Source organism: Cupressus sempervirens, chromosome 3 (assembly GCF_028749045.1).
Source record: "Cupressus sempervirens isolate cs-2001-9-10 chromosome 3, ASM2874904v1, whole genome shotgun sequence".
Taxonomy (NCBI): domain Eukaryota; kingdom Viridiplantae; phylum Streptophyta; class Pinopsida; order Cupressales; family Cupressaceae; genus Cupressus; species Cupressus sempervirens.
The window spans coordinates 56,124,401-56,671,841 of NC_143120.1; the positions used below are offsets into that span (position 1 = coordinate 56,124,401).

A 547,441-nucleotide genomic window follows, 5' to 3' on the forward strand; every position below is an offset into this window, starting at 1 on the left:
TTACTTCTTGTCATAGTTCCTTCTAATTTGTCTCCAATGATCTGATCTGGTGCATGATGCTTTCTGACATACTTGGCTAGCATAGGCTCCTTGCCTTTTGAATGACTTGCATTTTTATCCTTCTATGTCTCAACTTTTGGTTTTGATTCTAGTTGCTTGGGCTCGGTAGATGCTAATTTGGTAGCTTCTATTTGCAACTCAGGTTCTTGTAGCTCGATAGGTACTAACTCAGTTTGAACTTCTTGTGACTCAGTTGATGAAGACTCAAGAGTTGAAGATTCCTAATTGACAGATGTATTTGGCATTGTATCAGGTTCAATGTGAACAAATCTCATATAGTCTTCAAGCTCCCTTTTGCTTTCTTCTTCTATTTTCTCTACCAATTCATCAACTTTCAGATGTGCACTTTCTATGACTTTGTGAGTAGATAAGTTCAAACATCTATATGTTTTACTTTTGCAAGAGTATCCCAAAAATATTTCTTCATCACCTTTTATATCAAATTTACCTTTTCTAGATTCTTTCAGAATGTAACATTTGCTTCCAAATACTTTTAGATAACTTACATTGGGTTTTTAGCCATACCATGACTCATAAGGGGTTTTGAATGAGTCTTTTTTTAGCTATACTTGGTTCAAGGTATGAACTGCAGTGCTGATAGCTTCCTTCTAGTATTTGATAGAAATAGTTTTCTCAATTATTAAGGTTCTTGCACAGTCCATGATAGATCTATTCTTTCTTTCTGCTATTCCATTTTGTTCAGGAGTTCCAGGTGCTAAAACTTGTCTTTTGATTCCCCTTTCAATGAAAAAATTATTGAACTCATGTGAAATGAATTCACCACTTCTATCAAACCTTAAACATTTTAGTCTTTTGCTTATTTCCTTTTCCACTTTGGCCAAATACCATTTGAACTTTTCAAATGCTTCTGATTTCTCTCTTAGGTACATGACAGTCATCATTCTTGAATAATCATCAACAAAAAGAATGAAGAATCTTTCACTAGTATAACTTTCAATGCCAATAGGTCCACACAAATCAATATGCAACATTTCTAAAATTTCTTCAAACTCATAGTTCTTTCTTTTAAAACTAGTTTTTCCCATTTTTCCAATTTGACAATTCTTGCATAGACCAACCTTAGGTTTCTTTATGTTAGGAATGCCTCTTACTTTCCTAAACTTACTTATTTTTACCAAGTTTTCAAAGTTTACATGACATAACCTCCTATTCCATAACCAACTCTCTTCAACTTGAGCAATAAAACATGAACATTCACCAAGTTCAAGATAAAATAAATTACTTTTTGTTTGCGTGCCAGATCCAATCAGCTTATCTTTGCCATCTAGCAGTCTTTCTTTTCCATGCATAAATTTCACTTTGAATCCATTATTGAGTAGTTGTGCCACACTTAAAAAATTATGCTTTAGTCCTTCTACTCAATATGCATTATCACATACAAGTTCCTTGGTCAGAGAGATTCTTTCTTTTCCTTTTATACAACAAGGTTCATTGTTACCAAATCTTACACTGCCACCATCATAGTCTTCAAAATGTTCAAACTTAGTTTTATCACCAGTCATGTGATGAGAACAACCACTATCTATAATCCATGTATCGTTTATGCTCATGTAAGAAATAAGTGTCATTTCTTCATCATTATCAAATTCATCTTTCATAGCAATATAGACAATTTCATCTTCTTCTTCATCATCAAAATCATTAAAATCTTTAGCCATGAAACATGTTTTCTTACCTTTATCCTTGAATGATTTGAAGTCTTTCTTGCCATTGTACTTGTGTCATTTCTTCTCATCCTTGTTCTGCTTATTTGGGAACCTCGCAGCAATATGTCTAATTTCTTCACAAGAAAAATAGATTAGAGGAACCTTACCTTTGTATTTCCTTTTGCCTCTTGAATATTTCCTTTCTAGTAGAGCTTCAACCACCTCAAGATCATTGTCTAAACTTTGTTTTGATTCTTCATCACTATCTAATTGTGGATCCTTCATCTTCTTCCCTTTTTCTTTGAGTGAAATCTTGGCTTCAAATGCTGATTCAATCTTCTGGGCAGCTGAAACATAATTATCATAGTTTTCTAGCTTGAATGCAGTCAATCTTCCAACTATGGTCTCTAAATTTATCTTATGATTTGCTTTAGATCTTCATTCTTGAATTGCAGAGACTCTGATTGCATAGATAGGAAGTAGATTTCTAAGAACTTTACTTATAATAGTCTCCTCCATGATATCTCCTCTAGATGCTTTCATTGCACTAACAAATGCTTTAACTCTTTCGACATACTTTGCAATGTTTTCATCTTCTCATATCCTCATTTGATCAAATTTTCCTCTCAAAGTTTCTTTTTTGGCTCTTCTCACATTATCATCTCCTCCATAGATCTCTTTCATCTTGTTCCACATTTCAAAGGCAGTTTTACAATCCTTGATGTCATCAAATTTTTCATAACTCAAAGCAGATGCTATATCTATCATCATGTTGTTGTTAGTCTTCTTTTTAGCAATATCACTGACAAATAATGTATCTGAAGGTTCTTCATATTTTTCATCAAGGCACTTCAGCCCTGTATCACCAATAGAAGCCAGATGAAGCCTCATCAATCCTTTCCATGCTGAGAGGTTGTCCCTGTTAAGTCTTGGAATTTCCCTTTTGTAAGACACCCTAATCTTTAGCTTAGATCCTTGAAATATTTTCTTGTAAGCACCAAAAGGTCTAATACCAATTGTTGGAACTAAAGATAGAGTAACTGAGAAGGGAACTAGGGGGGGAGGGGGGGGGGGGTTGAATTAGTTACTCACATAAATTAATTCATAGATCCCTTAGATGTCTTAAAAATCTAGTTACTTTTGATACTCAGTAAACATAACAAAATGTTGTAACTCAGTAAATTAAACTGTTACTTATCTTTAAGCAAACATGCATGCACTTAAAAACAAAATGAACACAAGAGACACCAGATTTAATGTGGAAACCCAATATGGGAAAAACCATCAAGTATCTAGCTACCAATTTTTCACTCTTCTGAAGTGAGCCCTATTAGGAGTCAACCCTATCAAAGGTTACAATACACATTGTTAGGTTTGACCCTATTAGAGGATTTAATCACCCTGTTACGAGTGGCCTTGTTAGAGGTCTTTAGAACAATTCAATTGAACTATCACCTTGTTAGAGGATTTACAAAATGGCTGTTAAACCAACTCTATTAAGAGATTTGAAATCACTGCTACAATTGTTAGAAAGTAGCAATAAATTGACCTGAACAAGACGCAACTAAATTTGCTGACTACAGGTATCTGTTTAGCATCATTAGATCCTCCTTGATAAAATATAGCTTTGCTGCTCCTCAATGATCTTTGATTATCCTTCAAATTCACTTCCACAATAATCTGTCCTCATATCACATTAATTCCACTTCTACACTTAGAATTCACAACTTGACCTCTTATTTATACCATTTAGATTATCAAGTTGGCTCATTCATATGTTACATTTAACAATAAACCATACATCAGTCGGCTGCAAATATTACTTTTTAAAAAAAATGTTATTTCACAAAATAATGAAATCCTTCACTGGTCAACCCTGCTCGGTAAATGGTACTTCCAAAAATTTCTTGAGTTAACCAGCTTGAATTAGTTAACATTGCAACATCTACAAAATCCTTTGGCTACTGAGTTGACTCGGTAAGAACTAATTCTACCATAATTCTGTTTGATGACCAAGTGAGCTTGATAAGAACTGAATTTCTTTGTTTAACCTTGAAAGCTCAGTAACAACTATCCACTCGGTAGACACTGCAAATTTTTTTTACTAACCTTTTGAGCTCGGTAGACTCTGTCTTTTGCCTTGCTGATCAACTAAGCTCGATAGACTCTGTTCTTTGCCTTGCTAACCATCTAAGCTCGGTAGACTCTGTCTGATGATTGACATGACATTTGTGTGACATCAAAGACAACACACAATTGAACAATTGTATCCAACAACCAATATGTTATAACTGCGACTAATTATTTCACTAAGTGGATGAAAGCCAAAGAAACTAAGAAAATTACTTCTGAAGTGGTATGTGAATTCCTTAAAGAGAACATACTAGTTAGATTCAATGTCCCCATCAAACTAGTAATGGATAATGTGACATATTTCTCTTAAGTTGAGATCACCAATCTTTGTTTTGAGCATGGTATCAAGTCAACCATTCATCTGACTATTTCCCACAAGGAAATGGTCAAGTGGAATCCAGTAAAAAAATTTTGATCAATATTATCAAGAAATTAGTATTAGATAATCAGAAGACTTGGCACAAGAAAATTCATGAGGTGCTATAGGCAGATAGGGTGACACCTAAAAGGTAAATTGCCATATCTCCTTTCAAATTGGTCTATGGGATTGAAGCTAATCTCCCATTACCCTTGGAATTAACTACAAATAAATTGAGAATATTAATTGAAGATGACATCTATAGGGATGGTTTAGAGAAGAGGATTCTATACTTAAGCAAACTCAAAGAGGAAAGGGAAGAAATCATAGATCATATCACACAACATTAGATGCATGTGAAGAACCTATTTGATAAAAGGGTGAGGCCATAGAAATTCATGATAGGGGACAATGTGTTACTATGGGATAAGCAAATAACTCCAAGAAGCATGAATAAGAAATTTAATACCTTGTGGAAAGGCCCATTCACTATTCATTAGTTGTTCAAAAACAACTCATTTAAGCATATCCAGATAGTGAGGTGCTACCTTTGACCTATAATGTTCAGGATTTGAAGCTTTATCAAATTTCAAATTGAAAATAGGTAACCCCTATGCTGTACTATGGTTATGTTTAGTTCCTATTTATGTTTTCCTAGTTAGGTTTCCCTTGCTTTATTCTTCATTTTTTTCCTTGCTTTAGTTTTGTTGTGTGTCACCTTTTAATTTTTGTGAAACTAGAGATTTTGGATTCCTTGCTTGGGTATAGCTTAACCAAGTCCCCAGTTAGAGCCAGTTGTTGCCCCACTTTTCATTGTCTAACCAATTTTCAAAGTGGAAATTTTTTGTTTTAGTAAGGTCCTAGGGGTGATCAAGTCTAATAGCCTTGATCAGATTTTTCATCTTCCCCTTCCCCACATTTCATAGTATGGTTGTTTTCCTTTTATGTTGTGAGTTTTTGCAGGTAGTTCAGTACATAATTCGATGGAGATTCATGAAATATGAGAAGATCATTTACAAGAGTTATATATGCTTGGGATTCATCATTTTCTACATGAGAACATAATTTTGCAAAAATCTAGACTTTGTCTTCTCCTCAACAGGTTTTCAACCCATTAAGGTGATTTTTCCTAGAAAGCAGCAAATGATGCATACGAGCCAAAAAAAGAAGATAACAAGGTACCCTATGAAAAATTAATGTTCCTCTTACAATTATATACCTTAGGAAATATTAAGGATTCATCACAATTCTTAGAATCATTCCAGGCGAAAAACTAGAAACTAACTTCTCGAAAAGTTTTCAACCCATGAAGTTAGTTTCCTAAAAAAGTCAATTCTAAAGGATAAGAAGCAAAGGTGGGTCCTTAATGACTTTTCAAAATACTTTTGGAGATCTCCAAACCCAAAGGAAACCATGATCAAAAGGTAAAGTTAAAAGGAAAGCTTGAGTGGAGAAATGAAAATTGTCTTCTCCTCGGTGGGTTTTCAACCCATGAGGACAATTTTTGGGATTTTAAAGAAAGTCAACTTGGTGAGTAGATTAAACCCATATTTCATGTTCTAAACCTCTCAAAATGATATTGGAAATAATCTAACCACTTTGGGAAAGTTACTAAGGAAAAATTTGACTTCGTGCATTTTCTCTTATGGAGTATCCTATTTGTGACTTTCCAAACTTAAGGGAAAATGGGAAAGTAAGTGTGAGGATATAAAATTACCATTGGGCCAATGGAAAAGTAAAAAGACATTGAGATATCTATTGAAACCATGCATTTACTATTTCAATAGACCTCTCCTTCAATTGATTCATGTGGTACGAATCCTAAAGATTAATAGATGGATTGCAATTCCTATATAAAGAGATACATGAATAGTTGCAAAAGTTACCGCTCTTGCTCAAACTTTTATTCTATTAATTTGCACAACCTCTATTTGAAAAGCTAGCATCTATGCATTTACTATTCTCTTCTTTTCTAGATTTTGAAATTCACCCATGAACAAAATCACAACTAGATTTGCAGGTTTTGACAGATTAAATGGAATCAAGTTTTCTTTGTAGAATTTTGTAGATACCTCTCTCTATTTCTTTGACATGCAAGATTTTTAGAAGAGAGTAAAATCAAAGCCAACCCATTTGAGCACTGAGAATATCCGAGGATGTAGGCTAGTTGAAGTAGTTGATTTTCCAATTATAGTCTAGGCTCCTAAATTGATTTACAAATGCATAAATCATTATAACTCAGACATTAGGAAAATTGTATTTCTAGATGACATAGTATTGATCCCTATTGATATGAAAACTATGGTGAATTGCCTTTGAGTTCTAGAGTGGGAAGAATTTTTGGATTTAATAGTCAGAAGAGCCATTTATAAATTCTCTACCAAGAAGATGATTTGGAGAAAGGAGATCAAGAAATCATGGTTCCAAAAGCCATGAGGTGCCAAGAGTAAGGTCCCTAAGACTCTGTTTTGGACTAATCTCAAGCCTGAGATTGTCAACATAATGGTCCTCTTGCATTGATTGAAAGGTGATGTAGAAGCTTTGAATTTTGTTGAATAATACTTCTTCTTGGTGCAGGTTATATTTTGTGATACCCAATACATTGATTGGGCCTACAAGGTAAGAAAGAATCTATCCAATACTCTTCATGCTACAAAATTCTATAGTACATTCTATATGCCTTCTTTCCTCACCTATATGTTAGCTCCTCTGCAATTATGGATAGGCCTCCCAAGGGTGGAGAATATTCCTAATGATGTGAAGTCTTATGAGTTCTACCCTTGTTTACAATTGGAGAATAGTTATACAGAGTATAGAAGAGTTAATGATGCATTTACTATGAGAATTTGCAGGGAACTTCAAGGGTGTCTAAAAAGGAAATTTAGCCTAGAAGCTATGCCAACTATCAGTCAATTTGGGATCTTTTTCATCTATTTCTCATCCTTTTTATATTTGTATCTTGTAGCTTTTGATGGGTTCCCTTTGAAGCTACCAAGGTACTTGAGTGACATGATCATGTTGATTGAGATCATGAGGTAGGCGATTCAGGTGAACATGCTGAGCTAGAGCTTAAAGAAGAAGGGTCATGAGTTCCCTATGAAGGTGGGAGCTTTCAATTGTGAATATCATTCTAATGTGAAGAACATGCTTAAGGTGTTTGAGATTAAGTACAAGCTAGAAATGTATGAGGTCTTGAGACCTATTTTTGACCCAAATTGATATGCAAAGGATGTTCTTTAGAATGGGAGTGTGATTAAATATATCACCACCATAAAAGACTATTGGGCTGATTGCAAAGATGAGTTTGAGATCCATGACTGTACCTTTTCTAGGCTCATAGTAGGTCAAGTAAAAATGTATGAAATCAACCTTGATGTTGAAGAGTTGAGGATGATGGACAAAACATATATAGTAATACCTATCTGACAAATTTGAGAGGCACTCCTATTAGTTTTGAGCCTTATGAAGATGTATGTGAGAATCTAAAGGTGATGATGGCCCAAATTATTAGGAGAACTAGGAAGTGGATCTAGTGGACCACAACAAGGAAGAGCTAAAGCAAAAGTGTGACAGCTCAAGCCTCTCCAGCAACTACAATAGCTCCTTCCTCTCAAGGTGGTGCATTAGGTGTAATGTTCACTATCACCAAAGGACCAACTCAACCATCTAGAGGAGGTGATCAAACTCCTGATAAGAACATCCCCATTGTACAAACTTGCCATGATGGCTCTCTCCTAGTCATCAGATCCCTGCCAAATGTGGAGAAGGAAAAAGAAGCCAAAGATATTGTAGTCACTCCTTCCCCTTCACCTCATAGTAGTCCAATCTTGTCAGTGATCCCTACACTCCTTTTACCAAGTAGCCCTCATGTAAAAGTGGTAGATTTGGTAGATGGTGGAAGTAGTGACAACAGATCCACTGAATTTGATTAGGTGGTAAATAAATCTAAAGAAGTAGAGAAAGCACAAGGCTCATTGTAGCTAGTTTCACAAACTTTGAAGAATCCTTTTTCTTCGACTACCAAAGCCACCACTATAGCCAAAAGGAAGATGTTGAGAATAGATTCTCTGGGAATATCCTCCAAAGTAATAAGTACAAATACATGGTTGGAGGATACATTAGAGAGAAAAATAACGAGGAAGGATGAAGGCACTCCTAACAAAGATACTCTATCCCTTGCCATCCACTCTAGATCAACACTAAGCAAAGTCAAAAGAAAAAGACTTTGTCCATCCTTGGACAAGACCTTGAAACAGGGCATCTAACCATGGAAGTTGCCAAGCCTATCAAGTAATTAATATTGGAGGACATGTCTACTAATAATTTTGCTTACAATCTATGGATCTTGGAGAGGCTAGATATGACACCAAGGTTGGCTCATGGAAGTCAACAAATGAAGTGATTGATGGGAAATTAGAGAGCCTCAAGTTGTAAAAGGTCATAATGAAGGTAGAGATACAAGAATTGAATGGTTTCATCAAGCAATTGGTCACCCCATTGGCGAGCATTTCTGGGATGCCTATGACTAGTGATCCCACTATTACAGATGTTCAAGCCCTCATCTCCCAACTCTAGGATGATAAACATTTCAAGAAAATTGGTAGAGAGTGGAGTAGAAAAATCAAGATTGAAGGACTCTACATCATTGAGTAGATTTGGAATGCTATACTAAGGCTAGAAATAGACAAGGACAACATATCATCAAATAGAGCCACCTTGGCTACAGAGAAAATCAAGAGTGATGATTGTGTTTCCTTATTGAAGATGATCATTCATATGAAGACAAAGGAGGTTGTAGAAGCAAAGATCTTTCCTAAAGTGGATGAGCCCTTAGTTGAATGGTTTCAGAGAATGCAATTCAAATCCAAAATGATCATAGTTGTAGAGGAGGGACTAAAGCAAACTAAAGCTAAATTAAAGAAGGAGCAAGATAGAGATTATGAAATACTAAGAGCCTTTCAAAAAGATTCATAATCTAGTGGGCAAGGAAAGGCAATCATTGGAATGCCTATTATGCAGACAAGCCTCACTAATTTTATAGATGGCCTGACAACAATAGCTTCTAATCCTCAAAATATGATATTTGAATTGCAAAAGCTTGGTGAAGGTGTCTACATGGCCATGGAAGAACTACAAGATCATTTGGGCATCGTCAAAGACTTGGCTTGAGAGAACTCTAAATGTCTCTTGAGATTCACCAATGTACACATCCATAGGCATGAGGAGGTAATTCCAATCATTTTCTCTACAAAGGCCTATAGTGTTAGGAAAAAACCATGGACAGAAATAAAAACTACATGCAAATATAACCAATAACAGAAAATAATAGAACACACAGAAATAAACACAAGGCACCAAGATTTAATGTGGTTCACCCAATCCCTAGGCTACGTCCACCAAACAACAAGTCCGATCTTATTACAATCCAGTGATTACAACCTGATTACAATCCGTAATCCCTTATAGCTCAATACCGCCGCAAGAACCAATTTCGTATCACCACATATGAAAAATACCCAACCCTAAGCCCTTTTTATACAAGTATTAAACCACTTTAGGGTTATAACATGTCGGCCATATGTCAGCCATAATATGTCGGCTACCATGTCGGCTACTTCCAAAAATTTTTTTTTTTTGGGGCGATGCCCCGAACCCCACTATTTATGAAGTATGTACAGTACTTTCTTGATCAGTCACCACAATTTAACAATCTCCCACTTGGGGACTGATCAGGCTCCACACTAAACAACAATCTCCCACTTGGAGACTGATCTTGTAGCAATACAACTACCGCATGGGGCTCCCACTGGATCAAACCACCCTGGACTCTACTGTTCTTTTATTCACATTTAGTCTAAAAGACCAACTGAAGCTAAAGAGGAGTTCAGCTTCTCCCTTGTTACAACCTTTGTCAACATATCTGCTGGATTTTCATTGGTATGTATCTTCTCCAGCTTTAACTGTCCATCCTCCAAAACTGACCGAATGAAATGGTACCGCAACTGTATGTGTTTGGTCTTAGAATGCAGAGCTGAATTCTTAGCAAGATGAATGGCACTCTGACTATCTGTGAACAAATAATTATCCTTCTGAGGATGTCCCAATTCTTCCAAGAAGAACTGAAGCCATATCATCTCTTTGGCTACCTCTGTAGCAGCAACATACTCTGCCTCTGTAGTGGAGAGAGCATTAATCTTCTGTAGTTGAGAAACCCAGCTCACGGCTGCCCCACCAACAGTAAAGACATAACCTGTAGTACTCCGCCTGGTATCAATATCCCCAGCCAAATCTGAGTCAACATAGCCCTATAAATCAGTAGTAGAGCCCCCAAAGTGTAAACACTTATTGGATGTTCCTCTCAAATATCTGAGAATCCACTTGACAGCATTCCAATGCTCAAAACCTGGATGACTCATATACCTACTAACGACTCCCACTGCATGTGCAATATCTGGCCTAGTGCATACCATAGCATACATCAAACTTCCTACAGCTGAAGCATAGGGTACCTTGGACATCTTATCCTCCTCTTCCTATGTCTTGGGACACATCTCCTTAGTCAATTTCAAATGACCAGGTAAAGGTGTGCTGACAGCTTTAGCATTCTCCATAGAGAAACATTGCAGCACCTTCTCAACATAATCAGCTTGAGATAGCGTCAATGTTCTGTTCTTCCTATCTCTGCAAATCTTCATACCAAGGATTTGTTTTGCTGCCCCAAAATCCTTCATAGCAAATACATGTGCTAACTGGCATTTTAGCCCCTTAATATGATGCATGTTAGACCCAGCTATAAGCATATCATCAACATATAGACATAAAATAATGTAGCTATCATCATCCAACCTCTTAAAATAAACACAGTAATCTGAATGACACCTGTTATATCCATGCTCATGCATAAAACTGTCAAATTTCAGATACCATTGCCGAGGTGCTTGCTTCAGGCCATATAAACTTTTCTTCAATTTGCACACTAAGTTCTCCTTACCTTTGACCTCAAAACCCTGTGGCTGAGCCATATATATTTCTTCATCCAAATCACCATGAAGAAAGGCTATTTTAACATCCATCTGCTCTAAATGCAAATCTTCAGTAGCCACAAGACTTAAAACAATACGAATAGAAGTCATTTTAACAACAGGAGAAAATATCTCATCAAAATCAATTCCCTTTTTCTGTGCAAATCCTTTTACAACTAACCTGGCCTTAAATCTTTTCTTACCTCCTTCCTCTTCTTTCAACTTGTAAACCCATTTATTCTGTAAAGCCTTTTTACCTGCAGGCAACTTGCACAAATCCCATGTCTTATTTTTCAGCAAAGAGTCCATTTCATCTTTCATTGCAGACTCCCACTGAATCTTAGTATCCACCTGCACAGCTTCATCATAACTTTCAGGTTCACCAGCATCAGTAAGTAAAATAGAATACAAAGAGGGAGAAAACCTTTGTGGAGGTCTAATTGGCCTTGTTGACCGTCTAACATTCACTGGTGTGTGTGGTATTTGTTGTTGCAGTTGTTTCACATCATGAGGAATGGCTAGAACATCAGCTTTTGGAGTATCATCCAGCACTACATAATCATCTTCTTTCTTCTCATGTTGCTGCAACAGATCTTTGTACAACACTTTTTCATTGAATATGACATCCCGGCTTCTTATAATTTTATGATTTTCAAAATCCCAAAGCCTATAGCCAAATTCATTAATGCCATATCCAACAAAGACACATTTCTTTGATTTTGCTTCTAGCTTGGTTCTATTTTCAGAGTCTATATGAGAAAAAGCTTCACAACTGAAGTTCTTGAGAAAAGAATAACTCACCTTCTTACCAGTCCATGCTTCCTCTGGAATACCACAGCCCAAATGAGTAGAGGGACCTCTATTAATCAAATATACTGCAGTATTGATAGCCTCCGCCCACATGTGTAAGGGAAACCCAGCATGCAACCTCATGCTCCTTGCGCGCTCCATTATAGTCCTGTTCATGTGTTCAGCCACTCCATTTTCTTGTGGAGTCCTTGGAACAGTTTTTTGTCTACGAATACCATTAGTGGAGCAATAATCTTTAAATTCATGACTGCAATACTCACCACCATTATCAGATCTGAGACATTTTAATTTCTTACCAGTCTCATTTTCAACCAAGCATTTCCATTTCTTAAAAGTTTGAAATACATCAGATTTATGTCTAAGGAAATAAACCCATACTTTTCTAGTTGCATCATCAATAAATGTAACATAATAATGAGAGCCACCAAGGGAAGATACCTGAGCCAGTCCCCATACATCTGTATGCACAAGCTCTAATTTCTCCTTTTTGTTTTCCATACACACAACTTTCACAGAAATCCATATTCACACATTTTAGACCTGGTAAAGCTTTCCTTGAATGAAGTACTTTCATACCTTTCTCACTCATGTGCCCAAGTCTATTGTGCCACAGCGCTGTATCAGAATCTACAGCAGCTATTTGTTCTCCCTGCTCAACTGTAGTAATTGTTCCTGAATATTCATTTTTCTCTAAAACAATCAAAGTAGAAGGAACAATATGACCTGTACAAAGATATAAGGTTCCTACTTTCACACCTTTTGCTACTACAAGGGAACCTTTTGAAACCTTCCAATTTTTATCATTAAAAGTAATTACACAACCCTCATCACCGAGTTGCCCTGCTGAAATTAAATTCCTACTCAGCTTTGGAACATGTCTTACCTCATGTAGTAGCCAATGATTCCCATTCTGCAACTTAATCTTAATTTTTCCCTTTCCAACAATCTGACAGGGTTCATTATCCCCCAAATAAACAAGCCCAAAATCCCCTTGGACATAATCAATGAAATAACCTCTATGAGGTGTAGCATGAAAAGAAGCACCAAAATCTAAAACCCATGAATCATCAACACTCTCTAAAGACAGAAGCAAAGCATCCTCTTCGGATTTATTACTTACCACATTTGCCTCTTTGTCTCCATCTGATTTATCTCCTTCATTTTTCTTTCGAGTCCAGCAATCTTTCTTTTTGTGCCCTGGTTTCCCACAGTACCAGCAATCATTTGGTCCTCTCGATTGAGACCTCCTCCCCTTTGACTTTCCTCTTGATTTCCCACGATTTCCAGAGTTACTTCCTCTTTCAGTCGTTCTGCCCCTACTTTGTGCATTTAAAGCACTTCCTGATGTAGATCCACCTAAGGATTTCCTACGAGTTTCCTCACTTAAAATAACACCGATCACATCATCATATTTTAGGGCACTTGATCCAGGAACAGAATTACTCACCGCCATTACCAAGTCATTCCAGCTTTCAGGCAAAGAATACAAAATCAAGAGAGCCCTAATTTCTTCATCAAAATTGATACCCACAGAAGATAATTGACTAGTAATAGTATTAAACTCATTTAAATAATCTGCAACAGATCCACCTTCTGCCATTTTCATATTAAATAAACGCTTCATGAGAAATACCTTATTTGAAGCGGAGGGCTTTTCATAGAGTGTCGCTAGGGTTTTCATCAAATCTTTTGTCGTCTTTGCTTTTGTAATATTAAATGCCACCGATGGTGCCAAGCATAATCGAATGCTTCCGAGTGCCTTTCTGTCCAAAAGATCCCATTCAGCCTCTGACATAGTTCTCTGATTCTTGGCTTTTCCTTCCAACGGCTTCCATAAATCCTTCTGATATAAATAGTCTTCCATTTGCATCTGCCATAACTAGAAGTTTTGCCCATTAAACCTGTCAACCCTCAACTTACCCTCATCTGCCATCGCTCCCACTCAACTATGAGACTCCCACTTAACCGTGAGACTTTCCTGCAGAGGATAACTAAGAAACAACTAGGCTCTGATACCACTTGTTAGGAAAAAACCATGGATAGAAATAAAAACTACATGAAAATATAACCAATAATAGAAAATAATAGAACACACAGAAATAAACACAAGGCACCAAGATTTAACGTGGTTCACCCAATCCCTGGGCTACGTCCACCAAACAGCAAGTCCGATCTTATTACAATCCAGTGATTACAACCTGATTACAATCCGTAATCCCTTACAGCTCAATACCACCGCAAGAACCAATTTCGTATCACCACATATGAAAAATACCCAACCCTAAGCCCTTTTTATACAAGTATTATACTTTCCTGATCAGTCACCACAATCTAACATATAGGACAAAAACTGAAAAAGGAAAGAAAGTGAAGTGATTCATTTTGTGCTTCTTTCATATTTGATGTAATCATTATAATAGGCAATTAGGCTCTTTTCCATTTTTCATTTTTGAGGGAGATGAATTGATTGAAATTACTATGTAATGGTCATCTCTAAGTCTTATATATATGAGATTAAAAGATTAATAAAAGGTTGGCTAATTTTTAGTGTAAGTACATGATGTTGTAGAGTCAATTGAATGATATTTTGTATCAATTATTTTCTTTTCCAATTTTTCAAATGTTCATGGTTTTATATTCTCTTTTTATGAATAAAAAAGGAAAGAATGAAGCTTCATTCCCCTCTTTTTAGGCAAAAAATTGGTCATGATAAGTATTGTTGCTATGAGTTTGAAAGAGATCTCTTAGGAGTTTTCCTTTCTTTGCATTTAAATTTTGATAAATTCAGCTTAGTAGCAACTAGCATGCATATTAGAATCATTCGGTCTTGTGAGTTCATAGGAAATGTGAGACTCATAAACTTAGTTAATCTTCTTGAAATCATTTCTTGCCTAGGTTAAATCTTGTATAGTTTTAATTCAATTAATCTCTCCTATTCTCTGGTTGAGAACATACCCCATTAAACTTAGGATAAACAAAATTCATTGCAAATCCACAATAGGGAGTTGTACCTAACAATTCAGAGGGAAGTTAGCCTTGCTAGAAGCAACTTTCTAAACTATTGTAATCAGAATTTGTTCACAAATTAGGGTACTTCTGAGTCATAACTAGAAAGAAAAAATCTATTTACCAACATGAACCAAATGGAAAAGTGGGTAGATGCATTATATCCTATGTAATCCTATCAAACCCTAAAATGGATAATTTAGTTTAAATAGAAAAGGTCTTAAATCTCTATTTATAGAGATAGCTAGTTAGAAGAAAAGGTTGTCATGTACAATAACCTAAGGAAGATAAGGAGTCGAGGGTATTGCTTCATTCACTAGCTAAATAGAAGAGACTCCAAATGACATGCCAAGCAAGAAGGCTTAAGAGTATGAATGCTTGAAGGATGAGCAAGTTATCTGAGATGAAGTGTGTGAAAGCCAAGAAAAATGGAGGACAAAAACAAAGATTTATAATCTACAAATGAGTTATATTTTTTTATTAGATCAAGCCTTATTATTACTGCCTAATCATTATATCAATCTAGTTTAAATCCTTTGGATTAAAATTTGATGTAATAGTCATTTGTATATAATTTAACTGGGTGACATTCCAAGTGAATGATCTAAAATCTTCTAACAAGGCTTACTCCTAATAGGGTGATTGACATCCTTTAACAAGGTGACATTTAACAGTGTGTATTGTAACCTTTAATAGGGTTGGCCTTTCACAAGGAATTACTTTAGAAGAGTGATAATTAGTAGTATGTTATTAGTGGTTTTTCCCAAATTGGGTTTTCACATAAAATCCTTGTGTCAAATGTGTTATTGAATCTATTATGTTCCATATTTACATTTCTACAAAGTTTTTTTGACATAGGACAGTAACCTACAAAGTTCAAGTATTGTATGATCTAATGGATGCATACATAATAAGCTTTCATGGATATGGTTCTACTAAGAATTGAAAAGTTTTATTTTTACATCTATACTTTGGATAACTAATTCACCCCCCTCTCATTTATTCTAAAGAATTCCAACATAATGTTTCATTAGCATCTCTATGATTGATATCAAAATTATATTATGATAGACACTTGGTTTATTTAAGCTAACTTTGATAAGAATTATTAAATCCTATAAATGAGACCTTTAAGAAGTGTCACTTTGATTTTCTCTTCTTATTAAATTTGTAGGTTTGCAATTATGTGTAGAGATTCTAGTAGTTGGTCATCAAAATATTTTCCTGAACTCCTTTGGGATAAAGGGAAGTTCTATGTCCAATATTGGATAGCAATATGTGGGAAGGGTTTGCTCAATAGTTATCAAAATATTAACCCATCAAGAGGGTAGTTACAAAACATGAAATAATGCTTGGGTTTATGTTCTAAATACTTTTTTTTGAACCTGATAGTTTGTTACTTCCAATCATCAAGTTTCCTATGAACAAATTAAAGAGTGTTGAAGCTCTAAAAGAAAAATCATTCTTGCCTCAATACAACCATGAAAAATCTCAGTGGAAACAAGAATCCTTTGTCTTAGAGGCATCCTTCAATGTTAAAAGGAAGGATAATGAACTTGAAGCTTCCTATAAATTTGAAAGCAATAAAGTGTGTGGTTAGTTTTCGTAGATTTTTCACTAGTTGAGAAGGTTGAGATACCTTTCCTTTTCTGTTTTCTTGAATTCTTGGGTCCATTTTGTTAGACATGTGGACAGGTAGATATATGAGTGTTGTCATTTATGAAAACATATGGTTTTTATATTTCATGATGTTATCAAAGTTAGAAAATTGTCTAAGTGTTAGATAGTTTGCAATAGTATAGAATCAGATTTGGTATGTGTGGATGCCCAACTTTGAGTTAGCTTATGCACAGTTGAGGATCGACAGTTTGTAGTGTCATGATGATGTATGTCAGTGCACAAACATGTATGAATAGTAAAAAGTAGGGTACAACCAAATTACTAGTTGAGGTATTTAGTAGAGTAGAATAAAGAATATCAAAAAATTGATTTTAACAACTTAAGGAAATAGTTTGGTAACAAAATAATCTAAGTCATGATCAGTCGACATCCTAAATGTTTACCCTAATTCATTTTTATAATTGATTGAATGTGTGAAAGCATTAAGGTCAATTAAGCATATATTTAATAATTTGTGAGATATAAGTAAAGATCATATCTTACTCAAATAATGTGTGGCAAGTAAGGATTGCAAATGACTATGAAGAAATATTAAATGATATGCGAGTGTTATGTGATACAAAATTTGATGTATAATCAGATCAAGTGTGAGATACAATAGTAAGACAATATTGTATGCATACTTATACTTGTGAAGAAATTAATTATATATTGCATGTTAGGGAAATGTGCTCTTATTGCATATGTTTTATTTGATCTACCAACTCCTAATAGGGTTAAAGCAACTCCTAACAACGTGTGGGATTTTAATAGAGCCTAGTGCTCTAAGAGGGACTCATGACACTATATGTATTTCATAGCCTCCTAATACGGTCAAAATCTTTAACATGATTCTTTGGTTTAGTGGATCATCTTGTGGGTATCATCTCCACCAAGGTTTTCCCTTGGCCAAGGTTTCCCTATTTAATAAATAATAATGTTATGAGTTCTCTTTGTGTATGGTTATATTTTCTATTTAGAACTGTTAGTTTACTTTCATATGAAAGTTATAAAGTAATTAACAATATTTAGGAGGGGAAAAAGTTTGTAAAATACTAATTCACCCATCCCCACTCTCAGTATTATGTATTTTTAACAATTGGTATTAGACCATAGTTACTCAAAAGAGGCTTAAAAACTTGAGTAAGATGCCTATGGTTATGGAATAGTTAAAGAGAAATCTTGAAGAATCTCTTGAGAAGATTGACCTTCTTATAGCAGAGACAAATAAACTAAAAGATAGGTATGAAGATGCAAAAGTTTACATTGGCAAACTAAAAGACAAGATTGATGATCTAAAATCTAGTAAGGAACCAAATGTGCATAATAGTGATAATGATGAAGTAGGATTTCTTAAGGAAGAAAATGAAATCTTGAAATATGAGTTGAAAATTGTTGAACTTAAGTTAAGTCTTAAGAAAGATGATAGTAAGAACGAACTAGATCTGAAAACTGAAAATGCAAATGTTAGATCCCAGTTGACTCAAGTAACATATCAATTAGACTCAATTATAGTAGAACATGTTGAGTTAGAAATGTACAACACTATTGGGAAAATAAAGTTGACATAGGCTAAACAATAGTTAGAGAATATTTATTCATTTAGTGAGAAAATTGATGAGCAAATTATCAAAGACCCTCCTACAATAAGACATGTCTTGCATATCTTATTGAGAAATCAGCCAAGAAAACTAATGTTAGAAAGGAAAGAGATCAAGTTGTAGAAACCCCTACACCTAATGAAACTAATCATAGAAAATAGATCAAGTTAATGAACCTAAGAAAGTTGAATAATCCAAGGAAGTCAGATATGAATTTAGAGGTAGATGTTTCATATGAAATGAAATTGGTCATATGAAGTGAGATTGCATTGGTAAGTCTTTTAAACCTATTACTAATTTATATGTTATAATTGTCATGGTTATGGATATAAAGTAGTAGAGTGTAAGAAACCTAAATTTGATGGTAATAATGGGAATAGTAGAATGTTTGGGAATGCTAACCCTATAGGTAACAAAAGAAGAAGATCCTAGAGTAGATTCAATGATTGTGAAAGATCTAATGGTGAAAGGAAACAATTTGTATGTTATAAGTGTAACAATCTTAGAAATATTTCAAGGAACCAAAGAGCACCTAAAAGTTAGAATGGAACTAATCAGAGAAGGAATGCACCTATATGTTAGTTATTTAATAAATTTGAACACACAACAAGATTTTGTAGAATGGTCAAAAGGAACTTCGAAAGCAATCGTAATCATAGAAGGAACAATAAGAGAAAGGATAGAAGGAATGGTAATGACAACAAAAATATTCAAAAGGAAGCAATCAAAGAACATGATGAATTCAAAAAAGCATTTGTGAAAGAAAATAATCTAGAGGGTTCTTATACAATTTTAAAAGAGTAGTATTTTGATGCACCCAATGGGAAATTGAACTGATAAATTGTCTATGACTCATCCTATCTGAATTAAGCATTTCTAGAAGAGGAAGAGTGTCAATTGACCAAAATTGATGAAAGATTGCAAATTTGCCATTGTTTAGTCATAGAAGGAAGATGACATAGAGAGAAAGTTATGGTCAAGTACGCAAGCATTTGTGTGATCACAGTAAGTTGTACAAAAGAAAATAGGGTTACTACTAATCAATGACAATTTTAAAGGTTATGGTGAATGTGCTTTTAATGTGGAGTTAGATTTGAAATAATTTAAGGATTGCAAGCAAGATTGTGAGTGTCATTTGACTATGCAAAGAGTTTGGAACAATTTTTGAGTGATTTGAAAATGAATTCAAGTGTGAAGAAATGTGTTTGAAGTGAAAAGTTGTAGAAGCCCTAAAACATGACATTAAAGGTATTATACGAAGCTTGAATTGAAATTTTAGTATAAGAAGCTATGCATTATGGCAAGCCAATTAGTGTTTGATTTAAGTGAAAGATCCAACTATAATTTCAAGAAGCACCCATTTGTTTCTTTAATTGATGATCCCTTAGGAGCATTTTCTTAAATCCCACCAAATGTACTTCATGTAGAGGATGCTAGAAGTTACATTAACCATAAGTTTGAGAATATTAGAGATGAGTACATCCATAAGGATTTAGGAGTTATGTGTAGTGGAGACCTATCCCTAAAATCTAACTATGCATATCTGAATGAGTTGAATCTAATTAAGTAAATGTTAAAACAAAAATTTGATAATCATGAGTGGAGTAGGATTATCCAAAGTCAAGCCCATGAAGAATTCTTTTGGGTAGGTTATGCACCTATTGTAATTGATAGTGGCCCAATCCATCAAGTCACAAGTCTATGTAATGAAGGATGCAATCTATTAAATGAAAAGAATGTGAGAAAGGTTGTTGAAATCAACCTTAAAACTAAATTTGACAGAAAGAACATGGGAGTTGATCTAATTTAGGATATTGCAATCATAATGCTAAGAAATATTGTAGGTTATAAGTCAAACCATAGTTCCACAGTTAACTTAGTGCCAACAAGATTATTTCTTGCAACATATGTTATGGTAGTTGAAATAAATAAAGTAAATATGTGTGAGATTGTCAGAGTATAGTTATTGGATAATATTGCGAAGTAGAGGAAGTCCAAGAGTGAAGTTTTTAGATTTGAATTTCTATTAACATACCTATTCTTCTATGCAACCAAGAAGTTCCCTGGTATGACTAATTGGGACAACAATGAATGCTCAATGAAGATTGTTACATAGTGCTATAGGGTTAGATTAGAAAAAGTAAGAGATAGTGATATTGATGAAATGATGAAGAGCTTCCAATCTAAAAAGAAGCTAGGATGTAGAATCCCTCCTTCTATGGTTGATAAATATATAGATGAGATATGTTTCATGGTAGAAAATGGTACTACATGTATGGAGGTAATAGAGCATAGAGTGAAGTTTATTGAACCCATGGAATATGGGTACTATATTGAGTGGTAGAGAAGGACACTGAATGTCCTAGATGGGGTACCTATGAGGAAAAGATAGGGGAAGTTCATTTTGAACTTCACAGCAAAGAGATTAAGAAGAATGTGGAGAATAAAATAAAATCCATTCTTAAGGAATTTAATATGAAAAGAGAGAAATTTAATGAGATCAAAGGTATAGCTTTATAGATGAAAGCCAATGGGTTGACTAAAGTGTTGATAGCTACACCTATTTCTATTACATCACCATCTATAGAAATCATAGTAGTAGGAACTACTTAACAAATCCCCACCGCATCTTATGCAATAGTTGAGTAAGTCTAACCAGTCAAACTATAGTGTGAACAACAAAAGATGAAGTCTAAAGATGATACACCTATTTCATAGAGGAAATCAGAGAGATTGGTGAAGGTTAAACCATAACCTACACCACCTTCAAATTAAAGGGTCAAGAAAACCTCTAGTGGACCCAAAAAGAGAAGAAAGACTTTGAAAATAAGTGATTTTGTGGAATTTGATGAAGAAACTAAAGAGAAACTAGTTGAAAAAGAAGTTGGAGAAGGGAGGAAACCAGCCAACAAGAAATCTTGGAAACCAAATGTAGAGAATCTAAACATGTAGATAATAAATAATGATACTTTTTTTCAATTCAATAAGTATTATAACTTGTATAGTATCATGGATAGAAGATAGCTAGAGAATTTTGTAGTGAGAAATATGATATTGAGAAATAAAAGGTTTGATAGAATTTAGAACAAGATTCCAGAATATCTATACAACAAGTTATTAAACATGAAGAAAATAGTAGTAGAGGAAGATACAAAGTTGAGAGAAAGCATGATTCAAAAATTGTGTGAAGTCAGCACTAATGAAGATATGGATAGAATATTGAAAGGTATTGAACCTTTGTTGAGGAACAAAAGAAGATAAATTATTTCAATGGGAGGAAACTATAAAAAGTTAATAAGGAAACTGAAGAAGCCATAGTGAAATTTGTGACTTCTATGCCTCGAGTCACCAAGGAGAGTGTGTAGCTAGAAACAACTAGTCCAATGTATGTGGAGGCCAGTACTCATACTGATGATGAAGAAGAAGTTGAAGAGCTACAACAAGCATTATCACCTCCTCATATAGTTATTTGTATTGAATCCATGCAAGTGGATAATACACACATATTGTAGATACTAAGGAAAATCCTTTTGCATAATATGGGACCAACATTGTTGGAAATATTACTACCTACTCAAGCTCAAATAAAGAAGAAAAGGAAAATGTAGAAGAGAAAATATTAGAGGAAGAGGAAAGGAAGAAACAAGAAAAAAGGAAATAGGAAAGAAGATGAAAGAAGAAAAGAGCTAGAAGCAAAAAAATTCAAAATGAGAAAAGGAATGAAGAGGAAAAGAAGAAAAATCAAGAGGAAGAGTTAAAAGAATAAGAAAGAAGGAAAGAAGAGGAGAAAAGAAAGGAAGTAGAGCAGGAAAAAGAAAAAAAGAAAGCTAATGAGGAAAGTAAGAAAGAAGAAGAGGAGAAAAGAAAATAAGAGTACAAAATTAAAAGCAGTTACACTATTTGCAGCAACAACAATAGTATCTAATTATGATGATGATGATGATAAGAAAGAGATAATGATTTCTTTGAAAAAATTACTTAAAAGGAACAAATTAGTGAAGTCTTTGGAAAGAACATTAATAAAGTCTTGGGGAGAATGTAGAGGGAAGTTCACACAACTATTATAAATCCAGATATATAGACAAAGGAAAAAGAGTTGGTGAAATCTTTTGATAAACAATTCACAACCTTGTTTGAAATTGCTTTAGTTCAAGCACAAACAAAGCATAATGGATCACTATTTGATATGGTATATATAAATGTTAGAAATGATCGTAGAACATTAGATATGTGCATCAAGGAATTGAGGAATAGCATAGATGAAAGTAAGAAATTGTATGGATAGTGCACACTATTATACAATTACTTGTCAGATTTTGATAATCAAATCAAAGGCCAAAGGAGTGAGCTTCAAAAACTCAATACAAGATTGTAGTGACCAAAGGCAAGCATTGAAGAATTTGAAACAAAAATGTAGAAGATTCACAATGCTATTAGAGGCATTGAATCTAACAAGGAGATGGTAATAAAGAGATTCTATGTCCTTAGAGAATATTTGTCACCTAAATTTGTCATTTTGTAGAAGTAATTAGAGGAATGTTTAATAGCAAAGTCATCCTATGATAAATTTTCCTATACTAACTTGAGTGCAATAGAAGTGGAATATTATGCACTTTGTGCACTCATCAGTATATCTAATATAGTCAAAGAAAATTGGAAGGACTTTGAAAATTTGAAACATGATTTTGCAAATTGCAGTTCTAGAATGTCTAGTTGATCAACAAAAGGCAACACAATTTTGTGGATATAGTTTTTGACACCTTTGTCATTGATGTCAAAGGGGCAGAAGTATATGTAAGAAAAATTGTGTTTGTATATGTTTGTAAAGGTAAAGTATGTGTATGTATATGTAAGGGGGAGCTTAGCTATGTATCATTGTAAAGGAGTGATAAGGAATATAATGATCCATTAAGACATGAATAATATTTTTATTTTCTGCAGGCATTTCTTTTGTATTTACTTTTTATGAAATCATTTTGAGATTTAGCCAATTTTTCCAAATATTTCCATCAATGCCAAAGGGGGAGATTGTTGCCAATATAGCTAGCTAGATGTATGAGTGTTGTCATTTATGGCTTTGATATTTCATGATGTTATCAGAGTGGAAAAATGTCTAAGTGTTAGATAGTTTGTAGTAGTATAGAGACATATTCAATATGTACAAATGCCTAACTTCATTTTAGTTCATGTGCAATTGAGGATCAATAGTTGGCACTTTCATGATGACTTATGTCAATGCACAGACATGCACAAATAGTAGAGTGCAAGGTATAGTCAAATTATGAGTTTAGGTATTTAATAAAACACAATAGAGCATATCAAAAAATTAGTTTGTATGACTTAAGGAATTATTTTGGTAACAAAATAATTACTAAGTCATGATGGGCTGACATCCTAGATAATTACTCAAATTCATTTTTATAATTGGTCAAATGAGTGAAAGTATCAAGGCTGATTGAGAAGTGATTTATTAATTTGAGATATACGTAAAGATCATATCTTGCACAAATAATGTGTGGCAAGTATGTGATGTGAACTATTGTGAAGAAAGCTTGAATGTTATGTGAGCCTTATGTGATGTGAAATATGATGGATGATCAGAGCAAGTGTGAGATGCAATATTAAGAGAATGTTGTATGCATACATATACTTTTGAAGAACTTATTTGTATATTGCATCTTAGGGCAATGGGATCTTCTTGCATACATCAGACTTGATCTACCAACTCCTAATAGGGTTTAAGCAACTCCTAACAGGGTTGAGGATTTTGATAGGGTCTAGTCCTACTCCCCTAACAAGGACCCAAGACGCTAACTATATTTCATAGAATCCTAATAGGGTCAATATCCTTAATATGATTTTTTTTTAGTGGATCATCTTGTGAGTATCATCCCCACTGAGGTTTTCCCTTGGCCAAGGTTTCCCTAGTTAACAAATAATGGTGTTATGAGTTCTCTTTGTGTATGATTATATTTACTATTCAGCACTATTGGTTTACTATATGGAATTTATAAAGTAATTAACAATATTTAGTTTTGGGAAAAAATTTATAGAATATTGATTCACACCCCCCTAGTATTACCTATTTCTAACACATCTGTCATGACAAAAATTTGTGGTAGACTAATCTATCTATTCGACAACTCTATTTTTCATGCCATGACTATAGGAGCCAAGAAAGCTATTTGATTGGGGAAAATGATGCACACAGTAGGAATTACCTAGATAATCTTTTTAATTTTACATAGTTGGACATATAGGTAGTTAAGTTAAAACATGTACAAAATTTCCTATCAGCTATTCCCTTACACCTCCTATTGGAGCAATTGTTAATTTTTATTAAGTTTTTACCTCCACTAGATTTGAACTCAAGACCTCCCATGTGAGAGACTCACAATTTAACATTATGTTAAAGGGTCTTTCTTGTTATTAAATATATTTTAAGTAAAGAATAATTGTTATGTTTTATTTACAAAATTATAGTTTTATTTCATTTTAATTAAAATATTAAATAATTATAATTTATAAATAATTTCAATAGCTATTGATAATTTAGGATTAAGATATAGTTTTACTAGTTCAAATAGAAAACCCAAGAAAACTACTAAGAGTAAGTAGAGTGCCATTAGAACAAGCAAAGGCCTCTAGTTAGAAAAATTCAAGTCCCCCCAAGCATGATTCTAGCTCAAAATCTATCAAAAGTGATGTTAAATATGCCAAAAAGAAGAGACCTCCTTAGGACATGAAGCCTATCCCTAGCCCCCTTATCCCCTCTCATACTTCTAACACCCTCAATGTTACCCAAGCTGGATGTGGGGGGAAGACATCACCTCACCCAAGAAAGATACTCCTAAAGGTGGGGGAGGAAAGGGAAAAATAGCCATTGATAGAACCACAACAAGGCTAGACTAGATAGGCTTGAGCAATCGATGAGGGATCTAGAAGATAATCACATTGTTATCTACTGAAAATTTGATACTTTGGTGGAATTCTCCACCAAAGTCATGCATTTTGTTGCCATCACCCTTTACTTTTTGTAGGTGAATAAATATGAGAAGGACCTAGGCAAGGAGAGTCAGACAACCCAATCCATTTATGGGTTCCTAATGGAGGACTAGTTGAAGATGATCTTGGACAAACTTATCAAGGTGGAGGTAGAGGATGTGAACAAGGACATGCTTAAGGAGAAGAAAGATGAGGATTCTTGAAAGGAGGGTAGCTAGCTCCTCGGTTTCATTTTTTTCATTTTGATTGGTATGTTCTTGTTTACCATGAAATAGTTACCCTATGAGGTTTTACATTATATGCTCATGTTGATATGCAGGATTGACAGTAGTGAGTTGTTTGAGTGTTGTTGGTTTGCTTTTTAGTTTTTTTCTTTTTGCTAGTTTCAGGACTAATGGTACTGTTAATTTGGCCATGGATATTATATACTTTTTGAAGTTTAAAGTTGGTATCAGTTAGATGAATAGGAGGTAACCTCTGACTGACTTTTTAACCTTTTTGAACTTTGGGATCAACCCCCCATCTTTTTGGTTGTTATCTAATACTTAAAAAACTAATTCAAATAGAAAAGGTTGGCTTTATTGGTATCAATAATTGTAACTTGAATGATAACAATTTTAATTCAAAGTGTATTATGAATTGTGATATTTTATTATTATTTATGGTTATGTGTAAAAGTTGTTGAAAATTAGTTATTTATTTCATAGAAAAAATTGCACGGTTTAAATTTATGGTTAAAAAATATTTATAGAATTGAAAAAAAAAAAAAGATGTTATAATTTAATCTTAAAAAGTAGGAAAATTGGCAACCATCAATACTATAATTTAATTTTTGGTGTAAAGTGTAAATTTACAACTTTTAAGTTACCAAATCATTAAATTAATTTTTTTCATGTTGATTGGCTAAAATATTTAAGATCTTATACATAATTTTTTAGGAAATAGTACTACAATATGATACTTCTTTTTCTCACATATTTATTTAAGTTCCTATTTTAATGATCTTATTCAATAAATAAGACACGTGAATTTTAATTGCAAAATCAATGTAATTTTTATATTACAACTAAAATAATATAGTATTATTGAACACTTTTACCTTACATAATATTATATTAAATAAATATTTTACAAAAATATAGTATACTTGCTTAATTGTTTATATAAAAAATTATTATATTTCAAAATATATTTTATTTAGATATAATAATTTATAGAACTTAATTTGAATGAAATCAACAATGAAATCCATGGAGGTAGACTGGGGTTTGAGCATCGAGGAGCTCAATTGACTAGAACAAAATGCAATTTGATGTCTTTCCTAATGCCAACAATCATCTATTACCACCTTTTCTTTTGCCTCTCCCTTTTCTACTTTTATCTTTCTTTTATTGTACTCTATTTTTTTATAGTAGGAGTGCCATTCATTTGGCTAAAAATTTAGCTTTCCACAGTCATACAAAGCACATAGAAACTAGATTTTACTTCATCCATCATGCTCTTGAAGAGGGAAGACTATAGTAAGAGAAGATCGATACAAAGGTTAATCTAACCAATGTGTTTACAATGGTTGTACCTCAAGAGAAGTTTGAATTATGTAGAGCTTCTCTCTAAATTGTCATGACATAGCCATAAGAATTCTAACTAGGGAATATCTTTGTATAACAAAATTGGAGTTCAAGTGGGAGATTGTAATAGTTCTGACAAGGGAATATGTAACTACTCTGATTATGAAGTCCAATCACTGTGACTCTTCCTCTTCTCAACCCTTTTTTCTTCCATTGAATGTGATTTATATAGAATAGAAAATAGAGTTGATGTTGCTAATGATTGTAACTTGTGATTTATTTGAATTAAAAAAATTTCCCTAGTTGAAGACTGGATGTAGTCCAGACTAGCTAGATGAACCACTATAAATTATGTGTCTAGTCTTGCATGTTTTTTATTCAATATTAGTTTCTAGCTTTAGTTTATTTTCTAAATCTTTTATTTTATCTCAACAATTTGTATCAGAGTTGGTTAAGCATGTTTGATTTTCTATAAATTGATAAAGCTTTATAGATGCCATGGATGAGGTAGATAAGTGGAAAATCAAAAAGTTTTCTAGGCAAAACTTTAGGCTATGGAAAGTGCAAATAGAGCCTTTTCTCATCAACCAAGATTTACAACCTACATTTCTTAGTAAGAAAAAGGGAAAAAGATCATTGCCAAATTTAGAAAGGGAAAAACTAAATTTCAAAGCAAGGGCAAAAATTTTCTTAGCCCTTTATAGTAATGTGTTGTTTAACATTTCAATAGAGAAGACAACTAAAGAGCTAGTGGAGAAATTATCCTCATTGTATGAGATACCTTTAGCATCAAATAAAGATTTTATAATAAAGAAGTTGTGTAATCTAAAAATGAAAGAAGGGGCAGTAATGTCAAATCATCTAAATGAGTTTAATACATTAACTAGTCAACTCATTTTAGTTGGTAGACAATTAGATGATGAAATAAAAGTAATTTTATTATTATGTTCACTTTTGAATAGTTGGGAAGGTGTCATAATGGCTATGAGCACCTCAATAGTACCCAAGAACAAGTTTTAATTTGATGAAGTTGCATCCACATTACTTAGTGAAGACATGCAAAGGAAGTACCATGAATCCTCTTCCAGTGATGCTCTAATAGTTGTAAATACAAGAAATAGAGGGAGAAGTCATGAAAGAGGTAGACATAACAATAATAATAATAATAATAGAAGAGCTAGATCAAATCATCACTCGAAGTCTAGAGGAAGAAATGGCACTTGTTGGTTTTGTGGTAAAGTAGGCCACACCAAGAAGCAATGTTGGAATTACAAGAAGGCTAAAAATAAGGTAATTAAGGATGGCATTAATGTTGCAACTGATGGAGCTTTGGCACTTGTAGCTGGTGACATGGATTCATGTTTGTGGCTTCTCAATTTAGGTGCATCTTTTCATGCTACTCCATATAAGAGTGCATTCACAAATTACCATGAAGGTATGTTTAGTAAGTTTTTCTTGGGGATAACAAAGAATTTGATATTGTTAGCAAAGGGGATATTTTATTATCATTGAAAAATGGTAGTAAATGGATTTTAAAAGATGTTAGGCATGTTCCTACACTCAAGCATAGTTTAATTTCAATTAGTTAGTTGTACACACAAGGCTATAATGTTAAATTTGATCTTGATTCATGACAAGTGTTCAAAGGTTAGTTACTTTTGGCTAAAGAAAAGAAATTAGGAAGTTCATATGTTTTATAGTGCAATAGTGAAGTGGGAGAAACCATGGTGATTATAGAAAGCAATGCGAAACTTGGGCATAAGAGGCTCAGTCACATGAGAAAAATGGGTCTTGAAGTCATGCTTCAAAGAGACCAGCTTTCAGGTTTTAAATCTCTTAATTTAGAGTTATGTGAGCATTGTCTTTACAGTAAACAAAATTGTACCATCTTCATAAGAATGGGTCATGACAAGAAATATTCTTCATTAGAGCTTGTTATTTTTGATGTTTTTGGTCCTCTGAAGGAAAATTCTCTCGGTGGTGCTAACTATTTTGTCACATTTCTTGATGATTGAAATCAAAAATTTTGGGTTTATATGTTGAATAAGAAATCTGAATTATTTTCAAAGTTTAAAATTTTTAAGGTTATGGTGGAAAATTAGATTGGGAAAAAGATTAAATGTCTACTAACGAACAATGGTGGTGAGTTTTTCTCTTCTGAGTTTGATAGTTTTTGTGTAGATCATGGTATTTAAAGGATTAAAATAGTTTCTTATACACCTCAAGAAAATGGTGTAGATGAGAGGTTGAATCGAACTATTTTAGAAAAGGCTTAGTTTATGTTATCAAATTCTAGTTTAGGGATAGAATTTTGGGTAGAGGCATGCAATATAGTTGTTTATTTAATTAATCAAGCCCCTTCATCAAGTCTTGATTTTGATATTCTAGAAGAGAGATAGACTAGTAAAAGAATTTCATTTTCTCATTTACAAGTTTTTGGTTGTGATGTGTATGTTCATGTTCCTAAAGAGCAGCAAATGAAATTACATTTTAAATCCAAAAGGTGTGTATTTTTGGGATATGGTGATGATCAGTATGGCTTTCTCTTGTCAGATCTAGTAGTTCAGAAAGTTGTTTTGAGTCACATTGTAGTCTTAAATGAAAAATCATCTTCAGGTTTGAAATTACAATAAATTTCTCATTCTGATTACATTAATTTTGATTTACTTAATAATAGTAAGAGTGCTCACAAGTCTCAAGTTATGTTTAATCCCATTGTTATAGTCATAACTTCGCTAATTGTTGGGATTCTCACCCATACCCATACTATGCCTTGTATTATCTTAGCCCAACTCTCTCTTGAAACAACACCCATTATGGTCACACCAAGCATTACTAATGATTTAACACACTTGATTCAACATGACCCTTTGTTTCAATCCATGGCTTCTTAGTAGCCTTTATCCTTTTCACCCCACACTTCATTTAAGTTGATATAGAGGAGTGTACCTATTGCCTCTCTCCACTGGGCACCAATGTCCCAACTACCTCCAACATGGACTGGCCTATACTAATTACTCAAACTTCTTGTTTTGATTGATTGTAGGAAGTTTATAACACACCCTGCACTCCATATGTAGCATACCATGCCATTAACGATGAGACAATGATGCGAGATGCTTTAGTGGTGTGGGCCCTTTGTCAAATGGTATCAAAGTGGGAGTTCTTGAGTTTGTGGATAGATCGCCGAATGTGAGGCAGTTTGCACTAGGACCTTGTGGCAAAGTTTGTCAATAAGGGGTTCTTGATTATGTAGACAAATCATCGATTGTGAGGAATTTTTCACAAGGTGCTTATTTTGAATGAGATTTTCTTATGAAGACTTGATCATGGAGAAGAAGAAGAAGAAGATGCCTTTTGTTATTGGATGGATTCTAAGGATTCCTAGACTTGAGAAAATTAGAGAAAAAAATCAAGAGGCATTATGAGTTGCATTCTTTGATTTGCAGAAGCAAGTGAATGAACTAGAAGTAGAGTTGTGAAAGAGAAGAGCACATCACCAGAAAAGAGATGTTCACAATTCTTTGGATGTGGAAAAGAAAGAAGGTCTAGTGGAGCATCACACATGTGATATAAAAGAAGAGAAAGAGGATGAAGATACATATATTTGTAAACTTGAAGTTGAAGAAGATGAAGAGCATGAAGATGACCAAATTTGTGAGCCACAAGTAGTTCAAGATGATTTTAAGACTACAATAGTGGAGGAAGAGTATAATTCCTTAGTTGGAGATCAAGCAAGTGAAGATGACTATGTTGATGCCCTTTGTTAGCTTGTTTCTCATTGTAGACACCTAAATCTGATTACACCGCTTCGATAATCTTATTTAGCTATCTCTAAAGGCATCATTAATTAAATTCCTATTTAATTAATCCTTTTTCCATCCCCTAGCTGATTAATTTAATTAATCATCTATAGTCCTAATTGATAAATCAAATAACCCATTATTTATCAATTAATCCTATTCTCCTATCTAATTCCAAAACCCTCATTTATTAAATAAATCTATTTGATAAATAAAGCCCTCAAATCTAATAACCCCTAAACTATCCTAAACCCCCTTTTTAGCCTAATCCACCCCATCCACCCATACTAACCAAGCTTAGCCACTAACTCACCCACCCTCATTGAATGCCATCCACTTGCATATCTCTAACAAGCTTTGTCTAATCCTAAATCACATCTAATCCCCCCCCTAACCTTGTCACATTCCCTAAGTAAGCTTAAGACTTTCCTAAGCCAAGAAAAGTCAACAATCTCAACTCCCTCCAAAATATCCCAACCACTAAGCCATGAATGCTCTTACAAAGGCCATAAAGACTCTTACAAGCCCATTCATTGCTCCTACAAGACATTTATGAGGGTCTTATGAAGATATTATCCCTTGAGCCTCCTTCGTTGACTCATCCTTGCCCTTTCCTCCATCCACTCAAACTATGGCATGTGTCACTCTCTGATTGGCTGTAAGGAAGCACAATCCATGTGCTCTCCTCTCATGCAATCTAAGCCCTCCATGAGCTTTTCCCCCTCCCAAGCCATTTCATCACAACCTTTAAGCCAAAGTTATAATGCTAGTTTGAGAAATAAAGCCTTTAAACCATACCCTTATAATGCCAAATTGAGAGCTCACAAGGCTACCAATTTGTCATTACCCATCCATCTCCATTGAAGCTAGTTTTGAGAACCTTGAGCATACATATCAAATCTAAGAAAATAGACTCATCCCTAAATCAAGTGATCATCCTCATTGGGAGAGCCATTCTATGGCTCATATTCTCATTTGAGGGTTTCACTTTGTGTCTCATATATGTTATGATTTTTATGCTAGTTAATGCTTTGTTCTCTTAATAGATTAGTATTTCTTGCTAACATATTTCTCATATACATTTTGGCACACCCGGTGGGACCCCACTATGGGTCATTTAATCATCCATTTCTATCTATATGTTATTTTTTCTAATAATCTAATGTTTCTTGTTGTTTAAGTGAGTTGTAGGGTGTTTCACTTGTTTTTGCAGGTTGAAGGGTGCACTTGAGAAGAAGACATACCCTCTAAAATCTGAAAATAACCAAAAAAATTTTAAAAATTGGAAAAAATTTGTGCATCTCAGTTCTTTTCGCGCAGTGTCATCTTCACAAATTAGCGTTTGCGCCTGCAAACTGTTGTCTCCACCAACTACTCTGTCATCTCTGCAACCAAACTGATGTCTCCGCAGTTTGACATCTCTGCCTAGTCTTCTACTGTCAACGCCGCCACTAGACTGTCATCTCTACATCCTTAACTGTCATCTCTGCAAATCAGCACCTCCACCATATACTCTATCATCTTCGTTACCGCCTCTAAGTCTTCTGTCATCTTTACAGATAAATGTCTCCATAGTTCAGCATCTCTGCCTCTTTCTTTTTTGTCTTCGCAGATCAGCGTATCCGCGTTTGGCATCTGCGCCTGATGAACTATCATCTATGTCTATCTTTGTTGCATTTCTATTTTAACATCCTTGTTTCTGCACTTTGTAGTTAACTTTTGGTGGTTTCATAGAGTAGAGGTTTTTTAAAGCATTTTTACGCCTAGAAAAAAGAACAAAAAAAGTTGATTTTATTTTCCTCATAGTTAAGCTTCAAATTTTTGAGATTTTTGGGTTACTAATCAAATTGGCTTTTGTAGCTTTGCAGGTTGGAGCATCAAGTTGGATTTTGTTACTAATCATGTTTCTTGCAGGTTCACCTTACATGATTTAATGCTCTTGAAAAATGAACTTGCATGCTTAAACACATTTTTCTTTGAATGAATGTTGCTCAAACACAATCTTCAATGCCATGGGTTAAAATCAAAATTTTTCTTGGAATGCATGATTAAAACAAACAAACACAATCTTGAATGCAAAAGATCAATTAACCATTGCAATATCTAATACTTTAATTTTTGGGCATAAAAAGAACCTAACTCCACATTTTAGAAATTTCCTAAGTTATAAAAACTATTAAAGATGCTTTGAGTGAGTTTGTAGTTGGACTCACCATCTTTAATCACCCATCAATTTAACCATTGGTTGCAATCTCAGCACCATCTATGGGGATGGGTCTACCTAAGAAGGTGTTAAGTGCTCCATGCAAATCAAACTCCACTCACTTGGGTTTTTAGTGGATTTTTTAAGTTAGAAAATCTCTTGAATGAAAGTTAGTCTCGCTAACACTTCATTTGTGCATTAAAATTGGGCAACTCTTGATGTGGAGGGCCTCCAAGCGCGCGCTTGACAATCAAGTTTCACACATCTTTGTTTTGGGTTTAAAACGAACAAACACTCAATCTTGAATGCCTTAAAGAAAATCAATCGACACTTGATGTGGATGGCCTTCAGGCATGCGGATTTACTTTCTTGTTGACCCTAACTCTTCTTCTTGTTTGCATTCTTTGATCAATTTTGCTTTGTTGGCGCATTTCAAAGTTGGAATTGAACATTGTATCCTAAATATGAGTGCTTGCAAAGTATAGATCAGCACACATAAGAGTTAGTTGGAAAAGGAACATGCGTGTTTTTTAGCCCAAGGTCATCCAAGTCTTCTCTCCCCTTGTCATCTTTCGAGGCGATCTTGGGTGCATAAGATTAGGATCCAAAACCTTGTTTCTCTTTTTAGGAGGCCTGCTTAGGGATTTCATCACCCCTTGGATGACCTCAACTCTAGCATTCCAGTGGAGGATAAAGATCAGGAGGTGAATCCACAGACACCTCTCTTGGGATCAAAATTTTGTCACTCAGGCTAAGCCTCAAGGAACTTTATACCCTTGAGAAGTGAAACAAGAGAAGTGGGTTACCGCTCCTCTTGGCTGTGTGACATCTTTTTGGTTTCATCTATGGATTTGGGCCTCACGTACCTTGCATATATCGAGGACTCCCTAGCTAAACAAAATTTCATCCTTGGAGAAAGCTTCCGAGGATGTTGGTGTGTTTGACGTGCTTGCTCCAAAATTTTGTCTACTTGTTTGTTCATAGCTTTTGAAAGAATGTTTGCCAACTTTGGTCAAAATCCCAAAAAAGAAGAAATCTCGCAGCTCAAGGCATACTTAGCGTAGTCACTGCCTCATCAAAAAATCATCCAAGCTCCCCCACCACAATCGAATCTATCTAGTTCTTTGCTTTAGAAAAATCCCAAATCCAAAGTCCATCCAAATCATCCCCCCCAACCAGCTAGCAACCCAATCCAAAATCACACCCAAGCCTTTAGAGAGTTGTTGTCATTTTTCCAGAATTTACTATCCAATCAATCCTACCAATCAACCAATCTCACCAAGGTTATCCCTCTGACAGAGCATTTTCTAGGGTAATCCAGCTTTGTCACTTGTATCCCTCATCACCTTGAGCTAAAGGTTGGGATCGACAAGTGGTCAATCTCATGTCATGCCCATACGATCATTAGTCTATCCTTAAGTTGACACAATCTACACCAATCCAGCGCATAGGAAAGAAAAACTCTCACTTTTTGACAGCATGCCCTTGAAGTCTTCCATCCACAGGAAAGCCAAAAATCTCCAGCCAATCCTCCTTAGGTCTGTCATACAACTTTGACTCTTCCTAGGAAATCCTTCATCAGCCGATCCAAAATCTACGCTTAATCCAAATCCAACCATGAGCTTTCGTGTTCATCCATATGCAAGACCTTATCCCCATCTGACTCATCATCAAAACATGAAATCCCAAACCTATCATGATGTGTTCAATCATATTGTCCTTGCTCCTGCCACCTCCTATTCCAATTATGATGAAAATCTTGTTGACTATGATGGGTATATTGAAAGCCTTAGAAACATTCCCCCAAGAATCCACCAAAATCCATGTATTCTTCCAAACTATCTAGTCATGCCATCTAATATCCCAACTTCTCCTCCATCACCTAATCAACCAAGCTTCCAATCTTCCACCCCCATCACACTAGCTATTCCTGTCAATCCACCTCCACCTCCGACACACGAGTCTCCAAGGAAAGTTATAGAGGAACCACAAGCCAATCCATCTCCTCTAACCAATGAGTCATGTCATCTAATCCAACCATGTGAAGTAGTCAGTGATGAAGCTTCCCCATCTATAATATCACCTCCATCTCCCATAGCTATCATCCCCATACCATCCATCAAATTGCTTAAAATCCTTCCACTTCTCGCAAGCATCAAAATCCCACCATCTATCAAATCCCTCCAAATCCTATCCACATCACCTCCAAGCATTTCCCAAATCTCCCGAAATGACCCTTATGCATCCATCTTCTAATCACCCATCTCCACTGCCGAATCTCCCATATATCCATCCGTTGCCTTTGAAGAATCCATCCCTTCACCTCCTATCGTAGCATCCACTCCAATCCAATGATATCAAGATCTTGCCCAAAAGTATGTTGACATCCCCCAAAGCATAAACAAAGATATCATCGTACCATGTCTTCCATCCATAGTGCAGTCACTATCCCCTCCATCTCCAAAACTTCAAGCCATACCTCCTCTACTACAGGATATCTTTTCATCCCATCAGCTAAATCAAGATCCTATCCTACCATCTCCTTCGCTCCATGCTTCCATCTTACCACCTATCCAAGCTATTCCACCATCTATAATCTACCCTCTTGGTTCACTTACATTCATCCATCTCCTTGTTGCAGTACATCTAATAAAGCACTTCCACCATTTTTTGCAAGCAAAAAGTTTCCTTAGTTCGTTCAAATGCTCAATCGATGGCATTATCAAGGTCAAGGTTTAGGACCATAAGAGTAAGGAATCAGAACTCCTATTATTGCACAAAAGAATCCAAAATTTCATGGTCTTGGATATGTATCCAAAGGCTCACCATCTAAAAGTGTTCGTACACACCATCCCCAAACCAAGCATATCTCCAAGCCCACCATGCCAGCCTCCCATCACTCCTTCAAGAAATCTTATGTCATCCCCCCTCCACCATCTTTGCAACCCAAAAAAACTTACCATATCCTTCCTTCATCCACTAAATCCATTTTGGGTCCCTATGTCCCAAAATCTACCATCCTCCATCCTCCTATGAGCCATCATAAAAATCCTATTCCATCCATTCCTACGCAATATCAACAAAGGAACATATCAGGGCACATCATCCATCATCATCCCCCTACACGCTCTTCCATATCCTCTCCATCTCACAAAGCTTCTCCTAACCATCTTCCCAAAGCTTACCACAGCAATGTGAATGCCAACTTCAAAATGCATAAAGCTAAAAATCCACATCCTAAGTAATCATGTGTCTATTCTAAAAGACATACTCCAAAAAGGCAAAATCCAATCAAAGAATGCAAAAGAATGCAAAAGCCTATGAAAAGAAACTCCAAAACCATGTGGATCCCAAAGAAAAAAGTTGAAACCCAATGCATAATGGCATCCACCATTGCTAATCCACCATCCAGTGACTCGTGTCCCCCATATCCTAACTCCATCTTGGGTTCCTATATCCCCAAGCGCACTTCCACAAATCCTCCATCAAGCCCACATCTACCATCTATCCCCCATATGCTCTTTTCACACCTGTCCCAACATGTGCCAATGTTGATCGTGCAAGCATCCCCATATCATGCTCCTTTCCACCCTTTCCATCCCTCCATCTCCTACCATCAATCCCATCTAATCCAATCTATTGCATAAATCACACATCCGATGTACCAACAGCTAGCAACAAAATTGAACATTCCAACAGCCATTGAAAAATCCCAAAAAAAAAAGAGCCAAAAATAGCTGAAGAAAGTCAAAATCATTCTAGCTAAGTCCAAAGTCAAAAAGTCAAAAAAATAAAGAAAAATAAAGCATCCACTGGTGAAAACTTGGCAATTCAAGCACCTTGGACAAGTACCATGATGAAAACTTGGCAAACAAGCGTCATGTGTAATCCAACCATCCCCAACTTAGCCTATCATCCTCATGCTTTTAGTCACATCTTTCCATCTAGCTCCATCTTCCAATTTATCCACCTATCTTTCATCCCCCAGCTTTTATCTATCACTATCCTATCCCTCATCCATTCACGCACCATCCCATAACACACCTTCTTGTTCCCTTGGTGTTCCAACCAAATATCCAAAATCCAATGAAGCTTGTAAATACCTAATTGTACAGCTTGTAAATCTTGTACCCCAGCTTGTAAATCTTGTATCATCCCTTGTATATCCAAATCTTGTCTAAAGCTTGTACCATATTCCAGCTTGTAAATAATCTTGTATCCTATCACATGCACACAAAGAACCCCATTTTCACTTAAGCTTTTCATAAATCATCTACCTATTTTTCTATCAACTATTACAGACATCCCACCCTTCACCAACATTTCCATCTCACAAAACCAAAACATGAACAACCTTGTACATTTGTAACATATCTTGGTCTGTCGGCTTGTACATCCTCTTTAGCTTAGTACCATTATATCTATCTAGCTTTCATGTCAGTTCCTCCTTGATTAGCATCTTTCACACATCGCACAACCCTTGGTTAGCTATTCCAATGCATCCTTTAGCTAGATCTCCTATCACCAAAGTGTTATCCTTCTTAGTTCAGCTTGCCAGATGCATCACTCATCCAGATCCATCAGCTTAGGTGCTCTTCGATAGATCCTTGTAGGATATAGCTTTCCTCATGTTTGATCTTGGTCCGTTAGTACCTCATCCTACCCATCTCATTGGCAAATGGTTCTCTTTTGGATTTTTTCTTTTTTTTTATTTGTAATCTTCCCTTTTGGGTCTTGAAGTATCTTTTCCAAGAAATCCTTTTGTTCCCTCCTCAAGGTTGCCATGATCTTCCATATCATGGTATACTGCGAATGGGGCAATCTAAGTGTAAGGTCTTGATTAGGTCTTTTGTTTGTTTTCCTTTTTTTCTTGTGGGTTACCCTGTGTCAGTTCCATGCTGCTTCCTTTGGGAATCATGTGTGATGCTGGGGCAATCCTTGCATGTTTGTTTTGAGTCAGTTCGTTAGTCCTTTGGACAGTTGGTGAAAAGGCCTTGATGTTCTTGGTAACCTTGGCAATTAACCAACAATCCTATAGCAAATCTAGTGCTCAACTACATGGTTGTACTTCTCTTTGAAGTATCCCCCTGCTCAAAAAGCTTCAATGGTTTCCTTTCATCTCCATTATCCCCCATCCATATCCAGCATCTGTCTCTCCTACCCCAGCTTATGCATCAGTATCTCTTTGAATCAATCTTCACTCTTAGCTTTAGGGACACACAATCCTAGTCTTAGAGATCCACCAATCCAAATCAATCCACCAAGCCTCATCTTTCGAGATCTACAATCCTAGTCTTAGGGATCTCCGAAACCCATTTTTTGCCAATCTAACTCTTTAAAATCCTATTGCATCAACTTTATAATACCCTCATCCATCTCCCTATCTTGGATTCCTTTTTATAGTGCTCTGCTCCTTCATCCTCCCCCCAATCCTAAAATTCTTAAGCTTATTTACTCTTGTGCCTCTGATTTTCTCCTTTATCATTCTCTCGTAGTGAGAGTTTGAGCTAATTCAGCCCCTTCTCTTTGCCAATCTGAGTCTCCTTGCTCATCCTGGATTTTGGATTTTTTTAAGAAGCTGTCAAGCCTTGTTTTCTCTCCCCACTACCTTCTTGAGGGGGCATCTCTAAGTCTAGTCTCTCCTCTTCTTATCTGATACTAGGGCAACCTTGTTGCTAAAATATCTTCCTCATGTCATCTCCATTTGAACTTCTTTGAAATAATGTTGTCTCAACACTATGTCAAAGAGGGGCAAAATGTAGATACCTAAATCTGATTACATCACTTCGGTAATCTTATTTAGCTATCTCTAAAGGCATCATTAATTAAATTCATATTTAATTAATCCTTTTGCCATCCCCTAGTTGATTAATTTAATTAATCATCTACAATCCTAATTGATAAATCAAATAACCCATTATTTATCAATTAATCCTATTCTCTTATCTAATTCCAAAACTCTCATTTATTAAATAAATCTATTTGATAAATAAAGCCCTCAAATCTAATAACCCCTAAACTATCCTAAACCCATCCACCCATACTAACCAAGCTTAGCCACTAACTCGCCCACCCTCATTGAATGCCATCCACTTGCATATCTCTAACAAGCTTTGTATAATCCTAAATCACCTCTAATCCCCCCCTAACCTTATCACATTCCCTAAGTAAGCTTAAGACTTTCCTAAGCCAAGCAAAGTCAACAATCTCAACTCCCTCCAAAATATCCCAACCACTAAGCCATGAATGATCTTACAAAGGCCATAAAGACTCTTACAAGCCATTTATGAGGGTCTTTATGACGATATTATCCCTTGAGCCTTCTTTGTTGACTCATCCTTTCCCTTTTCTCCATCCACTCACCCTATGACATGTGTCACTCCTTGATTGGTTGTAAGGAAGCACAATCCATGTGCTCTCCTCTCATGCAATCTGAGCCCTCCATGAGCTTTTCCCCATCCTTTCATCTTAGCCCTCAAACCCTCAAGCCCTTTGGCTATAAATTGAATCCCCTCCCAAGCCATTTCATCACAACCTTTAAGCCAAAGTTATAATGCTAGTTTGAGAAACAAATCCTTTAAACCATACCCTTATAATGCCAAATTGAGAGCTCACAAGGCTACCAATTTGTCATTACCCATCCATCTCCATTGAAGCTAGTTTTGAGAACCTTGAGCATACATATCAAATCTAATAAAATAGACTCGTCCCTAAATCAAGTGACCATCCTCATTAGGAGAGTCATTCTATGGCTCATATTCTCATTTGAGGGTTTCACTTTGTGTCTCATATATGTTATGATTTTTATGCTAGTTAATGCTTTGTTCTCTTAATAGATTAGTATTTTTTGCTAACATATTTCTCATATACACTCATTTGCTTCCACCCCTCTTCAAATACCCTACGACCCCTTCCTTGCATGCTCAACCTATAAGACAAGAAGTCGAGACTCCTTCTTATGTGTGGTCTATCTACCAAACCTCCAACATTACCAATGAAGAATGACCTACAAGTTTTTCTCAAGCAACTTGTCATGTTTCTCCTTTTCTACCTAATTCTCTTGGTGATATACTGGGCATGATGCATCAAGATATTTCAATCGGAACCAATCTGCAACATTTTGTTGGTCAAATTCCAATATCCCAAACACAATTTTTATAATAGGGAGTTGACACTGTCCAATTTGATTATAATAATACAAATCAAGAAAATAAATAGGGTGCTAGTACTAAGTTTTTATCTAGACAAAGAGAAGATATTAATCAAATCCCACAACAAAGGAAATCTACCAAATAATGAAAAAATCCTCGTAAGTTTGATGATTATGAGTTATTATTTACTTTATGCGCTAACCAGGTAGAACCTGAAACATATAAAAAAAAATGTACTAATATAAATTCAACATTTTAGATGGGTGCCATGAAAGATGAAATTGAGTCTTTATATAAAAACTAGAAATGGGATTTGGTTCCTCTTCTACCAAATTGTAAGGCATTGAAAAAAAAATGGGTCTATTAGATAATAGAGTAGGATGGAGGATGTAAAAGGTACATGGATAGATTGGTAGTGAAGAAAATTTTTCAACAAAAACATGTGGATTATAATGATATTTTCTCTCTAGTGGTTCAAATGCAAACCATTCATCTAGTTTTGGGCATGGTAGCAACTTTGGATCTTGAGCTTGAGCAACTCAATGTCAAAACAATGTTTCTACATGGGGATATTGAAAAGGAATTGTATATGGAGTAGCTAGAGGGATTCGTTAAATAGGGGCAAGAGCATTTATATTTTAGGTTAAAGAGTAGTTTATATGGGTTGAATTAGGCTTGGAGTCAATGGTACTTAAAATTTGATAACTTCATGACTGAGGAAGGTTTTACATGTTGTGAATCAATCCCTATGTTTACGGCAAACAACTTCCTACTAGAAAGTTTGTGATTTTTCTACTATATGTTGATGATATGTTGACTATTGGAAATAGTATGAACTTCATTCATGAGATGAAGAGGCATTTGGCTCTTAATTTTTCCATGAAATATTTAGGGGAAATGAAGAGGTTCCTTGGGATGGACATAATCCATGATAGAAATAAAATAGGAAATAATAATCTCAAGAAAAATATATTTCAAAATTTTTAGAAAAGTTTAATATGTCAAATGCCAAATCGGTTGCCACTCTATTGGATGATCATTTTTTATTGTGTTCAAAGATGTGTCCTACTCTAGAAGAAAAAATTTGAGATGGATGGTATTCCTTATTCTTTATTAGTTTGAAGTTTAGTCTATGCAATGGTTAGTACGCTTCCAAATCTTTCTCATGCAGTTGGATTTGTAAGTTGTTTTATGTGTAATCTAGGTAAAATTCATTGGAAAGAAGTTAAATGGATTTTTTGGTATTTCAAAGGCACTTCCTCTCATGTTTTATGTTTTAACAATAAGACCCCTTATATTTGTAGATATTCCAATACTGACATGGCTGGAGATTTAGATAAAAGGAGGTCTATAACAGGCTACATTTTTACTTTTGTCAATGTAGTAATTAGCTGGGCTTCTCATAAGAAAAAAGTTGTTGCTCTTTCCTCTACTAAGGCCAAATATATTGCACTTACTAAGGTAATAAAGAGATGATATGGTTATGTTGATTGTTTGGAGAGCTAGGACTTCAACAATCCAACTTATCTCTATTTTTTGATAGTAGAAGTGTCATTCATTTGACTAAAACATCAATTTTCTACAGTTGCATGAAGCATCAAGAAATGAAATTTCACTTCATCTATCATGATCTTGAAGAGAGAACACTATTTTTAGAGAATATTGATACATAGGTTAATCTGGTTGATGTGTTTACAAAGGTTGTAATGGGACTAAAAATTTCCTTCTCGATTTGAGTACCATCTCAATATTTTGAGCCCCCTAAAGCACATTTAATGCATGTGTACCCAAATGTCCTTTTAAGGACTAAAAGGTGTTTAATGTTTCTAACACCTTTCATTCAACATATGCATGTATCTTGTAAAGATAAATTGACATTCCAAGTCAATCCATGAAGTATCATTTTGAGCAATGTTCAAATCTACATTTTTGCCTAAGTGTCAAATAGCAAGAAGAAGCCTAGTTTGCATGTGAATATATTGTATCGAGTAACATTTCATGAATCACAAATTTTGGAGTGTTTAGTATCCATATTAGAGGACCTATGTTTTATATTTCAAGTTTTTTTGACATGTTTTGTCTAGGTTTAGTTCCCTCAAATTTGATTGTTTATTGTTCTCATACTAATGTAAATTGTTTAGGATTCTAGGAGGCCATGTTTGACTGGTTATAACTTTGATCTGGTTGACCAAAATGAGAAAATTCATTTTGCATTACATTCTAGAAGTAAAAATCTTTTTGTGTTTTAGTTTTGATCTTACGAGGAATATGTTTGATAAATTTTTGAATGTGATTCCAAATGCAATTTATGAAGTTTTACTAGTGTCAAGAAATGTAGATTGATTAGTACCCCTATTCAGGATTTCATAACTCTAAAGTCATGATAGGTGAGATTGAATGGATTGTACCACTATGTTCTACTCTAAAAATTCTTTAAGTGTGCTAGTTTATAAGTCTTGACAAATCCATCTACAAATTTTCATAGGTCCATTCTATTTGCAAAAGTCAATTCTCTATCATTATTTCCAGTTTTGCAAACCCAAGTAGCCCACTTTAACTACTTGCCAAATTATCCCAATTAGTCATCATGATATTAAATCACATATTTATACTCTCCTCATGATAGTGAACCAATACCCAAGTTTTTGTGCCTCCATGTGTCTATTTGCCCTATTTTTGAAGCGAAAACCGAATATGATTTATGGTTTTTAGACATGTTTTCTTGCAGACAGTTCTAAGAAGGCAACTTTGATGGTCAATATCTTTTAATGCTAAAGTCATTATGGGACAAGATTTGATAGGGTAGGAGATTTTTGAACAAAGAATTGGTATGTCAGAGCCTAAGGCCTGGTTGTTGGTTTCAGTTCATTTTTAATGCTAGTCAGAAGACCCCTTGGCATGAAATTTGTAGTTTGTAGGATAGGTTGAAAATGAGTTTTAAAGGTCAAATAAGTGATGAAAATTGATTTCAGTCAGTGTCATAAGTTCATTGGACCAATCTAACAGTTCAGGTGTTTCAGTTCAAAAAAAAAATTGGCCAGACTTGCTTTGGGGCCTAATAATCTACATCAAATTGATAAAATAGTGGGGATTGAAAATAGTCATCTAATTATTGACATTAAGTGGGATATTAGAAATGAGCATACAAAAATGATTAATTCAACCAAGTTAGTGTTAAATCTATGTATGTTGATATAGTAAAAGTACTAAGGACTTTTTTTAAGAGAATAATAGTGTGTTGTCTGCACTACCACATCATAGGGATTCTGAGACTTAGTTATGACTCTTTGCTCTCACCTCTTAGGCTTTGTTTTTCTTATTTATCTTTCTTTACTAAAGATGAAGTTAGAGGTTGTAAATATCTCATGAGTCTCTGGATTGTGGAAGGATTTATTCTCCAAAAGTAAAATAAATAGAATGTAGGTTGGGGTCATTTATTTATGTCAATGGGCCAACATGTGCTTGATTAAGGTATGGAAGGGTTGGGCTCTAGTCAGATATTGTAAGATCCTTGGCTTTTTATTGATTTGGTAGTTGATATATTTAAAGAAAATAGATGTTCATTTTTTTTTTATGAAGATGACTTTAACATTTGCAAAAATAAGTTGCTACCTAGAAAGAGGAATAGATGATTTGGTGATTGTGCTCATGAAGACATTTCTATCCCAACATACCTTTTTGCACTTTTTCACTTCATAAAGATCCCCTTGATAAAATTGAGTCAAACTTCTTGAACCCTATTAGATTATTGAGAATTTTGGACTTCATGGTTTACATCTTCTATTTTGAGTTTTGAACATTTCAATCTTTTGGGCTCAGGCCTGGTAATGGCTATGGGATTCATACCTTTTTCAGATGCTCTAGCTAGAGGAGCCATTTCCAAATAAGCATTGGATATCTGGGATCCATGTTTACATGGTGCTCCTCCTTATGCATGTTCTCCAACATTCCCAAAGTGGCTACCGATTTCCATCAGTCCTCATAACATGGTTATTTAGTTGTTGTTCCTATTGACACATGATGCAACAATATTTTTCCAATGATGAAACTATTTTAATGGTACAAATCATGTCGAGTGCATGTATTCAAGTTCATGGTCTAGCTATTGAAAATGATTTCTTCTACCAAGCTTTCTTGCACACTTGGTGTGTGAAGACATTTTTTGACAAGAGTAGAGCATGTGGTGAGAGAGAGTGCATGATGAAATTCATTCTATTGCCTTTGAGATTTTGATGCATACTTTTCAATGTCATTAGTAGATATCTCACCATAATTAGAATTCAAATCAAGTGAAATGTGTGGATAGAAGGGTGATAATTTAATTGAACTTTCAATTTCCTTTTGAAAGCATTGGCTATTGACTTGTTCCCTTATGAACAAGACAATGTGTGGAAGAAAATACTATGAGGAGGAGCAAAAATAGTGAAATGAATTATCCCATATTCCTTGTATTGGCATATTTTTAAATGTTTAAATACCTTTCAGTACAATCTTATCGTGTCTTAGAGACACAAGATTTTTGAAAGCCATAGCCTCATGCAAGAGGACCCACAATGGATGACCAAGATAGTTGGCGCAAAAACCAATTTTGAAGCAAGCCATAGTTGAAAGATGACTAGGACTGATGACATTAGCATGACAAATGGCATCCAAATGCAAGTTCATATGCTTAACCATGTAGGTAGTAGGAAACCATGTGATAGCCTGAAATTAGTGGACTTAACTATGTTGCAGTCTCACGGTGGTTATTGTCAAGTTAAGGAAATAGGTCCTGATCATGCAAAAAGCCCAATTTTACATGATCATATGAGTTAATCACGTTAAGCGAGATTGGTTCTAAAACTGTGGTATGCTTAGTTTTGCCTAGTCATCGAGGTTAAGGAGGAGTTAGAGTTAAGATCTTTGAGCTTGCAAAAAAGTGACACATGGTAGGATTTCCATAGTAGCATCGATAGGGCAGTTGTGACTTTGTAGAATTGAGCCAATCACATGATGCCACATGGTAGTCAAATAGGGGTTGACTTAGATTCCACAAAAAGGGCTAAAAATATGAAATTGAAAATTTGGTATTTTATTATTTTTTACCCAAAATTGCAATGTTAAGCCTCAATTTTGAAATTTTAAATAAATTTCATATTTTTCTATAGTTTTGACTATAGAAGATTTTAAATTTTTCATTTTAAAATGTTCTGAACTTGCAATGGGTGCCTGATTTTCAAACAAGCACCAGTGGGGCAATTTTTGTCAAAAATATGCAATGCAATATATCATCAAAACTGGGAGAAGATGAACTTTCTAAATATGGGATCATAATTTTCACAAGTATTCAATCGTAAAGTTTATAAGAAAATTTGTGTTTTCTGGGGCATTCTCAAAAAAATGAACAAAAATCACCATTGAGCATCAAAATTAGTTGGAAGGTAGATATGAAATTTTGTTGAAGTGATAATTTGAGGAAATGATTCTAAAAGCTTTAGCTTTCCTTTAGAAGTCACTTAATGGGTGTTTTTGACCTTGCTTTGATCTAGAATCTAGCATTAAAATTAGTTACACTTTTCAATCATTCTGAAGATATTTTCAAGACATTTTTAAAGTAGCAATGAAAAGATTTGATGTGTAGTTATAGAGAGAGAGTAGAAAGGTGTTTTGCATCTATAGATCAAGGTTTTCCAACTGGACAAATGGCAACATATGATCTGATCTAGGATTTATTCCTTTCTAATTAGTCTCTTATTTTCTCTTTCTCAAGGTTTGGTGGGTTGGTTTTATTTTTTCTATGAGACCACATTGTTGGATCTAGAGCTTTATTCTACCACATTCAACAACATTTCTCTTCTAATGAACAATGAGTAATAAGAATAAAGATAGTTTAGATCTTTTAGGTAGTTTTATATTTCAATTTCATGCATCCTTTATGTATTTGTTTCAAGGAAATAAATAAAATTGTAGTAGCAAGTTAATATTCTATCTTAATTTTGTTTCTTGTTCATGCTATTTGTGATCTTCTATGATATATGTATAAGATGCATGTTGTCTAGTTGCAATTTGTTCTAAGTTGTATGTATTGATATTGTTTTATTGTGATTCAGGGAGTCATTTAAAGGCTTATTTTATCATCATAGGGTTGCAAATCTCATGAAAGGATAGGTCGAGTATGAGATTTAGAAAGATGCAGATGTCAAATTCACAAGTTGAATAGATAGATCAAAAAGTCTTGATGTATGGGATATGCCAATGTTTTTCCAGGATGTGTGTTAGGGGTTTGTGAGATTTCTTAATAGATAAGGTACTGATCAGCTATAGGATCAAAGTGTTATGTTGTTCATATCACGGTTCTGTTGAAATCAACATCATTAATCAAATATATTTTCCCTTTAATGTTGAAGGAACTAAAAAGTGTTTCCCTTACTTGGCTTATCAAGTTCTTAGGTCATATTATTAGATATTTCAGGTCTAGGATATTTGCATAAGTATTAAAAGATTAAGGGTTTTATCTTCTTTGTTAGATTCAAGTGTATGTTTTAGCACTTGTACCATATAAATAAATCTGAGGTATACCTACCTAGGTTTTGTAGACCCTGAAGTAGAAGAAGGGTCTAGCTTCATAGTTGGCCTAATGTTTGAAAGAGTATTTTTTAGATGATAGATGATTAATCTAAAGATGATAGATGAATGATTAGAACCAAAGAGTGACTACTAAGAAGTGATAGAATGCCCCAATTTGACTAGAGTTGACCATGAAGGATAAAGCATAAAAAATAGGTCAAATCAAGTGGAAAATTTATTTTAGACATGAAAAGGTGAATAGAAGGAGATATGAAGCATAGAAATGGTGAAGACATGAAGAAATGAAGATGCCCCAGTGATGATCTAGAGATCAGGCCTTAGAAGATTTGCTAACTGCTCAAAAGAAGATAAAATTTTAAGATGTGATTTTGACCATCAAGCTGAACTCAAATTTTGATTTTGATCCAAAAAATGGATCTAAGACATCGAAATTAGCCAGGGGTGCAATTTTCATGTGATTCCAAGAGGTTTAAAAGTTAAGTCAAAATGAGGTCAGAAGCTATAAAATGGGCCCAAGTGTCATTTTCAAATTCATTTTGTCTTTTGTGAGTTGTTGAGAGCGTGTGAGTGGTTGAGAAATTATGATGGCTTTGACAACATTCCTCTTCACTGACACCATTTCAAGTGTAGCCAGTTGCACAACTAGCTTGAGCAATATGGGGCACTGGTAAGTAACAACTTTTTATCACTTTTTTGAGCTTTTGTAGTGTTTTTTTGCACATTTTTAGGGTTTTTTGCAAAATATCTTGTGATACTTTCAAAGGATTGCACTAATACTTTAGTAAGAATCGTGCAATATATTTTTGCCCAAAATGTATCACACACATGCAATGAAGTCTATCGTATGGGGCATACCCATATGCCATATGAACTAGTGTGAAATATCGCATGACAAAATTGTGTCACATGGGTTTAGAAAAAGTATCGCATGATACTGTGTCAGTAAATTATATCACCTGCAGTAGGAAAAAGTATCACATATCATGTTTTTGTTGTTTTTTGGCATTATGATCACATTTGCGATATGTTATTGATGTTTACATGTTTCATGTTTGTAGGAGGTATTTCCACTGCTTCATATCAAAGCCCCCAAAGTGGTGGGGTTGCATGTTGTGTAGTATCTGAGCAATGATGAGCATGCAGCCATATCTGTGATGGGTTTACAATGGGTTATACGGATGCCCCATATATAGGAGAACCATGGATTGTTGACTATGTTGGCTGAGCAATGGCACAATGAGGATAACACCTTTCATCTTCCAATTAGTGAGGCATCTATTACATTGGAGGACATCTATCGCATCCTTCACATGCCATGCCATGTCGAGCTGGTAAGTTGTCTTGATTGATTACTATTGTCATGCTTTGTAAATGTTGATGCGAGAGAGATAGATGGTTGGATGCATGGGAGCTAGATTAAATGAGATACAATAGGCCATTGGTGGGGTGGATGGTAGATGTGGTGGAGCAATTCATGATCAATCAGGTATGGCGGCAATTTGTAGAGTGCTAAGTATTATTAGTGGAGACTACCACCTATGCTCAAATGCGATCAAATTAGGCACAAAGATGGTTGTCGATGTTAGATTACCACACAATTTTATGGGATACAATGGCTCTAGTATCAACTCACTAGGATTATTTCTTAGATGTGGTTGATGCAAGGGAAAATCCCGCATACTTATATAAGAGACAGAGGCACCCATTCCTACGATTCATAGAGCTTGATGTGCTACCTAAAGGAGGGGGGCATGAAGGTAGTGGAGGTGGAGGTAGGGGTATGAGATGGATGAAGGTTGGAGAGGGATCTCGATCTGGGAGGAGGAGGATGCAGGCACAAGTTGCGAAGGATATGGATGAAGAGAAGGAGGGGGAGGAGGAGGTTCCACTTAGATGATGGTGAGCTAGGAGAGTAGAGTTAGAACTAGAGCTAGAGCTAGAGTAGTCGATGAGGGGAGCTGATGATGAGCGGGATGCTAGGATTCACACATTGGAGGCAGAGTTATAGGTAGTACGGGTTACCATTGTAGTGCATGATCAACAGTCGATGGATGAGTGAGCATGAGGAGATGAGCTTTGCAGGGAGAGGGATGCTACATGGTGCGACGCAGCTCATCATGGTGCCCAGCCCACATACTACTATGCCGCATATAGAGGAGTGGTGCCACTAGGGCAGTGATTACTTGATTACTTTGAGTAGGCAGGAAAGTTAGAGGGTGTAATATAGCCACTAGATAGGAGATAGGCTCCACCACCAGGGCCACCACCTCCACCTATTGTATAGGGTGGGAGTCAGTCATAGGCTAAGGCCAATGTTTTGATTGTACATCATGTATTTTTGAGACACATATCTAGATTTTGGATCTCATTTTTTTGTATATGTACTATGACATTTTGAGATATATATATGAGATACTGGATTTGATTGGAAATCTTGTTTACTTGTCTCAAATGGATGTTTCAACATTTTTGTTTCCATGTGATTTTTTAGTTTCTATTTCTTGCTCATGTATGTATTTGATTGGATACTTGTGCTCATGTGTCTCTTTTATGTATGATGTTGTTAGATCTCATGTGTATGATATAGACTTTTATGTTTCTAAAAATATGTGACACTTGGATAATTGAGTGTGATGTTTAGATTAACCCCTTGTGATGACATGATAGTAAGATAGATCAAGAAGGGGAAATACATGATAAAGAAAGCAAAGAAGAATGCAAAAGTAGTTAGCTGATAGGTTCACAAAAAATAATAAAGAGAGATTTCTTCCCATATGTAGAAATGTAAGACTAGATAAGAAGAATGAACCTAAAATGCAAGATAATATGCAAACTAGTTTACCGGAAAGGGACACATAAAATTTAGACTCTTATTTCATCATTGAGCATTTTTTAGGGACATCATGAGATCATAGAACCATCACTAGCATAACTATGAGAATATGAATATGATCAATATCAAATAGGTATGTGGAAACCTTATCTAAGCATCAAAGACATAGGAGTCAAGATGACTACGTGATGAGATTCCCTAAGTTTAATATAGCAAGATTATACCTGTATCAAGGCATAAGTGCTAGGATAATCCCCAAGTGTGGTCTTGCAAAAAAAATAGTCAAGGATGATATGTTTATAAGTCAAAGTGTCAAATAGGACAAGCATGAAATTCTTAAAACACTATAGACAAATAAAGTATACCCACAAGCAGAAATCAAGAAAAAATGTGCCCCATGTCCCCAGTCTTCTAGTCAATGGCATCCTTGAGAGACTATTAGGGAGGGAACACATAGTAAAGAAATCAACATAGATAGCACACAAAGTAAATAAAGATCAACATATCTCAATAATTTAAGTGTTTAAGTCTGTGTGTGTGTGTGTGTATGTAAGTCACTTAGCTATTTCTTCAAATCTTGATCCTAATAGTGAGAAATATCACAACATCAAAGACTGTAAGTAAACTATCTAAAAAGTGTTAACAAACACTTGATGTCCGATTGGGGGGTAGTGTTGAGAAAAATTGTTTTGTAAGTTGTCAAAGAAACCCTAATGCATAAGAAGACCACAAATAGGCTAAGAAGTTGTGCCCTCAAGATGAGGACATGAAACAATCCCAAGCTAGGAAATGTATAGTGAAATGGGTGATTAAGACTGATCGACATAGGTGTAAGGGTCTCACCACTTGGTAGATTTCTCTCTTCTTTTTTTTGATGATGCATCAAAGTGCCTATTGCTATATTTTCACTAAGATGATCATTTTTTTAAGGATTTTTATTTTTTTTAAGGATTTTTTTCAAGATCATAAATATATACAAGATAGTTGAGCAGTAAGCCTTTTAAGCATAGAACTTCTTTAAGTGTAGGACATTGATAAGCTTTGCAAGCTCTTCCCCTTTAGGAGTAGACAACTAATAAGCATCAAACCAAAATGTTGATGTGATAATATATGGGCCTAACCAACTAGGTTCAAACTTTCCCTTCTACTCTCTATGTTGTTGATTCTTTGGATTTTCTCTAAGCACAAGGTCACCAACTTGAAAATCATGTGGATGAACCTCTTTGTTATTCTAAGTGGACATGCACTTTTGATAAGCCCTCATGTGATCAAAAGCTACTTTATAGTGCTCATCAAGGGTCTCTAATTCTTGTACTCGCATAGCTCTATGATCTTCATCAGTTATCAACCCATGCAAAGAGACTCACAAGGAATGGATCTCTACTTCTAATGGGAGGACAACCTTAGAACCATAGACTAAAGAAAAAGGTGTGGCCCCTGTAGGAGTACCAATAGTAGTACTATAGGCTGAAAGTGTTGGATTTATCATAGGTGCCAGTCTCGTCAAGAATTATGAACTGTGCGATGTAGGACTTTCAGCAATGTTTTGTTGGAAGTCTCTGGTTGACCATTCCCTTGAGGGTAATAAATAGAAGACTAGTGTTGTTTGATCTTGAACTTCTTACATAGTTGTCTTAGGTCCTTATTTTTGAACTGTTCTCCATTATTAGTGACAATAGAAGAAGGGATACCACATCAACAAATGATGTGATTTAGTATGAACAAGGCAACATATTTTCTTGTAGCAGTAGATAATGGCACAACTTTGACCCATTTAGTGAAATACTCAGTTGCGGTAATGATGAACTTGTGACCACTAGAGGAACTTGGGTGAATTCTACCCACCAAGTCAAAGGCCCATTGTTGAAATGGCCAATATGTCATAGAAGGGATCAACTCATGTCTAGGAGCATGGATTAAGTTACCATGGAGTTGATATTTTTGATGGGTCTTGGCATAACGAATAGCATCAGCTTGCATTGTTGGCCAATAATAACTTGCTCTAAGTAGCTTCTGAGCAAGTGAAAGTCCATTAGAATGTGCCCCACAAATGTTGTCATGGACTTTAGCAAGTGCCTTTTCAGACTCTTATAGCTCTAAACACCTAAGTAAATTAATGTGAGACATTATGAAGGAATTGGCATTTTTGGTTGTGCATGAGGTTCTCAGGAATGATTTGATCATGTAGGTAAGAGAAGATGTTAGCATAATGAGAAGAATCATGACCTACAATAGTGCAAATCACTTGGTTATTGGGGGAATCATAGGCAAGACGATGTAGTTCTTCCACCAAGAACTCAAATCAAGATTCATGTTCTTGTAGTTGGAGAATAGATGGTAGAGTAGCCATTATTAGAGTAAATAATTAATTTATTAATTATTTATTCTATTTACTTAAGCTTACTTAGGTAAATGCATTTCATTTATTAGTTTTAGTCTAGGAGTTAGTTATAAGTTGTTGACAATATGAGAGTTTGTTCTCTCCTAAGTCATACTTATCCTCTCACATTGTTTGAGGACTTTCCACCTTATGTGGATGTATGCTTAGTTGTTACACTTATCTCCTAGCATCTTCTAGTTTGTTCTGGAAGATTCTTGGAGCTCTTTATATTCAAGCTCCCTCATTGTATCACAACATCACTTCTTATTGTAAATACATAATTTCTTGTGTTTGCATATGTGCTCTCTCATGTTTGTTTAGGGTTTTTCCCTTGCTCCTCGCTCTTCTCTCCTTGGCTTCTCTTTGACAGGTTTTTGCATGCAGGTGATCTTGGGCATCTTCAGAGTTGGATTTCATCAACTCTAACATGGTATTAGAGCCTTCCTGCTGCTATTTTGTTGAAGAATTTTTGAACCCGTGATTTGGAGTCATAAACTCCAGTTTGTTTGTGCATTTTTTTTTCAAATCAGGGGATTAGTGAATTTTCAGAGCACTTTCAGCCCAAACGGATGTTGCCATTGGATTCAAAAGGTCGTTTATAGTCAGGATTCATATAAAACTTTTCAATTTTGAAGATAGAGCTCCGAGAGGCAAAAAAATTTTGCTCGCGGGCCCTTCTATACGGTCATATGGACGATTTGCGCTTAAAAAAAAAAATTTAGGCTGCCCGTAACCCACTGGCACCTCGATGTGGGGCCTCCTCCTACACTCTGCCTGTCCCCATCTATGCCTCTTCATCTGACCACCACCACGAGTGTCGGCACCACCTTTTCTAATTCACTGCCTATTCCACCACTCGTTCCCTCAGCTGCAGTGCCACTGAGTCCCTCTGTAGACACCTAAAAATCCTTTAGAAAATAAAGTATTTTTATTTTCTGAAAAATTCCCGATGACATCATCATTTATTAATTAATTAATTATTTAATTAATTAATTAATTAATTTTTATGCCATTAAATCCTTTTATCTTAATTAAAAATATTTAATTAAGGAATCCCTCCCAAAAATGTTTAAATCTTATTTAAACATTTTTTCCTTATTTATTAATTATTTAATTAATAAATTGACCAAAAATCCTAAAATAAATAAAAAATTTATTTTTTTCCCAAAAACTTGGCCAATTTCCTTATGACCAATAACCTCTTCCAAAATCTTCTAATCCTTCTTTAATTTTGATTAAAGGCTAATCCCATCATTTCCTACCCCTAATCCCAACTCAAAATATTTAATTAAGATTAAATATTAATCCTCATGTTTATTAAAAAAGTTTTAATAAATATCCCCTCAACCCAAACCCTTGAAATAAATAAAACTTTATTTATTTCCTAAAAATCTAATTTATCCTCATCCTAAGAAGTTCTAGACTCTTCTAGAAAGTCTTCATCCTCATCCTAGGAAATTCTAGACTATTCTAGAAAGTCTTTATCCTCCTCCAAAATCTAGACTCTTCTAGAAGATGTCTTTAAACCTAATCCTAATCCCCTCCTAACCTTGTCACATTCCCTAAACATGGGTTAAGACTTACTAACCCAAGCCAAAGTTAACAAATATCTCCTCCTTCACCCACCCTCATTAAATGCCATCCGCTTGCCTATCCTTAAGCTAATCGTAAACCATCCTAATCCATCCTCTAATCATTTTCACAAGCCTAAGCAAGCTTAAAACCTTCCTAATCAAGTCCAAGTTGAATTTGCTCTCATCACCCTCAAAATATCTCAACCATAAAACTTTATGAAGTCCACTAGGTCATAAATGACTCTTACAAGCCCTTTTATTGCTCTTACAAGTCATTATGAGGGTCTTTATGAAGATTTTATCCCTTGAAGCCTCCTTTGTTGACTCATCCTTCCCCTTTCCTCCATCCTCTCACCATGTGACATGTGTCACTCCTTGATTGGCTATAAGGAAGCACAATCCATGTGCTCTCCTCTCATGCAATCTGAGCCCTCCATAAGCTTTTTCCCATCCTTGCATCTTAGCCCTCAATCCCTCAAGCCTCTTGCCTATAAATTGGATCCTTCCCCTTTACAAAATAACACAATCCATGAAGTAAAGTTATAATGCTATTTTGAGAGCCAAATCCATACTAAAGCCATCTATCCACACCAAAAATCCACCATCATCCATTGAAGCCTTTGGAAGCATATTGAGCATACATCCTATCTATTTAGACAAAGCTACTCAACAAGAGAGCTTCTCATTGAGAGAGCCCGTTAATGGCTCATATTCTCAATTGAGAGCTCATCTTAGTCTATCTTGAAGTTTATGAATTTTGTTTAGTTTGTAGAAGCTTTATTTAAATTTGGTTTCTATTAGCATACTAACATTGCTCATATACACCCTCCACCTCTACAACCAGCTGCTCCTCCATCGTCGGAGAATGTCATTTAGCCTACCGCTCTTGCTCCACTCTGGCCAAGGACACGTTTCTACTGCAAGTTGGTTTGGATAGCAGCGTTAGTCCCAACAGGGACTCACAGTCAGTGGGTATAGTAGACCACATCTGCAGTTTGAAGCCACTTGTCGCGTGACACGTGGCAGGGCTGCCACATGCCGCTTTGCCACGTGGTTCCTACCATGTCAACATCTTTACCATGTGGAGTGGCATGTGGCATACCACGTGGTTCCTATTTTGCTTTGACGGTTTGCAAACCATCAAATTTTTTTCAGTGGATTGCTGACATTAGCATGACATCAACATTGCATCATCCTTCCTCTTGCACTCTCCTAGATTCTATTTTGGAGCTACAATTAGTTTTTTAGCCATAACTTGAGCATAAGGAGGTGTTTTTTGATCCGAAAGAAGTGCCAAAAAGCTGGTTTTGAGATAGAGACATTGGTGTAGGTAGTTTTAAGTTTTGATGCATTTTTGTTGCCTATTTTTTTAGTCAAAGTCTGAAGTCTTTTTTTGACTCTGGCAAGTATATCTTTTGCGTCCCATGCCCATTTTTTGAAAAATTTATATTTTTGGAAAGATGGTTTTGTGTACTTTCCAAAAATGTGGTCATTTTCCTTAATTTTTGGCCCATGCTCTTTCTATCATAGTTTTGGCATTTTTTCTCTATGGTGGGTATCTTGAGTGTATTAGACTTGAGGATCATTTTTCTAACATGGTTTCCTTTGTTTTGAGCTATAATTTGTTTTTTTGTTGCTTGCTTTCAGTTTTGATCATTGTAGCTATCATTTTGAAGCACTTTTATGTATCACACTGAGATAAAGTGTCACTTTTGCATTCTGAGGGTCATGAACATTGTTTTGAGTCAGTTATACAAGCACTATTTTCATAAAGCATCATGGGGGGGATAGTTGTTTTCTATTTTAGGCATTATCCCTTTGTCAAATGAGTGTCCCTTCCATGACATTATCCCCATGCAAAGTTAATGTGACTGTGTCTTTATAGGTGTCTGTACCTCTTCCTCTCTCATCGTTCTTGGTTCATTTGTAGGAGACTTTGGCCCACCTTCTCAGTTGCCTGTCATCACACCCTATCTGCATTAAGGGGGGTTATGTTGTTTCTCTAATGCATCCATAGTTTGATGGTTCGATAGTGTGAACTATGTATTCAGTGGTTGATCCTATGTACAAGTCGATTGCAGTGGCTGGCTACCTATGCATTTCAGTGAGATGGATCATCTACCATATAGACATGCTTGGTTTGTGCCTTCTTCTTCCATGGAGGTTCTTCAGATCAGCAGTTTGGTAGATTTTGCAGCTTCTTCATGCTTCAATGATGCTCTTCATGATCACTCCTTGTTCCTATTTTAGGGGACATTTCCCTAGTTGGAAGCTTCTTCAATTCTTCACTAGGTTCTTACCTCTTTGTGGGGGAGGATTTTTCCCATGCAATTTTCTCTCTTTCTCCATTTTTAGAGGTTGCATTCTTTTGCATTGTACATGTGTACCTTACATGGCCTTGTTGTTGAGACCCATTCTACATTTCATCTTAGTTTTGTGAGCTTAAGACATTTCCCTAAGTTGCACTTAAGGAGGGGTGTTAGAGAAAATAATTAATTTATTAATTATTTATTCTATTTACTTAAGCTTACTTAGGTAAATGCATTTCATTTATTAGTTTTAGTCTAGGAGTTAGTTATAAGTTATTGACAATATGGGATTTTGTTCTCTCCTAAGTCATACTTATCCTCTCACATTATTCGAGGACTTTTCACCTTATGTGGATGTATGCTTAGTTGTCACACTTATCTCCTAGCGTCTTCTAGTTTGTTCTGGAAGATTCTTGGAGCTCTTTATATTCGAGCTCCCTCATTGTATCACAACATAACTTCTTATTGTAAATACATAATTTATTGTGTTTTCATATGTGCTCTCTCATATCCATTTAGGGTTTTTCCCTTGCTCCTCAATCTTCTCTCCTTGGCTTTTCTTTGACAGGTTTTCGCATGCAGGTGATCTTGGGCATCTTCAGAGTTAGATTTCATCAACTCCAATAGCCATAGCATCAATAGCTTTATTTTTTTCCCTAAGAATTTGTTGAAATGTCACAAAAGTGAAGTTGTTCCTTAGAGCATATATCAACCTTTTATAAGGTATGAAATTGTCATCCTTCTTTTGATAGTCATTATTCACTTGGTTAATAACATGTTGGGAATCCCCTTAGATATGAAATTTAGTTATTCTCTATTCAAGAGCCATCTTGATCCCATTTTTTAAAGCCTCATATTTAGCCGTATTGTTTGTACAAGGGAATAAGAGTTTGTAAGATTTGGGAATTGTATACCCATGAGGAGAGACAAACAATATACCAGCTCTAGCTCCATTTTGTGTGTGAGAACCATTGAAAAACATTTTCCAAGATCTTTTAGTGATGTACATTATTGAGGCATCTAGAAATTTGGTTTGTATAGGTGTTGTATCCTCTAAAGGAAAATTAGCTAGTTGATTAGCTATAGCTTGTCCTTGATGGTTTTACATTCGACATACTAAATGTCAAATTCAGAAAGAATCAACATCCATTTAGCTAGATGATCGGTAAGCGCATCTTTTCTCGACAAGTATTGCAATGGATCAATTTTAGCAACTAGGTGAACTGTATGTGCCAACATGTAATGTCAAAGCTTTTGAGAAGTAGACCACTACAAGAAAAGCTTTTTCAATGCTAGTATAATTCATCTCATAGGAAACCAAAGTTTGATTAATATAATATATGGCGCTTTCTTTACCAGTCCCATCACTTTGGGCTAATAGGGCTCCTAAAGAAGAAGTTCTAGCTGAAATATACAAAATCAAAGGTTTTCATGCAATAGGTGGCATCAAGACTAGAGGTTTTTCCAAATATCCTTTGATTTGATCTAGACTTTGTTGACATTCATCATTCTAGATATGAGTAGACCTTTTGTGAAAATTCTTGTTGAAAGGTTGAGCTTTATCAGCCAATTGAGAAATAAACCTTCTTATGGATTGTAGACATCCTTGTAGACTTCTAAGTTGACTAATATTTTTTAGAGGAGGCATATCCATGATAGCCTGGACTTTTTCAGGGTCAACCTCAATACCTTTCGCTGAGATAATGTAGCCTAGCAACTTTCTCAAAGTGACACCAAAGGCACACTTTTTTGGATTTAGCCTAAGTTAAAATTGTTCCATACAGTCCAATTTCAAACTAAGGTCTTGAAGGTGTGTGTCTCTTGTTCTAGATTTTTCCAGTGTGTCATCAACATAGTCTTCCATATTTTTAAGCATCATATCATGGAAGATAGTGGTCATTGCTCTTTGGTAGGTAGCACTAGCATTCTTAAGCCCAAAAGGCATAACATTCCAACAAAAAAGTACCCCATGCACATGTGAAGGTTTTCTTCTCTTGATCAGTGATGCAGGAGCATCCAGAGGTATCAAGGAAATCCTATGTCACTCAAAAAAAATGTACTTAGACTTAGTTTCTGTTTCATGTGTTTTCATTTCTGGATACCCATTTGGGTCAAATAAAGATTCCAACTCTCATAGTTCCATTATTAGTGTTCTGGGTTGGAGTTTTTAATCACCTTGGGATACATGTAAATGCCAAAAAAATAGGAGTATGTAATTGAGCCATCATTTTGGTGAACTAGAAGGTGTAAATTGGTCAGATGATTGTCATTGTAATTTAGAGCATTACAAAAAAAGAATCAGGTCAAAAGGCCCCATGGTTTGAAAGTTATTGCAGTTTTTCAATTTCTAGAGACATCCTAAGAATGCTTCAAAGTGAGGTTAGGGGCATTAAATGATCTCGAACAGGGCCAAAAAATGGGAGAGGAGCAAAGCTCATCCATAGGGCTATAGAGCACTTCAAGAGCTTTTTGGAAATGTAAACGGTTCATCAATCGGAGTGATAGTTCAAAAGTTATGCCTCCTAAAAGTTTGATTACCGTTTCAAGATTCTTCTAACTTTGTGCCGACTTCTAATGCGACTTCTAGAGCCTTCTATTTGGTCAGTGGATGCCAACTAGCACTTTCTAGAATATATTCCTAATCCTTAACCCTCTGGGGTCTATTTAAGAACATTTCTAGCATTATAAAAGGTAGTTCAGAGTGGAGTTTGAGAGAAGGTACTAAAAGGAGAAATTATCTCCAGATTTATACTATTGTAAGCCCATAGGGCATGTTTTAAGTCTATTTTCTCTGTACTAAATGTATTAGCTTATTTACAAAGTTAATAAAATTTTCCCTTTCCTGTTGTGTCCATTTAGTGCTTGGGTTGTGTCCCCATCAAGTGGTATCAGAGCTGGTTTTCCTGAGTGTGTAGACAGAGTGCTAACTGTGAGGCAGTTTGCACCAAGACTATGTAGTTGTAGGTTTGATTTAAGAAGATGCCTCCACGAAGAGAGCGTGGTTGAAGGGCTAGAGCTATTAATCTTGAGGAGGTTAGAGCCCTCCAAAGGCAGGTACAAGCTTTGCAGGAGGAGCTCCGTAGAGGAACAAACGTTGCCGCAGGCAATGAAAGTGAGGATGACAATGAATTTGACAGGAAAGTTTTGAATCAAGTAGAGGAAAGGCTTTTTAGGGCCATTACTAAGTTTGGGAAAAGACCTACAATTGATGTGGGTGTATTTTCAAGAAATCTGAAACCAAATGAGTTGATCGATTGGATCAATGAATTGGAAGAGTACTTTGAGTATGAGGATATTAGGGATCCAAATAGGGTTAAGTTTGTAAAGGCCAAACTAAAAGGCCATGCCAAAATCTAGTGGCAAGAGGTTCAATTGGAAAGAAATAGAAGAGGAAAGGAGAAGATCACAAGGTTGGATCGTATGGTGGAAAAATTGAAGAAGCAATTCATTCTTATTGATTATGAGCTTGATTTGTTTAAGAAGATGCATGGGTTAAAGCAAGCAAGAAAATTAGTCCAAGAATATATAGAGGAGTTTTACCGACTTTTGATTAGAGCAAGGCATGCAGAAGAAAATAAGGAGAATGTTGCTCGTTATATTAGTGGGTTGTGACCTAGCATCCAGGAGGAATTAAGTCTGGTAAGAATGACCAGCATTGAAGAGGCATACCAGTTTGTCCTACGAGTTGAAGAGAAGCTAAATAAAAGGTTTGAAGGAAGACAAAGAGGGCATGGTCAAGGAGAAAGGGGTAGTGGTAGGTCATCTGGAGGCCGAAATGAAACCCAAAAGAAAAATAAAGATGTGGGTACTAGCAGGAACCAAAGGAATGAGGGTTTCAATCGCTCCTGTGATCAAGACTTTAGAAATTAGAGAGGAAGAGGTAGAGGACATGGATAAGGAAGAGGAGGCTTTTGTGGTACCTATTTCCATTGCAATGAAGAAGGTCATCATGCCTTTGAATTCCCTCAACGACAAGGAAGGATAGATAAGAGAGCTGAGGGTCAAGCTAGGGTTGCTCATGTGGATGAGGATGCACAATCATCACATTTAGAGGATGCAGAAAGAGGAGAGACTTTAGTAAATGAAAGGGTCCTACTAAGTGGCGAGATTGAACTAGGACAAAGGAGGAGTTTATTTTGTACCAAGTGCAAGTGTGAGGATAAATGTTGTGATGTGATCATTGATGGTGGTAGTACTGATAACTTGGTATCAAAAGAGATGGTCTCTAAGCTGAAGCTCATAAGAGAGAAACACCCCTAGCCCTATCGGATTGCTTGGGTGAAAGATGATCATAAGGTCTTGGTAAGTGAACAATGTTTTGTGAAGTTTAAAATTGGGAGTTACCATGACGAAGTTCTCTGTGATGTTATTCCAATGGACATTTGCCATCTGTTGTTAGGTAGACCGTGGTAGTTTGATAGGCATGCAGTACATGATGGTCATGCAAACACATACTCTCTAACAAAGGATGGAGTTTGCCACAAATTGAAACCCATGAAAAAGGAAGGTGAAAAGGTATGTAGCAGTGCTAGGATTTGTCTTATTGATGGAAGGAAGTTTTTAGATGGCATGAAATATCAGCATATGTGCTATGCTTTGATCCCTAGCAAAGATAAAGAAGGTAGTAGTGAAATACCACTTGAAGTTTCAGATTTACTAGGTGAGTTTGGAGATATCATCTCTGATAATGTTCCAGAAGGATTGCCACCGATAAGGAAAATCAATCATCAGATAGATTTAATTCTAGGAGCAAGTTTTCCTAACAAGGCTTCTCACAGGATGACTCCCATTGAAACTAAGGAGCTAAATAGATAGGTTCAGGAGCTATTGAGGAAGGGATTGATTCGAGAGAGACCGAGTCCATGCGTGGTACCTGCAGTACTGGCACCAAAGAAGGATAGAGAGTGGAGGATGTGTACAAACTCTTGTAATATATATAGGATAACCATCAAGTATCGATTTCCTTTGCCAAGAATGGATAATCTTATGGACTACTTGAGTGGAGCTCAATACTTCACAAAGATAGATCTCAAGAGTGGTTATCACCAGATACGAATTCGAGAAGGAGATGAGTGGAAAATAGCCTTCAAGACCAAGGAGGGTCTTTATGAGTGGTTAGTCATGCCCTTTGGATTGATGAACCCCCCAAGCACCTTCATGTGGCTTATGAATGAGGTACTTAAGAAGTTTTTGGAAAAATTTGTTATTGTCTATTTGGATGATATTTTAATTTTCAGCAAGACTTTGGAAGAACATTTATTGCATATTCATAGTGTCCTTGAAAGGTTAAGGGAAGAGAAACTGTTAATTAATCTAAAGAAGTGTACCTTTGCTAAAAAGGAATTAGTCTACTTGGGGTTTGTTATATCACCTGAAGGTCTCAAAATGGATCTAGAGAAGGTAAAAGCCATCTTGGAATGGCCTACTCCAAGGTCTGCTACTGAGGTAAGATCATTTCATGGTCTAGTTAGTTTTTACAGGAAGTTCATTAAGAATTTTAGTGGCATATGTGCACCCCTAACTGACACAATAAGAGGGGATAGAAAAGAGTTCAAATGGATTGTGGTAGCTGCGAGAAGTTTTGAATTGACGAAGAAGAAGGTGACAAAATAACCTGTGTTGGCACTTCCAGATTTTTGAAAGGTGTTCCAGGTGGATTGTGATGCTAGTGGCAGTGCTATTGGAGTTGTATTGAGTCAAGAAGGTAAGCCTATTGCATATTTCAGTGAAAAATTGAATGATGTGAAAAAGAAGTATTATGTTTATGATCAAGAGTTCTATGCAATAGTTCAAGCCTTAAAGAAATGGAGGCATTATTTATTGCCAAAAGATTTTTTTTTGTATAGTGATCATCAGGCATTACAGTACCTAAATAGCTAAGGTAAATTAAATCAGAGGCATATGAAGTGGGTAGAGTTCTTGTAGAGCTATACATTTGTGTTGAAGCATAGAAGGGGAAAATCTAACAGGGTTGCAGATGCACTAAGTAGGAGATAGTTTTTGCTTATAGTAATGTAGGTTGAAGTAGTTGGGTTTGATGAACTCAAAAATTTGTACACTGAGGATTCTGATTTTGCTAAACCATGGAAAGCTTGTAAAGAGACTGTTGCTATTGACAGAACTAAGTGGTTAGACTATCTAATTTAGGATGGTATGTTATTCAAGGGCAGTCAATTATGCATTCCAAGGAGTTCCATGAGGGAAAATCTGATTAAGGAGAAACATAGTGGAGGGATGGCAGGACATTTTGGTCAAGATAAGACCATTTCCATTCTTAGAGAACATTATTATTGGCCTCAGATTTCATAGGATGTGAAGAAGTTTACACAGAGTTGCTAGATTTGTCAAGTTGCCAAGAGATTTAGTCACAATACTGGACTATATCAGCCTTTTCCTGTTCCATCAAAGCCATGGGAGGACATAAGTATGGATTTTGTTCTTGGATTGTTGAAGACATAAAGGGGTAATGACTCAATATTTGTGGTGGTTGATAGGTTCTCCAAAATGGCACATTTCATTCCATGCCACAAAACTCATGATGTTGTCCATATTGCAGACTTGTTTTTCAGAGAGGTGGTAAGACTACATGGTCTCCCAAGGAGTATAGTTTCTAACAGAGATACCAAATTTGTGGGGTATTGTGGAAGAATTTGAGAACAGACTTGAAATTTAGTTCCACACATCACCCACAGACTGACGGCCAAACAGAAGTGGTAAACAAAAGTCTGGACAATTTGTTGAGATGTTTAGTTGGGGATAAGCCCAAGGCATGGGATTTGATTCTACCACAAGTGGAGTTTTCTTACAATAACTCTATAAATAGGAGTACTGGTAGATCACCATTCCAAATTGTATATGGAAGTAGCCCAAGGACTGCACTAGAATTGAGGAAGATAGAGCAAGGGGAGAGGACAAGTGTTGAAGCTGAAGAATTTGCTAAACATATCAAGCATCTACATGAGGAGGTTCAAGCACACATTACCAAGATGAATCAAGAGTATAAAGCTAGGGCTCATCAAAGGAGAAGACATAAGGAATTTCAAGTAGGGGATCTAGTCATGGTACACTTACGAAAAGAAAGATTTCCAGCCGGTACTTACAACAAACTAAAAATGAAAAAATTTGGCCCCTGCAAAATTCTGAAGAAACATGACTGAAGAAATGCATATGAGGTGGAGTTGTTAGATGGTATTCACATTTCTCCTATTTTCAACATTTCAGACTGAACAGAGTATCATGATGATGGTGCACATGAGCAGCCGATGTTAGAGCCATGTCCAATTCCTACTTCTAAGAAGGAGGAGATAGAAGACATTTTAGATCATCGTGTGGGCAAGAGTACCAGAAATAGGCAATATGAAGAGTATTTGGTCAAGTGGAAAGGATGGCTGATAGAGGACACAACTTGGATATCAGCAGCTGAGGTTTCCCATTTGGGATTTCCTCTACCATTCATAAAGTGATAGGGTCACTTTTCAATCTACCCTGGGTGTCTGATGCAGGAGCATCCAGAGGTATAAGGGAAATCATGTGTCACCCAAAAAAAATGTACTTAGACTTAGTTTATGTTTCATGTGTTTTCATTTTTGGATACCCATTTGGGTCAAAGAAAGGTTCCAACTCTCACAGTTCCACTATTAGTGTTCTGGGTTAGAGTTTTTAATTACCTTGGGATAAGTGTAAATGCAAAAAAAATAGGAGTATGTAATTAAGCCATCATTTTGGTGAACTAGAAGGTGTAAATTGGTTGGATAATTTTCATTTTAATTTAGAGCATTCCAAAAAAAGAATCAGATCAAAAGGCACCACGGTTTGAAAGTTATTGCAGTTTTTTGATTTCTAGAGACATCCTAAGAATGCTTCAAAGACAAGTTAGGGGCATTAAATGACCTTGAATAGGGCAGAAAATTGGGGGATAAGAAAATATCATCCATAAGGCTATAGAGAACTTTGAGAGCTTTTCGAAAATGTAAACGATTCGTCAATCGAAGCTACGGTTCAAAAGTTATGCTTCCCGAAAGTTTGGTTACCATTTCTGGATTCTTCTAATTTTGTGCTGACTTCTAATGTGAATTCTAGAGCCTTCTATTTGGTTAGTGGATGCCAACTAGCACTTTCTAGAATGTATTCCTAATCCTTAACCCTTTGGGGTCTATTTAAGAACATTTCTGGCATTATAAAAGTCAGTTTGGAGTGGAGTTTGAGAGGAGGTACTAAAAGGAGAAATTATCTCTAGATTTATACTATTGTAAGCCCATAGGGCATGTTTTGAAGTCTATTTTCTCTGTACTAAATGTATTAGCTTATTTAAAAAGTTAATAAAATTTTCCCTTTTCTGTTGTGTCCATTATGTTCTTAGGTCGTGTCCCCATCAATCAGTTGGGGCTATCTTAATTTGATTATACCCAGAAAACCCATTTATAAGGGAGTACATTTCATATCCCGCAGTCATGTCTACAATCATATCAATATTTGGTAGTGGGAAATCATCCTTGGGGCATGCTTTGTTAAAATCCCTGAAGTCAGTACAAACTCAAATGGTTTTGTCATTCTTGGATATAGGTACAATGTTGGAAATCCATTCTGCATAGTCAATTGCTCTAATAAAGTTTGAGCTCAAGAGTTTCTCCAACTCTACTTTTACCAACAAAGCTACATGGGGATGCATCTTCCTCAATTTTTGTTTAATTGGCTTGATATCAGGGGAAATAGATAAATGATGCATGATAAGATCTATGTCAAGCCCAGGCATGTTTGAGTATGTCCATGCAAAATTGATCTTTTTATCCTAGAAAAACTACGTAAATTGCTCCTTTTCTTTAGTTGACAATGATTGAGCTACATGAATAATTTTAGAAGATTCCTTTGTCCCCAAGTTGATTGGTTACATAGGCTCAATAAGAAGTGATTATCTATCTTGAAAATAGCTTGGCAAACTACCAAGTACCTCATCTATGGGTGCCTTAAAGATGTTTTTACCATTAGATAAGTCTTTATTTTTACTTTTTTTAGGTTCAGATACAGCCACAACATGGTTTTCACCATCTAACCATTTATTTTTTCTTTTCATTTTATGACTAAGGTACTTGATATCTATTTTTTACATATGAATCATGGGTTCACTAGTGGGAGAAGTGATAGGTTCAACGGCATTTAGATAGCGAGTGATCTCATAGTCATTGTGGAAAGACAATATTTCTAGTGTAAATGATATTGATTTGACCAATCTATGAGATTGAGATGGATTAATGAAAGTGAGGGAGAAGCTTCAAGGTGATTGATACAAAAAGAGTCATCTCTGGTGACATGAGAAGGTGAGCCTATATTGAAAGTTGCAAAGGTATCCAAATTAGGAATAGCCCTAGAGGAACTAGTGTGATCCACTAGAGCATATTGTGAGCCAAACTCATGTAACCCTACACTAGACTCATCAACTAGATTTGGTTGAATTACATAAGCATGAATAACATCCACTCCTAGTTTACAAGAAGCATCCGATAAAATTTCCCATTCATACACTTGAGAGTTTATACTCTAATCCTTAGCAATTAGACGAGCAATATATTTCCAAATTTGGCCTCTATTCATGTCCTAATGATCAGAATCATCTTGTTCTAGTTTTCAAGAAGTGGAAGCTTCAGCATCATTACTGGTATTTGGAGTATCTTCCCCCCAAAGAAGAGAAGTTGGAGGCATAAAGTCTGCATCTTGCAAAGTAGGAGAGATAAAGGGAGGGTCATTGTCTTTTGAATCACTAGATATGAGTGCATTTTGAGTAGACATTGGCATATTATCCTCTAGCCCAAATCCTAAGCCAACAGTGTCTTGAGCATCATGATTTGGGTATGACTTAAATATCTAGCTAGAGCACTTTTGTTACCAATTAGAGACCCATGACCTTGGTAGCCCATATTTGAAAACATCTTATATCATTTTCCATATCATTTGGGGGAAATGGGAGTGGTAACTATAACATCCTCTTCATCATCCTCTCCCTTATATATCTAGTCTTTAATAGCTTGTTCTTCTTTTTTCACTTCCAAAGGAATTGAGGATTGGAAAAAGGTGCCAAAAAGTGTCATGGTAGATTCCATTCACATTCTGTAAGAGATGGTGTTGACTCATGAGAAGAGAAATTGTTGGGAACTAGTGTTTCAATAGTAGATAATGCATTGATGGACATTGAGTTATCATCGAGGACAACTACTTTAGTGCCATTGAAAGGGAACTTGATGCACTAATGATATGTAGAAGGCATTGTTTGCATGTCATGAATCCATAGTCATCCTAACAACAAATTATATGCAAGTGGTATATCTAGAACTTGGAAAACAACATCCTTTTCCACTGGACCAACCTGAATCGGTAGCACAATTAGATCGATCTTTCAACTTCATCATAAGCTTTTTATGGTGATCTTGCACCTAGGATCAATAGAAAATTATAACATGCCCAACTATTGGATGACATTAAAGGAGATAATGTTTAACCCTACACCATTTTCTATCAAGACTTGGCGAATGTGAGTACAGAAGATTTGGACTTTGACATGGAGAGCAAGGTTGTGGGGATGACTAGGAGCTCAATCATTTTCTTTAGAAAAGGTGAGGTAGTAAGGTGAAGATATATGATTCGCCATAGCTTGGAATCATTTCGCATCAATATCTGTGGGAACATTGGTGGAGCGTAAAGCTTTTTCAAGGATATCCTTGTGCAAGGGGGATAACTCTAACAACATGAAAATGGAAACTTGAGCTGGGGTACACTGTAACTGACTAACAAGGTCATAGTTAGAGATCCTAGAAGTGGTTGATTTCTTAGAAGATGAAGCATTCTTGGAGTCTTGGGAAAATTTTAAGACAACCTTAGATTGTCCCCAAGTAACAGGATTAAGTGGTTCACTTTGTGATGAAAAAGAATTGGTCACCCGGAGCACCACCTTAGATTGAGAGTCATTATGGTTTTGAGGACCATCACATGTTTTAAAGACAATTCTAGGTTGATCTTCTACATATCATTTGTCATCATTAGAATTTTCCATGCATAAATACTCAATAGGCTCCAGCATACCAATGATATTGTCTCTGCCAGCATAAGCATAGTTGATCTTTGCATCATGATTTTTTTTCGTAGCTTTAGAGGTTTCACCCTCCGCATATTCTAGTAAGAGTTTCTTAAAATATTTGTGATCAAAATTTTTGGTGAGACCATTTTTAACAACTTTTTCTTCCTCAATAAGTCTTGAATCACATCTTTGAGCTTGAAACAGTTTTCAATATTGTGACCATTGCTTCTATGATAACTGCAAACATGATCTTCCCTCCACCATAAGGGTTTTACTAGTGGATCATAGGGTTGAGAATTATTTGGAAAAGTAATCAAGGTTTTTTCAATTAGATTTTTCAAGACTGTTTCATAGGACTCAACCCTAGGTGTGTAAACATATCGTTTCTTGGTAAACTTAGAGGTTTTGTCAAACATTTGTGGTCTCACATTTTCTTGTTGCTTTGTAGCATAGATGGTATTGGAAAGGTTAAATGAAGGTTCCTTGGTCTTAGGAGTATCCAACACTCTATTTTTGACAACATATTTTTTTTTTATTCCAAGGTTTACCTTTTTCTTTACCATTTCCATTGTTGTTCTTATATTTGTTAATCACAATATCACCCTTTTTGATAGCAACATCTTCAATATGATAAGCACTCTCAACCATGGCATTAAAAGATGTAAATAGTTGTTTCCTTAGATCAAAGTATAATTTTTTTACAAGATTATTGACAAAGATATCAATTTTTCAGCCTCAAGAACTTGCTGGGGATATCGAGAGTATAATGCCCTCCATCATTGAAGATATGTTGCAAAAGGCTCTCCTGGTTTTTTTTTTTATGTTGCATAAATCTAGCATTGTTATAGGATGCTGAATATTGTAGGAGTACTACTAGATAAAATATTGTGCAAGCTCATCAAATGTATTAATAGGAGGAATCAATTTGGTGAACCATTCCATTGCTTTCCCTCTTAGACTCCTAGGTAATAACCTCATAAGAAAGGTGTCTTCATGCATAAAATCCATGCTAAGAGCATAAAAATGTCTCACATGATCATGAGGATCACCATTTCCATCGTATTTTTCATATGTAGGAACTTCTATATCCTTAGGAAATGCTAACATTTAAAGACTCCTATCAAACGAAAGGGCACATATTGAGTCAAGAAATGAAGTTTTAGGTGGTTCTTTTGAAGCTTGCAATTGTGCAAATTGTTTCCTTAGCTCTTGTATTTCTTCCCTTAATATCTTAGCTTCAGTGGGTTCTCATTTTGGAATGATGCGTTCTACATCAAAATCTTGGGGAAGTTTCCATCCTCTTACTACTATGTATTGGTGTGTTGTTGCCATCATTACCATCAAAAGGATTTTGAGAGCAATTCCCTTTGTTCCCTTCATGATGAGTATAGTTATTGGTTTCAACTTGTTGATTTTCTTTCTCCCTAGCATACATGGCTTCAAAAATTCTTTGGTTTTCATGTGCTTATTCCTCTAGATGACGTTGGAGCTCATCAAGGTGCACCATGGTGACTAAACCATCCTCACCCTTAGGTGTCTCACAAGGTGTGCCAAATGGGTTTTCAAAACTATAAATTAGATTCTGCCTAACATTGTTTGTTTGTGTTTCAATTGGCTTAGGGTTTTCCACACAAGGTTGTCTATTAGGATGTCTACGTGGGGTTTCTAATTGTTTGAAAACAGAAGGGGTATGGTTTTACCAAAATTGTACACCAAAATGAGTGCACTTCCCTAAACCCTTCTATCCAAGGTTTTCCATAGGTTGGAAAGCTTGAATGCCAGCTTAGGGCTCCCTAGTCATGGAGTGCAAAAGCATACAATAAGCATAAAATGGCTCTCAGTTGAGCCTTAGAAATGCAGCCCTTGCTAGTAAACCATGAAACAAGAGATTCTTTGACCAAGAGCAAGAATTCTAGTGTCAAAGAACTCTTTCATGCATGCAATGCAAGAATGGAATGCACAATGCAACTAAGCTATAGAAATGAAAGTATTACAGCTATCCTAGCTAAACTATGTATTCTAAGCTACTTGCAAAAAGAAACTACGCTATGTGCAAACTAAGCTAAGATGCCATGCAAATAAAATGCCATGAATGCAAAGGATGATGATAAGAAGATGATGCTCTCCATAAAAAGCTCTCAAGAACTCCAATGAAAATCCTACAACATAACAATACTCAAGAGTGTGTATCCTTTGAGGAGAAAAGCTCTCTTTCTTTTAAAGCCATATAGATGGTAGAGATCAAGATTGGGAGAGTGGATGATCAATAGTTGAATTTGAAAATGGGAGGTATCTATGTGAACACACAAGTCAACCAATAGAAAATGAGTTGACTTGTCATACAAGACAAAAGTCTCATAAGCTTTTCTTTTAATTTTAAAAATAGAAATGAACTTTATGTGTGCACTTTAAGTGGGTTAGGAGAATGGGGTCTTTTTATTTAATTAAAATGGGACATGTTCTTTTAATCAAATAATAAAATTAGGATAACATATTCAAACTATAGGTTATAATCAAATTAATTGATTATTAGCAATTTGGTCTAGGTAAATGATTAATTAAATTAGCCAAAATTCTAAGAAGGGGGCTAATAGTCTAAATGTCCATTTTTGGGTGATTACACTCTCAACATTGTCACAACATAGCCATAAGAAATCCAAGTAGGGGTATCTCTATGTAGCACTGATTAGACTTCAAGTGGGAGATTATAATGGTTCTAACAAGGGAATATGTAACTCCTTTGATTGTGCAGTCCAATCATTGTGACTCTTCCTCTAGCAATCCTTTTGTCCTTAATTTAATGTGATTTATATAGAATAGAAAACATTATTGGTGCTATTGATAATTGTAACTTGTGATTTATCTAAATAAGACAAACTCCCCTACTTAAAGAGTGGGTGTAGTCCAAACTAGCTAGATGAACCACTATAAAAAATGTGTCCCTTCTTGCATGTTTTTAATTCATTTTTAGTTTTTCAGCTTTAGTTTATTTTCTATATCTTTTATTTTAGTTCAATAGTCTCCTTCTAAAATGGTTGACATTGGTCAACTAAACATCAACATTTTCAAGGATTTCTCCAAAAGAATTACCTTGGAAATGTAGTATAAGTCATAGAATATGAGTACTTGCACATGAACTTGATGTCCTAGTAGGATAGGAAATTTATACAAATAACAGCAACAAGAAGATCCAATAGAGAACAATAAAAAATACCATCCTTTATCTAATTTTGCAAGCAAAAAATATGTTGTAGGGGTCTTAAATCCTTTTGGTGCCTTGGAAAATATAGATGCAAACAAAACAAAGCCACAAGGAAATTTAAGTAGAACAAAACTGAACAATGTCTCTAAGTATACAAAAGAAGATTCAACAACATTCTAGTGCTGCAACAAATTCAAGATCTTCACTAAGCTATAAAAATAGAACCAAGGAACTATATAAATTGGAAAAAGGACAAACTGAAGAAATTGTATTGACCTCAAAAATAAGCATAGGATTGAAGATTAAAATCATCCCTACATTGATCTATCATTCTCTAAAGCCTAAAGACATTGGTTGCATTGAATTATGCAATAGGAAAAAGAAAAATTATTACAAAAAGTCACCTACAACATTCTAAGCCTAAGGCATCGAAACCAAACCAAAAAGGTAAGGAGTTAAATCAAAATCACAACAGCAACCTTTTTTTCTTCAAAAAATGGAATACCTAATCCAATAGAAAAATAAATAAGATTTTTTGGGAAAACAAAGGATGCTCAGTCAAATTTTTTTAAATATCTCCTTTTCAAAGAAAATCATGCAAATTCAACTCTCTTTCCTATTTAGCATCTATCAATAGGACCCTTCACCAATTTCATAGAATAAATCTCCCCATAGAAGCTTCAAATCAAAACCATCCCCTCCATTCCCTACATATCGTCTACCTGATTATGGTGATCCTTGGTCATTTCAAAAGTAAATAATATCTCTTTTGGGATAATTACTTGAATCCAAAAGGAAACTCCCTCTAATGACCAACCCTTAGCAAGCCAAGAGAACCCTCCAAATTATGAAGCCAATAAACCTGAGTCAAACCAATAGTTGAAACCTAACCTTGAAACATATTTAGCATATTCATGTCCTAGGGATAGCTTGACCAAGAAACCATCCCCTCCCATCCCCCCCATCCAAAATTATATATTCATCCTCATACAAAAAGTAGAATCCTCAATAAATAGTCCTTAATAAAACATCCAAACATTTTAAGCAAAAAATATTATAACAATGGCATTACTGAACAATGTGTTGGTCTTAACTTGGTTTTGACAATTGAGTGTCAAAACACTTAACCAATTTCCAAGTTGATGCTGAGTATGATATAGATGCCAAGCTACAGTATATGTCGAGCTAGAGATTCAACATGTGCCAAGTAAACTTCAAGTGCCAAGTAACTTTCAGGTGCTGAGTCACTATAGATGAAAGAGTTACTATAGGAGCCGAGCAAGACAACATTCCTATATACATTGAGCATTAGAAATCAATAAGTGTTGAGTAACACAGAACCAACATATGAGTTTTTACCTTCACAAACTCAGATGTAAACAATTTTTGAGTCAACTCAAGATGAATCTCAAAGGATCTAAAAGATAAGATTGAATCTTTTACATTCACTATGTAATCAACATGCAACCAATCAAAAAAATGGAAAAAGCATGAAACCAATAGGAAAAATGTAAAGATTTGATTGGGAAAGATGGATGAATATCATTTGTAGATTCATACCTAACCCTAAGTCTTTGAAGCCTTTATAAGGAGGTCGATACCCCATAATTTGTGTGTGTGAGAGTTGTATGGGAGAATGCTAGCAAAATTCAGAGGGGTGTAAAGACTTAGAGGAAGAGCAACATTGCAAAATCAAGTTGTTCAGAATAGAGTATCAACAATACGAGTAGAGAATTATGAGATCAGGAAGGATCAGATCAAATTGAGTAGAACAAGGATTTGGAGTCAACTATTAAAGATTTTAAGTCATTAGGTCAACACATTCTAATACTTTCTAGCCATTGTATTAGGAATGGAAATCCTATGATGATAGGTTGGCTTAACAGCTATGATGTAAACCTTTAATAGGGTTGTAAATCCTCTAACAAGGTAACATTCCAAGTGAATGTTTGTAAATTCTTTAACCAAGTCACTTTTAATAGGGTTTAAAGCCTTTAATAAGTTACATATTGCTGCAGTGATAATTTGTTGGTGTCATCCCCACCCCAGTTTTACCTTCTCATTTTGGAGGGTTTTTGGGTGATCAAATCTTGTGTTATCTATTTTCATGCATGTCTTTATTTTTCATGTCAAGTAGATGTATTAGATGCATGCGAATGATCACATTTAAAGGTTTCAAAGGTTAAAGTTAGTTACTTTTGATTCACCCCCCTCTCAGAAGTAAATCTTACCACTTGTAAACTCCAACAATTGGTATCAGAGCCAAGTTCTCACAAGGAGAAGCTTTATAGATTAGAGAAAAGATCTGGAAATGGAAGTCTAAAAACTTGGGAAGGTCATAGAAAACTAGGTGATTGATATACAACTCACTCTACATACTCTAGAAGAAGCCAGGGAATAACCAAGGAAATCTTTAAAGAGAAGAAGAGAGATTGCTATAGCTAAGAATGATACACAGTACAAGGAGATTAACACCTCAAAAGTGTTTGCAAATGGAGATTCCAAAGAGTTTGATGTAGCAATAGCAGATCTAATGGAGAAGAATAGAGCTCAAGTAGAAGAGATCAGAGCTCTCAAACTTGAATAAGAATCACAAGCCATGATGCTTTATGAAGTAACTGAATAGAAGAAAATAGCCATTAAAGATAAGGCTATGCTAGAAGAGGACAATAGAAATCTTGCTAACAAGTTGGAAGAAAGGTCCATTGGACTTGCAAGAATTTCCAACATGCAGCTAGACACCCAAAGTCAAATGATGAATGCACATCATGAACTGAATGTTAAGGACATTGAGATCTTCACACTGAAGATGCAAAATGAGCAACAATAAAATGACCAAAAAAGAGAGAAGAAAATTATAGAAAGCTTCAACAAACCCAATCAGACCATCAAGTACTTTGAACAACTACTAAAATCACCAAGAGCTAGGAATGATACTTTAGGACTAAGATACACCAACACTAAAAAAGTAGAATCATCCAAGACTGCATAAGAAAGAAGTGACAAAGGTAAGAACACTAAATCTACTTGTCTTTTTTGTGGTAAAAAAGGACGTACCTCTAATGTCTGCAAGAGTAAGAATGGTCATTGTAGACACCTAAAAACCTTTAGAAAATAAAGTATTTTTATTTTTTGAAAAAGTCCTGATGACATCATCATTTATTAATTAATTAATTAATTAATTTTTATGCCATTAAATCCCTTTATCTTAATTAAAAATATTTAATTAAGGAATCCCTCCCAAAAATGTTTAAATCTTATTTAAACATTATTTCCTTATTTATTAATTATTTAATTAATAAATTGACCAAAAATCCTAAAATAAATTAAAAAATTTATTTTTTGCCCAAAACTTGGCCAATTTCCTTATGACCAATAACCTCTTCCAAAATCTTCTAATCCTTCTTTAATTTCGATTAAAGGCTAATCCCATCATTTCCTACCCCTAATCCCAACTCAAAATATTTAATTAAGATTAAATATTAATCCTCATGTTTATTAAAAAAGTTTTAATAAATATCTCCTCAACCCAAACCCTTGAAATAAATAAAACTTTATTTATTTCTTAAAAATCTAATTTATCCTCATCCTAAGAAGTTCTAGACTCTTCTAGAAAGTCTTCATCCTCATCCTAGGAAATTCTAGACTATTCTAGAAAGTCTTTATCCTCATCCAAAGTCTAGACTCTTCTAGAAGATGTCTTTAAACCTAATCCTAATCCCCTCCTAACCTTGTCACATTCCCTAAACATGGGTTAAGAATTACTAACCCAAGCCAAAGTTAACAAATATCTCCTCCTTCACCCACCCTCATTAAATGCCATCCACTTGCCTATCCTTAAGCTAATCCTAAACCATCCTAATCCATCCTCTAATCATTTGCACAAGCCTAAGCAAGCTTAGAACCTTCCTAATCAAGCCTAAGTCGAAATTGCTCTCATCACCCTCAAAATATCTCAACCATAAAACTTTATGAAGTCCACTAGGTCATAAATGACTCTTACAAGCCCTTTTATTGCTCTTACAAGTCATTATGAGGGTCTTTATGAAGATTTTATCTCTTGAGCCTCCTTTGTTGACTCATCCTTGCCCTTTCCTCCATCCTCTCACCATGTGACATGTGTCACTCCTTGATTGGCTATAAGGAAGCACAATCCATGTGCTCTCCTCTCATGCAATCTGAGCCTTCCATAAGCTTTTTCCCATCCTTGCATCTTAGCCCTCAATCCCTCAAGCCTCTTGCCTATAAATTGGATCCTTCCCCTTTGCAAAATAACACAATCCATGAAGTAAAGTCATAATGCCATTTTGAGAAGCCATTTTATATCAAAACCATACACTCACACCCAAATTCCAACTCCATTTGAAGCCCTTTTTGAAGTATAAGCTTGAGCATACATCCTATCTATTTAGACAAAGCCACTCAACAGGAGAGCTTCTCATTGAGAGAGCCCATTAATGGCTCATATTTTCAATTGAGAGCTCATCTTAGTCTATCTTGAAGTTTATGAATTTTGTTTAGTTTGTAGAAGCTTTATTTAAATTTGGTTTCTATTGGCATACTAACATTGCTCATATACATTTTGGCACACCCGGTGGGACCCCGCATGGGTCATCTTCATTAGCTTTTTTAGTCAAGTTTTGTATGTTATTTGCTGATTTTGGCTAATTTTTCTTGTTTTTGTGATTGGTAGGATTGTATAAATTGGTTTTGTAGGTCCACATGAGCATGAAGAAGACAAAGGAACTCATAATCTATCTCATAGTGTTTGCAGATTTTTCAAGCTTATAGGTGGACAAAGAACTTGAAATTCTTCTTCCTCTTCTTGTCTATATTCTTCTTATTCCATCTACTTCTTCTTCTTCTTCTTGTGGGAAATCTTGGCCATTTTTTTTTAAGGAAGCAAAATCATACACACGTCTTTTTAGTGCTTAAAATGAACCCACAAATCATACTTAAATCCATTGAAAAATTAAAAATTTGCAAAAAAAGAAAAAATCTTTTAACAAGTGAAACTAAACCAATCTAATCATTTGCATCCTTGCAACATCAAGGTTTTAGATCCATTCGTGCAAAATTAGGAACACTTCATTTTTGGGAATTTAAAAAGAACTTCAAGTTTCCATTTCAAAAGGTTCAAAATCAACACTAAGTGCACACTAAAGTTCTTTTAAAAAATCTCATGAAAACTAAGAGTCCTAAATGGTTGCCAAAAATTGTCCTAAAAGCTTTGTTATTTGTTCCAAACAAATGTCTTATTGCAAAATCTTGAATGTTTCTTAGGTTTTTCATGCATCAAAACAATCTAGGAATATCATTTTTGGGCTTAAAACATGCAAACTAGAACACAAAATCTTGAATGAAAACCAAAGTCCAAAGAGTCATTTTCACTTTTGAGTCCAAAAAAAAATCTTGAATAATCTAAGGTTAAAACAAAGCACTTCAAAGTTCTTAAAACAACACACAAAATCTCAATCTTGAATGCTCAAAGAAAAAAACTTGAATGTTTAACCACTTGTCTTTGAATGCATGTTGCTAAAATCACTCTTGAATGCCATGGATTAAAATCAAATTTTCCTTGAATGCACATTAATCTTGCTCACACTTCATTTGGGCATAAAAATTGGACAAATCTTGACGTGAAGGGCCTCCGGGTGCGCGCTTGACAAATCGAGTCTCACATATCTTTGTTTTGGGCTTAAAACAAACTCACACTCAATCTTGAATGCCTAACAATCAATGAACATCGCACGGTTTTGACGCATTTTCAATGACGCTTGCATTTCTTATGTTGACGATCTCTCGACTTCCATTATGCTAACGACGCTGTCAAATTGGAATGAACATTGTATGCCATAATCACAAGTGTCTTCAATCATAGCTTACAAAATTTAAATCATCAATTGGAATGAACGCGTGTCTTTTAAAGCCCAAGATCATGTATGTGGTCTTGTTTTACGCTTTTTAGGAGGCCTGCTTGGGGATTTCATCACCCCTTGGGATGACCTCAACTCCAGCGTTCCGACGGAGTATAAAGATTGGGAGGTGAATCCAAAGACACCTCTCTTGGGATCAAAATTTTGTCACTCGGGCTAAGCCTCAAGGAACTTTATACCCTTGAGAAGTGAAAGAGGAGAAGTGGGTTACCGCTCCTCTCGGCTGTGTGACATCTTTTTGGTTTCATCTACGGATTTGGGCCTCACGTACCTTGCGTATATCGAGGACTCACTAGCTAAACCAAATTTCATCCTTGTAGAAAGCTTCCTAAGATGTTGGTGTGTTTGACGTGCTTGCTCAAAACTTTTGTCTGCTTGTTTGTTCATAGCTTTTGAATGAATGTTTGCCAATTTTGGTCGAAATCCCAGAAAAGCAGAAATCTCCCAACTCAAGGCATACTTAGCGTAGTCACTGCCTTATCAGAAAATCATCCAAGCTCCCCCGATGCAACCGAATCTATCTAGTTCTTTGCCTTAGAACAATCCCAAATCCAAAGTCCATCCAAATCATCCTCCCAACCAGCTAGCAACCCAATCCAAAATCACACCCAAGCCTTTAAAGAGTTGTTGTCACTTTGCTAGATTTTGTTATCCAATCAATCCTACCAATCAACCAATCTCACCAAGGTTATCCCTTTGACAGAGCATTGTCTAGGGTAATCTAGCTTTGTCACTTGTATCCCTCATCACCTTGAGCTAAAGGTTGGGATCCACAAGTGATCAATCTCGTGTCATGCCCATAGGATCATTAGTCTATTCTTAGGTTGACACAATCTCCACCAATCCAGCACATAGGAAAGCAAAACTCTCACTTTTTGATAGCATACCCTTGAAGTCTTCCACCCACAAGATAGCCAAAAATCTCCAGCCAATCCTCCTTAGGTCTGTCATGCAGCTCTGACTCTCCCTAGGAAATCTTTCATCAGCCAATCCAAAATCTATGCTTAGCCCAAATCCAACCATGAGCTTTCGTGTTCATCCATATGCAAGACCCCATCCCCATCAAACTCATCATCAAAGCATGAAGTACCAATCCTATCATGATGTGTTTGGTCACATTGTCCTTGCTCCCGCCACCTCCTATTCCAATGATGATGAAAATCTTGTTGACTATGACGGGTATATTGAAAGCCTTAGAAACATTCCCCCAAGCATCCCCCAAAATCCAAGAGTTATTCCAAACTATCTAGTCATGCCATCTGATATTCCAGCTTCCCCTCCATCACCCCATCAACCAAGCTTCCAATCTTCCACCCCCATCACACTAGCTATTCCTGTCAATCCACCTCCACCTTCGACACACGAGTCTCCAAGGAATCTCCTAGAGGAAATACAAGAAAAGTTGCCTCCAACAGTCGATAAGCCATGTCATCTAATCCAACCATGTGAAGTAGTCAGTGATGAAGCTTCCCCATCTATAATATCACCTCCATCTCCCATAGCTATTATCCCCATACCATCCATAAAATTTCTTAAAATCCTTCCACTTCCCGCAAGCATCAAAATCCCACCACCTATCAAATCCCTCCAAATCCTATCCACATCGCCTCCAAGCATTTCCCAAATCTCTCGTAATGACCCTTATGCATCCATCTTCTACTCACCCATCTCCACTACTGAATCTCCCATCTATCCATCCGCTGCCTTTGAAGAATCCATCCCTTCACCTCCTATCGCACCATCCACTCCAAACCAATCCTATCAAGATCCTACCCAAAAGCATGTTGAAATCCCCCAAAGCATAAATGAAGATATCATCGTACCATGTCTTCCATCCATAGTGCAGTCACCATCTCCTCCATCTCCAAAACCTCAAGCCATATCTCCTCCACTACAAGATATCTTGTCATCCCACCAGCTACATCAAGATCCTATCCTTCCATCTCCCTCGCTCCATGCTTCCATCTTACCACCTATCCAAGCTATTCCACCATCTATAATCTACCCTCTTGGTTCACTTACATTCATCCATGGTGGCCCTCTCTCAGCAAAAGAATTAAGAACACTATCTCCCCATTGCAATACACCTAATAAATCACTTCTACCATTTTCTGCAAGCAAAAAGTTTCCTCAGCTTGTTCAAATGCTCAATCGATGGCATTACCAATGTCAAGGTTTAGGACCACAAGAGCAAGGAATCAGAGAGCCTATTATTGCACAAAAAAATCTAGGATTTCATGGTCTTGGATATGTATCCAAAGGCTCACCATCTAAAGGTGTTGGTACACCACACCCCCAAACCAAGCCTATCTCCAAGCCCACCATGCCAGCCTCCCATCACTCCTTCAAGAAATCTTATGTCATCCCCCCTCCACCATCTTTGCAACCCAAAACAACCTACCATATCCCCCCTTCATCCGCTAAATCCATTTTGGGTTCCTATGTCCCAAAATCTACCATCCTCCATCCTCCTATCAGCCATCATAAAAATCCTATTCCATCCATTCCTATGCAAGATCAACAAAGGCACATATCAGGGCACATCATCCATCATCATCCCCCTACATGCTCTTTCATATCCTCTCCATCTCACAAAGCTTCTCCTAACCATCTTCCCAAAGCTTACCACATCAATGTGAATGCCAACTTCAAAATGCATAAAGCTAAAAATCCACATCCTAGGCAATCATATGTCTATTCTAAAAGACATACTCCAAAAAGGAAAAATCCAATCAAAGAATGCAAAACAATGCAACAGCCTATGAAAAGAAAATCCAAAACCATGTGGATCCCCAAGAAAAAAGTTGAAACCCAATGCATAATGGCATCCACCATTGCTAATCCCCCATCTAGTGACTCATGTCCCCCATCTCCTAACTCCATCTTGGGTGCCTATATCCCCAAGCACGCTTCCAAAAATCCTCCATCACGCCCGCATCTACCATCTATCCCCCATATGCTCTTTTCACACCTGTTCCAACATGTGCCAATGTTGCTCTTGCAAGCATCCCCATCTCATGCTCCTTTCCAGCATTTTCATCCCTCCATCTCTTACCATCAATCCCATCTAATCCAATCTATTGCATAAATCACACATCTGGTGTACCAACAACTAGCAACAAAATTGAACATTCCAACAGCTAGTGAAAAATCCCAAAAAAGCCAAAATAGCTGAAGAAAGCCAAAATCATTCCAGCTAAGTCCAAAGTCAAAAAGTCAAAAAGTCAAAAAAAAAGTAAAGAAAAATAAAGCGTCCACTGGTGAAAACTTGGCAATTCAAGCGCCTTGGACAAGTACCATGATGAAAACTTGGCAAAGAAGCGTCATGTGTAATCCCGCCATCCCTAGCTTAGCCTATCACCCTCATGCTTTTGGTCATCTCTTGACATCCAACTCCATCTTCCAATCTATCCACCTATCCTCCACCCTCCATCTTCCATCTCACACCATCCACTAATCTCCTGCAACTTCAGCCAATCATCCCAGCTATCATCCATCTCCCTAGCCCCTTCAGCTTTTTCCATCCTAGCTTCAATCCTATCACATCCATCATAAGACCTCCTTTCGCATGTTATCTTTTGATTGGGGGCACTATATTCCTTGGAGATCTTGTCTTGTCCATCCTCCCTTGTCATTGGTATCTAGCTCTAGGCTATCCTCATGCAAACCCAATGTCATCTCTTTATATCCGTCATAATCCTAGCTATCTACCATCCTATCCAGCCATCTCATCTTGCTCGTCTAGCTATCCTTGGTCACAAAATCTCTCATCATCATTGGATGCATCCTGCCAAATCCATATCTTTCACTATCACCCCACCCTTAGCTTTCGCATCTTGCACAACATCGAACCATCTCGCTATCCTATCATCCTGAGCTTTTGCCTTCTTGTAACTATCTTGGTTAGCTTTAGCTTGTAAATATCTTGGTCTGTCAGCTTGTACATCCTCTTTAGCTTAGTACCATTGTATCTATCCAGCTTTTGTGTTAGTTCCTCCTTGATCAGCATCTTGCACACATCACAAATCTTGGTTAGCTGTTCCAATGCATCCTTTAGCTAGATTTCCTATCACCAAAGTGTTATCTTTCTTAGTTCAGCTTGCCAGACGCATCACTCATCCAAATCCACCAGCTTAGGTGCTCTCCGATAGGTCCTTGTAGGATATAGCTATCCTCATGTCTGATCTTGGTCCATTAGTACCTCGTCCTACCCATCTCGTTGGCAAACGGTTCTCTTTTGGATTTTCACTTTCTTTTGATTTGAGATCTTTGCTTTTGGGTCTTGAAGTATATTTTCCAAGCAATCTCCTTGTTCCCTCCTCAAGGTTGCCATGATCTTCCATATCATGGTATGCTGCGAATGGGGCAATTAGAGCGTAAGGTCTTGATCAGGTCTTTCGTTTGTTTTTCTTTTCTGCTTGTGGGTTCTCCAATGTCATTTCTACGTTGCTTCCTCTAGGATTCATGTGTGATGTTGGGGCAATCCTTGCGTGTTTGTTTTGAGTTAGTTTGTCAATCCTCTGGACAGTTGGTGAATAGGCCTTGATGTTCTTGGTAACCTTGGCAATTAACCAACAGTCCTATAGCAAATCTAGTGCTCAACTACATGGTGGTACTTCTCTTTGAAGTATCCCCCCGCTCAAAAAGCTTCAATGGTTTTCCTTCATCTCCATTATCCCCCATCCATATCCAGCATCCATCTCTCCTACCCCAGCTTATGCATCAGTATCTCTTTGAATCACTCATCACTCTTAGCTTTAGGGATCCACAATCCTAGTCTTAGGGATCCACCAATCCAAATCAATCCACCAAGCCTCATCTTTCGAGATCCACAATCCTAGTCCTAGGGATCTCCGAAACCCATCTTCCACCAATTTGACTCTTTGAAATCCTGTTGCATCAGCTTTATAATCCCCTCATCCATCTCCCTGTCCTGGATTCCTTTTTATAGCGCTCTGCTCCTTCATCCTCCACCTTCCCTAAGGTCTTAAGCTTGCTTCCTCTTGTGCATTTGATTCTCCTTTATCATTCTTCCATAGTAAGAGTTTGAGCTAATTCAGCCCCTTCTCTTTGCCAATCTGAGTCTCCTTGCTCATCTCGAATTCTTGTACTTTTCAAGAAGCCATCGAGCCTTGCTTTCTCTCCTCGCTACCTTCTTGAGGGGGCATCTCACAGTCCATTCTCTCCTCTTCTGCTCTAGCCTTGGGCATCTTATTTTCTTATCTTTGATGCCATGCCACTTGCGGCATCACATCAAAGAGGGGCAAAATGTAGACACCTAAAAACCTTTAGAAAATAAAGTATTTTTATTTTTTGAAAAAGTCCTGATGACATCATCATTTATTAATTAATTAATTAATTAATTTTTATGCCATTAAATCCCTTTATCTTAATTAAAAATATTTAATTAAGGAATCCCTCCCAAAAATGTTTAAATCTTATTTAAACATTATTTCCTTATTTATTAATTATTTAATTAATAAATTGATCAAAAATCCTAAAATAAATAAAAAAATTTATTTTTTGCCCAAAACTTGGCCAATTTCCTTATGACCAATAACCTCTTCCAAAATCTTCTAATCCTTCTTTAATTTCGATTAAAGGCTAATCCCATCATTTCCTACCCCTAATCCCAACTCAAAATATTTAATTAAGATTAAATATTAATCCTCATGTTTATTAAAAAAGTTTTAATAAATATCTCCTCAACCCAAACCCTTGAAATAAATAAAACTTTATTTATTTCTTAAAAATCTAATTTATCCTCATCCTAAGAAGTTCTAGACTCTTCTAGAAAGTCTTCATCCTCATCCTAGGAAATTCTAGACTATTCTAGAAAGTCTTTATCCTCATCCAAAGTCTAGACTCTTCTAGAAGATGTCTTTAAACCTAATCCTAATCCCCTCCTAACCTTGTCACATTCCCTAAACATGGGTTAAGAATTACTAACCCAAGCCAAAGTTAACAAATATCTCCTCCTTCACCCACCCTCATTAAATGCCATTCACTTGCCTATCCTTAAGCTAATCCTAAACCATCCTAATCCATCCTCTAATCATTTGCACAAGCCTAAGCAAGCTTAGAACCTTCCTAATCAAGCCTAAGTCGAAATTGCTCTCATCACCCTCAAAATATCTCAACCATAAAACTTTATGAAGTCCACTAGGTCATAAATGACTCTTACAAGCCCTTTTATTGCTCTTACAAGTCATTATGAGGGTCTTTATGAAGATTTTATCTCTTGAGCCTCCTTTGTTGACTCATCCTTGCCCTTTCCTCCATCCTCTCACCATGTGACATGTGTCACTCCTTGATTGGCTATAAGGAAGCACAATCCATGTGCTCTCCTCTCATGCAATCTGAGCCTTCCATAAGCTTTTTCCCATCTTTGCATCTTAGCCCTCAATCCCTCAAGCCTCTTGCCTATAAATTGGATCCTTCCCCTTTGCAAAATAACACAATCCATGAAGTAAAGTCATAATGCCATTTTGAGAAGCCATTTTATATCAAAACCATACACTCACACCCAAATTCCAACTCCATTTGAAGCCCTTTTTGAAGTATAAGCTTGAGCATACATCCTATCTATTTAGACAAAGCCACTCAACAGGAGAGCTTCTCATTGAGAGAGCCCATTAATAGCTCATATTTTCAATTGAGAGCTCATCTTAGTCTATCTTGAAGTTTATGAATTTTGTTTAGTTTGTAGAAGCTTTATTTAAATTTGGTTTCTATTGGCATACTAACATTGCTCATATACAGTCATTAGTCTAACAAACCTCATAACTTGGGTCACTATCATAAGTGAAACAAGCAAGGACATCAAGCACATGATTGTAGGACTAGAACCATGAGAACAATAAGATTTGAAGGTCACTGCTACAATTGCAAGAAGTATGGACATAGAGCTTTTGAGTGTAGATAAAAGCCTACGTGGACACCTAATCAACTAGTAAGGGAAAGTAATCATGGGCACACTACAATTGGGACTACAACACCAAGCATAGTTGTCACTACTATCAAGAATATGGACACATCCTTGAAAATTGCATAAGAACACATCTTAGTGTAAACTACAGTAGATGGTTGAGCCAAACTACATGCTTTAGTTGTTTGAAGACTAGTCATATCAGTAGAAATTTCCCAAAAAGGTCAAAGGCACCCAATTTAGAGTTCAACAAAGGAAAAGGAAAGGTAGATGTTGAACACATCAGAGGAGAAATGAATAAGACATGGAAGAAGAAAGATGGAAGCAACACATCCAATGAAGGGATCACTTCACCCAAAAGGTCAAGTGGTCACACTTCATCTAACTAAGCAAAAAAAAAGGTATGTGGGATTGATATACAAAGCATTATCATACATCAATTCCAAGACAAGAAAATATTGGAAAAAGAAAGATCAGAATGAATAGAGATGCAAAATTAAAATTTTCAAGTTTTCACAAGTGTTGCTGAGTTGTATTTAGATGTCGAGTAAAAGATCTAATACATGTTGAGTTATCTGCCAAAATTAGTAGAAGTCGAGTGGTTAGTTGTAGCTAAGTTGGTAGTGGATGTCGAGTGAAGAAAAAATCTAGTTGAAGCTAAGTGAAGGGAAACTCCAGTGTATGTTGAGTGTTTGAAAACCAATGGAAGTCGAGTAATGTAGAAATGCTTAAGAAGCCGAGTGGATAGTTGTAAATGCACTAAGCATTAAATGCTATGAAATTAGGGTATATGTTTGCATTTTGAGTCCACTTTTTCAGCACTGTGAACAAAGAGAAAAGACAAAGAAGAGAGATGAACGATTTCCAAGCAGTATTCCAAGCATTTGAGTAGATTTCTATGCAAATTTAGCACAGTTTCATTGATTTCAATGCATTTATACTAGTACCAAGCTACGCAATTTCAAATTTCTTCATGTTTAAACCCTAGATAGAAGAAATGGCCTCAAGTTCTAGGAAACCTCAAGAGAAAGAACCATTTGAATTCCAATTAGTGTCAAATGAAGTCAAGAAACTTGATTTTTAGCCTATCTTTGAAGTTGCCTATAAAAATGACCCAGCCGAAGCCCCATCCATAATTCCTCCTAAGGTAGTAATGGTGCAAGATGTTAGGAGATGTTATAACTACATGATAGGAGCCATTGGAGGTATGGAGATTAGGGAAGCATATGATATATTGTGTGAGAATGTAGTCTTAAAGGAAGAATATCAAATCATTGAAAGGAAGGGTTTAACTCGTGCCCTAGAGTTCCCTACTGTATTTAAAACTAAATGGATCAAAATTGTGTTGAGTAGGATTCATGATGGAATTTTGTGGTTAGAAGATGGACCAATTAAAACATCAAAAATAATTTTTCATAGGGTAATAGGGTATCCAACCCTAGATCAACCCAAAACCCTAAGGAGTGACTCAAAGGAAGCTATTAAGAAGAATATAGGAGCCAAATGGAACAAGAGAGGAATGACCATAAATGCCATTCAAGATCCTCTTGTTGATTTTTCTATTAGAGTCATTTCCCACAAATTTTAGCAATCTAGTAGACTCAATAGTGTTCCATGCATTATAGTAGATGTTGGCTACAAACTTGTCAAAATGGATCATACCTATGACCTAGCAGAATTGCAACTACAACAAATCAATGAGAACTTAGGAGCTATAAGGTGAACTAAGGGAACCTAATGTAAAACTGCTGCAATTTTGATTTGTATGTTTTTCTATGTATATAATGAATTTCCATTTTTTGGTAAAGTTATCTAGAAAATCAATAGATCTATTGTAGCCTAGGTGAATCAATATATTGAACAAATGGGGGAAAATTTTGAGACATTAATGAAAAATTATTTTGAAGATTTTAAGAAATCAATGACATAGAGACTAAGGATACCTATTTCATTAGTTGAGCAGCATGTAAATGATGTTTGTTTTCTTGTTGACATTGATTATAACTACATTCAAGTAGCCATACCAAGGTTTAGATGGCTTAGACCTCTTGGTTATGAAATTAACATTGATGAGGCATCTCTAGCCATAACAGCTCTACTAACAGAGGAAGTGGATAAGAGTGCACCACATTTTGGCACTTATTATGTGGTGAGATCTAAAGTAGATATGTAGTTGAAGAAAACTTCTACAATTAAGAAAAAGGATAAATTGGTGAAGAAGCTCAAAGCCAAATTTGGAGAAGGCACATTAGAGGCATAAGAGATAGAAGAAGATGAAGAGGTAGATGATGATGAAGATGAAAAGGGGGAAGGACCAATAGCATTAACCCAAGGCATGGGTGAAGATGCTGAAGAAGAAGAAGGTATCGAGAAAGAAGAACCTAAAGTAGAACCAAAGAAGAGGAAGGCATAGAAACAACCTATTGCATAGCCAAAAGGAAAAATGAAGGCTAAGCCACGCCCAGCCAAACCTACCTCTAGGGCAGATATAAGGGCTACAACAAAAGTAGCCATGGAATAGGAGAAAATGAAAGCTATAGAATAGGGAGGGCCAGTAGAGAAAAAGAGAAGAAAATATTTGGCACCTCCAGAGTCAGATGAGGAGAGGACAAAATCTGATAATGAACAATTCAGAGTGGTAAGTCACACCACTAAATCTGGCCTATAAAATGTTTGTGACAATATTAGGGATAATGTAGATTTGTCAGGGTTAAAATATATTGATTTTATTAAGTTGACAAGAGAAGAGTAGAACATAGTGGAAGAATCAATCTACACTATGATGGCCAAGTTCAAGACTACTACACTTGAACTAAATAACACTATGCCTAAGGAGCTATACTCCATTGTTGAAAATAAATGGCATTATTTCCTAAACATGGAGAAAGAAATAAGAGAGTAAACATTGGCTCATGTAATGTGTTGGCACTCAAAATTGTGTTCCCATTTTGAGCATATTTTTCAAATTTTGAGTCAAATCAAGCCTTATGAATGCCTATAAATGCGCATGTACCTGGTTGTACTTGAAAATCTTATGAGGTGTTTAATGCTTCTAGCACCTTCCATTCAATGCATTTATGTGTTTCATGAAGTTAAATTGACATTCTGAGCCATTTCACAAAGTCCCATTTTGAGCATTTGCCAAATTTGCATTTTACCTTCAGTGTCAAATAGCGACAAGAGGCTGTGTTTGCAAGTGAATATCTCACACCTAGAAATGTTTCATGACTCACCGCTTTGGGAGTGTCTAGTGTCTATATCTAAGAGCCTATGTTTCATATTTTGAGTCATTTCAAATATGTTTGACTAGATTTTGAATCCCTCAAAGTTGGTAGTTTACTGTTTTCATGCTGATACAATTTGTACATAATTCTAGGAAGCCCTGTTTGACGTGTTATAAGTTTGACCTAGATGACCAAAATATTGAAATTCTTTTTGTGTTGCATTTTAAACGTCAAAGACTTGTTATTTTTCAAGTTTCATATCATGACGAATCCGTTTGATATGTTTTCAAAACGTGATTCCAAATGAAATTTCTATCTTTTTACTAGTGTCATAAAGTGTAGGTTATTTGGTACCCCTGTTCAGGATGTTAGAATTTGAAATCTATGATAGGTGAGATCAAATCAATTGTACCACTATGTTTTCCTCCAAAAATACTTTAAGTGTGCCAAGTTTAAAGTCTTGACCAATCCATTTGCACACTTTTCCAAGTCAATTCCATTTGCAAAAATCATTTTTTGCCATTGTTCCCAATCTACAAATTCCAAGTAGCCCACTTTGACTACTTTCCAAATGCATCCTGTTATTCATCATGAGCCCAAATCATAGATCCATATTCTTCTTGTGACAGAGAACCAATGCCCCAAGTTTCATTTTCCCATGTGCTCATTTGCCTAGTTTTCAAAGCCAAATCCATATGCGATTTGTTTCTTTCTAACATGTTTACCTACAGGTGATTATGAAGGGTCAACTTTGATGGTAAATATCTTTTGACCCTGAATTTTTCATGAGACAAGATTTAATAGGGTAGGAGTGTGTAAGATAGAGAGTCAGTGTTTCTGATTTTAGAGCTTGGTCAGATGCTCGAGTACGTTTTTAAAGCTAGCCGACAAGCCCTATTAGCTAAAAATCATAAGCTTTCAGATTAATGATCAAATGAGTTTTTAATGGCAAAGAATTGATCAAATTTGAATCAAGTCAGTGTAGGATGATCAATGAATTAGTTTGCAATGTCAGTGGTTCAGAAACAAAATTTTTTTAGCCGGACCTACTTTGGGGCTCGACTGATTGCACTAGATCAATCAAACAGTGGGAATTGACAAAATTTAAACATAGGTGATTGCAATATCTCAAACAATTATGGCATCCTCATATGGAAATTTCATTATTGGAAATCAAATGGGCATGAGGGCTTGCATACACATTAAAATTTAGATGAAGGGGAAAATATGATATTTTCACACTTTCCATAGTCTCCACGGCAATACCCATGGTTAACACTGTGAACTTGGAAATGCATGCTCATAAAGGCCCAAGGACTGAGGCAAATGCAATAAAGATGCTAGAGCACGTCATAGTGAGAAGAACTTCATTGGACTGTGCAAACTTTGCGAAAATGTTTCATCAGCATTGCAAGTACAAAAAATGATTTAAAGACTTCCAAAGTTTTCCAATTTTCCCTACTCTTGACATATTTTGAAAAGAGCAGAAGGCATTTGCATAGTAACGCTCTAGTTGGAAATCACTCACATTCATTAAAGAATGAAAATTTGCCTCGTAGTAATTGATCTTTCTGACAGTTTGAGTATCCATGTCCACTGCAAGAGAGGGAAGGGAAGCCTCAATTGGTGAGGAGATGCTTTAAGAAAGGAAAGAAGGTAGTTAGCTAAGCTTCACATCCAAGTCAGAGGGCTTTCCACAATCCACACAGAGGCAACACTCCATATTTCAAGAGGATCCATTCACATCAACAATAAATGTATCAGAACTGGTATCATTTTTCACCATATACGAATGTTTCTAATTGTAGAATGCCACCTCTGACTTCCCACGTTGCCATTTCCTACCTTCTCCACTTCTTTTCTTTGTCCACGGCATTTGGGGGTTTGTAACAGTTTTAAAATAGTAGGGGAAGTGCCATAGCAAAAATCAAAGGGGGAAGAATGTGCAAGCCTGGCATGGTAGAGTTTCCATGGCAGCAGGGAAACAAAGTAAAGACACAACAAGAGCCGTGTACATCTGAGATAGCTGGCAAGGAATAAAATAAGAGAGAGCTGGAGAAATTCCCATGAGTTGGACAATTAAAGAAAACCAAGTTTCAATGCAGGGTGCCCACATTGGGAGTTCGAAGTCTATGTGAAGGGGTAGGTCATCATTTCGCAAGAGTAGCTTCAGTGTAAAACTATCGCAGCATGATGGAGGTCTATGCTAGAAAGAACACACAAAAAGAGTAGTTTCCATGCTATTGCAAGAGGATTTATTCTTTTTCATTAGTCCCACATTGGGGATACAACAAACTTTTAATACTTCAAATACCAAATAGCTCAAACATGTCGTGGGGTCCCTATGTGGTCGGATAGCTGGAGGAAGATAGGCAATAAATTTTGATGTGAAATGAAAAATGTTCACTGGAAATTTCAAATGCACTAAAAAAGTCAAAAAATTCGGCTAATTGCTATGTCAGGAGCTAGAAAATTCCAAGTTTTCTAGCTAGCGACATAGCGACCTGCTGAAAAACCTTGGAATTTGGTAGGTGTTGTTGTGGGTCTCGCCTAGATGTCTCTGACAAACCAGAAGCTACCAAGTGGCACCCCGTGAGTGGTCAGAGTAAGATGCCGAAAAAGTTTCTGAAATTTGATGGTCGCTTTGTCGCCACCAAAAAATGAAAGATTTTCTAGCAAGTGACATAGCAACTTGCCAAAAAATCTAAGAATTTGGCAAGGAGTTGAATGAGATGTGGGACCCGCAGCAGTCAAAGGACCAATAATATGATGACACATGGTGCTTTCACAGAAGCTGAGGGGATATAAGGGTTTACAAAAAAAATGTTTTTATAATGATATCCTCTATCTTTGTCACGTTCAGTTAAAAGTTGAAAATATTTTTGTTTCAAAAATGTTTTAATCTATAGTTCAGACTATAGTATTTTTAAAAGTTTTCAATCTTTTGGCATTTTAATGTGGAACTATGAACAGGGGCCTAATTTTCAAATGGCCATAACATGGGCTATTTTAATCTAAAATAGGCATTCCAATATACCAACGGAACCGAGAAGATCTAAATTTTCCAAATATGAAGTCATTTTGTGCACAGGTCTTCACCAGTTTGTGCTATAGGTCAATTTGTGTTTCTAGGGGTATTGGGAACAGTACAGACAATTTGAAACATTTATCATTAGAATTTGTTAGGAGCATATTTGAAGACCTTTTAAAGCTTGAATGTGGTAAAGATAAGTGGGAAAAGATTATTTTGCATTTTGGAGGTCACATTGAACTGATATTCACTTTTTACCATGCATTTACTTTGACATTAAAAATCAGTTACATGGCCAAATATCTGAGATTCTTTATGCCTCTAAGGCCAAATGATGGGGATTTGATAGGCAGTTATAGAGAGAAGGTAGAGAGAGGCTTTTTCATCTTCTTGGGAAGGAAATCTAAAGGGACACTTGTTAGTTGCAGATTCAATTCGAGAATTTCTTCTTTCTTATATCTTTCTTCCTTCTTCTCTTTTGCAAGGTTGTTGGCAATTTTCTATGGGTAATACTAGCAAGGTTCTAGTGTTTTACTATGAAACCATTCTTTCAGCACTTTCCCTCTTGTATGAAAAGCATTAGGAAGGATAATACAGATAGTTCAGATTTGATAGGTGTTTTCTATGTTTTCATTTTCATGCATATGACTGTATTAATTTCAAGGAAATAAATGCGAAGAGTAGTAGATGATTGAGTTTTAGTTGAATCTTGTCTTTTGTATCACTGATCTTCAATTTTTTATAATATTTGACATAGAGCTTAGGTTGTAGTTGTAGTCCCTTAAGGCTATATGTTATTTCATTGTTGCTTGTAACTCAAAGGGTTATGTAAATGCTTCAGGGAAATCAATAGGGTTGTAAGTTTACTGATGGGGATATCATGTAAGAATGAGGTTTAGATTGAGAAAAGGTGTCTATTTATAAGTTAGATAGATAGATTAGATATCTGAAGATAAAAATATGTCTCAGATATTCATATGTTTGTAATTAATTCATGGAATTGCCCAATAGATAAGGCAATGATCAGTTACAGGATCATAAGGTCTTATTGCTACATATTAGGGGTTTGTTGAAATCAACATTATTAAACAAACATGTTTTATCCTTTCATATTGAAGGACCTAGATTTAATGCCCTCACTTAGCTTCTGAGATTTATAGATCTGCATTTAGCTATTGTAGATCGATGTCATTTCATAAGTCATTAGGAGATATAAGGTTTTTCATCTACTTAATAGATTCAGGGATATGTTTTTGCATTGGTACAGTATCAATTGAATTTGAGGTCTAGCCTGAAGTAGAAGAAGGGTCATACCTTATAGTTGGCTCGGTGTCTAAAATGGCATGTTGAAAATGTGAGTTAGTTGCCCCTAGATGTGTCATATTCTCATTGGGATAATTGAAAACCCTCCAAGGTTTTCAAACACCAACATAATGCTTGACCTTGGTCAAATAAGCAAAGCAAGCAAGAAACATGGGAGAAAATTTGCACCCAAATATAGAGCCTTCAACATTTTACAAAATAAGATTGAAGATGTTGTAAAGAAGTTCACACAAATGTGGAAATTGATTTTTGGGTTGACTATAGTAAAAGAAGGTCAAGAAGATCCCTTTGAGGAAAGAAATAATGATGAAGAAGAAGGGGAAAATGAAAAGAAGGAAGAAGGAGATAAAGAAAAGGAAGAAGTAACAATGGAGAAGGAAACACAAAAAGGTGATGTTGCAATAGCTGAGGAGCAACAACATGAACAAAGTGTGCAAGATACACAATTGCCACCACCTAGTCTGCTACATGCTATAACTACATAGATACAAAAATAATAATTATGAAGGATGTTCTTGACACCTTAGGTTAGAACATCAACCCATTAACTATAGAGGATCTCAGAGAGATCCTTCACTAGACAAATCTACAAGCACAATTGTGCACCAATTTAGTTATAGTGAGTGTAAAGGAACTACAAAAGGAAATGGCTAAGATTACCAAGGAGAAAGTGAATCCACAAGAACCACCTTAAAAAACCCCAATAGCTACAAGTGGTCAATCACAAGAGAAACTAAGACAACAATCATTTTCTAAGGTTGACTCTACAGTCATTGTAATTGCCAAGGAGAAAAAAAAGTAGAAAATAGGATAGAAAGATACCTCTAATCCTATAACATAGAGTCAAAGTGCACCTCCTTTGATCACTATAATTGATCAAGGCTAAACTAAAGAAGACAAGGAAGAGGAAAAGACCCCTAGGAGAGAGAATAAGAGGCAATACAAATGCTAGTCAATTTTCCTACTATAGAGACTCCTACTAAGTAGTCGAGCACTGATGCAGTGCTATTGCAAACATTAGCACCAAGCTTGAGCTCTACCAAGGTAGCAAGGGTACTTCATTATGGATACCCTACACTTGATGATGAGATAGTCATACCAAGCTATGACTATAAAACAATGAATCTAGCATAGATCAATGAAGTGCAAGAGGCACTTGAGAAGAAGAAGAAGCAAGAAATACTTAGGAATGAGTATAGACAAAGGCAAGCATTAATAGAAAAAAAAAAACATCTTTCTTGATGCATTTAACTTGCTAGTACCTGATGAGACAAAGCCCATCATGGAGCAACTATCCAACATAGTGGACCAGGTACAAAATAAAGACCTAGATACTAATGTCAAATTACTTGAATGGTCTGAGAAGAAATTTTAAATGAAGGTAAATGAGAAAATATTTGGTGAGATAGCACTATCATAGGTTGAACTAGCTAAAAAGGTTAAAAAGGTAAAAGTAGTATTTGAGAACATATTCTCATTGTACTCTAAATTGTGTGATTCCTCATATTTCACACGAGAGACTAGCTAGAGGATATTGAGCTTGGAGAGGAACCTCAAAGTATCAAGCACACAACTACCCAAGGATCCAACTCAAAGTGAGAAGTATTTTTCCACAATGCTTCACACTTTAAAGGAATTACTTGTACTCACAGTAGATGCGATTAATATCAAGGCTAAGTTAATACAGATCCAGTCCACAATCACCCCACACATGGAAGTTTGGCATAAAAATAATGGCATATGCAGAGAATGTTTTGAAGAAAGATCCAAATATCTCTACATTAGAAGGCCTAGTACACCTTGCAATAGAGACAAACATCGAGTTTAAAGCACTTGAAATTGCATTAGACAATTGGGATGCTTCTCTAAAGATTATAATGGAGGTAAATAAATCTTTTTTGGCTAAGTATTCAATTCATTCTTAGGACCCTTTGACATAAGAAATGGGGGAGATATAATAAATTAGATATAATTAATGAGACCCAAAGGGGAAGTATACCCAAAGGGGGAGATAATAAAATTTAGAGTTTTGAGGAGTGATAATGAAATAAAGCCAAAAGGATACAAAAGTTCTACAAGGAGATGTGTGAAAGGGGCAGCAAAAAAAGAGTAGACATGAAAAGGTAGAGATAAAGAGTATCAAAAACATCAGCATGAGACAAATCGAGCATCAGACATTTTTATATAGAAATGGCACATCAGCTTAGGGGAGTTACAAGGTTTTGAGGTATATAGTCTTCTACAAAATTTTGAACAAGTTTTTTTGGAAGATTTGTACATATGTCAAACAAGATGCACATTATACTCATAGAGATCAGATTTATAATGTTTAGTTAAGTGTTATTGACATTCATGTCAAAGGGGGAGGTTGTTGGTCTCAGATTGGTTTTGACAATTGAGTGTTAACATACTTAACCAATTTCTCAGTTGATGTCGAGTATGATATAGATTCAAGCTATAGTATGTGCTGAGCTAGAGATTCAATAGGTGTCGAGTAAATTTTAGGTGCCAAGAAAGTTTTAGATGCTAAGTCACTATAGATGATAGAGTTACTATAAGAGCCAAGCAAGACAAAATTCTTATATGTGTCAAGCATCAGCAATCAATAAGTGTCAAGTAACACAAAATCATCATATGAGTTTGTACCTTCAAAAACTTAGATGTAAACCATTTTTGAGGTGACTCGAGATGAATCTCAAAGGATCTAAAAGATAAGATCAAATCTTTTACATTCCCTATGTAATCAACATGTAGCCAATCAAAAAAATGGAGAAAGCATGCAACCAACAAGAAAAGTTTAAAGATTTGAGCGAGAAAGATGGATGAATATCATTCATAGATTAATACCTAACCCTAAGTCTTTGAAGCCTTTATAAGGAGGTTGAGAGTTGTATGGGAGAATGCTAGCAAAATTTAGAGGGATGTAAAGACTTAGAGGAAGAACATCACTACATAATAAAGTTGTTTAAAATAGAGTATCAACAATACAAGCAGAGAATCATCAGATCGGGAAGGATTCAATCAGATTGAGCAGAACAAGGATCTAGAATCAGCAATTAAATACCGTAAGTCATCAAGTCAACACATTCTAATAATTTCTAGCCATTGTATTAGGAATAGAAATCCTATGATGATAGGTTGGCTTAATAGCTATGTTGTAAACCTTTAAAAGGGTTGTAAATCATTTAATAGGGTAACATTCCAAGTGAATTTTTGTAAATCCTTTAACCAGGTCACTTTTGATAGGGTTTAAAGCCTTTAACAAGGTAGTCCTTTCACATGGTAGACCATTGAAAGTGGTCAAACTTTGTAACCTTAATCAACTACAAATTGTTGTAGTAATAATTTGTGAGTGTCATCCTCACCCTAGTTTTACCTTCTCATTTTGGAGGGTTTTTGGGTGACCAAATCTTGTGTTATCTATTTTCATGCATGTCTTTATTTTTCATGTCAAGTAGATGTGTTACATGCATGTGAATAATCTGAGTTAAAAGTTTTAAAGGTTAAAGTTAGTTACTTCTAATTCACCTCCCCTCTCAGAAGTAAATATTTCCACTTGTAAATTCCAACACAATGATGATACAATTGTTAAAAATGAGGTTTCTGCACTTACTAGTGTTAATCTTAGATTGGTTTTAACTTATGAGTGACAATATACTTGAGTCATTTTCTTATTTCAAAGCGAACAAGTAATAAATGTTGAGCATAATTTGTTAGATAGTATATGTTGAGAGATAGATATTTAGTATGTGATGAGTAACAAGTAAGTGTTGAGTCACTCAAGTGCCAAGTAGATGGTATGTGTTGAGCTATTTAGATGTCAAGTGATTAGTGGATGTTGAATCATTCAAAGGTCGAGTTACAACATTAAAGTTGCAGTTGATGCAAAGCATTAGGGACTTCAAGCGTTGAGTTATACAGTTTTGACATAGTTGCTTGTAATAGCACAAACTTGTATGTAAAATATTTTTGGGCTGACTTAAGGATAATTGTATGATCTTTGATGATAAGGACAAATCTTATTTTTGAATCCTTTTTTCTTTACATATATCCAATCAAAAAAATAGAAGGTTTAAGTAGCAATATGGGTGAATCACAATCATTGATTCATACCTAACCCTAAGTCACCTAGGTCTTCTTAAGGAGGACAAACCCTAAATATTTTAGTGAATGTGTAAGGAAAAAGAAGATAAGTTTGCATGTGCAAATAAAGTATTCACGGTGACTAAGGAGTTATAATTTGAGTTATGTTTTAGAATCAGTTAGAGGAGAACAGAGGAAAGGAATTAGAAGACAACACAGATACATCATATCAAAAAGGATCAAGTACACATCAGGAAAGTGGTGATCTAGCATCAAGCAATAGAGTGCTAACCAAAGCATCATTGCTGAGATATTTTAACCGGTGAATCGGTTAAATCTCTTAACCAAGTAGTCTTCATAGGCCATTGTAAATCCTTTAATAGGGTTCTTACCTCATTGTAAGTTAAAGTCCTTTTACAAGGCACACTTTCAACAGGGTTTTAAAATCCTTTAATAAGGTAAGACCTAACAATCTTGTAAGTCTTTAATAGGGAAGACCTTTGATATGGTAGACCATGTTTTATGATCAAAACATTGTAACTGTTATTGGATACACTTTATTACTAGAGTAGTGAAGATTTGTGGGTGGCATCTCCACCCCAGTTTTACCTTATTTTTGGAGGGTTTCTAGGTAACCAAATATCTTGTGTCATACATGTGTTAATGTTTTACTCTCATGCTATGGATGTATATGCTTAATTTGGTATTCCAGTTTATATGCATAGATTGTGAGATGAATGTGTGGTGAATAATTTTGAGGTTGAAAATTTTAAGTGTTGATTCACACCCCATCCCCCTTTAGAGTTTAATTCCCTATTGTAATTTCAAAAATTGGTATCAGAGCTAAGTTCTCTAAAAGTAAAGCTTTGTAGCTTTGAAGAAAGATCTTGAAAATGGAAGTCTATAAGCTGAAAAAGATTATTGAGAAATAAAAAATTGAAATACAACTTGTCCTACATCAGTTCAATGAAGCATGCAATGAGTTAAAGCAATCATTGAAAAGAAGGAAGGAAATAGATATTGAAGATAATGACACACACTACCAAGAGATTGACACTACTGAATTGTTTAGAGATGCAAACACCAATGAATTTGATGCAAAAGTTGTAGATCTAATGGTAAAGAATGGAATCCTAACTCAAGAGGTCAAAATTTTCAAGAGGGAACAAGAATTACAATTAGTATTGCTATGTGGGGTGCCTGAGAAGAAAAGGAAACCTAAAGAAGATAAAGCTACGATTGAGGATGACAAAAAGATTTTGACCAATAGACTAGAAGAGAAAATATTAGAGGTAAATAAGATTGCTAACATGCAATTGCAAACATTGAGTCAAATAATAATTGAAAATCATGAACTGAATGAAAAGGATATTGAGATCACCACACTAAAGTTGTAAAATAAACAACTAAGAAATTATCTAAAAAGAGAAAAATATTTTGCTAAAAGTTTCAACAAACCTAGTGAAGCCATCAAGTACTTTGAGAAATTGATTAGATCCCCTAGATCCAATAGTGATACTTCTAGATTGGGTTACACTAGTGTTGAAGAAGGAGAATCATCCAAAAGTGGTGAAGAAAGAAGTAATAAAAGTAAGAACTCTAAACCTACTTTTCATAATTGTGGTAAGATAGGTCATACTACCAATGTTTGTAGGAGCCAGATCACAAATTAGAATCCTAAGTAGAAGCTCATGGGTCATTGTCAAAAATGCAAAAAATAAGGACATTAGGAATGTTGATGCAGAACCAAGACCATAAGCACACAAAGATTTGAAGGATACTACTATAACTATAAAAAGTATGGACATAGAGCATATGAGTGCAGATCCAAGCCTAAAGGGTTATCAAACAACTAGACACGGGTAAAGCACAATGACAACTCTTATAATTAGGATTATAATGCTAGGTATAGTTGTCACTATTGTCAGGAGTATGGATACATTGGTAAAAATTGCATAGAACACATTTTAAAAGTGACTACAAAAGATGGTTGAGTCAAACAACATGTTTTAGCTATTTGAAGACTGGTCACATAAGCAGGAATTGTCCAACAAGGTCAAAGACACCAAGTAGTGAGTTCAACAAAGGAAAAGGAAAGGTAGATGTTGAAAATATAAGAGATGAGATGAACAAGACATGGAAGAGAAATGATCAAGTACACATTAAGAAAGATGTGATCTAACAACAAGCAATAGAGTGTTAATTGAAAGATCATTGCTGAGACATTTTAACAGGTGAATCAGTTAAATATCTTAATAGAGCAGTCTTAGCAAGCTATTGTAAATCCTTTAACAGGGTGCTTACTTCATTGTAAGTTAAAGTCTTTTTACTAGGTGTACTTTTAATAGGGTGTTGAAATATTTTAATAGGGTAAGATCTAGCAATCTTGTAAGCCTTTAACAAGGTAGAATTTTCACAAGGTATATCATGTTTCATGATGAAGACATTGTAACTTTTATTGGATACAATTTATTACCAGAGTAGTGAAGATTTGTGGGTGGCATCCCCACCCCAATTTTACCTTCTATTTAGAGGGTTTTTAAGTAACCAAATATCATGTGTCACATATGTGTTAATGTTTTACTCTCATGCTATGTGTGTGTGTGTGTGTGTGTGTGTGTGTGTGTGTGTGTATGCTTAATTTGGTATTTTAGTTTATATGCATAGATTGTGAGATGGATGTGTGGTGAATAATTTTGAGGCTAAAAGTTTTAAGTGCTAATTCAAACCACCCCCTCTCCCCCCCCCCCCCCCCCCCTTTTCAAAGTTTACTTTCCTAATGTATTTCCAACAATTAGTATCAGAGTCTCTGAAAGTAAAGCTTTGCAAGTTTGAGGAAAGATCTTAGAAATTAAAGTTTACAAGTTGGGAAAGACTATTGAGAAAAAAAAAAATTGAAATACAACTTTCCCTACATCAACTGATTGAATCAAGAAATGAGTTAAAGTGATCATTGAAAAGAAGGAAGGAAATAGATATTGAAGAGAATGACACACACCACCAAGAGATTAACACTACTAAATTGTTTATAGAGGGAAACACCAATGAATTTGATGTAACAATTGGAGATCTGATGGCAAAGAATGGAACCCTAATTGAAGAGGTTAGAAATATCAATAGAGAACAAGAAGTCCAATTAGTATTGCTTTGTGAGGTGATCGAGTAGAAAAAGAAATTTGTACAAGAAAAAGTCATGATTGAGGATGACAAAAGGATTTTGACTAATAAAGTAGAAGAAAAAATATAAAAGGAAAATGAGATTGCTAACATGCAATTGGAAATATTGAGTCAAATGATGATTGCAAATCATGAACTAAATGAAAAGGATATTGAGACCACCACATTGAAGTTGTAAAATAAACAACTAAGAAATGATATGAAAAGAGAAAAAGAGTTTGCTAAAAGTTTTAACAAACTAAGTGAAGCCATCAAGTACTTTGAACAATTGATGAGATCCCCTAGATCCAATAGTGATACTTCTAGATTGGGTTACACTAGTACTAAGAAAGGAGAATCATCCAAAAGTGGTGAAGAAAGAAGTAACAAAGGTAAGAACTCCAAACCTACTTGTCATAATTGTGGTAATATAGATCATACTACCAATGTTTGTAGGAGCTGGGTTACAAATTAGAATCCTAAGAAAAAGTTCATGGTTCATTGCCACAAATGTAACAAACAAGGACATCAGGTACATGAATGAAGAACCAAGACCATAAGCACATGACAATTTGAAGGATACTACTATAACTATCAAAAGTATGGACATAAAGCATATGAGTGCAGATCCACACCTAAAAGATCATCAAACAAGTAGACAAAGGTAAAGCACAATGAAAACTTTTATAATTGGGATTATAATACTAGGTATAGTTGTACTATTGTCAAGAGTATTGACATGTTGTTGAAAATTGCATAAGAACACATTTCAAAAGTGATTACAAAAGATGGTTGAGTCAAAATACATGTTTTAGTTGTTTGAAGACTAATCACATAAGTAGGAATTATCCAACAAGGTCAAAGGCACCCAGTATTGAGTTCAACAAAGGAAAAGGAAAGGTAGATGTTGAAAATTTTAGAGATGAGATGAACAAGATATCGAAGAGAAAGGAATATTGTAGCACATCACGTGTAGATGGGATCACTTCACCCAATGGGTTAGGTGATCACACCACCTCCAATTAAGCAATCAAAAGATATGTATGGGACTAATATCTAAAAGACATAATATACATTAGTTCCAAGGATTTAGTTTTGAAAAGATTACATCTGCATGAAGAAAGAAGCAAGATGTCAATTATAACATGGAAGAAATCTTTAAGTTTTGTTAATTTTCATCTTACTGCCAAGCATGAAAAATTTCACTATGGTTGCTGAGTGAAATATTAGTTGATGTTGAGTTATCAAAGGTGATAGTCTTGACCGAGCTTGTAGTGGTTGTTCAGAAAAAGGGAAACTTCATGAAAGTTGAGTGAGTTGAAATATTTATTGAAGTTGAGCTTATGGCCATGTAAGCACTGAACATTAAATGCAAGGTTTTAAAGTCTATATGATTGATTTCTACTCATTTGACATCATTCAAATTTGAAGAAAAGCATGAAGAGCGAAAGGACAATTTAAAGAAATCATTCCAAAAATTTGTAAATAGGATTCAATAGTTGCTTGACATCATCTCAACAATATTGCGAGAGGTATTTATCTTATGCTGAGCTACATAGTTTGAACTTTACAAACCCTAGTTTTTTAGAATGGCATCTAGTTATTCATTTCCTAAGGTTAAGGAGGGTAAAGAAGTTTTGAATGGAAAATTGATAAGAACTAAGATTAGATAACCAAATTTTAGAGCCATTCTTGATATTTCTTATAAGCACTATTATCTAGTATGTTATTGATGATACCACCTCAATTTTTAAGGATTCAAGATGTGAAATGTTGCTACACATGCAAGGTGGGTAGCGTTGGTGTTTTGAAACAAAATAGTTTCAAATTACCCTGATGAGAATAAGATACATCTAAGGGTAGCTACTTCCCATCTTGAACATACCCTTTCAGACACCAAGCCAAATATAAGGCTAGACCCTTCTACTTAGGCTCTACAAAACTTAGGCATCTATACCTCAGATTCACTTTTATGGTACCAGTGCTAAAATATACACTTGAATCTTAACAAAGCAGATAAAAGCCCTAAATCTTCTAATACTTATGCAAAGACCTCATACATGGAATAGCTAATAACATGACCAAAGTACTTGATAAGCTAAGTGAATGCATCCTTTTTAGTTCATTCAACATCAAAGGGAAAGATATTTGATTAATGATGTTGATTTCAACAAAACCTCAAATATGTAGTAGTAAGAACAAGTTGATCTTGTAGATGATCAATGTCTTATCTATTAGGCAATTCTACAAATCAAATACACACATTTGTGATACCAATGACATATTCCATAGATCAAGATATTAGATCTATCTTATCACTTTGTGAATAAAACATCAGTGTTCATAAAGACCTCATTCTTATGAAGTATCCTTGTCTAATAACCGGCAACCCTGCCAAACGCATCAAGCATTTTCTTGGACCTTTATTCCAACAACAAGATATATCAGACATACAAACTTAAGGGGATGTAAATGGGTCTTAGTTATTTGTCCCTAAATCACATGAGATTGCAAATTATAGAGATAGGAGATGAGAATTAGAATGAAACTACAGAGATTCTTGCTCATTTGTATTCATTTCCTTAAAACTATACGTTCAGATGCAGGAAATTTAAATATAGAAATGCCCAACAAATTAGAACTATCTATATTACCTTCACTATTATTGTTCATACAAGATAAATATGTTGAAGAATATGGTTGAATCACAGCTTTGGATCTAGCAATGTGGTCTCACACTAAAAATTACCAACCCTTAAAATGGGTGAGAAAGAGAAAGATATAGAAGAAGAATGGAATCCCAGATCTGATCTAAAGGTGACATTTGTCCACTTGAATCTCCATTCTTTACTATTGTATAACATCTCTTATCTTTCTACCCATGAAATATAATTTGGTTTTCATCATTGTTTTGTAAAAAACCTGAAATATCTCTTCCTCAATGATGAAAACCCTTCTGCTACTAAAATATCTAAAATGTATCATAAAATGCTGATAATGCCTTGATTTAACTAATTTAGATATGACAAAACTCACCCATAACTGCATTCATGCTACCTTATACATTCACTCAGTTCACTATTTAACTAGAAATCAAATCTAAATTGCCTCAATTGAATTAAATTGAAAATTGGGCACCTAAGACAAATCGTTGCATAACTCAAAATAGTGGCCTCCTATACAAATACAAACAGTAGAAATGAAATTTCCATCTTCTCTTGATTTCAGTGATATATAATAGTGCCATATCCTCTTATCAGAAACTCCCAAAATCTTAATTTGAAAATTCATCTCTTAGGCTAGGTTTGAAACTATATTTGTTTGCAAATACTTTGATTTTTCCTAAAGTTTGAACTATAGGATATAACAAAATTTATTTTAAACTCTAGATACATGTTTAGAAAGTAAAAAAAAATAAAAAATATATTATTTTTGAAGCCTGGTTGATTTTTCCCTTCAAAATCCATTCGGGTCAAACTTCTTTGACCAACCCTGCCACATGTCAATGTGTGATTCATTGGATTTTGCACAGTCACTTGAAAACTACCATGTGGCTACCATATGTTTGCCACATCATTAGTCATCATGTTGTTATCCTAGTTAGCATCTTGCCACATCATCGTGACATAGCGATGTCGCAACATGTGGTACACCTAGACACGTCAACACCCAGTCAACATTGCCACATCATTGCCTTGTCATCATGCCATGTCAACCTACCATGTCATCAGTTGTTATGTCACATGATGATTCAATAGGTTGCCATGTCATTATGACATAGTGACCTCATGACATGTGGCATTATGCATTACCTTAACACCTTAATTTTCATGTCACATCTAAAGCCTTCGCCACGTGTCAATTTTTGATTCGTCCATTTGGTGCCATGTCCTTGACTCATGTCATTATCTAGTTCACTCTCAGGTTCCATGTCATCTAATGATGTTAGCACTATGTTTTGCATGTTTGTTCAAAATTTGCATTGCTATCTCCAGCTGGCCGACATCCACGGGTCCCACCAAGCATTTCCTTTATAGCTTACAAAAGCCTGTATCTTTCAAGACACTTACTATCCTAGTGTTGGAGTATTTAAAAGACTATAATACCCCCCATGGTATCAATGCGGGATTAATGTAAAACCTTATGATTCAAATGCATATAACTACACAGGATGGCTCTAGATGCACTTTTTGATTTGCATGAAAGGAGGGGAAAATGATGCTAAAATGGTTTGACTATCCTTGCAACTAATGAAATAAAAAAACATTTTGGTTTTGAAACCATTTGCTATTGGGAACTTCACATTGAGAACCATCACCACTAACTGCACTACTAGAGCTGATCAATGCTCAAAATAATATTTTCCTTAACTAATCACAATGATTTCTATTCATGGGAGTATCAAATTAGAGTGTAAGTGTTAACTTTGCATCAAGTTCTCCCTCTATTTTCATCTTGTTTTATTGCATTAGATGGAATCTGAAATTTATGCAACAAGCGATGAAGCCTTCAAAGGATATTTTTCATTTGGGGAAAACTTCCACATAAAATAGAGGAACCACTGTCAACTAACTAGAGACCTTTTATTGATTATGGGAAAGCAGAGCTTATCCATCCCTTGGATTACTATAACCGAGTGACTAGCCCTACTATTGTATATTGAGCTATGGAACACACAACTTCGCATCAGATTCCCCATCTTTGCCTTACCCTTAGGCAATACATTGCCCACAACCTTCTAAAGCATAGATTTGTGGGAAAGATAAATGAAACTAGGGAAGGTAAGGAAAACATTCATGTCTTATTTTATTTGCTTCCAAACTTGCTTCTTGGATGAGTTCTACTAGAATAAGTGTGTCATCTTGCCTCTTCCATAATTTCATGATAATATCCTCTTTGAAAATGGATGAACCTCTAAGAAAGAAGATGTTGCTGATAGATGTTATCTTTCTACGGTGTATCCACATCATATCATTTGTTATTTGGGAGCCCCTGCATTAAGAGTTTCATATATTCGTGCTTAAATTTGTGCTATTTTTTTTGACAATTTCTCTGTCTCTATTTTGTCTTTACACAAGCACTATAATCACTTCAATGATAAAATGGGACTCATGAGGTGTATATATGCAAAAAAGAAACTAATTATTTGTCCTGCCTATGGATTCCTTTCATTTCCACACATCAAAAGTTTGAGACCCACAAAAATCTCTAAGTTTGATGTCGCTTCCAAGTCTTCACCTTATCCACATTGATCTTTAGACTAGAAAACCATCAATTTTCTTTGCTCCACACTATAATATCTTCCTTTCTTTTGCCTAAGGCGGCATATTAGAGCACAATTTCCTCTTTTTCTTGCTTATAAAATGATGACAGTCATTCCTTTATAGAAAATACATCTTAGTTGCCATCTTCCAATCAAATGTTCTTTGCCAAATATTATAAAGTAAATTTGGATGCATATGTATTTGGAAAAAGTCAGCATTTTAAGTATGACAAGGATTCCATCCAATGTATTGTTACTTCCTTAGTGACTTTGAAATTTTATGACAACAATTGTTAGCGTCCATAGAAAATTCAAACAAGATAATTATTAATATCCAAGCTTTGTGTTCCATTTAGATTGAATGGATATGTTTTAACCACTCACCTTTAAGAAATTATACATATAATACTAAAAATCATATCATCATCCTATTCTCAACACACTCAAAAGATATTATAATTTAGTCTTTATTGATTACCCAATGCCCTATCAATCAGATGGAATCAGTTAGGCCCCAAAGCAGGTCCAACTAAAAAAAATTCATTTTCAAACACCTGATCCTTCAAATCGATCCATCAATCATCTAATACTAATTTGATTGAAATTTAATCATTGTCGCATCATTTAAAACTAACCTTCAACCTTTCCTGCAAACTGTTAGTTTCATGCCAGGAGGTTCTTTGATGAGCCTTAAAAACTGACCAAAACACCTGATTAGGTTTTAAAAATAGGAGCATTGATTCTCTATTCCAAATTCTTGCACCATGTCAAATCTCATGTCATGAAAAATTCTTAGTCCAAAGATATTAACTATTGAAGTTCCCCTTTCAGAACTACCTACAAGAAAACATCTCATAAACTAATAAATTGTATTCTATTTTGGCTTAAAAAATTGGGCAAACTAACACTTGAAGACATGGAAACTGGGGTGTTGGTTCATTTTCATGAGGACAACACAAATATGGGATTAGGGCTCATGATGAATAACTGAGAATGTTTTGTGACCAGTCAAAGTGGGCTACTTAGATTTGTAGAACTACAAACAATGACAAAAAAATACTTTTTGCAAATAGAATGGACCTGGGAAAGTGTGCAGATGGATTCCTCAAAACTTGTAAATTGACATAGTTAAAGACTTTTTAGAGTAGAACACAATGGTACAATCTATTTGATCTCACCTATTATAGATTTTGATTTATGACATCATGAACAATGGTACTAACCAAACTACATTTTATGACACCAGTAAAACTTTACAAATTGCTTTTGGAATCGCATTCAAAAATTGATCAAATAGATTCATCATAAACTCAAAATTGAAACATAACATGTCTCTAACCTCTATAATGCAATGCAAAATGAATTTTCTCATTTTGGTCAACTGGGTCAAAGTTATAATGAGCCAAATAGGTCCTCCCATAATTTTGAACAATTTGCATTAGCATGACACCAATAAATGACAAAATTTGTGAGATTCAAAACCTAGTAAAAACATATCAAAATGACTCAAAATATGAAACATAGGTTCTTTAGTATGGACACTAAACACTCCCAAAGTGGTGAGTCATGAAAATTGGGTGCAAGATATTCAATTACAAACATAGCTTCCTATCATTGTTTAACACTTAGGCATAAATGTAGATTTGGACATTGCTCAAAATAGAACTTCATAGAATGACTCAGAATGGCAATTTATCTTCATGGGACAAGTGGATATTGAATGAAAGGTGTTAGAAATATTAAAAACCTCTTAGGCCTCAAAAGGGCATCCAAGTATACATGCATCAAAAAGCACTTCTGGGCTTGATTTTTAGGATGGTACTCAAAATTTGGGCTTCAATTTTGAGTCCCAACAGGTAGCATAAGTGATATGGAGATTATGGAAACCTATGGGAAATAATGTGAAAATATAGTGTTGAAAGAAGAATTCAAAATTGTAGAGAGTCTTCAAAACTAAGTGGACAAAGATACTCTTAAGAAAAATTCATGATAATTCTATATGGTTAGACAATGGAATAGTAAAGATCACAAATAAAATTGTACATAGAGTAATAGGGTATTGAACCCTTGACTGACCTAAAATCATGAGAAGTGAATCTAAAGAAGTTATTGAGAAGAATACAAGGGCAGTGTGAGATAAATGAGGAATGATGATTGACACAATCTCAGATCCTCTAATTGCTTTTGTAGTAAGATTATAGCACATAAATTCTATCAATCTAGCAGGCTCAACAATGTACCTTGTATTGCTATTTACATGAGCTATAAGTTTTGGAATAATCAAATGAGAAGTATACTTCTGAGAGGGGGATGAATCAGAAGTATCACACTTTTAAACTTAAAAACTTTTTAACTTAAAATAAACTTCATGCATGTAAACATATTAAACAACCATAAAGTAAATACATGCATCGCAAAACATAACACCAAATTTGGTAACCCAAAAACCCTACAAAATGAGAAGGTAAAACTAGGGTGGGGATGACACCCACAAAATTATTGTAGCAATAATGTTTGACCACGTCTGATGGCCTGCCCTATTAAAGGCTTTACATTGTATCAATAGTGACCTGTTAAAAGGATTTTCAAACACTTTACATGAAGTTTCACCTTGTTAAAAGATTTATTCACCACTTCAAAAGATCTACAACCTAGCTGTAATCCAATATGTGCTGAGTAACACAGAATTAGCACATGAGTTTGTGCCTTAGCACATATATCATTCTAGTTTTCTTGGAACCTATTGCATTCTAGCTTGCTCGACATCAACTATGACTCAACACCTACATATCACTCTGCTCATATGGTTCACTCGGAACCTAAAATCACTCGGCATCTATATCATGCTTGGCACTTAATCTTCACTCATTACCTGAAGATCACTTGGCACCTATTATAGCTCCATCTGGCTTGGCACATATAGTGTACTCAACTTCTATATGAAAATTGGTTAAGTGTGTTGACACTCAATTATCAAAACCATTATGAGACCAACAATCTCCCCCTTTGACATGAGTGTCAAAAAAGCTTAACTAAGCATTATGCTTGATCTTATGAGTATATTGTCCAATCTGTTTAGCATATGTACAAAATTTCAAAAGCTTGTTCAAAATTTTGTAAGGAACAATATATCTCAAAATTCTTATAAATCCCTATGAGTTTATGGGCCATATCTATTTTTGTAACCAAAATTATGTGTTGAATTTGTCACATACTGATGTATCTGATACTCTTTGCCTTTGCCATGTTTCTATTTCTTATGCCTTCTTGCTAACCTATTCTATCTATTCAATTTTCACCTATTCTGTACTTGCAAATTTTTATTCATATCTCCCCCTTTTTTATATGTCTCACCCTTTTTTCTACCATGGGATGTGTACAATCTTTTCCCCTTTATTCTCCAAGAGAATGAAAGAATGTAATAGCTTATTATTCTCCGCTTTATTTCATATCTTCCCCTTTATTATATCTCCCCCTTTTTTGACACTTATGTTAAAGGGTACTAAGAGTTAAGACCATATTTTACCAAAAATGTACAATTTACCTCCATAATCATTTTAAGAGCTACATCCCAATTTTCCAAAGCAGTTTCTAATTATTTGTGTTGGATGGTAGTCTCTGTAGCAAGATGTACAAGACCTTCCACAGTAGAAAGATTAGGATCTTTCTTTAAAACATTCTCAGCATAGGCTTGTTCTTTATGGAGTACTTCCAAGTGTGGGCTAATGGAGGATTGTATCTACATCAATCTGGCCTTGATATTGGCCTCTTCAGTTGTTAGTGTAGCTAATTATTTTTGTATGTGAAGCATTTGGACAAAATGTTTCTCACTCTGAGCTGGGTCTTTTGGTAGCTGCATGTTGGAAATCTTTAAGTTCCTCTCCACGCTCAGGATTCTCTTACTTGTCTCCTGTGTGAAGTATGAAAAGTCACGTAGCTTTTTGTACAATAGGAATATATTCTCAAATATAGTTTTTAGCATTTCAATCTTTTTAGCCAATGCAACTTGGGATAGTACTATTTCACTGGCTATTTTCTCATTGATTTTCCCTTGGAATTTCTTCTCTGACCATTCCATAAGTTTTAAATTATTTTCTTGGTCTTCATTGGTCACGTGTTCTACAATGTCTAATAGTTGTTCCATTATTGGCTTGGTTTCATTAGGTGATTGCAAGCTAAAGGCATCCAAAAAGATGTCCTTGATCTCATGTAATGCTTTCTTTTGTTTATACTCCTTCCTCAATATCTCTTTCCTTTTTCTTCTATTTAAGGCTTCCTGCATCTCAGTAATTTTTTTAATGCTTATTTTCTTTGAGTCATGACTAGGTATGACTATCTCTTCATCTAGCTTAGAGTCTCCATAGTGAAGTACCGTTGTCACTATGGTTGAGCTTGAGCTTGGTATAGATATCTATAATAGCATTACATTAGTGCTCAACTTCTAAAGGACTTTTGTAGGAGTGTCAGTAGTTGGTACATTAACCAATGTCTGTATGGTAACTTGCTTCTCTTCTTTTGATGTGTCCTTTTCTTCACCTAATCTCCTTGAATTAATTGCAACTACTTGTGGTGTACTTGTCGTCTGTACTATAGGATTAGATGTAGCAATTTGTCCTATTTTCTCTATTGATGTATCTTTATTTTCTCCTCCACTCAGCTTCTGCTACATAGTATCACCTATTCCTAATGCGTCAACTATTGGAAATGGTGGTGATAGCATTAAAAGTTGACCATTAGTAGTTGTATAAATGTTATAAGGTGGTTCTTGTGGTTTCACCTTGTCTCTAATTGGTTCTACTATATCCTTTTTCAACTCATGCACACTCACCAATATAGGATTTGTGCATAATTGTGCTTGTAGAGTTGATTGGTGAAGGATCTTCTTGAGATCCTCTATAGTCAATGGATTGATGTTCTGACAAGATTTTTCAATAACATCCTTCACAGTTATAATGTTTGCAAATGTGGTGATGACATGAGGAGGGCTAGGGGGTGGAATCTGTGTGTCTTACACACTTTGATCTATTTATTGCTCATCAGTTGTTGCCATGTCATCTTGTTTCTTTGTCTCCTCCTCTTCTCCTTTTTCTTTCTCCTCTTCCTCTTTCTTCTCTTCTTCTCCTTTCTGTTCTTATTTCTTCTCCTTTTCTCCTTTCTCTTTTTTTTTTTCCTCTTCTCCTTTCTTTGTTTCATTTTTTTTCTCTTCCTTCTCCTTCTCACTGGCTTCAACCTTATTTGTTTCTACATCCTTCTCTTTTTCTCCATCCTTGTCATTTGGCAAGTTATATATTGATTTCCACAATCTTATTGATTTTTGGACAACTTCTTCAATTTTATTTTGTTGGGCTCGACTTGAGCTAGTGCTTCCTTGGCTTCTTCTTGCTTTGCACCCTCCTCCTTGTCCTCACCTAAGCCTTGAGTTATTTCCAATGGGCCTTGCTCCTGTTCATCTTCTTCATCATCATCTTCTTCCTCTTCTACACCTTCTTCCTCAACTGCCCCTTCAATGCCTTCTCCAAATTTCTTCTTTAGTTTCTGTACCAATTTATTTTTCTTCTTTAAGGTACAAGTAGTTTTCAGCTCCATGTCTACCTTGGAATGCACAACATCAAATGTTCCAAAGTGAGGTGTCTCCTTATCAATTTCTTCTACAAGCAATGTTGTGATTGTTGTTGAAGCTTCATCAATATTTATCTCAAAACCTAATGGCCTTAGCCATCTCACCCTTGGAACTACTGCCTAGATATAAGTTTAATCAATGTCAACTAAGAAGCAAATGTCATTATTGTGTTGTTCAACTAGGGAAAGTAGTATCCTTAGTCTTCTTTCATGGATTTCTAAAAATCCTCAAAATAACTAGTCATAAGAGAGTCAAAATTGTCTCCCATTTGCTCAATATACTCATTTATTTGAGTAATGGCTGACTTATTTGATTTCCAGTTAACTTTTCCAAAAGAAGGAAACTCTTCCAACACATAGAAAAATATTCAGAAAAGGATAAATCCAAACTTACATTGAGCACCTTTTGATGTTCTCATTTCTCCCAAATTGTCCATGATTTGTTTCAACAACAACTCTACTAGATCATATGTATGATCTTTCTTGATGAGTTTATATGCAACATCCATAGCAATACATGGTATGCTATTCAATCTACTAGATTGATAGAACTTGTGAGAAATCACTCTCACTGCAAAATCTAGAAGGGGATTTGTGATTGTGTCAATGGTCATGCCCTCTTGTTCCATTTGGCCCTGGTGTTCTTTTCAATTTCCTCTTTTGAATCACTATGCAGGATCTTGTACCAATCTAAGGTTCGTAAACTTGTAACCCTATGCATTATACTCTTCATTATCTTCATGGGTCCTCCTTCTAACCACAAACAACCATTATGAATTCTACTGAGAATAATTCTTATCTATTCCATTTTGAAAAATACGGGGAAAACTAGTGCATGAGTTAAACTCTTCTTCTAAAATATTTGAAATTCATCCTTAAGTACTCGATTCTCACATAGTTTATCATACGCTTGAAAAATCTCTAGGTCTCTTATTGCACCTATTTTGCAATTGCAACACTTCCTCACATCCTGTACCATTATGCCTTTGGGTGGAATAATGGAGAGTGCATCAACAGGGTCATTTTTGTAGGCTACCTCAGGAATTGTCCTAAACTCTAGTTGTTTAACCTCATTGCTAACCAATTGGACCTCATGACCTTCCTTTTCCTAAGAGTTTTTGGAGCTAGATGCCATTTTGTAAATCTAGCATTTCAAAAGATACAAAAATTTTAATCTGTGCAACTCGATACTTGAAGAATACCTTAGATCAATGTAATATATGTTGAATCTTGTCAAAATCTGTGGAAAAGGCTTCAATGCTACTCTTCAATCACCTATGTGCTCTTCTCATTCTTTCTTTACTTTCGAATGATGAGAAATGATCAAGATTTTTACCTTATACCCTTTCTGAATATAGCATTAAATGCTTAGTGCATATATAGTTGTACGCTCAACTCTTGAAGATTTCAACATAACTCAGCTTCCATTGGTTTTCCTTTACTTGGCTCCAACTAGATTTGTTCTTTGCTCAATTTTCATTGTAATTCCCCAACTCGGCATCAACTATCAACTCAGTTGCAACTGACTACTCAGAATGCACTAGAACTTTACTCAGCATCTAAAGATAGCTTGCAACACTGGTGAGAATTTTAAGTTTTATCTTTTCATCTTTTCTCATGTTGTTTTCTTCTTTGTAGTACTTGTTTCTCTTGAGACTGATGTTTGATATAGCTTTGTGTATTAGTCCCATATGCCTTATTTTTCATGGTTGGATGAGGTGTGACCACTTGACCTCTTAGGTGAAGTGATCTCTCCATTTGATGAGCTACACTCAACTTTCTTCTTCCAAATCTTGTTCATTTGTCATGTAATATGTTCAACATCAACCTTCTATTTTCCTTTGTTGACTTTTGACATGGGTGCCTTTAATTTTGTTGGGCAATTTCTGCTAATATGATCAGTCTTCAAGCAACTAAAATGTGTAGTTTGACTTAACCATCTATTGTAGTTCTCACTAAAATGTGTCCTTATGCAATTTTCAGGAATGTGTCTATATTCTTGATAGTAATGATAGTTATACCTAGTATTATAGTCCCAATTATGGTGATGACCAGGGTTACCTTCTCTTGTTGCCTAATTTGGTGTCCACATAGGCTTTGATCTACACTCAAAAGCTCTATGTCCATACTTCTTGCAATTGTAGTGGTGGCCTTCAAATTTTTGTGTCCTAATAGTCTAGTCCTACATTCATGTGCTTGATGTTCTCACTTCTTGCACTTATGACAATAGCTTGCATTCTTAGGCTTGTCATGCTAATGTGTATTCTTACTCCTACATACATTAGAAGTATGTCCCTTTTTACCACAAGAATGACAAGTAGGTCTAGTGTTCTTACCTTTGTTACCCTTTTCTTCTATAGTCTTGGATGATTCTCCTTGTTTAGTGTTAGTGTAACCAAGTCTTGAAGTATCATTAATAGCCCTTGGTGATTTCAATAGGTTCTCAAAGTACATGATAGTCTCATTGGGTTTTTTGAACCTTTCTGCAACTTCCTTCTCTCTTTTCAAATCATTTTGCAGTTGTTTATTCTCTATCTTTGGTGTAGAAATCTCAATGCCTTCATATTTAGCTCATGATGTGCATTCATCATTTGGCTAAAGGTATCTAGCTGCATGTTTGAGATTCTTTCAAACTCATTTGTCTTTTCCTCTAGTCTATTGGTAAGGTTTCTCTTGTCATCTTCTACCATGGCCTTTTCTTCAATGGCTCTTTTCTTCTATTCAGTTACCTCACAAAGCATTATGGCTTTTGATTCTTGTTCAAGCTTCAGCATTATGATTTCTTTTGCTTGAGCTCTATTCTTCTCCATCAATTGTTCTATTGTTGCATCAAACTCTTTGGAATATCCATTGACAAACACTTTTGTGGTATCAATCTCCTTGTAGTGTGTGTCATTTTTAGATGTGGCTATATCCTTCCTTCTTTTCAAATAATTTCTTAATTCTTCTCTTGCTTCCTCCAAGTTATGTAGGGCGAGGTGCATATTAATCACTCAATTTTCTATAATCTTTCCAATTTTAAGACTTCCATGTTTGGATCTTTTCTCTAAATTTTTAGGCTTCCCTTGTGAGAACCTTGCTTTGATACCAATTGTTGGAATAATCAAATGGGAAGTATACTTCTGAGAGGGGGGGTGAATTAGAAGTATCACACTTTTAAGCTTAAAAAATTTTTAATTGAAAATAAACTTCATGCATGTAAACATATTAAACAACCATAAAGTAAACACATGCATCACAACGCATAACACCAAATTTGGTAACCCAGAAACCCTCCAAAATGAAAAGGTAAAACTGGAGTGGGGATGATACCCATAAAATTACTGCAACAATAATGTTTGACCACTTCTGACGGTCTACCCTGTTAAAGGCCTGCCCTATTTAAAGGATTTTCAAACACTTTACATGAAGTGTCACCCTATTAAAGGATTTTTTCACCTCTTCAAAGGATCTACAACCTAGTTGTTAAGCTAACCTATCAACATAGGATTTTCCTTCTAATACAATTGCTAGAGAGTAATAGACTAATAAACTAATAGCTAACAATCCTTCATTGTTGAATTCAGACGCTTGATCTGCTCTCTCAAATCTTGATCCTATAAGATCTAATATCTATTCGATGTCCTTGCTCTATTCTGATCAACTAAATATGCAATGTTTCTCTATTCCTCTAAGTCTCTTCACACTTCTCTCTAAATTTCACTATAGTTTTCCCATACACTACTCTCATCCACTCATACAATGGAGTTTCATTCTCCTTTTAAATATATCAAAGATTTAGGGTTAGGTATGGATCTATGATCCATATTGAATCTTTAATTGCCACTCATTCCTTGCACTTTTCTTATTGGTTGCATGCCTTCTCCATTTTTCTTATTGGCTGCATGTTGATTGCATAGAAAATATAAAAGATTCATTCTTATCTTTAATATCCTTCAAGATTCTTCTATGTCAGCTCAAAAAATTATTTACATCTGAATTTGTGAAGGTACAAACTCATATGTTGATTCTGTGTTACTTGGCACATATTGGATTGTTGGTGCTCGGCACATACTGGATTACTGATGCTTGGCACATATATGATTTTAGTTTACTCAGCACCTATTGCATTCTAGCTTACTTAACATCAACTATGACTCAAGACCTACATATCACTCGGCACCTATATCATTCTTAGCACCAAATATTCACTCGGCACCTAAAGATCACTCAATGCCTATTGTAGTTATGTCTGGCTTGGCACATATAGTGTACTTGGCTTTGATATGAAAATTGGTTAAGTGTGTTGACACTTAATTGTCAAAACCATTCTGAGACCAACAATAAGATAGTTAAGAAGGATCATAACTATAACCTTGATGAATTGCAAATACAACAATTGTTAGAAAATTTGGGAGCAATAAGGAAGACCAAGAGTGCTTAATGTAAATTTGGTTCAATTCTTGTATATATATTCTTTTATGTACATAATACATTTCCTACTTTTGGTAAAGTTGCATGGAAAATAAACAGATCTATTGTAGTGTAGATAAGTGAATTTATTGAGCAACTCAGAAGCAATTTTGAGTCTATTATGATAAGCTACTTTAAAGATTTCAAGAAATCAATGAAGAAGAGACTGAGGGTACCAATTTCAATAGTTGAGAAATATTTCAATGATTTTTTCGTTCTATTTGACACTGATTTTACATATGTTCAAGCCATTGGTCCAAGGGCAAGGTGGGGAGGAAGAAGAATCTAGTGAAGCCCCTAAGAGAAAGAAGAGGAAATCCAAAGACCCAATACTTAGCAAACCAAGGAAGGTTGTAAAACCTAATCCTATAGTTCAAGCAACTCAAACCAACACAAGGGTTACTTATACCAAAAATTCTCAAGAGATAGAAAAGCCAAAAGAGAAGAGGGATAGATTAGCTAGCAAAGAAGAGGATCCTAAGAAGAGACCAAAGAGAAAGTACATAGATCCAACTGAATCTGATGACAATAGCCAATTCTGAGTGGTAAGTCACCATCCTTCCTTGGATTTACACAATATATATTAGAACATAAGGAATAATTCTAATTCATTTGGTCTCACACATATTGAATTTGATAATCTTGGAAAAGTTGAGATGAACCAAGTAGGCGAGTCAATATATGCCATGATGGCAGCATTCAAAAAACTCTAATTGAGATTGCCAACTCTCTATTAAAGAAATTATTTGATAGAGTTGAGCAGAAGTGTCAATATAGTGTCAATATAGAAGGACAAATTAAAGTGATTACACTTGCCCATGTGATGCCAAAATTATATAGGGAAATAATGGCTAAGGAAATAAAGAGAAAAACACAAAAATTTGTACCAAAATATAGAGTATTTAGCATATTGTGGAATAATATTAAGGATATTGTCCAAAAGACCACTTAGATTTGGAAATCACTATATGGTTTGACAGTACCCAAGGTAATAGTGTAGACACCTATTTGGGTAGGTAAGGGCAAAGATGAACAACAAAAAGTAACTAAGGTTACCAAATTTGACACTGAGATAATTTCACATGAGGAAGACACTAAAACACATCAAGATACATAGGCACTAGTTGAGGATGAGTAGGAGACATAACAAAGTGTACTGGATACACTAGTGCCAAGTGCTAGTCCTCCACATGAGTTCAATATAGATAGTGATACTATAAAGATTAAGGATGTTTTTGATCCTATCACTCAAAACATCAATTCCCTTATAGAGGAAGATTTGAAGAAGATACTAGTACAATCCATGACCCAGACTAGACTTTGTGAAAATCCTATACTAGTGAGTGTTGATGAGATTGAGAAGGAAGATAAAGCATCTGCAAGGGAAGAAGCACACAAACAAGTGATATCTATAGCCCCTCCTCAATTCACCTTGATACAACCTACATTACCTATTGTGGTATATCAAAGGAAGGAGTTACCTACTTCTACTATTAGTACATTGGTACAAAATGTTCTAGTTTCAGGGTATGAAAAGGTGAAAGAAAATGACAAAGGTGAGACACATGAAGAGAAGAAAGATGACATAGAAGAGAATAAAGGAACACATGCACAAATAGTACAAGATTCTACTCTTGCACCTACAACACAAGATCAAGGTGCATCTATGAATGAAGAACAAGAAAGGGATAAGACCAAAAAGCTAGGTATGACTATAAAATCTAATGAGAAACTAGCAATACAAACACTAGTGAATTTGCTAGCATATGCTACTCCTCCAACTCAAGCTCTTCATAGGTCAAGTATGGAAGCTATACCCCTACAATAATCAAGGCCAAGTCCAAGTACATCCAAGGTAGTGAAGTTACATCATTTGTTGATGTGAAATTGCATGAAGTGATTGAGTTTCCCAATTTTGATTTTTGCAACCATCACTATTGAAAAAATGAGCATACTCCAGGATGCTCTTGCAAAGAAGAAAAACCAAGAACTACTTAGACAAGAGCATAGGTAGAAGCAAGCCTTACTAGATATCAAGGACATTTTTCTTGATGCATTTAGCTTGCTAGCACTAGAAGCAACAAAGCCTATCATGTTGAAGTTAATCATCTTAGTTGAGAAAGTTAATGACATGAACCTAGATTCTAATGTGAAATTACTTGAATGGTCTAAAAGAAAGTTTCAAAATAAGGTTGATGAAAAGATATAAAGTGTTATTGAACTATCATATATTGATTTAGCAACCAAAATTGACAGTATGAAGAAGGTACTAGAGAACATTTTCTCTTTGTACACCAAATTCACTAATCCAACACTCTTCACATTAGAAATCAAGACTCGCATTCCAAGTTTGGAGAGTCATATTCAGTCATCTAGTATAGCTCTACCAAATTCTCTAGCCTAGAGTGAGAAAAACTTTCGGGATCCCCTGAACTCCCAAAGTCAGTTAGCAATACTACATACGGATGAAGCAAACATTAAGGCTAAATTGATCAACATCTAGTCTATCCCAACTCCACATACAGAGATATTGCACAAGGAACTAGCCTTTGCTATGACACTCATGAAGAAAGATCCAATTTTTTCTACTCATAAAAGGTTAGTTCACCTTGCTACTAAGTTGGCCAATCAAATCAAATCATTGGAGGTAGCTTGTGACAACTGGGATGTTGTTTTGAAAATTATACTTGAGATCCACAAAACCTTTATGGAAAAACACACTATAAGTGTATAACCCTTTGAAATAAGTGTCAAAAGGGGGGAGAAATAATTATGGGAGAGATTGGAGGAGATAATATTTTTGGGGGAGATACTATTTTTGAGAAAAGATTAGCTATGATAGAAATAGAGTACACTGATCAACTAATGCAAATCTACTTAGCAAGAGGAATAATTTTGATTCAAATATAAAACAACAGAATCAACTCAGGGGAAGATAAGTTTTTGCAAAATTTTAATGTTTTGAAATTTTATATGTAGATAGATATTATCTAAGTTATTCTTGGAAGGCTAGAGTTATTCATGGATGACCAAGTATTTTTACCACTCATGTCAAAGAGGAAGATTGTTAATCTTAGATTGGTTTTGGCATATGAGTGATAATATTATTGGAGTTCTTTAGAATAACTGAAGGGGGGGGAGGGGGCGGGGTGAATTGGTCATCTAAGGTCCAAATGTACAATTAAAAATTTTCACTGTTTAGTGAACCCATATCCATAAAACATTTTCATCATGCATGCATCCATTAGATAATGCAATTACTTGAAATTTTAGGTTACTGTCAAATCAACTTTGTAGAAATGTAAACATGAAACATAATAGATTTAATAAGACATTTGGCACAATGATTTAACATAGAAACCCAATTTGGAAAAATCCACTAGTAACATGCTACTCATTCTCACTCTTCTAAAGTGATACCTATTAAAGGCCAACCCTATTAAAGGTTATAATGCACACTGTTAAATGTGACTTGGTTAAATGATTTCAATCACTCTATTAGGACTGAGCCTTATTAGAGGACTTTAGATCATTCACTTGGAATGTCACTTATTTAAAGAACTTACAAATGACTATTAGCTTAACTTTAATCCAAAGGATTTACCCTAGACCGATACAATGATTAGAAAATAATAGTAACGCTTGATCTGATAACAACTTACAACACACTTGTAGATTATAGATCTCTATTTGAGTCCTCCATTCTACTTGGCTTTCACACACTTCAGCTTTGATAGCTTGTTCACCATTCAAGCATCCATACCCTTAAGCCTTCTTGCTTTTCTTGCCAATGTAGTGTCTTCTCTTAGTTTACTAAATGAAAAAATACCCTAGACTCCTTGTCTTCCTTAGGTTCTCACACATGAAAACCTTTCCTTTTGACCATCCATTTCTATAAATATAGAATTAAGATCTTTTTTCATTCATCCTTCATCATCAATTTTAGGGTTAGGTTAGATTAGGTAGGAATCAATAAATCTACCCATCATTTCATTTCATTCCCTTCTAGAAAATTCTCCATCAACCCTCTTTGAATTTGCTTCAAAATGGTTCATCATGAATTTTGTGCATGAGCTCATCAACCTTATCTTCCACACGGTTCACACAATCCAAGAAATACAACTTGTTGCTCAGATTCATCAAATTCTTGATCTTTCTCATAATTCTGACACTTGGTATTAACTGGCTACTGATGTTTGGCACATACTACATTGTTCGACATATTATATCAAATCACTCTACATGAACTAAAGTTTACTGGTGCTCATCATCAACTAAACTTTACTCAGATTACATTGTATCACTCAACTTATACTAAAATTTGACTTTTCTCAACTCTAACTAATTTTCTACTCAGCTTACACTTACTTTGCTCCAAACCTACTATACAAATTGTTAAACTTCACAGACCTACTTCATTTAACTTATTCTTTTAAGCTTAATTAGTGTAACCATCATTTGCAACCTTAAGTGGATTATCAATGCACTATAATATCACTGTCTTAACTAATCCTTCTACTCCTTTTCCATATCATAACTCAACCTTTCCTCTAGGTGCTATTGTTACCTCATTTGATCAAATCCTCTTCATCAATCAAACAAATGATAGTACTACAATTATATAAGCAATTATCTTACCAAAAAATAGTAGGTTTGACATTAGTGACAAAAAAATGATTGAAACACATTTAGCATACTTATATCAATTTGTTTTCAATAATTATTAAGTCATTTACTTAGTTCATGCCAAATAAGCAATACATGCCAAGCATAAGTTGTCAGTTAGTATATGTCAAGCAATAGATATTTAGTGTGTGTTGAGTGTCGAGTCACTCAAGTGCCAAGTAGATGGTATGTGTTGAGCTATTTAGATGTCGAGTGATTAGTGGATGCCAAGTTACAACATTGAAGTTTTAGTTGATACCAAGCATCAAGGACTTCAAGTGCCGAGTTATACAGTTTTGACACAGTTGTTTCTAATGGCACAAACTTGTATGTAAACTATTTTTGGGTTGGCTTAAGGATTGTTTTATGATCTTTGATGATAAGGATGAATCTTAATTGTGAGTCCCTATGCTTTACAAGCATGTAACTAGAAAAAAGGAAGGTTTAAGTGGCAATATGGGTGAATCACTATTGTTAATTCATACCTAACCCTAAGTCACCTAGCTCTTCTTACGGAGGACAAACCCTAAAAAATTTTGTGAATGTGTAAGAAAAAAGGTGAGAAGTTTGCATGTGAAAATAGAGGATTCATGGTGATGAAGGAGTTATAATTTGAGTTACATTATAGAATCAGTTAGAGGATAATAGAGAAAAGGAATTAGATGACAATAGAGATACATCGGATTAGAAAGGATCAAGTACACATCAAGAAAGAGGTAAACTAATATCAAGCAATAAAATGTGAACTGAAGGATTATTGTTGAGACATTTTAACAGGTGAATGAGATAAATCTCTTAACAGAGTAGTCTTGACAAGCTATTGTAAATCCTTTAACAAGGTCCTTACTTTATTGTAAGTTATAGTCCTTTTACTAGGCACACTTTTAACAAGGTATTGAATTCCTTTAACAAGGTAAGTTCTAACAATCTTCTAAGCCTTTAACAGGGAGATCTTTCATAGGGTAGACTATGTTTTATAATCAAAACATTGTAACCTTTATTAGATACACTTTATTACTGGAGTATTGAAGATTTGTGGGTGGCATCCCCACCCCAATTTTACCTTCTTTTTGGAGGGTTTCTAGGTAACCAAATATCTTGTGTCATACATGTGTTAAAAATTTGACTCTTATGCTATGGATGTATATGATTAATTTGGTATTTTAGTTTATATGCATAGATTGTGAGATGGATGTGTGGTGAATAATTTAGAGGTTGGAATTTTTAAGTGTTGATTCAACCCCCCCACCTTCTAGTTTACTTCCCTATTGTACTTTTAACAACTAGAAGGGACCTAAGTACATAAAACATGATCTAGGAGGATGGCTTAAATCATTCTCCTAGTTTATTGTATTTACATTTCAATAATGAAGTAATTAAAAATGATACCTTAGCATCACGTATGTTTTTACAAAAGTTATATCATCAATTTCTTTTCATGGAGGCCAATAATAAATGAACAAACAATACGTTTTTAAAATTTTCTAGTATGGATAACAATCAATGACATACCCATTAAAATTTTGCATACTCATACATTAGAACGAATTAGTTTAGTTTTAGGGGAACTGGTAGGATTAGACTTGAATCCCAATAACAAAAAGGAAATAAAACTACCAATAAAAATGAATCCAAAAGCTAAGATCAAAGATAAAATCAAAATCATCACAAATCAATCCTATTATGATATGCAATACACAAAATTTGAAGGTTATATAAAAACATCACACTAATTAAAATAGATTATTTTTCTAAGAGCCAAAACATAGAATTCACTCCAATTCATAGATGTTTAGATCTAGCTAAAATAATGCCAAAAATAATAAAACAAAGTAAAGAAAAAAAGGAACCATCATCCCTAGAAGAGCATAAACTCGAGATACAAAGACATATAATACAAGACAACAAAGAGGTGGAAGAAAGGGAGATTCAGGAAAGAGATAAATTTTGTTCAAATAAGGAATTCAATTCCCCAAATTAATCTTGAAATAACAGAGCTAGGAAAGCTAAGGACAATATAGAAAACGATGAATTATGGGAGCAAAAAATGTAGGTAAAACTTAAACTAATTAGCAACAAACATGAAAAAGAAGTGAGGAAGTTGTAGCAATGTGATCATTAAGTTAAGCATAACATTTCCATAAAAGACATAAAGGCAAATCCAAGGAGTTATAATCAACTTATCAATGAATTCTTATTAATTCATAATGACATAGGGGATCAAATAACAATATGGGAAGAAGCCCATAACCAACATTTGGATATTACCTTAAGCAGTTAAGACCCTAAAGGAACACTAGAGGAAGAAAAAATGTATAAATAGGTAGAAACTAAGAATATTAAAAAATTGCAAGAGATGGAAAATAAGTTATCAAAACAACAAAGGAAGATTGGAAGAGATAGATCAAGATATAAGAACCAAGTAGATCCAACATCCTAGCCTAGGCATAGACACAGTGTTAGGAAATATAGTCAAAACATCCCATTGTATTCTAAACTCTGGAAACCAAAAGAACCATGTAATTTGTAGAAAGAATATTCAACAAGGAGTCCAATCAAGTCCACAAAGATCATAAAAAAATGGTTAAGGGAAATTGACAAAAAATGGAGAAATTAAGCCAATAACAATGGAAAGAAAAACCAATAACTTTGAGGAGTAAGAAGATATGCTTCCAAAGGAAGGAATAGTGTTGCAAGAGTATAAGGTATAACACAATATGAAGGGTAAGAAGGACAACATGGAAGACATCTTATTATATCTAAATGACACCAAAGATCAAGTAACCTTATGCAAACACGATCATAGAGCCCAATTGAATGACAACAACCAGGCCAAGGTAGGAGAATCATTCACGAACAATAAGAATAGATAAATAATGACTGAAAAGTATGACCCAGTTAAGGAACAAACTATAGAAGAATCATCTTGGAATCAGGGAAGCTCTCTCTAACCTTTCACGATACAACAACAAGAAATGGATAAAATAGAAACAAATTTTCATGGGAGCAAAATTGGAAAGTGGAAAATAAAAGAAAAAGAGAAAACATAAAAAGTGTTGGAAATATAAGAGTAACTAAGAGGAAAGGGGTGAATTAGATACCACTAAAATAAATACCAAATCTCTTGGATGTCAGCTCAAAATATAAACACTACTAAAAATAATGTTGCTCGGCAAGCACATAGGCACTCAATTAATACTGATGATATGTTGTAACTCTATAACCACTGAAATAAAAACTGTAACTCAATAAATGTTCAATATGAAAATCTTAAGATATTTCTTGAGATTAACCTTAATTAAATTAGTTGCATACACATGAAAGTAATAACATGAACACAAGTGACACCAAGATTTAATGTAGAAACCCAATTTGAAAAAAAACCACCAATTGCGACTAGTTATTGATTTTCACTCTTATAAAGTGAGCCATGTTAGGAGCCAACCCTGTTAAAGGTTACAAAATACACTATTAGGTGTGACCTTGTTAGAGAATTCAATCAATTTGTTAGGAGTGGCCTTCTTAGAGGTCTTTAGACACTTCAATCTAAAAATGCCACCTTGTTAGAGGATTTACAAATAGTTGTTAAGTCAACTCTATTAAAATATTTTGATAACTACTACAATGGTTAGAGAATAACAATGAGATGACCTAATTTTTGATGCAACTAAATTGTTGATTATAGATGTCAATTTTGGCGTGAATACTTGATCCTTCCTGATCAAAAGTATCTTTGTAGCTCCTCAATGATATCATGTTTATCCTTCTAATTTTCTTCCTCTAAGCATCTTCTATTGTTCCATATACTTGCACACATTCAATCTTCAACTTGACCTTATAGTTATACCTTATGAATTGTCAAGTTGACTTGAATATAACTTAGAATAATTAATATTCATCTCCTTACTCAGCTAGAACCAACAAACACATCTATTGAAATTAACATTCTAAAATAAGAAAATCCTTCGTTAGCTGACCCTACTCGGTAGACACTAACTTAGAAACAATTTTCCTATGTTAACCAAGTGAACTTAGTTAACACTAGTTCCATCCAATATTTCTTTTGTTACCTGAGTGAGCCCAATTAACACTCAACTTCTATGAACTTCTCTTCAATGCCCAAGTGAACTCGGTAGATACTACTTTCTAAACTTGGAAAACTCTGGATTGCTTGTCAGACACAAGAGACTCTCTTCAATGACTAACTAAGCTCAGCATACACTGACTGGTAAAGATATAACATTGTGTGTAACATAAAAGACAATATAAAATTAACCATTTGTTTTCAACAAAAAAATCAAATTAAAAGAACATGAATGTCAACACACCAAAAGGAAAACCATCAACAGAAATAATTTTGGTAAGTAGCTATCCAGAATTACCTAAGGTCAATAGGAAGGAATCTATCAATATAATAACAAAGGAGGAATTCAAATAATTATAAAATTAACAAAAAGAATCAATATATGAGTATCTACAAAATGAGAATAGAGTATTAGTGAATGAAGGACACAACATTTTTACTCCTAAGACAAAATTTACTAAACAATGGACAGCTACAAGAAAAAGAGCAAAGAAAATTCATAGGAAATTGTATAGATTTTGGCAAACTCCAACATTTGGAAAGGATCCTTTTGAGGAATATAATGATTTAGTGTTTGGAAAAATTATGGACAAAAAGAAAGGAAACCTAATATGAATTGAGTAGAAACCATCATGAGGATCCTTAAAAATAAAAAAGATACAAAAAGAATTGAAAGCCCAAGTAGGAACTTAGACGGGGAATAACTTGTGGTAATTGATACAATGGTATAGGATGAGGAACATGCTGAGACTAGAAAAAAAAACTACCATAAAAGAGGAAACAATGGAAGGATAAATGTGGAAACCAAGTAAGTAATCATATTTTACAAGAATTAAGAGATAAGATCACTAAAGAAGAAAGGGATAAACTTAGTAACAAACTTGAATACTAGAAAATAGAATTTATAGAATCAAATGTGGCCTCAGGAGGCATATGAGTTATTAATATTTATTATTATTATAAACAACATAATTACATCTTCTATAAGTTTATTTTAATTATATTATTAATAGATTAAAAATACTAAAAATAATAACAATAATAATTAAATACAATGTTACATTTATCATTAGTCCATAAATATTTCAAATGCTCAAATGCCTCACATCTTGTGAAAGCAATTTTCTTTGTTATAATAAAAAAAGCCTCAATTTAAAAAGAAGTAAAATAATTTATTATTATTTTATAAAATAATGATTAAAATCAATTTTTAGAGTTAATGAACCCCACCTTGGCCGACACAAAATTGATGTTCCTATCTCAATAGTTTTTTAAAATTAAGAAACCTTAAGTTAAAGATTATGTGTTTCTAATCAGTGTACTAAGTCTTATTAATTACAGTTGCAGCCTGTATAAATGTGTGCAACTCTTTCAGCTTATTGATATTGGTGTCATTAATTTTTGTTTAAAAAAATAATTGTCTTTTTTGTATATTCACAAATAAAGGGGCTAGGATGCTAGATCACCCCACAAGTTCAAACGGTCCAAGGCTGGAGATCAACTATGTTAAAAACTATGTAATATATTTTGTCTTACAATAATACTAAATTCTACTGGTTAAATTAATTACAATTTTAGATTGCATAGTTTCCCCATTATAATAGACTAGTGGAGTAGGATATTTTCTTACTTCATTGGAAGAACCTTATCAAGTAATAAATGAGAACCTTCACGACAAGTTAATGTTATATGTATTTGTGTACCTAGTTTTATAGAGATCAAAAGAGTTGGAGTATTTGATAAATCATAACATGCAGTCCCATAGAATGTAAGAATCAACAATCAGTCAGTCAATTCCTGCTCATAAGGAATATCAAATTCAAATCTAGTTTGGTGTGATGCAGAAGTTTGAAAAGACAAGAAAGATGTGATCTTGCCTTGGAATATGCTTAAGATAATGCAACAACCAGAAGGGAAATTTTTTAATGCAAATTATGCAACTGTAAGTGGAGATCTTGTTATCTCTTGTTATAGTTCCATAAATTGCATTAAAAATTTCCCTTCTTATTGCTGCAATATCCTTACCATATTCCAATGCAAGATCATGTCTTTCTTGTTTTATCAAACTTCTGCATCGTACCAAGCCAGATTTGAATTGATCTTTCTTATGAATAGAAATTGACTGACCGATTGTTGATTCTTACATTCTTTGGGGCTTCATGTTTGGCAAATAGAAACAACATTTGATAGAATAACAAACGTGATAGTTTAGCCTTGCCGTTAGGTCTGGAATTTGATGCCTGTCATGTACATTTTTTTATGACAGTTTGATCATCGTAATGTCTTTCATTTTACATTTGACATTTATATAAATCTCTTATCTCAAAGTTTTTGTTTTATAACATAATATAAAATTCTAGAAAGCAATTATAAATTAGCAACATATTTCTAAGTTCAAAAAATATTGCCTAACTAAAGATGGATCTTAGAAAGGTGAAAATAAAAATTAGTTGGTAACACTACTATAAGTTCATGAGGAACTCTAGTAATAACGAGAGTTTACCAGTACTTCAACTGATCATTTACAATTGGCAAGTATTTTGAGTTTCTGAAATTCTTGGCATATTAAATTCTTCGACATCATAAGTAAAGAATTAAGGCAGGAGTTTAAAAAAAGAGTCTAAAAACAAAATTAAAGATTTAAATATATATTGTGGACAGATAGGAATTAAAGTAACTGTAGATTGTTTGATGTCAACTTTTGCATGAATATGTATGAGATTGGCTTCAAAAGTTTTAGTTGTTCTTGAGTGTGTAAAACTTTTAATTGGGAGGAATTGTTGATCTCTGATCTTAAGATCACTTTTAACTGGGAGGAATTGTTGATCTCTCATCTTCAGATCAGTTGCTCCATTATATGATCAAGAAGTTTCTTATATTGAATTTGAACGAATAAAAAATTATTTATTTGTTTATTACCATCTAATAATTTGGCTATCTTTTCTAATTTCCTTATTTGATATGAAAACAAGTTAGAGAACTTATCTGGATGTGAGAATTCAATAGAAGTGCGAAGATTGTAGTCGCGTCATGATTGAAAAAACTCTTCAAAGGTATTTTAGAGGCCATCATTCTAAAAGAACGATTGCATTGTATGACAGATTGCTGCAGCATTGAGATCGTAGAAGTATAAAGTCTAAGTTACACAGTACAGACTAAAACATTGCAGTTTAAATGTGAAAAATCCCACCAAGTTATAGAAATTATAGAGATAAAATCAGGCTGCTGCATTACAGAAAACAGATGCTGGAAAGGTGAAGCCCTTGATCGTTTCTGGGGAAATACAGCCAGAAGAACAAGGCTGCCTCTGCCACATTTTCATCACCCAAAGTAATTAGGGATGCAAGCTGTCACAATTTTTGAAAGAGGTAGATTATAGTTTAGTTGGTTGAGGTAATGCGTTTTCATTATTGTACCGAAATTCTGGTTGAAATTTCAACACGAACATCTAAAAAGAATAGCCAAAGTTTTTAAAAGAGGTACATTATAGTTTAGTTGGTTAAAATAATGATTTTTCATTGCAGAAATTCAGATTAAAATCTCAAGGAAGATATCTTTGTGATCTATGTGGTGACTCTTGATCTTCCCATTATCATTTCTAGTGCAAAACAAATCACCACCAATATAAAGAGAACCCAGTAAGACATTGGAAAGCCCACCATCCAGTCATTCAAACAATTGCTTAAGTAAATATGATATTGCTGCACCAAATCAGATCACTGATAGATTTTGCTCAGCTTGAAGACAAATAGAGGCGTTGAAGAGTGAATCCAATACAGCCAATAATGGTTAACAGGAAAAGTAGAGGCAAGTGTGAAAAATCCCGAGTTTGCAAAAAGGGTGTTGTGGACAGTGGCTAGAGATGATTACTGCCACTGTCTCGAGTTTATGATTTGGACTTTACATCTGAGCAGCAGTCTCAGAAGTTGTTTTGTTTAGATTCAGTTAGTGTATAGAAGACATAGTTAGAGATGAAAGAAAGAGTTGGCACCGATCACTATTTTTCGTTGAACGAAATTGTCATAATTGGGCGAAGATCATGAAGACTATCATAGCTGCATGTGATTTAAGAATTGGCATCAATCACCAGTTTTCATTGAACAAAATTGTCATGATTGGCCGAAGAGCATGAAGACTATCATAGCTGCAAATGATTTGTCCGAGCTTATGATTAGCGGGTTCATCGATGTAAGTAGCTCATCTCTGTCTGCAACCAGTACAAATGACTATAAAATCCAATTAAAGAAGCAAAAGATGAAAGATGCAAAAGCATTGAACTTGATAGAAGCAGCCCTGACAGAGGCAATGTTTCCTAGAATAGTAGGAAATAGTTATGAAAAGAAGCTTAAAAAATCCTCCAAACAAGTTACAAAGCAACTAAGCAACTGATAAAGAGAGATTCAGGAAGCTAAAGATCCATCCTAGAGATTTTGACACTCTCCAAATGAAGGATAGTGAATCCATTTCAGAGTTTTCTGTAAGAGTCTATAGTTTGATTAATTAGTTGACAAAAAATAGAGAAATTATAGATGCAAGAATAGTAGAAAATTTTCTTTTGACTGGAGGCGTCTGAGTGACCGGAGACATCTAATACCTAGAAAATTTACTGTCGGATGGATGAGTTTCAAGGCTGCCAATAACCGATTTGTTCTGTGACAGTTAATGCATCAGATTCCATAATGAATAGCAGAGTGTATATATGTTTGTGGGATTAGTTAGGAATGGAATGAGGTGAAATGGTGAAAGTTGGGTTGATTGTAAAGGCAATCAGAGCCTATGAGTTTGTGTCAGAAAAATGAGTTTATTGTATCTAAATTATTTACTGTAATAGTTGTTCAGGGTTTTTGGGTAGTGTTTTTTTTTCCGAAAGGGTCTCCCACGTAAAAACTGGTATCTTGTGTTTATCTTGTCTCCATCGAATTTCCAATATTATTATTTTTCTTATGCACCCACTCCATATTGACAAATTGGCTTTGAAATCTTTCTAATTTCCCCTGTAAATTGGCATTAGGAAGGTATTTTCACACCTAGATTTCCTAGAAAGTGGAATCAGAGCCTAGGATACCCTTATTGGGTAGGGTAGTTTTCGGTTTCAATTTGATTCCAGTGGGAGTTTGCAAAGTGTTTACCTAGAATTGAGATGGTGAGTATAGGGAGAATAGACATTGGAAAGTTCAATGACACAAACTTTGAGTTGTAGAAACTTAAAGTTGAAGATATATTGGTTAAACGAGATCTATGGATTTTTGTGTCTGGCAACAGGCCTTTATGCTTGAAGCAAGAAGAATGTGATCTAGCAAATCTAAAGGCTAGAGGACTGATAAGGTTGTATCTTGTGGATTCTATTATGTTGAATGCTCATCAGGAGAAAATTGCACATTCTTTGTTGAAGAAGTTGGAAGATAAGTTGGGAGATATTTATCTGGAAAAATCCTTGGTAAACAAGCTCTTCCTAAGAAAGAAGTTGTACTCTTTGAATATGGACAAAGGAACAACTATGGCAGATCATTTAAACGCGTTCAATATGGTGATTACACAATTGACATCTGTTGGTGTGTCTGTGAGTGAAGAAGAGTGTTGCATGTTACTGCTATGCTTGTTGTGCAATTCATGGGATCATGTTGTGATGGCCATTAGAAGTACTACCAGCCAATTTAAAATTGATGAAGTAGTTATTGCACTTTTGTCAAAGGAGATGCAAAAGAAATCTTTTGAGGTGGCTAATGAGGCTCTCATCATTCAAGACCGAGTGAAGGAAAAAAGTAAGGATGACATGAAGCTTGAATGTTCTGGAAAGAAGTCCAAAGAAAAGTGTTGTAATTGTGGGAAAATTGGTCATATCCAAAAGGATTATAATGAGAAGAAGAAGAAGAAGAAGAAGAAAATCAAGAGTTCTTCCAATTCTAAGTCTCCTTAGAGTGATGATGAAGTTTCTAGCAGTGTTGCTTTGGCTAATCGGTCATCTGATGATAACTGGTTAGAGTAATTCAATCTTGGTATAGAAGATGTTTGTCATAGTGTCATGTGTGACTCGACATCACTGTACACCAAGAGTTGTTGGCAGTAATGTAGATGGCATGTATACCTTGGCACTACACTTTAGGAGAGTTCTTGATAGTGACATAGCAAATAATCTTCATTGGTATTGTAGATGTTGAAGGCATGAGATTCTAATGTTGCAGAAGAATCTTATAATATTTTTTGAAGTATTGTTTAGAGATGTTAATCTTCATGTGATTGAACATGTTGACATCTTGAGGGCTCGACAGAGTCTTTGATAAAAGTGTGGATTATGTTTTCATTTAACATGTTATAATATGTTTAAATGGAGCATGTAATATCTCTAGTTGAGATGTTTTAGATCATGTTGTCATGTTTATGTTCCCAAGGCCATGGCTGAAACTTTGACACATTGATCTTGGTTTAAGTTTCTTTGTATTGAGTATACTACATTTTCTTGACACTTCATGATATTGCATTGTTTTATTTGGAGTTGTCATGGATTGATCAGTTACATATACTCATGAATACCTAGAGACTTTGGTGATGTTGTTGAATGGATTCATATCAGACTGTCATTACCTATACAGTGGGACCTTCTTAGTGCAGATGTAGCAGATGGGATTTCAGGCTTGACACTGTAGTTAAAAGATGTATATGTTGTTTCTTTTGAACTCATATTATATACCTTGGAGGTATCAAAGTGAGAATAATTAAGTTTAAATGGCACATTTGGTCATGTTAAGTACCTCTCTAGATATGAGCATGTCCTTCTCAAGTGGGAGATTATTAGGAATGACTCAGACTAGACAATGCTCATAGTACAGTGAGGAAACTTTGGGTGCACCGTATGGTGAAGGAAGATACTTGAGGCAAAGTGAGTGTCCCAAGGCCAAGGGAGTGTCCCAAGACTAAGGAAATGTCCCATGGTAAGGAAAGCTTCCTGAGGTGAAGGAAGATTTCTAAGGCAAAGAAAGATTCTGAGGCAAAGAAAGATTATCGAGGTGAAGGGAATGTTCCAGGGTAAAAAGTGATTCTCGAGGTGAAGGAAGATTCCTGAGGCAAAGGGACATTTTGAGATGAAGGGAATGTTACAAAAGACATTTGCGTCACCAAAGGTGTCCGTTTCGTCCAAGGCATCCTTGTCATCAAAGGCATCTGAGCAATTGGAGGCACCTGAGGGATTAGAGACATCTGATACATGGAGGAGTTACTATCCCATGGATGATTAACTATTAGATGGATGAGTTTCAAGGATTCTAGTAATTGATTTGTTCAATGATAGTTAATGCACCAGATTCTATAATGAATTGTAGAGTGTATAAATATCTTTGGGATTCATTAGGAATGAAATGGGCTGAAATGGTAAAATTCGGGTTGACTGTAAAGACAATCTAAGCCTGTGAGCCTATGCCAAAAACCAAAGTTTATTGTATGTAAATCATTTAGTGTAATACAAAGTTGCTCAACATTTTTTGGGTGGTGGGTTTTTTCTCGAAAGGGTTTCCCATGTTAAAACTAGTCTCTTATGTCTATCATATTTTCAATGCTCTTGTTTTACCTATGCAACATCTCAATGTTGATGAAGTGGCTTTGAAATATTTCTTATTTCCCCTATGAATTGGCATTAGGGAAGTATTTCCACATGTAGCTCTTTCCTAACAAAATGCCTAAATATGTATGCAAATTTTTTCCATGAGAAAGCATTCAAATCTTGAGCCAAAAGAGGTTAAGACCCTTGAAGGAGCTCAAGTGCTAGATATGTTACAAAATTTAGATACAGAAGTGCTAGAGGAGAAACCTTTGGATGATCATGCATATATGGAGGAGCAAGAAATTCTCATAGTAGCTCTAGACAAGCAAAGAATATTAGTAGCATGAAGAAGAGATATGATAAAGAAATTTTGAATGTTGTTATCAGCATAATTCCGTTCATTGTGTGAGTGCTAGAAAAAACACAATAATTGGTGAAAGAAAAATATTAATGTGGTGGATGTAAATGTGGCATAAGGAAATCAATCCACAGCCTTCATCATGTGAAAAATCAGTACAGAAGGTAGTCCTGAAGTTTCAAATTCACTTACAAGCTATAACAACCATATGTGTGGTATTGAAAGTCTATACCAAACAAGGAGACAAGTAGAATAAAAATGTTTACTTTGCCCTAGGTATTAGGGAATAATCTAATCATTGTTCAACGTATCATCCAAATCAGATACAATGCATTAATAAAGAAGAGAAAATATTTCATATCTTACAAGGATCAAAATAAAACAGGCACAATAATTCAAATGACAAAGAACTAGATGTTCAATTTGAAGATGAAGATAGATTTCCCATCCTAGTCCATAGTTGCACCTACCAAGAAAGGAAAATGTATATCAATGTAACAATCAACTTTTATTAGAATGATTGATGACACCTCAAGGATATGGAACCTTAAGTATGGACATATAGGATTATCATGAATTTAGTTTATTATTTAATAAAATAAGGGTTGATAATTTCCAACCATTGTACAAACTAGTGTCGTATGTGAAGCTTATATTTTGAGAAAATAACATAAGCCACGATTTCTATAAGACAACTTTAGAAGAGTGAGAGCACCATTAGAGAGGGTGCATACTAATTTGTAAAATCATATGAAAACCATTTCTATTAGAGGGATCCAATACTTTATGCCCCTTCTTCAAGGTTTTAGCCATAGGACATAGGTTTATTTTTTGAAGCATAAATCTAATGCATTCTGCAGGTTTAAGGCCTAGTCTAAGAAGAAAAGTAGATATTCTATCAAATTTACAAGGTTAGATAAAGGAGAGAATACCTCTAACAGTTTCATAAAAACTTTCAAGTACTTTGGAATCAAGAAGAGGTTGATAGCCAACAATCCTTTGCAGACAAATGGATTGGCCAATAAAAAATAATACGATCATCATGGAGATGGAAAGAAGCATGTCAAAGTCTGAGGGACATTAATGGGTATTAAGGTGAATTTCTATTAGAAATAAGTTATTTGATACAAAAAATTATCACAAAGGTGGTCATTGATAAGATTGCACGAAGCATGCAAAAAGTACAAGTAGGTGGTTTAGAATTCATTTTTTTTGTATTGTGTAGCATTTTCTTGTGTGCCTAAGGAGAAGAGACAAAATTTAAATGACAAGGTTGATAAGTGTATTTTAACAGGCTAAACCATGAGTCCAAGGTATATTGGTTGTACAAAATTGGCCACCAAAAAGGTCATTGATGGATATGCAGAGTTCATTGATAACACAAGTCATGGGATGGCTTAATAGGCACCTCTTCAAGCACTTCCATTAGGGTGACCATTCATGATGAAGATGAAGATGATAAAGACCAATAAGCAGATTTTGTAGAAGAAATGGAGTTTGATTGACATCCCCCAACAACTCTGGATTCAAATATACTATTAGATGGTAAGCTTTAGATAGCGCCTAACACAAATAGGTAAAAAGGCAACCAACCATAGAAAACTAGAGAATCCACTCCTTAGAGTTCACAAAAGCTCCAAATTGCTACATAGGTGACTAATGTAGGTTTCAAACAATTCCAAACATGATTTACATAGAACAGTGACAGTAGTAGTGAGAGTTCAAAAGCCACTTACACCTCCATTAAATTAAGGAAGACCAAGAATTTAAGATGGATGTACAAAACTAAAAGCTAAGATGGATAATTTAATAAAAATAAAAACTCTACATTGTTTTCAAATAGTGATCCAACATATTTTGAGGATTTTATTAAACAAGATAAATGGTGTGAAACCATAGATGAGAAAATAGATAAAATACATAGGAAAAGGATGAGAGCAAACTAATTTCCCTCCTTATAAGTGAGGTGTTTAAAAAAATGAGTCTATAATACATAGAGCGATCTTCAATGAAGAATTGAAAGACATAAGGAAAGGTTAATTTCCAAGGACCAATATATGACATTTTAGGAGAGATTATAGTGAGTCGCATCCTTTGACTATGTGGATGGGAACCATACTTGGACATAGTCATAACAATATTAGCCCAAGATAAGTGGAATGTGTTTTGAATGGAAATGAAGTGTTCCTTCCTAAATGGCATGCTAAAGGACAGAGTTTACGTGGAATGGTTTCCTAGTTATGAGATTTTAAATGAAGAAGGAAATGTATATAGATGGTGGTAAGATTTAGAAAAAGGAAAGGTGAACTTACTTTTTACATCAAAGAGCCTGATGTTAGGATTTTAATTGTTGTCTTGTATGTAGATGATTTACTTTTTATTTGTAGATGATAATTCACTCATTGCTGATTTCAAATATGCCATAAAAGGAGCAATTATGATGAGAAATTTATTTCTTTTAATATTTTTCTAAGAATGACAGTAAAAAAATGAATGATGGTATATTTATCTCTCAAAAAAAGTTTGCAACAAAGATTTTGAGGAGATTTAGACTGCAGAATAGTAACTCTGCACTAACATGGGAAAGTACAGGTCTAAATTTGAGCAAGGAAGATTACAAAAACTTGAATCTGACCATGCAAAAGAGTTTAGTTGGAGGTTTCATATATTTAACAGTAAATATGTCTCATATAATATATCTATTAAGTCTTATTTATAGATTTATAGTCTCCAAAAAAGTCACATTAACAAGTCGACAAGAAAATCCTAAGATATGTGCATGGTTTCAAAAGATATAATATTTTATATATTGCAGTAAGTAATTTGGAGTTAACTGGTTACATAGATAGTGATTAGATAATAAGTGTGCATGGTAAAAAGAGAGCATAGCACTATGTGTTCTATTTGAGTTTGAAGGATATTTCATAATTTTGGAAGAAACTACTCATAATATCTCTATCTATAGATAAAGTTGAGTGTATAATAGAAACATGGCGAGGATGGATTGCATAATAGAAACATGGCGAGGATGCATTACATAAAGATCTTTAAAACACAATGAAGATGGATAGCGTAAAGATATTCTGATGAATTATTGGTCTCCGATCTTTTGGTGCATCATTATTATTGATCGTATGATTAAGAAGTATCTTGTCTTTTTTGTTGTTTGAATGAATAAATAATTATGTATCTTCTAATTCTTGTGTAGCAATATGTATCTCCTTTTCAATTTTCTTAAATTATGTATGGTAGTGGAGCAATCAGTTTTGGCAGACAGTCGTCTTTAGATAGATTGTGACGAAATTGATGCTGCAATTCGAATAATACAGAATTACGAAGCAAGATAAATTGTTACGATTAGTAAAAAGTTGAATGACAGCAAGCATGGACGTCTCGTCTATGATAAGAGTTTTATGCCACTCCACACTGGCATCGACCGAAAGCTTGACTGGCCAGGAAAGGAGTTTGTTTTGTAGTTTGCTCATTAGGAAGATAATGACCTTATTCACAATAAAGAGTTTAAGACGAGAGAAAAAATTGGGTTGATTACTGCAATGCTAGCCATCTTGTTGAAGCACGGGAGTGAAACAAAAGGAATTGGAAGTTACATTTATTATTGAGTATATAGGTTTCTGAAAGGCATGAAGAGGATGCTATAATCTCGTGGACAATGATAATATGCAGCCGCTAGATAACTTTTTTCCAAGATAGGTTCCTTTGGAAGCTGCAATTCTATATATAACGTAAAGGTTGACGCAATATAATTCGATGAGATATGCAGTAGAGCCCACAACCAGTTGTTTTCATGACATTTTCATTAACATAAACGTTACCCACCTGCTAAAAACTAATATCAGAGGAAGGCAAACGAAAAGAATCCTGACAGATTTGTTTGTTAAAAGGTTTAGATTCTGATCTTCAGATGTAAAGATATAATAAAGAAGAATAATAAGACGCTGTGAACTCTCTTTTTGGATCCTTCTTCAATCTTGAAATTACTTCCAAGTTAATAAAAATTAGACCTCAAACTAAATGAAAGATATGTACGTAAAACTACTTTAATGGTATATTTGATTTTTCTTATATATGATCCCGTTAAATAGGGTTGAAACTTCAGAGCTCATGAAAGTAAGTTGCAGAAAATATCACGACTTCCTGAGTGCTCTTGAATTCATAACAGGCTGCAAGTGCGCAAACACAATCTCTTCAGTAAATTTTATCTCATGAGATGAAGAGCAACTAATTTGAAGAAATTGTGATAATGAGCATTACCAAAGATTGAGATCAGTTTGAGGCTCATCTTGTCGACATGCAACATTGGTGACTCCTTCCATGATGTCAATATTAAGATGCTTCGTTCTGCGACTTTTGTCATGAATCTGTATTATGTTTAGGATTCCTTGTGGTCAAAAGCCAAAAAAAGCAATAGATATGAGGGCAATGGGGATATGGTTTTGACAGTCTTTTACCTTTTTCGTCAGATGAGCGTTTTCCACTTTAAGGGATTTTTCCTGCGGAACAATGAGAACATCAGCCATTCGTAAGGAACAGAGTCAGTACAGTTGTGAGCAATAAAGAATTTGCAGTAGTTCTATTCATGCACTCTATAGCAATTCGGGAAGCACTAAATATATATTTTTAATTGAAAAAAACAATGATACAGAGTTTGGGTAAATTAATACAAACCAAAAATTTAGGATTGCTTAAACACCAATAAACATTAACAGAACTGATAGGTAGCAAGAGTAGCACTAGTAAGAGGAGAAGCATAATCGTTTGGTTTACCTCATAGAATAATAATACAATCATCAATAGCCTCTCAGAGGGTGAGAGCGCTCTTCCCTGATCTTCCATAGGTTTTTGAGGACGGATAGAGGAAATTATCAGCTCTAATTGAGGAAACATGTACAAAAACTCAGCAAGAAAGGAGCGGCAGGTCCATGACATGAGGCTAATGTTGCTTCAAAGGGCTAATAAGACTATCCACATGCAACGTGGTCTCTGGAAACTTGTAGTTAAAGAGATTTCAAATTGGGATCCATTAATGTTGGTCATGACCATGTCTATGTCCATGAGATGAGCAGGAAATAGTAATTGCCAATCCTAGAACCAAGCAAAGAGAACTAGCCGAGTGGTCAAAGGGCTATAAAAATGTGCAACTTTGCAAGCTTGCATTTAGATATGCAGTACCACATTAGAGGAAATTGTAATTTTATCATATATAAAAACTGCTAATCAATTAGAAAATATAATTGAATTTTTCTAATTTTAAATATCAATTAAAATTTCCATCTTCAAAATATATGAACTGCTGATTAACTTAAGTTGGACAAAAAATCAATTATCTAGTAACATTTTACATCATATGAAAGCGTGAGGCCAAAAAGGATTAGATAAATCATTTATCCATCTCTAAGAATTTTGCACTCTAAAATAATATAAAAAAAGATAGTTGATCAACTTCAAATACCATAAAAGAGATAATAGGGGCTGATAACTCTCATGTGAGCAAGATGAGAACCAAGTGAATGACCTTAGTAAATGATGTACCATGCAAAATGAATTAATTTAGGACTACAAACGGTTGTCCAAACAGTTTGAAAGCATTGATTCCAACAATCAAGTGGAGATAGAGGTGTCAATGGTCCACTATTGGAAGACGAGGCTTGAATGAGAAATATTTATTATTAGGTCCACCATTTTTGTAATGATCCCGAGGCCTAATGAGTCATATGATGACCAATGCCAACTTTGGATGATTCATTTGCCTTTAGCAAAAACATGTTACACCCATACTACCTCTACACTAGCTTTGTACTAGCTCTATATTAGCTTTATACCACCTTTGTGATACCTATGTACTAGCCACCCAAAAATAATTATGCTATATAGAAAGGAAAAAAGCACTACAAAATGGACTGGAATGTGCATGCAGGAGACCTTTAGATTAACAATGATAGTACTTGAGAGTATAATAGTTCTAGATAAAGAAAAAAACAATGAAGTGTGAGGAGTTACTCCCACTAAGACAATGGATTCCAAGTAGGGAAGATTTTTCAGATCTGGAATGACAGATAAAAGAACTCCAACTAGAATTCACGTATATATAGAAAACATCTAACTTGCATGTTAATAAAAATGGACTAATCGACTTTAAATATGGCTTCAAGAAACCTTTTCAAAGGTTTACAAAAAGGCATCAATGTCCAACCACATGGTAAACAATTAAAAGGAGAAGGGTCCTGAGAGATATTAAAAAACATGTATGGAAAAAAACATACAAATATTATTTTAAATATATTATTTAATAATATTGGAGACATCATAGTTCTCATATCCTGAACATTGTTTTTCCTCAAGCAATCACACACTTGGGTGTTCAAGAATTATCTCACCTTCTCAGCTGACATCCTCAATCGAGAAATGTTTCCATCATACAAGGAATTCCTTGATAGTGCACAATCCCAACCTCTTGTGTCAATGGGTGGAGGTTCCTTCAAAACCATTAATGATCTTGTGTCACTCAAGAATGAGTTTCCCCTTTATGTCAATGGGTGGAGGTTCCTTCAAAACCATGATGCACTGTCTGATAGCCTTCTTGAGGCATAATACATTTCAGTAATTCTTTATCTAACTCTCCTCAAGAAGTTCAAACTTGTAAGAAATTTTTACCCACCCTTTGAGTCACTCTATAGGGTCCATAGTGATATGGCTTGAATCAATAATCCTTACCACATAACTTGATAGAGGATTGTATACATATGTTTGAAGCTAGAGGAATACAAAATCACCAACCTCAAGACTTTTCTCAATGCAGTATCAACCAACATACATCTTCTATTGGTTCTGATCCATCTGCAAGTTATCCTTGAGGAATCTTAGAATATCCATACTCTTCTATAGCCAGAACTGGGCCCTCAACGTGTGATTATTGCCCAACTCCTAGTCCATAAAGTTTGAAAGCTCATAATCATACAAGGATTAAAGGGTGCCATACTTACCAATTTGTGATAGGTGGCACTACAGATATATTCTTCTAAATGTAACCAATGTATCTACAACTTCTATTGCATTAAAAAAAAGTTACTGATAGAATCTTCTATTAATTTGTTCATAATATCCATCTCTCCATCTATCTACAAGTGATAACTCATACTTAGAAACAACTATGTCCCTGCCCAATGAAATAATTGCACCAAGAAGGTGCAGAGAAATAGCTATTCATGTCACTTATTATGTTTCATGGAATACCATGTAAGCAAAATAACTATCGGAAGAACCAACCAACCATTTAATTTCCCTAGTATCTATTGGGGATGGCCAAAAAAAAATGGGCATACTTAGTTAGGGGATCCATTGCAACAAAAAACAATATTTTTGTTGCACTTTGTGTAGCTTGGTGACAAATCTATTGCGATGCTATTCTACTTTTGATATGGAATTGGTAATAGATAAAGTAATCCCTCTTGTAGGTCTTTATATATCGTGTCTCCAACCAAGGGTAATTTGTGTATCTCCTTTAAAATTATTTCCTTAATCATCAACTTGGGAACTAAATATACTCTTACCATTATACTAAATGAGATCATCAAAGACCTTATATCTATCATCTTGTACTTGACCATTCATCCATTAGCATACAAATATGCTCTCAAAGTATTCAACCAAAAAATATGCATTGCAGTCCACTACATCATTTTTACCCTTTATATACTCAATATCAAAAAGAAAATATGCTTGAATCTCCTACCTGCTTTTGTTTCCATTTATTCAAATTTGTTTTATCCAAGAAATACCACAAGTTGTTGTGGTCTGTCTACACAATATTTTTCTCTTACAAGGTAATATCAAAATCTTATGAGTGTTTTAGATAACTTGGGGAGGGGGGAGGTGAGGTGAATGAGTTCTCTCTAGTAATCCACTAATCATACAGTCCCTTCAAACTATTTCAGCACCAATAAAAATTTATAATATTTATCATGGATCACTTATACACATTAATCAACTCTTCCAAACACTCTAATCCAAACTGTTAACTCTTTGTTATATACTTTACCAAGTATCAAGAAAATTACTTAGTGGTTATCTAGTTAATACTGGGTTACAATAAATAGTAAAATTATGTAATAAATCCTTGCAACACAAACAACATTCACACATTTGACACCAATAATTTAACATGGAAACCATGTTAAGGGAAAAACCACCCAAGACCAAAAACCCAAAACTTTAACTTTTTTGAAGTGAGCTCTACTAGGAGCCAACCTTGTTAAAGGTTACATACACTTTGTTAAAGTGATCTTGTTAGACGATCTCACCGAATGATCATTTAGACCTTGTCATTCCTTGCTCTTGACTAAAATTAGTGGAGTGGTTTAAAGGACCTACAAACACCACTAATTGATGTTAAGATATAAGATTTCATAGACTTGCTAGGTCCACTTGGTACTTTCGAGATTTTCTGCTACAATGGTTAAATAGTAATAGTATAAAAATGATATGTTAAAAATAGAAGCTACCATTTCTTGTTTAGATCTCTGTTGTTGCTTGTTCTTTATCTTATCTCTTTACTCACTTGGCTGATTTACACTTACACCAACTCTCCTTGTTTCTGAAGTATTAGTAGTAGCCAAAAGAAAGGGGGGTTGACCCCAAAGTAGAAAAAAGCTAAAGAATCAGCTAGAGTTTACCTCCCACCTATCTAACTGATACCAGTTTTATACTTTCTCTTGTTCCTCTTCTCTTCTCAATTCACCTAGCTCAGCTCTTTACTCCTTATCCCTATATAAATTTTCATTTACAACAACTCAACACTTCAAAAATATAATCATCAACAACTTTGAACAAACAACCCAAAATTGTCTTTCTCTCCTCAAATAGTTTTCTCAATGCTTCAAGATCCTTCTATCTTTTTCTTCTTAATCATCATTGATCATAGGTTTACAATAGAATTCCTTCATACAATCAATTTAGACACCTCGAAAATATGGGTTTATATAGAAAATTATGTCCATCCTTAACTCAATTTTCTTCATGGGATCCTTCTTGAGTTTTGTGAGCAATAGATCTTGAAACAAACATTGACTCACATCTAAGACCATTTCGAACTTTCCAAATTTCCATCAAAAGTCGGCCTCAAATTCTAGTTTTTCAAAATTGTTCATCCAACTATCACTCACTAAACATAACATTTACTAGGGCAACATAATAGTAGATTAATATTGACTTTCTTGGGCAATATTTTGTTCTTTTTTCCTTACCAATTGCTCAGGCAATACAGTAGTCACTCGGTGAATAGAGTCTCCCTTCATTAACCTTGTAACTCGGTTAACCTTGTAGTCTCCAATACAACATAAAAACACATGATTGTAAAATAATCAAACCAATAATACATTACCATTGTCCATCTCATTAAACTACCCATTGAATACCTTACATATCACTTTTGTCTTTATCATACTTTCTTCAAATTCTCTTCATCAATCAATTCCTCTTCATCAATCTAATGATATGGTACTTTACTAAGTTAGCATAATGTCTAGGAAACTAAGACTGCCATCAATGACAATATAACAACTTATATGACTCTCTTACATACATTCATAGCAACATCAACTAACAATCTCCCACCGTCAAGTCTATAATCAGCTGGAACTAACAATCTCACTATTTGGCATTAATGACAACACATAACATAAGATAATAAACTATATACATTATCAACAATAGAAAATTTTAGCTCCGTGTCTTCACTTGCAAAAATTTGTAACTCAATGTGTACCTTCCACAAAAAGAACTTCTTCAATATTTCTCCGCCTTAGGCTATGATCTATTATTTTAGGTTATGTCATCTCTTGTCTTCTCTTAGCTTCATTTTTGTAACACTCCCCATTTGAATATTCTTCTCTTCCTTTACTATTTTTCATAAAATGTTTTCTTTTACTCAGTCTTTTCCTATCTCATTTGTTTCTTTAGTTACTCTTGCTTTCCATTATATTCTCCACATTTAGTTTGTTCGTCTCATTTAGTCTATTCTCCCCCTTTGATGGCAATGCCAAACATCATAATAAATGTCAAAATGACACTTATAAAACCTTCTATTTATCCTTGTACTTTGAATGTACTAATTACTTCAGTTTCATCATAGTAAACTTTAGATCTTCAAAAATACTCCTAAAGTGTGAACCTGTATGTATCAAGTCCATAAATATATTACAATTCATCCATTAATTAATGTAACATGCATCTTCACCTAGTAAATTTTGATTAGGTGCAGAACCCCCAGTTTACCTCATAGATATTCAAAAGCATTCTTTGGTAATGGCTCAGTAAATACATAAGAAATTTTTTTCTTAGACATCACATATTCACATCTCACTTGCTTCTCCTATACTTGCTCTCTCAAATAGTGACATTTGATTGACATGTTGTTTGTTTTTGCATGCATCACAAGATTTTTTGAAATATTGATGGCACTTATATTATCATAGTAAATAGTAACAGGCTTGGTTACCCTTTCTTGCATTACTTCCAACAATTGCTTGATTCATTCAATATTTGAATAATTGATAGCAGTAGCAACATATCCAGCTTCAACAACAAATTGTGAAATAAAACTTTCTTGCTTTCTTATCCATGTTATCAGTATTTCTGCTAAAAGAAAAGCTCCACCACTTGTACTTTTTTGGTAATCAGCATTGTCAGCCTAATCATTGTTGGAAATCTGATTGAAAAAATCATTGTCGAAGAATGAAGAAAATTGTTTGCAAAGAGGGAGATTGTTGATAAAGAATGTTTTCAATCATTGTTTTGTCACTGATGTCAAACCTACTATTTGTTGGAATGACAATTTCTTATAAGACCCAAGTACTATCACTTAGTTGATTGATGAAGAGGATTTAATCAACAAGATGTAACAAAAGTACCTAAGAGAAAGGTTGAGTTATGGTTTTGTAATGAATTACAAGGATCAGTTAAGACGATGGTAAAATGATGTATTAATAATATACTTGAAGATATAAAGGTTGGCCACACTTAGAACCTTTAGAAGTATAAGTTGTAACAAGGCTGTCTGCAAAACTTGACTAAGTTCATTTGTAAGTGGCCAGCATAGCTACCGAGCAGAATTTTAGTTAGTGCTGAGCAAATGCAAAATCTAGTGTGTGCTGAGTGATATAGAAGGAGCCAAAAAAGTAATAGGTTATGAGCATTAGAAAAACTTAGTGAATGCTGAGGGAATCCACAATAGGTGTCGAGCATCAGTAAAACATAGTTGGTGCTGAGTAACATAGTATGTACCGAGCACCAGAATTTCAATAGTGCGGAGCTACTGCATTATGTGAAAAGTCAAAGATTCACCAAATCTGAGCTGACAGGTTTGTTACCTTGAATTTTGTGAACCAACCAGAGGATAAGGATGATGAGTTGGTGGCATAGAATTTTAGCTAAACCATTTTTGGGTGAATTCAGGAGAATTCTTCATGATGTTTCTAGAAGAAACAAGATATGGGTAGGATTCATTGAATTCTACCTAATCCATTCAATCTAAAAGAAAAACCAAGAAGGTTCGAGGGGGAAAAGTATTCCAGACTTCTATTTAAGGAGTCATAGGACAAGAAGCTAGAGTTGTTGGGTCAAAGTTGTTGAAAGGGTTCCAAGGAGATGCCATTGAGAAGAAGGAAGAATAGAGTACAGAGACTCTACTTCGATAAGTGGCCATATAGGAGATTGCACTGATACATCAAGAATGATGACTCAAGGAGATGAAGCTCGAAAGGAGAACGAGTTGTCAAAGCTAAAGAGACTGAAAGCCAAGCAAATTGTGAAGATTTGAATAGAGATCTAAAATCTACAAGACAAATTGTGAGTTGTATTAGGTTAAAAGCCTTTATTGTTATATTCTAACAATCATTTCAGCTAGGGTAAAATCTTATGGACTTAGGTTGGTTTAATAGCCATTTGTAAATCCTTTAACAGGGTGGCATTCCAAGTGAATGTTCTAAAGTCATCTAACCAGGCCCACTTCTAATAGGGTGGCTAAATCCTTTAACCAGGTCACATTTAATAGTGTGTTGTAGCTTTTAACAAAGCAAGCCTATCACAAGGCATCACTTCAGAAGAGTGAGAATTGAGTAGCATGTTATCGATGGTTTTTCCCAAATTGAGTTTCCACGTAAATCACTGTGGTATGTGTTGATCTTTCATGTGTTATTCTTGCATATTAATTTTCAGTAACTTGCTAAGAAAGAAAGTTTAAGCTTGGATGCATGAATAGTTTAATAAGCTCACTTTATTTGATGAAAAAGTTTTATAGTGTAGGCCACAATCTTTAGTTCCTTTAAGATATCTAAATATCCTTTTCATAGTAGTCATGTATGTTTCCCTCAGATTAGATAAAACACCTTGAAACAATTCCAAAAGCTAGGATAGTATCCACTCTACTATCTGCAACATATTGTAGCTTTTCAATCATAGATCTTTATTGTATTTGACCAACCTCACCAGTAGTATATTCTTTTGATAATTTCACTTCAATAACCATACGTGTACTAACTAGGTTAGACTCATCCATGCCAGATATTTCAAGATTTCCTTCACATACTAGGATTGAGTGACATGGGCACCCTTCTATGTTTGATAGACTTGCAATCCAATGAATTTTTTTACCTCTCTAAACATTGACATTTTAAATTTAGTGCTCATTTGTTCAGCAAATATCTTACTAAGCATGTCATTTCCACCAAATATTATCTCATCAACAAATATTTCACCAATCAACACCATATCTTCATATTCATTCTTCAAGTACAAATTATTATTTTACTTGTTCTAGAAAATCCAATCTAAATCAAATAAGAGTGTAATCTTTCATACCATACTCTTGGGGCTTGTTTTAGTCCATATAATGCTTTGTTCAACTTGCAGACCATGTTCTTTTGAAGTTTAAAGAATCCTTCAGGTTATTCAATACATATCTCTTCTTCAAGTAGTCCATTAACAAATACAAATTTTAGATCCATTTGATATACCTTGAATTTCTTGTATGTAGCATAAGCCAACAATGTTTTTATCCCTTCCAATCTTGCCACAAATGCAAAATTTTCACCATAGTTAATTTATTCTTATTGTGCATAACCTTTTCAAACTAATCTCGCCATGTTTCTTACCACTTCTCCATTCTCATTCATCTTTCCTTGTATAATATTTTTTGTCACAATCACATTTTTGTCAGAAGGTCTCAGTACTAGTGTCCAAGTATTATTCTTCTTAATTTGATCAATCTCCTCATTCATAATGCTAGCCCAACATTCATCATCCAATGCAAGTTTTACTATTCTTGGTTCAAAATCAACTATCAAACATGTACCTTCTCTTATTTTTCTTCTCTTTTGTACTCTAACACTTATTGTCTCTAATTATTTGTTTAGGTGAATGGTTGTTCGCCACATATTTTTATGATACACATTTAGTTCTTTGATTTTCTTCATTTCCTTCACTCCATAGAAGTTTCACTTCCTACTTGGGTTGAACTATTTGGTTATCAGCAATAACATTATGTGCCTCGGTTACAACTATCTGATTTTTGGTATCTCTATGTTGTAACTTGGGTAGCTTATTAGGTGTCTCTTCATAGAAAAAAATAAACTTGTTATAATCTTCAAGCTCATTTTGTTCTTTTTGCACTGTTCTACTCTATAAACTCATTAAATCTTATATTTGTACATTCAATCATCTTGTTAGTAGCTTTGTTCAAACATTTGTCACCTTTAATCTTAGATGAATTGCCAAGTAATGTGCCTTTGTCTCCTTTAACATCAACTTTACCATTCCTAGCATCCTTGTGAATCTAACACCTACTTCCAAAGATTTTGAAATAACCTACATTTGATAAATGACCATACCACAGTTATATGGTGTCTTGTTTGTTCCTTTCTTCAATTGAACTCAGTTGACAATGTAAACAATAGTACTAATGGATTCTCTCCAAAATATCTGAGAGACCTCCTGCTCAATCATTAGTATCCTTGCACAATCTATGATAGATCTGTTTCTCCTTTTAGAAATACTATAATATTGCAGTTTTCTTGGTGCAAATAATTATATTTTGATACCATTCCAAGTACAAAAATTAGTGAATTAAATAGAAATTAACTCACCACTCCTATCAAATCTCAAACATTTCTTTCAACTCCTACTATGTACCACTTAAACATATCAAAATCATCAGATTTCACGTTTATGAACATTACAATCATCATCCTTGAATAATCATCCATAAACAATATGAAATATATATGTCACCATAGTAACCACCAACTCCAATTGGACCACATAAATTTGTATGTACCAATTCTATAATATTAGATAAAGTGTGTGCCTTTCTATAAAAACTAAATTTTCTCATCTTACCAAACTAACATTCTTTATACATAGAATTTTAAGATTTTTGCGAATTTGGTATGTCTCTTACTATTCTCTTTCTACTAATTTTCACCATGCTCTCAAAATTTACATGACAACCTTTTATGCCATAACCACACATTCTCAATTCTAGAAATAAGCATCTCTCAACTTTGGGATCAAGGTAGAATACATCACCTTTTTTTTATTTCATATCCAATTAATTTCCCTTCATCATCAAAGATTTTGACCTTCTTTTTCTCAAATTCTAGATCGTGACCTGAGATATTCAACTAAACAACACTCAAGAGATTATATTTAAGTCCTTGAACTCAATATGCATCGTCACATCCGAGTTTTTCATTTACAATTAGTCATCCTTTACCTTTAACCGATTATGGAACATCATTACAAAACTTAACAGTTACATTCTCATAAATTTCAGTCATCAATAATTCATGAGTCATTCTTACTAATGTGATACAAAGGTAGGTTCTTTCCCATACCTTTCACAATTTGGATCTTACTTGATTGGAACATAAGCCATTTCAACTACTTCCTTGTCATCATTAGAACTAGTCTCAATATGCTCTTCCTCAACAATGTAGCCTGACTTCTTTCATTTGTCTTTATAATCCCTATTCTTCTTGTACTTGAAATATTTCTCCACACTTCTATCAAACATTATTCTATTAGGACATTTTGCAATAAGGTGACCAACCTCATTACATTTGAAATAGATTAGGAGAAATTTACCTCTGTATTTACGTTTGCCTCTTGATAACCTTCTTGCAAGAAATGCTTCAAGATCATCCATATCATCTTTAGTTTTACACTCACCTTCTTCTTTACTTTTCTTCTTTTTCTTTGAATTCTCGATGGTTAGCAAAGACTCAAAACAATTTCCCATTATAACCATACTGTTATCGTATTTTCTCAAATCAAATGCAGTCAACCAACCAACAAGACTATTTAGCATCAATACATTATCAGGGATGTGTTAGCATGAAGGCTATGGTATTCCTTTGGAGGAGTATCCTAGGCATTGAAGAGAGTGTGTAGATGATTGGCATGTTGTACTCATCAACGTGTTTGTCATTTATGTCAACATAGTTTTATTTTTGTGAAAACTAACAAAATAACAGACAAAGAATGAGGTCATATGGACTATGTATTCATCATGAGATCAAGAGTAGTTAAGGATGTATTCTACATTGTGTCTTGATGAAGTGGACAAGTGTGTGTGTAGAGAGTCTAAGACATGTGGTGTTATTCATAAATTACAGGAGATAATAAGTAGACAGAGTAGCCAAAAAAGAAATTAGAGAAGAAAAAGCCCTAGTTTCACAAGATGAAAAGAAATATGATGAGATTATAGATAGTGGATGTTCACATCATATGATTGGAGATGTGAATAAGTTTGTTAAGTTTAGTAATCATGATGTAGGAATTGTTAGGGTTGGTAACAATGAAACTTGTCACATCAAAGGAATAGGATTTGTCACTCTTGATGGAAAGACTAATATTGATAATATTTATTATGTTGATCGAATAAAGCATAACATATTGAGTGTTGGACAATTGGTTGATAAAGGTTATCAGTTGCGATTCAAAGAGAAGACATCTATCATGAAGAATAAAAATGGTAAGTAGATTAGAACTAGCATAAGATCTAGAGGTAATGTATATCAATTGAATCCAATAGAAATGACTTGTTCAGTTGTAAAGCTGGATAACAATTGGTTATGGCATAGAAGATTCTGTCATATAAACTTTGATAACATTATCAAGGCTAGTAGTACATTTTCTATTAGAGATCTATCTAAATTTGTGAAACCTACTAATGTTGTTTTCAAAGACTGTGTTTTGGAGAAGCAGAAGAAAGTTTCTTTTTCTAGAAAGAAATTCACTACCAACACAAAATTGGAGATTGTTTATACAGATTTGAGTGGTCCTACTAGAACAAGATGATTTTGTGGTGAAAGGTACTTTATCATTTTTGTTGATTATTTCACTAGAATTATGAGGGTAGCATTTCTTATAGTAAAATGTGAGGCATTTGAAAAGTTTAAGTCATTCAAGAATAGAGTTGAGAGTGAATTTGGAGTAAAGATAAAATGTTTAAGATAGGATAGAGGTGGAGAGTTTACTTCAAGAGAGTTTAACACCTTTTTTGAGGAAAATTGTATAAGGAGATAACTATTAGGACCTAAGATTTCTAAGGAAAATGGGATTGCTAAAAGAAGAAATAGGTCTATTAAAAAAAAAACAAGAGCAATGATGTTTGTGAATGATATACGTATCCTAGATATTTTTGAGAGAAGGTATCAATACAATAGTATACATATTGAATAGAGTGCAGATTAGAAAAGGTACAAACAAGACTACCTATGAATTATGGTTTGGACATGCACTTTCAGTAAAATATTTTAGAATTTTTGGAAGTAAGTGTTACATTAAGAGAGATGATGATATTTGTAAGGTTGATGCAAGAAGCTATGAAGGTATGTTCCTTGGTTATTCATTGAATAGCAAAGCTTTTAGATGCTTTTGAGTGTGCAAATCTGAAAGTGGATGAAATGTTTGGAGTTAAAGAGAGATTGTTTGGCAAAATTGAACAAACATGTAGAACTTGGTATGCAAGATTGAACAAGTATTTAACAAAATTGGGATTTGTTAGAGGTAGACTGATAGAAATTTGTATTTGAAAGAAATTGAGAATGGATTATTCATCATTGTGATATTTTCTAATGACATAAGCTTTGCAGGTAATGATGAAGCAAGAGATAAATTTTATAATGAACTAGAGAATGAGTTTGAGATAAGTATGATTGGTGAAATAAATAAAAAATTCTTGGGTCTAAAGATTGTACATAATAGTGATGGTATTTTCTTTTCACAAGATAAGTATTTGAAAGACTTGTTGAAAAGATTTGGCTTGGAAAGTTGTAAGCCTATTCGTACACCTATGATAATTGGTCACAACTTATTTAGTAAAGATGAGACACCTACAGTTAAGAAGAAGAAGTATAGATCTATGATTGGAGGTTTGTAATATTTGGATCACACTGGACGATATATAGAAAATATAGTTGGGATAGTAGAAAAATTTCATTTGATCCTAACAAATCAAATTATGTAGCAGTAAAAGCAATATTAAGATATTTGAAGGGTGTACTTGATTTTGGATTGTGGTATGATAGATCAAGTTATTTTACTTTAAGTGCTTATACTGATGTGGATTGGGCAAGCAATATGGATGGTAGAAAGAGAACCAATCGTGGGGCATTTTTCCTTGGAGGAAGATTGGTTTCTTGGCTAAGTAAGAAATAGGATTGCATTTTACAAAGTACAATAGAAGTAGAGTATGTATCAGCAATAGACAATTACAAGCTGATAATGTGGATGTAGCAAATGCTAAAGAACATCGGAATAGAGTTTTTAGAACCTGTAATCATACATTGTAATAACACAAGTACAATGAGTGTGTCTAAGAATCATGTGTTGTACATTAGAATATGTAAGTACAAAATAGAAGATTACATATATCTTTACGAAACCCTTGCCTAAAGATATATTTAAGTATTTGTGAGGTATTCTTGGGGTTATGCCCCTGCCTACTTATGAGTAGATAATGTAGAGAATGAATCAATCTAGTGGTACAAAGCATTGTTGTTTATTTGGACTAGATGTTGATGCTTCATATATGGGGGAGTATCTGTGATTAGTAGAGTTGTCAAGGACTCTTGGTACTTGTCATTGAACAATGTCCTTGGATACTTGAGCCGATTGATGAATTTGAGAAAATTATTGACATAATGAAGCCTTTGTCATTGATCTCAATGGGATAGAAGTACACATGAAAATCATCTCCTATGTATGGCGGATAAAGATTGTCCATAAGGGCAGACATTGAATCACATCAATGGAAGAGAAGTATGATAACCAATGACTATCCATGTAAGAATGGCAGTTGTTCCTTAGAGCTAGAGTGTGAACAACTGATGTAGATCCTAAAAATGAGAAAGAAAAGATAGAGTAGTGTTCCTTTGAATTTCATATAAGATTGATGAAGAGGATTTGAAAAGAAGAGAACAATAGAAGCAACAAAAAAGTTTCATTTGGTATTCTCGAAACTTAGATGTTTTTCATCTATATTGCTATCAATGCCAAATTGGGAGATTGTTAGGGTGAATGCTGATAGTATTCCTTTGGGTTAGTATCTTAGGCATTGGAGAGAGTATTACATGATAGGCATGTTACATTCATGACTCTCTTTGTCATTGATGTAAACATTGTATTATTTTTGTAAAGATTGGTAAAATAGAAGATAGAGAATGAGGTCATATGAAATATGTATTGATGATGAGATCAAGTGAAGTTAAGGATGCAATCTACATCGTGTCCTGATGAAGTGGACAAGTGCACATTTAGAGAGTCTAAGATATGAAAAAGTTCCTCATGAATCATAGAAGATAGTAAGAAGACATAGTACATGTTAAGTAGTTTTCAATGATTACTCTTAACTAAGATAGAATCATGATAAGTGAAGTTAGATAGATATAGAAGATGGTTTAATAATGACATGAATGAGTGCACAAGGTCAAAGGTCACACGTGTGAGAAGTTGTAAAGACTATTTGTTCACAGTGTTGTGTAATTATAAAATAATTGTTTATCTTAAAGAGTTCCTATTATAACTAAGTGGGAAATCCCCAAGGTGAACTCAAGGAATTACTTTGAGAACACAGTATAAAGGTTATTTTCCTTTTTTAGATGTATGCATTCAAGTGTGTGATATGTGAAATATTTAGTAAATGCGATTAAATGGTCCAAAAGATTATTGAATGTGAAATTGGTGATTTGGTAGTATGATTAGAAGAGGTTTGGTCCTGCCAAGACGACAAAGAAGGAGTTGAGGTTGATTCATTTCAATTATCTTGCAAGGAATAATATAAATACTAGTTGGACATTGAGTTTTGTGGTCTTTCGTTTGAAGTTGTTTGGACAGTGGGTCCATCTTTCTTCTATAACTCCTTACAAGGTTAGAATCTTCTAACAAGTATTCAAAGTCTCCTAATAGGGACTGATATGCACTGAATGTATTTAATTGGTAAAAAAAAATAGATTTAATAACATTCACACATTTGAGACAAATATTTCAATGTAGAAACCCTATTAAGTCAAAAACCACCTAGGATTGGCAGCCCAAAATATTCACTCTTTTGAAGTGAGCTCCATTGGAAGCCAACCTTGTTAGAGGTTACATACACTTTGTTCAAGTGACCCTATTAGAGAATTTTGACAAAAGATCATCTAGACATTATATCTCTCTATTCTTAACTAAAAATAGTGGTATACTTTAAAGGACTTACAAACACCACTAATCAATGTTACCATATAAGATTTTATAGACTTGTTAGTTCACTTTGGTACATTTGAGATTTTCTACTACAATTTCTTTTATCAAATCCATCTTCAACTTTCTCATCTGTAGATCTTGTAGCAAACTTTGGCTCATGCTTTAAACCATATTGCACTTTTCAAATTTACATCAAAAGTTGGCCTTAGATTCCAATTTTCCAAACTTGTTCTTCCATATGTCACCTGAAAAACATAACATTTACTTGAGAAACACAACACTCGGTTAACACTAACTTTCTCGCGCAACACTATGTTCTTCTTTCTTTACTAATCACTCAGGCAACACTGTACTCATTGAGTGAGTATAGTTTCCCTTCATTAACCTTGTAACTTGGTTAACTTTGTATTCTTCAATATATCATAACAATACATGGTTTCAAAATGACAAACCAATATTACATTACCATTGCCCAACTCATTCAAGTATCCGTTGAATACCTTACATAAAACTTATGTCTTTCTCATAATTTCTTCAAATCCTCTTCATCAATCTAATGATATGGTACTTTGTTGAGTTAGCATAATGTTTATCCAACCAAGACATTAACATCAATGATAATATTATAACTAATATGACTCTCTTACATACTTTTGTAGTATCATCAACTAACACTTTCCTACTATCAATTCCATTATGGTAAGAATCTCCTTACCATAGATAGAGTCTATGAGCTCTTATTCACAAAGCTTCCAACTTTCAAATTCAATGGGTTCATGATCTTGCATAAATACTTCTCCAATGCTTTGTCCTAGTGCATTGCAATCCAAGATGCAACACCAAATGAAATCACACAGTGCAAGAATTGTTGGAAAATTGGCTAGTATGGACACATATATGTTTTCATTTACAACAGTGCTCTCATAAGGTAAGGCCACATGAAGTTAAGGTACAATTTTAGTTTTAATTTATGAAGAAATTATCTAAGTATTATAGAGGATTACTATTAGTAGAGGTATAGTTTTAGATAGAAAGATTCATTGGAAAAATATAATTGGCTAAAATTTTGGGATATGGTAGAATAAATATTATAGATAACATATTTATGCTGGCTAGTATTAGTATAATAGCTGTCATGGGTTTTGGTTAGAAACCATGAACACCATTTGTTATCGTAGACTCAGTGTATATGGTAAAGAGTAAATAATTTGACAAATGAATTGAGTTGTCTTATGAATTCAATTACTTGGTCATATAGGAAAAAAATTCTATATCTTAACCCTCACTTAGTAGTTTGTGATAGTAAATTTTGGATAAATGCTTACACAATTTTCTATCACAACCAATAGATATCTGAAGTGTAAAGGGAATATAAGAAGGCGTTTTTGACATGCAAAGATATACCACACTATGATTATGATATGTGAGCCTTGTCTATGATGGGACATAGATGATGTAATAATAAAATAGTCATTTTTTATATTGGCATGATCAGATGTGAGAAACAAAAATGATTTATTAGATGTCAAAGATATAATTAGGAAAGTCAGTTTTGGTGTATTTCCTATATCTCTTATATAGATTATACCTCAAACAAGGACCGATGTGCTAAATCAATTGTATAGACTCCTAATAGAGTTAGTGCTCCTAACAGAGTATTTTTCTATTACGACATCATTTTGCGGGTAACATTTCGATCAGGGCTTTTCCCTTTGCTAGGGTCTCCCAAGATAACAAATATGGTGTGATAAATTTTATTGTGTTGTGTATATTACTTTTTAATTTAATCAGTTATCAGAGAATATGTTTATATGCTGAAATTTATAATTAGGAAAAATGTGCTGGAAAATGTGATTGAACCCCAACCCTCTCCTCTTCTCAATATTCACTATTTCTAATAAGAACTAAAAATAAACTCATGATTTTCTTCAACCTATAAAAGATAACTTGTGCCTACTCATTCTAGTAGAAAGACCCATTCTTTGTTAGGTCCATTACGGATGCATTGATGTTTGAGAATCACTTCACTAACCTTCTATAATAGATGAACAATCCAAAGAATCCATGTAGATCCAATAGAGTTTTGGGATGTAGAAAATCAAACATTTCTTTAGTATTCTCAAAGTGTACCAAAACCTCTTGGGCATTAATGATGTATCCCACATACAATATTTCTATTATTCCAAATCGGCATTTGGACCTTTTGGCAAGTAATGGTAATGAATGCATGATTCTAAGCACTTCATTAAAATTCATATGATGTTCCTCTTATCTCTTATTGTAAATAAGTATATCATGAAAGTATACTAATAGAGGCTTGCGTAGTTCTGTATTGAATATGTCATTGAATGGGGGCTAGAGTAGATGATCTCTTTCAAAAAAATAGGCTACATAGTACAACTCATGTAACAACTACTGAATCCTAGGGATGCATCCTTTACACATCCTATCTTAGCAGCCCACACACATCTAGAGGGATCCACCCTAAAAAAAATACAATCCATGATTTGAAAGGGCTTGGAATGGGCCCAATCCACTCCTTCTCTCATAGCTTCTATATTTTTTCTATATCATCCTTGAAATTCTTAGGATGGTGGTAGGGTGTGTTAATGATAGGCTTGGACTTGTCTTACTTTTTTATGAAGCTCTCAAAGCCACGATGCAGATGTATTCCCAATGGAATGTCAAAGAAGAATATTCTCTATTTGTCCAACAATATGTGAAGTTTAGCATCCTAGTTCTAAGTCTTCTACCCCTATATAGATTTTGTAGAGATCAAATAATGTAATGCCTAGAAAACATTTGTTGGAAATGTAATGCAAGCTAGGTGACTGAGGGGGGGAGAGAGGGTAATCAGGAACCACTTAAAACTTCATCCACTTAATTATGGTTATTTAATCTACTTTCATGAATGGAACATAAAGCAATAAAGTAACAACACCATAATACTTTGATACAAGAATTGGTAACCCAAAAACCCTCCAAGTAGAAGGTAAAATTGGGGTAGGCACGACACCCACAATGCTTCTTCACTACAATAAAAAAGTTGGCCTAGTAAGCATTACAACTGACCACTTCTGTTGATCAACTCAGTTAAGAGTAAGTTTGATTGTTAGGTTAACCTTATGAAAGAACTTATACAATAAAATTAAGAATGTACTACGTTAGGAGATTGTACAAAGGACTATTAAGTCCACCCCATTAAAGGATTTAGGTGTGATGCACCTATTAGAATGAATGGGTGGATTAATCTCTAATTTTCAACTTTGTTTGCTGATGAAGATCCTTTGAAGTAAATTGATCATCTAAATATGATAGATGAGTCTATTCCATTACTTATGCTACTTGGAGACTTCTAAGAGCTCTGCTCTTTCATATTCACTTGTATGTAATCCTCTTCAACTCATTGTTCTTCTTTTAGACAATCAACATACCTTATACTTATATCCATTCAAATAGTTACATTATAAGTTAGTTAAAACTTCAATAGTTCCAAAAATAACTACCAAGTTGGCTCACTGATGTAACTCGGGTCCAATGAATTACTTGGGTCACACTAAAGATGCTCAAGAAACACTATCACTTTGGGTAACTCTAGCACTCAATTGATACTGGATGCTCGGTTCATACTGATCACTCGAAAGACACTGTTGGCCCAATTTACACTGCTCTGCCTACTTGGTTATCATTCTGAAACAAGAACACTTTGTTGACTTTGCTTATACTTTAGCTTGGTAAATACTGTCGACTTAGTTGAGACTACAACTCTGTTAACACTTCTATCTACTTCCCATAATGATTGTGTTTTGGCACTGATTGACAATATATCTTTCCATTAGAATAACAATCTCCCCCTTTGGCATTGGTGACACAAAAAACTTATCATGTACAAAATGTGAAATCAAAATTCTTCAATCAAAGTCCCCCTTTGAGTGTGCCATGTTCTATAGCTCGACTTACACTGAAAACTTTGCAACCCGGTTTGAATTTAAAAACTCTATTTTTGATTTTTCAAAATTGTTTTTTCTTATCTTCTTCTTACATATCTCTTTTCTATACATATTTTATTCTTCCTATACATATCAACCTTTATACATATCTACTTGCCTTTATATACTTTCCCCTTTGTATAATTTCCCCCTTTTTTTTGTTACAAATACCAAAAATATTTACAAGATTATGCCAAAATGAGAAAGAAAATAATGATGTACCTTCAAAATTAAGGACAATGTCTTATCCTAGTTATCATGTAGCACCTGTAGAATGTGTAGATAAATCTGAAGGCCCACTGATAGTTTTCTATCCTTGTCTAGTGTCTTTGCATAATATCCATGTGGGGAAGTATCATACTTTGTAGATCGACTAATGTTGCCCTTCTTCTATCCCGTTCTCTTAGTAGCTCTACCTAAAGATGCATTTAAAATTAGACTTTTGTAAAATGATTCGAACTAAACTTGGATTGAATGCCAATTGATTTGCACTATCCTTCAAGTCCATGTCAATCTTGGCTAGTTTATCTTTTATTTTCTTGGTAAAGTAAGTTGTAAGACACAACTTTACAAATATAGATACAACATTATTTACAACATTTTCTAATGCAGAAATTGAAGTAGATAATTCTTCTTGATCAATTTCTTTCTTCTGTGCTACATTTTCTAGCACTTAATTCTCAAAAGTCCTTAGAGCTTTCTCAAGAAGCTTTTCCTATCCATTAGATTCTTCATCACCTTCCTCTTCATATTCCTCTTCTATATCATTACTTTTTCCTTTAGTGAGCATAAGAGGTGAATATAATTTGGCAAGTACCTTCTCTAGGTTTTCCATGCTTTTGTTTCCCCTCTTCAAGATTTGAGGAATATGAATCTCAAGTGAAATTCTAGTATTTCCTTCTTCATATGTTCCAAAGTATGTAGCCTTTGGGTCAAACAACTTATTAATGAGAGCCTCTATAATATCTTTGGTTTCAACAATATCAACCATATATGCTAGAGGTTTTACCCATGTAGTCCTAGGACTAACTGCCTGCATATGAACTTTGTCATAGTCAACTTAGAAGCATATGTCTTGCTCATATTTATCTACTAGTTGTTTAGGGATCCTAAATCTTCTCTGCATCCGTTCCTTGAATTTTTCAAAATATGCATCCATGATGCTTTCAAAATTCTCACACATCTCATCAATGAGCTCATTCATTTAATATAACATTGGGGGTGTCTTTCTTCCAAATAAAAGTTCCTTTTGATGGAACTATTTTTTGCATATTAAAGAACAAACGGACTAGGTGTGAACTAAACTTACATGAGTTCTTATTGGAGGACTGAATTCTCTCTATGTTTTTATTTTGAACTGGATGTGATGAAGCTTGACAAGGTTAGATGATAGGTTCTTCTCAACAACCTTGTATGCTAGGTCATCTACTTCACATGGCATGTTGTTTGGTTAGATCGAACTATAAATCTTGCGAGCTATGACATGGATGCCAAAATTGATTTTCATGCCAATCACACTATTCAACTTCATGCCTCTGCCATCCCATTTAGCTAGGCTTATCTTTTCCAATCATGCTCATTCTAGGATTTTGGTAGCCTTTGACTTCTCTAGCATTGGATAGCCAATTATCCTATTAATCATCTTCTTTTTGATGGGATAGGTCTGCTCAAGACGGAATTACATGTCATGGACTCGACTTAGTATGAACCTAATCCACTTCATTCAAAAATTACTTTGCATGTGAATGATGTGGGTCAAACCCTTGACCTCTAGATGCTTGTGTTTAGGCTTCAACACATCATTTTTACATAATACACCATATGCTTGATCCATCTCTAAATTTCCCAATTCTTGAATAGTGTCAAGCGTCACCCGATCCGCCATAATATAGATGACATAATTGCATTATGGTACATTTAATTTGATTTTTTGATATACTTTTGAGACTATAGGGTTATATCATTTTAATATCAGCATTTTCATGATTCATACTTAATAGAAGCTAATTGATATATTTAATGATTTTATTTCATGTTCTAAATTATTTCAATTGTTTTAATGGAAACTAAATTGCATAAATACTTTAATGTCAAATTGTAATGTTGAAATGAAAATTAGCACCAAAAAATAGATTTAGATATGCAAACAAACCCAACTCACATGCCTTGTAACTTAATAGTTATGAATTCAATATTTCATCACTATGGTAGAAAATAGATTATGTGGTTGTTCAGAATGTTAAACTGATCATGTTACATAAGAATCAATGTGATGTGTAGGGATTGCTATTTTAATGTTTTGATTGTTTTATAAAAGAATGATTAAAAAGGGAAGGTTAATTGGAAATGATAAAGTATGCAAGCCTAATGTTGAATATGAAAGTGATTTATTGTACTTGTTTATATATTGTTTATATGATTTTCTTGGACTATTGATGCTTGAGTTTAATGTGCAAGAATTTTACCATGGGATTTAATGGGGGACCAAGGCTCAAACCTATGTGAACACGGTAAAGCCAAGGTGAATCTTTGGAAGATTCAATACCTCATTGTATGGTGTTTATTTCGTAATGTGTTTGTGCATGGGTGTAATAAATTTAAAGGTCATGATTAATTAGTTACATATCATCATGACGTAAAGTATTTTAAGGTGTGTGTCATTAGACACTTTTTTTGTCTATGTGTAAATGACATGTCATATAGCATTTTTGGGCATGAAGTCGCTTAACCTAAACTTAATCCTATTATGAAATTAAGTCAACCCACCTTGGTGAGTGTTAGGAGGAGTCTCCATCTTGTTGAAATTCGAATTGAAACTTGGTAGGAACTTTAAAGAGCCTAAAAGTGATTTCCCAAGTATTTTTTTTGTGAAAATAAGTCACCCACATGGTAATAGTATAGGTTAGGGGGCTAAATTTAACCATAAGCTGGTCTAGGGGACTTACGAGACCCTCTAAACTAGTCATTTTCAAGTCAATTCAAAAATCAGAGTGTCACATGACTTCTTCCTCATCCCTCAACCTGGTTAAGTTCTTATTGGTAGAAAGGTACAAGGGTATAAGAGGGGTAGGTGGGGATGGAAGTGGAGGTCTTTTTAGGGAGCTTGTGCCAAACTTAGTGGTTGTTCACTCACTCTCTAATTGTAGAGACACTTAGGGTTTGGAGAAAGAATCTTGGAAGCCAAGGAAGGAAAGCTCTTCATTATCATTTCATAACCATTAGCTTGCAAGGAGGTTAGTGCTTCATACCATGTTTTATCTCATCTCATGAAAGTTCAAGGATGGAAAATTTAAGGGTGTTCTTGTAGGATTTATGAGTTGCATATGGTGCATGTTGTAAATCTTAGTGTATGCGAGTGTGTTTGTTGAATCTATTTACCTTTGGTTTTGTTTCTTGAATTTTTGTGCTGGATTGAATGTTGTGTTTCGTGTGAAGGCTTCACTCACGCTTGGGAGGGAAGAGAAGTCTTGGGGTGAAGGGGTTAGTTGGGCTTTACATTGAAGTTGAGAAACCCCTCTCTTGGTTAGGGGATAGTTTTCATGGATTATGGGCTCCATTGAAAGCCATATGCCTTTCTATGGTTATATGGGAGGTATAAGTGAGGATATGTGAAGGGAGCATGTATGGATAGCCTTGTTGAGGCATGTGATTATTGATAGTCTTGGATGACATGTGAATCTTGAAAGCCTTGTTGGGTATATTGCAATTACAAGATTTTTAGCATTCTCCTCTTCAAGATCCCACCTTCACCCAATGTTTATGATTCCATTTGTGAATCATTGTGAAAACCTTGATTGGGGTTGTAAATGTGTTGTGAGATTCTTGTATCTATGTTGGTGCTTGGGTTGTGATGTTGCTTAAATGTATCCTAGGTTGAGCCTTGTTCCCCTAGCATAGGCGTGGTCTCTTTAGAGGCCTATGGTTGGGTGGAAAGCACCCATGGTCCATATTATTTTGTTGTGATGTATTTTCAGATTTTGAGCTCATGGGAGTGATCGAGACAAGCATGGAATGGTCATCTTGTGGATGTTCTTGAGGAAGGAAACTTTCCTTTGTGCATTGTGCATGTTATGGAGAATATCTCTTCATTTTTTTTTGTATTGATGCAAGGGATGGATTGCATAGTGGCAAGGAAGGGGTGTGTTAGTTCATAATGTATTTGAAAAGATGGATGCTTTCTCTATGTTGTAGAATATTACATTGTAAAGATAAAACTTTCAATTTTGTCATTTGTGTATTGTATTACAAAAGTGGAGTTTTCATTTTAGGTCTTGTTTTGTGAGAGATGCATCCATGAAAGAAATGAAGGAATTTGGATATTGTCCTATGTAATTGTATTGAAAAAAAAAAATTCAAGGTCATATATTTAGTTGCAAGGAAATGGGAAGGTTGACAATCTTAATAGTTATCAATGGAGTCTAAAAGAAACACACTTTATAAGATATAACATTTGTTGATCTGCATTGTTTGTATCCTATTCATTTTGGAATCATGAGTGAATACTCTTCCAAAATATTGTCCATTTAAATAAATTATATAATGTCATTAGTTATATAAGAAATATCTTTTCAAGTTCCATTACAGATAGCATAGATGTACCTATTAGTTTCATACTTGATCAGGGTTTAAAGAAAATTCTTATGCTAAGTAGTTACTCTAGTGATTTATAATAGATCAATTTCACTTGGTTTTACATTAAGTATCAAAATAACATCAAACTAATTTCAGGACAAGATTTAGAAAAACTTAGTTGCGAAGAGGAAATAAGTCAAATAATACAATGCATAGTTAAATTCTATGAGAAGACTTGCTGAAGATGTACATTTCCTCTCTAGAAAATGTCCACGGAAAGAAAATAAATCCTTCCCCAAGAATATAGGCAATAAAATATTCATAATACTAACTCAAGCACCATGTCCTATCAATTAAATGGACACATCAAATAAGATTTAGAATATCAGTTTTGATGGAATGTTATGACAATGTCAGTATATGGCACCATCTATAACACACAAAAATAATAATAATAATAATAATGAGAAAACTAATGCCTATGAAGAGATGCATGTAATAACTACACTATTATATGCTATCGACTACTATAAGTAACTAAAAATAATTTTAAAGGCACCTAGATTGAAGGAGGGAAAAAATTCTTAGATTTTGGGATCCACCCCAACCACCTCACACCTAGGGAAGAGCAAATCAGCACTTGGGAAGTGGGAGTAGTTGGGTGATTGGGAGATGAGCCTATGTCTGTTTTGTTTTTCCTTAAGTCATGTTACCCCAGAAACTAAGCTGCCACCTCTGCACATTGACTTCAAGGTGTCCAAGGGGAGGATGAGACCATTGCATTCCATTTTAAAAAGGATAGGAAGGGGCACGTGATCTAGCCCTAGAAAATTTTGCATGGAAGAATGGGGAGGTTGTTTAGTAGGCTAAGGGGGCCACATGGTAGAGGAATAGGTAGGTGTAGGATATAGGAGTAACCTTAGTTAATAAAGAAGTTAGTTAGTCATGTTAGGTATTAATTTAAGATGGATTTTCTATTAATGTTATATATATATATAAGCATGCTTTAGTTGATAATAATATATAGAGTATATCAACTACTCTTATAAGTATACAATATATAGATAAAGGGGTAAATAATAGATAGATTTAATCAACATTGGAGGGTGGTCAATAGTTGTAAGGGTAAGTTATGGGTTAGATGACATGTGAGCTAATGTTAAATTGTGAGAACCTAGGAACCATTCATTTGATAACCCTTTGATTTGGCCTTTATGGTAAATTAGTGAATAATAGAATAGGGTAATATTGAATATTTGTAAGCCTATGAATATATTAAGTAAATGATAGTGCTTGAATTTGACTAAATGGTAACCTGTAAATGTATAGAAGTAGCCAATTATTCTTAAGAAATAAAGTGACAGAAAAGAAGGCCATGAAATTGATAATGGTTGAAACAATATTCAATTGTCATTTGAACAATTCTGATGAATATATATAAGGAATTTAATTTACCTTATAAAATAATGCAATGTTCAAGAATAAAGGACACCCAATATTGTTAGGAGACATAAATATGTACTACAGAAAATATGTAAAGCTATCAACACTATGTTCTTGTATATATTTACATTATAAAACTCGGTACCTGTCCTATATGCATTCCCTAGATGGGTCCGCCTACTCTAGCCATGGGATATCTAGAAAATAAAGTTAGGAGAGGTGAGGGTAGCAAGTAGATAAGGAGTTCATTATTTATAATGGGTGGTGACAATATTGCAGGTCATATTAAGTTAGAAAACATATGGCATAGATTGGTTAGTGGACAATTATTAAGGTGGTATTAATAAGTTAGTAGATTAGTTTGTGGGTGAATTAGTGGATCTTAGATGATGATTTCTTAGGAAATATTGATAATGTATAGGATCAAATTAAGTAATGTCATGTGGGATAATACCAAGGAAACAACTATATTATACTCCTAAAATATTTTGGTGTAAGTAGAATATAGATATAATTTGAACCCATAGTAGTAGATTCTAAGGTATATGTATGACATCTTATAAACTGAGAATTCAAAAACTATATATACATATATGACATTATAGTGAGTAATTTAGTACTAATCGATACCCTAGGTAATACGTTGAACTGATGGTTGTGCTAGAAGTTGTTTGTGGAGAAGTCAAAGGTTTTAGTTTGACTGAGGATGAAACTATTAATTAAATTAATTAATTATTAACAAAAAAAATTAGGTTGTGTTCTTTCCTTGCAAATTTTGGGCATGACAAATAGAACAATGATAGAATGAATTAACATCATGAATGAGAAGTACCTTGGGAAGAGTTAATGAGTGTGTTAGAAAAAGTGATTGAAATGATAAAATATAATAAAATGAAATAGCATGAAATAGCATGAAATTATAGATTTAATCCAAGAGAGCAAGAAGAGTTTTACCATACAAATGATACAAGATCAATGGAGCAAACCAAACATAAGCAACACAAGAGACAAGGATTTGATAAGGGGAAAGCAAAGAAAACCCCTTGTGAGTATTATAAATGAGGCAAAAGCCTAAGAATGAGAAAGAGAGAGAGAGAAGAAATACAACAAAATAGCTCATTTACAATAGCATCAAAAACTTGATGTGAATAATGGAGACTAGATGAAAATGAGAGAGAGAAGCACCTCTTTTAAAGAGATGAGAAAGGAGTTGCATGTCTTTGCATGTGTAACTCCCATTTCTATGAATGCCACATTCATAAAAAGTGTGTGCAAAGTGTCAAGTTCCTCTTAAGGAGGAATATCTATTTTCCTTATTAAAGGAAATACAAAAAAGAGTTGTCCTCACAAGTGGACAATAGGACAAGAATGACATGTCCTTTACATGTGGACTAGAGGACAAATAAATAATACATAAGGGATACCTTGGTTTATCCCAATAAATAAATAAATACAACCAAGGAAAGATTATTAATTCTAACAGAGTGTGCCCCATCTGAATGCCTCTCCTTGGCAATTGTGGGATATAGCTTAAGCTTTATTGGAAACCAGTCTAAAATCTTTACCATCATTTCAAAACCCTTCTTAACTTTTGCACTCGAAGATGCTGCCATACTGCTTAGTTGATGAGGGATTGTAGATGGTGGCTTTTCCTGAGACATTCCTTCAACAAATTTTCTCTAAATTACTTGAGGCCTTGAAGACTAATCTACTTTGTGAAAATTCTACATTCACGTTGAAAAATATCTTTGATTTCTCCTTTTCATCTGAATTTCAACTTAAGGGCCTCATTAGTGATCCATACCTGGGTAGGTGAAAGAGGCTAGGTTTGGTCTTCAACCCTTGAATGCACCTTGAAGCTTGACTAATACTTGTTGATCATGCTCAGTTGAGTCAATGATTCAGTCGAGTCTGTCCCCACTTGGTTAGGTGTAAGGAGTAACTTGCATAGAACTAAGAACTAAGTTAGGCTTAAGGAGTGACTCCATTAGAACTAACAACTCGGTCAAGTTTGAGACTTCCTTTTGTCCCAATGCATCTTATATGTTGATCTATACTTTCTTGCTTGGATGGCTGAAACTAATATAGAAAAGCTCTAGTGGTCTCCTTGCTTGCTTATGTAGAGATGATTGAATCAACCAATTTATTACCTTGGCTGTAAATAACCTCATTATTTTCACTTGAGTTCTGTGGAGATTCCCTCACCCATTGCTGCTTCATTTGTGTCCTAATTTTATCAACCTTCGATTTCTTTTTATCTTCAATTGTAGCTCTATTCATGCAATTATGTGCTAGATGACCAAGTTCTCTGCATTCATAGCATCTTTTGGTAGGATTCCATTTTCTGAAGTGAGTCCTCATGTAGTTAGCTCCATTGTGTCCATACTCCCCATATACATAACATCTACACAAAAGACTATAATCCCAACCAAAGATTACTATAGAAAGTTCTTTAGTAGGATTCCAATTCTTGGTTCTGCACTCTGAGGATTTATGACCTTGTTGTTGTATGAAATATTTTCCTTCAAACTTAGTTTTCTTTCTGCATTCACTATCTCTATGTCCATTTTTGTTAAAAATTTAGCATTTACCATTAAACTTTGACTTTCCATTGCTCCAATATTTGTTTGATGTGTACCATCTTTCCACAATGATTGCATGTAGGCCTTTTTTTGTTTTGAGCTCCTTGTTGTGATGATTCTCCTTGTTCAGTGTAGCCCAATCCTACTTTCCCTTTGTATCTATTTTAAGATAGCTCAACCAATTGATCTATGCTTTCTTGTGATTTCATCATCCTTTCATTGTTTTCTTTTGCTACTCTAAGATCGTTCACGACATTTTAATTTTCAGTCCTTAGATTGATGACTTCTTGATTTGTACTACTTAGGTAATTTATCATATTTGCTTGATATAGTGAAAGCTGGTAGATTTCATTATCCTTTTCTGCTAGTCTGGTGTTAAGTAATCTCTTATCTTCTTCTACCATATCTTTATCATGTTCAACTTTGTTCTTTTGTTCCATAACTTCACATATCCTAGGTGAATGAATCTCCTATTCTCTTTTCAATTTCCTGACTTATTCTTGCTAAATAAGGTTCCTTCAAAGATCTTTTGTAGCAACATCTACTTCATTTGGACTTCTCTCTCTATAAATATCTTCAATTCTTTCTTCTATGTACAGATTGCAATTCATTTGTGCTAACAACTCCTTTCTTCCTTTCAATGATTGAGAGAGTTGATTCTATAGTTTCTTGATTTGTTCCATAGCCACATGTGGATCCAACTTTCATTTTCAATGGCTTTCTCTACCTTGTATACCTCCATTGGTTATGATCTTGAATCTCAAACACCTAAACTTCTGATAAGAGAAACAACATCTTTGATCCCAATTGTTGGAAATACAATGTAAGCTAGATGACTAGAAATAGAGGTAAGTGAATCAGGAACCACTTAAAACTTCATCCATTTAGTTATTGTTATTTAATCTGCTTTCATACATAGAACATAAAGAAATAAAGTAACAACACCATACCACTTTGACATAAGACTTTGGAACCCAAAAACCCTCCAAGTAGAAGGTAAAACAAAGGTGGGGATGACACCCACAATGCTTCACTACTGTAGTAATAAAGTTGGCATGCCAAGACTTACAATTGATCACTTCTGGTGATCTAGTCAATTAAGAGTAAGTAGGATAGTTAGGTCCACCTTTTGAAAGGTTTTATACAATACAATTAAGTATGTACTCCATTAGGAGTATCTAAAAATGGCTATTAAGTCCACCCTATTAAAGGATGGACTTACTTCAAAAGAGAGAAAACTTGTAACTAGTTGCAGTGGTGGTTTTCCTAAATTGGGTTTCCATGTTAAATCTTGGTGCCTCATGTGTTCATGTTATTTTCTCATTCCTTTATCTTTTTGAAACTAAGTTACTAAAGATTAATACACATCATTATCTTAAGATTTCTTTGGTAACTGAGCTACAATTGTTATCTAGTTCTAACTAAGTTGTTCAAGGATTTGGATTTGTAAGAAGTTTGTATTGACATCTAAGGGATTTGGAATTGCTTTTGTGGTAACTAATTCACCCCTCTCCTCTCAGTTACTCCTCTTATATTTCTAACACAACTTTATTTTCTGAAGAAGATCCTTCAAAGTAAATAGATCACCTGAATGTGATAAATGAGTCTCTTCCTTTCCTTATGTTGCTTGTAGCCTTCTAAGTGCTCTACTCTTTCATATTTTCTTGTATGTAATGTTCTTCAACTCATAGTTCTTCTTTTGGACACTCATAATACATTATACTTATATTCATTCAAATAATTACATTATTGATTGGCTACAACTTTAATAGTTAAAACATAATTAACAAGTCAACTCAGTGTCATAGCCTGGGTCTAATGGATTACTAGAGTGATATTAAAGACAGTCGAGAAACTCTATCACCTTGCCTAACTCTTGCACTCTATGGATACTAGATTCTCAATTCATACCGATCCCTTGGCAAACATTGTTGGCTCAGTTTATACTACTTTGACTTCTTGGTTATCATTTTGAAACAAGAACACTTTGTTGACTTGGTTTATACTGGAGCTCAATAGATAGTGTCAACTCAATTGACATTACAACTTAGTGGGAACAACATGGTTGACACTATATCTCAGTTAACACTTCTTTTTGGTAGCTTGATCACTACTAACTTCCCATAATGAGTAAGTGTTTTGGCACTAATTGAAAATATATCTTGCCATAAGATTGACAGTTCATCATGTCTAAAGATGGGCTCCATCCATTGTATTGAAATATCCTTAGGCTATCATTTTCCATTACCCTCAGCATTACCTTTGTTTGATCCACTTTAAATGATACCTCAATTCTTTGAAACTTTGTGTATACTCATCAAGAGCTTTCATTGACTACATACCCAATATTTCCTCTATTTCATCAAGGTTCATTATAAAGAAGTTATATGTCAACATGTGGTCCACCATGGTAGTGGTCAATTGAAGAAAAATATGGGAACACACTAATATATATGGGAGAACTATGTACGAGATGTCTCATTAAAAAAATTACCATTGTACCCATTATGTCCTCTAGTTGTTCTTACTTTAATAAAAACTTGAAAGGCTTTTCAAATTCATTAGTATCCCTTTACCTAGGTCTCATCAAGTTGTTATTTTATGTTAACCAAATTTTCAATATTTTTCTATTTTCCTCTTGGTAACTCTTGTAGTAGTATCATCTTGTTGATGCTTGAGTTTCCTATCCTATCTACTGATTGGAATCATATCTCCATGCAATGTTACTCAACAAGATGGCATGATAACAATATCTGGTGCTAGTATAATGTTCCAAAGGCTCCCTAAGCCATATGAAAACTAATAGAAACTATGTATGACCCCTTCATCTTCAGCAACAAATTGATACACCTATCCTACCTTTGTACTGCTTACCTAATGCCTCTGTATTAGCTCTTCACTAACTCTATACTAGTCACACTAAAACACTAATGCTAGATAGCAAGAAAATCAAACTATAGAAAGGATTGTATTAAACATGTAAGAGATGTTCAAATTAATAATGATAGTACTTCATATTATAATAGTTCCAAATAAACAATGAAGCAAAGTTGGTTGAGGAGTTTCTTCCACCAAAATTCCAAATGTGAAGTAGGTAGGATATTTTTCCTCCAAAATGGAAGACTATAGAATTCCAATTAGAATCTATACATAGAAAGAAAATATCTAATGCACTTATTAACAATAATCTACTAACTGACCTTGAATATAACATTAGGGAAACCTCCAATAGGCTTACAAAATGGCACTAACGTTGCCATATGCTAAATAGTTTAGAATAAAAGGGCCCTAGAGATAATAAAAAAATCATGCTAGGGCCAAACAAAAAAATGTTATTAAATAAATTTATTGAACAATATTAGGGATATCACAATTATAAAATAATTTTTAAAGAATGTATTTTTGATCTTTAAATCACAAATTGAAATAATTAACCTCAATCCACTAGACTATATAGCCTAGAAAAACATCGAGAATAATTGAAAAGGACACTTTATCTTGACTAAAGAAAAGAGAGAGAATTCATAGCTATCCCAAATGCCTAGGAGAAGAAGGGAGACACTTTAACAAGGTTGTAGGCCTCCACTTTTTCCGGCCACTAAGCCATTCACATATGTATATGAGGGAAAGAGTGGAATTTCTAAATATGATTATATTTACAATCAAAATTAGATTGTCTAGAACCCAAAGGAAAAAGGGTGTCAATACCAACTTCAAACTATAAAAGGGAATATGATACAAGGAAAGATGTTGTTTGGCCCTTATAGGATAATATGTATGTAAATTTGAAAAAATTTCTTTAAAGAATATAGATCTAGATACTATATCTATATAATAAGCCTAATTAAGATATAGATATGAGCAAACAAAACATAAAAGAATCACCCTTTAAATATGCAACAAAAAATGTATTTTAGCTTTGAAAGTCATGTATCAGAGTATGTTTCTAAATATTTGACTCCTTTGGCCTCAGGGAACAACATCTTTCCACAGAGTTGAGGTACTCCAATGACACTACCGAATTTAGACAACCTTCTACAAAAATCTTCCAAGGAGTTCTTTCTAGATCTTCATGCGAAATCCTATTATCTTGCTCCTACACAAAAAAATTAATGGTTTTTGCTATTGGGTTGGATGAGGGTTTCCTCAGTCAAGCTCTAGGTTGAAAAAAAAACTCTAAATTGAAATATAATTGATAAACGAAATGCTTTCATCTAGTAGATTTGAATCATATCAAATAATAGATAGAATTACCTTTGAAGATGCAATTACATTTAATATGTGATCAAGTATGTAAGTATAATAACAGTGACTCAAAAAAACCATAAATGCATCAAAGAAGAAAACACCTTATGTATATAAATGTATGTGACATGCCATAAATGAGTAATAGAAGAGCTTGAATGGATTGGAATGATGTATCTTCTCCCTAGAGCCAAACTCTGCTACCATCTTGAAGGAAGAACTTGATGCAAGGAGGAGACCCCCATTTCTACTAGAAATGGGGACGCCCTAGTACTTTTTTTAATTATATGATCTTTTAGTTCTAGTGTTTGCCACATGTTGCCAAATTTTGCTAACGTACCGAGTTGGAGAAGAGATCACCCAATTGTCCCTACATAGCTTCTCATCTCACATGAGCGCACTTTCTGTGGCCTTACGATTTGATAAGAAGTATAACATTTTCCAATTTTACTAAATTCCCATTGAAAATTGCAATAGTAGATTTGAGGAAGCACTGCTCTTACTTTCATTGGTTTCCTACCCAATCTTTTCAGTGATTTAACAAGAAGACTTGTTGTTACTATGGTTTATGTCCATTAAGAATTTCTCTTTCATGCTATTTTCTTTATTAACACTTGGTTAAATTAGGAATTCATATAGTTGCATTCATTTAAAAATAAAGAATACCAAAAACCTTCTCTATTTTTGTGGTTAATTTTTAAACAACAACCAGATTGATTATCTTATCCAAAATTGGTCTGAACTAGCAAAGGCCTCTATGTGGACCTGTACATTTATCTTCAACTAAAAAGATTCTAGTAGGTCACAATATTACATGGAAACTTGGAGTTGAATCCAGATAAGCTTTTCAAGAGAGAATTTCTAAAGGATTCCTATCCTTAAGCATTATGCAAAACAACAACTCAATAAAACTCTTAAAAATACTTGAAGAAGAGTGCCTTGATTGCTTTCTTGTGGATGAAATAACTTGAGAATATTAGATGAGCTACAAAAATGAAGTAGCCAAGCCTACTTATATACTAGTATTTAGGTAGAAAAATAACTCTAGCTAACTGGGGAGTAAATTAGACTGACTATTTAACTCAAGGTCTTTTGGACCTTGAACTTCACAATCACTAGGATCAAGGTCAACCTGGTTGACCTTGACCTAGACTAGGTACACTAGAAGTTGACTTGGTCTAGACTATGTTGACCTAGTCAACCTAGTCCTTTAAAAGAGAGCACAAAAGCCTTAGAAAGACTCAAATGGATGTGCTATTAAAACTAAAGGATAATAGGTTCCTGAAGAAATATTGTCAAAAGGGTATCAAAGTTAAATCTAGAAAACCATGTCAGAAAGTAAGAGATGATAAGAAAAATTGAAATAGAAGTAGAAAGGAGACAAAGAAAGTAAAGCCACACTAAAGAGGGATATACTGAAACCACAACCTTTTTCCCAATTATGGATATCTTGTATAACTTTAAGACATGCACATGTGAATAAACTAAAAAGTAAACATAATAGTAACAAAAGGCAACACATAGTACCATTATTTTTTTAACTAGGGAAACCGTGGCCAAGGGAAAACTCTAGTGGGTATGGTACCCACACAATAATCAGCTAATAAAAAGTATCTTCTAAAATATATTGACCCTATAAGGAGTCTGTTGTATTTGTATAGTATCTCATTCTTTGTTAGAGGACTAGGCCTTGTTATAAGCATTAAACGTGTTAGGAGTTATTATAATTACAAAATATATGCAAGATGAACCTACCTCCTAAACATGCAATATACAATTATATAGTATATACAAAATGTACAGATATAAAAACCTCTTATCAATGGTAGTATCTTCAATATATGGTTTGATCTTCATAGCTCACTCCACAATCTTCGCATGTACTACCTCTTACTGCTCTCAAAACCAAGTTTTCATCGTATATAAATAGTATTACAATGTCATTGACATCAGAAAACTTTCAACAAGAAAATTTTCCTTTATATAAGATTATTTCTATACTATCAGCCTTTAGACCATCACACATATCCCTAAATGAAAAAATGATATTTTCTCACTTAGTTTTAAAATGTTGGATGTCATCCCTAATTGGTTATATAGTTATTTTGGAAAACAAAATAATTTCTTAACTTAAAATATTAAATTCCTTATCTCTATTCAATTTTGTCTATTCATACATGTGATCACTAAATCATTAATAACTCTATTTGTATTGATCATACTGACTCGTACACTCAAGTGGAATATTTTGACACTCTATATGATCACCAGGTAAAACTATACACATGTTGATTCTACATATTTAAAATACGCCAATCAAAATTGTGCCCATGAAGGCTAACAAAATTCATAACACTTACACAATTTTCTAAGTCCTACCAAAACTTCATCTTCATAATTTTCTCACTTAATACTGAATATATATTTACATAAATGAAAAGTCCATACTATCTACCTAGCCAACTTTCCAACAAAGTCATACTCTCCATAAAGGAGGAGAATAGAAAGACAATGTCACAAAGTTGAAAAATCTCTAAGATTAAGGACACAAGCCCCCAAAACCTAGGATCCTAACTCCATTCTCATGCAAAAAAACAAAAAGAAAACCAAACAAAACAAAAAGAAAGAAAAAATCCAAAAGGACACAAAAAGGGGTTAGTACTAAAGCCCAAATCAACTATTGGAAGAGCCCCTTTCTAAGGAAATGTCGTGCTCACTAATATCATGTTTAGAAGGCTATTAAAAAACATAAGAGACCATATAGAAAGGGAAAGATCATTGTGAAGGACCTTATCCTTGATGATTTTGTCCCAACAATATAAAAGCCTAGAGAGTGAGAGAGATTATCTATCCCAACAAGGTTTACACATCTTACCATGGATCACAATGAAGAAGGATTGAATGGTCTAATAGGTTTTTGTTCCTAATAGTCAATCCTGAAAATAAAACAAGAGCAAACCGTGATCAAATGGTCTAGTGGGTTTGTGTGCCCGATAGTCAATACTTTGTGGCCATAAACAACTTAGCATCCATGAGTATGTGTATTTATCCAACCATTGATCAATTTCCTAGTATTTCCATAGAGTGAGTATGCATATGGTACCCTAAGAGGGATTTTGCACAAAAAAATAAAATTGTTTCCTTAGGATCAAGAGATGTCATTGTTAGAAAGTAAAGTCCACCAAGATAATTGAAAGAGGGGGCGATGAATTAGTTATCTAATTAACACAACTTTTATTAACCTTATTAATTCACTAACATGTCATCAATATACACAAACACTAGGAAGATATCAATACACAATAACACACGATATGTTAACTAGGGAAACCCTTGATGAGAGGGAAAACCCTGGTGGGGATGGTACCCATAAAATGATGTACTAATATATAAGTTCCTTGTGAGAGGACGGACTCTATTAGGAGTCAACAAAATACATTGAGTACATACAAGTCCATCTGAGGAGACTTTAAATCACAATTAGGAGATTCTAACCCTGTTAGGAGTTGTGTCAACCTTATTAAGAGTTGTTGAAGGTAGTATGATCCACTATACAGACAACTTCAATGGCAAGACCACCAAACTCACTTTCCAACTAGCCTCTATATTATTCCATTCAGAAGAATAGAAAATGATCAATTGTCCACTAGAACACATTTTTAAAACTAATCATCACACTCATCCAACATGCCTCTACTGCACGAAATACTTCTTAGATCTCAATACCAAATCCACGAACTATCATCACAATAATCCCTTAGATCGCTTACTCACATATAACTTGCATTACAATTCACTTTCTATTTCAAAATTATTTCATACATAGTTCACTAAATATCACAAGGAAATAACTTTTCTTTATACCTAGTACTTAAATTAATTCATTGAGTTAGTCTTGAGACTTTTCCAATTTACAATTATAATAGGACCTCATTAAGATAAAACAATCCACAGTAAATTACATCTTTTCATAATTATATAACATTGTCAACTCACATTCTTTACAAATATTTCACACATGCGACATTGTACTTTACGTGCTCATTGATAGCATCATCAAGGTTTCTTTTACCTCTATCCAAATTTGCATAACTAGATGTTATCTTTATTAGATGATACAACTGAATTACCATAAACTACTTGTAAAAGACCCTGTTTGTATACTAGCTTCTGTAGATCTCAAATAAATTTTACTAGTCTTCAACATTCTACATGCACTCTTATCCATAGCATCAAAACATTTTGTAGAACATATCCTTAAAATTTCTTCATCTCATCTTCAATCCTTAAATTATACTATCGCTATCTCTATCGAATACTTTGACAATCTTGAGTATGTTCATATCAATGACAAATATTATCATGAATGCAACATGTAACCATTATAATAATCTCTAGTAATGTTATGATGATTCCCCATAGGAGTATTATCAACATTTATGCCAATGATCTCCTCCTTGGGCATTAATGGTAAAATGGATGAAAAACAATTGAGATCCATAAATACCAAATTGTTGAAATCATTATATTGTCAATGATGTCAAACCTGCTACTTGTTGGTGAGACAATTGCTTAATTGGTCTAAATGCTATCATCTATTTTATTGTTCAATTATTTACTGTATAAAATGAGCACTAAGTGTTAGAATGGGGTTGTCATTACACCAAAAGACCGATTTGTCAATACTTGATACAACCACTCAACTTATAGTACACAGGAGGTGGCTAAGCCCTTGTCACAAATCCCAAGGGTAGCTTCAAAAAAATTTCTAATAATCTCCCCCTTAGTGTTACCCGAGGGTTTGAGGATTCGAACCTATGACAAGCTCTGATACCACTTGTTAGAATGGGATTTTTGTTGGACCAAAAGTCCAATCTATCAATTCCCAATACAACCATTCAACTTATAGTACATAGGAGGTGGTTAAGCCCTTCTCACAAATCCCAAGGGGAGAGCTAAAAAAAATTCTAACACGAAGGCCAAGTAAGACATGAATCATATGTTGCATTGTTTATCTACTTAAAGCTGAAGTTGATGGATACACTGGCACAGGCTAAGTCTAGAAGAAAATAGAATACAAATTGTGTTTGCTAAGTTTGAGTGAATGAATAGTTAGTGCTGAGAAATATTAGTGCAAGCTGAGCAGAAAATCAGTTGCTGCCAAGTAAAGTGAAGTTATAGTGTATGTTGGGTGAACTTAGTATGTGTTGAGCAAATTCTAGTGTGTCTCGAGATACAATAAGAGATTGTTTGTGCTGAGTGAAAGTTAGTGGATGACAAGAAACACAATGTGTACCATGCATCAGAGGCTAGTTATTGCCAAATGACACCATTATGAGTTAGATCATCCATTCATTGAATTTAAGGCAACAAAGTTGATTTCTTGGATTCTGTAAAGTGTATGGAATATAAGTTTGATGAAATGGAGGAATAAAATTCAACATAAACTGTTGAAGCAAATTTAAGGAGGATTTTAGAAGAGATTTCTAGAGTGAATATAATGGAAAAGAGAGATAATTCAATCTTACATTTCTACAAGTGAGTTGTGATTTGTTATTAGATCAAGTCCTATTGTTACTGTCTATTCATTGTATGAATTTAGGGTAAATCTCTTGGACTAAGGTTTCCCTAACACTTTATTTGTAAATCCTTTAATTGAGAGATATTCTAATTGAATATTCTAAAGTCCTCTAAAGGGGCTCACTCCTAACAAGGTGATTAAAATACTTTAATAAGGTCACACTTAATAGTGTATATTATAAAATTTAATAGGGTTGGCCTTTTACAGGGCATCACTTCAGAAGAGTGACAATTAATCTCATGTTACTGGTGTTTTTTCCCAAATTGGATTTTCACATAAATCCTTGTGCCTAATGTGTGAATGATTCTATTATCTTTCATGTTTACATTTTTGCAAATTGATTCTTACCTAGAATAGTAACCTACAACTTTAAGTATTGGATGATCTATGGGATGCATGCAAGATATATGAAAATCACACACACACACACACACACACACACACACACACACACACACACACACATATATATGAGTTTTTTTTAAGTGTTGAAAAGTTTTATTGGGACATTAGAACCTTTAATAACTAATTGACCCCCCTCTTAGTTATTCTAAAGTATTCCAACACAAATATAACTTTTCAATAATTTTTGCTCTGATCTTTTCAAAGCCTCTTCATCAATCATATTTTCAATTCTTCTTTATCCATCAAATCTTGTAGTCAATGCATCCCCCCTTGACATATCTCTTCCTCATCAATTTTGTATACATCATCACCCCCATAATTAGGATTTCATTCTCTTCCACACTCACAAGAAATGTTTTTCATGTATTCCCTCCCCTATTGACATCAATGGAAAAATCATCAGTATGTCAATCTTCTACTTAATATCTTCATTCTACTCAAGTTTCCAAGGAAATTATTGATATATCAATTACATAGAGTCCTTCATGACTCCTCTCATACATAGATATTCCCCCATAGAGAAAGAATCAACATTTAGTCTAGATCAACAATAGTATTACGTACTACTAGACTAATAAAATCTCTACATCATCTACTTTGACATAGATAGGGCCATAACCCAAAGAATACCTCACAGATACTCAAATGTACCATTTAGTAAAGGCATTGTAAAAAATATATGCTATCTGCTCCTTTATAATAAATACTCCAATCTTATCTCTTTCCCTACAAACTCCTCTCTCAAAACATGATACTTAATAGATATGTACTTTATCTAACAATGTAATATAGGATTCTTAGGCTTACTTATCGTACTTGTGTTATCAAAATGTATGATAATGGGTTGAATAAACTCATCTCCAATATACTTAAATATTGGCTTCATCCATATAATTTGGTTGCAATTATTTGCTGATGCAACATATTATACTTCTGATGTGGTCTATGAAATACTATCTTGTTTCTTTCCTAGCCAAGAAACTATTTTCCTCATAAAAAATGCTCTACTACTTGTACTCTTTTTGTCATCCATACTACCTGCCTAGTCTAGATCACTATATGCACATAGAGTAAAGTCATTTGATTTTTACTGCCAACATTTCAATTCATATCCTTTCCTTTACGGTTTTGAGTCAAATTAAGTATCAATATCTTGAGTCTAAGTCTAGATTTCCTAGAGGATGGTCATTCTTCTCATTCTTCCTTAGAGCTAACCTAATGAGGTGAATCATAAAAGCAATGCATTAGTCCAAACCTAGGTGATTAGGGTTTGCGAGGTTTTTACGTGTCATCCTAATGAGAAGAAGGTCTGAATCTTCTATTGATTTATTCCTAACCATGATAAAGACAAAGATTCAACATTAAGTTATAGTTTCAATGAAAGACATTGCATATGAGAAAAATCAATGGGCAAACGAAGAAAGTCATGCAAAAGAAAAAAATTCAAAACCCTCCTAGAGTCCAAATATGAAGATAAGAAAATACACCTAGTTAATTTAGTACATGAAAGGTTCATGTGCAATCATAATAAGCTACATGGAGAAAGAACAAATGAATAAAAGAATGCACACCATTGGCCAATTGACAAGTCAAATGGTTTAGACGATCAAATCTAGATTGTCAATAAAGACTAGCTCAACGAATCATGCATCTCATTGATAGCGAGATCGAAAATAGATCTATGCTCATCATTATGTCACTATGCAGAGTTACATGGAGAATAACTAAAGTTATATAATGACAATTAGACATGTGGAATAGATGGACCCACATTGCAAAGGAAAATCAACGAATTAAAAACTTTAAGTGAACATTGTAACATCAAAACATCATCTATGGTCATCGCTATAACATTATGAAAAGATGAACATGTTTTAATCATGGCAATATAGAGATAGAACCACACGTATCCTAATTGGCCCATTATATTCCATGAAGTGCCACAAAGAAAAATAGTTCAACATCATCTTCTTCAAGTAGTGAAATGGTGCCACCTGCCTCCCATGATGTGCATAATTGGAAAGTGGATGCATAAAGAAAAGTAAACAAAGGGTTAAATATCCTTTATCACTACTATTAGATCAGAAAAAGGATCTACATTCATCACTATGTCGCTATCTAAAGTTGCCCAATTGCTATTCATAGTGACGTAACAACAATTCAACATGTATACACAGAGGGACCCACAAAGGAAGTTATAAAGGAAAAGTTATAATGTTTTGTCATTAGTTTAAGATTGACAGACCAAATTCAAAAACTACAGTGATTGTTGGAATATGAAATACATGGGTTAGGCACAAAAAACAAGAAGATGAAGAAAATAGTGATTTTCTACATGATTTCTTGAAGATTGTAGGAAGTTGAATACTCATCGCATGTTTTCAAAAGCACCATGGATTCATAATCACTAATGGAGAAGATGCCACGTTTTCATATCAATGGATAATTTCATAATTTAATTCCTTTTTATTTTGTGACCATTGCTTTGTTGAATTGAGGGATAATAGAAAACTATAAATGTAGCCTCATTTGACAATATAGAGGTCAATGAACTTAATGGTGAATTGGTCTGTAATTACATTTATCCTATTTGATTGTCATGTTTGGTTGTCCATGCATAGATTTTTTCTACATTAAGAGTTGAAAGAAAATCATATGTGATTCTATGATAATCATATGGATTCCATTTCCTTTTGGTAATTACAGTTAAGGTGATTCAATTTACTTTCTTCATATATGCTTTTATTTCTTCTCTTGTTAATTTCATATCATCTAAGATAGTTTTATTGCAAAGTGAAACATAAATGTGTATGAATCTATTAGTTATTGGTTGGATTCCATTGGCTGTGATAGGTAATTCAATCCATCTTGCCTAATTTGATTATGCCTACAAACAATTTGGCTATCCTTTATCACTCTCAAGTTAAGAGCTTATAATAACAAAACTTCTGATCACATAAAAACATATTCATTTCATATCATTGGAAATCATAGGGAACTATACGTAATAAATTAGAGGATAGTGATATAAAACATACACTCATCCATTTATTGGTAAACATCCATTTGTCTCTCTAAAACATTAGGAATCAAAGAGTCAACTTATAAAATCTAATAGAAGGACAAACTATTAACCAATAGTTTTTTGGTGACTCTACTAGGGGAGATTTAGATGAATGTTCTGAAGAATTTTCCTTCACATTAATTTGCAATTTAATTTTATATATTTGAGTTGCAAGAGAGGACTTGTGGTAGTGAAGTGTTTTCCATAAATACTTGATACTAGTTTTACAGCTTCAACCTGCCGAAGAAAAGAAGCAAAATTAAAGGTGAAGACTACTAAGGTAAATTCAAAATATTATTTTATTTGACACATTCGAGATTCCAAATATACCAATAGTGCCAACAAGAAAGGAAAGATTGACCCGATATACGAAGTGCTCAAGAAGGCCAATTTTCCTATCCTACAAGACCTTTGTAGAAGAGGAATAAAATGTGTGAGGGAATTTGTAGCCAAGCAACTCCAAGATACTCTCTTCTCTATAATTGTTCCTCCTAATAGAACATAGACAAGTCAATATTCTTCTCCTTGTTTTGTTAGGACATCCATTCCTATTGCTTTTAATGCTTTTTTATTAATTGGTGCAATACTTCTACTTTATGTTACTTTTTAGAAAAACCAAATAATTGTACCAGCAATTATGTAAAACCATGCGAAAATGCTATTGGTCCTCTTGCCCTTGTAGATAATAATGATTTGCTGAGAGCATCAAGGAAGAACTTCCCAAGATTTAATGGTGATGGTACCACATCTGCAATAAAACACTTAAGTGCTTTCCATAAGGCTTGTGGTGCAGTAAATCCTCAACATGAGGATGTGGCTGTCAAAATGTTTGTCGATACACTTGTAGACAATACTTTTGATTGGTTTGAAGACTTGCAATCAAGAAATAACAAATGTGATTGGAATTGTGGCAAGATTTCCAAATGATCCTAAAGAATATTACTACATAGTAGTAAAAAGGATATTCAAATATCTGAAAGGGACATCTAATTATAGCATTTGGTATGACAAAAGTAATGTAGTAAAAATGATATTCAAATATCTGAAAGGGACATCTAATTATAGAATTTGGTATGACAAAAGTAATGATTTTACTCTTTGCACTTATATTGATGCTGATTGGGCTGGAGATACATATGACAGAATAAAGCACCAGTGGAGGAGCATTCTTTCTTGGTGGAAGATTGGTTTCTTGGCTAGGAAAGAAACAAGATTATACTTCACAAAGTACTACAGAGGCAGAATATGTTGCAGCAATAAACAACTGTAATCAAGTTATGTGGATGAAGCAGATGATGAAGGATATTGGAATTACATTCCAAGAACCTATTATTATTTACTGTGATAATACAAGCAGAGTTAACTTGTCTAAGAATCTTGTTTTGCATTCTAAGACTAAGCACATCTCCATAAAGTATCATGTGTTGAAAGAGAAAGTTGCAGAGAAAGAAATTAGACTGGAGTACATTAACACGAATGAACAGATTGCAAACATTTTCACAAAGGCCTTACCAAAGGATATGTTTGAGTACCTAAGAGGTATGCTTGGGGTTATACCCCTGCCTATTTTAGAGTAAAAGATGTAAAAGTGTATCAGTCCAAAGAATAAAGCACAATTGATAGACTGGACTAGATGTTGATGCTTCCCCAATGGGGGAGCATCTATGATGAAAAGAGTCAACAAAGGACTTTTGGTAATTTTTAATTGGTATAGAATAGTGTCTTTAGAAACTTGAGTTGTTTATAGATTTATTTACAAAGTTGTAAAGAAACAAATTGGCTTGTGGTCATGCTGATAAATTATTAGATGTTCAAGAAAATTGAACCATTTGTGCACTATCTTTGACATTGATGTCAATGTGGGACAAGTATGGCATGAAAAAAATTGTACTATGGGGGAGAAGTATTGCAATAAAGGATTTGCATGAAGGAAGATTTGATTGATGAAGAGGATTTGAATAGACTTGTTGGTATTCTTTGAACCAAATGTTTTTCATCTATGTTGCCATCAATGACAAAGGGAGAGATTGTTAGCATGAATGTTAATGCTATGGAGGAGCATTACAGAACATTGATATGATGTATTTATAACTATGTTTGTCATTGATGACAACATAGTAATAAATTTGTAAAAGACTGATAGAATAGCAGACTATGATTTTTGTATCGAGAACATTATACTACTTATCTAATGATGCCCAGTTACCAGCACATACTACAATGTGTATTTTCTACATAGGCAAGTGTGCAGAACCTAAAGTGATAGTGTAAAGAAGATATAATTGATCTACAAAGAACCATATGGAAATAACGTATTAGGAAAGTAGTTCCTATTGTGTAATTGTTACAGCTCATTACATTTGTAATAAAGGGTTATGTAGTGAATTAGAGATAGTTTACTGACCGTTGATCGCATCAGAGAGTGCACATATACGAAACTTGCTTGTATGAAAGTTTGTGTATAATTGTGAGCCAATAGCATTAATTAAATATGTATTTTATTTAATTAAGGTGTGGAAAATAGTCTCAAGGATATATTATTAAGCATGGTATGAAGGAAAGATGTTTTCCATGTTTTACATATAGATGAGCAAAAAAGGCTTGTCAATTAGTAAGAAGAAAAGTGATACAAAAGTAGAGTGATCTACCTATTTGTGCAAGTGACCTTAAGTGTTATTGTTACTAAGTTCAGAGTTCTAGATTTGATTGCATGATCTAAAGGTGAAGGAGTCCAACATACTAGATAGAGGAAGAATTGAAAACTTGTTACACATCTATTATTTTGAAAGGAATAGTACCAAGGTCAATTGGATAGTGGGTTTGTTGATTTGATCCTGAAGCTGTTTAGACAATGGGTTCAGCTACCTTCCACAACTCCTATAAGGGTAGGCACAACTCCTAACAAGGTTGGAATCTCCTAATAGGGATTCAAAGTCTCCTAATAGGGAATCTTCATAATAAAAGTTGTAATAGACTCCTAATAGGGTCCATCCTCTAAAAAGGAACATTCATATTAGTCCAACATTTTATGGACATCATTTGGATTTTCCCTTTGATCAAGGGTTTCCCTAGTCAACAAATCTGGTGTGATTGTGTATGAGCATCTCTGTATGGTTGTTGTTTACATTGGAGAATTGGTCAGTATTCTTTAAGAGGATAAATTTTTTAATTGTCATATAACTGATTCACCCCCTCCTCAGTTATATTGGTGACTATTATTTCTAAGAGCAAGAGGTGATTATTTTGCTACTCTAGAAGGACCTCAGTTAACAATAACAACTACAAGTTGAAAGAATAGAAATCAGACCAATGATTCAATTCCTCTCAAGAATAATGCACCATAAAAAAAAACTAATAAATAAATTGGCATAGCAACTTCAACTACATGAAAGGAACACAAAGGTATGTCAACTAATATCTTTGACATCATACGATATTGTGAAGAAGTAGGAATCCATATATCTCCATTGGACTAATTAAATTCTTATCCTAGTCAATTGAAAGGATTTATTGAGCATTGTAATAATAAAGATGCAAGTTATGTTAATATTAATGCTAAAGTTGGTCATAATAATGAAACTATGTTGCAAGAACATCCTAGATGTAAGAGCAATCTTGCATCACCCAGAAGAAAAAAAAATCTTTTTAGTCTTTACTATTTTAATAAAGACTAGTAGATAGTGTCATTACTATTTATGGGAAATTTCTATTTTAATAATTTTGTCATACAAGCTCTGAATATTCTCATTGTCTATGTGAAGGTTCATTCGAGACTTATATGCCTACCATAAAATTTTTGTTGCTCTAGCTTAAGTATCAAAGAAGATATTACAAATTTTCAGTGGAAAATTTTGAAGAAAAATGTCCAGGCTCACTATTGGATGCCTTAGAGTGCCTGGATGAGGTCTGGAAACTCGATGGGTGAGAATTTTTGTAGCTTCAAGCCTATAGTTCAGGAACTAGCATTTCTAAAACGTGGTTATAATAGCCAATCAAAGCAATGGTTCATGAGTTATGGCCTTTCAAATTTGGGCTACCCAAAAAACCTAAAATAATTGTAAAAGATGTATTAGGCTCACTCTATATGTATTGTTAGAGTCAGTCGGCCCTAGGTATTAAAATCTTTGGCCCTTCTATTGACTAAAACCTTTAGTAGATGTTATTTGATTGATGCAAAACAAGCTCCTTTGCTTGGACAGATAAAAGATACTCAAGTTGCCCTTGCTGCCTATTCTCCCAAAAGGTTAAAACTAACTATTCTAGTGGCAGACATCCCTGCAATCTATGGCATGCTCCAAAGTAGAAGTTTCAGAAAAGACATGGGGGAAGAAAGAAAACTAGACTGGTCATGTGCCACTATCCAAGTTGTAGATAAATAGGTAAAGTTAGAATCAAAAGAAAAGGAAAATTTACTATCCTAAAATCATATAACCCTAGATCTCAGATCTTGTATGATGAAATGTAATTTGGTAATAACATGCTTTCCTTTGACACCCCTGATATTTTAGAAGAATTAGAGCAAAATAAAGGTGATCAGTTATGGACTCTAGAATTTGACGATAGTTGTGCTAATGACTGCCTATAACTTAGGTTTTAAAAATAATAACAATACTGCAAAATATGAAGCTCTTCTCCTTGGAATAATGGATGCAAAATAAAAAGGATTCAAGGTACTTAAAGCTCAAGGAGATACAGATTTTTCTGTGAGACAAGCCAAAAATCAATATGCAGTAAAGAACTCAAGATTGAGAAGCTACCTTATATGGTTTGGGATGAGATTGAGAGTTTGGATGCCTTCTCAATTACTTCAATACTCAAAGAATTCAATTCAAGAGATGATTCTTTGGCAATTTCTGAATCATTGCTCTTGCCACATCCTGATTTCAAAATCCAAACCTATAAAATAAAAGTTATATTCAGGCCTAATGTTCTTGATAATGAAGATTCATGACATGTATTTGAAGATGGTGTAGAGGAAGAAGAAGCCAAGGAAGCACCAGTAAAGCTAGAACCTAAAAAGGGGAAGGCTAAGGCACAACCTGTAGCCAAACCAAAAGCAAAGAGGGCTACCAAGCCAAGAAAAGAAAAGCCAACTACCACAATAAAAAGGGCTAGTACAAGGGCCACTACTCAAAAGGACAAAGAGTAGGCAAAGGAGAAAACAAAAGCAACTAAATAGAATGGCCCAGTGTAGAAGAAACAAAAAAGAATATATATTGCACAACATGAAACAGATGATGAAAAGACAAAGTGAAAAGATACAAGCTAGTTTAGGGTAGTAAGTCATGCACCTAAATATAATCTTAAGAATATCTATGACAATGTTAAAGATAATACAAATATGACAGGATTAAAGAACATTGATTTTGGAAAACTTGCTAGAGAAGAGAAAAACAAGGTAGAAGAGTCAATGTATGCCATGATGTCTAAGTTCAAGAATACTCCACTTCAATTAGACACCACAATGCCCAACCAACTATACACCCTTGTAGAAAATAAGTGGCATTATTTCTTAAACTTGGAAAAGAAATTAAGGGAATCAACCCTAACCCAAGTGATCCTTTAACTAAAAAAGGAGAAAATTATCAAGGAAAATAAGAAGTGTGGTAGTAGATTTTCACCCAAATATAGGGCATTTAACATACTCCAAAACAACATTGAAGATGCCATAAAGAAATCCACTCAAATGTGAAAATTGATACATGGGTTGACAACTATCAAAGTAGGAGAAGAGGATCCCTTTCAGGGAAGAAATGATGGAGAAGGAGAGGAATAAAAGGAAGAGGAGATAGAAAAAGAAAAAGAAGATACCACTATGGAGGAGACACAAAAGAAGAAAGATGAAATGGCCATAGCTGAAAAGCAGCAAGAAGAATAGAAGGTGCTAGACACATAAATGCTAGCCATGAGCCCTCCACATGATACAAGAACACTTGCAAAAACAATAATAATAAAGGATGTTCCTGATAACTCACCTCAGAACATCAACCCATTAACTACAGAAGGTCTAAAGGAAATCCTTTACCAATCTATACTACAAGCCAGATTGTGTGAGAATCTTGTGCTAGTTAGTATTGAAGAGCTTCAAAAGGAAGTAGCTGATATAACAAGGGATAAGGTAAACACACAAGAACCACCTTCTACCATCCCTTCAACTATTAATGCTCAATACCTAGTGCAAACATTAGATGATACATCTACAAAGATTGACACTATTGTTAAAGTTGACATGGCTAAACAATAAACTCAGACTGCTCAAGAAGAGAAGGCTCCAAAAGCAAACACAGAGGTATCTCAAATTGAAACAAAAACACAAGGAAAAAGTTAGATAATAGTAATTAATCAAGACAAAAATGAACAAAATGACATACCAAAGGAGAAGGAGCAAGAAGCCATACAAACATTGGTAAATTTACCAACATCTAGCACACTAACAAAAGTCCTTGAAAGGCCAAGCACTAATGCAATAACATTCCAGATTTCATCACTAGGCTCCACCTCATCCAAGGTTGCCAAGGAATTTCACTATGCAGATGCAATTTTAGATGAAGAAATAGTGTTATCAAAATACGACTATGCAACCATGACACTGGAGCAAATCAACATTATGTGAGAAGCCTTAAAAAGAAGAAAGAACAAGAAATACTTACAAAGGAGTACAATTAGAGGCAACCATTACATCATACTAAAGACATATTTTTAGATGCTTTTAGCTTGCAAACACCTATTGAATCTAAAGCAATATTAGAACAATTATCAAAAATTATGGAACGGATGAATAATGAACACTAGAAAGCCAATGTAAAACTAATGGAATGATCTGAAAGAAAATTCTAAGGGAAAGTCAATGAGAAAATATCAAGTGATATAGCATTCTCAAAAATTAAATTGGTCACCAAAATTGATAAAGTGAAGATGCTACTTGAGAAAATATTCTTATTATACACAAAATTGTATGATCCCACACTCTTCACACAAGAAATAATCCATAAAATTCTGATTCTAGAGAATAATTTGAAATTATCAAATATGCAATTACCTAAGAAGCCAACTCAAAGTGATAAAAATTTCCATTCACTGCTTCATACACAAAGTCAACTAGATAGGTTAACAAAAGAAGAGGCTAATATAAGAGCCAAGTTGACTAACATTCAAGCCTCCCTTACCCCTCATATGGAGATACTCCACAAGGAACTAGGCTATACAAAGACCTTGATGAAGAAAGAACCAAATATTTCAACATTAAATGGACTAGTTCACCTTATAGCAGAGATAGCCATCCAAATAAAATCATTAGATGTTGCATTAGACAACTAGGATGCTGCTCTAAAGATTATAATAGAAGTTCACAAGAGCTTTTTGGACAAATACGCAATTAGTGTATAGACCCTTTGACATAAGTGTCAAAAAGGGGGAGTTTATCTAAAAAGGGGAGATAAACAAATATGCAAGGGGAGATATTAAGGAAAAGGGGAGAATAAAGATAGAAAAAGAGGGAGAGATAAACCAAATGGGGTGAGCACACAAAAAGGGGGAGAAAACAAAAAAAAGAATAGAAACAATTTATCTATCAGATAAAGAGTATCAATATTCTTGAAGCCAAAGAGTATCACCAAAAGAAAAATCTATGTAGAATAGATTTTCGATACAGAACGGGCATATTAACTCAAGGGGAGTTACAAAATTTTAAGGTATGTAAGTCTATTATAGAATCTTGAAATTTTTTTAAAGTTTTGTATATATGTCAACCTATGAATGTATTATACTCGAGGAGATTAGATTCACTATATACAGTTAAGTGTTTTTGACACTCATGTCAAAGGCGGAGATTGTTAATCTCAGATTGGTTTTAACAATTGAGTGTCAACACACATAAAATATTTACTAAGTTCAAGCTGAGCTAGTAATACATGCTGAGTATAATATGTATAGATGTCGAGTCACTCAAAGTGCTGAGCAGATAGACCATGCCGAGTAATTCAAGTGCTGAGTAAGTAGTTGATGCCAAGCAACTCAAGTGTCAAGCCAAAAATAGAACTACAGTATGTGTCGAGCATCAGTATTATAAAGTGCCAAGTAACATAGATTATAAAGTGCCAAAAAACAACTATGTAAACCATTTTTATGCCGACTTTTGGATAAATCCTAAAACTTTGAAGATAAGGACGAATCTATTTGGATTCCCTATGCAATCAACATGCAACCAAACATAAAATTAGAAGGGATTAAGTGTCAAAATAAATGAATCTTAGCTGTAGATTCATACCTAACCCTAAGCCACAAAAGTCTTTCTAAGGAAGATGAAGCCCCATAATTCATTATGCATGCGAGAGAAGAGTAGAAGGAAGAAAAAGGGTTAATTGATCAAAAAGCATTCAAAGTGACTTAGCAAAGTGAAAGAATTGCAGAATCAGTTTATAGAATAGAGGATCAAAGATACAACATTGGCAAATTAGATTAGAAAGGATTAAGAAGGACAGAATGGTGATCTAAAACCAGCAAGTTAAAGTTGTAAGTCATTAAATCAAACATTCTACTATTACTTTCTAACAACTGTATTAGTAGAGTGAAATCCTTTGGACTAAGGTTGAATTAACAGTCATTACAAAATCCTTTAACAAGGTGAGATTCAGAGTGAATGTTCTAAAGTGCTTTAACCAGGCACACTTCTAACAGGGTGTTAAAATTATTTAACAATGTGGGACTAAGCAGTTTCTTGTAATCCTTTAACAAGGAAGATCATGTTTTATGGTCAACTTATTGTAACCTTAATTGGTGACACTTTATTGCTGTAGTAGTGAAGAATCACGGGTGTCATCCACACCCTAGTTTACCTTCTCATTTGGAGGTTTTTTGAGTAATCATATTAGGTGTTAAATGTGTGTATATGTTTCCCATTTGTAATTCCAATATTTTATTGGTAAGCCTCAGCTTTTTGCCCTACCTCTTAGTCAGTGATAATTGAAACTCCTTTTCATCAATGGGGTTTAGATTTTATAGTCCCAATCAATCCTCCTTCCAGTCAAGGACATTCATATATATTGACTACCACTGATAATTTCAATAAATGGGTTGAAGCAAAGTCAATGAAGAAGACTTCATCGAAAGTGGTATTTGAATTTCTTAAAGAACATATTCTAGTCAAGTTTGGAGTTCCTATGAAATTGAAAATGGATAATGCATCTTATTTTTCTTCTTCATAAATTAATGTATTTTTCTATGATAATGGTATTCAAGTTGGACACTCCTCTAATTATTTTCCTCAAGGAAATGGGAAGGCTGAGTCTAGTAATAAGAATATAATTAATATTTTGAGGAATTTGATCTTGGATAATCAGAAAAGTTGGCATAAGCAGATTCATGATGCTTTATAGGATGATAGAGCCACACCTAAAAGGGCTATTGGTACTTCACCTTATGAATTACTCTATGGAGTGGAAGCTAATTTGCCACTACCTTTGGAGTTTATTGAATGTAAACTAAAGATTGAGATTGAACAAGATGTTTTTAAAGACGGTTTAGAGAAGAGGGTCTTTCATCTTACCAAACTGCAAGAAGAAATAGAAGAGATGGTTGATAAGATCACATAAAAAGGATAAAGGATTTGTTTGATACACGAGAAAGGCTTAGAAAATTTATGGAGGGTGATTTGGTATTGCTATGGGATAAGAGACATGAGCCCAATGGTATGAATTATAAGTTTCAGTCTTTGTGAAAAGGGCCATTTTAAGTCATTCAAGTGAATCAAAATAATTCCATCAAATTAGCAAATTCCACTACAAAAACCCTACCTTGTCATTATAATAGGTAGGATTTGAAGTTGTATCAACTGCAAAATTGGAAGTAGGTAACCCCTACATAGTAGCTAGATAGGTAGATTTTCCTTTCATGCAATATTATTTAGTTTAGTTGCTTGCTTTCCTAGGTAGTTTGTTTTTTTTTTTCCTTGATTAGTCTGTTCTTACTGTCTCTAAGTGCCACCTATTGTGTGGAACCAAAGATTGCAAGAGTTCTTTTTGTTGACCATTGGCTACTAAATACATGTAATTGTTATCATTTATGACAACACATGATGTACATGCTTATAGAAAATTTCATAAATAAAGATACTTAGCTTTTGGTACTCGAAAAATTGTCTAAGTATCATTTTGGTTTATACCAATGTATTCTTCTGTATGTAACTTGTTACTGACGTCATATTATGACTAGAAAAGTTAGATGGAGATAGTATACATGTTGATGATGATGTGTATAAACTTGGACATCAGTATAGACTATACCAAAAAGAGATATTTGTGTTTTACTAGTAAAATAGGACAACAGAATTAAAGGAAAGGAATAATTTTGTTTACAAAATAATTACTTGACCAATTAGGGCCGACATCCTAGATGTTTACTCTAACTTGGAAAATTAAATTATGGTCTTAGCCAACCTAAAAGAAATTTGTCAAGGAAGAACTTACAACACCCATATACCAAAAGTCTAATTACTAGATATGTTGATCAGGAAAACTCTTGATCAGGGGGAAAACCCCAGAAGAAATGATGCCCACAAGATGATGTACTAATATAAGAATTTTCCTTTTAGAGGATGGACCATGCTAAGAGTCTATTACAAAATTTCATACATAGAGTCCATATTAGGAGAATTTGAATCCTTGTTAGGAGATTCCAACCCTATTAGGAGTTGTCATACAATATATGTAAGATGAGCACACTGCTCAAACATGCAATTTCAAATATAAGAAGAGCTCACTGCTCAAACATGTAATTTACTATTGTGTTCTTCTTTCCCTTATTTTTTCAACCAAACCAATCACTATCAAACCTTGAAGACTAGGTCATGAACCTCAAATCCAAATATCAAACCTCAGATCACTCAACAAAACCTCAGCAATGAAGTTTCCTTCACTTCTACAATACTCTTCTCAACTGTTAGACCTTCTATATTAAATATTATCATGAGAAAACTTAGGCACATCAAAATCAACATGTCTTTTTCATGTCCTCAACCTTGATTCTCAGAATATCAGCTCTACTAAGAGATATAACAAGTTTACCAGAACTTGCCTCTATAAAATCTATCTCAGAGCAGACATCGCCAAAACTTACATAACTTCTTCTAGACTTATCATTTCTACCTCCAATATTAACTGCATATACCAGATACTTTGAAGTATCTCCCATAACCTCAGATGGTTACAATACTCAACTAGCCATATGTACCAACTTGATCTTTCCACAATTGTTCCATAGAAAATTGCTATGTTGACATCAATGACAAACTCAATTTATATCTTTCTGCTTTAAGGTTTTGAGTCAGCTAAAGTATCAATGCCTTGAATTTGAGCCTAGATTTCCCATTGGATGACCTTTTTTCTCATCATTCCTTTGAGCTAATCTAATGAGGGGAATCATATGAGCAACGCATTAGTTGAAAACTAGGTGATTAGGATTTTGGAGGTTTTTTATCTATCATCCCGATGAGGTGCTTTGAGTCTTCTATTGATTTGTTCCTGACAATGATAAAGAAAAAGATTAAATGTTACATTATAGTTTCCATGAAAGACATTGCATATGAGCAAGATCAATAAGTAGAAGAAGTAGTTCATGCAGAAGAAAAAAACATTCAAAACCCTCTTGGAGTAAAAATATGAAGATAAGAAAATATGCATCATTGATTTAGTACATGAACAGGTCAGGTGTGATCATAATAAGCTACATGGTGGAGAAAATTAAAATGAATGAAAGAATGCATATCATTACCCAGTTGAAAATTCAGATGGTTTAGACGATCAAATCTAGATCATCGATAAAGACTAGATCAACGGATGATGTTTTAAGGATAGAAATATAAGTGTTCGATAATGCATCTTGTTCACCGTCAGTTCAAAAATAGATCTAATCTCATCATTATGTTGTTCTGGGGAGTTATACAAAGAATAACTAAAGTAACATAATGATGATTGGAGATGTGGAACAAATGGACCCACATTGCAAAGGGAAATTAATGAGTTAAAGTCTTTAAATTAACACTGTTAGATCAAAAAAAAATCTATCATCATCGCTATATCATTATGAAAAGATCAACATGTTTTAATCATGGCACAACACGATAGAACAAAAGAATAAAATGTGTCCTGCTGTTCCATGAATTGCCATGAAGTAAAGCAGTTCAATGTCGAATTCTTCAAGCAATGGAATGGTCCCACCTATCTGCCATGATCATCATATTGATAGTATCAACACATGTACATAGAGGGACTCATGGAGGAAGTTATAAAGGAAAGCTTATAATGTTTTAATCATGATCATTGGTTTAATATCTATAGCCCAAATTCAAAATAGCAATGAATGTTCGAATATGAAATATATGGGTTAGGCATGAAACAATAGAAGATGAAGAAAATAATGATTTCCTATAGGATTTTCTTAAGATTACAAGAAGTTGAATAGTCATTGTCTACTTTCAGAACTACCATGGATTCAAAATCACTAATGGAGAAGATGCCACATGTTCATATCACTAGATAATCTCTTATTTTAATTCCTTTTTATATTGTGACTATTTCTCTATTGAACTGAGGGATGATAGAAAACTATAAATGTAACTTCATTTGACAATACAAAGGTCAACAAACTTGATAGTGAATTGGTCTATAATTCCATCTACCATATTTTTTTGAAGATTGGTTTTGTATTAAGAGTTGAAAAATAATCAAACATGATTCTATGATAATCATATAGATTCCATTTCATTTTGGTAATTAAAATGAAGGTGATTACATTTACTTTCTTCATATATGGTTCTATTTATTCTCTTATTAATTTCATATCATATTAGGTAGTTTCATTGGGAAGTCAAAGATAAATATGTATGAATATATTAGTTATTGGTTTGATTCCATTTCAGTCAAGGGTGATAGTGAAAGCAATTCCATTTTCCCTCATGTGCATATCTCTTCATTTCTCTTCTACATTTAGATGGTTAATTTGTATATAGAATAGAAGTAAGGGTTAACAATCTAAAAAATAATCTACTACAGTCATTCCATTGGGTGATAGGTTATTCAAATCCATCTTGCCTAAATTATTTGTGCCTACAAACAATTTGGTTATCATTGGAAATCATTGGAAATCATAAGGAATTGTACCTAATAATTCAGAGGATAGTGATAAAATACTTACCCTAGTCTATTTTTTGGTAAACATCCTTTTGTCTCTCCAAAACATTGTGATTCAAATAGTCAGGTTATCAAATCTAATAGGACGACAAATTGTAAACCAACAGTTTGTCAGAACACAACCCAAAATTAGGTGTACCCTTCAAATATATTAAAATCCTCTTTACTACTACACAATTTTTTTTCTAGAATATGTCACATATTGTAAACCTTTAATCATGGATCTGTACTTATTTTTCTACATTGCAGTTATCTCATCTTTGCTAGATAAGTTATGACTAGTTACCATAGGTGTATTAATAGGTCTACAACTTTCCAAACCAATAATTTTTGACAAATCTTTCAATTACTTAGTGTGTGATAAGAAAATACTTTTATTCTTCAGCACAATCTCTAAACCCAAGAAATACTTCATCTCACCAATCATGTTTATCTAAAATTCCTTCTTCATTTCATTATAAAATGCTTAAGTTGCATCATCATCTGTTTCAAAGATTATATCATCCAAAAATACTGCAATAATCAACAAACCATTCTCAATTTCTTTCAAATACAAGTTGCTATCTATAATACCTTTAGATAATCCTAATTTTGCCAATTATTTATCTAACGTCGCATACTAAGCTCTAGGTGCTTGCTTCAAACCATATACTACTCTCTTCAACTTGCAGACCTTATCTCCATTTGTAAAATGAAATCATTTAGGTAGTTAATAAGGGAAATAAAAAGATTTCCAAAATGAAAACTAATTCTACACTTATGTTAACTAAAGGGAAAGGTGAGGGTCAAGAAGAAGAGGATCACGAAAAATCTAAGGAACGGGAGCCACTAAAGAAGAAGGGTAAGATAATCATTATCAAGCCTATTAAGACATCCATTATCGTCTTTACTAGGAGATCCTCCAAAAAGAATATAGATAAAGAAGGAAGAGACAAAATTTTCGAGAGGTCTCCTCCCACATTTGAGGAAAGAATGAAACAAATGGAATTAGGTTATGAACCTCCCACATTTGAGGAAAGAATGAAACAAATGGAATTAGGTTATGGAATTACAAACTTCAAAGCACTAAAATATGAGACTAGAATTGTTGGTGAGTAGAAGTAGATTGAAAATATACTGATATCCAAAATGGGCAGGTGGAAATACTCACTTGACCAGCTTACTCAGCAGATTCCCAATGCTTTAATGGATAAGATCAAACCAAGACTGGAATATGCAATGCAAAATCAAAAAGATATACTTGAGAAAACGTTGAGGTAGCCTATGCCAAATTTGAATGACAAGGAAGTGAAATAATCTTTCAAGAAAAATTAAGAAAAGTTCACTTTAAGATAAAATACCTTTATTATTCTATTGAAAGATATTGAGCATGTTGTGAAGAATGCAACAATCATATGGAAGAATATCTATCTTCTTCACAAATTGAGTGGTTTTGTAGTAAGTGTAACTGATAAAGATGAGGATGATGATTAGGAGGAGAAAGATGAAGAGAAAGATGATGAAGAGGCAACTCATTTTGATAATATTGATGATGAAGAGGGACAGGAGTAGGACACTACCATTGAAGATGTGCAAGATATTTAGGAGACCAACCCAATTAAGATTGTTGTAGTAGTCATAGCCTCACTTCCTCATTCTCCAAGCAAAACATTAATAACATCAAGCACAAAGACGACCTTACCAAGATTAATTGTAACCAACACTATCAGCACAAGCACTTAATCAATCTTTGAACCAGTCCAGCTGAACACATCATTTACTAAAGTGCCAAGCACTTCATCTACCGAGCTGCAAGTTCTACCCTCTACATCAATATTGGCCACAACAGGTATTCCTAACACTAGTATTTCAATGAGTGCAATATGTTATTTTGCAGTGAGCCCTACTATTTCAATAATTATTTCTATTCCTAGTACGCAAGTAATAAGTGCAAGGATAGTTGAGATCAAGCCTCAACCAACCACAAAATTTTTGGGTAAAAGTAAAGAAAAGAAAGAGGATATAGATCTTAATGCAGAGATTATCATTCCTAAATGGGACATCTCAAATCTAAATCCAGATCAGATGCAAACCTTGGGTAAAATACTTCAAAAGAAATCCCAGCACCAAAGGATAAGAGAAGAAAGAAACAAAGAGTTTAAGATCATTAAAGATCACACTTCTCAACCAATTTTGTATCAATTGGTAGAGGTAGTTATAGATACTAAAAAATGGATTGCATCTACAGTTCCATTACATTTTCATACTAACTCATTCCATTTTCTCATTCAACTAACTCCAATCTTTTGGCCAACTTGATCATATATCAACAGTGTCTGTCATCATTCATATCCTCTTTTACATCAATCATTTCAAAACAATTTCAAATCAACTCAAAATCATATCAAATCAACCTAAATCAGTCTTAATCAACTCAAAACATGTCAAACATCCCAAATCTATCACCATTTGTCAAACCCTAAGCATTTTCATGGCTCTCAGTGCATTTGAAACCTATCAATTTATCAAATCTTACCAATCTGACCTTAGAACTGTCATCCCTCTCAGTGCTAGGACAAACTAACATTCGCATCATTTGATCTTTGACATGTCAAGTCTCTTAGTGTTGGATCATAGCAATTTCAACCATTAAATAGTATTGATAGTATCAACCAATCTTGATCTTGTAGCATTTTACAATGTCAATTAAATGTTATATATTATTAATTCATGTCATGTGTCCTTGGCATGTTGTCAATTTCAATCAATAGATCAATTTGACCATGGCTTTGGTCTAACCATCATCATCCTGATTAATCTCAATTATTGACACATTTCATCAAAGGATACTGTCGCACTTATTTAATCAAATTGGCCAATCGTCTACTAATTTTGTCTATAGGATTAAATAACCCATTATTTAATCCTATATCATTTCACTAATGATTTCTTCTTAATCAACTTCCTCAATTAAATAATTTTATAAATTAATTGATTCATCCTTCAAAAACCATGAAAATTCTCAATTTCCTAAATCATATTTTCCTCCATTAATTCCATTTTAACTGATTTTTATTTATGCAGAATAGGGATTTTTAATTCAAATATTCCACATGATATTGACATCACTGTGACATGTGCACTTTACACGTCATGGATTCTCCATTTACACTTGGCTAAGATATGTCATACTCTAGATATTCTTATTCTCTTATGCACATCCATATTTGGCTTCCATTATCATAGATTCTTGGCTTTAAGTGGGTTTGAGGTGTCATATGATGCGTCATAGATCATCTTCCATCTTTAGCCAAGTTTGAATTCCAAGCATCATACAATCCTACACCTAGCATCTTGTGTCATATGTGTCATGGATTTTCAAAGGAACCTCTTGCCAAGTCACATATCCAAGGTGACAATTCCAACGCTCTCATCTTCCATGTTGATTATAAAATAAGCATTCTTTCTCTCATTTTTGGTCCCTTGAATCCTTGAGTTGTTGACTCCCTAGATCTTAGTCTTTTGCTCCATCTCTCATGCTAAAATCACATCTTCTTGTATTCTCATACCATCATCATTCCCATAGGCTTTTTTTTTCTAATTGTGTGCATTATAGGCAATTTGGAGCTAAATCATATGGAGAGGAAAGAAGGACATGGGAGCTACAAATGAAAGAAGGGGTTTTTAACCTTATGTTTCTTCCTTTTTGTTTATTTGGCTATCATGGTAGACTAGAGGGTGTCAATGTATTCTTATTGAGTTTGTGATTTGGTCATAGTATGTTAGACATTAGCCCATTTTCCTATCCTACAGTAGTCCAAAAATATAATGAAGATTTGAAAGGATAGGATAAATTATTTCAGAGAGCTAAGAAAACGTTTGAGAATAAAATTTTAGAACTTATTGCTCAAATAATTGTCATTCAGAAAGTAGAGACATCTACTATTTCAGGCACTCTAGAAACCTCTTGCATTAATGTATCTTTACTTTTTGGTAAATTGTGGGATACATGAATTTTCACCAATGAAGTAAGAGACAAATTACTATAAAATTAATTAAGATCTAAAGGAAAGTGCACAACAATTGCAGCTTGACCTGAGTTCTAGCTCTACTCACTCCAATAAGATCTAATTTCTTACAGATATGTAGGTAGAACTGCTTAGAGAAGAAGCAAGAATCAAATCAACTTTGATAGATATTGAGAATATGATTCCCCCTAACATCGATGCACTCCAAAAGTATATTGCACACTCAAAAATGCTCATCCATGACAATAATTTCTCCATTGCAGACCACATGATTGAATTATTAGTAGAAGTGCAGATTGCATTGCACATTTGTAAGGTCTTGCAACAGAATTGGGACACCACGTATCCTAAAGGTACACTCAGATTTCTTGTGTCATTTTGGCATTCCTATTTAAATATATAGCATAAATATTTGGCATTAATTTCAAAAAGGGGAAAAGATTGGATAAGATGTAAAAAGAGAAAGGACAAGAAAATTGAAAGAAAAATGTAAAAAGAGAAAAGGGGAGAAAACTGAAATAAAATTGTAGATTGTACAAGAAATGTATATTATATGTATAGTACACTATATGTTATGTATGGGGGAGCATTACCATGTGAACATACTTAACTAACTTGGTTTTCTTCTGTTTGTGCTTGTAGGTGCAAGGAAGGAGCTGACTTGGAGGTGTATAAGGCTTATTCTCTTTCCTTTATCACACCTAGTCTAATTATGGGGCCCAATAATATGGTTGTATACTCTTTTTTCGTGCATGTTGATAGCATACTATCCTAAGATGCACTCTGCTCTTTCAAGTTGCACTTGAGACCCCTAGGAGGCAATTTTAACAGTCTAGGAGCCACCATATCCCCTGTCTATTATTCCTAGCTTACCAACTGCACTTAGAAATGGCCAATTGTACCCTTCTGGGATACAATTTCACCATGGGCATATTCTATACTATCTGAGCACACCTGGGAGGGTAGAGCTTAAAAAAACTAGTTTTTGGGTATTATTTAGGGCTCAATTCCCCACAATCTACACTTGGTCTCCCAACTTTTCCCTTTTGGGCCCCAAGTGCACCATGGGTGTAGTTAGCACTTTTTGAGCACACTTGGGTAATCCTAGGACATTCTGGCCTTTTGGGGCACAGTCTGCTCTATTAGAGCGAACTTGGTTCATAGAAAGCACATGTTTTAATCAAAATATACATTTAGGGTTTTTGTTTGCTTCTAACACCTAGATTAAATGGTTTTGTGTTACTAATGGTCTATTTGCATCATGTGGTGACCGTTGGATGAAGACTAATCATCAAAAACTACTAATGCTTGTTTGTAGGACGATGTTCAAGATGTTATGTGTTTCTCAAAACCATGTGTGTGGATTTCCTAGGTTAGATAACACTTTTTTTGGTGTATAAAATGAACTTTTCTTTTCTTCTTGGTGTGTCTATAATGTCTAAAACCCTAGGGGTTACATGGACATATCCTCTCCCCTTGCCATTTGTGGATCTTGGGTGTAAGAGAAATCCGTGTGACTTCCATAGGAACCCTACCTTGGACCAAGATACCTGATATCGGGTATGCTAGGGGATGACATCAGAGTGGTAACAAGCCAAAAACTAGGTTAATGTTCTAGCCACTATATAAAACATGATCACAGTCAAAGTTGTGTCAGCAGTATTGCTGCATGATAGCTCTCCTCTAGTACCCTTGCGGTGTGTCAAACTCTTGTTCTCATGGCTGGGAGACCTTCTGAGGAAGTTTATCATTCACTTACCAAATGGAATGGCCTTACTAAAAACCATGTTTTAGTGGCCAAAATCCTTTCTATCCACCATGCCTGTGAAGGCATCCTACATTCTCAAGGTCCTTAGTAGAGGCAACAGTCCCTTGGGATGTCATGCCCCATGGGAAGCTGATCTTGGTAGCCTCGAGAAGTGAGTGCGCTGTAAGAAAGAGCCTGTGGTGCCAAGATCCTAAGTTGTCCACTTTGGATAAGCATGGCTAAACTTTGGTTCAAGTAGGAATTTAGTAGATACAATCCTAAAGCCTAGGTTGTGGTGTGACTGTTCACTTTTAATAACATCTATTCTTGTCTTAATGTGTCTTGCGTTTGTATAAAACATTAATCAAGATAAAAGCCAATTTACAAATTTACACATTTAAAATTGTTAAAACCTTGTCAAAACATCAAACACTATCCAAACATTACAACCTTGGTCAAAAATTTGCAAACTTTCGTCCAATGCATTCAAAACTTGGAAAACATGGGTACTTGTGAACCTAAACGTACTTGGCATAAGATAGATTTCATCCTTGCATATAAGCCACTTGCATTCACCATAGTTTGAACCTCATACTTGCATCATATAGGCTTCATCTTGTGTATTTTAGTCCTCACATAGAATCCCCCATCTTTCATGCTACCTTCATTAGGGTTTAGCCTACATTCTTTGCATTTCAACCTCAAAATTTGCACTTTGCATCTTCCATCTTGCATCTTTGCATACCCAAACTTCATATTACACATTTTAACCATCATTTCAAGTGTCCTAGATGTCATTCTAAACCTTCATTCTGGTCTTAGCATTGTCCTCTATTGTTTAGCTCACTATGACATCAATTTGGAAACCTTAGCACTTAAAATTGCCTTAGTTTTAGTCCAGTTTACCAACTGCACCCTGAAACTACCAACTGCACCCAAACTAGCTCCAACTACAACATAGGTGTAGTTAGTACTATTTGAGCACACATGGTGGTCTGAGAAACCAGTTTGGGATTCTAGAAAACATTTAGAGACTTCAGAGGTGTCCTTAGGTACCTAGGTTGGTCCCCTTGTATTAGCATGCCCTAATCTACATTCTACACCTCCTAGCCTTCATTTTGTTCACTTAGAACATCATTCCTTAGGTTGTAACCTTCATTCTACATCTTCTATCCGATCACAACATCAACCCCTACACCCTAGCTCTTTAGTAGAACAACTTGGCAACCACGCAACTCAAAACCAGCAACCCTTTAACCTAGTCTCCCAACTGTGCCATAAAACTATGAACAGCACCCAAATTGGCCCCAACTACACCATAGCCACAATTGGTACCTTTGGATCACAAGTGGTGTTTTCAGAGTGTAGTTGGAAACCTGTATGACAATTTTTGGCCTCCAAACTGCATTTTGGGACCCTAAAACTGCATTTAGAAGCCTCCATAGATCCTCATTCCGTATCTAACCCAAAAATGACATCCTACACCCAAAATCTCATTTTTCATCTTAGGACCTTTGTATATTACATATTTTCTCACCATCACCATCATTTTGAGCTCCCTAAACACCATTTAGAACCCAAAACCTTTGAATTTAGTCAAAAATCTAAACAAAGTATGATTCCTAGAGTATGTCCTAGTGTTGATGGATGATGGATCTTAACTAGTCCTTTTTTTCCTTTCTTATAATTTTCTTTGGTCAAACTCTATCTATATCTTGATATATTTGACCTTATCATCTTTATCAATTTGATCTTTTTGTCTTTTATCACTTTTTGGTCAAGATCCAAAGTCATTCACAAGGTTAAATATTTAGACAAGATACTTTCCAAAAGATTTCTCCTAAGTTCAAAACCTTGCATATACCCTTATCATTAGCATCATCATATTCCTAGTCTCCCTAAACATCATTTTGACTTACCTAGTGGTATATTCCCTTCATCTTAGATTGTTCAAAGTCCTAGCATCATTCTCACCACCAAACCCTATCAAATTGTCTATCAACCAACTTGTCTCCTTGATCACTTATCCTCACTTTGCATAATCTGAATGTCATTATCAACCCGAGCACACCATCCCTTGCATAGTCCACCTTGCATACATTAACATTAAACATCATTACCAAGTGAAAAATCCAACCCTAACCTACATTTTGCATACCTTAATCTTCATTTTGCACACCATAGAATCTCTTTTAATCAAATTTTGAAACGTCATTCACATTTCCATTTGCATTATTTCCCTAGGGTATTTTCACCTTGCATATCAAAACCCTACTTCATTAGGCACTTTCCTAGGTTGCATATCATCCCTAAATCCTTAAAAAATCCAAAAAAAACTCATATCTTGCATACCCACATTCTAATTTTCAAGTTCTAACCAATCTTACCAACTACACCCTTGTTTTACCAACTACATACATTAGGTGCGCAGTTCAAAGAGGTAAGTCATGCACCCAAGTCTAATATTGATAACATTTGTGATAATATTAGGGATAATGCAAACTTGATAGGTTTGAAAGCTATTGAATTCAATAAATTAAGTAGAGAAGAAAAAAATAAGGTTGAAGAATTTGTATATGCCATGATGGAAAAATTCAAGAATACCCCACTTGAATTTGACACTACAATACCCAATGATCTCTATTCCATCGTTGAGAATAAATGGCATTATTTCCTAAACATGGAAAAGGAAATAAGAGAATTCACATTGGCACAAGTGATGCCGGAATTGTCAAAAGGAAAAATAACAAAGGAAAATAAGAAGCATCGTAGAAAATTTGCACCTATGTACAGGGCCTTTAGTATTCTTCAAAACAAGATTGAAGATGTTGTCAAGAAATCAACTCAAATGTGGAAGTTGATATATGGGTTAAGTACTGTTAAAGAAGGAAAGAAGGATCCCTTCGAGGGAAGAAATAATGGAGAAGAGGAAGAAAATGACAAAGAAGGAGAAATAGAGAAAGAAAGGCAGAAAACATAGTGGAGGATGCACAATAAAAGGGAGGTGAAATGGCAAAACTTGAGGAGCAGCAAACAGATCAAAGTGTGCAAGACATAAAATTGCCACCATTAAGCCTTCCACATGGCACAAACACACTTGCAAATATAGTAAAAGTAAAGGATATTCTTGACAACTTAGTTCAGAACATTAATCCATGAACTATAGAGGATATAAAGAAGATCCTTGACCAATCAACATTACAAGCAAAGTTGAGTGAGAATTCAGTATTGTTCAGTGTGGATGAGTTGTAAAAAGTAGTAGCCAACCTAACTAGGGATAAGGTGAAAACACAAGAAATACCTTTTGTCATCCCTGCAGCTATCAGTGGACAACCTCAAGAGAAAACATCAGAAAATACATAAGCTAATGTTGATACCATAGTGAAAGTTATCATGATTCGACAACAAACTCAAACTACATGAGAGCCAACAAAGAAACAAATAGGATAGATTGAGGTATCTGTTCCTACTGCACAAAAATAAGGTACACCATCAATAATTGTGATTGATCAAGGAAGAACAAAAGAAGAGAAGGAAATTCAAAAAGAAAAGGAGTGAGAAGCAATTTGAACATTGGTTAATTTACAAACTACAGGAACTCCTACAAAAGTTCTTCAAAAGTCAAGCATTGAAGCAATGCCACTTCAAATTTCAGCACCTAGCTCAAGGTCCAAAAACGCTACAAGGGTACTTCACTTTGTAGACCCAACATTACATGAAGAAATTATCATACACAAATATGACTATGCAACCATCAATATTGAAAAGATCAATGAGATGCAGGAGGCATTAGAAAGGAAAAAGAACCAAGACATACTTAGAAAGGAGTATAAATAGAGGAAAGCACTGCATGAGATCAAAATCATCTTTTTAGATGCATTAGGCTTGTAAACTGTAGTGCCTGCCCCTGGTTCACATTTTGTTATCATTGCTGAACTCTTTTAGAGCTAGTTTTATCTTGTTGGTTAGCAGCATTGTTTTGAGATTATCAGATATTGTGTTATGGATTCAGTCTATTATGTGATGAGATTACTTAGACTTTACATTTCATGTATGCATGATGATTATTTTCAGTGTTTGCAGTTATTAATGATGATTAGCTAGATGGTTTATTATCATATGTGCTTTCTTATGGATACTTACCCCATACTTGCATGTGTATGGTGTGCATGTTTGCTTACGTGTTTGCTTTTGTATGGCGGGTCTGATGTAGTTAAGGAAGGGAGTCGTAGTCACCTGCTAGTCAGGATCTACACGATGCAACACTTCCTGCCATTGCCTGTTTAGTTTAGTATATATTGTGTTAGTACATGCATGGATTTTATGCAGGTTGTAGGTACCGAGTATCGACTTTCCTGAATTGCCAAGATGAGCATACCCTATCACATTATCTCAATGATAAGAGAGAGGAGATAAATTTTCAAGTCCAAATCCCTACCTTTTAAGCCATTTGTCCTAATTGAGAATTAGGACAAGTATCTAAGTTGAGTACCCTCCGAATATGTCGGATGACATAATTTGTGATTTAAACCCTTGGTTTTATTTTGTATGTATTTTGGCTATGATGAGTTTTCATATTTTTACCTTTATGAGTCTTTGATATATTTTCTATTAATTAAGCCTAATTAAAAGATTTAATTAATGGTTTAATTAAATGAAAAATTAATATGGTATTTTAATATTTATTTTATTTAATTAATTGAGAAATTAATTAAATAAAATAATTAAATTTGAAAATAAAAGCTAAAAGTTTAAATTTGAAATGTGACAATATTTATTTTAATAATAATATATTTGGAGTTCATTTTTAAATAAATGACTAAATAATATTATTATTAAAGCTAATAAATATTTTAGCAATTAAGTTTTGGAAAATGAAATTTAAAAGTGGAAAATATATTTAAATTAATAAAAGATTCTAGATTTCATGTGCTTAAAATATAAATATATTAAAATTGAAAAGTGGAATTATAAAAGTTAGTGCATGAGATTTAATAAATAAATAAATTAAATTGGAAAGAGTAAAGTAAATATTATATTAATTGATGTGCATTATTTTAATATTTGCGCACATAGGAGTTGGCAAATTCTCGAGAGTTCTCATGTAGACAACATAGGGGTTTGCACTCGAAGAATGCACAAGTTGTCTACACTTAAGAGTTAGCATTTTTATTTGAGCACATGGTCTCTACAACCTTAAGACTCATCTAGAAAGTTGGAGAAGAATCATGCTTGGTTGTCATGTCTATCTTCTAGTTGTTTCTAGAGACACTCTAGATGCATCTTAGAGGCCTTTAAATAGAGGCTCTCTTAGTGTGTTTGGACAAGCTGAATGGAAGCTACAAGCTACAAGCTTAAAATGGAAGCTTCAAAGCTTACATGCATTGGAGAAGTTCATATGCTCATATATTTTCTACATGCTTCTATGTTCCTTCTAACTCTTCTAGTCGCTTGGAGGATTTGATTGGCTTGGATCTTGGAGGAATTGTGAATGATGGAGAAGGAAGGGATTTTCTATGGACTTCTGAGGCATGGCGGATTAGCATCAGTGTCCAGGTGCACTCGTGATATTCGCATATTCTCTTTGCACTATTTCTCTTCCTGTCTTCATCATGTTTGTTATATGTGTCTCAATACTCTTTGTGATTGAATCTACAATTAAATTAGAATCTAGATATGCTATTGGTTGAGAAGAAAACAATAGAAAAACCCTAGATCCAATTAAGGAAGAAATTAGATCTAAACGGGTTTGGGTTCGAATTAGGATCAAATTGAAATAGATTTGAAAATGGTTTCAAGATTTATGGCCAAATCCATTAGTGAAATTATTGGATAAATTTAGAGAACAATTATTTTAAGAAATTTTTTTTAATTCATCACAAATTGTCCTGTCGCTGCCCCTTGGATAGACCCGAACTCAGTCATTCATAAATTTTTATCGTGATCGAATTTATTCAATCGCTCCAGTCAGAATTGGCGCAACTTGGCTCTCTCCAACATATTTCAATTTCAGCCCGATCCAACAGTTCATTAAGGAGATATGGCCGTCGTACTAAGACTATTTTATTCAAAAACAGATATTTCTCCATTTCCCATAACCAAGAATTCTTTATGCTTAAACTTCACAGAAGTAATATATCAAAGTATGAAATGAATTAAAGATATTATTGCAATCTTCCCTTATTAGAATCTTATTAATATGCATTAGTTTTATATGGTTTATTATCTAATCTAATTAAATCAAATTTAATTAAAATTAGTTAATAGTAGAAAAAGTGTAATTAATTATTAGTCAATCTAAGTAAATAGATTTTTAAATGAGAGGAAATTAAAAGAAAAGAGATTTTAATATAGTTTATATAGTGGACTTTTTATAATGTATGTTAAATACTATTTAATATATATTAAATAATTTAGAGATGGTAATTTTATATTACGAAGATGATTTTAAATTAAGAGACTCAAATTTTAATGATATTGGACAATTGGTCATTGTTACATTTTGACCTTCTTATAACATAGCTACGATTTGAATTATTGTTATGATTAATACATTGTGTATTATTGATATACCTTAGTGGTATTAAGAGTTAGCTAATGAAGTTCTTTGTAAAGGTTCTCTAGATTGACTATTTATAGTTGTGATAAGTTTATTATTTATTAATGTTTGTTGAGTCTAGCAAATTATTAGTAAATGATAGTATAATGATCTAAATGGTTATTGATGATATAGATTAATTAAGGAAACATCAGTATTCATATAAGAATGACGAATGTGGTCATTACAGAATTATTATTAAGATTTTCAATATAGCTTGTAATTAAATAGTAACAAGTTATTATTATTGAATTAGTGATATGATCATTTGAGTATTGAATTATAGTTGACTTTTATCTTACAGAATTCTAGTTAGTTAATAGTCAACTGATATTAATTGGAACGTTGCTATGGTTATGCAATTATTAATTAAATCAATTAATGAGAGTTAAATAAATTTAATTAATAATTAAGTTATGTAATAGAGATTTAATGATATAATTCTTTTAACGAGATTGTAGATTACCTATATTGAAGTTGACAAGTCTTATGACTTGAATTATGACTTTAGATATTATATGATTGTCAATGATGATAACAATTGAATTAAGAGGCTTCAAATTTTAATAATATTTAATTAAGTCTTAATTAAGATTATTAGATGTTAATAGGTCATAGATGGTGTACCTACATTAATGGATTGAGATAAATAAAGTTATATTCTTCTTATTCGAAGACTAGTAATTGGTTCTTATAACAAATAATGATCTTAGAAAAGTTGAAAAGTTAATCAATTAGAATATGGATCATGATTAAATATAGAGAACGAGTGAATTAAAGGTCAATGATGATCATTTTAATGAGTAAAGTATTTACCTTTAAGTTATTCTTAGAATATTATTGGGGAACACATGGGTTGACTTGTAGGTCAAATGATGAAACTTAGACACTTGAAAGTATACTTGAAACGAAAACTAAAACCTCCTACACTTGATTCAACTATGAGATTTTAGCAAAACCAAAACATGTGTTTGCATCGTGTATTCTCTATGCTTCTTGTTTTGGGTTTTGGGTTGACTAGTGTTGACCAGTTCTAGGTTGTTACCAGAGGCTCAGGGGTTATGAGATATGATGGCATGTTGATCTTATTTGGTCTCGATCTTTATAAGCCCAACCATGGTAATGTGATCGTATGCTCTATGAAATGTTTGTATTTACTGATTGTTATAGTTGAGATTCTTGTGTATGAGACACTTGAGCTAATCATTTTTTAGTCATCGATCAGTTATCCTTGGATTATTTTCTAGTCGCCATGATGGGACTTAAATGTTGACTTATTTCTTGATGATGTCATGTTGTGACATGTTTGACTCAACCATTTTGGAGTCTTTGATCAGTATGATTTTGAGATATTTTTGGTTGCTTATCGAGAACCAATGGATACTTATGATTATCAGTGATGCTTTTAGTTGCCAATAGAGAACTGTTGTGGTCATGATTTTCTATGGATGCTTTTCCAAATGCTCATGGAGATTTGATGATTCTTATCTTGGAGATTTGATGATTCTTATTGTGGATATTTGATGCTTTTATCATGGATATTTGATGATTCTTTTTATGAATTATCTTTTGGATTTTCTTTACAGTCGCTTGTATAGGACTGGGGTGATTTTATGATTCCATGAGCTTAGGGTAGGTAATCTACTTGTAGTGTCAGGAAGTGGCTTGCAACGGGGGCTGGGGCCCTAAGTGGCTGCCAGGGTAACTCATTGTAAGTTTTGTTAACAACTGATAACATTTACACACTAAATGGAGATTAAATGAACCTAAAAAGATAATTGTTTTGGTTCTCGCCCATGCCTTGAGTTCTTGTACAGGCTAGGTTGGGAGTAGTGAGAATGCATGGTTGCGACCTTACATTCCGTAGTATACCTCGTCAGTATGAGAGGATACTAGTGGCCGCATGAGATCAGTATGGACCCGTGGAGTTTAGAAAACTGCCAGGGTAACTTGTACGTGATAAATGCGATGACACTTTCTCACTTGCATAGTAGGTTTCCTACATGTCATTGTTGTGCCTCTGGAAATTAGATGTCAGATTTGTGTGATGGAACCCTTGAGTTAGTGTACTTTTAGGATTCCTGAACTTATAGAGATTTATGCTATGTGGTTTTGATAGCCTGTTTGGGACTTGAGATTATCTCCTCAGCACGGTGGGAGTGGACCACTTAGGTACCACGCGGTCGGGTGGTAGTGTTTTTTCCACTCTTATCATTTGAAATCTGTCCGAGACACTGTGGCTGGAGTATTCTTGGTTGGTATTTATCTTCACTATGATCTTGGATCATTATGATTGATGATATACTTTATGATGGATGTATTTACTGGTATGTTTCTTATATTGATGATTTGCATATGTTAGATGATGATATCTTATGCTTTACTTTGTATGTTAGTGGGATGTTTTAGGAGTGACATTCCTACTATGTTAATACCGATGATCTCTTCGGTGCTTTGGGATGTTACGCATGGAGGGATGGCTAGGATCCACGATGGTCTAATGATGCTATTTACGGTTGGGAGGAACCGTGCATTTAGTTATTTATGTTTGTGATATATGATTATCTTTTATGATGGATGTTTATATCTTTATTGTGATGTTATATCATGTATGATATGTGGTTTCAATTACTATAATTGCATCATGGATTAATATTGGATGATGATGTACTATATTTACATGGATTTTCATACCTTGTAACATGTACAATGGATGATTGAGCAATCTAAAATGTAATTTAAGAATGTTGGATGTATCATTGTTATGTGATGTTAGATGTGAAACAACGTTAAGGGATCTTTAAAAAATGTAATCTGTTATGTTATGTTATGTGTACTTTTATTCAAATTGTTTCTATTGCTTCCGTAGATGTTATGAATGGTTTATCTTTCATGTTTAAAAAAAAAATTGTTTGGTAAACTTAGTGAATTTCTTTGGATCCCTTGACGGGGCATTACATAAACACCTAATGAAACCAAGCCAATATTGGAAGAACTGTCAAAAATTGTTGAACAGGTGACAAATGAGGACCAAGAGACTATGCAAAACTCATGGAATGGTCTAAAAAGAAGTTTCATTGTAAGGTAAATGAGAAAATATCTAGTGGAATCACAGTATCACAACTGAAATTTTCTACAAAAATAGAAAAAGTAAAGAAGGTACTTGAGAATATATTCTCACTATACACTAAATTGTGCAACCTCACACTCTTCACACAAGAAACAAGCCAAAGAATTATGAGTCTGGAGACAAACTTGAAAATATACGGTATGCAATTATCATAAAACCCAGCTCAATGTGAGAAGCACTTTCATTCCACTCTTCACACTCAGAAGGAACTAGTTGTATTGATATAAGTGCAGTTACCCCTTGTATGAATAACTCAAAATCAAACGAATTATGAAATACAACAATTGATCTAGTGTTGTATGTATATGTATTCTACAAACATTAAGCCTAGATCCATTATCAATTAATGTTCTTTGAATGGTACTCTGATTAATAGAAATAACAACCATTAGAGAATCACATTGATTCTACACCTAAAGAGAAGGTAAATCATTATCAAAAAACACAATAGAAAGTACAAAAGTTATAGCATTCATGTAATCCAAAATAGAAGGAATATTGTCTTGATTACGAGGTGAAGCAGGAAGATTGGATAAAGCTTTTTGCAATGCCTCATAATATGTCAAAGAGGTTTGAAGTAACTCCCATAACATATCTTAGCAGAAATAACACATAATTGATCAACTAACTTATACTCCTTAAAGGTAGAAGGAACCTTGTGAGGTTGAGAAAGAATAGGTTGAGAAGGCAATAAGTATACCAGAATAGTAGGCTGAGGGTTATTCAATTTGTGATAAGCATGTGAAATGAAATCAATGTTAGCAAAGAAATCCAAAGGATCACTAGGTTTAGCCTTAACCTTCATTCTAGGACATCCTATAGTGGAACATGAAGCTAATCATGCACACACACTATGGTAAAGGTCAATTAGAGAGGTTTTGGAGGAGAGCGAGATAGGAATAGGATCAATGGAGGTCTTATTTAGAATATTTTCAATATAACTTCCATGTACCTCATTAAGGGATCCATCCCTTTTTACAATAAAAACTTCATCAAAGTATTTCAATCAAGAATCTTACATAATGAAATATAAAAAGCATGAAACTATAACTGTTCTTGTACTTTTAAAGAAATTTTGCAATTTTTTTAGTATCTTTGAAACATATAAATAAAGGAAATCTAATTAAAATGCAAGATCTAAAACAAGATGCAAATCTAAGACTAGAAAGAAAGAGTTGTCTATCATGGGTTCACCAAAATGAATAAGAAGAAAATGGATCTATAGCAATGCATAATATATTCACCATTATTCATTTTTTTTTTAGAGTGTATATTAAATAACTAGTAGACAACACTTGAAATTTGATAGGATAAGATACATAACCCGATATGGAACCAATATGAAAATACTTGTTTGCTAATGTCGTGCGTAGCTTCTGGAAAATCTGTAAACTATTCCGGATTGGAAATGTCAGCATGGAGAGAATCCACAAATAATTTGTGTGTTTGAAGGGAGGTTGACCTTGACCCTATTGGCATGGTCTAATTGTGCCCAAAAAAGTCAACCATGAACTTTTATGCTCCAATAAATTTTTTTTCCACGGATCTCAAAATTTTTTCGAAAAGGGTATCCAAATCTGCACTACGATATTAAAAACAACACCTACATATATCTAAAAATAGGGTTTTGGATTGGCTATATTAGGGTTTTCCTTAGCCAAATCCCCATTTTAGTGATTCCAATTCCATCAGTAGTCGAATATAATAAAACATGTAATGCCAAGATCTAGTCTACTACATTAAAACCCTAACATGAATATGTATGTAAATGTGTATAAGAAAGAAATGCATAGACTTGAATAAGATAAGAAAGCATACCAAGGCCCAAAGGCTAAAGTACAATTACCAAACTCATAACCTGTAATTGCTACCCCATGATTCTATATCAAGATACTTAAAAATTGATAATGGTTGATCAAGGAACATTCAATCTCTCTTGCTCTCAAATAGATGTCCACAAAGATATAATAATATTTGATATCAACAATAGCTTGATCTTCTATATCATTCTCTTGCATCTTCATAACATCATCTATTGATTATAGTTATCATGTTCTTGTTGTCTCCTGGTTGCCATCTTTTTCTAATTGTAGAAAGATGAAAAATGAGATTCTTTATATAGAGGCTTCAAGGTGAGGCTCCTAGAGTAATACGAGGACCCATAATTAAAATTTCACCTCAAATTATGGTCCAATAAACATAATTAACTAAGGAGGAGAAAAATGAATCTCACATTAACCCATTTCATATTTGAATCTAAAACCCCACCACTAATTTTAGAGCCCTTTGCGGGAAAAAATGAAAAAGGAGATCATACTCCTAGAGAGGTCAAGGATGACATTAAACTTGACCTGGGTCAAGGTCAACCTAGACCTTTCCCTAAGTCAGGGTCAACTAGGTCAACCTTTCCTTAGCTCAGCGTCAACCTACGAATCATCATTAGGGAGACCAAAAGAAGAGCAATAGACACCAAGTCCTACAATGGATCTGATAAAAGCTAGTAGGACCTATACCTAAATACTACCTAGAAAATAGAGCCATAGAGGAGAGAAACTAAGGAGAATCTTTGAGATCCTAACCCTAATTCCATCTAGAATGAAGGAATCAAGTACAAAATGCATCCTAAATGCAAATATATCATGATACATATAATGAAAGAGGATGCTAAACCTACCAAGATGGAAGTGCTTCCATTTAAAGACAATATAATTTTATAAAATATTTTGATGCACAATATACATGACTTGTGGAATCTTCTAAGGAAAGGATAGAAAGAGTTCAACTATGCAAGGTATGTGAAAATTATCTATTTATGCCAAGGTACTAGATGACGTAAAAAATGTGTAAAGAAGGATAAAGATAAACTTGAGTATTTTGGATATGATTTTTTTATAACGCAGCTACCCATAACTGACATGGACATGTTCATAAGAAAAATATTTCATGCCATCAATATTCCTCCTAGAGAAAGAGAAATAGTTTTGACTATATTTCTGTTATTATGAAGTCTTTTAACACAAAACTTGGACATCGTGCAAAAGGAACTAGAACTATTGGAGAGGCAAGTTTGGACTTGGACTTGTGGACCAGTAGTCTCAAACCAAAATATGTCTCAATCTGCCCCTGCTTCATCATCCACCATTAGTACCCAAATCCCTACTGTTCAAATATAATAGTCTCAAAATGTTGTTCATATCCAGACCAATGTAGTGAGTACATCAAGTGTTGTTGTTTTTTAGAAGAAGCATATATAGATGGAAAATTATAGACAAATATCATTCTAAGGTATTCCTTGTTTTCCTCATCCAATATTATTTGATCTAAGAGACAAAGTTGTGAATTTTTCTAGAAATAATTTTGTTACGAGTGAGGAACATTTGAGAAACTTTATAGATATGTTAAATGATTTTGAAGTTGAACATGAGGATATAGTGATGAAATTGTTTGTACATTTATTAACTTAAGATGCAAGGGATTGGTTTACAAGATTATCAGATGATAACATTAGTTCATGGAATGATTTCAAATAATTATTTAAAGAACAATATGGGAATGACACTAATGTTGGATTCATGTTGAATGATTTCAATAACATTAAAAGAACCCTAATGAATCTATCTTTGGTTTCAATGTGAGACTTCAAAACGGAATGAATAAGTTATTCTAGGTTATGAGATTAAATGAGGATGTGTGCCTTCAAACATATTTGAATGCTTTTGATATTAAAATGGCTTATCAATTGAGAGACAACGATCCCAAGACTTTAAGGGATGCTTACAAGGTAGTTGTGAATATTGAAAACAATTGGAAGGCATCAAGTAAACTAGGAAGGAGAGATGATCCAAAGTTATTCAATCCCAAGAACAATAAGAAAGAGAATGATAAATCTCCTACAGGAAAGAAGCCTAAGAAAGCCACAATAGGTCACATATTGGACTTATTGAAGAAGATGAACCTACCAAATTTCAACACACACAAACCTAACATTGATGAAAAGGCTCCAATGAACAAAAATCATTTCAATAGACAACAAGGAATGCACAATTACCCTGTATACTACCCAATGGAAAGATGGTAAACCTATTCCTTACCTGACACAAAATGTGATCGATAAAGGTACCCCTAATCCTCTGCAAAAAAAGTTATGTCAAAATGAATGAAAATGTATGATGGTGCATCATATCCCAATCACCTCACTCCTCAAACTACTATGTGGGTCCTCAATCATTTGTTGTACATCAAAATATGTAGAGTGAGGTGGGGAAAGAAGGAAATAATCACGATGATATAAGTTATAATATGGTCAATATGTTTAATGACTATGAAGACTCTGACCTAGAAGAGCAAGAAAATAACATTGCTAACTAGAGAGTTGTTTACCAATTAAACCACCAGCAAGTATTCTCAAATAATGAAAATTATGATTAAGACAAGGTATGTGTTACATCTTTTGACATTGGTCATATAAATTTGAGAATGTCTTCCAAATAGAACATTGACAGAATTACTACAGAAATGATTTATCAAGTCCATACTAATTATAGTTTGAGAAATATAATACTGAACAATGAAGTGGGTAAGAATTCTGGTATTTTTATAAAGAATGTTACACATAAGATGAAGGATGACAATAAGAAAGATAATTTAGAAAAAGAAAGGGTTCAAGATAACTGAAAACAAGAAGTGGGAGATTAAAAAGAAGGTCCAATTTGAGAAAAATGAGACAACTAAAGCAAGTGTGCAAGACAAGAAGTTAGGATCTGATATTACTAATCAAATAGTTGTGACTGCTATTCAAAAAACTTTAACTCTAGGTATGCTTGTAAAACCTACTGTATCTGAACCAATTGACATGATAACTATGCTATTACAAATAACTATCAAAGTACCTTTATCTGAATTGTTTAGGATTGATGAACATAAGAGCAATTCTTTGTCATGGTTGGGAGGAATAGGTACTAGCAGTAATAATACTGCTGAGCAAGACATCATGTAGCAAATCCTAGTGCTAGTGGAAGATAGTTGCACTCTATCCCAAATTCCTCAAATGTTTTTAGACGACTCGTCAATAGCTTATTTGGAGGCTATCAACCCATTTTTTCTAAGTTTGGTTATAAAAGGAAAAACTCTAAACAACTGCTTGTTAGACTCAGGAGCTTCAAATACTATTATGCCTTTCGAAGTCATGGAAGCCCTAGGTTTAGAAGTATATACTAAACAAGGAAGATGCAAAGGTATGGATGTTGGGGAGGTGCCTATCATAGGTACTATCAATGTTTTACCTTTCAAATTAGCTACTTACTGTGATGTAGAATTGACAATGTGAGTCCTTGTAGCTGATATTCCTCAACATTATCTAATACTACTTTTCATATAGGTGTTAAGGCTATTAAGGTAGATAGGGAGCCAAGGTTCAATCATATTTAAGGAGATGAAATTGATAAGAATTCCACTTTCTTTCTAGATACTAGTGTAAATTCATTCAGGGAAGTGTTGATTATTCAAGAAGTTGAAAATCTTCCACTGGTGATTGCACATGAGGTTGAGTGTTGTATAGTTTCACAAATTTTGTGGACCATCTCTTTGGATGGGGAAAGTTCTAAAGAAAGTTCAGGTGCATGAGTAGTTTTTGTGTCTCTTCAAAAAATCACTTTCGGATGTTCATTCACCTTCAACTTTTCATAGACTAATAACATAGCTGAATATGAAGCACTCTTATTGGGACTAAGAATCACAACCCATAATGGAATCAAGAAGTTACATTGGTGATTCTAAATTAGTGGTTTCTCAAGTTAGAGAAACTTATGCATAAAAAATTAATACACTGAAGCAATATAGAAATTGTGTATGGGACCAAATTGAGTTATTTCATGTATTTGGTATTTCTCAGGTGGAAAGGAATTATAACAAGATGGCTAATTTGCTAGAAAATGTACCTATTAAACCAAAGGATGTATCATTTGCTGGGATTTCATAGATTGAGGTACAAAATTGGCCTTCAATACCTGATAATATAGAGCATTGCCAAGCTTTTTAAAATAATAGAGCAATTTTAAACTTTTTGTGAAACTAAAATAAATACCATGCCCAAGAATTAGATTGGAGTTCCCTAATTGAAAAAATGGATGGGAAGGAGATCATCATTGGCTAAGAAATTATGCAATTGAAAACAAATAAATTACACAAAGGATTAGTGGTTTTGGAAAGCATGTTTGATAACCAAGATAGGGTGAAGTTTGGAATCAGAGATCATAAACCACAAAAACTTGGAGAGATAAACCTTGGTGCTTTTCAAGCCCCAAAGAACGCTTATATTTGTCAAATTCTATCTGCTAAAATCAGAAAGCCTCTCATTGATTTGCTAAGAAATTATAGACATGGTTTTGTATGGTCTTAAAATGACCTTAAGGCCTATACAAAAGACTTATTCCAAAATGTCATACAACTTAAAGAAAATGTTAAACCTTTTAGGAAAAACCAAAGACCAGTGAAACCCACCCTGGCTCCCAAAATGCAAGAAAAATTAATGAAGCTAAGGGATGGAGGAATAATTAAACCAATTAGGCATTCAACAAGTCACTGGTTTTGAATTATTGTCTATGATGGATGGATTTTTAGGACACAACAAGGTCCTTGTGAATCAAAAGGAATAATTTAAGACAACTCTTACAACTCCACGGGGTACTTATCTCTATCTAAGATTATCATTTGGGTTAATTAACAAAGGGGCAACTTTTTAGAGGGCTATGGATGTGGCCTTTAATAATTATATTGACAAGTTTCTGCTACTGTACCATGATGACCTCACAGCATATTCCAAGAAGGCCGAGGACCATTGTAAAAATCTACATAGGGGCAACTTTTCAAAGGGCTATGGATGTGGCCTTTAATAATTATATTGACAACTTTCTGCTACTATACCATGATGACCTCATAGCATATTTCAAGAAGGCTGAGGACCATTGTTGAAGAGAGATTATTCAAAGAAGAACATTGTAGAAGAAGACTATGTGTTTCAATCATTATTTTGTCACTAACGTCAAACCTGCTATTTGGTGGTAAGACAACTTCTTATAACATTCAAATACTATCACTTAGTTGATTGATGAAGAGGATTTGGTCAATAAAAGGTAACAATAGCACCTAGAGGAAAGGTTGAGTTATGTTTATGTAATGAAGTGCAAGGATTGGTTAAGACAATGATGACATCATGTATTGATAATCTACGTAAAGTTACAAAGATTGGCTACACTAAGAAAGTTTATAAGAACAAGTTATACAAAGTTTATTAGCCAAGCTTAACTGAGTGGATAGTAGGTGTCAAGCAAAGTTAGTGCAAGTTGAGTAGAAAATCAGTTGCAGCCATGTAAAAGCAAATTGTAGTGGTTTCAAAGCAAGAGAATTGATGACGAGTAAAGCTTAGTTGATGTTAAGCATCGGTAAACTTTAGTTGATGCCGAGTGATCTTATAGTTAATGTTAAGCAATGAAGTATGTGACGCGCATCTGAAGGTTGATAATGTCAAGCTATTGCACTACTTTAACGATCGAAGATTCATTGAATCTAAGCCGACAAATTCATTTTCTTGAAACATGTGAACTAGGAGGAAGATAAAGTTCATGAGCTATTGTCACAGAATATGACATTATATCCTACCTAATCCATCCAAACCCAAAATTGGACAACGGATAATGAGTAGAAAAATATCTTAATTTCTTATTTATAAGAATGTCTGGTCATGAAGCAAGGTTGTCACGTGCAAGAACCTAAGGAGGAGGAGAAATTAAAGGTTTTGATTCATTAGGTGACCTAAAAGAAGAGTCTGCAATGGCATGTTAAGCAAGATGGATTAAGGTAATGAATGCTTAAATGGTAAACAAGCTATCAGAGCTACAAAGTATGAAGGCCAAGCAGAATGGAAGACTAAAAAGATATCTATGATCTATAAGATAAGTTGTAAGTTATATCAACTTAAAGCTTTATTGTTACCCTCTAATAATTCTATTAGTCTAGGGTAAATCCTTTGGATTAATGTTGACCTAATAGTCATGTGTAAATCCTTTAACTGGGTGGCATTCCAAGTGAATGGCCTAATGTCCTCTAACGAGGCTCACTCTTAATAGGGTGATTGAAATCCTTTAACAGGGTCACATTTAACAGTATGTATTGTAACTTTTAATAGGGTTGAAATTTCATAGGACATCACTTCAAAAGAGTCAAAAAGAGTAGCATGTCACTAGTAGTTTTTACCAAATTGGGTTTCCATGTAATTCATTGTGTCAAGTGTTGATGAATCTATTACGTTTCATGCTTTAAATTTCTACAAGATGATTTGAAAATAAGCTACAAGTTTTAATTGATTACATAATCTTATAAATGCATCCATGGATGTAAATATTTTATGGGTTCACTAAGCCGTGAAAAGAATTATTTATAAATCAAGACCTTTCATAACTAATTCACACCCCCCCCCCCCACTCTCAGTTATTCTAAAGTATTCCAACACTTTGAATTATACAAAACCAATACACATATTTTCTTTTGCATCTTTTCATACTGTGGCAGAACTTTTACTGTAGAAGAATGAAGAAGGGTACGAACAATCTATTGTATTTTTTGGTAAGTCCCTTTAGCCTACTAAGTTTAAGTATCAGACAAATAATAAATGGGCTTATGCCTTGGCAAAAGTTGTCAAAGCTTTCAGGTGTTACCATGTAGGGTTTAATTTTATAGCATTTGTACCTAATGCAACTGTCAAGGATATATTCTCTTCACAAGAAGTGTCTAATAGAAGATGCAGATTGATTAATAGGATTGGGGAGTTTAACATTGATATCCAAATAACCAAATTAGTAAGAGATTAGGGAGGAGAAATTGGGGAGTTTAACACTTTATGGAGGAGAAATTTTTAAGGAGTGTTACTGAAATGTATTGATCAAGAGTCTAAGAATTTGCCTTAGGGGAGAATTCACCCAAGACCAAGGAACTCAAACACAAGCACAAAAATAGACCAAAGAGAGAGTATGATTAGAATGATGATATATTCATTGAATATGGCACGCAAAAGTACACTAGGAGTGCTTGTATATAAAGACCTCTGGAGAGCTTATAGAATGCACAGAAGTCAGAAACATGATAAATCATACAACTATGCACATGTCAACCAGATATGGGTAATCCTCCATTAAGCATAAAAGTAAGTGTGATGGTGAGAGGATAAGCCTACGATGGTGTAGCACGCAAATTTATGTTGTAGACAACATGTGCTAAAAAGAGAGTGCAAATAACTACGTTGTCTACATGACAACTCAGTGAATGATACAAACTCTAGTGTTGTAGACGACATGTGTAGAATTAGAATACACAAACACCTAAGTGTCTCACCTAAATAAATAATAAAATAATGCATTAACCTAAGTAAACTTAAGTAATGTGTAAATAGTAGATATTTATTTACACCAACACTCACACTTAAGTGCAACCTAGGGGAGTGCCCTTCAGCTTACGAAATCTAGGATGAAATATATGATGGGTCCAAGCTACTAGGCCATGTTAGGTACCCATATACATAATGGTATGCAATCTCTCATAAAGTAGAGAAAGAGGGAAAATCGCACGGGAAAAATCCTCCTCCAAAAAGAGAGATGAAAAACACACAAGGTATATACATCATACCTCCATTATGACATACGACATACATTCCCCCATTATGACTTACATTTAGTACATACATCAGAGAAAAATCAGAAGAGGAAGAGAGATAGGATAGGCTCCCCTCCCGAAAAAAGAATGCCCGCAAGTGATTGCTTTGATGAACAAGCTAATCCAAGACTACGGAATGGTGTTCCTACCCTTGGGAAGAAACAAGCCCATGAGCAAAAATGAGATTCTTCTATTGTATGTGGAAAGAATCTAATAGATAAGATATGTCTTTGAAATCTGCTCAACTTGTTGAAGAACCTATCTCAAAGAATTATCTGTCTCCTCAGCTAATGAACAAGCCCTTTGCAACTGCTGATCATAAGTATGCACAGTCACTTCAACCTGTGATGATCAATGATGTAGTGAATGAACAAGAGGATCAGATGGAGACTTTGTGACAACTGAAGCAGGTATTACTGCATCAAGAGGAAGAGGCATATCATCAATACTATCTCTCAAATTTGACACTAAAGTTGGACCTGGAAGACTAGATGTACCCTACTATGTTGGACCTATCAGTATGGTTATATATGCATGTGGACTATACAGATATTGTGACCTCTCACCACAACTGTCAATAGAACCCTACGTGTCTAAATCTATTAAAGCACTATCACTGGTGTCACTATCAGTTTGCAGATCGTATGATGTTTGAAGAGGATTAGAGGACAAGCTTGGTGAACTATCCTCAAAATGTACATCCTTCTCTAGAAATATCTAATGGGTCTTTGGATCCAATAGATTGGATGCCTTAACACTGTCTTCATAACCAATGAAAGTACAAGGTTGAGGTTAGTGTGCCTTGCATCCTGTGGAAGATATCCTTTCCCATGCAGGACAACTAAAGACTCTAAAGTGTGTCACAATAGGTTTTATGCCACACCATGACTCAAAAAGTGTCTTGCTATCTAATTGCTTTGACTTCAAGTGATGGATCTAGAGACTTGGCTTCTATCATGCAACTTGACATAGATGTAAGAGTTTGGATCCTCAATATTGCAACATCTGTCTTTTAGACACTAAATGTGGGTATATTCTAAAGAACAATTCCCTCAAGTTTGCGAAAGTCTATAAGTCTTTTGTTCACATATCTGCTTTCATTATTAATTTGGAGAACATTAACGACTTATGTTGATTTTTGTTCACCATGAGTCTTGAAGGCTAGAAACTTGTCCAACACTTCATTCTTATGATGAAGAAAGTAGACCCAAGTGTACCTTGAAAAGTCATCAATGAAGGCAATATGTAGCGACCCTAGTTGACATTTGTTACTGAAAAAGGTCCTGCTAATACTATGTGAACCATCTGATGAACAACTGGTGCTCTTGAAGACTTCCCTTTATATATCTTCTCCTCTGGATGCATATCCACTATACCTATTGAAAATTCACTTGTGGAAATGTTGATTTTGGGTAGACCTTTGACCATTCTAATTGTGCAAAGTTGCTAAAGATAGCAGAGGGAAAGATGCCCATATCGCTCATGCCATAATTTGAATTGTGAATTTGATTGAGATAACAAGACTTGTGAAGGAGACATGGGGACAAAATGGGAGAAAGAGTACAACCTTTTGTCATGATTTACTTTCCCCATTGCAACCAATGACTCATCGTTTAGACTATGCACCTATACTAAGTTTGGAAGGAACTCAAATCTATGTCCATCTCCAAGGTGAGTGATTTGGTAAATCGAGAGGAGATTAGAACTTAGGTTTGGAACATAGAGAACACCTCGAAACTCTCCATTTTCCATTTCCACATTTCCTTTCCCTTAAACTTCCATTTTTCTTTCCTTTATTTGAAGATTGTCCAGCTGAATTTTGAGAACCCTCATTGTTAACCACCAATGCTATAGACTTAGGTGAATTGAGAATCCTCATTGATATCAACTTCTTTTCTTCTATATCCAATAGATTAGAATATTCATAAAAAGAGACTTTTTTATAGGCAGAACCTAATGTGGTCTTTGAGTTGTTATAAATCCACATGGTAGCTTATTATGAACATGATAGATCAACCTGTCATCTTTAATAGGATTCCCACAATTAGTGAGCTTTGTCCTTAATGATGAAATCTTGTATAGAATCAAATGACTTAGGATCTAAGCAAACAAGCTCATCTTCAATTTTGAAAACATCCTCGTCAGACACTTCACCATATAGGTTTTGGAAGGTATCCCAAGCTTCCTTGGATGTAGAAGGCTTCCTAATTTGATACATGCTCTTGTCATCAACCCCCAAACATATATCACTTATGGCTTTCCTATCCATTGCCACCCAAGTTGAACTATCACTTCCTGATACATTATCACCTACTGGTTTAGGAAGGGTAACATCTACATATTGAGAAACTCCATTATGCATTAAATGATACCACATTTTGATGGACCATGTAGCATAGTTATGTGGAGTTAATTTTGGAAACTTAAATTTTACCATAATGCAAGAAATGAAAGAAAATTCTAGAAAAGAAGGAACACAATACCAAGAACACCCCACATTTTCACTAAATCAAGAAAGCCCCCAAAATAGATGCTTTTAGCACTTTATAAGTAGTGTAATTACAATGGCCACTTGGAAATTTTGGCCTTCGTGGACTTCTAATTTTTCTTGTTACAACCTCTTGAACGATTAGAAATATGGAACTTTACAATGTACAACAATTTGAAGTAATACAAAGCAAAGAAAGGCTCTATTTATGAAAGTGACACTTTTGTCCACACAAACCTACAATTTGATTATAAATCTAGAAAGTAGATGAAAACTAATGCACTTTCAAAAAAATGGAACTTGTTTTCGTGTCTAGGTAAGCCCATATAGACAATTTAAAGTTGCAAAATGAAGGATTGGACAGCTATACTAGCCAAAAGATGCAATTTCTGACAAACCTATACACCAAAACAAAAAAAGTGTTGTGCCACTAAAAAGTTTAGGAAATTCTACCCAATTTTAAAAAAATCTCACCTGATTTGGACTCTGGATGACTGAGATATGGCCTCCCAAAGTCAGACAACAAAATCAAAAATCAATTTAGAGAGGGCTAGCATTAGCAAACAATGGGATTAAATTGTACGGTCATATGACCATCACAACAGTTCAAATTTTCTGTTGAATTACTATCAAACAATTGTCAAATTTAGGCAGAGGAACTAGATGATGTCAGCAATTATCAGCCTTGTGATGGTTTCACATCATACGGTACTGTACGGATGCTGACTATTCCGTCTAACGTGGATACGAATGTGCTAATTATGTTACCACGTATGTTGGTAGATTTTAGGTGACATGTCAATGACTAGGCGTGACATGTAACCTGGAGTAGATTTGGCAAATCTGATATGGCAATTGTGTCCTACATGGTAGCGAGCAATCTGTGTCTGTGTTTTAAAGCAATCACCGAAATTAGTTTACAAAGACGCTACATCGAGTCAGAGAACTTCAAGTTGTCGGTATCTTCAGGACTAAAAATCTTGCGTAACTGACAAACTATTTGAGAGGATTGGAACATGAGATTGCAGACAATGATGAGATTTTGCGGTAGGCAGAATTTTTGCAATAATCACACATTCGTAGGGTTTTGTAGCAGTGAGTAATATAAAAGCTCTCTATCGTGGTGTTCAAACAACAAAGCAAGCCCATCAATTAGGTAGAGGCAATCATCGGTAGATGAGTGCTCATCCAACAATTGGTCGGCCAGACTTTGTGGCTAGGCCTAGTAGAAATTATTGTCATCGGTTGTGAAATAGATTGTCAAGCTACCAAGAAGGATAGTTTGATGTCGAATTTCTATTGAAGATGCTTGCCAAATATTATCCCAAATCATAGGTGCACAGTGTGACTACTCGGTTCAGCAAAAAAAAATTCTCTACTAGTCCGACTAGGAAAAATATTTTTTTCAAAAATACCAGAAACCAAAAAATGAAATTAATTCAAATTTGAAATAATTAAAATGTGTAGATCAAATGCATCATACCCGTTTGCAAATTGGTACCTTTGGGTGTAGGTATGCAAAATAAATATTGCCTCACGATCAACTTCAGCCCAACACAGGCAAAGTTATAGCCAATTTTCACCGAACTAACATTTTGGATGCAATGGTGAGGTCAGATCTGACTCTAGACACTCCCCATTTTTGCAGAATCTCTAGATTTCACTCGTTGTGCTAAAGCATGAATGATCTCGAATGACTGTGCAGAGAATCTCCAAAAGCTCTGATATCATGTAAGAATTTGCCTTAGGGTAGAATTCACCCAAGACCAAAGAACTCAAACACAAGCACAATAGTAGACCAAAGAGAGTGTATGATAAGAATGACAACATATTCATTCAATATGACATATAAAAGTACACTAGGAGTGCCTATATAGAAAGGCCTCTAGAGAGCTTCTAGAATGCATAGACGTCAACAATATGATAAGGCATTCAACCACGCACATGTCCACGACATATGGATTATCCTCCATTCAACATAGAAGTAAGTGTAATGATGAGAGGATAAGCCTATAATGGTATAGCTCACAAGTTTAGGTTGTTGATAACATGTGCTAAAAAGGGCGTGTGAATAACTGTGTTGTCTATATGACAACTCAGTGAATGCAACAAACTCAAGTGTTGTAGACACCATATGCTAAATTAGAGTTCCTTACTTCTATGTTGTCAATATGACAACTCATGAGAGTACACAACCTCCTAAGTGTCTGACCTAAATAAATATTAAAATAATGCAATATAATAAAACAATGCATTAACCTAAATAAACTTAAGTGTAAATAGTGTTGGTATCCAATATGGGCACAGATTTAAATTTTTAATTTATCACATCGAACCCCTTTGAACCATGGTTCAAAGTAGTTTGAAGTGGTTTAGTAGTTCAAACTGGTTCATCTTGCAGGTTTGATATGGAGGTCCAATAATTCAGAGGTCAAAGTTTCAAAGTTCAAAGTCTTGTAATGCAAATTGAAGGTTCAACATAGTACAATGATTCAAAATGCAGATTTAATGGCCCAGATTTCAAGTTCAGGACAACATATACCCATGCCTATGATCAAATTAGTAATGCCAATTAAACTACTTGTGACAAGAATGTCAATCCATTAGTGGTGTGATCGGGGATGATGCTTTAAATTGGAGCAGAACTCATCCAAAGGTAGCTTGAACGAAATGCAAGCATACATCTCGATCATGGGGTTACTAAAGTTGTCAGTAAAATTTGGGCTACAAGTTCAATGAATCACATTTTTAATGAATCCTATTACACATAATTAAACGCTCAGCATTCAGGTTCGGCATTCTTTCAAGTCCTGACATGTAGGTTCTTGAGGCCTAGAGCTTCATATCCCTAGTTCAAAATGCAAATCTAAACATGAAAGTTTGAATTTACTAATGTCTCAATCTCAACAAGACACACGAAACCAATATCTCAACCAAGTTGAGAAAAGCTCAAAGATATCAATTTGGGCATTTACTAAAGGTATTATAAGTCACATGATAAATCCATGGATGAGGAAGTAACCCATGAACATCTCCATATACTAAAATTTGACATCTAAAGTGCCTTTGTAGTGCCTTCCACTAGTCTACATTTTCCTAGTTTACATTTTTGCTATCAGTGCCAAACTCTTTTAGGCCAATTTTACATTTGATGATTAGTAGCATTATCTGGAGATTATTAGATATTATTTCAAACTCAATTGATATATAATGAGATTACTTGGTACTCAATACTTCACATATGCATGATGATTATTACAATGTTGTTCAGTTATTGATGATGTTTAGTTAGATAGATTATCATATGTGTTTTCTTATGGATACTTACCCCATACTACATGTATATGGTGTGTGTGTTTTCTTTCTTTATGTATGGTGTTTCTAAATTGGTTAATGGAGGGAGTTGTAGTCACCTACTAGTTAGGATCTACATGATGCACCACTTCATTCCATTGCCTATTTAGCATAGTCATATTGTGTATGTACATGCGTGAATTTTATGCAGGTTGTAGGTACTGGGTATCAACTTCTTTGAATTGCCAGGATGAGCATACCCTATCACATTATCTCAATGGTAAGAGAGGGTAGATAAATTCCGAAGTCCAAATCCTAAACCCTTCAAATGCATCGGATGCCATTAATTCATGATTATAACCATTTAGTTTGATTTTGTATGTGTTTTTCCATAATGGGTTTTTGTATTTTACTTTGAGTCTTTGGTGAATTTTCTATTAATTAAGTCTAAATAAAAAATTAAATTAATGATTTAATTAATCAAAAACTAATATGATATTTCAATATCTAATTAATTGGGAAATTAATTAAATAAAAAGAATTAAGTTTAAAGATAAAAGTCATAAGTATAAATTTGGAACGTGATAATATTTATTCAATTTAATAATAATATATTTAGAGATCATTTTTAAATAAATGCTAAATAATATTATTATTTAGGTTGATAAATAGTTATCAAATTTAATTCTCGAAAATAAATTTAGAAATGGAAAAAGAAATTAATTTATTAAAAATTTCATGATTGCATGATACATGCATGAGATTTAATTTAATAAATTAATCTAAACATAGTGAAGAAAAAATTAAAATAACGTAATTTAATTAATTAATCAATGTGCATGGAAAAGATAAAAGAAAGACAAATAAAAGTTAATAACGAGTTCAGAGTTGTGTGCAAGGAGTTCTTTGGGGTGAACGCACAATTAGTGTTCCAATTTTTAAGAGAGAACTCCATATCACAATTGGGATATGAGCATTTAAATTTTCTTCCAATGAAAAATGCTCATAACTTGGCTCCCATGAAACAATGGATAAGTGTTTTCAAATCCTTGAAAAGGTTTGAGTTGGTGTTCTCTCCTACGAGTTTATTCTAGGTTGCTTATGGAGAGATTATCCTTCTATGGCAGAAACTCTATAAGAAATTTTCCTATTCTGACATCCAATTTGAGGACCCTCAAGCGTAGAAAAGAAAGGTGCACACTAAACGTTGGAATGCACAATGGATGACTCAGCGATATATCATCTAAACCATTCATAATATTGTTTAGTCTATGATTCTCCCACAGGCTTAGGATCAAAGCCATTTGTTAATTGTTAGAGGATTACCAATAGGCACGTGGATTGTGCACATTGCTTGTTAATCACAATGTCATGTGTGATTCAGACGGAAGGTGAATGTCTTCCTACCATATGGAGTTATCACACGCAGAGGATACCTGTGCCCCTTGATCTTTCTATGCTGCTTCACGATGAATACAAATTCATAGATAAAACTGATAGTTGAGCACTCTCATCATGGAGAAATAGTGTTGGAACCACGGGCTCTCCCATTGCAGACACTAAAAATTACAGAGGAAATGTTTCAGGTGGAATCACTGAGGTAACCAACCAAGTCTATGAAGAATTTAAAACCATTCATACTCATAATCTAAGTTAGTAATGACTCTCGGACATGATGAAGAAACTACAATGCAGAATGTGATGAAATGTGAGCACTATCATAGAGAGGCCTGAGACGGTGATAGTGCAAAGCTTCATTTTTGAATATATGCACAGGCTCTATAAAGTGCCTTCTTACCGAGTCTGTCACTCGAAATTAATGACAAGCTAGTGCAACCAAGGTTTCATTTTAACGGTTAAGAAAGTGCAAACAGAGCATGCAAACCCATATTTCACGACATAAACATCACGTGTTGTTGTATCCCATCGTTGATATTCTTGGTTCAAGTTTCTGGTGGATGTAGAGATCATTGACAAGCATGTGAACCGTTCAACAAAATACCGAAATCAGCAAAGCTAGCGACCAGGATGATATCAGCTACGATGAAGGTATCATTTTCATTAACATGAATATTATCACAGATGAGGACTTCCGTGTATTCATTGACAAGGTCTCGAGTATAATCCACCTTCACAATACAAGAACAAGCACGAGAATTGTTTTTAGGGGTCTATTGATTGTTCAACATTCCACAACTAAATCTAAAGAGTACAAATAGATACTCCGTGGTAAAAATACTCTAAAATGTGCTTTAATGTCACTACTTCTTGTATATGTTTGGTTACAAGGTATCTTTAAAGCTTTGTTTCTTTCAATTTTTCAAGAGAATGGAAAATGTATTCCTCGATTTCATGCTCTTTGTAATGCAACATCCACACAAATAGGCTTTGTGTTATTTGTTGTTCTTTTCTTTTCAGTCACTTAGTTTTTATATATATTTTGTGTTTATGAGTAGATGTTTGTAAACCTTTTGTGCTTTCTAGTTAAAACTATCCATATTTGATTCATTGTAAATGATGTACGAGGAGATATACCTGAATAAATTAAGAAGGTGGTTATCCATACAATGATAACCTATCCAACTATTTGTACTAATTCAATCTTCCTATCTGGGCATAAAGAGTTAATCTATATTTATTTCTTCAAAGAATAATCTGTTCACTAATAGATTTTTGGTGACTCTGTAGGCAAATAAAAAATGATAGATAAATGAATTTCTTTCCTCGGTGAAATTTTTTATCTCTATCAATAGAGATTGGCGACTCTATGTTTCAAACCTATTGAATCTTTGATTTTGGAGTTCCAATGTATATTATGGCTGTGGTTGCAGCTCAACCATGGGAAACTCAGATCTGACCATTTACATTGGCCCAATACTCAGCCTTACCTAAAAAATCATGAGAATAGCTACCCACATTTCCTGGAAATAAAGCTCAAGATCTAATTGACCACATCAAAGCAGTCACTGTTGCATGTGGGATTCTTGGTGTGCAGGAAGAAAATGTGTTCATCAGACTATTTTTTCAAAGTCTTGTGGGAAAAGCCACAGAATGGTTTTAGAATCTATAAGATGGATGTATAACAACTTGGCATGATCTTAAGGAGAGATTCATTGAGAGATTTCAACCCGCAATTGACTCCTATAAATTGTTGGTAAATCTTTTTCAAATTCAGATGAAAGAGAATGAATCTGTAAGGGAGTTTGTTGACAGATTTAACCGGAGTGTTAGTAAAATTCCTCTAGCACACCAACCTAATAAAAGAAATCAGTTATGCATATTTATTGTTGCTATGGAGGTTAAAATCAACTTTTGGTTAAAACATCTTAGAGTGAAAATTTTGGTAGACACGTAAAAGGAAGAAATCAAGTTGGATGATGATTTGATTTTTAATGGTCTAAAATCTACAAAGACTCCACAAATGAAAGAATACCTTTGTTGATAGAAACACTACATTGATGAAGAAACTACAAAGAAGAGGCATGTTCTAGAAGAAACCAAATCCACTCCCAATGTTTCTCTTTTTTAGAATCTAACAATTTTTAATGATGAATATTTCTAAGAACCCTTTTTGGTTGAAGATAATGCTTTACAGATGATACGATTTTCCTACCCACATATTGAAAATGATGATGAGTGTGTTGCTCGATTAGACAAGCTAATCACCAGCCTGAATGTACCAATTGCAAGCGAAGGACTTGTTGTACATGAGTCAAATAAAGCGTTATGAATGGCTTTCATTTTTCTTGAACATGAAGGCTTTACTTCTAAAGTTTCTAATGCCCTCTCTATTATTGATTTTGATCAACGTGATCTGGTATGCCAGCAAGCACAAAAATTGACAGATAGCAAAGCGTATGACATTCCTCTCTCTAAATCTTTCTCACTTGAATATATACCACAGCCAGAGGGATGCTTGTAATCTAACATAGTGATGAAGCAAGGAGATCTTTCAAAGAATATGGTAGGTCAAACTATGCAATCTTTAGATTTTTCAACAAGCACTGATGGTAAAAAGCCTTCACAAGCTAAAACATCCATCAATCTTGATGAAGCAAAATTGCAAACTCTGGTACAACATTTCATTCCTACCATGTTGCAACAAAAACAAGTGGAATGGGAGGAATGCCATTTTTATAATGAAATTGGTATTCCCAAAGAGAAAGAGTTCTTGTAGCATATGGCCATTGAATCTCTCTTTGCAATTGTCACAAGATGTCTGCTAATGGTGGTACATCTTTCATATCAGTTACTCTTTTGCACAGGCATATATTTCTCTGAACCAGTGAATTGGTTTCCGTGAGGGGGTGAATGCATTCCTAGAGGTTTGTAAATAAGTTTTTTTGGTGTACGTAGTGTTAGTTTGAAATAATGTGCAAGCTTCGTGCTTGCTGGCACTTTAGGTATTTTGTTGGCTTTGCCCTGCTCCCATCTACCCTCTCTACAACTAGCTCCCAGCTTTCTCTTCTTGGTAACTCTATCACCCGATGGATAAGGCACTCATCTTTGGCCACAGATTGCTAGAGTTCTTTCTTCTTGTAGTCAAAATTAGTCCCTCAACTAGAGCCCATGTCGATACCCAATATGCACACAGCCTTAAATTTTTAATTTATGACTTCGAACCCCTTTGAACCATGGTTCCAAGTAGTTCAAAGTGGTTTAGTAGTTCGACGTGGTTCATCCTGCATGATTCATATGGAGATCCAATAATTCAGAGGTCGAAGTTTCAAAGTTCAACATCTTGTGTTACAAACTCAAGGTTCAACACAATACAATGATTCAAAACATAGATTTAATGGTCCAAATTTCAAGTTCTAGAAAATACCCATGTCAATGATCAAATTAGAAATGCCAATTAAACTACTTGTGATAGGAATGTCAATCCATTAATGGTTGGATTAGGGATGATGATTTAAATTGGAGTAGAACTCATTCGAAGATGGTTTGACAATAATGCGAGCATACATCTCGATCATGTGTTGCTAAAGCTGTCGGCAGAATTTTGGCTAAAAGTTCTATGAATGAGATTTTCAATGAATAATATTACACACCACTAAAGGTTCAAAATTTAGGTTCAAGATTCTTTCAAGTCCTAACATGCAAGTTCCCAATGCCTACAGGTTCATATTGCTAGTTCAAAATGTAGATATAAACATGAAAGGTTGAATTTGCTAATGTCTCAATCTCAGCAAGATACACAAAACCAATATCTCTGCCAAGTTGAGAAAAGCTCAAAGATTTCAAATTGGGCATGTACTAAGGCTATTATAGCACACATGATAAATCTATGGATGAGGAAGTTGAAAGGATTAAACAGAGAATGAAAATGTCGCAATAAGAAGAAATACACAACACCGAATTTAACCCGGTTCACCACAATAGTGGCTACATCCAGACTGCAGAGTATTAGATTAATGTGTAAAAGTTAATTACAAAATGAGTCAGAGCAGCATCTAAAAGGGCTCCAATAATATTACAAATGAAGAGTCTTTGGAAACCAAGAGACTCGATTATCAGAGGGAAAAAAAACTTGATTGTTGGCCTTCACAATATCAACAAACTCCCACCTGAAGGACAACCAATGCTGCAACTAATCACCCAATACCCTACTCAAAGAATAATCTATCTTTTCTTCACAAGCCCAAGAGAAGTTCTAGCACATTCAAACTTCTCTTTGGCAACAACCTTCGTGAATATATCAGCAGGATTGATCTTGGTGTCAATCTTGACAACATTCAACTTGCCCTCTTCGACTGCATGATGAACAAAGTGAGCATGTGCATCAACATGCTTGGAGCGACGTTGTGATGACTGATTATGTGCCGTGAAGATCACACTACGGCTGTCACAAAACAGATTATATTTATTTTGATGAACTTTCAAGTCACCAAATAACCACTGAAGCCAAATCATTTCCCTTGCACCTTCAGAAAAAGCTAAGTATTCAGCTTCAGCTGAAGAAAGAGCAATGCAATGTTGCAACCGTGAAGCCCAGCTGATCACAGCTCGAAAAATTGTGAAGGTGTAACCAGTGGTAGATCTTCGTTTGTCCAAGTCTCCAGCAAGATCAAAATTAGTGTAACCTTGTAGCTGAACTTTGTTTCCGCCAAAACATAAAACATAATCTGAAGTACCTTTTAGATACCTTAGTATCCATTTGACGGCTTCCCAATGAGCTTTTTCGGGATTGCTCATGAACCTGCTCACAACTCCCACCGCATGAGCAATGTCAGGGCGAGTAGAAACCATAGCATACATAATGCTACCAATGGCTGATTTGTAGGGAATTTTCTTCACAAATTCTTTTTTTTCTTGTGTTTTAGGACATAATTCAAAACTTAATTGAAAGTGACCAGCAAGAGGAATAGGAGTGACTTTGGCATTAGCCATGCCAAATCTTTCAACAACTTTGTCAATGTATTGTTTTTGAGACAAAGTGATTTCCCTCTTTTTCTTATCCCTTGTGATTGTCATGCCAAGAATCTTTTTGGCTGCTCCCAAGTCTTTCATTGCAAACTTGCTTGCCAATTTTTGCTTCAACTCATTAACTATTCTTTTGTTTGTGCCAGCTACTAACATATCATCGACATAAAGAAGAAGGATGACAAACTCACCACTCGGAAGTTTCTTGAAGTACACACATGGGTCTGATTCACATCTTGTGAAATTATGATCAGCCATGAAGCAATCAAATTTTACATACTACTGTCTTGGGGCTTGTTTGAGACCATACAAGCTTCGATTCAATTTGCAATAGAGATGTTCATGTCCCTTCTTTACGAACCCTTGTGGCTGGTCCATGTACAGTTCTTCTTCTACATCACCATGTAGGAAAGCAGTTTTCACATCAAGTTGTTCTAATTCAAAATTCCATGTTGTTGCTAATCCCAGAACAGTTCGAATCATTGTCATTTTGACAACTGGTGAGAAGATTTCATTGAAATCTATCCTTTGTTTTTGATCAAATCCCTTTACACCAATCTGGCTTTGAAGCGTTTATTGTCTTCCGCTTCATCTTTCACACAATATATCCACTTCTTCCTAAGTGGTCTTCGATTAGGCGGAAGAGATACCAAATCCCAGGTTTGATTCTTGAGCAAAGAATCCATTTCTTCATGCATCGTTGTTTGCCATTTATCACTATTGACATCTTTGAGAGCTGCTTTGAATGTAGATGGTTCTGAAAATTCTGAAACTTGAATCGAAGGCTCTGCTTCTTCAGCATACAATAATTCATAATCAGAGTATTTAGTTGGAATTCTCCTTTCTCTAGTAGACTTTCTCAAGCTTTGAGTATTTTCTTGTTCTCCTCTATTTTGAATAGCAGTCCTTTTAGGATAGACATCACTTTGATTTTTATTAGATCCTGAAATGGTCATATCACATAACTCATGAGGGCTTCCTTTTGAGACAATATATCGTCTTTGTTGTGTATTGGAACTGTGAGATTTTTTTCCAATATCATGAGGGTATGTGTGATCAAACGCTTGAAGATTATTTTAAAGTGTGCCTTCTCCCTGCGATGCTAAATGTCCCTGTAATATATTTGTGTTGAGTGCCTCAAAACTAGTATGTAAACTATGTTGGTTTTGAGACATGTTTCCTCTACCTGCCATATTACCTACACGGTGAGAGGGACTTTGACTGCCATGAAACTGCTGTGAAACTGTCTCCTCTGCATGAAGCTGCTCCCGTGAATTACCAAGATGCTGGTCTGTGCTCCCACCATACTCAAAGGGAAAGCGTGACACATGTTCACTGTGATTACTCTGCACATTAATGTCCTGCAGATCAATATGCACACCCTGTGAATTGACTTCTACACCCTACGTCTATGGATTTGTATTAAATTAGGAAATGCATTCCCTGCCAACACTACACCGGGGGTTGTCAAGTTGTCTTCTCCCAAAAATGCAGTCTTCATTGTCTGCACTAGGGCGTGCATCCCATTCATTGTGTGGGTGTGTTTCTTTGGGAGTAACAGAGGATGGTAGATATGAAGAGTCTTGGTTGCTAACACCACGATGATGCAGAGTTTTGTTATTACCAATGGTTGTTTCTGCACACGCATCACATTTTGGTTACTCGTGCTCTATATCAAGTGGACTGTGTTTTGTATTATGAGATCTTTGGTTACAGACTTGGTCATAATGCAGAGACAAATTCCTGTCTTGAGACGAGATATCATAAAACTCTTGTGAAAATCTATCATCATGTCCTGTGTTCCCAAGAGTAAAAGAAGATGATAAATTTGGAAATAGTACAGAGGTGGGACTATATGAGCTAGTGTTAGGAACTATTTGTGGATTCAATCCAACATTCCTTTGTGTAGCGATTGGCACAAATTCTTTTTCAGACATTTCCTGAGAATGTAATGCTGGAAATGTTTTCTCAATGAAGACAACATCTCTGCTTCTAATAATTTTCTTATCAATTAGACTCCAAAGTCTGAAGCCAAACTGATCCTCTCCATATCCAACGAATATGCAAGGCTCGGATTTGGGATCCAGCTTGCTTCTCTTTACTTTGGGCACATGTGTGAAAGCCTGACAACCAAAAACTTTAAGATGAGATTAAGAAATTCTTCTACCTTTCCATTCCTCTTCTGGAATTTCGAAGTTCAACCTTGAAGAAGGACTTTGATTAATGAGATATACAACTGTGTTACATGCCTCAGCCCAGAATTCTTTGCCTAATCTTGCATTAGAAAGCACACACCGAGCTTTCTCCATTATTGTCCTATTGAGTCTTTCCGCTGCCCCATTTTCTTGAGGGGTGTAGGGTACAACTTTCACCCTACGAATACCATTATTTGCACAATAATTGTCGAACTCCAGCGAACAAAACTCACTTCCATTATCCATTTTTAAACATTTGATCTTATGGCCTCTTTGGTTTTCAACAAGAGCTTTGAAAACTTTAAACTTAGAAAAAACTTCAGATTTATTTGCCATCATATATATCAATACTTTCCTAGTACAGTCATCAAGGAAAGTAACAAAAAAATTTGAACCTCCTAAAGAGCTTACCTCAACCGGACCAAAGACATCCGAGTGTTTGAAAATTCTAAATACCTTTTCACTTCTAGAATTAAATCTTCAAACAACTTGAACAAATCTCTTTAGACAGCTAGACTTCTCACAATATTCTTTTGCTGTTATAATTTCTCAAATGTAATTAAGTAATTGTAAGAATTCACACCATACCTTTCTTGCTGGCTTGCCCTCTTTCCTACTTAACACTTCCTGTGCGGTCTTCTTCATTCTCATAACACAAACAATCTTCCAGCATTTAGCAGCACCAACACACTTGCGATTCTATCACAATAAAAAATTTGTCCAACCTTCTATCCAACCTAGCTCTGATACCAATCTGATGGATGGGAAAAGCACAAAAAATAACAAAGACACAGAACAATACAAAACACAAAACAAAAAACACAATGTGTTGCCGCACAATAAAATATATTATATTTAATTCATAGTTTTGTCCATATCAATTACATTACATGATGCCTCTATTTATAGAGGTCTTAGATCATTTCTAGAAATATCTAAATTATCCAACAAAACACAAATAGACCTTTCTAGAATTATCTACAGCTTCTAGAACTTTACCTAACCCTATCCAGCAATTTCCACGAACTTCTATTACGCCTTTACATTTCATTTGAGGAGAAATTACACATTCGAACATTCAACAGCTAAGAAAGTGCAAACAAAGCATGCGAATCCATATTTGACAGCATAAACATAATGTGTTATTGTATCGCATCGTTGATATTCTTGGGTCAAGTTTTTGGTGCACGTAGAGATCGTCAATGGGCATGTGAACTGTTTGACAAAATACCGAAGTTAGCAAAGCTAGCGACAAGGATGATATCAGCTATGATGAAGGCATCGTTTCCACTAATATGAATATTATATCTGATGTGGACTTCCATGTATTCATTGGCAGGGTCCCGAGTATAATCCACCTTCGCAACACGAGAACAAACACAAGAATTATTTTCAGGGGTCTACTAATGGTTCAACATTCCACAGCTGAATCTAAACTTTCAGTAGACTACAAATAGAGACTCCATGCTATGGTCTAGGGCTCTTGATTGACTCATTTTTATGTTGAATCTTCTTTAACATTTTGTTTATCATCTTTTATAAAAAGAAGCCAAATGTAGAAGAGATGCTTGTTTTAATTATGTCTAGCCTTATATGGCTAATTGGAACTTGATAGGTGATAAAATAGATATATCATGGAATCCAAAAAGGAAATAATTGAAAGGCATTGAGTGAGTTATTCCAAGAAGCAGTTATCATAACTAACCAGAGACATTATTTATTGCAAAGACTCAAATGTAACAGGGGTTCCACTCTTTCCAAGAGACTATAGACTGTGTGCAACATCAAGAAGGGAAAACTTTTTCGTGAATTATTCCAGCTCTTTTGAGGGAGAGAAAGTAGAGTTTGTATTATTCTGAACTATGTGTTGAAAAAGGGGAAATCTTGTTTTTAAAATGTAATGCAGGCGAAGGAGTTTTGGTTTTCTTTACATGGTGAATTTAATTGCAAATGGGTAATAGGGTCTTTCTTATCTTTTATGTTGTAGGGAAGGTAAATTTGGAAGATTGCTGCATATCAAAATCTAGAGTTTGAGCAGTTTTCATTTCACTAATCGTGATCTTTGTATCGCTTTTAGTTTTCTCTAAAATTTGCTTTAATGTTGTTTGTTGTATATGTTTGGTTGCAAGGTATCTTTAAAGCTTTTTTTCTTCGCTTTCTCACAAGAATGGAAAATGTTTTCCTTGATTTCATGCTCTTTGTAATGCAGCATCTAGGCAAATAGACTTTGTGTTATTTGTTGTTCTTCTCTTTCTAGTCACTTAGTCTCCGCACCTATTTTGAGTTTATAAGTAGATATTTCAAACCTTGTGTGCTTTCTGGTTAAAAGCATCCATATTTGATTCATTGTAAATCATGTACGGTGAGCTATACCTAGATAAATTCAGAGGGAGGTTATCAATTCAATGATAACCTATCCAACCGTTAGTGTTGATTCAATCTTCCTATTTGGGCATTAAGTTTTAATTTGTATTTATTCTTCGAACAACAATCTGTTCACTAACAAATAGTAAATACTTCTTTACACCAAGAGAGACAAATCCAAGGAGATATTCGATGAGATGCATACAGGAGTATGTGGAGGACACTATATCGCTAAAACAAATGCCCATAAAGTGATGAGAGCTAGATTTTGGTGGCCTTCTCTTTTTAAAGATGCTCAATTATTAGTTAGGAAATATGATGCTTGTCTTTGCAAGTAAGCCGAAATTTTCTTGAAATACTCCTTTATAACTAGTTTAACTCCAAGCTCTTTTCTAGCAATGCAATATAGATTTTATAGGTGAAATTTCTCCCATATCAAGCACTGCTTATTCATGGACATTGGAAGCCACTGATTATTTTACAAAATGGGTAGAATTTGTTCTTACAACGTGGTGAATAATCTCCTTTTGAATACTAATATTTCGAGGTTTGGATTCTCATAGAAGATTGTAACTAACAATGCAAGGTATTTTAGGTCAGAGGAGTTCATAAAGTTCAATGATAAATACAATCAAGTTGAATCTAAGAACAAAGGCTTGTTAAATGTCATAAAGAGAACTTTGGAGAAGAATAAAAAAGCATGGGATTCCAAACTATAGTTGGCAATATGAGCTGACAAGGTAACAATAAAGAAAACAATAGGTGTAGCACCATTTTATATTGTGTATGGAATCCAGGCAACAATGCTCCAAAATAATCTAGTAGGCCTATACAATTATATCCAGATGTATAATGAGTATAACATTGATGATATGCAGGAGAAGATGGATGAACTGGTAGGGCTAATTGAGACAAGAAAAAAAGCTTCTCTAAAAAATGTAAAATTTTAGTTACAAGTCGAAACACTTTATGACAGAAAGATAGTGAATAAGAAGTTTGAAATTCAAGACCTAGTTCTCATATGGAATGTTAGGATTGACGATAAGAGAAAGCATGGAAAATTTGCCCCAATATGGCTGGGTCCTTATCTAGTGGAAGCTACATGGGGAGAAGATTCTTATATCTTCACAAATTAATCAAGTAATATTCTTTAACTCCCAGTTCATGGACAATTATTGAAGAGGTATTTTTGCTGAAAATACTTGTTCCTTCCATGAACAGTAATTTAGGGTTTCTTTCTATATATTCTATAATTTCCCTATATTTTCTTGTGTAGCCTTTCTATAGAGTTTTTCTTGTGTTGTTGCTATCTCAGTATTGTCAAGAAAGAAAATAGTCCTATGTATGCTCTGCTTCTCTCATGGATTCTAAGCCCTTGAATGAATTTTGCACATTCATCATTCCTAGATAGAGCCACTATTGGGCAGGGTTTTCACCTTATATAATTATGTTACACTCATAGTGAAAATGCAATAGTCCTATGTCTAAAATTTTGAGATGTGTTGAAACCATAGATGAAGTTATTAATATTTCATGAAACCCTTGTTATGTGCACTAGTCTTATCAAACTCTCGGAATGTAATGTTTTTTATTTTTTGCGTATGAATCTTGTTATTCTAAGGCTTTCTCTTACATTTTCCCATATTTATTTTTAAGTTACCTTTTCACAATAAAATTCCCTTCATATAAATCACTTACTCTAACTATGGTTCTACCTTTTTTAATTTCCTTAGCACTTTCCCGATAGACTTTAACTATTGTGGTTGACTCTTACTAACTGTTCACTCAAAAGGATCAACGATGAGTGCCTACCCACAACATGAATTTTCTCAACCTTTATGAAATACGGGGAAGTGCCCACATGCTAGCTAGCATCTTGTGACATTTCCCTTCCAATATGCCAAAAAATCTTGAGATGTCAGAGTGACTTTAGAATTGTTAAGTGATCATCAGAGCACATTGGAATTTTAAGTTCTCTCATAGGTTAAGTTGAACAATTGAGTTACCATTTATGTTACAACATTGCACCATTGATCTTTGAAAGATCTATAGTAGGCATATTTATGCTATATAGAGATGTGTAAACTTTAACTAATGTAGTGAAGTACCTACTTTCCATGTGTAATTGGATGAGGTCATGCGACCCCAATTTTTAAAAGTGTGGTAGTACAATCAGTATAGTTCCTAATTGTTAAACACACTAGATAAATTATATTATTTTATTGTTTGCTCTTGCTGACTGGGTCGTAAAAGGTATTAGATCTATACACCGTTGATCTTTGGAAGATCAATGGAAGGCACATCCTAGCAATGTAAAAGTGAACAAAGTGAAGCTGCTCATTGGTACGTGGGCAACTGGGACTTGTCATTAAGAGGGTAACCTAGTCATGCCAAGGTGAAAATCATATTGACATGGTATATGATGGTTGGTGGAAAGGTCTATGTGTTTACTGAGCTGGGAAGTGATTATACAAGTGAGCACGTAACTCCAAACCTGGAATTATAAAGATAGAAGAGTTTTTATGATTGTTAATCTTTGGAAGATCAAAGATCAGCACTTCACCACTTTGTGAAAGTATTTGAACACTACAAAATGTGGGAATGCACCTTGTTCATGTGTGGACATTACCAAAAAGGTCAATGAAGCCATTTTGAGTTTAAATCAAGTAGTCTAATTCTTCATGATCGATGGTTGAATTTGAAACTTCACGGTGCAACACAAAATCTAACAGTTGAACCATTCAATTTTATCAATGTTGTCTTGTGTGAGCTTAATGTTGTAATAAAATTCCCAATTCTCCATTATTGAATTAAAAGATTGTTGTATTCTTATAGTGCAAAGATTTCCAGAGCTAAGGGCAAGATTTTTCAAGGGTTTCAACACATTGTTGAGAAATTTTTGGAGAAGAAAAGGTAAGGAAAAGTGGGTAAGTAATCTGAACTTTTGGAAAATTGAGAAATTGTAATTGCATTAGGGTAAATTCAAAAATGCCTCCACGAAAGATTTTTTTGGAAAAAGTTGATTATCTGAAGAGGGCAGTTCATGATGATTTCCTAAAACAAATGTGACAATCTATGAATGAACTAGTTAGAGGAAGAGAGCTTATTCCAAAAAGCTGTAGGTTATTGGTTGGTGAGGGTTTCTACTACAAAAAAAAACTAGTTGAGGAATGTAGACATGTCTGTTGGAGGGTTAGAGCTTTTTTGGAAATGGTTTGCAAAAAGGAAAATAAATACTCCAATAAACAATGTATAGGAATTCAATATAGGTAAATTGATTTTCCCAACAGTTTACTTTGATGATGATTTACTAATAGTGATGGCAAAGAAGAATGACCCAATTACCAAAATTGTGAAGAACCATGCGAGTGATAATCTCTTTAGGGTTTAACCTGAATTGATCAGAAAAGTTTTTAAGATAAACCTTAACAATGCAATTCATGAAAAAAATAGATATAGAAGACCTCCAAGCTAGGTATGATGCACAAAGAATGTATCTAAGGGGGGGACCATTGTAGGCACATTTTGTTCAAATTGGATCATTGCCCTTAGTTACACAAAACACCCTCGAGCCCTCATTAGAAAAAACATTAACCCTAGACTACAGGCCTTTTATTTTTCTCTTTGTAAGATCTTTAGTATGGATGAACAAGATCAAATTCCAGACTCTATTATCCTTATTATTGCTCAGACTTTTCAATATGGAATGAGTTCAATTCTTGATTTTTCTACTTACTTGGCTTAAGAAATTCATAGTGGCTTAATTGCAATAGCAAAGGCTAAGGTTGACAAGCCCTTCTACTGGTATTCCATGCTAATGTATATATGCTTATTCAAAGGAGTTAAATTTTTCTCTAAGAAGATGAAATAGGAATTAGAAAGATATGGAGTGAAACTCCCTTTTTAATTATGTAGTGCAGAGATGCCATGCGAGGTAACTCATGCCAACTTTGTCAAGTTTGATAGATATTTTGCTTCTACGCTCAAAATGTTCTCAGTATGGGACAACCCTACAATACCACAGTCTTTATTAGAGTTTATAGTTTTTGGCAAAAACCACATCTTACCGTACCAAGTATCTTTGAAGGCAAGGATTACTACAATGTTATGGCAAATTGGATCAGTTGAGGAAAGGGATTTTCTAGGTAAATCTAAAGGTACTTTCTTCCCATAGCTTGCTATTGTTCATAATTTTGTTTTTGTTAAGAAGTGATGAAAGAACTTGGGAAAATTCTTAGATAAATATCAGACGGCTCAAACCCATGCCTATTTTGTAGACTCAGAGGGATTTTATGACTTCTTTAGAGAGAGGAGTAACACTAAAATTTGGAAGCACACTATATTCATTCTTGAGAACATAGTTAGAAATACGTTCTCAGTACAAAAACAAGAGCTCACAAAGGAAAAAAGGATACTTTATATTAATATCCTAGATTTTATAAATGCTTTTGAGCTTGATTATGATGGATTTTGGAGTTGTAGCGGCTGAAAAGGATAAAATAAAATTCCTTGAGCTCAATTCCAAGTTTGAACAAATACTTAAAGCATATGATGAAAAGGGAAAAAAGATACATCAGCTAGAAGCTCAAATGGCCCAAATCATCAAAAAGTTAGCAAAGAGAAAGGTAGGAGAATCTAGTAGTTCTTGAGTTACTTATCCTTGCCCTCCAATTGAGTCATTCAAGTCAAATCCCTTAGTAGAATTATCTAATACTCCACAAAGTCCATAATTTTATACTACTAAGGAATCTGAATAAGAAAAGAATAAACTCTAGGCCTTGCATGTAGAATTAAATGATTTATATGAAGATAAAATCAGAAAAACAACCTTGTATTTGGTGGACAAGATTGAATGGCCAACATTTTATCAATAACTTGCACAAGTAATGGACATGTGGCCTGAAATAAAGAATGGTGAAGATGCTTTAAAGCCCATCATAGGTAAATGGGGTAGCAGGGACAAAGATATTACCCTTTTATTGATTTTAGTTATTATTTTATCTTGTGAACAGATAAAAAAAACCTTTGATGTGGCTAATGATATATCTAATTTTGATGACAAGAGGGTTGCAATATAGAAGAAGATAATAATCTTCTTTTCAAAATATCATGCTGAGAACTATGAACTTTTCCACCATGCACTTAAAAAATTTGATAAATTGAAAGAAAAGGAAGAATAGGGCAAAGAATTAGATGAATTATTATGCCTTAGAATAAATGGGGTTGTAAATGAAAAAGGGCATGTTCTATGGGCAATGACCACTGAAGAAATTCTTAAAGTGAAATTTTTCTATGACTCCATTAGAGAAGATTTTGTTGAAATTATTAAGTTAGGGAGTTTTGTGATAAAGAAGCAAGGAGAGGTTTTGGGTTTTGATTGGCTAGATGGCACAGTTTTTAATAAATAGATAGATGATTTTGTGCATTCAAAACAATTAGTAATTGAAGAAACTAATGATGACGAAATGGACCAAGATGAGATGCAAGCAACTGACACATTAGTTCAAGCATAAGAAGATAAAGAAGACCAATTAGTTGCAGTAATGAGCACAGAGGTCCAAACTAATGACATGGAAACAAGAAAATTAAATGCAACTCTCGAGTTGAAGTAACTCTACAAACATCTAAACCAAGTCCATCACACACAACTGCATTGGTTACAACCTCTACGGAATGCCAACAACTTTGAAGCCAATCATGAACTTTCTAGCAATGAAAAGTGTAGCAAAATCTGGTCACCACAAAAGAATATTTATGATGTAAAGTTTTTCTGTTACCTTAATTTTTGTCTTTTATGGCAACAACATTGTAAATATCTTTTTTCCTTTAAGATCACTGTCAATTTTCTCAATGCCTAAATATTTTTGTATCTCACACTATATAAGTGAGATTCAAAGGCTAGCAAAATGGTCTGATTTATTGTATAACTTCCAGTTGTGTTATTCTTTTTCGGTCCAATTTTTCTTGTTGTCAACTCATTGATGCATTTTCTCTACAATTTTCAGAATGCATTAATTGTACATGACCATGGTGTCTTAGTTTGAGTTATTTTGAGTATTATCCAATGTTACATAACTTTCAAATAGAATTAATACAAAGATGAGCTGTCCATATATATTTTCCATCTAAATCTTATCTCAATTTTTAATGATTGGTTATTTTGAGATTGTATGAGCAAAACTTGTTCAATTTAATGCAACTAGGATAAGTTGTACGTCATTCCATTATTTCTTTTGATTCAATGAATTGACTAAATGCTTCAATGAATGTGACAAGATATTGAGGTAATGAGAAGGATTTATATTAGAATGACTTTTAGGGAGATTTTGTTATTGTATTGACTATAATGCAGTCAATTAGGTCAAGAAATTGGATAGACTCTGAGTCCCAATGGATGAGCCACTAATCAACTATTTCAGTTAGCATATGAAAAGATCATAGATAGATGTCAAACAAAATTCTAAAAATCAATGTCAATTTTACTTTAAATGTATGAAGAATACCATAGTTGGCCAATACTTGTTTACATTTAACCATTGCGTCTTAGTTAGCTTCTATCGCCCAAAATTACTTGTAGATCTAAGAAGAATTGCAACCAATCTTCTATAAGAGATGATGTTGGAATACTTTAGAATAACTGAGGGGGGAGGGGGGGTGAATCAGTTATCCAAGGTCCCGATGTACAAATAAAACTTTTCACAGCTTAGTGAACCCATAAACATTTATCAACATATAGACATCCATTAGATTATGCAATCACTTGAAACTTGTAGGTTACTGCCAAATCAACTTGCAAAAATATAAACATGAAACATAATAGATTCATCAACACACCTGACACAATGATTTATGTGGAAACCCAATTTGGAAAAAACCACTAGTAACATGCTACTCTTTTTCACTCTTCTAATGTGATGCCCTATGAAAGGCCAACCCTGTTAAAGGTTACAATACACATTGTTAAATGTGAACCTGTTAAAAGATTTCAATTACCCTATTACGAGTGAGCCTTAGTAGATAAATTTTGACCATTCACTTGGAATGTCTCCTAGTTAAAGGATTTACAAATCACATTTAGGTCAACCTTAATCCAAAGGATTTACCCTAGACTAATACAATTATTAGACAATAACAGTAAGGCTTGATCTGAGAAAATCTTAAAACTTCATTTATAAATTATAGATATCTATGTTAGTCCTCCATTCTACTTGGCCTTCACACATTTCAATTCTGATAGATTTTTCACCCTTCAAGCATTCATACCCTTAAGCCTTCTTGCTTAAAATGCCATTACAGACTCTTCTCTTAGGTCACTTGATGAAGAAAAACCCTTGAATCCTTATCTTCTTTAGGATCTTGCACATCAGAACCCTTGCTTCTGACCAACCATTCTTCTAAATAGGAAATTAAGATCTTTTCTCGCCCATTCTCCATTGTCTGATTTAGGGTTAGGAGAGATTCGGTAGCATACAATGAATCTACCCCATATTTCATATCTCTTCTAGAGACTTCTCCTTCAATCCTCTTTGAATTATCCAACAAAATGGTTTACCTTGAATTCTATCCCACTAGCTCATCAGCCTTATCTTCAACCTGGTCCACGCAATCCAAGAAAATAAACTTGTCGACTTAGATCTATCAAATTCACAATCTTTCAAATAATACAGCCACTTGGCATTAACATGCTTCTAATGCTCGGCACATAGTGCATCGCTCCACATCATCTATAAAATTATGTGGCACAAACCAAACTTTACTGTTGCTTTGCATCAACTAAACTTCACTCAGCATCCGATTTTTTGCTTGACATACACTAGAATAGAATTTCACTTGCCTCAAATTGATTTTTTAAATAATCTTCTAAACTTTCCTAGTGTAACCAGCCTTTGTAACTTTAAGTAGATTATCAGTACATCATGTTATCATTGTCCTAATTGATTCTTGAACTCCTTTACACAACCATAGCACAACTTTTCCTCTAGATGCTATTGTTACATCTTTTGATGAAATCCTTTTCATCAATCAAATAAGTGATAGTACTTAAATCACATAAGCAGTTGTGAGATAATGATCTACGTAGCAGTATGATGTCTCTTGACATATTTGGACAATCTTGGTTCATCTCTAGTTTCTTCATTTTTTCTTTCAACTTCAGAGTCACTATGTACATCTCCGTCAAGTAACTCAACATCTCTTTTGTGTACCCTATTGTTTCAATCAAAATGTGCTTCTACTTTATTTTGTAACTCGACATTTTTATGTAGCTTGGTTCTTGAATACAACTCGACATTCATAGTATGTGACTCAGAAGTCACTGAAACTTGATATTGCTTTGTAAGTTTAGTCTCATATACTTCTATATATTCATCAAAATTCACTTTTGCAATTTCCACAAATTTGTTAGTATTAGTATTTAAACACTTATAAGTCTTCACTTTTTGCATCTAGTTTAACATTCCTGAAGTCTTCAAGAATATAACATTTTCTTCAACACATTGGGTGACTACACATACCATAGTTCAAAAGGTGTTGAATTAGTACCTTTCTTGACTTGTAAATGGTTCAAGGTATAGATAGTTGTACTTACAACTTCTCTATGGTATTTTGAAGCAACATCTTTCTCCATCATGGGTTTTTTTGCACAGTCCATTACAGATCTATTTCTCCTTTCAGCGATTCCATTTTGTGGGGGGGTTTAGGGGTAGATGTATTTCTTTTGATTCCTCTATAATTACAGAACCTCTCGAGCTCATCTGATGTAAATTCTCATCCTCTGTCAGATCCCAAACACTTCATACTTTTACCCATTTCCTTCTCAACTCTTGCTATCTACAATCTAAATATCTGGAAAGCATCACATTTTTGTTTTAAAACATAATTGTCATCATTCTAGAATAGTCATCAACAAATAGAATAATGTAGTTATCTCCTTTGTAGCTTTGCACTTCAATTGGTCCACATAAGTCAATCTAAACAATCTCTAGTATACCTTTACAAGTATGAGTCTTACTCTCAAAACTAGACTTTGTCATTTTGCCTAACTGACATTGTTTCAACATTATATTATCAGGCTTCAACTTAGGCAAACCTCTAACTTTTCTCATTTTACTGATACTTTCTAGGCTATGAAAATTGACATCGCATAACCTTTTCTGCGATAGCCACACATTATCAAATTTTACAATAACAGAAGTAGCATACTCTATATCAACATAGAATAGATTACTCCTAGTTTGATCGCCCTTTCTAATCAATTTCATATTTGTGTCATACATCTTAGCACTCTTATTTTCAAAACTCAACCTTACATTCTAAATTATTTAGTTGTGACACACTCAATAGATTAAAGTTAAGTCCTTCAACATAATAATCATTGTCACATAAAATCTTATATGTGAGTTTGATAGAACCATTTCTTTTTACCAAACATGGTGCATCATTATCGAATCTTACATTATTTCCATCACAACTATTAAGGGTAATGAACTTACTTTTGTCTCCAGTCATGTGATGCAAACACCCACTATAAATGATCCATCTATAATTCTTGTTTACAAAAGTCAATAGTGTAGTTGCCTCATCTTCATTAGATTCGCCCTTCACTACAACATACACCACTTCATCATCACGTTCATTAGATTCATCTTTTATTTCCTCTTCAGCAATGTAGTATGAGTTTTTGCCTTTGTCTTTGCGGTCATTGTTGTCTTCATCTTTCCTACTTTTGTATTTGTCACCACCTTTGTAGTTCTTCTTTTCAATACATTTAGCAGCAATATGACAAACTTCATTGTAATTAAAACAAATGATAGGTAATTTACCTATGAACTTGCCTTTACCTTTGTGGAATCTTGTTGCCAATAGTGCTTTAAGTTTTTCTACATCCTCCTCATTAGTATCACTATCACTAGATACATACCTTATCTTTTTCTTCTCATTGGGTTCCATTAATGACACTTTAGCTTTTAAAGAAGATTCAATATTTTTAAGTTTGTAATTATCAAAGTTAGATAGCTCAAAAGTAGTGAGTCTACCTACCAAACCTTCAAGTGATAGATTATTCCCTAGTATACATCTTAGTTCTTGAATTGTAGAAACTCTAATATCATATATGGGCACAACACTTGGAAGAGGTTTTGTAAATTGGGTTGCAAAGTTTGGGTTTAACCATGGAGGAAACTCCATAGTTAACCATGCTCAGGTAAGAGTAGTATTGGGAAGGGTGACCTCCCAAGAAGTCACGGTGCTTCACCCCAATGAGTATCACCTAGATCCAATGAATGTTAAGTGTTCCATTAATTTTCATGAGACATGGATTCATGTTGAATCAACACTCATTAAACATTGGTCAATGAGTTTGACTCAAAATCACACAATTAAATTCTGACAGCGATATCACAATTTGGCTTGCTGTAGAAATTATCTCCTACATATCAATTGTTATATTATTTTATTTTATTTTATTATGTAATGTTGTACCTAGATGGATGTGTAACATGTAAAGATTCCCATGGGATATACTTCATTAATTTTATTCTAACATTGTGATAATATTTCATGTAATTATTTAATATTGGAGAAAAGAATTAAATTTCCAATATTAAATGTGTGGTAAATTGGTTAGGTAGAACATGGTTAATGTAATAAACTTACTAGTTTGATGGGACTTGCTACTAAATAAGTAGCCACAAGGGTAGTTTTTGGTGTGTGAGTGAGAAGAGAGGAAAGGAAAAAGACAAGAGTCAAACAAGACAAGGCTTGACAAGTTAGCCATGAGAGCATTTGTGAAGGTTGCAAGCATGGCATGGGATGTGATGCAGGAGCATCTTGCATGGGAAAAATATTGGGAAAAAAAAAAAAAAATTGTAGAGGAAAGAGAAAGTGACGAAAATTAGAGGAGAAATAATAAAAAAATTTAAAAAGGGAAAAAGGAGAAAAAGAAAAAAAGAGGAATTTCTATTTTCGAGGTGCATAGGTGGCATAAAATAGAAAAATAAGAAAAATAGTTATCATTCCATTAATCGAAGTGTGTAGGTGGAAATTCTAGAAGGTTTTGGATAAATCATGCATTTAATATTTGTTGGGTGCTTAGTTGTATTTGGGTGGGAATTTAATATTTATTTAAAGATAGTTGTATTTACCTTTTATCCCATATTGGTTGTGTTTGTAATGTCTTGGGTTAGAAGTGCCTATTTAAGCAAGGCTTATTATCATTTGTAATCAAGCTCGAGGAGTAGAAGCTTGAGAAGTAGAAGTTGTGGAAGGAGAAGCTTGATATCATCTTGTGGGTGTTGTAAGGATCTTCAAGTATAATAAAATTTCTTGTGAAGCATTTTTTTTATTGGTTTCCATATTGTTGCTTTCTTGATTGTGAGTGGGTAAGGGTGGTGTGGCCCTTTATCAGTGGTATCAGAGTGGAAGATCCTGAGTGTACAAGCAGATCGCCGAAGTGTGAGGCAGTTTGTACCAGGACCTTGGTTGGGCAAAGTTTATCAGAGCTTGTGGATTGCAAATCCATTGTCCTAGACTTGTGATGTGGTTCCTTATTGTTCGTGCGAGGTGGCAGGTTGCGATCTGACTTGCAAACAATTTGGTTGTCACAAGGAGCGTGGGAAGGATTTGTTGCAGAGGGTTTACGAAGATCTTGGGAGATGGCTCCAAGAGGATTGGACCCTAAGATGATTGCAAAAATCGATGATATAGTGGAGAGGAATTTTTCTAAGATATTTGCTCGGTTGGATGCTAAAGCTAAGAAGGTCAAGGTGGAAGAGGATGGTTTTGCTGATCAGTTTGTGGAGCCTGATGCAGAACCTGTAGAGAAAATAGAGGTTGTTGCTGAAGATATTCCTAATGTTGTTGATGCTGGGACAAAGGTTGGGTTTCATGATCAGTTGGTTGAGTCTGACATGGAGACTGCAGAGCATTTGGTCATGGATGATCTAGTTGATGTTGGTGTGACTTGTATGTTGCAGAGCACTTAGTCGTGAATGATCTGATTGTTGGAGGTAAGTTATGTATTGCAGAGCATCTTGTTGTGAGCAATGAGGTTGTTGGTTTTGAGAGTTTGGCATGTATTGATGGAGATCTACATGTTGGTGCTGATATGAAGTTTGTTGTTGCTGATGTGGGGTTTGTTGCTGCTGGTGTGGATTCACTAGTTGTTGATGTGAATGGGAGTTTGGTAATGAAGCATTATGTTCAGTTTGTTTCTGAAGGTAAGCATGCTGATTGGATGGTTGAGATTCTGGTGTTTGATAGAGTAATGCAAATGTGGAAGATTTTCATGGTGTTTTTGTTGTTCCCGTTGAGGTGGAAACCTTTGGTGAAGATGAAGATGGTGGTAGATCTTACTTTTGGCGTCAAAGTGTGGGACACACTTTTCTATTTACTGGGGGAGTCTGATGCAGGAGCATCTTGCATAGGAAAAATATTGGGGGGAAAAAAATAAAATAAAATTTGTGGAGGAGAGAGAAAGTGACGAAAATTAGAGGAGAAATAATAAAAAAATTTAAAAAGGGAAAAAGGAGAAAAAGAAAAAAAGAGGAATTTCTATTTTTGAGGTGCATAGGTGGCATAAAATAGAAAAATAAGAAAAATAGTTGTCATTCCATTAATCGAGGTGTGTAGGTGGAAATTCTAGAAGGTTTTGGATAAATCATGCATTTAATATTTGTTGGGTGCTTAGTTGTATTTGGGTGAGAATTTAATATTTATTTAAAGATAGTTGTATTTACCTTTTATCCCATATTGGTTGTGTTTGTAATGTCTTGGGTTAGAAGTGCCTATTTAAGCAAGGCTTATTATCATTTGTAATCAAGCTCGAGGAGTAGAAGCTTGAGAAGTAGAAGTTGTGGAAGGAGAAGCTCAAGGAGAAGCTTGATATCATCTTGTGGGTGTTGTAAGGATCTTCAAGTATAATAAAATTTCTTGTGAAGCATTTTTTTTATTGGTCTCCATATTGTTGCTTTCTTGATTATGAGTGGGTAAGGGTGGTGTGGCCCTTTATCAGGATGTGTGGATTCATACCTATTCATATAAATTGCTCAGTACTTGCAATGGCTTTGAAGGCTTCCATAGTTGTATTGTAATGGTGTCTTTGCTAAATAATACATCGTGATGGATGCTTTTGGAGGCTAGGTTTTTCCCTCGCTCAGGGTTTTCCAGGGTATATCTTGTGTCACAATTTTTGTGGGTATGTTGTCTATTCTCTTACGTGTGGATTTTAATTACATATTTATTTCAGATCTATTATGGGTTATGTGGAAATAGTTATATTCTTTGTTTCAAGTTTCCTTACAAGTGGTATAAGAGATATGGTTTTTATTATTGTAACCCAAGATTGAATCCATGAGAATGCATGAGAGGATAAAAGAAATAGAACGATATATGAGTTAGTTATTGTAGATCTGAGGGTTTTGGGTTTGTTGTTATGATCAAATATTGGTAGAATTTGGGCATGCGAAATTATTGGTCAAAATGGATCTTCTGGGTGTTTCATTTAAATGAGGGTTTTTAGGGAGCACTTGCAAAAATGGCCCCCCGGGTAAAAGCAGACCTTACCAATGGATCTGGGTTGATGTTTCCATAAATTTTGATATGTAATATGCCCTAGTTTGGCCATTTTTAGAGGAAATAATAGAGTTTTTAATTTTCAGCCAGTGATGGCCAGCAAATTTAATTCCATTAGAATTCTCATCACAACAAAAAAATCATAGTAAAACTGGTAAAAAAAGTGTCATAGTAAAACGGTCATAACTTTCTCTTCGGATATAGGATTTTAGACTTATTATAGGCATTGGAAAGCTAATTCAACACACTACAGCTTACTGTAGGTTTGGTTTTGTGATTTTGAGATTTTGTTAGGTTTTAAGAGTCTAAAGATAAATTTTGTTTATTTTTAGCATAGATTAGGGCATAACTTGGGCATACGGAGTTGGACTTTGGATTCAAGTAGTCAACAGAAAGCTCTTAGAGAGCTCTACACATCAATTTAGATTCGGTACAAGTTTGGCATGGTTTATTTGGCAATATATTAATCTAAATACTCTATGGTATATATTGACTATGATAGCATTGTGAGTTTATGACATTGCATGTTCGAAGATTTAACATTTGATGTCATTGTATACTCAATTCATATTCTAGATTAGGCTCATGATGATATGGTTATTAGTATTTTGTTTGGATATGCATGATGATTTGTTGGGTCTATAAGTTGTGCAATGTTGTAAGCGATCTATACTTACAAGTTACATCTATAGCTTCGATATGGGTTGTCTTTACTTGTTCATCTTTCATTATTGGTGGGTTGTCTATGCCCTAAGTCACATTATTTTTTTATTTTTCTTCATGTAGAAGGGATGAGATGTTGTCACCAGGTATAGCCACGGTGGAGGATTATCGTTGACTATTTATGCTGAAAGGATTAACATATTGAGAGTCAAATGCTCGATTCATGGATGTGATCATGGTGCCATGGATTTTGGCATGACATGATTGGATATATAGGTACATCCTTGATGTTCATAGGCTTGAATTCATGATTTAGTTATTGTGGTATATTTTCTTGATTGAGGATCATGGTTATTTAGTTTATTTTGAGGAGCTCATAATGTGAACTTTGAATTTTTTGATGGTTTGATGACTTGGTTGATGCTCATGGTTAGAGTATGATTTTTCAACATAATGTCATGCATAGGTTGGATACATCATTTAATTGGAGCTTGTGACAGTGATGGAGTTACAATGCAGGATTAGTTCCTAGTTTCATTTGTATATTCTTAGTATGGAGATCTTGGTTTCACTTGTTATTCATACTTTGGTAGTCAGTATAGACCTAGAGGATCTTCATATAGGAAATATATTTTATGATGCCTTGGTACCATAGTTGAATGAGAGTTTTTGGCATTGATATAATTATTGAATGATTGCAGATGTTGAAGATTTGATTTAAATCTTGTTGATGTGGAAGCGTCTTTGAAATTTGTATGTTGCACTTGTTATCATTATGGTGCGCGAAGATGGTTAGATCTTGAGCACACATGGTGTTCTCTGATATCTTCATGGTGTGCAAAGATGGTTAGATCTTGAGGACACATGGTGTTCCCTGATATCTTCATGGTGTGTGGAGATGGTCCTTCATGGTATGTGGAGATGGTTTCCTTCATGGTGTGTAGAGATGTTTGCATCTTGAGGACTAATGAGGTTCTTGGTATATGTGTGGTTTATGCTTTCATTTCACATGTTATATTTGGTGTTAGGATGGTTTCATTATTATGTTATCATGTACTCTTGATACACATTTAGAGTTTTGAATTGTTATAGTATGTTCATATCAAGCATGTTATCTCTTTGGTTGAGATGGTAACATCATGTTGTCATGTTTATTTTCTTGAGGCCATGGTTGGATGTTTGACATTAATATTGGTTTAGTTTCTTGGTATTGAGTATATTTATTGTAAGCTGGATACTTCATGATATTGTTATGTTGCATTTTTATTTGCCATGGATTGATTGGCTACAGGTACTCATGGATACATAGAGATGGTGGTGATGTTGATTTCTCTTATATTAGAGAAGTATTTATTGGGATAGTTGATAATTTCAATAGGAAGTCTGAGGGGCAATCACCTAATATGGACTTGTGAGGAGATTGTTCTTAGACAAGTTTTGGTTGGAGACTTGGATATCTTATTCTTATTCCCCACTCTTGGTCTACTAAGTTGTTTACTACTTGAGGGGTATAGCCCATTGTTTCTCTCAAGTGCATTACATTTATGCTTGTTTTACATGGATATGGAGGTTAAGCTATGGTACATGAGTTACTTATGAAGGTTTCATTTGAGAGATGGTTTATTAGCATTGGTTATCTCCATTTTTATATGTTGTTATGCTACTTGAGTTTGGGAGATGGTTTTAAATTGAGCAAATTCCTTCGATTAGGAATAGTTTGAGTTTGATATTCTTGTGAGAAGCTTGCATCCATGATTAGTTAAATGCTTTAGTTTGGGTATTGTTGACACTTCTTATTGGGGTTTTATGGAGGAGATCATACTTGCACAATTTACATCTAGAGGTGTGTGTAGAAGGACATGATACAAGTTATGATTTATATGGTTTCTCTTTAGTCTTGGTTATCTTCCTAGATGTTCAGTTTCACTTACATTGGATTTGAGATTGTTTAGAGATTTTGATCACTAGTTTGTCATCATGTATGCCATGTGAGAGATGACATGGCTATTCATTTATCTCTTTCCTTTGTTGGTTGTAGAGAACTTTAGAGAGTGTTGGAGACTTGTCATGAGAGTTGTTTTTGTATGGTATTCGTTTATGTTTTGTGGATGTCCTTGAGACTACATGGATTCACTTCTTTGAGATGTTGTGAGTGAATTGGTTATAGATTTCACATTATCTTTTGTAATCAGAGCTTCTTGATATATATATGGTAGGTATTGCTCTTGAGTCTTGTGATTGCAAGTTACAGATTAGATATATTGATGATGTGAGATTAACTTAGTATACCTTTGGATGTATGGATAGTTAGATGGGTTTGGCACTTGTTGTGGGTTCTATTTCAGCTATCGATAGTTTGACAACTATGCATACATGTGACTACCTTCTGATCAAACTTTTGTGCTTCACATTTCAGTTGGCATAGGATTTTATAATCTTCAAATGCAACAGGTTTGGTGGCCTTTTCTTTGGATGGCTTCTATGTGTGTTCAGTGGTAGGCACATAATAGGAGGCGAGACCATTCATGTTTGAGATACTAGATGCTTTGATTTTGTTGTCAGTACTAGGATGGAGCACTTGGGTTACTTTGATCCACAATGGTGGATGTGCCAGGAGGGATTGTTCCCTTGCTCATATATGTCGCTAAAAATTTACCCTATCCAATGTATACAACAAGTAGGAGATTGTTAAGATAATGAGTGTTGTACACATTGCATAATATTGTTATATTGTATTATTTTATTTTATTATGTAATGTTGTACGTAGATGGAAGTGCAACATGTAAAGATTCCCATTAGATATACCTAATGAGTTGTATTGTACCATTGTGATAATATTTCATGTAATTATTTAATATTGGAAAAAAAATTAAATTTCCAACATTAAATGTGTGGTTAATTGGTTAAGTAGCACATGGTTTTAGCACACAGTTTATGTAATACCACTTGGTTTTGTGCGACTTGCTACTATATAAGCGGCCCCAAAGGTAGTTGGTGTGTGAGTGAGAAGAGAAGAAAGGAGAAAGGGAAGTGCCGAGCAGGACAAGCCTTGACATGTTAGTCAAGGGAGCATTTGTGAAGGTTGGAAGCATGGCATGGGATGTGTGTATTCAAGCTTGTTCACATGGATTTCTCAGTTGTGGCTATAGTTTTAAAGACTTCCATAGTTGTATTGTAATGGTGTTTATGCTAAATAATACATGGCAATGGATGTTTTTGGCAGCTACAAGTTTCCCTCAATGAGGGTTTCCAAGGTATATCTTGTGTTACTATTTTTGTGGGTATGTTGTCTATTCTCTTGCATGTGGATCTTAATTACATATTTATTTCAGATCTATAATGGGTTATGTGCAGACAGTTATATTCTTTGTTGCAAATTTCTTTAAAAAAAACATATATAAAAATACACTTTTACAGAAAAATTATAAGAATGTGAGAATGACAATGAGGAGATTAAAACATCTTAGTAACAACTTAATCAAATCACTTAGCAATACAGAAGACCTAAAGAATGAGAGAGGAAAAATTCCAAGTCAAGTATACCATATGTAAGGTATCATCTATATTTCATGTCCAGAAATAAGTTACAAAAGATCAAAAGAATAATTGCTCAAGTATTGCATAAGTCATCAAAACCTTCTAATTTCCTAATGAGAACATCCTCACAATGAGTTGAAAAAATTGTACTACATATTCCACTCTAGCCAAATAGGTCAAATGTCAAAATAAGGAACAATAAAAGCACCTAAATTTCCTTCAAAAGATATGTGCTTGATGAAAATGTCTAGCCACCTTATCCGCAATCACAAAAACTCTTCAAAACTGCACTAAATGCTCTTAAAGTTTGCCAAAACCACCTCCGAAGTGGATTGAGCTATTCCCTACATTCTCTCCACCTATTTTCAAACTAATTTAGCTTCTAAGAAGAAATATTCTAGCTTATTAATACATTTTTTTCACTTCTATGAAGCCATAAACAACTTCTATATGCCCTCAAGTTTATTATTATTATTATTTGTTTATCAATAACAATAGATAATTCATATAATTATCAATCAATAAATATTAAATTTTAAAATACTTTAAAATAGAACAATAAAAAATACATTTATTCTTTATTTATAATATAATATAGGGATCAAATAAATATTATATATTTGAACTAAATAATAAAATAATCATGAGCCCTATCTAGGAACAAGACTACAAGTATTATGATCATTAGACATAATTTTAAGTTAATGAAGACCAGTGTACCTCATTCTTCAAGGACACCACATACATTAGCAACAATGAAATGATCAGATGATGATAATTAGATTGAATTGATATCATCATTCAACATAATCATTGAAAAGAATAGAAATGGGAAAATCCTACAAAATTCTCTAATGAAAGTAGAGTCAGGTCCATGAGATAGAGAAAAAGTTGTAGTGCAAGATTTTGATGCAAAATATCCAAATCTATCTGATATTGCAAATGCTCAAGCACATGCCAAACATGATGCACAAGTCTTTGACACTATCTATCATAACATCATAAATAGATTAAGGGCTCTTGATGCATGTATCATAAAGGTGTTGTATGCATAGTGTGCATTTTTATTTCAGCTCACTAGAGAGAGTGACGTAGAGCTGAAAAAGAAGCATGAAGAACTCCAAGTACTCGTAAATCAGCTTTAGCAATCTAATCAAAAGGTAGAAGAAATTACAACTAAGATTGGAAAGATTTATGATGAAATAAGTCCTATTGAGATCAATAAAGAGAGAACTGCAAAATGATTTTCACTTCTCAAAGAAAATATATCTTTGAAAATAGCTACTTTGGAATGATAAGTAGAGGAATGTCTTGTGGCAAAGACATCTTTTAACAACTATGTCTATTGACATCTGAATGCAGTTTAAATTGCATGCTATGTACTTTGCGCCCTTCTTAGCATATCTGAAGTAGTTGGAGATTCATGGGAGAACAACTTCAACAGTCTAAAGACATGTGTTGATAATTGTATTGGATGACTATGTATGTAATGTAGAGGTATAGACCCAAATTTTGAACTATATATAATGTTTTTGACACCCTTGTCATTCATGTCAAAATTAAACGATCAGAAAACTTGTATATAGGTATGTGTCTAATTAAGATATATGAAAGGGAGAGTTATGTAATATAATAAGGAGATATAGTGTAGAATGTCTAAATATAATGATCCACGAGTTTTGCATTTTGAATTTTTGATAAAGACAAACTTTATGAAGTTTTGATGATTAAAATTTTTATGGCAACATATCTCTAGTATGAAGAAGGTAGACCTTGCAAATGAAGTTATGGCATTCATACCTAGAAATTTAATTAAGTCAGCCAGTTTATGAAGTAGAGAAAATGAAGTTTTCATATGTGCATTTCATAGAAGCATTGTTGGAATGTGCACAGTAAGGTACAAATAGGAAAGGATTTCAGGATGACATGCTCAAGTGCATATGTCATTCGATTAGTACAGAACGAGATATAATAGTTTCACTACTTGTGAAAGTATATAGATATAGAAAACCATGACTTGAAATAGATTATTATGGATTAAGGAATTATTTTATCTATAAAATAATTACTTAATTATTTATGGATGATATCCTAGATGTTAATCATAAGAAGACAAGATATAATAATATATTTTGTCAACTGTATGGAAGCTTGAAGGTCAACTAGATAATATTTTGAGAATTACAAAGGTATAAAGGAAAATTTGTACATGTGAGGCTAAGTGTGCTTCTAAGGAAGACTTTTTAAACTTTATGTGATATGAATTTTGATGTATGATTAGAGGTATGAAAGTTTTGAGAATATTGGCAAGTGTTATATAAGATATTGAAGATATCAGCTAAAATTTAGGTGGTTTTTGTATCTATATTTTGTATCAAGAAATTCTAGTGTATATTGCATCTTACGATAGTCGGTTGTTCTTCCATAAATTTTTATTTTATATAACAACTCTTAACAAGATTAAAGCTTCTAACAAACCCTATCTCCTCTAACAAGGACAGAGACACTATATTCATGTAATAGACTCTTACAAAGGTCAATATCCTTAACTACATACTTTTAGTTAGTGGATCATTTTATGGGTACCATCTCCACCATGGTTTTTCCTTGGCAAGCATTTCCTTAGTTAAAAAAATATGGTGTTATGAGTTCTCTTATTACATAGTTACATTTTCTTGGAAGTCTTAATTGGAAACCAAGATACTGAGAGGGGGGGTTGAATCATGATCTGTAACACTTTTAACAATTTATAGTACATTCACCATATTTACCATCTCATCTCCAATAGCATACATAACTTATACAATTAAAATATCACAACACATAAATCCAAACTTACAATTCGATGCATGAAAAGTAATCACATGACACAAAGATTTAGTTTCCCATAAACCCTCCAAGGTGAATGTAAAATTTGGGTCAGGATGAAACCCAAAAAAAATTCACCACTAGAGTAATAAAGTTAACCTACTAGAGTTACAATATTTGACCATATCCAAAGATATATTCTGTGAGGGGTCTATCCTATTAAAATCTATTAAGATTGTTAAGTCTTACCCTGTTAGAGGATTTCACAATTACAAAAAGGTACAGACTATATCAGGAGATTTATAAAGATCTGTTAAGAAAATTCTTTTAAGATATTTCCCTGACTCAAAAATTTAGCACCTGATCCTTGGTCTACTCTAATAAGTTGTTTTTGGATATTTTATTTTCAATCTAATATGATTTAGCTTTATTGTCTTTCAATGCTTTTACAAGGTCACGTGCTCTATTCTAAACTAATAGAAATTTTCCTCTTTTACAATGCTTGCTCTTTCACAATTAATCTATTTTGTGATTGCACAAATAGCTTATTCACCCTTTTCATCACTACACTCTTATCATCTTGCTATTTCAAAAAAATTTTAGATCTTCTCTATTTAAATATTTCATAAAGAGTTTTCTAGATGCTTCATTATTTCACTTCTTCATCTAATTTTTTCATCACAAAAGATAGGGATCTATGATCCATATCATCAAATGTGTAACAACCTATGTAACAAATTCTAAAAATCCATGTCAATCTAAAATGGTTTACCTCAAAGTTTGTATCATTCCTCACCTGAATTTTAATTCTACACTGCTCAACACTTACTCTTTCTAAAACTCAAGATTCACTATATATGTTGATGACATTCAAGCACTAATATGCTCAACACCTTCTATATAACTTAACATCAATATGCTTGAATTGTTTGGTAAATATTAGACTCAGATTACGTTGAAAATACTCGATGACCAAAGACTTTCTCAACTCCTATAGATCTTAATAGATATGATTATTTACAAGTGTATCTCATCACTCGGCCTATATAGCATAGCTCGATCATAGTGATGACCTTCTAACTCTACCTAGTATATGACTAAGTGTTTGACACTAATAGACCAATATAGTAAGAGATACCAATAGTCTCCCCCTTTGACACTAGTGGAAAAAACACTTTGTCATGATTACACAATTACAATGATAATTAGTACTCACCCTAACCATATGCCTTAGTTCTAATAGAACATGAAAACTTTGACTTATTTCAAATGAATAAATAATAAAAATATATACAAACGAATCTAAGTACTCTAATTGTTTCAGTGTCGTATCGTGTTTGCCTCTAAACTCTAAATTGCATAAAGCACTCTATGGTTTAAATGGCATACTAGAAGAGGAAGTCTACATACATCAATGAAAGGGATTTGTTGATGAGAGCAAAAAGGATATGGTTTGCAAATTGCATAAAGAACTCTATGGTTTGAAGCAAGTAGCTAGAGCATGGTATGAGACACTGCACAAATATCTTGTGAAGATAGGAATTGAGAAAACAAATGACAACAACAACCTGTACATCAAGGCAGAAAAAGGTAAAGATGTTTTGATATCTGGAATCTTTGTTGATAACATAATATATGGAGGAAAACATGTCCTATGCAAATATTTTGTTGGATTGCAAGTACATCAACTGAAGCATGACATATTTGTGACCCAATCAAAATACATGAAAGAAATACTCAAGACATTTACCACCATTATCATATTTAAGACATTTTAATTTTCTACCAGTCTCATTTTCATTCCATTTCTTAAAAGTTTGAAATACATCAAATTTCTATATGAGGAAATAAATCCATACTTTTCTAGTTACATCATCAATAAATGTAACATAATAATGAGAGCCACTAAGGGAAGATACCTAAGCTGGTCCCCATATATCTGTATGCACAAGCTCTAATCTCTCACTTTTATTTTCCTTCCCAGTCTTCAAAAAATTCACTCTTTTATTTTCCATGCATACAACCTTCACATAAATCTATACTAACAAATTTCAAACCTAGTAAAACTTCCTTTTATGAAGTAATTTCATACTTTTCTCACTTGTCTACCCAAGTCTGTTGTGCCACAACACTGTATCAGAATCTATAGTACCTAACTGTTTTTCCTAATCAACTGCAGCAATTATTTTTGAACATTCATTTTCTCTAAAACAATTAAAGTAGAAGGAACAATATGACATTACAAAGACATAAGGTTTCTGATTTCACACCTTTTGCTACTACTAGGGAACCTTTCGAAACCTTCCAATTTTTATCATTAAAAGTAGCTACACAACCCTCATCACCGAGTTACCTTGCTAAAATTAAATTCCTACTCAGCCCTGGAACATGTCTTACCTCATGTAGTAGTCAATGATTCCTTTTTTGCAATTTAATCTTAATTTTTCCCTTTCCAACAATCTGATAGGCTTTATTATTCCCCAAATAAACAAGTCCAAAATAACCTTGGACATAATCAATGAAATAACCTCAATGAGGGGTAGCATTAAATGAAGCACCATAATCTAAAATCCATGAATCATCAATACTTTCTAAAGACAAAAGAAAAGCATCCTCTTCAAATTTGTTACTTACCACATTAGCGTCCTTGTTCCCTTCTAGTTTATCTCCATCATTATATTTTCAAGTTCAAAAAATATTTCTTCTTATGCCCTAGTTTCCTATAGTACTGATAATCTCTTGGTCCTCTGGATTGAGACCTCTCTCCCTTCAACTTCCATCTTGACTTGCCACAGTTTCTAAAATTATTTCCACTCTCAATCATTCTGCCTCTATCTTGTGCATTCAAAGAACTTCCTGATATAAATCCACCTAAGGATTTTCTATTAGTTTCCTCACTTAGAAAAACATTGATCACATCATCGTATAGTAGGGTATTAGATCTAGAGATAATATTACTCACAACCATTAGCAAGCTATTTTAGCTTTTAGGAAAAAAAAAAATCAAGAAAGCTCTAATTTCTCCATCAAAACCAATACCCACAGAAGATAACTAACTAGTAAAAGTATTAAACTTGTTTTAATGATCTGCAACAGAATCATCTTCTGTCATTTTAAAATTAAATACACACTTCCATCATCTTCTCTTTTGTAATGTTCAATGTCACTAATGGTGCCAAGCAAAATAAAATGCTTCCAAGTGCCTTTCTATATAAAAGATCTTAGTCCTCATTTGTCATAGTTCCATGATTCTTTGTTAGATAGGAGGATTCAGAATGTAATCCATCTAAGTTATGGTTAGCGTCAAAACTCTAATATACTAGAGAAGTGGTCTAGAGGAAACCCTAAGAGAAGATAGGGTTAAAGAACAAGAACTAACCTTACATTAGAGTGGTATTACAACCCCAAAAGGTTTGGGACTGTGGATAGATGTTTCAGACTGCAAAAGAGTTAGTAGGTGAAACAATAGTTGTCAATCACCACAAACTAACAAGGTCTTCTAGTATATACATTATACATTGCAAAACCCTTGAGGATGACTTTACTACTTATCTTCAAGCATGGTGAATGATATTTTTGATGGTTATAAGTGTTACTATGAGTCATATATGTTGTAATACATAATCATTGTTGTATGCAGAGAGTGAATGCATATTCGATGAGATTAGATGATAATGAGAATAATGTCTTTAAAATATTAAAGGAACTTTATTAAAAAGATATGATTACATGTTGGCTAGTACACACATAGATATATTATCCTAAAGATTATTGTATCAGGACAATTATGAACCAATTGGGAAAGTGAGTTTAGTTGCCTTCCTATCAAATCCTAATGAGATCAAAGCAACTCTTAATAGGGTTAGAATCATCTAGCCAGGATTCAACGTACCTTAACTGGGACTATTTGTATTGCTTATATGTAATTAGCACCTAACACAATCTTATCCTTTCTAAAGGAAATTTAATATTAGTACATCATCTTCTAGGCATCATTCTCTCTTGGGCTTTCCTTCGCATCAAAGATATTCCTACTTAACATATCTTATGTCACTACGCACGCTTGTCATATAAGTTTTAGATTTGATAAATTTATTAAATTTTCTTATGAACATATTTGATTTTACCCCTACCCACCCTCCCTCAACTATATGACTAAACTTTAGCTTCTAATAATAAACACTATAAACAATTCTACATCTAAAATTGGTCAGTCATCTACCATGATCTCCACTTCATTTTTTATTGTGTCATGCATACTAAAATTCATCTTTTCTTATTTTTTCCTATATCATAAATTTAGATTTGATCACTGTATTTAGCTCAATGTTATCAAAATTGACTGCTAAATAATAAAAAATTACATTGTAATGTCAGAATGGTTATCGTTAATGCTGCAATAAAAAATCAACATGTCTATGCACATGAAACCAATAATCCTATAGAACTACAGGAGGTGGTGAACCCTACAAAGGATGTTTACCCACTGCCAATAGTTTGTTGGAGTTGAGGAAAGCCAACTCCGAAGACGCCAAGATCACTTGCATGCGAACCTGTCAAAGAGAAGCCATAGAAGGGAAGAGCATGGAGCACAGGCAAAAACCCTAAACGGACATGAGAGCCAAAAATGCAAACACAAGAAGAAAAATGTATTTACAATAAGAAATGGCTTGTTTTATATTACAATGAGAGAGAGCCCGAATATAAAGAGCTCATGGAAGCTTGTAGAACAAGCTAGAAGATAAGTGTGACAACTAGAAGGAAACAAACTCCCGTGTTGTCACCAACTAACCACTACATGCATTAAATATAAAATATTAAATAAATGCATGACCTAAGTAAACTTAAGCAATAGAATAAATAATTAGATATTAATTATTTACTCTAACACCCCCCCTTAAGTGCAACTTAGGGAAATGCCTTAAGCTCACAAAACAAAGATGACATGCATAATGGGTCCCGGCAACGAGGCCATTTTAGGTACCCAAGTACAATGCAAGAAGATGAAACCTCTGTAAGCAGGGAAAGAGAGAAAACCACATGGGAAAAACCCTCCCCTAAAAAGAGGTAAGAACCCAGTGAAGAGCTGAAGAAGTCTCCAACTAGGGAAAATTGTCCCCTAAAACAGGAACAAAGAGTGATCATGAAGAAGCAGCATCACTGAAGCATGAAGAGCCGCAAATCTGTCAAACTGCTGATCTGAAGAACCTCCATGGAAGAAGAAGGCACGAACCGAGCATGTCTATATGGTAGATGATCCATCTCACCGAAATGCATAGGTAGCCAGCCACTGCAATCGCCTTGTATGTAGGATCAACCACTGAATACATAGTTCACACTATCGAACCATCGAACCACGGATGCATTAGAACACAGCATAACCCCCCCTTAATGCAGACGGGGTGTGATGACAGGCAACTGAGAAGGTGAGCCAAAATCTTCTGCAAACAAACCAAGAACGAGGAGAGAGGAAAAGAGGTACAGACACTGATAAAGACACGGTCTAAATGACTCTGCATGGGGCTAATGTCGTGGAAGGGACACTCACTTGACAAAGGGAGAATGCCGAAAACAGCAAACAAATAATCCCCCCCATGGTGCTTTATGAAATAGTGCATGCACAGCTGACTCAAAACAACGTTCATGACTCCCGAAATACAAAAGTGACAATTTATCTCAGTGCGAAAATGAAAAATGCTTCAAAAAGATAGCTACAATGATCAGAACTGAAAAAGAGCTGAACCAAAAGAAACTACAGCCTAAAAGAAAGCAAACCATGCCAGGAAAACGATCCTCGGGCCTAAAACACTCAAAATATCAACCATAGAGCAAAAATGCTAAAACTATGATAGAAAGAGAAGAGGCCAAAAGTGAGGAAAAAAGACGACAGTTCTAAAAAGAACACAGAACCAGCTTTCCGAAAATATAAAGTTTTCAAAAAACTGACATGGGATGCAAAAGATATGCATGCCGGAGTCAAAAACAGGACTTCGGACTTTAACAGAAAAAACAGGCAATAAAAAAGCATCAAAACCTAAAAATACCTGCACCAAAATCTCCGTCTCGGAACCAGCTTTCCGGCGCTTCTTTCGGATCGGAAAAATACCTCCGTATGCAAGAGTTATGCCCAAAAAACCAAAGGTAGGTCCAAAAGCAATCGGGAGAGGTGCATGCAAGGGCTGATGCAGTGCTGACGTCAGCAAGTCAGCCGATTAAATTTGACGGCTTGGAGGCCGTCGCAGCAAAAAAATAGTGCCACGTGGCAGTGCTGTCGTGGCAGGGGTGACGTGGCGGGTCCACGTGGCAAGGTGCCACGTGGCGCCCAAGCCACGTGTCACCCCCGTAGTGGCTGACTCGGCCTGCTGTGTCAGCGGACCCTGCAGATGTGGCGCAGAGCGGGCGGAGGCGGCCACAGGGGCAGCGGAACCGGCGGAGGTGGCCGCAGGGGCGGCGGAGGCAGAGGAGCCGCCGGCGGAGGGCGGCGGACGGGCGGCGGCCGGGAGGAGGCCGGGGAGCGGGCGGCGCTGCCTGCTGCGGCCGCTGCGGGCAGCGCGCGGGTGGCGCGGTGGCGCGGCGGCGACGCCTGAAATATATATTTTTTTTAAAAAAAATCCGCGCTGCGTCCGTACGATTCGTACGGCAGCGACCCTCGAGGCCTCAAAAAATCGCCAAAAATGCCCTGTCTCCAAAACTGACAAGTTTTATATGAATCCTGACTGCAAACGGCCTTTCGGATCCAATGGTGATGTCCGTTTGGGCCCACAGTGCTCCATAAAATCGCTGATCCCCTAATTTGAAGAAAAATTGCACAAACAAACTAGGGTTTGTGACTTCAAATCACGGCTTCAAAATTTCTTCAACAAAGCTGCAGCAGGAAGGCTCTGATACCATGTTGGAGTTGAGGAAAGCCAACTCCAAAGACGCCAAGATCACCTGCATGCGAACCTGTCAAAGAGAAGCCATAGAAGGGAAGAGCATGGAGCACGGGCAAAAACCCTAAACGAACATGAGAGCCAAAAATGCAAACACAAGAAGAAAAATGTATTTACAATAAGAAATGGCTTGTTTTATATTACAATGAGAGAGAGCCCGAATATAAAGAGCTCATGGAAGCTTGTAGAACAAGCTAGAAGATAAGTGTGACAACTAGAAGGGAACAAACTCCCGTGTTGTCACCAACTAACCACTACATGCATTAAATATAAAATATTAAATAAATGCATGACCTAAGTAAACTTAAGCAATAGAATAAATAATTAGATATTAATTATTTACTCTAACATAGTTTAACCATTTCGATCACTCCTCTTTGACAATGATTAAAGTAAAAATATGCTTAGGATTTCTAGTTTTCTCATACAAACTAGTGAATGCTATTCCTCCATATTACAAAAAGTATGTTATGTTTCTCCCAAAGAAAGATTGTATTTTAAATTATGCCCCCTGTGTATGAGAAAATATCCTCTTGTTACCTACCCTAATACTACCTTCAAATTGAGGGAAATTATTTGATCTATCATAGTATGCATAAGATCTATATCATGCAAATATTGAATTTATTATTTTTAATTAATGTAATCAATCAGAAAAAGAAATGTACAATGAAAAAAGAAAATTTTCACCATTATTATTTCACTAAGGAATTTTTGCAAACTGTCAAAAAGAGAATTTAACTTTTGTCCATGTTTAAGCCTCGAAATGATTTTTTTTTCTAATTTCAATTAAGCATTATAAGAAGTAGCATTTATTTATTTAGTTGTAAGAATCGACAAGTAAGGTAGAGGATACATGTTGGCTTTTTGGTCCTGATCTTAATGATTTTAATAAGAAGGAAAATAACTTCTATTGAGTATATTCTTTCTTCATTATTTGGAAAATAAATGAGTCATCAAACCTACTCAAAAAAGGTTTGGAACAATATTTCCATGAGGTGTAAATCCTAAGACTTTGCCACTACATTGTCAAGAGAAGGGTCTATACAAAGTTTTATTACTTCTTTCGGAATTCAGAGACCTTGTGCATTATAGGCTTTCTTATAATTCATATTATATCAAACCTCATTAAATTGTTAAAAGATACTGAAACTTGTTATATAGAGATAGATAAATAGAAAATTGATCTTTATAAATATGTTTGAATCTATTGTCATTATGAATCTAAAAATATAAAGTGAAGTTTATCAACTATTTTTGGAAAGCATTGTGGAGAAGGTTAGGAATTAACCTATCTTTTTGATCAACTTACCACCCTTAGAATGATGGCCCAACTAAGGGGGTTAATAGGGTATTGGATAACTTGTTAAGGTGCCTAACTAAACAGTATTGTAAGACATGGGATGTGAATATAATTCCTCAAGCAGAGTATGCATATATGAAAATGTGAACAAAACAACAGGTAGAAGCCCATTTGAAATTGTTTGTGTGATGCATACAAGGGGGGTGTGTGAATTTAGAGACCTTTAACATATGGTGTATAGGAGTGGTTAGGTAGAAGACTTCACTCAAACAATGAAGGAGATTCAAGATAAAGTGAAGAAGACTATACAAGGGACTACACAAAGATTGAAGGCTAAAGTGGATGAGAAAAGGAAGGATATTCAGGTCGGACTAGGTGACTATTTCATGATACACTTGAATAAGTATAGGATGCAGAAAGGACTACCCACCAAACTAAAGATGCAAAAAGTAGGACCTTATAAGATCATAGTGTTAGCAGTGAGCCAGCGTCCCTTGAAGCATTCACCACATGGCTTAACTACCTCCTGTATTCTATAATAATATTAGTTGTATCATGCATTAATAGTTAAATCTTTTAGTGAAACAAAAAACCTACCCTTTCTAACAATTGGTATCAGAGCTTAGTCATAGGCTCAAATACTGCAAGCCACTACAAGTGATGTTTGGAGGGGGATTGTTGGAAGTGGGCTAGTGTCTCTCATAGGTTTGGTGACATGGTTTAACCACCTCTTGTGGTTCTATAAGACTATAGGTTGTGTCAGGTGTTAAAATGTCATTCTTTTTGTGCAATGATACCCATATTCTTTCTAACACAGCTAAATATGTAGCTAATGCATGTAAGGTTGATCTTCCTACTGATTTGAACATCTCACCTGTCTTTAATGTGGCAAAGCTAACCAAATTTAAGAGACATCTAATACAAGTAGGTATGGAAAAGAAGAACGGTGGATGGGCTGTAACCCCTAATGTCTTCCCTCCCAAGATAGAACTAGAGGCAGAGAAAGTATTGGCTTCAAGGGTCAAGAAGACTACTAGACACAACATGTACATGGAACATCTTATCAAGTGGTATGCTAAACCAAAGTTAGAGGAAACATGGGTTTAGGGTGTTTTTTAGGGTGAATATTAATAATTTCATGAATTTTGAAATTTAATGTTAGTACTTTAGCTAATAATTTAAGATTTAATGCAACCTACATTGCCACATTTTTATTAAATTTAGTTCTAAACTATTTTAAAGAGCTCAATAATTTATTTTATTAAAAAAAATAAACTCAAAGATTTACCATAATATTTGATACATGATTAGATTTTATTCACCTAAATATTATATATTATCAAAGAAATTAACATTAATTCACAAATAATTATCATAATTATTAGTTACTTTAGGGATATATTACCAAACTTTATAAAACAACGTAATTATCCTCATAATTTCCATGAGATAAAACATGTTCAATTTTGATTTGTAATATTCCACGACAATTATCGAACTTCCTATTATTATTTGGATTTGCAAATATTTTCTATTCAAAAATTATAATTCCAAAATAATCGCCAATGTAAATAATATTTAAAATTAAAAAAATTGAGAGATTTGTCTATAAAAATAATCTAGTTTTTTAAAATAATTAAAGATTCTCCAATAATTTATATCTTTTTCTAGAGGTGGGTTTCTTAAAGTTTACCCTACACTGATGACATCTTGTCTATAGGAGTGGCATTATTTACTTTTGTGGGGAGCACGGTGCAAGAGCACCTAGGTAAGCCTACTTCGTAACCTAGCATTCCTACTTTAGTTTTGTCTTGTACTAGCCTTAGCCAAGACACTAGTGTAATAAGGGGCCTAATGTGCCCAAGTATATGACTTACCCACTAGGAAGACAAATTAGGTCCTCAATGCTACTTGTTTGTCCAAAGTTGATAGGTGATGTACAATTGATGTCATTATTGTTAAAGGTGGCAAATGGGCATTTAGAAGGCTAGATTGGACAAAGAAAGGGTGGAATGGTAGTTTCATGTCCTAAGTGACATATTCAAGCATTTAGTAGACTTTTACAAGGCTTTGACAAGGCCTAATCTAGTTAGCCAAAAAGTTGTCAAGTAGCATGATAATTTCACAAAATTGAAAAACTTATCATCACATCTTTTATTGCAAAATGTGTAATTTCAAGTAGAAGGTGGAAATACCACTTAAAAGTGGTTGGGACATGTGTATTAGACATACACAAGGCCTACCTCAACCTGTGACAAGGGTCGTACGACACTTTCATTAATTTTTTCTTAAAGAACAAATAATTTTACTAAGTTGTTCTACCACAATCAAAATCTTTTTCTTCATTAGGACATTTAATGGATTGAACTTCATAGTGTGACTTATATAGGAGTTGGTAGATATAATTACTAGATTCTATGTGTGATTAGAAAGTACTTTCAGTTTCATTTCTTTTCATTTTGAAAATATTTTGTTTACCTCACTGTCATTGGTCTAAACCAGGTAGTTTTTGAAGATGGGGTCATAACTCACCTTTCCACTGTGGAAATTGTGCAATCTCTTGGAATGACTCAGATGACTCCTTGTACCATAGGTCTACAAGAGCTTGTGCCCTAGAAAGAAATTTTGGCATTTTTACAATGATACCCTATGCAAGCCAAGTGAGCATGGTTACAGATCATAGTGATTAAAATAACATTTGATGGGATTCAGTACACTCGTTTCTTCTAAACAAGTGTATGGAGAGAAGGATATGAAAGTGAAGAAGTCCCATACCCAATGAGAACTCCCGGTAACATGTTTTTTAGGAATTTGAACAAACCCTTGTGAATTTTGTTAGCATATTGTAAAACCATTAATTTTAGCCTTAAAAACATCCCATTGTATGGACAGGTTGGAGAACTGATACCATAGCAATCTCAAAGCTCTTCTAAAAGGTTATCACGATATGCAGTTTCATTGCCCCCTTCTAAAGTCATTTTCTGAGTTGTGTACCAAAAGCCAAATCTAGAGGCCTAGTTCCTTATAGCCCTATTAGGCCTAATGTGAAGCAATTTATTGAAATCGCTAGATATTTCTATTGATTTTTGGTGGATTAGCATTCGAATGGCTCCAATACCTTAGGGAAAATCTGCCCTCTCTATTTTCAATAGGTTGAGATCATGGGTCGTCATTTGATTTGGACAACCCAATAAAGCATCTAAAGAGTGTTCATTGGATAGCATTGAGTTATACATTCATGAGGACAAGTTGAAAGATAAGAGGATTGAGAATGCAATCCTTCTAAGCTAGGGTTAGTGTCAAAACTCTAATATCCTAGTGAAGTGGTCTAGAGGAAACCCTAAGAGAAGATAAGCTTGAGGATAGAGAACAAACCTTATATCAGAGTGGTATTAGAGCCCCAAAATATTTGGGATTGCAGATAGATGTTTCAGACTACAAAAGAGTCAGTAGGTGAAACAATAATGGTAATTAATGCAGAGTTAGCCAAAGAGATGGGTGAGAAAATGGAGAGAAAAAATATCCTTCAAGAAGCCTTAGAAGAAATCAAGACTAAGCTAGAAGAAGTTGTTGAACCAGCTATCAATAAAGACAAAAGAAGGTGAAAGTAGTGATAAAGGGAAGGAAAAGATTGCTGAGGAGGACATCATACATAAACTAGACCCTCCATTGAATGAAGAACCATTCTTGAACGCTATAGAGGCACTAGGAAGAAATGCCCTAGAAGGAATTCAATTTTTTAATGAAAACATGGACACGGATACAATGATGGAATGGATTGAGGGCATGGAGAGTCATTATGAGTGTGAAGTTGTCACTGAGGCACATAAAGTGAAGATTGAAAAATCAAGACTCGAAGCTTCAGCATTGACATGGTGGAAATACATGCAGGATGAAAGGATCGGTATGGGAAAAAAGCATCTAGCTAATTGGAATGTCATGGTGACTAAAGTGAACGAGAATTATCTACCTGAAGATTATGAGGTACAATTACATAGGAAGAGGCAAGATCTGAAGAAAAATGACTTGGATATGGCCTCTTGCACAAAGGTGTTTCAAAAATTATACCTAAGATCCAAGATTCAAGAGGATGGACCTATTAATGTAGCAAGATATTTGTGTGGACTGAAATGGAACATCCAAGAAGACCTAAGACTATGTACTCCTACCATTTTTTAGAAGTGTCATCAACTACCTTTGAAGGTGGAGGAGAATAATAGAAAGAAGGGAGACTCAAAGGCAGAGGAAAAGGAAGGACCAAAGAGGGCATAGAGGGGGATACTAAGGCAAAAATAATGATCAAACAAACCAAGTTGAGTCTAAACATACTGAACAGGGTAGTGAAACTACTTCAAGTTTATATAAGTGGAGGGGATACTCAAGGAGTCTTCAATAGAGAGAGAGGTACAAGTAGGATTAATTCATACATTGCAAGTATAAAGTGTTACACTTGTGGTTAGTTGGGTTACCCTACCTATAGATGTCCTGACAAGCTTACTTTACAAATAGTGCTAAGAGACTTCCATATGCTTATAATGACACAGTTAGTTCTAAGGTATATGAGGTAGATTATATTCAGTCAAAGAGGGCAGACAACATGACATTCAAGAGAGTAATGATTAGACAACCAGCCAAGGATAAACCCAAGGATAGAGGGGCCTTGTCAAAAATTAGGTGCAAAACTTTGCGAAAGGTGTTTAAAGTTACTATGGATTTAGGCTCAATAGATAACATCATACTAGAGAAAGTAGTAGATAAGCTGAGGCTAGTAAAGCTACCTCATGTTAATCCATACAAGGTGACATGATTGAATAAAAGGAACAGTGTGTTGGTGAATGAACCAACTTGGGTTGAGTTTTCAATTATAGTTATAAAGAAAAATTAATTTCCGATATATTGCCTATGGATGCATGTTATCTTCTATTGGGCAAACCTTGTCAATATGATAGACATGTTGTCTATGATGGGAAGGAAATCTTGTTAGGATAAACCACAGACAGAAATAAAAACTACATGCAAATATAACCAATAATAGAAAATAATAGATCACACAGAAATGAACACAAGGCACCAAGATTTAAAATGGTTCACCCAATCCCTGGGCTACGTCCACAAATCAGAAAATCCGATCTTATTACAATCCACTGATTACAACCTGATTACAATCTGTAATCCCTTACAGCTCAATACCATTGCAACAACAAATTTTGCATCACAACATAATGAAAATACCTAACCCTAAACCCTTTTATGCAAGTATTTTATCCATTTTAGGGTTACAACATATGTCAGCCATATGTCGGTCATATGTCAGCCATAATATGAAGTATGTACAGTACTTTCCTAATTAGTTACCATAATCTAACAATCTCCCACTTGGGGACTGATCAGGCTCCACACTGAACAACAATCTGCCACTTGGAGACTGATCCTGTAGCAATACCACTACCACATGAGGCTCCCACTGGATCAAACCACCCTGGACTCTGTTGTTCTTTGATTCATGTTCACTCTAAAAGACCAACCGAAGCTGAAGAGGAGTTCAGCTTCTCCCGTGTTACAACCTTTGTCAACATATCTGCTAGATTGTCGTTGGTATGTGTCTTCTCCAGCTTTAACTGTACATCCTCCAAAACTGACTGAATGAAATGGTACCGCAATTGTATGTGTTTGGTCTTAGAATGCAGAGCTAAATTATTTGCAAGATGAATGGCACTCGGACTATCTGTGAACAAATAATTATCCTTCTGAGGATGTCTCACTTCTTCCAAGAAGAGCTAAAGTCATATCATCTCCTTGGCTGCCTCTGTAGCAACAACATACTCTGCCTCTATAGTGGATAGAGCATTAATCTTCTGTAACCTAGAAACCTAGCTCACGGCTGCCCCACCAACAGTAAAGACATAACCTGTAGTACTCTACCTAGTATCAATATCCCTTGCCAAATCTGAGTCAACATAGCCCTATAAATCAATAGTAGAGTCCACAAAGTGTAAACACTTATTGAATGTTCCTCACAAATATTTGAGAATCCACTTGACAACATTCAATTGCTCAAATCCTGGATGACTCATATACCTGCTAACGACTCCCATTACATGGGCAATATCTGGCCTAGTGCATACCATAGCATACATCAAGCTTCCTACAGCTAAAGCATAGGGTACCTTGGACATCTTATCCTCCTCTTCATGTGTCTTAGGACACATCTCCTTAGTCAATTTCAAATGACCAGGTAAAGGTGTGCTGACAGGTTTAGCATTCTCCATAGAGAAACATTGCAACACCTTCTCAACATAATCAGCCTAAGATGGCGTCAATGTTCTGTTCTTCCTATCTCTGCAAATCTTCATACCAAGGATTTGTTTTGCTGCCCCCAAATCCTTCATAGCAAATGCATGTGCTAACTGGCATTTCATCCCCTTAATATGATCCATGTTAGACCCAGCTACAAGCATATCATCAACATATAAACATAAAATAATATAGCTATCATCATCCAACCTCTTAAAATAATCACAATAATCTGAATGACACCTGTTATAGCCATGCTCATGCATAAGCCTGTCAAATTTCAGATACCATTGTCGAGGTGCTTTCTTCAAGCCATATAAACTTTTCTTCAATTTGCACACTAAGTTCTCTTTACCTTTGACCTCAAATCCCTATGGCTGAGCCATATAGATTTCTTCATCGAAATCACCATGAAGAAAGGCAATTTTAACATCCAACTGCTCTAAATGTAAATCTTCAGTAGCCACAAGACTTAAAATAGTACGAATAGAAGTCATTTTAACAACAGGAGAAAATATCTCATCAAAATCAATTCCCTTTTTCTGTGCAAATCCTTTCACAACTAACCTGGCCTTAAATCTTTTCTGCCCTCCTTCCTCTTCTTTCAACCTGTAAACCTACTTATTCTATAAAGTCTTTTTACCTGCACGCAACTTGCATAGATCCCATGTCTTATTCTTTAGCAAAGAGTCCATTTTATCTTTCATTGCATACTCCCACTGAATCTTAGTATCCACCTGCACAGCTTCATCATAACTTTCAGGTTCACCAGCATCAGTAAGTAAAATAGAATACAAAGAGGGACAAAATCTTTGTGGAGGTCTAATTTGCCTTGTTGACCGTCTAACATTCACTAGTGTGTGTGGTATTTGTTGTTGCAGTTGTTGCACATCATGAGGAATGGCTGGAACATCAGCTTTTGGAGTATCATCCAACACTACATAATCATCTTCTTTCTTCTTATGTTGCTGTAATAGATCTTTGTACAACACTTTCTCATTGAATATGACATCCCGACTTCTAAAAATTTTAAGATTTTCAAAATCCCAAAGCCTATAACCAAATTCATTAATTCCATATCCAACAAAGACACATTTCTTTGATTTAGCTTCTAGCTTGGTTCTATTTTTAGAGTCTATATGAGCAAAAGCTTCACTACCGAAGGTCTTGAGAAAAGAATAACTCACCTTCTTACGAGTCCACACTTCCTCTGGAATACCACAACCCAAAGGAGTAGAGGGACCTCTATTAATCAAATATATAGCAATATTGATAGCCTCTACCCACATGTGTAAGGGCAACCCAACATGCAACCTCATGCTCCTTGTGCGCTCCATTATAGTCCTGTTCATGTGTTCAGCCACTCCATTTTCCTATGGAGTCCTTGGAACAGTTTTGTGTCTACGAATACCATTAGTGGAGCAATAATCTTCAAATTCATGACTTCAATACTCACCACCATTATCAGATCTAAGACATTTTAATTTCTTACCAATCTCATTTTCAACCAAGCATTTCCATTTCTTAAAAGTTTGAAATACATCAATTTTTTGTCTAAGGAAATAAACCCATACTTTTCTAGTTGTATCATCAATAAATGTAACATAATAATGAGATCCACCAAGGGAAGATACCTGACCTGGTCCCCATACATCTGTATGCACAAGCTCCAATTTTTCCTTTTTATTTTCCTTCCCAGTCTTTACAAAATTCACTCTCTTTTGTTTTCCATACACACAACTTTCACAGAAATCCATATTAACCCATTTCAGACCTGGTAAAACTTTCTTTGAATGAAGTACTTTCATACCTTTCTCACTCATGTGCCCAAGTCTATTGTGCCACAGTGTTGTATCAAAATCTACAGCAGCTATTTGTTCTCCCTACTCAACTACAGCAATTGTTCCTGAATATTCATTTTTCTCTTAAACAATCAAAGTAGAAGGAACAATATGACTTATACAAAGATATAAAGTGTCTACTTTCACACCTTTTGCTACTATGAGGGAACCTTTTGAAACCTTCCAATTTTTATCATTAAAAGTAACTACACAACCCTCATCATCAAGTTGCCCCACTAAAATTAAATTCCTACTCAGCCTTGGAACATGTCTTACCTTAGGTAGTAGCCAATGATTCCCATTCTGCAACTTAATCTTAATTTTTCCATTTCCAATAATTTGACAGGACTCATTATCCCCCAAATAAGCAAGCCCAAAATCCCCTTGGACATAATCAATGAAATAACCTCCATGAGGTGTAGCATGAAACAAAGCACCAGAATCTAAAACCCATGAATCATCAACACTTTCTAAAGACAGAAGAAAAGCATCTTCTTCGGATTTGTTACTTACCACATTTTCCTCCTTGTCTCCTTCTAATTTATCTTCTTCATTTTTCTTTCAATTCCAACAATCTTTCTTTTTGTACCCTGGTTTCAAACAGTACCAGCAGTCATTCGGTCCTCTTGATTGAGACCTCTTCCCTTTTGACTTTCCTCTTGATTTCCCATGATTTCTAGAGTTACTTCCTCTCTCAGTCCTCCTGCCCCTACTTTGTGCATTCAAAGCACTTCCTGATGTAGATCCACTTGAGGATTTCCTACGAGTTTCCTCACTCAAAACAACACTGATCACATCATCATATTTTAGGGTACTAGATCCAGGAACAGAATTACTCACGGCCATTACCAAGTCATTCCAACTTTCAGGCAAAGAACACAAAATCAAGAGAGCCCTAATTTCTTTATCAAAATTGATACCCACAGAAGATAACTGACTAGTAATAGTATTAAACTCATTTAAATGATCTGCAACAGATCCACCTTCTGCCATTTTCATATTAAATAAACCTTGTCTGAAGCGGAGGGCTTTTCATATAGTGTCGCTAAGGTTTTCATCAAATCTTTTGTCGTCTTTACTTTTGTAATATTAAATGCCACCGATGGTGCCAAGCATAACCGAATGCTTCCAAGTGCCTTTCTATCCAAAAGATCCGATTCAGCCTCTGACATAGTTCCCTGATTCTTGGCTTTGCCTTCCAACGGCTTCCACAAATCCTTCTGATATAGATAGTCTTCCATTTGCATCTTCCATAACTGGAAGTTCTGCCCATTAAACCTGTCAACCCTCAACTTACCCTCATCTGGCATTGCTCCCACTCAACCGTGAGACTCCCACTCAACTATGAAACTTTCCTGCAGAGTATAACTGAAAAACAACTAGCCTCTGATACCACTTGTTAGGATAAACCATGGACATAAATAAAAACTACATGCAAATATAACCAATAACAGAAAATAATAGATCACACAGAAGTGAACACAAGGCACCAAGATTTAATGTGGTTCACCCAATCCCTGGGCTACGTCCACCAACCAGCAAGTCCGATCTTATTACAATCCAGTGATTACAACTTGATTACAATCGGTAATCCCTTACAGCTCAATACCGCCGCAAGAACAAATTTTGCATCACAACATAATGAAAATACCTAACCCTAAACCTTTTTATACAAGTATTTTATCCGTTTTAGGGTTACAACATGTCAGCCATATGTCGGCCATAGTATGTACAGTACTTTACTGATCAATCACCATAATCTAACAAATCTCTATTAATTTAAGGAAAGATGGGAACACTTTCAAAATTTAGTCCTTATTCAAGAAAGATGAATCATAGTACAAGGCTCCTAGTGTATTATTTTGTAGTGGGAATGAGTTCATTAATACCCTTTAACATGAAAATAGTGAAGTGTATGCCTTTATTCTTAAGTGTAAGGAAGAAGAGAAACCTAAGAAACAACCCTTACACAATGAAATCTAAGAAATGCTTATAAAGTATAAGGACATTGTCAGTGATGTGACACCTACAACTTTACCTCCTAGAAGCGTGGTAATTCATCAAACTGAGTTTATAACTAGTGCATCATTTCTAAATAAAGCAGCCTATAAGCTTACCCAAGAGCAGAACAAAGAGGAATCCAAACAAGTGAAAGAGCTTTTCGATCAGCGTCTGATAAAGAACATCATCAATCCTTGTGAATTGCAAGTACTTTTAGCATCCATTATAGGACAAAAAATGGATAAAGGATGGTGTTAATAGCGTGTTGAGTGGATACCATGAAATATGGATAAAGGAAAAAGGAAGGTGATCAGTGGAGGACAAGTTTGAAGACAATTTTAAAGACCACAGATGGATTGTATGAGTTGCTTGTGATGCCATTTGGGCTCTCAGATGCTCTTAGCACATTAATGAGACTTATGACTTAAGTGTTAAAAGATTATACTAGAAGGTTTATGGTGGTTTATATAGATGATATAATAATCTTTAGTAAGACAAGAGAGGAATAACTTGAATATGTTCAGATGGTGGTAAGGAAGTTGCAAGAAGAGAAGTTGGCAATCAATTTGGAGAAATTTATGTTGATGAAGCAAGAGACTGTATACCTGGGATTTTTGATATCCAAGGTGTCTTTAAGGTTAGACCCAAAAAAAGTTGTAACTATCATAAACTCGTCACCACCTACCACAACAATAGAAGTAAGGAGCTTCCATGCATTAACTCAATTTTATAAAAAATTCATTAGGAACTTCAGTTATATTTGTGCACCATTACTAGACACCATTGAGTATGGGATGAAGACAAAGTTAAAGTAGACTTCTAAAGCAAGAAATGCATTTGAAATGTTGAAAGAAGAAGTAGCCACATAACCTAATCTTAAACTACCTAGTTTTCACAAATTGCTTCCCCTAGAGTGTAATACAAGTGGGACGCCAATAGGGGTGTGCTCAAATAGAAAGAAAGGCCAAAGCCTTCTTCAATGAGAAGCTAAATGAAGCGAAGAACAAGTATTCTTTTTATAACTTGGAATTGTATGCTTTGGTTCAATCTCTTAGGATGTGGAGGCATTACCTTCTACCCAAGGATTTTGTGTTGTTTACTAACAACCAAGCCCATAGCTACACTAATACCAAAGAAAAGTTAAGCAATCGACACTTGAATTGGATGGAATATCTTTAAGAATTCACATTCACCATTGAACACAAGAACAAGCATTTGAATAAGTTTGTAGATGAACTAAGCAAGAGAATGTTGACCATTCAAGAAGTTCAACTACATAGCAATGACATAAAAAATTTCAAGGACCTCTACAAGGATGATGAGATCTTTTCCTAGGATTATAAGGTGTGTTCCAAATTTCAAAATCATTTTCATACTTCTTTTGCTGATTATACCTTGTAAAGTGGACTAATATTCAAAGGGAACCAGTTATGTGTTCCTAAGGGTTCCATGAGAGAGATACTCATCCAAGAAAAACATATAGGAAGCCTAAGTGGTCATTTTGGCATCAATAAAACCCTAGAATTAGTTCAAAGGTTCTACTATTGGCCAAAATTGTCAAGGGTCATGACAAGATATGTGGAACAGTATGTAGTATGCATAAAGGAAAAAGTAGGAGCTCATAATACAAGTTTGTACATAACTTTAGAAATCCCTAATATACCATGGGAGTGCATTAGCATAGACTTTATTGTAGGGCTACCTGAAACAAAAGAGGGATACGATAGCATATATGTTGTACTAGACGGATTTAGTAAAATGGGATTGAGTACACTCATTAATGAGATTGTGAGGACCCATGGACTACCCCTAACTACTCTATCAGATAGGGATGTCAAATTTATTAGCCATATTTGGAAAACCTCATGGAGCAGGTTGGGAACTAACCTACCTTTTTTATCATTTTATCACCCTCACACTGATGACCAAACAAAGGTGGTTAATAAGGTCTTTGGTAACATGTTATGGTGTCTAACTAAAGAGTATTATCAGACATGGGATCTACTTATAATTCTTTAAGAAGAGTATCCATATAATGACAATGTCCACAAGACAATAACTAGATGCATATTTGAGATTGTTTATGGGATAAATCCAAGGTGTGTGTGTGAACTTAGAGACCTTGGACATATGGAGCATACAACTGGTCAGGTAGAATACTTCACTCAAACTATGAAAGAGATTGAAGAACGAGTGAGGAAGACTATATAAGAGACTACACGATAATCAAAGGCTAAAATGGAAGAGGAAAGGAAGGATATTCAGTTTATAGTAGGTGATTAAAGAATGGTACAATTGAAATAGTACGAACAAGATGAAAAATGAAGAAAGACGGACCCTGTAAGATCATAGTGTTGGTAATGGGCCAATATCCCTCGCAAGGTTCACAACATGGCTTAACTACCTCTTGTTGTTCTATAATACTATTGGTTGTATCGAACATTAATAGTTCAATCTTTTGGTGCAACGTTAACCTTCTCATTTCTAATAATTGGTATCAAAGCTTGGTCATATGTTTGAATCTTGCAAGCCATGATGAATGATGTTTCTACAGTGCATCCATGTTAGGGAGTATCATATTTTGAATATCTACCAAGGTAGATCTAATTCTATATTCTTCCTTAAGCGATTCTACATGCATGTCTGTCAAAAATCTGATACTTTTGAAATGGGCAGATCATGAACTTGGGTCAAGTTGCAACTGCAGAGCACACGCCTTAAGATCTTCATTGATCTTAGACAATTTATCTTTTATTTCCATTGTAAAACTCAGAATATCACATAATTTACTAAAAATTAAAGTTACATTTGTACAAGAAGTTTCAAGAGAAGCTAAAATAGTAGATAAATCTACTTCATAAAAGGAAATCTTTTGAGCAATAAGTTCTAAGACCTTATTCTCAAACTTCTTTTCTACTTTTAATAATAATTTATCTTCTCCATCTAGATCTTCATTCTACTTCTGGACTAATTCTACCAACTGATATAAAACTGGCTAAGAAGAATCAATCTCTATACCTATAGCCTCCGCCAAAATATTCTTGGCATCCCCAATGATTTTGAATTCTTTATCTCTTTCTTCTCTTTGCTTTTGATGTTCAACTTTCTTTTGGAGTAATTCTCCTAAGATTTGCATTTTATCATGATTAAGTTCAGAAATATCCCAATTTGGAATCATAATTTCCTAATCAAGATCAACATCCTCCTCTTTTTCTTTATCTTTACCAAAAAAAATTTTATGCTCAGTTGAGGCTTTGTCTCAACTGTCCTTGCACTTATTGCTTGTGTACTTGAATGGAAATAATAGTAGAACTAGTAGGGCTTGCTGCCAAAATCGATACTGCACTTATTGTACAAATGCTAGTATAAGTACATGTTAGAGTCAAAATTGATGTATTCAGAACTACTGAAGAGAGAAGAGTCTGCAACTTGGTAGATGAAGTAGTTGATACTTCAATCAATGATGTGATGAGTTATACTAGTGCAAAGATTGTTTGGATGGTTGTGCTCGGAGTGCTAGACATAATCAATCTTGCAGAGACTATCTCCATGCCCAATGTTGTCACTAATTTTCTTGGAGAGTGTGGAAGTTAGGCAATAATTGCTAGAACAATCTTGGCTGAGTCAATTTTCTCAACATCATGAGTTCCTTCCTCAGTAGCCTCTTGCTCTTGTTCCTCTTCATCATTAATGTTATCAAAAATTTTTACCTCTTTATCATTTTTCACTTCATCCTTTTCTTGTTCATCATCTTCATCTTTTTCACTTATATTGATAGGAAAATCACTAGGTTTATGAAGAAGATGTACATTCTTCCATGTATTTGTTGTATTCTTCACAACATGCTCTATTTAATTCAACAAGATTAGACAAGTATTGAATCTTAAAGTCAGTTTTTCTTCATTTTTCTTTAAAGATTCCATGATTTCCTTGTCAGTCAGATTATGCATAAGTTGCCTCAGAGTCTGCTCATGAATGTCCTTAGAAGTTTTCTTTGTATGTTCCCATCTTGGCTTGATTTTATCCATTAAAGTATCTAGAATTTCTTGAGTGAGTTAGTCAACAGAGTATTTCCATTTTTCAATTTTAGATATCAGAATATCTTCAATTTTCCTTTACTCATTAGCTATTCTGGTCTCATATTTTAATGCTTTGAAATTTGGTATCCCAAAACCTAATTCCAATTCCTTTATCCTCTCTTCAAATGTGGGTGGAGACCTCTTGAGAATTATGTCTCCCTCTTCTTTGTTTGTCTTCTTCCTAGAGGTTCTCCTTATGAATACTACAGTGGATGTCTTGGCAAGCTTGGTAATGATTACCTTACCCTTTTTCTTCTACAGTTCCTCTTCCTTTGCTTCTTCATCTTCACCTTTTTTTTTAGTTAACAAAATAGGAAAACTTCTTGGCAAAAGACTGGGAGAATGTCCTCCTAGGAAGGAAGGAGGACAAGCAATCTTAAGGGCTCCCCACCTTCTTTTTTTATGCATGTTGTTAGTCAGCTGGTTTATACACTTTTTTTGTTTTAAGGCTCTTAGGCCTTTTCTTTTGTTAAGTGACTTCAGATGGTTAACAGGCATTTTTTTTAAAGCCTATAGTTATCTTTATAATTATAGTATAAACTTTTGTTGCTTGTTATCATGCATTTTGTTTAAGGCCTACAATTACTGTAATGATTATAGTATAAACTTCTATTTTTTTTTAAAAAAGCATTACGGGTTAATCTTGTTCTGATGGTTATCTGTTGGTAGTCATCTAGCTAGTTTGTAATGGGCCAGCCCCCTTGTTTTGGATGCCTTAAATTTGGCAATCCTTTTCTTGCCTTTGTTAATCTCTTGAGGGAGCTTGATCTCTAGTTTTATCTGGGCCTTAGCCTCATAAAATTTACTGAAGCATGTAGCCTTGGGGTCAACTGGTTCATTAATTAGTGCCTCAATAATATCCTTAGTTTCATCAATATTTACCTCATATCCAAGAGGTTTTACCCATGCAATTCTAGGCCTAACTTCCTAAATATACACCTTATCACTATCCACCATAAAACATACATCATCCTTATAATCTTCAACTAGTTTCTTGAGGATAAGGTATCTATTATTCATTTTCTCCTTGAAAGCATCAAAATAATTATCCATAATAATAGTGCAATTTTCTCCCATCTCAACAATACATTCATTTATCTAATAGAATATTGGCACGTCTTTCCTACACGCAATAGTACCTTTTGATAGAAAATTTTTTATTAAAGAATAAGTATGTTAACAAAGAGCCAAACTTAAATGGATTGTTCTTTGATATTCTAATGCTCTCCATGCTTTTGTTGAATTCATTCAATAGTAGCTCAGCAAGGTCAAGAGAAAGGTTATTCTTGACAAGGTTGTATACCAACTCTACTGCCTCCCATAATACATTGTTCAACCTCCTAGAACAGTAGATCTTGTGTGCAATGATATGGATACCAAACTTCAACTCCATGTTACTAACACTACTTATTTTCATTCCCCTACCATCCAACGCAGCTAGGGTTTTCTTCTCCGATTTGACCCAAACTAGGGTTTTTATCGTCTTAGCTTTAGCTAGCATAGGAAGACTATTGATCCTATGAATCATCATCTTTGTAATCAAAATAGGTTGTTCCAACCATAACTATCCATTATGCACATAGCTAAGAATATACCTAACCCATTTGACATTGAAATCATAGGGCATGTGAGGAATATGGGTTAAACAGGTTTGGCTTCAAGATGTTGGTGCTCAGGTTTCAAAATGCCATCAACACATAACTCTTTTAAACATTCATCCATATCTAGGGCACCAATATCTTGAATCACACATTTAAAATGAGAGCAGATGTCACTGATTAATAGTACCTTAGAAGGGATTTGTGACTAAGCTACACATAAGTCTAGGATTTCAACAATTGCAGGTGTGAGCTTGAAGTCCTGTCCCTTCCATTCTACACCGCAAACTAGCATGTCTAATCCTTGGTTTGATTTGCTGCTAATAGCTAACATCTTCACTTAGTAGGGTTTGAGAGAATTTGAAGATTTTCACAACAATTCACTAAACTGCTTGAATGCTCTTGAAGATCACTCTTCACAATTTGCTCTTGAAAATTCACGGTGAAAATGACTTTGATTTCATTCCTTTTATCAAATCTTGCTGTAAATAACTGGTACAAAAGTTAAATGAATTTGAGAGACTGTCATCCACTTTGCTAGCATTGATTACTCAGTGAAGCCCTTCATCATTCAGTAACCACATAAGATTTAGTTACTTTTGACCCTGCTCGATAGATTCTGTAACCTGACCTCGCTAGGTAAGGAAACTAACTCAGTAGTAACTGATACCTCCTACTCAATCATCCCTTTGTATCTTGAATACTGATATGGATCTATTATCTTGACAACTAGAACTGAATTAGATGTGTTCTTTGGTAGCCTAGTTCTAGATCTCCATTGAGAAATAAAGTTGAAATGCTAGAGTCACCCCATTCTTCAGTGACTTGATCATCATTGCTAGGACTTGCATTCTCGGTAGATTTTGGAGCCCATTGTTGCCTCATTTGATTCCTGATGTTGTCAGCTTTTGCCTTCTTTTCATCTTCTATTCTTCTAGTGTTCATACAGTTCTTGGCAAGATGACCAAGTTTTGTACAAATGAAACATCTTTTTGTACTATCTCTCTTCCTCATCTAATGTTTTACACAATTCATACCAATGTGTCCAAATTCTCCATAGTAATGACATCTACACAAGGTGTTGTAGTCCCAACCAAATGTGACTTTCACAATTTGTTCTATTGGATTCAATAGCTTAGTTTTGTATTATGATGATTTATGCCCATGCTTCTTACGTTTGTGACATTTGCCTTCAAATCTTGGTTTCTCCTTGCATTCATTTGCTTTATGACCATGTTGATTACAATTGTAGCATTTCCATTGATTTTTACCTTCCCATTCTGCCAATATTTATTTTAGGTATGACCTATCTTATCACAGTTATTGTAAGTAGATTTTGGTTTCTTTGACCTCCTTGTTTAGATAATTCTCCTTCTTCTGTATATCCAATTCTTGATTTTGCTTTTTGTCTGAAGTGACTTTGTTCATTTAACTGATTCATGTCTGCTTGGGATTTCAAAACTCTTTCATTGGTTTTCCTTTCAATGTTTAGATCATTCTGCAATCTTTCATTCTATGATCTAAAGTTCTTAATTTATTCATTTGCATTAATGAGTTGATCAATGAAGTCTTCTTGTTGAAGGGATAGGTGTTGAATTTCATTGTTCTTTCCTTATATATCTTCTCTTATCTTATTTTTCTCTTCCATGATTTTACACAATCTTACCAACTGAATTTCTTGCTCTCTTACTAGTTTTCTTACATCCTCTTGGAGAGTATTATTCTTTGGCAGTAGTTCTTTGATTGCTTGATCAGCTTCATCTGAATTTCTTGGAATGATGTCCTCAATTCTTCCTTCAATGTAGAGTGAATCATTAATCTAGATTACAAGATCTTTTCTTCATTTTAGGGATTGGGAGAGTTGCTCTTTTTCATTCTTGAGCTATCCAATGGCCAATTCCAAATCAAGCTTCTCATTGTCAATAGCCTTGTCAATTTTGAATACCTTCATCACCCTTGATCTTTGCTCAAGTTGTTAAACTTTTCACTAAGAACCACAAAGCTCTAATACCAATTTTTGGAAATATTATAACAAGCTAAGTTACTCAGAGGGGAGGGGTGAATTAGTAACTTCTAAAACTCTTATCCTAATTAGCAATTAATCCTTTATATAAATTCCAATCTAACTTAAAGCATGAGAAACTAAAAAACATGAAAGCATGCATAACACTTTGACACAAGATTTCGTGACCCACAAACCTTCAAAATAGAAAGTAAAATTGCAGTGGGGATGATACCCAAAAGCTTTAGTACTACGGTATAAAGCTGGTCTGTTAAGGCTTACATTGATCAATTATGATGATCTACCCTCTTAGGAGCAATAAGGACTGGTAGGTGCAACTTGTCAAAGGATTTACAAACATACAATGAAGTATGTACTCGATAAAGAGATTTATACTGTATGGCTCAGTAAACACTATCACCTCTAGCTTGCTATGAACTAAGTCTCTTGGTTAACACTGAGTACCTAGGTCGAGACTAGACTCACATCACATCAATTGTGAACACAGTAAATACTGCACAACTCGGTTTACACTGCTGATCTTCAACTTTATAGTAACTGCTCGGTTCAAACTAAAATCTATCCATAGGACTTGGTAGCAACTAAAATTCTTGGTTAACACTATTAACTATACAATATGCTTGGTATGAACTCACAATCTGAATAAGTGTATGTCACTACAAACAATCATGGTTGGATTCTCAATGCCTAGTACTTTTATGAGACTCATGAATATTTTATTGTGCTCCTACATTGGTAAGTTTGTAATAGTTTATTTGGTGATATGCTAGTTTTTAGTATGGGAAGGGAAGAACATCTGCAACACCTGAGGAACATATCGGGGCTATTGAGAATAGAGAAACTTTATGCTAATTTGAAGAAGTGTAGGTTCATGCACACAAGTTTGGTTTTTTTGGGGTATGTCATTTTTGCAAATTTTGTCAAGATGGATCTAGAAAAATTTTGAGCCATTCTTGAATGGTGTAATCCACATACTATCATTCAGGTGAGAATTTTTCATGTCTTGGCTACTTTCTATAGAAAGTTCATTTGCAATTTGTGCAACATTGTAGTTCCAATGACAGAATACACTAAGGGTAGGGAGTTTTTAAGGACCAAAGAGGCCAAAGAGATTATACCTAAAGAAGGTCACTGAAGCTCCAATACTAGCCCTACTAGAATTTGATAAAGTTTTTTAAGTGGAATATAGTGCCTCAAATGTGGGCATTGTTGCTGTACTCAGTCAAGAAGATAAGAGCATTGCTTTTTTTAGCAAAAAATTGAATGATGCACCAAGCAAAATAAATATTTTATGTATGATATAGAATTCCAAGCAATTGTGCAAGCTTTGAGACACTTGAAGCATTATCTAGTAGACAAAGAATTTGTGTTGTTTAAAGACCATATTTCTCTAAAATACTTGAACATACAAAAGAACTTGAACACAAGACACGTAAAATGGGTCTCTTACCTTCAGTGGTTTACATTTGTTTTAAAGAATAAATTAGGGAAGAAAAATTAAGTTGCATATGCCTTGAGTAGGTGAGTTGTTCTTCTGACCATTATGGAAACATAAGTGGTTGTCTTTGATGCAAACAAAGGCTCGTACGAATCTGATAGTGACTTTTGGGAAATTGTTCATTAGTTGAAGAATGTAGTACCTGGGCATGTAGACACTATTCAAGGTGAGTATCTTATGCAAGATAGTTATTTATTCAAGGGGAAGCAATTGTGTACTCCTGTAGGCTCAATGTGGAAAAATATTATTAGAAAATTTCATAGTAGTGGTATGGCTAGGCATTTTGGGAAGGATAAAACATTAGTGTTGGTAGCAGATAAGTACTACTAGCCAAAGATGAAGCGAGATATCACTAGGTTTGTGGAAATGTATCAAATTTTTCAAGAAGCCAAAGGAAACTCCTAGAATGTCAAATTCTACATGCCATTACTAGTACAAGTTGGACCCTGGACAGACTTCAGTATGCACTTTGTATTGTAACTGCCACATACACACTGAGGTAATGACTCTATCTTTGTATTTATGGACAAATTCTCAAAAATGGCTCATTCCATTGCATGTATGAAAACTAATGATGCCACTAGGGTGACCAAGTTATTCTTCTTTCAAATAGTAAGATTGCATCAAGTTCCAAAAATGATAACCTCTAACCAAAATACTATGTTCTTGAGTCATTTCTGGTGGACCTTATGGAAGATGGGGACAAATTTAAATTCAACAATGCTTATCATCCATAGACTAATGGACAAACAAAAGTTGTCAATCATAGTTTGGGTAATCTGTTATAGTTTATTGTTTGATAGAAGCCCAAATAATGGGATTTGTCATTACCCTAGGTAGCATTTTCTTATAATAGCTTAGTGAAGAAATCAACTGGCAAGTCACCATTTCAAGTTGTTTATAGTAGTAATCCTTAGGGTGTTCTTGATTTGGTGCAACTTTGCTTGGGTGATAGAGACAGTGATGTTGGAGAATCTTTTGAAGACCAGCTCTTCTAGTTGTAGGAAGATGTGAGACAAAAGTTATAGGATAGCAATGAGCAGAACAAAGATTCCACAGATGCTATTCAAAGGTATTAGGTTTTTAGTGCAGGTGATCTAGTGATGGGTTATCTCAAAAAGGAGAGGTTTCCTACCAAGACCTATCATAAGTTTAAATATATTAAAATGGTCCATGCAAGATCCTAAAGAAGATTAATGATAATTCTTATGAGGTAGAGCTTCCTAGTGGTCTTGATATATCTCATGTGCTCAATATTTTTGATTTATATACTTTCCATGGTGATGATATCTCTACTAAAATGAAGGATTTGGTAGACTGGACACACACCATTCCCATCAAGAAAGGGAAAAAGGTTACAAAGATTCTTCCAATTGACCACTATGACTACAACACATATCTTATGCAATGGGAAGGGTTGGCACCGACAGGTAGCACTTCGATTATAGAATGGGATTTGCAGAGGATAGAAGAGCCTAAATAGAGGAAGTTTAAGAACTAGAACTTGCAGGAGTTGCATTCTTTTCAAGCTGAGGAGAATGATGCAGGAGCATCCGTAGGTCATAACTTTTGACTGATGTTTGGGTTTTTATTGAGATATTATACTCAGGTGCATGAGGAGTTATTTGGATTGCTTATAGAGCTTAGCTCGATAAGTGGCTATTTTGACATTTTTTTCGAAGCCTGAAATTTCGTCTTGACCTCTAAATTTGGATTTTTGTATTTTTTTCCAATTTTTTAGAAAGTTTTTTAATCAATCCTAAATAATATTCTTGATTTTATAGATTAGATGACAATTGATCTTGCCTTAGTGGCAAGCTTTTCTTGGAAAAAATTATGATTCGTAGGATGGGTTTTTAAATTTTCCAAAAATAGGAAAACCTATTTTTTCTCAAAAATCTGCCAAATGTGGTAATTTTAAGTTTTTTTATCAGTAGGTGTTTTATTTCAATCTGGCATTCTGTAATTTCTATGTTGTGTAATTTTCTAATTAATACTTTGAAGCGTTTGGGCTACATCAATTCCAAAGTGTCCAAGATAATGCAAGCTAGTGGGATTCCTCTTCTAGTCAACGAAGTAATAGTGTGAAGCACTCAAGGTAATTAATATATCCATAAATCTAGGTGTGAGGATAAAGTATCCATTTATTATTTGTTTTTCCATAGCAATCCATTGGGAAAATTTCCTATGAACAACCAATTGTTACCATGTGATACCTCTTCTAGTTAACCAAGTAATAGTGTGAAGTGCTCAAGGCAATTAATATATTGATAAAATCTAGGCATGAGGATAAAGTATTCATTTATTCTTTTTTTCCCCATAGCAATGCATTGGAAAAATTTCTTATAACTAACCAATTGTTACCATGTGATACTGTTCAAAGTATATAAAGCTACCTACCTTAATGAGGATTCAGACAAGAGATTTATGTGCTCTCACATTTCTCAGAGTAGCCACACATAAATTATTATTCCTAGTTCCCAAGGGCCAGAATGTGGTAGAGGTACTGACCTAAAAAGTACACTATAAAAGAACTTGTAAAGGAGCACATAGATGTCGCCTTGGGATCAAAAAGATAATTCTGATTTTCTTCCCCTTTTCTTCCCCACTCCACCTTTTCCTTCTCCCTTTCCACTTATATAAAGATGTATATATCAAAAGTATTACCTACTTGTAAAAGGCTTAGTTAAATCACATAGTTTCCCTTTCTGTATTCATTGTTGCATCCTTTTGTTATCCATACATAATGTACCAATAAAAGTATCACTTAGTACGATATAGAATATTCCAAGAAATTTATTAAATATCTACACACTTCTCAAATTCATCCTTCTTCTACTTACTTCAATTAAAAATTGATACATCAAATTTACATAAATATGTCATTATGAAGAGAAAAAAAATCTGATAATAATAATCACAACTTGTAGATAATGTTTTCTTCAAAAAATTAAACTATGATCTAACACTAATGTTTTATCCATATCCTTCAATCTTCATAGACTAGAAACATCAATAGGTAGAAATATTAAGCATTTTCTAGACCACTTCTACTAAAATCTACATGGTTTAACACTAGAAACCTAAAGTTTATTAGCTGTAACACTAATAATATTAAAAGGTATATGTCTAATAAACATAGAAAATAAAAATTAGTCTCAAATATGCCAGGATAAATTTTCTAATATAGAAGACTGTAAGGCATTATTTCAAAACAACTTCAAAAATCTTTTGTACAATTTATCACTTCACCAAATCCTCAAACACCAAAGAATTTTGGAACAAATTTATTATGATCTTACCACCAAAAGCTAATCTCTACAATTACATTTGGCACCAAGAAAGTGTAAAGAGGTGTTCAATCCATCCACCTACCAAAATCTGCCTTCCTTGCAATTTTCTTTACTTCCATATCAAATATTATTCTCTCTTTCCATATAATAAATATTTCTTCCTTCCATGGAATGCTTTCTTTTTCAATTTACTAAATTTCTCAGTAACATGTGGATAGCAGTGTTGTGTAGTAGAAAATAACATCAACACTACACATTTCACCAATAGTATCCATACTATTAATACTATAAATAAAAATTGTATTAAGTATTCTTCAGCATCAATGACATCAACACATCTTTTAATATGAGGCTGACATTAATGACAACTTTCATTAACTAGATCAGAGCTTGTTAAATTAATAAAACATATTCCAAATACAATTCATCAATAAACATATCACCTATTAGTATATAGACCATACCAATTAATTTATTAAAAATCTACAAACTTTTCAAAATAATCTTTTTTCTTCTTACTTCAAACAAAAATTTATTAAAAAATTTGAAATAAATATCCCATTATGAAAATTAAAAAAAAATTATTGTTAAGTATGCGATGACAAGTTTTGCAATATGGAGGATTCTGACGCAATATTTCAAAACAACTTCAAAAACCTCTTGTACAAATTCTAACTTCACTAAATGTTCAAAGGCCAAAGAATTTTGGAATAAATTTAATATGATCTTATCACCAACAAACTATTCTCCAAAATTACATTTAGAACCAAGAAAATGTAAAGTGTGTTCAACCCTTCCACATGCCAAAATCTCAGTTCCTTCCATGCAATGTCCATTATGTCCATATCAATATTATTCTTGCTTTCCATATAGTAAATATTTTCTTCTTCATTTTGATAACTTTTACACCTACATTTATCCAATAGTGTTGTGTAGCAAAAAATAACATCAACACTACATATATCACCAATACTATCCATACTAATAATACTAATGACCTCAACACATTTTTTAATATTAGCCTGACATCAAGGACAATAGAGAATGCAAACATGAACCAGTCATATTGATGCATAGGTCTATTTATTGGTAGCAGGATAGCAACCCTCTTTGGAATCATGACACAGTTTAACAACCTCCTTTATTTATTTTGAATTTTGGTGGTTATATAGAGCATTGATAGGTCAATCTTTTTGTGTAATGACAACCCTAGAAATTAACTAGTGGTATTACAACCTAGTTACATATTCAAATCTTTACAAGTCTGTTGGATATCTAATGGAAAAGATGCTGAGAGTGTTGAAATGTAAGAGGAGTAATTGAGAGGGGAGGGGTGAATCAATTAACACAAAAAAAATCTAAGTCCCTTAGATGTCCCCAATAAAGTTTTACTTAAAATACCAAATACTTGCTCTGCTCGGTTGGAAATAGATAATGATTGTAACCTAGTTAAAAAGGTCGTTTGATAAACTATTGTGAAGTAACCTATAGTAACTTATAGAACCACAAACCATAAAGAAACTAACATGAACACAAGAGACATCAAGATTTGACATGGAAATCCAATATCAAAAAAAACCACCAATGAAACTACTTACAATTTTTAACTGTTGTAAAGTAAGCCCTGTTTTAGGAGCCAACCCCAATAAATGCTACAAAATGCACTATTAGGTGTGACCCTATTGAAGCATTTCAATCACACTATTAGAAGAGGCCTTGGAAGAAATATTTAGACATTTCAATCAACCAATGCCACCTTGTTAGAGTATTTACAAACTAATTGTTAATTTAACTTTGTTAAGAGATTTCTTCACTAGTACAGTTGTTAGAAAGTAACAATGATTGACCTCATTGATGAAGCAACTAACCTTGCAAAACTCAAATCATTGTTCTCACTTGACATCTAGATCCTTACTGATACTAAATTTCTTTGTAACTTAACCTTCACACATTATACTCTACCTTGTCTTTGCTCACATCTCCATCCCTTTTCTTTTCAACTTAATACTCATCTTATCCTCACAACTTGACATTTCTTATACATCACAAGCTATGAAAAGTAGGCTTCTAAACCCTTCCAAAACATAAATAAACATCCATTTAGTTAACCTGTATTAAAAAAATAATTATAAGAGTAATCTAATGTCAGTCAGCTAATAATACACTAAACACTTAGTTAATACTAAACTTCCTTCGATGACCGACCAAACTCAATTTACACTAGATTCTTTGCAAATTAACCAAACTTGGTTGACACTAACTTCCTTGTAGACTAACCAAATTTAATTGATACTAACTTCTTTGTAGTCCGACCAAACTCGGTTGATACTAACTTCTGCTCGCCTGATACTGAAATCTCCTTCGATACCTAACTGAGCTTGACTTCCACCAACTATGCTTGGTTCAGGCTTAAATTTTATGTAACATCAATGAAAATATACAATTTAATAAATGAATCTGAAAGAGAGGGGGTAAATAAGAATCTTCAAAACATTAACACTTCAAACGATAAACATTTTTTATAGCTTCACCACTAACCCTTACCTCAATATTATTATACACCAAAACAGATAGTCAATGCAATGTAATAACAAATCTAATATTTAATTGCATGAATAACACTCACAATACATAAATGAATTAAAACAAATGACACAAAGATTTGGTTATGTAGAAACCCGCCAAGGTGAAGGTAAAACTACAATAGGGAAGATACCAAAAAAATCTTCGCTACAGAAAAAACAAATTTTACCTATTAGCACTATAATTTTGATAACTTCTTATAATCTACCCTATGCGGGGTCTACCCTATTAAGAGATTTATAAGACTATTAACTCTACCTTTATTAAATGATTTTACCTCACAATTAAGTGACTACTCTATTAGGAGATTGACAAAGCTCTTTTAAAACAACTCTATTAAGAGATATTCACCTTGAAACACCTATTACAATATATTAGTATCATAGACTTCAATTTTCGCTACAATGCTAATAAAAGATCTCATTTATATAGTCATTGATCACTTCTCTAATCTGATTTGTCTCTAACTCTACAACTGACTACCTCACTGCAATGCTCAATCACTCTTCCTAATTCACCTTCAACTTTGCATGCATCCAATCTTCAAACACACAACTCTCTCTCTACCTATTTTCCATCCATAGATCGTTCCTAAATCATTTCTTTAATATCTTGCAAATTTGGATCAATTATCTAGATTCAACCTTTTTGGTGCATATTCCTTTTTATTTTCTGATTGGCTAATCTTCTTGCATACGGACTAATCATCCAAAAATGAATACCTAATCACCTTCAGTACTAACTCTATAATCATATAAATACATCTTTAACTTGACAAAATTGGTTTACCCCCGTGTTAGTGCCATTACAAACAATCATGTCAAATTGTCTTACTCGGGACTTGAACTTGTTGACACTCGACCATGTCTACTCTGCATGATTTCACTTGACTTGAACTATTCTCAATATACTTTGTTTTAGTCAATCTCTACAAGACTTGGCATAGGATTGAACTTAGACTGTATAAGATGATTTGGTCACAGCGATGACTAACCAAACTTGCCTAATGAATGACTAATTGTTTTTCACGAACTGACGATACCATGATTCCCTTTAGGATCAAAAATCTCAACATTTGATATTATTGTCAAAAAAAATTTCTCATGATCAAACTTTATATATAAAAATTAAAACATTAGTAATCCCACTTAACATATACTCCATAATGGTAACTCAACTGACACATGTACATATATACTTAGAACTTTCAAAATGCTCTACAAAACCTTTTAGCATACACACCTAGTCTTACTATCACACTGACTTGTTCCACATGGATCGAAAACTAATATACACAACAAAATGTCAAAAATTTCATATATCATATTAGAATATATAGTTCACTAATATAACCAAGGGACCTTGGGGTGGACGGTACCCACAAGATGATGTACTAATATAAATATTCCTTGTTAGATGATAGACCTTGTCAAGAGTCTATTACAACATTCAATACATAAGAGTCCCTATTAGGAGACTTTCAATTCCTGTTATGAGATTCCAACCTTGTTAGGAGTTGTGCCAACCCTATTAGGAGTTCTGAAAGATAGTTAGACCCACTAACCAAATAGTTTCAAGGACAAGATCAATGAATCCACTATCCAAATGATCTATGTATTATTCCTTTTAGAATAATATAACTGAATTGTACTTCCTTCCTTTGTCTCTATCCTATCAACTAGACTTCAGCTCCTTATCTTGTAACAAAATCACAAACTACACATCCAATAATCCCTTGGATCGCTTACACGGATTCAATCAAAACTATGCTCCTTTTCACACTTCACAAATACAATGACCATAATACTTCTACTTCTCTTTCAATAAGGAAAACATCTTTTCTTTATACCATGTCTTCAAAATAATTCCTTGAGTCACCCTTGAGCCTTTCCCAAATAATTAAAATAAGATATATAATTAATTACAATTACAATAGCACTGTTGGCTCATAGTCTATTACAAAACTTTCCACGTGCAACTCCAAGTCTTGTGCACTCACTAACATCATCACTTGACTGTCCTCTATCACTAGTTGATTGAGCATCACCTCATTATATCTTGGCTAAAAGATATAATGCAAACATCAGAAACTGCCAAACAGATGCTCTATTTCTACACTGGTCACAGTAAATCAAACATAACTACCATACATCTTTGACTCAGACTTTGTCCTCTTATCCATGTCATCAAGACACTATCAGGAACCTGTTCTTAACTATGCATCACATAACCCTTACTTATTTGTGGCACAACATAAGATCTCTGGCTTCTATTCTTCCAATCACTACCAAAACTATACTATATTGTCATCAATGACAAATAATGTCATGAATGCAACATGTCAATGTTATCCAAAGCTCAAGATACTCCCCCAAAGTAGTATCATCGGCATTCACCCTAACAATTTCACCCTTTGGCATTGATGGAAATATAGATGAAAAAAATCAAAGTTCCAAGAATGCCAAACTAAACTTTAGTGTTGCTCCTCATCTTCCTTACAGAAGATATCTTACTACGTATTTACACTTGCTTCTATGCACTTACATGAATTGTTCTATAACTCTCCCCAATTGTTCTCTCAACAAGTGCTTCTCTCCCAATAACATAGGATATATTTTTCAATTACATTTCCTCCCCCATTGACATCAATGTCAAACATGTCAAACTCAATAGCAATTCTTATATACCAATTGCTAATATGTTGCTCTAGGTCAACTCGAGTGCCCAGAGACACTATTCATTACCAAAATTCAAATACCAAGAGTCCTCAATGACTCAATACATATTGAATACTCCCCCATATAGGAAGCATCATCATATAGTCCAGTCAAATAGTAGTACTTTGTGCCACAAGATTGATCCACTCTTTACATCAACTATTCAAAAGTAGGTAAGGGCATCACACCAAGCATACATCTCAAGTACTCAAATATATCGTTAGACAAAGGTTTCAATCTAAAGATATCTACAATATCATCCTTAGTACTTACATACTCCAATATAAGCTCCTTTTCTATTGCATTTTATTTTAGCACATAATACTTACTAGATATATGCTTTATCTTGGAATGCAATAGGATTCTTGGATATACTCATTGTACTTGTTTTGTTGTTGCAAAATACTCTGCATCAATAGTGCTCTATGAAATATAATCTAACTTCTTGCTTAACCAAGAACCTAATCTTCCTCCAAGAAATAATGCTCCACAATTGGTGCTCTTTCTTTTATCCATACTTCCTGCCCAATCAACATCCGTATATGCGTACAAATTGAAATCATTTGATCTGTAATACCAAATTCCATAGTCAGATATCCCTTGCAGATATTTGAATAATCTCTTTGAAGATTCAAAATGATAATCCTTAGGTTGAGTTTGAAATCTAGCCACTATCACAACTACATTTGCTACATCTAGTCTTGTGTGAATCAGATACTGCAAGCCTCCAATAATTGATCTATACTACATAACTTGTGACCAATTATTATAGGGGTACCAATAGGTTTGCAACATTCCAACAGGGACAACTTTAACATAACCCGCTTTAGGAAAAATTATAAAATTTTGGCAAATCGAATGTTAGTTCAATGGAAATAAATTAATTTTTACATTTATATAGGAAATTTTTTAATTTTCATTAACGATTATTTTTTAATCATATAAGAATTCCATGAAATACTGGCAAATCTTTCATTATTTATGAAAATCATGGGAGAAAGTACACATATCTATAAATAATAATTTTATTATTAATATAATTATTGTAATTATTATTATATTGGACCTAATTAATTATCGAAATTTAAGGTTAAATTTATCCAACTATTATGATTAGAGTTTATCTCCAAGTTATTGAATGGTGTTTTGGGGGAAGCACCCCTATTATTTTTAACTATGGGATGACCATAAATCAATGACCTATATCCTATTTCAAGATAAAATATTAAAATCATAACAAGTTTTACATAAATTTCCCAATGTAAAGACACATGTCACCATTAAAATCTATTTCGTAGAAAAGTGAGAAAGGATTAAAAGTTTCATGAAAATTATTTAGAAGAGAGACATATGTCAAACCTACATACTAAATATCTAGTGTAACGTAAAGTTTTACCAAATATTAGCAAATATGACCATCAATTAAAACAAGCCTTGAAAATTATAGGCAAAAATATTTAACTTACTATGTTATAAAATTAGATTCTATTGGAGCAGTCATAACCTAAATATAAATACTTCTCTATTATTACTGGCAATTAGCCTAACCATGGAATCCAATTTTGGTAAAGTGCAGCCAACATGGACACCCCAAAAGTGTGAAAAAATAAGGCAAATTTGGGATCCCCAATGAGTGAGAATAGCCAATTGGCGAATATTAGCCACTAAATTTATCCTTGCTTTCCAAACCAAACCTTTTCAAAAAAATCTTTTAGGTACTTAGTTTATGAAATGAATATACCATCATTATTCTACACAATCTGCAATCATAGGAAAACTTCATTTCTCCTATCATGCTTATTTCAAATTCATTATTCATCTCTTCAGCATATTTATCACTAGCTTCATCATAACCTTCGAAAATGATGTCATCAAAAAATATTACAATGATCAATAAATCATCTTCAATTTCTTTTACATACAAGTTATTGTATGTCGTACCTTTAGCAAATCCAAGCTTTGCCAAGTAACTCTCCAACCTTGCATACTAGGTTCATGGTGCTTGCTTCATACCATAAAGAGCTTTCTTCAATCTATATACCATGTCTTTATCTTCTAATGAGGAAAATCCTTCAGTTTTCTCAATATAGAGTTCCTTTTTTAGTTCTCCATTTAGAAATTTAGATTTAACATCAATCTGATAAACTTTAAATTTCTTGTTTGTTGCATATGCCAAGAACATCCTTAATGCTTCCCTTGTTCCTATAGGTGCATATGCTTCCTCATAATCAATACCTTCTTTCTATGAATAACCTTTACAAACAAGTTTTGCCTTGTTTCTCACAACTTCTCCTTTCTCACTCATCTTATTCCTAAAAGCCCACTTAGTTCCTATCATATTCTTGTCTTTTGGTCTAAGAACCAATTCCCATATATCATTCTTTATTATCTGATCCAGTACTTCCTTCATTGCTTGGATCCAATGGTTGTCTTTGACTTCTTCATGTACACACTTGGGTTCAACCTGAGATATCAAGCATATCATCTCATTTATTTATTTTCTTATCATAATGCATTTTTCTTTACTTACAATTACCTGCTCACGTGGGTGAGTCCTTGTCACATTTTTGTTAGGAGTAGGAGTTGAGATTTCAACTCTTATCTCTTCTCTAGGTTCAAAGACCTGTTCTCTATGCTCAAAAGTTAGCATATCATTCTACAAGTCATTTTTATTCTTAAACAAAACTTTAGCACTCTATCAAAGAATTCTTGAGTTATCCTCCTCCTCTGAAAAATAATCTACCATCTTTTCTTCAGTTCTAAATTTCTCATCAATCCTTACATTTGCATAGTTAACTATTGTCTTAGTTATGTAGGTTAAACATCTATAAGCCTTACTTTTCAAAGAGTGGCTAAGAAACATACCTCCAATGATTCTTGGATCAAACTTACCAATGTCATCGTCTCTCTTAATATAACATTTGCACCAAAATATTTTGAAATATTTGACTGATGGTGAATATCTAAACCATAGCTAATAAGGTGTCTTGTCCATACCTTTTATCATCTATACTATGCTCAAAGTATATACTATTGTGTTTATAGCTTCTCTCAAGAATGTCCTACAATCATCATTCTCGAATAACATTGGTAAGGAAATGTCTTGGACAATTCAATAGAAATGAAACCTTGTTAGAGGATTTACAAATAGTTGTTAAATCAACTCTATTAAGAGATTTAGATCACTGCTATAATCGTTAGAGAATAACAATGATATGACCTGATTGGATGCAACTAAATTGCTGATTTGAGATCTTAATTTTGGCTTGTATATTTGATCCTTCTTGATTGAATTTATCTTTTCAACTTCACAAGGATGTTCCGCTTATCTTTCTAATTTACTTCCTCTTAGCATCATTAAATCTTCAATTATCTTCCATGCATTCACAGTTTTTAATTCTCAACTTGATCTTATATTTATATCTTTCATATTGTCAAGTCGGCTAGAATACAACTTAGAATAATTAATATTCATCTCTTCAATTGCCTAGAATCAACAGATAAATCAATTTGAACTTAATATGCTAAAAGCAGAAAAACCTTTGTCAATCGGCCCTACTTGATGGAAACTAACATAGAAATAATTTTCCTATATTAACCCAATGAACTCAGACAATAGTGCATATTCACAAAGTTCCTTTGGTAACAGAGTGAGCTCGGTTAACATTGGTTCCATCCAACATTTTCTTAATTAACGGAGTGAACTCGGTTAACACTCAACTTTCGCAAGTCATTTCTTTGATGCCTGACTAAACTCGGTAGATATTGTCTTCTAAACTAGGCACACTCTGGAATACTCGATAGAAAAAGAAAAATGTTTTCAATGCTCGAATAAGCTCAGTATACACTGACTGGTGATGATATGACATTTTTTGTAACATGAAAGACAATACACAATTAATCAATTGTTCTAATAAACTCCCTCTTTGGCATCAATGGCAACACAACATGTCATAATGTAATGAAAGTTTTAAATAAAGAATAAAGTAAGGAACTATCCTTAGTTTTATTCTGATTCTTATCTATGAGAAATCCTTCTATCAGTGTGAACTCTTCCTGCCTTCAATTTCATCCTCTATTAAAAAACTTATGTCTGCTACAACTTCTTCTGCCTTTTCTATAAGACCAAGTTCATTCTACCTTTGTACATTTCTTGACGAAATTTCTATGAGATATGACATCAAACTTCTCCCTCTTTGACACCTCATGCCAAAGATAGTAATTAGTGAATATCAATGTACCTCAATTAGTGATTCATTTGTAACATGCCCTTGTCAATACTGCACTAATTGATTAATCTCCAACATGTCCTGGTTGATGCATCACTAAACTTCATTTAGTGAGCTCTAGATAAGGGAATGACCCCTAGCTTACATATTAGATACAAAAAAGCATCCTTAGGTAATGTCTTGGTGAACGTGCCTACAATTTTTTATTTTGTATTCAAATATTCCAACCTTACTTCATCATCTTGTACGAATTCTCTTAAAAAATGTATTTTATAGCAATGTGTTTTTTTTTGGTATGCATCACTGGAATCTTCGATATATTGGTTGCAATGATTTTATCACAATATACAACTACTGGATCCTTGATCTCTATCTTCATACCTACCAACAATTATTTGGCTCAAACAATATTAGAACAATTAACTATTGCTGCCACATATTCTTCCTCTATTGTTGACTAACAGATACAATTATGTTTCTTGTTTGTCTAAAACACTTGTCTTTTACCAAGAAAGAATGTTCCACCACTGGTGCCTTCTATATCATCAATACTTCCTACTCAATCAACATCAATGAATACTTTTGAATCCAAATTGCTTCCTATTTTGTGCCACAAACCATATTCTTCAATACCTATCTCATGATTCTTTTGATTTTCATCATGTGATTTTCTTTGGGATTTTTTGACAATCTTGCCACCATACCGACTGCTAATGCAATATTAGGCCTTGTATGCATTACATTATGCCATTTTCTAATCATTGATCTATATGTGGTTTGATCTACCTCTGTGGTTTGATCTACGATCAATAAACATATGGGTTCCAACTGGTCTTAAACCTTCCATTACAAATTTATTTAGTATTTCCATGATATTCTTAGATTAAGTAATGTAGATACCATCTTTCTTCTATTGGATCTGCAATCCAACAAAGAATTTTATCTCTCCAAATATAGACATTTCAAATTCATTACTCATTTCTTCTAAAAATAACTTGCATAAGTCATCATTTCTTTTGAATCAAATATCATAAACATATATTTTTGCATCATCCTTCTTTGATATATAGACTGTTGTCATTATTTGTTCTTTGAAAACCAATCTGTACCAACTAGTTATGAAATCTCTCATACCAAGCTCTGAGAGCATGCTTGAGACCATATAATGTCTTTTGCAATTTGAAAACCATGTCTCCTTTGCTAGGATCTACAAAACCTTTAGGTTGTTCAACGTAGACTTCCTTATTCAGAATTCTATTCAAGAATGCAGACTTTACATCTATTTGATAAACTTTAAATCCTCTGTTAGCAGCATAAGCTAGTAAAGTTCTAAGACCTTCTAATCTTGCAACAGAAGCAAAAAGTTTCACCATAATCAATAACTTCTTGAGAATAACATTTACATACTAACTTTGCTTTGTTTCTGGGAACTTTTCCATCATTCAGCTTATTTCTAAATACCCACTTCGTGTCAATTACATTTTTAACCTTGGCTCTAGTAACAAGAGTCCAGGTCTTATTCTTCTCTATTTGTTGCTTGAAATCATTCATTGCTTCCATCCAACTTTCATTATCTAAAGCATATTTAACATTTGTAGGTTCAAATTCAGAAAGGAAACATGTACCTTTCAATTTTTTTATTGCCATTGTTCCATCTAATTTGTCTTCGATGATTTGGTTAGGTGCATGATGCCCTCTGACATATCTTGCTAGTACAAGTCATTTAATTTGCGGTTTATTTTAATAATTTCTTCATCAACTTCAATATTAAGCTTGACTCCCAATATCTGTGACTCGGGTCCATCAGACTCAGTTTTCTCTAATAATAACTCAATAGCCTCTGATTGTGACTCGACACATTTAGACAATGACTGAGGTTACACTATCTACAACTTGGTATTTTTTGGAGATTTTGGGGATTTGGGAGTTGAAGCTTCTTGTCTACCACATAGATTTGGCGGGCTATCAAGTTTGTAGTAAACAAATCTACAGTCATCCTATGGCATCCTTTTTCTTTCTTCTTCACTCTTTAATATGCCTTCATCACCTTGAATATCAAATTTACCTTTTCTAGATTCTTTCAAGAGATAACATTTGCTGACAAATATTTTCAAGTAACTTAAATTAGGTTTGTAGCCATACCATAGTTCATAAGGAGTTTGATTTGAATCTTTCTTTAACTGTACTCAGTTCAACGTATGTACTACAGTGTTGATTGCTTACTTCTAGTATTTAATTGCAACATTCTTTTCTATCATTAGTGTTCTTCTACAATGCATGATGGACCTACTCCTCTCAGCTATACCATTCTACTGAGGTGTACTATGGGCTGATACTTGCCTTGTAATTCATTTCTCCATGCAAAATTCATTGAATTCATTGGAAACTTATTCACCACCTCTGTTTGATCTCAAACATTTCAACTTCTTGCCAGTTTCTTTTTCTACTCTTGCCAAATACCACTTGAATTTTTGAAAAGCTTATGATTTTTCTTTTAGATACACCACAATCATAATTCTAGAATAGTCATAAAAAAAAAGAGTGAAAAACTTATTTCCATTGTAACTCTCTATTCCAATAGGTCTACGTAAGTATATATGAACAAATTCTAAGACTTCTTCAAAATGATAGTTCTTGCTTTTGAAACTCGTCTTTCCCATCCTACCAATTTGAAAGTTTTTTCATAGACCCATATCAAGTTTCGTCAAGCTAGGAATACCTCTTACTTTTTTGTTTTTGCTTATTTTGAACTAGATTATAAAAGTTTATGTAACATAACCTTTTGTGCCATAACTGCCTTTCTTCTACTTGAGCAATAACACATGCACTTTCACTCAGATCTAGATAGAATAGGTTACCCTTTGTTTGATTGCCACATCGAACTAGATTTCCTTTTCCATCTAGCAGTTTAGCCTTCCCATTCATAAATTCTACCTTCAGTCCAATGTTATTAAACTATACTATGCTCAATAGATTATGATTTAGTCTGTCAACCCAATAAGCATTATCACATATAAGTTCATTGATCAATGACATATATATTTTTCCTTTTATCCAACAAGGTTCATTGTTTCCAAATCTCACACTACCACCAACATAATATTACATGTGTTCAAAATTTATTTTGTTTCCAGTCATAATATGTGAGCAGCCACTATCAATAATCCATGTATCTTTTTTGCTAACATGAGAGATTAGTGCCATTTCATCTCCTTCATCATCAGATTCATCATTTACAGCAATATATAACATTTCATCCTCACTATTATCAGTATCTTTAGCCATAAGACAAGATTTCTTACCTTTGTCATTGTAGTCCTTTTAGTTTTTGAATTCCTTCTTGCCTCTATACTTATTTCATTTCTTTTCATGTGTGTTTTCTCTGTTTGGGCACCTTGCAACAATGTGACCAATTTCTTCACAAGAAAAGCAGATCAGAGGAATCTTACCTTTGTATTTTCCACTACCTTTCAAATATTTCTTTGCAAGTAGGGCTTCAATAACTTGAAAATCACTATCTGAGCTTTATTCTTCTTCTTAACTTCCTGATTGATTGACTTTTGATTATTTACTCTTTTTCTTCAGTGACAGTTTAGCTTCAAACGCAGACTCAATAACTTTGGAACTAGGAACATAGTTATGATAATTATCCAACTTAAAAGTTGTCTATCTTCCAACTAGAGCATCCAAAGTTATATTGCTATTTGCATCACATCTCATCTCTTGAATAGAAGACAATCAACTTGCATAGAAACAAAGAAGGGTTCTGAGTATCTTGCTCACAACTATGTTGTCACCAATGTCACCTTCAGATGCTTGGATTGCAATCACACTTAATTTAATTCTTTCCACACATTTCGCAATGTTTTCATCTTTTCTAATTTTTATCTCATCAAATTGTCCTCTGAGACTTTCTGCTTTAGCTCTTCTTACATTATCATCTCCTCTATAGATGTTTTCAATTTAATCAACATATCATAAGTTGTAGTTCAGTCTTTGACTTCATCAAATTCAACATAATTTAGAGCAGACCAAATGTCAATCATCATGATGTTATGATTTTTCTTTTCAACAATATCTTCAACTTATAATGTTCCACTAGGAGTCTTGTACTTAGTATTAAGATACAGCCTGAATTACTAATAGTTTCTAGATGTGACCTCATAAGTCCTTTCCATGCTACAAACTTCTCTTGGTTTAACTTGGGAATCTCTCTTCTATAAAACATCTTGACCTTTACCTGAGGTCCTTGAAACCTTTTTTGAACGCATGAAAAGCTTTGATACCAATTGTTCGAAATATCATAGGGGAAACTAAGAGGGAACGGGTCAACCGTTTACAACAAAAATAAATCCTAGATTCCTTAGATGTTAGTAGAAAATAACATCTAAAAATTGAACTCTGTTGAAGCTCGGCCAACACACAGAAAATTTTCTAACCCAATAAACACTAAAAATGTTCGGCAAATACTTAACATGCAAATCTTAAGATACTTTTTGTGATTACTATTTGTAGACACCCAAAAATTGGAAAAAATCTAAATCATGCAATCCTGATAAATTAGGACCAAATTAAAGAGAAAATTAGAAAAAACACAACGGACTTTCAAAATAAAAAATCACATCAGGTCATTAATCACCTATCAAATCAACAAGACCTAAATCAACTTTAAAAAAGGAAGAAAACAATTGTAATTCATAAAATAAAATTCAAAAAGGGAGGAAAGAAAAAGACAAAGTGTTGAAAATAAATCATTTATTAAATCAGTAAAATCATTTTTTCCTCACAAGATTGAAAATCTCCCTTTTACCATTTAAAAGAATTTGAAAAATCCTCATATTATCCTCAAAACCAACTCTATTGGACTCTTCCTCCTAGCCTCTTATGAGATATTTTGAGTTTCTCTTTCACCGCCAATCAAAAGCGAAAATCTTGGTTCTTACCCCAACCCCTTCCGAAATCTTATATAGGAGGGAAATCTAACACACAAGGAACCCAAGTTTTTATGCATCTACACTATAGGCATATTTAGACTCATTGTTTTAGCATTTTCATTATAGTAATTTCATAGCAATCTTAGCATCATTTTGTATCATTTAGCATCAATTTGTATCATTTCGCTTCATTTATTCATATTTAGTTCATAGCATGATCATTTCAAGAGCATTTCTAGGAGTTGTATTTCACATATAATTCACATTTTAGTCATAGATCTTGCACTTTTCATCATAGATCTACATTTTTAGCACAATCTCATTCTAGAACTTTCACTAAGATGCTAGTTTGACAGATATTTTAGCAGTTGTAGTTAGGGAGACATGAGATGCTTGTATAGATGATGATGTCTTGGGTCTAGTATAGTTTGTTATTAGTCCATTTGCTTTCTATAGTAAGGTTTCATGAATACGCATTCACATTGTGTACACTATTATTCTAACTTAGGTGCAAAAACATAAGAAAAGTAGCATGAACACACTAGAAACCAAGATTTAATGTGGAAACCCAATTTGGGAACAAGTTACTAATTTTCACCCTTTAGAAGTAAGGCCTTGTTAGGAGCCAACTGTGTTAAATGTTACAAAACACACTATTAGGTGTTACCTTATTAGAGGATTTAATCACCCTTTTAGGAGTGACCTTCTTAGAGGTCTCTGGACAATTCAATACTAATGCCAGCTTGTTAGAGGATTGACAAATAGTTGTTAAGTGAACTCTGTTAAGAGATTTAGATCACTGCCACAATGGTTAGAGAGTAACAATGGGATGACCTGAAAGGATGCATTTAATTATCTTTCATGCATTCACATTTTATAATTCTCTACTTGATCTTATATTTATATCTTTCATATTGTCAAGTCAGCTAAAATACAACTTCGAATAATTAATATTCATCTCCTCAGACGGCTAGAACTAACAAATAAATCAATTTCAACTTAATATGTCAAAACAATAAAATCCTTTGCTAGTCGACCCTACTTGGTAGAAACTAACCTAGGAATGATCTTCCTATGTTAACTAGGTTAACTCGGTCAACACTGCATATTTGCAAAGTTCCTTTACTAATCAAGTGAGCTCAGTTAACACTGGTTCCATCCAACATTTCCTTCATTAACCAAGTCAGCTCAGTTAACCCTCAACTTCTTCAAACTTTTTCTTTGATGCTTGAGTTAACTCAGTAGATAATGTCTTCTAAACAAGGCAAACTTTGGAATGATTGGTAGGCACAAAAAACTATCTTCAATGCCTGAGTATACTTGACATACACTGACTGGTGATGATATGACATTTTGTGTAACATCAAAAACAATACACAATTAATCAATTTTTCCAACACATCCCCTCATTTCTAGACTGCTAGAGTATTTTCTAAAGACACATCTCAGCCTTCCAATCGCATGGTCTTCTCTCTATCAATCATATGGTAACTAGTCACATTATGGATGATTTTCCTTGTGATATTAATTGGTCCATTTTCAGCAAGAATTGCATGGCGTGAATCCTTCTCAGTACAATCTCAATCCATTGAACCTTGATGTTTCATGAAAAATTTAGGGCATAAGTTAACTCTTTCTCAACTATGTGCTTATGTTGTTTCTTCAATGTTCCTTCTTCACACAACTTCTCATATGCCAATCTCAACTCAAATTTTCCCACTTTTCCAACCTTACACATGTAGCATGACATTACATAATGAATCATAATCACTCCTAGTAGAAATGATGACAAGGCATCCAAGGAGTCACCCTTCATCACAATATTAGGAACTTTCTTATACATAGGTGGGGGACATAAATAATTCTTTACTAACTGAGCATTACTAACCTCTAGTCCTTGCTTCTTACAATTTGTTCATGAATTGACTCTAATTCCTTAAAATTTGGGTTTTGATCATGAATGTCTGTGCAACTCGACATGCACAACTTTTTCACAATTTACAATGATTATGGAAAACACACTTTGAATCTCCTTGAAATCTCTACTAAAATCTCTCCAAATGCAAAAATTTATTCTTCTTTCTAAAATAGTGAATCCTTGGTGCATGAAATGACTGTAAATATTACCTTTATACCTCATAAATTTAATTTTAGAGCCTCATTAATATTTTGTACATAGTGGGTGAAATATATCTATCTCACTCAACATAAGATAACTCTTTTATAATACAAAACTTTTAATATTTATACTTGGCCAATACTAACAGTTCAACTCAATATTAAAATACATAACTTCATTCAAACATCAAATTTGTCCTGCATCCTTTTACATGTTAAAATTAACTTCAATGCATTCAATATTAAAAACTTATATAAGATTTTACAAGTTGAAACATATATAGACACATACTTCTTTACTTATATTTTAGTAGTGGGAACACCTAATCGATTGGATTGTCTGATCTCAGCATCATTTGCACTACTTCTTCCTCCTCCTTTCTTTCTCTAGGTTTGATTCATTTGACTTCGTGTTCAACTGAAACTGTTAATTTTCCCCTATCTTGTTTATGGTTGAATACTAGTACTCAATTCATGCAATTTCTTCTTAACTAGCTAACCTTATCACAATGGTGACAAACTATGACAGCATTCATCCAACTTTTACATTTTCATCTAAAATATGTCATGTAATTTACTGCAATATCATAATTCTTTCCACATAACTGGCAATTGTACCCTATATTATAATCTCACTTGAGCTTGTTATCTTGCCTTGGTACAATGGCTTAATTCTTAGGTGTCCAATTCTTCATTGTATTATATCTATATTCTTGTGCTCTATGACCATGTGTTTGATAGTAATAACAAGATTCTTCAGTCTAGAAACAACTAGTGTCTTACTAACATTTTCTCTACACTGATGTGCTTGATGTCCTTGTTTATAGCATTTGAAACAATAACCATTAAAATTGGGCTTAGGATTCAACTTACAATAGTGATAAAAAATAGGCTTATTGTTCTATGGCTTTGCATTTCTTTGTTCTCCTTTCATACATCACACTCCTAGCTTGGTTGATGATATGTGCTAGATATAGCCTGGTCAAGGAGTATCATGAGGTTTCTCTGTAATCTACGCTTCTTCTCAATCATTTTTATGGCATCTTTAGGTTTTCTCATCCTTTAAATTAACTGCTTCTCACCTTTCAGCTCATTCTTCAATCCATAATTCTAGGATTTTCGATTTATGACCTCATGTTCCTTTCTAGTGTTCTCCTAAGTAGCAACCAATAGCTGATTTACCATATCTAATTGATTATGTGTCAAATTTTGTACCTCAGTAATCTTTTCATCCAACTTCGCACTCATCTCCCTACTATCCTCTTCACTCCTATCATTATCGTCTTCACTCTTTTTATATTGTTCAATGATTTCACACAATCTTACTAACATGATTTCATGTTCTCTATCCAATCTTCTAATTTATTCATTCAAAATATTGTTCATTTCTAGTACATCTTCCATTGTTGCATCAGTGTAACTAGATTTTAATTCATTGTGTATGTCATCAGAACTCTCTTCCTTTTATTGCATGTCATTGCCTTACTCAAAGGTAATCTACAAATCAATATTCTTATCATCAAGTGGTGTTCAATCCTTCCACATACTGAAATATCCCTTCCTGCAATGTCATTTACATCCATAACAATATTATTCTCTTTTTCCAAATAATAAATATTTTCTCCTTCCATGTAAAGTTTTCTTCTTCTATTTACTAAATTTCACACCTAGATATGAGCAATAATATTGTATAATAGAAAATAATATCAACACTACATATATCACCAATACTATGCATCCTAATAATACTATACATAAAAATTATATTCACTATCCTTCAGTATTAATGAACTCAACACATTTTTTAATATAAGATTGACATCAATGACAACACATGATGCAAACATGGTCTAATCAAATTGATTGTTCAATCTAATTATTGGAAATGGGATAGCATCCCCTAGTGGAATCAAGACACAATTTAACAACCTCCTTTATTTTATTTAAGTTTAAATGTTATAGAAGGCATTGATAGGTCAATCTTTTTGTGAAATGACAACCATACAAATTAACAAGTGGTATCAGAGCCTTGTCACAAGTTTGAACCTTTTCAAGTCTAGTGGATATCTAATGGGAGAATAAGATACTGAGATACATGTAAATCAAGACATTTAAAACTTTAACACTTCAAACATGAATGATATCTGATAGCTTCACCATTAGACCTTACCTCAATATTAGTATTAAAAAAATAGATATTCAATGTGATGTAATCTCAGATCAAATATCTAATTACATCGATAACACTCACAACACATTAAAAACTCATAACACATGACACAAAGATTTGGTTACATGGAAACCCTCCAAGCTGAAGCTAAAACTGTAGTGGGGATGACACCCACAATTTTTATCATTTCTGATGATCTATCCTATGAGGGATTTATCGTGTTAAGAGCTTTACAAGAATATTAAGTCTACCTTGATTAAAGGATTTTATGACACAACTAAGTGACTACTATGTTAGGAGACTTAAAAAGCTCTTTTAAACCACTATGTTAAGACATTTACAACCTGAAATAAATGTTAGAATATATTAGTACATGATCCTCCAATTTTCTGTATAATGCTAATAATATATCTCATCTATACAGTCATTGATCATTTCTTTGATTTGATTAATCTCTAACTATTCAATTTGTGTTCCTTTACTACAATGCTTGCTCATTGTTCCCAATTCACCTTCAACTTTGAATGCATCCAATCATGAATATCACAACCCTATGTGTACCTAATTTCCATCACCATATCATGCTTAGATAGTTTCCTTAGAAGCTTCCAGATATGGATCAACAAACTAGATACAAACTTTTTTCCTTGTATTCCATCCAAATTTCTCATTGACTAATCTTCCTGTATACGGATCAATGATCCTTAATTGAACATGTAATTAGCTCTATAACTAACTCCTCAATTATATAAATACATCTCTAGCTTGGAGAAAAATAAAACATGCATATTGTTAGTTTGTGGTGACTGACCAGGAAAGCACTATAAATACTTGACAAATTCTTTGGGGCCTAGGGCATCGCCATGAAAAAAAATTCAGCCCTATTTTATCAGGATTTTGGGCCAACATGTTATTAGTAATTATAACCCTAAAGCACTAAAAATACTTGAATAAAAGAGCTAAGGGTTAGGGATTGTTTTACAGGTGATGCAAAATTGGTTCTTGCAGCAGTATTGAGCTGTATGTATTACAGATTGTTATCAGGTTGTAATCACTAGATTGTAAAATATTGGACTTGCTATATGGTGGACGTAGCCCAGGGTTTGGGTGACCACATTAAATCTTGGTGTCTTCTATTCTTTTCTACGTGATATATTATTTTCTAATATTAGTTATATTTGCATGTAATTGTTATTTCATTTCATGGTTTAATCCTAACAAGTGGTATCAGAGCGAGGTTTCTTTTTAGTTATCCTCTACCAAAAAGCCTTGCGGTTGAGTGGGAGGAATGGCAGACGAGGGTAAGCTCAGGGTTGACAAGTTTAATGGGTAGAACTTTCAGATATGGAAGATGCAAATGGAAGACTACCTTTATCAAAAGGATTTATAGAAGTCTTTGGAAGGCAAAACCAAGAATCAAGGATCTATGTCAAATGATGAATGGGGTCTTTTGGATAGAAAGGCACATTGAAGCATTTGATTATTGTTGGTGTAAATAAGTGAAGATTGATCATGTAGAGAATGGACAGATGGTTCAGTAGAACGAGTTCAACAGACATGCTTGCCAGATCTGCATTTGTCCTTTTCAGCACAGTTGGAAGGGGTGAACTTCAGCATCAGCACAAGGATACTTGAGTAGGTTTCAAGGTTAGCATACATATTCAGTAGTGTACCTTTGTCATTGTTTCTTCCCAAGGGGAGGAACACCTTTCTGCATTCATGGACCAACATCTTCATCAGAGCGGCTTTCACTTGTTGGCATTCTTCTTTTGGGGGGGGGGGAGAGCCTATTCTATCTCTCTTCCTTCTCTCATTCTCTTATGTATATATTGGATGTCTTTCGTAATGGGGGGGGTCTTCATTACTCCATCCAACGATGCATTCATATTTATCTCTCTTTTTGGGGGAGGGTTTTTCGCATGAGATTTTTCCTCTTTCCACACTTTATGGTAGATTTTCATTTTCATTATGTACATGGGTACCTAATATGGCCTAGTAGCCAGGACCCATTATTCATCTTCGTCCTAGTTTTGTAAGCTTAAGGGCATTCCCCTAAGTTGCATGTAAGTGGGGGTGTTGATGTAAATAAGTATTTACTTATTACACTTACTTAAGTTTACTTAAGTTAATGCATTAGTTTATTATTTTGCATTATTTTATTATTTTTATTTGTGAGCCACTTAGGAGTTTGCTCACCTTTTCAAGTTGTCATGTAGACAACATAGGAGTACGCAACTCTATTTAAGCACATGGTGTCTACAACACTTTTTTTCGTGTCAAACCCTTGTAGGCTTATCCTCTAATCACCGCACTTACTTCCATGCTTAATGGAGGACAACCCATATCTGGTGGACATGTACTTGGTTGTATGACACATCATGGTGTTGATTACGAGGCATTCTAGATGTATCTCAGAGGCCTTTATATACACGCACTCCTACTGTACTTTCACATTGCATTAAGAATGGCATATTGAATATATCATCATTCTAATCATACTTTGTCTCTCTTTGGTCTACTGTGTGCTTATGTTAGAGTTCTTAGTTCCGAGGTGAATTTTTCCCTTAGGAAAATTCTTACAATTATGCCTAGCACCATTGGTGGCATTTAATATTACAAAAGCAAAGACAACATAAGAGTTGATGAAAACCCTAGCAACACTATATGAAAATCCCTACACTTCAAACAAGGTACTTCTCATGATGCATTTATTTAATATGAAATTGGCAGAAGGTGGATCTATTGCAGATTATTTAAATGAGTTTAATACTATTAGTAGTTAATTATCTTCTATGGGTATAAATTTTGATGAAGAAATTAGGCCTCTCTTAATTTTGTGTTCTTTGCCTAAAAGTTGGAATGGCTTGGTAATGGCTGTGACTAATTTTGTTCCTGAATCTAGAACCCTAAAATATGATGATGTGATTGGTGTTTCTGAGTGAGGAAACTCACAAGAAATCCTCAAGTGGATCTATATTAGGAAGTTCTTTGCACAAAGTAGAGGTAGAATGACTGAAAGAGGAAGTAATTCTAAAATTGTTGGAAATCAAGATGAAAGTCAAAGGAGAGGAGGTCTCAATCAAGAGGACCAAATGACTACAGGTATTGTGGGAAACCAAGTCATAAAAAAAAAAATTTGGAATCAAAAGAAAAATATAGGAGATAAACTAGATGGAGACAAGGAGGCAAATGTGGTGAGTAACAAGTTTGAAGAGGGTGCTTTGCTTGTATCTTTAGAAAGTGTTGATGGTTCATGGGTTTTAGATTCTAGTGTTTCATTTCATGTTTACCTCATAGAGGTTATTTCATTGATTATGTCCAAGGCAATTTATGAAATCTTTATTTGGGGGATAATAAATCTTGTCACATTGTTGGAAAGCGAAAAATTAAGATTAAGTTGCAGAATGGAAATCATTGGCTACTACATAAGGTAAGACATGTTCCAAGACTGAGTAGGAATTTAATTTCAGCAGGGCAACTCAGTGTTGAGGGTTGTGTAGTTACTTTTAATGATAAAAATTGGAAGGTTTCAAAAGGTTCCCTTGTAGTAGCAAAAGGTCTGAAAGTAGACACCTTATATATTTGTACAAGTCATATTGTTCCTTTTACTTTAATTGTTTTAGAGAAAAATGAATGTTCAAGAATAGTTGTTGTAGTTGAGCAGGGAGAACAAATAGTTGTTGCAAATTCAAATACATCTTTTTGGCACAACAAACATGGGCACATGAGTGAGAAAGGTATGAAAGTACTTCATTCAAAGAATGTGAAAGTTTTATGGAAAAAAAAAGACTAAGTTTTGTGAAGACTAGGAAGGAAAACAAGAAGGAGAAATTAGAGCTTGTGCATACCGATATATGAGGACTGGCTCAGGTATGTTACCTTGGAGGCTCTTATTATTATGTTACACTTATTGATGATACAACTAGAAAGCTATGGATTTATTTCCTTAAACAGAAACCTGATGTATTTAAAACTTTTAAGAAATGAAAATGTTGGTTGAAAATGAGACTGGCAAGAAATTAAAATATCCTAAATCTAATAATAGTGGTGAGGATTGCAGTCATAAATTTGAAGATTATTACTCCACTAATGGTATTCATAGATAGAAAACCATTCCAAGGACTCCATAGGAAAATGGAGTGGCTGAACATATGGACAGGACTATAAAGGAGCGTGCAAGAAGCATGAGGTTGCCTGCTAGGTTGCCCTTGGACTTGTGGGTGGAGGCTATTAATATTTTTTTATATTAGATTAATAGATGTCCCTCTACTCCTTTGGGATGTGTTATTCCAAAGGAAGCATGGACTGGTAAGAAAGTTAGTTATTCTTTTCTCAACACCTTCGGTTGTAAAGCATTTGCTCACATAGATTCTAAAAATAGAACCAAGCTAGAAGCTAAGTCAAAGAAATGTGTATTTTTTGGATATGACATTAATGAATTTCGTTATAGCCTTTGAGAATTTGAAAATCATAAAATTGTAAAAAATAGAGATGTCGTATTCAATGAGAAAGTGTTGTACAAAGATCTGTAGCAGCAACATGAGAATAATGAAGATGATTATGTAGTCTCGGATGGTACTCCAAAAGATGATGTTCCAGCCATTCCTCATGATGTGCAACAACTGCAACAACAAATACCACACACCAATGAATGTCAGATGGTCAACAAGGTAAATTAGACCTTCAGACATATTTTTTTCCTCGTATTCTATTTTACTAATGGATGCTGGTGAACTTAAATATTCCGATGAAGTTGTGTAGGTGGATACTAAGATTCAATGGGAGTCTAAAATGAAAGATGAAATGGACTCTTTGCTAAAGAATAAGACATCCGAATTTTTCAAGTTACTTGCTAGTAAAAAGGCTTCACAGAATAAGTGGGTTTACAAGTTAAGAGAATAGGATGGAGGTAAGAATAGATTTAAAGCCAAGTTAGTTGTAAAAGGATTTGCACAAAAAAAGGGCATTGATTTTGATGAGATATTTTCTCCTGTTGTTAAAATGACTTCTATCCATATTGTTTTAAGTATTGTGGCTATTGAAGATTTGCATTTAGAGTAGCTTAATGTTATAACAATCTTCCTTCATGATGATTTAGATGAGGAGATATATATGACTCAACCACGAGGATTCGAGGTCAAAGCTAAGGAGAACTTAGTGTGCAAATTGAAGAAAAGTTTATATGGCTTGAAGTGAGCACCTCAGCAATGGTATCTAAAATTTGGCAGTTTTATGCATTACCATGGATACAATAGGTGTCATTCAGATCATTGTGTTTATTTTAAGAAGTGGGATGATGACAGCTACATTATTTTATATTTATATGTTGATGATATGCTTGTAGCTTGGTCTAACATGGATCATATTAAGGGGTTAAACTGTTAGTTAGCACATGCATTTTCTATAAACGATTTGGTGGCAGCAAAATAAATCCTTGGTGCAACATTTGCAGAGATAGGAAGAATGGAAAACTGACACTATCTCAAGCTGATTATGTTGAGAAGGTGTTGCAACATTTCTCTATGGAGAATGTTAAAGATGTTAGCACACCTTTACCTGGTCAATTGTAATTGACTAAGGAGATGTGTCCTAAGACACAAGAAGAGAAGAATAAAATGTCCAACGTACCCCATGCTTCAGCTGTAGGAAGCTTGATGTATGCTATTGTATGTATGAGGCCAGATATTGCACATACAGTGGGAGTTGTTAGCAGGTATATGAGTCATCTAGGAATCAAGCATTGGAATGCAGTCAAGTGGATTCTAAGATATTTGAGAGGAACACCCAATAAGTGTTTACACTGTGGGGGCTCTACTACTGATTTACAGGGCTATGTTGACTCAAATTTTGCAGGGGATATTTATACCGAGTCGAATACTACAAGTTATGTTTTTACTGTTCGTGGGGCAGCCCTAAGCTAGGTTTCTAAGTTACAGACGTAGAGTATGTTGCTACTATAGAGGCAACTAAGGACATGATATGGCTTGGGTTCTTCTTGGAAGAATTAGGGCATCCCGAGAAGGATAATTATTTGTTTACAAATAGTCAGTGTGTCATTCATCTTGTGAAGAATTTAGCTCTGCATTCAAAGACAAAACACATACAATTGTGGTAACATTTCATTCGATCAGTTTTGGAGCATGGACAATTAAAGCTAGACAAGATAGATACAGATGAAAATCCAGTGGATGTGTTTACCAAGGTAGTGACAAGGGAGAACTTGAGTTACTCTTCAGCTTCAGCTGGTCTTCTAGACTGAATAACAATCAATGAACAACACACTCTAGGGTGGTTTGATCTAGTGGGAGCCCCATGTGGTAGCGGTATTGTTAAAGGATCAATGTCCAAGTGGGAGATTGTTGTTTGGTGTGAAGTCTGATCTGTCTCGAAGTTGGAGATTCTTAGTTGGTGGTGACTGATCAGGAAAGTATTGTAATTATTAATTATAACCCTAAAGTGGTAAAAATAATTGTATAAAAGAGCTTAGGGTTAGGGATTGTATTATAGGTCTTACGAAATAGGTTCTTGTGGTAATCACTAGATTGTAAAATGTTGGACTTGCTATTTGTTGGACTTAGCCCAAGGTTTGGATGAACCACATTAAATCTTGGTGTCTTGTGTTATTTTCTGTGTGATATATTATTTTTTGATATTGCTTATATTTGCATGTAATTGTTATTTTTGTCCCTAGTTTAATACTAACACATATTGGCATCGAACTTTAACTCTCCTTAGCATATTATATTTTACTCATTCTCTATCATAATTGATACGAATGAAATTGACCTTTATAGAATGACTCAGTCATAGTGATGAACGACCAACCCTACTTAATGAATGAATCAATTTTTGTACTAATTGACAATACCATGATTGTCTTGAGGATCAAAAAATTAATGATAAGTAATGTTGGGAGCCACAGTGTGATTTTTTTACCCTATGGAAAGATATATTGTCAATTAGTGACAAAACACTTAAGTCGTCTATGAAGGTTGGTTAATACTATAACCAAGCTTTCTTTAAGTCAACATATTTTAGTGTAGACCAAGTAGATTGAGAATACCCTATGATAACCATGTTCTTTGTATGAATCAAGCATTTACTTCAAGTCAAACATTCTTCAATATCACTCGAGTGTTAGAGTACCACCAAACCTCACTGTATTACCTGAGCATCATCTTAACACTATAAAGTTCACTGCGTCACCCAAGTATCAGCATCCAGTCGACCTAAAGGTGTAATTTGATTATTGTAAAGGAGCCTCTTGCTTTGGCCAACTTAGAACAAAAATATTATTTAATGGTTATATATTAAAGGAAAATTATTTTTTCTAAGCAATGATATATACATGAAATATGAATAAGAGAGATGTAAGCAAGTGAAGCAATTGATTATAGATTGTAAGTAGGAGAAAGAGAGGATTGAGTAAGCAAGATCCCAAGTAGTATAAAGGGAAGAGAAGAGTTATAAATATCAAAGTTAGCTATTTACAGTCTTCAAAGTATCTATATCAGAAAATTGGTTACAAACATGATTCATCCTACTAATTGCATCCTAACAGCTACATCAAGTAAATCCTCTAACAAGCTGGACCTAGAAATCCTTTGTAAAAACTATTAAAAGAGTACATACTTTAGCGTATTCTAAAATTCTTTCACAAGGTGCACCTAATAGGCCTTCAAACTCCTAAAAGAGTACATCACTAGAAGTGATCAATTGTAAGCCTGAACATCCAAACTTTATTACTATAGTAGTAAAGCATTGTGGGTGTCATTCCTATGCCAATTTTACTTTCTCCTAGGAGGGTTTCTAGGTTACCAAATATTGTATCAAAATGTTATGGTATTAATTAATTTATTTATTTATGTTCATGTATAATAGTAGATTAGATAATGTAATGAAGTAAATAAAAATTATTCTACACGAAAACTTTTCAGTGGTGCATGATTCAACCCCTCACCCCCACTCCCAGTCACCTATTTTTCATTAAATTTCCAAAAAGGATAACATAACTTGTAAAGTTTAAGACATCTTTTAGTAACCACCAATATCTTGTATAAGTTGAGTGGTGGAGGCATGCTAGTGCAAGAGCACCTATCTTCACACTCTCCAAGGCATCTATTGCAACAAGCTCTTCATGATTTTCACTCAAGAGCATTCATGCCTAATAGTCTTATGTAATTAATAGAACTTATTTTTCATTTGAAATAAGCCTACTTCTAAGGCCTAGTCACTATTGGTGGTTTATAAACCATGGGTTTTATACTATGGTCATTGGGCACATCTTAGTCTTAAGATAGGGTAGATGTGTTCTTAGCCTTCTAAACATGTTTTAGGTCCCTAGGACACTACAGGGAGGTCCTAGTACTGTTATAGTGCACATTTTGCATAAATTGCAAAAAGTTGCACTTTACAACGAAAGATGCTTAGCAACATTTGCAAAAAGCTAACAGATTTTGCATAATTGCCTTGCAATGGTCACAACCTTTGAAAATTACTTGCATTAGTTGGGAAATGTCTCCATATAGCCCTTTGAGGAGGGCGGAAGAAAAAGAAAGTAATTTTTAATTTGAAATCAATAAAAAAACCCTATTTTCCCTATAATTGTGCTCCAACACATGTGTGTACACACTAGTATGGATTGCTAGAAAAAAATGAATAACTGGTTCAAAATTTAGGATTATCTAGGAAACCAATGTAATTTGTTTGAAGGGTTGAAGTGATCCGAGTCAAAAGTTATTCATTCATCTTTCTCAAGTACACCAAAACCCTTATTCCTTTGGAAGTTTTTGGCAAAAATGCCCTGACTTGCTTTTCCACCATGAGAACTTCACGCCACCTAGTAAAATGCAAGTTAGGTGGGTATACTATATGATTCTACCAGATTGGGAGATGGGAATTAAGTTCCCTATTTTTGAAACCAAACCCTAGGCGAAGCATCTTTATGTATTTGGTTTAGAACAACAAACATTAAAGTCTTAGAGGCAATCTCTGTATGGATAAAACATGTCTGATAGTGGATAGTGATGTCTTATACATCCATTCAAGTATCGCAATAGGTGGCTAAGCCTAAACAATAGACTTGTATGGACTTCCTTTACATACTTAACCAGCTAGGCCTATAACGATTATTATTTGCATTTAGGGTTCAATGACCATTTGATGGATTGGGAGTTCTAAAGGGTGTTATAACATCAACATTTTTTCAGGTTCTTTTGATAAGTTTCAACCAAGTCAAAATTTTCTTAATTGTAGGGATAATTGGACCTCCTACGCCTAAAATCCAAAGCTGTTGTTTGGGCTCTTGGGTATAAGATCGGATGGTGTAATCCAATTTTGAGACTAGTAGATGTTTTAGAACCTTTACAGTCCCCTTACAACAAAGGTTCCATTTCAAGTAAATTTCAAGTATTTCGTATTGTTGTGCTAAGAGAGTAATTGTCCTCTTTTGAGTGCCATGTTCAATGTTTTACTTGCAGAATTGTACAAAGGTGTAAAGCCCTTTCTCAAGCCCATTTTTGGGTGCAGAAGAAGATACAAGGCCACACTACATCAAAAGTTGCCTATTCTAGGGAGAGTTTTCCATCATGTGGTATCACAAGCTAAGATCACTTAGGGTAAAGATACACTAACACCATCGAAGGAGAAGATGAAGGAGGGTTGTCTACAAGGATGACCAATGTAAAGATAGTGAAATACCTTAGAGAAAAAATTGAGGCAACATGAACAAAGGAACAAGGAGATGTAGTTGATGGGGCAAGAGATGGATGAGCTTAAGGAAGAGCTTCATAACAAAAGTAGTAAAAACTATGAAGAAGTTAGACAAATGACTAATGAGGAACCCCTTTAGCAGGAGGAAGAAGAATGTGCTATAGATCAGAGGTTGCTTGTGAGGACTCTAAAATCTATGGAGAAGAGAACCATGGATGCTAAGCTTGATTTTCCAACATATAGTGTGAAGATTGACCTAGACATTGTAATGGATTAGGTAGATGTCCTAGCCAGTTTCTTTGATTGTGGGGATATCCTTGAGAACCAAAGGGTGAAGATTCACAAGTCTAGCCACCAAGGCTTTGCACTCACATGATGGAACTTCACTCAAGATAACAGGGTGAAGAGAAACAAGAATCTAGTCACCACATAGAAGAAGATCACCGCCCTACTCATAGAAACTTACATCCCTAAAGACTATGAAGTCCAACTTCATAAATAGATGATAAGTATGAGAGAAAAAGAGACGGATATATCTACCTCCACTAAGAAATTTTAGAAATTGGTGATGAAATCTGAGCTTGTTGAACATAAATGTTCAAACTGGCTACATACATGCAAGGACTAAAGATTTTCATTCAAGATGAACTTAGTCTAACAAGCCCTACCACTATAAACCAATGCTACCAATTGGCACTCAAAGTGGAAGAGAAGTTATAAAGGAGGAATGAACAAAGTGGTACAAATAAAGAGAAGAATGACAAAGGAAGACGAAACTATAGAGGAAAATGAACATAAAATAATAGGCCACAAAGAGATTCCAATAACGAGAACACCCAAGGAGAAAGAAATTCAAGCGGTGGATACTAAGGAAGGACAGGTAATGGTAGACGCACAACTGCTACAATTGTAATTAAAGAGGTCACAATACTAACAACTATCCTAAGAAGTAGAATAATCAAGGAGACAGAAGAGAAGAACCAATCTTGTACAACAAGATGATGATGGTAGTGGAAGAGATTGTAATTGTGAAAAAGGGGTTACTCTCATGATGAAGAAAACCTTGATTCAAGCACCTACACTAGTGGAGCATCCTCAAAGGAAGACTTTCTTTATAACCAATTGTAAAAGACATCATCAGGTATGTAAAGTATTAGGTAATTCTGGTTCTATTGAAAATCTTATATCTAGACAAATCGACGCAATACAAGGAAGGAGAATACATGTAATGAAATAACTTGCACAATAGAATAAATAATATGAAATATTATATAAATACTTGATAATAACTGAGAGTAATATGCAACTTAGAGAGGACAACCTCTTATATGTACCTAATTATGCTTAGGTTGAATAGACACAACCTTACATAACATAGAGGCTGGCCTACCCACCTAAATAATAATAAAATAATAATAACTTTACTTAATTAAGGATTAAAATAGCCACAAGTTGACTATTCATAACCTTATATACACCAATATAAACAGCGTAGCATGCCCCCTTGCTTCAAAGAAGCATTTTCCTCAATGCTAACCAAGTGTGGATTCTTTTGAATGAACTACTCATCCTCTCATGCGGCCTCTTCAACTAGTAAGTTCTTCCATTGGATGAGATATTGAGTTCGGGTTCTGTTCCTTAGCTTCTTCACACTTGTTTGAGCAATGTACTCTAGTTCCAAAATTATTCCTCCTTCTTCATCAAGTTTCGGTAGTACTATTTGAGTAGGAATATTCTGCCCAATTACCTTCTTCAAATAAGACACATGAAAAACTAGATGTATCTTTGTCGTGGGTTACAACTCAAGCTTCTAGGAAACACTACCAATCTTTTTCATGATTTGGTATGGTCAATAATATCTTAGAGACAACTTATTATTCTTTATATGTTGCTTCATTAAGATTTATTTATAAGGTTGCAACTTGAAGAAGATCCAGTCCCCAACTTCAAAATTTCTTTGACTATGATGTTGGTCTACTTGTTCTTTCATTCAATTTTGAGCCATAGCTAAATTCTCCTTGAGTCCTAAAAGTACTTGTTGTTGATGAAGCAAGTGGTCCTCTTCTACTTGAACTCTTGGTGACACCTTTAATGATGATGTGATGAACCGAGGTTGATAGCCATAAAGTGCCAAAAATGGAAACATTTTTGATGATCTATGACAAGATGTATTATACCACCATTCTACAAGAGGTAACCAATCTACCCATTGAGATTTTTTTTTGAAGTGAAACAACGTAGATATCCTTCCAACATTTATTAACAACCTTAATTTTCCCATCTGATTAAGGATGGTATGAAGAACTATAAGCCAATTGAGTATCCAAAGATGAGAACAAATATTTCCAGAAGTGACCAATAAATAAAGGATCATGATCACTAACAATAACCTTAGGTGTACCATGTAGCTTTTTTATATGCTCCAAGAAAACTTTTACCACTATACTTGTTGTAAAACGATGTAATAATAAAATGAAATGTGCATATTTAATGAGGTGATCAACTACAACCATGATGACATTATGACCTTTAGATTTGGGAAGCCCTGCAATGAAGTCCATGTATACCTCTTCCCAATGTTGGCTAGCAATGGATAAAGCTTGCAAGACACCTGGCATCTTAATTGTTTCCCCCTTATTTCTTTGGCAAACCAAACATTCAACCACAAATTTTTGAGCATCACCTTTCGGCCCTTCCCAAAAAAAATGTTGCTTCACGCGATGATATGTCTTCAAAAATCCTAAATGACCACCAACTGGGGACTCATGTAGTTCTTTGAGAATCTTGTGTTTAAGAGTGGAATATTCGTAGAGATAAAAGTGCTCTTTATACCAAAGAATATCCCCCTTTAAACAAAACTTATCTAAGCCGCTAGGCTCAATTTTTATTTGTTGGATGAGATTATTTGTTGCGACCTCATTTTGCCACTCTTCTTTGGCTTCTACCACCAAGTTTTCTTGTAAGATTAAAAGGGCACACAATAAGGCTTCATATTTTTCATCCCTCCTAGAAAATGCATTGACCATAATATTTTCCTTCCCTTTGTTGTTTACAATTTCAATATCATATCCCAACATCTTAGTGACCCATTTTTATTGCTCTTCTAACGATTGTCTTCATTCCAAAAAAATATTTAGGCTATCATGATTTGTCTTAATCTTGAAGTGTTGACCCATTAAATAAGGCCTTTAATTTTTAACTAGATGAACAATTGCTAGAATTTCCTTCTCATAAAATAGGTTTGATTTGATTTTTTCCTTCTAATTGACAACCCGTAAAAGCAATTTGTCAACCTTCTTGCATGAGAACTACTTCTAACCCATTCCTAGAAGCATTGCATTCCACAATGAATTCCTTGGTGAAGTCTGGACAGGCAAAAAATGTAGTTATACACATAGCCTTCTTCAATTTCTCAAATGATACATTAGAAAATTCATTCCAATAAAAAGAATTCTTCTTCAACAAAGTCGTAAGGTGTGCTGCTATATGACCATAATTGTTCCCAAACCTTCTATAGTATCCTATCAATCCCGAAAAACCTCTCAACTTCTCAATAGTTTTTGGAATAGGCCATTCCATCAAAGACTTAATTTTGTTAGGGTCAACCTTTACTCCATGTGAAACTATGTGTCCAAAATACTCCACCTGCTTAAGATAAAAAGTACACTTGGATGGCTTAGCATAGAGTGGATCATATTCAATAATTGTAATTCTTAATCTATATGTTGCAAATGCTCTTCCCAAGTCTTGATGTAAATTAATATGTAATCAAAAATGACTAATACAAACTTTCTCAAGAACTTCATAAAATGAAAATCATCAAAATTTTGAATGTAGCTGGTGCATTGACAAGACCGAATGGCATTACCAAAAATTCATAATGACCCTCATCAGTTCAAAATGTTGTCTTACAAATATCTTCCTCCTTAACCTGAATCTGGTGATAACCTGGTCTAATATCTAACCTAGTAAAATGCATAGCCCTATTTTAATTTATCTAGAAGATCATCAATGACTAGAATAGGAATCTTATCTTTACCAGTGTACTTGTTCAGCACTATATAACCTAGACACATACGCCAAGTTTCATCCTTCTTACGCATCAACACAACAGGTGAGGAGTAAGCACTTTGGTTATGCCTGATAATTCCTACCTCTAGCATTTCCTCAACAAATTTCTTAATCTCACTTTTTTGTATGTGTGGGTACCTATAAGGACTGTTGTTTGGTGGTTGCCTCCTTGGAACTAGATGTATGACATGGTCATGATCCCTCTTAAGAGGAAGTCCTTTAGGCATATCTGAAGGAATCACTGAGTGATGATCAATTAATGCTTGTAAACTTGCATGAGTAAATGCATAAGATTGGCAGACTTCTACTAAACATAGTTGGGACATAAATCCATCTGCAACTTTCTTAAGAAACTTCTGTATTTGATGAGAGCTTACCATCAGTAGGGATTTTTCCTTCAATCCCCAAAACAATATCTGCTACACCAATGGATATTGCATACATTGGGGTATCAAGTTGATAATCTCCCATGGATAATTTGATGATATGACACTTCCTTAACAACTAATTGTGCCCCCATTTGCAATCAAAACCTAAAACTCCAAAGATGGATATATAAAATAATTTAGAAGAGTTGCCAACATTGTGCTGATGAAATTAGGAGTACTACCTGAGTCGATCAACACTATTACTTTTTGCTTCTTTAAGAAACCAACTACCTTGAGAGCTTGTGGTACACTGAAACCTGAAACTGCATGACAAGAATTTATGGGTTGATGTCATGTCCCCTTTTCAAATAATTAAAAATAATAATCTTTGCTAAGGCAGGCAGGCCCAAAAAGGTGAAGTTTTGGAAAAAGGGAATAATCTTTTGGAAGCTAATGGACTAATAAATGAAGATTATTATTAAAATATGTTTTATTAACCCCTCTTAGATGTGAATTAGAGTTATGCCCTCTTTTAAGGGGTTTGGAGGCATTTTGGGCTGATTCCAGAACTTGATTTTTGCTATTTTTTTGTTATTCTTCAGAGGCTGCCAAACCTATGGAGAAGGAGACCCAACAACGGGAGTTTGTAGGTTTCCAGAGAGACCCAAGAACGGGAGTTTCTAGGTTTCTAGGAAGGCTAAGGATGGAAGTTTGAAGCCATTCCATGTGCATGCTCATGCAGAGTTTGCCTTTGTGCTAAACAGTGCAGATTTGTGGATTTTCGGGTGTATATTTTGTAAGAGTTTGGTGTTTCCAGTTGAGTATTTCATATCAGTTTGGGTTGCTGCTGTATATCAGACTTTTAAATGTTAAAATAGAGCTGAAAATATGTATTTGGATATCATTATACTTCTGTGATAGATTATTAAGTTTTTGTGGTGATTCCAGGCTATTTTGTGCTATTTTCGGGAGCCCGATGAGCATTTTTTTGTCCTCCGTTTGGGAGCTATTGTGTGCATGTTATACAGATCTGGAAATGTCATTTTATAGGCTGTTATGCTGCTCAAATTTCTGTAAAAATGTCCACTTTCAGATTTATTAATAATAGGTGAAGCTGTAAAGCTTTTGGCACTATTTCTGGCATACCCGATTTGGGGTTTATTGAGAAATTGGTGGATCTTTGTGATATTAGTTGTTTGATCTTGAAAATCTGCTTAGAGGTTGGAAATATCATACAAAACCAGTAAAGGGACATTTCAATTGAGAATCATATGATTCCTCACCTTACTACTTATCCTCCTCTAATATTGGCTCATCCTCTTCTTCCTCACTTGGACCTTCAATATAGACCAATTTCTTTTCACTACATTTATGTCCTCGACTATATTTCCTATCACAACTAAAACACAACCCTTTTTCTTTTTTATACTCAATTTGTTGTTGAGTCAACCTAGTAGGTTGACGAAGAGAAGGTGTTATATATCCTTTTTCTCTTGTCACATTAGCCCCTTGCTTTCTAGGAATCAAGAACTTCTCCTCTACCCTGTGTGCCAATATAAAAGACTCACTTATTGAGCTGGGGAAAAACATGCATACCTCATGTTGAATGTGATGCTTGAGACCACTCTAGAATAAATAATTCAAGTTCTCTTTTGTAATTGTATCCACTCTTAAGGATAGATTTTTGAATTATAATCCTTAACTCATCTTATTTGTTGAAGCTTAGTTAGTTGGGTAAAGAAGTTTTCTATCACACTATTCCTATATTGTGCTTGGAGTAATTCTGTAAAAAATGACCATCATCCAGTGAGACTGTTTTTCCTCCTATGAGTACAAAGCCAATGATACCAAATGAATTGATCTGGTTCTAGATATAACGAAGCCATTGTGACCTTTTTCCATATGGGATTTGATGTACTTCAAAAAAATTCTCCATTTGATTTATCCATGTTAGAGGATCCTTGCCATCAAATTTTCACATATCCACCTTTGGAAAAAAATCCTAGATCCTGTAGGTTTAATAAAATTTGTGTCATTATTAGTCAACTTCAACATTTCACCTTGATTTCTTGAGAGCTCCTTCCTTGTTTCATTCATATAGGTGCTTAACATGCCTCGTGTATCTAATATATCTCCTCATGGGTCACACATAACCCTCTTAACCTCTTCCTTGAACTTACTTAGTTCCTCAATGGGATTACTTTCCTCTATTGTTTCCCAATCTTGATCAGAGGATTTCCTTGGTGTGGTAGCATTCTTTTTGCCTCCTGTTAAACGAATTGTCATAATTGAAACCAATATTTTTGAAATAAATCACACAAATGAAATGTAAGTTCTCTAATTTATTTATCTATTTTTTTACTCTAACTTACTAGGGCCAATATACCCTTACTTAGAAAAAAATCCAAATTTTCTTCTAGCAAATTTTCTCCCTTGGGAGAAAATTTTCCTAATTTTGCAATATCTTGCTTATTTTTTCTTCAATTCCTCCACGATTTGAAATTTAGGCTCCTCTAATATGTATTCAAAAACCCAATACAAGTTATACTACAATTCGGCAGGATATGACAGATATCAAAAATCTCAATAAATTATGTAGAAATAGTAATTATGTAATAATTTTCTCAAATTTGCTCCAATTTCATTGAATTTTGGACTACATCTTATTTAATATCATCTTAAAAAACCCTTTAAAAAAATTTCAAAAATTTACTAAAATCTGAAAGTTATACTCTTCCCAAAATCGACCCAATCTTAAGAAAAAATCTTGCCTCTATGGTGCCAAAATCATGCTCTCGTACCACTTGTAATGAAAAAACTTGCACAATCGAAACAATAATATGAAATATTATATAAATACTTGACAATAACTGAGAGTAATACGCCACTTTTAGGGGGCAACCTCCAAATATCTCCAATGACAACACACTTAACAATATGACATTGAAATAAGACTCACAACCTCCTATATGTACCTAATTATGCTTAGGTTGAATACACACAACCCTACATAACACCTAGGCCAACCTACCTACCTAATTAAACAAAAACGATAATATAACTTGATTAAGGATTCAGAAAGCCACAAGTTGACTATTCATAACCCTATATACACCAATATTAAGGGCATAGCAATCCCCAAAGAAGATGTCCAACCCCATACCAAATAACCACACAACGGAAACACAACAAAAAATCAACAACAATGCAATATCTAATACCAAATCATAGCTCTTTATTCATAACATAACTAATTACATACAATATGTCGTGTTGTAAGACATTCCAAAAAATTACAATATCATTTCTGGAAGATCCCACAAGATCCAACTAACAATCTCAATCCCAATCTCATCTAGTCCAAATTCACAATTGGATAAGAACACCAAAAAGAATCCACACCTATACCCTCAAATCCACCAAGCAATCCTCTAGTTCTCAAACCGCAACTACTAGCTCTTCAAAATTTGCATCCTCTTCTCCAAGACTGATCCTCTTTATCCCCATAAAGACTCTACAAGACCCCCAACTTATACCCAACTAAGCCTCAAGTTAGTCCAATTCATTACAAACAAAATTAAATCCCTCACGTTAAATAAATATTGACCCATAAGCTAGCTACAACACAAATTAAATATTCCTACATAAATTAAATACTAACGATCAAACTACAAACAATTTGGCACCAAAAGGAACTAAGACCAAAATGAGTGTCACCAAAACCAAGTCAAGCTTGAGTAAATTCACAAGAATCGTCGAGCTCCAAAAAAATTGTAGAGCTCAAAGACCATGTTGAGCTCCAAGACCATGACGAACTCCCAAGCATCTCCAAGCATAACAATGCATCTCAAGCTCAAAGACCATCTCAACCTCCCAAGCATAAACTATGCCAAAATAGTGATTGAGCACGACTCCTTTGGTGACCGAGTCCACAAGTACAAACCAAAATACCTCCAACATGGAGGATTTCAAGAAATCCTAGGATTCTCCTATATCAGACACCCCAACTTCGAAAAGATTTTCTAGTAGCTATAACATCTTTTGTGATTCAACACATAAATCCCAAACTTGTTCTTCACATATATTTCCTCCAAGCCTTCAACTTCTACATTATATCCCTTATTCTTCTTTTGTTTCTTTACATCCATCATCACTATGCTATAAGTCTACGTGCCATATTGATCTCCAACATTCTCAAAATTTGTCAACTCAACTCGGCTACCAACACATAGGTTTCTCCTACCGATCCATTCATTCTATATACAAATCAAGGGAAACATCCTGCCACCTTTCTCAATAGTAAACACATTCTTGACATAACAATGCACAACCCTACAATCATACTACCAAGGTCTACCAAGCAACAAACAACAACTATTCAGTTCCTCAATATCACAAAACACTTTATCCTTATACTTCCCAGTCTACAAATCAACAAGGTACTACTCCATCACTTTGTAAGCATGACCACCTTGCAACCAGCCAATCCTATAACGATAAGGATGTTTCACTCTCTTCAAACCAAGTTTGTGAATCATCTCCTCAATGACAAGATTATTAGTACTATCACCATCCACAATCACCTTGCATACTTTTCCACCAGACATACAACAAGTCCTCAACCAACTAGTCCTCTAACAAGAATCCAATGTTCTTTGACTAATTAGTTCTCTTCGAGCTAAACAATTCTCTTCTTGCTCAAGTTGACTCTCCTAGACTACAACCTCATTCTCCATAGTAGTTGTTCTACCAAGTGGACATTCAAAAGATCTATGCCCTTCTTTCCCACATTTGAAACAATTACCACTAAACCCACATCCACCTATCCTTTTCTTTTGAACAACAAGTTTTTCCTTCTCCTTTCCTCTACCATTACCTTAAGATTTCCTCTTCAACGTATCTTTTTCCTTTAGAGATACTAATAAGCATCCTCAACTGAACTAATATTCAGCATACCAACCTCACCTTGAATATTTAATCTTAAACTATTAATGGACCGAACTACATTTTCCTTTGAATATTCTCTATGACTAGAGCAAATAGTCAACTTGTGGAACTCCTAGGTATAATCTTTCATAGTCATATCTTTCTATTTTAGATTCTACAACCTTTTAAACAACTCAAGTTCATAATTAGCAAGAATCAACTTAGCCTTTAGCTTAGACACCATCAACCTCCATCTAGTGATCTTCATCTCGCCTTCCTCCTCTCTATCTATTTGCAATTCCTTCCACCAAAGAGCAGCATGTTCATTCAACTTAGTTTGTACCAACCTCACTCTCAGTGGTTACTCAATATCCTCAACCTCAAAGTAGTCTTCCAATTCACCAATCCAATCAATCAAGTCTTTTGGAGTCAAAGTATCTGAGAAATTAGAAACCTCCATCTTATGCTTCAGCTTCAAATGACATCCAGCCCTAGCAAACTAACTAGCCCTAATTCCAATAGGTCTCTCCACACGATGAGATTTGTCCTCACCACTACATCCAGAAACTTCAAATTCTCCATCAACTTCTTCATAACTACTTCAGTATCCACATGCCTAGATACACCACCAACAACACTCACAATTTCAGAAATCATGTCAATCTTCATCAATGCAATGTCAGATCTAAATTCTGCTCTAATCTTCTCTGAGATCCTTTCCTCCATAACATCACTAAGATAATCAATTTCCCTAGGGTCAAATTTTCTTAAAGGCATCTTCCAAAAATTTCATAAACCATAAGCAATAGATCCACAAATCCAGAAGATCATTCAGCTCTACTTATATAAATCTTCTCTACAAATCCTAGTGTAAACTACCACAATTTGACTGATTTGCCTACACAGTCAGGAAAACCTTGCTCTGAAACCACATGATGTAGTGCAAGGCATGAGAATCACCAAAAGAGATGTCCTAGCCCCGAAAAAATAATAACATAATGGAAACACAACAACAAAGCAACAGCAATGCAAGATTCGATATTGAATCACAACTCTTTATTTATAAGATAATTGATTACATGGAATATATCTAGTTGTACTCCAAATTAGGGCCAAATACAAATAGTAAATTACAATGTTAGTTCTACAAGATCCCATAAGATCCAACTTACAGTCTCAGTCACAATCTCAACTAGTCCAAATCTACAAATGTACAAGAATGCCAAGAAGAATCCACACTTGTACACTTAGGTCCAATTAGAAATCATCTGGTTCTCAAGTCATAGCTACTAGCTCTTCAAAACTTGCATCCTCTTCTCCAAGACCAATCCTCTTAATCCCCATAAATGTTCTACAAGACCCCCTTCTTTTACCCAGTAAACCCAAAAGTCGACCCAATTTATTAAAAACTAAATTAAATCCCTCACATTAAATATATGTTGAGCCACAAGTCAGCTAAATATAAATTAAATACCACTACATAAATTAAATACTAATATTTGGCTCATAGATAACTCGTCACCAACAAGAACTAAGACCAAACCATGTGTCAGCAGAGCCTAACAGAGCATGAGTAAATTCACAAGCATCACCGAGCTCCATAGACATTTCCTAGCTCCAACACCTTGCCGAGGTCCAAGACCATGTCGATCGCCCAAGCATTGTCAAGCATCACTATGTATGTCAAGCTCCCAAAGTATGTTTAGATCCGAGGCACATATGTTCCCAATAACAATAGAGTACCACTCCTTTGGTGTCCGAGTCCTCAACTACAAACCAAAATCACTCCAACATGTAGGTTAGCAAGGAAGCCTACAAGGCTCCTTTATCAGAAATGATAGAAAAACTAAAATTGGAGAACATACCCCACCCAAATCCCTCCCATGTCTCTTGGTTAACGAAAGGATAACAAACCCTTATAAACAAACAGGATTGGCTAGATTTTTCAATCAAAGACTACATTTGTGATGTTGTAGACACGGATATCTATCAACTTTTGCTACAAAATCCTTGATAGTATGACCTAAAGACCAAACATGATAGTGTCACTAATAAGTATCAAATCAATCAAGTGGTCATAAGTATAACCTAATCCCTCATCCTGACCCTCACCAAGAGAAGCCAAAGGACTAGTTAGTCATCATGGTAGGAAAATAAGAAATGATAAACACTATACAAGATTCTAGGATAGGGTATGCCCTAATCCTCAAACAAGACATGAAAGCAGTCTTCAAAGAAGTACCCAAAGAAGTTGATGGTCTACTACAGAAGCCTAAAGGAATACTTGTAGGGGACACACTAGATGAACTCCTACTATTAAGGGACATCTCACACTAGGTAGACTTCATACTAGGTGCTTCTCTACCAAATAAAGTTGCTTACAAACTCACTTCTGATCAGAATACAGAGGTTTCTAAACAAATCAATGATTTGTTGGTAAAAGGACTCATAAAATAGAGTCTCAGCCCTTGTGCAGTCCCTAGTGTTTTGGCCCCTAGAAAGGATAGAAAGTGGAGACTATGCACTAAATCTATAGAAATAAGCAAAAAAACAATCAAGTATAGGTTCCCTATACCTAGAATTAAAGATCTATTAGACCAACTTCGAGGACCATGCTAGTTTTCAAAAATAGAACTTAAATAAGGCTATCATCAGATAAGGATAAGACAAGGAGATGAGTAGAAAACATAATTTAAAACCAATGAACGATTATATGAATGGCTTGCAATGCCATTTGGTTCTAGCAATGCCCCTAGTACCTTCATGAGGTTGATCAATGAAGTGCTTCATGACTTCATAGGCAAGTTTTTTGTGCTCTATATAGATGACATATTGATCTTCAGCAGAACCAAGAAAAATATACGGAATACCTGGAACAAGCCCTTCAAAGGTTGCATGAGAAGAACCTAGAAAAATGTACATTTCTATAGATAGAGTTGACATTTTTTGGTTTTGCAATCTCTAAGGGTCATTTGAAAATGGATTGTGAAAACATAGAGACTATCATCAATTGGCCAACACCTAAGACCTCAGGGGAAGTTAGGAGCTTCTATCGATTGTCAACATTTTATTGAAAAAAATTTAAGAATTTTAGTCACATTTGACCACCCTTACTTCAAGTTCATACAATCAAAGGTGGGAAGAAAATAAAATTTTAGTGGACTACACAAGTATATGAATCTTTTGAATATTTGAAGGGAATAGTAGCACAATACCCCATGTTGGCACTTCCTACCTTCAACAAGTTATTTGTAATGGAGACTGATGCTAGCAACCTTGCCATAGGTACAATCCTCAATCAAGAGGAAAGATCCGTAACCTTCTTCTCTGAAAAACTTAATGATGCCAAGAAGTATAGTACCTATCACCAAGAACTATATGACATGGTTTAGGCCCTCAATAAATCAAAGCACTACTTTCTTCCTAAATAATTCATTCTCTATACAGATGATCATGCACTAAGTTTCCTCAACAATCAAGACAAGTTAAGTTGCAGGCATATTAAGCGAGTTGAACAAGTCCAAGCCTTCATGTTCTTTATAAAACACAAAAAAGGAACTACAAACAATGTAGCAATTGCTTTTAGCAGGAGAGTCAATTTGGTTGAAGAAATGCAGGTATAAAGCATGGGAATTAAAGCATTCAAACACCTATACAAAGAGTATCCAGATGTTGGTAACATCCATAAGGTTTTCCCTACTATATCTCATACCTATAACACCACATACTCTAAATATTTTTTGCAAAATGACCTTTTTTTCTAGGGAGGTTAGCTTTGTATTTCAAGATCCTCCTTGAGGAAAAATTTGATCAGAGAAACTCATTGTGGCGCATTAGGAGGTCACGTTGGGATTGATAAGACAATAGAACTACTAAGAAGAAACTACCATTGGCCTAAACTACCCACTAATGTCAGAAAATTATTGACACATGCACTATTCGCCAAAGAGCCAAAGGAGTCAAAATAAACCAAGGTCTTTACCAGCCTTTGCCAATTCTAATAACGCCATGGGGCAGTGTGAGTATGGATTTTGTTTTAGGTTTCCCAAGAACTAAACAAGGTTTTGATAGTATTTTTGCCATAGTTGACTGAATCAAAAAAATGGCTCACTTTGTTCCTTTTAAAAGCTTTAATGATGGTTCACATATTGCCAACCTATTCTTTATGGAAGTGGTCAAGATTCATGGAATTCCAACATCCATTATCTCAAAAAGAAAAGAGAAATTTTAAGGTCATTTTTGGAGAACCTTATGCAAAAAGTTGGAAACAAACCTCAATATCGCTTCTACCTACCATCCACAAACAGATGGGTGGACTGAAGTGATAAACAGGTCTTTAGGGAACCTTCTAAGGTGTCTAAGCAAACACCATGGAAAAACATGAGATGATATCCTCCCTTAAGCAGAATTTTCCTTTATTGACTCAATAAACAGATCAACAGGGAAGACACCATTCCAAATAAACTATGGACTTCATCCTAGAGGAGTCATGGAGTTAAGAGCTTTACCTAATTAATTTAAAGTTAGTGCACAAGCTGAAGAACTATCCATGTGGATCAAGAAGATTCATGAGCAAGTGAAGGATAAGCTAAATAAGAACAATGCAATGTATAAGCAGCAAGAAGACAAGAAGAAAATGCATATTGCTTTCAATGAAGGAGATCAAGTATGGGCATATCTGAACAAAGCAAGGCTACCGAAGGGACACACCAAATTGTGGATTGGAAAGATTGGACCATGTAAGATATTGGACAAATTTGGGGAAAATGCATATGAAATTTCATTGCCCCTAGCCATTTCAATATCTCCTATTTTAAATGTTTGTGATCTCACCCCTTTCAAAGGTGATGTATGAACTAATTATTTAATTCATGATACTAATGATGTACATGAAAAATGGATTGAAGACTTCCCACCTAGCCAACCATTATAGTTGGATAAGATTCTAGATTACAAGGTGGTTAAACAAACAAGGTAGAAGACCTATACAAATACTTGGTTAGATGGAAGGGTCTTCCTAATAGAGATACTACATGGATGAGTGAAGAATACATTGCTAAACATGTCACATCTTTTCAACAACTGCTGTAAAGTGGTACTTGAGTTTTTCAAAGAAGGGAGTATGGTGCAGGAGCACCTATTCCTCAACTCTCCAAACCAACTACTACAAGAAGCTCTTCATGAGTTTCACTCAAGGGAATTCATCCCTAAGAGTCTTATGTAACTACTAGAGTTAGTGTTTTATTTGAAATAAGCTTACTTGTAAGGCCTATTCACCATTGTACTTTTATAAACCATGGGTTTTTTACTTTAGTCATTAGGCACATCTTAGTCCTAAGATGGGGTAGGTGTGCTCTTAGGTTTCTAGTCACTTTTAGGCACCTAGGACACTAGAGGAAGCTCCTAGTATGGCTATAGTGTCTTCATATTGCCCTTTCAGGTGGGTGGAAGATAGAGTATGTAACTTACAATTTGAAATCAATAAAAACTCCCTATTTTCCTTGTAATTGTGTTGCAACACGTGTGTATAGACTAGTATAGATTGGCACAAGAAAATGAATGACTGGTTCAACATTTGGGTTGATCTAGGAAACCAATGAAATTAGTTTGAAGGGCTGAACTGGTCGTTGTCAAAAGTTATTCATACATCTTTCTTGGGTGCACCAAAACCCTTATTCTATTGCAAGTTTTCACCAAAAATGCCCTAGCATACTTTTCCACTATGGGAACTTCATGCCACTTAGGAAATTACAAGATAGGTGGGTCTACTATAGGATTCTGCAAGATTGGGAGATCGGGATTGAGTTTCCTATTTTTGTAACCTAGCCCTAGACCAAACATCTCTATGTGTTTGGTTCAAAAAATCAGACATTGAAGTGTCAGGGGCACTTTGGTGATGGATAAAATATGTTTGATGGTGGATTTTAATCTCTTACAGATCCCTCCAAGTATCTCAATTGTTGGCTAAGCCTGGATAATAGACTAGGATGGACTTCCTTCACAAACATAACCAACTAGGCCTATTAGCATTATTTTCCACATTTAGGGTTTGGTGATCATCTAATTGATTATGAGTCTAAAACCTTGGAATCTAAAACAACTTTCAAAAGGGTGTCTAAGTATTCACTTTTTTTGTAACGTCCTTTGGAGAAGTTTCAAAATAAGTTCAAATTTCCTTACTTGGAGGACTAATTTGGGCAGCCAAGCCTAAAAGCCGAAATTGTTTTTTCTAATCTTGGGCATAAGATAGATTATTGTAACCCATTATTTTAAGATTGTAGATTTTACAGAACCTTTCCACTCCCCTTACAACACATAGGTTCCATTTTAACTAAATTCCAAGTATTTGGTATTGTCATGCTAAGAGACTAGTTGTACTCTTCAGAGTGCCAAGTTTGATGTTTTACTTGTAGGATTGTACAAAGGTGTAGAGCCCTCTCTCAAGACCATTCTGACATAGGCAAAGGGTGAATAACTAGGGCCAAAGGCTCACCCAGTTATCCAAACCACCCTGCACGAGTTCACACAACAGAAGCAAACACAAAGAACAACCAAAGGAGGAAGAAGAGTGAAATACTTTTATTGATTCATCAAAATATCTTCATACATGCCTAGTTGTAAGGCCTTCTGGGTTACGGCCAATTACAAATACATTCACATTCAAAGATCCAACTACAAATTCGCACTTTTAATTCTGCTCTAATCTTCTTCTCCCAAAAACTTGCCTAACTCTAAGCCTAAACACTCTATATATACTTCCCAAAACGGCTTACAAATCATTCTAGAATCGTTACATAAGAGGAGGGCCGACCCAACAATGGTCTGGACACATCCCAAGAAAAGATCTTAACATAAATGTCACGATCAAAAATAAATCTCACAAGTCGGCTCACAGAATCACGTCCAACTACTGACACTCGGCATACACTAGGTAACTCGGCACATGAAGAGCGCTACAATAACTTCTCACTAGCTAAGTGCTATACTAACTTGGCACCAACTAAGTGCTGCAATAACTCAGCACCAACTAAGTGCTACAATAACTTGGCACATCAAGAGTGCTACAGTAACTAGGCACATGAAGAGTGCTACAGTAACTCGACACCAACCAAGTGCTACAATAGCTCAACACATGAAGAGTGCTACAGTAACTTGGCACCAACTTGCAAAATGAAAAAAAATTGAGCAGGATAATAAGGCGACCCAAGATGCTCCTGTATCACATTTTGGCGTCTAGAAGAAGATACAAGGCCACACCACATCAAAATTGCCTATTCGAGGGAGAGCTATAGATCACATGCATTGACAAGTTGACCTTATGCTGCGATCACAACATTGTCAATTCACACTATCCTACAAAAAAGTCAATTTTAATAAATAGTTTGACCTATTTTTACTTTTTGTTCTTCATCTCAAAGAAGCCTAGGAGTCCACAAGGGTTTCATGTCATCGTGTAAAACCTTGAATACTCCTAGTTGAGTATATGAGATCAAATCTAAAATACTGACAATTATGTTCTCACAAGTCCTCAACTAAGTTATAGCATTTATTTCACTGCACGTTAGTATAAAGCCTAGGAAGAAGAAAGTGTTTATATTAGAAAAAGTAATCCATTGTCATGTTGGGAATAACCTTGACATTTGTAAGTATGTAAAGTGTAATAATTTTATGGCATCAACGATACTTAGAATAAACAAAATAGTGTATAGTAAGGATTAAGTGCATACCTTTTGATCTCTTGTATTGCTATCAAAATATATTTTAAAAATGGGGAGAAGCCTTTGCAAGAGACATTTTTAAAGACCTCTTGAGCTCTTGTAATTGAAGGTAAATAATACTAAAACTTAGTTGTCATCATGAGAATTTTAATTTAATTGATTCGAAAGATACATTTATCTCTCTACAATACTTTGGAATCAAATTACATTAATTTAACACTGCTTATATTGAAACCTATTGTTCTCCTTGTCCACCATTAAACGATCATTTTAGTGTACTCTACCACTACTTGTCAACTATTTTCGTATACTATTTCAATATAAAACTTTGTATTTCAAAGTTTACTATTATTTCTACTATTTTTATATAAATTCTTTGAATTATTTTAAAACAATATTTACCTTATAAAAGAATGTTAGATTGGCCAATTAAATAGATTATAATTGTTATGGTACTTTACTTCTCACTTATCAAGATCCCTTTAAAAAAACTGAAGACCTACCAAACATTCTCCGTTAAAGAATATAAAGGTACGACCTCTTTCATTAGTTTTTAAATAAAACCAATAAAAATATTAAAGAATAATATCATATTCATAAGGTGATAATGTTCTACCTTGACCTTTAGAGATCGAACATGCTCGAGCGACATTTTCTCCTGCAATATTCATATATCACGTTGTCCATAAGACTATAATATTGCTTAAATGCAATGTAGGACATAATGCAATTTTGTCCCTCAATATGATTTTTTTTTTTTTTTTTTAAAAGCAAAAGTTCATGTTAGACTAAAACGATATTCATGAAATTTAAAAGTTGGATTATCATTTACCTTCTTTGAGTGTATTTTCCTTACTCCGAGATTAATTTTCCTCTCAAGATGTTGCAAGTTCTTGAAATTTAACAATTCTAAATCTTCGCCAATCATATGTCTGTAATACAAAATATTTCTCAGTACCAAATAAGATACACTAATATTTAAATTTGAAAATATAAATTAAAAAATATATCATTAATTTAGAATACTTACTTGTACGCTTTTTCCAATTGTAGAATTCTTTTCTGTAAAACCTCCAATTCCAAACACAGTGACTGTTTTAAAGTAAAATGTCAATAATAATTTCTTTGCAAATTTGCCTTGATTCAAAAGAAAATGTTAATAGTTTCATTATCTACGAATAACTATTTCAAATAAATGTATAAATGTATTGAAAGCAATCTTCTTTATAGATTAGAAAAATATAAAATGTCTAAAATTTAGATACAAATATTTTGCGAACGGCTTAAACATCACACCTCGAATAACTATAATGTATAAATGTATTGAAAGCAATCTTCTTTATAGATTAGAAAAATATAAAATGTCTAAAATTTAGATACAAATATTTTGCGAACGGCTTAAACATCACACACTAGGCTTGATTCCTAGTGCAAAAGTGTTAAATAGTCAAAGTTTGACTTACTTTTCCAAGGTTGATTTCTTCCTTATTGTGTGATGTTTAACACTGGCCGATATTTTGTACATACAGTTCACTAATATTCTTTTGTTGCTGTTGTAAAATGTATACAAATATTTGCCAACTCTAACATAGAGATGACTGCCATAAAAAATGTTGAGTTCTCTTAAAAACTAACGCATTTCCTTCAACAATATATTCATTAAATCTTTCATAAAAGAAAATCCTTTTGGCATTAGAACTTTTTCGAGTATTTTTTCTTAAAAGAATTTTCCCAAAAACTTAAGATTTAAAAAATTACTTCTAAACAGTCATATTGTGTATGGGTTATCTAAGCGCAATGACTCATCCCTAAAAAAAAAACTATTTAAAAAAATAAAATAAAAAAATTGGTTGTGTTTGTTAAATTCAGTGTTGCTTCTCAAATTAAAGTAAATTAATTGTGCCTTTCAAATTAGAGGAAATTAATTGTGATGAAGTTTGGAGTTTCAAATGAATAAACATTATTTTAAAATAGAGAATGATTTAAGATTTTTATTTAAAATTTTATAGATGTAATAAAAATGTATCTAAATTAGTAGTTTATTTTTCAAATGTAAAATTTTTTATAGACTAGCAATATAATAACCATTCTACTCCAAGATTTTTTTAATATATTTGTAAAACAATTACAAATGATAGTCAAATATAAAAGATGGCGGTAAATAAAGCAATCGTAAATGGTAAATGAATTAGTTTCTACTTATGAGATTTATTTCCATACAATTATCTATCTTACATAGTATATAAACCATGATTTAAACAAGGCCCACATAGTGACTCTTTAAGGTTTTGATATAAGTATATTTATAATTTTATCTAGAAATATAATTATTTATTGATATTACCTATTGTTTATCATATGGTACTATTATATAATAAATTATAATATCAAAGCAATATTATTTTATAATAATCAATAATTTTTTTAAAAATTGATGAATAGACCATTTCCAGTCATTCAAAACTTTAAAAAAGGGTAGGATACAGGATCAACAATAAAATTTGATAAAAGATTAGATAATATAAATATATATTATATTTTATTATAGTGATTTAATGGTAAAAATTAATCTTAAAAATCTATAATTAGAAAAGTTAAAAATAACTCAAAAAATTACAATGATAAAATACAATAAAGTTTAAATAATATTTTATTAATATAATAATATAATTAATATATATAAATTGAAGACTCATAAATCCATATAAGACTTCAATTGAACCAACCAATTAAAAGTTAGAAAATTAATATAGAAAAATTATAGAGTCAGATAATTGTGATGTAATTTTTAAAAAGAAACAAATAAAATAAATATGATTGGTGTATTAGAACTTGTGTTAATAACTCCTTAAAGCAAACAATTTGAAAAATATAACACTAGTACTTAGCCTATGGCAAGTACTAATAAAAAATTATAACTATATTTATTGAATATCAAATAGCTTATAATACTACAAATTCAAACAAGTATGCACAATATAGAGAAGTTCATTCACACAAACCAAGACTAAATAAATTTAACAAACTTTTTGTATACTTGTGAAGGAAAGAGGGATATCAAAAGATTACATGCATGGATTTTTTACTTGGATATGTTTCATGTTGTCATATTTTCTAAATCGATAGAAGATTTTCTTTTCAAATTTATTATGCGATATTCCTTTTTTTTCCTTTCGTACTAGGGATAAATTATTGATACATATAGTGGATTCTACACAAAAGAGAAGAGATCCATAAAGTTTATGTCAAAGTTTCTGTGTTAGGCATGTGTATTGAAACAACATTAGATGTCTTTCATGATTTTCTAACTCTATCATTCATCCCTAGGGTCCATTCGGTTGCAGTAATTGTTGAATGTGACATTCAGTAATGTTGAAATAAGCCCATTTTAAGACTATTTGGTTGAACTGGAAGAGGAGTCAAAAGATGAATATTCTATATTCGGTTCCAAGAATTAAAATTGTAATTGGAATAATTTTATTTTTTTTAAATTTAAATAATTCGAGCATCAAATGACATCAAGGAGTCTTTTTGGAGTTGGGCTTACTCAGTACATTTAAGAAAAATCTTCTTAAACTCCCCAACTATGCCTCTATGTCTAACCACATTTCACCAAAAAAATAGCTTCCCTCCAAAAATTTGGCTTATGCACCTACAATCGGACAGACGAGATATAAAATTTAGTTTTACGAAAATGGAATAGGAATAGACTATTCCTATACCTTTTATGTAGGAATTCCGCTATGCTCATTTTGGGCTAAAATTAGATTTAATAAAGTCTAATTCTACTTTTTCATGTTTACAACCAAATGCTATATATCTGAATTCTAGAAATCAGATTTTCTTATTCCCATCAAATTCTGACTACCAAAGGGACCCTTATAGTTGTACTTTGTGCTACCCAAATAAAATGTTGTTTACTTGTCCCCTATTGTGATATTTATCATTATCGTTTATCCGTCATTAACATTACCATGTCAATATAGTGTTCTCTTGTGCAATTCTCTTTATTTATTTTTCCACTCAATGTCCTATTATTACATAAGTATGAAATTAAAACTTTCACATAACAGCTAGTAAGAAAATTAAAAGTTTTATCATGGTCTTGATTCACTTCTTGTTTCAGTAATCTATGCTCAATGATGTGTATATGAGAAAAAATCCTTCGCTAAATATCTCTCATGACATGATGTCTCATCCCAACTCTAGCTTTTACAAAGTAACTAGGTATAATGGAATGGACAAAGATTTATAGTGTTTTATGTAAGAAAATTTAGGTAAGATAATGGGATTTTTAGTCCCTGCCTAAAAGGCAGGAGACTAAAGTTTTTAGTTACCATTTTAACATTAGTTTGCCTTTTGAAAATAGTGAAAAATCCTCTATAACTATAGTCTTACAAAATATTTCTTTTCAAACAGAATTCTCTACAACTAATTTTTATTTTTTCATTGAAGATTTGAATTTATCCTGGCACTCTTTTCTTTTTTTTGTGAAAGAAAATTCTCATCAATTTTAACATTGTATTGGATTCATTGTTAGCATTTCTTCCTAACTTTTATTTTCTATCAAGTGTCAATATGTCTTCTTCATCAAAAAACATGGTTCCACCATGCAACAACTATAGATTTTGTGTCATCAACTTGAGTAGTCAATTACTGTGATAAACGTCTCTATACAATATTGGCGTTGTTAGTATACAGAGCTCTATCATGATGATGAACTGCTTTTCAGCTTCGATGAGAAACGATGAGAGATTCTAGAGTGGGTTGTGTCTGTAACCTCCTCTTTCCAATTGTCGACAAGGGCGAGTGGTACATGAGCAAGATTTCTCTCTAGGATTTAGTGGTGGTCAAGGCACAGGTACTAGAGGATCAAATCCCAACAGCTTCCACCACCGCTAGTACAATGATAACCACAAATATGCACTAGCTTGATCTATGGCGAATGGATTTTCAATGCCTAGAATTGGAATGGTGTCATAACCCATGTCTCCACAACCCGATAGAATGGATAGTTTTTGTGCCACGTAGATTAGTTATACTGTATTATTATTAAATGAACCGTTATGAGAAGTTGGGAGAAAAACATTAATTTTGGGTGGAGACAATTACAAGAGATATAACTGATTATTGATGAAAGAGAGGTTAATTATAATTGGGTAACAAACCTACCAAAATTGGTTCTTTTATTAATTTCATGCTTCAAGTTGAGAAAATGATTTTCCAATGGGACAAAGAGCTTAGAAAGAAACAAATCACAATAAGGCTCTTCTCTGGCGGGGGAATTGTTAAAATTCAAAGAGGAACACAGCCGATAGGAAGGAGCAGAAGCAGAGGCAGCAACTGGCATGGCCGGTCATCGGCAGTCTTCCTTGTTGGACACCATACCTCATAGCTCCCTCTATCATCTATCCAAGCAGTACGGGCCTCTCATGTATCTGAAGCTTGGGACTATTGATATTGGTGTGGCTTCTTCTCTTAAAGTTGTGGAGGCTTTCTTGAAGACTAATGATCTCAACTTTTCTAATATACTGAGAAACGCTTGTGCCACTTACATTGCTTATGATTCCAATGATCTCATTTGGGCTCCCTACGATAGCCGAACGCATATGCCAAGGAAGGCAGCGTCACAAGAGGAGATATTGATAACCGCGAGTATTACCAGGAACTAATCTTTTGTTAAAATTTCTAATTTTCCCTTGCAAAATGATGAAATGTGTGTTTTCCAATACAAGATAAATGATGTTGTCTTTGATTTCCGGCTGTGGGGATGACTAAATTTATGGTTTCAATTGAGAAGATAGAACATTACCGTTACCCCAACTATTATCATCAAACAACTAAACGCCATTCTTGATGATCTTTTGCCGTATGACTAATGGATTGGATATCATTTTATAGAGTTAGAAATCATTTCTTTATAAATGGAAAACTTGCAGTGTGCATGTAACTTATAGTTCAGTCTAGTACATGAATTGATTGTGTGGCCTATTAATCCACAATACTTGTTATAAATGTTTAATTGAACAGAAATACATTAGGGAAACGGTGAAGATTCTATACTATAACATGAATGTTCCTTTTCTTCCCCTTTAGCCGATTATCTATGAATAGGATATGGGTCATCTAGCTCAAAGAGTATAAATAGGATTATCCTAGTATTGTGTGTTATCCAAAATACTGTGACCATTCTCTCTTTATTGGCTGTCTCATTCGATGTCTAGAAGCAAGTCTTTTATTCATATGAAGTCAGATTTCTTGTTGCTAATGAGTGGAATTATTCTATTGAAACAATCTCCTCAACTATTCTATTCTTGAAAGAGAGGATCACCATTAACTTGGTATCAATCAAATATAAAAATCTAAATTTAGCATTCAAGCATGGTAAATGTTGGATTTGATCTCCAATGTTGTGTTCAATAAGTTGCAGCTACTGTCCCTCTTTATAACAGTTTAAAATATTTTTTTATAGAAAAACTCCTTATGTTTCATTTCCTAGATGGTGAAATTCATCACACACATTTATTTATTATTACTTGTTGGATGTGTCAATGAGCTGGCTATGCATGAACAGTAGAGAACAATTATTATTGAAGTTAGTGATGTCTAAAGGCAACTTAGACATACAGGAAGTGAGTAGGACTGTCATAGCTATGTATTATTTTATTTGAAGAAAGTATTCTTGCTAGTAGATGAAAACAAATGTTAATATAATTCAAACTATGGATATGGCATTCCATAAAAATAAACAAATGTTTTCCTAACACTGCATATGTTTTTACTTGGAAATAAAGTTGTTCAAAATGGATGAAAGTTCCTAATGGCATAGAAATTGAAAGTATGCTTCCATCTGATAAACCAGGAAAGAAGGATATGAGTCTTTGTTATTTATTTCTCAAGAATATTATGAGAAGCATGAGGAATTTTGATAACATCTCCTTGTCATTTGTATTTTAACGACTTGTTAAAACTAACACTGTACTTAATGACATAGATTAAAATAAATGCATTAAGTGTTACATTACTTTGAACTGATGCATATATGTAGATAATGCATATTGGAAATACAAATGTGATAGAAAACAGATCTATACATGTTGATTAAGAAATGTTATTGACTTTCTTTCATACACTAATGTAGATATCCACGTGTTAGTGAATGGTAATTAGACCATGAATTTTATTTTAACAACACGAATTCCATTACTCCTCTAAGTTTTACTTGTTTAGACTATCTCGTTGCCGGGCTGGGTATCTTTCATGTCAAGAAAGATTCTGGGGAAGCTTAAGAGCTTCGTGGTAGGGTGGAAAAGCACTCTTACAATATTCTCGCCTTGTATTCTTAGACAGGTTTTGGAGCTCTTTTCAACTTGGTCGTCATGGTTTACCACCTGGTATCTGGTATATGGTATTAGTAATCTGGTAACGAATTTATAGTTTCTTTTAAATTTGAGCATTTATGTAAAGTTAATAATAGTTAATTGACTAATGTGGACTAGTCAATATTCAAAAGACTTTGACTCTCGATGATTTTTCTGCATATTATAGAGATTGCTGATTTGGCATTTGTTTTGCAGGGGCAATCGTTTACATATGGTATCAGAGCTCTTGGTTCCACACTTGGGCCTTGAGTTCACTATGCTAGACATAGAACTGTAAGTCAACTTTTTTACTTTATATAGTATGAGTTGATGATATGGGTTACATATTGTGTCTCTTGGCTATGATTACATTAGACATAGAAGGATTTGATGTTCCTTATGCATGTCATAATTGGGAGTTTAAAAATTTCATTCCTTAAAAGATTGACAAAATGGAAAGTTCATGGAATGACTGCTAAATTGCATACCTCATATCTTTATGATTATATGTATTTTAAACCATGTGATGATATAATGAGCATATTGGAATTGAACTATTGAGATAGTCAAAGGATGGTTGACTTTTGCACTAGGCTATGAGAGCCTACCAAATGAAGATTTGACTTCTGATAGCAATGAAAAATGTCTTTTATTTATGTAAATGATATGGGATGCAAATGTGGTGCAAGAATTTATTTTCTCTTTTATGCTAGATTCATGAGGTTGGTTGAGTAACCTAATATGCTAAGAAGGAAGAACATGGATTTTATTTGCAAACTATTGCATGTTCCATTATGCATTTAGAAATATGTGACTAACAAGATAAATTTCATGTGATGCATGAGAAGTTTGGTTATGTTCTTAGCGACCCTTGGATGCAAGGTGTCGTTAAACATCTACTCCCTCTTGGTGACTAGTGAGAGTCATTGTGCTTTAAGTGAATTTGGTTTTCATTTTATTATTATGTTCGTTTTTTCATGAGTTGGATGTGATGAAGGACTAGCTTGAAATTTATTTTTATTTTTTTGTGACCACCAAGCCACCAATTTCTTATCTGAGCTATTTACTTGACTCTTGTTCACTTTTATTTTGGTTGTATCTCCTTTTTGGACTTTTACTTAAGAATTATGAATCTTGTTTTAAGATTTCTTTGATTTTGAGGTGGCTAGGGTGTGTGTGTGTGTTTTGATGATGCTAGTCCTATGATTTGGAAGTGATTTAATCTATGATGTTCATTGTGGAGCATTGATAGGATTGCAGGGGAGTAGATTGTGAAGAACATGCCATTCTTCCTTTTATATTTATCTTATGATATTTTATTATTTTGGAAAGCTTACCTTCCAGTGTGTTTACCGAATTTGGACAAACAGGGAAGGTTAGATGTTGTGTATTTTCCTTCATGGAAGGGTGTAATGTAGCAATTATGGGACAGATAGGTTGATATCTTCATGTTTAGTTTCCCTATTTGCCAGTTCTATAGAATGGATACATGTCTGTTCTTGTTTCTTCTACAGGTAATTCTGGATTTTGAAAGTGCGTGGCCAAGCCATTTTAATTTTTCCAAATACTGTATATGTGACACATAGTTATACCTATTTGGAATTCTCTTTCTTTTACAACATATGTGTAGATATGTAGTTATTTATTTCCCAACTACATTCCGTGTTTAGACTACTAGGCACATGGTTGCAATGTAGAAATGTTACACGGTCGCACCAGATCCATCCGATCCATCTTGTTCTGGGAAGTTAGGCTTCTCGTGTTAGGGTCGAGGAATTCTTCGACTTCCATCTCGGGAAGCAGGTGGGAGACGTCCTATAGCTTTTGGAGACTGGAACCACTAGAGAGCTCATTGATAAGTCATCTCAGTTAGATTGCCCAGCTCGTCATTTGAGATGTACTTATTTATTTGGGAAGTCATCTCAGTTTGATTGCCCAGCTCGTCATTTGAGATGTACTTTTTTTTTTGGAAAGTCATCTTAGTTTGATTTCCCAGCTCGTCATTTGAGATGTACTTATTTATATGTGAATAGTTTCTTCCGCATTTTTCTGGTTGAAGTTTATGTGGCAAAGTTAGTCTAGTTGGTTCTTTGCTATGGTGACAAAATGGGCATGAGAGCCTAAGGTCACTCACTTTATAAAAATTGGATTACTAATCATTGCAGGTGATTGGCAAGTATACCTAGATGATATACTTAATGGTGCTGAACATATGATAGATGACATTCCGCCTTCACGATGTGCTTATTGTTCCATGTTTGACGTGTAGGTCAACATTTTCTATGATGCCCATTGAGGTATGATGCTTTACATTATACTTCATATATTTAGTAAATCATGCTTTTGATGGATGGATTCCTTGGATAATGTCGTGTTACATTTGTAAATGGATAATTATTGTTAATCCTTGATTATGGCAGTGAAACAAGTGTTAACTCATCAAGCTATAGTTTCCTTATTTATGTGAACCTTGCAAATGATAATGTATTCTTAACAAGATATGGTCAACTTCTTCTAATATTTTCATTTATGGCATAGTCATGTGATGAGATGTTGTGTTCGACAACTTGGTCGATAATTGGTTATGAAACATAACTTTATTTGCACCTATCATTTTGACATGTAAGTTGGGAAGTAGAATAAAGTTGCAAACTTAATTGGAAGATATTGTATCTACTTAGATGACTTTTGACTAACCTAATTTGACTTTTTGGGCCTATGTGGAAAGTGTATGAAAATATGGTCTTCCTATGAGGATGCAGCCGGGTATGTATAGATTCATCTTTTATCTATTTTAATAATATTTTGGTATATGTGATGATCCACCATGCATGTGAATTCTATTTATAGAAAGTTGCTGAATTATTTTATTTAGTCAATGAATGAAAATCAACAATTTGATAATCTTGAGTTATCTATTTGACTCCTAGTCGATATGGTGTTCAACATAGACTTAGCTATTATGCACCCAACTTAGACCCTTTGGTTGACATGTGTGTTTTGAATTTCGTTGTACTATCTATTGATGTAGAACTTGGGTTAATGTTTCTTGAAACATTTGATTGTGTGACTTTCTATCCTTGATCTATCTATAATATTGGTTAAATATATGTTGTTAATTCGGAGCTATATGATGCATTAAGATGCATAATGATGATTAAATGTTAATGATTACAATGATGATTTTATATGTGCATCTCATTATTTTTCCTAATGATTAAATGAGGATTACTTAAATGTAATGAGATTGCATTACTTGATTATGTTTTGTGGACACTGGTCTATTGATGTGGACAATTACTCACTTAGCAAGCACATGTTAGATGGTATGTATGGTACATATGGTACATATGGTATGTGATTATATGTTGACTTAAGAAGTCATAAAGTTGAACAAAATTTTGACTACTAATATTTGACTTAATCTCCTTGAGATACTACTTAGTATGGCAGGATGTGGATAAGAAGTACCTAACAGCAAGGAAAAATCCACAAGTGATGCCAAGGTATGGTAAGTGCACAGGTATGTGTGTGATATCATGTGAAATTTTGAGACTTTTGAGATAAGGAAGTATTTGATTTTATATTTCATTAGAAAATTGATTTTGATTATGATATATGATGGACTGATATTTGGTGTTGTTCCTATGAATGAACAGAGGGAATGACACATTATCAGAAAGGGGGAATATTGTCGGAGAGAGGTAGCCTAACATTGTAAAACTATAGAATGGTAATGGAATTCACACACTCACATAGAAAAAGGTTCTTAAAATGATTACAAATACAAGTGTTTCTAAAGATGTGTGTTACTATCTCTTTAGTTATTACTTCAACTATGTGTTAATATTGTCTTTGAAGAGATAGACCCATGAAAGTTAATGTGTTAATGAAATGTAGATTTCATATAGAGAAAAGAAAAGTTCATTTTGATTATAGTAGCTGAAAAAAAAAAAAATTTAAAAAATCAATATTTCTTTTTGAACTAAATGCAGATGCATGTGTTATTGTGTAAATAAAAGTTAGATCTCAATCTGGAGATAATTTCTCCTTACAGTACCTCCTTTCAAACTCCACTCCGAACTGCCTTTTACAATGCCAGAAATCACCTTAAATAGACCCCGGAGGATTAAGGACTAGGAGTACATTCTAGAAAGTGCTAGTAGGCTTCCACCGACCAAATAGAAGGTTCCGAAAGCTGTGGTAGAAGTTGGCGCAAATCTAGAAGAATCTAGAAACGGTAGCCGAACTTCTGGGAGGCATAACTTTTGAACCGTAGCTCCGATTGACGAACCGTTTACATTTTTGGAAAGCTCTCGAAGTGCTCTATACCCTTATGGACCAGCTTTGCTTGTCCCCCATTTTTCAGCCCTTTTTGAGGTCATTTAATGCCCCTAACCTGACTTTGAAGCATTCTTAGGAGGTCTCCAAAATTTGAAAAACTGCAATAACTTTCAAACTGTGGGGCCTTTTGACCTGATTCTTTTTTTGGAATGCTCTAAATCACAATTACATTCATCTGACCAATTCACACCTTCTAGGTCACCAAAATGATGGCCAAATTGCATGCTCCTATTTTTTCGGATTTTCTAGCACACTGATAGTTGAACTATGAGAGTTGGAACGTTTATTTGACCCATATGGGTATCCAAAAATGTAAAGACATGAAACAGAAACTAAGTCTAAGTTAATTTTTTTTGGGTGACACAAGACTGCCCTTATACCTCTGGATGCTCCTGCATCAGACACCCAGGGTAGATTGAAAAGTGACCCTGTCACTTTATGAATGGTAGAGGAAATCCCAAATGGGAAACCTCAACTGCTGAAATCCAAGTTGAGTCCTCGATTGGTCGTCCTTTCCATTTGACCAAATACTCTTCATACTGCCTGTTTCTGGTACTCCTACCCACACGATGATCTAGAATGTCTTTTATCTCCTCCTTCTTAGAAGCAGGAATTGGACATGGCTCTAACACCAGCTCCTCATCTGCACCATCATCATGATACTCTGTTAAATCTGCAATGTTGAAAATGGGAGAAATGTGAATACCATCTGGCAGCTCCACTTCATATGCATTTCCTGAGTCATGTTTCTTCAAAATTTTGCACGGACCAAATTTTTTCATTTTCAGCTTGTTGTAAGAACCGGCTGGAAATCTTTCTTTTCGTAAGTGCACCATGACTAAATCTCCTACTTGGAATTCCTTATGTCTTCTCCTTTGATCAGCCCTAGCTTTATACTCTTGATTCATCTTGGTTATGTGTGCCTGAACCTCCTCATGTAGACGCTTGATATGTTAAGCAAATTCCTCAGCTTCAGCACTCGTCCTTTCCTTGTGTTCTATCTTCCTCAGCTCTGGTGCAGTCCTTGGGCTACTCCCATATACAGTTTGGAATGGTGATTTTCCAGTACTCCTATTTATAGAGTTATTATAAGCAAACTCTGCCTGTGGTAGAATCAAATCCCATCCCTTGGGCTTATCCCCAACTAAACATCTCAGCAAATTGCCCAGACTTCTATTCACCACTTCTGTTTGGTCGTCAGTTTGTGGGTAATGCGTTGAACTAAATTTCAAGTCTGTTCTCAACTTTTTCCATAATGTCCTCCAGAAATACCCCACAAATTTAGTGTCTCTGTCAGAAACTATACTCCTTGGAAGATCATGTAGTCTTACCACGTCTTTGAAAAACAAGTTTGCAATATGGACAACATCATGAGTTTTGTGGCATGGAATGAAATGTTCCATTTTGCAGAACCTATCAACCACCACGAATACTAAGTCATTACCTAAGCAATCCGAGAGGGCTAGGGATGTTTCTCCCTCTTGAGCTTCAGCTTAGACACCATCTCTTCTGATACCAAGTTATCAGTGCTACCACCATCAATGATCACGTCACAACATTTATCCTCACATTTGCATCTGCTACGGAACAAACTCCTCCGTTGTCCTGGTTCAATCTCACCACTTAGTAGGACTCTTTCATTTACCAAGGTCTCTCCTCTTTCTGCATCCTCTGAATGTGATGATTGTGCATCCTCATCCACATGAGCAACCCTAGCTTGGCCCTCAGCTCTCCTATCTGTCCTTCCTTGTCATTGAGGGCATTCAAAGGTACGATGACCTTCTTCATTGCAATGGAAATAGGTACCACAAAAGCCTCCTCTTCCTTGTCCACGTCCTCTACCTCTTCCTCTTTGATTTCCAAAGTCTTGATCATGGGAGCGGTTGAAACCGTCATTCCTCTGGTTCCTGCTAGTACCAACATCTTCATTTTTGTTTTGGATTTCATTGCGGCTTCCAGATGATCTACCGCTTCCCCTTCCTCCTTGACAGTGCCCTCTTTGCCTTCCTTCAAACCTTTTATTCAAATTCTCTTCAACTCGTAGGGCAAACTGGTATGCCTCTTCAACGCTAGTCATTCTTACCAGACTTAATTCCTCCTGGATGCTAGGTCGCAACTCACTGATATAACGAGCAACCTTCCCCTTATTTGCTTCTGCATGCCCCGCTCTAATCAAGAGTCAGTAAAACTCCTCTGTATATTCTTGGACTGATCTTCCTGCTTGCCTTAACCCATGCATCTTCTTAAACAGATCAAGCTCGTAGTCCACAGGAATGAACTGCTTCTTCAATTTGTCCACCATGCGATCCCATCTTGTGATCTTCTCCTTTCCTCTTCTGTTTCTTTCCAATTGAACCTCTTGCCACCAAATTTTGGCATGGCCTTTCAATTTGGCCTTTGCAAAATTAACCCTATCTGAGTCCCTGATATCCTCATACTCAAAGTATTCTTCCAGTTCAATGATCCAATCGATCAACTCATCTGATTTCAAATTTCCTGAAAATACACCCACTTCAATTGTGGGTCTTTTCCCAAACTTAGTAATGGCCCTAAAAAGCCTTTCCTCTACAGGATTCAAAACTTCCCCGTCAAGTTTACCTTCTGGTCCCATTTCTTCTTCTTCATTGTCATCCTCACTGTCGTAACCTACGGCAACATTTGCTCCTCTACAGAGCTCCTCTTGCAATGCTTGTACCTGCCTTTGGAGGGGTCTAACCTCCTCAGGATTAACAGCTCTGGCCCTTCTGCCACGCTCTCTTCGTGGAGGCATCTTCTAACTCGAACCCACAACCACACAGTCCTGGTGCAAACTGCCTCACAGTCGGCACTCTGTCTACACACTCAGGAAAACCAGCTCTGATACCACTTGATGGGGACACAACCCAAGAACAAAATGGACACAATAGAAAGGGAAAATTATATTAACTGAGAAAATAAGCTATTACAACAGTACAGAGACAATAAACTAAAAAACATTCCCTAAGGGCTTACAATAGCATAAATCTGGAGATAATTTCTCCTTATAGTACCTCCTCTCAAACTCCACTCCGAACTGCCTTTTACAATGCCAGAAATCTCCTTAAATAGACCCCGGAGGGTTAAGGACTAGGAGTACATTCTAGAGAGTGCTAGTAGGCTTCCATCAACCAAATAGAAGGTTGTGGAAGCTGCGGTAGAAGTTGCCGCAAATCTAGAAGAATCTAGAAACGGTAACCGAACTTTCAGGAGGCATAACTTTTGAACTGTAGCTCCGATTGACGAACCGTTTACATTTTTGGAAAGCTCTCGAAGCACTCTATAGCCCTATGGATCAGCTTCACTTGTCCCCGATTTTTCGGCCCTTTTTGAGGTCATTTAATGCCACTAACCTGACTTTGAAGCATTCTTAGGAGGTCTCCAAAACCTGAAAAACTGCAAAAACTTTCAAACTGTGGGGCCTTTTGACCTGATTCTTTTTCAGGAATGCTGTAAATCACAATTGCATTCACCTAGCCAATTCACACCTTTTAGGTCACCAAAATGACGACCAAATTGCATGCTCCTATTTTTTTGCGATTTTCTAGCACACTGATAGTTGAACTGTGAGAGTTGGAACCTTTATTTGACCCAAATGGCTATCCAAAAATGCAAAGACATGAAACAGAAACTAAGTCTAAGTACATTTTTTTTGGGTGACACAGGATTGCCCTTATACCTCTGGATGCTCCTGCATCAGTAACAAACCTGCGAAAACTGGTTCTTTTATTAATTTCATGCTTCAAGTTTACAAAATGGTTTTCCAACGGGACAGAGAACTTATAAAGAAACAAATCACAATAAGGCTCTTCTTTGGCGGGTGAATTGTTAAAATTCAAAGAGGGACACAGCCGATAGGAAGGAGCAGAAGCAGAGGCAGCAACTGGCATGGCCGGTCATTGGCAGTCTTCCTTCTTGGACACCATGCCTCATAGCTCCCTCTATCATCTATCCAAGCAGTACGGGCCTCTCATGTATCTGAAGCTTGGGACTATTGATATTGTTGTGGCTTCTTCTCTTAAAGTTGTGGAGGCTTTCTTGAAGACTAATGATCTCAACTTTTCTAATATACTGAGAAATGCCTGTGCCACTTACATTTCCTATGATTCCAATGATCTCATTTGGGCTCCGTACGATAGCCGGACGCATATGCCAAGTAAGGCAGCGTCACAAGAGGAGATATTGACAACCGCGAGTATTACCAGGTTCAACTCTTTCGTTAAAATTTCTAACTTTCCCTTGCAAAATGATGAAATGTGTGTTTTCCAATACAAGATAAATGATGGTGTCTTTGATTTCTGGCTGTGGGGATGACTGAATTTATGGTTTCAATTGAGAAGATAGAACATTACTGTTACCCCAACTATTATCATCAAACAACTAAACGCCATTTGTGATGATCTTTTGCCATATGAGTAATGGATTGGATATCATTTTATAGAGTTAGAAATCATTTCTTTATAAATGGCAAACTTGTAGTGTGCATGTAACTTATAGTTTAGTCTAGTACACGAATTGATTGTGTGGCCTATTAATCCACAATACTTGTTATAAATGTTTAATTGAACAGAAATACATTAGGGAAACGGTGAAGATTCTATGCTATAACATGAATGTTCCTTTTCTTCCCCTTTAGCCGATTATCTATGAATAGGATATGGGTCATCTAGCTCAAATAGTATAAATAGGATTATCCTAGTATTTTGTGTTATCCAAAACACTGTGACCATTCTCTCTTTATCGGCTATCTCATTCAATGTCTAGAAGCAAGTCTTTTATTCATATGAAGTCAGATTTCTTGTTGCTGATGAGTGGAATTATTCTATTGAAACAATCTCCTCAACTATTCTATTCTTGAAAGAGAGGATCAGCATTAACTTGGTATCAATCAAATATAAAAATCTAAATTTAGCATTCAAGCATGGTAAATGTTGGATTTGATCTCCAATGTTGTGTTCAATAAGTTGCAGCTACTGTCCCTCTTTATAACAGTTTAAAATATTTTTTTATAGAAAAACTCCTTATGCTTCATTTCCTAGACGGTTAACTTCATCACACACATTTATTTATTATTACTTGTTTGATGTGTCAATGAGCTGGCTATGCATGAACAGTAGAGAACAATTATTATTGAAGTTAGTGATGTCTAAAGGCAACTTAGACATACAGGAAGTGAGTAGGACTGTCATAGCTATGTATTATTTTATTTGAAGAAAGTATTCTTGCTAGTAGATGAAAACAAATGTTAATATAATTCAAACTCTGGATATGGCGTTCCATAAAAATAAACAAATGTTTTCCTAACACTGCATATGTTTTTACTTGGAAATAAAGGTGTTCAAAATGGATGAAAGTTCCTAATGACATAGAAATTGAAAGTATGCTTCCATCTGATATACTAGGAAAGAAGGATATGAGTCCTTGTTATTTATTTCTCAAGAATATTATGAGAAGCATGAGGAATTTTCATAACATCTCCTTGTCATTTGTATTTTAACGACTTGTTAAAACTAACATTGTACTTAATGATATAGATTAAAATAAATGCATTAAGTGTTACATTACTTTGAACTGATGCATATATGTAGATAATGCATAGTGGAAATACAAATGTGATAGAAAACAGATCTGTGCATGTTGATTAAGAAATGTTATTGACTTTCTTTCATACACTAATGAAGATATCCACGTGTTAGTGAATGGTAATTAGACCATGAATTTTATTTTAACAACACGAATTCCATTACTCCTCTAAGTTTTACTTGTTTAGACTATCTCGTTGTCGGGCTGGGTATCTTTCATGTCAGGAAAGATTCTGGGGAAGCTTAACAGCTTCGTGGTAGGGTGGAAAAGCACTCCTACAATATTCTCGCATTGTATTCTTAGACAAGTTTTGGAGCTCTTTTCAACTTGGTGGTCATGGTTTACCACCTGGTATCTGGTATCTGGCATTAGTAATCTGGTAACGAATTTATAGTTTCTTTTAAATTTGAGCATTTATGTAAAGTTAATGATAGTTAATCGACTAATGTTGACTAGTCAATATTCAAAAGACTTTGACTGTCGATGATTTTTCTGCATATTACAGAGATTGCTGATGTGGCATTTGTTTTGTAGGGGCAGTCGTTACAAATGGTAGTGGGAGGAATGTTCGGAGGTGAGTAAGGGAAGTCTGGGGGAAATATAGAGATTAGGTTAAGCGAATCCAATTTCTATCTCCACATGGAGTTCTGTTGGGAGAATTGGTGGTGCAAATTGGTAAAACTTGCATAATGTATTAACTAGGGATGGAGGAAATTAGGATTTTTTTAGAATTTATGGGAGATTTTGGTAGAGGGAGGATGATCCCTACAATTCATCTATGCATCATGAAGGTGGTATTCTGGTGGCTTGTTTGCGATCCCTCAAGCTCATCCCGAAGGGTCGTTAGTCTCTTCTTCACCGTCATGGCACTGCCCGTAGCTCCCCTAATTACGAAAATCTCTTTGGAGGAAATTACTAGTTTTTTATAGTGTCCTATTTTTCGAAAGGTTCATCTAGCACTTTTGCCTCTTCCTTTGGCCTTAGCAACAATATGTTGCCAGGCTCTGATAAAAGAAAGAAGTATAGGCAAAGAAATATTTTCACATATTTTTCTATATAATAGACTGCATCGTGGTATGACCAAGTATAATGTTAGATGTTTAAAAGTTAACTTTTGGATAGCTTTTGTAATTTGAGGTTTTTCAATGGTTCTAAAATTTACATATCAATGGTGTCTATGAAGTTTGTGTTTCTTATCAAACTCTAGAAATTTGTATAGTATTTTTCTATGATATTACTAAGGTTCCTACAAAGATATGTATGATTATCTAGGTCTGATATGCTATGCACTTGATGCATTTTTGCATACCAATAACTTTATTTTCTATAAATTCCTATTTTCTCCTTAGAATTTTGTGTCAATTATAGAAGAGAAAAATCTTTAACATATTAATACTTCCTCTCCAATAAGAGTTAAAAAATCCATTTCACATCCAATTTCTCTGCTCATCTCAACCATTATAATTTACTTGCATTAATTTATATAATGTAATCTGAAACAAACTTTCATGGTTTATATTAGTATTAATGTGGACCTAGACTCAACGAAAAGAATCAATTACACGTTCCTTTTTATCCTATCAAGTTGAAGTGCATTAGCAAATTTGACTATGTTTTCTTTGATCTCATGTCACTTGAATCTTATTATTTAGAGTAATCCCTAATTTAAGGTTAGTTTTATTTGTACTTTTGTGAGCTTCAGGGGCGACTTTACTTTTCATCATTAACATTTCTATGGAAACAAAGTTGATGAAAGGAAAATCAAAGCTAATCAGTGACATTTATCTGCCTTAATTCTTTTTACCTTATGCAAAAACTTGTCGAGTCTTATCAGAATTAGGTCAATGATTTCTAAAACCCTACCTTGGAGTGTTATTTTATTTTAGTCTCAAGTTTTTTCTACACTAAGGATACATTTATACAAACTTTAAATATGAGTTATGGAATGCCAATGCATGTAGTATTGAGTTGCTGGCCACTCAATATTAGCATTAAAATGGATATATGAATATGAAAATGAAAATCAATATTTGCATTAAAATGGATATATGAAGATGAAAATGAAAATGAAAAATAAAATGAAAGAGTAGCTTCAAACAATCATTGTGAGTGACTGTTCCTTTCTTTTTAATTCTTAAAATTGAAATAGAATTGTCTAACTAGTAGATTATTTTTATTTGAAGATAAATAAATACTTTCCTAAATTGTAAATTAAGAATGTTGACATTTATTATTTTGCACTCCTTTCTTATTTTTAATTTCTGAGATAAGAAGTGTTCATAAACTTATGTTTTCTTTTATTCATCTTTTGATGTTGGAACAAGAATTAAGAGGCTAAAAAGAATGCAAACTAGTCAAATTGATCCTCTATTCCATAATTAAAAGAACAAGAATTAATAGGATAAAAAGAATGCAAACAAACCCATAATACTGGTATACCTCATGCACTTCCCATCTACTTAAATTGAAATTAATCATATTTTATTTTTTATAACGATTTTTCAAGATTTGAATATAGAATTAAATTTTCCAATTAGTAGATATTTTCCATGGCTGCTCAAATAGTGATATTGCAATTAAACATTGCCTTAATTAAATGATCGTACATGACTATCATTAAAGAGAAAAATGCAAAGATTGAATTAAGTGCGGAGGAAACATTCTAATTATAAGGCAATAAAATATATATGTTACAATAAAAAAAATTAGATCTCTCTCTAACTATTCTACAAGTGTGATATTGCTATTCTACAATTTATATGTATCTACGTATTCCAATTATTTTATTTCGCAAATTTATGGTCTATATACCACAAAGTTTAATACAAAGTTTAATTTTCCTTTGAAGTGGAATATTAATAGTACTAAATTGTCTAAAAAAAAAATTGTCCTTTGACGAGTCATCTAAAGTAGAAATTTAATAGCAGTAAATTGTCTCAGATGTTTCAAGACTCCTAGATTGATCAAGCTTGTTTTTGTGCTCTATAGCATGATTGATACCACTTACCTTTTAATTTTTTAATATAATTTACACTTTCAAAAGCTATTTTAGTACACAATAATTTTTCATTCAAAACTTACTTTGCACTTAGACACAACCCACACAAAGAATGGACTCCACTCAAGAAAACCTCTTGTTTTAGGTTTAGGAATTAGTCAAAGATGGTTATAATTATATTAGTCTATCAAATAATAAACCATACATCAAAGCATATGCAAAGAATAACAAGGATAAGAATTTTATTTTGATTGGATAAAAATTATAAACATTTAAGGGCTACACATTTAAACATTTCTTATGATGTATTGAAACTTGAGACTGAGGCAAAATTGGAAAAGAGAGATTTGTGGACAATGTACTTTGATGGGGTCTTCTGTAAAGAAGGACCAAGTGCATGTATTCTTTTAATATCTCCTGATGGTTGCACTTACAAGTTCTCTTTTACTATTAATTTTCCAAGTACAAATAACATTGTAGAGTATAAGGCTATGGTGTTAGGCTTAAGATTGGCTCATTAACATGGCATCATGTGCTTGAATCACATTGGTGAATATGAGTTAATTTTTCCCAAGTAAGAGGAGTATATATCTCTAAGAATAAAATATTGAAATAGTATAGAAATTTAGTTTGGGATATGATAGGATTTTCTATGCTTTTTGGATAATGTGGAAGCATAATAGAAATAACAAGATGGTTGCCTTACGGGTAAACATAGCTATAAGACCTAATGACAAAACTTTTTGTAGCAGGTCTTTAAAGAAGATAAAGACATTATAAGGTTTAAAAATTGTGAGGACCAGTTTTGAAGACAAGACATTGATTATGCAACACTCGTTTAAATAATAGATGGCAAGCATACCATTTTCGGTGAAGAAGTTGTCCAATTCAAAATAAACAAGACCCCTAAAGGTTTGGTTGTATTCGAAACCATTTTTTATAACCGTGATAGATCTTTAAAAATTGAAAAGCAAAATAATGTAAAATATTTAGAAGAGATAAAACTTGGAACCAAAGAAGCACCTAAGAAAGTGTATATATGCAGGAAGTTGTCTACTAAAATAAGGAAAACTTTGGTTGATTTACTCAGAGAATACATATATGTATTTTCCTAGTCATAAGATGATTTCAAAGCCTATAGAGAGGATCTTTTCCAGCATGAAGACCCATTCAAAGAGGGATTTAAACCTTTTAGGCAAAACCATAGGCCTATCAATCCAATTCCAACACCAATGACGAAGGAAGAGTTCATAAAGTTGAGGGATGTAGGGATCATCAAACCAATTAGGCATTCTTCTTAGGTATCAAACCTAGTTCCAGTTAGCAATAAAAATGGTGATATAAGATTATGTGTTGATTTCAAGAATCTAACATCTCTTCACAAAAGGATAATTATGGTTTGTCAATTATTGATAGCATGTTGCAAGGTCTCACTGGGTCAAAATTGTTGTCCATAATGGATGGCTTCTATAGGTACAATCAGGTGATTGTGAAGGAATTAGAACAATACAAAACTGCATTCACAACACCTTGTGGAATATATGTTTATATTAGAATGCACTTTGGTTAAACTAATACCAGTGCTACTTGTTGAAAATATAGATGGAGTAGCTGAGATGGGGGGTGAATCTATTACTACAAAAACAAATCCACGTATCCCTTAGCTGTCTTATAAAACTAGTTACTGTTGTCACTCAATAACCATACAGAAAAATGTTGTACCTCGATAGATTTAGTGTATGTTAACTTTAATAGATCTTAAACATTTACAGTAATTAACATGGAACCATAAAGAAATAACATGAACAAATGAGACACCAGATTTAATGGGGAAAACCAATATGGGAAAAACCACCAAGTAACTAGCTACTGATTTTCACTCTTCTGAAGTGAGCCCTATTAGGAGCCAACCTTGTTAAAGGTTACAAAACACACTGTTAGGTGTGACCTTGTTAAAGGATTTAATCACCCTATTAGGAGTGGCCTTGCAAAACGTCTTTAGAATAATTCAATATCACTATCACCTTGTTAGAGGATTTACAAATGGTTGTTAAACCAACTCAGTTAAGAGATTTAGGAATCACTACTACAATGGTGAGAAAGTAACAATGAATTGGCATGAATGAGATGCAACTAAATTGTTGATACAGATCTTTGTTCCACTTCACTAGATCCTCTCTAATCGAATACAACTTTGCTACTCCTCAAGGATATCTGACCATCTTTCAAAGTTCTCTCACACTTTCCTCTTCAAACAATCAACACTTGCATGCTCACTCATTACACTTTAGAATTCTCAACTTGACCTTTTATTTATACCTTACAAATTGTCAAGTTGGCTCATTTACAAGTTACAATTACCAATAATTATTACCTTAGTCGATTACAATCATTACTAGAAATAATTAAACTTTATTTCCCAAAATAATGAAATCCTTCATTGGCCGACCCTAGTCAGTAAACACTGATCCAAAAATGGTTTCTAGTGTTAACCAACAGAAGCTCGATTATCACTATGAATAATGTGAAATCCTTTGGAGACAAAGTTAACTCAGTAAACACTAAGTTTCTTTTGTTAACCTTGTGAGCTCGATTACCACTAACTTCTACCATAAAATTCTTTGATGCCCAAGTGAGCTCGGTAGACATTGTTTACACAGAGTAATTTTAGGAATGTTCAGTCGACTCTGAAATTTGCTTTACTAACCAACAGAGCTTTGTAAGCACTGTCTGCCAACTGATATGACATTTGTGTGACATCAAAGACAACACACAACTAAACAATTGCATCCAACACTACTTTCTATAGAGCCATGGATGTCACCTTTGCAAAAATAATTGATCAGTTTCTAGTCGTATATAAAGATGATTTAACAACATAATGAAAAAATTAAAGTGATCAATGTATGCATCTAGATAAGGAATTTATCAAGGCTCTCAAATAGGCTATCTCCTTGAATCCTACGAAATGTGCCTTTGTTGTCACTGAAGGCAAATTGTAAGGTCACTTGCTTGGAAAACTAGGAGTTACCATAAACCCAGAAAGAGTAAAACTTATAGATAAAATTTAGAAGCCTAAGAATGTGAAAGGCATTCAATCTTTTATTGGGAAGATTAACTTTCTCGGGAGGTTTGTCACAAATTTTGCAGAAATAAGTAGAACAATTTCTAAGATGTTAAATGAAGGCTCTGAATTTAGATGGGATGATTACCCGAGTATGTCTTTCTAAAAAATAAAGCAAGCAATAAAAGATTATTTTATTTTAATGGCTCCTAACTATTCCAAGCCAATGCACATATTTTATTTTGCCTCATTCCATACAATTGCAATACTCTTATTACAGAGGAATGAGGATGGATATGAACAACCAATAACATTTCTCAGTAAATCATTGCAAGCTGCATAGTTGAAGTATTATATTAATGAAAAATAGGCCTATGCATTATTCAAAGCTATGAAGGCATTTAGATGCTATCTTATAGGAGCTATTTTGATTGATTTTGTACCTACTGTTGTAGTGAAGGATATCCTCTCACAACAAGAAGTTTTAGGGAGAAGATGTAGAATGATCAATAGGATCCAAGAATTCAACATAGATATCCATATTACCAAGTTAATAAGATGAAAAGGACTTGCTAACCTGATGGCTAAGGCTAATCTTGGAGCAAACCAAATCAACCAGCTTGATGATGATTGCAAATGTTCCCTATGTGATATGGATATCTATGATTGGTACAAAGAAATAATATTTCATTTATAATATATGAAAGCTCCACATGTGTTGAATGATAATCAAAAGAGAGCCTTAAAGTTACAAGCTATCAAATATGTTATTGTGAGTGCTATGGTGGAGTATGGAAGGTTTCCTACTCAAGTGTGTTGATGAAGAACATTGAGTAACAATTTTGAATGAGATACATGGTGTAATACATGGACGCCATTATATAGCTAAAGCAATAGCTCATTAAGTGATCAAAGAAAGATTTTGGTGGCCCACTATTTTCAAGGATGCACATAAAATTGTTAAAAAATGTGTTGTTTGTCCAAGATTCAGTGGTAAGTTAAAGTTTTCTAGAAATCTATCACTGAAACTAGTAGAGGTACAAGGAAAATTCGAATAGTGGGGAATTTATTTTATAGATGAAATTGCAAATAAGTCAAGTTGAGGACATCCTTGGATTCTAGTAACTACTACCTATTTCACAAAATGGGTAGAAGTAGTCCCTACTAGAAAATCTACTAGCAAAGTAGTGATGGACTTTTCTTCAAATAACATCATTGTTAGGTTGTGTTGCTATGAGAAAATAGTCACAGATAATGCAATGTGTTTCAGATTTGAAGAATACAAAACCTTCTATGAAAAGTATGGCATCACCAGATCCACTTCATCACCATACCATCCCCAAGGAAATGGATAGGAAAAATCAAGTAACAAGAGTTTACTAAACATCATTAAGAGGATCTTAGATGAGAAAAGAGGGCATGGGATTCCAAACTACCATCGGTGCGGTGGGCTAATAGAGTAACAATAAAAAAGGTCATAGGATGTGCATTATTTGATTTGATATATGCGATACAAGCTAGATTGCCAAAAAAAAATCTAAGGAGGTTGTACAAGTTTTCCCAATAATATAATGAAGACAACATTCATGAAATACAAATAAGGATGGATAATATTCTACAATTCGATGAGACAAGGAGAGATACTTTTGTCAAAAATGCAAAGCTGTAGGTCCAAGTGAAGCAATTATATGATAAAAAGATAGCAGCAAGAAAGTTTCAACCTCCGGATATGATGTTGCTATGGAATGCTAGGCTAGAAGAAAAGGGCAAAGATGGAAAACTTGATCCCATTTGGTTAGGGCCATACTTGATTCATGAAACTGGGGGAGGATATTATTTTATAAAAGAACTATGAGGTATTCTAGAATTGTCAATTCATGGATAAGTCCTGAAAAATGAATTTCTAAAGAAATACTTTCTTTTCCATGAACATTAGCTTAGGGTGTTGTCTATTTTATAGATTTTATAAAGTCTTGTGGTTCTTTTTTTTTTTGGGTGTTCTCCTATTTTTTCAAGTGTTTCTCTCCAAATGTTGTCATTTTTTTAAATGTGTGTGATCTGCTTAACCAACAAATTTTGAATTCTTGCATGGATATAAGTTATCCATCATCCCCAGAAAAAACCAATGACAACTTGCATTTTCAATGAGCTAAAATTATAAACATATATTATGAAAATATTATTAAGAGTCTTGTATAGCTAGGGTTTCTCATGTATTATTGTCAAGTTTTCTACAAAAACCACAACCTAGCAAGTTTATACCCTATTCCATTTTGAAATTTCAGCTTAATCTAGGATCGTACAAATGTTCTAAGAATTGTGTCTTATACCTTTATCATTGAATAACTTCTTATTTTATGATGGGGTTGTTTTAAACCCTAGGTTTTATGTCCAGCGGGAGATCGCATTTTATTTTCAATGTATCCTCATCTCGTTACTATCTCATAATCACAATCATTAGCATAGAGTCATAAGTCTATGGTTTTCATATCCAGATTTTACGAAATGAGCATTATCCTAGGATCGTAATTATGCAAAACAATAATATACATATTGACACCATGATTTTTAATGTGCAATCCTTGGTAAGGGAAGAACAACTTAAGACCTGTAACATAAAATAGTTTAATTCCTCTGAAGTGAGCTTAGTAAACAACCAACCATGTTAAAGCTTACAAAACACATTGCTAGGTGTGACCCTATTGTTAGCATGAATGTTCATAGTATTCCTTTGGGGGAGTATCCTAAACATTGGTGAACATATGGTACTATCGATATGTTGCCTTCAAGACTGTGTTTGTCATTGATGTCAACATAGCAGTAACTTTATGAAGACTAACAGAACAATAAACAAAGATCTTAATGGTAATGACAAGGCTTTGAATGTCTAGTGAAGCACAGCTAAGGACATGTTCTACACTATGTCCTAATGTTATAGTTGAATGTGCATTAAGAAAATCAAAGAAGCACAGAACATATGCCTAATTTACAAATATCAGTACAAAGACATAGTACTTAAGAAGTGGTTTATGACGTTTGTATTTTATCTTCTAATAGAGATATAATCTTTTGATGCATAGTTAGTCATTGAAAAAAGATAGTATATTGATGACATCATTGAATGCACAAGCACTAATGTCACACATGTGAGAAGTTGTAAACAGTGTGAACTGACAATGTTATTGTAATTGTGAATTAATTAATTATCTTATTATAATTAATTGGGAAAGCCTTGTGGCCAACTCCAAGAATTATTTTGAAGATATGATATAAGGGAAGGATGTTTTCCTTGTTTCTAGTGTGCAAGTGAGTGCATATTTTCTATGTGAATATTTCTCCTTCCCTTCAAGTTGTTTCAACAATGGGTCCATCTACCTTCCACGGTGCCTAACAAGGTTAAAATCTCCTAACAAGGATTCAAAGTGTCCTAACAGAGACTAATATGTACTGAATGTTGACATAGACACCTATAAATATCTATCCTCTTACAAGGAATACGTATATTAGTACATCGTCTTGTAGGTACCATCCCCACCAGGGTTTTCCCTCTTATGAAGGGTTTCCCTAGTTAACATATCTGTTCTTATTGTGCATGAGTATCCTGTCATGGTTATTGATTATACTGCTCATATAGTTAAAGTTTAATAAGGTTGATAATTGTAATAACAGTTTGCTAATTGATTCACCCCCTCTAATTATATTGGGCAACTATACATTCTAACAATTGGTATCAAAGCACAACGAGATTCAAGAGAAATCTTAACAACTTTGGGAGAATAAATGGTGAGTCATTTCAAAAAGAATACTCCTAAGTTTGATGTAGTTAACTATGACAATTGTAAAGAGAAGTTGAAGACTCATCTTCTATATATGGGTCCAAGATACTAAATTTTCACAAAGATAACAAAGTGATTGTGGAGGAAGTAAACCTTGAGAAATGCAGTCAAACAAAAAAGAGATTTGTTCATGTGCAATATGAGAGATAGAGACGTTCTACTAATAGCCCTCCCAGAGAATGAATATAGTTAGGTAAAGCTGATTCAAACATCTCACCTAATTTGGAAAGAATTAGAATCTATTTTTTAAGGGGAGACACAAAAAACAAGGATAACATTGCAAAATTGGATATGTCCATTTAAAAATGCTAAAATGATGGAAGATGAATCTATAAGAAACTATGTTGGTAGGATATATGAGATTGTTTTAGGAATCAAGTCATACGGTGGAACCAAGGAAGAAGATGAGGTTGTCTCGAAGATAGTGAAAACTTTGACACCACTATTCAAGCAAGTAGTACAAATGATTCAATGTTCGATATCATGTAATAATAAGTTCACTAGGGAAACCTTCCTTGGAAGATTGGAAGTAGCAGATGCAAGTTTGCAAAAACATGGAGAATTGACAAGAGTTGATGAAAATTTTGGTGATGGATATTAATTATGATTTGACCTTAGAAACAACCGCTAGAGTAGATATTTAGAAGGCATGAAGGAAGAATTAGATTAGACTATGCAGAATGAAACATGGGAATTAGATAAAGAAGCTAAAGAAAAGAATGTTATTGGAAACAAATGGGTATTCAAAATTAAGATGAATGAACAAGGAAAAGTTGTTAGAAATAAAGCCAACTTGTGCGCAAAGGATACTCACAATAAGAAGGACTATACTATTACGAGACATATGCCCCTGTAGCCAAAATGGAAGTAGTAAGAATGTTGCTATCTTATGCGACAAATAAGAAATTCAAAGCACATCAGATGGATGTTAAATCAGCCTTCCTGAATGAAGAACTTTAAGAAGAGGTATACGTTGAGAAACAAGAACATTTCCCTTTGACATAAGAGAAGGATATGGTATGTAGAGTGAAGAAAGCTCTATATGGTATGAAGAAAGCGCTTAGAACCTAGTATGCAAGGTTAGATATGTAAGATTGTGCTAACTAATTAAGTATTGTAATCAAGTTATAATCATTAGATCATAATAATATCAAACTGGCTATTTGGTGGACATGGCCTAGGGATTGGGTGAACCACGTTAAATCTTGGTGTCTTGTGTTCTTATCTATGTCATCTATTATTTTTTGTTATTGATTATATTTGCATGTAATTGTTATTTCTATACGTGGTCTAATCCCAAAGAGTGTTAACAAAGCAGGGTTTCTTTTCTAGTTATCCTCTGTAGGAATGTCTCACGGTTGAGTGGGAGTCTCGCGGTTGAGTGGGAGTCATGGCAGACGACAGTAAGCTCAAGGTTCACAAGTTTAATGGGAAGAACTTTCCATTATGGAAGACTATCTTTATCAGTAGGATTTATGGAAGTCATTGGAAGGCAAAACCAAGAATCAGGGATCTATGTCAAATGATGAATGGGATATTTTAGACAGAAAGGCACTTGGAAGCATTTGATTATGCCTGGCACCATCAGTGGCATTTAATATTAGAAAAGTGAAGACAACAGAAGAGTCAATGAAAATCCTAGCAACACTATATGAAAAGCCCTCTACTTTAATCAAGGTATTTCTCATGAAGTGTTTATTTAATATGAAACTGGTAGAAGGTGGATCTATTGCTGATCATTTAAATTAGTCTAATACTATTACTAATCAGTTATCTTCTGTGGGTATCAATTTTGAAGAAGAAATTAGGGCTCTCTTGATTTTGTGTTTTTTGCCTGAAAGCTGGAATGGCTTGGTAATGGTTGTGAGTAATTTTGTTCCTGGATCTAGTACCCTAAAATATGACGATGTGATCAGTGTTATTTTGAGTGAGGAAACTCATAGGAAATCCTCAGCTAGATCTACATCAGCAAGTGCTTTGAATGCACAAAGCAAGGGCAGAACGACTGAGAGAGGAAGTCATTCTAGAAATCATGTGAAATCAGGAGAAAAGTCAAAGGGGAGGAGGTCTCAATCAAGAGGACCAAACAACTACTGCTACTATGGAAAACTAGGTCATAAAAAGAAAGATTTCTAGAATTAAAAAAAAATGGAGATAAACCAGATAGAGACAAGGAGGCAAATGTGGTAAGTAACAAATCTAAAGAGGATTCTTTGCTTCTGTCTTTAGAAAGTGTTGATGATTCATGGGTTTTAGATTCTGGTGCTTCATTTCATCCTACACCTTATAGAGGTTATTTCATTGATTATGTGTAATGGGATTTTGGGTTTTTTTATTAGGGGGATAATAAACCTTGTCAGATTGTTGGAAAGAGAAATTTTAAGATTAAGTTGCAGAATGAGAATCATTGGCTACTACATGAGGTAAGACATGTTCCAAGGCTGAGTAGGAATTTAATTTCAACAAGGCAACTCAATGATCAGGGTTGTGTAGTTATTTTTAATGATAAAAATTAGAAGGTATCAAAAGGTTTCCTTGTACTAGAAAAACATGTTAAAGTAGGCACCTTATATCTTTGTATACATCATATTGTTCCTTCTATTTTAATTGTTTCAAAGACAAAAGAATGTTCAGGAACAATTGTTGCAGTTGAGCAGGGAGAACAAATAGCCGTTGTACATTCTGATACAATGCTATGGCACAATAGACTTGGGCACATGAGTGAGAAATGCATGAAAGTACTTCATTTAAAGAAAGTTTTGCTAGGTCTAAAATGTGTTAATATGTATTTCGGTGAAAGTTGTGTGTATGGAAAACAAAAGAGAGTGAGCTTTGTAAAGACTGGGAAGGAAAACAAAAAGAAGAAAATAGAGCTTCTACATACAAATGTATGGGGATCGACTTAGGTATCTCCCCTTGGAGGCTCTCATTATTATGATACATTTATTGATGATGCAACTAGAAAATAATGGATTTATTTCCTTAGACAGAAATCAGATATATTTCAAACTTTTAAGAAACGGAAATGCTTGGTTGAAAATAAGACTGGTAAGACATTAAAATGTCTAAGGTCTGATAATCATGGTGAGTATTGCAGTCATGAATTTGAAGATTATTGCTCCACCAATGGTGTTCGTAGACAGAAAATTGTTCCAAGGACTCCACAGGAATATGGAGTGCCTGAACACATGAACAAGACTATAATGGAGCATGTAAGGAGCATGAGGTTGCATGTTGGGTTGTTGGTATACATGTAAGTGGAGGTTGTCAATACTGTTGTATATTTGATTAATAAAGGTCCCTCTACTCCTTTGCATTGCGGTATTCAAGAGGAAGCATTGACTAGTAAGAAGGTCGGTCATTCTTTTCTAAAGACCTTGGGTTGTGAAACTTTTGCTCACATAGATTCTAAAAATAGAACAAAGCTGGTAGCTAAGTCAAAGAAATGTGTATTTTTTGGATATGGCATTAATTAATTTGGTTATAGGCTTGAAGATTTTGAAAACCATATAATTTTGAGAAGCAGGGATGTCATATTCAATGAGAAAGTGTTGTGCAAAGATGATATGGCTTAAATTCTTCCTAGAAGAATTGGGACATCCTCAGAAAAATAATTATTTGTTCACAGATAGTCAGAGTGCCATTCATCGTGCAAAGAATTTAGCTTTGCATTCAAAGACCAAACACATACAATTGAGGTACCAATTCATTCAGTCAATTTTGGAGGATGGACAGTTAAAGTTGGTGAAAATACATACACATGACAATCTGGCAGATATGTTGACAAAGGTAGTAACAATGGAGAAGTTGAACTCTTTTTCAACTTCGGTTGGTCCTCTAGACTAAACATGAATAAAAGAACAACAGATTTCAAGATGGTTTGATCCAGTGGGAGACTCATGGAATAGCGGCATAGCTATAGGATCAGTCTCCAAGTTGGAAATTCTTGTTTAGTGTGGAGCCTAATTAATCCCCAACTGGAAGATTCTTATATTGTGGTGACTGATCAGAAAAGTACTATACATACTTCATAAATTCCTTGGGGTCCTATTTTATCAAGATTTTGGGCCGACATGTAATTATTAATTATAACCCTAAAGTGGTAAAAATACTTGTATAAAAGAGCATACGGTTAGAGGCTGTTTCATAGTTGTGATGCAAAATTGGTTCTTGCGGAAATATTGAGCTATAAGAGATTACTAATTGTAATCAAGTTATAATCATTGGATCATAATAATATCACACTTACTATTTGGTGGATGTAGCCTAGGGATTGGGTTAACCACATTAAATCTTGGTGTCTTGTGTTCATTTCTATGTGATCTGTTATTTTTTGTTATTGGTTACATTTGCATGTAATCGTTATTTCTATCTGTGGTTCAATCCTAACAGGATAAGTAGTTGGCAAATCTTGAATTTTCTAAATGTACAACATATAAAAAATTATATTTGAGAGAATTTGAGAATAGTTTGTGGATAATTCTAATATTTGTCAATAACATAATATTTCGAGATAATGATGAAGCAAGTGATAAGAATGTTGAAGAAATGAAGAATGGTTTTGAAATGATTATGATAGGAGAAATGAATTTTTTCCTAGGTTTGCAGATTCTAAAGAACAATGATGGCATATTTATCTATCAAATGAAATATTTGAAGCACTTGTTCAAGATATTTGGCTTTGAAAGATTTAAACTTGTTGGTAAACATATGATAACTAGTCACAACTTAAGCAAAGATCAGACACCTACAATTGAGCAAAAGAAATATAGATCCATGATTCGAGGTTTGCAATATCTTATTAGCGCTAGACCATATATAAAAAATGCAGTTGGCATTGTAACTAGATTTTAAAAAGATCCTAAGGAGTATCATTATGCAACAGTAAAGAGGATATTCATATATTTGAAGGGAAGATATAATTATGGGCTAAGGTATGACAAATCAAGTGATTTCACTCTATGTGCTTATATTGATGTAGATTGTGTTAGTTTGTGGAGACTAATCAGGAAAATACTATACATACTAATATGTTGTAACCCTAAATTGGCATAAAAATACTTGTATAAAAGCGATTAGGGTTACGGATTATTTTATTATGGTTATGTGAACATTGGTTATTCCAGTGGTATTGAGCTGTAAAGGATTACAAAATGTAATCAAGTCGTAATCATTGGATCGTAATGATATCCGACTTGTTGTTTGGTGGACGTAGCCCAATGATTGCATGTACCACATTAAATCTTGGAGTCTTGTGTTCTTTTTTTTGTGATCTATAATTTTATGTTATTGGTTATATTTGCATGTAATTATTATTTCTATGTTGTTTAATCATAAAAAGTGGTATCAGAGCCAAGTTTTTTTTCAATTATCCTCTGGCAAAAAGTCTCAGGGTTGAGTGGGAGTCTCATGGTTGAGTAGGAGCGATGGCATATGACGGTAAGCTGACAGTTGACAGGTTCAATGGGAAAAATGTTTAGTTATAGAAGATGCAAATGGAATATCTTTATCAGAAGAATTTATGGAAGCCATCAAAACGAAAAACTAAGAATCAAGGATCTATGTCAAATGACAACTGGGATCTTTAAGAAAGAATGGCACTTGGAAGCATTTGATTATGCCTAGCACAATCTATTGCATTTAATATTACAAAAGTGAAAATGATGAAAGAGTTGATGCAAAACCTACTGTAACTTTATGATAGACCCTCCACTTCAAACAAAGTATTTCTCATGTAGCTTTTGAAGAATATGAAAATAATAGAAAGTGGATCTGTTGTGGATCATTTAAATGAGTTTAATACTATTACTAGTCAGTTATCTTGTGTGGGTATCAATTTTGATAAAGAAGTTAGGATTATCTTGATTTTGTGTTCTTTGCTTGAAAGTTGGAATGGCTTGGTAAAGGCTGTGAGTAATTCTTTTCCTACATCTAGTACCCTAAAATATGATGATGTGATCAGTATTATGTTGAGTGAGGAAACTCGTAGGAAATCCTCAGGTGGATCTACATCAGGAAGTCCATTGAACATAGAAAGCAAAGGAAGGACAACGGAAGGAGGAAATAATTTTGGAAATACTGGGAAAACAAGAGGAAAGTCAAAACAGAGGAGGTATTAATTGAGAGGACTGAATGACTGCTGGTTCTATGGGAAACTGATATGGGAGCATCTTGACCCTTCATACATTATGATGAATTTTATAATATTGTAATATTTAAGTCATTTAGATTTTCCTATAACCATGTTGAAGAAATGGTTTAAATGCTTGATTTTACATTGTGATGTATTAAAAACTAGAAAAAAATACTTTTGCATTGTAATGGGAGTGCTTAAAGAAGCATTGAAAAATGTACAAGGGTTAAAAGAATGTGTTGGGTTGGTTTAAAAGGTGGTTGGGAAGTTGTAAACCACCACAACCACTTTAAAAGAATTGTATTCATTGTTCCAAATAGAGAGGTGTGAATGAGAAGAAGAATAGAGCATTTTGGAAGTAATTGGTTTTCAAGAACTTGCCATTTTGATTGGTTTTAACTGTTTTAATGCTGGTTCTAGGTCTTGTACGGCCATGTAAAGCCTAGAACCCTTGAATTATTTTGTACATTTGAAGATTAGGATGAATAATATTCTTTTTTTTTTTGGTTTGGAAAAATTTTATTAAGTTTTGAAGAAGTTATGCTAGTTTTGGTAAAAGTGGTCATTTGCAGATTTGAGGATGCCCAACTATAGTCAGATTTAAATGTTTGGTACGGACATATTTGGATGAAACAGAAACTCTAGTTGTATTTATTTGAAAGATATTTGAACCAGATTTTATTTTCAATTGGTTTGAGTCATTTTCATTCAAATATGTGTCAGTTCTGTGCATTTTAATAAAGACTGGTTTTTAAGGATTTGTTTTGAAGTTGCAGGCAATGATTGGTGATTGTAGAAAAATTTATGAATTGAAAAATTTAATGGCTTATATATTCCGAAATTAGACTCATACAGGGTTTATGGAAAAAAAATTTGGTTTCATTTGGAGTTTTTTTGAGAGATTTATTAGATGCCCAAGGAAGGGTTACAGGTTTTACTTCTGATTTATGACAGAGAAAATGGGTCTACATGCAGAGATTATAACGTGAGTGGATTGATTATTTTTGGTTCATCTTTTGATATACTTTAGAATTCCTAATTTGGAACAAATCCTCCAAAGGGTTTTGAAAGAAAGTTTTAGGATTCAAATTTATGATTAATCTACTCGGGTATAGTAATCAAACCATGTGAATGGTAAAGTATTGTAAAACAGTGTTCGAAAGAGTTTTGTTTTGCATCAAAGATGTCAAAGAATGAAATTTATTTCATGGACTTTGAAGGGATACTCATGTATCCAAACATTTGGTTTACTCCATTGATTCCATTTAGATCAGAAACCAAGGCATAAAAATAAAGATTGTTGGACTTGAAAGAAAAAAGAAGCAAATAAACCAAATGGAGACAAGCAGGCAAATGTGGTAAGTAACAAATCCAAAGAGAATACTTTGCTTCTAACTTTAGAAAGTGTTGATGATTCATGGGTTTTAGATTTTGGTCCTTTATTTCATGCTACACGTCAAAGAGGCTATTTCATGGATTATGTCCAAAGGGATTTTGGGCTTCTTTATTTGGGGGATAATGAACTCTGTCATATTGTTGGAAAGGAAAATGTTAAGATTAACTTGCAGAACGCAAATCATTGGCTACTACATGAGGTAAGAAATGTTCCAAAGCTGAGTAGGAATTTAATTTTATCAGAGCAAATTGATGATGAGAGTTGTGTAGTTACTTGTAATCATAAAAATTGAAAGGTTTCGAAAGGTTCCCTTGTAGTAGAAAAAGGTGCGAAAGTAGGCACCTTATATTTTTGTACAGGTCATATTGTTCCTTCTACTTTAATTGTTTCAGAAAAAAATGAATGTTTAGAAATAGCTGCTGGAGTTGAGCATGGAGAATAAATAGCTACTATAAATTCTGATACAATGTTATGGCACAATAGAATTGGTCCTATGAGTGAGAAAGGTATAAAAGTACTTCATTCAAAGAAAGCTTTACCAGGTATGAAATGTTTTAATATGGATTTCAGTGAAAGTTGTGTGTATGAAAAATGAAAGAGGGTGAGTTTTGTGAAGACTATGAAGGAAAACAAAAAGGAGAAATTAGAGCTTGTGCATACAAATGTATGGGGACTGGCTTAGTTATCTTCCCTTGGTGGCTCTCATTATTATGTTACCTTTATTGATGATGAAACTAGAAAATTCTGAATTTATTTCCTTAGATAGAAATTATATATATTTCAAACTTTTAAGAAATGGAAATGCTTGCTTGAAAATGAGACTAGTAATAAATTAAAATGTCTCAGATCTGATAATGCTGGTGAGTATTGCAGTCATCAATTTGAAGATTATTACTCGAGGAATGGTATTCGTAGATAGAAAATTGTTCCAAAGACTCCACAGAAAATTGGAGTGGTTGAACGCATGAACAGGACTGTAATGGAGAGTGCAAGAAGCATGAGGTTGCATGCTAATTTGCCCTTATACATGTGGGAAGAGGCTATTAATACTATTGTATATTTGATTAATAGAGGTCCCTCTACTCCTTTAGGTTGTGGTATTCCAGAGGAAGCATGTATTGGTAAGAAGGTGAGGTATTATTTTCTTAAAACCTTCATTTGTGAAGCTTTTGCTCATATAGATTATGAAAATAGAACCAAGATGTAAGCTAAGCTAAAGAAATGTGTATTTGTTGCATATGACATTAATGAATTTGGTTAAAGGCTTTTGGATTTGGAAAATCATAACATTGTAAGAAGTAGGGATGTCATATTTAACGAGAAAGTGTTGTACAAATATCTGTTGCAGCAACATCAGAACAAAGAAGATGATTATGTAGTGCTAGATAATACTCCAAAAGATGATGTTCCAACCATTCCTCACAATGTGCAACAACCACCACAAAAAATACCACACACACTAGTGAATGTTAGGTCAACAAGGAAAATTAGGCCTGTAGAAAGATTTCCTTCCTCTTTGTATTATATTTTACTAACAGATGATGGTGAACCTAAATGTCATGATGAAACTGTGTAGGTAGATACTATGATTCAGTGGGAGTTTGCAATGAAATATAAAATCAAATCCTTGCTTAAAAATAAGACATGGGATTTATGCAAGTTTCCTGCAAGTAAAAGTGTTTTATAGAATAAGTGGGTTTAAGGGTTAAAAGAAAAAAATGCAGGTAGGAAAAGATTTAAAGCCGAGTTATTTGTCGAAGGATTTGCACAAACAAAGGGTATTGATTTTGATGACATATTTTCTCCTATTGTTACGATGACTTCAATCCCTATTGTTTTAACTATTGTGGCTACTAAAGATTTGCATTTAGAGTAGGTTGATGTTAAAACAACCTTCATGGTGATTTGGATGAAAAGATATATATGGCTCAACCATAGGGATTTTAAGTCAAAAGTAAGAACTTAGTGTGTAAATTGAAGAAAAGTTTATATGGCTTGAAGCAAGCAGCTCGGCAATGGGATCTGAAATTTGACAGTTTTATCCATAAGCATGGATATAGTAGGTATCATTCAGACCATTGTGTTTATTTTAAGGGATTGGATGATGACAGCTACATTATTTTATGTTTATATTTTGATGATATTCTTGTAGATGGGTCTAACATGTGCTTGTAGCTAGGTCTAACATGGATCAAATTAAAGGGTTGAGATTCCAGTTAGCGAATGCATTTGCTATGAAGGATTTGGGGGTAGTGAAATAAATCCTTGGTATGAAGATTTGCAGAAATAGGAAGAACAAGAAATTGACACTATCTTAGACCGATTATGTTGAGAAGGTGTTGCAACATTTCTCTATGGAGAATGCTAAAGCTATTTGCACAACCTGAACTATACATTTGAAGTTGACTAAGGAGATGTGTCCCAAAACACAAGAAGAGGAGGTTAAGATGTCTAAGTTACGCTATGCTTAAGCTGTGGCAAGCTTGATGTATGTTATGGTATGTACAAAGCCACATATTGTACATGCAGTGGGAGTCATTAGCATTTATATGATTCATCTACGAATTGAGCATTGGAATGCAGTCAAATGGATTCTAAGATATTTGAGAGCAATTTGGAGTAAGTGTTTACACTCTGGGGACTTTATTATTGATTTATAGGGTTATGTTGACTCAGATTTGGTAGGGGATATTGATACTAGGCAGAGTACTATAGGTTATGTGTTTACTGTTGGTGGGGCAATTGTTAGCTTGGTTTCTATGTTACAAAATGTTAATGCTTTATCCACTACAGAGCCAGAGTATGTTGCTGCTATAGAGGCCACCAAGGAGATGATATAGCATCAATTCTTCTTGGAAGAATTTGGACACCCTTAGAAGGATAATTATTTGTTTACAAATAGCCAAAATGCCATTCATCTTGACAAGAATTCTACTCTACATTCAAAGACAAAACACATTTACTTGTAGTACCATTTTGCTAGGTCAATTTTGGATAATGGATAGTAAAAGCAAGATAACATCCATACATATGACAATCCAGCTAATATGTTTACAAAGGTAGTGACAAGGGAGAAGTTGAATTTCATTTTAGCTTTACTTGGTCATCTAGACTAAACATGAATAAGAGAACAACAGACTCCAAGGTGGTTTAATCTAGTGGAAGCCCCATGTGGTAGCGATATTGCTACAAGATCAGTCTCCAAGTGGGAGATTGTTGTCTAGTGTAGAGTCTGATCAGTCCCCAAGTGGGAGATTGTTAGTTTGTGGTGACTGATCAGGAAAGCAGTAACCCTAAAGTGACATAAAAATACTTGTATAAAAGGGCTTAAGGTTAGGAATTGTTTTATTATGGTGATGTGAAAATTGGTTCTTGCAGCGGTATTGAGCTATAAGAGATTGCAGATTGTAATCAGGTTGTAATCACTGGATCCTAATAATATCAAATTTTCTATTTGGTGAACATAGCCTAGGGATTGGGTACACCACATTAAATCTTGGTGTCTCATGTTCTTTTCTGTGTGATCTATAATTTTTTATTTTTGGTTATATTTGCATGTAATTGTTATTTGTGTCAATGGTTTAATCCCAATTGATTAGGAAAGCAGTACAGATGATAGAAAAAGCACCAGTGGTGGAGAATTGTTTCTCAAAGGTAAATTGGTTCCTTGGCTAAGTAAGAAACAAGATTGTGTCTCGCAAAGTACAATTCAAGCAGACAACGTAGCAATACCAAATAATTGTAATCAAGTTATATGGATGATGCAAATACTTAAACATATTGGGATAGAATTTTTAGAACCTATTATTATATATTGTGATAACACAACTACAATAACAATGTCTAAGAATCGTGCAATAGATTCTATGATTAAGAATATATATATTAAGTATCATGTTTTTAAAGAGAAAGTAACAAAGAAAGAAATCATATTGAAGTATGTTAACTTACTAAAGATCAGATTACATATATTTTTTTGAAACCCCTACGTAAAGATACATTTGATTATTTGAGAGGTATGCTTCAGGTCATGCCCCTACCTGCTTAAGAGTAAATGATGCAAAGATTGCATCGGTCCAGTGGTACATAGCACTATTATTTCATTGGACTAAATGATGATGCTTCCTATATTGGGGTGTATCTGTGATGAGCATAGTCATTGAGAACTCTTGGTACTTGGTAGTTGGTATTGAATAGTGTATTTGGACACTTGAGCTAGTTGAAGTCTTGAAGCAGTACATTGACATAATGTGGCTTTTCTTATTGATATCAATGAGGGAGAACAGTCCATGAAAAGTATCTCCTAAGCATGTATGGGGGAGAGATTGTTAATAGGGACATTTAAAAATTTTCATGTATAAAAGAAGGAATATCTCTATGGAGGACATATACAACATGAAGAGTTATTTAATGTCAAAGGAAAAGAAAAGAGTAACTTTGAATCAGGCCAAAGATATGAAGTTGGTTAGTATGACCAACTATTTTTTATCCTAAGAAGTTCTAGAATGGTTCAGTGTTCTGGAGGATTTTACATTTGATTAATGAAGAGCATTTGAAAAGAAAAGAACGTCAACAATAGCTACAGAATATTGTTTGGTATTCTTGGAACCTAGATGCTTTTTATCTATGTTGCCAATAATTCAAAAGGAGGAGATTATTAGCATGAATGTTGATGGCATTCCTTTTGCGCGGTTATACTAGGTATTGATGAGTATATGGTAGTACTGATATGTTGTATTCATAATTATGTTTTTCACTAATGTCAACATAGCAATAAGTCTGTTAAGACTGGCGAAGTAGTAGATAGAGATCTTAGTAGTAAAAACAATGTTTTGATTGTCTGGTAAAGTACAGCTAAGCACATGTTCTATACTATGTCCTGATGTTATGTTTCAATGCATATTAAGTAAGTCAAAGAAGGTTGGAAGATATGTCTGATTTACAGAGAGAAGTATTGAGATAGAGTACCTAAGAAGTGGCTTCATATGTATCTATTGGTACCTTGGGTATCTAGTCATTCGCTTCCTTTAGATATGTATTGATGATGCAAATTCATTAGGTACATAATATCCTAACTTTTTGTGAGATGTCATGTTGCTAATCTAGAGAGTGGATCATATGCCTGGACAATTTCATCATGTTCTTGTTGAGCCTATTTGGATTTTTCCTCAACATCACCAATGAAGGTTTGTCCCATGCCTAGTATCAAAATTATTGGGATTATTTCATTGAAATCTTCTAACATCTCATCTCTAAGTGTCGTTATTTTATCTCTCTTTCCAGCAAAAAAAATTCTTCTCCTGTTCAAAATGTCTTATTGGAGTCATTTGTTCCACAATCATTGGAATCTTCCTTTCATTCTGGTAGAGATATCTTATGACATATTTTATGTAGGCAATCAAGTCATCATCCTTACAATAGGATACTCCTTCAAAAAGTCCTTTTAAAATATCATGAGCACCTACTAATATGGTGGCTTATTCAAACAAAATTTTAATCCAATTGTATCTCGAGGAGAGAAAAGTGTTTTTGTTCACCTCCTTTAATTTTACCCCATTGGTCTACTTACTCATCTCGTTGAATCTTTCTCTAATTTATCACATTTGGGGAGCTTTGGATACATATGTATGATATAATGCTCCCTCATTCACAGATGTGGTAAACTCTACCTCTTCTAGGGATTTCTCTATCCCTTTTCTCCTCTTCTTTCTTGTTGATTCCTCTAAATCTAACTTTCTCTTGTTTGTTCTCTTCTTAGGATTCTTCACACTCCTTTCTCCCTTGGATTGTATCAAGGATGGCTCTATTGTTGGTGTCTTCTATGGTTGAATTGTTTGCAAGGTTTCTTTCCTTTGTATTCCCTCTGTCTTTTATAGTTTTCTTGTTAGAAATGGGAAATATGTAGAGAGGGGGTGAATCACTATTCCACAAAATTTCTCCCAAGTATGGATATCTTTTATAACCCTAAAACATGCATATGTGATTAAACTAAAAAGTAAGTATAAAAAAGAAACAATGCAACTCATAACACTATTAACTGTTAACTAGGGAAACCCTTGCCAATGCTAAACCATGGTGGAGATGGTAGCCAAAAAATGATCCACTAATTAAAAGTATCTTCTGAAAGATATTGCCCCTGTTAGGATTGTATTACATTCGTACGATATCTATGTCATGTTAGAGGACTAGGCCTTGTTAGAAGCCTCGAATATATTAGGAGTTATATTAACACAATACAAAAGTATGTGAGATGAAACCACTACCAAGAATTATGTACCTTTCCCTACTAGTACCTTGGCAATCTAATCATTAGTCTCACTCAGATGTGCTCTAATGATTACAATTTATCAAATGAAGAGGCATTCAAGTTCTGCCAATCAAGTGGATCACTATTCTTCTTCTCCTTGTCATTGATGTGACAGGTGATGGATATGCTAATTTTGTTTGAGATGTTTTCTTTATGATCCTGAGAGTTGATCATATGCCTAAGAAGTTTTATTTCAACTCAAGTTCACCTATTAAGATGTGTGACATGACCAATTTTTGAATTACTAGGCATATTTCCTTTAACCATTATGATATCTTCTCTCTGAGTGTTGTAAGTTCCCCTTTATTTTTGAATTTTTTTCCTTTTCCTCTTTAAAAAGACTTATTAAAACTTGTTGTTCTACAATCACTAGAAAGTTTCATGCCTTATTGTGAAGATGTCCTACGAAATATTTGAATTGGATAATCAAGTCATCATCATCATGGTAGGTGTCAAAATTACAATAGGAAAGCTAAATTCTTGTTGGGGGGGGGGGTGAATCAATGCTTAAAACTTTTACCCATAAAAACATTCACCATACATCCATCTCACAATTCAATAATTACACTAAAATACCATGTAAAGTACATAAATCTAAAGTATGTAAACAACTAAGCATTCGCACATATACATGACAAAAGATATGATTACCCAAAAACCCTCCAATGAGAAGTTAAAACTGGAGTGGGAATGTCACCCAAATATCTTCACTAATGCAATAATAAAGTGTATCCAATCAAGGTTACAATATTTCATCATGAAACATGATCTGCCTTGTGAAAAGTCTACCTTGTTAAAAGCTTACAAAGACTATTATGTCTCACCTTGTTAAAGGCTTTCAACACCCAGTTAGAAGTGTGCCTAATTAAAGTACTTCAACTAGAAATTAAGTAAGCACCTTGTTAGAGGATTTCAATATAGCTTGTTAAGACTACTCTGTTAAAAGATTTAACTGATTCACCTGTTAGAATATCTCAGCAATAATCTTGCAATTAGCAATTTGTTGCTTGATGTTAGATCACCTCAATAATGATGTGTACTTGATCCTTATTGATCTAATGTCTCTTTGTTGTTCATTTTTTTCTTCCTCTGTTTTCCTTTAACTAATTCTACAACGTAATTCAAATCATAATATGTTGGTCACCATGAATATCATGTTTGCGCATGCAAACTCTCTTTCTCTGTCTCTAATCATTCATAAAAAGTTTTGGATTTTTCCTCCATAAAAGACATAGGTGACCTACAGTTACATATGAATAAACAATTTTGATTCACCCACATTGTCATTTTAACCTTCCCTTTAACTAATTGGATGCAATACATAGGGATTCTCACTTAGGATTAGCCCTTATCAACAAAAGATCATAAATTAATCCTTAACTCGGCTCAAAAATGGTTTACATGGTAGTTTGTACCAATACTAACAACTAAATCAAAAAATTGTTACTCAGCATCTAAAGTCCCTAGCATTTCAATGAGTCGGCATGTACTGCTTACTCATCAATTGAACCACTCGACACATGCTATTTGCTCAGCACTTGAGTGACTCTGCATTCACTGTTTACTTGATATGCTCTAACTTATATGTTGTGCTCAGCATATCTTACTCATTCTATATAAAGTAAGTAAATGACTTAAGTGTACAAACACTCACTTGACAAAACTAATTTGAGATTAACAATCTCCCCCTTTGACATGAGTGTCAAAAACAATTGGTCATACTTGGTACATACATTAATAATCTTATTCTTATGAGCATAACATAGATGTTGATTTGGCTTTTATAAAAAAAATTAAAATATCAAAATTTTCCAACTTGACTTATACCTAAAAGTTTTATAACTCTCCCTAAGTTATTTGATCTATTTTGTATTATACTCTGTATCAAAATCTTTATCCTACTAAGTAGATTTGCATGAACCGATACCCTTTCTCTATCTTTCCTGTCTAAATTGATTTTTGCATTTTGTTGTTCTCTTGCTCATTCTTTGTGTCTTACTCCCCCTTGGGTATAGATATCTCTTTGTTCTGCTTGCTTGCTCTTCATTGCTCTTACTCCACATTTTTGACATTGATGTCAATGGGTTATACACCTAAATTGTATTTGTCTAAAAAAGATTGATGTGCCTGAAGTATAATTTTAAGAGTGAAATCCCAATTATCACAAGCTAACTTTAAAGACTTAATTTGGATAACCAACTTGGCAACAAGGTGGACTAAGCCATCTAATGTAGAGAGATTGGGATCTTTCTTCATAAGTGTTTATGCATAGCCTACCTTCTTCTGTAAAATCTCCATTTGAGGTGTCAATATAGACTAGATGTTGATCAATTTAGCCCTAATGTTGGCTTACTCATCTCATCAACTTACTCATCCCATTGGTCCACTTACTCATCTTGTCAACTATTTATTCGATTTGTTTCATTTTGGTAACTCTAGCTATATTAGTATGATATAGTGGCCCCTCATCCTCAAATATGTTAGAATCAATTATTATTTGGATTATTCTATGAATTTGCATCTCTTCTTGCTTGCTTATTCCTCTAAATCACTTTTTCTCTTATTTCTTCTCTTCCTAGGCTTCTTGTCACTCCTATGTCCCTTGGATTGTATCAGGGATGGCTATATTATTGGTGTCTCCAATAGTTGGATTGATTGTAAGGTGTCTTGCCTTTGCATTCCTTCTTCCTTTTATGATTGTCCTATTAGAAATAGGAAATACTCAGAAGGGGTGAATCACTATTCAAATAACTTTTTCCCAACTGTGGATATGTTTTATAACCATAAAATATGAACATGTGATTAACTTAACAGTAGATATATAAATAAAAAATGCAAATCAAAACACTATTACTTGTTAACTACGGAAAACCCAACCAAGGTTGAACCCCAGTAGGGATGGTAGCAATAAATGGTCCAACAATCAAAAGTATCTTGAGAAATCTATTGACCCTATTATGAGTCTATTACATTCATATAGATTTTATGTCCTTGTTAGAGTACTAAACCTTGTTAGAAGCCTCAAATCTATTAGGAGTTTTCATAATACAATACAAAAAGATGCAATATGTTTCCACTTCCCAAACATGAAATTACAAAGATATATTATACACAAAGTATAGATTAAAAACCCTTTTGAACATGATCATATCTTCTAGATCTGACCTTTCCTTTGTAGCTCTTTGTACATAAATTCGCATATCTGGTCATATCTTCCTCCATGGTTAAACCGAAAGCTTGCAACCCCATTTGCAAAACCTCCACCAAGTGTTGTGCCTTATGAACCATTCATTAGAAAGCCCCTTAAGCTCATCAATTCTGATCATAATGATTCAGACTCTTGTTGGAAGTGTAAGAGGAGTAACTAGGAGGGGAGGGGTGAATCAATTACCACAAACACAAATCCTTGTCCTTTAGATGTCAATGCAAACTTCCACTACTCATACAATAAAAGATAGCTCAGTTAACACTAGAATATAATTAATGCTCATTCACCAAAGGAATCTTCAGATTTCTTAAATTGTTTTATCCTTTAGTAACTTATTTATAGAAATATAAAGCATAAGGAAATAGCATGAAAATAGATGACACCAATATTTAACGTTGAAACCCAATTTGGGAAAAACCACCTTGCAACTAGTCATAATAATTTTCACTCTTCTGAAGTGAGCCTTGTTAGCACACAACCTTGTTAAAGGCTACAAAACATATTGTTAAGTATCACCTTGTAAGAGTATTTACTTTGCTCTATTAGGAATAGCCTAGTTAGAGGCCTTTGAACACTTCAATCTTAAAATGTCACCTTGTTAGAGGATTTACAAAATGTTTGTTAAGTCAACTCTGTTAAGACATTTCTTTACTGCTATAATGGTTAGAAAGAAACAAAAATTTAACATAATTTATGAAACAACTTTATTTGTTGATTCAAATCTCTATTCTGGTCTAACCTCTCGATCCTTCTTGATTAGATGTTTCTTTACAGCTATTCTTCGATACTTTCCTTCTACGCCTTGCCTTTGCTCACATATCCATCTATTTCATATTATTCTTGATATATCTTACCTCACAACTCGAACTTTCTTATATATCATAAGCTAGGGAAACTCAGCTTGAAACTATTAGAAATAGATAACACTAAGAGGAGGGTTAATTACACAATAACTTGTATATAAAAGTAAACCAACAATGTTGAACAGTAAATATAACCATGCAGATTGAGAACTCATAAAACCATTGTTTGTTAACTAGGGAAACCCTAGCTAAGGAAAAGCTTCGGTGGGGATGATACCAAATAGATGATTCACTAAATAATAGAATCCTATTAAGGATATTCACCCTATTAGTAGTCTTTAAACTACATATAGTGTCTTGAGTCCTTGTTAGAGGATAAGGCCTTGCTAGAAGCCTCAACCCTATAAGGAGTTGCTTCAACCTTGTTAAGAGTTGGTGGATCAAGTGCAATATATGCAAGAGGATCCCACTGCCCTAACATGCAATTATACAATTTAGTTCTTTACAGGAATAGATATGCATACAATACTTTATATATGTTGTGTTCTGCACTTTCTCTATTCATACATCCAATATAGTTTAGATATCTTCTCATCAATCACAAATCACACATAGACCATATATATATCTCATAGTTTATGATATATCGCACACTTATCTTTACAAGATAAGATCTTTACTCATACCTCTCATATTCATAATTCACTGCTTAGTCGGCCTTCATGCTTTAACATGCTTGGCATAATATAAAATAACTTATGGAATAATATCCCAATAGTCGGCTCATCATAACTTCATAATTATTTTGTTACCAAAATAATTCATCAAGCCATACAATCCAATTCTCTGCAATACTTTGTTCTTCTCTATTAAATACACGTACTAGTATTTCAATCATATCTCACTTCGTACTATTTGTACACACTTGTGCACTGGCATACATCATCATGACACTGTCATAGACCTTTTCTCAATTGTAGATAACCTAACTCTCAATGAGTCATCCATACACATCACATCTGCTCTCTGTGCCACTACAAATTATCTAACACTTAGAAAATTTTATATCTCTAAATGCAAAAATGAAATGTTGAATACATATTATCGTAAATGAAAACAATCAAAACATATATATGACCATATTTAAAACAATTTACCCCTTTGGCATTGATGGTAACATTTGGGAAAATTAGGGAAGTCCCAAAATGATGTCATACACAATAAAAAACAAACCAAACAAAATTTCCATCAAAAATTTGCATTCATTATCACTGATTTACATTGATACATAAGTACATAAATATACTCCCCCGTCAATATAAAATACAATTTTTCTTCTATGTATTACTCTCCCTTTGACATCAATGAAAAGGTGTCAAAAATAGGATCTAAAACTAAGTAGCATGTTGCTGATCAACTTGTTAACCTAGAAAAACAATCTGCATAAACAATTTTTAACCTATCTACTTCCTTTTTCTAATTTTCCTTTACTAAATAAGACAAACTAATTAGTGTGTATAGTGCATAGGATACTACTACAACTGCACTAAAGTTAGTATATGCAAACTTGTCATATGAAGTCTTTGTCGCAAGACATTCCTCCAGTTGCCCCTGCAAAGTAGTCAACTTAGTTGACAAAGTTGCTCTAAGACTAGAGAATCTCATTGCAACCTTCTCATTGTTAGATTCCAAGCCTCTGATCATAGTATGGATCTTCTCCACTTTTGTTCTACATTCTTGAATAGTAGTCTTTGGGAGTAGTAACCTCACAATGAGTGATTCAAGTTCACTCATCTTCCTCGCGATTTGACTCTCAAAGTTAGTTAGGTATTTGTATGACAATGTGCAATGCCCATACAATCTCTTTCCTTCATCAATGTGTTTTTTCAGTTCCTTGATGATTCTATCAAGTGCTTTCAAGTCATTTCTCACATTAATGCATACTTTATCAAGCAGTGATGCATCATGCTTTTCTTGTGCTTGCACTGAACCTTCTTCTACTAGAGTTGTTAAATCCTCATCAAAGATCTCCACCAACTCCTTGGCCTTTCTTGCAAGTCTAAATTGGCTACAGTTTTAGTAACTGTCTTATGCATTCCATCCATGACTTCAGTCAGTGTCCTCCCAAAAGACTTTATAGATTTTTTATTTTCAAACAACTTGCTCAACAAGCTCATCAAACCTTTATCATCATCATCATCATCATCTGATGGCACTGACATTGTTGTTGTTGTTGCTATGATTGGAGTTATTATAGGAATAGTTGTAACCACTTTCAGTTATTCCTTCTTTTTCTCTTCCTAAACTTACTTCTCTTCTTCCAATATTTCTTCTTCTTTCCTTGCATCTTCTTAAACATTATTCCTTTCCCCTTCTTCTTTCTTCTTCTTGTCTTCATCTTCTTTATTTCTTTTCTCCTCCTCTTTCTTTTTCTTATCCTCTACTTCTAGCCTCTTCACCTCTGCTAACCACTTTTTCTCTTTTTTCTTCTCTTCTTTATCTTCATTAGAGCTAGAGCAAGTCATTATATTGGTAATATAGCCAACAATATTTTCTCCAAATCCTACAAAACGATTCTCCTATGTATCTATAGTTTTTTTTGTACTATCCACTTGCACGGATTCAATGCCCATAATAATATGCAATGGTGAGGGTGCTTATTGTTGCTCTTCTTCTTCTCCATTATCACTAGATGGTGTTTGTGCTTCCATATACACTAGGCTATCAGGCTTTGACGGCTCACTTGCATTAGGCACCATAGTAAAAAATTTGACAATTACCTCTTCTGTTCTGTTTCTGACATTATCAAAATTGACTCTAGTGAGAATAATTTCTATTCTTTTGTTGCTTAGCAAGGGCTCAATACCCTTAAAAAAATTTAATTTGAGCCCTCCTTAGAGTTAACTTCACAGAGTTTGTTTATCTTACTGATCCTCAAATTCATATCTGCTTCTAATACTCTCTTCTTCCTGTTTATTAGCCTATTATATAGGTCTTCAAGTATCTTATTCTAAATGTTTTCAAACTTCTTATTCCTCAAAATCATGTTTCTTACAATAGTATTTTCTAACTGCCTTCTATTGATATTACTGTACATATTATAAAACTTATTTATCTATAAAAAATTGTCACCATTAATTATTTTCATGTTTGAGTTATCTACCTTTGGTTTCCATGCCTTCTTTCTAGCTATATTTTTTCCTTCCTATACATCTTGCACTAATCGTCTATCTCCAACCTCATCCTTAGATCTTTCGGATTCACTAGTTTGCATTGATTTCCCTCTCTTGCCTAGTCTACAAGTAGTCTTCTTGACCCTTTTATTTGATGATGATGCAGGTTCTTTCTTAGCCTTCACAAATCTCTCTGATTTGTTCTATGTTGTTTGGGCATCCACCTCTTGTCGCCTCCTTGGTTGATCATTTATTGTTCTCAAAGGTTGCACTTGCACAACTGCTACATATGGTGCAATAGGGGCCTGCGCACATGGTTGTGCTACTATCACACCATCTGAAGGTCTTGATACAAGAATAGAAGATGTTACTAACACTTCAGAATTTCCACTTGCTTCCAATTCCGTCGTAATTCCTTTTATGTCATTAAATTCCCCTCTAGTCATGTTGAATACCTTGAGGATGGAATCTATCACCTTTTCTACTTTCTTCTTACTTTACTTATTGTGTATTTTAGAATAAACTATTCTCATTTTCTCCAAGTAGGTTACCCATCTAGGGCATTCAATGTCCTTATATTGGAGTATGATCTGCACATATCCTTCTATGAGTTGTCCTTCTTAAATTGGAGTATGATCTATGCATATCCTTCTATGAGCTCAACAGTCATCTCATATCCCATGGGTTCAATGAGCATAACCCTTGGCACCACAACTTCTATACAAGTGTTATCTGTATCCACCATGAAGCATATCTCACCCTTGTACTTTTTTACCATTGAAGAAGGTATTCTATACCTCTTTTTTGTCTTTGTCTGGAAACTTTTCATCATTTTATCAATCTCATAATCTCTTCTATTTTCCAACTTTGATCTATCGCATTAAGTCACCATCTTCATTGCACACTCATTGCTAACCTAGTTTGTTACTCCATGAAAATTCTTTGTAGCATAGGAAAATAAATGAGTTAGTAGGGACTCAAATCTAAAAACTACGCTCTTTGATTTGTTCACTTTAGCAATGTTATCCAACAATTTTAGTCAGATAATCTCACATAGATTAATTTTTCCCCCTTGAACTGCCATTACATAAGCTGCATGTAAAAATCTAGCTAATACCTAGTTAACCCTTGATCCTGTAAGGAAGCTCAGGTGCGGAAACAGCTTCCTACACTAATCTCATAAGGAAAGTATGATGCAAATCCTATTAAAATCTTCTACACTTACAGATTCAATATCATGTAAACAACAATATTGCAGCCAAACATGCATACAGAAAATAGACAGAGAAAGGAACACATAACACAAGGATTTGCCGGTGGGGAAAAACCTTTTGGTAAAACAACCCCACCCCTTCAGAACCTGCACAATGTATTATCTTCAACACGAGTTTACAATACACTTGCAATGCAAGTTCAACATCAACAACAGAAGACTCCAGTAGCTACTCACAGTACCAACAATACACCTTTTTCACATCTCTTTGCAACCCTAAAAATGCTTATAACATGCGCTTCAATTTAGGGCTACTCCTAAAAGGTAAACCGTATTAGGGTTTTACCATTCTCCGAGAAAATAGGAACCCCAAAAAAAATTTCAGGGCAATGCCCCGAACCCCACTATTGGGATAGAGTGTACAATACTCAAATATCTTAGTTGCTACATGTCTTCACTGTCATTGAACCTTCCTAACATAGCTCTTACGTGTCATAGGAATCCGTCATAACCGTTTTAGTCATGATCTCCTTACACACAATTCAAGATGTCGAAACATCAACATTATTTGCAAGAAATACATTTTACAAAACAAATAATAACAATAGGAATTATACAAGGTTGAGACACCTTATTCCTAATAGATCCATGGTTGATCTTGTACCCTACTATCTTGCTTAATAACTTCACTTCTTTGTCTTTAATCAAGTCTACCTTCATGTTTCCTCCATCAAACCTAGTATTCAAGTTGGTGGCGGCTCTTAGTGTGAAGACTTTTCTTCTGGAAGTTATTATTTGGAAGTTCTCTTATGTCAAAGCATTTGTAAACTTCTTTTGGAAGAAGTCATGTCTATGATATCATCTTGCTGAATTTGTAAGGATTTTAAAGTATAATAAAAGCACGCTTTGCAAAGCATTTTGTCATCTCTTTGTCTCTATATTATTGTAATTTTGGTTGTGACTTGGTAAGGGTGGTGTGCCCTTAATCAAATGGTATCAAAGCATGGAGAAGAGAAAGAAGAAGATGAATTTTGTGATTGGATGAATTTTGAGGATTCCTTCACTTGAGAAAGTTAGAGAAAGAAATTAGCAAGCATTGCAAGTTGCATTCTTTGATTTGTAGAAGCAATTAAATGAATTAGAAGTTGAGTTGCAAACAAGAAGAGCACATTACTAGAAAAGAGATGTCGACAGTTCTTTGGATGTGGAAAACAAAGAAGATCAACTGGAGGAGCACACATGTGCTACAAAAGAAGAGAAAGAGGATGAAGATACATATATTTGTGAACCTAAAGTTGAAGAACATGAAGAGTATAAAGATGAAAAGATTTGTGAGTCAAAAGCAAATGAAGATGATTTGAGGACTGCGATAGTAGAGGATAAATGCAATTCCTTGGTTGGAAGTCAACCAAGTGAAGTGGTTACTTGCCTTGTTGAAGACATGGAAGAAGAAATAAAAGATGAAGATGTGAAAGAGGTTAATTTCTATGAATTATGGGATCCTAAATTTGAGATGAATTTGAAAGACAATGGTGATGGTTTATATGAGGACCTTGTTAGTAATGTGTGGTATCTGTTGAGTTTATTACAGATGTATTTAATTCCACAATATTGGAGGAGGATGAAAGTTATACTCGGAAAAAGTTCATTGTGGAGGAGTATTTTCAGTAACAGACACTTATTCCATCTATGTGTTGGAAAAGAACAAAGAAGGAAATATATCAATAGCGGATACTTGTTCTAGCGAGTTGTTGCAAGAGGAGAAAAAAGTTCATTTTCAGTTTTTTTATTTTGTGAAATCATATCAACAATTTTTTTCCTACCATGTGTGTCTGATGCAGGAGCGTCTAGCATCACAAAAAAGGGGGTGGAATCAAAATTATGTATAAATTTTTTTATTTTTTTTTAAAAACCTAGAGGAGATAGAAAGTGATGAAAATCAGAGGAAAAATAATTAAAAAACCAAAAAGAGAAAAAAGGAGAAAAGAGAAATTTCTATTTTAAAGGTGCATAGGTGGTGTAAATAGAAAAATAAAAAAATAGTTGTCATCCCATTTATCGAGGTGTGTAAGTGGCATCTAAAAAGTTTGTGGAAAGTTCCTTAAATTATGCATTCAATATTTTTTATGATCCACAAAGGAAACGTAATATTCTAATTGGGCCACATGGTGGTGCTTAGTTGTATTTGGGTGGAAATTAAATATTTGTTTTAAGCTAGTTGCATTTTCCTTTTATCCTACATTGGTTGTGTTTGTAACATCTTTGATGGTAAATGCCTATTCAAACAAGGCTTATGATCTTTTGTCATCAAGCTCTTCAGATACAAGCTCTCCAAGTAGAAGGTCTTCAAATCTAAGCTCTTGTAGTGAAGCTATCATGGTGTAATCTCTTGCAAGCAAGCTTGGAGGTGAAACTTCTCTTCGTGGAAGCTGTTAGTGAAGCTCTTGGTGTGAAGACTCTTCTTGTGGAACCTCTTATTTGGGATTTCTCTTATGTTGAAGCATTTGCGAACTTCTTTTGGAAGAAGTCATGTCTATGATATCATCTTGCTGATTTTGTAAGGATTTTCAAGTATAATAAAAGCATGCTTTCTGAAGCATTTTGTCCACTCTTTATCTCCATATTGTTCTGGTTTTGGTTGTGACTTGGAAAGGGTGGTGTGTCATCCATCACTATTCTAAAACAACTTAATTTAGGTAGGATAAGTCACAAACAATCTGTGATCTCAATGTCTTATCAGGTGCATTGAAATACTCATCTTCCAAAACTATATAAGAACTTTTTGGATCCTTAGCTATCACAAATGCTTCTTTGAATTCACGATATGTTCCTTTATAACTTCCTTCTAAATGTTGCCACTATGATTATAATTTCTTCTATCATTTTTGTTGATGTTCCTTATATTATTAGGATTCCTGTTAAAGTTCCTTCTGTCCATTCTACAATATCTTGTTGTGTGTCCAAAGTTATTACATGACTGAAATACAAGTGCATTTTTTCTCTGATTAGTTCCACTGTGATTCTAAGGTGCTCTACAATTCCTTCCAATGTGTCCAAGATTGTTACACTTGTAGCAAACAAATTGGTTCTTCTCTCCATTATATTTATCTATGTCATTGGATCTATTTTGAGATCTTCCTCCTTCATTACCTATAGGGTTAGTATTCCTCAACATTCTATTATTTGAATTATTACCATCAAACTTAGGTTTCTTATATTCTACTACATTATTTTCATAACCATGACAATTAATACAATAGAAATTGTTAATGGGTTTAAAAGACTTACCTGCATAGTATATTTTCATGTGTCCAACTTCATTACATATGAAGAATCTAACTCTGAACTCACATCTTACTTTTTGGGGTGGTTCATCTTGCTTAGGTTTATCAACTTGCTATATTTTCTTAGGCCCATCATGTTTCGCTGATAAATTACGTTTTCTTAGGCCCATCATGTTTCGCTGATAAATTAATTAATTATACTTCCTTTGATACTTTAGGAGATGTGCTTGATTCAAGCTTACACATATTATATTCCTTAGGGGGTTCAATAACTGGATTTGGTTCTCCTCTAATTTCAACGTTCTTGGCTGACCTTTCTCTAATCAGATATCCAAGTCTCATCTTATATTAAGAAGGTCTCTGGTAAAATGTTCATTGATCTATCTTCTCACTACTAGAATAAAGTTTCTCTAAATGTTGTTTAGCTTCTATCAATTATCCTTTCACAATGATATTATACTCTTCTAATTTTGCTTACTTAATCTTGACAATATCTAGTTCAGATGTAACTTAACTGATATTTAAGTTCTCCACACTTTGGTTTTACTTCAAGTTCATTTTTGCCACCATTTTTCTTAAGACTCAACTTAGGTTCACCAATTTTCAGTTTATGTTTCAAAATCTCATTTTCTTTCAAGAGATTTCCTACTTCATTATTGTCACCGGTATGGGCAATTGGTTCTTTGCCAGATTTCAGATCATCAATCGTGTCTTTCAGTTTACCTATGAAAGCTTTCGCATCTTCATTTCTATCTTTATAGTTATCTCTTTCTTCAATAAGAAGGTCAATCTACTCAAGACCTTCTTCAAGGTTTTTCCTCAACTATTCCATATCTATAGGAATCTTACTCAAGTTGTTATATTTCTTCTGCGTAACTAGGCTCTGATACCAATAATTTCAAATAGATAATACTGAGAGGAAGCGGGAGTATTCTACAAAACTTTTGTCCAGAACTGAATATTGTTAATTATTTTATAATTTCCATATGAAAGTAAACCAACAATGTTGAATAGTAAATATAACCATGCACATAGAGAATTCATAACACCATTATTTTTTAACTAGGGAAATCCTGGACAAGATAAAACCCTAGTGGGGATGATACTCACTAGATGATTCAGGATCTTGTTAGAATATTGACTCTATTAAGAGTCTATTAAGTACATATAGTGTCTTGAGTCCTTGTTAGCGGACTAAGCCTTGTTAGATGCTCGAACCCTATTAGGAGTTCCTTCAACCCTATTAAGAGTTGGTGGATCAAATACAATCTATGCAGGAAGAGAAAACTGACCTAACATGCAATTATATAATTTAGTTGCTTCATGAGAATAGATATACATACAATACTTTCTGTCTAATGTGGTCTACACTCTCTAATCATACATCAAATGTAGTTCACATATCATCTCATTAATCACAAATCTCAGATAGATTATATATATGTCACATAGTTAATCATATGTCGCACACTTATCTTTCTCAGATAAGATCTGTACTTATACCTCTTATATTCATAATTCACTACTTAGTCAGCCTTCATGCTTTCACACTCTTGGCAGAATAAAAATAACTTATATAATAATATTCACATAGTCAGCTCATCGTGACTTAGTAATTGTTTAGTTACGAAAATAATTCCTCAACTCATATAATCTATTCTTTGCTAAGCTCGGTTCTGCTCTATTAAATATCTTACTGGTATTTCACTCATATATTCTATTGTATCGTTCGTACACACCTACGCGCTGTTGTGCATCATCATGACACTGTCATAGAGGTTTCCTCAACTATACATAAGCTAACACTTAATGAGCCATCCGTACACATCACATCTGCTCTTTGTGTTGCCGCAAACTATCTAACACTTAGACAATTTTCTATCTCTAAATGCATAAAGGAAATATTGAATTGTAATGTTTTTTCATTTCATCCCCACCAATGTAATTGAGGATGTTGGTCAATTCATCCCCACCAACTCTGCTAAGAGATTTTGGAATCACTGCTACAATGGTAACAAAGTAACAATGAAATGACCTGAATGAGATGACTCTGAATTTGCTAATTACAGATCTCTATTTTGCTTTACGCTAGATCCTTCCTGATCAAATATAGCTTTGCTACTCCTCAAGGCTATCTAACTATCCTTCAAAATCGCTCGCACTTTCTTCTTCAAAACAATCAATGCACTTTAATACTCACTCATACATTTTAGAATCTCAACTTGACATTTTATATATACCATTTAGATTATCAAGTCGGTCAAATTACAACTTATAATTACCAATAAACATTACCACAGTCGGCTAGAATCAATAGTTGAAATAATTAAACTTTATGTTACCAAGTTAATAGAATCCTTTATTAGCATACCCTACTAAGTAAACACTGATCCTGAGATGATTTCCTATGTTAACCAACAAAAGCTTGGTTAACACTACAAACTTGCAAAATCCTCTGGAAACTGAGTGAACTCAGTGAACACTAACTTCTAACCAACTTTCCTTTGTTAACCATAAGAGCTCAGTTAACATCACTTTCTACCACAATTTCCTTCAATGCCCAAGTGAGCTTAGTAGACACTGTCTACCCAGAGTAATCTCTAAGTATGCTCGGTAGACATAGAAAATCCCTTTGCTGACCAAGTGAGCTTGGTAACCACTGACAGACAACTGATATGACATTTGTGTAACATCAAAGACAACACACAATTTAAAAAATTGTATCCAACAGCTAGTTGTAATAAAAGAGATAACCTACCAACTAGATAATGTGCAATTATATGTTTTCTTCTAGTGAATCATCATCCATTATACGTCAAAGTACATATGTAGCATCTACAACAATGAACAAATGATAATGTGATCAGAGCACTAAAGGTAGATATCACACACAAGGAGGTATGAGATGAAAGTTAATTGTGCTAGTGTAAATTATTATTATTTACACTTTGCTTAAGTTTACTTAAGGTAAATGCATTTATTTATTAGTTGTCATCTAGGAGTTGTTAACAACATGGGAGTCTATTCCTACCTAGTCATGCTTATCTTCTCACCTACGTGGAGGATAATCCATGTTTTGTGGACGTATGTTGAGTTTTCATGCTTATCTCCTAGTGCTTTCTAGCTCATTCCAGACACTTCCAAGAGGCCTTTATAAATAGGATCTCGTAGTGTATTTCCATATCATTTTGTACAAAAATTTACGTTTTATCTAAGAATAAAATTTTCTTATTTTTAGTCCAAACCCATGCCTTTTCTTGTCTTTTTCTTCTCTGTGACAGGTTTTCTATGTGCGTCTAATTCAACGACTTGTGGATTTGATTTGCATATTTACTGAAATCCAACATGGTATCAAAGTTAGATCTATTGTAGCTTGTTTAGTATTTGGAGAAAAAGGAGAAAGAGGGTCTGACTTAATAGATCTGGCATTTTTTGGGTTTTTTTCCCTTTTTTTTTGGAGGTGCCATGGTGGTGATTTACAAAAAATAACTACAACGGTGATTACACCGATATCTCCCTCATACAGACTCATTTTTTCGACCAATTTTCTTAATTTTGGGGTAGAATTTCGTTATCTACACATTGGTGTAGGAAGTTTAACATCTCTATTCTTGGATTTTTCTTCAACTTGAAAATCCCAATTTTGCACCTTCAAAGGTTTCATTTGGGTTATATGGACACATATTTCAATGCTATTTTTTTTTAAAGTGCATAATTTATTGTCTACTTTCCATATATGGAATCAATTCGGAGTAATATCGAGATATTATTTTTGGTGTTGAAGTAGAGGCTTCAATTTCTCCCTCTCTGGATTCATAATACAGGTTCTTTTCTCAATTTTTGTGCTTTCTATAGTTGTGTCTTTGGCATTTGAGGGATATCTTTATACATTATGGGAGGGAGCATTTTCTTTTTTGTAATTTACTTTAGAATAAGACCCTTTTTCTTATGTCTTCTTCTCTCAACGTCAGATCCTTCTGTGACCCAGCTCATGTTGCACAACTATCACACCTAGAAAGCACAAATGACTAGGCTTCTCAAGTAAGGAGGCTTATGGTCATGTTTGCATGAGAACCAACCTGTTCTGCACTGCCCTTTTGAGATTCTTCAACACAAAAATAAAATGGATGAAGCTGTGGGATTGATTGCACTAAACATATCTAATAGTCTATCATTTCACTTGGATGTTTTGACCACTCCTCGGGCTATTTGGACCAAGTTTCATAAGTTTTTTGGACATAGTGAATGAATTTCGAGTATTGCAACTTGATGCAGAGTTGACTTCTTTGACACTTGATAGCCTTCTAACCATTGAAGACTTCTTGATGAAGTTCAAATCTTTGCATACAATTTTGTAGGGATGTGAGAGAAAAAAATAGATAATGAGTGTACCTTTTCTTTCACTTTCTACTCCACTATAGATCCCTTGGGTAAACAAAATCAGATGCCATCTTTTGGGACATTTTGTGATCAGTTGATATGAGAAAAGTCCAAGATCACTCAAAGGGATTCACTTACAAGTTCACAGTCATAGGCATTGCTTGCCAAGGATACACAGGAAAAAAAGTCAAAGCAAATATCTGATTCCTCCTCTTAGCACTCTACTGGTCCATCCTCTTCTTCTAAGAAGAAGGAGAAAAGGAAGACTGAGACTCCTACCTATTCCTATTCTTAGAAAGGATCTCGTGATGAGGCACATTATTTTCAGAAGAGATTTGATGGCTATGAGAAATAGATTGTAGATTTGCAAGATCTTCTTTGGAATAGCACTATTTCATCTCCATCCTCTTCTACCTCACAAGGGTCTTCCTTTCAGTCTTCTTCCATATCTTAAGCCTCTACATCAAATCTTGGAAACGATCATGCATTATATGCATCCTTTGCATCCCCTTTACAGATCCCTTGGATACTAGATTCAGGTGCTTCTCAACATATGACATCTTCTCAAGGTGTCTTCTCTACTCTTTAGGCTTCTCCCATTCCTCATATTCTCATGGGCAATAAAAATACCCTAGCAATTTGTGGGAAAGGCTCAATTCGGATCTAGGATAGTATATTCAATGATGTATTGTATGTTGCATCTCTGTCTGCAAACCTTCTCTCAATTTCTTAGATTACACGAAGTGGAACAAGGAAGATAGTTGAGTTCACTACGGATTTAATCTTCATTCAAGATCATGCCATAGGAAACATTATTGCTACAGGGGCAATTGTTCCTTCCTCCCAGCTCCACACCTTCTCGCACTTTGGTCCACCATCTCCATTATCGGAGCACAACTCTTCTCTTTCCTGAGAGCATCATGTGGTGTAGTCAGGATACTTGAACCCTTGTATTGTTCCTAAGATCCCTATTTTGACTTCCATACCACATCCAGTTGGGGTCTTTTCTCTTCATTAGGATTGTTCTCTAGCTCCTTTCATCGAGCCTCTAAGTGCACATCTTGTAGATTCTATAGTGGATATTCATGATAGTGCCATCACACCTGCCTTGGGGATTCCTTTTTAGGATCCTCATACTTTCTCCTCTGAGCATTAGTTAGGCCTTTCAATTTTCCCTCTCATTCAAGGCTTCCCTTGTTTTTTCCCCTTATTTCCTCTACATTTGAGTTTCATTGGTTTGATTCTCTCTCCAAGGGCTCCATTATTCTGGGGGGTTTTGGTGTACTTCCTTTCCCTCATGGGGGGGCTAGTTGTACTTATGGTTTCGAGATAGTCTCTTGAGAAATTTTCGGAAGAAATTGTCCTTGGGGACTCTCGTTGAGGCATTCCTTCCTTCATGTTTTTTTTAACATTTTTATACTTACCTATTCTTGGGGGAGTGTTTTTCCCATGCATTTTGTACATGGGTACCTCACATGGCCTAGTTGTTGGGACCCATTATGCATTTCATCATAGCTTTTGTGAACTTAAGTGCATTTCCCTAAGTTGCACTTAAGGGGGGAGTTAGTGTAAATTATTATTATTTACACTTAAGTTTACTTGGGAAAAATTCATTTATTCATTAGTTGTCATCTAGGAGTTGTTGACAACACGGGAGTTTATTCCTACCTAGTCATACTTATCTTCTCACCTACGTGGAGGATAATCAACCTTTTGTGGGTGTATGTTGAGATGTCATGCTTAACTCCTACTGCTTTCTAGCTCATTCTAGAAGCTTCCTAGAAGCCTTTATAAATAAGCTCTCCTAGTGTATTTGCATATCATATTGTACAACAATTTACATTTTATCTAAGAATACAATTTTCTTATTTTCAGACCAAACCCTTGCCTCTTCATCTCTTTTTCTTCTCTATGATAAGTTTTCTACGTGCAGATGATTCAAGAGCTTGTGGATTTGACTTGCATATTTTCTCAAATCCAACAAACTGTAGGTCTCAAGAAAAGTTCTACTATAACCTAAGTTAAAATTAAAACTCCTATGTCCCTACATGATATGTAATATGAAAATGAATTGTCCTAAAAAAAACTTATGTAAGGGACACATAGAAATAATTATTTACACCAACACCTATCCACAAAGAAATTACCCCAAAATCTATTGGGGCCTATGGAAATGTGATAAAATATGAATGAAGAAATTCCAAATTACCCTTGAAATCACCAAAATAAGTTCTAATAAGTCTTAGAGCATCCAATTATTAGTGCTAACTTATTAGGATGATACAACTTTGAATTCAAAATTATTTAAAGTATTTTTATTCAAATAAGTGTGATTATATTTCTTTAAATTCATTAAAAAAAAGTAGATTCATATCTTAGTTGATATTTTTCAAATTTATGTTGATCAATCTTTTAGTCATTTATCAAGTTAATAAAACATAATAATAAAATGATTTCAATTCAAATCAAGTTATTGTTTGTTTAACTAAGATTATTCTATTTGTTAAATTTTCAATGTGAAATGTTGTCCTTTTATCTACTTTTTAAAATATATGTAGTGATTCTTCTTCCACTCAAGCAGCTTTTCTTCAAATTATTAAAGTATTCATTTTCTATCAATTACTTTACTACATTATTATCTATGAACAATTCACTTTTTTTTAATAATATATAATATAGATGTTCAATAAATAAAGAAAGCGATAACCAATGGAAAACAAAGTTAAGTGCCAACTTTGTTTTTTAAACATGAGACTGACCATAAAATTTATTTAAAAGAGCTAAATGTTGACAATTATTTTTTCTTCCATTTTAAGAAGCCTATCATCTTAATAACTAAGGTTTATTAAAATAAACATGAAAAATATATGAAACTAATTATTTAACCATATAATTCTTGTCTTGTTTAATATTATTGAAATAAATCATTTAACTAAATCGATTATGAAACATACCTCTACATTGTCTGATAGCTCTATAGTGCTTCCAGCAAAAGTAAAATATTTGTGATAATTCTCGATGATTCTGTTCATGCTTTATCAAGGACTGGTTTTGGTCATGTACTTCTTTATAAAAGTCACAAATTGACAAATATTGTTCTAGGTTTAAAACTTTCAAGACTCTAATTTAATCTAAATGTACTAAATAAAATGGAAAGAGTATTTATATAATTCTAATACAAATAGAAAAAGGTATCATAGTTGGATTTTGTTCATTTCACAATTAAAAATTAAAATGTATTATGTACAAAATCATAACCCAATACCTTGTTGAGAACATAGTATCATGATTTAGCACTAATACTTAAACTTGATGATGTTGACTAAGCCAATGTAATATAGTATAAAAAATTAATTCTATTAACAATATCTCAAAAGTTTTATATTTACTTGGTAGAGTTTTTCTTGAGAATAACTCTTCTATCTTGAGAAATCCAAATGAGCCTATTGCAAATTTTGGTATGGTCCCTTGATGAATATTACCTATAGAAGGTTTGAATGTATACTGTTGGCACCAAGATAAGGGGTTCCTAATGTGGACAGGGAGTCTCTTGTCTCCATGCAGTTGTCCTATACTATATAATAAATGTGTTAGACCTAAAAAAATTTGTCTATATGCTTAGCCTCTATCTACTCTCTAAGTCCCTCATTATCAAATTTGTCTTCTATAATACCCTCCATTTGGAAATTTCATAAACTAGGTTCTACATACGTCACTAATGTTTCTTATGGCTTTGGGGTGACGGTAGAGTTGGGTCTATTGCATAAATCGAAGTGTCACTGTGGTAACAAAAATTTCATTTATAGTTCTTATGTCATCTATGTGAAGTTGAATATGGAGGAGGAAGGAAATTTGGATCATAATTTATCCATTTTGCTACTAATCGGTTGATCTCTCAATTCATGGGTTTTTTACCTAGCACCCATGAGCTAAATACGTAGATTTTAATACTTTTGGAATATCTCCTCTTGAGTAATGTTCATATTAACTCTATGGAAAAAGAATTATTACAAAATTTCAGAATGCTAAGGATAGAAAGAAAATTTTGTGTGATGGTCTTTTTAGTTGGGAGAATAGTTTCATTTTATGCTGAAACAATGGTATTTTTATTCTGACCATTATTCTAAAATATTTGACAAGATTTTGATTTAGGTTCAGTTGTCTTATCTCCTACTTCATCTGTATGATTATGTATATTTTTACGAAGTGGTAAATGTTATGAATAACAATGCACAATAGACAACAGAGAGAGCAGTGAATTAGTTGTGACTAATTTCAAAGATTAAACCATTCACCACATATCTAATTTGTATACTTAAAGAAAATACAAAGAGAGTAGCACCGTAACACATAACACTAGATTTTTTCTCGTCAAAACCTTGTTACGGGAAAAACTACAATGGGGATCAAACTAACTAGATGATGTACTTGTTGGCGTAACTAATGCAATGATGATATGAGATATTTGGACTTGTTACATTACATATTTGGTTGAATAATGATGAGTTTATTAGTATGGATATTGAAGTTATATCAAAGGGAGTGACTGTTAGCATGTTTGGAGAGATGATTGAGTACTTAGCATTGAATTGATTGTTAATTATGTGTTGTATTCATAAATATCTTTTTTATTGATATTAAAATATATATTTTTGGTTGAGGAAGTTAGAATTATACTAGAAGATTTTTCAACAAGGTCAGTAAGTAAACACTTATATTCCACAAGCTTAGAATCAGGTTGTGGATATGTCTAGATTTTATGTCTTGTTAGAAAATATAGTTAACCAAGATAACTGAGAGGGGGGAGGGGATGAATAAATTATCATAGTAAAACAATTCTCAATATCCTTATTAATTCCATAACATGTGAACAATAGATCCAATAAATACATAAAGATAACCATACACAATAACACCATATTTCACAACTAAGAAACCCTTCATTCAAGCGAAAGCTTCAGTTGGTATGATACCAACAAAACTATGTACTCATAAATAAGTTCTTTGTTACAGGATGGATTGTATTAGAAGACTTTGAATCCCTGTTAGGAGACTCCTACTCTATTAGCAGTTGTGTTGACCTTGTTAGTAGTTGTTCCAACCCTATTAGGAGTTGATGGGAAGACAAAAGGACGCGCTATCCAAATAACTTCATGGGCAAGACCACCAAACTTACTGTCTAACTGGCCATAGTACTTTTTTTCTCAAAATAATACCAATACACAACTATTCAACAATAACTTCTTTGCAAGATATGATATCTTTGCTCACTCATTATGCCTCAACTGCACCGAATACTTCTCTAATAAAAATATATTTAATATCAAGTTCATTGAATCTCACATATAAATTCACATACTCACATTATACACAATGTCACACTTTACCACAAGAAAATAATATTTCCCTTATAAGAAATCCTAAAACATTTTATTGAGTCCCCTGAGGCTTTCCAAATTTACAATAATAATATAGGACCATCTTAAAATACTACAATGTGCATTGCATTAGAATATTACAACTTTTTCAGAATAACAACCAAAATATTGGATCACAATATTCATAACTTTTCACATGTGTAACATCTTACTTTGCTTACTTAATTATGTCATCTTCAATATGTCTTTTTCAAAAAAGAGGTGAAAGCTTGGCTAATACATTCTTGTGCAACTACTTTTTATAGATTACCATACGATTATGGAATGAAAGATTATAATAGCCCATAGGGTCAATCGTTTGCTTCTTATGGTCTCTAGAAGTGAACCCATCCAACAAAATAATTTGTAATTATCTTGACTCGATCATATATAATAAAGCGTAATGGAATAATATAAAATGAGGTTTTTCGAGATCAAGGGTTAGAGCTCAGTGTTTAGAGCTTATGAGGGCCATTAAAAGTGCCTATGTAAGGAAGGCCCATAGGTTTTCTAAGACAGTTTTGGCTGATAGTCACAACTTTGTCTTTCAGATTGTTGCAAGGAACGCACCCATGTGGATTCGCGTATTGTAATTTTTTAATTTCGGATGTGCATCAATAATAAGAAGCCCATATTGTGTCCTCTCAATATGTCTTGTTCTCTATTATTGTTGTTTGTCTTTTTATTAAGGGGATTGCCTTTCATCAAGTGGCATCACAGAAGGAGTTCATAAGTGTGTAAATAGATCGTCAATTGGAAGGAATTTTACACCAAGATCATGGTTGGGCTAAGCATGTGGACAAAACTTTAGTTGTGAGGTAGTTGGCACAAGGGTTTCAAGCAAAGCGTGAAACAACCTTCACAAATAAAGCATGGTGGAAGAGTCATAGGTGTTAGACCTGAGAGTTTTAGAGCCCTCCAAAGATAGATGTAAGCATTAAAAGAACAAATGCACAGAGGAATAAATCTTTCCATAAGACATCAATGTGACGATAAAGAAGAAGAAGAAGGAGGAAATGTTGAAGACGAGGCAATTTTGAACCCAAAAGAAGAGAGTCTTTTTAGGGCCATTTCTAAGATTGGGAAAGGACATAATTTTGAAGATCTCACATTTTTGGGATATCCTAACCCTAAGGAGTTGATCAATTGGATCAATGAATTTGAGCAATACTTCAGGTATAAACATATTGGGGATCCAAATAGAGTCAAATTTCTGAAGGCCAAACTAAAGGGTCATATGAAGATATAGTGGCAGGCAGTCTAATTAGAATGAAATAGAAGATGAAAGGATAATATTGTTGTTGAAAACAAGATTGTTTATTGTATGGAATCATGGAACAATCATTATATTGTAAATGATATCAAACCTACTACTTGTTGGTGAGACAACTGCTTGTTTGGTATGAATACTATCATCTATTTGAGTGATGAAAAGGATTTGAAAAGAGAGAATAAATATAGCACCTAGAGAGAGCTTAAGTTATTTGGTATATAAAATGAGTATTAAGATCAAGTAAGACATGGATCATATAAATTGTATTGTTTACTTATTTAAAGCTAAAGTTGATAGATACAGTAGCTAAGTCTAGAAGAACATAGAATAAAAATTGTGTCCACTAAGCTTGATTGAGTTAATAGTTGGTGCCGAGCAATGTTACTGCAAGTTGAGCAGAAAATCAGTTGCTACCAAGTAAAGTGAAGTTACAATGCATGCCGAGTGAACTTAGTATGTGTGGAAAAAATTCTAATATGTGTTGAGTTACAGTAAGAGACTGTATGTGCCAAGTGAAAGTTTGTGGATACGAAGCAACACAGTCTGTGCCAAGCATTAGAGGCTAGTTATTGGGCCGAGTGATAGGATTATGATAAAAATTGTGGATGCATTGAATCTGAGCTGACAAAGTTGATTTCTTGGATTGTATGAAGCATGTGGAAGATAACCTTGATGAGTTGGAGGCACAAAATTCAAGACAAACCATTTTGAGATGAACTCAAGGAGAATTGTGGAACAAGTTTCTAGAGGAAATAAAATGGAAAAGAGAGAAGATTCAATGAATTTGATCTAATCCTAAAGTGCATGATTATGGTTAAGATACCTAAATTCTCTTTATAAGGAGATATAAAGCTTCAAGCAATAGTTGGCATGTGCGAGAACCCGAGGAAGAAAAGGAATCTAGCTTATTTCCTCATATGGTGGCCTAATAGAAGAGTCTGTAATTGACATGCAAAGCAAGAAGGATTAAGATGATGAATGTTTGAAGAGTGAACAAGCTATCAGAGTTGAAGTGAATGAAGCCCAGCAAAATAGAGGATTCAAACTGAGATTTATAATCTTGAAGTGAATTGTGATTTATTATCAAATCAAAGCCTACTATTCCTTTGTAATAATTGTATCAATCTAGGATGAATCCTTTGGAACTAACCGTCATTTGTAAATCCTTTAACTGGGTGACATTCTAATGGAATTTTCTAAAGTTCTCTAACAAGGCTCACTCCTAATAGGGTAATTGAAATCCTTTAACCAAGTCACATTTCACAATTGTCTATTGTAACCTTTAAAAAGGTTCGCCTCTCACAAGGCATCACCTCAGAAGAGTGAGAATTAGTAGCATGTTACTGGTGGTTTTATCCCTAATTGGGCTTCTAAGTAATTCCTTGTGTCAATACTGTGAAGGATTTTGTTATGTTTCATGATTACATTTTTGCAAAGTAATTCTGACCTAGGATAGTAACCTACAAGTTAAAGCATTGGATGTTCTAATGGATGCATGAAAGATACATGATAAGAACATATATGTATGAATTTTATTAAGTGTTAAAAAGTTTTATTGGGACATTAGGAGCTTGGATAATAGATTCACACCCCCCCCCCCCCCCCCCCCTCTATCAAATATTCTAAAGTATTCCAACAATCGTGACATGGGGCTGGAGAATAGCCAAATTAAAGTGACGACTTAGTCTTACAAATTATGAGCTTGATCTATTAAAAAAAATCCAACGGTTGAAGCAAGCGGGAAGATCTTCTCAAGAGTAAATTGAAGATTTCTACTGAGTTCTCATTTGAATAGCCCATACAGAAGCTGACAAGTAGAAGGTAAATCGTTACCTTAATGGGTTGAGGCCAAGCATTCAAGGGTAATTAAGACTGATCTGAATTAACAATACTGAAGAGATACAAGTTTTCCCTAACATTTGAGGAAAATTTGAACAAGAAGGTGGATAACCAAAACAACATAAAAGGTTGTAGTCAAAGATCTGGCAAATGGTCTCATGGAGGCCAGTAGTAGCATTCTAAACCAAAGGGGAAACAATACAATTTTTCCATGATAAGAAAAATAGAGATAAGAGAGGAAGAGGAAGATGGAAAGGATTTGGAAGATGGGGTTTCCATAGAAAATGTTTTCACTGCAGAGAAAAAGGGCATGTAGTATTTCAGTGTTCCTAGTGCCAATGAATGAAGGAGAAGAGAATCGAAGGCTAGAGCAAAGTATTGTGTGTTCATAAAAATACTAAATCATCACATTCTAATGATATATAAATCTAATCAAAGGACTTTATTTTGCACAAGGTGCAAATATCAAGATAAGTGTTGTGACGTTATCATTGATGGAGGAAGTACTAACAATATGGTGTCAAAAAAGATGGTCATCAAGTCAAAGCTAAAGAGGAAGAACACACATGTCCATATTGTATTTCTTGTGTACAGGATGACCACAAGGTCATGGTCAATGAGTAGTACCTAGTAAAGTTCAAGATTGGAAGCTACCAAGATGACGTACTTCGTGATATTGTACCTATGGACATATATCATATCTTGTAAGGTAGGTTGTGTGTACATTGTGAAGGAGTTGGCATAGTTGGGATTTTTAGTATTAGTAGATGGTTTGAAAAAGGACCCTGAAAAAGCAAGGGCTTTCTTCAAATGTCCTACTCCAAGGAGTGCAACAAAAGCAAGATCTTTTCATGGATTGTTGTTTTGTATTGAAAGTTTATCAAAGGTTTTAGTACTATTGATGGACATTTGACTAAAAAAATGAAGGGATAGGAAAGAATTTCGCTGTGTTGTAGTAGCATATAAGAGTTTTAATATTTTGAAGCAAAAATTTACAAAGCATCATGTTTTAACGCATCAAGATTTCAATAAGGTGTTTGAAGTAGACTATGATGCTAGTGGTACTCCAATAGAAATTGTTTTGAGCCAAGAAGGTAGACATGTTTTTACTTTAACTAAGAAGTTGAATGATGTCAAAAGAAAGTAGAGTGTTTATAATCAGGAATTATATGTTCATTTTAGGCACTGAAGAAATGGAGACATTGTCTTCTTCCTAAAGAGTTTTTTTGTATACTCATCTTCAAGCTTTGGAATATTTAAATATTCAAGGACAATTGAATCAAAGGCAGTTGAAATGGGTTGATTTTTTGTGAAGTTATACATTTATTTTGAAACACAAGAGTGGGAAGTCTAACAAAGTTGCAGATGCTCCTAATAGAAGACAAGCTTTGCAACCATAAATGTAGATTGAGGTGGTTGGGTTCAAGGATCTCAAGAATTTGTATTTGGAGGAATTTTATTTTGGTGAGGCTTGCAAATTTTGTAGAAAACTTGCTACACTTGACAAGACAAAGTAGTTGGATTTCATAATCTAATAAAATGGCATGTTGTTCAATAGAAATTAATTGTGCGTTCCCAAATGTTCTATGAGGGAGAATCTCATCAAGTGGAAGCATAGTAAAGGATTGGTTGGATACTTTGGTAGAGCTAAGACCATTTCTTTGGTTGTAGAGACTTATTATTTGGCACAGTTGCAGCAAGAGGTGAAGAAGTTTGTGTAGTTTTCTACAGTATGTCGGATGGCAAAAGGAGTGAAGGAACATATAAGGTTATATCAGCCATTACATGTACCTGATAAGCCATGGGAAGATATTAGCAAGGCATTCGTTCTTGGTTTACCAAGGACACATCATGACCATGATTAAATGTTTGTGTTGGTTCACAAATTTTCAAAAAAGGTACATTTCATTCCCTACAAAAAGACTAGTGATCTTGTTAATGTGACAGAGTTATTTTTCAAAGAATTGATGAGACTTATACATGGTTTGCCAAATAATATAGTAACTGATTGAGAACCCAAGTTTATTGGGTATTTCTGGCATATATTATGGAAGAAATTAAAGAAAGATTTCAAGTTTAGCTCATCCCATCATGTATAGAATATTAGACAAACACAATTTGTGAACTGTAGTTTAGGCAATTGTCTGAGAGTCTTGGTTAGAGATAAATCAAAAGGTTGGGATTTGATTTTACCATAGGTAGAATTTACATATAATAATTGTATCAATAGGAGTATATTGGAAAATCACCATTCAAAATTATATATGGGAGTAGTCCTTGAAATGCTATTGAATTAAGCTCATTGGATAAAGGACAAATAAGTAGTGTTGAAGACAAAGTTTTTGTTGAACATTTGAAGAACATCGATGAGAAGGTGAGAAAGCGTATTACACATATAATTACATAGTATAAGGCTAAGCCAAATGTGAAACAAGAGGTATAAACAATTTTATATTGGTGATTAAGTTATGGTGTAGTTCAGAAATGAGAGATTTCTACTAGGAACATATAATAAGAAGAACATGAAGAAGTTTGGACCATGCACAACAATAAAGATGCATGACTCTTGAAATGCCTATCAAGTAGAGTTGCATGTTGACCTAGATATTTCACTTGCGTTTAACATTTCAGATTTGAAAGAATATTAAAAGGGAGGTGATGGAGTTGAAGTTGCAGAAGCACAGTGGAGTGTTCTGGTATCTACTTCAGCTACATAAGAGATTGAGCAGATATTGGACAGTTATGATGGAAGAAATAGAAGGAACAAAACATATAAGGAGTATCTAATCAAATGGCAAGGGAGGACAATGCCGGATTCATCATGGCCACCACAAGAGGACGTTGAGTATCTTAGTTTTCCTCTAATTACCTAAGATGTGACAAGGTCACTTTTCAAATAACCCTGTGTATCTGTTGCAGGAGCACCTTGTCTGTAACAATAATCTTGCATAACCGAAAAAAAAATTATATTTCATGTTTTCTAATTTTTTTGTTTTACATAAAGGTTATTCTTGTACAATTTTTCTCTCTGAGGAAACTTAGTAATTATAGTAAGTTGGTATTTTGTGCTCCGATTATTCTAATCTAATATTTGGACGTTCTTCTTTGACATATCAGTCTAGTGGATGAGTTTTATTGTTATATCATATGTATTGGTGCAGTTATTACAGATTTTTGGGATGAATTTAGGCTATGAAAACTTCAGGTCTAACGATTAAGGCCTAAATGGCTCTAAAGCAAAGATAAACCACGACCAATGGATGCTTGAGCAAAACATCATTGTAGTTTTCTAGCAGAGGATTTCAAAATGGGCTTATAATAACCCATCAAATCAATGGTTTGTTGTTATGGTCATTAGTAGTGGACCCATCCGAAAATATAATTTGTAAATTGTGTTGAGTCAATCATATGTAATAAAGTGTAATCGAATAATATAATATGAGGTTGGTCGGCCTCAAAGTTTAGAGCTTAGTGTCTAGAACCTTCTCAGGTGATTAAAAGTGCCTATATCAGAAGGGCTTATAGGTTATCTAGGAAAATTATAGGTGATAGCTGTAGCTCTTTCTTGGAGACTATTGTAAGGAAGACACCCATGTGTGATTCCATATTGTAATTCTGTAATTCCTCATTTGCAGCAATAATGAGTAGCCCATATTTCATTCTCTCAATTTTTTTTGTTCTCTTCTTTGGTTATTTTTTTTTGTATTACGGGGAGTGCCCTACACCATGCACTTAGCAACATTTAAGGCACTCTTTCAAACATGTCCTCGATAGCACATTCGCTAATATGCATTCCTCAAAATGTGCAAACTCAACCTATGTCTATTGTTCTGCCAGTATGATAGAATAATTAGTAGGTTCACATCAATAACAAAGACAGTCATGAATACAACACACAACCTTTGGATCATGTCTCCAACATTGCTAGAATATTTGTCCATAGGCATACAACTAGTAAACATGCTAACAAAGTAGGTTATGGTAAATAGCTTATAAGTAAATCAATAATATTTTTTAAGCAAGATGAAATATGGTTTAGAGGGCTTGTGATGTAAGCGCTCCTAGTCCAATTTTTCATTTTTGGTTTCATTTTTGGCTTGTACTAACTCTAGCCAACTCAAGGATGTGAGTGAGTTAGGAGCTGTTAAGTAGATGTTTTTGGTATATTGATGAGTTTTAATTTGTGTAAAGGGGAATAGGTGTAGGACTTTGAGAAGTTTGAAGAAGGTGTGCCTTTATCCCACCTTGTCATCTATGGTGTGATTTTACTCTCTTGTATGGCTAAGGACTCCTAGCATGTCAGTTGGAAGTAGGAAGTGAATAGGTGTCAAAAGATGTCAAGTTGAGCAACAAGTGGCAAAAGTAGTCAAACTCGCAAAATTGGCCTAAAAAATACATATTAATGTTGCAGGCGCACAAACATGTTTAGACATCATTTTTGGTTAAATCTAGAAAGGTCAGGAGGTTTCCAAGAGAGAGGGAGAAAAGCTGCTCAAAGAAGTCAAAAGCTGTCAAGATTGTGCAACTTCTTGAAAAGTTGCTTCACAACTTTGAGTAGGAAAATTGAAAAGTGCAAAGTAGAACTTGTTGGTTATAGCAACTATGTGCAACGTCTTGGGGATCATATAAAAACACCATTGAAACACATCCTAAGGGTCAGAAATTGTAAAAAGCGAGATTTAGAAAGTGAATGCATGTTTTTCCACTTGAAACTAAGATAGTTTGTGCCATTTGAATTACTTGTACAGACAGATGGATTGAGCAGTTCAATCTTGTGTTGGATTTGTGTTTCTTATGTTTGGAGGTAATTTTATCTTCAAGTTGTTACATTTTAAGTCTCCATCTAATTAGGTTTTGAAATTATTTTCTAATTACTACTGAATTCTTCATCGTTTTAGAGGACATGGTAGCAGAGCTTATCTACCTATTGCATATTATAGTTGGGGCCCTAGAAAGAATGCCAAGCAATTTTAAGGTAATATCCTAGGCAAGTCTTTTATACTTGGTTATGCAAATCACAAATTAGAACGACAAGTTTTAGGGTTTGAGAGTGTTTGATACTTCAAACCAAGTGATCCAGAATGAGTAGAGTGGAGTAAGGTCAATTCCTTTAGAGGGAAAAGATTACATGATCAGTTTTGAAGGGGGAAATAATATACCCTAACTAGACCGGTCAACATTGATATGGAACCCTTCAAAATAAGTTTAAAAGTTACTTTCTTGTGCATGGACACCTCAAAGGTTTGAGACCCAAAAAATATTCAAGATTTTCCAAAAAGGCATTCGAATATCAGGTTTGTTTTTCATCTCCTTTGGAGAATTTCAAAACTAAAGAACAAAAACCCAAGGTGGAGGGCCAATTCTAGTAACCTTGTGTGTGGCTGTTTTGACCTAGCAGCAAAGATCCTGGCATTTTCTTGTAAGATTATTGTCCACAAGCCCAAGGGTCATTCCACACAACTTGTGATAATCCTCACTCTACATGAAGAAAGAATTTGGTCAAAAACCCATAGCATTGAGGTCAGCAAGAAAGTTGTGAAATGGCATTTGTGTAAGAAGAGAGCCATAACTATTGGTGTAATTAGGTGGAGATTCGATAGAGGATAATATGGAGGTCCTCTAGGGATTAGGGCAGCAAGGGAACCCTACTAGCTTAGTGACAAGCTTGAGTAGATCCTAGGAAACTTATGGATTTGGAAGTAATTCAACCTTGTGTTACATCAGAGTGGTATCAAAGCAAGAAGATTGGGATTTATGGGTAGATGTTTCAACCTAGAGAATCAGGTGGAGATTCCAATATGGTGGCCAATGAAGAATTGACCAAAGAGATGGGTGAGAAAAAGGAGAAGAACAAGATCCTTGAGGAGGCTTTAGAAGCAATGAGGAGCAAGTTGGAAGAAGTTATTGAGGCAGCTAAGAAGGAGGAAGAAGGTGAAAGCAACATCAAGGTTAAGAAAAATATTGATGAAGAAGACATTATCTCTAAACCTAACCCTCCTATAAATCAAGAGCAATTCCCAAAAGTCATCAAAGCCCTAGGTGGAAAGGCCCTAGAAGGAGTTCCTTTGTTTATTTGGAAGATAGACACTGACTTGGCGATCAAATGGGTGGAAGGAATGGAGAATCACTTTGAATGTGAAGCAGTGGGTGAAGCACAAAAGGTTAAAGTAGCCAAGTCTAGGTTGAGGGGATCATGCCTAACATGGTGGAAGTACGTCAAAGAAGAGAGGGAGAAAGTGGGAAAGAAACCAATTGGAAATTAGAATTTTATGGTACCAAAAATGAAAGAGTAGTGCCTACTACAAGATTGTGAGGTTCAAGTTCATAAGAAGAGACAAAGCTTGAAGCAAGAAGACATGAATATAGCAACTCACACTAAAGAGTTCTAAAAGTTGTGTTTGAGATGAAGAGTGCAAGTAGATGAGGTCGTCAACGTAGCTAGGTATCTAGGGAGTTTAAAGTCGAGTATTCAAGAAGAGAATAATTTGTGGACTCCCACAACAGTCCATAAATGCTTCCAACTTGCTTTGAAAGTGGACGAGAAGAATACGAAAAAAAGTAGATGCAAACTTAAAAGGTAGAGGTAAGGGTAGAGGTGCAAGAGGTAGAAGCTATGGTGGAAGAGGATAAAACTAAAAGTCAAAGGAAGACAATAAGATTATTGAACAAGAAGGAAGTTCAAGTTGAAGAGGTTTTTGTAGAGACAAAGGCTCTAACACAAGTTGGAGAGGAAGAGGTTCTTACTTTAACAACATGAAGTGTTATCATTGCCATTAGCAAGGACATGAATATATGAGGTTGAATCCTTTGGAAAATATTAGGAACCTAAGGTTAGAATAAGCTATGAATATTAACATAGCTTCTAAGCAGAAGAAAAGGAAAACAATGATTGATGACCCAAAAACAAAACTAGGCAGCCTAGGCAAGGGCAAGCAACCATTACAGATTACACAAGGTCTTGGAGAGGATGAAGAGAAGGGTAGTGATGATGAGGAAGAGGAAAAAGAAAAGGAAAATGGTAAATCCCCAGTTTCTGCCACTCCACCTATAAAAGGAACTAAAAGAACTGAAAAGAAACCTGCTGACACCTCTCCCTCTTTCACCACCAACTACATCAAGGACCAGGGTAGCTGCTAATGTCAAGCAGGTTGCAAAACAAAGAGTAGTAGACACTACTAAGCCAAGTGCATCTAAACCAAAGTGAAGGAGATTCGTCAAAGGACCATCCAAAGGGAAAAGTCTATTGATGAGGTGTGTGCACATCTTAGAACATCTTTAGTATTATCTAGTTATAGATTTGTAAAATATGATACATTGGATAATAATGATAGAACCAAAGTTGAGGAGGTTATGGTAGATATGATTGCAAATAATAAGTTAGCTCCAAGTAAAATTAAGAAGAAATAACCCATAGATTTTTATGATAGACTTGAACGAAGATGGTTGTTGGTAGAAGAAGAAAAGAAAAAGATAAGAACCAACACTTTAGTCAAAGTAATCTCTGATCTCTCTCAAGATCACTGGAAAAATATTTTGAGAGATATAGGAGAAAATTCATTCCTAAGTATTGAATGTTTTTTATATTACAAAATAAAATGGAAGTTGTAGTACAACAAGATGAATTGCTTTAGAAAGCATTTTTGGGTTGTCTAAAAAGGGAGCGGATATACAAAAAGATACTGAGACAATGACCATTGAAGATGATCATAGCAGTGGAGAAAGTCCAAGTGTAGTAAATCTGTAAGGCAGCATCTTACCAATACATGTAAACACCCTCTGACACTCTAGAGGTCAAGCAATTAAAGCTCACAGCTAAAGTGGGAGAGATATAGATAAATGACACAAGGGTGGATAGTGAAATTGTGTCAGAACCTCACATTGAGGTAAATAAAGAGGAGGGTATAGGTGAACTGAGTGCAACCTTTTTTTTCTTAAGCATATATGTACCAACAAAACCGAGTACTGAAACATCCTCACCAACTCCCAAAGTAGTGTCAAACAACAACACTCCTTTGCCTATTAGAGGTAAAGCAATCAAAGGCACCTCACCAGATACTGAAGTCAGTCTGGATGAATTAATTGAAATGCCACAATTAGAATTGGGAAATCTTACACTGGAGCATACAATTTTGTTACAAGAAATGTTAGTGAAGAACAAAAAGCAAGAAGACCTAAGAAGAGAAACAACAAAAAAAAGGTATTATATGAAGTTAAGAACATTTTTAATGACACTTTTGATATTCAAAATTTTGATGATGAAGACCCAATTATTACCAAGCTTGTAAATATTATTTGAAAAGAAAACACTGGTAATATAGAATCCAATGAGAAACACATGGATTGGTCAACAAGAAAATTTGAGAATAAGGTTGTGGATAAAGTTTCCATAACAATTACCAAACAAAAAGTTATGTTACAAGAGTGTGTATTGAATATTACAAAACTTGTACAGAGGGTACTATTGGAATTACAATAGGAAAGGTAAACTTCTAAGAGAGGGGGCGGGGGGGGGGGGGGGGGGGGAGGGTTAATTAGTAGTGTAAACTTGGACCCATAAAAACTTTCACCATACATTGATCTCATACAATTATTGAGTAAACTAAAATATCATGTAAAGCATGTACATCTAACGCATGTAAGCAAGTAAAAATTCACACATATATAACACTAGATATGATTACCTAGAAACCCTCCAATGAGAAGGTAAAACTTGGGTAGGGATGACACCCACAAATCTTCACTACTACAGTAATAAAGAGTATCGAATGCAGGTAACAATGTTTTGACCATGAAACATGATCTAACCTATAAAAGGTCTGCCCTATTAAAGGCTTACAAAGACTGTTAGGTCTCATCTTGATAAAGGATTTCAACACCTTGTTAGAAGTATGCCTTGCTAAATAACTTCAACTCACAATTAAATAAGCACCTTGTCAAAGGATTTTGATACAACCTGTTAGGACTACTCTATTGAGAGATTTGATTGATTCATCTGCTATAATGATTTAGCAATGATCCTGCGGTTACCTTTTGATTGCTTGATAATAGATGACCTCTAAATTATTGTCTTCTCGATCCTTCTTGATCGAATGTCTCTTTGTTGTATACTCTTCTCTTTCCTCTATTCTGCTCTAATTGATTCTGCAATGTAATCTCAAATCATAACACCTTAGCCACCTTGAATGCTCTATTTTTATATGAAAACTACTCTTTTGCTCCTTTATACACCTTACACATGCTAGATAGTTTAGGGTTTGTTCTCCTTAAGAAGACTTTGGTGACTTAGGGATAGGTATGAATCAACAACTATGATTCATCCATTTTGCCACTTAAATCTTCCCTTTTTCTAATTGTTGCATGTAATTGCATTGGCAATCCAAAATAAGATTCGTTGCTATCTCCAAAATATTGTAATTCATCTTTAAATCAGCTTAAAATTGGTTTACATAGTTATTTGTTCCTTTACAAACAATTATGTCAAAATTGTGTCGCTTAGCATATGAAGTCTTTAATGCTCAACATACACTAATCTCTATACTATGACTCGACATCTATATCACTCGACATGCACTATTTACTCAGTTCCTAAATCACTCGGCATATACTGTCTGTATGGCACTTGAGTGACTCAACACTCACTGTGGACTCAGCATGCTCTATACTATATATGTTGTGCTTGACATATACTACCTCTTCGGCATGAACTAAGTAAATAACTTAGATGTGTAAACACTCATTTGTAAAAACCAATTTGAGATCAACAATCTCCCCCTTGACATGAGTGTCAAAAAATTAATATCCTTGATCTTATGAGCATAACATATCTCTAACTTGCCTTATATTCAAAACTTCAAAATTTAAAAATTTTGTAACAGCTCGTATACCTCAAAACTTTAACTCCCCCTTAGTTGATAGGTATGTTTTGTATCCAAAATTTTATACTCTTGCTGAGTAATATATCTCAACTGATACTCTTTGACATCATCTTTTTTTTGTGCTTGCTCTAACTTAGCTTGATCCATCTTTTCTCTTTCCCTTTTCTAACTCTCCCTCTTGTTTCTCTTATCCTTATTCATTCCCCTTTGCTTTCTCTCCCATTTCTCATTCTGCTTATATCTCCCCAAAAAAATTCTCTTTTTTTCTCTCCCCCTTTATCTTACTACCCCCATTTTTGACACTTATGTCAATGGGCTATACCCTTATAGTGTGTTTCTCTAGAAAATATTTATTGACATCTAGGATTATCTTGAGAGTTGCATGCCAGTTTTCATGTGCTACACCCAAAGACTTGATTTGGATGGCTAGCCCGGCAGCAAGGTGGACTATGTCATCTAATGTTGAAAGATTTGGATCTTTCTTCATGAGAGTTTCAACATAACCTAGTTCCTTGTGCAAAATTTCCATATGAGGGGTTAAAGTTATCTAGATGCTAATCAGTTTAGCCCTTATATTGGCTTTATCTACTGACAATGCAGCTAACTGACTCTGGGTTTGTAGCAATGTTTTGAAGTGCTTCACTCTGAGCTGGTATCATTGGAAGCTTTGCACCTAATAAACAAATCTAACTTTCCAAGCTCAAAATGTGACTGCTAGTCTTTTGTGTAAAGAGTGTTGGATTGCACAATTTTGTGTACAATGAGAACATATTCTCAAGTACCTTCTCCACACTTTCTACTTTTGTTGCCAATGCAACTTGTGTTAATGCTATGTCACCTGATATCTTTTTCATTTACTTTGCTCTGAAATTGTTTTTCTGAGCATTCTAACAATTTAGCATTTGTAACTAGGTCTACATCATTAACCTTCTCCACTATGTTTGTTAGTTGTTCAATCAGTGCCTTGGTCTCATCTAGAGTTGGCAGACTGAATGCATCTAATAAGATGTCTTTGATATCCTCCAATGTCTACTTATACCTTTGCTCCCTTCTAAGAATTTCTTGATGCTTCTTCCTTGCTAGGGCTTCCTGAAGTATACCCATCTGTTCTATAGTCATTGTATCATAATTATACTTTGGTAGAAAAATTTCTTCCTCAAGGCTCACATCTCCATATTGGATTACTTCTTTAGTCTTTGATGAGCTAAGACTCGGCACTAAGATCTACAATGGCATTGCAACTATCCTCGGCTTTTGAAGAGTATGACTTAAACATGTGTCAAATATTGGTAAGGTTACCAAGGCTTAAATAGATACTTTCTCTTTGACATTTACAGTCAACTCAGTCTCTTTAGGCTTGTCCTTGTATTCCAGAATGCCTTGTGATGCACCTTGTGTTTGTGTTGGGGGTGCAGATAAGATTATCTGACCTACTTCACTCTGTTTTGTTGTAGTGCCTTGTGCTTCCACTATATCCTATTCAATTGCATCAACCTTTTCAAATGTAGTTTCTGGTATGTTTTCCAAAGGTTGTACATTAGTGACTTGAGGGGTCATAGTAGGTGGTTCTTGTGTATTCACATTTTCCCTTTTAGTATCAGTCATTGTGTTCTACAATTAAAACCAATACAAGATTATCACAAAGTTTTGCCTATATTGTGAATTGATCAAGTATCTTATTGAGATCTTCCTCAGTAAGGGGATTGATGTTCTAACATGTGACATTGAAAACATCCTTCACTATTATTGTTCCAGTATTCTCATCTGTTGGATGTTGAGGGTTGATATTAGGCAATTGTGCGTCTTGCACACTCTTCTTCTTGTTGCTCTACTTTAGTTGTTGCCTTGTCATCTATGTGCATTTCAATTCCTGCCATAATAGTGTCATCATTGTTATTATCTTCTTCATCATCCTTCACCACTATGGTTTCTTTATCACCTTCCTTGATTGTAGTCAATCTATATGTAAGCTTCCAGATCTGTGTGGACTTCTTAACATCTTCAATATTGTTTTGCAAAATGCTAATTCTCTATATTTGGGTGTAAATCTAATTGTATATTTCTTCATACCCATAGGAATTTGTGCCTTACCGAGTTTAGGCATTACTTGTGTGAATGATGTCTCTAATCTATCTCTCAAAGTTCAAATAATAGTTCCATTTCCACTTAACTCTATCATATAAGCTTTTGGGCATTGAGTTGGAAATCTCTACTGTGGTAGTCTTGAATATTGCCATCATGGCATATATAGCCTCCTCCACTTGATTCTTCTCCACTTTACCAAGACTATCAAAGTCTATATGACAGAATCCTGATAAGTCTGCACTATTCTTGATATTCTCACTAAGGTTCTCAAGATCTAATAGCGGATTATGACTCACCACTTTGAATTGGTTGTTGTCATCCAATTTTGTTTTCTCCTCATCTAATTCAGCTTGTGCAACATATTTCCTTCTTGGCCTTTTCTACACTTCTCCTCCTTGATCTGTAGGTTTTGTCTTCTCTTTAGCCTTTTGTGCAGTCACACGTGCACTAGCCCTTGTAGTATGTGTAGTTGGTTTGGGTTGACTTGGCTTGGCTACCTTCTTGTCTATTGTCACTAATTGGGCCTTACCCTTCCTCTTCTTTTGTTTTGTGGGACTAAGTGCTTCCTCGACTTCTTCTCCCTCAGAACCTTTAGCAACCTTCGTCTCTCCTTCTTGCTGGTCTTCTCCCATTCCTTGTGTAAGTGCACGTGGTGCTTTTGTTTGAGAATCTTCTTCCTCTTCATCCTCTTCTTCTTCTTCTTCTTCTTCCTGCTCAGCACCCTCTCCAAATTTGGCTTTCAACTTCTTCACCAATTTTTACTTCTTTATTATAGAAGGAATCTTCAATTCCATGGTGATTTTGGACTTTTCTATTTCATAGTTTCTAACTGCTTTTGCATTTTTATCTACCTCTTCTACAAGTAAAGCTATTATAGCTGCAGTGGCCCCATCCACATTTATTTCATATCCAAGTGACCTTAGCCATCTCACCCTTGGTGTAGCAACTTGTACAAAAGTATAGTCAACATCTAATAGAAAACAGACATCATCATAATGCTTTTCTACTAGAGATACTGGTATTTTCAATATTTTCTTCATTGCCAGCTTGAAGTCTTCAAAATAGCTTGTCATAATAAATTCAAAATTCTAACCCAATTGTTCAATATACTCACCTATCTTTACTGCTACTGATCTATTGGTTTTCCATGCAACTATGCCTACTATAGGAAAAGTGTTTTGCACATAAAAGAAAATTCATATCAGAATAGAACCAAATTTACACTATGAACTCTTTGTCTTCCTTATTGCTCCAAGGCTCTCAACTAGTTGTTGTAGTTGTAGTTCTACTAGATTATATGTGTGATCTTTGTTGACAATTTTATATCCCACATCTAATGCTATATAGGGCATAGTATTCAATCTATTGGATTAATAAAATTTGTGTAAAATAACCCTTATTGTAGACTCTCTCAAAGGATCACTAATTGTGTCAATATTCATGCCTCTCTTGCTCCATACAACTCCATCCTTCCTCTCAATCACCTTTTTTGAATCACTCCTGAGTGTCTTAGGTCAATCTAGAGTTGGATAGGCAATAACCCTATGGATTAGCCTCTTGGTTATTTTGATAGATCCATTATCCAGCCATAATGAATTGTCAAGAATCTTGATAAGCACTATCCTTATCCATTTTGTTTTAAATACATTTGGGAAATCTAGGGTTCGCGTTAACCTTTTCTTCTCTATGATTTTGAATTCTTCCTTAAGTACACCATTATCATAGAGTCTATCATAAGCTTATCTAATCTCCATATAACTAATGCTACTTTATAGTTATAGCATTTCCTAACGTCTTGCACCATTAAAACATTCAGTGGTATCATGGATAACGCACCGAAGAGGTCTTGCTTGTAAGCAATATAAGGAATAGCTTTGTATATGGATTTCTTAACTTCATTACTAACAAGTTGCACATTTAAAACCTCCTTATCCTCTACATTCTTTGAACTACATGGCATAGTGTGAAACTGGGATTTACAAAAATATAAACTATGTCACTCAGCACTTTATAAATACCTTATAAGATCTAACAAACTAGTGGTGTATCATTGCTCAAACCTTCCACAATCACTTTGAATGGATTTCAATATCACCTCCTGCTCTCCTTGCTCTTTCTTGATTTTCAAATAATGTGAAATGAGTCCAAAAATGATAAAATACCCTTTGGAACTCTACAATTAATGTTGAGTTCTTACAAACTTATAAGCTTGAAATCAACCAAATTCAAGCTCACTTGGCATCCATTAACATTTCATTCCCTCAACATCCATTACGAGCTCGGCATCAACTACCCAGTCTGTTAGCTTGGTATCTTCTAGCATTTTACTCGGCACACAGAAAATATTTCATGCTTAGCAATAACATGAGAAACTTAGAAATTTTCTTGTATTCCAAATAACATATTGCATCTTTGTCCATGCTCATATAGTCATTTTCAGTACTAAGTCCTTTTGGAACTGATGTATGATATAACTTTTGAATATCACTCCCACATTCCTCTTGATTGCTTAGTTTGATGAGGTGTGATCACCTGACCCATTGGATGAAGTGATCCCTTCTCCATTGATGTGCTGCAACCATCCTTTTTCTTCCATGTCTTGTTCATCTCATCTCTGGCATTTTCAACATCTGCCTTGCGTTTGCCTTTATCAAATTCACAACTTGGTGTCTTTGGCCTTGTTGGATAGTAGCGAATGATGTGACGAATCTTCATACAGCTAAAACATGTGATTTGACTCAACCACCTTTTGTAGTCACCTCTAAAGTGTGTCCTAATACTATTTTCATGAACATGTCCATATTCTTGACAATAATGACAACTATATCTTGTATTCTAATCCCATTTATAAGAGTTGGCATTTTTCCTTACCGTTGTTTTCCTATTTGATGACCACATGGGTTTGGATCTACATTCAATAGCTCTATGCCCATACTTCTGACAATTGTAGCAATATCCTTCAAATTTCATAGTTTGCATGGTCCTGGTTCTGCATTCACATGCCTGATGAACTTGTTTATTGCACTTATGACAGTGAACCATGCTCTTCTTGTTGACATTTAGTCAACTCTATTATTAGTGACAACACTTATTTAGATTTTGTATGGCTATCGAGCTCATTAAATAGTCTACAGTGTTTGCCATGTAATTCAGTAGCTACCGAGCTCTATAGTTCCTACCGAGCATTTCAATGGCTATCAAGGGAATTTACTTAGTGTGAAGTGCAATAGTTCAAACCAAGAAAAATTAGGCAACATCAAGTCTAGCAGTTCAACCCAAGTAGTTCAACGGTTACCAAGGTTTGCAATTTCTATCGAGCTAGCAGTTCATGTGAAGTGAAGTTAGTGTTAACCAAGTTGTATGGAGATTAGTGTTTACTGAGTGCAGTCATGGTAAATGAGTAATTCAGTTTCTATAGAGTTACACAATATTTACCAAGTCACCAGTGCAGATCGAGTTAAAGACTATATTGAGATGATTAATATGGACTAAGCTTCTACTTCTACCGAATGCATGACGACGCCGAGTAGTGACAGTGGATGTTGAGTATCAGAATTTCACCAAGTCAGTCTTCAGAACTTGAGTATCTACATATGAGACGTCTTTGTAATATTGGTGTTAACTTGTATATTAGCCAACTTTGTAATTATCTAAATTAGATTGATATATATGTAATGTATTGTACTATATCCAAAGTAGTATGAATGTGTGAAAATAATGTCAAATAGAGGCATGCGAATGTGAATCAACAACAAACAAAATGTATTGCAAGGCCATATCAGTAAAGGAGTACCGGAGTCTTATTTATCACAGAAAGGTGATCAGTACTTCAAAGAATCTCTATCAAAAATCTAGTCGTAAGTTAGAGATCTCCTATTTCATCATAACAGGTGAACAAATCCAAATCCTTTTAAAAGGTAGACTTAGCAGTCTTTTGTCAAATCTCTTTACCAAGTGCATACTTCATTTTGTGTTTGTAAAAACTTTAACAAGGTGGACCTAGCAGTCCCAATTGCTCCTAACAGTGCAAATCATCAGATGTAATCATTATAAGCCTTAATAGGCCAACTTTATGATGTAGTATTGAAGTTTTGTGGATATCATCCCCACCCCAGTTTTACTTTCTATTTGGAAATTTTTTGGGTGACCAAATTATTGTGTTCGAGTGTTATGAATGTTTTATGTTTTCAGTTTCTCATTCATGCAGTTAGATCTAATTTAATGAATTAAATGGTAATTGGATTATTGCAATTAAGATCAAAAGTTGGTGAAGTGTTTAAAGTTACCGATTCACCCCTCCCCTCTCAGTAACCTAGCATAGTCTTGAATATTTCCAACACTTCTGCTTGAAAGTCTAATTTATAGTCTTGCTCCTATACACATTAGCAGTATGTCCTTTCTCACCACAATTATGAAGAATAGGTTTAGAGTTCTTACCTTTCTTGTTTCTTTCTTCAGCACTTTTGGATGATTCTCCTTCTTCAGCACTTGTGTATCCTAGTCCACATGTATCATTATTAAATCTAGGGAATCTTAATAATTGCTCAAAGTATTTGATGGCTTCATTTGGTTTGTTAAAACTTTCTACAAATTCCTTTTCCCTCTTTAGGTCATTTTGTAGTTGTTCGTTCTGCAACTTCAATGGTGTTATCTCAATGTCCTTGTCCTTCAATTCATAGTTGGCATTCATCATTTCACTCAAAGTATCCAATTGCATGTTGGAAATCTTGGTTAACTCTATTAACTTCTCTTCCAATCTGTTGACCAAAATTTTTTTTTCTTCTTAAATCATGGTTTTGTCTTACATAGCTTTCATCTTCTATTTAGCTACTTCACATAGCAGTATGGCTTGTGATTCTTGTGCTAAATTGAGATTTCTAATTTATTTTTCTTGGGCTCTATTGTTTTCTATAAGATTTGTAACTGTTGCATCAAATTCATTGGAGACTCTATTAGCAAATAGCATAGTAGTATCCATCTCTTTCTATTGTGTGTCATTCTCCACAATAGCAATTTATTTCCTTCTCTTCAAAGATTTCTTTATTTCTTCTCTTGCTTCATCAAGTTGATGTAGAATTAGTTGTATTTCAATTCCCTAATTCTCAATAATCTTTCCCAACTTCTACACTTCTATTTCCAACATCTTTCCTCAAAGTTGCAAAGCTTCTCTTTCAAAGAACAAGGCTCAGATACCAATTTTTCAAATTAATATAGGAAAGGTAAACTTCTAAGAGAGGGGGGAGGGGTTGTGAATCAGTAGTGTAAACTTGGACTCATAAAAACTTTCACCACACATCCATCTCATACATTTATTGAGTAAACTAAAATATCATGTAAAGCATGTAAGCAAGTAAACATTCATACACATACAACACCAAAAAAGATTACCCAAAAATTCTCCAATGAGAAAGTAAAATTGGGCTGGAGATAAAACCTTATGAAAGGTTTGCCCTATTAAAGGCTCACAAAGACTGTTAGGTCTCACCCTGTTAAAGAATTTCAACACCCTGTCAGAACCGTGCCTTGCTAAAGGACTTCAACACACAATTAAGTAAGCACCTTATTAGAGGTTTTCAATATAGCCTGTTAGGACTACTTTATTAAGAGATATGACTAATTCACCTACGATAATGATTCAACAATGATCCTAAGGTTAGCACTTGATTGCTTGATAACAGATCACCTCTAAACTATTGTCTTCCCGATCATTCTTGATCAAATGTCTGTTTGTTGTACTTCTCTTCCCTCTATTCTGCTCTAACTAATTTGCAATGCAATCTCAAATCATAACTCCTTAGCCACCATGAATGCTCTATTTTCATATGCAAACAACTCTCCTCGCTCCTTCATACACCTTACACATGCTAGAGAGTTTAGGGTTTGTTCTCTTTAAGAAGACTTTGGTGACTTAGGGTTAGGTATGAATCAATGATTGTGATTCATCCATTTTTCATCTTAAACCTTCCATTTTTCTAATTGGCTGCATGTAGTTCCATTGGGAATACAAAATAAGATTCGTCCTTATCTCCAAAATATCATAATTCATCTTTAAGTCGGCTCAAGAATGGTTTAAATAGTTGTTTGTGCCTTTACAAATAATTATGTCAAAACTGTGTCACTCGGCATCTAAAGTCTTTAATGCTCAACATACACTGATCTCTATGCTATGACTCAATATGCACTCTTTACTCGACTCCTGAATCACTTGGCATAAATTGTTTGCATGGAACTTGAGTGACTCAGCACATGAGTGGCTTGGCACTCACTGTGGACTCAGCATGCTTTATAATATATATGTTGTGCTTGGCATATACTACTTGTTTGGCATGAACTAAGTAAATAACTTGAGTGCATAGACACTCATTTATAAAAATCAATCTAAGATCAATAGGTACAACATTTGTATATCATTTTATCATATGTGCTAAGATTTACAAATGATATTCAGGCACAAATACAACAAATTCAAGATGAGATGTAGAGATCTAGCAGTTATATTTTTGCAATCAACAGAATCTAGTATTGATAACTACAATATGTTATTGAATGTTTAAAGCACATTGTTCGAGCTTTAGGCAACTGCTAGCAACATGAGATCTAAATTCAACTCTATTCAAGTGATGCTAATACCTCATTTGGAGGTCACACGGAGGGAAATTCAATCAACATAGGATCTTATCAAAGAACACCACAATCTTTAAGTGGTTGACAGCATAATTGATTTAGCTGTAAGGTTACAGTTGCAGAATAATATTTCGGAATTAGCAACAACCACCCAGAATCATGCATTTTCCATTATCACCCAATTTCATTAGACATTCATTGATTAATATGGTTTGCTACTACCCATTAAACCCCAACAAACGTAACATAAGTTTTCAAAAACAAGGGGGAATTATTGTTGTCATGCAACACTTAAGCAAGAATTGAAAAAGGGATGGGCAATAAAGTGAAAATTTCAGAAGTCAAATAGCATATGACACTATAATATCATACTATTAAGAGTATATGAATGAATATTCATTTATACATCATTTATTCATTATTCATTCGACCTGCATCATTGATTTGATGTGATAAGACTTAGCGGGAGTACTCATATCAAGTTATATTTGTAACGATGTAATCATGACAAAGTGTTTTTTCCACTAATGTCAAAGCGAGAGATTGTTGGTATCTCTAACTATTATTGTCTGTTAGTGTCAAACACTTAGTCATTTACTAGGTAAAGTCACACCATCATCACTTAGAGCGAGCTACATTATATAGGCCACATCATGTACATAAACTTGTATATACCAAGCTCTATAAGATCCGAGCAAGTATGTGGTCACTGAGTATTTTTAGTACAAGTTGATCTAAACACCTACTGGATAAGTGCAAGCATATAAGCATTCAATTATATAGTCAGTGCCAAGCATAATATGAACTGACCATCAACAACAATGTCGAGTATCAAAAAACAGTCAGAGTCAAGCAATGTAGAGTTTATATTAAAGTCAAAAATGATACAAACTTAGAGGTAAATTGTTTTCAAGCCAATGAAGAAGGAAAATTTCATATTTGTAGAGGTTTTCACATTGAGTTTTATGTATTTATGACATGGATCAAAAATCCCTATATTTTGTGATCAACAATTCAGATGTAGAGGAAAAATATAGAAGTATATAAAAAACTCTTTATGAAATTCTTTAAATAAAGAAGATTTTAACATAGATCATATAGAGGGAATGTGAAGTGAGATATGTGAATGAATCAAGATCAAATCAGAAGTTAAGTAGAAGTGTTTGGTTATCTCTTAGCAGAACAAGTGACCTAATCAGTCCAGCGAAAGGGAAGAAATTTTTTATCAGATCAGAAGAGAGGATCATTTTGAAAAGAGAAGACTCAAAATAAGTTTATAGAACAAATCGAGAGTCAGATACTAAATCAATTTTAATGAACTTGAATTGGGGTAAATCTCTTAACAGAGTGGTCTTTACGAATCTTTCTAAATTTTCTAATAGAGTCCTTACTTTATTATAAGTGTTAAATCCTCTAGCAAGGTGAGACCCAATAGTCTCAAATGCTTTTAACAGAGTAGACCCCTCATAGGGTAGGTCATATATTATAATCAAACATTGTAACACTACCAAGTTAATTTTATTACTGCAGTAGTGAAGATTTGTTGGTGTCATCTCCACCCCAGTTTTATCTTCACCTTGGAGGATTTCTAAGTAACAAACATTATGCTATGCGTTTATTTTCATGCATGTAATAGTTTAGATCTACATGTTACAACAAGTTTACTTTTACAAGTTTTAAAAGCATAAGACAAATGATGAATGTGTGAATGAATTGCTTAATAGAAAAGGTGTTTAAGATCCTAATTCACCCCCCCATCAATATATCATGTTATAGTTTTTAAACTTCCATTAGTCAACACTCATTATGGCTAGTACAAGAGGAGGTTGACCATCTTGGTTTTCCTCTGACTACCAATGACATGGCAGGGTCACTTCTCAAATTACCCCGTGTCTCTGATGGAGGAGAATCCTTGGTGTAAGTTGGTATTATGTTCTCAAATTGTTCTAATATTATATGTGGAGGTTCATCTTTGACATATCAACCTTCCAGATGAGTTTTATTGTCATATCATATATATTGGTGTAGTTATTGTTGATTTTTGCTATGAATTTTGGCTACCCAAACTTGAAATTCTTATCAATAAATGAAAATAAACTTTCATTAACACTTATGTGGTTGTTGCAACCGCTATCCAAAAACCATACCTTAGGGATGCCTTCTTCACCAATGTGGCACATGATGAAAGCTATGGGATTGTTCATTTCACCCACATTCACATCAGCCACTTTTGCATTCTACCTTGACTGATTACCCTACTTTTTCCAGCATTCACTTACATCATTCCCAAATTTATGGCAATAATAACATTCTACATTACTCTTGTTAGAGTTATAGTTCTTCTTACATCCTCTAGAATTAATTTGAGAGCTATTTTCTCCCTCTTGATTTCCTTCTTGTCCTGAGCCTCCTCCTCCAACATTTCTTGGTCCGGAGTTACCACGAGCGCTACCTCTAGAGCCTCTATCAAAGCCATTTATTCCTCTCCCCTACCTGTTGAATTCAACTGAGGTTAGAAAGCTTTCTCTTGGGACGATGTTTCCAATCTGTTGATCTAGTGCTTATGGGTTTGAAGAGTACTCATCAAATTATCCATTGTCAAAGTAGTGAGGTTATTTTCATCTTCAATGGTCATCACAAGATTATCATAACTTGGAGGTAGACTCCTAATATTTTTTTCACTACTCTCTGATCCTCATAATCTTCTCTATTTGACTTCAACTAGTTAATCAAACAAGAGGTCCTTGAGCTAAAATCTAAAATGGACTCATTATCCCTCATTTGAAGGTTCTCAAACTCCCTTCAAATCATTTGTAGCTTTACTACATAGACTTTATCAGTCCCTTTGAAATTTTTCTCAAGGATATCCCATACTTCCTTTGAATAATAGTTGCTACTATCTTAGGAAAAAATGATTCTGTGATGGCCGCCTCAATCAAGTTTAAAGCTTTTGCATCCATTCTTCTTGACTCCTTTAGTTGATTCTTTTGATAGTTGGTGAGGGTAGTTTATTGTGCTGGGTCGATTACATCAAAAAAATTGTTACCACAAACTCCCACAAGTCATTTGCAACCATAATGGTTCTCTCTTTTTTTCCCAAGTGTCATAATTTTGTCCATTAAAGGATGGTAGATGTTGCCAAGTCTTTCCTACATCTCCATCCATGACTCCTACACAACAATGTCAAACACCAAGAAAACTATGCCCAAACTCACAAGGATGTCGAGACTTATGGCTCTGATACCATGTCAAAACCTCCAAGTTTCTTCAGTAGTCCAGCTCCATTTATGAGTGTTGATTTGCTCGATAGCTTAATGAGCCAAGTGACAGGCAATGTGTAGATAGGCAGTGCTAAGTTCTAGTGAGTGTTGAGTTCCTTGACACCTATAGGGACCAAGTTTCTTGGTCACCAAAGAGGGAAGCTCAACAATAGTGGAAGTTGAGTTACTCTGCTCAAACAAATGTTGGGTAATGTAGGGAAGAAAAATAGCATTCTAGAAAATGCGTAAACAATGTTAATGGCTTTCTCTTTATTTTTTCTAAAAAATTAATAACACACACAATGGAAAGTATAAAAGGAGACAAGATCCAAAACACAATAGATTTGGGATCTGCAAGTATGCTTTGTAAGAATTTTCCTTAGGGCCAAATTCAACCACGACCAAGAAACTCAAACACAAGCACAATAGTAGACCAAAGAGAGAGTACGATCAGAATGATGATATATTCATTAAATATGCCATATGAAAGTACACTAGGAGTGCCTGTATATAAAGCCCTCTAGAGAGCTTCTTGAATGCGTAGAAGTCAACAACATGATAAGTCATACAACTATGCACATGTCCACCAGATATGGGTTATCCTCCATTAAGCATGGAAGTGCGTGTGATGATGTGAGGATAAGCCGACAATGGTGTAGCATGTTGAGATAATAGGTGTTGCACACATTGCATAATATTGTTATTTTATTATTTTATTTTATTATGTAATGTTGTACCTAGATAGACGTGCAACATGTAAAGATTCTCATGGAATATTCTTGATGAGTTGTATTGTAACATTGTGAAAATATTTCATGTAATTATTTAATATTGGGGAAAAGAATTAAATGCCCAATATTAAATGTGGGGTCAGTGGGTTAGGTAGCACATGGTTTTAGCACATGGTTTATGTAATACCATTTAGTGGTTTTGTGGGACTTGCTACTATATAAGCAGCCACAAGGGTAGTTGTTGTAGAGAGAGAGAGAGAGTGACAAGGAGAAGACAAAAGGCAAGAGTCGAGCGGGACAAGGCTTGACAGGTTAGCTAAGGGAGCATTTGTGAAGGTTGGAAGCATGGCATGGGATGTGTGGATTCATGCTTGATCACATAGTTTGCTCGGTTGTGGCTATGGCCATGAAGGCTTCCATGGTTGTATGGCAATGGTATTTTTGCTGAATAATACATGGTGATGGATGCTTTTGGAGGCTGGGTTTTTCCCTCAATGAGGGTTTCTCAGGGTATATCTTGTGTCACATTTTGTGGGTATGTTTTCTATTCTCTTGCATGTGGATTTTAATTCCGTGTTTATTTTAGATCTATTATGGGTTATGTGGAAACGGTTATATTCTTTGTTACCAAGTTTCCTTACAAGTGGTATCAGAGCTATGGTTTTATTATTTGTAACCCTAGATTGAATCCATGGGAATGCATGAGAGGATAAAAAAAAAAATGGCAAGATATATGAATGATTTATTGCAGATCTGAGGGATTTGGGTTTGCTGTTATGATGGGATGGTAAAAGATTTGGGCATGTGAAATTGTTGGACAAAAAAGATTTTTTGGATGTTTCATTTAAATGAAGGTTTTGGGGGGTAGCTTGCAAAAATGACCTCTTGGGTAAAAACAGACCTCACCACTGGATCCGGGTCAACATTTTCATAAATTTTGATATATAATATGCCCTAGTTTGGCCATGTTTAGAGGAAATGAAAGAGTTTTTTGGTTTCAGCCCATGATGGTCGTCAAATTTAATCCCGTCAGAATTTTCGTCACTGAAAAAAAAATAAAAAATGAAAAATCGTACTGAAAATGGTAAAAAGACTGTCTTAGTAAAATGGCCATAACTTTCTCTCAGAATATCAAATTTCAGAGTTCTTACAGGCGTTGGAAAGCTAATTTAGAGCACTACAACATGGTGTAGGTTTGGTTCTATGATTTTTTAATTTTGTCAAGTTTTCAGAGCCCTAAAGTCATATGTTGTTTATTTTGAGCACGGATTAGGGCATAACTTGGGCATACAGAGTCGAATTTTGGACTTTGAGTAGTCAACGGAAAGCTCTTGGAGAGCTCTACACAATGGTTCAGATTTGGTGCAGGTTTGGCATGATTTATTTGGTGATATATTTATTTGAACAGCTTATAGGTATATTTTGACTATGGTAACATTGTGAGTTTATGACATTGGAGATTTAAGATTTGATGTCATTGTATACTCAGTTCATATTTTAGATTGGTCTCATGATGATATGGTTATTAGTGTTTGGTTTGGATATGCATGATGACTTGTTGGGTCTACAAGTTGTGCAGTGTTGTAAGCGGTCTATACTTACAGGTTGCATTTATAGCTTGGTTATGGGTTGTCTTTGCCCATTGATCTTTCATTGTTGATGCATATTCAGATTGGTGGCTTGGATTTGGGTTGTCTATGCCTTAAGTCACATGATTTCATCTTCATGTAGAAGGGATGAGATGTTGTTACCAGGTACAGTCATGGTGGAGGATTGCGGTTGACTATTTTATGCTGACAGGTTGAACACTTTGAGAGCCAGATGCTCGGTTCATGGATGTGATCATGGTGTCATGGATTTTGGCATGACATGATTGGATATTTAGGTACATCCTTGATGTTCATTAGCTTGGATTTTCTGATTTGGTTATGGTGGTATATCTTCTTGGTTGAGGATCATGGTTATTTAATTTCTTTCGAGGAGCTCATGATGTGCACTTTGAGTTCTTTAATGGTTTGATGCCTTAGTTGATTCTCATGGTTAGAGGATGGGTTTTTATCATGATGTCATGGATAGCTTGGATACACGGTTTAGTGGGAGCTTGTGACAGTGATGGGGTGACAGTGCAGGATTAGTTTTTGGTTTGGTTTATATCTTTTTGGTTTGGAGAGGATGGATTTTTATGATGCCATAGGTGACTTGGTACCACGGTTGAGTGGGAGTTGTTGGCATTGATATATTTATTGATTGTTTGCAGATGTTGGAGGTTTGTCTTAGATCCTGTTGCTGCAGAAGCATCTTTGACATTTGCATGGTGCACTTGTTATCTTCATGGTGTTTGAAGATGGTTAGATCTTGAGGACTCATGGAGTTCTTGGTTATCTCCATGGTGTATGGAGATGGTTCTTCCTAGTATGTGGAGATGGTTTTCTTCATTGTGTGGAGATGGTTGCATCTTGAGGACTCATAGGGTTCTTGGAAAAGGTGTGGTTTATGCTTTTATTTGGCATGTTATCCTTGGTGTGAGGATGGTTTCATTATTATGTCATGGTATACTCTTGATACGTGTTTAGAGTTGTGACATGTTATGGTGTGTTCCTGTGGAGCATGTTATCTCTTTAGTTGAGATGGTAAGATCATGTTGTCATGTTTATGTTCCTGAGGCCATGGTTGGAACTTTGACATTGATCTTAGTTTAGTTTCTTGGTATTGAGTACACTGATCATAAGCTGGATACTTCATGATATTGCTATGTTGCATTTGGAGTTGGCATGGATTGATTGGTTACAGGTGCTCATGGATACTTAGAGATGGTGGTGATGCTGATTTCTCTTGGATTAGAGAAGTATTTGTTGGGATGGTTGATGGTTTCAACAGGAAGTCCGAGGGGCAGTCACCTAATATGGACTTGAGAGGACATTGTTCTTAGATGAGTCTTGGTTGGAGACTTGGGTATCTTGATGAGCATTCTCATTCCCCACTTTTGGTCTACTCGGCAGTTTTCTACTTGAGAGGTATAGCCCATTGTTTTTTCTCAGTTGCATTATATTTATGCTTGTCTTTCATGGATATGGATCTTGAGCTATGGTACATGAGTTAGTTCTAGAGGGTTCATTTGAGAGATGGTTTAGCATTGGTTATCTCCATGTGCATATGTTGTTATGCCGGTTGAGTTTGGGAGATGGTTTTATATTGGGCATTTTTCTTGGATTAGGAATGGTTATTCCTTGATTTAGGAATGGGTTTATTGAGTTTGATCTTCTTGTGAGAGGCTTATATCCATGATTAGTTATATGGTATGGTTTGGGTGTTGTTGAGGCTTCTTGTTGGGGTTTTTTATGGAGGAGATCATACTTGCACAATTTACATCTAGAGGTGTGTGTAGAAGGACATGATACAGGTTATGATTTGCATGGTTTCTCTGGTCTTGGTTATCTTCCTGAATGTTCAGTTTTTCTTACATTGGATTTGAGATTGGTTGGAGATTGTGATCACTAGTTTGTGCTCATGTATGTCATGTGAGAGATGCCATGGTTATTTATTTCTCTTTCCTCTGTGGTTATTTATTTCTCTTTCCTCTGTTGGTTGTGGAGAATTTGAGAGACTGTTGGAGACTTGTTATGAGAATTATTCTTGCAGGATATCAGTTTATGGATGTCCTTGATACTACATGGATTCACTTCTTTGAGATGTTTTGAGTGGATTGGTTATAGATTTGACATTATCTTTTGTAGTGGGAGCTTCTTGGTATATATGTGGTAGGTATTGCTCTTGAGGCTTGTGATTGCAGGTTGCAGATTGGATATGTCAGTGATATGAGATTCATTTGTTATACCTTTGAGGTATGGATAGTTGGATGGGTTTGGCACTTTGTTGTGGGTGCTATTTCAGCTATGGATATTTTGACAACTACGGATACATGTGATTACCTTTGGATCAGATTTTTGTGCTTAGAATTTCAGTTGGTACAGGATTTTATGATCTTCTAATGCGACAAGTTGGGTGGCTTTCTCTTTGGATGGCTTCTATGTATGTCCAATGGGAGTGGCATAATAGGAGGTGAGATCATTCATGTTCGAGATGCTGAATAATTTGATTTTGTTGCGGGTACCAGGATGGAGCACTTGGTGTATTTTGATCCATGATGGTGGATGTGATGGGAGGGTTTGTTCCATTGTCCATTTATGTGGCTACAGATTGACCCTATGCAATGTATACAACAAGTGGGAGATTGTTGAGATAATGGGTGTTGCACACATTGCATAATATCGTTATTTTATTATTTTATTTTATTATGTAATGTTGTACCTAGATAGATGTGCAACATGTAAAGATTCTCATGGAATATTCTTGATGAGTTGTATTGTAACATTGTGAAAATATTTCATGTAATTATTTAATATTGGGGAAAAGAATTAAATGCCCAATATTAAATGTGGGGTCAGTGGGTTAGGTAGCACATGGTTTATGTAATACCATTTAGTGGTTTTGTGGGACTTTCTACTATATAAGCAGCCACAAGGGTAGTTGTTGTAGAGAGAGAGAGAGTGACAAGGAGAAGACAAAAGGCAAGAGTCGAGCGGGACAAGGCTTGACAGGTTAGCCAAGGGAGCATTTGTGAAAGTTGGAAGCATGGCATGGGATGTGTGGATTCATGCTTGTTCACATAGTTTGCTCGGTTGTGGCTATGGCCATGAAGGCTTCCATGGTTGTATGGCAATGGTATTTTTGCTGAATAATACATGGTGATAGATGCTTTTGGAGGCTGGGTTTTTCCCTCAATGAAGGTTTCCCAGAGTATATCTTGTGTCACATTTTGTGGGTATGTTTTCTATTCTCTTGCATGTGGATTTTAATTCCGTGTTTATTTTAGATCTATTATGGGTTATGTGGAAACGGTTATATTCTTTGTTACCAAGTTTCCTTACATAGCATGCAAATCAGTGGTGTAGATAATATGTGCTAAAGAGGGAGTGTGAATAACTGTGTTGTCTACATGACAACTCAGTGAATGATGCAATCTCCAGTGTTGTAGACACCATGTGTTGAAATAGAGTTGAGTACTTATGTGTTCTCAACATGACAACTCAAAAAGGTGCACAAACTCCTCAATGTCTCACAAAATAAAATAATAAAATCATGCAATCTAATAAAATAATGCATAAACTTAAGTGTAAATAGTAAATACTTATTTGCACCAACATGCTTTCTTACTTTATATTAACTAAAAAAAATTCATACAAATGTGACGAGTAGAACTACAAACCCTAGATGAACAAAATATCCAAAAAACTTAAATCAAACTTACAACAACGAATGGTTACATACAATAAACTTGGAGAAATCACTGATCAACAAGACAAAAGCTTACTTTCACAAATAACTCAGAAAGTCACTCACACATGTTGTTGCTGGATCTGAAAGATCTTTCTTCCTCTTTTGTTATGTTGATCTCCTCCCTATCTTAGAATGTATCAATCTAATTTATAGAATGAAAGAACATTCCACCCTTTTTGTCTCATGCTGTCACCTCGAATCTCTCTCTCATTTTTCAAATTTAAACTCACCTACCTGTATTTATGTTTCTGATTGTTTCACATGCAAATTTTCAGAGATGGTAGGTAGATGTAGGGCTCCATGGACAACCATAAAAAATTAATATTCCAACATGACCAGTATTATCTAGTGTCCAATAGTTGATCTTAGATTCCCTTGTTTGGCATTGAAATTACCATACACAAAGATTGAGCATAGACATTAACCACATTGATTTGGAAGAAAGGAGAAGTTAATTTTGCATTGGGGTACATTTACAAGCATTTTGCAACATCTCCTATGTTAGCCCAAGCTCCATTAGACATTTTTTGCTGACTTTAATGCTCAAGCAAGGAACATACCTTGTTAAGCACCAATTCTCTTATGTCTTAGATTTATATTGAGACTAAACCAAGAAGTGATATATCCATTCATGGGACATGTCTATTGATTATTATATTATTAATATAAGAATAATTTATTATTTAAATATCTATGTGTGTATATGTATGTATGTATACATACATACATATATATACACACACACATATATGTATACGTTTTCAGTTTAGTCTAATGATAAATTCTACAAAACATCAACAACTATATTGACTTCACCGCGTTGTGATTATTATCCTAAGATCACTTCACTTCATTCATCGTAGATATGATAAACCAATCAAATCATCCATCATTTGTCACTAACTATTCTACCTGTTTCATTATACCTTGACTAATTAGCCTAGTCTTCTCTTCAATAATAATATTTAATATATGCCCTTCAAGAGAAAACCTCAATTCTCCCTTGATGATCACATTAACTTAATCAATATTACACAAACTTCAACCTAAAACTAGATATCTTTAACAAATTTATAACATGCATGAGATAGTAAACTAACTATGTTGAACAATAAACATAACCATGCAATAAGAGAACTCATAACATCATAATTTGTCAACTAGGGAAACCATCGCCAAGGGAAAACCTTGGTGGGGATGGTACCCACAAAATGAGCCACAAATAAAAAGTATCTTATGAAAGATATTGACCTTGTTAGCAAGCTATTACATATGTATAGTGTCTCAGTCATTGTTAGAGGACTACGCCTTGCTAGAATCCTCAACCCTGTTAGGATTTGTTATATACAAATACAAAATCTATGCGAGATGAGCCAACTGCCCAAACATGCAATATATAATATAGCTCCTTCAATATAAAGATATCAATACAAAAACCTATTTAAACTCAATGCTAATATGTTCAACATCTGATACTAATTTTGGTGATTTCACATAATTCACATTAAACTTATCGTACATCAGAATTCACATCACATATTAATTATCAATTATCTACCCAGTATAACTAACTTTAACCTTTTCAATACCTTTTAGTTAATATCATTCACATGCATCTAATTCATCTAATAAACATGAAAGTAAAGGCATGCATGAAAATAGATAACACAATATTTGGTAACACAGAAACCCTACAAAATGAGAAGGTAAAATTGGGGTGGCGATGACACCCAGAAAGTATCATCGTAGCAATATGTAACTGTTTAAGCTTACAAAGTTTAACCACTTCTGATGGTCTGCCCTATAAAAGGCCTATCATATTAAAGACTTTACACCCTATTAAAAGTGACCTGGTTAAAGGATTTACAAACATTCACTTGGAATGTTACCCTATTAAAGGATTTAGCATCTTGTCTAAAGACTTACAACATGGCTATTAAAACAAACTATCATCATAGGATTTTCATTCCTAATACAATTACTAGAGAGTATTAGAAAATCTTGACCTGATAACTTGCAATCCTTAATTGCTGATTCAAGATCCTCATTCTTCTCTATCTATTATGATCCTTGCTTGATCTGATATGTCACTCTTTGAAACTCTAATACTCTGTTCTAGATCAACTGAATTCTGCAATGTTGTTCTGCTCTTTCTAAGTCTTTACACCCTTCAACACTACGCTATAATTCACCCATACACTCCCACATGCACTCACATAATGAGGTTTCATCCTTCTTTTAAAGGCTTCGAAGACTTAGGATTAGGTATGAATCTACGATCAATATTTACTCTTCATTTCCCACTCAATTCTTGCACTTTTCCTATTGGTTGCATGCCTTCTCCATTTTTCTTATTGATTGCATGCTGATTACATAGGTAATGCAAAAGATTTGATCTTATCTTCAAGATCCTTCCAAATTCATCTTGAGTCAACTCAAAAAAATGGTTTACATCTGAGTTTGTGAAAATACAAACACATGTTGATTTTCTCTTACTCGGCACTTACTAGTTGTTGATGCTCATCACATATAGGAATTTTGTCTCACTCGGCTCCTATAGCAATTTTGTTTCACTCGGCATCTATACTTTCCTCGATACCTATAGTGACTCGGCATCACTTATCACTCGGTACTTAGACTTCACTCGGCACCTGAAGTTCACTCTTCACCTATTGAATTCTCTGGCTCAGAACATACTGTAGCTCGACATTTGTATTATACTCGGCATCATCTTGAGAATTGGTTAAGTGTGTTGACACTCAATCATCAAAACCAATCTGAGATCAACAATCTCCCCCTTTGACATGAGTGGCAAAAATACTTAACTAAATATTATGAACCTAATCTCTATGAGTATAATTCACATTATGTTCAGCATATGTACAAAACTTCAAAAACTTGTTCAAAATTCTATATACCTCAAAAATTTGTAAATCCCCCTAAGCTGATGTGACATTTCCATTCCTGCAACCAAAGACTCTTGTGCTGAATTTGTCTCATGTTGATGTGTCTGATACTCTTTGCCTTGTCTGTGCTCTGTATTTATTTGTTGTACTCTCCCTTTGTTTTTGCTCCCCATTTCATATGTTCTTGCAGTTTCAACATCCCTTTGGCTATATCTCCTTATTACTTCCACAAAATGTAAATTTGGATATCTCCCCCTTTGGATATTCTTTTATTACTTCCATCAAAGAATGTATTAATCTCCTCATTCTTATTATATGCAATAATAAATATTTCCCCTTTTTTGACACTTATGTCAAAGGGTCCTAAGAATGAATAGAATATTTAGCCAAAAATGTTTTATTTACCTCCATGATCATCTTTAGAGAAGCATCCCAATCATCTAAAGAAATTTTCAGTGATTTGTGCTAGATGGTTGTCTCTGCTGCAAGATGTACTAGACCTTCTAGGATAGAAAGATTAGGATCTTTCTTTAGAACATTTTCTGCATAGGCCATTTCCTTATAGAGTACTTCTAAATATGCGGTAATGGAAGATTGAATTTGTATCAATTTGGCCTTGACGTTGGCCTCTTCTGCAGTCAATACAGCTAACACCTTCTGGGTGTGAAGCGTAGTTGCAAAATGCTTCTCACTTTGAGCAGGATCTTTGGGTACTTGTGTGCTAGAAATCTTGAGATTTCATTCCAAGCTCAAAATCCTTTGGCTAGTTTCTTGTGTGAAGTATGATGAGTCACACAAGTTGGAGTACAATAAGAATATGTTCTCAAGTACTATGTTCACTTTTTCAACCTTCTTAGCCAATTCCACTTGTGAAAGTGCTATCTTACTAGATATCTTTTAATTGACTCTCATTTCAAACTTCTTTTTAGACCATTCTAATAATTTAGCATTTGTATCAAGGTCTTCATTTTGTACCTAGTCCACTATGTTGGACAATTGCTCCATGATGGGCTTGGTTTCATCAGGTATTGGCAAGTTGACTGTATTACGGAATATGTCTTTGATTTCTACAAATGCTTGCTTCTGTCTATACTCATTTATGAGTATCTCATGTTTCTTCCTTCTCTCCAGTGCCTCTTGAACTTCATTTATCTGTGCTAGGTTCATTGTCTTGGATTCATAACTAGGTATGACTATTTCCTCATCAAGTGCAAGGTCTCCATACTGAAGTACCCTTGCTACCTTGGTGGAGCTCAAGCCTGGTGCTGAAATTTGTAGTGGTACTACATCAGTGCTTGGCTGCTTGGTAGGAGTCCCTTATGTAGACAAGTTCACCAATGTCTGTATTTCCTCCTACTCTTTTTCCTTAGGAGTATATCCTCTTCCTTCTCTTCTTCTCTACTACCTTGATCAATGATAAGGATTTGAGGAGGTCCACCTTCGTTTTGTGTTGTAGGAACATCCTATCATGTTTGTTCCTTTGCTGACTCCTTGGTAGTTTTTTTTGTTGTGACTGTATGATCAACCTTAGCAGTTGTATCCTGTGCTTCTTGCTCTTCTAGTTGATTTGTTGTAGCAATGTGAGGTTGTGAAGGTGGCTCTTGTTTGTTCTTCTTCTCCCTAGTGATCTCTGCTATAGCCTCTTGCAATTCTTCCACACTCACCAAAACAAGATTTTTGCACAGTTGTGATTGCAATGTGGTTTGGTGAAGGATATTTTTGAGATCCTCTGCAGTCAATGGATTGATGTTCTAACCTAAAGTATCAGGAACATCCTTAACTATTGCATTTTCTACAGGTGTTGTATGTGGAGGACTTGGTGATGGCAGTTGGGTGTCTTGGACACTCTGTTATGGCTGTTGTTCTTCAGCTGTTGCTTCTTCACCTTGTGTCTTCTCCACTGTTTCCTCTTCTTTTTGTTTCTCTACCTCTTCATTCTTTTCATTCTCCTCTTCTTCCTCATCATTTCTTCCTTGGAAAGGGTCTTCATGCCCTTCCTTGACTGTAGTCAATTCATAAATTAATTTCCACATTTGTGTGGACTTTTGCACATCTTCAATTTGATTTTGAGAAATTCTAAAGGCTCCATATTAAGGTGAAAATTTGCTCCCATGTTTCTTGCTAGCCTTAGTTATTTGACCTTTTGCAAGGTCTGGCATTACACAAGCCAATGTTGACTCCCTTATTTCCTTCTCCATTTTAAGGCAATAATGTCATTTATTTTCTATAATGGAGCTTAGTTCCTTTGGCATAAAATTTTCTAGTTCAAGTGGGGTGGTGTTGAACTTAGCCATCACAGTGTAGATGGACTCTTCCACTATGTTTTGTTCTTCTCTTGACAACTTATTGCAATCAATGGTCTTTAAACCAGTTAAATCTGCATTATCTCTAATGTTATTAAAAACATTTTCCAATTTAGACTTGGTAGAACATCTTATCAATCTGAATTGCTCATTATCAGACTCTGTCCTTTCTTCATCTAATTTTGGGGGTGCAACATATTTTCTTCTCTTGTTTGGTTCTGCAAGCCCTCCTTGCTCTGTTGCTTTTTGTTTCCCCTGTTCTTTTGCAACTTGAGTTGTTGCCCTGGTATCTACCCTTGTAGTTGGCTTGGTTGGGCTTGGCTTTGTTGCCTTCTTCTTTCCCTTGGGTTGTGCAACTGGCTGTTTTTGTGCCTTTCTTTTCTTTGGCTCTGGATTTGGTGCTTCTTGCTCGACACCTTCCTCTTCTTCTACATCCTCCCCCATTCCTTGGGTCAAAGCAAGTGTTTCCTATCCTTGTTCCTCTTCATCATCTATTGCTTCTTCACCTTCTTCTTCTTCTGCCATGCCTTCACCAAATTTCACCTTTAGCTTCTTTACAAATTTATCTTTCTTTTTTAGTGTGGAGGAAATCTTTAACTCCATATCTGCTTTTGATCTAACAACATCATAGGCTCCAAAATGTGGTGCACTTTTGTCCACTTCCTCAGCTAGTAGCAAAGTTATAGTTGTTGATGCCTCATCTATATTTATTTCATAGCCAAGAGGTATTAGCCATCTAACTCTTGGTATAGCAGCTTGAATATATGTATAATCAATATCTACAAGAAAGCATACATCATTTACATGTTTCTCTACTAATGAAATTGGTATTCTTAGCCTTTGCTTCATTGTCTTCTTGAAGTCTTCAAAATAGCTAGTCATAAGGGTCTCAAAATTAGCTCCCATTTGTTCTATATATTCATTGACTTGAGCTATAATAGACCTATTTTCTTTCCATAGCACTTTACCAAAAGAAGGAAACTCATTCTAAACATAGAAGAATATCCAAATCAAAATAGCACTGAATTTGCATTGGGCTCTCTTGGTTCTCCTGATTTCTACTAAATTCTCATTGATTTGTTACAGTTGCAGTTCTGCAAGATCATAAGTATGATCCGTTTTCACCAATTTGTAACCCACATCCACTACAATGCAAGGCACACTGTTAAGTTTGTTGGACTGGTAGAACTTATGTGCAATAACTCTAACAACAAAGTTAATAAGAGGGTCTTCGATGGTGTTGATTTTCATTCCTCTCTTGTTCCACTTGGCACCAGTATTTTTCTCAATTGCCTCCTTAGAATCACTCCTAAGGGTCTTTGGCCGATCTAGGGTTGGGTACCCTGTCACTCTATGTACAATTCTCTTTGTGATTTTTACTGGACCATCCTCCAACCATAAGCTTCCATCATGTATCGTACTGAGTACTATCCTCATCGATTCAATTTTGAATACTGTAGGGAATTCTAGGGCACGCATCAAACCCTTCTTCTCAACAATCTGGTATTCTTCCTTCAAAACTCCGTTTTCACACAATTTCTCATAAGCTTCCCTCATTTCCATGTCTCCTATGGCTCCAATCTTGCAATTGTAGCACCTCCTAGCATCCTAAACCATAACTACCTTAGGGGGTATGATAGATAGGGCTCCAGCTGGGTCATTTTTATATGCCACTTCAGGGATTGAGAGGAAATCACGTTGTTTTACTTCATTGGACACTAGCTGGAACTCAAAAGGTTCCTTCTCCAGTGTCTTCCTAGAACTAGAATCCATTTATGCAATCTAGGGTTTGAACACAAAGAAAATATGAAATTGTGTAGCTTGGCAAAAATGTAAATACCTCGAAATCATGTTGAATCGCTATTAAAATCTTCTTAGATGTTGGATTCTCTAGTTTGAAGTCATTCTACACTCTTTCTCATCTTTGCTCTTCATTCGCGATGAAGAAAAATGATTGAAAATGCGATAATATACCCCATTTTCATTACATTTAATGCTTAGTGCAGTTACAACTATCCACTCAGCTTCTTAAGGATATATGCATTACTCGACTTCCATTGCCTTTTCATCACTCGGCTCCCACAAAAGTATCCTTTACTTGGCTTCAACTAAATTTTCCTCTTTACTTGGCTTCCTCTACCAACTCGGCTCCAACTAATCATTCGGCTTCTACTGATTTTTACCATTAACTCGGCATGTACTAGAATTTTACTTGGCTTATTAGGGCAACTCAACAACACTTGTAAAATCTTGAAATTTTAACTTTGCATCTCTAATCATGCTAATTTCTTCTTTTCAGTATTTGTTTGTTTAGGAACTAATGTATGATCAAGCTTTGTAAATCAGTCTCTCATGCCTTCATTTTGCTTAGATTGATGAAGTGTGACCACTTGACCTTTTAGGTGAAATGATCCCTTCATTTGATGCGCTACACCCATCTTTCTTCTTCCATGTCTTATTTATTTCTCCTTTGATGTGTTCAACATCTACCTTCTCTTTTCCTTTGTTGTTCTTTGAGTTGGGTGCCTTTGTCCTTGTTAGGAAATTCTTGCTGATATGACCAATCTTCAAGCAATTGAATTCTGCAATGATGTTCTGCTCTTTCTAAGTCTTTTACACCATTCAATACTTCACTATAATTCACCCATACACTCCTCACATGTGCTCACATAATGAGGTTTCGTCCTCCTTTTAAATGCTTCGAAGACTTAGGGTTAGGTATGAATCTACGATCAATATTTACTCTTCATTTCCTGCTCAATTCTTGCACTTTTCCTATTGGTTAAATGCCTTCTCCATTTTTCTTATTGGCTCCATGCTGATTACATAGGTAATGCAAAAGATTTGATCTTATCTTCAAGATCCTTCCAAATTCATCATGAGTTAGCTAAGAAAAACAGTTTACATCTGAGTTTGTGAAGATACAAACACATATGTTGATTTTGTGTTACTTGGCACTTACTAGTTGCTGATGCTTGGCACATATAGGAATTTTGTCTCACTCGGCTCCTATAGCAATTCTATTTCACTCGGCATCTATACTTCACTCAGCACCTATAATGACTCAGCATCACTTATCACTCGGCACTTGAACTTCACTCGGCACCTAAAGTTCACTCAACACCTATTGAATTTTGTGGCTCGATATACATTGTAGCTCGGCATCTCTATTATACTCATCATCATCTTGAGAATTGGTTAAGTGTGTTGACACTCAATTGTCAAAACCAATCTGAGACCACCAATCTCCTTTGTTGTTCTTCATTGATGTATGCTCTTCAATCTTTGTTATTTCATGGTAACTATTTTTCACTTGTCTCAGTTAAGATTAATTTAGTTTCCTTGCTCTACCTTGTCATTTATTACATGGTATTAGAGCACTCTGATCCTTGTTTTGAGTTTCTGTTAAGGTTACCATTTGGAGACCTTTGTTGAGAGAGAAAGAAATTTTGATTTTTTTTCTTGCAAGTCTCATTTTTTTTCTAGCACCTTTGGAAGGCTTGCCACCAGAGGACTGTTATTTCTTGAATTTTTTTCTCTCTCTTTTTGGAAGGCTTACCGCCAAAACTATAGATATTATAATCTATCTTTTTTGAGGACTCAACTGTCTAATATTTTTTGCATATTTCACTATATTATTTTAGGTTTATACCATTTAAAAAGTCTCATATGAACTAGTTATTTTTCCTATTAAAATTTCCTGTAGCATCATTCTATACAATTCGTGTACCATGTTTTTATACAGTTCCTATAGCACATTTCTATACAATTCTTCTAGCAAGTTTCTATTCACTTTCGAGAGCACATCTCTATATAGTTTTTGTAGCAAGTTTCTATACAATTCATGTAGAAAATTTCTATATAGTTCATGTTGTTATACTCATATTTATAGTATTTGCTAGTTGCATAATGGTATCATTCTTATTTGAAGGTTTTATTTCAATAGTTTTTTAATCTAATCTATTTATTGTTGAGCTCTATATGTAAAAAAAATTTATTGCAAGATTTTTTCCTTCTTTATTAAATATTCTTCCTGTTCCATTTTTTTTTGTCCATTGATTCCTGTCACTTTTCTCTATTCTTAGTTTATTCTTGTCGCCCACCTATTTTTAGATTCCTTCTATCACCTCTATATTCTTATAGATTCTTGTCACCTCTATCATTTCTCTTCTTGTAGGTTCTTCTCACCTCTGTCATTTCTCTTCTGTAAGTTCTTGTCGCCTTTTTTATTTCTCTTCTACAAGTTCATATCGCTCCTTTTCTTTGTTGTTATTATTTATGATATTCTCCTTTTATTAAGTTTTTTAATCATAGTTCCTATCACCTTTTTCTCCAATAAAAATGTTAAGAGTTCCTTTTTATATTAATTTCTTCTTGAGCCTTTTTTCTATGAAGCTTTTGTGTGTGTGTGTGTAATTCATTTAATCCTAGAGATCAATCTTTACATTAACTTTATTTCAATCATGTCAACTTTTATTATTGAAATTAAGTTAAATAATTGGAACTATCGTGGTTGGAAAACTCATCTTTCATTTATTTTTCAATTTAATTATATTTTAGATGTTGCTACTAATGCCTCTTTAGTTCTCGGTGCTTCTACTATGCAAGATGAAATAAATGCATGGAATACTAAAAATGAAGAAGCTCTTGGTCTAATTAGTATATCACTTAACCTTGATTTTTATGTTTTGATTGCTCACTACACTACTACCCACGAAGCATGGGCTATTTTGAAACAAACATATGAAAGACCATCCAAATCACTCAAGATTCAATTTCAAGGACATTTAGAAGACTTAAGGTATATTGCTTTCAAATCTATGGATGAATTTATACGTAAGTTTGGTTATATTAAAAATCAATTAATTGGACTAGGTAATATTAATGTGAGTCAACATGAGCTAATGAACATGAAAACACACAAATTCCAAAACAGAAGGATGGTGCCAAAGAGGGCACTGATAATGTAGATACAAAGGGTGAGAAAGATGAAAAGAGAAAAAATTACATAGCAGATCAGTCTACTACTAATGAAATATTAATTTCCTCAGGACCTATGAATTAGTGAGAAAAGGAAGTTGAACAACAGAGTTTTACCAAATAACTAAAAATTAGAGTTGATAAGGAGAAGAAAAATGAATTTAAACAATAGGAGAATAAGCCAAAGGAGACAAAGAAAGACGAAGAGCCTCAGCAAGCCAAGGAAAGATTAGAGGAGATAGAAAGCCTAAGTCTAAAAGTTCACATATAAGAACAAAAAATAGTGTCAAGTTCCAACACTCTAGAGTCTAAAGGCAAGAAAGTAAGGAGGAAGATGAAGCAATCTCTAGGGACCATGAAGGGTAAACCTGTTACTCTTATGAAGAAATTGTGATTCCTAATTGGACACATCTAAATTAAGTGTTGAGCAAATGAGGACACTTAGTGACTTACTAGATAGAAAGGCAAAGCAACAGGAAATGAGAAAAGAACATCAACAAAGACAGTTATTATATGATATCAAAGATATATTTCTTGACATTGTTGTTGTTGATAACCTAGATGAAAATGCCTCCATAATAAAACAATTGATCAAGATAGTTGAGAAGCTTAATGACCTTGACATAGAAAAACAAGAAAAATAAATCTAGTGGTCAAAAATTAAGTTTGTAAACAGAGTTTTGGATGAAGTATCAACTGAGATTGCACTTAAGAAGGTTGAACTCTTTACTCTTATAATTGATTTGGAGCAATTAGTAAATAATGCAAACATATTATTTTCCAATGTATGAAATGTCCTAGGAATTAGAAAAGAAACTAGGGAGAAGATGGGAAAATTTGATGAAGATTTACATAAGTGTGGTATAGAACTAAACATGGATCAAACTTCTAGTTCAATATATTTTTCAAAGGTCAAATTTTTGTAGGGGAAACAATCGAGGTTATTGCATGAGGAATGTAACATTAGATCAGATGTCACATCTATACAAGCTTTTTTATTACTTCATTTGGAGGTGATGAAGGCATTTACAAGTTGCCAAGGACCTCATAAAAATTTCAACAATTATCTATAGAAGACAGCATGGTGGATCTTGCAACCAAATTGGAGATAGAAAGACAATTTCTTGAGACACTAAAGAGCAATTGGTATAAAACAATAACTATTCTCATGAGATTACACCACCCAATTTTGAATGCATTTGGTATAATCCTCGATTCACAATTGAATGCCACTACTCAGCATAAGTGACAGAAACATGGGGAAATATGTATGAAGATTTTGAAATGGGAAATATGTGTAAATCAAATGTATTTTATGATAGAAATGTGAGGGGGAATTATAATAAAGTAATAAGGAGGCAAACTATGTTGAACAAAAAGATTTTAGAAAAGATTTTGAAAATTTAAGTTACAGCGTACTATATGATGACCAAACTACATGCATGGAGTACACCCTAAAGGGGAGCAATTTTTTTAACATTATTTTATGTCACATTATTATCATGATAAGTGTTTTTTCCACTAATACCAAAGTGGGAGATTGTTGACCCTAAAGGCAATCTTAGTATTGTATATTAATGCAAAACACTTAGTCATTCAAGAGGCAGAGTTGGTCGGTCAACACTGTGTGGAGCCACAATGAAGGCTGAGCTATAAATAGAAGAAGTGTACAACTTCAACATGTGTTGAGTAGTGTACAATTGTCGAACATTTAGTGGTTTCCAAGCTATCCAAAAGGTAACACGTCATATAAGCAAAGTAATATATGAGCTAAGAAATTCAAAGTAAAAATAGCTCAAGCCGAGTGAACTCTATGCCAAGGATCAATAAGAAGAACCAAGCACCACTGAGCGTTAGAGGCTATATGTGTTGAGGTATACAGTTTGAGTATATGAGTTTGGAATGGCACAAAATCCAATGTAAACCATTTTTCCAATTATGAAACGTATTTCTATAATTGAGGTGAAGAAGAAGGAGGTAATTATGCCTATAGTTTTGCATCATTAATCCCTATGCAATATGAAGATCCAATCAAAAAAATTGAAAGATTAAGTGGAAAAAATGATGGATGTGGATCATTGATTACATTTTAGAAACTTCTTAAGATGGTTATTTAAGAATGATTTCAACAGAGAGAGTTGTTATGAGTTAGAAGAATGCTTTTGTGCGAAGATAAAGGAGAATTTGTGACTTAAAAGACTAAGGAAAACAAGTAGCGTAGTGAGGAGTTATTGTAAATCAGTCATAGTGAGGCAATTAGATATTGGAAGGGGAAGATCAGTTATAAGAAATTAGTGTAGACCGAAGGATCACCGTATTGTTACATTCTAATAAGTGTATCTAGTGAATCTCTTAACAGAGTGCTCCTAACATGGCTATTGTGAATCTCTTAACAGAGTCCTCATTTAATTGTGAAATTAAATCCTTTATAAAGGTAGACTTAATAGTCTTATATGCTTTTAGCAAAGCAAACCCCTCATAGGGTATATCATCAGAAGTGATCTAAATTGTATCCTTAACAAGAACTTTGTTACTACAATGGTGAAGATTTTGTGTGTTATATCCCCATTGTAGTTTTACCTTCACCTTGGAGGGCATCTGCATTAAAAAATCTTGTGTGAAGTGTTGATTACTTATTTATGTGGTTTATTCATGCTAGTAGATGCTAGATATGTAATTACATGTTATTACATGATTTTCCATGATTAAGGTTAATGAGGATTTGGAAAATTATATTTAATATGGTTTATGCTTGAAGTGGTAAAAGTTTTGGATATTTTGATTTACCCCCACTCTCAGCATCTCACTTTTCCATTAGATTTCCAACACATTAGAGATAATCCTTCCATCATTATTCTTTGCATAATATTTTCGTTAGATTTCCATAGATGCATTTATTTTCATGGCCTATACTTTGAGATTATTTGACTACCATAACACAACTTGCTAGACTATTTGATTCTCCTTTGTACTAATATGTATGTGTGTATATTTATGTATGTATGTATGTATATATATGTATTAATTCTTTTAGGTTATTTATAAAACTATGTCTTTTGTTTTCTAATCTTCTCTTGATGGATTTCCTTGGTTACTACACTTTTCTTGGATCAGACTTCAAGGTATGTTGACTTGCATAACACAACTTACTAGATCATTAATTTTTTTATAAGTTTTGTTTTTCGTTGGAATAAGAATGACATATTAATGCTTAATATAAGCACATGACATATATAATTTGTAGGAGGAAATTAAACCATGTTGCATCATCCCACGATAGATATCTGGCACACTGCAAGCAATCTCCCTCCTCGCATTACTCATTCTTCCTTGTGAGATTTGAACCCTATGACCGAGCTTTGATACTTATTACAATTTTTTTTTCATTGCACTACAAGATCAACCTATTAATCATTGATATAACCATGTGACTTTTAGAATTTAGAGGAGGCACTTAAACCATGCCATATTATCTTGCGAGAGATGTTGACACACTACCAATATAATTCTCCTTGTACTAATATATATACACACACAAATTATATAGATATTTATATTATATATACATACAAATACATACATATACATATATATCATATACATATCTATACATACATAGATGCATACATACATATAAATATCCCTACATGATCCATTATATGTTTAACCTACAAAGCTTGTATGTGTTGACAACCAAGTAGTCATATGTCATCATTAATGACGTATAATATATTGTGATGAAAATCAATTTTCAGTATGTTAAGGATGTGAAAATGCCTAAGTTCAGGAAGGAAATATAGTTTACAGTTGGACAATTTTGGCTAGTAGTGGTAGACGATTTATCAGATGAAGACACAATTTTGAGAATATGCTATCTAAAGTTTGTCTAAGTTGTTTCTATGGTCACTTACATTTATATGAAAGATAGCATGTGTTTTGGTGATGCAAAGTAGAATACTTTATTATGACAATATTTTTGGAAAAATTTGATAATATTTATGGACAAATTTGGTAATCAAGTATTTTGTCTTAGCCAATCGAATTGCTTTGGCAATTTCATTGCTAAGCAATAGTGAGACAATATCCAAGGAATTTACTCTTAGGACAGTATTATCGAAGTTTTTTAAAAATAAATTGACCCATTTTATCAAGAGTATAAAGGAAAGACTTTTTAGCATGCAAACATGTGTAGATGTATTCTGATAATGTATTTATATGATGTTCAAGCCTTGATGCAAAATTATAGATCAGAGTAGATATGGGCTTTAGTAGAACTAATTGAGATTTGAAATGCTATATAAAATTTCATTTTAATGTAATAATTCTTTTGTATTTGGATATTGAACCCAAAAGGTGGTTATAATTGTCATTCTTGAGCAATGATCTCTTTTTTCTTCTTACATTTTCTTTCAATGTTGTAAACTTTCAACAAGCTCAATTCTCCTAAAGAAAATATGTACAAAATATTTGTAATTTGTATAAGTAATGCAATGTTGCCACTATTGGAAACTCTATGCATAGTTAAGACTACTCATGGTGAAGATATAATTTGAATATCTTAATGTGAAGAAACTTAAAAAAGAAGTGTATAAGGACTATTTGACCCATATAATTATCATAGGAATTTTAAAAACATGTTGATAATTCTTAAAAATAATTTTTTTTAATATTTTTATAATAGAAAAGGGTGGTACTTCAATGACTATCAAGTTATAGTTTGACTATCTGTAAGTGTGATGGACTAGCTCTTAAAAGTTAAGAGTGTTCTAATAAGGAGGAATAAACAAATACTAAGTACAAATATTAAGTACTCTAAAAATTCATGCCTACCATTTTTACTTCCTTATGGAAAAGAAGTGCTCTCGTAAACTTTTAATGTTTTTAGAAATATTTCTAATGGAGCTAGAGAAAGCACATCCATCAATATGCTTATGTGCTTTGATTATATTTACTTCAAATGAATATATTATTTTTTCTCTCATTTCATTTGTTGCATCTATTCAAATGCAAACTGTTGAAGGGGGACTATCTTGTCAATAATACTATTATATTGAGATTATCCATAGTTGTGGGTTCTACATGAGAACAAATAATATTAATCGCATTACATGGTTGTGCCTAATATGTATATTATCCTACTACTTTTATTTTGTACCTCATAACACTTGCATGTCTAAATTATATATTTTGATTTAATAAAAAAATTGAGTTCATCTACTTTCAAAAGTATGTCTACTTCAAGATTCACTTAGGTTTTCAACTTAGGCAAAATGTATCATAAAATTTGCATTCATATTTTCATTTAACATTGAGTCCATGTTGTTTGAGTGTATTAAAATGATAACATACTAAAAGGCCATTCTCCCTTGTACAAAGTTGAGCTCATGACCCAATCTTTCATCCAGCCCAGCTGATCCTTATTGATAGATTTTCCTATAATTTTATCAATATTAATAATTTTTTATTCTTACTGATCAATTTTTTTTTTTTTAATATTGTTAGAAAGTAATGACCACCAAGATAACTGAGTGTGGGCAGGGTGTTGTTCAATCACTTTTTAGATCAATACAACTTTTATTAACCTTATTAAACCTCAAATATATAATCATTATAAACAACAACTTTAAGAAGTTACACATGCACAATAACACAAGATATGTTAACTAGGGAAGCCTTTAATCAGAGGGAAAACCTCAGTGGGCATGGTGCCCACAATGATGTACTAATATATAAGTTCCTTGTAAGAGGATGGACTCTATCAGAAGCCATTGAAATACATTAAGTACATATCAGTCCCTATGTAGAGACTTTGAATTCCTCTAAGGATATTCCAACCCTATTAGAAGTTGCGCCAACCTTGTTATGAGTTGTAAAAGGTAGAAAGACCCATTGTCCAAACACCTTCAAGGGCAAGATGATTGAACTCACTGTCTAACTGGCCTTTATATTATTCCTTACAAAAAATAGAAAATACAACTGAGCTTAGCAACTCAAACTCTTGCTCTATCCTCTTATTGTGTCTTTTCTATACCAAACACGATCTCAATACAAGATCTACAAACTCACATCACAAATCCCTTTGATCGCTTGCTTGCATGTATTAATTGATGCAGAGGCACACCTTGGAAAGCTCAGGAGGAATACTCACTCAACTGAGTTACTTCAAGGGGCACGACATCAATCAGTCGGAGTCGAACTCGAACCAAACTCAAGATTGGATTAATCAGAATATATAAATCTCCATAATTTATCTTCACCCGCACAACAAGATCTTTAACCCGGAATGTCCTCAAAGAAAATATATTTGCACTTTGACAAGAGAGACCAAGATCGAATTGCTGCCAAACTCCATAGTCGATTATCTATATCCTTTCTAAGGCAAAAACTGAAACTTTCTCTATTACCCAAATTCGAATGAATCTCTTACATAGCCAACCGGCTTATTTAAAACTAACTCTCCTTTTCTAATAAAAAAATGAGAAACATTTTTTTCGTCTTCTATCCAAGAAAAGGATAAGAATCCGAAAACCGCCTACTACCTATTATTGGAATCTGACAATCATGCAGTAGGCCACATGTTTTTCCGTCTTCTATCCAAGAAAAGGATAAGAATCCGAAACTGCCTACTACCTATTATTGAAATCTGACAATCATGCAGTAGGCCACATGTTTTTCCGTCTTCCATCCAAGAAAAGGATAAGAATCTGAAACTGCCTACTACCTATTATTGGAATCTGACAATCATTAAAACTATTCTAATTTAAAGAATCTACACCCGATCCTAGGTGGCTATATTTGGAGAGCTCATCGAGCTGCTACTCTAGGTATGCCACCACATGTAGGACGTTTATTGAAAACATTAAATTTAAAATACACAAAACATAAACCTTTCTTATTCTGTTTCCCGCTCTGCTACATCAGCATACTCCCCTGTAGAAAGAATCTCAAGTCCACTTGAGATGAGATCGTGAACTGATGAACCATGTTTGCTAATTTGTTGCTCATCCATCCAAATAGCCTCTGTCACTGGTTTGTTCTTCCATTTGACTAGATACTGAGTGTATTGTCGTCTGCGAGTTTTCTTTATTTTTGTATCTAGGATTTTCTCCAACTGAGGTGGTGCTGGTTTAGGTAGTTGTTGCAGATCTTCTGTTACTGAATCTTCATGTACGGCTTGTGTTTCAGAACCTCTGTATTGTGTGAGATCACAAACATTGAATATGGGTGAAATACCAATGTCTGTAGGTAACTGAATTTTGTAAGCATTATGTCCATATTTTTCCAGAATTTGACAAGGGCCAACTTTCTTAGGTAGTAACTTTGTATTCTTCCTTTGAGGTAACCTCTCTTTCTTCAGATATGCCCATACTAAATCACCAACTTCGAATTGTACTTATTTTCTTTTCTAATCAGCAACTTCTTTGTACTTTTGATTTGAATTCTGTAGCTGCAACTTGACTTGATCTTGGACCTCTTTAATAGCTTCAGCAAATTCTTCAGCATGTGAACTACTTGGAAAAGTATTTGGAAGTTCCCTCAGCTCGAGAATTCCTCTTGGATGTGTACCATACACAATTTGAAATGGAGATTTCCCTGTGCTTCTATTCACTGTATCATTGTATCAGAATTCAGCTTGAGCAAGTACGAAATCCCACTTTTCTCCATGTTGTTTTGTAAGGCATCTCAATAGATTACCCAAAGATCTGTTGACAACTTCTGTTTGGCCATCGGTCTGTGGATGATATGCAGATGAAAATGATAAATTTGTGCCAAGTTTCTTCCAAAGAGTTGTCCAAAATGACCCACAAATCTGCCATCTCTGTCTGAAACAATATTTAGTGGTAGTCCATGAATTCGCACTATCTCCTTGAAAAATAAATCTGCAATGTATGATGCATCTTTGGTGGATTTACATGGTAAGAAATGTGACATTTTACTGAATCTATCCACAACAACAAAAATGCTATCATACCCCTTCTGAGTTCTTGGTAATCCCATAACAAAATCCATACTAATACTTTCCCATGGTCGTGAAGGAATAGGTAAGGGCTGATATAATCCTGCATTGGTACTTTTACCTTTACCTTTCTGACAAATGGTGAAACTTTCGCACATCCTTTTGTAACTTTGGCCAAAAATAGTGTCTACGAACCAGCTCTAAAGTCTTATCCAGTCCAAAATGACCAGATAATGCCCCACTATGTTTCTCCTGTATGATATTATCTCTCATTGAACACTTTGGGATGCAAAGTTGTCCTCCTTTGAACAATAATCCTTCTTGAACCAGAAAATCAGAATATTCTCTATTGTACCTTTCATCCAGATTAATACATGCCTGATAAATATCTTTGAAATCAGCATCTTCAACATACATACCTTTCAGTTTTGAAATACCTGTAGTTTCCAACTCAATTTGTGACGTAGTCAAAGTTCTTCAGCTTAATGCATCAGCAACCTTATTTGTTACTCCCTTCTTGTGCTTGATAGAAAATGTGAATGCTTGCAATGTCTCCACCCATTTCATGTGCCTATGATTCAATTTCTCTTGACTGTTTATGAAACTAAGTGCCTGGTTATCTATGTATGCAATGAATTCCCTAGGTAGCAAATAGTGTCTCCATTTCTTCAGGGATTGAACAAGTGCATACATTTCCAAATCGTATGATGAATATCTCTGTTTGGCTTCATTAAGCTTCTCGCTGAAAAAGGCTACTGGTCTGTCCTCTTGACTAAGAACACCTCCTATGGCTATGTTGCTTGCATCACATTCTATCTGAAAGACTTTATTGAAATCAGGAAATGCCAGGACTGGTTGTCGGGCCACTTTTTGCTTAAGAAGTTCAAAGGCTTTATTGGCTTCTTCTGTCCAAAAAAATTTACACTTTTGGCCTCCTTTTATGGTGTTCAAAATAGGTGCACAAATCAAGCTGAAATTTATGATAAACTTTCTGTAGAAAGTGGCTAAACCATGAAAACTTCTAGCTGCTGCAATAGTTCTGGGAGTTGGCCAAGAAAGAATTGCACTTACCTTATCTTGATCCATCTTGAGTGTTCCCTTTGAGATCACAAAGCCAAGGTATGTCAGTTCCTCTCGCATAAAACTACACTTCTCAATATTGATCATTAGCTTTTCCTCTTGTAACCTTCTCAACACCAAATCTATGTGTTTCAGATGCTCCTCTTTTGTTTCGCTGAAAACCAAAATGTCATCTAGATATACTATCACAAACTTCCCTGTAAAATCCTTCAAAACTTCATTCATAAGCCTCATAAACGTACTAGGAGCGTTAGACAATCCAAATGGCATTACCTTCCATTCATACAATCCCTCATTTGTCTTAAATTTTGTTTTCCATTCATCTCCTGGCCTAATTCTTATCTGATGATACCCGCTTTTCAAATCAATCTTTGGAAAATATCTTGCTTTCCCTAAACAATCTAGTAAATCTTCTATTCTAGGCATTGGAAATCTATACCTTATAGTGATCTTGTTCAGTGCTCTTGAATCTGTACATAGTCTCCATGTTCCCTCTTTTTTTGGTGCTAAGACTGCAGGTACTATGCATGGGCTTAGAATTTTACCAATCAAACCAGCCTTGAGCAACTCTTCAATTTGTCTTGCCATTTCTTCATTTTGTTGTGGTGTTAGTTTATATGCCGCCTTGTTGGGTAATGTTGATCCTGGTATGAGATCAATGCAATGACTGATTTCTCGCACTGGTGGGAGACTTTTTGGTATTCCATCAGCTATAATTTCTTTGTACTTGTCCAGAATTGGTTCCACTTCGTCAGGTACCTTTTCCTTGTTCTTTTCTATCACTTCCACCTTCAAGTTTGAAGACTCCATCTCTGAATTTTCTTCCTCAGTCTGATTTTCAGCATCATTCTGCAATTTGTCCTTGAGTACAGGAATCAGTGCAAAGAGTGGGCTCTTCTTTTCTTTCACTTCTTTCAATAATTCTTTCTTACCCATCACCATAACTTTGGCTTCTGCGGCTTTTGCTTCTTCTTGACTTGGCTCAATTAAAGGTATCAGTTCAATGACCTTTCCATTCTTTGTAATGGTATATGTATTCTTCACTCCATCATGATGTGCCTTGAGATCATATTGCCAGGGTCTACCGAAAAGTAAATGGCATGCATCCATGTTAACAATATCAAACAATAATCTGTCCTTATAGGCTCCAATCTGAAATTCCACCCAAGCTTGCTCTTCTACTATAGTATGCTGCCCTTTATTTAACCAAGATATTCTGTAAGGATACGGGTGTTGTATTCTTGGTAGCTTCAACTTTTCCACCATTTCAAGAGACACAAAATTTTCTGTAGAACCAGAGTCTACTAGTACCTTGCAAACTTTTCCTCCAGATTTACAGGTAGTTCTGAAAATGGACTTCCTTTGTGGTGGTTCTTCTCTGACAGGCCTTTTCAACAGTTTTCTTCTCATCATAAGTGCTTCCCCTTTTTTCGGATAACCATGGTTGTCTGAATCTTCTTGTAAATCCACTTCTTGTGCCAAATGTATTTTTCTTTCGTCATGAGTACTAGAGCTTGCTTTTGCTGGACATTTGTGTGCCATATGATCTTCCTAATTACAGTTGTAACATCTTATTGGTCCATTTGTCCTTCCTGGTGATCTTCCTCTGAAATTTGGCCTTCTACCTCTGAAACTTCCTCTGAAATTATCAAACTTATTAACTTCATTATGCATCTCCGTTTGTGGCTGAAAATTTGGACTCCTTCCTGCAAATGTACCTCTTCCTCTGAATGGTTGTCTTCCTCTGCCTCTGTTATTATTTTCTTGTCTCCTTTTGATTTTCTCTTCCACCTTCAAAGCCAGCTGATAGCATTTAGCTACCGTGTTAGGACTTAGCAACTGCAACTCTTCTTGTATGTTCATCCTCAAACCATTTAAGTATCTTGCTACCTTGATACTCTCAGGTTCTGCAAATTTTGACCTAAGACTTAACTTTTGAAACTCTTCTGTATAAGTACAGACATCCATATCCCTTTGTCTAAGATTCTGCCTTTTCTAATGCAACTGTACCTCATAGTCTTCAAGGAGATACGTCTCTCTTATCATTGACACCATCTTCTTCCACGAACAGATCTTCCTCTTATCTTCCTTTACCCTTTCTTCTTGCACGAAATTCCACCATGTAAGGGCTGCTCCCTTCATTCTGGATTTGACCAATTTAACTTGCTACGATTCTGAAACTTTCTCACATTCAAAATGATTCTCTAATGCTTCAATCCATTCCAACACTAATTCAGCATCCATCTTTCCTGTAAACATAGGTAAATCAACGGGTTTTCCTCCCAAAGCCTTTAAAGCTTTAAAAAATGGCCTCTCGTTCTCAGCTATTCTATCTTCTTCACTGTCGGGTACATCTTGCTCTTCTTTCATTTCTTCTTTCATTTCATTCTTCTCAACTACACTCTGCATATATTCCAACTTACTGGCTAGTTCTGCCACTATCCCCTTCAACTCTCTATTCTCGTTCTGGAGAAGTTCTTATTGCTCCTCGACCTTCTTCACTAACTCTGCATTGGTCACCATCTTGCTTGACCCTACTGAAGAATCTTGATCAGGGGCGTTCAACATATAACTTCACAACCTGCAACTCTCAAGCTCTGATACCAAAAATGATGCAGAGCCACACCTTGGAAAGCTCAGGAGGAATACTCACTCAACTGAGTTACTTCAAGGGGCACGACATCAATCAGTCGGGATCGAACTCGAACCAAACTCAAGATTGGATTAATCAGAATATATAAATCTCCATAATTTATCTTCACCCGCACACCAAGATCTTTAACCCGGAATGTCCTCAAAGAAAATATATTTGCACTTTGACAAGAGAGACCAAGATCAAATTGCTGCCAAACTCCATAGTCGATTATCTATATCCTTTCTAAGGCAAAAACTGAAACTTTCTCTATTACCCAAATTCAAATGAATCTCTTACATAGCCAACCAGCTTATTTAAAACTAACTCTCCTTTTCTAATAAAAGGATGAGAAACATTTTTTTCGTCTTCTATCCAAGAAAAGGATAAGAATCCGAAAACTGCCTACTACCTATTATTGGAATCTGACAATCATGCAGTAGGCCACATGTTTTTCCGTCTTCTATCCAAGAAAAGGATAAGAATCTGAAACTGCCTACTACCTATTATTGGAATCTGACAATCATGCAGTAGGCCACATGTTTTTCCGTCTTCCATCCAAGAAAAGGATAAGAATCTAAAACTGCCTACTACCTATTATTAGAATCTGACAATCATTAAAACTATTCTAATTTAAAGAATCTACACCCGGTCCTAGGTGGCTATATCTAGAGAGCTCATCGAACTGCTACTCTAGGTATGCCACCACATGTAGGACGTTTATTGAAAACATTAAATTTAAAATACACAAAACATAAACCTTTCTTATTCTATTTCCCGCTCTGCTACTGTAGCACTAATCTTCTTCACTTGTAATCCTCTTTCTATTTCAAAAGCATCTCATTCACAAATTTGCACTTCATCACAAGGAAATTAACTTTCCTTTATACCAAGTCGTCAAAATAATTCATTGAGTCAGCCTTGAGGCTTTTCCAATTACAATTACAATAGGACTTCATTAAGATAACATAATGTACATCAATTTTTTTATGATTACATAATGTTGTTGATTCACAATCTTTACTAATATTTTACACATGCAAATTTTGACTTCACACACTCATTGACATTGTCATCAAGATGTCTTATATCTTTGTCTAATTGTGCTCAACTGGATTCTATCTCTATTAGGAGATATAACCCAATCACTAGAAACCACTTTTCAAGAACTCTATCTGTAAACTATCTTTTGTATATCTCAAATAACTGTCACCGCTCTTCAAATTTTTTGTATGCGCTCTTAGCCACATCATCAAGACACTCTATAAAGCATGTCCCCAACTACACTTGACCTCATCTTCAATCCTTGATCCATGTGGTCTCAATCATTACCTGCTACTTTGCCAAACTTCTCAATATATTGACATCGATGACAAATTCAGTCATGAATGCAACACGCAATTATGTTATCAATCTCTCCAATGCTCCAACAATGATAGGATATTGCCCCATAGGAATATCATCAGGATTCATGCTAACAAATTGTATTCCTAACAATTCCTCCATCTTAATTCATTAATGTAGGTTCTCAATATGCATACCTACTTATCTAGATCAATATTGTAACATGTATATTTACTCGAGGGCTACATAGAATTTAACCCTAAAATAATTTATACAAAATGAATAAAAGTTCTAAAATTGTTTTTTTTCCTATTTCACTAGTCGTTGTAATACAAATTAGTTCCCGTTTGCACAATCTATTTCTATGTCTTAGTGTTTTGAGGTATTTTATGTGGGTTTCTTCACATCAAACTCATATAAAAAATCTTATTCATTGAAAGAAGGTTTATTCTATAAAGAGTTTGTTTTGAAAAATTAAAAAGAATCATAAAACTTCATCAAATTCTTATAGATCATTTTCCTCGAAATGACTATTGTCATTGAAATTCTTCCATGACTATAAAAAAAAAAATATTAAAATCAGTTTCAAGACAAGGTAGTAGACTATGTGCCTGATAATTTGTCAATCTTCTTAAGGTATTCTATAATAGCATAAATTCTTATATCAAAGACATGGGCAACATACTTTTCAATAACTTACAATCCTGCTAATGACTTTTGTGAAATTTATTGTATTTCTAAAGTATTTTATGACTAATGCAAGGCGTGGAATCATATGCTAAAAAACATATTAAACATGTAGTAAAACCAATGATAATTTTAAACTAGACACATTTCCTTTTATTATGACATTTATTTGAACACCATCAATACACAATTTGCACATTTAATTCTTCATTGGAATTCTCGGAAGTAATTGCTTAAACCTACTGATCATCTAATTGCAAAATATTAAATATCATATACATTAAATAAATGCAATATCATTAAATAGTTTGTAATGAGTCTATTGGGCTCAAGCCTTGCTCAATACAAGACTCTGGCATTATAAGAGATGAGGTGATGATTATGTTTTTAACAAGTTTGCCAGCTGACAAAATTCAACCTAAGACTCATGCTCCCATTTCAAACAAGTGCTACATAGTGGCTTGTATATGCCGTAAACTATAACAATTTAATAAAATACAATAGTATATTGAACTTAAAATAGTTTAATAGTTTAACTACATAGAATAGTATATTAAACTTAAAATAGTTTAATAGTTTAAGTAATAGAATATAATCAATTTATTTTATTGTAATGATAATATTTAATGTAAATTTAAATTTAAATATTAATATTTTTTATAAAATCATAGATATAAAAAACTAATATTTAATTTCCAATGTTTTAAAATTATCATTCTATTTTTAAAAATAATTTCATGCTTAATATTTTAAAAATAAAATAATTTCTAATATAAAAAAAAAATCATCATGAATGTTGATTTATAATTTATAATATAATATAATGATATCTTAGCTATTGGTATTGTATTTTATTTAATTCCAAAGCTATTAAAATATATTTGATTATCATTAAAAATAATCTATAATTTATGATATAAAAATATAGTCATGTCTTAGCAGAAAAAAATTTGATTCATTGAATATATATATTTTTTTAAATCAAAAAGTGACATAGCACTTATATAATATATTTATTAATAAACTAATTGAAGGGCTCATCAGAGAAAGAACTAGCAAGAAAACTATGAATCATTGCCAAAATACAAAAGTGTTAAAAGCTTATATGTCATACCAGGCATGCCTACAACAAAATACAATTTCTTTGCACTAAGCAAGAGTACCCAAAATATGATATATATCAATACTCAACAATGATCAGGGTCTAATTGTGCCAATAAACCTCTCCTTCTGAAAGATTTAACTAAAATCAAGAGAGCTTTGAACCTCTTGTCAAATTGGAGCATTTGTGAACATGCACAAAGAATGTGCAAGCTAATAGCCATGTGTCGATCAAATATAGTACTAGTTTCTATTAAGCTTCATTCATCTTCTTTGTGTCCCAAATATGGCACTCTGCTAAGCATGGGAATTTCGAAAAAATAATCTCTGAATGGCAAGATTCAAATATGAAGCCTTCACAACCAAGATTAGCTAGACAATCAGCTAGTTTATTGCCCTCCCTCAGAGTATGAGAGAAAAAAGTAGCTTGAAAAGAATCAATTAAATCCCAGCATTGTTGAAGGATATAGGCTAGTTTCCAGGTATGAGAAGATCATCAGAATATTCATTGAATATTTTCATATATTGCTATGGGTATGCTTTCTATAAATCTGCTTCTACTCTAAATATATCAACCAATTATATTGAAATAAAATAATTTTCTAAATTAAATTTTTTATATACATTAAAAAAATAAAAATTCAAATATAAAATAAAGATATTTAGATGTGATTGGTTGAAATAAGAAAGATTAATAAATCGAAATAATTGCAAGCCTTCAGACTATACATGATAAATTTTCATGAAACCTTTTTATCAAAACAAATAAACACAATCTCATACCTCTCACTAATATAGAACCAGAAAAGAAAAGACAAAGTAAGCATTTTATAGACAGACCCCTTGGGTCATTATTCTGTACTAAAAATTGTCACCGGACAATTATATTCAATCCTTCCATTCTATTAAGCCTTATTTTTAAGGGCCACCCTTAGTAAACATCCACCAATCAACCGACCATTTATAGTGACAAGACTATTCCCTATACCTCGCGAGTTTTTGAAGTTATACTCTTTTATATCCGAAAAAGGAAAAAACGCTTTTCCCGCCTCCTTTAAAAATCTGCTCATTCTAAGCGCACATTAAGGCTGGGGTCCCATGGAAGGGGGCTTCCTATAAAATAGAACGGAAGCCACTTGCTATTTTTTAGGGATTATTTTAAAGCTAGCGGTCCCATGATTTATGCTACTCAAAATTATAGCTCCGAAATTAAAGGAAGATATGCATTTAAAATAAGTTGAAAATTTAAATTCCCTCTAAAATTACATTTTAATTAAAATCTAAAATTTAGATTATTGACAAATGGCAAAAAGCATTCCTAAGCTGGTGGGGCTATTTCCAGCCCCACCCCTTTTTCACCCAGTTCCTAAAAATGTGGGGCTTCTACTTTTCAGGAGAAGATTCTAAATAATCCCGTAGCAAAATTATATTTTGCTCATGAGACCACCCACTTCCTAGAAAATAGAGCTTAAGCCCCCTCATGAAACCGCACCCTAGGCCTCAGTAAAAATGTTTTTTTGCTGGATCTGTGTAGTTGATTTTATTTGCCATTTGCTGTATCTATTGTTTGTACGAGTTCTCAAATCTCAAGAATTGTCTCCTATGGAAGTAAAATAGAAATAATTTGCGATTGTTTTGAGAGTATTATCCAGAACCCTCTCTGCGTATGGGAAATAATAATTAGGCAGCGTTTACTTGATGTGAATAGGTTTTATAATGGACGCTGATATTGTTTTTAAGGGAGGATTATATTATTAAAAGTCCTCTTCGATTAAGAATCATAGCAGGAACCAAAGATTGATCCAGAGAAGAGACTCAACATAGGAAAAAAATTCTGAATCCTTTAATGGAGAGCAATACGTCATTTATAAGATAGTTCTGTTACTAAAATGTAATTGAAATTTAAACAATTTTAAACTTAGAGATCTTCAATCAAATGTCGAAAATCGATTCTTCATTTTAAAAGCAGAAATTATCTGTTCCAAATTTAAATTTGGAGATCTTTAATTAAAAAACCGAAAATTGATTCTTCATTATAAAAGCAGGAATTGTCTGTTCCAATTTTAAACTTAGAGATCTACAACTAAAACAAACGAAAATTGATTTCTCATTATAATGGCAGGGAATTGTCTGTTGCAATTCTAAACTTAGAGATCTTCAACTAAAACAAACGAAAATTAATTCCTTGTTATAAAAGCAGGAATTGTCTGTTCCAATTTTAAACTTAGAGATCTTCAATTAACAAATCGAAAATTGATTCTTCATTATAAAAGAAGGAACTATCTGTTCGTTTAATGCTACAGAAGTGATTTGATTCGACATATGCTTCATCTATTTGCTTGTACGAGTTTTCAAATCTCAAAATTCCTCTACTTTGGATGTAAAATAGAACTACTTTGCCTTCGCTTTCAGAATTCCTCTACTTTGGATGTAAATTAGAACTAATTGCCTTTGCTTTCAAACTTCCTCTGCTTTGGATGTAAAATAGAACTAATTTGCCTTTGCTTTCAAAATTCCTCTCCTTTGGATGTAAAATATAACTAATTTGCCTTTGCTTTGAGAGTATAAACCACAGGGGAAAGGAGGATTTAATTTCTTACCTGGGATTTGCGAATTCGTACAGCTTCCCCGTCTGCGCGAAAATGATGAGCCCTACTTCGGCATCGCAGAGAACAGAGAGCTCCTGCGCCTTCTTCAGCATTCCCCCCTTGCGTTTTGAGAATGTAACCTTGCGATTTACAAGGTTTTCTATCTTTCTCAGATGCACCTTTCCCCTCGCCATTCTCTTCTCAGAAAGCAGGAGAGCTTCTCCACGCAAACACCACTTCTCCGGCACTCAAAGAGCACCAAACGAAGGGGAATATTTGTATGTTCGTTTGGATTTAAGGTTTCGACCGTACGGTTATCACCTAAGCAAACAACTCACGGTCGAGGTGCAGCTCCGAACGTAAAATTAGTTAAAAGTTGACTTACAATAGTGGAGTGCCCACAAAGGTAGAAGCGCATAACAGCAATCGTACGAGTTTAGGTAGCAGTTGTTATCGGTTATTATCAGCGAGACCTGGGAAGAGCTTTAAACTCAAATATGACGGTCGTCGTTGTCATTTAAAGAAGGAGATTAAGGAATGAGTGAATAAATCAATAAAACATGTTATGTCTAAATATTGCAATCACATATTTATTTATTTATTTTAATTATCTTTAGATTGATGAAGACACTATCATATTCATTAGAACTATAATAGTAGTGTAGACACCTAAAATGTAGACACTTAAAAATCTTTAGAAAATAAAGTATTTATATTTTCTAAAAAAGTTTTGATGACATCATCATTTATTAATTAATTATTTATTTAATTAATTAATTAATTTTTATGTCATTAAATTCTTTTATCTTAATTAAAAATATTTAATTAAGGAATCCCTCCCAAAAATGTTTAAATCTTATTTAAACATTATTTCCTTATTTATTAATTATTTAATTAATAAATTGACCAAAAATTCTAAAATAAATAAAAAAATTATTTTTTGCCCAAAACTTGGCCAATTTCCTTATGACCAATAACCTCTTCCAAAATCTTCTAATCCTTCTTTAATTTTAATTAAAGGCTAATCCCATCATTTCCTACCCCTAATCCCAACTCAAAATATTTAATTAAGATTAAATATTAATCCTCATGTTTATTAAAAAAGTTTTAATAAATATCTCCTCAACCCAGTTCCTTGAAATAAATAAAACTTTATTTATTTCCTAAAAATCTAATTTATCCTCATCCTAAGAAGTTCTAGACTCTTCTAGAAAGTCTTCATCCTCATCCTAGGAAATTCTAGACTATTCTAGAAAGTCTTTATCCTCATCCAAAGTCTAGACTCTTCTAGAAGATGTCTTTAAACCTAATCCTAATCCCCTCCTAACCTTGTCGCATTCCCTAAACATGGGTTAAAACTTGCTAACTCAAGTCAAAGTTAACAAATATCTCCTCCTTCACCCACCCTCATTAATTGCAATCCACTTGCCATCCATTTGCCTAGTCCTAAGCCATCTCTAACCCTTCCTCTAATCATTTTTACAACCCTAAGCAAGCTTAAAACCCCCCTAAACTGTCAAATTCAAATTTCATGGTATCTCTCAGAAATATCTTCAACCACAAAACTTTATGAAGTCCACTAGGTCATAAATGACTCTTACAAGCCCTTTTATTGCTCTTACAAGTCATTATGAGGGTCTTTATGAAGATTTTATCCCTTGAGCCTCCTTTGTTGACTTATCCTTCCTCTTTCCTCCATCCTCTCACCATGTGACATATGTCACTCCTTGATTGGCTATAAGGAAGCACAATCCATGTGCTCTCTTCTCATGCAATCTGAGCCCTCCATGAGCTTTTTCCCATCCTTGCATCTTAGCCCTCAATCCCTCAAGCCTCTTGCCTATAAATTGGATCCTTCCCCTTTGCAAAATAACACAATCCATGAAGTAAAGTTACAATGCTATTTTGAGAGCCAAATCCATACTAAAGCCATCTGTCCACACTAAAAATTCACAATCATCCATTGAAGCCTTTGGAAGCATATTGAGCATACATATTATCCATTTAGATAAAGCCACTCAACAAGAGAGCTTCTCATTGAGAGAGCCCATTAATGGCTCATATTTTCAATTGAGAGCTCATTTTAGTCTATCTTAAAGTTTATGAATTTTGTTTAGTTTGTAGAAGCTTTATTTAAATTTGGTTTCTATTAGCATACTAACATTACTCATATACATTTTGGCACGCCCGGTGGGACCCCGCATGGGTCATCTTCATTAGCTTTTTTAGTCAAGTTTTGTATGTCATTTGCTGATTTTGGCTAATTTTACTTGTTTTTGTGATTGGTAGGATTGTATAAATTGGTTTTGTAGGTCCACATGAGCATGAAGAAGACAAAGGAACTCATAATCTATCTCATAGTGTTTGCAGATTTTTCAAGCTTATAGGTGGACAAAGCACTTGGAATTCTTCTTCCTCTTCTTGTCTATATTCTTCTTATTCCATCTACTTCTTCTTCTTCTTCTTGTGGGAGATCTTGGCCATTTTTTTTTAAGGAAGCAAAATCATACACACTTCTTTTTAGTGCTTAAAATGAACCCCCAAATCATACTCAAATCCATTAAAAAATTAAAAATTTGCAAAAAAAGAAAAAATCTTTTAACAAGTGAAACTAAACCAGTCTAATCATTTTCATCCTTGCAACATCAAGGTTTTAGATGCATTCATGCAAAGTTAGGAACACTTCATTTTTTGGCATTTAAAAAGAACTTCAAGTTTCCATTTCAAAAGGTTCAAAATCAACACTAAGTGCACACTAAAATCTAAATCAAACTCAAAGCATCAATCAAGGATAAAATGAACCTCATTTGCAAATATTTTAAAGTTCTTTTAAAAATCTTATGAAAACTAAGAGTCCTAAATGGTTGCCAAAAAATTGTCCTAAAAAGCTTTGTTATTTGTTCCAAACAAATGTCTTGTTGCAAAATCTTGAATGTTTCTTAGGTTTTTCATGCATCAAAACAATCTAGAAATATCATTTTTGGGCTTAAAACATGCAAACTAGAACACAAAATCTTGAATGAAAAGCAAAGTCCAAAGAGTCATTTTCACTTTTGAGTCCAAAAACAATCTTGAATGATCTAAGGTTAAAACAAAGCACTTCAAAGTTCTTAAAACAACACACAAAATCTCAATCTTGAATGCTCAAAGAAAAAAACTTGAATGTTTAATCACTTATCTTTGAATGCATGTTTCTAAAATCACTCTTGAGTTCCATGGATTAAAATCAAAGTTTGTTTTTTTATGAATGCATGATTAAAACAACAAATCCAATCTTGAATGCCATAGATCAAATAATCATCTTTTGGAGCATAAAAAGAATCTACATTTTTGTAATCTTTTAAGTTATAAAAATAAATAAAAACGCTTTGAGTGAGTTTGTCGTTGGACTCAACCTCTTTAATCACCCATCAATTTAACCATTGGTTGCAATCTCAGTGCCATCTATGGGGATGGGTCCACCTAAGAGGGTGTTAAGTGCTCCACGCAAATCAAACTCCACTCACTTTGGTTTTTAGTGGTTTTTCTAAGTTAGAAAATTTTTTGAATGCGCATTAATCTCGCTCACACTTCATTTGGGCATAAAAATTGGACAAATCTTGACGTGGAGGGCCTCCGGGTGCGCGCTTGAAATCGAATCTCACACACCTTTGTTTTGGGCTTAAAATAAACTCACACTCAATCTTGAATGCCTCAAAGAAAAATCAATCGATACTTGATGTGGAGGGCCTCCGGGCGCGCGAGTTTACTTTCTTGTTGACCCTAACTCTTCTTCTTGTTCGCATTCTTCGATCAATTTTATTTTTGTCGATGCTTCAAAGTTGGAATAAACATTGTATCTTAAACATGAGTTCTTGCAAAGTCTAGATCAGAAAACTTAAGCGTCAGTTGCAAAAGAATTCTGTCTTTTAGCCCAAGATCATCCAAGTCTTCTCTCCCCTTGTCGTCTTTCGAGGCCATCTTGGGTGCATAAGATTAGGATCCAAAATCTTGTCTTAGCTTTTTAGGAGGCCTGCTTGGGGATTTCATCACCCCTTGGGATGACCTCAACTCCAGCGTTCCGGCGGAGTATAAAGATCGGGAGGTGAATCCAAAGACACCTCTCTTGAGATCAAAATTTTGTCACTCGGGCTAAGCCTCCAGGAACTTTATCCCCTTGAGAAGTGAAAGAGGAGAAGTGGGTTACCGCTCCTCTCGGCTGTGTGACATCTTTTTGATTTAATCTACAGATTTGGGCCTCACGTACCTTGCGTATATCGAGGACTCCCTAGCTATAACAAATTTCATCCTTGTAGAAAGCTTCCTAGGATGTTGGTGTGTTTGACGTGCTTGCTCAAAACTTTTGTCTGCTTATTTGTTCATAGCTTTTGAATGAATGTTTGCCAACTTTGGTCAAAATCCCAAAAAAGCAAAAATCTCCTAGCTCAAGGCATACTTAGTGTAGTCACTGCCTCATCAAAAAATCATCCAAGCTCCCCCACTGCAACCGAATCTATCTAGTTCCTTGCTTTAGAACAATCCCAAATCCAAAGTCCATCCAAATCATCCCCCCAGCCAGCTAGCAACCCAATCCAAAATCACACCCAAGCCTTTAGAGAGTTGTTGGCATTCTGCTAGAATTTGTTATCCAATCAATCCGACCAATCAACCAATCTCATCAAGGTTATCCCTTTGACAGAGCATTGTCTAGGGTAATCTAGCTTTGTCACTTGTATCCCTCATCACCTTGAGCTAAAGGTTGGGATCCACAAGTGGTCAATCTCGTGTCATGCCATAGGATCACTAGTCTATCCTTAAGTTGACACAATCACCACGAATCCTGCACATAGGAAAGCAAAACTCTCACTTTTTGATAGCATACCCTTGAAGTCTTCCACCCACAAGAAAGCCAAAAATCTCCAGCCAATCCTCCTTAGGTCTGTCATACAGCTTTGACTCTCCCTAGGAAATCTTTCATCAGCCAATCCAAAATCTGTGCTTAATCCAAATCCAACCATGAGCTTCCGTGTTCATCCATATGCAAGACCCCATCCCCATCAAACTCATCATCAAAGCATGAAGTACCAATCCTATCATGATGTGTTTGGTCGCATTGTCCTTGCTCCCGCCACCTCCTATTCCAATGATGATGAAAATCTTGTTGACTATGACGGGTATATTGAAAGCCTTAGAAACATTCCCCCAAGCATCCCCCAAAATCCAAGAGTTATTCCAAACTATCTAGTCATGCCATCTGATATTCCAGCTTCCCCTCCATCACCCCATCAACCAAGCTTCCAATCTTCCACCCCCATCACACTAGCTATTCCTGTCAATCCATCTCCACCTTCGACACACGAGTCTCTAAGGAATCTCCTAGAGGAAATACAAGAAAAGTTGCCTACAACAGTCAATAAGCCATGTCATCTAATCCAACCATGTGAAGTAGTCAATGATGAAGCTTCCCCATCTATAATATCACCTCCATCTCCCATAGCTATCATCCCCATACCATCCATCAAATTGCTTAAAATCCTTCCACTTCCCGCAAGCATCAAAATCCCACCACCTGTCAAATCCCTCAAAATCCTATCCACATCGCCTCCAAGCATTTCCCAAATCTCTCGTAATGACCCTTATGCATCCATCTTCTACTCACCCATCTCCACTACTGAATCTCCCATCTATCCATCCGCTGCCTTTGAAGAATCCATCCCTTCACCTCCTATCGCACCATCCACTCCAAACCAATCCTATCAAGATCCTGCCCAAAAGCATGTTGACATCCCCCAAAGCATAAATGAAGATATCATCGTACCATGTCTTCCATCCATAGTGCAGTCACCATCTCCTCCATCTCCAAAACCTCAAGCCATATCTCCTCCACTACAAGATATCTTGTCATCCCACCAGCTACATCAAGATCCTATCCTTCCATCTCCCCTGCTCCATGCTTCCATCTTACCACCTATCCAAGCTATTCCACCATCTATAATCTACCCTCTTGGTTCACTTACATTCATCCACAGTGGCCCTCTCTCAGCAGAAGAATTAAGAACAGTATCTCCCCATTGCAATACACCTAATAAATCACTTCTACCATTTTTTGCAAGCAAAAAGTTTCCTCAGCTTGTTCAAATGCTCAATCGATGGCATTATCAAGGTCAAGGTTTAGGACCACAAGAGAAACAAATTAGAGAGCTTATTATTGCACAAAAAAATCTAGGATTTCATGGTCTTGGATATGTATCCAAAGGCTCACCATCTAAAGGTGTTGGTACACCACACCCCCAAACCAAGCCTATCTCCAAGCCCACCATGCCAACCTCCCATCACTCCTTCAAGAAATCTTATGTCATCCCCCCTCCACCATCTTTGCAACCCAAAACAACCTACCATATCCCCCCTTCATCCGCTAAATCCATTTTGGGTCCCTATGTCCCAAAATCTAACATCCTCCATCCTCCTATTAGCCATCATAAAAATCCTATTCCATCCATTCCTATGCAAGATCAACAAAGGCACATATTAGGGCACATCATCCATCATCATCCCCCTACATGCTCTTTCATATCCTCTCCATCTCACAAAGCTTCTCCTAACCATCTTCCCAAAGCTTACCACAACAATGTAAATGCCAACTTCAAAATGCATAAAGCTAAAAATCCACATCCTAGGCAATCATATGTCTATTCTAAAAGACATACTCCAAAAAGGCAAAATTCAATCAAAGAATGCAAAACAATGCAAAAGCCTATGAAAAGAAAATCCAAAACCATGTGGATCCCCAAGAAAAAAGTTGAAACCCAATGCATAATGGCATCCACCATTGCTAATCCCCCATCTAGTGACTCATGTCCCCCATCTCCTAACTCCATCTTGGGTGCCTATATCCCCAAGCACGCTTCCACAAATCCTACATCACGCCCGCATCTACCATCTATCCCCCATATGCTCTTTTCACACCCGTCCCAACATGTGCCAATGTTGCTCTTGCAAGCATCCCCATATCATGCTCCTTTCCAACCTTTTCATCCCTCCATCTTCTACCATCAATCCCATCTAATCCAATCTATTGCATAAATCACACATCCGGTGTACCAACAACTAGCAACAAAATTGAACATTCTAACAGCCAGTGAAAAATTCCAAAAAAGCCAAAATAGCTGAAGAAATCCAAAATCATTCCAGCTAAGTCCAAAAGTCAAAAAGTCAAAAAAAAAAAAAAACAAAACAAAACAAAACAAAAAAAAAAGAAAAAAAAAAAAAAACGTCCACTGGTGAAAACTTGATAATTCAAGTGCCTTGGACAAGTACCATGATGAAAACTTGGCAAACAAGCATCATGTGTAATCTAGCCATCCCCAGCTTAGCCTATCATCCTCATGCTTTTGGTCACATCTTGCCATCCAGCTCCATCTTCCAATTCATCCACCTATCTTTCATCCTCCAGCTTTTATCGATCACCATGCACTTATCTCTTGCCGCTTTAGCCAACCATCCCAACTATCATCCATCTCCCTAGCCCCTTTAGCTTTTTCCATCCTCGCTTCAATCCTATCACATCCATCGTAAGACCTCCTTTCACATGTCATCTTCTGACTGGGGGCACTATATTCCTTGGAGATCTTGTCTTGTCCATCCTCCATTGTCATTGGTATCTCGCTCTAGGCTATCCTCATGCAAATCCAATGTCATCCTCTCATTAGCCATTCACTCTAGCACCATCTCATCCTACTCCTCTAGCTATCCTTTGTCACAAAATCTGTCATCATCATTGGATGCACCCTTGCACATCCATATCTTACGCTATCAACTCATCCTTAGCTTCTACATCTTGCACAACATCGAACCATCCCTCTATCCTATCATTCTGAGCTTTTGCCTGCTTGTAAATATCTTGGTCAGCTTCAGCTTGTAAATATCTTGGTTAGCTTCAGCTTGTAAATATCTTGGTCCCTCAGCTTGTACATCCTCTTTAGCTTACCACCATTGTATCTATCCAGCTTTTGTGCCAGTTCCTCCTTGATCAGCATCTTGCACCCATCGCACAGCTTGGTTAGCTATTCCAATGCATCCTTTAGCTAGATCTCCTGTCACCAAAGTGTTATCCTTCTTAGTTCAGCTTGCCAGACGCACCACTCATCCCGATCCACCAACTTAGGTGCTCTCCGATAGGTCCTTGCAGGATATAGCTTTCCTCATGTCTGATCTTGGTCTATTAGTACCTCGTCCTACCCATCTCTTTGGCAAACGGCTCTCTTTTGGATTTTCACTTTCTTTTGATTTGGAATCTCCCCTTTTGGATCTTGAAGTATCTTTTCCAAGAAATCTCCTTGTTCCCTCCTCAAGGTTGCCACGATCTTCCATATCATGGTATGCTGCGAATGGGGCAATTAGAGCGTAAGGTCTTGATCAAGTCTTTCGTTTGTTTTTCTTTTCTGCTTGTGGGTTACCCAGTGTCGGTTCCGCACTGCTTCCTCTGGGATTCATGTGTGATGCTCGGGCAACCCTTGCGTGTTTGTTTTGAGTCAGTTTGTCAGTCCTCTAGACAGTTGGTGAACAGGCCTTGATGTTCTTGGTAACCTTGGCAATTAACCAATAGTCCTATAGCAAATCTAGTGCTCAACTGCATGGTGGTACTTCTCTTTGAAGTATCCCCCCGCTCAAAAAGCTTCAATGGTTTTCCTTCATCTCCATTATCCCCCATCCATATCCAACATCCGTCTCTCCTACCCCAGCTTATGCATCAGTATCTCTTTGAATCACTCATCACTCTTAGCTTTAGGGATCCACAATCCTAGTCTTAGGGATCCACCAATCCAAATCAATCCACCAAGCCTCATCTTTCGAGATCCACAATCCTAGTCCTAGGGATCTCCGAAACCCATCTTCCGCCAATTTGACTCTTTGAAATCCTGTTGCATCAGCTTTTTTAATCCCCTCATCCATCTCCTCATCTTGGATTCCTTTTATAGCGCTTCGCTCCTTCATCCTCTGCAATCCCTGAGATCTTAAGCTTGCTTCCTCTTGTGCCTCTAATTCTCCCTTTATCATTCTCCTGTAGTGAGAGTTTGAGCTAACCAAACCTCTTCTCTTAAGCGAATCTGAGTCTTCTTGCTCATCTCAGATTATTGTACTTTTCAAGAAGTCATCGAGCCTCGCTTTCTCTCCCCGCCGCCTTCTTGAGGGGGCATCTTGCAGTCCATTCTCTCCTTTCTGCTCTAGCCTTGGGCATCTTATTTTCTTATCTTTGATGCCATGCCACTTGCGTCATCACATCAAAGAGGGGCAAAATGTAGACACCTAAAAACCTTTAGAAAATAAAGTATTTTTATTTTTTGAAAAAGTCCTGATGACATCATCATTTATTAATTAATTAATTTTTATGCCATTAAATTTTTTTATCTTAATTTAAAATATTTAATTAAAGAATCCCTCCCAAAAATGTTTAAATCTTATTTAAACATTATTTCCTTATTTATTAATTATTTAATTAATAAATTGACCAAAAATCCTAAAATAAATTTAAAAAATATTTTTTGCCCAAAACTTGGCCAATTTCCTTATGACCAATAACCTCTTCCAAAATCTTCTAATCCTTCTTTAATTTTAATTAAAGGCTAATCCCATCATTTCCTACCCCTAATCCCAACTCAAAATATTTAATTAAGATTAAATATTAATCCTCATGTTTATTAAAAAAGTTTTAATAAATATCTCCTCAACCCAAACCCTTGAAATAAATAAAACTTTATTTATTTCCTAAAAATCTAATTTATCCTCATCCTAAAAAGTTCTAGACTCTTCTAGAAAGTCTTCATCCTCATCCTAGGAAATTCTAGACTATTCTAGAAAGTCTTTATCCTCATCCAAAGTCTAGACTCTTCTAGAAGATGTCTTTAAACCTAATCCTAATCCCCTCCTAACCTTGTCGCATTCCCTAAACATGGGTTAAAACTTGCTAACTCAAGCCAAAGTTAACAAATATCTCCTCCTTCACCCACCCTCATTAATTGCAATCCACTTGCCATCCATTTGCCTAGTCCTAAGCCATCTCTAACCCTTCCTCTAATCATTTTTACAACCCTAAGCAAGCTTAAAACCCCCCTAAACTCTCAAATTCAAATTTCATGGTATCTCTCACAAATATCTTCAACCACAAAACTTTATAAAGTCCACTAGGTCATAAATGACTCTTACAAGCCCTTTTATTGCTCTTACAAGTCATTATGAGGGTCTTTATGAAGATTTTATCCCTTGAGCCTCCTTTGTTGACTCATCCTTCCCCTTTCCTCCATCCTCTCACCATGTGACATGTGTCACTCCTTGATTGGCTAAAAGGAAGCACAATCCATGTGCTCTCTTCTCATGCAATCTGAGCCCTCCATGAGCTTTTTCCCATCCTTGCATCTTAGCCCTCAATCCCTCAAGCCTCTTGCCTATAAATTGGATCTTTCCCCTTTGCAAAATAACACAATCCATGAAGTAAAGTTATAATGCTATTTTGAGAGCCAAATCCATACTAAAGCCATCTATCCACACTAAAAATCCACAATCATCCATTGAAGCCTTTGGAAGCATATTGAGCATACATCCTATCCATTTAGATAAAGCCACTCAACAAGAGAGCTTCTCATTGAAAGAGCCCATTAATGGCTCATATTTTCAATTGAGAGCTCATCTTAGTCTATCTTGAAGTTTATGAATTTTGTTTAGTTTGTAGAAGCTTTATTTAAATTTGGTTTCTATTAGCATACTAACATTACTCATATACAAGTAGCACTATGGAAATTAAATATTATTGAAATTTGTAATTTTAGGATAATTTATCAAATCAATTTTAAGATAAAATTCTACTTAGTTAACTATTTATACACTAGTAATAACTCTCAAACAACATTTGTAAAATATTATTAAACTTTGATTTAGTTGATTTATGTTCCATAGAACTTATGTTTTTAATTTGATACAAAGATCTACTTAAGCAAAGTCATAATCTGCATAACATCAAAGTCTATATAAATTCATAATTCTTACAAAACTAAAGTGATGGCAAGCAAATGATCACTATCATTGTTTCGACCACATTGAATCCCATCGCATTCACTATGCTTAAGGATCATTTTCAAATAGAAATAAAAGCCTTTTGAGGCACATTATATATTTTATATAAGATTTGCAAAATCGAAAGGTGTGAGTATTATATTGTGTATCTAGATGACTACTACATTAAAAAATTGAGGTAAATTTCTACGAGTGATGTTTGATTAGATGTTCTCAATATATGCACAAGTATGATGTCTTTCATGCTCATGAGCTTTACATTCACTCAAAATTTCAAGAGACCGTACAAAGACAACACCTATGTTTACATAGATTTTTATTCAATCAAATTTCTATTTTGAAAAGAAAAAAGCATATTGTTAGGATTAGATAGCATTTAGAGGACAGGTGATTCGACAATGCAATATTCTTAACTTTCTTAAACCAAAATAATAGGTTGAGCCCACAAATAAATAAAAGAAAACTAAGCAAGATAAATTACATGAACATCGTCATAACCCCATGATTTTTTATTAAAGAAAACTTTGTTAAAGCAAAAAACTTGTTGTGGATGATACCCACAAATATCTTCCTATAGTAATAAGTGCCTTGTTAAAGCTATAAGTACAAAATGTGAATGCACCTATACTCAGGCTTACATCTTAGAGCAAATTGCTCAATTACATAAACCAAAACACATCAAGGCATATATAGTCATTTTACAAAGAAAAATGGACTTCTAGTCTAATATTGAATTGACTAGTAGCAGAAAATATGCCAGATCAATTTCAATAAAGCTCTTAATCAAATTTGTGTCGCTTTACTTAGTATAATATCCTTCCATTCAAATCATCTGTGAGAATCTCCTTCGTCACATCAAAAAATTGATCTTATATATGAGATCATAAGCTCAAAATCATGACATTGTTGTCCCAAAATAGGACAAATAATGAAATGTCTAGGAATTTCGTATATCTTGATTAAATCAGCAAACTATAAATTGATATACAAGATTAATATCATCCATAGTTGGCTCTATTATGTCAAGTCATCAAATTGATACTCTAAAGTAATTATCCAACTATATGGAATGATCAAACCAAACTACTATGTTCTAACAAAAATATTGTCCGATAGATATTCGTTAGTAAACATCACGTGCATGCTACAACTCAATAATCTACAAAGATTGGATTAGGCATATTAGGATATCTACTATCATTATCTTCCATCGTAACTTCTAACTCTTTATCATCTGCCTAATCTAGGTTATTGTGTTTTACTATGTTGTTATCTTCTTCCTATACCTAGTCAATTATATACATCCAATCCTTAAGTATTAAAAAAATGAAATATGGTAAAGACTAGTGAATGTAGATGCCCTTAATGACAAAATATCATGTGTCACAAGTTAACTCTTACCGACAATCTCACCCTTCGGCATTGGTGGCAGCACTTAGTGATGCATATTTAAGTGCCCATCCCAAAATGTCAAGCCTCCAAAAACTTTTCAAAATTAAATCTCCCTGTAAGATGAGTGCATATCTACTTGCTAGCATGAATGTTGATGATATTCCTTTAGGGAGTATCCTAAGCATTAGAAAGTATTGGCATGTTGCATTCATGACTATTTTTGTCACTGATGTCAACATAGCATTGTTTCTGTGAAGACTAACAAAGTAGCAAACAAAGAACAAGGTCATACAGATGATGTATTGATGATTAGGTCAAGAACAATTAAGGAGGTCTTCTACATTATATCATGATGACATGGATAAGTGTGCATATAGAGAGTCAAAGACATGCATAAGATATGCCTGATTTACAAAAGACAGTAAGTAGACAAAGTACTTGATAAGTGGTTTTTGATAATTTATTTGTATCTCCTAACTGAGATAGAATTGGGAGACACGCAATTAGATAGTAACAATAGATGGTATAATGATACATGAATGGGTGCACAATATTTGAGGTCACACATGTGACAATTTTGAAAGATTGTGAGCCGACAGTGATTTGTACTTACTAAAAGATGTAATGCTTTTGTAATATCTTAATGTGGTTCTATCATAATTAATTGGAAAAGCCTCAAGGCCAACTCAAAGAATTATTTTGAGGATATTTTATAAAGGAAGGTTATTTTCCTTGTTTTAAAGGAAGTATTCAAGTGTGTGACATGTGAAGTATTTGGTAAATGAGAGTAAGTGATCCAAGGGATTATTGGATGCAAAGTTAGTGATTTGGTATCAAGATCTAAAGAAGTTTGGTTCGACCAAGAGGATAGAGAAGGAGTTGAGATTATTTCATTTCTATTATTTTGCAAGGAATAATACAAAAACCATTTGGATAGTAAGTTTGGTGGTCTTGCCCCTGAAGCTATTTGGACAATGGGTTCATCTGTCTTCTAGAACTCTTAATAGGGTTGGCACAACTCCTAATAGGGTTGGAATCTCCTAATAGGGATTCAAAGTCTCCTAACAGGGATTGATATGTATCGAATGTATTTCACTGGCTCCTAATAGAGTTCATCCTCTTACAAGTTACTTTTTATATTAGTACATCATTTTGTGGGAAGGGTTTTCCTAGTTAACATATCTCGTGTTATTGTGTATGTATATCTTCTTATGGTTTTTTATTATATTATTCACATGCTTGGGGATTTAAATAAGGTTGATAAGTGTTTTACTAGTTAGATAATTGATTCACCCTCATTCTCTTAGTTATCTTGGTGGACCTCACTTTGTAACACTAAGCGTGAAAAAAACAAGGAAAGCACCAAAATTCTCTACCAAAATCCTAAGCAGTCTACATTACTATATATACAAGTTATAATACAACACTTACAAATACTTCATTACATTAAGGAAATCAACAAGTTTAATGTTTCCCAATCTGCAATCAATGTCTTCTTTATACATTCAAAGATTTAAATTTGTGAACAAATTAGATAAGTTGATCCTGAACATTAATGATACCTAAAGGTGAACGTTCATTAACTATCCTCACTACATGTAACATACCCTCTTTTCTTGCCTTAGCTAACAACTATCCTATCACTAAAGATAGTTACTATTTTATATTCATAAGCATGAGAAGGTAGTTATAATAGCAATATTACATGTTTATATGAATGAAATTAACAGTTATAATTGAATGACTAGAAAATATTAGCTAGCAATTGAGTGATCATTTACCAATAAAAGAAATATATATAATTTCCATCGTAACTAATTGTTACTTAATATAAAGAGATGTCTTTTTCTACTGAATTTAACTGATCAATACTAGAGAAAATATGTGCAAACATCATATGGTAATTCCATAATTGACTGAACTTGAATAACATATATTATTTGGGAAGGCTTAAGAATGCAGGTCTTTACCTCCCATCTATAACAAGTTTTTTTCTCATTCCTTCATTAATAGAAGATTATTGAATGTAGATCATATCTTTTTTTTGTACTAGTCTTTGCATCTATTGGAGAGGAGAAGCATTTCTAAGAGATTAACCTCCTGACCGTAGACCCTTAAGTATCCCCACACAATCTCTACTGAGAAAGGTCCTCCCTATTATAGGATTACACAACTTGGAACACCACTTCCCAGCCACAAATCATCCTGGTTAGAGTGTTAACCCACCTCTTGACTTCACAAACAAGTTCTATACATTGGACACCGTGACCTGGCACATATTTTAAATGTCTTTTACTACTTTTTTATGTTACTAGTTAATATTTTCTTTATCATGTAGGAATAAACCATAGTTTAATTATTGGAATTTCACACCACTCATCTTGACCATGTTGGTCTTCCTAGATGAATCATTGAGTGGATATATAATTATTTGTAATCATAGTCATTGCATCTACCCAACTTGGATCTTGGCATTATAAAAGATTATTTGGATGTACAAGCATTTATAATCATAGCCAATGAATTTTCCTGATTTAGGCCTTGGCATTATGAAAGATAATTATTTCTGGAAAATCTATTATTTATTCATAATGGTGCACTCTCTTATCTCAGGGGATATATTTTAGATATCCTTGTATAACTTTGGACTACAGTTATTTATTATTATGAAAAGAGTGTTTCTTATACGAGGAATGCAATAGCTCTAGAGCATTCTTACAATATTATACATATAAAATGAAGACATTGGATCATATCGTGATCAATTCTAACAACATTATTATAACTTTTTCTAAAAAATTGCTTTAAGTATGCCTCACGATATCATTTGAAAAACACATAAAGTTTAGTAGTAGTGATTTTAGGACTTGACTAGAGGTTATGCTTTGCAAAGGCTTGAAAGGTTCCTGAGCAATATTGGAATTCTCAATTATTGATTGCTATGAAAAAGAAAGCGATGGTATCAATCAACTACTATCATTTTGTTGTAGGAATCTTGGCAGTGAAATACCAAATCTAATCAAAACAATAGTTGAAGTAGTTAGACGCACTATCTAAAATGTATAATAGAGATAATGGATGGTATATGTCTTCTCGATAAATGTATGAAACTCATAGAGAAGAATGCAAAGTAAGAAAGAGAAAAAGTAATTCTAATTAGAGGTGGTGGTATTTTTCTATACAAAGGTAAGAATTTTATATTCTAAAAGATCTATCATTGCATAAATCCTTGCCTTCTTAGCTTCATGCATAGTTATAAGAAATAAACCTAAAGCTAGCAAGTTTGATAAAAACAAAAGTTCATCGACACAAGTATGGAAATATTATTAAGATGGCCATGAAACATTATAAGGCCTGATGAAATAACATAGAAATATGGTTGCTCAAGATAACATATGATGAAGTACAAGGGAGGAGATGCCCTAACCCCCAGCAAAAACCACACAGTGGAAGAATAACAATATTTTAGAGATTTAGATCCACAATAATGCCAATTCTCATAATAGAATCATAATACTTACAACCAACATGCCTGGCCACAATGTCTCTCAGGCTACGTCCAAATACATTACAAAATACAATAACAAGTTAGAAGGACCTCACAAGATCTAAGCTCTACCTAGCCAAGACCACAATTCGGTACAAAACCAGAAGAAGAATCTAAACTCGTACTCATAAGCCACCAAGAAACCTCCTCATTTCCCAAGCCCATAATTAGCTGCTAGATCTTCTCAAATTTTCTTCTCTCAGCTACTCCATGATGAATGAATAATAAATCTAGACTCCATAAGACCCTCTACTTATACTAAACTAACCCAAAAGTCATCCTAGCCTCAAGTTACATTAAATAAACCCTCAAGACACAAGTCAACCTGGCAACAAACATTAAATACGTGAAATAATTAAATACTTAGGAAAAGCCCCAAGTTTACAATGCATAACTAACTCATATGACATCATTAGAGTATGTGTAATTAGGCATACATCCTCATTCCATCCAATGATAAAAATCCAAGAGTGCACATGAAAAATCCCTTGGATCAAAGCTCACAAATAAAATATCCAAGGTCTGCAAGGAAATCAAGAACACACAATTAGTAGCCAATAAAATGGCTCTAACTCCAAGATGATAACTCCAAACTTTATGCCCACTTAGGAAAAGGTTACCCAATATATCTCCAACATAACATTAATTACATGAACAATAGAGCCACAAATATGAGGTCTATTCTCTTGCATATAGGATTACTGACTACCCTAGGATGCTCCTACATCAGACATCCCAGGTGCAAGAAAAACATGTTCTTAATAGCCAGAAGAATATCTTTTAGGGTTCAAGAAATAAATTTCAATTTGGTTATTCACATACATATCCTCCAAGTTCTCAACTTGTACACTTTTTTTTTTGTTCCACTTCTTCAATACAAAACTATTTACTCTTCCTCTTTACATCTTTCCTTTGTGTACCATTGGTATCTTCCCATTCTAATCTCTAACCGCTTAAGAATCCTTCAATTCAATACAACTACCAAAACTCAGGTTCCTCCTACCAAGTTCTACATCCTACGAAGGAATTAGGGAATGCTTCCTGCCATCTTCCTTAATAATAAATACATTCTTGAATCAATCATGTACATCTCTGCAATGATATTACCAAGGTATACCAAGTAATATGTGACAACTACTCATCTCCAAAATATCACACAACACCTAATTAAGATATTGTCCAATCTAAAAATCAACAACACATTTCTCCCTTACTTGCAAAGCATATTTAAGTTGTAACCAAATGATTCTATAACAACAAGGATGTCTTACCCTCTTCAAACAAAGTTCCTTAAACCATCTCCTCAACAAATAGGCTATTAGTACTACCACTATCCACAATTCCATTCGAGCATTTACCTAAAGACTTACATTGAGCCATTAAAAATACCTCATTTGACAAGGTTCCAACATCTTCTTACCAAGAAACACTCTTTGAATCAAAAAATCATTCCCCTCCACCTCATGTTCATTTACTAAATCCATGTTCTCATTCACAATAGCAGTTCTTCAATCACAAGCCTTCCTATCAGTTTTGGGACATTTAAAATATCTATGAGCTTCTTCACCATATCTGTAGCAAGTACCCTTAAATTCACCTCTATATGTTCTCTTCCTTTATTCAATAATCTTTGGTTCATCCTTACCTACTAACTCATCCTTTATAGAGTACTCCTTTTCCTTCCCCTTGGAATTATCTTGATGTCTTCTCTTCAACTTCTCTTCTTCACTTAGAAAATACTAATAATCATCCTCAACTAAAGATCATACCAATCTCATCCTGGATATTGAATCTTAGGCCATTAATATACCTTTCGACCTTCTCCTTGGAAAGTTCTCTATGTCTAGACCAAATAGTCAACTTGTAAACTAGTTAGTATAATCCCTCATAGACAAGTCCTTCTGTTTCAGATTTTACCACCTCTTAAATAACTCAAGTTCATAATAATTTGGAAATAAATTATCCTTCAATTTTGTCACCATCAATCTCCATCCAGTGATCTTCATTTCACATTCTTCTTCTCTATCTCTTTGCAATTCTTTCCACCATAAACTAGCATGTCCTTTCAACTTAGTTTGCGCCAATCTCACTTTGAGTGAATAAACAATATCTACTAACTCAAAGAGCTCTTCCAACTCACCAACCCAATCAATCAAGTCTTTGGGATTAAAGGTACTTGAGAAATTATATATCCATCTTGTGCTTTAGCTTCAACTGGGCTCTATATCTATCCAATCGCCCAATTATGTCTTCCATAGGTATCTCCATGCAGTTAGCTCTATCTTCACCACTAGATTCAATAGCCTCAAAGTCTTCAGCACCTTTCTCATAACCATCTTTAGTACCTGCATTCCTAGGTACACCAGCAATAGCTCTCATGGTCTCATTCTTCTTCAATTCAATCTCATATCTAAAATCTAATCTAACATTCTCTGAAGTCCTAATCTCCACGACATCGTAGAGATCATCAATCTCCTTAGGGTCAACTCTTCTCAAAGGCATCTTCCAAAGCAACAAATCTACAAGATTATCCAAATCCATCCTTTTCTTTCATACCACTTGATGCAGTGCAAGGGAGGAGAATCCTCAAAGGAGATGTCCTAGCCCCTAGCAATAACCACACAGTAGAAGAATAATAACAACTCAAATATTTAGATCCACAATAATGCCAATTGTCATAATAGAAAAATAATATTTACATCCAACATGCTTGACACATTCACCCCAAAAAGCTCAAAAGATTGTACAAACATATATCAAACCTCATCTAAAGTTAAACTACCTAAGATACACAAATTAAGAAGAGACTTTGATAATATTCAAAAAAAAAATCAACTTCAATAGATAATTTTAAACTCATTTTATGATAATTATTAATCAAATTAGAAAAAATAGTGATGAATTAAAATGTCACAAAGCCTTCTAGGTTATGGCCAGATGCATTAGCAAATATGATAATAAATTTTTTTCTCCTCTTTTTTATCTTCTCTTTTAGTCATAAAATATGCCCCATTTCATTTTGTTATGAAAGATACTCCTGTATTGGACTCCCCAGGTAGATAGAAAAGTATGTCCCATACTTTGATGCCAAAAGAAATTTCTCCAACCAAATTCATCTTCACCAAAGGTTTCCAATCCATCCTAGACAAAAGAACAAATCTCCACTCAAACATCATAATTGAACAAACCTCAGTAACCCAATCAACATGCTCACTCTAGGAAACAAATTGAGCATAATGCTTCACCAACAATCTCTACAACTGATCACAACCAACCATAATAACATCCTCAAACATGAAATCCATCTCAAAAAAATATAAGCTCAAATCCATAGTAAGAGCAACATGTAAATCCTCAGCCAAATCAACCATAGGAAAATCAGGAATAACCACAGTGGCAACTAGTGAATTCACACCAGCAACATGTAAATCCAACTTGACATCAATAGAAACATTCATATCCTCAACAAAACAATATCCAACAACATATGACTCCAAAAAAATAACCGCATCAACAACACTACGAAAATTGATATCAACCATATTAGCAATAACTAATACATCCTTAATCATCTCAACAACACCATATAAATATAGATCCATATCAACAACTATATGAAAATCCTCATAATCAACAATCTCATCATCTGTGATAAGATGCTCTATGATTTCCATGGAAAATCTATTCAATAGATCATGAAAATAAGTCTCCATCTCAACATCAACAAGGTTAGGAATCTCTTTAGCAACAACCACAAGTTTCTCTATAGGTCTCCCATTAGACTCCACAAATTGATCAACAGAAGTAGCTTCTACCTCAACCTTTACATGCCCTCTTCTCTCTTGAACTAGTCTTCTAACTGGCTACATAACTTGCTTTTGGATTGGTAGACTCCATCTCTGTAAATCTTTACAAAACTCAACCATGCCTTCGTTAACTTAGCTAGTCAAACTAGCTTTCAATCGAATAGTAACTCAATCGGTCAAACTAGCTTCCAACCAAGCAAACATATTTGAAATATTTTTCTCCACCACAACATAGAGATTTACAATTACCTTAGGGTCAAATCCTCTCAGAACCATCTTCCAATATCCTTGTATACCCTCTGCAATAAATCTCCAACTAGATCTAATATTCACTCAAAAAGATCCATAGGCCATCTTCACAACCATCTATCCATATCAGGATCCATCTATGAATCCTCTCCAATTATAAGTCAAAACCATGATCTACCACCTTACAAAAAGATATACAAGACTTGAGAAGGAACAACCCACCGCAAGATAGAACTCCACTTTGATACCACTTGACACAGTGTAAGGCATGTGAATCCCCAAATGAAATGTCCTCGCCCCTAGAAAATAACCAACCAATGGAAGAATAATAATGACACAAATATTTAGACCAACCTAATGCTAACTCTTATAATATAATCATAAGATTTACATCCAACATGCCTAATTATAAGGCCTTCGAGGTTATGGCAAATAAATAATCAATTACAATAGTAGTTCTAAAAGATCACAAAAGATCCAAACCCTAGTGAGCCCAGATACACAATTTGGTAGAAACCCCAAGAAGAATCTAAACTTGTCCTCACAAGCCAGTAAGCAAATTTCTTGCTTCCGAAGCCATAGCTACTAGCTCTGCTCAACTTCTCTCTTCTCAGCTCCTCCTCTCTAGCTAACTTCCTCAATGCTAGATGATGAATAGTGACAAGACAAGAACTTCTACTTACACCAAACCAAGCCACAAGTCGGCCTAGCAAGTTACATTAAATAAACCCTCAAGCCACAAGTTACACTTTTCTTTTCTTTTTTTCTTTTTCCTTTTTTAAATATTTTTTCTTCTAATTTTTGGCACTTTCTCTCTTCTCCATTTTTTTTATAAAAAAATTCTCTTCTTTTTCTTTTCTTCTATTTTAGTTACAAACTATGCCCCATTTTATTTTGTTATGCAAGATGCTCCTACATCATGGTCTTGAAAGTACTCCTGCTTAGCACGGATTCATTTTTTGTTTTCTCATTACACAAAGTTCTCTTTACTATCAACTTTTCACCATTTTTAGGTTTACATAGTGGACTCCCAGATTCTCCTTGAACTATAGAATTTTTTCTTCTACCTTAATTCTTCTTCCTTGAAGAAGATTATGTGTTTTAATCATTGTTTTGTCACTGATGTCAAACCTACTATTTGTTGGTAAGATAATTGCTTATAAGATTTAAGTACTATCACTTAGTTGATTGACGAGGAGGATTTGATCAATAACATGTAACAAAATCACATAGAGGAAAGGTTGAGTTATGATTATGTAATGAAGTACAAGGATTAGTTAAGACAATGATGACACGATGTATTAATGATCTACTTAAGGTTAAAAAATAGCTAGCTACACTTAGAAAGTTTAGAAGAATAAGTTACACAAAGTTTGTCTAAAAAGCTTGACCGAGTGGGTAGTAGGTGTCAAGAAAAGTTAGTGCAAGCCGAGAAAAAAGTAAGTTGGAGCAAAGTAAAAGTAAATTCTAGTGGATGATGAGCAAGATAGTTGATGCCGAGTAAAGTTTAGTGGATGACGAGCACCAATAAAATTTAGTTAATACTGAGTGATTTTACAGTTGATGCTAAGTAACGTAGTATGTGTCGAGCATAAGAAGGTTGATAATGCCAAGCTACTGCATTATGATAAAGATTGAAGATTCACAGAATCTAAGCTGACAAGTTTATTTTCTTGAAACTTGTGAACTAGGAGGAAGATAAGATTGATGAGATGGTGGCACAGAATTTGATGTAAACTATTTTTAGGCAACTTTAAATGGATTCTAGGAGAAGTTTCTAGAATAGACAAGATACAAGGTAGATATATTGTATCCTACCTAATCCATCCAAAACCCTAATTTAGATGATGGATAATGAGTAGGAAAATATTCTAATTTCCTATTTATAAGAATGTTTGGTCATGAAGCAGAGAGGTTAGAGAGGTTGGTGTCATGTTCGAAAACCTAAGGAGGAGAAGGAATTAAGAGTTTTGCTTCATCAAGTTGGCATATTAAGCAAGAAGGCTTAAGGAGATGAATGCTTGAAAGGTGAAAAAGCTATCAAAGCTACAAAGTATGAAAGCCAAGTAGAATTGAGGACTAAACAAAGATCTATAATCTACAAGTGAAGTTGTAAGTTGTATCAGATCAAAGCTCTACTATTACTCTCTAACAATTGTATCAGTTTAGGGTAAATCCTTTGGATTAAGGTTGACCTAACAGTCATTGGAAAATTGTTTAACAGGGTGGCATTCCAAGTGAATGGCCTAAAGTCCTCTAACAAGGCTCATTTTCAATAGGGTGATTAAAATCCCTTACCTGGGTCGCATTTAACAGTGTGCATTGTAACCTTTAACAAGGATGGCCTTTCACAGGGCATCACTTTAGAAGAGTGAAAAGGAGTAGCATGTTACTGGAGGTTTTTCCGAAATTGGGTCTCCATATAAATCATTGTGTCAAGTGTGTTGATGCATGTATTTTGTTTCATGCTTTACATTTCTACAAATTGATTTGACAGTAACATATAAGTTTTAGTAAATACACAATGGATGCATGCATGGGTATGAATGTTTTATGGGTTTACTAAATTGTGAAAAAAAAATTATTTATACATCTAGACCTTGAATAACTGATTCACCCCCACGCCCCCCCCCCCCCCCCCCCCACCCAATTATACTAAAGTAATTCCAACAATTGGTATCAAAGCCATCTACTTAAGAGGATTAGTTTTAAGGTACTAGAAGCACCAAGCTCAAGATGTCTAAAAGAGAAGTACTCAAGCTCAACATAGATAACTTTCTTGCATGAAAAAGTTTGATGAAGCTAGACCTTGGAGGACTTGGAGATCATGCACAATCTACCATTATAGTGGAACATGTTGATCCAGTTGGAGCCCTAACTATTGAAGATGTGAAGAAGAAGAAGGAACACAATCAATCGATGTTGGAGATTGCCTCTACTCTAAGCTATGCTAAATTTGATAATATCAAAGGTTGTAACACTACAACAAAAATGTGGGATGCTCCATCTACCATCTATAGAGGAGACAAAAATGTCCAAAGAGCCAAATCTAAGAGCTTTAGAGGTAAGTTTGATGATATGAGGATGGAAGAAGCTGAAAATATTGCTCAATATGTTCCTAGGATAAAAGAAGTTGTTAGTGCAATAAGAGGAGATACTGGTCATATAGATGATGATACTGTGTTAAGTAAAGTCTTGAGAAAATTACTACCTATTTATGCTATTACATTTTCTACAATCCAAGAGTTGAGATGCATTCTAGGAAATGATCTAACCCTTGAGTGTCTGGTAGGTAGACTCACTAATTTTGAGCTATCTAACTTTAACAATTACAAACTAGAGAGTCTTGAATCTTCTTTCAAAACTAAGTTGTTATTGAATGATTTTGATGAGGTGAAGTCAAAGAAGAATAAAAGAAAGATAAAGTATGCATCTAGTGATAGGGATACAGATGAGGAAGATATTTAATAATTGGAAGCACTATTGGCAAGAAGACTTCACAGAGGTAAAGGCAAGTTCAAAGGTAAGTTACACATCATTTGTTTCAATTTTAAAGAAGTTGGACATATTTCTACAAGATGTACATAGAAGAAGAACTACAAAGGAGCAAAAAAATACAAAAATAGAAGAGAAGATGATAGTAGAGATTACAAAGACAAAGGCAAGAAGTCATGCTACATTGCTGATGAGCATGACTCTGATGAACATGATGATGAAGTGGTATATGTTGCAATGAAGGATGAATCTAATGAAGATGAGACAACTATACTTGTGACTTCCATTACCTTAACTTGTTATGATGAAAATAGTGTAAGATTTGGTAATGATGCACCATGTATGATAAAAGAAAATGGATCTATCAAACTCACAAATAAGATTTCATGTGATAATGCTTATTATGTTGAAGGATTAAATTATAACTTGTTAAGTGTGTCACAATTGAATAATCTAGGATGCAAGGTTGAATTTAAAATTAAAACTACCAAGATACATGACACAAATGGGAAACTGATTGGAAAAGGTGATCAAACTAGAAGTAATCTATTCTATCCTCTTGTTACAAAACTTAATGATGTATAGATTTTTTATACGAGATTATTTTATTTTAATATTGATAACTTGGTTAGTATTAGCAACATGAAGAGAGTTAGAGGATTGCCTAAGTTGAAGAAACCTAATAATATAGTGTGCAAACAATGTTAGCTAGGCAAAATGTCAAACTCAAGCTTTAATAGCAAAGCTTATACCTCTAAAGAAGTACTATAAATTATTCATACTGACTTATGTTGACCAATTGAAGTGCAAAGCTACAAAGGAGATAAGTACATAATGCTATTTGTTGATTATTACTATAGGATGATGACGATTATGTTTTTGAAACAAAATTTTGATGCTTTTCAAATGTTTAAGTGGTACTTGGCAAGAGTTGAGAAAGAGATAGGTAAGAGTTTGAAACACTTAAGATTAGATAGAGGGGAATTCACTTCAAATGAGGTTGAGATGTTCTATAATGACAGAAGAATCAAAAGATAGACATCTCCACCCAAGACCCCTCCACAAAATGGAATTGTTGAAATGAGAAATAGTTCTATAATGGACTATGCCAGAACACTTATGATGGAGAAGAATGCTGCTTTGAAATATTGGAGAGAAGCTGTTAGTATTTTTGTATATACCTTGAACCGTGTGCAAGTCAAGAAAGTTACTCATTCAACACCTTTTAAACTATGGTATGGGTATCCACCTAATGTGAAATACTTTAAGGTATTTGAAAGTAAATGTTACATTCTTAAAGATGTTAAGAATGGAAAGTTCAATGCAAAAAGTGAAGAAGGTATATTCCTTGGATACTCCACAAGAAGAGAAGCTTATAAGTGTTTAAATACCAACACTAACAAAATTGTGGAAAGTGCAAATGTGAATTTTGATGAATTTACAAAAGTACATGAGGCTGAGCCTATGAAAGAACCAGAAGAATACAAATCATTGGTGTACTTTTATGAAGGAATGCCTACTAAAGAAGATGCTAAAAATCAAGCAACAAGTTTCAATGACTACCAAGTCACATCCTATGAATGTCAAGTTGCATTCAAAATTTGAGCTACATTCAGAAGCCAAGTTGCAAAATGAAGAAAATGAACATTCTGATTTTGAGATCAGTACACATGAAAGAGATGCTTAGATATCTCATAGAGATGTACATAGTGACTCTAAAGCTAAAAGACAAAATGTAGAAACAAGAGTTGAGTAAAGATTATCTAAATATGTCAAAAGAAATCATCCAACTGACCAAATCATTGGAAACAAAGATGCTAGACCAATGACAAGAAATAGATTGAGAAGTGAATCATGTTTGTTAAGCATGAAGGAGCCCAAAAAAGTGAAAGATGCATTAGAAGTTGATAATTAGTACAAGGCCATGGAAGAAGAGATTCAACAGATAGAGAAAAACAAAACATGGAGTCTAGTTTCTAGACCAGAAGACAAGAATGTGATTGGTACCAAGTGGGTATTCAGAAATAAGCTAGATGAGAATGGTGAAGTGACAAGAAACAAAGCAAGATTAGTTTGCAAGGGATATGCACAAGAAGAAGGAATTGACTATGGGGAGACATTTGCTCCTATTGCAAGAATAGAAGGAGTAAGAACTCTACTTGTTTATGTTGCATACAAAGGTTTCAAATTCTATCAGATGGATGTTAAATCTACATTTCTAAATGGCATAATAGAAGAGGAAGTCTACATAGAACAACCAAAAGTATTTGTTGATGATAATAATAAGAACATGGTATGTAAACTACATAAAGCTTTATATGGATTGAAGCAAGCACCAAGAGCATGGTATGAGAGACTTCATACTTATCTTTTGAAGATTGGATTTGAAAGGACTGATTATAACAACAATGTATACATAAAGGTAGAATAAAACAAAGATATTTTAATATCTGAAATATTTGTTAATGATATCATATTTGGAGGACAAGATGCTTTATGTAAGGACTTTGCAAATTAGATGAAGTAAGAATTTGAAATGTCTATGTTTGGAGAAATCAATTTTTTTGAGGGATTGCAAGTATATCAGATGAAGTATGGTATATACATTACTCAATCAAAGTATGTCAAAGAGATATTGAAGACATTAGGACTAGAGGATTCCAAACTAGTAAGTACACCTATGGTGATAGGACACAAGTTGTCAAAGAATGATGATTCAACTAAGGTGAATCAAACATTGTACATGTCTATGATTGGCAAATTGCAATATGTAGTACATAATAGACCTAGTATTTTATTATCTATAGGGATAGTTGCAAGATTCTCTGCTAGTCCTAGGCAAAATCACTTAATGGCTATGAAAAGGATAATGAGATATTTGAAAGGAACAAAAGAATTTGGTCTATACTACAATAAGAATGAAAGGTTTGGCTTGAGAGCCTACATTGATGTTGACTAGGCTGGAAATATTCATAATAGAAAGAACACCAGTGGTGGAGCATTTTTCTTAGGCAAAAGACTAGTTACATGGACAAGCAAGGAACAAAGTTGTACTTCACAATCTACTGCTGAAGTAGAATATGTTATTGCTGTTGTAAACTGTACAAACATTGTATGGACTAAATAGCTACACAGAGGAATGAAAGAATAAATCATAGAATCAGTTATACTTTATTGTGATAATACAAGTGCTATCAATACATCAAAGAATTCAGTGATGCACACAAAGACAAAGCACATTGCAATCAAGTATCATTATATAAGAGAATTATTTCAAGAAAAATAGGTGAAGATGGAATATGTTAACTCAAAGGAACAAATTGTTGATATCTTCACAAAACCATTACCTAAGGATGCTCATGAATGTCTAAGAGGTAAACTAGGGGTGATACCACTATCAAAGGCTATGTAAGAAACAGAAGGAGTGCCCTACATCAAACGAGGTGATGTTCATATAATACAAATTGACATAGTGGATCATACTTTAGGAACTGACTAAAGTAATCATAAAGCCTAAAATTTCAAATCAGTCACAAGCAAGGTGACAGAGGGAGAAACTGGGGAATCTACAAAGCTTAGATCTGCATCTTTTAAAGATGATAAGTTTTTAGTATAAGTCTTTGACATTATTGTAAAAGAAGGAGAAATTACATTAAGTTGATCATCATCAGAAGAAGAGTTTTACTAATCAAGTGCAGGATATAAAGTGGGAGAATATCCTAAACTGGTCTGCTAATCAGAGAGGGAGAAAGATATCAAGAATCAAGTTAGATCTAAGAGGGAGACATTGATTAGAGAGTCTGAAAGATCACATTAGAGAGAGATACTCTTTTGATCAATCTAGAATTAAACAAAGAGGGAGAAATCCTAATCTACCTAGTAAGAGGGAGATACAAGAAGGAATTTAGAGGGAGTTTTAAGAAAGAGTTTTGTAACCTAATTAGAAGATGGAAGTTGTTGATAGAGGGAGGAATACAAGTTCTTTCTTTAGTATTGCCTTACTATTTTAACCTAGTCAGATTGGTTGCACAAGATATTCATCATTTGATTGACTTGGTCGATTAGTTTGGTTTGTCATCAATGCCAAAGAGGGAGATTGTTAAAATCTAATTTAAAAAGAGAGAGATTGTTGAAGAAGATTATGTGTTTCAATCATTGTTTTGTTGCTTGTAAAATTTAGTTGATGCCAAGTGATTTTACACTTGATGCTGAGTAACATAGTATGTGCCGAGAATTAGAAGTTGATAATGTCAAGTTGTTGCATTATGATAGAGATCGAAGATTGGCCGAATATAAGCTAACAAGTTTGTTTTCTTGAAACTTGTGAACTAAGAGGAAGATAAAATTCATGAACTGGTGGCACTGAATTTGATGTAAACCATTTTTAGACAAATTCAAATGAATTCTAGGAGAAGTTTCTAGAATAGACAAGATATGGGGTAGATACATTGTATCCTACCTAATCCATCCAAAACCCTAATTTATATGATGGATAATGAGCAGGAAAATATTCTAATTTCCTATTTATAGGAATGTTTGCTCATGTAGTAGAGGGGTTAGAGAGGTTGGTGTCATGTGTGAAAACCTAAGGAGGAGAAGGAATTAAGGGTTTTGCTTCATCAAGTGACCCAAGAGAAGAGTCTATAATGGCATATTAAGCAAGAAGGCTTAAGGAGATGAATGCTTGAAGGGTGAACAAGTTGTTAGAGCTGCAAAGTATGAAAGTCAAGCATAATTGAGGATTGAATAGAGATCTATAATTTGCAAGTGAAGTTGTAAGTTGTATCAATTCAAAGCTCTACTGTTACTCTCTAACAATTGTATCAGTCCAAGGTAAATCCTTTGATTAAGGATGACCTAAAAATCATTGGAAAATCCTTTAATAGGGTGGCATTCCAAGTGAATGGCCTAAAGTACTCTAACAAGGCTCACATTTAACAAGGTTATTGAAATCCCTTAATTGTGTAAAATTTAACAGTGTGCATTGTAACCTTTAACAGAGTTGGCCTTTCATGGGGCATCACTTTAGAAGAGTGAAAAGGAGTAAAATGTTATTGGTGGTTTTTTCCAAATTGGGTTTCCACGTAAATCATTGTGTCAACTGTGTTGATGAATGTGTTGTGTTTCATGCTTTACATTTCTACAAATTGATTTGACAATAACATACAAGTTTTAGTAAATAAACAATGGATGCATGCATGGGTATGAATGTTTTATGGGTTCACTAAATTGTGAAAAAGTTTTATTTATACATCTGGACCTTAAATAATTGATTCACCCCCTCCTCTAAGTTATTCTAAAGTAATTCCAACAAATAATGAAAGGGGAAATAGTGTGAATAGGGAAGTTTCTTTTCTTTTCCGTGAATTGTACATTTTAGAAGGAATAAATCTTACTAGGTTCAATAGGAGACTCAAAGACTATATGGGAGAGTGGTTGTTCTCTAAAATGTGCAATGATAAAAGTAGAATTAATGAAAAAGGTATAATGTGGATGATGAATTAAGAAATTTTATGAAAGATAGAAATAAAAAACTAAAATAGATTGACAAAGAGAAGAAACATATAGTTCAACAATAACTAGTGTACAAATTTTACCTGTGCGTAAATTTTTGGTTTAAATATAGGGCAGAGAGTAATAAAGTTTCCTATATCTAGGTATATGATGATAATAGTGTTCTATGTCTAATGATTTTATTTGAATCTTCTAGGAATCCTTTGGTAGTAACTGGTATTTATGTATTTTATATGATAACATTGTAACCTATTGTTAAGTTTCAGAATTTAAACCCAGTACTGAACTAAAAGAGTTCAACAATATTGACTTAACATGGGAATCACTTCACTACATGGAACATGCAAATAAAATGAGACCTCTAAATTCTAGGCCAGCTCCTATTTGATATTTTAATGAAATCCCTAAAATACTTAATTTAAACTTGTAGGAAAAAGGAGATAAACTACTGAAACTAAACCTAAGACCTATAGCCTACATTAAGAAAGAGGTGATACACCAAAAGTGATTATGGAAACTCAAATACACTTGATGAAGAGGATTACACAACTATTTGAAATGCAAGAAAAGCATATCCTGCTGTAAAGATTTGCACAAATAATTTATAATAAGGTTTTAAGAATGAAACAATAAAAGGAGGAACATAGACATCTTACTTTAATCAATTTCACTTTTAAATACACATATTATAACTTGCAAATAAACTTACTTTCTTACAAACAGGTGCTTGAATGAGACAGGATGACAAGGAATAATAAAAATTCTCAAGTTATTCTATCAAACCACTCAAATACACATACAGAACTTGAAGAAAGAAAGAAGGCTTAAAAATTAACACAAAATAACATAATCACACTATTGTCACTTGTATTGTATCTCCAAAAAATGAATTACAAATTCTGCAACAAAGTTTAGGACTCAAAAAAGTAGTCACAAAACTCTCTCATAAAATTAGAACTCTCTGAAAAATGAGTTACAAAATTCATTAAGTACAAACCTCAAACCTCTTGGGTCAAATGTAGAAAGACAACCTCAAAACAAGGACTCAATAATTCCAAAATGAAGTCATACCCCTAAGAAAACTCCACTACCCCATAAAGAACCCAATGAGTCACTCACAACTGCCTTAAAAATGCTCCAACAGCCAATAAATACCCTTCAACTGCCAAGGCAAAGTCAAATCCGACTCAAAAAAAAAACCTATGTTCCCTCCTAGAATGACCTTTTCCTTAAAGAACCATAATAAACAAGGTCAAACCATATATTTTCTTTTGCATTTCAAAAAGGAATTAATATTTGATGACTTATAAATTGTCATTAAATATTAATCCTTTACAATGTAAAGAGGGATGCAAAAAGAAAAGGAAATTAACCTTTATATTTAACCTTTATTATTTGCATTCAAATTAGGAAAAAACGCTTATATGCAAATCAAACTTCCTAAGGCAAAAAACATGAAAAACCAACCCTCCCCCCATTCAAAATACAAGGTTTTTAAAAACAAATAAAGACCCCATATTATACTACCTACGGACTTCAAACTTGGTTTGTAAATGAATAAGGCATAAAGCCTTTGCAACCCTAAAAGGGATCTCATTGCATTTGACACTTGCATTTTGGAATTTTCGAAAGAGACTAGAAGGAAATGATGGTTTTCTTTGAATAGCCGACAATATGAGGAATTTGGTCTTTCTGCACTCTACCATTATGAGGAATTTACTGGCTTACTCGCATACCACCATTGGAAGAATTTTTTGGCTGTGGAGGTTTCACTACCATGAATGCATCTGTTAAAGCTGCCATGAATATGCAAGGTATTCTAATGTATTTTCAGTTTAATCTTACAAATATTTTGGAATATTTAGTTTGTTGTTTCTAGGTTATGCTTAAATGACTTTTGCAGTAGTACAACTTACGGCTTATTGTTTAAAATATTTTCCATTTTCTCGGGAAGACATAGAGTCATATAAATTTTCATTGGATCTCTGTTACTAGTACTAGATGCATTTGATATATGCTCTGGCATATGCTTAGTCCAACAAATGTCTTTGATAGTTTGTGAGCCTGCTTCTTCCATAGAAAAAGTTCTATTTATTTTGCAAGGAGTTTTCTTGTGCACACTTCTTTGGTGAACTAAAAGTTCAAGCCACCATGAGTGTAATTTGCTTGAACACTCAAAAACTGGGGTTTTGTTGGTATCCTAAAGCATTTGATATTGTTGTTTCTTTTCATTATGATGCTCCTTGTGCTTTTCTTTATGTTACTACTGTTATACCTTAAGGGTTTTTGTTTGATGATCATTCTTCTCATCAAAATGTAGCTCAAATTTTTGTTACTGTTGATGAGCTTGACTTACTGTCTCAGCAAATTTATATCAACCCACATATATTACAGCAATGTTTGAATATTACACTAAATTTAGTTACACGACAAATGTGCCATTGGAATTGTTTCCCAGAAGGTGATGCCCCTATGCCCATTAAGTGAATATCTCAAGAAGTTCATAGCTGCTGCAAGAGGTAGCATTGTAAGTGCTCCCATGAGTTCAAGCATTTTTTTTTCTTTTGTTACACCCTGAGGCATCCATTGTACCCCGTGCAAAAGACAAGTTTCTCCATAACAAACAGCATGCTTCTAAAGAACCGTGTGTTTCCATCATAAGGTTCTCCATAATGTGTCAAAGACCTAACATTTGCTATGGGTGGAGGACCAAGTTCATCATCAAAAGCAAGGCAATATGCTTTAAGCTCCTGATCTATTTCTCCATTCATGCATTATCTAATAAAAAATGTTGCAAGCAATGATTCACTAATAGCATTTGGCCTTTCCTAGGACTTAAATATCATAAGTCGTGAATCAGCACCACAAATAGCAACATGGTCATTATCTTCATATTCAATTGGCTGACAACTTGACTTAACTGGATGATGTTGACGACTAGCTAGCAAAGGCCCTAGCCTGTTTGTGAAATATCTTGTTTCAATAAGCATTTTAACTATCTTTAAGAGCTCTTTTTCACTCTGTTCTATCTTGATAATCTATGTGTGCAAAAATCATAGAATCAAACCCAAGCTCAACATTCAACAAATATGTTTATACTGGAGAATGGTCAAAGGGATTAATCTATCATCCAACTCGTGGAGTTTCTATTAAATTGTTGCTTGATAATAGGACAACCACAATTGTTTATATAGTGTACAGTGCTTATCATGCATATAGGAACCATCATTTATGAAGTCAACCTGGCTTGCATCAACTAGTTTTTACTTCTTTCTGCTTCTCCTTATTTTGCTTCTTCCACCACGTTTTAACAAAAAATGGTTGTTGTGTTGAATGTAGGCACCATCAATACCATAGTCTAGCTCTATTCCTGATAATCTAATGGTCATACATAGGATCACCATGATCATTAGGCATAATATATAAAGTTTCAATGTTTTTCCTATTTCCTTGCACTATTCCAAATACCACATCACTGCTTGAATTATGTGTCTTATCATAATGAGTCTAAGAGACAGATAACTGGTGTTTCAATGATCGTGGATGATCATTTCTCAAATTATATTATAGAACTAAAAGCTCTTTGTTCATTTTTTATTGTTACTGTTGCATGCTGAAATAACAACTTCTTGATTGTTGGTACTCTGACTTTTTGATGATGTTTGAAAATGTATTTCATGAGGTTCGAGCACAGGCTCGTGACACTCAAGAACTATCCTTTCTGTGATTTTCATTTGAGCACTTAGAGTACTATTTTTATATGTATTTAGAATAAGAAGAATATTGCATATGCGGGTATGTAGTTGCAGATAATCAGTCATTGCTTAGATCATAAAGATCTAACCCCATTTTTTTAATGCAGGAGAACGAAGATCCGAAGCTTGTCAGATTGAGAACTGGACCAAAAGTGGCAACAAAGAACATCTAACCAGTCAAAGGCTAAAAGGCAATGACTAGTTACCTCTGACTTTATCTCCTTGTGTTGTATTTTTCTCATTCTCAATCTGTATAGAAGCAGTAGTCAAACTCACGACTTGTGTGAGATTTTTTCATTTCCAGCATTTTTATCATTCATTTCATATTTTTGTAAAACTGAAGATTGTACATTAGTTTTATATTTGAAAATGAATAATACAAGGACATTTCTATTTTTTTGTGAAATGAATGGCATTTACGTACTTTTCTTGTATGAATACTTAAATTTTACACATGTGCAAGATTTCAGTAACACCTATTACTACACTTAGAAAAATAGAAAATAGGATCTCTAAAGGGGTTTGCCTTGGTTAAACCTCTATTTGGGGATCATCCTTGAAAATGAAATGAAACTACATAAAGGAAAGTATGTAGAAAGTTAAATGTTTTATTCTTCTTACATAAATCATAATGGATAGATGTAGTAATCTCTCAAACCCATAAAGATGCTTGAATGTACTTGAAAGCCAAAGTGTTGAACTTAGAATTTGTTGTAGAATCAAGGATGCCCTCACTAATGCATAAATATACAAATGCCACTCTTAGATATTAAATGTAGTTATGCTTGATAATAATTTGTGGTGAATGAGAGAGAATTTGAAGGGAAGAAAGGATCTTCTTATTTTATTGGAAAATCCTCTACTTGGTCATCATGGGAGAGACACTTTCTCCCACTTGAGAAGAGAATTGTTTATTAGATGCTTGCCTTCAAACCTTGAATCTAATTGCTTAGTTGCTCTAATTTCTTGCTAGACTTAATAACTTGATTGAAAGGTGTTTGAGTATATTTATGATATACAAAATGAGGAGAGATAAGATAGTTTTATAATTAATCCATCATTTTGGGATTCAAAAATGATCTAGTCTCACCACAAAATCAAATTTTCTTGCTAATACTAAGATATTGGGCCCCAAACTAAAATTTGACCTCAATCCTTAGGGACAAGATGTTATTGACATCCTCTACCCTTGAGAGTGAGCCAAAGTATGAATGGGATGCTTTGGTATGTGAAAATATGACAAAGGGGAGAAGAATAAGTTACCAAGATCAAGAATAATGGATATTTAGACCTCAACATCAAAAAATTAGAGTTTATACATGCTAATTTCTTATGACGGTACAATTGATAATATAGGTAATATCTAAAGAGTTTTATAAAATAGATAACAAAAGTATTCAACCAAGGGTGCACTACCCTTAAGTATATCATTACAAAAAAATAAGAAATATTTCAAGTTGATCAGTTAATGATAAAATAAACAAGATGAATCAAATGATTCTAAACATGTATTACTAAATTGCCAATTAAATAATCATCAAGATATCATTATCAAAATATTCATACTTACTAAATGACAAAATAATTCACCTTAAAATATGCATTAGTGTTGCTACAAAATTTGTCACTAGAAAATATAATTAAACATTAATAACATCCACATAAGAATTGAATGAACTAATATTATAATGCATATCATCATCATATAGTATTTCGCTATATGAAATACCATTATGAATATGCAAATAATTTACATGAGAGAGGAAAAAACTTTATCACAACAAAGCATATCACAAATTGAAAATTGTTGGTGTAAATTAGTACTTTACTATTTACACTTACTTAAGTTTACTTAGGCTAATGCATTATTTAATTATATTGCATTATTTTATTATTTTTATTATGAGACACTTAGGAGTTTGTGCAACCTTGTGATTTGTCATGTTGACAACACAAGAGTATGCACCTTTATTTGAGCACATGGTGTCTACAACACTGTTTTGCATGTTCCACTCTTCTAGGCTTATCCTCTCATCACCGCACTTACTTCTGTGCTTAATGGAGGATAATCCATATCTGGTGGACATGTGCTTGGTTGTTTGACACTTCATGGTGCTAACTTCTATGCATTCTAGAAGTTCTCCTGTAGCCTTTATAATCAGGCACTCCTAGTGTATTAGCATCACATTTTGAACAGAGCAATGTATTCGGACATACTCTGATTAATTGATCATATCCTTCTTTGGTCTACTATGTGCTTGTGTTTTAGTTCTTAGTTCTTGGGTGAATTTTGCACTTAGAACCCCTGCCACGTGTCCAGCATTGACACGTGTTACAACTACCCAATCATCCGGGACTGCCACGTCACCCGTGGAACCCAACATTTTTTCACATGCCAACAGCATCTTTTTAGGGGGGGTTTCTTTGTTTTTTGGAGGTTCTTTTGATTGATCCATCATGGAAGAGGACAATTTGATTCAATTGACCACACACAACTATCAAGAATGGAGTCAACTTGCTATCAGATATCTTAGTCAGCACAATGTACTACCCTATGCACCAGATCTTGAGTTTAGTTTTGATTAGCATGACATCATTTTGCGTACTCTCTGGTTACATATGGATTATGACGTTATTGACTTCACCACAGATGAAGTTAAGTCCACTGATCCCTATGATGTTTGGATGTTTCTTTGGGAGACATATGGAGATCCAACTATTCCTCCCTTCCCAAAGGAACTCATTCCTCCAGTTGCAGCTGACACCTCTTCAGCTGAGATCACACCTCCAGCTCCTGTTGCTCCTACTGATCCTGTTCCAGCCACAGATGCTTCGGCTTCAGTGCAACAGGATACTTTATGTCTTCCTACTTTACCTTCATGCGACGACTTCCTTTCAGACATTGCACAGTTGTTCGTGGAGTCTCACATTGAAGATGTGGGAGACATTCTTAATGACATCCGTCTAGTTTTTGAGGCAGACACTTCATCTTTTTTCGCAGTGATAGATTCATGCACTTCAGCATTGCAGGGTACACATGGTCTTCTAGGTGCTGATTTCTTGCCAGACATTTCAGCTCTATTCTTGGAGTCACACACAGTTGATATGGGAGATTTTTATGATGATTTCTTGCTTCTCTTTGCTGAGAATGATTCTTCTACAGTTATTGTACATTCTCTACATGATCAATCATTTCAGGTTGGTGTGATTGTGGATACTTATGGCCAACATCTGCAGGTGATCTCTCTCACATTCGAGAAGACTGTTGGTGTTATGACACAGGTTTCAGAGATACCAGTCATCATTGAGATTCCTTCTCCATCCAAGGGATGCTTCTCAAAGGTACCCTTGCCATTGTTTCTTCCAAAGGGGAGGAACGTCATCAAGAGGTTGTGGATTAGCTTCTTCATCAGAGCACTTCTCACTGATTGGCACACTATTTTTAAGGGGGGGGGGACTACCTCATCTCTTTCTTCTCTTTTTTGGGGGGGACTTTTTCCTCATAGGAGGTTTTGTCCTTCTCCATTCTTTTTTGTATATATTGGATGTATGTCGTAATGGGGGGGTCTTGATTACTCCATCCATCGATGCATCCTCTTTTATCTCTCTTTTTGGGGGAGGGTTTTTCCCATGAGGTTTTCCCTCTTTCCTCACTTTATGGGAGATTTGCATTTCATTATGTAAATGGGTACCTAACATGGCCTAGTAGCCGGGACCCATTATGCATCTTCATCCTAGCTTGTAAGCTTAAGCGCATTTCCCTAACTTGCACTTAAGGGGGGGTGTTGGTGTAAATTAGTACTTTACTATTTACACTTACTTAAGTTTACTTAGGTTAATGCATTATTTAATTATATTGCATTATTTTATTATTTTTATTATGAGACACTTAGGAGTTTGTGCAACCTTGTGATTTGTCATGTTGACAACACATGAGTATGCACCTTTATTTGAGCACATGGTGTCTACAACACTGTTTTGCGTGTTCCACTCTTCTAGGCTTATCCTCTCATCACCACACTTACTTCTGTGCTTAATGGAGGATAATCCATATCTGGTGGACATGTGCTTGGTTGTTTGACACTTCATGGTGCTAACTTCTATGCATTCTAGAAGTTCTCCTGTAGCCTTTATAATCAGGCACCCCTAGTGTATTAGCATCACATTCTGAACAGAGCAATGTATTCGGACATAATCTGATTAATTGATCATATCCTTCTTTGGTCTACTGTGTGCTTGTGTTTGAGTTCTTAGTTCTTGGGTGAATTTTTCCCTTAAGCAAATTCTTACAAAAATAAAAAATACAATATTTCATAGATCATATTATTTGTAGATGTAACAATAGAAAGTGCTTCATCATTATCAATCATATGAAGCATGCCTAGAATTTGATGGTCACCTCTGCTTATCATATGAGTTTTCTATGATAGTTTGATTATTTGAATGCCTTTCATTTTACATTCTCCTAAAAAAATTAAATGTCATTTTTAAGTTTTTGAATAATCAATATCATATTAAGTAGACAAATTTTAAGTATGTATAGTTTATTTTAGAAAGATTACAAGTTAATATAAATATATAATAAAAAATATAGAAACATTGCATTACATACAAATATCATAAATATATAAAAATAAAAATATATTATATAATAATATAATAATAATTATTAATAATTAATAATAATAGAAAGCTTCTAAATTCATATTAAAATATTTTAAATTTTATTGACAATCATATCTATCACTTCAAAATGTATTAATATATTAATACAATAATTATTAATAATAGAAAATTTCTCAATTTATATTAAAATGTTTTTAAATTTAGAAACATTCATATATCACTTATAAATTAGTAACATAAATTTATATTGTAAAGTTAAACACTATATTGTCTACAATAATTTTTTATAGTTTATTAAAAATTTAAAGTGTCATATGGACGGTGTTAGAAAAATATAACATGTCAATCTAAATGGCTTAAAGAAATTTATATGGTTAAAATTTACAAAAGAAACCATTATGACCATCAAATTCTAGGCTTGATATGAAGGAAGTCGTTATCATGACCTAAAACATATGATTAAAAGATACATGAATGAAACACACTATCAGATGGGAGAGCATAAAGGTAGAGACGAATGAGCTGAATACATAGAAGGAAGAAAAAAAATGCATTCATGAACTTAAGAAAAGATAATCACGTGTGACTAAAGGATTTGCCACTATAACAAGGAATTTGGATGTGTATGCGAGAGGAAGTAAATTCTATGCATTATTATCAACTTTAACAAATGTTCAATGATATAATCTTTTTCAAAGAAAAAATAGTATAGGTTCTATTATTGTACAGTAGCCATGCACCAACACTTGTCTCTTTGGCATTCAATTAAAGATATTGTCCTCTTCACAATGAGGAAAGAAAGCAAGAATTAAAAATGGTCATTAATTACTTAATCCTTTTTAGTAAAATGCTTGGAAAAAAATGGTCATTATATATTTCATCTTTTAAATGGTGTCCTCTAAGGAATGCATAAAATGACTTGGAGAACAGACTAGAGCTACAACTTGGTATTATCTCTCCCTTTCTAATGTGTTACGGAGCTATTGTATAGTTCTCTAAATTTTCTCCTTCTTGACCAAATGGGGAAGTTAAATTAGCATTCATGCCTTAGTATCCAATGGGTAAGGGTTCATTTAATAATAGGAATTAGATTGGAATAGGCATATGTAAATGTCCAAAATTTTGAATGTTTCATTGGGGTGTACCAAATTGCAATTGAGAATAACAATACATTTTTCAATTTTGGTCCAAATTGAGCATTTGCAATTCGACCTAAATAGGTGGAATATTAAATTCCCATTCCTATTCACATTTTCCTTTTGACTATTTGATAAAAAATTGAAGTTCATTTTAAAAATATTTCCTAAATTCATATTACAATATGAAAGTGAATTATTGTTGCAGATATAGATCCATCAAATATGAAACTCATGTTGGTTGCACTGTGAAAAAATGTTGAGTTCTTTGTTCAAGCTTTTCAAGGTGTAGAATGGATTGTAGTCATGTATTCAAGTTCAAATGTCCTCAAAATATTAGGTATATGGTCACATTTGAATACTGACACCACTTTTTCACCAGTTGCAATGAAAATTTGCAGCTCTTATGTAACAAGGGTTGTCATGTGTTTTTAGTAGAGGGTATGTTTTGTTGAATTGTGTACAAAGACAAAGCCTTGATGCCTAGGAATTGATTGGGCTTAGCTAGAATGATACCAAGGGCTACTGACCATATAAAGAAGAGGTTGAGTTGGTTGTGGGAGGATGAGTATTGTTTGCATGGTGCATGACCAAAGCTTTCAATCCAGTGACTCTGTCCATTATAATTTCAATTTTCAATTTTTTATTTCAACTTTAATTCCAATTTTAGTTTTCTCAAATTAAATGTGTCTAGAATAAAAAATCCATAATTAAAAATTCATGTTCCCAATTCATATTCTTACAATCAAATGAGACCTAAAAGAATAAGTTATTTAGGAAAACTCATTTTTTCCTTTTCTAATTTTTTTCCAACTAATTCTAATCTTAATTATAGACAAGATCATAATTCAAATTGTAAACACCACTTTAATTCTAATTATGACATTAATGTAAATCATTATCCTAACTCTAACTATTAGAAATCCCCAAATTTAACAATAAACCTAACCATATTCTTAAATCTAACCTCAATACTAACCTATACACCCACCCTAATCAAAATCTTTATGCTAAGTATAATACAAAGCATGATGTAACCCCTTATACCAACCATAATTTTAGTTGTAAACCTTATTCAAAAGCCTAACACTAACCCTAATTCTGCCTATAACCGCTCTCAAACATTAAGTTACCTTAATTATGAACAATAGTATAACCCAAAATCTAAACCCAATCCTAACCTTAACCAAGGTTTGAACCTAAACACTTATCGTAACTCTAAACCTTAATATCAATCCTAATCAATACCATAACCATAACTATAATTACATCTGCCATATAAACCTAAAATGTAAACTTAATCATAATCCCAAACCAAATTATAACTTCCCTAGTCAGAATGATAATGATAATCTTTAAACCTAATCATAATCCTAAATAGAATAGTAATGTGAAACAATAAAATATTATCACAACCATAAGTGTGAATTATAACCTAATCAAAACCCTAACTCCAAGCATCATACTTACCATCATATTTACCTTAACCATTATATGGTGTTTACTATTTTAAAAATATACTAAAATATATAATGGTAAATAATAAACTTATGTAATAAATAAATCATAATATTATATATTGTAAGTTTATATTAATCTTAAATTTACATTATATACATTATAATATTGACAATAGTTGATAAAATTGTATTTAACAATATAAAGTAGTTCAAATAGTATTACATGTAAGGAATATTTTGTACTGGTTTATTTTATATTTCTAATTGTCAATATATAAAGAATATATAAACTAATTTTAAATAATGGTATACTGTAATAACACTTACATAGGAACAATAGTTCAATCATGTTGCTACTAGCAGTCACAAGCTTTTGTGCTTGCAATGATGAGTCGATAGAAGTTTACTTTAAGTAAAATTTAATTTAATTTTGTAATAAATAAAATAAATAATATTTATTTATTTAATTTATTATATATTAATATATTAGCATCTAAATAAAGAAACTCGAGAATGGTGTGGGAGCGGGAACAAGAAAGTTTTGAACGCTGGAAGAAATGACTACCTGCAAATGGTGGAGGAAACTATAGATGGAAAGTACATGTTCAATCAAGGTTCCATCGACATGAAGGATGGTCTTATAGACAAAAGATCAACAATAGATGGCCTTTAAGTTGATATAATAAAACTATTTTCCAACATTCGATGCAATATCCCTAGTGAAATGATCATTTCAACCCACCACAAAGGAGACAAGTCGGGTGGAATGAGAGGAAATGGGGAAACTAGGCCCATGGACAACAGCCGATCTACAGAAAGTTTGATAGATTTGACTTCACAAAGATTACAAACAATTTTTACCAGCCCAAACAATAGCAACAAGCCCAGGCAACAAAGAAAGAGGCAAACAAAGACTCTTCTCAAAGCCCAAAAGAGCATATCACCTATGAGGTAATGTCCACTGTTCATATAGATAATATGAAATGGAAAGAAACAATAAGTGAATTAAAGGAAAAAGCCTTCTTTTTCAAATGGTTAGGCCCATGTCCCTTTGTAAGAACTATAAGGTTAGGATGCAAAGCTATATGGGGAAATAACTGTAGACTAAAAACCCTAACAAACGACTTTTACATGGGGTTAGCTCCGAGTAAAACAGACAAATGGGAAATCTTAAATAATGGCCCTTACCTTTTAGAGGGAAAAGGAATTTTTATGAAGGACTGGGAACCAAATTTTGACCTAAGTAAAGAAAAGCTATAGACATTTCCTTTATGGATTAATCTCTACAATTTACCAACAAAATACTAGGGGAAGGAGGTTTTGGTAGAAATAGGGAACACTACTGGTTCCTTTGTTAGAGTAGAGGAAGTTCTGAGCATCAAGGATTCTTCCTCCCACCCAAGGATTTTAATCAATATGAAAGAAGGGAACCCCTGCCCAAACTTCTAAGCACAGAAAATGGAGTGTGGAAACAACCTATAGAGGTATGGGAAGGGGAAGAAAATCCAATTTCAGAAGAGGCATTACATAACACCATCTTTATGAAAGTGAAAGGGTTAGAGGTGGATAAACTTTTAGAGGTTTTAGAATGGCGGGAAGGCCAAATGGAGAAAGAGAAAAGTTTAAATAATAATGCTCATTTAAATTATCTCTATGAAAATTAGGAGCTTCCAAATACAATAAAGTCAGCAACGATGGAGAAAGTTTTTCTGGAAAAAGATGCAAGGGAGCACGAGGATAAAGAAATCTCAACCCAATTGGTGATAGAATCACCTCTAGAACAATGGGAAGCAAATAGGGATATGGACTTAGAAATTAGAAATATGGAGAAGGACAAAGAGATACAAGAATAGACAAATGGCTCTCCCTCTATGTTATTGATGTCAGGTAAGAGTAGAGAAATTGCATAGCCTAAAAATTTAACACCCAAAGGTTTTTTAGGAAATATTATGGAAACACCCTTGAAAATGTAAGATCATAGTGGGAAGACTATACTGGAAGAGGAAAACCAAGTTTTCAAGGATATAGACATATCTCCTAACTAAAACTTTAGTGAATCCTTTGAGGAAACAATGGAGTATAGCAGCATGAAGGAAGGAGAAGATTCATCTTAGGAGACTCCAAAAGAGGAAGACAATCTAAATGACCTAGGCCTATTAGAATGTCCAAGCATTCAGGAGAAAGATTAATAGAGAAAACAAGTTCTAAAAAGAAGAAACCAAATGTAGGGAGCAGATAGAAAAGAGGCCCCAAATCTATCAAATTAAAACTAGACTTGGCAAGCAATTCAACAAGCCAATAAAAATATTGAGATCAAGAAAAGGCTTAGCCTTTTCCCGAGAGCCATGAAAACCTTATTGTGGAATGTCAGGGGTTGCAATGCCCCTGACAAGATTTGATTGATGAAAAGCTGTCTTGATCAATCAAAACTAGACTTGGTGCTGTTATAGGAAACAAAGATTAAGGAGGAAGGTTTTACCAATTTTAAAATTAGATTTAGAAGATGGAAATGTTTGCTAACAGGAGCTCAAGGGGCCTTAGGAAGTATGGCTATTTTATGGAGATCAAACACTTTAGAAATAACTGATTTTGCTTTGGATACTTACTGGCAATGGATTAAAGTTAATGTTAAACAACTACACTGTTCCTTCTCGAAGTTTAATGTTTATGGTCAAAATAATAATGCTTAAAAAAGGATTTTATGGAAAACCTTATCTACAAAAGTGCAAGATTTAGATAATGATGCGACAATATTAAGAGGTGCTTTTAATGCAATTTTTGAATCCAGGCAACAAGAAGGGTGGGAAAGGCTAGATTTTAGTAACTTTGTTAATGACAATGGTCTAGTGGAAATTCAACTCAAGAAAGGGGATTTCACATGGACAAACAAAAGAGAAGGTTTTGTGCATATAGTAGAAAAGTTGGACATATTTCTTGTGGTAGGTAATTGGGGAGAAGCAAATTGGTCATGTTCAGCTGAAATTCTCCCTTATCATGGTTTAGATCACTTCCCTATTTTCTTGAGGATTCAAGATGAAAACACTCCACATAGGTGTCCTTTTAAATTTGTTTGCAGATCTCATAGTTGAATGATGGAAAAATGCCCCAACAAGGAAAGGTATTAAAGCCTTCATCTTCTTCGAAAAACTACAATTTCTTAAGGAACAACTGAAGATTTGGAATAAAGAACATTTTTGAAATATTTTTGATAAAAAAAAGGAAATATAGGAGAAATTAAAAAATTTAAGTCTTAAAGTCATTGAGAAGGGAATGTTTGAGGAGGACTTTAAGGAGGAGAAATTGCTTTAAAAGGAATTAGATGCATGTCTAAATAAAGAAGAAATTTATTGGAGACAGAAAACAAGAGAAGTATGGTTAAAGGAGGGGGACAGGAATACCAAATTTTTTCATAATTCGATGAAAATCTGAAAGGTGAACAATAAAATCTATTAGATTCAAAATGCAAAAGGAGTTCTCATCTAGGATAAAGAGGCAATCAATTTAGAAGCAGTAGATTGTTTTCTCCCACAAAGGACATCAAACTATAAAGAATCATAATGACATGGATGGGGTGTTGAATGTTATCCCAAAGTAGATAACAACTTCCCAAAACCAAGCACTAATGGACCCAGTCAAATAGAGTGAAGTTGTGGAAGCTTTAAAAGGTTTAGGACAGGACGAAGCCCTAGGACTAGATGGTTTTCCTGCTATGTTTTTCCAGAAATTGAGTCCTATTTTTCAAAAGGATTTATGGGAAGTAGTAGATGAATCTAGACAAGGTGGTTTCATCCTTAAAGATTTCAACAACACCTTTATAGCCTTAGTGCCAAAGAAAGAAACACAAATAACCTTTGAATATTTTAGACCAATTTCTTTATGTAGTATAGTTTATAATATTATTTTGAAGGTTATGGAAAATAGACTTAAACAAGTTCTTAGCTCTATCATTTTGACAAAACAAAGTGGCTTCTTACTAGGGAGATCTATATTTGAAGGGATGGTGGTAGCACATGAGGTAGTGCACACTATTTGAACCTCAAAAACACAAAACATGATGGTTAAATTAGATATAAAGAGGGCTTTTGATGAATTTGATAGAGGTTTCTTGCTGAGTGAGTTAAGGAGGTTTGGGTTTCCTCTGGAATGGTTACAATGGGTAGAAAGTTGCATATTTACACCGTGCTTTTTAGTGCTAATAAATGGAAGCCCTCAAGGCTTCTTTGAACAAGAGAAAGGCATTAGACAAGGGGATCCATTATCCCCCTTTCTTTTTATCATAATGGCAGAAGTGTGAGGAAGGCTAATTCATAGACAATAGGAGGAGGGATTATGGAGAGGAATCAAAATTATAGAGACTGTGGAAGCCCTTACTCATTTACAATTTGTAGATGATACTTTTTTAGCAAGAGCAACAAGTATAGAAGAAGCCAAGATGATGAAGCACACTCTAGAACTTTATGGCAGAATCTTAGGGTAGTTTATTAATTGGAATAAATCAGAGATCTTTTTCTTCAACACCCCACAAAATATCAAATTGAGAATATGCCAGATTATGAACATAAAAGTAGGGTTGTTAACTAATAAATATCTAGGGATTCCCTTTTTTGCAGGTAGAAACAAAGTGGAGCTATGGAATAAAGATGGAAGGATGGAGAGGAAAGTGGTTATCTTTGACAGGTCGAATCCTTATGCTCCAAACATTAATCTTAGCCATGCTTGTGTTTGCTATGATGTGTCTTGATCCACCCAAAAATGTGGTCTCTATTATGGAGCAGAAGATGAGAAAGTCTTTTTGAAATGGATCTAATGAAGGTGATAAAAGTTCCCCTACTAGCATGGGAAAAGATCTGTCAACCCAAGGAAGAAGGGGGAGCTGGGATAAGGAATTGGCAACTAATGAATAAAGCACTAGGAGCCAAATTAATATGGGCAATGTTTGAGAATCCACAGCTCTATTGGATGAGACTTTTGAAAGGTAAATACTTAGATTTAGATGAGGCTCAAAGGATCTTAATTATTTGAGACCAACCAAAAGGTTTAGCCATATGGAACTTCATGCTTTCTTGCAGATAGCTTATAGTGAAGCACATCTCTTGGCATATTGGGGATGGTAAGCAAGCTAAATTCTAGGAAGAATCTTGGAATGGGCATAAAGTTTTGGGGGAGGAGGATGGTAACTTGGATTTAAATGCATACTTCAAAGAGAAGTGGGGAAATCTAGTAGTGGACTACATGATAGAAAAGGTTGGTCTATTAGGGAAAGAATGTTGTTGGAAAGATGTTTCAAATGAGAAGTTAATGGATTTACAGAAGCAGCGAATGCAGAGCATATTCAAAGAAAGAAATTTGATGGCGAGTCTTAAGAATGATAAAATAATGTAGTGTGGTTCCTTATCAGGTAATTACTCAGTTAAATTAGGATATAATATTCTTGCTGAAACAAATGGGGAGGTCTTCACTTTAAAAGATCTTTTCTGGAATAAGGACATTTTACCTAAGGTAGGGGCCTTTGCATGGTTAGCCTACAATGGGAGAATTTTAACAATAGAAAGACTTAAGAGAATAGGGATCATAGGTTCATCAAGATGTCCTTTATGTGAGAAGCATGAGGAAACAATAGATCATCTTTTAATTCAATGTCAATATGCAAGGAAATGTTGGGATATGGTGCAATTTAAATTAAGGTGGCAAGGCTCGAGAGCTCAAAGTGTCAAAGGGGTTTTTGATGGATGACCAAGGGAGCAAAGAAAAACAACTCTCTCAAGCATATGGCAAGTTACTACAACTTTGATTATTTGGGAATTATGGAAGGAATATAACAGAAGAATTTTTAAAGGGGAAAAAGAAAATTTGAGAAGATGCTTAAATAGAATTATAAATGCAATAGAAGAGATAGTTAGTGTCTTAGCTACAAAAAGACAAGCAATGCAAATTCTCTACACAAAAGATGATAGTGTTTAACAATATTCATGGCTAGGGATAAGGTTAAAATCCCCCTCACATGCATTGGTAACCAAAAAGAAGAAGGATAAGCTAGAAAAGATTGAGTGGAAAGTTCCACAAGAAGGATGGGTGAAGGAAATTTTTTATGGAGCAACAAGTGGAAACCCAGGGATCTTAGTAGTCGGGGTTGTGCTGAGAGATAGTGAAGGTCACATCCTTTTGAAAGGAAAAAAAAAAACCTATAGGCACCAACAGTATAGCAAAATGTCAAGCAACATTGCTAGCAGTAAGGCTAGCAAGAAAGGAAGGGATTCAGAAGTTGCACTTGGAAGGCAACTCTCTTATAGTAGTGCAGGCATTAGCAAAAAGGAAAATCAATGCTTGGCATATTCAAACGATAATCAATTTAATTGTGGAAGAATTAAGTTACTTTGAAGATTTTAAAATCATGCATATCAAACAGGAACGAAACATAGAGGCAGACACCTTATCAAAATGGGCATTGTCTTTAAATGACGAATCAATTAGAGTAATACATTCAAATGTGGGAAAAAATATAAATTACAATCCAAATAATGAAGGAATGTACGTAACCGCCAAGCCAACCTATGCAAGGATAGGGAAGTCAAAAAGGAAATATTTAGTAAGATTTATTAAAGATTTTAAATCTTTGTGAAGTGTGTGTGTTTATTATTTTGTGCAATAGCAGGACTATTATCTAAAAGGGGAAGATAGTGGCTATGAAAATGTGATAGAGACTACGTTAGCAAGAGCATGCAAAGCTCTTTAAAACAAAGAAGGAAGTGTTTCTTTAAAACCAAACTTTTTCATTAAGTAGGCGATTTGGTGCAGGTTTCATGGAGCTGACCTTCACTTTCAAAACAACGAAGTAACATAAGGCATTGTTTGGATGCATGGTGGATCACTGTCTAAAGAAAATGGTGAAATGCCCTTCAGATGCAATGATTCAAGCAATGCAAGAGATGTTAGGGCCTTTCTTTCATAAAGCTGACCACTATTGGAAGGTTCAAGTGGATATAGCAGTGATGATAATGTCATAGGGTTTGCATGTCGGAGAACACAAACAAATTGTTGCATGGGCGATGAGAGCGCTCTTTGAAGAGGCTCTAATTCTAAATTTGGAGGCACTACTAGAATGGGCGCATTCAGGATGGGACTTCAACTTCAGTGAGGGCTACACAGATGAGGAAGAAGGAGTTGAAAAAGAGATTTTTCCCTTTGTAAATTGGTCATGTAGGTATATTCAAAAGGAAGCCTACACAAATGAGAGATGCCATGCATGGAATGCGCTCAAATCTACAATCCTATCCTACGAATAAAAAAAGAAGGGGGCCACTTTCCCACAATATTTCTCTAAAAGAAAGAGGTCGGCAAAAAAAATTTTCTATGTAAAGTGAAGGAGGACAATGATAAATTTTGAAGTGGCAAATGCAATTCGTGTTTTTGTTGGATGGGAGTGCAAGAAGACAACAGAACAACATCACCTCTTGGCTTAATAGATAAGCTATTTTTGGAGAGTAGGAAGACCTGTAGGAATGAGGACAACATAGATAAGGATGGTTTGACTCTGAAATGGAAGGTTTTGAAATAAACATGCAACTTCAAAATATGGATTTTTTTGAGAAGTGATTTAATGTAGATGTTTTAGGGATGCATCAAGAATATGATGGACACTGGTTTAGGTGTTGCTCTTTTAAAAAAAGGAAGAAATACTTTTAAGAAAATCAGCCTAGTAGAGTCTTTTTGTGTCATAGATGTATAGGAGAAATATATCATTTTGAAAATGATGGTTCTATAGATAGAATTAAGGACCTTATAATCTTGATGTAATTATTATTATAATATTAATAAAATCAAACTTATTACCGACCAAAAAAAAATCATCTAAAAAATATTCCCATAAACATCTATTATGAAAAACAAATAACAAAATAATATGAAAAAAATAACATGTATAAAGTGGAGCAAAAATAATAATATAAAATAATTATTAAAACTGAAAACCAAACTAAGTGAAGTTTCGGTGCTTCACCTCTATGAGCATCACCTAAGTGTCCTATTTATTATTATGAGAGATGGATTCTTGTAAATCAATACTCATTAAACATGAGCAATGAGCTTGACAAAAAAATTACATAGTTAAACCCCGATAACAATATCACAACTTAACTTGCTGTGGAAAAATATCTTAAAAATTAATATGAGAAATATTCAAAAAAATATAGTAAAAATATAGGAACTCCTCCCATAAATATCCTATTGGCTAAACTAAAAATTAATATTTAAAGTGAAAAAATAAATAAATTAAAATAATTGAAAAACTTAAACTTCAATCAATTTAAAAAATCAAAATTAAATAAAAAGAAAGAAAAACATGAGTTAAAAGTGGAGATAACAACTAATTATTTTCAAAATAAATAGAAAAAATAAGAGTTAAAATGATCTAGTGGATATTTTCAGTGAAAATTGAAGTGTCTTATTTCTCTCCAGAATCATAAAGATCTCGACATCCTGATTCCAATGCAACTTGAATGAAAAAAAATAGAGTCTGAATGTAGAAGTTACGCTTGGTCAAAGCTCTGGTCAATAGGCAGACCAGAGGGCTAGATAAGGAGAAAAATTAGACCATCTCAAAAGTGGTCAACAATGGATTTCAAAATGAATATCTCGTCACAAGCTTTCCAACGACGTTCGTTTCGTCAAAAACGGACTTCATATGTGAAAGTTATGTTTGTTTAAATTTGGAGGCAAAAAGTTTTTTTAAATTGGTGATATCATCATGATGTCATCATTTGACATGTGGTATTTATACATTTGCAAGTGGCTTGAAGACTTGGGCCAGTGGGGGTCGAACTCCTAACCACCCCTTTACCAAAATAAGGCCTTGTCGTTGGGCCACACATTGTATTCATTATTCAAGTGTCAAATATTCTATTTAAATTATGCATGCCACCAAAACCATTTGTAAACATGCATCGGTGGGAGTTGAACCCCAAACCGATTGGGTCCTAAAATAGTCAATTACCACTGTGCCAAGCACACATTTTGAAATTTATATGGGTTAAAGGGTATTCATCCTATGACTACCGACCGAGCCACCCTTAAAATAGGGATATATGGTTATTTTGTTAATTGTTTTAACCTCAAATTCATGTAATGCCAAAATTATTAAATGGCAAAGAGGTTAATGACGAAGCATGTATTGTTAATAGGCCTATTATTAAAATAATTAGTTTTGGCCTAATTTAGTCAAATATTTTGTATAAAAGGGGGGTTAAGGGGTCTTTTCAAGGCATGGAAAAATAAAGGGAGACTTGGAGAGAAATTGCTCTTGGTGAAAGTTTTGAAGGATTAGGGAGATTTTTCTAGGAGATTTTTGGAGCCATTTTCGTACTACAGAGTATTGTTATCCTATCGAAGTGCTAGAAGAAATGGTCTTCTTGGTGCATAATTGTAATTGATTTTTGCAGATTAATCGGATCGGTCGTACTCTATTGGAGCCGACCCGGAGACGTAGTCACGTTTTTGGTGAACTCCGAAATAAAACTTTGTATGCACTTTCTATCTTCTTCTCTCTCTCTCAATTCTGTTTATTTGTCCTCAAGTTTTTTGAGTTTTGATGCTTAATTTATGTATAAATGTATTAAGACTTCCGCTGAGTTGTGTTTTTAATTAAGCATTCAATATTGCAATTAGTCTAGATCCGTCCATCAGATCAAGTGGTATCAAAGCCCAGTTGACTATTATTGTAGTTGTTTTCTTGAATGCTAACAAGATCCAGGATTCAAAAGGGAAAAGGCAAGCTTGAAGAATTTAATCTTGAGATCGGGAAGTGTAGAACATTTCCAAAGATGTCTATTTTTGGAATGGAGGTTCCTGATGAGATCAGTGAGCAGGAATTTCGAAGAGCATTCCTCAAGATGAAGGCTAAGGTGGACATTCTTCTCCAAGAGAGACACGAATGACAATTAAGAAAGGAAAATAAGGCTAAGAAGAAGGAGGAAGCAAAATCCTCATTAAAGGATGAAAAAGCCAAAGGAGTAGGAGGTGGTAGTGACCCTCCTGAACCTCCGTCTTTGTCTTCATCATCTTCTCCTTCTTCTCCATCTTCCCCTCATTCTACTTCTTCTAATCTTTTCAAGAGTGGGTATAAGCCTAAGATCGAACTGGATGTAAAATTTGACTTGCCTAAGTATTACGGTGAACTTAATGCTGAAAAATTGGATGGTTGGATTCAGCAAGTAGAAGTCTACTATAGAGTCCAAAACCTATTAGATGATGTTGATAGGATTCAATTAGCTACTCTTCGGTTAGGAGGTACAACTTTAACCTGGTGGGAGAGTAAGACTAAGGTAGAAGTTTCACAACATGGTAGAGTCGGTTTAACTTGGGCAAAGTTTGTTAATGCTCTTAAGAAGCAGTTTTATCCCCTAGGACATATGCAACAGTTAATGATGGACTGGCAAATGTGTAGGCAAGGGAAAGATCAAACAATCCAAGAGTACACCCATGAATTTAGGAAAAGGGCTATTGCTTTGAATGTTCCTTTGTACACCCAAGATACTTTGTTGAAGTAAATAGGAGATCTTCATTCCTACCTTAGACATTCTCACAGGATTAAGACTGACCGTTCTTTTGCAAACACAGGGCACTTAAAGAGGGTAATTAATGCAAGTAAAGAGTTAACTCTTATGTCTGTTAGTACAGGTGGTTCTACACTTGAACTTGGAGTAGCTAACCAGGGTCAAATGTTGCAGGATGCACCCGTAGTACAACACGAGGGAATGATGATTGGAAGCATTGATGGTTCCTTGGGTAAAAATGTTCCTATTATGAAGGATTGATATGTTGTTGATTTATTCTCTTTCATTTCCGCATTATTGTTTAGCTTGATGCTAGTCAATGTTTGTTGGTTAGTGGCTACGACAGTTGATGCAAATGCTTATGGAAGTGATAGAATAATGTTTATGATCAACAATGTTGTTGCAGTCTTCATTGTGCTTGTGAGTCAGGTATTCAGATGTACAGATGATACATGACAAGTGGGGAGGCCAAGTCCTCACTTTATGTCAAAGTAAATGTCACTTTTGGAGGTCCAAAAGGTCTTCAGTGGGGAGGCCTGATCCGGTGGATATTTTTAGTGAAAATTGAAGTGTCTTATATCTCTCCAGAATTTGCACCATCAAAAAGATCTTATCATCCTGATTCCAATGCAACTTGAATGAAAAAAAATGGAGTCCGAATGTAGAAGTTACACTTGGTCAAAGCTCTGGTCAACAGGCAGGCTAGAGGGCTAGATAAGGAGCAAAATTAGACCATCTCAAAAGTGGTCAACAATGGATTTCAAAATGAAAATCTCGTCACAAGATTTCCAACGACGTTCGTTTCGTCAAAACCGAACTTCATATGTGAAAGTTATGTTTGTTTGAATTTGGAGGCAAAAAGTTTTTTAAATTGGTGACATCATCATTTGACATGTGGTATTTATACATCAGCAATCAGCTTGAAGACTTGGGCCAGTGGGGGTCGAACTCCTAACCACCCCTTTACCAAAATAAGGCCTTGTTGTTGGGCCATGCATTGTATTCATTATGCAAGTGTCAAATATTCTATTTAAATTATGCATGCCGCCAAAGCCATTTGAAAATATGCATCGGTGGGATTTGAACCCCAGACTGACCAGGTCCTAAAATAGTTAATTGTCACTATGCCAAGCACACATTTTGAAATTTATACGGGTTAAAGCGTATTTATCCTATGACTACCGACCGAGCCACCCTTAAAATAGGGATATATGGTTATTTTGTTAATTGTTTTAACCTCAAATTCATGTAATGCCAAAATTATTAAATGGCAAAGAGGTTAATGACGAAGCATGTATTGTTAATAGGCCTATTATTAAAATAATTACTTTTGGCCTAATTTAGTCAAATATTTTGTATAAAATGGGGGTTTAGGGGCCTTTTCAAGGCATGGAAAAAAAAAGGGAGACTTGGAGAGAAATTGCTCTTGGTGAAAGTTTTGAAGGATTAGGAAGATTTTTCTAGGAAATTTTTGGAGCCATTTTTGTACTTTAGAGTATTTCTATGCTATCGAAGTGCTAGAAGAAATGGTCTTCTTGGTGCATAATTGTAATTGATTTCTGGAGATTAATCGGATCGGTCATACTCTATTGGAGCCGACTCAGAGATGTAGTCACGTTTGTGGCGAACTCCAAAATCAAACTTTGTTTGCACTTTCTATCTTCTTCTCTCTCTCAATTCTGTTTATTTGTCCTCAAGTTTTTTGAGTTTTGATGCTTAATTTATGTATAAATGTATTAAGACTTCCGCTGAGTTGTGTTTTTAATTAAGCATTCAATGTTGCAATTAGTCTAGATCCATCCTTCAGATCATAAAAGTATACATAAACTAATTTATAAATTAAATACAAGAGTTAAAAATGGAGATAAATAAATAAATAAGAAAAAATATGAGTTAACAGTGTAGATAATAGCTAATTAAATTAAATAAATAGGAAAATAATAAGAGTTAAAGTTGGAGTAAGATAAAATTGGTCAAAAAATAGTTAACGGTAAGGGCTAATAGTTTTCCAGTCAACAATTTCCTTGCCAAATAAGTAATTTTATAGATATAGCCTATCAGCTAAATAATTAAGCAAAACATAAAATCATCCTAACTAAATAACTATCATTTAACTTCAAAACAAATATATACTAGTAGTTGCACACTCTTGTGCTTGCAATGATAAGTTGATAGGTGCTCAATAATAAAATTATTGTTTCAAATGTAATCTTATGTGAACAAATTAGATTATTAATAATTTTCAATTTAAATAACATAATATTTACTAAAATCCCTTAAATAGACTAATAAATATTATTTACTTAAATTCAATTTATTATATATGAAAAAAATTATTGAATAAAACCCCATCAAAAAATCTATTATGATAAATTAATAAGAGAAATGCAAAATAATAATATGAAAAAATAATGTCTCTAACAAATATTCTATTGACTAAATAAATTATAGAAACTAAAAAATAATATTTAAAGAAAAACTAAACTAATATAAAAATTTAATTAAAATAATTTCAAAACTGAAACTTAAATCAACTTAAAAAAATTAAATTTAAATAAATAAAGATCACAATATGAGCTAATGTGGATAAGTAGTTATTTTTTAAATAAATAAGAAAATAAAAACAATATTGAAAGTGGAGATTTTAAATATAATCGTATGTGAGAAAATTAAATAATTTTTAATTTTTAATTTAAATAACATAATTTTACTAACATCTTTTAATAATTAAGAATTTTTTTCTTTTAAATTCAATTTATTGAATTAAAAAAATCCCATCATAAAATCTACTATGAAAAATTAATAAGGAAAAAAAAAGAAGTCTCTAACAAATATTCTATTGACTAAATAAATTATAGAAAGTAAAAAATAATATTTAAAGAAAAACTAAACTAATATAAAAATAAATTTAAATAATTTAAAAGCTAAAATTTAAATCAATTTAAATATTCAAAAGTTAAGTAAATAGAGATCACAATATGAGCTATAATGTGGAGGAGAATTTTTTTTTAAAAAATAAATAGAAAAAGCAAAACAATAGTTAAAAGTTGAGATGACAACTAGTAAATATGAAAACAAGAGCTAAAAGTGGAGTGAGATAAAAAATTGTTATGTATAATTAATGGAAATAATTTACAATTTTCTGGGAAAACAAACAACCTTTTCAACGAATTGACAATTTTTCTGTCAAAAATTCAATTTTTGGGAACAAAGTGCCTAGAAATAGCCTATCGGCTAAATTATTAATTTAAATTTTCTAATTAAGAAATCATCATTATTCATTTATATATTTCTAAATTTTAAATGATAATATTAAATTATTATAATATATATTTTAATTAACAATTTATATTAAATATTATAATTGTGATATTACAAATATAACTCTGTAGTTTTTGTGTCAAACTCATTGACCAAGTCAAATTATTATATTGCTATGAGGATTCAACTTATAGTGATGGAGGAGCACCCTAGGTGTAAGAACAATCTTGCATCACCCAAAAATATTTTATTTTTAGTCATTTCTATTAATAAGGACTAGTAGATAGGGTGGTTACTATTAATGGGAACTTGTTATTTTAGTAAGTTTTTCATATGAGCTCAGAATGTTCTCATTTTCGTAGGAAGGTTCATTTAGAGTTATAAGCATACAATAAAAATCTCATTGCTCTAGCTTAAGTATCAGAGAAGTTATTTGGGATTTTTTGTGAAAAAATTTACAGAAAAATCTTCAGACTCACCATTGGACACCTTAAAGTGCCTAGATGAGGTCCAAAAACATGATGGAAGGGTGCTTGCGTGGTTTCAAGCCTATAGATTAGGAGCTGGCATTTCCAAAAAGTGGTTATAGTAGCCAATCAGAGCAACGATTCGAGAGTTATGGTCTTTCAAAGTTGGGCTAACCAAAATATCTAAAATAATTGTCAAAGATGTAATTGACCAACTCTATATGTATTGTTAGGATTTGTTGGCCCTAGTTATTAAGTTTTATTGTCTAGAACCTTCCCAGGCGGTATAAAATTGCCTATTTAAGAAAGTCTCAAACATTGTCTAGGACAGCTTTGGGTGATAGTTCGCAGCTTGTCTTGTAGATGATTGTAATGAAGGCACCCATGTGGGTTAGCATATTGTACTTGTGAATTCTGTAATATCGCATTTGTGGTGCCAATAAGAAGTCCATAATTTGTTCTTGCATTTGTTTTTGTTATTAGTTTATGGTATTAAGGAGAGCACCCTTCACCAAGTGGTATTAGAGCTAGAGTTCTTAAGTGTGTGGACGGATCACTGACTGTGAGATAGTTCGCACCAAGACCATGGTTTGCACTGAGCGTGTAGACAAATTGTCGATTATGTGATAGTTTGCACTAGGGTTTCATTGAAAGCACAAAAATGCCTCCATGAAGAGAGCGTGGCAGAAGAGTTGTAGGTGTTACACTTGAGGGTTTTAGAGACATCCAAAGACAAATGCAAGAATTTGAAGAACAAATACATAGAGGAATAAATCTTACTATAAGAGATGGAAGCAAGTACGAGGACGAAGTAGAAGAAAATGTCAAAGCAAAGGCAATTCTAAACACAGAGGAAGAAAGGCTTTTTAGGGTCATCTCCAAGGTTGGAAAAAGACCTAATTTTGAAGTTCCCACATTTTGAGGAAATCTTAACCCAGTGGAGCTGATCGATTGGATCAATGAACTAGAGAAGTACTTTGAGTATGAAGATATTGACGATCCTAATAAGGTCAAGTTTGCGAAGGTGAAACTGAAGGGACATGCAAAGATCTGGGGGCAAGAGGTTTAGTTGGAGCAATATAGAAAGTGAAAGGACAAAATCACCAAATGGGAATGGATGATAGCTAAACTAAACAAGCAATTCATTCCTATGGATTATGAGATTGATCTATTAAAGAAAATACAAGAGTTGAATTAAGCAAGAAAATTTGTTCAAGAGTATACTGAAGAGTTCTATCAGTTTCTCATTAGAACTTGTAGTGTAGAAGATGATAAGGAGAAAGTCACTCATTATCTTAATGGGTTAAGGCCAAGCATTCAAGATGAGCTAAGTCTGGTTCAAATGAACAATATTGAGGATGCATATCAATTTTCCCTAAGAGTTGAGGAGAAACTAAGCAAGAAGTTAGACAAGAAGAATAATGGAAGAGGTCATGGTGGAAGATTTGTCAGATGATCTTATGGTGGTCGTAATGGTGATCAAAAGAACAAGGATGAGGCTAGAAGTAGAAGTAAGAACTAGAGGGGAAATTATTCCAATCATTTGCATCATTAGAATAATAGGGATCAGGGAGGAAGAGGTAAAGGTCAAGGATTTGGAAGAGGAGGCTTCTATGGGAAATGTTTTCACTATAGAGAAGAAGGGCATAGAGCATTTGAATGTACCCAGTGCCAAGGAAGGATAGATCAAAGAATAGAAGGCCAGGCCAAAGTTGCACATATTGATGAAGATGCCAGATCATCACATTCTAAATATGTTGAAAGACGAGAAGTCCTTGTTAATAGAAGGTCCTATTGAGTGGTGAGAATGAGCCTAATCAAAGAAGGAGCTTGCTTCACACAAGGTGCAGATGTGAAGGTAAATGTTGTGATGTGATCATTGATGGTGGAAGTACTGAAAATCTAGTGTGAGAAACAATGGTCACCAAGTTGAAGCTAAAGAGGCGGAAACACCCACATTCATAAAATATTGCTTGGGTGCACGATGACCACAAAGTTATGGTCAATGAGCAATGCTTAGTCAAGTTCAAGATTGGAAGCTACAAGGATGACGTACTTTGTGATATCATATCTATGGACATATGTCATATATTGTTGGGTAGGTCATGGAAATTTGATAGGCATGTTGTACATGATGGGCAAGCAAATACCTACACTCTAACCAAGGATAGAGTGAAACATAAGTTGAAGTCGTTGAAGGAGAAAGAAGAAAAGGTATGTAGTGCTACCAGAATATGTTTTGTTGATGGAAAAGAGTTTCTCAGAGGTATGAAGCATGAGCATATGTGTTTTGCTATAATTCCAAGAGATAGTAAAGAAGTAAAGGAGGTACCTATAGAAGTTGTAGACATGTTGGGAGAGTTTTTTGATATTGTATTAGATAATGTACCTAATGGATTGCCCCCTATGAGGAAAATTAGTCACTAGAAGGATTTGGTTCTAGGAGCCAGTTTGCCAAAGAAGGCAACGCATAGAATGGCACCAATAGAAAGTGAAGAGTTGAATAGACAAGTTCATGAGTTATTGCAAAAGAGGTTGATGCAAGAGAGTCTAAGTCCATGTGTTGTACTAGCAATATTAGCACCAAAGCAGAATGAAGAATGGAGGATGTGCCCTGATTCTCATGCTATCAAAAAGATCAGAATCAAGTATAGATTTTCATTGCCAAGGATTGATGATATTATGGACTATTTGAGTGGAGCTAAGTATTTTATAAAGATAGATCTGAAGAGTGGGTACCATCAGATTCATATTAGAGAAGGTGATGAGAGGAAGACTACTTTCAGGACCAAAGAAGGACTGTACGAGTGGTTATTCATGATTTTTGGGCTAACCAATGCATCGAGCACTTTTATGCAGCTCATGAATAAGGTACTGAAGGAGTTTCTAGGTAAGTTTGTCATTGTTTACCTAGATGATATATTGATCTTTAGTAAGACATTGGAGGAGCATTTGATTCATATTTGCAAGGTGTTTGATAAGTTGAGGGAAAAAAAGTTGTTGATAAACCTAAAGAAGTGCAGGTTTGTAAAGATGGAGTTGGTGTACCTAGGATTTTTAGTCTTAGCACAAGGTCTAAAAATGGACCCAGGGAAAGTGAAGGCTCTCCATGAATGGCCTACTCCAAGCAGTGCTATAGAGGTAAGATCTTTTCATGGACTGGCTAGTTTTTACAAAAATTTCATAAAAGATTTTAGCAGTATTTGTGGACCCTTGACTAAAACAATGAGAGGGGATATGAAAGACTTTAAGTGGATTGTAGGAGCATATAAGAGTTTTAATCTGTTGAAATAGAAAGTTACTGAGCAACCTATTTTAGCTCTTCCATATTTTTACAAGGTGTTTCAAGTATACTGTGATGGTAGTAGTACTGCAATAAGAGTTGTGATGAGTCAAGAAGGTATACTTATTGCTTATTTTAGTGAGAAGTTGAATGATGGAAAAAGAAAATATTCTATTTATGATTCAGAATTTTATGTTATAGCACAAGAATTGAATAAGTGGAGACACTATCTTCTTCCTAAGTAGTTTATTTTGTATATTGATCATCAAGCTTTTCAATATTTGAATAGTCGAGGAAAATTGAACCAAAGGAATTTTAAGTGGGTTGAGTTTTTGTAGAGTTATACATTTGTTTGAAACATAGGAGTGGGAATTCTAACAAAGTTGCAGATACTCTCAGTAGAAGATAATTTTTGGTGACTGAAATGTAGATAGAGGTCGTTGGGTTCAAGGAACTCAATATGTTGTGTCTAGATGATCCAAATTTTGGTGAAGTATGGAAGGCTTGTACAAAACCAATTACACTTGACAAGACAAAGTGGTTGGATTTCATGATCTAGGATAATATGTTGTTCAAAGGAAGCCAGTTGTGCATTCTCAGAAGTTCAATGAGAGAGAATCTCATTAAAGAGAAGCATAGTAGAGGATTGGTTAGACATTTTTCCAGAGGTAAAAACATAGCTTTGGTTGCTAAGAATTATTATTGGCCACAGTTGTAGCATGATTTGAAGAAGTTTCTACAGAGTTGTAAACTATGTCAAATGGTAAAAAGAGTAAAGCAGAATAAAGGGTTATATTAGCTATTTCCTATACTAGAGAAGCTATGGGAGGATGTTAATATGGATTTTGTTTTTGGATTACCGAGGATGCAGTGTGGGCCTGATTCTATTTTTGTGGTGGTTGACAGGTTTTCAAAGATGGCACATTTTATTCCTTGCAAGAAGACTAGTGATGTTGTTCATGTGGCAGAATTATTTTCAGAGAAGTGGTAAGACTACATGGTCTACCAAAGAGTATAGTTTCAGATCGAGATACAAAATTTTTTGTTTACTTATGGTGTACATTGTAGAAGAAGTTGAAGATAGATTTGAAGTTTAGTTCATCACATCATCCACAAACTGATGGACAACCAGAAGCTATGAATCACGATTTGGGAAACTTGATGAGATGCTTGGTTGGAGATAAACTAAAAGAATAGGATAGGATTTTACCACAAGAAAAATTTGCATATAATAATTTGGTCAATATGAGTACTAGTAAATCGCCATTTCAGATTGTATATGAAAGTAGTCACAGAAATGCTTCTGAATTACGACAGTTGGATAAAGGCGAGATAAGTAGTGTTGAAGCAGAAGATTTTGTTGAATATTTGAAGAACATCCATGAGGAGGTGAGTAAGCACATCATAAAGATGAATACACAGTATAAGGTTAAGGTATGTGTGAAAAGGAGGTATAAGGAATTTCAGATTGGAGATGAAGTCATGGTTCATTTGAGAAAGGAAATTTTTCCAATGGGTACATCTAATAACCTGAAGATGAAGAAGTTTGGGCCATGCAAGATTGTTGAAAAGCATGATTCTAGAAATGTGTATGAAGTGGAGTTGCCTTTTGAATTGAATATTTCACTAGTAGTTAACATTTTAGATTTGATAGAGCATAATGAAGGAGGTAATGAATATGAAGTTGCAGAAGTGCAGTGGAGTATTCCAATAGTTAGTTTAGCTACAAAAGAGATTGAAGAGATACTGGACAATTTTGTTAGCAAAAGAAGAATCTCTATCTAAGATTATCTTACAAGGAATGCCATGGAGTCTAAAAATACCTTGCAAGATAGGTGAAAAGTTGACAACTTTGGTCAAAGTGGCAACTGTCACCATGATGGCATCATGACAACAAGAGGATATTAGAATACCAATAATAAAATACATGGAGATAATGTCCCACTTCAATTTAGGTATCTCATATGGTTGTAGAAGTCCACCTGGATGACTATGTTCTGCCTTAACTCTCTAACACTAAGCATTTGGTTACGATGTTGGCAATTTTCATTTTCATTCCTGCCCAATGATATAACTATCTCAAATCTACATGAAGCTTCTTCACAACCGGATGTGCTACATAGGGTCCTTTGTGATCTTCCAAAATAATGAACTCACGTAAATCACCTATGGAAGGTACATAAATGTGCCCTTTATGACATAGTAATCCATCTGGACCTAACAAGAAATCAAAAAAAATTCCCTCTGCGAGTCTTTGAGAATGGACTAACTGATAAACTTCTACATAAAATACATCTTCAAGTAGGTGGCATCTTCAGATAGGTGGTGTAGTATGCACTCTCTCAAATCTATCTCAGTAATCATAGAAGATATCTCGTGATGCCTCCTACTCAAGGCATCTGCAACTTTATTCTCCTTTCCCTTAATGTAATATACATCAAAATCATATTCACTTAAGAACTCCATCCATCTTCTCTTTCGGGCATTAAAATCTAATTGATTCAAGATATACTGTAGACTTTGGTGGTCTAAATGAAGCTCAAAGTGATGACCTAGAAGAAAGTGGCACCATCTTGCCATGGCATGAACCACTACTGCAAGCTCTAAATAATGGGTAGGATAATTGTTCTTGGAAGGCTTTCTCACACTTTTCTATCCATTCAAACTTCTCCCCTTTCCTTTGAAGGGATGTGATGAGATGAGCTACCCTAGAAAATCCGGCCACAAATTGCCTATAATACCCTACTAGTCCAATGAAACTCCTAACTTCTATAACATTAGTTAATATTAGCCAATCCATGATGGCCTAGATCTTGTATGGGTCTACTGTGATTCCATCTCCTAATATTACATGACCTAAATAATACACTTCCTTTCTGAAGAAGGCACACTTCGACAAACTACCATATAGTTGATTTTTCCTTAAGTGTTGTAATACCTGCCTCAAGTGCTCTTTGTGTTCCTTCTTCTTAAAAGAATATATCAATATATCATCAAGGAATACTACTATGAACTTATCAAAAAATTTATAGAACACCCCGTTCATAAGGCTAATAAATATAATCTGCAACTGATGATTCCCAGACTTCAAGTCTATCTTAGAAAATACTTGGGTACCCTGAATCTGATCAAATAGGTCATTGATTCTAGGGAGTGGGTATCGATTATTTATAGTTACCTTATTCAATTGTTAGTAATCAATACACAATCTGAGTGATCCATTCTTCTCCTTTACAAAGATTGCTAATGCACCCCAAGGTGATACACTAGGACGGATATGTCCTTTCCCCAAGATTTCTTCCAACTAAATCTTAAGTTCATTAAGTTCATCTGTAGCCATCCTATATGAAGATCTAGAGATAGGCTCAACTCTTGGCACAAGATCTATTTGGAAATCAACTACCCTAGGTGCTGGCATAACTGGAAGTTCTAAGGGAAACACATCCTAAAACTCTTGTAATATCAGATAGTCATCTGGAGAAGGTTTCCTCTTTTCTTCTTCCTCCTTATTACTAATAGATATTGGAAACAACTGACATCCCCTTCATAGACACCACTTAAGCTACATGTTAGAGATCTTATGAAGAGACATTGGCCTTTCCATCCCTAAAATTACCATAGGAGTACCACAATCATTAGAACACTCTACTTTCTTCTATTTGTAGTCCATCTTAGTGTTATGTGCACATAGCCAATCCATTCCATGGACTACATTTTAGGATCCTAGGGGAGTAATATGTAGTTATGAATTCACGCTCATGTCCCCAATTTGAATCTAACAATAATAAATAAAGGAATTAACTATCACCCTTGCCCCAAAGGCCAATTCAAATTCCCAATTAACATCTTGTCTAGCTACCACTAGCTCACAACGCTTCACTACAAAAGAAGATACAAAAGAATCAATGGCTCTAGAATCAAATTATACCTATGGCCTCAATAATTATAGCCTAGTGCTTAGCTTGATGGTTATCAACCACTGCAAATACCCTATGGGACCTACCCATGTCTCCCACTATAGGCTCTGAAGTGGCTCCTTGTTGATTACTAGTTGTTGGTCCCTGTGGGCACTCTCTAGTTATGTGACCCATACCACCAAAAGTATAACATGGTTCATGAGTCTAAATCTAAACCCCCTTGTAGCCTAGACTACTGTTGACTCCCTATCCTATTGGACCCACTATAACCACCTCTAGAGGACTCCTGAGTCCTAGCTAGCTATGCATATGGAGCCTATGGCCTATGATCTCATCGGGAACCCTATGACTACCACTTTTTGGGCTTAGAGGCCTAATACCCCTATGATGACTTATTCCTATTATCCTTTTGAGACTTTTTTTGTGCTTGTGGGGCCTTCAAGGACCCTGCTAAGTGACTCTCATTGCCCTTCCATGAGGGTTTCTATTTTCCTGAATGCTACAAGAAATTTCAGTTGTGAGACTAATCTCAGGATTCCTATTTGTTATGGAGATCTTCTACAACCAATGTTGTCTCAACTACTTCCCTAAAGGTGCTCAAAAAATCTAGGTGTACTCAATTTTGAAGAGAAAAATTAAGACCCTTGGTGAATTGATAGATCCATAGGATCTCATCCTTTATGTACTTGACATAAGGAAGGAGCTCTAGAAATCTTCTCTCATACTGTGCCACAGTAAGACACCTCTGTTAGAGGTCATGAAACTCCTCAATCTAACTCTATCTGAAATGCTCTTAATGATACCTATCTCTAAATCTAGTCACAAATGCCTCCCAAGTAAGAGTATCTACCCTCACTCCACCTATGGTCTCTTCTTGTTTCCACCAATTAAAAGTGTTATCTTGTAAAAGGTGTATAGCAATTCATGCCTTCAAATTTCTCTCATAAGGTCGCAAACTGAAACACGTCTCTAAGCTTTGTAACCATCCCTCTACCTATGTAGCATCTGTGGTTCTAGTAAAGAGAGGTGGTTTCAGTTGGATTAATTTCATAATCTCATTCCCTATGTCTCTGGGTGCTCTCACTACTATTGGTGGTTCTATAACTAGTGGTGGTTCAATCTGATGAACTAAGGCCCCCTCATGATCCTCTTTTCCCTTTGTATCTCTAGATGGTAGGCTCCTGCTTCTTTTCCTATTATCTACTCTATGTTCCCTTATTCCTTGTTGATCGAGCTATGGAATTATAGGTTGCATCCTCTCCTTAACTACTCCAATAAGGTTCTAAATGGTTGTGAAATGATGATTAAAGTTTTGAGGTTGCTTCAATGAGGGTCCACCAATTCCATGTTCTCTCACTCTTGGTGCCACTCATGCATCCCCAGGGACTCTAGCCCTTTAACAACCATTATGAGTAATGACAGGCATCCTACACACAAGTTGCAGTTTTAGTGAGTTAAGCATAATGGGTTAGGCTCTAGTATTGAAAACTAGGCTCTAATACCAAAATGTCATGCCCAAATTTTACAAGACAAAACACCACTATTTTTTTTTTTAAAGGTGAACTTTGAAAAAATCACATACATATCTATGTAGGCTAAAAATAACCTATGGACCTACAAGGTGTTTGAAATGTATCTATATATTAAGGTAACATGTACTTCGATCATTAGGTTCAAGGTATTGTTTAACAACCTTTAGGAAACATTAACATTTCTACTAGGTCTAAGGGATCATGGGTAGAATGATGGTACTCTAGGATATAGTTTAGAAATAAAAGAAAAATCCTAGTTGAGGTAGGTGGATTCATTTCATTCAAGACTCTAGTCTTCAAGATTCAAGAGGAAGTCAATACGATATCACGATGCTACATCTGCTAAGGTTCAAGTGATATCATAGGGGTTAGATAAAATTGTGTGTTATCGTTTTTAAATTTTATAACCTATCTTAAGAATAAACATTGTATGGGTAAATATGATACACCAAGTTTTTATTTGGATTCATCAACTTGGAGCAAGGTACGTAGAGACGTGTATGTATGTTCCAAATATTTTTATTTTAATGTTGTGTTTGTGTGTGTGTGTTTCTTTTCATATACATAGTATTCAAATCTCATTATTCACCATTGTCACCCCATAGCAAAATATGATTTATTTATTATTTATTATTTATTTCTTTAATACAAGGGACCTTACATTTATCCTTCAATTAAAACTCTAATCTTACTAACTATGTACTAATAGTTGATTATTGTACTCATAAATTATTAAGTTTAATACTTACTACAATGCATTAATAATTTTTACATTAGTTAGAATCCAAATTAAATAGACTTAATAATAAATATCTACTAGACTATACATAAGCTAGACTAATCCTAAATAGGATCTATCTACTAAATAACACTAAATTTGTATACACCCATGTATGAAAAAAAAAAAAAAAAAACTGCATAAAAATCTATTAATGAACTTATCGATTAAAATTTTTACTAAACTTAGCACATTCCTACACTTACTATCTACCCAACTTCCCTCTCAATGTTGCTAACATTTTAACGATGGTATAATATTTATTACTAACTAACAATTCAAATTTGTTAACTACTAATTAATTAATACACATCATACTTCCCCTCACCCCCCCTCCCCCCCCCCCCACCCACCGCTTACATTCCCACCACTTTCCACCACTTTAATTTATTAATCCCTAAACCCTAAGCATATACATTTAATCTTCTTCTTTTTCAAAAAAAAATCTTGAACATCACCACTAAGTCCCTAACTACCCTCAAGCCCCCTAACATCTACCCCAATCCCCTTCTTCCTAACCTGACTCGCATTCCCAATGTATTGTGCCATAAGTCAAGGTGTCAAACTCCAAGTGCCTTTTTCCCTGTTCATTTCCAAAGGTGGATGGTACGATGGGAAGCGAACCTAGGCATTTTGGTGGGGAGTTTTTTGTAAGGCACAAATCGTCTAGCAAGGAGGGAAAGGTGGTATGTGGAGGGGACCACCGACCCAAAGGGGTTCCATCCACATTAACTTAAAAGAATATATATATTTTTAATTTATTTACTTCTTTAAGATTAGTTGGGGGGGGTGATTTCCATAGGAACAAGGAAATATAAGGGGATTTCTTATTATATGCTATTATTTGGATGAAGTGACTTGACCCTCCTCTACTAATGTGAATTACTACATACATTTTGTTTTGGATTATTGCCTTTGAGTGCTAGCTATGTTTTAGTCTTCTAGGCATTTACTTGGTGTATTTTAAGACTTGTTTGTTGGTTGTCCATATTATGTTGTTAATTTTCTATATAGTAGATTGCAAGGTATATCTTTTTTGAATATTTCATTGGACTATATAGAAGGTGAAATTTATTTCTATTCTCCATACAAATTCTAGAGAATTAAAGTGCACCTACAGCAAGGTTTCACTATAAACCTTATGCATTTTCGTCTACTTCAATTTTAGGAGACCATAATTATGGGTTTCCCATGGTCTAATTTCGTTCCCCTATTCCTTCTATTTGCAAGTTGATATTATTCTAATGTAGTAATTTATGGGTACTGGCATTCTCAAAGTTCTACATATTGTTTTACATTACACAAGATCAAATACAAATGAACAAGAGGATGCATAATTTCATACATGGAATTTATTTTTATTGAGACATATTGAGTCATCACTCATATGAACTATTTCAATACATGAACCCCTCCTTTTGTTTTAGCATCAAGATACCATAACAAAGAACCTTCCAAAGCAGTCATTTTGTTTACATTGAATAACTTGTACAATGTTTCTCTCATTTGAGGTGTCTATAAGATTTAACCATTGATTGCAAGATGCATTTACATAAGGAAAAATAACTAATTTTCATAACTTCTACATGGGTTTATAACAATGGTTATTCTTCTATATGAACTATTTCTTCCCTTCTTATATAACTATAAAAGTGGTACAAACTTTCTCTTACAAAGGCAACTATTTGCATAATGTCAAACCTCATTTTACACATTTACAATGGTATACAATGCGGGATAAATTCCTCTCATATTTAAGAGAACATAAAAGTGGTGATTTTGCTACCATAACACATTACATAATGACATGAAAGGAATGACTTCTTCACAACACTTGATGCTCCAACATTGTCAAGGGAAAAACACTAACCCCTTCATGGGTCTATTTCCACAACTTTCACAAAATGACACAAAACCAGGAACCATGGAGGCTCACCTCCCATCCTAGGCCTCCAAAGAGGCCACCCGCTGAGCTGGGGGAGCAAAGCCCAAACAGGATACAAACACACAACATTTGCTAATGCATACAACCAAACAACACAACATATAACAATCCCTCCCATGGCTTGCACTTTGATTCACCATTGGAATCACAAATACATTGGATGAAGGTGGACTTTTCAAAGAGGATAATGCCATATCCATAATACAAATATCAAACCGCAATTGCATTTTTGCTTCTCAAGGCTATCATAAAATCTCCTCCTTACACAATCCCTTATACCTCCCAAAACACCAAAAGGCATATGGCTTCAATGAAGCTCATACTCCATGAAACGAATAACTCCTCATCATGAGGCAAATTTTATTTGCTACAGTATTAAGCCCAACTAACCCCATCACCCAAGGCTACTCTTCCCTCCCAAGGGTGAGTGAAGCCTTCACACCCATTAACAATTCAACATCCCAAAAATAAAACAAGCAGATCAAGAAGGAAAAATAAGAAAATACATGTAACACCAATCACAATCACCGCAACAAAATACAAGGATCCACAATAATAATGCATGAATCCACAACAAAAATACATGTTTTCAGCTTCATTATGCAAATGCAAAAGATGGTCATGGTTTGAGCACCAACCTTTGTCCAAGCTAAAGGAAATGATAGTTGATGAAGAGCTCCCTTCTCCTTAGCCTCCTTCCAAAACCCTAACTGTTTGTCAACTTAGAGAGTAGGTGAACACCCCACTAGTTTGTCCAAGTCTCACTAAAAAAGCTCCCCCACTATTTACTTTTGGAAAAAATATCAAGCCTATATCTCTTACAACCTTGTCCCCCCCCACCCCCCAAGTTTTTTATCTTTGACTTAGTGGAAACATGAAGAAGAACTCGTGTGACAACTCAATTTTTGAATTGGTGGAAGAATGCATTGGTAAAGGGACCCACTAGGCTAGCTAATCATTAACATGGTCAAATTTAGGCCCCTAACATGTTATACTAACATATGGGTAGCTTATTTTCACACAAAGGACACTTTGGCACAACCTAATGACCCTTTAAAACCCTAGTCAAGTTTGAATTCAAATTTCCCTTTGATATTGACTCATCTTATTCCTTTTCAAGTGGGTTTACTTAGTAATTAGTTTAAGGGTTAAATGCTACCATTACCAAAACCCTAGGTGAAATGTCATTGACATGCAACAATCTACAAGTGTCAAGTGACATTAAAGCACATTACACATCATCATTGCATGTCCCTAATGCATCTTTGAGTTAAAAATTTCCACACACATAAAAGCTTATATTTATAAAATAAAATACATCATCTCCTCGGATGCCTCTATAGCATAAACATACTCTTCCTCTATAGTGGATAAATCACTCACCTTTTGTAACCTAGAGACCAACTCACTACTGTCCCACCAATAGTAAATACATAACTTATTGTGTTCCACCTAGTATTAATATTTCTTGCCAAATCTGAGTGAACATAGCCCTGTAAATCTATAGTAGAGCCCCCAAAATGTAAACACTTATTGGATGTGCCTCTCAAGTATCTAAGAATCCATAAGCCCTATATGACTCATATACCTACTAACAATTCCCACTGTATGTGCAATATCTGGCCTAGTACATACCATATCATACATCTTGCTTCCTACAAATGAACCATAGGCTACCTTGGCCATCTTATCCTCCTCTTCTCATGTCTTTGGATACATCTCCTTAGTCATCTTCAAATTACTAGGTAAAGGCATGCTGATAGCTTTAGCATTCTCCATCGAGAAACATTGCAGCACCTATGCAATATAATTAGCCTTAGATAATGTCAATTTCTTGTTCTCCCTATCTTTGTAAATCTTAATACCAAGGATTTTTTTTGTTGTACCCAAATCCTTCATAGCAAATGAATTTACTAACTAGCATTCTAACCCCTTAATGTGATTCATATTAGACCCAAGTACAAGCATGTCATCAACATATAAACACAAAATAATTTAGTTGTCATCATCAAACCTCTTAGAATAAACACAATGATCTGAATGACATCTATTGTATCCATGGTCATGTATAAGAATGTCAAATTTTAGATAACATTGTTGAGGTGCTTGTTTGAAGCCATATAAACTTTCCTTTAATTTGCACACTAAGTTCTCCTTACATTTGACCTTAAAACCCTATGCTTGTATCATATATATCTCTTCATCCAAATCACCATGAAGAAAGGTTTTTTTAACATAAAGATGATCCAAATATAAATTTTCAGTAGTCACAATGCTTAAAACAGTGCAAATATAAGTCATTTTTACAACATGAGAGAATATCTCATCAAAATCAATGCCTTTTTTCTATGCAAATAATTTTACCCCTAACTTGGATTTAAATCTTTTCTTACCTCCCATCCTCTTCTTTTAACCTATAAACCCATTTATTTTGTAAAGCTCATTTACCTGCAGGAAACTTGCATAAATCCCGAGTCTTATTTTTCAGCAAGGAATCCATTTTGTCTACCATTGTAGACTCCCACTAAACCTTAGTATCCACCTACACAACTTCATCATAACATTTTAGTTCACCAGCATCAGTATATAAAATAGAATATAAAGAAGGAGAAAATCTTTTTGGAGGTCTACTTATCCTTGTTGACCATCTAACATTCACTAATGTGTGTGGTATTTGTTGTTGTACATCATGAAGAAGTGTTGGCACATCATATTTTGGAGTATCATCCAATGCTACATAATCATCTTCTTTCCTCTCATGTTGCTACAACAGATATTTGTACAACACTTTCTCATTGAATACAACATCATTGCTTCTAACAATTTTATGATTTTCAAAATCTCAAAGCCTATACCCAAATTCATTAATGCCATATCAAATAAATATACATTTCTTCGACTTAGATTCCAACTTGGTTCTATTTTCAAAATTTATACGAGGAAATGCTTCATAATCAAACGTTTTGAGAAAAGAATAACTCGCCTTCTTACCAATGCATGCTTCCTTTGGAATACCATATCCCAAAGGAGTAGAGGAGCCTTTATTAATAAAAAATATGGTAGTATTGATAGACTCTTCCCACATGTTTAAGAGAAACCCTGCATGCAACCTCGTACTTCTTGCACGCTCCATTATAGTCATGTTCATGCATTCGGCCACTCTATTTTCATGTGGAGACCTTGTAAAAATTTTGTCTATGAATACAACTAATGGAGCATAATATTCAAATTTATGACTACAACACTCACCACCATTATCAAATCTAAGACATTATAGCTTTTTACTAGTCTCATTCTAAACCAAGCATTTCCATTTCATAAAAGCTTGAAATACATCATATTTTTGTGTAAGGAAATAAACCCATACTAGTTGCATCATCAATATATGTAACATAATAATGAGATTCACCAAGAGAAGATACCTGATCTAGTCCCCATACATTTCTATGCCCAACCTCTGACATCTCACTTTTCTTTTTCTTCCAACTCTTTACTAAATTTGCTCTCTTTTGTTTTCCATACACACAACTTTCAAAGAAATCCATATTGACACATTTCAAACCTTGTAAAAATTTCTTTAAATGAAATAAATTTCATACCTTTCTCACTCATGTGCCCAAGTCTATTGCGCAATAGTGTTGTATCAGAATATACAACAATCATTTGTTCTCCCTACTCAACTACAACAATTGTTCTCAAACATTTATTTTTCTCTAAAACAATCAAAGTAGAAGGAACAATATGACCTTTACAAAGATATAAGGTGCGTACTTTGACACATTTTTCTACTACAAGGGGACCTTTTGAATCCTTAAAAATTTTATCATTAAAAGCAACTACACAACCCTCATCACCAAGTTGCCCTACTTAGATTAAATTCCTGCTCAAGCTTGGAACATGTCTTATCGCATGCAGTAGCCATTGATTTCCATTCTAAAATTTAATCTTAAGTTTTCTCTTTCCAAAAATTTGACATGGTTCATTAGCTCCTAAATAAACAAGCCCAACATCCCCTTGGACATAATCAATAAAATAACCTCTATGGGGTGTAGCATGAAATGAGGCACTAGAATCTAAAACCCGTGAATCATCAACACTTTCTAAAGAAAGAAGCAAAGCATCCTCTTTAGATTTGTTACTTACCACATTTGCCTCCTTGTTCCCTTCTAGTTTATCTCCTTCATTATTCTTTTGATTCCAACAATATTTCTTCTTATGCACTAGCTTTCCACAATATCAACAACCTCTCAGTACTCTAGATTGAGACATCTTTCCCTTTGACTTTCCTCTTGATTTCCCATGATTTCCAAAATTATTTCCTTTCTCATTCATTTTGCCTCTACTTTGTGTGTTCAAAGAACATCCTGATGTAGATCCACCTAGGGTTTTCCTACAACTTTCCTCACTCATAATAACACCAATCACATCATCATATTTTAGGGTATTAGATCCAAATATATAATTACTCACATCCATTACCAAGCCATTTCATCTTTTAGACAAAGAACACAAAATCAGGAGATCCCTAATTTCTTCATCAAAATTAATATTCTCAGAAGACAACTGGCTAGTAACAGTATTAAACTCATCTAAATGATCTGTAATAGATCCACCTTCTACCATCTTCATAATAAATAAACGCTTCATGAGAAATTCCTTATTTGATGTAGAGGGCTTTTCATATAGTGTCACTATGGTTTGCATCAACTCTTCCATCATATTTGCTTTTGTAATGTTAAATGTTAGTGATTGTACCAAGCATAATCAAATGCTTTCAAGTGCCTTTCTATCTAAAATTTCCTAGTCCTCATCTGTCATAGTTCCCTCTTTCTTTATTTTTCCTTCCAACAGCGTCCATAAATCCTTATGATAACGATAGGCCTCTATTCACATTTTCCATAATTGAAAGTTCAGCCCATTAAACTTGTCAACCTTTAGCTTACTCTTATTTTTCATTGCTCAAACTCAACCATGAGAATCTTACTCAATCGTGAGACTTTCTTGTAGAGGATAAGTGAAAAACCACCTCACTCTAATACCACTTGTTAGGATAAAACACAGACAAAAATAACAATTATATGCAAATATAAATAATATCAGAAATAAATAAATAGAATAGATAAACAATTAAGTTTCTTCACAAGAATAGATATACATACAATATTGTCTTACTATTGTATTTTGTACTTTTTTGCATCATACAAAGCTTGCATATATATCCTTCACAATATTTTGCATCACATACATATAACAATCTTTTGATTTCTTCACATCACAACTTAGCTACACAAGATATGATATTTACTTACACCTTGCAAATAATAAAAACTCTTGATTGGTTAGCCTCAATGCTTTCACACGCTTGACTAATTATAATATAACTTTGGGTAAACATCTGAGATGTTGACCCATCATGATTAACTAATTATTTTGTTTCCAAAATAATTACTTAAGCTATACACTTCAATTTACTGACACACTCTATTCTTCTCTATTAATTACTTGTACTTGTAATCCTTTTGTAACTTCCATTGTATTGTTCGTATAGGTATGTGCACTAACATACATCATCATGACACTGTCATCTATCACTTTTCAAATGGATATGAGCTACTTCAAAGTTTGTCATCTGTATATATTGTATCTATCTATGTACTATTGCAACCTATCTAACACTTAAATAATCTTTTAATTCTTATTACATCATGAAATACCAAAATGGATGTGCAATGAAAGGTGCTACCCTTAATACCATAAACCATAACAGAACCAAAGAAATAATAACAAATGTGAGAACAAAATATGGACTTTTTATTTGCACTGCAAATGCAAAATTATAGAATTTACAAGTACAATATCCTAACCTACATGGGTGCCTTTATTATAGTAATCTGCAAGACTAAGTTGTGAACTACTACCTAGAGTTGTCCTAGACAATGTTTGGGCCTTCCTTGAATAGGAAATTTTATGCCACCTATCTAGATGCTCAAACTTAATACCTAGTGTCGATAGACCCTAAAAACACATATAGACTTGGCAAAATACGTCTTTGACAATTATTTTAAAAATTTCAGGTAGCCCAACTTTTGAAAGACATAACTCTGAATCATTGCTCTGATTGGCTATTATTACTACTTTTCAAAAATGTCAACTCCTGATCTACAGATTAGAATGGCGCAAGTACCCTTCTGTCAAGTTTTCAAACCTCATCAGGGCACTCTAAGGCCTCCAATAGTGAGCCCGAATATTTTTCTACAAATTTTTCCATCAAAAATCCACAATAACTTCTCTGATACTTAAGCTAGAGCAATGAGATTTTTATGGTAGGTTTATAACTCTAAAATGAACCTTCATGTAGAAAATGAGAACATTTCAAGTTTATATGACAAACTTACTATAAATAGTAAGTTCCCATAATTAGCAACCCCCCTGTCTACTAGTCCTTATTAAAATAGAAAAGACTAAAAAAATATATTTGTGGGTGATGCAAGATTGCTCTTACACCCAGGATGCTATTGCATCAATATGTTGCCATAAATGATAACACTCATACATCTACCTAGCCATATTTCCAAAAATCTCCCCCTTTGGCATTGATAGCAACATTTCGGAAAATTGGCCAAGTCCTGAAATGATTTCATACAAAATAATAACTACAAAAATAACTGCACAAAAAATTGCCTTCAAAACTTGAAATTTTTATTAATGTTTTGATGGATCATAATGTTCCTTATCACTCTTTTATAATGATAACTTAAATATATAGCTAAGCTCTCCCTTACATATACATATAAAAATTTACACATACTTCTCCCTTACATATATAAACATGTACATATACAATTTTCCTTACATACTTTTCCCCCTTTGACATCAATGAAAAAGGTGTAAAAAAATTGTACACACGAAAAATGTGTTGCCTTCCTCTGATCAACTTGACATTCTAGATATGAAATCTGCACAATCATGTTTCAACTTATCAAAATACTTCTTCCAATTTTCCTTGACTGTATCAAATATATTGATGGGTGCGCAAAGTGCATAGGATGCCACTTCCACTATGCTCAAGTTAGTATAGACAATTTTTTTATAGGATGTTTTTACTGCAAGACAGTCCTCCAATTTCCTCTACAAAATTAATTCTTTAGGAGATAAATATTCTCTAAGTGTAAATAATCTCTTTATTATCTTCTCCTTATTAAATTCAATGCTCTAATAGCATTATGAATCCTCTCCATTTATGTTCTAATATCATCAATACTTGCATCTTGTTATTGTAATATGATACTGAGTGTTTGAAGCTCAATCATTTTTCCTTTGATCAAATTATCAAATTTTAATAAATGATTGTATGAAATTTCACATTGTCCATACAACTTCTTACCTTCATCTATGTTATTCCTTAGCTCTTTAATGCACACATTCAATGCCTACAAATCATTCCTAACATTGTTGCATATTGTATCAAACAATGATGCAGCATACATTTTCTATCCTTGTACTAAAGAAACATTAGACACGATGGTGAACTTTGCATCAAAAGATCTTATCATTTCTTTAACCTTCTATAATTTTGGTTCTATAATAGTAGACTGCATTGTCTTCTGCATTATGTCTCAAACTTTAGCCAATGTTCTCTCTAAAGTCTTCATAGACTTATTCTTCTCAAGTACCTTACTCAAGGAGCTTATTAAACCTTTCTAGTCATCATCCTCATTGGATACTATACGCAATACAGTGACTATTTCTTTAAGAATGAGTGAGATTGCTTTCAATTTAGTACTTTTATTTTCATCATCTTGTCTCTTCTTCTCCTTCTATCCTTCTCTCATTATTTCTTCCTCGACTTTCCTTTTCTCTTCTTTTTCTTGTTCTATTCTATTATTTTCTTCCTCATTATTCTTTTCTTAGCTCTTTCTCTCTTCTTCTTCTAATTTCTTCTCTACTTTTTTCTTTACTTCTTAATCATCCTCTTCATCTAAGCTAGAGTAAGTAGTAATATTGCCAACAATGTTGGTCCCATGTCCTGCAAAAGGATTCTCTTTAGCATCGATAGTTATATGAGTACTATCCACTTGCATGGATTCACTACCAATAACTATGTGAGGAGGTGATTTTTCTCACTAAATTTCCTCAACCTCTTTTTCATTGTTAGGAGTACTAGCCTCGATAAATACTAGACTTGTTGTCTATGACTGCACACTTTCTTTGGTGTTTTTTGGCATGGAAGTCATGTATATAAAATTATAACCTCTCTAGTCTCCTTCTTTACTTCTTCATAGTTTCCTCCTATAAGAAGAATTGATCTTCTTTTATTCCTTAACAAAGGCTTAATGCCTTTCAAAACACTTTTAATGTCCTCCTTATTGCTGGCTTCACACAATTTTTGAATCATATGCTATCAATTTTTATCTTCCTCTACTACTCTTTTCTCTATGTTTATTAATCTATTGTACAAATTTTTCAGTATCTTATTTTGAATATTGTCAAACCTTTTATTCCTCAAAATCATGTTTCTTACTATAGAATTATGTAATTGTCTCCTATACATTTTATTATATAGGCTACAATACTTATTCAATTGAACATAATTGTCACTATTTATAATCTGAATATTTAGATGTTCAAATTTGGGTTTCCAAGCTTTCTTACCAGTTGGTGTCCTTCTTTCTCCAATTGCTTGTTCCACTAGATTTTCTTCAATTTCTTCACCAAACTCCTCAAATTCACTAATTTGTAGTGTCTTCCTTCTCTTTTCGGGTCCACTAGAGGTTTCCTTGACCCTTTTCTTGGGGGTTGGTGCTAGTTCTTTCTTAACCTTTACCAATCTCTCAGATTTCCTCTATGCATATGTTGTTGTCACCTAAACATCATCAGCTTTCCTCTTTTGCTGACCAAGTTGTACCATGACTAGTTGTACTTGTGCAAATACTACATAAGATGCAGTAGGTATTTGTGAAGTAGGCCCTAATATTGTTGCATCCATAGATGGTGTTGCAATAGCAATAGGCATGGCCACTAACACCTCAATTTTTCCACTAGCCTTCATCTCCATTTTGATGCCTCTGATTTCATTGAATTCTTCTCTAGTCCTGCCTAACTCCTTAAGAGTAGATTCTATCTTCTTTTTCACATTCTTTTTTATCTCTTTACTATGAATTTCTAAATGAACTTCCCTTATCTTCTCTTCATAAGTACACCATCTTGGACATTCAGTGTCCATTTCAAACTGCAATATAATCATTGCATATCCTTCAATGAGTTATTTAGTTATTTCATATCCCATGGGTTCAATAGACTTTACTCTAGGTTTGACTACCTCTGTATAGGTTGTGTCTGTCTCTACCATAAAATATATTTCATCTTTATATTTCTCAAGAATAGAGGGAGGGATTCTATATATTTGCTTCATTTCTGATTAGAGGCTTTTCATCATCCTGTCAATATCTCTATCTTTGACATCTTCAAGTTCTTCCCTATAACACTAGGTGATCATCTTCATTGAACATTCATTACTATCCCAATTTGTCATTCTAGGAAACTACTTTATTGCATGGAAAAACAAATGTGTTAAGAGAGATTCAAATCTAAAAATTACATTCTTGGTTTTCTTCAACTTTGCAATGTCATCAAACAATTGCACTCTAATAATTTCACATAAGTTTACCTTGTTCGATGCTTCAACCCGTGACCTTGTGGATTAGGTCATTGTCAATTACAATAGGTACATCACCTATCTAAAACATTTCATCATGGACTCTTCCTAGAATAATTTTTCTCCACTCATGATTATCAAATTTTGTATAAAACATATACTTAATCAGGTTTAGTTCATTCAGGTATGTGTGCTTAGATTTTAGGGTTAGGTATCTATTACACATAAATCCTAAATCCTTGTGAATATATTCTTCTCCAACACTCTCAAATTTACAATGAATGTAGCTTCTAATGTCTTCTACATGAAGTACATTTGGTGGGATTTGAGAGAATGCTCCTCACAGATCATCAATGAGAGAAACAAACACGTGCCTCTTTAATTTGTACCTAGGCCTCTCACTCATATCACAAAAAGACTAGCTTTCCATACTGCTAACTGTTGGCACTAAAAATTCCAACTTAAAATTTCATAAAATATCTTTAATATCTCGTACTAGGGCTTCTGCAACTTCACACTTGAAATGCTTCACTTCACAATTAATTCCCTGTCAATTGCTCTCAAATTGCTCCAAACCCTTTGCATGATCAAATGGTAGTGAGTATGTTACTCATAATCCTTAAATCATTTCAAATTTAACTCCACATTAAATATGCATTTGCTTCATCTTGAAACGTCGTCACTGATTACCAGTGAACTCATTTTCTTTTGTATGACTTACTACAATCATCAAAATTCTTGCGCACTCAACCATAGCTTCCTCTCTATGTTGTCTACCTCCTACTACTATACAACTTCTAATTCACATTTTATCATCACTTATGATTAACTATCACTCTGGCTCTACTAGAAATGATACATTAAAATAGGATGAGTCACAAACAATTATTGATTTCAATCTTCCATCTAGTGCATCAAAATACTGCTATGCCAAAATGGTATGAGAACTTTATTGATTAATAGCTTTCACAAATGCTTCTTTGAATTCATCAACATGTTATTTAATTGCTTCCTTCTAACTATGTTTGTTGCCATTATCATTTCTTCTATCATTTATGTTATTGTTCCTTCTGTACTTAGGATTCTTGTTGAAGTTCCTTTTGTCCATTCTGCAAAATCTTGATGTGTGTCCAAAATTATTTCATAACATATAGGTGCATTCTATCTCTGATTGGTTCCATTCTAACTTTTAGGCACTTTGCAATTCCTTACAATATGTCCACGATTGTTACATTTGTAACATACCACTCATTTCCTTTTACAGTTAGATTTGTCTCCATCATTAGATCTATTTAGTGATCTTCCTCTCTGATTACCTACATGGTTAGTATTCCTAAACATTCTACTATTTGCATTACTATTATCAAATTTAGGTTTCTTACAATATACTACTTTATGTCCATAACCGTGAAAATTATAACAATAGAAATTAGTAATAGGTTTAAAAGACTTACAAGTGTTATCTCTCTTCCTATGACCAGCTTCATTTCATATGAAACATCTACCTCTAAATTCATGTCTAACTTCCTTAGATGATTCAACTTGTTTAGGTTCATCAACTTGTTCTTTTTTCTTTGGTTCATCATGTTTCACGGACAAATCAACTAGTTTAACTTCTTTAGATACATTTATAGTTATGATTGATTCAATCTTACTTAGATCAGATCCTTTAGGGGACTGAACAACTAGATTTGGTTCTTTTCTAATTTCAACTTTCTTGGTTGATTTTTGTCCAATAAGATATAAAACGCCTAGGCCTATCTTATCATAAGAAGGTCTCTCATGAAATATTTATTCATCAATTTTCTCACTATTGGTATAAAGCTTCTCTAACTATTGTTTAAATTGTGTCAATTCTCCTTTCATAATAGTGTTTTACTTTTCTAATTTTGTGACTTTTATCCTTATAGAATCTAGTTCAGATGTACTTGACTTTACAGGAGTTGAGAATCCAACTCTGAAAATGCACCAAGATCACCTACAATGCAAATAGCTTGCTGAAGAGAAACCTAGGGAGCAAAGAGCTTGAATCAAATACCACAAGAGAGAATTTTTCACAATAGGAAATTAGAATTGCTATGTGAATGGTATGAATTTACAATGAGAGAGAGGTCACTTATAAAGACCTCAAGGAAGCTTGTAGAACAAGCTTAGAAGGTGGTAGAAGATAAGTTTGACAACTAACCACACATTCCACAAAAGGGTGGAACATACTAGAAGGGAACAAACTCCCGTGTTGTCAACAACTTATCTCTACAACTATTAACTACATGCGTTTACCTAAGTAAGCTTAAGTAATACAATAAATAATTAATAATTAATTAATTAATTATTTATTTACTATAACACCCCCCCTTAAGTGAAACTTAGGGGAATGCCTTAAGCTCACAAAAACTAAGATGAAATGCAGGATGGGTCCCGGCAACAAGGCCATGTTAGGTACCCATGTACAGTGCAAGAAAATGCAACCTTTGAAAAAGGAGAAAGAGGGAAAACCCCATTGGAAAAACCCTCCTCCAAAAAGAGGTAAAACCAACATGCTAAAGAAAAACATGTAGTGAAGGAAGGAAGGCCTCAACCAGTCCCCCCAAGGACAACTTCCATAACCCCGAGCATAGATCGCAACTGAAGATAGCGTGGTGATGCAAAAGGTTTAGTGAAGATGTCTGCAACCTGACTAGCGGTAGGAATGTACTTCAATGCAATAACACCATCCTGGATCAACTAACGGATGAAATACATATGTAACTCAATGTGTTTGGTACACTGATGCTCTACCGGGTTGCAAGAAATATGGATGGCACTTTTATTTCACACCACAAAATAGTGGGACGATCGGGAGGAAAGCCAAACTTAGTCATCAACTGACGAAGCCACAAAGCCTCCTAACTAGCAAGAACTATGGCCCTGTACTTAGCCTCTGTAGATGAAATTCCTTGAGCATACTACTTTTTGCATGACCATGTGATGGGACTAGAACCAAGGCAAAACACAAAGCCAGAAGTAGACTTCTGATCATCAGCATCACCAGCGCAATATGAGTCAGTGTAGCCAAAAATGTGTGGAGTCCCCAAAGTGTAGTGAATGTCATACATGAGTGTGCCTTGAATGTAGCGTAGAATACACCTGGCAGCTTGCCAATGACTCTCATGAGGATCCTGAGAGAATCGAGAGACTAGGTCAACCACAAAAGAAAGATCAGGGTGCATATGTGTCAGGTACAATAGGTTGCCAACCAACCGCCGATACAAAGTAGCATCCACTGTAGGTGAGGAGTAGGAGGTAGACAAAGTAACACCTGACTGAAATGGTTTAGAAGCAGCCTTATAATCAAGCATGTGAAAGTGATGAAGCATGTCAAGAGCATACTCTTGCTGATACACAAAAATGCCAGTTGGAGACTGATGAATTTGAAGACCAAGAAAGTAGTGCAACAAACCAAGATCAGTCATCTTGAATTGGTCCATTAGTGCAAGCTTAACATTCTGGAGCATAGATGACGAACTACCTATAAGGATAAGATCATCAACATACAAAACAAGAATCAAAATGACATCACCAAGACGTTGAATGTACACTGTGGGATCAGAATGGTAGCGAGTGAAGCCTGTAGATAGTAGAAATGAGTCCATCTTCTCATACCAAGCCCTAGGGGCTTGCTTGAGACCATATAATGAATGTTGAAGCCTGCAAACCAAGGTGGTATCCTACACAAAACCTAGAGGCTACTCCATATAAATCTCCTATGTGATATCACTGTGTGGGAAGGCATTCTTCACATCCATCTGATAAACTGGCCATCCCTATGAAGCTGCGAGAGATAAGACAAGGCATATGGAATTCATCTTGGCAATAAGGGAAAAATTCTCAGAGTAATCAACACCCTCAACTTGCGAAAAACCCTTCACAACAAGACGAGCCTTATACTTATCAATGGAACCATTAGCAGCGTACTCCGTGCGGTAAATCCAATTACAACACACTAGCTTTCTCCCCTTGGGAAGAGGACAAAGATCCCATGTGTGATTCTACATCAAAGAAGAATATTCCTCCTCCATTGCACTATCCCATTCATAATGTCCTATCACTTTTAAAAATGTCTGAGGATCAACACTAATAGCATGATTGAGAAGATTGGAACCTGCAGTGTGAGAATGGGTGCGACAGGAAGTGGATGGGTCACCAGCTAGAGATCTTGCAGCCTCAACTATAGCTCAAGCCCATTTAAGCATCTGGGGAGGATCTTGTTGTGGAGGTATATTAGGATCACCATGATCATCATCCTCATCATCCATGAAACCATCTGGGAATGAAGAGGGAGTAGCGGGAGCTAAAGGAGTTGTTGGAGGTGAGGAATGTATTGTAGGAGGGCTCTCATCAAACTAGACATCCCATTGAAATAGGACCTCTCTAGAATCGGGATCAAATAACCTATAATCCTTTACATCCACACAGTAGCCAACAAAAATTAGTGGTCGGCTCTTTGATTCCATTGCTCTCCTCTGAGCATCAGGTACAAATGCATATGTCGTACTCCCAAAAACTCTGAATGATGATACATCATGCTTGACATGGGACCAAGCCTCCTCAGGAGTCATATGTCGAAGTGCCTTGTAAGGCATTCAATTCTAAATGTAATTGGTACAATTGACTGCCTCTATCCAAAAGCATGAATCCATGGACCTAGATTGAATCATGCAATTTTCCATCTCCCAAAGGGTTCTGTTCTTCCTCTCGACCACACCATTCTACTGAGGAGTGTAGGGCATTAAAAGTTGATGCTGAAGACCACGCTGAGAACAAAAATCTCTAAAAACATGGTTCACATACTCCCTCCCATTGTTCGTTCATATTTGTTGAATAGAAAGCCCAGACTGCTTCTCTACAAATGCCTTAAAAACTCGAAATGAGTCGAAGGCATCAGATTTGTACTTAAGAAAGTACACCCATGTGCATCTGGAGAAGTCATTAATAAATGTAAGCACATATCTAGCACCTAAAAAAGATGGAGTAGGAAATGACATAAGGTCACTACGAATCAACTCCAAAGGTGCTAAAGCACAAGTGGCTCATCCATGTGGAAAAGAATCCCTATGTTGCTTGCCAAGTGCACATCCCTGAAAAACACCATCTGGATAGGAAATCTGGGGAAGCCCAAGAATAGGTGCTTGTGTGCTCATCTGCTGAAAATATCTGTAATTGACATGCCCAAAACGTTCATGCCAAAGTCTGCTTATTGCATCTGAATGTGCAACTAAGCATGAACTTGTGTCATTAGAAGACTCAAATCCATCAAATCTGTAGAGGCAAGATGCAGATTCAACACTCCCAGTGGCCATAATCATCTTTGGATCATGCAAGTCCCAAATAACCACATCATGTGGTGAGAACTCAACTGTCTTCCTAGAGCCAAAGTGGCAAATATGATAGATAGACAAAAGGTTCATCAAAATATCAGGAACAAAAAGTACATCCTATAGAGATCCTCGGGCCAAAGCAACAGTACTAGAACCTAAAACTAAAAGTTGTGAAGAGTTCCCAACTTCAATATGTGTGGTGGCACAAGGAGAAAGTGAGGTAAGCAACATAGGAGTGTTTGTGATGTGGTGAGAAGCCCAAGAATCAACAATCCATGAAGGCGCTAAAGTTGTAGCTCATGTAGAAAGAGCATGACCTTTCCCTATAGGTGGAGATGAAGACTGAGGAGCTGAAATTTGATGCTCCTTCATGGCTTCCTCTAAAACCTCCAATCATTTCCAACACCTAGAAACTGAATGTCCATCTTTCCCACAAAAATTGCAGTTCTCACTCAATTTCTTCTTGGTCTTGGAGGTAGACTCACCCGACTTTGAAGAATCTTTACCCTTGGGAGGGTTTGCTGGAGGATAAGCTAGAGGCTTAGGATCAAATTTTGACGTGTCTTTCTTTGATTTGCCTTTCTTCTTTGATTTCCCCTTAGAATTTTGAGCAACCAATACTCAGAGGCATCCACCTATTAGATCTTTGCCTGTTCCCTAGTCAACCTATCACAGAATGTCTCAAATGTAGGCATCCATGGTGGAAAAGAAAGTAGAAGAAAAAATCTAATACTGCCCCTTCAGCTTTGAGAGTATCAAAAATATGCACTCATCATCAGTTTTGTTTTTCCCACATCCCTATAAAACTACATGTAGGGATTTGAACTTCATCAGAAAGTCCTCAATGGTGGGAAAGTTCCTTGGTGACAAAGAAGGCAACTCTGCATCCAACTGAAGTGCTCGAAACTCATTCACTTAACCAAACAAAGTCTAGAATTTATGCCAATAAGCCCATGGAGTAGTCAAACCATCCAAATGAAATAATAGACTATCTAAAATGTTGAATGCAATCAATCCCATGGCTTCATCCATTTTGTTCTTGTGCTATAGAACCTCAAAATGTCATGTAAAAATAGGGTGATTCTCATCCAGACAAGACCATAGACCTCTTGACATGAGAAGCCTAGTCATTTGTGCCTTCTAGGTGTGGTAGTTGTGTGGTGTGAGACGGGTCACAGATGGATCTGCCATTCAGAGAAAGAAGAAGACGAAAGTAGAAGGGTCTTAACTGAAGTAAATTACAAAAAAGAAAGACACCCCCCACAATCATACAAGAATATCCCTCAAATACCACAAAAAGCAACTATGAAAAGCAAAAAACTGGAAAAGAACTTGGATTTTTTGATGCAGAATAGGAGGAAACACAAGCCTCTACTTTGACACCAAAATTGGGAGCTCAAATGAACTCAAAATATTATGAAACTAGCACAAATGCCTCCATCTCTGAGTCAACTTTTTGACACTTCTTTTAGATTATAAAAAGACCTCTGTATGCTCAAGTTATGGCCAAAAAATTGACTACTACTCCAAGAATGCACCTTGCTGGAAAATTACAGACACTATGTTAAATTTGATGCCCATACGACTGTCAAAAGGTTGTCGCTAGAAAAATCAGTCTACTAGAATAATGATGTCAGATGCCAAGAAGATGATGTCAAATTCCAAAATGATGATGTCAGTAGGATTGCAGGCTGGACTGATGTCACCATCAGAAAGATGATATCACACTATTTGAAGGTGATGTCAACCGCTAGAGGTGTTGACTGAGCAAGGATCGCTAGTGGAGGTAGCACCCAGGACGAGAACTCGGTGGCATTGTTGGAACTCTCGATGGCATTGTTGGAACTAGCAGAGTGGAGGCAGAGATTGGGTGGTACGCTGGTTGTGGAGGAGGTGGGCACACTGGTGGAGTGCAAGCTACACCGCGGTGGTGCATGAGCACTATTGTGGTGGCGACCCTTTTTTATAAACTATGTCTGTATGACTGTAACCAGGGGGGCTTAAATTTTTTTTTTTAAATGCCTATAGTAAAAAACAAAAAGTTTTATATGAAACCTGATTGCAAACAGCCTTTTAGATCTAATGGCAGTGTCTATTTGACCCCAAACTGCTCCAAAAAATCACTCTACCCCCAATTTGAAGAAAAATGCACAAAAAAACTAGGGTTTGTGACTCCAAATTATGGCTTGAAAAATCTTTTGAACAAGAAACAATAGGGAGGCTCTAATACCATGTAGGAGTTGAGATTCCAACTCTAAAAATGCACCAAGATCACCTGCAATGCAAATAGCTTGTTGAAGAGAAACCTAGAGAGCAAAGAGCTTGAAGCAAATACCACACAAGAGAATATTTCACAATAGGAAATTAGAATTGCTATGTGAATGGTATGAATTTACAATGAGAGAGAGGTCACTTATAAAGACCTCAAGGAAGCTTGTAGAACAAGTTGGGAAGGTGGTAGAAGATAAGTTTGACAACTAAGTGCACTTTCCACAAAAGGGTGGAACATGCTAGAAGGGAAAAAACTCCCGTGTTGTCAACAACTTATCTCTACAACTATTAACTACATGCATTTACCTAAGTAAGCTTAAGTAAAAGAATAAATAATTAATAAATAAATAATTAATTATTTACTCTAACAAACTTAACTAGGATCAAAGATTTGCATTCTTGGATTTTAGATTTGGTTCAATTTTTCTATCATCTTTCTTAAGATTTAAGTTCAAAAAAATTCAATTCATGCTTCAAAATATCATTTTATTTCTTGAGATTTCCTACTTCATCATTGTCATTAGACTGCTCTTTCAATTTCTTTTTAGATCACAGACCATAAATATTTTGTCTTAGTTATCCAATGTAAACTTTTGCATCCTCATACATATCTTTCAGGTTAGCTAGTTCTTCAACATGATCAATTTTCTCAAGAGCTTCTTCAAGGTTTCTCTTCAATTGTTCTATATCTATAGGGATCTTGCTCAAGTTGTTAAGCCTCTCTTGAGTAACTATGCTCTAACACTGTAGCCAGATTTTTACTCAATTTTTTTTTAGCTTCTAACTTGATGTGCTTTCATTACAAATATGTTTAGTTTCTTGTCAAGGTAGTCCCTAGGTGGCTCTCTTCTCATCAAAGATCCTAAGGCTTTCCCTATGTGTCTTTTCCAAGTTTTCTTTGCTCCACTTCCTCTTACACCTCCATGTGGGATTCTAGTCATTCTAGTATATTAAGGTCTTTGGTGATCTAGGCTTAGGCAAGTTATTTTTTTAGCATCTTCTCAGTAAGAAGAAAGTCCTATTTGTGTTGCATCCTTATTATTACCTCAAGTAAGCATGTTTCCTATGAATTTTGGCCCATTACACTGGCTATCTATCTTTGGCAAACTTCATTAAGAAAAAATATGAAGAACAAAGTAACAATGACATCTGCAGATATATGTCCATTTGATTCATGATAAATGACCAAGAGAATTAAAAATATAAAGCTATAAAACTTTCAGATCGAATATTTAAAGTCATAATTCATTTCTATGCAGCAAGAGAGGACGTTATATCGTTAGTTTCTCATCCTCTGGAAGCAAACATTTTTTGATGTGTTTCTGAAGCTAAGATGACTGGTGCTCTATTCTAAAGATTTCATGTTTTTGGTGGGACCAAGGTGCAATGTTATTAAGAAGTTAATCTGGGCCCTTAATACACATCACTAAATGATGAATCCATGGTCAACAATTCATTTTGAGGATATACAAGGAGAACTGATAGAGGTAAAGGAAAATGTTTCAAAAGGTTTCTCTCTTCGAAAAGTGGAGGTCTCGATGGTGCTTTTCCATATAATATAATAAAAGAAGGCTTCCTTTACAGAGGAGAGGAAATAAAATAATTCTAAGAAATATGTATGAGGATATTCTGCAGAGATGCTAGAAATATGCTTTTGGTGAAGTCAGATGCAAGCTTTTACCCCCAATACAGAAGAAAACAAGTGTTCATGATCAAGGTAGAGAATCCATTTTGAGGATTTCCCATAATTAAGTTGTCAAATTAAGTAAGAGAGCCCTTATTCTAAAAAGAGGGAAATGAAGTTCCCAAGGTGTCAAAGGAGTATTACTCGTGTTGCAATCCTAAATCAAAGGAAGAGGAAAGCTTATAGAATGATAAATCTAACATCTCTTTCCCTATACATAGGAAGTTGCAATAAGAATCCTTGTTCCAATTTCAGAAGAAAAGAAGGGAGTTTCCATTAGACCAACTTCAACTATTTTGGTAAGTGGCTAATCTCACTATTATATGGGAGTTAAGTGAATAATATGATCGTCAGATTTATGAATCTTCATATGGATGGAATTGGAAAGTTTTAAATAGTTGTTAAGCATCAAATCTATGACAAATCTAACCATTACAATCATTAGTTTTGATTTATTTCATTCGTATGGCACCAACATTTAGATTCCTGCATATATATGATCAGATATTCCACAAGCATAGTTCTCTATTATTTTAACAACTATTTATCGAGCAATTTATCCCCTTTATGAAATTGTAAGCTAATGGAAATCAGAGCAACAAGGTATGATCATCTAATTGGTTTGGAAAGTGAATTGAAGAGTTTCTTAGATACCTCATTCAAGTTTTATGATTTAGGTGATCTACACAGAAGAGTCAACTCTCAACCAATCCACCCAATCATCCATAAATTGAAGAAGAGCAGGTTAGTTGAAGCTGCCAGATTCCCCATGGTCATGCAAGTGCTAGAATTGGTAAAAGACTGTATCAAAAGATACAATTTGGAGACAAAGAAAATATTGTTTCCTGATCAATCCATTATACTATCCATAAATAAAGCATTGATACAATCTGCATTTGGTATCCCATTGAATGAACAACATTGTGACATCAACTTCCCATCCTCTGCATTGATGTTCAATGAAAAGAAGAATTTGAGAACATAACACATGCAATCTCAGTTCCAAACACCACACTCCAAAAAGAGTAAGATGCAAAAGACTCTTTTTGGAACCAATTTAAAAAGAGATATTGTGGACATCTTAGCACTATTTCTAAGATTGAAAGGAAGAAAAGAAATCTTGGATTTTGTCAAACACCACTTCTTCTTGGTACATGCCATATGTGTTGATAGACTACAAATTGATTGGGCTGAGATTATATATGAAGAGCTTGCTTCTTGGCTAGGTTTAGCTAAGGCATTTAGGCAGTTCAATATGTTTGCATACTTAATATATGCCTTAGCCACACATCATCTCTAGTTGGGTCTTCCCAATATTGAAAACTATGATGAAAATATGAAGGTGTATGAGCTCTATCTACACCTATAGCTATAGAGGAGCTTTAAAGAGCATGTAAAGGTTAATGATGCCATTACAATGAAATTGTGTCAGGAATTGCAAGGTTGGTCTGAGCACAAGTTTTCACCTAAGACTATATCAACAATATGCTAATTCAGATGCTATTTCATCCATTTCCCAGCTTTGTCCTACTTGAGGATCAATGCATTTGATGGTTCTCCCAAAAGGCTTCCCATGTATTCAGAGGAAAAAGTTGTTCTTATTGAATTGTGCAAACAAATGCTACATGTGAACACCTTGTTTTCTAATGTGATGAAGATAGTTATGATTTCCTTCCCAATAGTGGTAATACCTTATTCTCATGATTCTATATCTGATGCCCAAAACCTAGTCAAAATATTTGATTGTAAGATTAAACTAAATGATTATGAGGTAATAAAGCCTCAATATGACCTAATGAACTTTGTGAGAGATCATCTAAAGCTTGGATATGCTCATAGGCATGTCCTAGACATTGAAGACTATTGGGCTAGATGTTATGATGAATACCAGACAAGGGAAAGGTATTTGTCTAAGCTAACATTAGATCAAATTGAAAAGTATAATGACACTATTGATGTTTTTGATCTTGCATATAATGGATTCTACATACACCCCTCAACCTATGAGCAAGTCAAGAAGACTCTCATTGTGTCAGCTTTGCCTTAAGGACCTCTTGTTGACACAACAGAAGTCCTAATGCATGGAATCATCAAGAGAATAAACAACTAGGTGGAATGGACTAGGGCAAGCAAGAAAAGAAGTAGAAGTGCAAGTTCTACCAATGGAGTAGCCTCTAGAACAACTCAATCAACTATTACTACATCCATAACTACTACTGCTTCAACATCAACTAGTCCAACAGAGTCTGTCTATGGAGGAGGATACTAGCCTCTTAAAAAGAATATCCTAATTACTCTAACTTGTGGAGGAGGATCTTTTCCTAACACCAAAAAGGTTGGGGATGATAAGAAGAACAAAGAGAAGGTATGATAGAAGTTAGTGATTAAGCCGTCCTCCCCTGTGCAAGTCCATCAATTTGGATGGTGACAATAATCCCCTAGATGGTCAAGAGTGAGAAAATTCTTGAAAAGGTGACACTCTAGCCCTCTAAGTCACCAAGGTAACTTCTTTTCCTACTGCCACCTAGAGCAAGGAGACACCCCTAGTGGAAAGGAAGCCCTTTGATCCTATAGGCCTACAATCAGTAATCAATGTCATTTCAACTGAGTCATGGTTGGAAGAGACTATTGATCAGAAGAAGCAAAGATGTGAAGAAGCTACCTCATCCAAGGACCTCATTATGCAAGCAATTTCATCTCAACCAACATCAAAGAAGGCAAAGAAGCATAAGACTATAGTGGCTTTGTCTATTGATTCTTCTATTGGTCATATTTTAGTAGAGATTGTAGAACCTTAGAAGATAAAGTTTTATGAACTACCTACAACTGATTTTTAGATCAAAATTGTTGACATAGGCATTCCAGTGCATGATTCTATGGTCAACATAGGGAAATCAACAAATGAGAAGATCAAGGATAGATTGGAAGAACTAAGGGAAGATAAAGAGGTACTCAAAGCCTCAAATAAGGAATTGATGGAGTACATCAAGGCTACACTTAGAAGCACCTCTATAAGCACATTTGACCTAGGTGCAGAGGAAAACAAAAATTGGCTACTAAAGCTACAATAGGATAGGTAATTTGATCAAACTGGTCGTGCCTAGATTGATCCAATGAAGGCCAAAGGACCCCCCCGCCCCATTGAGAACCTTGGGAACTTGATGCTAGATACTGAAAAATTTGGAGAAGTGATGTGTAGCCATAAAACCTCAATGCATAAAGCATTACTAGGTCTGACAGAGCAATTAGTCTTGTTGTAGGAGGCAATTGATATGAAAACCAATGCTTCCATGACCCATGCGATTCTCAAAATAGGCCAAGAACCATTGATTCATTGGGCGTAATCATTGGATTATATAATTGAGAGCTCAATAAGGTCTAAAAATGAGCTAAAAGATGTTCATGATTTAGTACATAAATTCATGGATAAAATATTCAAACATCTAAAGGTGTTGCAGACATAATCATATATTAGCAATAATGGTCAACTGATAGACATTGAGCATTAAAAAGCTAAGTTTCTAGAATTTGTGGAAGAAGCTATTAATCCATCAAGCTTCTATATGTCAAAGATCCCATAGCTTTTAGTAGTAGATTCTGTTATGAGGCATGCATCGAAGAGGCTCCAATCAAAGATCTCTAGAGTTGAAGAATTGACAGAAATACATGATTAATGGATGATTCAATATGATAGCATTTGTTGGAAATATAGAGGGGAGGGGTGAATTAATTACTGCAAAAATAAATCCCAGATCCCTTGGATGTCAGTATAAAATAACTCTGAAAATTGAATATTGTTGATGCTCGACAAACACACATAAAATGTTGTAAATTGATAAATACTGAATATGAAAATTTTAGAAGTTATGTGTGATTACCATTACTTTAGGTTAGTTGAAAACTCATAAAAGAAAATAGCATGAACACATTTGACAAAAAGATTTAATGTGGAAACCCAATTTGGGAAAAACCATCAATTGGAACTGGTTACTATTTTCACTCTTCTGAAGTGAGCCCTATTAGGAGCCAACCCTATTAAAGGTTACAAAACACACTATTAGGTTTGACCCTGTTAGAGGATTTAATCACCCTATTAGGAGTGACCTTGTTAGAGGTCTTTAGGCAATTCAACAGAACTACCACCTTGTTAGAGGATTTACAAATAGCTATTAAGCCAACTCTGTTAAGATATTTAAATAACTGCTATAATGGTTATAGAGTAACAATGACATGACTTGATTTTAATGCAACTGAATTTTTTATTGTAGATCTTAATTTTGGCTTATACTTGATCCTTCTTGATTGAATATATCTCTTATGCTCCATAAGGATATTCTACTTATCCTTTTGATTTGCTTCTTCTTAACACAATCAAATATTCCATACTCTCACACATTCTAACCCATAATCTTGACCTTATACTTATATCATTTGTATTGTCAATTCAACAAGAATAACAAATATTCATCTTTTCAGTTGGCTAGAACTAATAGATAAATCAATTAAACTTAATATGCTAAAACAAGAAAATCCTTCATTAAGTGACCTTACTTGGTAGACACTAACTTAAAAATGATTTTCCTATGTTAACCAAGTGAGCTTCGTTAATACTACATATTTGCAAAGTTCCTTTGGTAACAGAGTGAGCTCAATTAACATTGGTTCCATCCAACTTTTCCTTCATTAACTGAGTGATCTTGGTTAACACTCATCTTCTGTAGGCTTTCCTTTAACGCCCGAGTGAACTCGGTAGATACTGCCTTCTAAACTAGGAAAACTTAGGAACGCTCGATAGCCATTGAAAATTGTATACATTGCCTGAGTGAGCTTGGCATACACTAATTGATAATGATATGAAATTTGTGTAACATCAATGACACTAAAGAATTAATTAGTTGTATCCAACAATCTCCCTCCTTGGCATTGATGGCAGCACAACATGTCATAGAACAATGGAATTTTTGGAACAAGAATAAAGTAAGCAACATATCCTTAGTTTCATTTTGATTCACATCCATGAAAACTTCCTCTATCAGTGTGAACTCTTTCTGCCTTTAGTTTCCTCCTCTGTCAAAAAACTTCTGTCTGCAACAACTTCTTTTGATAGCAAACTTCTCCCTCTTATAGCTGTGATATCCCCATTTTAGCATATAATTTAAATAATAAATAAATATTTTATATAAAGTAATATTAATAATGATATTAAAATAATAATATTTTATAAAGTAATATTACATTATAATCATATAATAATATCATACATATTGTATTATAATAATAATAATCTAGTATAATTATGATTAAGATATGTAGCAACGTACTATGTTAATAAAGTATTATAATCTAATAATATAGTTGATATATTATTAAATTAATCTATATTATAATATTAATATTAATATAAATAAATAATTAATATAATTATATTATTATTTATATAATATAATTATTATATTAAAAAGACATAACTCTTAGAATTAAAAAATATAAATATTGAATGCAAATTTTGGTATGAGATCATCAGAAGAAAAAATATTGCAAAAAGGCAAATGAATAAAACATCTGGGGAAAATAAAGAAAAAGACCATAAGGGGTCATTACAGTGGTATCAGAACTTCGGAGCTGCCATCCTATTGAGTAAATCTTTTTTTTGTTTTTGTGATTAACTAACAAAGATATTGCAGACTCTGAAAATTGAAAAATTTGGATATGATTTGATTTCATTTAATATGACTACTTTGAAGTTGATGCTACTGTTGTAATAAAAAAATTGATTTAATTTACATTGCTGAAAAGGAAATTTATAATAACAAATTTGAATGGAATAGAAGCTAGCATAAGTTTTTCAATTAACTAACAACACACTTGATATCTTTGTATTCTTTCAGAAGATCACGAACCATTGTTTGCCAGTAACAATATGTTCTTACGATCTTGGAAATTTGTACCCCTTGATGAATGCTAGCCTTCGCAAACTTTGTCATGAGCACCATTTACAATTTATACTAATGTTCTTTACCTACACATATGTTGGGTAATTGGCTAGATCAATATGCCATTCATTTGTAGAATTGAATGACAACACTCATGGTTGCTCTTTCTGATCATTTTATCATATGAATAGCCTTTCCTTCCCATCACTATCATCAATCATGAGTTACCATAAACCTCATACATGAATCAACTTGGTGCACTTGATTTCAACGTGATATTCTTGAATATTAGTGTAAAGGTCCTTATGAAAAATTTACCACGCTTTTGTCCTTTTTCCCACTTTCACTGAATGGGAATTGAGATTAAAAAAAAAATTCATACACATAATAAGTAAAAATGAATTGTTTTCTAACACAAGTCTTTTGGGCTTGATTTAATGGGTTTAACTACATTTTACATTCAAATGATAAGAAATAGTGACACTAGTAGCTAAAAAAAAAATTTCATTCAAATAAGTGAGGTAACAAGGATAGATTACAAGATTGCTATATCAAAAAGTCCAAGTACTTGACACCTTTGCGAAAGATTTGAATGACCCTTCACATCAATATTTTAAGCTTGATTGGACAGAACATTATATATATATTCTTTTTCTTTTTGTGAGATATTTAACCCTCAAAATCCTTATTCCAAGGATTCTAGAAGACTATTGACTTGTCTACACCAGTCTTTTAGTGTAATGTATAGTCAGTGGATAAAAAATGATAAAGTGCACAGACTTGCAGGTGAGATAAGTCATCCAGGCCAATGGTTATAGATGATACTATGAAGGATAAATCAATGACCATAACTATGGATAGTAGTTATGGGGAGTAAGACCAGAAATATTATATGAAGTAAGTCACTTATGCCATCAAATAGGGGATAGGAAAACAAGAACAAGACAGAATGTCAGATGTTGAATCACAAATGTTGATTAGTCAATTATGCAAAAGGAATCATGGTGATATCATGGAACTAATTAGTAATTTATTAATACAATATTTTCCCTTTGGTGTGAATAGGAATAACTATTGCAATTGATCCCTAGCTTGCAATACAAGCATCTTGCCTTATATGCAAGTCATCTATGAAAGCATATCAGCTATTTAGGAGATAGTTAGCTTGACATGTAGAGCATGATCACTTTGTTCACATATGCATTTCTGATTTGATTACCGGAGATATCAGGCACTAATGCTAATGAGACTATAAAGTGCTCTTTTCTAATAATTGAGTAATAATGTGTCCATTTTTATCTCTATCACAGCTTGATGGTTTCTTGGCTTCAAGATGTATTGCATCGTTGTGTTTATGGAACATTATAAATATATGTTTGAACAAACTATCACAATATGAGAGATAAGAGATATCCAATCAAGGATAGTATGATTGAGCTAATGATGGGACCCGGTTCATATCTGACATGGTTTCCAATTGAGGTATGTTATAAATTTTTGAATATAATATCTCAAATAGAAAGGTGAGTATTTACTCATCTCGTTATTACTAAACTCTCATGTTTATAAAATTTAATATAGCGAGAGAATTTGTTAGAATCAATTGTATATAAATTAAATATTGGTAAAGAGTTAGAGTACTAAATATGAGTTACTCACTGTTTGAAAATGAAATCCTTTATCAAAGTTAAATATTTGATAATGAAATAATATGTTTGAGGGACATAGATTGAAATACGTAAATAGAAGGTCTATTATATATGACAAAGTATACATTTTTTAAGGATCTAATTTTTCTGTTAAATTACATTGAAAAAAGATGTGTGGATAATACTATTGGTAATTCATGGTTGAATACATAAGAACTATTGTGTTATCCTTGGAGTTGGATAGGGAGTGTGCATAGGGCGAAGAGTAAATTGGTCGCATTGGGGCATGAGAATCCCAATATGGATTAAAAATATGAGGGAGCCCCAAGCTGAGTGTGTTCAAACTTAGAGCTACAGTAAATCTTCCATCCATGTCAAAATTAAACATGTTCGTAGTGGATAGGGAGTGTGCATAAGGGGAGGAGTAAATCGGTCGTGTTGGGGTGTAAAAATCCCAATATGTATTAAAGATCTGAGGGAACCCCAAGCTAAGCATGTCCAAACTTAGAGCTATAGTAAATCTTCCATCCATGTCAAAAATTAAGTATGTTCCTAGTGGGTAGGGAATGTGCACAAGGGGAGGAGTAAATTGATCACGTTGGGGCATGAGAATCCCAATATGGATTAAAATCTAAGGGAGCCCCAAGCTGAGTGTGTCCAAACTCAGAGTTGCAGTAAATCTTCCATCCACTATGGAATGATACACCCTATTATAGTACTAGTTATAGAAAATATGCATTTCCAATCTAACTTTTGATTTTTTAGACAGGGGAAAGGAGCGCAACATTCATGATCAAGGTGGTAAAACATTTCCTTACTTTTGCTTATTTCAATTTTTAAGCAAGGTTTTAACATGTATACTATGTGTCTACATCGTGTCTTCATGCATCAATGTGTTTGCTTTGTATCTTCTTCATGTCTTCATGCATTCATGTGTCTACCTCATGTTTGCTTCGCATCTTCATGCATTAATGTATCTACTTTGTGGCTTCATTCATATGTTCTTGTACATGCTATTATGTATTAATAGGTTTACTTTGCAAGGGTCTAACACGTATGCAGGAAAGAGAATGAATCTGGACTATGAGGATCAAATCAATTGCTTGAGGACAAGCAAATTCGAGAGGGGAGGACTGAGATATTTCCATTTTAGCATATAATTTAAATAATAAATAAATATTTTATATAAAGTAATATTACATTATAATCATATAATAATACCATACATATTATATAATAATAATAATAATCTAATATAATTATGATTAAGATATGCAGCAACATACTATATTAATAAAGTATTATAATCTAATTATATAGTTGATATATTATTAAATTAATATATATTATAATATTAATATTAATATAAATAAATAATTGATAATATTTTTTGATATTAATATAAATATAAATATTAATATAAATAAATAATTAATATAATTATATTATTATTAATATAATATAATTATTATATTGAAAAGGCGTAACTCTTAGAATTAAAAAATATAAATATTGAATGCAAATTTTGATATGAGATCATCAGAAGAAAAAATATTGCAAAAAGCCATATGAATAAAAAATAAGGGAAAAATGAAGCAAAAGACGAGGAGGGATCATTACAATAGCAAACTTCCCCTTTATTATAATTAAAATTTCTATGATATATGACAATAAACTTCTCCCTCTTTGACAACACATGCCAAAGACGTTAACTTTGTTAATATCAATGTACCTTGAGTACTGATTCATTTGCAATATGCCCTTGTCAATTCTGCACCAACTGATTGATCTTCAACTTGCTTTGGTTGATGCATCACTAAACTTTATTTAGTGAGCTTCAGATAGGGGAAAGAACCTCTAGCTTACCTCTTAGATACAAAAATGCATCCTTAAGTAATGGCTTGGTGAATATGTCTACAATTTGCTCTTTTGTATTTACATATTCCAATCTGACTATTTTGTCTTGCACCAATTTTCCTAGAAGTGATATTTTATAGAAATGTGCTTTGTTTTAGTATGCATCATTAGATTCTTTGATACATTGATTGCATTGGTGTTATCACAATATACGACTATTAGATATTTGATCTCTATTTTCATTCCTCCCAACAGTTGTTTGAAGCAAACAATGTTAGAACAATTAACTGTTGCTGCCACATATTTTGCCTCTGCTGTGGACTTAGAGATACAATTTTATTTCTTCCTTGTCCAATACACTATTCTTTTACTAAGAAATAATGCTCCACCACTAGTGCTTTTTCTATCATCAAGACTTCCTTCCCAATCAGCTTTAATGAATACCTTCAAATCCAAGTTGCCTCCAAGTTTGTATCATAAGCCATAGTCTTCAGTACCTTTTAGATATCTCATGATTCTCTTGATTGCCATCATGTGATTATCTATAGGATTTACTAAGAATCTCGCCACCATATGAATTGCTAATGCAATATCAAACCTTGTATGCACTACATACTGCAATTTTCTAATCATTGATTTGTATGTGGTCTGATCTACCTCTTTGGAATTGTTAAGGGTAAAATTTGCACCCTGTTAAACTAAACAAGTTTAACAATCTTGCCTAACATGAGATTCATTTCTGCATGTGGGAAACACGTAACTACAAATGGAACCTCTGGTTTCTAGGCCAGTTCCTATTGGATAATCACTGATATCTCTATAAAACTAACTTGAACTTATGGAAAAAGGGATAGAAGTTACTGAAATAACCTATGATCTTAAACTCTCAACTAGATAACTAGGTGATACACAGAAATATGGATACTACAATACATGAACAACTTTACTTTAGAATATTTGCTGCATGACTGAAACACTTTTACTTTGTAAAGATTTGCATAAATATTTCACAATGAGGTTTTTTTGAAAGAAAAGCTAAGGAAACAATAATATCTCACTTAATAGTTCTAAAAAATGACACACAATAGAAGCTGGCCTTGATGCTTTCACATGCTTGAGTGATTATAAAATAAGTGTGGGTAAACATCTAGGATTTCAACCCACCATGATTAAGTAATTATTTTTTTTCCAAAATAATTCCTTAACCGTAAACTTCAATTTATTGACGTGCACTGTTATGCTCTATTAATTACCTATACGGGTAATCCTTTTGTAACTTATGTCATGGTGTCCATACATATTTGTGCACTAACACATGTCATCATGACACTATCACCTATCACTCATCAATTGCGCATGAGCTAATTCAAAGTATGTCATCCATACATACTGTATATGTCTTTGTACTATTGCAAACTGTCTAACACCTAAACAATTTTCTAATTCTAATTACATCATAAAATACCAAAATGGATATGTTTCCATAATTGACAACACTCATACATCTACCTAGCCATATTGCCAACAAAATTATCTAAGTCAAATCATAGGTGGTATCAACCTCTACTATCTTATTATAAAAGAGAGCTTACATGTCATATAGAACATGTTGAATTCAAAATAAAATGTTGAATTTACAAGGTATACCTTTGGATTGATAATGGTGTTGATGTAATGCTATTTAGATAATTCCCCAAGTGTTGGTGTAATAATATGGTAACTCATAATAAACCCATTATCAAAGTATATTTATAGATAGGTTCTTTTAGCTTGACGTGCCTTATACTCAGATCTTCCCTTCATGAGAGAATTATTGCTCTTTAATGAAAACTACTAAATATTTTCTTATATAGAAATGAATTATAAAGTATTCCCTCTATATAGTTCTCAAGCTATTTTAACATTTGGGCTAACTTCAAATGGTGACATCAAAATATTAGGATTATATCATCGATGTAAATAATTGATCATTTAACACACTCAAATTTGGGCTTTTCTTTGATGGACTATGATGCTAATTAACTTAGCCCACTATGATAATCTACTAAAAAGGGGAAAACAAAATATGGTTTTAGAATACACATGCTCAAGGCATTTGATCAAGCTACCTCATGAGCATATGCAACAATCTGAATGATATAAAGAAAACATAGGCCAAAAATGACCCAAAAGAAGACACAATAAAGCATAGACCCAAAAAGGAGCATAGAATTATAAGGGGTTACAATTTAGGACATTCCAATGGTAAAATATAACACTTTCACTGAAATGTCCCTTTACTGATTTTATATATGATATTTCAAGCCTCAAATCAAATTTTTAAAACCAAACAACCAATATTACAAAGATCCACCAATTTCTCAAATAAACTCAAATCGGGTATGTCCGAAATAGTGCCAAAAAACTTCACAACTTCACAAATTATTAATAAATCTGAAAATGGACATTTTTACAAAAAATTTCGTAGCATAATAGCCTACAAAATGACATTTCCAGATCTGTATAGCCTTTACACAATAACTCACAAATGTAGGACAAAAACTATGCTCATCGGGCTCCCGAAATTAACACAAAAATGCCCGAAAACACCACAAAAACACTAATAATCTATCTCAAAAGTTTAATCATGTCCCAATACATATATTCAGCTCTATTTTAACATCTTAAAGTCTGAAATACAGTAGCAACCCAAACTGATATGAAATCCTCAACTGAAAACACCAAACTCATACCAAAAAACACACCCGAAAATCCACAAATCTGCACTGTTCAGCACAAAGGCAAACTCTGTATGAGTATGCACATGGAATGGCTTCAAACTCCCATCCTTAGCCTTCCTGGAAACTTGCAAACTTCCGTTCTTGGGTCTTCCTGGAAACCTGCAAACTCCCGTTCTTGGGTCTCCTTCTCCACAAGTTTGGCAGCCTCTGAAGAATAACAAAGAAATGAGCAAAAATCAAGTTCTGGAATCCGCCCAAAATGCCTCCGAACCCCTTAAAAAAGGGCATAACCCTAACTCACGTCCAAGAGGGGTTAATAAAACATATTTTAATAATAATCTTCATTTATTAGTCCATTAGCTTTCAAAGATTATCCAATTTTTTCAAAACTTCACCTTTTTGGGCCTGCCTGCCTTAGCAAAGATTATTATTTTTAATTATTTGAAAAGGGGACATGACATTCACGAGTTCAAGCTTTGTAATAAACAAGAACCTACAACATTGAACTAAACACAAGCAAGATATTACTAATATAAAACCTAGTGCTAGCAAAGACCAAAGTGGGGACTACTGTACAAGCCAATGACAAAACAACTTAAGTGATTCAATAAGTACATAGATTGATTGTTGATGAAGAGATTAATATGTGAAAATAATGGATTAGTCTACAATCTTTATGTTTATTTATTATCTCCTTATGAATGTGTTGCTATTTATTTCTCTAATAACTCAAATTTGAACTGACTAGATTAGTACTAGTAAGCATTTTTTATACCTTTAATTCCTTTCACACTTCAAACCTAAAGAAAGATCTATCCTCTATCTTTGGATTAATATTTTACAAGAGGGAAACTTGAAAAAATGGCCAACTTAGCTTCAAACTACTGTTGGAATGTGTAATTTACCCTCAAATAAAATGTAAAAACATAATAGAGGATTCTAGAAATTTCTGGATGGACAAATAGGGTTAGGTAAAATTCTAGAAGTCATTTATGTTTGGATAGTTTTAGAAAAGTTTATTTGTTCTATGTCAGTTAGTTTAGATGTTTCCATAAATAATCAAAGACCGCTACAAATAGAGGCATCTTGTAATGTTATTGATATGGACAAAATGTAATTCATATGAGCAATGCAATTGATATGGGAATGTTAATGAAATATATTAGTGCCGCAACACGTTGAGTATTTTTCCATTTTAGTTTATTTTGTCCATCCACCTTTCACAATGTGTATTAGAGTTGTCCTGGGTTTCTACAAGTGACATTCAAATTCCCCTTTCTCTTGCTTGTCGTTTTCCTTTTTGTTATCATTATTGACTATCCAATTCCTTTCTTTTGCCTAATGCCAAAATGTTATTTTCCAATAATCTTCATAGTCGTTTATGCATGAATAGTGTCTTCCAAGGCTACAACCTTTAATATCTACAATTATTTTGTTAGTAATTTGCTACCAACGATTTCCTCTTTTCATAGGATCCACTGATAATTTTTTCTCATCTGTTACAAATGCCAGTGACAGGGTTCACTAATAACCTTAATCAAATTCATGTCTTCTTTTAGCTACGTCTTGATTGCTTCATCAGTCACAAATGATGACAAACAAATTCCTTCCTTCTTCAGCTATGCTTTGATTAGCTGCTTCTGTCAAAAATGTTGACAAGATTCTCCCACTTAATTTGACTTTGATTCGTTTGTCACAAATGGTGATAGGATTTTCTTAACCTAGCTCTGATACCACTTGTAGAGAACCACGACATTGCTAATACACCTTGTGAAAGATGGATGGACAAAATAAACTAAAATGGAAAAATACTCAATGTGCTACAACACCAATATATTTCATTAACTTTCCTATATCAATTACATTGCTCATATCAATTACATTTTGTCCATATCAATACCATTACAAGATGCTTCTATTTTTAGAGTTCTTTGATTATTTCTGGAAACATCTATAAACTAACTCACATAGAACAAATAAACTTTTCTAGAACTATCTAAACATAAATGACTTGTAAAATTTTACCTAACCTTATTCGTCAATCCAAAAAT

General features: G+C 34.3%; 1 protein-coding gene across 3 annotated transcripts; it reads right to left on the reverse strand.

The window, feature by feature from the left end:
* Positions 1 to 133,413: 133,413 nt before the first annotated feature.
* Positions 133,414 to 448,879, reverse strand: LOC149564756 (MADS-box transcription factor 14-like). 3 transcript variants are annotated; one of them, XR_016361930.1, is made up of 8 exons: positions 448,521 to 448,877; positions 387,444 to 387,522; positions 328,422 to 328,483; positions 328,224 to 328,323; positions 328,008 to 328,049; positions 134,102 to 134,143; positions 133,905 to 133,997; positions 133,414 to 133,813 (listed from the first exon to the last, which is right to left on the reverse strand). XR_016361930.1 is itself a non-coding variant. In XM_089818348.1 (8 exons), exons 1-8 carry the CDS (start codon positions 448,700 to 448,702, stop codon positions 133,804 to 133,806), a joined length of 615 nt encoding a protein of 204 aa, XP_089674474.1. In that variant the 5' UTR covers positions 448,703 to 448,879; the 3' UTR covers positions 133,414 to 133,803. The 3 variants fall into 3 exon arrangements, 2 of the variants coding, with proteins under 2 accessions (XP_089674474.1, XP_089674473.1); XM_089818348.1 differs by having other exon boundaries at positions 133,905 to 134,011; positions 387,444 to 387,513; positions 448,521 to 448,879; XM_089818347.1 differs by having other exon boundaries at positions 133,905 to 134,011; positions 448,521 to 448,873.
* Positions 448,880 to 547,441: the final 98,562 nt, after the last annotated feature.

Coding starts and splice junctions, on each gene's coding strand:
- LOC149564756 (XM_089818347.1), bottom strand. CDS start 448,702: ATGGCGAGGGGAAAGGTGCATCTGAGAAAGATAGAAAACCTTGTAAAT. Junction 328,324..328,421: donor CAATTGGAAAAAGCGTACAA/GTAAGTATTCTA, acceptor TTTGTATTACAG/ACATATGATTGGCGAAGATT. Junction 134,144..328,007: donor TTCGATCTCTAAAGGTCAAG/GTAGAACATTAT, acceptor ATTGTTCCGCAG/GAAAAATCCCTTAAAGTGGA.